The 576716-nt window shown below is 38.7% G+C and overlaps 1 protein-coding gene, 6 long non-coding RNA genes and 1 other non-coding gene across 12 annotated transcripts; 2 read left to right on the forward strand and 6 right to left on the reverse strand.

Moving 5' to 3' along the window:
• Positions 1-6255: 6255 nt before the first annotated feature.
• Positions 6256-17974, reverse strand: LOC133246530 (uncharacterized). The gene is made up of 2 exons (XR_009736065.1): positions 14258-17974; positions 6256-6665 (listed from the first exon to the last, which is right to left on the reverse strand). It is a non-coding gene; the product is annotated as an uncharacterized LOC133246530 (long non-coding RNA).
• A 5301-nt stretch (positions 17975-23275) lies between these two features.
• Positions 23276-116495, reverse strand: LOC133246589 (uncharacterized). Of its 2 annotated transcripts, none has more exons than XR_009736083.1 (5): positions 115998-116495; positions 67663-67716; positions 66523-66723; positions 25670-25816; positions 23276-24269 (listed from the first exon to the last, which is right to left on the reverse strand). It is a non-coding gene; the product is annotated as an uncharacterized LOC133246589 (long non-coding RNA). The 2 variants fall into 2 exon arrangements; XR_009736085.1 differs by lacking the exon at positions 115998-116495 and adding an exon at positions 104175-107297.
• Positions 116496-129070: 12575 nt separating this feature from the next.
• On the reverse strand, positions 129071-174071 carry LOC133246569 (uncharacterized). The gene is made up of 5 exons (XR_009736074.1): positions 173649-174071; positions 157945-158052; positions 138428-138514; positions 136504-136655; positions 129071-134537 (listed from the first exon to the last, which is right to left on the reverse strand). It is a non-coding gene; the product is annotated as an uncharacterized LOC133246569 (long non-coding RNA).
• SOX2 (SRY-box transcription factor 2) lies at positions 158794-162901 on the reverse strand. The gene has a single exon (XM_061414967.1). The coding sequence runs from the start codon at positions 160853-160855 to the stop codon at positions 159893-159895; it is 963 nt and encodes a 320-aa protein (XP_061270951.1). The 5' UTR covers positions 160856-162901; the 3' UTR covers positions 158794-159892.
• Positions 174072-177591: 3520 nt separating the features above from the next.
• Positions 177592-362783, forward strand: LOC133246582 (uncharacterized). Of its 2 annotated transcripts, none has more exons than XR_009736082.1 (3): positions 177592-178061; positions 260220-260292; positions 294383-294700. It is a non-coding gene; the product is annotated as an uncharacterized LOC133246582 (long non-coding RNA). The 2 variants fall into 2 exon arrangements; XR_009736081.1 differs by lacking the exon at positions 294383-294700 and adding an exon at positions 362234-362783 and having other exon boundaries at positions 177598-178061.
• On the reverse strand, positions 213122-269495 carry LOC133246574 (uncharacterized). Of its 2 annotated transcripts, none has more exons than XR_009736079.1 (4): positions 267499-269495; positions 267312-267380; positions 246395-246579; positions 213122-213530 (listed from the first exon to the last, which is right to left on the reverse strand). It is a non-coding gene; the product is annotated as an uncharacterized LOC133246574 (long non-coding RNA). The 2 variants fall into 2 exon arrangements; XR_009736078.1 differs by lacking the exon at positions 213122-213530 and adding an exon at positions 239190-239631.
• On the reverse strand, positions 346079-346149 carry TRNAG-GCC (transfer RNA glycine (anticodon GCC)). The gene has a single exon. It is a non-coding gene; the product is annotated as a tRNA-Gly (tRNA).
• Positions 362784-479046: 116263 nt separating the features above from the next.
• On the forward strand, positions 479047-488418 carry LOC133246538 (uncharacterized). Of its 2 annotated transcripts, XR_009736067.1 has the most exons (6): positions 479047-479573; positions 480015-480126; positions 481400-481485; positions 482573-482657; positions 487494-487687; positions 488219-488418. It is a non-coding gene; the product is annotated as an uncharacterized LOC133246538 (long non-coding RNA). The 2 variants fall into 2 exon arrangements; XR_009736068.1 differs by lacking the exon at positions 481400-481485 and having other exon boundaries at positions 479051-479573; positions 488219-488417.
• Positions 488419-576716: the final 88298 nt, after the last annotated feature.

Raw genomic sequence — 576716 nt, forward strand, 5'->3', positions numbered from 1 at the left:
CCGGAAACTGAAGAGTACATAAGACAGGTAGGTGGGATTTAACGAGTTAAACCTTTAAGCTTTAGAGAAAGCTAGACTTCTAGGGGACAAAAAGTTGCTGACTAGAGGCTTAAACTGCATGCTTTCATCTTTGGGATGACAGCTAATTAAATATGTCTTTACAGTATCTTAGATTTGATACTCTGCATGACAAAGCATGACCTGACATTGTGTAAATAGAATTTTCTATGTTTCCAAATGCTGTTTAATAAAGATATATTTCTTTTATAATAAGAAAAAATTAATGTATTAACTAAATGAAAAGTGATCCCTGAGGAAAACAAGAGAACGGATGAAAGATTTGATTCCAATTGAAAGGGTCTGGGTTCAAGTTCTAGCTCTGTTACCTCCTAGCTCCATGAAATTGAAAAATTTCTTTACTTCTGTGTGAATTGCCGTTTTCTCACCTGTGAATAGTGAGTGATGACATCAACTTCTTCACAGAGCTGTAATGGGGATTGAAACAGTAAAAAGTGCCTCAGACTTACTAGTCACTCAGCATATGACAGCTATGGATGGCCATGACTAAAGAACTCCCTTCAGCCCACAGCTGTTGTGAGGAAAAAGCCAATGCCATTTTGCAAAAAAAGCATTTTTAAAAAACAAGTCAATTCTATATAACCATAAGTTTTTCAAATGCTAATTGAAAAGCACAGAACTGATATGAAAGGGTATTTTTTAACCTTTTTTTTTTGGTTGTACTGCTAGTGGGATTTCAGTTCCCTGACCAGGAACAGAACTCAAACAGGCCTTCTGCAACAAGAGCCTAGAATCCTAACCACTGGACCACCAGGAAATTCCCATAAGAGAGTATTTTTAAAGACTGTACAATTCAGTGGAAATAGCCAGGAGGCCTTGGCAGTCCCAGAAAGAAAGCAATCTTAGGTAAGTTTCCTTGTACCTCAGTCTCCTCATCATACCTAGCCCAGGCAATGCTGTGAGGGTCATAAGAAAAGCATGTGAAAGAGCTTTGAAAGCTAAAAGATCTATAGGCACAGAAGATAGATGTTACTATAATTCCATAATTTGAAAGTATACATGCATATTAGTATCTACTCAGAGTTTGGTCATTCTTTTGAAACATAATCTACCTAACCAGCATCCCTAAAACAAAACCAAAAAAAAAAAGATTTTGCTTGGTATAAAAAAGAAATCTCCTGATGATCTCATCCTGAGGATGAGAAAAAAAATCTTATTTCTATATATACTTTTACAAAAGATTCAGATAATGTAGTATGTATTGATTCTCTGTATGTTCCAGAAAATTTGGAAAAATATCAACAAATCTATAAAACCAAACAGGCAAATGAGCATTACATGCAACAACAACCTACTTTTTTTTCTAGAATCTGAACTATTAGAACTCTTGTTTATTCATCATACACAGTCTCTTTGTTTTATTTACTTATTTCTTATGAATGAATGAGTCAGAAATGGAAGGTCCTGGCAGACAAGGATCCTGGGACATGCCTTCACACATGGCTGGTGAATAATTGATTTAAAATAATCACTTTAAATGACACACATTCATTGCTGGTGTCAGGTTCATTGTTACTAGCCTTTGGAAAGCAATATGGCAAAATCTATTAAGAGCCATAAAAATGCCCATATAGTTTCACCCAGTCATCACATCCCTGGGGGTTTATTCTAAGGAAATAAATCATGCACAAATATGTTTGTGGCAGTTTCATATGTAAAAGTGAAATCACTTAAATGTTCAACCATGGTTTTAACAAACAATACTTATAAAGATAATACAGCAACCCAGAACCATATTAATTAAAAATTATTAAGCTACAAATATTAAGTATAAAATGGTATCCTAACATGATTTCAAATCTATAAAAATTTGATATGTGAGTAATAACCAGAAAAAATATGCAAAAATAAAAAATAAGGTGTTAAGAAGATATGATACATAATTTAAATTTTTTTCTTAACTATGGTATTTTTCACAATTAAAAAAATAAATATCAGTTGAAATGTTTTTCATTTGAATAAAGCTGTAAGGGGATCAGCTGGCATGGTCTTATTTGATTTTCAACACAATCCTGGAGAGATGGCAAAGGCGTATCCATTTTCATTTGACAAATGGAGTATCTGAGACTTCAGTTCAGTTTAGTCGCTCAGTCGGGTCCAACTCTTTGCGACCCCACGAATCACAGCATGCCAGACCTCCCCGTTCATCACCAACTCCCAGAGTTTACCCAAACTCATGTCCATCGAGTCAGTGATGCCATCCAGCCATCTCATCCTCTGTTGTCCCCTTCTCCTCCTGTCCCCAATCCCTCCCAGCATCAGGGTCTTTTCCAATGAGTCAATTCTTCCCATGAGGTGGCCAAAGTATTGGAGTTTCAGCTTCAGCATCAGTCCTTCCAATGAACACCCAGGACTCATCTCCTTTAGGATGGATTGGTTGGATCTCCTTGCAGTCCAAGGGACTCTCAAGAGTCTTCTCCAACACCACAGTTCAAAAGCATCAATTCTCCCGCGCTCAGCCTTCTTCACAGTCCAACTCTCACATCCATACATGACTACTGGAAAAACCATAGCCTTGACTAGATGGACCTTTCTTGACAAAGTAATGTCTCTGCTTTTGAATATGCTATCTAGGTTGGACATAACTTTCCTTCCAAGGAGTAAGCGTCTTTTAATTTCATGGCTGCAGTCACCATCTGCAGTGATTTTGGAGCCCAAAAAAATAAAGTCTGACACTGTTTCCACTGTTTCCCCATCTATTTCCCATGAAGTGATGGGACCAGATGCCATGATCTTTGTTTTCTGAATGTTGAGCTTTAAGCCAACTTTTTACTCTCCTCTTTCACTTTCATCAAGAGGCTTTTGAGTTCCTCTTCACTTTCTGCCATAAGGGTGGTGTCATCTGCATATCTGAGGTTATTGATATTTCTCCCGGCAATCTTGATTCCAGCTTGTGCTTCTAGAGAGATCCAATTTTGTCTAGAGTCCTTCTTGGAAATAACTGAGCCAGGGCTTGAACCAAAAGTGTCTCCTGACCCTTAGTCCAGTGACCTGTCCCCAAAGTGCCTGAATCTGACCAAGCCTCTAGATCCACATACCAATTTATAAGAAACACAGATGGAAAGTAGAGGAATATGTTAGGTACACTGCAGGGATACAGTCTACAAAATCCAGAAATGAACAGTTCTACAGGCAAACAGTCTCATTTCTTCAGCAAGTAAATAACATCACATGAAGAGAGAGAGGGGGGAAAGGAGAGAAACATATAGATTAAAGAGACAAAAAACATCAACAAATCATGTGTGAACTGCATATGACCGCTGATTTCAATAAACTTATAAAAAAGGAAATTTGTGAGACAATTGCAAATTAAAATAGTGACTAGGTATTTGATGATATTAAAGAATTATTGTTAATTTTTTGAGATATGATAATAGTACTCTGTGTTTTTATTTAGAGGCTTTATTTTCTGAGATATGTGCTTCATTACCTATGGATGAAACAGTATGATATCTGGGGTTTGTTTCAAAATAATATGGGACGTGGGAATGGAGGATTTAGGTGAAATAAGAATGTTCCTGAGTTGAAGCTGAGTGTGATGGGTTCATGGGGTTTCATTATACTATTTTTCTATTTATATTTGTTTAAAAATCTTCCTTAATAAAGAGGGGTTTTTGAAAATAAATGGTATCTATATTTGTTAATTTTTATCTTACCCTTCTCCCATCAGTAAAGTAAAAGTTTAATACAATAACCTGGGTTGAAAATGAGAAGCTACAGCTGCATAACTTTTACTTTGTTAAATATTTATCTATTTGGCTGCATCAGGTCCTAGTTGAGGCACACAGTCTGTGTTGTGGTGCACAGGGTCTCTTACGGCTCTCGGGTTTAGCTGCTCCAAGGCATGTGGGAGCTTAACTCCCTGACCAAGGATTGAACCCACATGCCCCACATTGCAAGGTTGGTTCTTAATTACTGGACCACCGAGGAAGTCCCTTACCTTTTTAAATGGAGCAAATGATATCTTTGGTAGGCTACAGAGTAGAGCACAATGAATGAAATTGCCTGATACATTTTCTTCAATTTAAATGTTTTTCTTTGTTTAAAAGATTAAAAAAGAGAGAGAAATAAAACAGAATGGATAAAAGTAAGGAGGAAAGAAAGTGAAAGGGCCAACATAACAGTATAAACTGATAAGGATTTAAATAGGCCACTTGAAAATAATCAAGGCTGGGGGATTGTGAATACAATGAAATCATGGTATTAGTGATTGTACTGGCATCAGGTTTTCAGCCAGACAGATTTGGATTCCAAGCACTGGAAGTTTCAGGACTAATGACTTAAGTTCTCTGAGCCTCAGTTTCCTTGTCTGTAAGGGGAAGGATAATCACGTCCACCTTGCAGAGTTTGTGTAAAGATGAAATAAAGCATGTGGGATGCCTCCACAGAGGACCGTGAGTACATAATAGTCTGCCTCCTAGTCTAGTGAAGCCAAAGGCTTTGTTGACCAAAAATGTCAGATGAGAGCTCACTTAGCCAATGGGGCATGAGGGGACCCTGAATTCACGGTTCCATGGCTCACCTAAAACGCTGCCACTCAGCAATGAGGCCAACTGTCCATTCACCCACTGCATATCTCTAAGACAAAGAGTTGGCAGAGTCTCTACTCAGTATTTCTGAACACTAAAATAGACTACCGTGTTGACTGGGAATAAATGAACTATTTAACCTCAAACATTTGGACAAGAATTTTTTCATCCTCAGAATATTCATCAGCAACAAATACTTGGATAAAATATTTCCTTTCTGTGACAAAGTCAGTGTCACCCTGGCTTATGAAACCTCAAACCCCCACATATAAACCAGGACCCAGCCAATGTCTTTATCTACCATCACATGGACTTGGAACTGGGAATGAGCATGAATGGCAACATAGTAAAGGCTATGGCTTTTTAAGAGAATTTCTGGGTACTTTCTGCCATTTGATCTTCCCATAATTATGCCACAAGATGCCAACTGCCAAACACAAAAGTGAGAAGCTCTGAGTTCAGTTCAGTCACTCAGTCGTGTCCAACTCTTTGCAACCGCATGAATCGCAGCATGCCAGGCCTCCCTGTCTATCACCATCTCCCAGAGTTCACTCAGACTCACGTCCATTGAGTCAGTGATGCCATCCAGCCATCTCATCCTCTGTCGTCCCCTTCTCCTCCCGCTCCCAATCCCTCCCAGCATCAGAGTCTTTTCCAATGAGTCAACTCTTTGCATGAGGTGGCCAAAGTACTGGAGTTTCAGCTTTAGCATCATTTCTTCCAAAGAACACCCAGGGCTGATGCTAAAGCTGAGAAGCTCTAAGAGTACCATATAATGTTTCTTTTCTTAAATTATAGTATTATCATTATTATTACTACCAAAGTAACACATATTCTCTGTATCTTCAAATTCAGATAAACAAAAAGAAAAAATTAAATTCCATGCTGTCCCACAGAGCATAGACAACTAATGCCAGGCTAGCACTTTAACATTTTGGAATTCATCTTCCAATCTTTCTATATGGATTTACCTTTTTCCCTTCTTTATCTTTCCATTTTCCCCCAAACTGGGATAATATTGTATCACAGATTTATAATTTTTTTTGGTTGTATAACAACATATCATGAAACTTTTACATTATCTTCTATTGCTCCACTTTTAATAGCTATGTACTATCCCATTATATGGACATATTATAATTTATTTAATAATTCCCTATACTGGGGATTTCCCTGGCAGTTCAGAGATTAAGACTCCACACTTCCACTGCAGGAAGTACGGGTTCCATCCCTGGTAGGAGAACTAATATCCCACATGCCTCAGGATGAGGCCGGAAAAAAAAAAAAAAAAAACTTGTATTGGGTACTTTCTCTACTAACATAATCTAGTTTATTAGTGAGAGAGTTGGGAAATTCTGCTTTAGTAGATCCAGACTTAATTAAACCTGATATCCAAATGGGCTAAATGCAAGCAAGAAAGCCTGAATCTAAAGTTCAAAACCTCTTTGAACTTTGGCGCTTCCATTCAGGTGCCTCAGAAGACCTGCACCTGTGAGGCCACCGCCCCAGCTCGGCTGGAATTCCCAAAGGGACCATGCCATGCGACGGAGCAGGCAGCTTTGTTTCTCCAGAATCCCATGGGAGCATTCATCTCAGGGTTCAAGCAATGTCATGTTTGCAAAAACTGAGTCAGAACCTCCACCACCCACCAAATGAAAAGCATTTTTACTGTAGCTTTGTTTCAAGTTTTGCCACAGAAATAAAAGGAATGTGGGGGAGGGTAGGAGAAACTACCAAACTTAAAGCATGTTTTCATTTCCAGTTGGGTGGCTGATGCTCCATCTCCTTCCGCTTCTTGGGTTCTCCGCACCAACTCCCATCAGTCACTGGAGCTGCTTTGACTCTCATGCGATCCTAGACATCCAACTTTATACTCTGGGTGGTTTTGCCCAAAAGAAAATGAATGACTCTTGAATAGAAGAAGCAAACCCAGAAGCAACTGTGAAAGGAAGTCAGATGTGGTTGGGGTAGAAAGTCCTTCTCAGAACGTGGCTTTTTCCAGTGTTAATTTTTCTGTACAAACAATATAAAACCAAAAAGCTGGCAACAGGATTCATCCTAAAGAAGAAGAAAAAAATATGTGTGTGTAAATATATACACATTTCTTTACAAATATTTTGGAAACATGAAGTCCAAAAGAATGGTTAGTGTTTTATGGAGGAGAGAGAGACCAAGAGGACAGAGAGGGAGCCAGGACGGGGCACACAAGGACAATTATTAAGGTGCCCCCTCCCAGAAAAAAGAGGTAGAGAATTTTCTGCTAAACCTGGATTATCTCACTGCTTTCGAGTGTTTGCAATGAATACTTTTTTCCTCCAAGCAAATTAGTTACCAGAAAAATATACTGCCTCCCAGCCCCTTGCTCTGCCTGACAGTACCTGTCAAAAAGATAAGATCTTTCAATGAATTAAAGAAGGTGAAAGGCCAATCCCTCCCAGGCATCTGGCTGTGATTTACATCAGTATAATTATATCTTCTATTGCTGTGGGAAATTGACTATACCTACAGGGAAAAGTTACTTGTATATAGGAAGTTTCCTTTTTAATTACTACAGAATGCAAATCTGCAACTTTATTTTTGGACCAATCTCATGTTGTGCTTGGGTGGGGGGAGTATGGTCCACAAACATGGAGACATTTTTTTCTTCATGAGTAAAAAATCTCAAGATAGAATTGGCTTAGTACTAAAGAGAAAAGGAAAGCAAAGGATTGATATTAATTGCAGTAATTCTTTAATTGTGAATATGCATGCACATGCATGTTCTGGGAGGGGTTTGTGTCTTAAGTTCTTCTATATGTTTTATTTCCATACACAAGATAGCTTATTAAACAGATCATACCCTTGTAGTTGTTCCTTGAGTTGCATTTAATCTGAGACTTTGATAAGTATCTTCATACAATTGAGGTTTTACTCCTTTGCATCATGCTCTACTTTCTACCTCATGTACCCTAGAATGTTATCACACACAGTGTGTACATAAAAAAGACATGTCAATGTGTACACCCACAAGTATATGTACACATATAAAATATTTTTATTTAGAGAGAGTCTTATCTACAGTCTTCATTTTTCATTGAAGGAGTGAAGCAACTTTAATTATTAATGGGTTCTTCTCAATTTCAACATTAGTCTCAGGGGATGTATTACTTTAAAAACATTAGTCTATGTTGTTTATTTAAAAGTAAGCAAAATTTGAACTTAAATTGAAGAAAGTAGGGAAAACCACTAGACCATTCAGGTATGACCTAAATCAAATCCCTTACAGTGAAAGTGATAAATATATTCAAGGGATTAGATTGATAGCGTGTCTGAGGAACTATGACATTGTACAGGAGGTGGTGATCAAGACCATCCCCAAGAAAAGAAATGCAAAAAGGCAAAATCCAAACAGATCTGAGGAGGCCTTGAAAATAGCTGAGAAAAGAAGAGAAACTAAATGTAAAGGAGAAAAGGAAAGATAAATCCATCTGAATGCAGAGTTACAAAGAATACCAAGGAGAGATAAGAAAGCCTTCCTCAGTGATCAATGTAAAGAAATAGAGGAAAACAATAGAATGGGAAAGACTAGAGATCTCTTCAAGAAAATTAGAGATACCAAGGGAACATTTCATGCAAAGATGGGCTCAATAAAGGACAGAAATGGTATGGACCTAACAGAAGCAGTAGATATTAAGAAGTGGCAAGAATACACAGAAGAACTGTACAAAAAAGATCTTCATGACCCAGATAATCATGATAGTGTGATCACTCACCTAGAGCCAGACATCCTGGAATGTGAAGTCAAGTGGGCCTTAGGAAGCATCACTATGAACAAAGCTAGTGGAGGTGATGGAATTTCAGCCGAACTATTTTAAATCCTAAAAGATGAGGCTGTGAAAGTGCTGCACCTAATGTAACAGCAAATTGGGAAAACTCAGCAGTGGCCACAGGACTGGAAAAGGTCAGTTTTCATTCCAATCCCAAAGAAAGGCAACGCCAAGGAATGTTCAAACTACCGCGCAATTGCACTCATCTCACACCCTAGCAAAGTGATGCTCAAAATTCTCCAAGTGAGGCTTCAATTTTATGTGAACTGTGAATTTCCAGATGTTCCAGCTGGATTTGGAAAGAGCAGAGAACCAGAGATCAAATTGCCAACATCCATGGGATCATAGAAAAAGCAAGAAAGTTCCAGAAAAACATCCACTTCTGCTTCATTGACTATGCCAAAATCTTTGGGTAGATCACAACAAACTGTGGAAAATTCTTAAAGAAATGGAACTACTAGGCCACCTTACCTGCCTCCTGAGAAATCTGTATGCAGGTCAAGAAGCAACAGTTAGAACTGGACATGAAATAACAGACTGGTTCCAAATTGGGAAAGGAGTACGTCAAGGCTATATATTGTCACCCTGCTTATTTAACTTACATGCAGAATATATCATGCAAAATGCCAGGCTGGATGAAGCACAAGCTGGAATCAAGATTGCAGAGAAAAATATCAATAATCTCAGATATGCAGATGACACCACCCTTATGGCAGAAAGCGAAGAAGAACTAAAGAGCCTCTTGATGAAGGTGAAAGAGGAGACTGAAAAAGCTGGCTTAAAACTCAGCATTCAAAAAAATGAAGATCATGACATTGGTCACATCACTTCATGGCAAATAAATGGGGAAACAATGGAAACAGTGACAGACTTTATTTTCTTGGGCTCCAAAATCACTGCAGACATAGACGGTGACTGCAGCCATGAAATTAAAAGACACTTGCTCCTTGGAACAAAAGCTATGACAAACCTAGACAGCATATTAAAAAACAGAGACATCACATTGCCAACAAAGGTCTGTATAGTCAAAGCTATGGTTTTTCCAGTAGTCATGTATGAATGTGACACTTAGACCATACAAAAGGCTGAGAACCAAAGAACTGATGCTTCTGAACTGTGGTGTTGGAGAAGACTCTTGAGAGTTCCTTGGATTGCAAGGAGATCCAACCAATCAATCCTAAAGGAGATCAGTCCTGAATATTCTTTGGAAAGACTGATGCTGAAACTGAAACTCCAATAGTTTGGCCACCTGATGCGAAGAACTGACTCACTGGAAAAGACCCCGATGCTGGGCACGATTGAAGGAAGGAGATGAAAGGGATGACAGAGGATGAGATGGTTGGATGACATCCCTGACTTGATTGACATCATCACTGACTTGATCGACATGAGTTTGAGCAAGCTTTGGGAGTTGGTGATGAACAGAGAAGCCTGGTGTGCTACAGTCCCTGAGGTCACAAAGAGTCAGATACAACAGAGTGACTAAACTGAACCAGTATTGCTTCCTGCCTGGGATTAACCGAGTACTTAAGAAAGAAGAAACTTTGTAAGTGCCATTAAGGCTAATTCAGTTGCCCGCCCCTCTTCTCTCTTAAATGGTCTGATTTTATCATATAGGAATGATCCTTAAAATCTAGTACATAGTCTCGCTAATTGAGTTAGTTTAAAAACTGATCTGATATTATTTGTAACTAGGGGAATTATTTTAAACTATCAGTTTAGATTCTGGTCTAATTTTTAATCCAGAATATCTCCATGGCAACATTTGATGGATTTTTAATGGACTTTTCAAAAAATTCATTAAATCTGAGCCCTCAACTTGTAAACTTTCTCAAAGGAAATTCCAACTCTATCTCAGTTACAAATATATCATTGTGACGCTGGATGTTCTCAAATCTCTTGCTATCAAGCACCATCTGATCTATGTGTTGTTTAGAAAAGAGATCACAAGCTCTCTCAGGTTGACGCAGAAAGCTAGCAAGCCATCCGAAATATATGGGCTAATTGTGATCCGCTTTATCTATGTTTAGAAGTAGAAGTCATCACCTTCTTAGTTACAGGTGAGAAAACTGAAGCCTGAAGATGTTACATAATGGTCCCAATTTTAAAGGATAACATAATGGTAAAACTAAGACCATAACTCAAGCCTCCTCAATATCAAATCAATTATCACATTATCTTCTACGATGGAATGTTTCATACATCAAGCTCCCTGTGGAAGATTATCACTCTTTTCAGCAATGGGTTTCTCATAAGGATTTCAGTGTCTCTTTAAGGGAAATATATTCTGGGAGATGGACTCCCTCAGTGGCTCAGTGGCAAAGAGTCCACTTGCAATGCAGGAGACGAGGGTTCAGTTCCTGGGTCAAAGAGATCCCCTGGAGAAGGAAATGGCAACCCACTCCGGTATGCTTACCTAGAGAATTCCACTGGACAGAGGAGCCTGAATTGGACATGATTTAGTGACTAAACAGCAACCACAAAATTCTGAGGGATGGTATTTTTCCAAAAATGGCTGCAACGCTATCCGCCATCCTATATGCTCTTACTATAATGTACTGAAGCTTCTCCCACCAAAATGAGGGGTTTATGGAATTTCCCTGGTGGTCCAGTGGCTAAGACTCTGCATTCCCAATGCAGAGGGGCTTGGTTCAATTTTTGGTCAGGGAACTAGATCTCACATGCAGCAACAAAGAAAAAAGATTCCAAGTGCCTCAACCAAGACCTGGCACAACCAAATAAATAAATAAATATAAAAGATGTGGGGTTTATGTTCCATTCCCTCAAATCTGGGCTTTTGTTTGTTGCAGAAGTGATGCTATGTGACTTCTGACACTAATCTTACAAGATGATATAGCTTCTCCCTGGTTCTTCTGGAATATTCACTCCTAGGACCTAACTACCATGCTGTAAAGACATCAAAAACAGCCAGACAAAGAAGCCCTAAGAAGATGCTCTGGCCAATAGACCCAGCTGGGTTCCCAGGCTACAGCCAACATCACCCACCAGATATGTAACTGAATGAGCCCTCAACAGTTTATTTCTCCCCAGTGACCAAGTCACCCCCATCTCTGGATCCATTGACTCCTGGCTGCAAGCACAGCCTTTGTTGTTCACAGTGTATTGGGAAAGGTATGGCAAACAAGCCAGACTCCAAGGCAAGGACAGTCCAGCTTTCTCCCTACTTCTTCCTCACCCTGTTCTCAGCTGCTGAGGAAAGCTCAGCAGGAGTCACTTGGGTCCCCTCTTTTCCTGTCTCCAGTGATTTACTTTTTCTTTCACATCCTATCTCTTCTTTCCTTAAAGACTCAGTTCAAATGACCTCTTTTTCCAAAAAGCCTCCCTTGAACCCTTCACCTGGAATAGCACCCATATGCACCAGTTAAGATTATATCAGCTACAAATGACCAATAAAAATATAAACCTTCTTGGTTCCATCCATATTCAAAAGTTAACATATCTGGTAGTATTCAGTCTTGAGGCTGTGGGAAAGCAAATATTCTTATATGTTACTAGTGAGACCATAAAGCTGCTCATGCACTTTCAAAGGCAAGTCAGCAGAATCTACTGGGGTGGCCAAAAAGTTCATTCTGGTTTTTCTGCAACACCGTACATTTAAAATATTTAAAGTGTTACACTTTTAAACATGCCTACCATAGACTCTATTTCTCCATTATATTTCTAGAGAAATATTGTTGTATGTTAGCAAAGAATTGGAAACAACATATGCGTCATCAATACAGAAATAGTTAAATAAGTTACGATACAGCCATGGCATGCTGTGCAGCAGTGAAGGAAGGATGAAATACACCTATAATTCAAAGATACAAGATTCTCCAAGACATTGTACAGTTTAGAAAAAAATAAGCAAGTTGTCAAATAATGGATACAGCACAAAAAATACTTACATAAACACTTTTTTAACTTAAAAATTATGTATTTCTCTAGGTTTATATATTTGTAAACACATGTAAAGTAAAAGGTCTAAAAGAATACACACCAAACCAACAATGGGGATATATGTCGCTTGTAGGTTTTGGTCCAAGAGTCTTTATCTTTATCTGTATTTTTTTAATATTTTAAAGAGAATCTCTTCATATATTACTGGTGTTATTTTAAATGAATGCAATTTAAGAGGTTTGAAAACATGGCAATGCAAAATAAGTGCCCCCGAAAAGTGCCAAAACAGAGATATGAACAAGGTATTATGCAACCCAATAGAAGGTGAAAATAATCTATTTTGTGAATTTTCCAATCCACTAAACATACCTTTATTCATTTAAAAAAATAAATTATATATCTCAAGTGTTCATACACACCCAGAGACTTAGACTAAGCAAAACTACTTTGGCAGTCTGTGACAGCTTTAGAATGCTCATTAATTTACAAGAGTTAGAACCAAAATTATAAAGCACTCAGGCTTATTTGTTATTTCTGCCAGCGACTCTCTGCAGTGTCAGTATCCCCAACCTTAGCTAACAGGTGGGAAAATAGGAAAGGGAAAAGGAGTGTCCTGCCCAGAATCATCAGTAGTCAGTGGCAAGAGCAGAATTTCGAATCCAAAGGACCTGCTGAAATTGATTGTGTTGAAACTGTCAGATGACAATAGGTGATGGTTTAGAGACATCTCCTCTTCTCGAAAAAGAAGAAAGTGTGTCTGGCCTCACCTATTAGATGTCTTTACAGGGCCATGTGGCTCATGTCCATAGGACAACTGAGACATTTCAGTCCTTCTTCCAGAGAAAAGCCACAGCAAGAGGCAGGTCTCCAGGAACATTCTGAGCCTGCTTCTCCAAGCTCACTCCTCTGCTGCACATCAAATATAAACTCGGCCTCCACACAGTGTGAATCACTGCCTTAGAGAGGTCCTTCTATGTAGTAACAATTTGTCCTTATCTCAAGCTAGAAGAAAACCTAGTGACTTGAATAAATCTCCTAGCATTTTTTCCATGATAAAGTAAAAAGTTCAATTTATCCCTGACTTAGCTTCACAAGTAAAAGTGTTCCTGCATGCCACATGTAATTCACAAATAAAGCCAGCACTCCTGTCAGCCCTCATTTATTCCCAACAGGTGAATCAGAAGCACACGCTGACAAGATGTGATGCTGGGTAACTTGGCTTTTTTTTCTCCCTGATTTAACTGAGACCTGTAATGTTATTTGATGCAGTTTTCTGTATTTAATTAATCTAACATTCCAGATTTTTAATTTGCATTTAATTTAACATTTCAGGTTTTTAATTTACCAGATATTGTTTATCAAATATTCATTTCAGAGACTTTCACTGTATATACAGTGCATACCCCTCTTTAATTAGTGTGTGGCAAATTAATTCTTCTCTCCTTGCTCCTTCATCAGATATTGGATTAAGGAAGTTGCACTGTTTCAACACAGCACGTAAACGCGTTTATTAAACCAAGATGGTAAATTTCCCCGTGTACGGCCTTGCTAGTCTGCTTTCATGTTTAACCTGATAAAAGCTGTTTTGGTTAAAACCAGAAATCTATTATTTAAAGCCCATCGCTTGGTTTGACAATGAGAGTGTTACATTTAGTTCAGTTCAGTTCAGTCACTCAGTCGTGTCTGACTCTTTGCGACCTCGTGAACCACAGCACGCCAGGCCTCCCTGTCCATCACCAACTCCTGGAGTTCATTCAAACCCATGTCCATAGAGTCGGTGATGCCATCCAGCCATCTCATCCTCTGTTGTCCCCTTCTCCTCCTGCCCCCAATCCCTCCCAGCATCAGGGTCTTTTCCAATGAGTCAACTCTTCGCATAAGGTGGCCAAAGTACTGGAGTTTCAGCTTCAACATCATTCCTTCCAATGAACGCCCAGGACTCACCTCCTTTAGGATGGACTGGTTGGATCTCCTTGCAGTCCAAGGGACTCTCAAGAGTCTTCTCCAGCACCACAGTTCAAAAGCATCAATTCTTTGGCGCTCAGCTTTCTTCACAGTCCAACTCTCACATCCATACATGACCACTGGAAAAACCATAGCCTTGACTAGATGGACCTTTGTTAGCAAAGTAATATCTCTGCTTTTCAATATACTATCTAGGTTGGTCATAACTTTCCTTCCAAGGAGTAAGCGTCTTTTAATTTCATGGCTGCAATCACCTTCTGTAGTGATTTGGGAGCCCCCAAAAATAAAGTCTGACACTGTTTCCACTGTTTCCCCATCTATTTCCCATGAAGTGATGGGACCAAATGCCATGATCTTAGTTTTCTGAATGTTGAGCTTTAAGCCAACATTTTGTAGTCGAGCCCATTATTGGGTCCAGTTTTGCTCTTTTCTTTCTCCTCAATCTGTGACTTGGTCACCTCCCTTCCTGGCCTTCTTCCTCTCTCTCCCTTCAACCACATTACCAATGTTCTCCCTCCCTAGTATATTGGCTAAAATAAGATTACACTCATCAACTTTTCTCCAAGACACAGGCTCTCCGAAATTAAAAATTTACCTTCTCATCCTTAAGTTTTACACTTCACTTTTCTCTTACCTCCTCCCTACCTCCCTGCAAATAATAACCAGTTTCCAAAGTGATTACTATGTCTAAATTATATTGGAAGGGACCATTGTGGCCCGAGGGGGTCTTATCTCTCCCATTATGTTGTCAACTTTTTGAGAACACATTTTTCTCAATTCTGCATCCCAAACAGGGTCTACCTAGCATAATATTTTACATAAACTGACAAACAGTCTGGATAAGTGAATTAATAGATGGATGGAGTCATAGATAGCAAGATCTCATCAGTGTGCCTGGTACCATGCTCATTCTTTAAACTATGTTTTCTCACATAAATGTTTCTCATAAGGAGGAAATAGTCCCATTTAACTGATGAAGACACTGAGGCCCAGAAGTTCAGGTAAGGTTTTACTCATGATCTCATGGCTAACAAGTAGCTGAGCCCAAATTTGAACCCCAATTTGTCTGATTGTACTTAGCCAGGACTGGCTGCATAAATGTGGGACTGCTATGATATGAATGTGTCTCCCTCAAATTCACATGTTGAAACCCTAATGCCCTAAGTATCAGGACAGTATCAGGGGTTGGAAACTCTAGTAGGTGGTTAGGTCATGAGAGCAGAGCTACTCTTGTGAGTGAGAAAGACACTGGGAGACCCCCTCACCCCTTCCCCCACATGAGAAAACACCACCAAGTCTGCAGCCCCCAAAGAGGGCCCGCACCTGACCATGCTGGCTTCCTGATCTCTGACTTCCAACCTCCAGGACTGTGAGAAATAAGTTTCTGTTGTTTCTAAGCTACCCAGTCAATTGCATTTTGTTATGGAAGCCTCAACAGACTAAGGTGGGGGCCCTGTGAAAAATTAAAATGTATAAACATTCAAAAATTATTAATAATTTCAAGACAGTGACAGAAGAGCCTTAAACTTCAGCTGGAGCCCTTTTAGGCATGGAATTTGTGGGGCTTCATAGCCAGACACCCATGAAGCCAGCCCAGTTTCTGGGGCCCCTCACTCCCAGGCTGCCATCCAGCCCACCTGTCTAAGGCAGAAGTACACCAGCTGCACCCCAGCTACACACAGGAAACTTGAACCTGGTTCAGACACCTGTGGTTAAAAGTTAGATATACATCCTAAAATAGATTGTGGATGGCCATGGGCAAGGATCACCTCAAAATATGTTTCTATCACATTCTCCATGTCTGTCACCACCAACACCATCAATTGCCCTGATCAGGGACGGCAATGGGAACTAGGAAAATATTACACTTTGCTCTGCAATTTCTCACTGACCAACCAAATAAAGTCCCTAAGAATAGGTGTCCTGCCCTTGATACTCTGCTGAAACAGATTTAATACATCAGCAGGTAAGGAAGAGCCAGATGGGAGATGAGAACCATGAAAAGTAAAGGGTAACAGTCCAGTACTTGAGCTCATGAGAGCTGAAACTGACCGTGATATCCAGAAAGGATCCTTTCTTTGAAATTCCATGAACCAATATCAGGGCCAGTGAGAGCTAAGTCTAAGGAGACCTAGAGTGAAACTCAACTTCATACAGCCACAAGCTAAATGACTGCCCCTCCTACCACTAAGGCCATCTCCCCATGGCTACTATTCTTTTCAAAGGAAAGATAATGACACACTGATGGCTATTTAAAGAAATCCTTCAGTTCAGTTCAGTCACTCAGTCATGTCCAACTCTTTGTGACCCCATAAATCAAGCATGCCAGGCCTCCCTGTCCATCACCAACTCCCGGAGTTCACTCAGACTCACGTCCATCGAGTCAGTGATGCCATCTAGCCATCTCATCCTCTGTCGTCCCCTTTTCCTCCTGCCCCCAGTCCCTCCCAGCATCAGAGTCTTTTCCAGTGAGTCAACTCTTCGCATGAGGTGGCCAAAGTACTGGAGTTTCAGCTTTAGCATCATTCCTTCCAAAGAAATCCCAGGGCTGATCTCCTTCAGAATGGACTGGTTGGATCTCCTTGCAGTCCAAGGGATTCTCAAGAGTCTTCTCCAACACCACAGTTCAAAAGCATCAATTCTTTGGCGCTCAGCCTTCTTCACAGTCCAACTCTACATGACCACTGGAAAAACCATAGCCTTGACTAGATGGACCTTTGTTGGCAAAGTAATGTCTCTGCTTTTGAATATGCTATCTAGGTTGGTCATAACTTTCCTTTCAAGGAGTAAGTGTCTTTTAATTTCATGGCTGCAATCACCATCTGCAGTGATTTTGGAGCCCCCAAAAATAAAGTCTGACACTGTTTCCACTGTTTCCCCATCTATTTGCCATGAAGTGATGGGACCAGATGCCATGATCTTAGTTTTCTGAATGTTGAGCTTTAAGCCAACTTTTTCACTCTCCTCTTTCACTTTCATTAAGAGGCTTTTTAGTTCCTCTTCACTTTCTGCCATAAGGGTGGTGTCATCTGCATATCTGAGGTTATTGATATTTCTCCCAGCAATCTTGATTCCAGCTTGTGCTTCTTCCAGTCCAGCATTTCTCATGATGTACTCTGCATAGAAGTTAAATAAACAGGGTGACAAAATACAGCCTTGACGTACTCCTTTTCCTATTTGGAACCAGTCTGTTGTTCCATGTCCAGTTCTAACTGTTGCTTCCTGACCTGCATACAGATTTCTCAAGAGGCAGGTCAGGTGGTCTGGTATTTCCATCTCTTTCAGAATTTTCCACAGTTTATTGTGATCCACACAGTCAAAGGCTTTGGCATAGTCAATAAAGCAGAAATAGATGTTTTTCTGGAACTCTCTTGCTTTTTCCATGATCCAGCGAATGTTGGCAACTTGATCTCTGGTTCCTCTGCCTTTTAAAACCAGCTTAAACATCTGGAAGTTCACGGTTCACGTATTGCTGAAGCCTGGCTTGGAGAATTTTGAGCATTACTTTAGTAGCGTGTGAGATGAGTGCAATTGTGCGGCAGTTTGAGCATTCTTTGGCATTGCCTTTCTTTGGGATTGGAATGAAAACTGACCTTTTCCAGTCCCGTGGCCACTGCTGAGTTTTCCAAATTTGCTGGCATATGGAGTACCGCACTTTCACAGCATCATCTTTCAGGATTTGAAATAGCTCAAGTGGAATTCTATCACCTCCACTAGCTTTGTTCATAGTGATGCTTTCTAAGGCCCACTTGACTTCACATTCCAGGATGTCTGGCTCTATATGAGTGATCACACCATTGTGATTATCTGGGTCATGAAGATCTTTTTTGTACAGTTCTTCTGTGTATTCTTGCCACCTCTTCTTAATATCTTCTGCTTCTGTTAGGTCCATACCATTTCTGTCCTTTATCGAGCCCATCTTTGCATGAAATGTTCCTGTGGTATCTCTAATTTTCTTGAAGAGATCTCTAGTCTTTCCCATTCTGTTGTTTTCCTCTATTTTTTTGCATTGATCACTGAGGAAGGCTTTCTTATCTCTCCTTGCTATTCTTTGGAACTCTGTATTCAGATGCTTATATCTTTCCCTTTCTCCTTTGCTTTTCGCTTGTCTTCTTTTCACAGCTATTTGTAAGGCCTCCCCAGACAGCCATTTTGCCTTTTTGCATTTCTTTTCCATGGGGATGGTCTTGATCCCTGTCTCCTGTACAGTGTCACAAACCTCCATCCATAGTTCATCAGGCACTCTATCTATCAGATCTAGGCCCTTAAATCTATTTCTCACTTCCACTGTATAGTCATAAGGGATTTGATTTAGGTCATACCTGAATGGCCTAGTGGTTTTCCCTACTTTCTTCAATTTCAGTCTGAATTTGGTGATAAGGAGTTCATGATCTGAGCCACAGTCAGCCCCTGGTCTTGTTTTTGTTGACTGTATAGAGCTTCTCCATCTTTGGCTGCAAAGAATATAATCAATCTGATTTTGGTGTTGACCATCTGGTGATGTCCATGAGTCTTCTCTTGTGTTGTTGGAAGAGGGTGTTTGCTATGACCAGTGCATTTTCTTGGCAAAACTCTATTAGTCTTTGCCCTGCTTCATTCCGTGTTCCAAGGCCAAATTTGCCTGTTACTCCAGGTGTTTCTTGACTTCCTACTTTTTTGCATTCCAGTCCCCTATAATGAAAAGGACATATTTTTTGGGTGTTAGTTCTAAATGGAATGGGTGAATTTAACTCAGATGACCATTATATCTACTACTGCGGGCAGGAATCCCTCAGAAGAAATGGAGTGGCCATTATGGTCAACAAAAGAGTCTGAAATGCAGTAGTTGGATGCAATGTCAAAAACAACAGAATGATCTCTGTTCGTTTCCAAGGCAAACCATTCAATATCACAGTAATCCAAGTCTATGCCCCAACCAGTAATGCTGAAGAAGCTGAAGTTGAACGGTTCTATGAAGACCTACAAGAAATCCTTAAGATACCAATTTCAGAGGTGGTAGCCATTGATAAAATACCACAAAGCAGGGATGAGAAAGTCTGAAAACTTGTGAAACAGCACAAGGTGGTAATGGCAACTCTGCTTGGGACCTAGGAGAGTGCTAAAGACCAACAAATAATAAACAAAACACTGAGGTCATTCAGAGTGAGATGAGCCTCAAATTAGGGGAAAACCTTACTCCTTGACTGTTGAAGGCCACGTTTTTGTGTCCTTGAAGGCAGGGTTCACATCTGCCCTGTTCTTTGAGGAATCCCCCAGGATCTAATGCAGTCACTCAATAAATGTGGGTGGATAGAAGTAAAGGAAAATGTTCCAAGAGGAAAGATGAGACAAGTTTAAAAGGTCCAACTTCCTTTGTCCTTCCTTTGTCACTTTATTTCCAAAATAGTTTATGGCATTTGTGTAAATTCTTTGTTAAGATGTACTTGAGTGTTTTAAAACATATAAAGCGGTTAATTTCATCTCTTAGGTGTCATTGCTGTCACCTGAAGTCCAGAACTGAAGTGTCAGCATTTAATTTTCCCCTGATCATCTGCTTTCCCTTCTCCTGTTCACCTGAGTCCTGGCAGCCCCACTGGAACACAGCCCTACTAGATGGCAGCCAGGAGGCTCTGTTATTTGCTGTAAGGCATTTTTTTAAAAACATGTTTTTCATTTTGGATTAATTTTAGATTTCCAGAAAAGTAACAGACATAGTATAGAGTTCTCATATATTACTTACTTTGTTTCCCATAAGGTTAACTTGCATAACTACGGTAACTTTAATAAAACTAATATATTAACATTAGTACATTACTATTAGCTAAAATCCAGAATGTATTCAGATTTCACAAGCTTTTCCATTAATGTTCTATTTTTAAAAGATTAATAGAATTTATTTTTTTGATTGAATTTTAGAATTACAGAAAATTTGAGCGGGTAGTATAAGTCCTACATACCCATTCTATTCCAACCTCTCCACACCTTGCCCACAGTTTCTCTTGTTATTAACACCTTGTGTTAGTGTAGTACATCTGTTAAAGTAAAGGGCTAATACTGATACACTATTATCAACTAAAGTTCATAGTTTGCGTGAAGGTTCACTCTGTGTGTTGCACAGTTCTATGGGTTTTGACAGATGATGAATGACATTTATCTATCATTATGGTATCATGCAGAATAATTTCACTGCTCTAAAGATACCCTGTGTTTCATTATTCATCCTTCCCCTCTCTCTCCTGAAACTCCTGACAGCCACTGATCTTTTTACTGTCTCTTTAGTTTTGGCTTTTCTGAAATCTCATATAGTTGGAATTGGGCTTCCCAGGTGGCGCTAGTGGTAAAGAACCTGCCTGCCAGTGCAGGTAGATGTAACAGAAACTGGTTACATAGATCCCTGGGTCAGGAAGAGCCCCTGGAGAAGGAAATGGCAACCCACTTCAGTATTCTTGCCTGGAGAATCCCATGGACTGACAGCCTGAAGGGCTAAAGTCCATGGGGGCACAAGAGTCAGACATGACCTAGCAACTAAACCACCATAGTTGGAATCATACAATAGATGCAGCCTTTTTAGATTGGTTTGCTTCTTTGAGCAATGTGCATTTAAAACTATTCCATGTCTTGTCATGCCTAGATTAATGTCCTTTTTCTGTTTCAGGATCCATCCAATACAGAGTACTTAGTATTTAGTATGGAAGCATTTTTTAACACTCCCTTTTCTATGGTCAGAATTCTTTTCAAAGCAAGAGATTCAGTTTAGTGTCCTTTGGTAATTTTTTTATACTTAGTGTTATATTTATTTCTCTAGCAAATACTGGGTTTTGGCCATGTCACGCAGAATGTGGGACCTTAGTTCCCCCACCAGGGAGCAAACCCACACAGCCTGCATCTCTGCATTGGGAACTTAGAGTTTTAACCACTGGACCACTAGGGAAGTCCCTTTAACAAATATTAATTGTGCTCTTATCATGTGCCAGGCATTGTCTTAAGCAAAGACTATTACAGATACGAGCAAGCGTACAAGATTCTTGCTCCTATAGAGTTTAAAAACCATTCCTAAAATTACTATTCACAGCTGCATACTATTCAATTTTATCAATTTATTTTGGAACAAATCATCTACAAATTTTTCTTATTTTAAATAACACTGTGATGAATACAAATCTTTGACTATCATTCATTCTGTGCTAGGAGACAGTAGTTAAGATATGTATGACAGGCACATTTGAGGTGTTTAATACCTGGTGCCGTATTCCTGATCAGAAAGGATGCAGTTACTGACACTCCCTTCAGCCACGAACGTTCCCATCTTATGTTTACCGTGTCTGCTATCTCCCCGCTGATGTTCCCCCTACTCTTGGTAGTTGCCCTCAGTCCGTTAGCTCTCTTCCAATGCAAGCAATCTTAGCAGTCAGCCTCCAGTCCCAAGTTGCTTTCTTGGCCCTAGATCGATTCATATAATCCACCTCCCACCAAAACTCCTTTTTTCTGTGTGTGTACTGATCATGCATATCTCATTTTTCTGTATTCCATGCCATCTGGGACCCATACTTAAATTCGTCATGGCCAAGTTCCTCACTGTAAAATTGGCACACTCTAATGATGAAGGTTAACCATTACATGGAGAAGGCAATGGCACCCCACTCCAGTACTCTTGCCTGGAAAATCCCATGGATGGAGGAGCCTGGTAGGCTGCAGTCCATGGGGCTGCAAAGAGTCAGACATGACTGAGCAACTTCACTTTCACTTTTTACCTTCATGCATTGAAGGAAATGGCAACCCACTCCAGTTTTCTTGCCTAGAGAATCCCAAGGACAGGGGAGCCTGGTGGGCTTCCGTCTATGGGGTCGCACAGAGTTGGACACGACTGAAGTGACTTAGCAGTAGCAGCAGCAGCAACCATTACATAGGGTTTACAACCATTAGTTGCTCGCAGGTGACCATGCTATATTTCCATGACCCCAGAATGGGATGCTGTGTGCGTGTGTTAGTAGCTCAGTTGTGTCCAACTCTTTGTGACCCATGGACTGTAGCCCATCAGGCTCCTCTGTCCATGGAATTCTCTAGGCAAGAATACTGGAGTGGGTTGCCATTTCCTTCTCCAGGGGATATTCCCGAACCAGGGATCGAACCTGTGTCTCCTGCCTTGGAGGCGGATGCTTTACCATCTGAGCTACTAGGGAAGCCCCAATGTCATGCTAGACTATGAAAAGTATGTAAACTGAGGGCAATTTTCTGTCGTTCATCTCAAAACCCACTCTCTTTTTAACTCCTTAATGTGTCACTATGTTCTTATTAAAAGTACATATTTAAGAGACAACCTCTCATTCTGAAAAGCTCACTGTCTTTATCTCACTGAATGCAGTAATATGCACTAAAAATAATATGGTCTTTGGAAGCAGACATACCTAGGTTTAAAAACTCAGTGCAGCTGGGACTTCTCTGGTGGTCCAGTGGTTAAGACTCCATGCTCCCAATGCAGGGGCCTGGGTTTGATTCCTGGTCAGGGAATTAGATTCCACATGCCATAACTAAAGATACTGCATGCCACAGCTAAGACCTTGTGCAGTCAAATTAATTAGTTAATTTAAAAAAATGTTTTTAAATCAGTGCAACCATTTCCTGATTAAATGGCAAACAAGTTACATAACCTTTTCATGTCCAAATTCCTCCCCTCTAAAATCAGGACATTCTGAAGAACTAGGGCTTCTCTGATGGCTCAAATGGTAAAGAATCTGCCCACAATGAGGGAGACCTGGGTTTGATCCCTGGGTGGGGAAGATCCCCTGGAGAAGAAAATGGCAACCCATTCCAGTATTCTTGCCTGGAGAATTCCATGGATAGAGGAGCATGGTGGGCTACAGTCCATGGGGTTGCAAAGAGTCAGACACGACTCAGTGAGTAACACAATGAAGAGTTAACCCTTGGAAAGAGGTTACCATTTGCCAGACACTGTTAAACTGATCCTCATTACAACCTTACAAGACAAGTTTGATTATCATCATTTCCATTTTACAGAGAAACAAACTAAGCCACAGGCAGGGTAAGTGACCTGCCCGAGGTCATTCAGCTAGTGAGTAGCAAAACTGGGATTGAATACTGGGGGAAATGGCTCCCTATTCTAAATTCTTAATCCTTATATACATGGGCTCTCGCTAACACTGCTGACACTCCAGGAAATGATTATGAGTAAGTGAAACAACTTATACCAAGAATCTATTACACAGTGTGCAGGACACATAAATTTATACTCCCTTTTACCCACTCTTGTTGTATGCGTGCTCACTTGTGTCCAACTGTTTGTGACTCCATGGACTAGGGCCCACCAGGCTCCTCTGTCCATGGGATTTCCCAGGCAAGAATACTGGAGTGGGTTTCCATTTCCTACTCCATGGGACCTTCCTGACCCAGGAATTGAACCCACATCTCTTTCGTCTCCTACATTGGCAAGTGGATCCTTTACCACTGGCGCCACATGAGAAGCCCACCTACTCTTGTGAAATTGTCATCTTCCCAGTCCTGGGGACTCAGATCTCAGCCAAACAGACCATTCTGCCTCTGGATCAGACACAGCTTATCACGGCCTTTCTCATTCTTAGAGGGAAGCCTGAGCAGAGAGAGGTGAGACTGTTTTGATGGATGGAAGTGTAGTCATGGAGGGCTTTGAGTGTCCAGAGGGAGGCAGTGCAATGTAGGGTAAAAGACCTGGGCTTTGAAATCAGCTGGGTTTGGATCCCAGCTCTGCCTACCTTATAGGGTAGTTGGGAGGATTAAATGAGATACGGTGAAAATGACACTGACTATACCTTCTCTTAAATTCATTCACACTCACATAGTTGGACCTGTCCAGCTGCCTAAATAGAAATAAGACCAACCTCAGAGTGAAAACTTTTAGAAATATATAGTCTTGGGACTTGCCTGGTGGTCCAGTGGCTAAGACTCCACGTTCCCAATGTAGGGGCCCCGGATTCCAGCTCTGGTCAGGGGACTAGATCCCATATGCCACAAGTATGACCTGGAGCAGCGAAATAAATAAATTAAAGAAAAAATATATATATACAGGGATTTCCCTGGTGGTTCTGTGTTCAAAAAATCTGCCTTTCAATGCAGGGAACTCAGGTTTGATCCCTGGTCAGGGAACTAAGATCCCACTTTCCAGGGTGGCGGGGAGGGGTGGAACTAAGCCTGAATGCTGCAACTGCTGAGCCCATGGGCCCTGGAACCCATGCTCACCAATGAGAGAAGGCTGCACACTGCAACGAAGAGCCAGTGAAGCCAAAATAAAGTAAAAAGTATATAGTCCTGTCTTAGGTTTAGTCAGCAAATAGATTGCACTGGCACTGCTGCTGGGAAGGTCTGCTGGGGCCTGAGATCAAGGCAGGCCTTTGTAGGGGAAGGAGGGGTCAGGGGAGGGGAAGCTGGTGTATGTGGTAGGTGATGGTAAGTCTGTCCTTAAAGCGGTGTGCTTGCCCAGGAGTCACCAAAACCTGAATGAAGTAACCCTTATGATTCTCAATCCTTTACAGCTTGGATTCAATATTCACCAAGCAACCTTCTGATGAATACCTAGATCCCCAAAAGAGTGTCCAGGTAAACTGCACAGAAATATTCTGGCCCTTAAGGGGAAAAAAGTCTCTGTCATAAACATACAGAAATCAACTTCACAGAAATTAAGAGCTTCGCTGTCCAGAAGGTAGAATAACCCTTATTCTTTTAACACCCTTTTGATTCTATCATCAAGAAAATTTTGGAAACCCCACCTTGTATCTTTGACTGCCTGAGCGCTGACTTTGTGCCAGACACAGTGAGGAATTCAACACTGAAATGACATGGTCCCTGCTGAAACAGCTTAAAACCTAGTAGAGATAATAAGGCAAATACACCAAGAACTGAAATAAGGCACAAGTTGGACAAAATGCCATCTCATTATCACCTTGAGAAACCCCCAAGGCCAAGTCCAGGCCTCCCAGTTCTATTCAATTTAAGGAAGTGATAATGAGGAGAAAATGTTCTTGCCCATTAAAAGGGTTCTAAACTGTAGATCAAGACTAGTTGCTAAATGGTGGGATTATACCTTTCAAATGACATAGGTAACACATGTTAGCTTTTAAGATATATACTTTACAAAGACTATTTCTATGAAAAGAGAGAAAAAAAAGAGAAATGCATACATAGGGGAACAAAAGCATAATTTATTTATAGATAAAGAAACGGCAGGAGAAGCTGCCGGCAAAGGCCATTTGTCCGCACAGTGATGAGCGAATCAACAGGCATAATTCAGTGACTCCCAAATCAAGCCAGTGCTGGACAGGCTGAGGCTGATGACAAGAGTCTGCACTAGCCCACACCCCACGCTCACAGATAGACCACCCTCCCTCCACACAGGTGCTCTCTTCTTCCCCTCTAACATCTTACCCTGCCTTCTCAGCCCAGACCAAGCAGTGTGTCTGTGATAAGCTCTTCCTGCCGTCAGCTAATAGAAGGTATCCTTCCTCTTCCAAATTCCCACATATGTTGTCTCAGAGGCTTTATTGGATTCCTCACATTTTGTCCTCCAGGTGGCTATGAGGTAACAAAAAGAATATCAGAAATTGATTCAGAAAGCCTGAGTTGGTACTCAGATTTTACTGCCAACGAACAGTCTAACAGTAGGAAAGTCATAATCTCCCATTTCAACAAATAGAGAAATTGTGTCCACTTCAAAGGGTAACCAGATTTCAATGAGCAAGTTTATGATAGTGATGAGCCAGCTGCAAGAGCCACACAAAACTGAACCCAGCAGGTAAGCAGAGCACATGCACCTCCTCAAAGATGGTTTCAGGACTTTGCAGGCGGTCCAGCGGTTACTACTCCAGTGCAGGGGACACAAGCTCCATCCCTGATCAAGGAACAAAGATCCTACATGCCGTGCGATGTGGCCAAAAGATTAAAAAAAAAAAAAGATGGCTTCAAAGGGAAAAATCTAGTTTTGAGGAAGAGGAGGAAAAACTGATAAAAAGATCCACAGAGGGAATATTTAGCTTATCTGTGATCTTCTAGTGGTGAAAGTAAAATCAAAATAACTGATGTCCCTTATGTTTATGACAGGGGTCAGAAAGAATTACAGACCTGAGAAAAGCAGGGGGATATGTGTTAATCAACTGTGTGTGTGGGCTAAGGTGCTTCAGTCATGTTTGACTCACTGAGACCATACGGACTGTAGCCTGCCAGGCTCCTCTGTGCATGGGTTTCTCCAAGCAAGCATACTGGAGTGTGTTGCCATGCTTTCTTCCAGTGGATCTTCCCGACTCAGAGATCAAACTGCTGTCTCTTACATTTCCTGCACTGGTGACTAGAGTCACCTGGGAAACCCTGTTAATAAACTAAGTCATATTTTAATTTGAATATATAAACAATAGAGACTTGACTTTAGATAAACAAGAATAACCCCAACATGGACTCCACCAGAACCTTTAGTCTGTTCTGTGGACAAGACAGATGGTCTCTCAGAAGCTGTGTTATTAGAAGTGAAGTTGGGTTCCTATGGACCAGTAGTAACGACTTAAAATCAGTCCAAAGGGAATAAAGAATAAAGTAATGGGGAAAACATCAAGTGGAGAATCAGGGGAACCAAGTTCCCATTGTCTCCCTGTTAATGTTTGTGAAGCAGCCTTGGGAGGGTCTCTGGGCCTCTGCTTCTTCAATTGTGTAATGAAACAAAGCCATGATTGCCTTCTCAGGGCCCTTTCAGCCCTGTGCTTCTCCGACAACTCTCAAATCAACAAAGTTCAAGAGGTCAGTAATAAGCCAAGGGGAAAGCCATTCTGCTCACAGTTCCACCTTGAGGTCCTAAATTATAAAGCCTCCATTCTCAAAGCGTTCAGCAAACCCTGTACTGGGCACTACGAGCTACACACAGGTCAGCTGGAAACTGAATCCCCATCGGGACAATCAAAAAAAAAAACAGCCAGAGAATCAGAAATTAAAGATAATCTTAAACCCAAAAGGAATTAGCTCTCTCCTATATAGAGAAGGAAACCAAGCATCACTGACTCAGAAGTCTTTCTTCCCAAGGATGAACAGCTGGAGGAAGATGCAAGAAGTACAGATGGAAAGAGCGCTGGACTGAGAATCCTTGCTGCTCAAGGAGCTAACTGTGCCGCTCGGGGTCAGTGGCCACATCTTCCCAGGCCTCAGTCTCTCCTTCTGGGTAATTGCATCTCAACTACTGCTTCCTCCTTCCTAACCCTCTCGACAGTTGTGACATTGAGATTGGAATCCAGGTCTCCTGATGCTCTGCCCTATCCCACCAAAAAGAAATACGGATGTCACAAAAATGCACCCAATGGCAAAGTTCTGGGAAGATGAGAAGAGGTAGAAACCAGCTTGTCATGAAGCCCGTTAGTACCCCCAGGAGACTCATCTGAGAATTGGTTTATGTGTTTCTCAAAATACTGTTTACCTGGGCATGGAAAGACTTTTACTCATTTACTTATTCAGAAATGTGCAGTTTTTGAAGGGGCGTAAATCTAATAGTGAAGTTAGAAGATGAAAAGGTGTACGTAGACAGAGGCTGTTTTAAAGCTGATAAAAACTTCAGCTCTGAGTTCTTTACTAGCAGGGGCTCCTTCCAAGATGCTGGAAGGGTCCTAGCAGTGGGTTCACATGGCCATATGAGTGTATAAAATTTTCAGAAGTGAGATATTTTTGAATAATTTTTCATAAAGAAGACAATGAGCTTCAGGTCCTGTGAAACCTATATCCACTCCTGTTTTCGGGGCTGAATTCCTTCCCTTCTCTGCTCTTCTCTCCTCCTTCCTTTTTCTAGGACTGGACAATGGAAAAGTGTGTGGTTTTGTTAATGAAAAGAAATATATTAATGTATTAATACAAATTAAGATCAAGTCAGAGTAATTAAAAATAAGAAGGTATAAAAAGCAAACTCTTAGTGAAATCATCACAGTCCCCTTGAACAAAACAGGTAGGGTGAGTTCTACTATCAGTGTAGTGACGTTTGTTGAAAATACATTGAGTCTGAAACCCGGACTGCCTTTCATCTCATAGAAGTATCAGTCATTGAACTGATTTGACACAACGGTGACAGATCAAAAACAAAAGTTTGTTCAACAACCTGTTAGGCCAGTTTTTAAACTTTTTTATTAACTTGTCTATTCTCCTGATCAGTTAAGTCAAATAAAAACAAATCCATTTGCTGACCTGGTTCACAAATTCATTTGTGAGTGAGATTTGGGGACTCATCACTAGAAGAACTCCAGAGGAGGATTCATTTAACTTCTGACCTTTTCTATCACGGAACAGAAAGGCCAGTTCCAAATTTTCAGCTTCGTTGAATAGAAGCCACCAACTGGGGACTGTTACTTTGTAATGGGAGAAGATGTTTTTTTACAGGAAGGGCATCTGGTAGCGTTCCATAGGTATGCCACAGAAACATCCTCTGCGGTAACTAGTCTGTCCTCCTGAGACACTCACATGTCTGACTACAGAATATTGTGAAGGCAATTAAATCAAGTTTCCCTGGTGGCTCAGATGGTAAAGAATCCGACTTCAATGCCAGAGACCTGGGTTCAATCCCTGGGTTGGGAAGATCCCCTGGAGGCAGGCATGGCAACTCGCTCCAGTATTCTTGCCTGGAGAATCACCATGGTCAGAGGAATCCATGGGGTCTCACAGAATTGGACACAAGTGAGTGACTAAGCACACAGCTGTTAACAGATGCCTCTACTGGGTGCAAGCCTGAACTTTTACATGTGGCTCCAAAGATTTCTGAGCTCTGCATTTAAAATAGAAACCTCTGAGAAGAAACTGCAGGTATTTCACGACCTTCTTCCTGTAAGCAAAAATGGGAAAATCAAATATTTTAAGTATGAATCACTAGTAAAGTCTAATGGAGATCCTGAACGTTCTCTCACAGGCCCATGCAAAATGACACCCCGGGAATTGACAGCGCTTGCCCCTTTCTTTCCAGGGAAAGACGTTTATCTTCCAGGTAGAAGAGGTCAGCCTAATGACAGGATGATTCAGTAAAACATCACTTTCCTCTCAAGATTCTACAGTGTTTCCCAAACTTGCCAGATAAGAATTATCTGAGGGAACTGAGCAGATATCCAGGCTTAGGTGGAGTCCAGGAATCTGTTTTTGGCAAGCATCCCAGGTGATTCTTATCACAAAGCCTAGGTTCAGAGTGGCCCTCAGAGTCATCCTATTACTGGAATCAATACAGCAGTCATGGGGAAATGTACTTTAACCTGTGCACAACTGGGAACCCACTGGGACTCATGGCTTAGAATTTCATCTTCCAGCCAAGATGTTAAACATATCAATGAATGTGAGTTCCTTATTATCACCCATAATGGTTTCCTTCTTCATGTCTTAGGGGAATGCCATATGCCCAGCGTTCCTGGCAGCAGAAAACCAAAATATTAACAGAATAAATTACTCCAAATTAGACATGTGCTGCTTAACTAACCTAAGGTATTTGGAATATTAGCAAACTTGGACCCAGCCAAAGATCATTAATAGCATTGTCCTGTGAGCATATTCTTTGAATGAAAACCTTCAAAATTTGCTTTCAACTGCCCCAGTATTAGCATCTTCATCATTCTGCAAAGAAAGCAAGGCATTGGTTTTGACAGCTCTTCAAAGCTTTGTCTGTGATACCTGCAGTCAAAAACAGCTCACCTTGGGGACCGTGCCAGAACCCCTGGCTGCCTCCTCCCCTCATCTGCCAGTTCCAGCATGACCCAGACAGCTGAAAAATGCAAAGAAGGGTCCTGTTGCTGCTGACAGGAAGGAAAAGACCTACTTCCTCCTCTCCAGGGATACCCTCCAACTAAGAAGAGCTGCCAAGATCCCAAGGTCAAGCTCATTACACACATGAATGGTGGGAAGAATCCCAGAATTATGAATTAAATATAAACCTGTGAGAAAATGCCTCCTTACTATCAGACCCTGGGCTCTCTCACATGCTAGTAATATGTCATGGTTCTGTTTCCTCAATGCAAGTGTAAATCTTTATTATTATTATATTAATTTTTAAGATGATACATTCTCATGTTTGGGTTTCCCCAGTGCTTCAACAGTAAAGAAACCACCTGCAATACAGGAGATGTGGTTCGATCCTGGAGTCAGGAAGACCCCCTGGAGGAGGGCATGGCAACCCACCCCAGTACTCTTGCCTGGAAATCCATGGACAGAGGAGCCTGGCCGGCTGCAGCCCATAGGGTTGCCAAGAGTCTGACACAACTAAAGCGACTTAGCATGCACACACGCACATTCGCTTGTTCAAAACAAACAAGATACAAGATGAGAAGTCTCATTTCTACCTTTGTCTTCCATTTGCTTCATTTCCTTCCTCCAGCCCAAACACTACCACTGCACGTAGTTCCTTGTATAGTCCTCTAGAACTGATGCAAAAACAAACACTAATATACATATTTTCCCTTGCCTTTTCTCACCCAACAAACAGACCTTAGAACTCTTTCCATATTTGTGCAAAAAGAGTAGCTGTGTTCTTGTTTATAGCTGCATAGTATTATATCATAAGGTGCAACAATTTGTGATGAAGCTATGTTTTCAGTCTGTTTTCTCCACAGTGAAATACTGCTTCCTTGGTGGCCCAGATGGTAAGGAGTTTGCCTGCAATGCAGGAGACCTGGGTTCAATCCCTGGGTCAGGAACATCCCCTGGAGAAGGGAATGGCAACCACTCCAGTTTCTTGCCTGGAGAGTTCCATGGACAGAGGAGCCTGGCAGGCTACAGTCCATGGGGTTGCAAAGAGTCAGACATAACTGAGCAATTAACACACACACAATAGCTGCATAGTACTCTATCATAAGGTGACCAGTTTGTGATGAAACTATATTTTCAGTCTATTTTCTCCACAGTGAAATAAATCAATTTGTTTCAGATACCTGAAAATGAAATAAGACCCGGAACACCACGAGGATTGGCAATGTTGTACAGGTGAAATTTCTGGAGATGCTCAGATGGCTATGACTTGAGACATATACTCTGTTCCATATAATTACAGGAGGTTATTTACTATATCATATTATACAATAAGAGCAGGCATAAAGCATCTGAGAGAAATTAGAACAGAGCATGAACCCAAATCAGGGTTAATTAAGGTAAAAAAAGGGAAAACAAGAGAGACAGAAGACCAGCTTTGTTTCTGTAAGTCTCTTTCTGCTTTGTTAAACTCCTCAGTTCTTGGAGAGACCAAGGCTTATTTGAAAAGCCTCCTTGAGAACATGGGCTCAAATGGCCTAATTAGGAGGGAAGAGAAGAAACTAGGTAAAGGGAAGGCCAGAAGGAAGACAAGGAGAGCCGTTTCCATGTGTTTTCATTCTAAGAAGCCAAACCATTTCCTAAGTAGTTTTCGTGGTAGTGTTTTCCTCTATGTTGTGATTTTACAGAAGGGAAATTTTTACTTCATAACTCAATGTCTTCAATCACAACAGTGTGTAAAGCTATGTCCCTTTGTTTTTTAACCAACCCTTGAACTGTTGAGTCATATATGTATCTATAATGTCCACTTTCCAGAGTTTTCCTCTCAGAAGAAGTCAAAACAAGAGATTTCATCTTTGGCTTAAAACCTACTAATACATCAATAAGTACATTTCAAAGCCATTTTAAAGCTCAAAATAAAAATGTTTCAAAAATTTCCAAAAAGTTGGGAGAACTTTAACACAATCTCCAACTTTGTACTCTAGCTGGTGTTCATGACCTGGGATGTTAACTAAATTTAGCCAAAATTAAATGAGCATAATCCAATGCTGATCATAAGGAAGATTATAAACTGGTACCACACTTCTGGAGGGCAATTAAGCATTATAGAGACAAACTGCTTAATACCTGCTTTTTTTCAAATTGAGGTATATTTGATCTACAATCTTATATTAATTTCAGATGAACAACATGATTCACAATTTTTATGCTCCATTTATGGTTATTATTAAATGCTATGCCCCCTGTGCCTATAATAGATATATCCTTGTAGCTTATTTATTTTATAACTTTTAATTCCCAATCTTGCTCGTCCCCCTTCCCTCCCTCACCAGTAATACTAGATTATTCTCTATTATCTGTGAGTATGCTTCTTTTTTTTGTTACATTCACTAGTTTGTTTTTTTAGATCGCACATATAAGAGATTACACAGTAGCTGTCTGTATTTATTCTTAGACTATAAAGTCTAAGATCTCTGAGTTTATACCAAGGAAATGTTATATTTTTCACTGCAGGAATGAAAACCTCTAGGAGACTAGATTTAGCAGGTGTTCTCAAATATTTTAGTCTCAAGACCCCATTACACTCTTGAAAGTTATTGAGTACACTGCAAAGCATTTGTTTGAGTTGAATCTATTAATATTTGCTATATTAGAAATTTAAACTGAGAAACTGAATTGGAAACTCAAACAATCGCTCAAGGGCTTTTCCTCCAGATGTTCACCGTGACTTCAGCCTGCAGCAAGAGTGCCTTATGAGTACTTCTGATTTCATCACATAGCATATTAAAAGGATATGAACACGTGGGTTGAAATTTCATAAAGTTAGTAATCTGTTATCTAATTAAACCATTACTTAAATGATTATTTAAATAAATTATAGTTTATTCTTTCATTATCTAATTATTACTCAGTTATTCGGAGAAGGCAATGGCACCCCACTCCAGTACTCTTGCCTGGAAAGTCCCATGGATGGAGGAGCCTGGTGGGCTGCAGTCTGTGGGGTCACGAAGAGTCGGACATGACTGAGTGATTTCCCTTTCACTTTTCACTTTCATGCATTGGAGAAGGAGATGGCAACCCACTCCAGTGTTCTTGCCTGGAGAATCCCAGGGACAGGGGAGCCTGGTGGGCTGCCATCTATGGGGTCGCACAGAGTCAGACACAACTGAAGCGACTTAGCAGCAGCACTCAGTTATTAATTATTTGCTAAGTATTAGTTATTACTGCATCTATGCAAAATCAGGCAATAAAAATTGCAAGACTAAAAAAAAAAACTATAATACTTACAGGAAAATGGGTTTGGGGCACAATATGAAAATCTTTGTCAGTGACACAATAAAAGGTACAGGAACTTAATTTTTTTTAAAAAAGCACAGGTTTACATAAGTTAAATGTGAATTTTATAAATATGGTGGTAATTTACATTGAAAGAGACCAGGAATTTGTTGTGCAAGCAGGTGTCTGCCTGACTGGCAGGGTGCCCACTGGGGTCCCAAAGCCCAGCATCCTGTGTGGGAGAGGCAAAATACCACAGTGGGGAAAAGGGTGAGAGAACAGCGAGAAGAAAGGAGGAAAATAAGCAGAGCGCAGGGAGAAACAGTACAAAATAGGCTGAGAAGAAAGAGAAACTAAAGGCAGGGAGGGTACCCCAGTGCCAGGGGAGGGAAGGGTTACAGGTTGCCTGTTATGCAGAAGTGCCGGCAGGAGGGTTATCAGAACTGGGACAAAAAGTTGTAACATCAGGACTCCCCTGGTGGTCCAGTGATGAACAATCCACCTGCCAACGCAGGGAACAAGGGTTCAGTCCCTTGTCTGAGAAGATTCTACATGCCTCAGGGCAACTAAGCCTGAGTGAGTACCAGGACGCTGAATCTGAGCTCTAGAGCCACGAACCACAACTACTGGAGCCCATGCACCCTAGTGCCTGTGCTCTGCAACAAGAGAAACCACGGCAACGAGAAGCCTGCCAACCACAACTAGAGAGAAGCCTTCACTCTCTGCAATGGGAGAAAGCCCAGGGGGCAGGAACGAGGACCCAGAGCAGTCAAAAGTAAATAATATTTTTCAATTTCCATTTAATTTTTTAAAACAAGTTGTAACAGCAGATGTTGGTGGCTGTGGCTCATTTTCCTTGGGAGGGTGTTAGTGTGTGTATGTGTGTGTGTGTGTGTGTGTGTGTGTGTGTGTATGGGTGCGCGTGCAAGGAGCCAGCAGTTTTCTGCATTCACCTGGCATTTCTCCTGCAAGAAACTAAACATACACAAATCTGCTCAATTGCTTCCTACTAACATTAATCATGTTGGAACAAATTAATGTTTTCAAAACAAACATTACCAGAACCAACTGTATTTAGATGATCTTTATAAATCTGGAAATATGTATACCATGTTGATACTAGTTCTAACTCCATGTAGGATTATAAGTGATTTAAATTTTCTTCTTTCTGCTAATTTGTATTTGCTAAATTTCCTTTGAGCAACATGTATTAATTTCTAATAAGAAATAGAAGAAAATGTTTCTAAGTTTAAAAATCCAGCCAAAGGTTGTGATCTGGTCCTAAAAACCAGTTACAAAATGGATTCTCTCCCTGAACCAATCAAAAATGTTAGTCATTAGCGGGTCTCTGGGGATCACACTAGAACCTCATTTTGCATCTTCCAAGTCAACGAATCAAAAGGTGAAATTCCAGACCGCTGAAGACTTGTCTTGCCCAATCTCTTCCTTTTACATTTAAGGAAATGGAGGCCCTAGAAGGAGAAATGACCTGCCCAAGTTCACACTTCCTTGGTGGCTCCGATGGTAAAGAATCTGCCTGCAATGCGGGAGACCTGGTTTTGATCCCTGGGTTGGGAAGATCCCCTGGAGGTAGGGCATGGCAACCCACTCCTGCATTCTTTCTTGGAGACTCCGCATGGACTGAGGAGCCTGGCAGGCTACAGTGAGTGGGGTTGCAAAGAGTCGGACACAACTGAGCGACTAAGCGCAAGTTCATGTAACTGGTAGGTGACAAAGAGGGAACGAAATCACAAAGTCTCCTAGCTTTCAGTTTAATTATGCTTTTCACTCTCACTTGCTTTACTTCCTTCTTTCTTTCTTTTTTCTGCCTAACAGTCACAGAGGTATTGTGGAATTGAGATTGATTTACACAATACCGAATCAACAAATCATTTCAGTCCAAAGAAATCTAACAAAACAAAACTGTCAAAGAGGTGAAAAACAAAATCATGCCAACTTCTTGTTTCACATTGTATAGACAAAACAACCAGTAATTACGTGGATGTTTCCCTTTTCAACTGGTTGCTTTGGCATTGGGTTCTCATAGCCTCAGTATTAGAATAACCAAACATGGTGGGTGGTGGGAGGGAAAGGAAAGAAAATCTTATTTTCTAAAGGCAAATTAAAGTCCTCAAAACCCTACTACTCATATAAATAACTGAATTTGGTTTTTTTGTTTTTTTAAATAACTGAATTTGTACCTTAGATTTAACTGCACTTGCCAGTAACAACTAACACTCCAGACTACAGAAGAAAACATCCATTGAGAGGTCAATCTGCTTGATAAGAATACTAGGTACTCACAAATTCCATGCATTCAAGTATCCTTGATGATCTAACAAAAATAAAATAGGAAATATGACACACTTTGATGCGTCTTCAAAGAAAAATGGAATTGTATCTCAATGACATCAGGCTGTTTTCATTTATCTGCCTTAAATCAATTATCTGTATTAACTATAGAAATTTTTCAATTTGTTTTTAATATGCAGCTGATTCTGTATATAATTCAGCTGGCCAAAGCCTCAGTGACCACTTCAGGAAAAAAGTACACCTTTTGAATTAGAAAGGGTGGAAAACCTGGCCGGGCCAAACACCCACTGCTCTCAAACTCCTGATGGGAACTAATGAAAGAGGCCTGGTTTCCGGCCTTCAACAATTAAGTAATCAGCTGCCTTTGGTTACCCCTAACAACTCACACAGACAAGGAGATTACCAGTCAAACAGGCTGCGACAATTCAGGATCCAGAGCCAACTGGAGTGCTGAAATGACATATATTCCCAGGGCAGTCACTACCTTCTGGTGTAAAAAAGAAGGAAGTGAGTGGAATTATTTTTTAAAGGTCCAGGTCTTGGCAGCCGTATGCTGAGGTGCATTCATCAACATAAAGCAGGCATAGAAAACCTACTCAAGAGGGCGGTTGCAGTCAGAAGGGTTAGACTGTCTGACAACCAAGGGCCCTTGCCTTTTCCCTTAAGTAATATTTGTTGATGTTTTCACTTCGTCTTGTTATACTTTCTGTAACTTTATTTATGGTAATGCTCAGAAAAGTACATTCTGTTAATGCAAAATAATCACCATCCTCAAGCAAATTATCACTTAAATAAAATAAACCATCTTGCACTAGAAATGAAGGATATTACCAATTTAGCAAAGACACACAATAAAATCTTATATTAAGGAAGCCAATTGCTGGATTCAGGGGGGGAATGAGAGAAGAAATGAATTAAAAGCAAAATTTTATTCAAATGGCTTTAACCCAAAGTAGCTTTGGCAGGGGTGGGGAGTGGTATTTCTTTTGAAAAGAAGATTTTTAGTTGCAAATGTAATGTCTTTAATAGATATAGGACTATTCATATTTTCTATTTCTTCTCATGCCAGTTTTGGTAAGTGACCTCTGAAGGAAGATGTTCATTTCTTTTCAAATTATTGACATGAAGATATCCATACCATTTCTTTCTATTCTATTATCTTTTTAATGTCTATATAGGTGATGTTACCTCTTTTATTCCTAATATTGGTACTTTTTTCCCTTGCTGAATCTAGCTAGCTTTTTGAATCATATAGACATTTTTTGAAGAAGTTTTTAATTTTCAAAAGTTGCCCTCTCATAGCAACCTTATTTTATAAACATGATCCATCACTTCTACTTTATTTTCAAGATGGTTCTGTGTGTCCCAGCCCATCACCCACAGCAGACTCTGGTAAGGTCAGCTGGGTGGGTCAGAAGGAAAGTACTTACTGAATCTGTGTGCAGCAGGCAGTACTCACAGCACCCCTTTTTCCATCGTACATTTCATTGACTTCTGTTCTTATTTTCAATGTCTTCTTCTTTTTTTTTTTTTTTTACTTACTGTGAGTTTAATTCGCTCTTCTTTTTCTTGGTAGAGTGGCTTGGATTATTGACTTTAGACCTTTTTTCTTTTTCTAGGCAGTTATTAGATTTATTTCCCTCTAAGCATTGCTTCAGCATCAGTCTACAAACTTTTATATTTTCTTTGACCCTAGGGTTATTTAGGAGTAATTGTTTAATTTCCAAACATTGGAGGATATTCCAGGAATCTTACTGTTATTTACATTTAATTCTATTTTGGTCAGAGAATATATTCTGCATTATTTCAAATCTTTTATATTTGTTGAAACTTGCTTTATTTGTTCAGTATATAATCTATTTTGATGAATAGGGAACATGGGCTATGCACCTAGAACCTGTCCTCTGCAACAAGAGAAACCACGACAACAGTAAGCCCACACACTGTAAGAAGAATAGATCCCACTTACTACAACTAAAGAAAGCCTTCGTGCAGCAACAAAGACCCACCAGAGCCAAAGAATAAAATTTAAACACACACACACATACACACATACATCTGGATTGAAGACAATGGTTCTCAAATTTGGCTGAATATTAGAATCAGCTGAGAAACTTTTTAAAACTTAATTTCCAGAACATACCTTAGGCCAGTTAAATCAGAATCAAATAAGAGAAGTGGTGCAGGAGCCTAATAGGAATGGTTCTAGGCCAGCCTACTAAATAGTAAAATTTCTCTTGGGAGGCCTTGACTTTCCTTTTTTCTTGCTTTCCTTTCATGAAGGCTTCTTCTCACTCCATATCATCTTATTAGGTCATAAAAGTTAGTGGAACTGGCCACAGAGTAGGAGGACACAGGTGCACACGACTACGAACGATTTGTGAATACAGTGGTTATACCCCAAAAGTGAAAGGGAAAGTGTTAGTCATTTAGACATGTCTGACTCTGTGACCCCATGAACCCTAGCCCACCAGGCTCCTCTGCCCATGGAATTCTCTAGGCAAGAACACTGAGTGGGTAACCATTCCCTTCTCCAGGGGATTTTCCTGACCCAGAGATTAAACCTGGGTCTCCTGCATTGAAGGCAGATTCTTTAAAAGGATGCCTGAAAATTGATAGGGACCTGAAGAGAATAAGATAATTTAACAAATGAGGTATTAAAGACAATCTAATTGTGGTCAAATTTTTCCCCCTTTAAAATATTTTTACTCCTGTCACAATGTTGTAAGAAAGATTGAAATAAAGTCAAACTCTAAAAGCCCACCCTTATTTTGGATTATAAATTCCATCTGTAATATCCACTGAGGTTCTCTGGAGCCCTAAAACCCAAGCCTAATATCCTCTCTTCTGAATATTTGTGTCTTCTCTCCTCCAAAAGCACTTGTTGAAATCCTAACTTCCAAAGATGCTGATATTGGTTAATATGGCTTTTGGGAAGTGCTCAGGTCATGAAGGTGGAGCTTTAATGAAGGGGATTGTTGTTGTTTTAGTCATCCAGTCATGTTGGACTACTTTGCTACCCCATGGACTATAGCCTGCCAGGCTGCCTTGTCCACGGAATTCTACAGGGAGGAATACTGGAGTGGGTAGCCATTCCCTTCTCCAGAGGATCTTCCTGTCCTCCTGCATTGCAGGCCAAAATTTTTATCTGCTGAGCCACCAGGGAAGCCCTGTGAAGGGGATTAGAGCCTTATAAGGCTCCAGAGAGATCCGAAGTCCCTTCCACCGTGTGAGGATATCATCAGAATGCCAAGTCTGTAACCTGGAAGAAGGCCTTTAGGCAGCTATGCTGGCACCATGAACCTGGACTCCCCAGCCTCCAGAGTAGTGAGATGGAAATTTTTGTCCTTTATTGCCATCCAGTCTGCGGTATTTTGTCCTAGCCACCTGAATAGACTAAGACACTCTCCCCCCTTTTCAGAACACTTTACATCTGTTAATTCTCCTTTGTTTCTGCCACGTGAAGGAAAATTTTCTATTCAAAAGCCTCCTGCTTTTATAAGTATAATTTATTAATTTTAAAATATCATGTTATTCTTTATTCTTCATGTAAATTTTCACACCTTCATACTGCATCATGATTTGCCTCTGAGTCCCTGTTGGACACTTAAGTTACTTTCACTTTTCACTCATGAATAAAATGCCAGTGAACATTTGTTGATAAATTTGTGGGTTCATTTCTGATTGTTTCCTCTAGATACTAGGCCACACGTCTGGAAGACCATGTTCTCATTCCCTAGATGACATCAGCATTTTGGGCCGCAGCCTGAACACACTGCTTATTCATATCAAGCTTTCAATCAACCCAAAGAGCCCTCTTTCCTCACTTGCTCCTGTTTAACACATCTCCTCTACCCAGAGTCTGACACGTTTTGTTATCAACCCAACATTTAGAGCCTATCAAGATTATTTTAAGTTTTTATTTCTTAGTTTCAAAAGCAGTACAAGTTGAATGGAGGAAATGAGAAAAAACAGACAGGCTCACAGATACAAATAAAAACAGTATTTGCCATTGGCATAGAAAACAAATTTATGGAGGGACTTTCCTGGTGGTCCAGCCATTAAGACTCCTGGCTTCCAATTCAAGGGGCACGAGTTCCATCCCTGGTTAGGAAACTAAGATCCCATATGCCGTGTGGTGTTATGGCCAAAATATAAATTCATAAATAATAAAACAACAACAAGCCCAACAAATTTATAGTTACCAAAGGCTGGGCAAGGGGTGGGGAGTGTGGGGAGGGGAAATAAATTAGTGGTAAAGAATCTGCCTAATGGTAAAGAATCTTGCTAATGCAAGAGCTGGAGGAGCCACAGGAGACCCGGGGTTCAACCCCTGGGTCTGCAAGATCCCCTGGAGGAGGAAATGGCAACCCACTCCAGTATTCTTGCCTGAAAAATCACATGGACAGAGGAGCCTGGGAGACTAACAGTCCATGGGGTCACACAGAGTCAGAAATGACTGAACACGCATATAAAAATTTAAAAATAAATGGATTAGTAGATACATACAAAAAATTCTTTTTGCTAGTCCACAATCCCCCAAAATTTTTCACAGAATTAAGACCACATAGTTTTTATTCTTGCTTGGGACCCACACCTTATAGGAGACTCTGTGGCGATCTCTCCTCCCCCACATTTCCCACCCAATTCTCTGCCTCACAAAGTAAGACTCACTCCATGACTCACTCCAGATGCCTGGACACGATCAGCCTTGCCTACTCTACAGCTTCCTGGCTTTCTCCCAATTCAGAAGGTTCACAGCCTTTGGGAGATGCCCCACACGCCACTTCCTTAGGTCCATTCCCAGCCTATATTTCATGTCTACCTGCCTCCTTAATGTGGAATCATCAGAGGAATGAGCTCTGCTTCTGGCAGTACTTAATGCAGTGGCCCCTGTTAGGCAACTATTAATGATATTGCAAGTTCTGAGTTCAGCAAATATTTATTATGGGCTTACTATACGCCCAGATTCAAGCTGAGACACCCTCATTCACTTAAGATGCCAAAAAAAAAAAAAAAAGCTTCCTCCAAAGAGCTCAGAGTTCAATGGGTTTGCATCAAATGAGAAGATAGGGAAGAAACGTTCCTCAGAGAGTAATTCACAGATTGTCTAGAAAGCAAATTTTAAGGTTTCAAAGCTAATGATACAAATAGCCTCACGACACCAGCCATCTTCACTGAGCTGATCACCCGGCTCTTTTGTACTGGAGTGGCAATACCCAGCAGAGCACTTAGCTTACCTTCGGACTTACATATTTACAAACCTGTTTGTCCCACCAAACGCCGTGCCCCAATTCCTCGCTGCATGCCCAATACCAGTGCAGTACTGAACAAAGTAGACTGTGAACAAATGCTCACAGAAGGTACAGATATTTTCATCTGTATGTGATTGCCACAGGGAAAACCAGTTTTAAAGTAACAAATACCCCACTTTGAAATCTGTTACTGACTCTTTTGAAATAGTCCTTAAGGATAGGGGAGAGGAGAAAATGAAAAGTATTTTGAAATCTCAAGATTCAAATGTCATTCCCACTATTTTACAACTTTGCAACCTCCTTATGGATTTCCCCTGAGAAGTATTTGTATCTGGGTGGTGAAACCCATGGGATGAAAATGTAGATGCCAAGAAATCTGGGTAATATCTCTGAATCAGATTGCAGGAGAGAAAAAATGAAAGCTCAAAAGTGCTCATCGAACTCCGAGCTGACAAAATAAAGACAAATTAATGTAGGCTTTCTGGAAAGTCTGGGCTGAGTAAGCTCTAGTGCTTGGGGGAAAAAAAAAAATAGGTAAACAAGCCCTTCTTCTGGTCATTATCTTCTGAAGTGCATGAGACATTAAATAAACAGTCATATTATGTTCAAAATACTTCTAAGATGAAAAAGACTGTCAGCCAAGCATTTGAAGAAGACAATGGCAAAGAAAAGACAACGTTGTAGAAGTAAGACATCCGGAAAATAAAAATCATTTAGCAGGTTTTCAGAGCTGACAGGTTTTGAAAGAGACAGGTTTCTTCCTACCTAAAAAAAAAAAAAAAAAAAAATTAAGAAAAAAAGCTTTTAAAAAATAATGTTTTGTTGTTAATTATTTTGTGGCTTAAGGGCTGGAAAGGATTTGGGACATGCTAAAGCTCAACTCTGCCTTTTCCCCACTGACAGGTGAAGAAACTGAGGCCCTAAGGACTTTTCAAAGTCAAGAGCAGAACAAAACCTGGGGTCTCAGTCTGGAACTCCATTGCCTCTGATCCCAGTGAGCAAGCATGTGCATCACCATCCCCTGACCCTGTTACAAAGGACATTCTCAAAGGATTCAGGGGCAACTGCTAGGATTTAAAAAAAAAAAAAAGAAGTACAAGTATCATGTATTAGAGGCAAATTCTATAAAGCACATTATTGAGATAACTTCTGAAATCTGATTATCAATAATAGTATTTAATAAATGTTACATTTCCTAATTTGATAAATCCTGTGGTTATATAAGAAAATGTCATTTTTCTTAGGAGATACTCCCTGAAGTATTTAGCAGTAAAGTGGCACATGGTGGATGGAGCTTATTCTTGAATGGTCAGAAAAAACACATGTTTTAGAGATAAAGAAATGAAACAAATTTGGCAAAATATTAACAATTGGTGAATCTGGGAGGAGGGTATACAGGCATTCTTCCTATGAGTCTTGCGACTCTTCTGTAAGTTGACATTTTTTCAAAAGGCTCAAAAATATTTCAAAAGTAGATATTCTGTATATTTATTCTGGTCCAGGGAGCAAAAGTTCTTTATGACTCCATCTAGACTGGGCCTGCTCTGAAGGGGAAGGTGACAAGCCCCTACTTAGCACCGTTTGCAGGACACAGAGTTTCCATGAGACAGAATGCTGAGTCACTGAGTCAGCCAAGCTCTCCATTCGAGTCAGAATCAATTGGAAACAGCAGAGGCAGAGCAGAAGCAGCTGAGTTACTTTTTAGGCACAAGCCCTGGGACCTGACAAGCTTACAGTCCTCACTTTGCCGCTCACTGAGGACAAGGAGCTCAACTTCTTTGCATTTCAGCGTGTCCAGTAAATGTTGCTAAGAATATCTACTTCACAGAGTGATAGTAAGCATTAGATTACACAGTGCATAAAAACCTCTAAGTAAAGTGAAGTGAAAGTTGCTCAGTGTCCGACTCTTTGTGACCCATGGACTATACAGTCCCTGGAATTCTTCAGGCCAGAATACTGGAGTGGGTGGCCATTCCGTTCTTCAAGGGATCTTCCCAACCCGGGGGTTGAACACAGGTCTCCCACATTGCAGGCAGATTGCTTACCAGCTGAGCCACCAGGAAAATCCTGTCACAAATACATGTCATAAGTACAGGCTGCCAGAAAACATCTTATTCACTCATTCATTCATTTGCCCCTTCACTTAAATCCACAACTTGTATTTCAACAAAAGCTGAGCCAGGCACAGGGTATCCAGCAATGCAGATGACCATTCCCTCCTTCAGAGGATTTACCTTCTAGGGGAAACCAGCAGGTAAATGGACAATTACACTACAAGCGTGACCAGGGATGTGAATGGCTGGCTTGAGAGGAGGCTTAGCACTGGGTGAGAAGACTGGGACAGGCACCTAGGCCAACCTGAGGGCGCCAAGGAAGAGGTGCTATCTCGGCTGAGACCAGGAGGATGGGTAGGAGTCAGGTAGGCTAAGGTGGGTCAAAGAGAAGGCCATTCCTGTCAGTGGAAGCAGAAAGTGAGAGAGAGATTGCAGAGCCTTTCAGGAACCAGCAGCCCAGGTATGTACCAAATGAGGTGCCAGAATGCAGGAGACAACGTGTAGTGAGACATGCTTCCTGGGGATGAGGCGAAACAGCAAGTTTAGAGCCACAGAAAGATCCTCCATGTTGGGGATCTGGGGTTTGTCAGGAAGAAACTTCCAAATGATTATGAGCAGAGGACAGAGGAAAAATCATGCTGACTGTAACCCACTCCTCTAAAACCAAGGCTGCTGACTGGAGATGATGGTGATAGGAGCTCCACTAGATTCTGGAGAATCTGGAGAGAGCATAACAGGATTTGGGACTTGCCTCAGGGTAGTTTAGAAGAGGGAGGAGTCTAGGAAAACCTGGGTTTCTAGGTCACAGGGGATGTTTCCTTGGCTGGATGGTGGCTCCATTAATGGAAACAGGGACTATCTGGAAGGTGGTAGACACACAGATGAGGAATGTTCTTCTGCTACTAGAAATTGCTAAGTTTACTAAGTGGGAGTAGTGGGGAGGGGCAAGGGTGCATCTGGGTGGGATGGGAGAGATAGGGAGAAGGTGGGGCAGGAGAGTAGAATCTAAAAGGGTCAAACGTGACACAGAGATAAAGTTCCCCCTTCTCACAGTTTTGCCAAGGGCCATTGACAAATTAAACATTTTGAGAACTTGTAATCCTCCCACTAAGAACTATGCGAAAAAATAGCTGACAACTGAAAAAATTTTAAGATGCATACACTCTACGAGCCAGCAATTCCACTTTTAGAAACCTGTCCTGCAACTCTACCCGCATTTGTGAGCACAAGATGAACATACAAAGTCTTCCAATGGGGAATTAATAAATCAACTATGATACAACCTTACTATGGAATACAAATAGCTATTAAAAGAATGAGGTAGTAGGGGGTGAATCTACCTGGGAAATGGAAAAATCTCTGAAATGAATTGAAAAAAAAAAGCAGACACAAGCAGAAGGACAGCATCTCTAATATTACCCCATTTCTGTTTACTAAAACACCCACATGGATTTGGGAGCCAGGACTGTATTAGGTTTGTGTGCTTGTGGGTATGTGCAGTATAAAGAAATAAAAAGATATACATTGAACAGTTAATATCTCAGGCAAGAGAGTGAAAGAGGGGAGAGAAGGTTAGGGGGAGGATAAAAGGGAACCTGTAATTGCATTCACATGTTCTGTTTTATTTGATTTTTTTTACAATAAACATGTCTTCACATTACATGTGTATTTTTTTAAACCACCCAAAAATTGGAGGAAGACTTTCGGAGATGCAAAGAGGACTCATTCAATAAACTTTCTTTCAGATTCTACTGTCCATCAACCACTAATTAGATGCTGCTGCTGCTAAGTCGCTTCAGTCGTGTCCAACTCTGTGCAACCCCGTAGACGGCAGCCCACCAGGCTCCCCCGTCCCTGGGATTCTCTAGGCAAGAGCACTGGAGTGGGGTGCCATTGCCTTCTGCGATTAGATGCTAGGGATACTGCAGTGAATAACAATTGCAGGGGTGCTTCCCTCACAAACCTTATAGTCCAGCAGTGAAGGCAGATCATTAAATATGGGATTATATCAATAATGTGCTGTGCTGTGTGTTGTGCTAAGTTGCTTCAGTCATATCTGACTCTTTGTGACCCTATGGACCATAGCCCACCAGGTTCCCCTGCCACTGGGATTCTTCAGGCAAGAAAACTGGAGTCAGTTGCTGTGCCCTTCTCCAGGAGATCTTCCCAACCCAGGGATCGAACTTGTATCTCTTATGTCTCCTGCATTGGCAGGTGGGTTCTTTACTACTAGTGCCACCTGGGAAGCCCATATCAACAATAAGGAATGACAACACCTTGACCAAGAATGATTAGGTCCTACTGGGGCACATGGGAGCCCTAGAAGAAATCAAGGATGGCTTTCTGGAGGGGGTGACATCTAAACTAAGACCTGGAAGATTAGCAGGAGTTAGGAGGGAGAGTTTCCAGCCGAGGATACTGCAAAGGTCACTGAACTGAAGAGACTGATGGTGAGCAGCTGGGCAGAGCTGGAACCTAGTGAGAGAGCAGAGTGAGACCTGAGGCTAGAGGTTTAAGCAGATCTAGGTTATGAAAGAGCTAGTGAACGCCGGGCCATAGAAATTGGATTTTATCTTCACTGTGTGAACCACTGACACATTTTAAGCAAGGCAGTGAAATCTGCAGATTTGCCTTTCCGAAAGATCACTCTGTCAGCAGCTGTTCTCAGTTGTGTATTCAGACATATATAAGTGGGATCAGTTGGAGAGGAAAAAGGTAGAGGATTCAGGATCCCTGGTTTAAAAAAGAGACTGTGGAAGAGCAAATCTGGCACTCTGCTGCTGCTGCTGTTGCTGCTAAGTCGCTTCAGTCGTGTATGACTCTGTGCGACCCCATAGACGGCAGCCCACCAGGCTCCCCTGTCCCTGGGATTCTCCAGGCAAGAACACTGGAGTGGGTTGCCATTTCCCTCTCCAATGCGTGAAAGTGAAAAGTGAAAGTGAAGTCGCTCAGTCGTGTCGGACTCTTAGCGACCCCATGGACTGCAGCCTACCAGGCTCCTCCCTCCATGGGATTTTCCAGGCAAGAGTACTGGAGTGGGGTGCCATTGCCTTCTCCTCTGGCTACTCTAGACCAGTTGAATTAACACAGGCAAGAGATGCAATAACAGAGGTGGGAAACAAGCGGCTGACAGTCTGGTAGAGAAGTTAGGCTGATAACCAGTATGTACAAATAACCATATTAAATATTCAGGGAGAGGTAATTCTAGAAGTCTAAACCCTAACCCTGGAGCATGGAGGAAGAAGTAGCCGATCCTGAATCAGATCAGATCAGATCAGTCGCTCAGTCATGTCAGACTCTTTGCGACCCCATGAATCGCAGCACGCCAGGCCTCCCTGTCCTGATCCTGAATGGAAGGACCAAAAGGCCCCTGGCAGGGGTGGTATTTGAAATAGGTGATGAAGAAAGCCTAGAGCCTTCAAGAGGCAAACATACACAGTAGCATATTTTGTTAGAGGGAACTGTGTGGACACAGACATAAAGACAGAAGAGTCCAGAAAGAAATTCCATGGAGTTGGAGGACATTGGTGCTTGTCATGGGAAAGCAAGATGGAAAAGTGAGTTGGGATCTGATTCTGAATATAGCTCACAGGATTGACATGTGTGCAAAGCTCTGTGTTTCATAACAGTTGGCTTAACACGTATGTGTTTCCTCTCCTATCATCTGAATCTGCACTAGCGTGAAAGTTCCATAAGGGTAGGACCTGTCAGTCACATTTACCACTATTCCCCAGTGACTGGCTTTAAATAAGTGCTCAACGAGTATTTGTTGAATGAGCACGTGAATGAGTGAATTCAAATATAAAATATAAAGCATTTATTACAAGAGATGGCACAAACTCTTGAAAAAGTGAAAATGAAAGTCGTTCGGTCATGTCTGACTCTTTGTAACCCCATGGACTGTATGTAGCCTACCAGGCTCCTCTGTCCATGGGATTCTCAGGTAAGAATACTGGAGTGGGTAGTCATTCTCTTCTCCAGGGGAATCTTCCCGGCCCAGGGATGGACCTTGGTCTCCTGAATTGCAGGTAGGTTCCTTATTGTCTGAGCCACCAGGAAAGTCCAAGTCATAACTATTATTCATAATAACAGTTATTATCCTCACCATATATTGGGGAGAATTGTAAGGAAATTCAATTCTTCCAATTGGGTTGCAGAATTGGCCAATTATCTTATGAAAATATTGTTTAAATTATTTCATTACTTCTCAAAGATCATGGACTATACTGTAAACTTAAAATCTTTAATTCCAAACTAACTTCTAAGAAGTTCAAGGTCCATTCATTACAAGCTGTTCTTCCCAAATCCCTACCCCTAATATAGCCAAAGTTTCCTTCCTCCTAGCTCATGTGGCAAACTCAAAAGCCTTGGGTGGTGGTGGTGGGGAGATAGATATTAACATAAAGGCATTAAATAAATAATAATAACAATATCCAGCATTAACCCATTCCCCAGAACTATGCTAAAACAAAGTACTCATTAACAATTTACAGGTAGCTATTATTCTTATTCCCACTCCCCTGGGTGAGTAATTTCCCCAAGGTCAGAGTTCCTAGGAGAGGAACTTGGACTTGAACAGCCCCAGGTGTCACGAAGAGGAACTAGAGAGCCTCTTGATGAAGGTGAAAGAGGAGAGAGAAAAAACTGGCTTAAAACTCAACAGGCTTTATTTTCCTGGGCTCCAAAATCACTGCAGATGCAGACGGTGACTGCAACATGAAATTAAAAGACACTTGCTCCTTGGAAGAAAAGCTATGACAAACCTAGATAGCATATTAAAAAGCAGAGACATCACTTTGCCGACAAAGGTCTGTATAGCCAAAGCTATGGCTTTTCCAGTAGTCATGTATGGATGTGAGAGTTGGACCATAAAGAAGGCTGAGCACCAAAGAATTGATGCTTTTGAACTGTGGTGTTGGAGAAGACTCTTGAGAGTCCCCTGGACAGCAAGGATATCAAACCAGTCAATTCTAAATGAAATCAACCTTGAATATTTATTGGAAGGACTGAGGCTAAAGCTGAAGCTCCAATACTTTAGCCTCCTGATGTGAAGAGCCGACTCATTGGAAAAGACCCCGATGCTGGGAAAGATTGAAGGCAGGAGAGATGACAGAAGATGAGATGGTTGGATGACATCACTGACTCAGTGGATGTGAGTTTGAGCACACTCTGGGAGATGGTGAAGGACAGGGAGGCCTGCAGTCCATGGGGGTCACAAAGAGCCAGACATGACTGAGCAGCTGAACAACAAGGGGTCATTGATAAACCACTCAACCATTTCTCTGTGCTGGCTTCAGGATGTCAAGGAAAGGCAGTGAATCCAAAATTTGAATTTTATTCTGAATCAAACTGTAGCTTGGAAGAAGGATCCAGGCTGTATTCAGGGATTGGTTCCCAGTCACATTTTTCCAGAGCCCAAGGTACATTTAAGGAGACAAGTTAAAAAAAAGGGGGGGAGGGGGGAAGCTGGTTGATACGTGATTGCCAGGAAATTGTATTTTACTTGGTAAGAAACAGAGAAACAAAGGGAATTTGAGCAAGAAAGTTATGCAGATAGTTAAGTATTTGGCACCTCTGAGAAAGCACTGCTCCAGGTGTTTGGCAACATGAGTTGTTTATGGGATGATCACTTGGAGGAGGGCATGACAACCCTCTCCAGTATTCTTGCCTGGAGAATCCCCATGGACAAAGGAGCCTTCAGTCCATGGGGTCGCAGACACAGCTGAGCGACTAAGCACACACGTGGCTAAATGTGATTAGTCATACCGGCAGGAAGTTTATGGTCTAGCGAGGAAGGTAAAGCACACATATACTTAGGCACAAAGTGAGGAGAGCCTGACAAACCCTAGACAAGCCTCACAGAAAGGTGCCTGGTTAGTAGGCAGAAAGGTAAAGGGCTTAAAGGCCAGGAGCTAAAGTCAGTTCCCAGCCCACAGGCTCCTCTTGCTATCCTTTCCATCCCTTTGCTAAGTACTAATTGAAGATAAGGAAGACCTTTATCACTTCCTCACCAGAAATCTGCATTCTCATTCATATGAACTTTTCCCTGGAACCAGAAATCTCTAGTAAAAAATATTCCCCTCAGACCAATCTAGCCTTTTGCATTAAATTAAAGGGCTTCCCAGGCTCCCCAGGTGGTGCTAGTGGTAAAGTTTCCACCTGTCAATGGGGGAAACATAAGAAATGTGGGATCTTCCTGGGACGGGAAGATTCCCCTGGAGGAGGGCATGGCCACCCACGCCAGTATCCTTGCCTGGAAAATCCCATGGACGGAGGAGCCAGGTGGTTTGCAGTCCATGGGCTGCAGTCTACGGGGTCACAAAGAGTCACAGCAGAGTACACAAGCATGGTGCATGGAAACCTAACTACCTCAAGCTGGCCTCCCCTCGATTCTGGCTGCTCTAATGTAATTCGTCATCTGCAAAATGTTGAAGAGAAAGGACACCTCCATGGACCTGCCTGGGTTAAAACCTGGACAGGATAAATGACTTTTTTTTTTTTTTCCTTTTGGCTGTGCCACTTGGCTTGCAGGTTCTTAGTTCCCCAACTAGGGGGGTTGAACCCAGGCCTCAGCAGTGAAAGTACCAAGTCCTAAGCACTGGACCACCAGGGAATTTCATATATATATATATATATATATAAAAATACATACACATACACATACATATAGAAAACTAAGAAGAACATATGCTTCGCTAGTTTTATTTTTCACCTGATTTGTTGTTGTTCAGTCGCTAAGTCATGTCCAACTCTTTATGACTCCAAGGACTGCAGCACTCCAGGCTTCCCTGTCCTTCACAATCTCCCAGAGTTTGCTCAAATTCTTGTCCATTGAATCAGTGATACTGTCTAACTATCCCATCCTCTGCTGACTCCTTCTCTTTTTGGTTTCAATCTTTTCCTGATTTCACCTGATTACAAAGGCTATGTCAGGCGAGTGTATGCTCCTCGGTTCTGTCTCGTCACAACAAAGATTTGGAGTGACGGCCATTAAAGCCCTCCGAGCATCTCTTGGGTCTTGGACAAACTGTGTTACAGCTCTTAGACAAATCAGTGCTACAGCTCTATTTTATTTAGAAGCTAGCAGGAGGATCCATCCTCGAAGTGTGAGGGCATGCCAACCCAAAGACGCGAAAAGAGAGTGGAGGAGTGTGCCAGCATGCAGGAGAGAAAGAGAGCTCACACACTGGGTTGGGGGTGGGGCAGGGGGAGAGAAAGAGAAAGCACTTTGGCTCCTCCTTTTATATGTTTTTTCCTCCCCCTGGGCCTGCCCTATGCAAATTGGGCTTAGCCAGGAGTGCTGTTTGTTCTACCTGAGGTCTTCACTCCAGTCCTCGGACCTTCCTTTGTTCTATTTTTGTGGGCTTTTCCCTTCCTTGTCTTTTAGCCACCGCCATTTTGGACTCCTTTTCCCCATTCTACCTACCTAACAGGTAATACATGCAATGAACAATTGAAGCAGTTTAACAGAGACTACATCTTTCATAACCCCACCTGCAACTGTGGTATATATCACCTCCAAATTAGACAACTAGATAGGCAATAGATAGGCAGACAGATAACGTTAATCCACATATACATAAATAAATAAGCAGTATATGCTGTTTTGCATGTTTTGTGGAATTTTCTTTCTTTTTTTATTTATTGAAGTATAGTTGACAAACAATATTAAAGTAGTTTCAGGTGTATCAACATAGTGTTTCAACATTTAAATATGTTATGAAATGATCAATTTAGCAACCCTCTGTCACCAATTATAATATTATTGACTTTTATGGGGAAACAGTGGAAACAGTGGCTGACTTTATTTTTGGGGGCTCCAAAATCACTGCAGATGATGATTTCAGCCATGAAATTAAAAGATGCTTACTCTTAGAAGGAAGGTTATGACCAACCTAGACAGCATATTAAAAAGCAGAGACATTACTTTGTCAACAAAGATCCATCTAGTCAAGGCTATGGTTTTTCCAGTAGTCATGTATGGATGTGAGAGTTGGACTCTAAAGAAAAATGAGTGCTGAAGAATTGATGCTTTTGAACTGTGGTGTTGGAGAAGACTCTTGAGAGTCCCTTGGACTGCAAGGAGATCCAACCGGTCCATTCTAAAGGACATCAGTCCTGGGTGTTCATTGGAAGGACTGATGTTGAAGCTGAAACTCCAGTCCTTTGGCCACCTGATGCAAAGAGCTGACCCATTGGAAAAGACCCTGATGCTGGGAAAGATTGAGGGCAGGAGGAGAAGGGGACGACAGAGGATGAGATGCTTGGATGGCATCACTGACTCAATGGACATGAATTTGGGTAAACTCCGGGAGTTGGTAATGGACAGGGAGGCCTGGCATGCTGTGGTTCATGGGGTTGCAAAGAGTGGGACATGACTGAGCGACTGAACTGAACTGAACTGAACTGATGTTGTATATGAACATCCCAGTGGCACATCACTGCTTAATCTTTTTGTCTCTCAGGAAAAATAAAGACAGAAACAACTGTATCATTTACAGTGCATAGTTTCAGAATGTGGAAATATTAGTCAGATCCAGGCATCTGGATTGGTAAAGGACTTTAGTTTTAGGCAGGAGATTGAAGAAGCAAGAGACCTTGATGGATGGAGAAATGCTTTTCTATGGCAAGTGATAATGTTCTAGTTTGGAAAGATTAATTTGGAAATCTCTAGTGTTCAGCTGGAAATTTTACAGTGTTTTAAAAACTTATCTTGGGGGCCACTACATAGAATACATTGTTATCAGACAAAATAAGTACTTTTGTGGTTAGGTAAGGCAGTGCTAGAAACTCTGAAGGGCAGCTTTTCTCTGGGAAATCACACTTTCTTCAAACACAAGAGCTGGTGGCTTTGTGCCACCAACACTCCACAGTCACATGGACACTCCTGCACCTAGAGGCCCCAAAAGAGCAGAGAGGAGAGTGCAACACGTTGGTCAATCAAGTGGAAAAGCCTGTGACTTGGGTGACAGCTCAGATACTGACTGACTGCGCAACCCTGGACAAGCCACTTACCATAGCAAAACGTCTGTCCCCTTCCTTATAAAGTGAAAGCATTTGTAGGATGCTTTCCAAGGTATTTTTTAGCTCTGTAAACTGCCAGATTGTAGGTAAGCTAAAAGTTACTAATTCTCAGAGCTGGTGTGTATCAGATTGGCCTGGAGAGCCAGTAAAGAGCACTGAGGGTAGTACCTGGCCCTGCGATTTTTGTAAAGTTCCTGGGGGATTCTCATACTCACCAAGTTAGAGAACCACTAAGTTAGGGAAAGGGTGAGAGCAGAGTTTTTTGAAAATATGTAGCTATTGTGAGAATTAGTGGAGTGATACAGTAAGATGTTAAGTGATGTTAAAATATTTTTTATCCTAGGGGCCCTATTCATTGAACGACTTTACTTCTGGGAAGGATAAATTTTGAATTGTGGTCAGGTCTTTGTTAACTGGTAAAGGTGTCTCCTGCATCGGGTAAACGCATCCCAGTGGACGGTTTGCCCATCTGGCCCTTAGTCGTCACTCTTAGGTGCTATCATTTCCTTACTTCACTTGTGTTTATAGGTCTCTCCATTGCTGAAAATACTAATATCAGCTCTTCCAACGTGTATCTTACTTTGAAGCTTTCAAAGCACTTGCAGATTCATTTTATTTGATTTCACACTCATCCAGTGAGGTAGCAGGACAAGTATGATTATACCCATTTGGGCATGCTAATTTCCCAGGGCTCCCAAATGCCTTTTAGAGACACTGAAATACATGCCCATAGAGAATAGAGGAGGATATCTTGTTCACTGTTGTATTCTAATCAGCTGGAATAGATACACTCACATATACCTACTCACAAAAGAGTAGATATTCATAAGAATCAAATATAAATACTAACTTTTGCTACTCTTATTTCCTAAAGATGCTATATTTTGATCTCAGCAAAGACTATCTCTTGTTAATCTCAACCAGAACTTAACTCTGAGAAGGCAAAGGCAGAGATTTTTGTCTGGTTTGTTGATTGCTATATTCCAAATGTCTAGAACACTGTCTGGCACATGCTAGACCCTCAGTAATTTTTTTTTTAATAAACAAATACATTTTATCTGTGATGCCTAACTTACTGCTTAGACCAGATATAAGCTTACTAAGTATGTGATGAATAAAATACTATAAGAGGAAAAAACCTTAAATATTAAAGCCAAAAAGATAAAATTTTTTCATCTATAATTATTAAATATTATTAAGAACAATTATTAAGTAAATATCCACTGCTGCTGTTGCTAAGTCGCTTCAGTCGTGTCCAACTCTGTGCGGCCCCATAGACGGCAGCCCACCAGGCTCCCCCGTCCCTGGGATTCTCCAGGCAAGAACACTGGAGTGGGTTCCCATTTCCCTCTCCAATGCATGAAAGTGAAAAATGAAAGGGAAGTCGCTCAGTCATGTCCGACTCTTTGCGACCCCATGGACTGCAGCCTACCAGGCTCCTCTGTCCATGGGATTTGCCAGGCAAGAGTACTGGAGTGGGGTGCCATCACCTTCTCTGCTAGGGACTACTAAAACATCAATAAAATGATTATGTGCTGTTTAATTTTTAAACATATATACTTATTTCTTTCAGTGTTAGTCACTCAGTTGTGTCTGACTCTTTGCGACCCCATGGACTGCAGTCTGCAAGGCTCCTCTGTCCATGGGATTCTCTAGGCAAAAATACTGGAGTGGGTAACCATTCTTTTTCCAGGGGATCTTCCCAACCCAGGGATCAAACCCAGGTCTCCTGCATTGCTGACAGATTCTTTACCATCTGAGCCACCAGGGAAGCACCTGCAAAAAAAAACAAAAAAATACTCAGTGGAGGAACTAATTCTGAAGCTGAAGCTCCAATACTTTGACTACCTGATGCAAAGAGCTGACTCGTTGGAAAAGACGCTGATGCTGGGAAAGATTGAGGGCAGGAGAAGGAGACGATAGAGGATGAGAGGGTTGGATAGCATCACCAACGCAATGGGCATGAGTCTGAGACAGTGAAGGACAGGGAAGCCTAGCGTGCTGCAGTCCATGGGATTGCAAAGAATCAGATATGACCTACCAACTGAACAACAACAATGTATTTCTTTGATTAAAAAAATAAATTTAAAAATTATATGCTTATTTTTTTTGCAAGGTAAGTGAAAAGGCAGCTTTACAATATGATTAGAACTAAGTAGAATACATAAATGTTAAAAAAGACTGGGAAGTTTATGTGAAGATAAATGAGTTAGTGGCTAATTTTTATGTTATTTTCTTATCCATATTTTTTTAATTATCTATACTACACATGCATTGTTTTATTAATAAGGAGAAAAAGGAGAAAATAAAAGAAGAGATGGCAGAAAATGTATTAAAATTCTAACAATGGTTTCATATGGCAGTGAAAAAATGGGTTATACTTTTAAAAATTATTTTCTCTTTCTTTAAACATTTTTGAACTTTTCAACAAAAACAAAATTATTACCAGAAACTTGCAAGAATCTGATTTGCTGTGCAGTCTGAGACATACTCTGCAAAATCAAATATTTGTCAGTAACTTGAAGCACACACTGAGAGTCAAATTTGGAAAAAGGAAACTTTTACAGGTTATCAGTAAAAACCATAGTTGTGACTTCCCAGAAAATCCTAGGAACTTTTAGCTATGGGCACCAAAATATGCCCAGAGTGCTGCTGGTAGGGTGGGGAGTGGAGGTGGGGCCAGGTTGGGGAGGCTCTGTGGAATCCTTAATATTCCCATAGACCTTCTATGGCAGGAATGATTGATGGATGATATATAATTAATTTCACTTGACAAGCATAAAAGAAAAATTTTCCTGAACCACTGTAACCTGAGCTAATGAAACCCTATTTAACCAAGGGTGTGTATTTAGACTGGATCTTACCTTAGTGACTTAGCCATTAGTAGGAATTCACTGTTTACCTTTAGGATTCTTATCAGGACTTAGACTCTGTTTGCATGTGATTTTCACCTGATTGCTCAACTTGCTCAGCGTTATATGATTTGGGAAGAAATGAGAACTTTGCAAGATCACTAAAAGCTAATCTCAACTATCTAATCTACTTAAAACTTTATGATTTTCTCATCTCTTTCAGGATGCACTATGACTTTCTCTGAAAAGATTCTGTGAACAAACAAGACACCTGTTTCAGGTTTTGTAAAATACCAAATCCTTCCCATTCCTTTAAGGCTTTTGGAGACATGGGCCATGTCATCACACATAAACACCCCGCCCCAGTTCCTTTTCCAATCTCACTGGGGCAATTTCTTTCAAGAATCTCCCCTGGGGTCTGCTATCCATGAGATCCCTTTTATAGAAAGTTCCAAAAAAAAAAAGATGAATGAGCTCTAAGAGTTTCTAAGGAACTTTTGGGGAACCCACAACTGGTAAACCCCAGACAAGGAACCCAGCACACCTGGATTCTGGTTGTACTTTACCCTGTCTGTATGACATTGGATGAGTTGCCCAACTTTTAGAACCTCCATTTCCTATTTGTGCAAGGACAGGATTGAAGTAGATAACCTATTAAGTCTGTTTCAGTTCTAAAATTCTGTGACTCAGAAGAAATCACCCTTGATGGTCAGTGGCAGGAAGACCCAAGGTGGACTGATGGGCCCTACCTCACAGTAAGAGAAATGGGACCTTAACATGGGCTCTAAGTCTCGGGGGAACATGAGGTATTCCCATGCAGCTCTACTCTTGGAAAACTGGGAAGAAAGAGTGTTAGATTCAACTCTCCTTAAGGCTCCTTGGAATAAAAAATCTGGATGCATCAGGTGAGCTGGCATTTGTCTTTCTCCTGGATGGCTAGAGCTGTGTTTTTATTTCCATGGCAAAGAAACAAGATCATAGCTGTGCCACGCAGAAGTGTTCATGAATAATTAGGGGGCAGTGACAGCGGAACACCAAAAGGATTGTTCTGTGAGCCCTTGGATTTGGGCAGCCTTGAGAACCCTCCACACGAAGACCTAGTCCAGAGCTGCTGTAAAGTCACCCAGCGCCTGGGGCCAGCTACAAGCCCCAGCATTGCCTTGGCTTAACCCCACCCAAACCTCAGTCCTCTGCCAGGTGTGTTCACAGCGGGTGGCACAGATCTGTGGCAGGGGAGGAGGGAGCCCTGCTGGAGCAGCTTTCTCCCCCAACTCCCTGCCCAGGAACCACTTGACGGCCTGCCTTGGTCTCCAGGCTGAAGATGGCTTTTGGAGGACTGCTTAGCCCTCATCTCTACCCATCCCACCTTTGGTGGGATGAAGGAGGGCCTACCTCCCTCCCTCAGCCTTTCTTGAAAGCCTTGACTCCCTGCCTTCTGCAATCTGCAGGTCCCTCAGAACTGAGGGAAACCCTGGAGTCTGGCCCTGTTTCCCCTCCCCCTCCCCCCAACCTGGTCTCACCTCCACAATACTGAGTCAGTCAGCCCAAAGCATCACATGATATCACTTGCCAGTTCAAAAATCCAGTATCACCTATTTCCTAGCAAATGAATCCAGATGTCTTAATCTAACCTTCAATGTTATATTACGAAATTCTATCATATGCCAGGCATTCCAACTCAAATGGAAAATCCCCCCAAAGCAGCCCAGAGTTCTGCACGTTTTTCCCAGTCTACACACACCCCTTTATAGAGCTCATTCATCCTGCTAAGTTTAGCTTAAATGATTCTTCTTTAGGGAAGCCTACCTACCATCTCTCTGCCTAAAATCTTCTAAACTCCCTTAACTCTGATTCACACCTGTTTGGAGACATTCAGCATTTTTCTAGTTAAAATCACAGTATGCTTTTTAAGGAACAAAGAATTGCTAACAATTACAACCTTTCAATCTTTGTATATCTGTAGCAGAATACATGCTACATTGGGGGTTCTCAGTGAATGCTCAATGAACCAAGAGGCCACCCAGATACTGCAGGTAGTTATTACACACCTCAAGGAGGTGAAAGATTAAGCTGAAAAGCAGATGTTAGTACCAGAAATTGGAATCCATAAGTTGGAAATACAGTAGCCTGCCTCCCCACACACCCTGCAATCCTTATCCACAGGGGATATGTCCCCAAACCTCCAAAGGATGCCTGAAACTGCAGATAGTACTGAATCCTGCATACTCTATGTTTTTCTATAAACACATACCTGTGATAAAGTTTAATTTATAAATTAGGCACAGAAAGAGATTAATAACTAATAATGAATTAGAATAAGTATAACAATATACTGTAATGAAAATTATATGTGTAATCATACATAAAATTCTTTCTCAAAATACCTTATTGAACAAATTTAATGTCTGTTCCATCTTAACTAAGCACTTACCACACACTGTGACTGTAAGTTTTGCAATTTGAGGCACAACAGAAAAACAATCATGAATTCCTTTTTCCTTTTTCATAATTTCACAGGTAGAAGATTTGTTTTTACTGTAGATCTTAGCAATTTCAACATACAATTTCTTTCTTTCCTTATTAAGTCAAGAACTTTCACCTTTTCACCTACAGAAAATATTTTATGACTTCTCTGGCCAATTGCCAGCATCACAACTCTTTCACTTTTGGGCCACCAGTAAGTAAAATAAGGGTAACGTGAACACAAGCACTGGGATAACTCAATCTGATAGCACTGTGATGGTCAATCTGATAACCAAAATGGCTACTAAGAGACTAACGGGCAGCATACACTGAGCAAAGGACAATTCATGTCCTAGGTGAGACAGAGCAGGCTAGTAAGAAATTTCATCAGGCTTCTCAGAACAGTGCACAATTTAAAACCTAGGAATCACGAATTTTTTGGAATTTTCCATCTAATATTTTGGACTGCAGATGCTCACAGGTAATGGAAACAGGAATGGCAAACTGCTGCTAAGGGAGACTACTATACGTGCTCTTTCTCTTAAAGAATACACTTCTTTCCAATGGAAGATAGTCTTCTTCACAAATCAAGATGCTATATCTCAGTCACTTTTTTCTGTCACACATTCTTACAAAATCTAAGGAAACTGATGGACCTTCTCCCCATGAAAAGGTACATGTACACTTCCAGACAAATATCCATGTACAATTCCTTATTTGGTGATCATTTCAAAAAGATAATTTATAAAAAGTTGAGAAAAATAAATGTGTTGTAGAAATATCCATATATTCTTTACCCAACCTCCCCCACTTGTTTTATCATTTGATTCATCCAGCTCATTCATTCCTGCTCTGTGTGTATGTATATACAAGTAAAATTTTTTGTAAACAACTTATGTAATCACAGTAGATTCCACTTTATAAATTTGTATGTTTTTATCTAATTCACCCTCCCTGTTTTGATTGTACACTAATACTATCGTTTTTAGCATTGTTTTCCCCTCTATGACAGGATCCAGTCTAGGGTCATGTACTGCATTTAATTGCCATGTCTAATTAGCCTCTTTTATCTAGATTTCCATAGCTTTTGTCTTTTTTTTTTGATATTAACATCATTGAAGAATAAAGATCCCTCATCTTTTTTTTTTTTTAATTAAATAGAATACTCTTCATTTTGTGTTCATTTAAAGTTTCTTCCTGGGTAGATTAAGGCTCTGCATTCTTGGTTGGCAAACTATCTAGGGGATGCTGTGCCTTTCACCATCCATCCATGCCTCATCATTAAGGTTCATTCTGACCATCCAAAAAAGGTCAATTCCTCCACTGTATACTTGCTGTGCTTTTTTCTCTCTTGCACCTATAACAGACAATCTGTGAGGGCACACCTTAAGACAATGCAAAGATTCTGCTCTCCGGCAAATGTACTTTCAGAGTAGCTTGAAGGCATTCCTCTCTGAGGGCCATCTGTGCATTCTGAGTTAAGAACACAAGTGATGTGTTTACTGTTTTTCTCTAGCAGGGGCAGTGGGTTTGCATAAGGTGAATCACACATATGTTCCTAGCACTAGGTGGACACTGAAATAAGAAAAATTCCACCTCTTGCCAGCTCTAACTTTTCGCCCAGGTTGCTGGTGAGCATTAAGTGAGATCAGAACAGAGAGCTCCTCCCTGAGTCCCTGACATATGGTCTGTATTTAATCAATGCTAGTCCCCTTTCCCTCCTGATGAATAATTTAAGGCTACTGAGATAGAATAATCTGTGCCCAAGGATCCAAAGGAAAACTTCGCCCTGTGAGAGGCACTCAGCCACAGTCTTTGTTGCAATGAGACTTCTTAACCTCTTAACCTCTCTGGACATCAGTCTCTGCATCTGTTAACAGGGTTGACATCATCACCTAACCTGTGGTGTTGTGAGGGTTAAATGAATTAATACATGAGAGTACATGGCACAGAGCAGGCACTGTATAAATGTTAACTCTTACAAATAAAATGTAAACTCCATGAGGATAAAGATTTTGCTCCCTGACATACAACTGCTTAGAAGACAGTCCTGCACATAGGAAACAATGATACCCCCAAGAAACGACTCAGAAATGCTAAGAAATCAGAACGAGCCTTGGACTCTCCAGCTGATGTACCATTTTCCTGTTTGGCTTGCCATTGCCTGTAGCTGGCTGAGACCCTGGGTAGGACAAATCTCTTTAAAGAATACTTTGCTCCTACCGACTCCTGGTAGGCAGTTCCTCAGCTGGAAGCTTTGTGCTCTTATCACAGGACAGGAAAGCAAAGGCCAGAAGCAGGTGCAGCCAACCAGGGCAGGCTCAACGGTGACTGGAGGAGAAGCTCCCCCCAGGCCTCACCTCCAGCAGAAAGAGGGAGATAACCACACAGTAGCCCTGCCTCATGGCACCCCACTCCAGTACTCTTGCCTGGAAAATCCCATGGACGGAGGGGCCTGGTGGGCTGTAGACCATGGGGTCACTAGGAGTCGGACACGACTGAGCGACTTCAGTTTCACTTTTCACTTTCATGCATTGGAGAAGGAAATGGCAACCCCCTCCAGTGTTCTTGCCTGGAGAATCCCAGGGACGGGGGAGCCTGGTGGGCTGCCGTCTATGGGGCCGCACAGAGTCGGACACGACTGAGCGACTTAGCAGCAGCAGCAGCAGCCCTGCCTCATGTGCCGCCTCCTTCCAAAACACTTTGACCTCTGGATTAAGCAACTTAACTGCCAAGTAGGGATTTCCAAGCAGTAGGCTACTTTAGGAGGTTGTAGTTAACAATTGCATATTGAAAACAAGAGTTGCATAAACGGTGAGTCTTTTAAATATGAGCTCCCATCTTCAGAACTTGAAGGCAGAAGTTAGGATTTCTGACAGAACAGTTTCCCATCCCTCATCAAAACTGCTGAAAATGCAGATTCCAGGGCCTCACTTCAGAACAGCTAAATCAGTATTGGTGGGGGAGGGGACGCTGGAAATGGTGATAGGGATGAAATGGAGATGGGGGGAGGTGGAGAGGTGTAGCTGAGCAGGAATCTGCATTTTTAAAATTAATTAATGAACTTTACTTTTTTAGACCAGTTGTAGGTTCACAGCAAAATTGAGCAGAAAGTATAGAGTTCACAGATACTTTGTCCCCCCACACACTCACAACCTCTCCCACTATCAACATCCCCCACCACAGTAGTCCATTTGTTACAATTAATGACCCTACCTTGACACGTCAATATCACCCAGAGTCCATAGTTTACTTTAGGGTTCACTCTTGGTACCTTGCATTCTATGAGTTTGGACAAATATGTAATGATGTCCACCATCATAGTATCATATAGAATAGTTTCACTGCCTTAAAAGTCCTCTGGGCCCCACCTATTCATCCCTCCCTCCCCACTAACCTTTAAGAACCAGTGATACTTCTATATTATAGTCTCCATAGTTCTGCCTTCTCCAGAATGTCATATAGTTGGAATCATACAGTATGTAGTCTTTTCAGATTGACCTCTTCCACTTACTAATATGCATTTAAGATTCCTCCATGTCTTTCTATGGCTTGATAGCTCACTTCTTTTAGTACTGAATAGTGTACCATTGTCTGGATATACCACAGTTTGTTTATCCATTCACTTACTGAAGAGTGTCTTGGTCACTTCCAGGTTTTGGCAATAATAAAGCCACTATAAACACCTCTGAGTAGGTATTTGTGTGAACATAAGTTTTCAACTCATTTAGGTAAATACCAAGGAGCATGATTGCTAGATTGTGTGGTAGAAGTATGTTAAGCTTTGTTAAAAAAAAAAAAAAAAAACTGCCAAGTTGTCTTCCAAAGTAGCTGTACCATTTTGCATCCCTACCAGCGGTGAATGAGAGTTCTGTTGCTCCTTGCCAGCATTTAGTGGTGTTAGTGTTTTGGATTTTGGCCATTCTAATGTGTATATAGAGGCATCTCATTGTTTTAGTTTGCAGTTCTCTAACAGCATGTGATGTGGAGCACCTTTTCATAAGCTTACTTTCCATCTGTTTATTTTCTTTGATGAGGTGTCTGTCCAGGTCTTTTGCCTACTTTTTAACTTAGTTTCCCATTTTCTTATTGTTGACTTTTAAGAGTTTTTTGTATATTTTTGGATAACAGTCCTTTAACAGATGTATCTTTTGTAAGCATTTTCTTTCTCCAGTTTGTGGCTTGTCCTCTTTTTTTATTTGCTATATGCAATAAAGTTCGTGCTTGTGCTTTCTGCTCAAACTAAAGAGTGAAGAAATCTCTCCTTCAGTCACCAAAGTGTAGCAATGCACTTTAATTTGTTTTTAAGCACAATCCTATAAATACTCAAAGTTATAAGTGTATAATGAATATAATTCAAATGTACACTTGTGAACATGCCCAAAAGTATCTTTAATCTTTTTAATCCAGTTTTATGAATATGGACAAAGCATCAGAAAAAGTCAAGATGTCTCAGGCCGTATCAGCCTGAAGGCGCCCGATCTCGTCTGATCTCCAGAAAAAGTCAAGAGATCTGGGTTCTAAAAAAAATCTGCTTGCTAATTAGCTTTGTGACCCTGCACAAGTCACTGTCCATCTCTAGATCTTTTTCCTCAAGTGTAAAATGAACGGGGTGAATTAGATGAGCTTTAAATTTCCCTCTGGCCCTATGGTTCTAGGTTTTTCATCAAAGCCAAAGCAAGGTGCATATTATTACCAATGAAACTTCTGAGTAAACATAGGTGGGTACATATTAATAAGAAATGCTTTTGACTTGGCATCCCCTAGACTGTGGGTAACAGTCTTCAAAGTCAGGACTTAACACAGATTTGACTAATGCATAGATGAAACAAGGTTAGTGTCCCCACAAAAGTGCCCCTGTGGTCGGTAAAACAAACCCAGATTGATAATGGCTAAATTTAAATGAGAAACTGTGTGTGTACATATACACAATTACATATAGGGCAGAACATAGGAAATTTCAGACTCAACAGAGTTTGTGACTGCAAAGAGAAACAAAAATAGAAACCATCAAATAGCCAGATGGCTGAGCTTTCTATTTTTACATATATCATGAGTTCTGTGGGAGTATGTCAATGAGCAGCACTAAGAAAAATGTGGTAACCTTGAAGGCTTCTATTTTTTAAACAAAACAATATCACACAGGGTGTCAGATAGCAAAGAAATTATATAATGAAATGAAAGCAGTGAATGCTTTTAAGTTTGCGAAGCCCAGCCTTTAATATTACATCGTGATTCAAAGCACTAATCAAACATGCTTCATGCTTGAAGCTACAAGTTATTTACAGTGACTGTAAAATTTCCAAGGAACACCTAAATTAGTAGGTGAAGTTACCTTTTTTTTCCTGCTCTCAAATTTCTACACTCGACTTCTTTTCAAATGTCCTAATATAGTCGTGGCGTAGCCACCAAACGTGACAGAATAAACACATCCGCGGGTCATCGATGAGCCTAACTCTGTGAAACATCTAAGAAAATGTGTTTGGAAAAGGTCTGCACAGTTTAGAAGAATTTTAGAGTAACTCACGAATCAGCTAACCCAGTCAAAAGATTACTCACTTAAGAATGATATAATTACTTTCAGTTTGCTTAAAGCCAGGGAAGAGTTGACACAGCGATTAAAGGAAAATGGGTGAAAAAAATAGAGTTACATTATACCGACTAAATTCAGGCTGTTCCAAGGAGTAGGCCCAAGGCTTATTTGAGGAAAGATTATCTTGACAAATTGGATAAACATTTTCTGCATGACAGGACGCTGATGGAGAGTCTGTTCAGCAAGCACACCTGGTGGTGGTTTGCTTAGTGTTTGACCAAGGTGTTCAGCTCGCCGGAGTTCTCCCAGGGGCTTTGTTTACCGTTTGGCAGGTAGAGGCAGAGCCGAGGTAGGCCTTGGTAACGGTTGTTGGGCTCTGCAGATGTCTTACCCCACCCCAGCCCCACCCCCATCTCCCCATTTGGGCTAAAACAACTCTTGGCTAGACCAGTCCACAAAAGCCAATGCCAGACTTTAGCAAACAGTCCATGCTTAAGGAGACCTGCAGTCTAATGTCCCTGAGGCAAATAAAAATGGCAAATGCAAATAAATGCACTGGCACCACCCCCCTCCCTTCTTTGGTTTCCCTCCATAGTCTGGGATGGCGAGATCAGGTCCCACATAGGCCATTGCTATGGATGGGAATTTCCAGCACACAAATCATCCCAGTATCAGGATGGAGAAGGTGTGAATTCCACTCAAGGCCATGCTTACCTGAGCCCAAATGACCATAGAATATGGGAGGTTGGTGGCCTCTTCTAAGGCCTTTGGGAAGACTCTCATGCTCTCAAGTTACCTAAAGATCTGTAGGCAGGCCCCCAAGTGTCTTTGCTATGACTTGGCATCCTTGAGAAGCCTTCACTTTCTGGAGGCAGTAATTTGCAGAATGGCTTCCGACAGTTGTCTTTCAGTACTTTTTAGTGCTGCTTATCATTCAGGGAAGCACTAATCTGGGGAGCAGCATAAGAGATGTCATTAGACAGTGTAATGTCTAATTAGACTAAAGGGAAAAGAACAAACAAACCCACTTCCAGGATGAGTTGGCATTTTCCTAGGTCAATTTGGTTCATCCAGAATTGCTCTGTGTCAACTAATTTATGTCAGTTTGTAGCCCATTCAGCTGTTCCAAGCATAAAGGCCTCATGTTACCATGTAAGATATGTTGGTTAGAAATTTCATTAGAGGTAACAGTGGTTTTAATTTGTTGAGTCTATAAATCCTTGGGAAGTCAATCCCAGTGCCAGGACATGAAGCACCATTGAACTTCACCCTTGAGCAGCATCCACTTTGCTGTCCTAAAGCTAAAACTTTGGTTTTATAGACTATAAACCATAATCCACCTGATAATGTGAAAGTACCTCGTTTCTTTCCCATCTTCATCTCTCTACCCATCTTCTTAACTTTTTTGTTTTTTTAAACAAGTAAACAAACCAAATTAAGTAAAATAAAACCCTGGGGGAAAGCCAGAACAATGAAAGTGTTTGATTCAAAATTATCCAACATTTAATACATGTCTACATTCCCTATCTTGTATAATCCTCACCTTGGAGTAGGTATTATCTACCTGTGCCTTAAAGATGTGAGATCTCAAGTCTAGAAAACATTATATGACAAGTCCAGGTTCATACAGCTAGAATGTCCAGAAACCAGGAGTGAATTTCATCGACTTTCTGCCTGATTCAGTCTTAGGGCTCATTTTACAAGACTCCAACTCCTATGTCTTTCAAAGATGGATCAAATCAAAGCCAATGATTTTTCTCTGCTAGTAATTTAGGACACAAAAATGAAAAAAATATCTTTAATGTTATATGTTAATTGTACCTTATTTTCTAAGCCTAACATTTGAAAAAATTTTAGTGTATTTTTCTAGTAGATTTTTTTTTTTTAATTTTTTCCTAATGAAAGATGTTTTGTTGTGATTTGGATCTGACTTGAAATTCTGGTTATAACTCTGATGAATTCACGAATTCATCACTTAACCTCTGGTGGCCTCATTTACTGAATTTATAAACTGGGAATAAAGATACTTACCTCCAAAGAGTGTTACTATTACATATTACTTCTTCTGCTCTTTCTCCTTAGACATTATCTGTCTCTCTGTAGACTAGGAACTCATCTTAAACATGAACTTTGTCCTCATTATCTATGTATCTTCCATTCATTTCATTAGATTGTGCATATATTATTAGTGGAGTCAATAAATGATTTATGTGAGGGTACTTGTCACATAGTAGGACCTCAGGAATTGTTCAGTTTTCTTTTGGCCTTGTTTCTTATTGAGAACTGAAAATCTGTCTATTGTAGAAGACAGGAAATTGTTCAAATAAATAACTGTAGGCACTGTAGGCAAAAATAGGGGAGATATGCAATTGACTCCTTTGTCATGGAGCAAAGGATTTTCTCCAGATGACCCACAGTAACAGAGGTACAAAAGAAGCCAAAATAACATGATTTCAGGTAAAATTTCTGTACACATTTTACACATGAGTAATATAGGGAACCCCGTTCCTTGTTGATATCACCTGGGTCTGAAAGCAGATCTGATTTCAGAACGTGCTAAAGCCTTTGATGCAACCTTGAATTGTTTGGGTAGAAGATGCTGAGAGGAGACATACAATTTGGGAAAAGAATACTAATCTTTTTGTGGTATCTAGTTCCTCCATCAGGAATCAAACCTTAGCCCTGGTAGTGAAATCACTGATTCTAATCATTGGACCACCAGGGAATTTCCAGAATACTTATCTTGAGGGAACAAAATGTCAATAATCACATGATTATACCAATGGATATGGAAAAATTTGACAAAATTCAACACTCATTTTTTTATTAAAAAAAAAAACAAAAAACTTTCAGAAGAAGATTAGAGGGGAGCATCCTCCACTTGAGGAAGAACATCTACAAAGGTAATGTTATACTTACTGGAGAAAGACTAAATGCTTTTCTTCTGAGATGGGGAACAAGAGAAGGATGCTTACTCTCACCACTCTTATTAAACATAGTGCTAGAAGTTTTAGCCAGAGTAAAAAGTCAAGAAATGTAAATAAAAGGTATAGCTATAAGAAAGGAAAAGGTAAAACCATTTCTATTTGAAGAGAGCCAACCTTCTTCATTGAAAATACAAAAAAAAAAAAAAAAAACCCACCCCCGAAACCCTCCTAGAGCTAATAACTGAGTCCAGCAAGATCACAGGATATAAGATAAACTAAAAAATGGTATTTTTAAATTCTAGCAATGGACAGTAAAAAAAAAATTTATATGTCAATCTAACAAAATATGTATAAGACTTTTATAATGAGGATTACAAAACACTGATAAAACAAACTGAAGATGCTCTAAATAGAGAGACATATGGTGCTGATGAAGTGAAAAGACTCAACACAGTAAAGATATTTATTCTCCTCAAGTTGATTTACAGGCTTAACACAATTCCTATCAAAATCCCAGCAAGATATTTTTATAAATGTTATCAAGATTGCTCTAGAATCGATAAGGAGAGGTAATTTGCTAGACAGTTACTGTGTGCCATACGCTGTGCTAGACAGTCTATTAATGCATGCTGTCAGGGCTGCCCCTTGTTAATATAAATCTCCCCACCCCCAAAAAAAAAGACAAAAATATTTACTCACTCTGACTCCCTGTGACTTCTGTACATACCAAGTGGCAGAAGTCTATCACCCCTGCCCCTGACTGTAAGAGGGGTCAGCATCAGTAAGAGCACCAGAGCTTGCATTAGAAGGGACTTCCCAGGTGGCACCAGTGGCAAAGAACCCACCTGACAATGCAGGAGACATAAGAGATGCAGGAGAGGGAGATGGACACTCCAGTATTCTTGCCTGGAGAATCCCGCAGACAGAGGAGCTGGCAGGCTAGAGTCCATGGAGTTGCAAAGAGCTGGACATGACTGAAGTGACCGTGTTGAATACTCAGCCAACTAGCTGAGGGCAAATCATTCAATCTTTCTGTTTCCTCATCTCTAAAATGAGGAAAGTGACATTAGAAGTATTGTAAAGCTCAAATGAGATAATAAAGGGAAAAGTACTGCTTAAAATTTATATAATTGTTATTTGCTATTAATAAATAAAAAATAACAAAACAGAATAATTAAAGGCTCTGGTGATGTCTAAGTTTGTTAAGGGCACAAGACTCCTTGGAATCTCATTCTGTTGGCATTTCTTCTCTCTCGCTCAGGCACACACACACACCACTCAACACACATTAGGTTCACTGCTATTGCTTCCCTTCTTTACCATCAGTTCTTACAAAAAAAGAAAAAATGATCTTTTAGTATATGAAAATAAGCCTAGGTTTTCTTGGCTCATGTTGTTCTGTCACTAAGTTGTGTCTGACTCTTTGCGACCCCATGGACTGACCCCATGGACTGCAGCATGCCAGGCTTACCTGTCCTTCCCTAGCTCCCAGAATTTGTTCAGATTCATGTCCATGGATTCGGTGATGTTATCCAACCACTTGGTTCATACACAGGAATAAATGTAAAATAAGGAAACAAGGAAAAACTGAGGGATGTGTACTCCCTTCGCTTCAGTGAATACTAATTGTGTGCCTAGTAGGTATTTATACAATGCTCTAAGAGGGCTTCCCAAGTGGTGCAGTGGTAAAGAATCTGCCTGTTAGTGCAGGAGACCTAAGAGATGTGGGTTTGATCCCTGGGTTGGGAAGATCCCCTGGAGTAGGAAACAGCAACTCACTCCAGTATTCTTAACCAAAAAATTCCATAGGCAGAGGAGCTTGGTGGCCTACAGTCGATGGGGTCGCTAAGAGTCAAACACACACAATACTCTAAGAACGCACAGCTGAAGAAAACACAATCCCTGCCCTGAAGGACTTCACAGCATAGGAGAGGAGACAGAACAGTCTAAAAATAATCTATAAAATGTTATAGAGAGGAAATTACCTGGCAGTCCAGTGTTAGTGGGCTTCCCCAGTGGCTCAGCAGTAAAGAATCCACCTGCAATGCAGAAGACACAGGAGACAAGAGTTCAATCTCTGGGTCGGGATGATCCCTTGGAGGAGGACATGGCAACCCACTCCAGTGTTCTTGCCTGGAAAATCCCATAGACAGAAGAACCTGGCAGGCTACACCGTCCATAGGGTCACCAAGAGTAGGACATGACTGAAGCTACTGAGCACACAGCACACTGGGTTCAATCCCTGGTTAGGGAACTAAGATCCTACAAGCTGCTCAGCAAAAAAAAAAAAAAAAAGTGATAGAGAAACACAAAAATCCCTCAGCAATTCCTTGGTATGTCAAAAAGGACACCTGAGCTGAGCACAACGAGAAGGGACCAGCAAAGGGACAGGGTGCACAGGTGATTTCAGGTCCCCTCTGTCACTAAGTAGCAGCAAATATTCTCTTAAAGAGAAGACGCTATGCAGGTGGATAGAAAACAGGTCAAAGAAAGGTGTGTTTACCATGCTGAAAGCATGGATTTTACTCTCTTAACCATGAGAAGCCACTGGAGAGCTTTTAACCCCAAGAGCAACATGGGCAGAGTTGGTGCTCTAGATAGATTTCCTAGTGACAATGAAAATAAAAGACCAGAGGGGGATAAGAATAGAGGTAGTAGGAGAGGGCTGTGGGTTAGGAGGTGGGCAGGAAGTGTAATCATCCAGGCAAGAGATAAGGGAGGAAAGAATTAGGCAGTGGCAGTCAGAAATATAGGAAGGATAAAACTGATAAGACCGTGATTGATTGAACATGGGGATGGAGGCAGAAATGAAGAAAAAGGAAGTAGTCCATCAGTTCAGTTCAGTTCAGTCACTCAGTCGTGTCCAACTTTTTGTGACCCCATGAACTGCAGCACGCCAGGCCTCCCTGTCCATCACCAACTCCCGGAGTTCACTAAACTCACATCCATCGAGTCAGTGATGCCATCCAGCCATCTCATCCTCTGTTGTCCCCTTCTCCTCCTGTCCCCAATCCCTCCAAGCATCAGAGTCTTTTCCAATGAGTCAACTCTTCGCATGAGGTGGCCAAAGTACTGGAGTTTCAGCCTTAGCATCATTCCTTCCAAAGAACACCCAGGACTCATCTCCTTTAGGATGGACTGGTTGGATCTCCTTGCAGTCCAAGGGACTCTCAAGAGTCTTCTCCAACACCACAGTTCAAAGCATCAATTCTTCAGCGCTCAGCTTTCTTCACAGTCCAACTCTCACATCCATACATGACCACTGGAAAAACCATAACCTTGACTAGACGGACCTGTGTTAGCAAAGTAATGTCTCTACTCTTTAATATGCTGCCTAGGTTGGTCATAACTTTCCTTCCAAGGAGTAAGCGTCTTTTAACTTCATGGCTGCAGTCACCATCTGCAGAAGTAGTCCATAGTGTCCCCTGTTTCTGTCTTGGATAATCAGGTAGGTAAGGTGAGGGTAGAAGTGGGGGGTTCATTTGAGAGCACTTGCATTTGGAGGAGTAGAATGGGACAGGGAAATGGCTATGATGCATCCATTCAGGTGACCCTGGGATGGTAAAGGAGACAAGTAAACAAGAGGAGTCCCTTGGAGGTTTCTTCCTATCAGAAGAGCTGGTGGATGACAGCTAGCTTGGGTTTATACAAGAAATGCTCAAATATTAGAATTCACAGAGACAGTGATGATAAATACCAAGAAAGTCAAAATCTCCATGCTTGCCCCCAGAATACTATCATTCCATCATCCAAACACATAAACATTCAAGAGACCAGCAAAAAGAAAACTGTGACGATTCTAACTTAAAATGGCCCAAAGCAGAATAAGGACACCAGTGTGGTTGGTGTGCTTGCATCAAACATCTACTCCTCACAGAGCCCAGAGCAGCTACACACAGGCCACTGCCTTCCTGCTTTACCATCTGAATAAGGAACAAGGAAATGCCACATATATGACGTGACAGGGTGCCAGCAGAGAAGCCTCAGAGTCACTTGTGTAAAATAAACACAAGCCAATACTACAGAGTCCACGTGGTCTCAAAGCCCTTGTGACTTTCTGCCCCCTAACTTCTCCCTCCTCCCACACCCTCCATCTCCCTTAGATCACTGAACCTTATTCCTCTTGTCGCAACTCTGTCACCAACTGGGTTGTTTATTGTGTTTCTGTTTGAGGATTACAGAAGCAAAACTCCCTTAAAAAAAAAAATCTGTTCCTCTTACTGCAGGTGCCCCTTACCTATCAAATAACTCATTTGCCCCCATGCACCAAGCAGCTCTGTGCTTTCCGTCTGCTGTTTGCAGTCTTAGTCACCGCTCCATGGAAGGATTAGGTGCAAATGTCACTCTGCTGTTTCCTTCAGTAGATTGTGCAAGTGTAAGTTGGATTGTGTAAGTGAATATTAGCTCTTTCCCCTCCAATGTTAATACAGTGAGCAGTGTTTGACGGTTTTTTTTTTTTTTTCTTCCTTGCAGAGGAATAGAATGAGCAAGCAAAGAGTCATGCCTTTCTTTCCCTTGGCAGGCAGGAGTAGTGAACTGAGAAGCCTGCCAAACTGCCAGCCCACGTATGGAACGTGTCCAGTGACCCAGGAACTGAAATTCAGAATGGCTACTAACTGTTCCGACGGGTTTACTGGAAATGATTTCTTTAGGAGGAAAATCCTTTTTGGGGAGGGGAGAGGGGCAGTGGCGTGACACTTTCAGTGAAGTTGTGACAGTAAGACCTCCCTTGCACTAGAGGGAGCACTGCAAAGAACACTTTTACTAGAGAACAGTAATTGGCAAACTGGACAAGTGGTATCTTTCTCTGTGGTAGCCCAGCAGATCTCATCTCAACTTTGATTAGTCTCGTCACTCTTGCAAACTCAGATCCCACTGCTCCTTCAGATCTGTGTGGACCAGAGAGCTCAAATTCGGTCTGGGGACAAGTGCTTATATTGCCATCTGGTTGATCTGTGGGTTAGCCATAAGTATAAAAATTGGGAGTAAGTCTTTAGAAACATTTATAGCAGTTCAACAGGGTAGTTTACCTAGATCCAGGTGGTTATTTACCTGCCTGCCAATGCAGGAGACAAAGGAGATGCAGGTTCGACCTCTGGGTCGGGAAGATCCCCTGGAGAAGGAAATGGCAACCCACACCAGTATTCTTGCCTGGTAAATTCCATGGACAGAGGAGGCTGGTGGGCTACAGACCATAGAGTTATGTCTGACAAAAAGTCAGACACAACTGAAGCTACTTATCTAAAGGATAGTTTGATACCTAATAACTTAAATATTAGGTTTGTCCTTTTAAATATCATTTTTCTAAGAATTCACTTTTATTTTATAAAAGTATAAATCAGCCAAGGTTTAGAAAAAAATTTTAAGAAGATCTGGATTCCCACAGATTGATAGAGAAGTACTGATAAATAAAGAGCGCCAGACAGAATTCAGGTGTCCTGGGCTCCACGCTTTGCTCCTTCATCAACTACGTTGTTATTGCTGTTCAGTTGCCAAGTCGTATCCGACTCTTTACAACCCCATGGACTGCGGCACGCCAGACCTCTCTGTCCCTCACCATCTCCCAGAGTTTGTCCAAGTCTATGTCCATTGCATTGACGATGCCATCCAAACATCTCATCCTCTGACACCCTCTTTTCCTCCTGCCTTCATTCTTTCATCAGCTATATGAATAGACAATTCACTTTGTCCCAGGAGGGTAAAAACTCATGTCTATAAAGGCCAGGGTAGATGGAGAAGCTCTACACAGTCAGCAAAAACAAGACCGGGAACTGACTGTGGCTCAGATCATGAGCTCCTTATTGCCAAATTCAGACTGAAATTGAAGAAAGTAGGGAAAACCACTAGACCATTCAGGTATGACCTAAATCAAATCCCTTATGATTATACAGTGGAAGTGAGAAATAGATTTAAGGGACTAGATCTGATAGAGTGCCTGATGAACTATGGACTGAGGTTCATGACATTGTACAGGAGACAGGGATCAAGACCATCCCCATGGAAAAGAAATGCAAAAAGGCAAAATGGCTGTCTGGGGAGGCCTTACAAATAGCTGTGAAAAGAAGAGAATCGAAAAGCAAAGGAGAAAAGGAAAGATATAAACATCTGAACGCAGAGTTCCAAAGAATAGCAAGAAGAGATAAGAAAGCCTTCTTCAGCGATCAATGCAAAGAAATAGAGGAAAACAACAGAATGGGAAAGACTAGGGATCTCTTCAAGAAAATTAGAGATACCGTGGGAATATTTCATGCAAAGATGGGCTCGATAAAGGACAGAAATGCTATGGACCTAACAGAAGCAGAAGATATTAAGAAGAGGTGGCAAGAATACACAGAAGAACTGTACAAAAAAGATCTTCATGACCCAGATAATCACGATGGTGTGATCACTGACCTAGAGCCAGACATCCTGGAATGTGAAGTCAAGTGGGCCTTAGAAAGCATCACTACGAACAAAGCTAGTGGAGGTGATGGAATTCCAGTTGAGCTATTTCAACTCCTGAAAGATGATGCTGTGAAAGTGCTGTACTCAATATGCCAGCAAATTTGGAAAACTCAGCAGTGGCCACGAGAATGGAAAAGGTCAGTTTTCATTCCAATCCCAAAGAAAGGCAATGCCAAAGAATGCTCAAACTGCCGCACAATTGCACTCATCTCACACACTAGTAAAGTAATGCTCAAAATTCTCCAAGCCAGGCTTTAGCAATACGTGAACCGTGAACTTCCAGATATTCAAGCTGGTTTTAGAAAAGGCAGAGGAACCAGAGGCCAAATTGCCAACATTCGCTGGATCATGGAAAAAGCAAGAGAGTTCCAGAAAAACATCTATTTATGCTTTATTGACTGTGCCAAAGCCTTTGACTGTGTGGATCACAATAAACTGTGGAAAATTCTGAAAGAGATGGGAATACCAGACCACCTGACCTGCCTCTTGAGAAATCTGTATGCAGGTCAGGAAGCAACAGTTAGAATTGGACATGGGACAACAGACTGGTTCCAAATAGGAAAAGGAGTATGTCAAGGCTGTATATTGTCACCCTGCTTATTTAACTTCTATGCAGAGTACATCATGAGAAATGCTGGGCTGGAAGAAGCACAAGCTGGAATCAAGATTTCCGGGAGAAATATCAACAATCTCAGATATGCAGACAACACCACCCTTATGGCAGAAAGTGAAGAGGAACTAAAAAGCCTCTTGATGAAAGTGAAAGTGGAGAGTGAAAAAGTTGGCCTAAAGCTCAACATTCGGAAAATGAAGATCATGGCATCTGGTCCCATCACTTCATGGGAAATAGATGGGGAAAGAGTGGAAACAGTGTCAGACTTTATTTTTTGAGGGGCTCCAAAATCACTGCAGATGGTGATTGCAGCCATGAAGTTAAAAGACACTTACTCCTTGGAAGAAAAGTTATGACCAACCTGGATAGCATATTGAAAAACAGAGACATTACTTTGCCAACAAAGGTCCGTCTAGTCAAGGCTATGGTTTTTCCAGTGGTCATGTATGGATGTGAGAGTTGGACTGTGAAGAAAGCTGAGTGCCCAAGAATTGATGCTTTTGAACTGTGGTGTTGGAGAAGACTCTTGAGAGTCCCTTGGACTGCAAGGAAATCCAACCAGTCCATTCTAAAGGAGATCAGCCCTGGAATTTCTTTGGAAGGAATGATGCTAAGGCTGAAACTCCAGTACTTTGGCCACCTCATGTGAAGACTTGACTTACTGGAAAAGACTCTGATGCTGGGAGGGATTGGGGGCAAGAGGAGAAGGGGACAACAGAGGATGAGATGGCTGGATGGCATCACCGACTCTATAGATGTGAGTTTGAGTGAACTCTGGGAGTTGGTGATGGACAGGGAGGCCTGGCGTGCTGGGATTCATGGGGTCGCAAAGAGTCGGACACAACTGAGTGACTGAACTGAACTGAACCTTCTTGCCTAACAACACCACTGTCTACCCTGGCTAAAATGTACAGATAGTTCTTTAATTTTTTTCCCCTTTAAACATATCCAACTGGACAAAGTCCTGTTGATTTTATCCCTGAAATGCACCTCACACCTCCTCACCCTGCCTTTGGCCACGTTAGAAAGTGAAAGTGAAGTAGCTCAATCGTGTCTGACTCTTTGCGACACCATGGACTGTAGCCTACCAGGCTTCTCCATCCATGGGATTCTCCAGGCAAGAATACTGGAGTGGGTTGCCTTTTCCTTCTCCACATTAGGTCTCCTCCAAATTGAGCCTCCTGTCTCCAGGTTTGGTTCACATCATATTGTTGTTAGAGGGACCTTAATGAAATAAGATGTGTTCCTCTGCTTACAGGGCTTCCCAGGTGGCACTAGTGGTAAATAACCTGCTTGCCAATGCAGGTTAGATGTAACAGACACAGATTCGATCCCTGGGTCAGGAAGATCCCCTGGAGGAGGGCGTGGCAACCCACTCCAGTATTCTCACCTGGAGAATCCCATGGACAGAGGAGCCTGGTAGGCTGCATTCTGTAGGTTCGCACAGAGTTGGATATGACTGAAGCAGCTTAACATGCACGTCTGCTTACAGAGGAGTGCCTTGTTGCCATATACAACACATTCCAAACTTTGCTGAATCTCCAAAACTGTCGTTAACTGACTCCGGACTACACTTCTGGCCTCATCTCCAAATACCCTCCTAAACCACCCTAAGCCCCAACCACTCCAAGCTCCTTTCTATTCCTCAGAACCATTGTTACACCTCACCTCCATGCCTTGGTTCACACTGTCCCCTCTTTTTCCTCTTCCATGTCCATCTGGCACTTTCATCCTTCAAAGCTCAGCTCACATCACTATCTCTATGGATTTTCTTTAGCATTGCTCTTCTTCTACCAGATATTATTACTCCTATATGTAAATCTTTCTTCTCACTTTATATTTATATTTATGTAAATATTTCATTTAGCTATTAGTTTACCTGTTTTGTTTCTGCTTTCCTTTTCAAAACCAAGATGCCTTATGAATTTTTTTTCTTTTTTTTTTTTTTTGCCGTGCCACATGGCATGCAGAATCTTAGTTCCTCTGGCCAGGGATCAAACCCATGCCCCCCAAGTAAGTGTGAAATCCTTACCACTGGAGTGCCAGTCCAGTCCCACAATTTCCTTATGAATCTTAATTATGCCAGCAACTAGTATAGTACCCCACCTACAGGAGACAGTTGTTTATGTCCTTATCATAGGTTGAGACACTTTTTTATTCATTCATTTTGGACCATCATGTGCCAAGCTGTCAAGATTTAATGACGACTAAGATAGACAAGGTCACAGCCATCATGGAGCTTACATTACAATGTAGGAGACAGAAAACCAACAAATAGGATGATAAACAAAAACAAATAAACAAGATAATTAGAAAGGATCACTGAGATCATTGCTATGAAGAATCTAAACAGACTGATGAGATAGAGCCTGCCTGGGGAGGCACATCAGGAACAGCCTCTTTGAGAAAATAACCCTTGAACTGAGATCTGAAGACGAGAAGAGCAGAGAGGGAAAGGGCCCGGCCTGTTCAAGGAACAAAGAGAAGGCTGACTTTTTACATAACGAGCATGGTTGAGTCATATGAAATGAAGTTGGAAAAATGGGCCCCAGTATGTAGGACCTCACGAGGGTGTAGTAAGGAGTGTAGATTTTACTCTGGGCTAAGTCTTTGAAGAGTTTTAAGCATGGGGGTTGCCTTGGGCAGAATGAAATCTTAAGAAACTTACTCTAGTTCTATAAAGATTGCATTAAAAAGGAGCAGGGACTTCCCATGTGGTTCTGTTCAGTTCAGTTCAGTTGCTCAGTCATATCCGACTCTTTGTGACCTCATGACTGCAGCACGTCAGGCCTCCTTGTCCATCACTAACTCCCGGAGCTTAGTCAAATTCATGTTCATCAAGTCAGTAATGCTATCCAACCATCTCATCCTCTATCGTCTCCTTCTCCTCCTGCCTTCAATCTTTCCCAGCATTGGGGTCTTTTCAAATGAGTCAGTTCTTTGCATCAAGAGGCCGAAGTATTGGAGCTTCAGCTTCAGCATCCATCCTTCCAATAAATATTCAGGACTGATTTCCTTTAGGATTGACTTGTTTGATCTTCTTGCAGTCCAAGGGACTCTCCAGAGTCTTCTCCAACACCACAGTTCAAAAGCATCCATTCTTCAGTGCTCAGCTTTCTTTATGGTCTAGTTCTCACATCCCAGGTGGTGCTAAGAACCCACCCGACAATGCAGGAGACATAAGAGACATGGGTTCGATCCCTGGGTCAGGAAGATCCCCTGGAGAAGGGAATGGCAACCTATTCCGGTATTCTTGCCTAGAGAATTCCATGGATGGAGGAGCCTTGCTAGCTATGGCCCATTGGGTCACAAAGAGTAGGACACAACCAAGTAACTGAGCATGCAAAGAGGAGAAGGAGATCAGGAAACAGAGGAAGAGGTGATTCCAGGGCAGAGGTGATGCTTGCTTAGACTGGGTAAGACTAAGCAAAGGTTGGGGGTGGGGGGGAATGGGCTCATCAGAGATGTCATTTGGAGTTCAAATTTGAAGAGTTGGTGATAGACTGAATATGTGTGGGGCTAGAGGGAACTAATGGGAATGTGGTAATCAAGGATGACCCTGAGATTTTGGCTTGAGTGTCAAGAAGAAATTGGTGGTGTGGACTGAATTGTATTGGACTGAATTTATTCAACTGAATTGAATTGGTGAGGAAGTTTAGGGACTGGGTTCTGTTCAGTGGGCTGTGGGAGAGACTAGGAATTAAGAGTTCTGCTTTGGTAGGAGGTGTGTATTAGACAACCAAGAGGAGCTGTCAAGGATTAAGAAACAATTGATATAAAAGGAAACTGAGGCTGAAAAATGGGTATACAGGTGCCAAGTGTTAGAACTCCACTAAGCTAAGCAACCTCTTCACTATACATGCTTGCTAAGTCATGTCAGTCGTGTCCAACTCTTTGGACTGTAGCCTGCCAGGCTCCTCTGTCCATGGGATTCTCCAGACAAGAATACTGAAGTGGGTTGCCATGCCCTCCTCCAGGGGATCTTCCCAACCTGGGGATCAAACTTGAGTCTCTTATGTCTCCTGCTTTGGCACGTGGGTTCTTTATCACTAGTGCCACCTGGGAAGCTGTCTCCACTATATGGAAAAATTATCAATTATTTCTTCCAGCCATGATTAGAATATATGTACAAAAGATTTCGGAAGAGAAAGGTTAAACAAATGGCCAAAGAACAGTTTTTGTTAAATTTGGGGAGGGGAGACTGTTTTTTTTTCCCAGCATAATCTTTAGAAAAAGAAAGACGAGTGAAACAAAACTTCTCTTGTAGGGTCTAGTTCAGAACACGCAGTCTGCACCAGCTTGGATTCAGATACAATCTCTACCAGTTATCCCTATGTGACCTTGAAAAAGTTTCCTCAAGACTTTACTCCTCAGTTCTTGACGTATGTGCTTCCTCTCTCAGTTGTGTTGGACTCTTTGCAATCCCATGGACTGTAGCTCCTCTATCCTTGGGGATTCTCCAGGCAAGAGTACTGGAATGTGTTGTCATGCCCTCCTCCAGGGGATCTTCCTGACTCAGGAATCTAACCAAGCTCTCTGGCATTGCAGGTGGATTCTTTACCGTCTGAGCCACCAGGGAAGCACTTGGTATAAAACATTTTAAAATGGGACCTACCTCCAAATGTTATCATGAGGATTTACAAGTGCTTCTGGTACTGCCTGACACACAAGAGGTCGCAGAGCCCTAACTCTAATCTTAGCTTCTGCAAGAAGCCCCAGCAATGCCGAACAATTTCCAGTCATCAGACAAGCCAAGCTTTCTCTCCACTGGGTCTTCCCCCAATTAGACAGGTGTCCTTAAAAACCACCATGCTCTGAAAAAATGTGAAATAAAAGCCACAAGGCTTACAGGAAGATATCTTCCGTGACTCATTTTTAATGTTTGTACCTCAAAGAGCACTATCAAAAGAGTGAAAAAAGAACCCACAGAACGGAAGAAATTATTTGCAAATCCTATACCTGATAAGGGTCCAGTATCCAGAGTAGATAGAGAGCATTTGCAACTCAACAACAGAAAGACAAACAATTCAATTTTAAAACAGGCAGAGGACTTGAGTAGACATTTCTCTAAAGAAGAGATACAAATGGTCAACAGGAATATTAAAAGATGCTCACTCTCATTAGTCATTCAGATCAGATCAGATCAGTCGCTCAGTCCTGTCTGACTCTTTGGGACCCCATGAATCTCAGCACGCCAGGCCTCCCTGTCCATCACCAACTCCCAGAGTTCACTCAGACTCAAGTCCATCGAGTCAGTGATGCCATCTAGCCATCTCATCCTCTGTTGTCCCCTTCTCCTCTTGCCCCCAATCCCTCCCAGCATCAGAGTCTTTTCCAGTGAGTCAATTCTTCGCGTGAGGTGGCCAAAGTACTGGAGTTTCAGCCTTAGCATCATTCCTTCCAAAGAAATTCCAGGGCTGATCTCCTTCAGAATGGACTGGTTGGATCTCCTTGCAGTCTAAGGGACTCTCAAGAGTCTTCTCCAACACCACAGTTCAAAGGCATCAATTCTTCGGCGCTCAGCCTTCTTCACAGTCCAACTCTCACATCCATACATGGCCACAGGAAAAACCATAGCCTTGACTAGATGAACCTTTGTTGGCAAAGTAATGTCTCTGCTTTTGAATATGCTATCTAGGTTGGTCATAACCCTTCTTCCAAGGAGTAAGCGTCTTTTAATTTCATGGCTGCAGTCACCACCTGCAGTCTGAAAATCAAATATGATGAAATATTATTTCACACCCAATTTTAAAAAGAAGAAAAGAGAGAGAGATGACCCAGAAATTCCATTTCAAGTTCAGTTCAGTTCAGTTCAGTCGCTCAGTCGTGTCCGACTCTTTGCAACCCCATGAACTGCAGCACACCAGGCCTCCTTGATAAGAGCCTTTTTAGTTCCTCTTCACTTTCTGCCATAAGGGTGGTGTTGTCTGCATAAATGAGATTATTGATATTTCTCCCAGCAATCTTGATTCCAGCTTGTGCTTCTTCCAGCCCAGCATTTCTCATGATGTACTCTGCATAGAAGTTAAATAAGCAGGGTGACAATATACAGCCTTGACATACTCCTTTTCTTATTTGGAACCAGTCTGTTGTTCCATGTCCAGTTCTAGCTGTTGCTTCCTGACCTGCATACAGGTTTCTCAAGAGGCAGGTCAGGTGGTCTGGTATTTCCAACTCTCTCAGAATTTTCCACAGTTTATTGTGATCCACAGAGTCAAAGGCTTTGGCATAGTCAATAAAGCATAAATAGATGTTTTTCTGGAACTCCCTTGCTTTTTCCATGATCCAGCGAATGTTGGCAATTTGGTCTCTGGTTCCTCTGCCTTTTCTAAAACCAGCTTGAACATCTGGAAGTTCACGGTTCACGTATTGCTAAAGCCTGGCTTGGAGAATTTTGAGCATTACTTTACTAGCGTGTGAGATGAGTGCAATTGTGAGGTAGTTTGAGCATTCTTTGGCATTGCCTTTCTTTGGGATTGGAATGAAAACTGACCTTTTCCATTCTCGTGGCCACTGCTGAGTTTTCCAAATTTGCTGGCATATTGAGTATAGCACTTTCACAGCATCATCTTTCAGGAGTTGAAATAGCTCAACTGGAATTCCATCACCTCCACTAGCTTTGTTCGTAGTGATGCTTTCTAAGGCCCACTTGACTTCACTTTCCAGGATGTCTGGCTCTAGGTCAGTGATTACATCATTGTGATTATCTGGGTCATGAAGATCTTTTTTGTACAGTTCTTCTGTGTATTCTTGCCACCTCTTCTTAACATCTTCTGCTTCTGTTAGGTCCATAGCATTTCTGTCCTTTATCGAGCCCATCTTTGCATGAAATGTTCCCATGGTATCTCTAATTTTCTTGAAGAGATCTCTAGTCTTTCCCATTCTGTTGTTTTCCTCTATTTCTTTGCATTGATCACTTAAGAAGGCTTTCTTATCTCTTCTTGCTATTCTTTGGAACTCTGCGTTCAGATGCTTATATCTTTCCTTTTCTCCTTTGCTTTTCACTTCTCTTCTTTTCACAGTTATTTGGAAGGCCTCCTCAGACAGCCATTTTGCTTTTTTGCATTTCTTTTCCATGGGGATGGTCTTGATCCCTGTCTCCTGTACAATGTCAGGAACCTCCGTCCACAGTTCATCAGGCGCTCTGTTTCTCAGATCTAGTCCCTTAAATCTATTTCTCACTTCCACTGTATAATCATAAGGGATTTGATTTAGGTCATACCTGAATGATCTAGTGGTTTTCCTTACTTTCTTCAATTTAAGTCAAATTCACTTACTTCCTAGTATCCTTGAATAGTTTGCTTAATTTCTCTGAGGTCTTCTCCTTATCAGTAAAACAGAGATAGGAGTAATTATCTCATCAGGTTTTTAAGAGGATTAAATGAGACCTTGCTGAATCGTAAATCCAGTAGAAGCCTGATTTACTGCTTGAAGGCCCCAAGGGCTCTCCTGTGCCTTCCTGGTAAAATCCAATCAGTTTGGGAAGCCTGGTCAGCCCAATTCACCCAGGCTCTCCCATTTGCCAGTTACAGAAGCCTACTTATGGAGAGCCTTCAATCCTTCATTCACTCAGTACATTTTTTCTTTTCTTTCTTTCTTTTCTTTTCTTTTTTTTTTTTTTGAGTCTCTGCTGTGAGTGAGGCCCTGGATTAAATGTTGGTAATACAACTATGGAACCAAACCTGAGGTCTGGTGAGGGCTCAAGGGGCTTCCCAGGTGGCACTAGTGGTAAAGAACCTGCCTGCCAATGTAAGAGACATAAGAGATGTGGGTTCGATCCCTGGGTCGGAAAGATCAGCTGGAGGTGCAAATGACAACCCATTCCAGTAGTATTGCCTGGGAAATCCATGGACAGAGGAGCCTGGTGGGCTACAGTTTATGGGGTTGCAAAGAGTTGGACTGAAGTAACTTAGCACATTTGCACAAAGAAACAAAAACATTACTCACTACTCAGCAATCCACACTGAAATAATTGATTTACTGAAAAATCATAAATGGATGCTAACATTATTAGGTGAAAAATTGGGAAATGGGATGCTCAAAAATCTCTTAAAATGGAAAAATGTAATGATCATCACTTAACCCAAATGATCAAACTCAGAGCTTTCCTCTGACCATTTGACAAGATTCTTCTCCCATATCTTTGATATTTCATTTCAAACTTTATTCTGTCTTCTTTTGCCTATTTCTCAATATATGTGTCTCTAGAGTTTAGTCTTCTGCCCTCTTTCCTTTTTCCTTTTAAATGTTCTTCCAGGGACAGTTCAGCCACTCCCAAGATCCTTGGACCTGTTTCCATCCCACATCTCTTTCCACCTCTCTAAAGTCTTAGTCTAACTGTCTGCTAGCCTTCCTCATTGGGACTTCCTCAAGTGCAACTTTCTTAGTACTTAACTTCCCCTTTTTCTGGCCCTATTCAATAATATTCCTCATCTTGCATTTCTTCGCTTAATTAACGGCCTCATGATCCATCAATTATCCAAACCAAAATTCTGGTGGTCTTTATTTGTATTGTCAGCCAAGATTGATTTATTTTCTACTAATGGCTGGGTGCTGTGTTTATTGTTAGACATGCAATAGGGGCAAACCAATTTCAACACATACTTACCTGGAGAAATAAACATTGATTAAGCAATCATACAAATATATGCATAATTATAAACTGAGACAAGTGTTTTGAGAAAAAGGAATCAAAAGCTAAGAAAGTAAAACAGAGAACCTATGCTAGATGAGGGGTGGAGTGGGAAAGGGGACAAGGAAATCAATTTCAGAACATTTTTCTCCGAGAAAATATTTGCATTCAGATAAGAATTTGGAATTAACTAAGCAGGAGAGGGAAGAGGTGGGTGGATAAAGAGGTGGTGGTCTCCAGGAAGAGAGAACACATGCAAAAACCTTGGGGCAGCAATTTTGAAGATGATATGAATGGAACAAGTAGAGTTCAAGATCGAATTGAAGCAATCACTGGGACCAAAACTTGCTGAGTATTTAAAACTATATACAATGTTTTGAATATCATCTTAAAAATCAATGGGAAGGTGTGGATCCGTTTTAAACAGTGTCTGGTGGAAATGATGGTGTCTTTTATAACAGGCAAAAATGGAAATAATCCAAAATGTTTATCAATTGATGAATGGGTAAATGTAATGTGATATATCCATACAATGCAGTATTTTCATCTAAAGAAAAGCAATCAGAAGTGATATACGCTATAGCATGGATGAACTTTGAAAACACTATGTTCATGGAAAGAAACCAGTCTTAAACATATATATACATTATGATTTTTTAACTATAAAATATCCAGAATAGATAGAACTATAGACAGAAAGTGAGGTTAGTATTTGCCTGGTCTGAGGAAGTGAGTGGGGGATAGCCAATGACTGCTAACAGGTAAATGGTTTCTTTTGGAGATTAGAAAAAGATGTAAAAATTAAATTATTGTGAGAGTGGTACTGCTTGGTGAATATATTACAGATCATTGAAACCCTTGATGTTTACAATTTTGTACGCTTTATTAAACTATTTTATTTTATTTATATTGTTTTTGCCCACACACTGCTGGGCTTGTAGGATCTCATTTCCCTTGACCAGGGATTAAACCCAAGCCATGGCAGGGAAAGCACCACGTCCTAAGCACTAAACCACCAGGGAACTCCCTGAGACATATATTTTAAATGGATGAAATGTATGGTATATGAATTTACCTCAGTAAACCTGTTTTCAAAAAGGAAAAAAAAAAGAAACAGAGATTTAGTCCAGATAACAATAAACTATTTTTAAATAGATGTAATTCCTATTCATTGATTCCAAGGTCCTCTTATTCTAGATATCAAGATAGCTTGGAAACTGGCCATCAGAAGTTTGTGTGATACAGAGAGAATCAAAACAAAAGGAATTTAATGATTTTGAGTGAGGTCTCTCAAGTCAGCTAAAAATAACATAATCAACTAGTGACAGATGTATTTATACATTTAGCTTCCTGAGCATGCTGTAGATACTGTGACAAAACTCTGAGGATTCAAATCATTCATTCATTCATCTGTTTACTGAGAGCCTGTATCTGGTACTTAATAATACATGCTTTAAACAATAGTCACCTTTTTAAAAGTATTAAATCAATTACCCTGAGGGATGGGATGGGGGTTCAGGATGGGGAGCACATGTATACTCCATGGCTGATTCATGTCAATATATGGCAAAAACCACTACAATATTGTAAAGTAATTAGCCTCCAATTAAAATAAATTAATTAATTTAAAAAATCTACTGAAACTTGAAAAAAAAAAGTAGTCACCTTTTTAAAAATATTAAATCGAGACTCACAGTCTGACAATAGCACTGAATATTGAATAGAAATGGAGACTATTCTTTAAATATGACTATAAGCTCTCCTAGTGCACAATTCAATTCTGGATAGCGGGAAGCTGGAAGCAGAAAACTGACATTTACGGATGCCTACAATTTTGTCAAGTACTGTGAATTAATTCAAAACTATGTTCTGATTTAATCCTCACAATAACACTTTGAGGTGAGTATTATCATCAGATGAGTAAACTATTCAAAGAGGTTATGTAACTTACAAAAAGTCACACCACCTGTAAGCTAGAGAGAAGATACCTGAAACGAGGTCTTCAGATTCTAAAAGCATTGTTTTGCTTTATTTTTGGTTTGTTTTGTCTGTTCTGGTTCCCAAGAAAACGTTTATGAATTAATTAATTTATTTACCAGGGGTTTATACACCATTACCATATGCCAGGTACTGTGCAGGACCCTACAAATGTGGAAAACAATCACTAACCTTGTAGTGCTCACAGTCTAATTAGGAAGACGAATCTTTTAACAAAGACAGCTTGAATCTTCAACATACTGTAAGATTCAGCTCCCTTGATTGAATTTCACTGTTTTCGGAGCTGTGCTATATGCTTCAGCATCCAGTAAGATGCCAGCCCCAGCTCTCCTTCCCAACAGCATCTCCTGCCACTTCATCCATGACCCTCTGTGCCAGACACCCTAACCCCTCCCAGCGATGCCCTAGACCACTGCTCTTCCTTTTCACATTCACTCTCCCTCTACTTTTGTATCTGCTTCCCCTTCTGCTGTTTCCTACCTCTTAGAAAAAATGTTAGCAGACTTCAAAATTTCAAGACAGGGAAGGACCTTGCGTTCATTCTGAGTTAGCCTCTTCTTTGTAGCGCAGTGGAAGGTTGCTTGGTCTAACCCAGCTTCAGGGCCCCATCTACAAATTGAGAAAGATAATAACCACCTCACCTGATATCTGTGAAAATAAGAGTGATAAACAAGCAGAGTGTTGGTGCAAAGTCTTTTCAAAAATGATTCTTGAATATAGGAATGAGGATGAGAAATGCTATGCATTAATAAAGGAAGAAATACTTGAGAGTCAGGGATGCTTCGTGAAGAAGGTAAGACTTAAATTACTCCTTGAAACATGAGTAGATTCTGAATAGTCACAATTGTAGGAGAGAGGCTGGATAGAGACTTGCTCTTTTTCTGTGTTTTAAATATTCTCTTACAAGATACACTGTAGAGCAGCATCAGGAACTGGCGGTAATAAGAAGGTTAAGCCTCCTTTCTTGAATAGTTAGTGCACTGTGTTTGTAAGAATGTGGAGATTCTTCCACCCTTTTTACTCTCCTGACCCAAAAACGGCTTAAGAACATCTCTAATTATGCCATCCACCAACTCGGCTTCTGAGCCTGACTGCAGATGCCTCCTCCACACATCTTCTTGCCACAAGCTCACAATTATTCACTGATTCTTTTTAACAATTATTTATTAAGACATATTAAAATCTTAATTTTTGTTTGAACCTTGACTCAGCAGTTACATTATTAGGAATTTATTCCAGGGAAATAGTTATAGTTGAACACGAATACCCAACTATAATATAAGAATGTTTACCATAAAGAAAAAAGCCAGAGATGACCTAGGTGTTCAGCAAGGGGCCTTAGTTACGTAAATCCTTGAAAATTCATAAAAGATAATACCATGCAGCCATTAAGGATGATGTATAAAAGAACACAGTATACATGTGAAAATATCAATGTGATTTCATATCAGTATATTAAGAATAACAACGATTGCATCTGGAGTAGTCTTATAAGCATTTTATTTTTCTCTTCTATAGTGAATACCTATTTCCTGTATTAAGAAAAATATGAGTATTGTTTTGTTTTGCCCACTCCTCACAGCTTGTGGGATCTCAGTTCCCCAGCCAGGGACTGAACCCAGGCCATGGCAATGAAAGCCCCGGATTCTAACCATTAGGCCAGTAGGGAACTCCGTAAGTTTTTTTTTTTTTTTTTTAAGTTTATTGGGTCTGGTCTTTAGAATGCCATATTAAAGAAAAAGGCAGAAAAAAAAAGGCAAGAGGCCAAAAAGATACACATGAAGTACCATAACTATTTTTTTTTCTGTAAGTTTCTTTAAAATAAGAAAATGATGAAAGATTAGTTCTCTTTATAAAGAAAATCACCTCTTTTCATCTTTCTCATTTCTCTTATAAATGCTCAATAAATATTAGTAGTATTTTAGCAGAAAAAGTAAAATGTTACACAAATATGATATAGTGGCAGAACTGTCACCGTTTTCATCTGAATTGAAAAGTTACTAATATTGAAGTAATTTCGAAGTCCTTTTTTACGCCTTTGAAAAGCATGTTTCTTCAAACTAGCAAAGGTAGACTTGAATGAAAAGCAGTTTTCTTCTTCCTCTCTCTTTTTATCTTTTTGTTGAAAGCTCTTGGAACACTTGTTATTTTAACAATTAATAAAAATTTTTAAATAAAATCATATGAAAACAGAATCAAAGTCATAAAGTAAAAGTTAAAAGATTTTTCTGCTTTTCCTTGCTAGGTCATCCATAGTAACTTTATATTTCTTTAAAAAAATTTTTTTTTCAAACACAAATGGGATTACATTAACTATGCTGCTCCATAATTTATTATCTTACCATATTTTGATATTATATATAGAATTTATTCATTTTTTCTCATATATACATAATTTTAATGGACTTTTTCATATTCAAGAAATCAATGTTCCATCCAATTAATTAAACTAAAAACAGTATCAGCAATAACTTTAAAACTGAGAAAAGAGCACTTTCAGCATTTTGGAAAATCATTTTGTTATATCATTTCTGATTTCTTTCTATGCCAATACATACTAGTATTAGAAAAACAACTACCATTTATTAAATACCACATATGTACTAAGTGCTTTACATATGCTATTCAACATAATAAGATAAAAATATCAGCTTTCCATTTTAGCAATGAGGAAAACAAACTTCAAAGAAGTGAGAGACTTGTCCAAAGTTACATAATGATATGTGACACAGTTTGAATTCAAACCCAGATCAGTCCCCAAAGATCATGTTCTCAAACACGTGCATGTATTAATACATATATGAAAAGGGAACCGTATTATACATATTATTTGGTAACCTTTTTTTTCACTTGAAAATACAGACTTATTTTTATCACAATAAATTACAACATTTTCATCATTATTTCTTTTTTTGGTCATATTACACAGCTTGAGGGATCTTAGTTCCCAAGCCAAGGATCGAATTAGGGTCACGGCAGTGAAAGTGCCGACTCCTACCCACTGGACATCCAAGGAATTCCTTTGTTATCATTTCTAATGACTGCTTTGGCCATCATTATATATAGAGGATCATAAAATATTGATGCCAATTTGTCATTGTTAGATACAGGATTGATTCCAATATTTTACTATTATAGTAATAACTGACATAAATATTTTTATTTGCCGCACATTTTAAAGCAGTCTCTCATATAGAAAATGTCTTTATTATTGCCTACTTCATGCAATAATTTCTTGTAGAACTTCAAAGAAGCCTGCATTAAAATGAATGCAAACTTCTCAAGAATTAATACATGTAATAAAGCAAAAGTAGTTCCTTTTTGTTCTAAAGTTTTACTTGGTTGACAACACTTTGTTTTAAGGAGAAACTGGAAACAATCTAAGAGACTAGCAAACGATTTTAATATAAAGTAGAAATCTGTGCTGTCAAATATGGCAACCACCAGCCACACGTGACTATTTGAATTTAAACTAAATAAAATTCAATTTCAGCACCTCAGTTTCACTAGCCATATTTTAAGTGCTCAGATGGCACGTGGAACTAATGATGACCATATTGGATAGGGCAGATACAGAATATCTCCATCAACACAGAAAACTCTATTAAATGGTGCTGATATAGAACACTCATACTATGAAATACTATACAGTATTTCAAAAGAATTCAGAAGACCTATATATATTGACATGAGAAGGTACAATTTTTTTTAATTTGTTTTTAACTTTTTATGTAAGTGATATTGACTCATAGGGCCTTGAGATTTTTATAATTTTATAAGAATGTAGTCATATCTGATGTGAATTTTTATAAAGAACCAATTAAAATTTTTTTCCACTGAAAATTAAATGTATAGAGTAGTGAAGGGACACAGTGAAGAGATGAAGTCACTTCGATTTAATTTATTGGAGAAAGTTCTCATAGAAGAGGCAACCCTGAGCTGTCTCAAATCTTAGCAAGTAAAGGGATATAAGACAGAGAAAAAAAGGAAATTTATCTATGGGGATGGACAGAAGACTAAAGCCACAGATGAGGGTTTAAAATCCAAAGCACTTTGATCAGTTTTAAATTTCAGGAGTGTCATGAGAATTAAGTAACATAATATATATGAAAACACTTTGTAATCTATAAAGTACTATCTAAATGAAAAAGATTGTTGTAGGAATCAAAAACCCTAATCTATATACTTTGAAAATTTGTGTACTTTGAAAACAAACTGCATGTAAGATAACATTCTTTATATGAAAATAAATGAAATTATTGATAAACACAATTACAAAAATAATGAATGCCTAGATAGCATTACATATGCATTAAGATTGAATTAATAGAATATTTACTTGTTTCATACACCTAAAGAGTCACTATTACAAATTATTTTCTCATAATTATGTTAAAAAAGAAACAGAAAAGCAAAAACATCTACCCAGAAATATCATTCTACCTCACGATGACTTCGTTTTTCTTTTGCATAAGCCTGTGTCTTTCAAATAATCCACAAGCAAATAGCTCCATTCTGTAGATGAGAAATTATAAAAGACCATGTAATCAGCTGACAAAGGAACTGAAAACAAGCCCAGAGGAAATGCATGGCTGTTCTTACAAAGTCACAATGTACTGTTCTGTTTGCCTCCCACTCTCAAAGTGTATATTCCTGACATTTCTTGTCTTATAATTGGACTTTATGAATGAGAGCTGTAGGATGCTGTCTGGTGAATGATCTGAAAAGGATATACTGAAACACAGTGGAGGTGCTGCAAATGCTGAATGCTAGGTTTTGTGTGGGAACTTAAATAAGAGGCATGAATTAGAAATTCAGAACCCCAAATTTTATTCTGTATAAAATAAGGGCTATTTTCTCAGTCCTTAATGGAGACTTTGAGTAGGTTTAGGTGACATATAATGTGAAAACCAAATGCATAGGCTTGGATTTCAGGATAGTCTGGAGTCCCATGGCTTCCCAGAGTTTACCCTTTACAAATGCTCTGGTGAAAAAGAGCTCAATAATGTTTCCTCTTCTTTAATTTCATTTCTTCATCCTAACTGCTGAGCAACTATTAAAACACATGCCTATTAACGTTTCTATAGCATGTTCTTTCTAACGTGCATTCAATTTCATCTCACATGGTCCAGCTGATGTATATACCACTGGTTAGTCAAGAATTAGTTCACTGGGACTCTGGAAATAATCAGCTATATTGGTAAATGTGCCCTGTATTCCTACTATGTGCCACGTGAGAACCAACAGCTGGACAGTTTTATTCACATTCAGACAGGGCACAACAAGGATTCTCTTTTGTTGGCAAAACTACTAGGGAAAACGTTTCTGAAGCAGGGGCAGGCAGGAATCAAAAAAGTAGGCTTGAAGAAATTCTCCAAGGAAACAGGCCATTATGTTAATGGTCTGTTTGTCTCTGGGTGGTAACATTGTGGGTTTTTTTCCCTTCATTATGCTTTTTTTATACTTTCTAATTTTTTTCCACAATAGGCATATATAACGTATAAACAGAAAATAATAAAGTAAAATCTTAAAAGAAAAGGAGTTTCCAAAAGACTATACAAAACGAGGAAGAGATTCAAATGTAAATAAGTCCATTGATTGGTATAGTTGACTGCCAATCATATTGATGGACAGCATGACTCCAGCTACTTAATGAACTGTTTTTTCTAAATCAAGCATTGGGCCTCAGCCTTTGGTAAGAAGGAAGTATACCATTCACCTTTTGAAGGTATTAACTCTTCCTGGACTCTAGGACTTTGCTCTACTGAAAGAAGAATTCATGCACCAGCTCTTCCCCAGAAGCCCTAAAATAACTTGAAGTTTTCATCTGTTTTTATCAAGGATAATCATGAGATCCCTGAGGAGAATAATATTGCACTATGGGTTAATATAATACAGGTTAAAAACAACCACCAAATCAACAACAAAAAGTAGGAAATTCAGTCATTGCCTTTTGTTTTTACATTTGTGTGAACCTTTCTGTCACTAGAAATGTCTAGGCCCAGCTAAGTTCTGGCTAGTAAGAAAATCAGAGGGAGCCCCCACCCCAAGTATGAAAGAGTCATTCATCGAGAGCTGGGCATGAAAGTCCTCCGTCCATAGTGCGTTTTATCCTGAACACATACCCTCCAAGTACAGATGGCTCCTCAGGGCAGAAATTAAAGATGAAGAGAGAAATGGCTCTCCAACAGAACACAGTACGTTAATTCACTTAGAAGGCACAAGGGTGTGTCTGCTTTACTGACTTTTCCGAAGGCACAGAATTTGGCCCTATTTCTAGTTATAGTTAATATGTTTACTCCTTAAAATGTGCCTCTAAATTTCCCCCAAATGAAAGCCATGGCTTATCACCAAATTCTAAGAGAGCTGCTCACTGGTTTGAAAACACTTGGGGCCACTTGGGTCTCAGAGTCACTGGAGGCCCAGACATCACCTTTGTCTTCACCCTCCCCTCAAAGCTCCCAAGAGCCGGCGAGGCCTTTCACTCATGAGTTCTGGCAGTTGGCTGAGGTCTCCCTGCGGAAAAAAGAAAGGGGGAAAACTGTGCTGGGTGAGGTTGGCCTCTCCTAACGCTTATTAATAGAGAACATGTGGGCTGAGGCTAAGGCGGGGGCTGGGGTTGCTGAGTAAACAGGATGGGATGAGAAAGAGAATGATGCTTTTATATTCTTGTCTATTATAGATCCAGTGAGGCTCTTTAATGGAGATAAAAGGGAGAGACAGATTTAAAGGAAGTCGCTTCCAAAGCTAAACGTGCCGACCACTGACGTCTACTGTCTCATTTCCCGGGGAAGAGAGCTGTGTGGTCCTCAGCACTGCTAACCAATCTGCTAATCAGATTCCACCAAGGTGTTCTTGATCTCTGGCTCTGTTGTACCTCTATCATTTGAGAATTCTATTTTAAACCGTCATTTATTTATTCATTCGGCTAACGTTAATTGAACACTACTATTGCCAGGCACTGTTTGGGGCACTGTGAACACAGCAGTGAACAAAAGAGCTTTCATGGACAGTCTAGAGAGAAAGGCCAGCAAAGAAGAATTAACAGAGTGCAGACTGCAACACCAACCAGACATAGGTGCCGGGAAAGGAAGTACTGACCCCAGCTTTGTCTGGGGAAGGGTGGTCAGGGAGGGCACCCTGAGAAGGAGTCCATGACACCTGAACTGGGCCTGGAGTTAGCCAGCTGGAGAAGGGAAGGGAGGGCTTAAGGCTTGATAGGACAAGAACATTCCAAATGGGGGAAATGCCGCCACTGCTTAGAAAAGTCCCGTTCCTCTTAGGGGGAGAAGGCAGAGGTATCCCAAGGACTTTAAGGAAATATACTATAGAAACTACACAAAAAGGATGCTGGTGTTTCAGAGAACATCCAGGTGAGATGCCACACTTAGAGGAAGAATGAGAAACAGTGCTGTTTGCATTTGAAACTTTCTTTCCACACGATGACCTATTTTTGATTCAAGCCCATAAATGCCTTTTTATAGAAAGGGAATTAAAGACTATGAGGCAGGCAGATATGGAAGGGAGTTTTTTCTTTCCTTATTGAAAAATGCTGGTATTTCTACAAATATACAAAGTGTTTAAAGTGTCTTAAGTGTGTTTGTCCCTGTAGTCTTAGACACAGTGTTGCTAAGATACATAAACCATCACATTTAAAATTTTTTGTTGACATCTGAATATTAGGAAGGTTTCTTATTGTTAAAATTTAATTTTTAATACTTTATACATATATCAAATATACTGAGTATTCAGGAGATTGCTATATAAATTTGAATCTTCCCCCAAATTTAGAAAAAATACACAGGAAAGTATCTATGATAAAGTTTTAACCATGAAAAAACATAGTTGTATTAGAGAACTTAGCTGCTACAGTTTTTTTTTTTCATTTATCAATTTTATTTCAGACAATATAAAAGAATGAGAACTTTGTCAGTATTAAAAAAAAAACTTTATTCATGCCATTATTTCTTTTCAATCTGCTAGCTAAAAACATGTCCATATCAAGCTTTTGTTTCCTGATCCTTATTATAGTCTCCATAAAAATCATTAGAAATATACTGTCTCAAAAAGAGAAGCTGATTCCTCTCCTGTCCAAATTGTTAGTTTTCTGATTGACTTTGAAAACCAAAACTTTACTCTCTTTGAGGGAAAATAATCTATTTTTCCAGAGAATTTCAGTCTGTCAGTCACTCTGATAGACGCATAGCTCCTACTGTATTATTTTTTGCTTCAGCTAACCTATGTTAAAGCAAAATCATTTTTAAAGCTGAAGACAATTCAACATTTCTGATTAGCTCCAAAAGTTCTGCAGTCAGCTGGTGACTGCCAAGTTTTCCCAATGTAAGCCATTATCCTGACTCATTTTCTTCAAGGATCAGACAAGCATGTGTGCGATCTGCCCTACAAATAAAGTTGCATCTAAACAGTCTGTCTGAGCAAAGAAATTAGAACTGCTAAATTTTTAATGCATATACTTTTCATTTTAAACTCACAGAAAGATACTTTAGCTCCAAGACATGAGATGATTTGTCATTGTTGTTCAGTTGCTCAGTCCTGTCTGACTCTGCAACCCTGTGGACTACCTAAGCACGCCAGGCTTCCCTGTCCTTCACCATCTTCTGAAGCTTGCTCAAACTCATATACGTTGAGTCAGTGATGCCATCCAACCATCTAGTCCTCTGTCATCCCCTTCTTCCTGCCTTCAATCTTTCCCAGCTTCGGGGTCTTTTCAAATGAGTCAGCTGTTCACATGAGGTGGCCAAGTATTGGAGCTTCAACTTCACCATCAGACAAAAAGTTCAGAAAGTCTTCACCATTCATCATTTTTAGTCAATGATCCACTTGTATGTTGGCCAAAAAGTACTGTTACAATAAATTACTATATGCAGTCAGAGGCCACAATCTTCATTGATATTTCCTCTTGGGGACCAGAGAAGTCAGTGCTTTGGTCAAAAGTACAGATTGAGTTTAGGTAGTTGGGGATATTTTTCAACAATTCTTTTTCAGCGAAGTACGGCTATGAAAAACTGTTATTGTGCACACTAGCTGTTATATAAGTCAGTCATCCCAAAGAACCAGAACATCCGAAAACATGGCCAAGGTCACTAAGTTGCTATCCTGAAGGAAGAAACCTGATTAAAATGTTAAGTCAGTGGAATAAAATGAGGAAACTAGCTTACTTGCTAGTTTTTACTTCCTCCCTCCCTCCTTTCCCCCTCCTTTCTCTCTTTTCCTTTTTTTTAAATCCAGATATCTTTAGCCTGAAGCCTGTTTGTTACATGTTTTTACAACTCAGACTCATCAGCATTAAACCACACTTCTGTCAGCCAGAATAGTTATAGCATACCAATTATTTAAATTGTCAGAACCCTCAGGTTAAAATTCTTCAGGTGCCAAAAAGCAGCAAGTCTCTTCAGCCTGTGGAGAAGTTGTTTCTCCCCAGGGTTGAGAGCTGGGCTTTCCTCTGAATCCGAGGGACAAACACACTTAGACGTTGAGCGGGAGCTTCTTCCCTGCCGCCTGGAAATGGATGTTCTGAAAGACAACAATGTCACTGACCCACCTCTCCCTGGAGGTGAGCCAGGGGTTCAGAGAGACTACATGAGAGGAAAAGGCAGACACTCTGATTCTCAAAAGTAGCTGCTCAGCAGAGCTACCTGGAAAGTATTAAAAACTATTCCGATGCCTGGATTCTATTTAATTGGCCTAGGTATTTTTAAAAGCAGCAAAGCATGAGGATAACTGTTTTGAAGTATGCACATTTCACATTTAGGCCTTAGATAAGCTAAGGTTAAAAAAAAAACCAAACTGCCCCTCATCTAAGCTGGAAAATGTATCCAAGGAAAAGAGATAAAACAGTTCTTACTACAGTGTTCCTCACGATTATTCTGTTGTCACGGCCATCTATAAATCCATGAAGATTGTTAATCAGTTTACTTAGCCCCTCTTCAGAAGCTCTATGTCAGAAACTTTACATCTAAGCAACTGCAAACAGCTGTCAGTACAAACATCCTGCTTCTTTGCTTCTCAGGCCTTCTGCGAGAGAGGAATAGAGAACTAGGTTTCTAGGTACAATACTAGTGAGCTGTCCTTTTCATAGGGTGGCCCTTAGCCAGGGCCAGCAATTGTTGTCTGGCCAGAATGTGGGCCCAGGGTCTCCAGATCATCCCATTTTTCAAAAGAACCCAGAAATCTTTACATTTATGTGAAATCTTCCAATTTCTAAATGTTGGCAAATAATTAAATTGTGAATAATCAAAACACATCTGCTAACCAAAATCAAACTGCCAGTTTGCAACCTCCTATCCGGAAGGCTCTTCTTCATCTCACCATCTCAACTTCATGTGGCTAGTTCATATCAGCCTTCAATACTCTCTTCTGGCGACAGTTCTTTCAAAATGCCCCCACCCCTACCTCTCCTTTACCACCAGTCTAGTGCTACAATTCTGGGCATTCAAACACACCTCCAAAGTTTGTCTCCTTACATTGCTTATCTCCCTCCCCTAGTAACTATCCACCCTGAGGGCAGAGATAGTGCCTTAGTCTTTATTTTAGGAGTTAACTTTAATATGTTAATCCCAAATTGGATTCTGATTCAGCAAACTAATGCTTATTAAATGTTTACAATGTGTATATATAAAAATTTAACCAATTCAAATTATGGTCCCCTCGAAATATAAGCAAAGAAAATACACACTAGGAAAAAAATACATGTTTCTCCAAATTCATATCTTTAACTTTTTGATTTGCGTTTCCTCCCAGATCTAATTCCTTTGTGAGCATACTGGAAACATCTCCATATGGCACTTTTATCTTTAGTATTGCTTAGTAGTTGGCCTTGGAAGCCACTATGGGTTCAACTTTGGGCTCTACCACCTGGGTGACTTGGGTAAGTTACTTGACCTTCTTATTCTAAGTTTTCTTACAGTATTTAAACTGGGGATAATAATAGAACCTGCCTTAAAGGCTTGTCATGAGGATTAATTATGCCAAGAACTACCTACTGTGCTGGGCCATTACTATTAGTAATGATTGAAGAGAGTGGCCTCCAAGAACCCTTAAGGGTAAGCATTATTATCCCCATCTGATAGATGAGGGACCAATGAGACTCTGATGTCAACTGCCCAAGGTCTCTCTGCTAGTACATCACAAGAAGTGGGACGTGAACACGAATCTGCCACCAAGCCCATTGCTTTTCCAATTATCCTAGGGAAAATTCAACCCAGTCTTCCCAAATGTTTGCCAGATTACCAATACTTAAAATCTGCTTCACATATTAAGTGAGCCCTATTCACCTTAACAAGTCTCCAACTGCAAGTAAATTTCTTTTATCATTATCCAATATTAATAAAAATAAAAGCTAGCACTACTGAGCTCTATGTTGTGCTAAACACAAGTCTTTCATTGTCTTCTTTAACCTCTGTGGGCTTCCCTGTTGGCTCAGTTGGTAAAGAATCCTGCCTGCAATGCAGGATTCCCAGGTTCAATCCTTGGGCGGGGAAGATCCCCTGGAGAAGGAAACAACAACCCACTCCAGTAATTCTTGCCTGGAGAATCCCATGGACAGAGAAGCCTGGCGGGCTACAGTCCATGGGGTTGAAAAGAGTCAGACACGACCTAGCAACTAAACCACCAATCTCTGTGAAGCAGTGATTATTATTTTCAGATGAGAAACCGAAACCCAGAAAGTTAAGTCACTTGCCCAAGGACACAAAATAGCAGTTAAGCCTAGACGTCAAACCTCTCTGCCAGGCATTGGAATTTCCCAGACAGATACAATTTCATAAAATAATAATAATAAAATTATGAACCAACTTACCAACTCTTTATTTCAATTCCATTAACTCACAAAAGAAAGAACATTCTAATACACCATGGAGAGTTCATAATTACAGAATAAAATCATTAAATACATTTAACCTTATGAAAAGTTCCTGACATTGTTTTAACTTTTCTGTGTGAACTGGTGGAAGCTGTGTACCATTGCCTTCCTGCCACTGTTATCCCTCATCCTTCCCCTTCTGGTCACCTGCAGCCCTTTTACTTCATATCCTCCTACTTCTTCCTTCCTTCAGAGCCAAGATAATTGCCCGCACTTAGGCTTGGAATCTCCCACGGGAGGAGGAAACTCAAATGCCAGGGTAAGAAGGTGGTTGGCCCAACCAAGACATGGGAAAACGGCCTGGCAGCCAGGATGTAAATGGTCCTCCGTGCGCGGAGCGAGTGGTCGCTGAGGGAGGCCATGGTGTGCCGCCATATGCAATGCACAGTCCAGGAAAAGGGAGCAGGACAGGGGGCAGTTCCACCTTCCAAATCCCAAGATGGAGACAGGGCTGAGCCTGTGGCAAGAAAAAGGCCCAGTGACAAAGAATGTTTGAATGCCCTGCCAACCAGCCCACCGTACCTCCTAAGTGCGTTCCTCCCACAGAATCACCCAGATAGGTAGTTGTGCTTCATGGGACTAACACCCAAGAGGACAGTTAACCTGCAGTGTCTGTTTTAGTTCTTCTTACTGACATATTACCAGGAGAAGGTTTTGTTCTTTTGAAGATGTGCAGGGTTGGGGGAAACGGGTAAGGGAAAGAAGAGGGCTTCACCAAATCAGAAGAGAAGTCAAGGGCTTCGCTGGTGGTCCAGTGGTTAGGAGTCATCCTGCCAATGCAGGAGACGTGGGCTCCATCCCAAGTCCAGGAAGATTCCACATGCCCCAGAGAAACTAAGCCCACGCTTTAGAGGCCCTGCCCAGAAACTAGAGAGTAACTTCGCTTTGGGCAACTATAAAAACCTTGTGCAGCAACACGAGACCCAGTGGCAGCCATAAATAAATAATTTTTTTTTTTTAAAGAAGTCAAAGCTTGTCAGCCCCATCCCTTGTATCAGGAAATGTGCACTTCTTTTATACCCAATCTGTTCTGAACCTGTTTGACTTTAGGTCAGTGCATGTGACCTGCCGAAGTTAATTCTACAGAACAATGGAATTGAGTTAGCCAGGCTTCATCCTATTACCTTTTGATAACAAATTTTTTTTTCCCCCTCTCACAGTGAGTTCCTGACACTTTCAACTATTGGTGTTGCCAGTGAAAAGGGCTGAGTTAAAAGATGGAACCAAGTGCATTTCCTAAAACTCTTTGGTGGGTTTAAGGACATCTTACTTCTTTTCATTGAACATTTTCCTTTTCTCACTAACTTAAAAGGATAAAATGTGTACATGGGGATGTGGGCAGGATTTGACCTCTAAATTCAGGGGCTGGCTTACGAATTCAGTCATGTTTGCTATTAGATTCCAAGAGGTATTTGCCAACAGAAAGCTGATAAAGTTCTTTAAAAGCCATTCCTGAAACATCGCCTATGATATATTCATAAGTAGAAAACAATTAGAAATATTCATTTTATCACCAGAATTTTGCTTGAAAAAATAAAACAAGCAAACACACATAAATGCACATACAAGTAAAAAGATTAGGAGGAAATATACAAAAAAGTTAGCGGTGGTTAGTTTTGGATGTTGAGTTTTATTTTCTTCTTTGTTGCCTGAGTCTCCTTTGCAATTTTTCTGCTTGTAATAAATATTTGTCTTTTATTAGGAAAAAGAGTGTTTTAAAAAATTTAAAGCTATTTTGTTTATCCTAGAGACCACCAGATTCATTCCTGCACCCTGCATAGCTGGGTGACAACTCCTCACCAGCCCCTGACAGCTTAGATATGAGCAGGTGGGCAAGACTGACAGACTGCTCAGAAAAGCCTCTAATGTTAAAATAATGTAAAACAAATGGGTGGAAAAGAGAAATATGAATCAAACAATGATTATACAATGAGAAGAAAAATAAAAAAATAAAAATCAATACTATCGGATAAAACATTGCAGTTATGAAACAGGATAAGATTTTTTTCACGAACATTCAGAAAACAAACAAAGAATTACTGGAAATCAAAAATCTGAAAGACACAAAGGTAGGGTTGGAAGCTAAGGCTATTCCAGAAAATAAAGCAAAAAGACCTAAAGATAAAATGAATAGAAAATAGAAAAGATAGAGATACAATATCCAAAGAATAGGAGTTCCAGAAAGAACAGATAAAATATTAATAGAAAGTAGGAACTTACAGTAAAATTATTTTTAACTTTTTTTCTAGTAGAGAGAACATGAGTTTTCAGATTCAAAAGGGCCTACTGACTATCCAGCAAAAAGGATGAAAACAATCCCCCACTAAAGCTATTTTTCCCTGTAATTTTTGGCGTCCCCATGTGGCATGCAGGATCCTAGTTCTCCAACTAGGGATGGAACCCAGGCCCTCTGCGGTGGAAGCACCATGTCTTAACCAATGGACCGCCAGGGAAGTTCCCAACACTAAAGCACGCTAGAGAAAAGTGGAATATCACTGGGGTAAAAAACAAACAAACAAACAAACAAAAAACGTCTTACAAGACTCTAAAAAGAAAAAAAAAAACATGTCACAATAAAAGAGCTTCAGATTTCTTGATAGCAACATTGGAAACTAGAAAGCAATGGAAAAAAGTCTTCAAAATTCTAAAGGAAAATGATTATTACTGTGGAATTTTATATCTAACCAAACCTTTACCATGTATGATAGTAGAAAAAATAATACTTTCAGAATTACAAGTTTTCAAAACAGTTACTTCTCCTCCATACTTTCTCAGGAAGCTAGAGTTTGGTCAGTAAACCAAAGAGAGGAAGCCATGGATACGGGAAGCAGTATTTCACCCATGGGAGTGGTGACAGGAATGAGCAGGGTGCTCATGATGGGAATCTATGAGGACAGCCAGTCCAAGTTGGTGCAAATCATAACGCCCCTGGGGAGAATCTGCAGGGAGATCAGATTGGTAGAACATGTGATATCTGCGCATCTTGAGGGAAGACAAATACCAAAGATGAATTAATTAAAAGAAAACAACAGTTAAGAAGCAAGAGAACTGTACATGGAACAACAGACTGGTTCCAAATCAGGAAAGGAGTACATCAAGGCTGTATATTGTCACCCTGCTTATTTAACTTATATGCAGAGTATATCATGCAAAATGCCAGGCTGGATGAAGCACAAGCTGGAATCAAGATTGCCAGGAGAAATATCAATAACCTCAGACATGCAGATGACACAATCCTTAGGGCCAGAAGCAAAGAACTAAAGAGCCTCTTGATGAAAGCGAAAGAGCAGAGTGAAAAAGTTGGCTTAAAACTCAACATTCAGAAAACTAAGATCATGGCATCTGGCCTCATCACTTCATGGCAAATAGATGGGAAAACAGTGACAAACTTTATTTTTTATGGCTCCAAAATCACTGCAGATGGTGACTGTAGCCATGAAATTAAAAGACGCTTGCTCCTTGGAAGAAAAGCTATGACCAACCTAGACAGCATATTAAAAAAGCAATTTCCAGTAGTCGTGTGTGGATGCAAGAGTTGGACTATAAAGAAAACTGAGGACCAATGCTTTTGAACTTTTGAATGCTTTTGAGAGAAGACTCTTGAGAGTCCCTTGGACTGCAAGAAGATCAAACCAGTCCATCCTAAAGGAAATCAGCCCTGAATATTAATTGGAAGGACTGATGCTGAAGTGAAACTCCAACACTTTGACCACCTGATGTGAAGAACTGGCTCACTGGAAAAGACCCTGATGCTGGGAAAGATTGAAGGTGGAAGGAGAAGGGGACGACAGAGGATGAGATGGTTGGACGGCATCACCGACTCGACAGACGTGAGTTTGAGTAAGCTCTGGGAGTTGGTGATGGACTGGACGGGGAGGCCTGGCATGCTGCAGTCCATGGGGTCACAAGGAGTCAGACATGAGTGACTAACTGAACTGAACTGAAAACAAAGCAAAATACATAGGAAGATAAAGCAAATGGGAAGATAAGATAATTATCAGGGAAAACAAAAGTTACACAAGAAAAAAAAATCATGGTTTATGAGATGACTCAGCTGTGAAAAGTCATTGTAGTATAAACCCTAGTGCTGACCAAACAAAAATTAGAACATAAATAAATCGGGAGAAGAGGGAGATGAGAAGGGTGGTATGTGAGTGAGTGGAGTGGGGGCAAAGAGAGACAAAGCTTAACCTCATCTTCTACCAGAGTGAAAAGTTGTTAGTTGGCACCTACAACTGAAAAAGCAAGAAGCTAGCAATTAAGCATGTTATATGGAAACGTGGAGGTAAATATAAACAGCAACAGCTGATACATGAAAGTGGTTCTCTCCAGGGAGAGGGAAGTAAGTGTCTAGGAGGTAGAAAACTATTGCTTTTCCTTTTAAACCATATGGAACCATTCTATTCTTTAAGCTATGGGCATGTATAAGCTTGATACAAGAATAAAAACAAAAAACTGAAAATTTAAATAGGAAAGGTAGAACTGGCTTTTATAGCTCTACGTTAAATCTTGGGTTGTAGCACTTCTCTACATCTAACCATGCTTAAATTCCTTAACCTCTCTGAGCCAGTTTGTTTCGTCTGTAAAATCAGGACGCTGGTGGTTGTGAAGATTGAGTGAGGTTTTAAGGCCCTTTGCCTACACTGGACAGTTCATGTCAGCTCCCGGTCAAATGGCCAAGGCTTCCACCCTTCATGTGGTCACTGTAGGAGCCTAGCAGCCGGAGTCTTTCTGCCCTTTAAAGTAGAATTCTAATCACACCAGTGCCCAGTTGTTTCAAGAAAAACTTTAGATCCATGTTAGTTTCAATGGTGGTTCAGTGGTTAGGATGCCACACTCTCACTGTGGAAGTCCTCAGCTGAGGAACTAAGATCCTACATTCCCCACAGCGCAAACAAACAAAAAAGTAGAGCTAGCACTGATTTAGATTATTTTTACTTATTTTTTAGACTATTTTTATTATAATGTTATTTAAATATTGTTTGGGTGTTTAACTCTGTCTATACATAGAACTTAAGCAACAATAAAGTAAAAATAAATTTAAATGAAAGCCAAATCACAAAACCAATAGAATCCAAATAAATATTAACATAATGTGACACAGGTGACGTGCTGAAACCAAATCACAGCTCTTTGAGAGAACATGCTATCGAAGGGTCTTATCGGTCTTCATGACCAGGCTACTGGATGCTAGGTGGTGACCCAAATTCTCCCTACTTTTCTGTGAATCCTTCCCTAGCTGGCTGGGGAACTCTTCAGTCTTAGCTTGGTACTAGTGTAGTTCTTATGTGATCTTTTCTTATTAGTCAGGTACAATGAAACTTAACACAATTTGGCACCAATTTAATCATAAACGGAAACCCAGGTTCAAAAAATTGAGGAAAACCCTAAATTTAAAATCATCATGGAATTCCCTGGCAGTCCAGTGGTTAGGACTCCACGCTGTCACTGCTGAGGGCCAGGGATCAATCCCTGATCCAGGAAGTAAGATTCCACGAGCCATGTGGCAAAGCAATGTGAGAAATTCTAAGACTGATATATGATATGCTGTGGGAACACAGGAAGGAGCCCCTCAACTTACTGGGATTGACTTTGAGTTGGTCTTCAGGCTGCATTAGAGTTCTTCAGCTTAACAAGAGTGGATGGGGGAAGGAGTCTAGGCAGAGAATATTGCATGAGACATAATAAAGCACAGAGCATGCAGGGAAGAGTAAGTAGGTCTGAGGTTACATAATGTATAGTAGATGAAAATAACCAGAAAAGACATCCTGGAGTAGATGATTACATTTGGATTTTTCCTATTGGTTTTCATTTGATGTGTGTGCATTTCTATGTGTCATTCATACAGATAGATAGACAAGATATACATATATATATATATATATATGACAATGTTTCTGTAAATAAAGCATTGTTCTAGATTTGGGGGATAGAGAGAGAAATTTTTGCAGTACTTCTTGAAAGAAGGATACACAGAGCAAACAATAACTCATAGGAAGTAATTCTATAGGAACCACAATAGAACTGGCCAAGTAATGCTTATGGTTTTTCAATGAATAAAATCTAGAATAGCTAGAATGGATAGACTGCATGTCCTTCAAACAGTTTCTTCATAGATAACATTTCTATCAAGTGGGATAGAAATGGGCAAAAAGTGGTTGATTTCAAAATCTTTGTAAAATCTTAAGTCTGGAGTTGGTTTTCATGGCAACTGGTAGCCATTGAAGAGTTGTAATCAGTAAGCTGATAGGTTAATATATATAAATTTTAGGGGGTGGGGTGTGGAAAGAAAAGCCAGAAGATGGATGAGGGGTCTGTGTCATTGTCTAAGATGGAAAAAAACAAGACAAAAATGAATTAGGTAGTAAGAATGAAGTAGTAATGATAGACATGCAGGAATGTACAGATATTAAACTGGTAAAATTGATAAGCTTTATGACCAATTAGTGCTAGGGAGTGAGAAGTGAGAGGAGTCAGATTTCTGGCTTGAGTATCTGAGTGAGCTTCAGTTCTCTTTCTAGAATAGTATGAAACATATTGAGAGAGATGGGTTATGATGATGAGTTCTGGTAAAATTTGATATTAAGACATGAAGACAGATTGGATGTAATTCATTTTTTTTTTTGATACAAGAAGACATATTGAGATAGTGAGGGGACTGTACATTGCTACAGCCACATTATGAGGCAATTTGGCAGTATCTCATATAATATTAAAATGCACATACTGCCTGACCCAACAATTGCATTTCTCAGTATCAGCCTCACTAGGAAGACTGTGCCTTGCAGTATTGTAATACAAAAAATTCAAGTTACTTAAATAGCCTTTGATAGGGAAACAGAAAAATAAACCATAATAATGTTTCCAGATTTGCCAAGTAATAAAATCACCTGGGATATTGATTGAAAATCATTTCTCCAACTCCCTTTCCAGTCCTCCTATGGCAATAGACTTTCTTGGGGAGGGTCCTGAATATTTCTGGGGTATATTTTTTTACCACAAGGAAAGTTTACAAGAGAGTTATGAAAGAAAAAAAAAGAGTTATGAAAAGTGTTTTCAAAACTGTATCTAGAAATAAACAAATGCTAGGCAGGATTTAAAAAGAATGAGGGTAGCTCTCTGTGAAATACCTCACAACGAGCTCCAGGATATATTGAGTGACAAATGCAAGGTATAGAATGAACACACAGTATGATACCATTATGCAACCACAGACCCACACACAGAACAATATATTTCTAGAAGTAAATATGGGTTTGAATGTGGTGATTTCAAAGGGAACGTCTGTAATGCTTGGACTTTTTTATGATTAAAAAAAAGTATGTGTGGGGACTTCCCTGGTAGTCCAGTGGCTAAGACTACATTCCCTAACGCAGGGGCCTCAGGCTTGATCCCTGGTCAGGAAACTAGATCCCACATGTTGCAACTAAAGACCTGGCTCAACCGAATTTAAAAAAAGTATTTGTGTGTTAATTCTATAATTAGAAGCACGTATTTATCTACTGCTGGTGTGACTAAGGTGACGAAGTTAGCCTATGCAAAATACGATTTGTCTTAGACCATACACCCTGAAGCATATTCTGAGTATATTATATTATCAAATATTTGAAGTTTTTCTCTACATATATTGAGCTGGTTCAGTGCTTGGAGGGGCCAGGGCAAGGGAGGTGGCAAAGATGGGGAAGAAGTACCCAGAAATTCCCTGCTACTTCCACATCTGCCTATCTTGAGATTCAACTCATATACTGTCTCTAGGTCCCACCAACCTGAATTCATCTCTTCTCTTCTAAACCCCACCCCAGTCCTTTCCTCTACTGATATATACATGTACTCCAAATTTCCCCAAGCCCAGCAGTGGCCTGCATACCTAGCTCTCAGTACTTCGTGATTATTGAAGGAGATGCTCCCAGCTCCGCCTCGGAGGTCTGAGAATGGTCTTCTACTTGCCGCTGTAACTACTGCTCCCTAGAAGTCACTCAGTCCTCTCTCCTCACACATTCTCACCCCAACTCTTCCCTCCTCCTCACTGCTGTCTACAATCCTTGCAATAGGAAACATATGCTTTCATTATATAATTAAAGCTGAGTTTCAAAATTCAGCTCCCCTGGGGAGAGCTGTAAAAGTTAAATGGTTGCATCCCATCCTTCCTGGAGGACCGGATGGGCAGGAGTGGGTGGAGAAAGAGTAGATGGTTCCTACAGACCTGGGAAAAGGTGAGGGGCAGGGGTGGGGAATATAAACTCTGTTGATTCTTTACAAAGGAAAAACAGATCAAAATGGGGAGGGGGGAGCTCTCTTCATAAGTCTGCTACATCAGTTACCCACTCCCACGTTATTTTTTCCTTTTTCTACCACTACACATGGCTTGTGGGATCCCAGTTCCCCAATCAACTGAATCCACACCCTCAGCAGTGAGAACGTGGAGTCCTAACCACTGGACTGCCAGAGAATTCCCAACAACCACTCCCACTTATGATCCCCTTGGCTATCCTAATAAGAAAAATCTTGACATGAGACAGCTTATTTCAAGGCTTTCCTTTTGAAGTCAGTCCATCTATTTGAGATGGGGAACATCTTTGGACAGTGTCACCCTTCAAGCCTGCTGTGAGTGGCTCACTTAGAGGCAAGACTGAGGACACTCTCCAAGAAGTGATGCCATGTCTCCATGTGGTTCCAGACTAGCAACCCCAACAAAACGGACAAACCATTGTTCTTTTTACAGATCGTATGCTCTGGAATCTCATGTCTTTTGGCATTAGTGCCATCAGCTCGCTGCTCTAACCCTCCCCGACAGACACATTGATTGTATTACTTATTCAAGATATGTATCAGTCAAGGGGCTGGCAGGAAACATTTGGTAGCTCAAATTGGGTAATTCAGGGAAAGTTCATGAAAGGACTATATACACAGTAAGAGATGGTTTCCATACCTCAGTGCTTTGATCACGGGAAAGGAAGGGCACATGGATCTCTGTGAGAAAGTCACCCAACAGGTGCTGGATCTTCCATCAAGGCAATAAATACTCCAATAAAGACCCAATCTTAGTCTTCTTCCTTTCATTTCTTCCCCATGTCTCCTTGGCTGAAGCCTACTGGAAGCTGGAGGGCAAGGAAGCCAGTTGATGGGTCCACAGTCTGTCAGCCCCTGCGTCATGAGCAGATGGAAGTGAGTGGAGGGTGACTCTAGAGGGGCTGATGAAGGGTGTCCAGCACAACTTCCATATCAAATCTGCCTCTTGTTCAAGACACTAAGACCCATGGTTTTTGAGTGGTCTTCCACCTGGAGCAGTTCAGCCCTCCCTCTCCCCACTCTCCCATCATTCTTAGCCATGTGGCAGCACTAGGTTCAAGACACGGAATGACATCCCTGCCCAGGTCTCAAACTGTGTACCCTTATGGTTGCCTTGTGCTTCTCTGCCTGGACTGCTCTGCTTCGCTTTCCTCTCCGAGAATTTCTACACGTCTTTCACGGTGAGGATCCCACGTTTCTCTTTGAAGCCCCCCCTCTTCACCTCGGCTTCATTGCTCACATACCTTCCTAACACTGAGGCACTGTGAGTGTTAGTCACTTAGTCGGGTCTGACTCCTTGTGACCCCATGGACTATAACCCACCAGGCTGCTCGGTCCATGGGATTCTCCAGGCAAGAATACTGGAATGGGTTGCCATTCCCTTCTCCAGGGGATCTTCCCAACACAGGGATCTAACCCGTGTCTCTTATGTCTCCTGCATTAGCAGGCAGGTTATTTACCACTAGCGCCAGCTGGGAGGCCCACTTTTATTCAGGACTTTATTCACATACATTTTCCCTGCTGCTGTGCTGAGCATGCCTCAAAGATGAAGCCTGCATCTCATCATTACCAGCAACAACCACTATCATCATTTTCTGAGGACCTATTAAGTGCCTGGCCCAGGCACTTTAATTCATGTTCTCAGCTCATTCTTTTGTCTAAAAAGCATGGGTATCTGAGATACCAGTGTAAACACTGATTTTCAGCAGATTGGTCAGCTTGCAGAACATCACTCAGCCAGTAAGCTAGCTGTTGTCACTTGGACTGCTAAACTGAGATTCAAACCCATCTACCTCCCACTCCCAACCTGGAAATTAAAACTGAAAATAATCACAGTGAACATTGCCCCTCAGCTTTGCATCCCTAGAGATGGCCCGGGTCTGGATGATACACGATTAGTGTCCAAGATATGTTTTTGAATAAACAACCAGAAGCGTGATGTGCTGACAGAAATCTTTTGACTGTGTGTGTATTGTTTTCTCCTGACACGAGCTGGCCCACACTCTTGAATTTCTTTTGTCTTTCTCTAGGCTGATGGTTTACAGTCAAGTCCCCTGTTGCTGGTAAACACTGTCTTGACTATGTTTAAGTGGCTTTTCAGAACAGAATCACCAGCAAACTGAATCCCTTAGAAGACTAAGGTATTGGTTTTTCTCCTGGACTGAGTTAGAAAATTTTCCCAAGAACTGGAACAGCTATGTACGAGGAACTTCTAAGCAACATCTCCTTATATTTTTTACATATGAACTGTGAGAGTAGGGAGCTTCCCAGGTAGTGCTAGTGGTAAAGAACCTGCCTGCCCATGCAAGAAATGGAAGAGACATGGGTTCAATCCCTGGGTTCAGAAGATCCTCCAGAGGAGGACAAAGCAACTCACTCCAGTATTCTTGTCTGGAGAATTTTATGGACAGAGGAGTCTGGCAGTCTACAGTCCATGGCGTGGCAAAGAGTTGGACATGAGTAAAACGACTCAGCTCATACACATGTGAGAGTGGGAGCTGAAGGAGAATGTTTTTTAAAATCGACCCTGTTATGCCACCATGGGTTGGATACTTACTGTGTGACCAATTCAATGCTTGTTGCTTTACAAAAATTATTCCTAATTTTTTAGCAGCCCTGCAATGTAGGTCTTACTATTCCCATTTTACAGAACAGGAAACTGAGGCTCAGTGAGCCTAAGTAACTTGTCCAAGGCGTTCCAAACACACATGGTATCATACTTTCTCATCTCCCCACTGTTGCCTTTTTTCCTTACTATTTTCACTGACTGCACAACTTTTTTTTGCTGCTCCATGCTGCTTGTGGGATTTTATTTCCCCAACCAGGGATCAAACCCAGGCCCTCCTCTGCAGTGAGAACATGGAGTCCTAACAACTGGACCACCAGGGAATTCCCAGTTGCACAGATATTATAACAAGAATATGGAAAACAATTAGAAGAAAGTTGTTCATAATTTCAGTACCCCAACATATCAATTATTTTTAGGTTTCTGTTATTTGTCTGTGCATGTGTGCTCAGTCATATCAGACTCTTTGCGACCCCATAGACTGTAGCCCACCAGGCTCCTCTGTCCATGGAATTTCCAGGCGAGAATACAGAATGGGTTGCCATTTCCTCCTCTAGGGGATCTTCAGGACCCAGGGATCGAATCCACATCTCCTGCATTGGTGGGTAGATTCTTGATCACTGAGCCACCTGTCCTTATCCAAATATTACCAAAAAAGCACACACACACACACACACACACAAATAATTAAGCCCCTCTAGGAGACTTGGTTGGAGAAGGCAATGGCACCCCGCTCCAGTACTCTTGCCTGGAAAATCCCATGGATGGAGGAGCCTGGTGGACTGCAGTCTATGGGGTCGCTAAGAGTTGGACAGAACTGAGCAACTTCACTTTCAGTTTTCACTTTCATTCATTGGTGAAGGAAATGGCAACCCACTCCAGTGTTCTTGCCTGGAGAATCCCAGGGACGGGGGAGCCTGATGGGCTGCCGTCTATGGGGTCGCACAGAGTCCGACATGATTGAAGAGACTTAGCAGCAGCAGCAGCAGGAGACTTGGTGATGATTGAAAGTTGGTGGTCACAAGCTCCTGATTCACAGAATCCAGACAGCCTTGCACACAGTTTCCTCTGAGATAGCATGAATCTTGATATCACAAGCCAGAGAGCTAGAACATTTTGCTCTTGGAGCAAAAGACTTACTCAAAGTTAGTGACCATTCATCTAAAGATTTTTAAAAGAGCCATCACTACCATATCCAAATTCTGATTATGACAATTATTTCTCAGTAGGAAGGACCTTCCTGGTCCTTTGAATGTTATCTTAATAAGAGTGATATTGACCAAAATGTTAACAGCGGTTATTTCTGGGCAGTGAGATTACAGTGATGTTTATTTTCTTTTTGAGTCTCTTTTACATTTTCTGAATTTTCTGCAATGAACACGTACTGTTTTTAGTAAGATTAAAATGAATACCAATGTTGAATAAAATATGAAGTTGATCTAAAGAAAAGAGTCTAGAAAAATTAGAGTCAAGGATATAGATCATATAGTCCCTACAACTGGAGTGCCTACAACCAGTGCCTCCCTCAGATCAGAGAGCCTACTACCCACTAGAACCCAGGAATTATGTAGGATTTCTAGTTCAACTCTCTTTCTAAGATCGGCTGACAAGCCTGTTCTTTTTGTTGTTGTTGGTTTTTGGTTTGGGTTTGTTGTTGTTGTTGTTTTTGTTCCTAAACCATTTGTCAACAGAGAAGATTTGATTCTGAGAATATGTTATGGATTTTCTGTAGCAATGGTCCAATATCATTTAGTAGACAATAACACGCCTAGAAATGTGTGGGAGCCTTGCTGTCAAGTCCCGTAGTGTTTTAATAAAAGAACATGTCATTTTTCTTCAGCTAAATTTCAGCTAGGAAAAATACTAGATGAGGTTTCCTTGCCATTCATTCCATAGCCTTTCTGCAGTTTGGACACCTTAATGATTTCATGCAAAATTCACTGTCTAAAGAGTCTTGGTGGCTTCTGTCTGATCCTGGTTTTTCCTTTTGATGCAGATTACTTACGTGCATCCATCATGGTAAAAACAGCAGAGTTTGGGCAAACACTGCTCTCTCAGACCCCTGCTCCCTTTTAGGCCTGGAGATCCTTCATCTAACCCAGTTCCATTCTTGTGCCTCTTCCCGCTGGCTTCCCCAGTGCCATTTTTATTAAAGCTCCAGCTCATCCTACATTCAGCCGCATGACTTCTTACAGGCTTCAGAATAAATCACCACATTGCTCCGATCTTGGCTTCTCTGCCCTCGGCTTTCAATTAAATTTAGAATTGACTTTAAAGGTACAACCTCAATGTACATGGTTGAAAATGACCTTGTTTCCCCTTTCCCACCACCTGCGACTTCCTGCGCGGGGCTCTTATACTCCAGCTCCTGGTTCAAAAAGTAGAAACAGGAATTTGCTACATGCTCCTGTGGCAAACTATAAGTCTCAAGCTGTTTAAAGTCTTTAAAGTCCCATCCAAAAGGTAAAGTACACTCTGCAGAGAGAAATCTGGGGCCTGAATCTCTGGCTGCCTGTGTTCAGGAAGAGACAGAGAAGGAGGAGAAGAAGAAGAAGAGAGAGTGAGACAGAGGGGGGAAAAAAAAAAAAACCTTTGAGCTAAACACTTAATTTGTTTAATGTCTACAGTTTGCATTCAGGATGATTAGTCTATTTATAATATACATCACTATTAAAGTAATTATGTTAAGTTAATATAAATGATCTATGACAAGATCACAAGGACACAGAAGCTGACTTGAACATCAAAACAGACTTTTATCTTCCGTCTTGACATTTGTCTTTCTACTCTTAGCAAGGAATAGAGAATAGTAAGCAGTAGATTTGGGCTATTTAGAGTTGGGCGTGCTCCTGACAATTTCTTCCTCCTCCCTTTGGAAGTGTTCTCCAATCAGAATGACTGAACTAGAAAACCGTTCTTCCTATGTAAAATACTAATACTCCATTAGTATTTTAAGGCACTTCAGTTATATCTAAAAGCTATAAGGTCCCTCCCAGTTCAAAAGAGAAGGGAAGAATTATTTGATTGCCTGAAAAAAGAATAAAACAAGATCCAGTATGTGAACAGGATGTATAAGTTGAAAGAACTCTACAAGTGTAATGGGTCAATTTATTCACTCCACCATCACTTAGTTATTGAGTATTTACTATGCATCGGGTTCCATGGAGGCTGTACAGTGTTTAAGAGCTTGAGCCTTAGTTTTCTCACTCTAAAATGGAAACAGAAACCCTTCATTTCAGGGTGTGTGATAATCAAGTGAAAGAATTAATATAAATTACCGGAAAACAGTTCTTAGCACATAACAAATGTTGAATGAATAGCCATATATATAAAAATATGAGAGAGGTAGTCCCAAATGCTAAGCAATTTATAGCCAAATGAATTATTATTCAAAACTTCAATTATTATTCAAAAGTTTTTTGCCTTTGACCCTAAAATTTGCGAAACTTTGAAGATTTAGCCATGCAAATCTCAGAACAAAATACTTTCCTACTGGCTGCCCTTTAGAAAGATATATTAAAAATTGTGGGTGCTTTACCAAAAAAGGAAGAAAGGAAAATGAATTAACACTTACCCGCTAAATGTGAGATCTCAATGATTTTTTATCTTTTTTAATTGAAATCTTATTAGATCTTAATTAATAGATAGGGATGAATAGTCTCATGTCCTAGATGGGGATACTAAAGAGAATTAGTAACCTCCCCATGGTCACAGAGCTAGGAGGGAGAAGATTAAATCCAAACTAGGTAATAGAATTTCATAGCAAACACCCTCTTCCAACAACACAAGAGACAACTATACACATGGACATCACCAGATGTCAAGACCAAAATCAGATTGATTATATTCTTTGCAGCCAAAGATGGAGAAGCTCTATACAGTCAGCAAAAACAAGACCGGGAGCTGACTGTAGCTCAGATCAGGAACTCCTTTTTGCAAAATTCAGACTTAAATTGAAGAAAGTAGGGAAAACCACTAGATCATTCAAATATTACCTAAATCAAATCCCTTGCAATTATACAGGGGAAGTGACAAGCAGATTCAAGGGATTAGATATGATAGAGTGCCTGAAAAACTATGGACGGAGGTTCGTGACATTATACAGGAGGCGATGACCAAACCATTCCCAAGAAAAAGAAATACAAAAAGGCAAAATGATTGTCAGAGGAGGCCTTAAAAATAGCTTAGGAAAGAAGAAAAGCTAAAGGCAAAGGAGGAAAGGAAAGATATATCCATCTGAAAGCAGAGTTCCAAAGAATAGCAAGGAGAGATAAGAAAGCTTTCCTAAGTGATCAAAGCAAAGAAATAGAGGAAGACAATAGAATGTGAAAGATTAGAGATCTCTTCAAGAAAAGTGAAGATATCAAGGGAACATTTCATGCAAAGATGAGCACAATAAAGAACAGAAATGGTATGGACCTAACAGAAGTAGAAGTTAATAAGAAGAGTGGACAAAAACACACAGAAGAACTATACAAAAAAGATCTTCATGACCCAGATAACCACAATAGTGTGATCACCCACTGAGAGCCAGACATCCCGGAGTGTGAAGTCAAGAGGGCCTTAGGAAGCATCACTATGAACAAAGCTAGTAGAGGTGATGAGATTCCAGTTAAACTATTTCAAATCCTAAAAGATGATGCTGTTAAAGTGTTGTGCTCAACATGCCAACAAATTTGGATAACTCAACAGTGGCCACAGGACTGGAAAAGATTGGTTTTCATTCCAGTCTCAAAGAAAGACAATGTCAAAGAATGTTCATACTACCACACAAATGTACTCAGTGGAAACAGTGACAGACTTTCTTTTCTTGAGCTCCAAAATTACTGCAGCTGGTGACTGCAGCCATGAAATTAAAAGACGCTTGCTCCTTGGAAGAAAAGCTATGACAAACTAGACAGCATATTAAAAAGCAGAGAAATTACTTTGCTGACAAAGGTCCATATAGTCAAAGCTGTGGTTTTTCCAGTAGTCATGTATGGATGTGAGAGTTCGACCATAAAGAAAGCTGAGTGCCAAAGAATTGATGCTTTTGAGCAGTGGTGTTGGAGAAGATTCTTGAGAGTCCCTTGGAACCGGTCAATCTTAAAGGAAATCAGTCCTGAATATTCATTGAAAGGATTGATGCTGAAGCTGAAGCTCCAATACTTTGGCCACCTGATGCGAAGTGACTCATTAGAGAAGACCCTGATGCTGGGAAAGATTGAAGACAGGATGAAAATGGGGATGATAGAGGATCAAATGGTTGGATGACATCACCAAGTCAATAGACATGAGTTTGAGCAAGCTCCGGGAGTTGGTAATCGACAAAGAAGCCTGGCGTGCAGTCCATAGGGTTGCAAAGAGTCAGATATGACTGAGTGACTGAACTGAACTGATGGAACTTCAGAGCCCACGCTCTTGGTCAAATTACCAGCTGCCCTCATCCACCATAGGTCCCAGGGGAAAGACTTTGAGTCCTTATCTGAAAACACTAGAGATATTTGGAATCTGCTTAAAGTAGAAGGGGAAATATCAAAGAAGAAAAATACTGCAATAATTAATTTCCTGCTCAAGCTTCTGAACAGTAGTATTATAGTGAGTGTCCTTCCCTTCCATTTAAACTCTTCAAGGTAGAAACTTCTTTTTTCAGTTCTAAAAGATTACTGTTGACAGGCACATGTTTGAAGACTTTGATTCTCATTTCCTTTCTTTCAGTAACACTTAACGCTTTTCTGGGGAAGGAAACCATACAAAAGTTTAAAACTATGAATGGAAAAGTTAGGGAAGAAGGTTATACCATACTGACCCTGTTTTGAAAGACTACAGCCACCCCTAGGTTAACTGATCTTTCCACACTAGCTCTGTATCCACTCTTCCTAAATGAACTTTTCAAGCTCTCAGTCAGCCTTCTTCCATGGACTGCAGAAACAACAGTGATTGCCTGTACCAAGTTCAACCCAGGAGGACAAGGGCCTACAGAGGCTAAAGACTCCTCTGCTAGGCGGGCCTCAGTAGACAGCTCCTTGGGATTTTAAGGGTGTTAAGGAGTTGGGTTCTTATACTTTGTGCCTACCCCCAACTATAGCACAGCTAGACCACACTTGGTCACAACCAGCTAATTAAACTCAGTCGCCCCACAGAAGGTCAAATGGCCATACACAAATAGAAATTTCTCTTTCTTACCTGCCCTGCAGTCTTCCTTCCCTTCCTTCTCTGTCTCTTTTTTTAGTTTCCAGAAATAATTGTTCTTTTTCTAGTGCCCAAAAAGAAGGCACCCCACAGTTCATCTTACTTGGCAGTAGCCTAAACAGCTTCTTATCCTCTCAATATAGTCTTTAAAGTACAAGGATGAAAAAGGCTGAAGGGCGAAAATACCATGTAACTAAGAGAGTTTACAATTATTTATCACTCCAACAGTTGTGCATGTTTGTGTGTGTGTTTTAATATTCCAAACCTCAGAAATCAAACCCATAATTTTGTTAATAACCAAATAGATACATACTTACAGTAAATTTCTGGGAACTTAATCATTTCTTTTATGTGTACATCATTTTCCTTTTCAAAGTACTTTCACATGTACCTAAGCTGGAGTTAAATTATAACACCCATTCTTCAGATCAGGAAACTTGACTCAGATGGACTAAGGGACATGCCAGGGTCACAGAGCTAATTAATTGCAGCATCAGTATTGGAATTCTGGCTTTCTTTACTGTATTGTTTTATATATATATATATACACACAAAGTTTATAGCATAGCCTTTGAGATTTCCTCCTGGGAAAAAGAAAGTACTGTTCCACAGTTTGTGCCTTGGAGCTTCTGTCAGGAGCTGACTTTTATGTACATTCTACTGACTTTTATGTAGAATGTACTATTGGCATACCCTATTAGTATGACTTATGGCTCCAAGGCATTGAAAGACAGTTTGTAGAGAAAAGACCTGAAATCACCATTTAATACAATATAACTATGGAAATGTTCTTTTACCTCTTTGAGTCAGTTTCTTTACCTGCAAAATGGCAACACTGCCAATCTCATAGAACTGGTATAAGGCTTAAATAAATGACATTTGTAAAGCACTCCGGCAGTAGATTGTGGTGGTAGAATTCTTTCTCTTGAAAAAGTGCTGTTAGAATAACAGAGTGAGACGAATACAGAGTATGGTTAAGAAAAGCTGACGTTGGACTTCCCTAGTGGTCCAATGGTTAAGATTCTTTACTTTCACTGCAGGGGCATGGGTCCTATCCCATGGTTGGGGAACTAAGATCCCATAAACTGTACGACCAAACAAATTAAAAGAAGAAAAAAAAAGAAAAGTTAATGTCCCTTACCCTCCTCAAGGACACTCCACTTGCAGACCACCTCTCCCTCCCAAACTGGATAACTTAGATAGGAGGAAGGATAGATAGGTAAAGGCCAGATCATGTGATGCCCTGAAGGTCTCAGTATAGAATCAGGAATGAAAGTGAAAGTGTTAGTCACTCAGTCTTGTCCACTTCTTTGTGACCCCATGGACTATATAGCCCACCAGACTCCACTGTCCACGGAATTCTCCAAGCAAGAATACAGGAGTGGGTAGCCATTCCCTTCTCCAGGGCATCTTCCTTACCCAGGGATCGAACCCAGGTCTCCTACATTGCAGGCAGATTCTTTACTGTCTGAGCCACCAGGGAAGAATTCATGGAGTTGGGATGCAAAAACAGGTTGAGGCTCTTCTTTCTGTTCCTCTAAGTCACCAAGCTTGTGCCTGCTTCACAGCCTTTGCACTTTCTGTTTCCTCATTTGAACTTAAGATGCTCATTCCCTCACTGCATTCAATGCCATCCTTCAAGGAGGGTATCTCCATCAGCGTTTATTAAAATACTGTCTTCCTACCCTGGTGGCTCAGATGGTAAAGAATTTGCCTGTAATTCGGGAGACCTGGGTTCAATCCCTGGTTTGAGAGGACCCCCTGGAGGAGGGCATGGCAACCCACTCCAGTATTCTTGCCTAGAGAATCCCCATGGACTGAGGAGCCTAGCAGGCTACAGTCCATGGGGTTGCAAAGAGTCTAACATGACTGAGCGACTAAGCACAGTCTTCCCACCTGCCCTCAACCCCTTATCTTGACTGAATTTTTCCTCAACACTTACCAACACCTGAAATTATATTGCATGTTTATTTAATTGTCTATTTCTTCTGCTGGAAAAGTGTGAAAGTGTTAGTCACGCAGTCATGTCCAACTCTTTGTGAAGCCTGCCAAGTTCCTCTGTCCATGGAATTCTCCAGGCAAGAATACTGGAGTAGCAATTCCCTTCTCCAGAGGATCTTTCCAACTCAGGGACTGAACTCGGTCTTCTGCATTGAGGACAGATTGAACTCAGGTCTTCTGCTTTGTGGGCAGATTCTTTACCATCTGAGCTACCAGGGAAATCCTTCTGCTAGAAAGTAAGCTCCATAAAGACAGGGACCTCATTCACTCTGCTTCCCCAGTACCTAGAGGAGAAAATGATTAGTCTTAGATGTTTAATAAATAACGAGCAGATGAATGAATGAAATATATATATATGAAATAATAATACTAGGACCACAGTTATTAACACTGTGGATTCCTTAGACTGCCATCCTTATATTGATTTTAACCACTAAGAACACTTTCAGCATTACGTTAGGATTCTTATAAAGATTAAAACTAAATGACATATTCAAAGAAACTGTAGAAACGTGAACCATTCTTTAAAATTTCACTTAGAATAACTTTCCAAGACTGCTGAGAAAACTGTAAAATGTAAACCTGATCTTGTCACCAGTCAGCCTTAATCTTCAATGGCTGCCATTGCCCCAGGTGATACTTAAAACAGTTCTCCTCTGAAGGACCCTCAGAATCTCTTCAGAGCTCTTGCTTAAACATCATCTCCTGTTCCCCATATAATGATTCATCATACCTCCTTTCACTCTCCAAAGTGTCCTGGTTTGAGTAATGATATATATGCTCATCCTACCTACATACTCCTTTTCTGCAGGGGCTCCACTCCAATCGGGCTTTCCTAGTGGCTCAGATGGTAAAGAATCTGCCTGTAGTGCCCAAGACCTGAGTTCAACCCCTAAGTCAGGAAAATCCTCTGGAAAAGAAAATGGCTACCCACTCCAATATTCTTGCCTGGAGAATTCCACAGACAGAGGAGCCTGGCAGGCTACAGTCTATGGGGTCACAAAGGATTAAACACAATTGAGCAACTAACACTCACTCCAACCAGACCCATCTACCAGCAGGTATCCAAATGGCAGAGACTCTTTCATATCTTCCTTTGAGCAATTTTCCCTCAGCCTAGGATATCCTTCATTCTTCCAGATACCAGCTGTAATATCAGCTCCTCCATAAAGGCCTTCCCAGAATTTTCCTCCAGCCTAATAAAGATTAGGCAACCCACACAGCCAGAGCTACTTTGGAATTGCCTGAGGAGCTTTTGGAAATACAGATTTCTAGACCACCTAATGCCAGGAGGGGTGGGGCCCAGGAAATCAGTTTGCCCCGCCTAACTGTTCCCACCACATCTTCTGCATATTTCCACAGGTATCCCTGTTATCACCAGTTTACCTATCTGTTTCCTTTACTATAAATTCCTCGAGGGCAGGACCTATGACCCTCACCTCTAGTGTGTCTCCATTGCCTGGACCGGGCACTCGATGAAGGATACATCAACACGTGAATAATAGTGGCAAATGTTTGCAGAGCCCCTGCTATGGACCAGGTGCTATTCTATGTGTTTTTTGTGTGTTAACTCATTATTTCAGAAAAATATTTAACCCTTAGCATTATAATAGCCTGAACGACAAAGGGTATTAAGGGCATTACAGTACTAAGAATTAACTCTGGAAAGTGCAGAGTGTGACATCCAAATTAATTTTTTTCAGTAAACATTTAAAAACAGAATACCTCTGAAAGTCTTCTGTAGGCCTGTGCACACTGAAGAGTGTTGATCATTTCCTACGTGAACATCCAATGTAGCTTGAGGGGGACTTCGTAAGGATGGCAGGGAAATACCTACACCCTCACCCCTACTTCCTGACTGCTTTGTGCTTGATCAGCAGATGCACCGTCAAGGGTTTTATCTTCTATTTCTGACCTCTTCGACAGAAACAGCTTCCACAGTGCTGGGGAAGAGAACAAGGATAGAACTTCTTCATTCTTTCAGTCTACATCTCTCAGCTTCAAAATTTAGCCTTCTCTGTGCATATCCTATAAAAACTAAGGGGAGCTTAAGAAGGGCCTGTAACCCACAAAGAGCTTAATGTGTTTTAAATGTACAACTCTGGTAACAGTATCAGATTATGGATTTCCAAATGGCAGCCACAATCATGATTTAGAACAGATGGCCAAAGGACAGGCAACAGAATCAACAGAATTTTCTGTCATTCCCAAGAGGCTAACAGAATCCAAGAGAAGTATCTGACATCACTTAAATTGGTAAACAGCTCAAAACAATCTTAATTAACAGTTTGCTGGAGCACTTAATGACAGAGAGCATGCCTCAGTAGAAATTGGTATTCTTAGGCAGCAATCGTGTGTTATTAACCACATAGGAAGACAGTCTAAAGCCCTGGGAAAAACAATCAAAATTAGGAATTAAGAAATCTTAGTTTGGGCTCTGACACTGGGTGACCTTGGGTAGTAATTTGAACTTTCTGAACCTATTTCCTTGTCTGTAAAATGACATCTGAGTTGCCTTCTCTTAGCTTTAAATATGAACCCAAACCAATCAGGGAATAGGAAGGACTTAAACCATAAAAGAGCAAAACAGGAATCACAAAAACATTTTAGATTACAATGAAGTAAAATTCATCTCTCAACATACAAAGAGACTACAGTAGGTGAAAGTTTACAATTATTGTTTATTTTGCTTACCATAGTTACTATGGCAGAGGATATTATTTTACTAGAAATATTAATGCTTGCAGCAGAGCAAATCAGACTGTCTCTGGGTAAGGAGCCTTTCTTAAATCAACAAAATCATGTAACATTGTCAGTTAAGAAATGTTGAACTATTTTTTATATAAATCATCTTCGGTTCTCCATGTTGTCAGTCTTCTGGAATTGGCTTTGAAAAGAATGGGTAATCTTTTCAGCATTGCTTGTTATCCAGTGCAAGAAACTCTGATAAGGAAAGACTCCACAATGAGCCTCAGCAAGTAAGCAAAAAAAGTTTCAGCCTGAAATAACCCAGAACTAGTTAGGTCTAAATGCCAATAGGCAAATTTACTCTGATTTTTTTTTTTTTTTTTTGCACCCTACCTGTTTCTTTGACAAAAAAAAAAAAGTTTAAGGACTGTGTTCAACTTCTCATGAAAAGTTATATTAGTCATGTATTTTGTGAAATGATGGAAGAAGAGAGGAGAGAGGTTGAAGAGAAGGGACAGAGTAGTAGGGGAAGGGGACAGAATTAAGCTTCTGGGAAGGGAGCCCACTGCTTCTCAAGTTACCATTTGTAAACCCTTTACCCAGTTCTGTTTGGGCTATTGTCCTGGGTAAATCATCCATTGAAAATCAAGCTCCTCAGCTCATTATATATTCTTCATTTGAGGTGACCAGAACTATTTCCTGAAACCTGGTTTGGGTGCTAATTACCTGCCCAAACACCTTGCAAATATCTCCGTGGATTTGTCATAGGAAAATTACACTTCTTAAAATTTTTCTTAAATAGAGCACACTTATTCCAAGTTCCCCTTTCAACTTGCTAGTCATGACACTACAACTACCTAAACAGAAGAGACTCCTACTCTGGTTACTGTGAAGGGACCCTCCCGCCTCCTCAGTTACCCTAAGGCATAGCTTGCAGCTCTGACTCAACTGTGGAGAAATGTTTACCAAAGTCAGCCACGTATTTCTATACAGAGAAGTAAACTGCTTTTCCTTCCTCAGGCTTCTCTCCCTCCCTCTGCAAGGAGGCAAGAGCCCCCTCCTGCAAATAACCAAAGAACACTGTACAAAATAGACTTGCCCTCACAGACGGTTCTTTCTCTTTAGATTTTAAAATAACTCTTTCTGTCAGCCTCCCTCCTCTCCTAAGCCTCAGAGGGGGGGAAAAAAAGCACCTCAAACTCATAGCATTTGTCTTGCCATTGTGATAGGATAACATTTCTATCAATTTTGAAACTGAATAAAAAAATTTTATTTTACTGGGGAAAATGTTCATTTATGTATCTCTAATTGATTCAATACAAAATGGTGTTGCCTTTTCTTTCCCTTCCACATCTAAATAAATTTATGTCCAAAAGCATGAATGTAGGTGTCATCTTCAAGAACAATAATCAAGTAAAGCCAGAAAAACATGGAACATAACCAAACCAATAAAACCAGTATAAGTCAATATTCTAAATACATGTACTTCAATCCCTGGAAAAGAACTGGAAGATAGGAAACACTGCATCCTGACTACACAAGATTTTTTTTTTTCTTTCCCGTTTTCCTTAAGAAAGCTGAAGGTGAGGGCTGTCTCTATGTGGCACTGTGGTATAAGTGACCGCTGTTGTGGAGGAGAAAAGCCCATGAAGCTTAAAAATTTTGCAAGGAGAAAACAATCCTCCTGCAGACCACAGTAAATAAAATAACAGCAGTGGGGTGATTTGCAACCATGTAACGGGGCTTTTGTCTGGGTCTATTTCTCTAGGCCTTGAGGGTTTCTGTGTTCCTTCTCCGCAGGATCTCAGTGTTGCGCCCCTCCATCACAAAGGCCCAGGGCTTGAGCCCCTCCTCCAGCTGTTCACCCCCAATCTTGCCCATGCTGAGGCTTACTTACAGCAGACTGAAGAGTTTCAGTGGGGTGCAGGGCACTGCAATTTAGGATTTCTGCAGTACAGGGTGAATTTTCAAGAGTGTATCAGAAAGGGGAGCCAGACTTAAAAATAGCCTTTACTCATCCTATTAACCATTTCATTGCTGAACTAATTTCTAAGGCCAGACCAGCAGGGTTGGGTTTGTTTGGTTTTTTTTCTCTCTCTCTCTAGCAAACACCAAAATTGGTACAGCTGCCTCTAGTCATTTGTATAAAGGCAACACTTCACCATGTCTTGGATAACAGCTGAATAGATGTTTTGAGTCGTTATAGAAAAAACTATTAAAAAACCGTTGTATTGTATATGACATGTTTGAAGGTGGGAAAGAAGGGAAGGGATTAGAGAAGTAGAGGGAAGATGAAGAGGGAAAGAAAAGAGAACGAAAAGAGAAATCTTGGTGAATAGAGGCGTGAAGCCTCTTATTCTGGTTTGTATTGATCTTATTTAAGTATGGGGAGAACTGATGAGTCTGTGATTATTTAAATGACCATGAAACCTGTGCATTCAAAGAGATAAATGAAGCTATGTAATGACCTTCTACATAATATCAAAGGACCATAAAAGGACAAGGAGGAGGGGCGTCATTGTAGAATAATATTTACGTCATACAGTTTACCACAGGCAAAGGTAAACTGGGGGTTGAAGAATTTCCAGGGAAACAAGAGCCTAAGTTCAATACTTTACAGGCCTGATCCGTCTAAGTTATTGAGGCAATAACTGTTTCTATTTTGTATGTTAGCAACGAAAAGATTGATTTTTTTTCTTTTTTTTTTTTATGGTGGCGGGGAGCAGTTGTGAGTAGTTTGTACAGCAAGTAAAACTTCAGAAATGCAACAACACAGAATATACCATCAATGGGCAAACTAAGTCATAGGATGCGAACTAGGTAAGGGTCATTAGGACAATATTCTCTAAATTTTATATTGGTTCAAACAAAAGACAAACTGATTATTTTAAATATTATGACATTCTTTTAATGTGACATTATAAAATTATGACTGCTTGTCTAAGGGAAGATGCTAAAATGTGTATGAGACACTGACACTACCCTTGCAATTAGCAAGAAAAAGGCAAATACACACACACAGAGATGAGTAGCAATATGTTTTTGGTGGTGGTATAGTCGCTAAGTCCTGTCCGACCCTTTTGCGACCTCATGGACTTGTAGCCCGACAGCTGCTCTGTCCATGGGATTTTCCAGACAAGAATACTGGAGTGGGTTGCCATTTCCTTCTTCAGGGGATCTTCCCCACTCAGGAATCGAACTCATGACTCCTGAATTGCAGGTGAATTTACCACTGAGCCACCAGGGAAACCTGTGATGTTGTTTAATGAGTTCTAATTAGCTGATTCCATCATTTGTAACTTTAGTGAACATTCACATTTAATAAGCTATTGCAGCTAAGAGGAGAAGTCTCAACTATGGACTCTGACAAACCTGGTTTTCAATCCTAGTTCTCCCACTTATTAGTTGTCTAGCTCAAGAAAAAGTGTCTCTGGGCCTTGGTTTTCTAATCTGTAAAATGGACACAACATCATCTGTCTCCTCAAATTGCTGTGAAGATTAAATAAGATAATAAATGGAAGGCACCTGGTTGTATTTGGGCAGGTGCCCAATCAAAGTAGCTATTATCATTCATCCCATTACTCTAAAAAGGTAACAGAAAGTCTTAAGGAAATTAGGAAGCCCAGAAAAAATAAACCTAATTTAAAAAAAAGAAAAACCTAAACCCTTCAAACCATAAAGTTTCTGATCATGAATTTATCATTAATCAATCTCTGCTACAAATACCATTGACAGATTTTTTTAAAAAGACACCACTTAAATTTTAATATCAGATGAACAACAAATATTTTTAGTATTGTAAGATGTCCCATGCAATATTGTACCTAAAAAATTATTTGTTGCTCATCTAAAATTCAGATTTAATTGATTGTCCTCTTTTTTATTCACCACATCAGGCCACCTAACTGCAAACAGTAGAGACCTGAGTTTATTTAATTCCTACTTCCTTTAGCCCAGGTCCCTACTGTGCTAACAGGAAAGAAATCTTTATTTCAAAAAGTTTAAAATAAATTAATAGATTAATAAATTAACATTATTAAAACTTTTCAAATATCCAGAACTTTAGCTTTTTAATATGAGGAAAAAACAACTGCCTTTTTTTTTTCTTCTTCTTTTTCATTTTATAGTGTAGCCATTGGCTTTTGGTTTTTAATCATCTCTCACACAAACCATGGCAATGTGCAGTTTCCAGGCTCCCTTGGCCAGTTCTGAATTTTGTTTTGTTTTGCCTTTCCTCTTTCTCCAGTGCAGGGCTCCATGGAAACTTGATTATGCAGACAGACCTGTGGAACTGAGAGTAAACTGACAAATAAGACCCAAATTGAGATGCTCTGTCAAAAAGAATGGTCCTTTCCAGTAAAGTGGTATTGTGTAGTAAGGCAGGATGTATGTCCAGGAGAGGTTCAGGTCAACCAAGCAAGTGTAAAGGGGCGCAGTGAACATGTTTATGACATTTTGCATTTGCTTGATTAACTCTTGGTATTCCTTCGTTGGTTTATATTTTCCAAACAGGGTGACAGGGTGATAGCCTCCCACAGTTTAATGAAATCAGAAACTTACATTAACAATAAAGTTAATACTTGAAGCTTGAGCTTTGAGCTCTTAATTTTGTGAGATACTACCTATGTATGGAGCACATTAATACGAATATCTGATTTAACTTTGTCAACAAAAGACACCATACTAAAATTTGCTTTCACACATATGTACTTGGCTTTGTGGTAACATGGCTGATAAGATGCATGCTTACATATAAATTCAGGTATATTGTTCACTAACAAGTAAAAGGAAAAATGGTTTCAAGAGTAATTTTATTTTACTGTTGAAAAATGTTAAAAAGTTCAAAAGTGGCAGTTTTTACCTCCGTTAAGTTCCCTTATCCACCACTGACACAGATATGTTCTCTTAATTTTTATAATAATTTTATGATATCCCAATATTTATTTAAAATGCGCAAATCTCTTTAACAACTTCTAAGTAAATGGTAAGAACTGGTTGGCTTTAAAAACTCTTTGTAGATATTATTATCCCATCAAAATCCATAGTTCATCTTAATTTAGAATTTAAAATAATGAAACAAAAAAAGAAAAAGAATTGCGAAAGCAAACAAAAAGCCAAAAGAGCATTAGAACTCCGCATTTTCCTTTGAAGGGCAGAGAAAAATCACGGGTAATTCGGGCGAACTGATTTCTAGAGGACTCCAGCCATCAGAATGACTTTGTTGGGAGCAGCCGCCCAACGGTCCTGGCCATTACATGTCAATCTGTCAAACCAACAAACAAAAACACCACAGGCTTTAGCACAAATGGCATATGACAAATGCAGATGTGCCTCTGAAAAGAATCCTTTGCTTTTTAAACACCTGCAAGAATTCCAAAACAACTGGCAAGCCTTCCACTCTGCTAGAGCCACTTTCCTGACCCTGAGTTCGGAGTGGTAAAGACAAAAATGCCTAGAATGTACAGTCTTCCATTCCTATTTGGAAGAGCAGTGGGGGGCTGATGAGGAGCTAGTACAGTGTTGATATCACAATGCTGTGCACCTGCTTTGGATGTAAAAAGAAAGGGTTTATTACAGAAACTGCAGCATTTTTCATCTTCTCATTAAGCAGTTGTGAGCAAATTCAAGTGTGTCTCCGTTTTATTAGGTTAACCCATCCTGAATTAAAAGGGCTTCTTGAGAATTTTTTCCCTTTTCTTCCCCAACAAGTGTATTGTCCTCCTTTCACAATTAAATTGCCTCCTACATTTTGGTTTAGGCCGATGGGTCATTTGTAGTACTGTTGCAAAAGAGAATTTCTTAGACACTTAACAACCAAAACATAAAATTTAGTTTTACATTTTTATAGATTTTTCTTTAACTTTAAAGACAAGCACCCTCCAAACATTTCTCTATTCAATGAACACTTTTATGTCTAAAAACTATGTTACCAAAGAAACTCATTTCCAGAGAGTATTCCTTCTGTGTGTTTCAGTTGGTGTCTTGTGAAATGGCATCCTTATGAAACCAGTACTGTGAAACCGTGGCTAATAGAAATGTCTTTAAGGTTATCAGCTGGTAGAGGAAAATGTCCCTTGGCTCAGTAATTTTGTTTGCCAGAGGCAATTTGATAGTATTTTTCATTTCTTCCTTAATAAGAGTCTGTTATAATATGCATACCTAGTTACCAAATAGATCTCTCGGGTTAGTCGTCCAGCTATAAATAAAGAGAGGGCACTACTCTGTTATCAGAAAGAATGTCAGCGAGAGCAGGCTGCCCAGTAGCAAATTACAAAGTTTTGGCTCCCAAGAATGAGATGCGTTGTTTCTCTTGCACACTGCAGCTGCCTCCCCACCCACCCCCCCTTTTTGGTGGTTTATTACACACAAGCTACTCATGAATGGGAGCCGCTGTTTTACAGTACACCACACTTACAGGACTTATCTCTAGGCCTACCACACATTTGACTGATCAACAGCAGGGCACCGCCATCATAATTCTTCCTAGAAACAGGAGTATAAAAAGGGGTTTGTTGGAGGTTGGCTGGATCTGCAGAGAATCCTGCCCGCAGGGCCTGCCGATGCCATCACTAGCTGTTATGGTCTTTGGCCTAATAAGGTACAGAAACAAAGATTGTTCACTTATTCAAGAAGACTAAAGCACTAGAATGATGGAAAGTAGAGGCAGTAGGGCACACATCCAAGTGGGATTAAGGCCACAAGTGCAACTTTATAGGCCTGTCTGGGTGGCAGAATAAGGATCTGCAGCTGAAAATCCAGTTCAAACATAATTTATTATATGTCATTCATAGTTAGAGGTGGCTGTCATTAGTGGTTAAATTGTTGCCTTGTATCCTACTGAGTTTGATAAGTATTTTTGTAAGCTGCTTATACCTTATCATAATTCAGAAACAGAGGCAGAAGATAAACAACAGATGGATAAATAAACATACTTCATGGTAAGAAATCTATCTGGAAAAGGCCACGGTGCTTCATTTTTTACCCATTCTCTACTATAAGTCACACTATGTCCTTCACATTTCTAAATGTTGGCATTGCAGTAAAAGGTCACATTTGGCATCTCCGAGGCTTTCTCAAACTTTCAGATAAACACCAATAAGATGAATTCACCTATTTCCCAACAAAATAAACACAGAAACCATGTTTTATATAGGAGGAAAACTTCAACTTGGAGAAGTCATTGTCCTAGGCCTAAAGACAGTGAATGACCTAGTTGAGAATAAAATTCTGAAGTTAAATACTGCTGGAATTAGAAATGCGGCTTATTAGAAGGGTATTTCCACAATGAGCTCTATACACTTTGAAGTCATTGTACAATAGTTTCTTGTCTGAGGGAGGAATATACTTGGCTAATGCTTCATTGTATTATAAATGGACTATATGTTCTAAGAGAACAATAATTTAAAGTTAGTTTCATATTTGTAATTAATGAAGGTTTGATTATCTTATTATTTAATAAGAGTGTGATAGGTTATAGATTTTGGGTATGGGAGGTATTAAGTATTAATATCAGTCATACTAATGCCAGATCAGAGTTAATTAAATGTGTCCCATCTCAGAAGACGAGAGGTCAATATGGCTGCTTTTTAAATAGTATTTTTCCAAAAAAAAAATAAATAAATAAATAAATAATATTTTTCCAAATAGTCAAATAGCAAGTCATCCTTTATACTCCCTCTCCCACCACTATGTTTTATTTATCCTGATTTCAAACCATTTAAGCTTTTAAGATTGGGGTCATAAATTCAGTATTATCTGTAGTACTTAGGACCTCACCAGGTTTACTATTTCATTCAGTCTTTTAGTACATTCTCTTATATCTCTCTGTTCATGCCCACTTTTGCAGCACATTAACTTATGCCTTGTGCTTATTCCAGAAAGCAGAAATGTCTTATTGTGACATAAGGACCACAATGTCTGTGAAACTGTTTTAATTCCAATGGGAAGATTTGAGATACAACAGTGTGAAACTGTGTTAAACTAGTTCTCTGAACTCTGTTGCTTATTAGCTGTTTGACCTTACGCAGTTGACTAAATTTCTCTGAGCCTCATTTTGATCATGTATAAAATGGGAATGCCTATATGCCTGCCCCTTCTGCATCTCTTGTTTTATACTCAAGGACAAGATATGAGTAGTGGCTTTGAAGCAGAAATATCTGGAAACAACCTAAATGACCATCAATAGGACAATGGTGAAAGAAATTCTGATTCAACCCTCCTGGGGGATATTAGGCAGCAGTTACAAAGAGTGAACTAGATCGACCTGAGTTATAAGAATGTTTTCCCTGACATATTATGAAGTGAGAAAAATATCATAAAGTCTCATTTGTTTTTAAAAAATTAGTATATATGTAGTCATAATAAGAAGAGTAGTTAACTTCACATAAAATGGTTACTGTGTGCCAAGCGCTGCTCTAAGCAGTTCATATATAAACTCACTTAGTCCTTGCAATAACCCAATGCAATTGTACTGTTGTGATCTTCACTTTAATAGATGAGAAAACTCAGGTGAGATCATACATGGGGTGAGTAGTAGAGTTTGAACCAAAACTTTGACTCTCTAGATCCAGAATCTATGTTCTTCATTCTCTGTTTGCCTATCAATCTATCAACTCCCCATCATCTGTCTGCCTATCTTTCCATCCACCATTCACCCATCCAGCTATTGTCTATCTATCTGAGATCTGAAAGGTCATATACTTTTGGAGAAGTGACAAGGGACACTTTCACTTTTTATCCTACACAACACTTTCACTTCTATAAACCTGTGTATTGTTTGCCATTCCACAGTCAAGTTTAGAAGTACAGTACTGGGGAGATCTGATATACAGCTGCAGTGATTATAAACGAAAAGCTTTACAGCAAGTGGTCCTTAAGTGGGCACTGAAAGCAATGTCAATAATTTACTTTGGGTGGGGCCTTAAATATGAATATTGTTTGTATCTTTGAGATGGGGGGGTGGGTACGACACTTTTCCTTTTAATTGCAACACCTTTTTATTTCAATAGCACCTACGTAATGCATTGTCTCCTATGAGCACTCAAAAGTTTTGTTTCCTGACCAAAAGGAGACTATATGTGAAGGATTTCTGTTAGAGCAGGACTATAATTTGCGGGTATGTAGAAGGGCAAAGTTAAATTGAAATTAAATAAATGATTCTGGACAATTAACCAGTGCTTTATCCAACTTGATTAAACAGCCACAGATAAGAATAAAGGTTTCTTTTGCCCTCACTGGCTTCCCTGGTGGCTCAGCTGGTAAAGAATCTGCCTGCAACACGGAAGACCTGGGTTCCATCCCCGGGTTGGGAAAATCTCCTGCAGAAGGGAATGGCTACCCACTCCAGTATTCTGGCCTGGAGAATTCCATGGACTATATAGTCTATGGGATCACCAAGAATCAGACACGACTGAATGACTTTCACTTTGCCCTCACAAACTCTCACACCAATCCTCATTATTTACCTCATATTTTACTCGAGTTTGGTGTTTACATTTTCTTCTTAAAATATTTCTTGGACCTGGATTTCTAAGCTTTGGAGCTCAGATTTAATTTCCACTTGACTTGAGGTTTCGTGTTAGGAAGATTGCCACAACAAACATTCCATTCTTGGACTCTCGTGCATTACATCACCAAAAACATTTGTATTCGCTTATTATTTTGATTATTGCAGGATGAGTATGAGGTTGCTAGAATGTATTCAGTGAGCTTTTATTCCTTGCTTCTGTGCCTTTTAGTATCTTTTTATCAGAGACTTTGAGTTTGTTTATACAACTGGCTGATACTTCCTGAGTGCAAGATATCTCAGTAGCCTTTTAAACATATTTAAATGTATTTCTAAACTTTCATTCACTTACATAAGCATGAATGTAGAACTTCGGAATGAAGAATTTAAAAAATGATTTTTTTCCTCTCAAGCTGAAGATTCACTAACTTAAAAAATAATACATTTGGGGACTTCCCTGGTGGTCCAGTGGCTAAGACTCCAAGCTCCCAATGCAGGGGCCGGGTTTGATGCCTGGTCAGGGAACTAGATCCCACATACTGCAACTAAATATCCCCAAAGCCACAACTAAGACCTGGTGCGGCCGAATAAATAAATAAATATAAAAAAATAATAATAATACATTTTAAGATGCAGTATTTATTTGTAATCCTATATTGGAACTCTGAGTGCAAGTGGCACATAGGGAGTGACCCACAAAATATCTTTGAAAAAGTATAATTGATTTTTCATAAAGATCTTCAATTTAATAAATGATTTCACAAATATAAGAAAGAGATATCCAGATGGAGATACTGAGGATCACAGAGGCACCCAGATCCAGGAATAAAACAATATGAAAAGCACTAGATTTCTCACACTCAATTCTCATCACTGAATTTTAACTTCCTTTAAGATAAATGCTTTTATTATTAATAAAATGTTTAATGACAGTATTTACTAAATGAATAAAGTATAGGATGACCCATTAAAACAGAATATTCAGCCTCACATTGTGTTATTCTAGAAGCATTTTAAATCCATTAAATCATTTTCTATGGTACACTGTACAATCTCACTTCTCTACTTTCCCCTTCCATATAGAATATGGTCCCATCTCTGTCTACCAGAGCCCCACCTACACTTTAAGGCCCATGTTCTCTATCAAACTTAATACTCTATCAAACAGAAATACTCCATATTTTTAGTCATTTGTTCAGACCTTTACCAAAAACTTATTCTGACGAGACTTCTATACATGCTCATTTCTCTTTCCCAGATAGCTGGACCCAAATCCTGAGCTTTTAAAATATTTTTTAATTCTAATCCTTACTTCCACAAAATTCCACGATGGCAGGGATTTATACTCTTCATCTTTGAATAACTTAAAGGAATACGTTATACTTACTTAGAGGTAGTCAGTTATGCTTATTCAACGGATAGTAGGCACCCAACAATACTCAACATAAACAAGTAACGCTAACAAATTAAGTTCCATAATCAGCAGTTACCAAAGTTATAAGATCAGCATAATCACCAAATCCATAGATGCAGCAGAAACTGCATCTATCAGCAGTCAATTATATAAGATATAGTCACAATATTGAGAGACAGAAAAAAATCTGATATTATAGAAACTAATACACAAATAATTGACTGAATTTTCACTATATACTGTGATCTTCTACTATATAGATAAATAATATTCCTTTCAGAACAATATAAAACATTTTTGTGCTTGGTTGACTTGCTTAAAAACCTCATTGGGGAAAATGTTTGTATCACTGAAAAGAAAATCCTATTTTGCAAAATTATATTAAGTTTTTTAGATTGATAACAGCTTCAGGAGAGAAAGAGGAGAGTAGAGAAAGAGAAGGAAAGAAAGAAAACATATCTTTGATACCTCAGTATATTGGGCAGGAGTAACTTAAAAGAAAAATGAGAAACCTTTAATCTTTATTAATGCTTCCCAACGTTAGTGTGGTGCTTCTATGTACTTATATGCAAGTTTTATGTAGCAATTGACAATATTTCTTTTTGGATTCCTTAAATAATTCTTCTCCTCCTCCTTCTTCATTATCTTCTTTTGCAACATGAGAAGTTTACATGAAAACTAACCAATAACTTAGTTGGCTTAGAAATACTATGAAGACAGCAAGAGGGAGGGACATTGCCAGACTCTATAACATTAAAAGTTTACCCCTAGGAGTAGAGTTTGGCTATCAGAAAACTCTTGGTATTGTACTTAGCTTCTCTGACTTGTAGGTTCAGCTGCAGTGAGTGTTGTGTTGTGCTGAATATTTGTCTGGCATAAGGCACTGCCTTAGATAAGCCTCTTAACCCAAGCTGGGTTTAAAACAAAACTACTTAAAAACTGATGAGTTAAAAAAAAAAACAAAAAACTGATGAGTAACATAAGAAGGAGGAAGGGAGGAAAAGAGAGAAGGGAAGGAGGAAAGAGAAGACAAAAAAGAAAGAAGGAAAGGAAAGCAGGAAGGGAAGAAGTGGGGAAGGAAGGGAGGAAGACAGGAGGGAAAAAAGCCTGTTTAGGACAATGGTAGCTGTTAAAGGCAGATAGATTGAGACTGGTAATGTACAAAACAAAAACGGCATCTAAGCAAACATATCAATGTGAATATGAGAGTCTTTATTTTTACATTTCTTAATTTGCAAATTCTAGAGAAGACATAAGAAGTTTGAACTTGGGGGCTTTAACATCTAAACAATTCTCAGTCTAATGTCATATTTTAATTGAAAAACCTTGGCCCAAGAAAGCTTATAATATATGTATGTCATTATTAATACACATTCAACCAGAACACTTGTTTTCCCTTTTCCAGACACCTTTTCATTTTTTCCTAATCCTAAATATTTTGACTGGATTTGTCTAGCTGCTAGCAAAATTCAGGAGCAAAACCTTGATTTAAGTATATATAAAGTGACTAATTTGAGTATATAAATTTTAAGAAATAAAAAAAGGATTTTTTCATATTATCAATAACATTCACACATCTATATTACATAATTAAAACAATATAATCAAAAGCCTAATTAGAATCACATGTTGTAATCCTTTCATATTTTTTGATTTCTGTGTTTAGATAGGTTACATCAACATCAGGTGAACTAAACCTTTTATTTATCATTCATAAAGTAGTTTGCAAACTTTTTTTTATACACATAGAGTAAAACATCCAAGAGAAACAGGAAGTAGCCCTTCACAACTTTGTTTATCCAAACTTGATAAGATGTTAAAAGTACCAGTTTATAAACACTGGAAAGCAGAGCTGGAGAGTGAGGGGATTAGAGGTTAATAAAAGGGTACAAACTTTCAGCTATAAAATGAATAAAGGTCTGAAAATTTAATGTGTAACATGGTGACTATAGTTTATAAGACTGTATTGAATAACTGAAATTTGTTAATAGAGTAGAACTCAATGGAATTTCCCTGGAGGTCCAGTGGTTGGGACTCCAAGCTTCCGCTGTGGGGGGCATGGGTTCGATCCTGGTTCAGGGAACTGGGGTCCTGCATGCCACTTGGCACAGCCAAAAGAGAGACAGTAGAACTTAAATATTTTCCTCAAAAAATATATAAATAAATGCATAGGTGATGGATGTATTAATTGACTGGAGGAATCCCCTCACAGTGTATGCCTGTATCAAATCATCAGGATGTGCATTTTAAATATCTAACAATTTTATTTGTCATTTATATCTCAACAGAGCTAAAAAAACAAAAACAAAAAACACTAGACAAGAAACCTCACCTATAGTATTATCGATGGTTTTCATGTTCATTTAAAAAATTCCAGGTAGTTATTTAATTTATGTAGGGCTGCCCATGTTTGACTTCTAGAGATTAACTCTGAAAGACCATTGATACATAGATAGATACACACAAAAGAAAATAATAATTAGTAAAATTCATTTCTAAATGAAAAAAAGTTTTTAAATTGTGTCATAACTTTTTTGTGAAATATAAAAACTTTGCTCCTTAATACAAAATCTTGGTTTTTGGGGATATCGAACATAAAAACAATTAAAAAGCCTATTGCTATAGGTTAATCACTTGAAGCAGAAGCTATAAAATCTGAGTTGGTATCCAAGGTGTCCCATTTATCAGCTGGATCAGTGTGCCAATGACTCAGCTGCCTCCTTGGTAAAATGGGATTAATGATATTATTTCATGACATTATTCTAAGGATCAAACAAAATTATGAACTAAGAAGTGCTTTGTAAGTTACAGGGCATTAAAACAAATTTAAGATGTTTTTAAGTAATAATTTTATCTAGTTGAGAAATTATTATTTATGCAACATATCTTTCCTAACAGTGAGTTTGATATCTAGGCATGGGTACCACTGTGAAATCATACATTTACCAATAGGAAGTAGAATGTCTTTCTGGCCACCTCTCAGACAGATTAACAAACTGTAAGAGAAGGATCCACAGTTTGAGCCATGCTATATTAGGTGGACAGTGTAATCACTAGGACAACTCTGAATACAAAGAAAGTGGAAACATGAGTCTGAAGAGGGGAACTATCAAAGGTACTCTTTATCAAGAGTGAAACTTTGAAATCCATCTATTTAAGATTAATCACTATTCTTTTAGTTAAGCTGTTGTCATCTCTAACTTTCCCTAAGTAGAAAATAATCTACACTTCCAACTAAGTTATTCATGGTCCAATTTGTTCTCAGAATACTATAATAGGCTTTGTGAAGATAAGTTTTATAATAGGGATTTAACATAGTGAGAAGCCAAGACACAGAGGCCTTCAAACACAAAGAGTATATATGTGTATAAACTGCTCAGTCCCCTCCCCCTCTGCTTCCACTCTTTCTGGTTTATTCTCCGGAAAGGACTTTCACCCCTACTTAAAATCTTATTTTTACAAAGGATTCAGATGAAATGGCATCTCAGTTTAGCTACCGTAGAGTTGCTCTGGAGCCATTTCAACATCACTGGAAAATGGGGGAAACTTTGAGCAAAGTACCACTGGAAGGAGGAATGTTCCTAGGATAAAATCTTCTCTCTTGGCAGTTTTGTCTTGCTTGATGACCACATTTACATAATGAGTTCACAGGCTAGAACTCTCAAAGAGTACTCTACTTTCTTGGAGAAAATAAAATATTCAGGGTGGCATCTGGGAGAAAAAATTAAAAAATGAAGGAGGAGAAGAAAAAGAAGGAAAAAGAATCATTGATGATTTACACATTTTATATTTACTTCCCAAGCTTCTGATATCTTAAACTATTGAAAATACATAAAATTAATTCTAAGACACTATACATTTATAAATTTGTTCTTTTTTCCTCTTTGACTCTAAAGATCTAACTTTCCCCATTTATAATTTTTACCTCATTTGTATCCAAATGAGTATATCATATATCACTTTTACAAAGTACCAAGGCACTTGAAGTGAAAAACAAGCTTATCTTCTTTCAGATGGTGATTGTTTCTTTTTAAGGTTCCATATTTTCACATTTTAAACATTTCAAGACACAAGCTCATTAAGTGTAATATTTAAAATACTTGAGAAAGTAAGATAAAATACCTGAAACTCTTTATCTATTATGTATTTTAATAACTAGCTTTTCTTTTCCCTAGTTTTACATCCCTGCTACTTATTTTGTTGTAAGTGAGGCTATCTTATTTGTATATTTGTAACAAAGTTTATAAAAGGATGAAGATGTGTGGTTCATTATTTATATTCAAATTTTTTTGATTAAAAAATCTTAAAAATCATGTAAGAATTACACAACCAATAAACATTTTAAACTTTTTTAAGCTAAGAAAAAATTTTAATTGTTTTTTTAATGTGTTTTTAATGATTTCTAGCACTCACACCTCCTTACTTGCTTTCCAAACTGTTTATACTGTCCCCAATAACACTCAGTGGAAAGCTGTCATTCCTGGCTAAATCCTTACTTAGGGTGGATGCTATGCCTCCGTGAGACAGGGTCAGGGGGTCAAAATCGATTTTGGAGGCCACCTGGAGAGTCCAGGCCATGAACTGACTCAAAAAATTTATATCAGAGCCGGAATAGTCCACCTCCCAGGGTCAGATCTGGCCTGACACTCCAACCGCAGGCTGGGGCATGCTAGACCGAGCTCAGAGAGAGGCTAGAGTTGTTGACCCTGCTAGCTGACCTCTTCAAACTTCAGGAGAATTTTTTTGGCAGTTACCACGGTGACTGGGTACTCTAAAAGCTTATCCTTCTTACTGAAAGAAGGAAAAAAAAATAGGAAAAAAATATGTTAAAACCTACCTTGCAGAGATGCCTATCACAAGTTTTTTTTTTTTTTTTCCAAAGGGAAAAAACTGAAGGAGTTCTAAATTGTCTATGACTTTAATTTCCACTGTTGTCCTAAAGAAATTGGAACTTGTAAGGTCTTTCAAAACCAAATTTCACATTTGTAACAGATACTGTTTTTTTTTTAAACCAATAACTGAAAACAATTTGAATAATGTATTAAAATACTTTTTAAACAACATAATTTACTTGGAAATTCTATTATCTCTCTGCTTTTCTTTGAGACTAATCAGCTTTTAAATAAGATCCACCATAAATGCTAATTTAGTTGGGGGAAAACACTGTAACTAAATATTCATTTTTGTGTCAAAAACACACTCAATTTTTTTTTCTGACAGAAAAATGTCCATTTTTGCTTGACTTGAAATAGTAAAATTAAGAGAAAAGCAAATGACCATTATTCTATATTAAAAAAATTTTTTAAACTAATGACTTAATAAAATAATGTTTACATTAAAAACAATGTCATGAAAATACTCTAATATAACACAAGAACACTAGGAGGAAAAATTCAAAGTGTACTTTCTTTTAGATCAATTTGAAACTAAAAAAAAAAAACAAAAGCTATAGAATATTCTTCTATGTTAATACCAAATGCTATCTTGTCCTAAATTTCTACAGTGATAGAAAGACTTATAAATTAAAATTTAATTCCCATTGGGTAAACCTACACACATTATAAAACTCTGCTAGTTGATTTTTGGTGACAGATTATAATACAAAATACTGTTAAACGGCTCCTATATACATCTTGAAATTAGATGAGAATCATAATACTTTAGAAGTATATTATTTAATTATAATAATACTTGCTTTTTAAAAATGCCTGTGTGGTATATAAGGACTTTTTGTAAAGTGAAATCATGGACTCTTAGTGTTGCTACTGTTCTGGCCTCCTTCTGGTCCTCCTTTAATTTTCTCATCTGCCTCTTACACGACCCAGGTCCTGGAAGTCTTGAAAGGTTTTTCTCCAGCATGTGTGTGTGTGTGTGTGTGTGTGTGTGTGTGTGTGTGTGAACATAAGCACACACAAACGATTAAGCATTGGTGAGGGGAGGGTGGTTTTGCATTTTAAAAAGCACTGGCTATGTAACAAAACAATGTCTTTGGTCTCGATATCATTTCTCATCTTGACTGTAAGCCAAGAAAGAAAAAAAATGATGAATTACAGAAATGTAGTAACTGACACTCCAAAAATGAATACTGAAATTTCAGAGGAATGCTTTAACCTAATCTGGAATGTTCATTTTGCTGTGACCTATTTTCACTGCTTTGTAATCACCACTAAATTCCTAGAACGGAATGGACATAAAACCAAGTATCTGTTAATTAATCTCAATTAAAAACAAAAAAACATATAATTCAGAATATAATTTCCTTTGGGTTCAAAACATCCAGTGAAAGGAAAGATTGGAGACATATTTTGAGAGGATTTTGCCATGTGATCCAATTGCACTTTGTTAAAACACAGGTCTTTCAATTAGATAGTGTGGTTCTTGCCATTGCAAAGTTGCAATGAGGTTGGTGAGTCACTACAACTGTGGTGCCAGCTCATTCTCTATGATGAACTCAGGCTGTCCTTCCCAGCCGGGAATTCTTGGCAAGCTTCGTTAAAGACCCGGAGGCTGGCAAAGCATGAAGAACTATCAAACAGGAAATGAGGTCCTCCTCAGGTTTTGAAAAGAGATGATAGAAGTCTTAAAGTGAGGCAGGCCAGACCAGAATCTCCTAAACCACAAGCCTTATCTTGAGTGAAACATTATTTCTAAGCTGGATCTGAAAAGGAAAAGAAGTTAAAGTATGAGACAATGGTTCATTTGTATGTAAGAAAACAGTGCCAAGTCTCTTAGTTTGGTTTCCTCAAGTCAAAGTTAGGACCTCTCCCAGGGGAAAAAACAAAAATCACTTATCAGTATTCTGCATAAATTTCTACTAAAAGGACAATGAAATAAATAGATATTTAGAAGATTCATAAACATGGGTCTTCTCTTATGTTGAAAATTGGTTGGTTCTAGAACTACAGAATTCAGGGACTGGGAGGGATTTAAGAGATCATCTGGTCCTATCTCTTTACTCAGATTCCGCTCCGCACTTCTAGCTTAGTGGATTCTCCACTATAATGTGTGATCGCTTCACTGGGTAGAAAGGGTGTTAAAACACCATACCTGTAGACCTATTCAGAGCCTTGGTGACAGTTATTCTAGAACCATGGTATAAAATGATTGTAAAACTCCTTCAAGTTACACTTCCAGGAAACAACTTTAATTCCATAAAATCAGGTAGGAAACAATACAATAATGTGTACTGTAGGAAGCTTAAAAATTTTCAGGAACTTAGATAACAAGGGTAGGCTGTTAATATTATTTCTTCAGCTAATTGTTTTTATTGATTTGTTATGGCTAACAGGCACTGATTGATTTTCTTTTAATCAGTATGGAGTCTTCACTCTGCCAGGTTTATAATTAAATACTGAGAAGAAGGGCTCTTGGTGTTAGTCTAAGTTTCCAGTGGTATGAAGGTCTGTCCAAATAACCATGAGCTATGTAAGATTTGATGGCTGCCAGTGTAGAAAGGGCTTAATGTGGTTTTTCTTTAATATTTCTCTAATTAGCTTTAGCTTTAACTTGTTTCTATTAGGATCAGTGGATCTTAAAAATGAAGTAAAAGGAAGCCCCTAGAAAAATATGGAATTCATTGCTCATACCCCAAACTGCCATTTGTCAACTGCATTCAACTATAACATTTATTTTCTATATCATGTATTTTCAGTGCAATCATCAAAGTTCCCTTCTAACTTGTCATGGTGTTTGGGAGAAGACCATGATTGAATCCTGAGAATCTGGTTCAAGGCTCCAGAGGGGAAAAAAGAGTAAAGGATAAGAATTTGAGGGAAGGAGGAAAAGTACTAGGTATGCTGAGGGATTTTAATATGGAAAGAGGCTGGTGTTTAGGAAGATGCTGCTGCTGCTGCTGCTAAGTCGCTTCAGTCGAGTCCGACTCTGTGCAACCCCATAGATGGCAGCCCACCAGGCTGCACCGTCCCTGGGATTCTCCAGGCAAGAACACTGGAGTGGGTTGCCATTTCCTTCTCCAATGATTGAAAGTGAAAAGTGAAAGTGAAGTCGCTCAGTCGTGTCTGACTCTTAGCGACCTCATGGACAGCCCACCAGGCTCCTCCCTCCATGGGATTTTCCAGGCAAGAGTACTGGAGTGGGGTGCCATTGCCTTCTCCGGTTTAGGAAGATAGGTATGTGTGATTAAGAGGTGAAGGCAGCAAGAGTCAGGTAGTCCCTTAACTGCCATCTAGAATTTCAAAGAAATGCTATATCTTTTCCATAGATTCTAATGGGTGTTGGTTAAGGGAGGAATTTGGGGTACTAATTACTTGTTAAAGTTTTGGAGGTGGTGGTGGTTGGGGGACGGGAATGAAAAACAACTCTGAGGTTGAGGGTCAGAAGAGTGTTTGCTTGGCTAGTCAAGGCTCCTGATGAAGTTCAGCTACCTATCCTACAGTTATGTGTGTGAGTCTATCCATCGTTCTGTTTCTCAAAAACACTTCAGTCGTCTCCCCTTTTCCCAGAAGTAGACTTCACCCAAAGGAGAAAGAGCTGTTAAGGGAAACTCCTTTGCAGAAGGAAACTTTTCTATATACACCCATTTTTTTCTTTTTGGAATCAAGGATGAGAAGCCAGCCAAGAAAGTCAGTGGGGAATTGTGAGATTAAAGAGTGAGAACTTCCCACCTGGTTCTGAGCTCTAGCCCCAGGATCAGCCAGGCTGTGCTCCAGAAACAATGTGGACGATGCAAGAGCTGATTGCCTTCCCCAGTTTCTTGACCTGTCTTGAGACTTTGCCAGGGCTGTTCCCTCAGTCCAGGTGGGCAGAGCACTCCTGTCTAAAACATCATGGAAAGGATATAGCACTTTTTTGAAATTCTAGATGGCATTTAAGGACTACATGACCCATTGCCTTCACCTCTTAATCACACATAACTGTCTTCCCAAACACCAGCCTCCTTTCCTATAACAATCCACTGCACTGCTCCTAGAAGGGCATAGTCTAGGGCTACTGCTACTGCTAAGTCGATTCAGTTGTGTCCGACTCTGTGCGACCCCATAGATGGCAGCCCACCAGGCTCCCCCGTCCCTGGGATTCTCTAGGCAAGAACACTGGAGTGGGTTGCCATTTCCTTCTCCAATGCATGAAAGTGAAAAGGGAAAGTGAAGTCACTCAGTCGTGTCCGATTCTTCGAGACCCCATGGACTGCGGCCTACCGGGCTCCTCTGCCCATGGGATTTTCCAGTCAAGAGTACTGGAGTGGGGTGCCATTGCTTTCTCCGAAGTCTAGGGCAGGGGTCCCCAACCTCTAGAATCTAATTAAATGCCTGATGATTTGAGGTGGAGCTGATGTAATAATAATAGAAATAATGTGCACGATAAATGTGTTTGAATCATCCTGAAACATCCCCACCCCCACCAACCCCAACCGACCGGGTCCATGGAAAAATTGTCTTTCACGGAAGTCGGTCCCTGGTGGCAAAAAGGTTGGGGAGTGCTAGCTAAGGCAACTTGGCCAGTGCCTTCCTTCTGCTGAGACAGGACCACTAGAAAAGGGGCTCACTCTTTTGGCATCCTTCAAAGGCTCCTTAGGAAATTGTTGAAGACAGAAATTTTGAAATTGAATTGCAAAGACTGAGAAAAGAGGGGTGAGGCACCGGCAGCTGCTCCCAAGCAGCTGCCCCAGCTGCTCCCGCCTTGAGAAAGGCCAGCCTCTTGGGCACCACACCCACTAGTCCCAGAAGGAGGCAAGAAGAGGGGCATGAATTGAAGGGGTCAAGTTTAGAGAGAGGGCCCTGGCTCTGAGTGTTGGAGAGACATCCATAGCCACAAACGCCAAGGAAAAGGTGAGCAAAACAAATAAACAGCTATCACTCAGTCCCAGGTTGCTGAAATGACTTGTAGGCCCAAGAACACACATTGTGTGTGCATGTATGTGTGTGTGTGTGTGTGTGTGTGTGAGAGAGAGAGAGAGAGAGAGAGAGAGAGAGAAAGATGAGGCCCTTTTGTGAGGGACCTGGGGGAAAGGGGAGAGCTCTGTAGGAGAAGGAACCAGTTTTCTCTCCTGGATCCCCATGACTTGTATGCTGGAGTGACTGTGGTCACATTAACCCTCATTTCCCTTCTTCTGCCTGCCCGGGGCCACGTAGAAATGAGAGGCAGCACACACGACAATGCCCTCCCACCACCAGCTTTCTCATCCCCAAACTCAAATGCCTGCGAGTGAAACGTCACCAAAAGTTATCGCCAGCGACAAATTGGGGCTGACAAATTGTCGATAATCGCGCCTTCAACGTGCAAGATGACTTGCAGGCAATAAAAAAGCAGACGCACCAAGAGGTGGGCAGCGGGCGCGCGGGTCGCAGCCGGGTCCGCGGTTCCCAGGTGGCGCCCTGCCCCAGCCCGGCGCCACCCCAGCCCTTCAGCCGGGGACCGCGCGCGGTGCAGGACCGCCGGGCTCCCACTCGCCCGCTGGAGCTCTGGTTCTCTTTCAGCAGTCTGAATCAACACAGACCGCAGGAGGAGCCTCTCTCCACCCTCTCCGCCGATTAACCCTTTTGGGCGCGCGTGTCTATGGTCTCAAGCGCCCTTGATTTACAGTCACGTTACCCGAGTTTTCTTTTGTTTGAAATCCTGGGCCCGCAAGACTTTGGCATGTGTTGGACGTCTAGTTACTTCTGCATGCCTGTCTGTATCCTGCGACAGAGAAAATGATTAGGAATTGAGGCTCAAGAGAAATAATATTTTTACCTGTGGATGCATTGGAAGGTGTGCACGTTAAATCGTTTCAGAATTTAAGATAAATCTGAAAAAGCTCTTTCAAAGTGTTTGCAAGTTAGTGCCTCCACCCACACACACACATCTTCACACGTTCTCCCACCCCCACCCCCACCCCCACCCCCACCCCCCCCACACACACGCCAGATTCACTAGAGTGCCCTTTGATTTGTTTTTTACATTTTGGATTCACTTGTGTTTCAAATTTAAGAGTAACTTCAAACATACACATGGATCTAAACATGAATTCTCTATGTAAGATATGATTTCTTATGTGATCTATCTGTAAACTTAAGGCTTCAGTTTCCATTATCAATCACAGCCCACCTAGGTGGCTGATTTAGCTATTAAAGTTTGAGTTCACAGTTGAAGCCACTGTTCCACTTTCTCCAAGTTGAATTCTGATTTCTGCAAGTAAATACCACACAGTATTTGAATTTAGGGTCTTGTTAAACTGAAGGCGTTTCCCATTTCCTTGAGCTGTATAAATGAACTGCATTGTCACATAATCGATAGGAAAAACTCAGCTGTCACAGATCCTAAGCAATTCCTTGCCACAGAAATAACACGATCTGGCATTTGTGAGTTTGAAAAATATGCTGTTTGGATGACATGAGACCAGAACTACCTAGACGGTTTAAATGTCATGGTCTCTATGATTGGCTATGGATGGACCTGCTGAGATATTTCAAATAGGCTTCTCTCCTGGTTAGAGACCAGGTGCTCCTTTTTTTCTTCTGTTATCCAGTAGTATAAAAACATTGGGATCTGGGATTCAAAGCTATTTCTAACCTCATCTAAGTTTGTCTGCTCTCATAGAGTTTATGAGAGAATTTTAAATCAGGCATTTTCCTCCCTGAGCCAATGAGCAATTCAGATGTGGATTTTGGAGTCGAAATCTGAAACTAAATGTTCAACAACTTCAACACCCATCCTTTGAAGTCCTGCATCATTCCATCAATGTGATCAGGATTTCTGCAGTATATAAATCTTTCGGCTCAAAAGTAACTGAATGGCATCTGATCATAAGTAGCAGGAACCCATAATCTCTCTTTTTCTGCCTCAAAGTTGCTGTCTCTAGTTGCATTTTTGGCTTTCTCTCTACAATCTGCCATGTACAAATGCTGCCATATCATATAAGAACATGAAGAAGATGTAATCTTTATCTATATTTTCTCCTCTTTTATCTTAGATAAAGTACTTTCAACTCAATGACTTCTTTCACCACTGGCAGTGTTTTTAAAGTGGTACTGGGTGGACCTACTGTGGAATCTACGCCACTCAATAGATTAAATTATGTGATTAAAAGGTTAATTTATCTCACAAGAACCTTGCTAAAAAGCCTCATGACCTTGACATACTATTTGCATACCATTCTGTACTTGGAATCCTTTACACACCAAAGGTGAAAGGTAATTTCATTCATAGATTTGCTCTGTCAATGAAATGATGTATTAAATAGTACAGCTACACTTAGCCTACCTAGACCCACTTCTACAAAGCAAAGTACTAGATCAGACAGTAGCAAGCTAGGTTAGACAAATTCAGTTTATAAATTCAAAGCATGAAGGCATAAAATTTGTCTTTTCTAAAACTAAAGCTTTTGGAATCTGCATTTCCCACATCTACCACGGCTAAGATCTTTGCAGTAAACTAAGAAACACCACCTCTAATTAGTTCATTTGTCATCAGAGAACCACTGCATCAAGCCAGGTATTTTGCTCCTATTCAACTCTAGAAGAGAATGGGACAACGTGGGCTATTATAAAAAGCTCAGCATTCAGTGCCAAAATTTCAAATTGGCTTCATTTTACAAGTTCTCAGAAACCCCCAACTCATTCAGACTATGTCTTGGCAAACTTGTTCCAGCCCCAAACAGGACTGTTAACACAGTAGAGTTTATCCATTATCATAGTTCACAGGCTTCTCCATAGCTGCAAGTTGACATTTGGAACCTGTGACATGCAGACGGGATGAAAATCCATCCAGCAACCAAGTCCCTTATTTCCGAAGTAACTGCCACGGGTAAGTGGGGGCAAGGCCAGAGAAGGGCGGGGAGCGGGGAAGAAATAGGCACAAAATAACTAGGCTGGGAGTAACTGAGTTCTGATCAAGGACATTCAGGTAACTGATGAAACAAGATCTCTTCTTGGATTCTTGCTCAGTGTGTCAATTTATCTTACTCACGATTATGAGAAATGACTGATCCCATCCCAGACTATTTAGAAATGTGGTGCATTAAATCATCTTGTCCTTGATTCTTGAGACATAAATCACATGAGGTCAATATCACAAATTTGAGAATTTGCCTGAATTCTTTAATCACACAGTGCACAGATATGACACACTGGATACAGATGTACTGGACAACATCAGTGTATCTATGGCTCTAAAATTTTTAAGTTGTTCATTTTTGTCTCTATAATTTCATACACACCCCCTCCACCCCCACCACCACACAGAAAATATTTCTTTCCTTTACTGTCTACAATCTAAATTTAAGAGCACACAAATCATGAGCTGGAGGTAACAGATCTATTTATGAAATACTTCTCTTTTCCTACCCAGGCATCCACCCCAAGGGACTGAGTGATGCATGGTGCTACTCAACTAGGTCTGAGAGAAAAGGCGGGGGTTGAAGAGCATCTTCACCGTTGCAGTACTCTGGCTGCATCTGTTTTCTCAGGCAGTTCCCTGAACTCACTCTAAGCTCAATTTTACAAACACACTATCTGGGTCTCCACTTATCTGTTAAAATGGTTCAGGGTGTGTGCCAGGAGTATTGTGCCACCATAGCTGGCACATTCGTCTCTTCTGTCTAATGTCTGTCATTACACAAAGCATTCTAAAAAGCTCATTTTCAACTCTGAAAAATATACTCTTACTACAGAAGTCATTATATTAGCATAACAAGCACAAAGTTCCAAGTGGTAATTTGGTTATAGATCTCAAATCCTTCCTCTTCCATTAGATTGGTGTTGAGGTATGAGGTTGCCCTGTGGCCACTAGGATCTGAGTCAGTGGATCCCCTGCTGGAGGGAGGTTCTTCTGACCTGAACCGTTTGTCCTGAGGAACTCAAAGTGAAGTAAAAGTTTCAAGTGTCAGCTGCCCTGGTTGGGACATTTCTTACAGATGCCTCCATCTTTTTTTACCTTCCTCTTTCCATACACTTCTTTCCTTGACCACCAAAAAAATGTCTTAAATGATATTCTTCGAAGGTGTCTCACTGGACATGGGCAGATACCGGTCCTGCTCTCACAAGCAATACGAGCACTGTTCGGTCCTTTTGTTGGGGGCGGGGTTTGGGAAACCTGACCTCAGTCTGCCCTGCCAATTGTGGCCTTGTAGATTAGCTGAGACTCTGCTGAGGCCCGGATGGCTGCGGTGGTGGCAAGGGTCAGCAAGGTTGAGATGTATTCAGATGTTAATTTACACCTGAAAAGGCTGAATGCAGTTACCCACATGGGGGGTGACTGGAGTTTCTCATGAATGCTGGCCTTAAGTGCTTCCTTGGGAAACGTGAAAGTTGAAATGGAGGGGAAAGTCATCCAGAAGTTATGGGAGCAGGGAGAAGGGTGGGGAGTAGGGACAGTCTTGATGAATTAAAGGTAATTTATTTAGCCACCAGGCAATGGCACCCCACTCCAGTACTCTTGCCTGGAAAATCCCATGGATGGAGGAGCCTGGTAGGCTGCAGTCCATGGGGTCGCCAAGAGTCGGACACGACTGAGCAACTTCACTTTCACTTTTCACTTTCATGTATTGGAGAAGGAAATGGCAACCCACTCCAGTGTTCTTGCCTGGAGACTCCCGGGACGGCAGAGCCTAGTGGGCTGCCGTCTATGGGGTCGCACAGACTCGGACACAACTGAAGCGACTTAGCAGCAGTATAACTCTATGTTCAACTTTTCCTTTTTAGCATAGTTTTAAGGTACAAGGGGGCAGGTGGTAATTTCCTGTTTACTAAATATTTGGAGATTGTCTATCAAATCCAGAAACACTGATATGGAAGGAAGGATGAGAGAGTAGCCTTGTCTCTCTTCTGTCATCAGGATGGGTGTCCTTGTTTTGCTGTCTTTCTGTTTAACAACTGCTACCTACCTTTCTTAGTGGAATTCCAAAGTACTTCATGAGTACTTTGAAAAAAGAAAAACCAACTACATTCCAATACTGCCTTTAACCTCAAACATAGTAAAGGGTTCATTCAGACCCCAGGACCACACTGAAGCATTAATTAGGCTGATGAAATCCATCGAAATGTATGAATTCAGCATAATCAAGTTTCTACCGCAGACTATCGTTAAGGAATACGTGAGCAGCTGGGAGAATAGAAAGTACTGTTAGAGTTAAGTCATGCATGTAATTGAGTATATTTAACATAACCATTTTAATGATCAGTGATTAAAAGTGCATCTTACTTAAATGGTATATCCTCTGCAATTTGTTCATATCAACTTGATAATATTCTCAAAAGGAAAAAATAGGGATACACATTTCTAAACAAGATCTTTTTTGAGTTTGGGGGGGGGGAAGCAGGAAAGTGAACTGGAAAAAAAAGTGGGTTTTGCATGCAAACAGAGACAAGGGTGTGATATAAATTAATCACTGTTTTGGGTATCTTCTGTGCTCAGTTCAAAGTAATAGGAATATATTCAGGTGAGTTTTTTCATCCCTCCAGAAGAATGTAATTTCTTCTTTCTCTGTCTGACAAGATTTTTTTTAAGAGCCAGAGAGAGGGGTCTGCTCAAATCCTGATGATTTTAAAAGCTTTTCTTAGGAACCTGAGAAGTTCACCTTTCCAATCCCACTTCCCACCTTTGGGGTTGGCTGATCTTAGTGGAACTCACCTCCGTGAAGATGGCATTGGGAAGGAGAGAGATGACCCTGGATGTGGTCATCTAGGGCCACAGACAGGAGAAGCTCTCAGGGAAATGAGCTGTTCAAATCAGCTAGTGGCCTGAGTCTAAACTCCGTGTGCTTGGAGGCAGACTCTGCTCTGCTGTGGTCACTCAGACCTGGCCAGATAAATGAAGTCATTGTGGAGTCACTCGCAAGCCAGCCCAACTCTTTTTGTAGTAGTTTCTCAGCTTTTGCTCTCAAAACACGCAAATCACTGATTACCTGGGAAAAAAGAGCTGGATCTAAATCTACAGCTAGAAGTGGGCACATCCCACAACATCTACACATCTACGAAGGCACTATAAAAGTGAGGGTTTAAGAGAGTGGATGCAGTTGTCCCAGCTCCCAAAAGTTGCCTCACAGGACTTTTTTCCTCCCTTCACCCCTGCCCCCACTCCCATAAAGAGGTCAGTCTATTCTCCCACTCAAAATAGGGTTTGAAGAGTGGCACATCTTGAATGTCTAGGAGTTGTACCTCAACTTTTTACAAACCTGAACCAGGAGAAAGGGAGACACAGGCACATAAAACTATGCTGGGGCAAACGATCTGCTTGCTATAAACAAACCAAAAATATATTAAGGGGAAATTTATTTGAAATCCTTTCACCCAGTAGCATGTCTTCCTTGGCTTGGAGGGACAGCTTTTGAGAAATCAGGGCTCTCAGGGAGCTCTCTCGAACCCAATGTATAGTCTATAAATATCGTGGAAGAGTCATGCCAGGGGTAGTCCGTGCAAGAGAATCTGGAGTCTTGAAAGCATCTTTTTCTTCTGGCTATGGTGGCACTTAAATGATAATGTGGGCAATGGAGCTAGGAGATTTATATCTTTTGGAAAGTAGGGCGAGCCAGATGGTAATAGCGTCATTAACACACAAACTTGGGATGTGCAAGTGAAGCTTGAAATTGGGAAAGAGATCGGGAGAACAAAGGGGGCTGCTGTTGAAAGGCTACCCCTCTTCTGCCGGCCAAAGCTAAGAGCCTCATGGTACTGGGGTCTGCTCCTGCCCAGAGCTGATAATAAACGACAGCTTTCCTCCTCCCCTGTTGAGACTTAGAAAGCACCGAGAAAACTTTTGCAATAGGCAAATGTGGCACTTATTTATGTGTAACCCTTTGTAGTCTGAAATGGCAGGAATGGGCCTTTAATTCAACTGCAACTCCCACCCTCCACCCCCTACCCTAGTTTGATAAGCTCTTGCAACTGTTGACATTTATTTTATGGAATCAAAGTGCCGCTTGTTGCACGTTTCAGACAAAAGTTCATTTTCCTCCCCTTATATAAACACTCAAAGTAAATATTAAAGGCTGAACAGGCACTACCTTTTTCATTTTGGTGATGGGGGATGGTGTGAAGGTGTTGGTGGCAGGTTAAACTACAGTTTTACTTTTGGAAAGCTTTAATGTTTAAGCTAAACTCCCACTTGCTCAAAGAGATATAACTCAGAGAGAATACAGAGAACATACTAAGACAAGATTAACAATGCCATTAATAATAATAATGCATGTCTATAATAAACACCCACACGAACATCTGTAAACAGGCAGGGCAGTTTGTAACAAAATTAATGACTTCGTTAACATATATATGATATATATATATATATAGTATACATATAAAAGCAGCAAAGGTAACGGCCATTAAGTATTGAATAGCTTGAGTGATGCCTGTTAGCGACTCAAAGTTGACAACGTCTAAACCAAAATCGAACGTTTTTCTTTTTTTTTTTTCTTCTTAAAAAAAAATACTGGAGCTCTTTAAAAGCCCGAAGGACTTACCCTCAAGGCATTATTCCGAGAAAAACTGAGACTGGCCGTTCGTCACAGGCAATTGTGAAGGGTTTCAAAGGGCCGATCAAACGATCGCCAGAGTAATCTACATTCAAGTCCGGATGGTGGTGTTACGGCACACACCTGCGGGGTGTTTGCTGTCCGTGCCCCTCGCCGAGCTACAAATCATCATTAAAGCGAGCTGCTTAAGCTTCTTCCCAGTTTCTAGACAAGAGTTACTTGGGACAGTTCACTTTGATATTGCTACAACTCGCAATTGACAAGCACGCTATTTTGGAGCTCAAACCCGAGCCCACACCCTAGTTAGCGCGCGGCAAAGTAAGGAGGGTGATGCGGTGCGGGTAAGGGGGGTGGGGTGTGTGTGAGCACATTGTAAAAGTCTGTTTCTCCAATTTCCTGAGCAGGCTTGCCACAAAAATGTATAGGAAACCAGGTGAGAAGCGCCTGAAACCTGCCTCGAGTTTTCGACTGAGGGTCTTCCAAAACTTCACTATCTTTGCCACAACTTTTAAACGACTCAGAGAAGAGACAAATCTCAAAACCTCAGTTTCTCTCCTTTCCTCTCTGACATACACACGACTCGGGCCAGCACACTCTCTTGAGTGAAAGATAACATTATTTTTCTCGATCAGGACCGGGTATCTACTTTGAAACTTTCACTTTTGATTCATTCGTTTGGGATTATATCCTCCCTTTCTTTGCGACCCTGCCCTCTCTTGCCATCACCTTGAGGTAGAGAGAGAGAGAAAAAAAAAATTCTAGAGTTGGGTAAAAAGAAAGGGACGTGGGGGTCGGACAGTTGGAGCACGGGAAAAAGCAGGAAGGTCGGTTTCTGTCTGCTGCCTGCCTGGCTGTCTGCGAGCTCTGCAATCCGTGTGCGCACCATTTGGGGCGTGGGGAATAACCGGTTGCCGGTGATGCCAAAAAATGAACCAAGACTCGGAGCGAATGTATCAATAGACCAATTTTCTGCTCCCACCGCGAGCTTTTTCATTTCAACCCTGAGAGGAGGCGTCTGCGCTGCGCAAGACGCAACAGCACGGTAGCGTCGCGAAAAAGAGGGCGCTAGACACGGGAGGCGCAAATATGGAAATTAACTCATTAGGAAGGGGTGTGGTTACTGCGAAGCCCCCTCCTCCATCCCTTCCTTTTCTCCCTTGCTGCCACCGTCCCGGCTTGCTAAATATGAGATTACAAACAAACAAATAAAGCAGAAGCTGACTACGCAGTCCCAGATCAAACACGCTCCAGATAATGCGCTTCACTCAGCGCTGCGGCCAGAACTACGGCGCAGCGCGGGCCCCTAACGCCCTCGCGGGGCTTCTGCGCCCGCTCCGCGCCAGCCAGGCGTCCCCGGCTCTGAAAGCCAGGGCCCGCGGCGGCGTTTCGAAGGCACAGCACGTGGCCTTGGCGCCCCGTTTGGTATAACTTTTAAAACATCAGACAAACGCTTGCACCAATATGGTAACCCTTAAAGGGCTTCTGCTGATCTCAGCGGTCCTGCCCTGATGCTGCATAGAGGGGAGTGTGGTGGTGTTCTCTTTGGGATAAAAAAGACCCCAAACTAGAAAGTAGTATCCCAGAGTACATGGTCATGGGGGCTTCCCTTGTGGCCCGGCACCCCGAGAGGGGAGGCTTGAGGTGGAAGGGGGGAGGGGGGAGTCGGCGTTGAGAAAGGCTGGGTCCAGGCTTGGGCGTCGGGTCGATTCGAGCGTTAAAGACCCGGGTTGAGATATTAACCAGAGACCAGGTCCCCAAGAGTGAAGGCCAGGGGGTTGGAAACGCTAGGCTGCACAATTCTGTGTCGAAATAAAATGTTTGGGAGGGGGTGGGGGCAGAATAAGAAAGAAACAAAATGCAAAACCTCTTACATCCCCCTCCCCAGCCGCCCTTCCCCCACGTCCTCAAAGCCGACTTCTGTGGAAGGCTGGGGTGTTTGGGGGGTGGGGGGGGGGGGGGGGGGGGGGGGGGGGGGGGGGAGGAAACTTGTGTTTTTATGGTTTTTCTTTCTGCGCGGCCCGCCTCCCCGGCCCTGTTCCCTGCCCGGCGCTCCCCCAGCTGCGGGCCCCTTGGAGGAAGGCCGCCCAGTCCCCTCGTCTCCCGCTGCCTGCAGGCCACCGAGCCTCAAAGCGGGCATTGTCCAGCGGGGGCGGGGAGGCCAGCGGGCCCCTGGAGAAGAATAACACTGCGCCCAAGTCCTGTTAGGGAAAGTTTCCTAATGCACTCCTTGTGGTAAAATATACTTTTAACAGGGCGGGGTGGGGTGGGGGAATAACTTTTGAAAAATCCATGGCCTTCTCTCACTTTCTCAACTCTTTCCTTTGTCACTTTTTCGGTTCTCAGAAAGGGGGAGAGTGGACCGGAAAAAATTGGAAGAGGGGCCGAAAATGTGAAAATGATTCTAGAACCGTCGATGTGACGGTTTTAAAATGCGGGTGGGAAGAGAAGGGTGGGGTGTCTCCACTCAGGTCTGGGCGGAGGACAGCTGCACAGTCGGTACGCCGGGGGAAAGGGGAGAGGGGCCCCGAGGGCGCGTGTGCGGGCGAAGCATTTCGCACCTCTTGTTTATCTTAGAAGCGAGGCGGGTGGGCAGGAGGGGGGCGAATTGTTCTTCCTCCCGACGGGCAGTAGAAGTTAAATAAAATGGAGAGGCGGGCACACGCGAAAAACCAAAACCTGCTGTAGACTCGGAGTCTCTCTCCTTGACCCGAATTGCAAATGGTGAAGGTTCCCCATTTGCAAAAAACTCCAAAGTCTTAAGACCCCCAGAGACAGCGGTCCTCCTGAGTCTTGCAAGAGCCGCGACAGAGAACCGTTAGAATTGGGGCTTTGGGGGCAAATGTGACTCATCTCTCATTCGGGCCACGAGGGCCCATCCTTCCAAGCGTTGCCATCTGCATTTGAGGGGTCTCTGGCTTTCATCTGCTCTTGCAGGCATTAGCAAAATAATGACTCGTGCCTCTTGTAAAACTCTACTTGAAAAAGTATATTCCAAGACACTGCGTTGGTGAATCCGTTTTAAAAATCAAATCAAAACAAAATAAGACTTTTTAAAAGCCCCGAGTCCGTGCTCTCCGTGTCCAACAACCAAAATAACCGAAGGGGCGCCATTAGTGGTTGTGGCTCTTGGGGAGTTGCGCTAATTTGGTATGTGGACTCAATGCCTTAATGCTAAATCGGCAACATAAAGGGCTGAAGAGCAAGCCCGATAAAAGCTCTAATTGCTACTGGAAGATTTGGGTGGTTGCTAGGATCTGAGGACCACCACCACCACAAAAAACCTCCAATAGAGTGTTTGGGCTGAGTACATTGGGGGTGGGGTGGGGGTAGAGTATCTATGGCGAGTAGTGCCCACATCTGCTGGAACTTCCATATCTAAGCTGTTCATTTACGGGAGCCAACTTATGAAATCTCCACAATTAGATCTTCATTGTTCTTCCTCCACAACACTGTCTAGAAAGAAAAGGTCTTCTCGGTCGGGGCCAATCCAACGAAGCGTTTGACGTTATTAAATAATAAAGCGATTGTGATTTACATTGTTGTTCAGAAAAAAAGGCCAATTATCCACTGTTATGTTGCCATAAAGATCATATTAACTCGAATTAGTAATCAAACAATATGCGAGCGTTTAAAAAAGTACAGCCGAACTGGGTGACAGCTACCGCGACGTCTTCACTTTCACCAGCGAACCCACCCGCGCCTGCAGCCGGAGCGATAGAGGCAGTCGCCGCAGACCCGAAAGGAGGGAGAGAGCAGCAAAGTGGTGATTAACGGTCTCCAGTGTTAATTATTCTCAATTAATCCCAAACAGTGCAGACCTTCCCTGGTTCTCTGGGAGTTCCCTGGTTTGGGATGCTCTGAAAATGTCCTCCTTTCTGGGAGGGGTTTATAAGAAATCCGGAAGAGGCAATCTCAGGGCAAGTGTACCTGTGAGCGATGAAGGTGTGTGTACGGAGGTTGCGCGCCGTGTGTGCGCGGGAGGTTTGCTGTCTTTCCCAGAGCCTAGAGTGCAACCGGAGGCGGGGGCCTGGGGCGGGCAAGGCCCGCAGCATCCTCACACTCCTAGTGGATCTTTGCGTCTTCTCTACTCAAATCACTCTCTCTCGCCCTCTGTTATTAGGTTTATAACTCTTTGCCCACTTAAATTTGTGCAGCCAACCAAGGAAATCTAAATAGGTTTGAGTCGCCCCTTGGGTACAGAATGGAGGCTTTAATAAGAAAGATTAATTGTGGGTGTGTACCTGCCGGAAGACGCGGCAGTTATCAAGTGGTGGCGGGCAGCGGGGCTAGGGGAGGGAGACGCCTCTCCTCCGAGGCCCAGACTTTAGTAGGCGCCGTAGGCATACTTATCGCAGGTCATCGGCAACTCGTTGCAGTCCCAAGCAAAGGGCGCCACGGAGATGGTAAGATACATGTCTTCTGTGTTACTAGAGGTTCTTATAGAACTTGGTCCTTATTTACCCTGCTCACCAAATCCTCGGACTCCCGACTCCTTGCCTCCACGCCGTAGGCGAGTGTTGGGTAAGGCTGTGACTTCGGCCCTGGGAGGTCTGCCTATTCCCGCCCCCACCCCACTGAACAATGTTCAGGCGAATGATAAAGGTTTTGCTCCAAGGGCTAGAAAGTTGATATTTTTGTTGCCGCGATTAAAAATGTATACGGTTACATGGTTTTTAAATAAGCAAACAGGGGAGCAATTTTCCTCGGCGCGATGCTTCAGCAAGTCCGGGCACAGAGGGAAATCAGCCAGTGGCAGGGCCATGGAATCTGGCCCCGCGCGGCGGCGGCGCTGGGGGAACCTTCCTGGTCCGCACAGTCCTTTTCTTGCCCCTCCCTCTTTCCACCAAACGCTCGGATCCCAGATTAAGCAGTGCGGGGCGGGTAGAGGTTGGGGGCGGAGAAGAGTAGGAACCGCGTGGGGGTGGTGGCAAGAAGGGATGGACGAGAAGAATTTCTTTAGTAGCGAACCCTCCTTGAATAATTCCATTTAAAACTTGAGGCACCGAGGCCTGAGTTTAAACAAATGTAAAAATGAAATCTTCAGAAGGTCCGGCCCTTCAGCTGCGGGGCAGCCAAAGGGTGGTCGCATCTTTGTCGAGAGTTTTGGAACAGTTGCTGCCTTTCCTAACCCCCTTCTCTATCTCCCAGTAAAACCAATTCAAAAGGGGACAGACTCCACTCCACCAGATTAATGTCCGTTCATTTGCAGGATTAACCCTCTTACGAAGCATAATAAAATACTAGAGGTTCTTTTAAATTTAAATAAACACCCCAAATTCGTGCCTTCTCTCCCTTCCTGTTTGGTCTCTCTTTCCAGACATCAGAAAACAGCGTCTTGGAACCTAGTGAATCTTAGAAGAACTTTTAACTCAGAGTTTTCAGATCATCTGGGGGCGGAGGGGCGGGGGTGGCTGTTGTGGGCATGGGTATTGGGAGAGAGTGGAGAGACCAGCTTAACTTTAAAAACCTATGGCTATACGTTTTGATTTGGAACTCTCGATTAAAAATCTATTTGTTCCTCCCAGGGCTCAGCAGATTTCAATGTTGGTCATGGAGCCACAAAAATGTTCATTAAAGGAACCTAACCAAGGCTACTGTATGGCCACTTTGTGAACTCAGAACTATGGATGGGGGGAAAAGTATGAAAGTGTGAGTTGATGTCACGCTGGCTGTCAGTGTGTGGTCTATTGTGGAGAATGGTGCTTTTTGACTGAACAGAGGGAGCCCCCCCCTCCCCCTTCCCCAGCTCTACTGCACCTGCACTGGATGAGGGAGTCTCTGCCATTCAGCCCATCGCAGATTGTTCAAACAGAAGACATCTCTGACAGCACTCAATTCATTACATTTCTTCCTGCTTTTCAAACCAACACACACACACAAAATGAGTATTGCCAGCCAGTGACAGCCAAAAAAATCTTAAAATACTTTATATGCAGCTAATTTGGAAGCTCACACAACTAACCATGAAATATTTTGTATCCTTAACGTGTAAGCCTTCTTGAGAAAAGATTACCTGATTTTTCCTATTGAAAACATACCTCCATATTTTACACCGGCATAGTAAGTTTGCAAAAAGACACTGCAGCATAGCTCATGGAGAAGTTTTAATGGGAACGAAAGTAGAAATTTGCAAAAGAGAAAAGCCCCTGATTTATCTTACAGAACGGTGACTGGAAATGCATTCATAATTTATGCTGGTGAACCAACTTGCTAATAGAGGTGAGGTACCCAAGAGCCAAGGGTGGGCAGTGAGCAAAGTGAGAGAGGGTAGTAAGGGAGGCAACCAGGCTGAAGTGTGAGTTAAACATTTAAATCAATTTTCTAACAATAAAGTCTTCCTCCCATATGCTCAGGTTTATTTTGCCATCTTAGACTCCAAGATGTTTTTACACCATTTTACAAAACTGATGAGAGAGTGTTTAGAAAGCTGATGAGAGAGTGTTAGTCTAGTTTAACAGAAGTTGGAGTAAACAAACTCTCACAAGGCAAACTTGAGTTTATGAGATTTTCCTTGGAGGTAGGAGTAAGGGGGGAAACAAAGAAAGGGAAGAGGACTTTGAGCAGAAGGAAACACAACTTTGCCAGTTAGTATTTCAGACTGATTAAACTGTAATATTATGCAATAACCTAGAATTGAGTTACATGTGATAGTCAAATCAACCTGGATGTAAGTTGATACTAAACTGACTGTATGTGAAATATTGGCTCATTCTCAGCAAATCATTAGTCTAGCCAATATAAGGCCCTGCAATCCTTCCTGTTGCAAGGGCATTCAATGAATTACATTGGGTCGTAAATAAAACTTGAGAAATGCAGAGGTGTTTCACCTAACACATAATTTTATCCATTTCATATGGAGTGCACAGACCAAATGTCATTCTTATCTACAGTTTAAATCACTGTTCCAAGGAGTTCTCTCAGCAATACTTTTTTGATTCTAAAAAAAGATTATTACAAGCTACACAAATTATTAGGGATGGAGAAGGAAAGAGAAAATCGAAATGGCATAGCAATGGCAAGCCAGAAGCAACTGTCCTAATCACCTCTCCATATCAGAACCGGAAAACTTTTGGGAGTCCAGTTCTCCAACCACCAGTGAAACTTCTGCAGCACCAAATAAAATAAGGATGTGGTGTACTTTGTAAAGTTGTTTAGTGTAATTTTTTGATCATCTCAAAACACATGTAAATCAAAATCAACTCATTCAGACTTCACAACAAACTCTAGTTAGCAAATCAAAAAACTATATTGTTCTTTACATATATGTAAATGGATAAATATATAAATATATAGAGTGCCAAGGTGATGGAGATGGTTGTCCTGTGGCTAACTGTATGTGTAGTGAAGACTCTTGCTATCGCTGTGTTTGGTTGTGTTGAGGCGGAGACTTCAAAAGCTGGAGCTGGGTGCTGGGGAAGAGGGCCAGCTCCCCTGGCCTCGTCCTGCAAGTGTTCGGATGGTCCTTTCTGGGACGCTCAAACGAATCATCTCATCCCGGAGGCCCTGCAGACCCTGACGTCACGAGGTGGGGGTGGGGGCGCAGTCCTGTTACTGGTCTGGCCGCCAGCGATAAGAACCCTTGGGAAGAATTTGCTGCTCCTTTTAATACAGTAATTATTTTTTCTGCCTTTTATGGGTGGGGGCAGCTCCTGCCAGGAATATCTGTATCCCTCCCTTCAGAAAGATGCCCAGGGGTGGCAAGTTTGGAGGATAACTTCCTAGGCGAACCCTAAAGCCAGGAAGGGCACTGGAAAAGGGAGCAGGGTGGTCCGAACAAGGCTAATTTCATGGCCAAAGACCAGCAAGCAGAGGAGGAACCCAAATGTCGATATTGAACTCGGAGTCCAAATGAGACTCTTTTGACTTCCCTATCACCTTCCCTATTACCATTGGGCAGTAAGAAAAGTAATAGCTATTAATCCTGTTCAGCGTCAGTGACTTTCTACTCATCTTCTGCGGGGTAACTATATATTATCCCTATTTTATAAACGGGAAAGAGAGATCTGCATCCTCCCATCCCCACCTACTCTGATCCTAGAGGGGGAGCAATATTCCCGGGAGCCCACATAGCTCCTGTAGCATCCCACAGCCATGTCTATCTGCAACCTCTGGCACTGGGAAGGACTAAGATCAAGATAACTCATGCTGAGCCTCGGCGCCAAACAAGGACAAACAACCCCTTAAAAATAAGGGTCTGGGTTAAGAGGCAAAAGGAAGGCAGAACTTGAGTCAGTGAGCCTCTGATTTGGGAAGTCTAGAGTCTAGAGCTGTCTTTGGCGTCACGATGTCAACGTGGAGAGGGCTGGGGTACAGGAGCTAGAGCACTCTGGAGGGGCGAGAGCTCTCAGCACCTCGGGAGACTGCAAACTTGCCTGACGCGGGCACGGCCCAGGGCCTAGAGAGGAAATCGGGCAGTTTGGGCAGGGTCCGCGCGGAGAGAACTCGAGCCCCACGCAGCACCTTCTCAGGGAGCCCGATGGAGGCCGTGGCTACGGCCGCGGTGACGTCAGGGCCCCGGCCCAGCGCTTGGCCGCCTCAGCTTCCATCTGCCGGCGCATCCGCTCCCAGCGCTGGGCGCGGCGCGCTCCCTGGGGCAGACGGTGGGAGGCCCGCGCGCTCATAGCCCTGAGTCGCGCCCCGCACAGAAGCACGGGGAGGGAGGCAGAAGATAGTTCAAAGCGCTGAAATCTTTACTAATACTGCACATTTCATCTGTACATAAAGGCAGACGAGGGTAATGAAACGAGTGACTCCTGGGAGCTTTTACATCACCTGGCACTTCTTTGCAAAGTAGAGCAAGCCTCTCAAGTCCAAAATCCCAAAAGTAACAAATATCTTTACATCCTGAAAAGAGAGGACGTCCTATTTGCTTTTAACAGAAACTAAGTGCACCGCTCAAGGAATAAGAAATACTACCGTTACACCAAGATATAAAATAAAATCCCTTGAACCCGCATACAGAAAGAGAGCTGTCCACCATGGGAAATCTTGGCCTTGTCTTAGGAGCCCACGCTCCCAAAGAGAAGTCTCTTAGTTAAAATAAGAAAGTCAAATCTATAATTTCCTAAAGGCCACATAAGCAAAACAAAAAATTGAAAACAAAAATTGTAAAACTGGACAGCATCGTCAGAAGGGAGTGATGTTACAACGTCTCTCTGGGTGATATTAGAGGTCATATTTCCAGTAAAGTTTTTAAATAGAAAATAACTATGAAAGACACTAAACCAGTTCTCTGGTTTGGGCTATTTCCTTATCTCTGGAAAGCTCTTTCCACATTTGCTTACTCTAGAACTCTGGAAGCCGTGTCCCTTTGGACTTTAATCCATATTTTCATAGTAAAGGTCAAGAGTTTCTCCCTCTTCTCCTGTCTTAAAGGGATTCACCTCATCGAGGAGGTCCCTAAGGAAATCCATCCAGCCATCTTCCAAATTCGGTCAAAAAAAAAAAAAAAAGCAACGAAAATAAATCAATCAACCCTACCCCCAATCTCACTTGTAGTTGTCCTGAAAACAGCCTTTGCTCTGAGAGCAAGGAAAGGCAGTATAAAAAACAGTGAGATGCAAATTATTTTAAGGCAATATTGCGGGGGGGGGGGGGGGGGCGGTGTCGGGGGGTGGAAAGGAAGTTCAGGAAAATGTTAATTCAGGCCTCTGCTAAAGCTCATGGCAAAGGAAATTCCTTCCACAAAGCAAAATATAAGAACCCGTTTTGCAAAATCCTCCAAAAGCAAGAAATAAAAGCAGGGGGGAAGGATATTTTAAAATCTTTTAATTACAACAAATAAATTAATTAACAATGCCAGATATCAGGCAATCAAACCACAATCAAACTTCAATCTCAGGGCATTTAGCTATAAACTGTTAGCAGTTGAAAAGTAAACCTTGTGCACACAAAGGCACTGTTTAATTTTCTTCTTGTAAGGGTTCTAAATGAAGACCCCATCACTATGCAGTTAAACGGTATTTCTTGTCCTTCTGAGGTGCTGATCAGTTCTTTATAATGTGAGAAAAGTGGCAGCTCAAAACCCATCAATGGAGCGCCCACAACAAAAGTTCTGAAAAGCTGAATGAATTGGGTTTGTAATTACTGCATCCCGTTCCCTGTTCCCCCACCCCTTGCAGCTTATCTCTTATTCATTCACCTTATATTATTGTCAAAGAATCTTACTCTCAAAATCATTCTCTTCCCATTTTACCTGGGGTCTCAGAGGAACTTATGACAGGGCAGAAATGGAACATTCACCCCCCCACTACACCTGGAAATGTTCATACCCAATAGGTAGAGAGAGGAGGAGGGATTATCTTGTACCCTAATTTACTGTGAGTCTACTAGAACTCAGTACTCAATCTACAGAATCTTCCATTTTAAAACCTGAATTTTACTGGCAAATGGGAATCTGTATCCTTTCTAAATTCAGAGCCTGCTTGAGTTTCTGAAATTCTGTGACATCTCCACTTAGAAAAGGCAAAGGTTATAAATAAATCTCCTCCCCTCTCTCTCCAAATTGCAAGGCCCTGAAAGACTATGCCAGACATGATGCAGAAATAAGACAACTTATTATGTTCTTGTTTTCTTCCTTTGAAACCTAAAACCAGTAAATAAAATAGAAAAAGAGACTATAACCCCCCTCCCCCTTAATACACATACACATACTCCCAATCCAGGAAAAGATTTTATGAAAAAGTCAGCTTTAGAATGCCAGGGCTCTGTGTGTATTTCAATTCAAGGCACTGCTGATGGAGAAGATTCTCCTGAGATTTCCTACTATAAGAATGTGTCGGTTCTAGAAATAAGTACAGCTATTACAACCAAATCTACTAGCAGACTAAATAATTAATTGAAGCGTTGCTCTTTGACCCTTGAAAAGTCCAGTAGGGACACGTTTATAGTAATAATACCTCCGAATGAGCCCTTGTCAAATATTCATTTAGTGGTTAATGTGAGCCATTTTCCCCTGGGACCATCTGTAATACCGGCTTCCCAGCACTGGCAAGAAACCTTGCTAATCTACTACAGCTCAGCAAAATATTTTAACACTCTTTATTTAAAGTATGGGAGGGGATGCAGGGAGAGAAAAAAACTGCAGAGGGAACAAATAATCTCATCCTTCTGCCCATTTCTATCCTGTGTATAAGGTTAGCAAAACATTAAATTCACCTCTTTCACTGCAAGTTGAATAGTTTTAGTGAGCAGGATAATATCCCAAGGAAGGAACTGAACACTCAACAACTTTAGCACTGGGAGATAATCATCTCTAGGGAAGCTTATGGGTTTACCCCCTTCTTGGAAATCATGTTATAATTAAAATATCGTATGTTCAGTATCGACCTAGCCATGAAACTACACATCTTGGGGAACTGTTTAACCCAATCCAATGAGTGATGAAATATGCATCATTTTCCTCAAACGCGGTTTATCAAAAGCATTTATATTTGCAAACAAAATGTTTTTCCATTCATTGGTTAGGACATATGGAGGGTTAGGAGGGAGAACGCAAGTACTCTCCTTTCAGTAGACAGTAACAGTCATTCAAAACTAGTTCAACTTCCCACAATATCACTCTTGCAAAATATTTGAATCTGAGCATTTTGCCAATAAGTTTTTTTCTTTTTCAGTCTGATCCTGTGGGGCTTTTTAAACAGGTTAGTGCAGTGCAATTACTCCAAACCCCAATACATATTTCTAATATATCTTTTTTTTTTTTTAAATATATACACTCTATATAGTTGATTGGCTCAAATTCCGGGAATATTCTACCCACCCCCCAGCAAGATCATTTGGATCTTTATTCAAAGTTTCTTTTATTCGTATGTGTGAGCAAGAACTGGCGAATGTGCTCATTACCACGTGAATAATCTGTATATGCATTACAATGGCTGGCCAGGCCAGGGGAAATTCTTTTAGAGTCTCTGCATTAATTAGGGGGGGAAATGCCTCACTTAGAATTGGGAACTGGCATAATAATTGTCTTTCTCAGTACAATATTACCCTAAAAATGAGGATGAAAAAAGGGAATAAAATAAAAAACCAACACATAAAGCAATCCATATGAAATAAAAAGAGAAAATATGAGGATATCTTCAGCTGAGCCCAGAACTAATATAACAACACCACGAGAGAGAAATACTTTCTTGGAAAACGAGAAGATGCAAACCAACGGGATGAACTAATTTAGTGGCTGCAGCCGATACTTTACTCAAGGGTGAAAGGCGCAGCTGGATTCCAACTTCTCCAAAGTTGTGGCAAGTTCACACAACAAGCCCTTGAAATTGTAGGAAGGAAACCCACGCTCCTAAGGCAGGACTCTAGGTTCCTGGTCCCCTTCGGTAGGGGAAGATGAACGACTTAAGTAGTGAATAAAATAAAAGTCCCCGAGTCGGTCTTACAGATTCTCTGCGCCAAAGCGCGCGGGTTCGCTGCGAAGCTGAAACATCGCTAATTCAAAGACCGTGGCGATTCCCTAACTTTTCCGCTCCCACTGAGGATAACTACAGTCTTTCTTTACCTTTCCTAGGGCAAAAGAAAACAACAAATCCAATCTTGTTTCTCCACCCCCTTTCCCCTCCCCCTACTTCTCTACTACTCTAGTAAAACATGGTTAACAGATCAAAAGCACAATCATCTCTAAATGTGATTAGACCGGACAAAGTAAAATATCTACCTCAGAGTTGATTGTTTTCTTCTTTAATATGGCTGTTGCCTGGCTTCTCTTTTGCTTGTTATCAGCTGCAGAGATTATCCGATTTGGGGCTACAGGCTTGGACCCACGCTGTCAATTTAAGAAATGGAATTCGTGGAGGGAGAGAGAGGAAAAAAGAAAATAAATAATAATAATAAATAGCTGTGATAAGTCGGGGAGTTTTTGCAAGCCGCTCTCTGCTTTCCCTTGTCCCTAAACAGGAAAATGTAGAGAAGAAAGTTTATGAAGTGATGGAACAAAGAAGCAAACCACTTGTTTCTTCTCAGACAATAGCAGGGCCAGAGTAATCTAAACACCCACCCAGCAGATGAGCACTTTGCTTGTCTAGTTTGCAATTATTCCTATACAAGAAGCATCATTTCCCCCTATAACCACGTTTCCAAAGGGCCATTGTGCTGTGAAGAAAACGAAAACAAAACCAGCCAACCTGGTTCTGATTTGGCTCAATACCCCATCTGCTAAGCTACATGAAATTTTTCAGAATTGACTCCTTTCTGGCAACAAGTGGCATAAATCAGTTTAAGTCCCCATCATGCTTATTCATGCTGCTTAGAAAAGGAGGGGGTGGGTTTACAATATATGTCCCTAGTTTCTGTTTTGGAAATGACATAAGCATTCCCATTTTTTCGAGAATACTTATTCAATTAATCATCCAGCCATTTATTTGTTGCTGTTAACATTAGCACATGCTACTGGACTAGAATACCAAGGTTTTAGGTACTCTGCGTTCTTGGCTGAGCACAGTATATTCCCCGAGGAGCTGGGTTATAATCACAATGTTATCCAAATAAATGAAAGACTCAAGCATAATTTCAGTGTCCATATTTCAAAAATTTATTTATCTCAAACTGTGCATAATGGAGTAAAAACTTAAGTTGAAAATGTACCTGTTATAAGGATGGTATTAGTTCAAATATATACATGGATTCTCGGCAGACTGATTCAATAATACAGAGCCGAATCTTTAAAATACAACTACGGAAACTAAAAGTGGGAAAACCTTAAAATATCACAATAAATTTACAGAAATATTACAAACCATAAGAAAATATTTCAAACACAGTAATTTCATGTTGGTTTTTCATCTGAACAAAATGGAAAGTTGGGAAACAAAAAAGCTATTATAAATTACCAACGATGTCAACCTGCATGGCCATTTTTGCTTTTAACAGTTAAGTTAAAAAAATTTAGTACAATCTAAAACTTTTGCCCCTTTAGAGACCACGGAGATGGTTTTGCCAGTACTTATTCTAATTTTTTCCTTTTGTACAATTTTTAAACAATTAAAATGCCCAATCTGATTACTTTTCTTCTTTGCACGTTTGCAACTGTCCTAAATTTCAGCTGCAGAATCAAAATTCAGCAAGAAGCCTCTCCTTGAAAAATATTGGCAAATTCTCAGCTTATAAACAATGGACATTTTGATTGCCATGTTTATCTCGATAAATACTGTACAAAAGTTGCTTGCAAATATTAAAACATTTTTTTCGTCGCTTGGAGACTAGCTCTAAATATTATTGGTAAAGACTTTTGCAAACTTTCTGCAAAGCTCCTACCGTATCACTAGAACTTTTAAAAAGTTTTGCGTAGTTTTCTTTCCTCCAGATCTATACAAGGTCCATTCCCTCGCCCTCCCCACCTGCCCACCCCAGGTTTTCTCTGTACAAAAATAGTCCCCCCGAAAGAAGTCCAGGATCTCTCATAAAAGTTTTCTTGCCGGCATCGCGGTTTTTGCGTGAGTGTGGATGGGATTGGCGTTTTCTTTTGCAGCTGTCATTTGCTGTGGATGATTTTTTTTTTTTTTTTTGAGCGTACCGGGTTTTTCTCCATGCTGTTTCTTGCTGTCCTCCATTTCCCTCTTTTTCTTTGAAAATGTCTCCCCCGCCCCCTCCAGTTCACCGTCCGGCCCTCACATGTGCGAGAGGGGCAGTGTGCCGTTAATGGCCGTGCCGGGCACCGGGCCGCTCTGGTAGTGCTGGGACATGTGAAGTCTGCTGGGGGCGGCGGGCTCCGGCACCTCGGCGCCGGGGAGGTACATGCTGATCATGTCCCGGAGGTCCCCGGCTTGGCAGGGCGCCCTGGAGTGGGAAGAAGAGGTAACCACGGGGGGGCTGGAGCTGGCCTCGGACTTCACCACCGAGCCCATGGAGCCAAGCGCCATGCCAGGGGTGCCCTGCTGAGAATAGGACATGCTGTAGGTGGGCGAGCCGTTCATGTAGGTCTGCGAGCTGGTCATAGAGTTGTACTGCAGGGCGCTCACGTCGTAGCGGTGCATGGGCTGCATCTGAGCGGCGCCGTGCGCGTTGAGGCCCGGGTGTTGCGGGTAGCCCAGCTGGTCCTGCATCATGCTGTAGCTGCCGTTGCTCCAGCCGTTCATGTGCGCGTAGCTGTCCATGCGCTGGTTCACGCCCGCGCCGAGGCCGGCGCCCACCCCGACCCCGCTCGCCATGCTGTTGCCGCCCGGGGCGAGCAGCCCTCCCGGCAGTGTGTACTTATCCTTCTTCATGAGCGTCTTGGTTTTCCGCCGGGGCCGGTATTTATAATCCGGGTGTTCCTTCATGTGCAGCGCTCGCAGCCGCTTGGCCTCGTCGATGAACGGCCGCTTCTCCGTCTCGGACAAAAGTTTCCACTCGGCGCCCAAGCGCTTGCTGATCTCCGAGTTGTGCATCTTAGGGTTCTCTTGGGCCATCTTGCGCCGCTGCCCGCGGGACCACACCATGAAGGCGTTCATGGGCCGCTTGACTCGGTCCGGGCTGTTCTTCTGGTTGCCGCCCGCCGCCGCCGCGGTGGAGTTGCCGCCGCCGCCGCCGCCGCCCCCCGAAGTTTGCTGCGGGCCCGGCGGCTTCAGCTCCGTCTCCATCATGTTGTACATGCGGGCGCTGTGCGCGGGCCCGGCCCGCCGGCGGCCGCCGACCCTCGGCCCGGCCGGGACTTTGGGGGGCCCGCGGGCGGGGGGGAGAGGAGGAGGGGAGGCGGGCGGGGGTGTCGGGAGCGCAGGGCTCCGCGAGGAAAATCAGGCGAAGAATAATTTGGGGGAAGAAAAGAAAGAGAGAGGCAAACTGGAATCAGGATCAAAAAAGCGCTTCCCTCCTCTTCTGGCCGATCCAGCCGCCGCCGATGATTGTTATTATTATTTTTTGGAAAGGCTTAAGCCTGGGGCTCAAACTTCTCTCCCTTTCTTTCTCTCTCTTCTTCTTTCTCTCAGTCCTAGTCTTAAAGAGGCAGCAAACTACTTTCCCCCTTTTGCAAACACTCTCTTCTCTGCCTTGACAACTCCTGATACTTTTTTGAACAAGTTAATAGACAACCATCCATGTGACGGGGGCTGTCAGGGAATAAATGGGTTTCCAGCGACCAATCAGCGCGCGGCGGCTCCTCCACTCGAGCCCAGCCTTGCCGGCGGGTTTTGCATGAAAGGGGGCGGGGCCTGCCGCGCCGCCAGCCGCGCGGGGGAGGGGGGGGGAAGGCGCGGGGGGGAGGGAGGGGGAGGCGGCTCCCACAGCCTGCCTGCCAGCCACTGAGAAACCTTTGTATCCCCTCTCGCAGCAACAGGTCACACCACACGCCTTTTCGGAGGAAGTGGGTAAACAGCCCTAAGACTACGATATTTTCTTCTTTAAACTTAATCTTGAATTTACTCTTTTGGTGCGGACTGCTGAAATGAGGAGGGGGGCGCGAGAAGCTGAGGTGGGGGGGTGGGGTAGGGCAGAGAAGGTGGCTCAGTGAGACTGTCCCACTAATATTTCGGGAAACCAGCCGTGCTGGAGTTGGTGTGTCATTGTTCTCCCGCTCCTCCGCACACTTCCCCCAACTCCAGCCGCTCCAGCGCTTCTCCCTAAGCTGGCTTCTCCGCTCGCCCGGCTCGCTCCAAGGGCACCGACACTCGCTCGCCCCCTTCTCACACTGTCCCGACAAGAAGTTCTGTCCTCAAAACCTTCTTGCTTCCACGTAATGTACTCTGTCCCCCCCCCCCCCTCCGCCCCCCAATAAATCCTGCTCCGACTGTGCGGTTGCCTCCAGAGCTGAGGTCAGACCAGGCCTGTGTGAGCAGCCGAATCCACCCTCTTCCCGGCCCAGCTCAGCCCGCGGGGCAGGAAACCACAGCTTGGTCCTCACCCTAGCCACAGCTCCCACCCATCTTTCTCCACTCAGTCCGTGCAAAATGGGACGTTCGTCCTCTCTCCCCATTCTCCTGAGCTCCCCGCCCCCACCCCACCCCCGCCCCAAGGAGGGATCTCAGTGGAGCGGGGTTCCAAAGGGGGGCTGGGGGAAGAAAAAGATCAACCGAAGGGCCCTGAGAAGTGCAGGCTGTGGGGGAGGGTAGTCTCAACTTCCTGGCATCCCCGGGCACTGCTTGGAGGTGGCTTTTGAGCCACACTCACAAACTCCCTCCCACGCAGAGTTCCCAGGACTCCAGCAGAACCAGCCCTGGCATTTCCCCCACTGACTTCTACCGCGGTGGCCGCATCGCCCGGGCAGCCTGGGTCTGGGCTGCCCTCGAAGGGGGTTCCGGGCCTGGGAGGCGGGGGTGGTGCTCTCCAGGCACAGGTGCAGGCCAGGCAAGGCAAGAGGAAGGCGACCTGGGCTGGAGAAGGGAGCGAACCCGGCCAGGCCCAGGCTGGAGGAGGATGGGATGGGGGCGGGAGTAGGGGCTCAGGAATCCTGCCCTCCCAGGACCCAAGAGGGTAATTTTAGCCGCTCTCCTATTGTTCCGACGTAAAGATTTCAATAGGTAGGCGCTCAATGCGCAGAGCAATGGCAGCACGTCCGTTACAAATAGGTAGTTTTGTTTCTCTTGTTGTCGCTACACGGAGTCAAACAAAGCCCCGTCTAAGTTTCCTTCCACTCTCTTGTTGGGATCTTTGTGGCTAAAATGCACTTGACTACAAAGCGGGGGGGGGGGGGGGGGGGACGGGAGGAGATGGAAAAAAAAAAACCTGATGCCATTTCTTTTTTATAAAGGGCTTAAACCATCAGGGTTACTTATTTTCTTTCTTCTATAACACTCTCTCCGCCTCCCTCCTCCCCTGATCTACCCTTACTCACCCAAAGAAAATGTACTGAATAGTATCTGTAGGCCACGTTCCATTTATTATCTTTACAAAACTGTGCATTGTTTTGTTCCTTACTAACCTTCTTCCCATAACCTACCCCCTACCCCATCCCCCGCTCCAGCTTCCCGATCCCTGCCTTCCCAGGCTTTTCTGTTCTAGTCAAACTCAAGTCTGCTCCCTGGAAACCCAGAAAAGTTGTGGAAAAGTTGCAGACTTTTCTTAGTAAAATATTATTTCCAATCAGCCTCTCCTACCCCTGCAGTTTCTCTTATTAGCACTTAAGTTATGATTAGTTGTAGTTATCAGGAATCCGGGAAGGATGATGCTAGTTCGAAAACTTACACACTTACTCTTCAAAATAAAGCAGAACCTTCTATTTTAAAGTCTTTAATGTTTTCAGTTTATTCGAGGTGTAATATTAAGCTAAACAGAGACCTGGAGTTAGGAAAGAGAAAAGGTTGAGAGGATCTGGGTAACAGAAGGCGGCCACCGGCTTTTCAGCGCGTCTGATTTCAGGGATGTGGCTGGTGCGCCCCCTACTGGTGGATTCACTTTTCCAAGACTATTGCTTTTACCTTTAAAATAAGGTGTTTGGAAATAATTAAAGAAAAAAAAAATGAGGGGGATGGGAGTGAGACCAAACTAATTGCACGTAATCTAAACAAAAGAAAAGTTAACATGTATAAGCTATGAAACCAAATCACAAGAATCGGATTTAATTTGCTTAGCTTAGAAATGTACATATAACCTCGAGATAAGTGGGAGGTTAAACCATGGGAAAAAATAGGTACAAATTATGAGATTCAACATATGAATGAATTGTGATTGTCCAGACGCCATGAAGGGCAGACCAAGCATTCACTTTATGATTGTGTATGCATTGGTCTGCGCTTAATAGCATTATCGGAAAACTAAAAAAAAAAAGGTTATGGATAATTAAGTTTGAAGAAAAAAAATACAAGGGGTTGATGTGGATAATGGTGTATATGTATTAAAATAAATACTAATAATGGATGGTTATAGAAGCAAACGTTATTAATCTCTCTCAAGGGTAGTAGTAAGAGGCACAAATTTTTCCTTGGTATGATATATAAAAGCTTTTATACATTCTCAGATGCATGTGTTTGTGCCTGAACTCTATAATAATGCATTTAAGAGGTTAAAGGGGCTGGCTAGGTCTTTTGTTAATTGCTTTTATCATATAAATAAGCTATGGAAATACATTACAATTGTGTTATCATTGGTTGCATTTATTTACAGCTTTATTTTAATTAAGCCTGCTGTACTTATCAAGGCAATAAACTAACTGTGGCTGGCGTTTATGCATAATAATGTGCTATGAAAATAAGATTAAAGAAGATGGTGATAGCAGAAACAATTTTCTCATTAGATTTTTTAGAACATATGCATTAAAAAAATCAGATCACCGGCCACTCTATTTCAATCCAGCACCATCACTGGGCCCTAAATATAATAATAACTATAACAATCATAATAGATGACAGAAGCAGCCCGACTTTAGGCTTCTAACAGACGGCTACAGTACTAATAACAATACACCATTGACTACTGAGGAATCAAAATAAGACTTGGAAGAGGGTGCTTCATCCTCTGAGAATTTAAAATGTTGCCACTGGCACAGTTTATGAAAATGTGAAAGTGCTTAATCTAAAGATAGTGTAACATTTCCCTTCCTTGGGCAGCAAAAAGCTGCACACTTTCAGAGTAAGCTTAGAAATTAAGAATCCTTAATGCCCAGGATATTTTGATTCGATTTTGTTTTATTATAGGCCCCAACTCCAAATCCTTAACTGATTAAGTGTAACTCAGTTTTTTAAAAAAACCTTTTGCATTCATATTTCCCTCCTGAACTCCTGCATCCCTCCTCAAGTGTTGTATCTGAAGCCAACTAACAATTTTGTGGAGATGGGAGACTGTAGACTTATTTTTTCTCCTTAGTGGCAAATAGAGGTTTAACTTGCAGTAATTAGGTGAGAACTAGCCAGGCATCTTACTATTATGATGCTTGTTAAAAAACGCTTCTTTTCTGCATCTGCATTTGAGTGTGTTCCCCTCCTCTCTTAATCTTCTTATGGAAATGAAGGCAAACGGCAGGGAACCTGCAGAGTCTTGGAGAATGTCCTTGTTAACTGGAATTTCTCAGCATTGCTAATTAGCAGAGTTTGACGACCACCAGTATTGGGGGGAAAGCTCTGTTTAACCACTCACAAACCATTCCGAGGAAGAGCAGACTAATTTTATTTTGTAATTAAAATCTGAAAAGGGTCCTATTTGACAGTTAGGGCTATGAGAGTTTTATCTCCCCGTGAAATAATTACTGCCTTGATAACTCAATTTTCTGAAAAATGTCAACTGTGGGTTCCAAAAGTTTTAATTTCATTATGTAAGGAAAAAAAGAGAGAAAAATAGAAGAAAATGTACAGAAAGAATTTCTAATTCTGGAACTGGTTAAATATATTAGGAGTTGGATTTGGCCAAATGAAGGGTTTTTTTTTCTCTTCTTCTTCTTCCTCTTTTAAATCATATTTCCTTCGAATCCTAACCTTCCAACCAGCTCCAGGGAAAGTGACCATAGCAGTGATCATACTGGAGTGAAAGAGATCATACCAGCAGTATGGGAAGTAAGAGGCGAATACAACTAAAAAGAGAAGTACGGCAACCCAAGGAAAGTTCCTGACTTTAAAAGACAAAAATAAAGGAGGATTTTCAGTGTTTGGGACAACGTTGGTGCAATCTGGTAAGATGAGATTTTATTGACATTTAGCTCCCAACGCAAGAAAAAAGAAAACTGAGAATTATAAAGAAAGGAAACTGGTATAAGTCAATTTTTAAAATGCTTCCTTCCCCCTTCTAAACTGGAAAAAACCTCAGTCACTCCAAACTGGATCATGCCACAAGACTTTCAAAATGATCAACACTTGAGTCTCCAAGATTTATCAAACAAACATAGGTAAATGAAGGTAAAGAAAGAAACGTATTAGAGGATTTTTTTCCTTAAAAAAAGCACCATATATTTCCCCAGAACATCAATACAAAATAGTCTGGAAAAAGTTAGAATACTGAAAGGAAGAGCAAAAATTAGAATAGAATTGTCTTGTTACCAAACTTCATTTGGTTTAGGAAATCCAAGAGGGGGATACTTCAATTTTTATAAAGCAATTTTCAAAATGATAGAAACTTTCACTTGTATTTCTCCCATTTTCTTCCTATTGGCAAAGTTGTCAGGTTTTGGAAGTGTGGAGGATTACTGACAACAACAGAAACAATAAATGTTTCTAGCTGATACAAAGGACTAGCATATACCTCTATCCCTTTTTATTTACTAAGGCATAGACATGCATGTGGATGCATGATAGAGTGACAATTTTAAATTGCTTAATCATATTTTTTTCTTCTTGTCTGTCCCTTCAGCACCTTGCATTTAATTTTCAGAAGTGGTATTACACATAACAAATGAATAAGGGGATAACAAATGCTATTTCAGTCCAGACCCAATTTCACCAAATAATTTCACTCAAGAGCTGTAAGGACCCTTGAAACCTAAGGAATGCAGGGCTACTCTGCTTTCAGTTCCTTTTTATACTCATTTCTTTCATCTAATTCCCACTGATGAAATAAATACATTTTAAAAAGAACTCAATAGTTATAAAACTAAATATATTTCTCCTTTCAAATTACAGCAACAGAGTTATATATAATCACTTGTGTATGTCTTTAGGGTTGTATACAATAATAATCATATTGCTTATAGTATGTATTTGTGTGTGTATATATATATATATATATATATATATATATATATATACACACACATCCCTGTATATTCCAGCTTAAATATTTTCTGGAAAATATTTAACACAATTTCACAATTTCATTTCTATTCCTGAATTATCAAGCAGTTTTAACATAGGATTCAGTCTCTGTACTGCAGCTATTGTGCAGGGAAAATTCAGTGTGGCCATTAAATAATCTAATTATTAAAATAGAAATTCTCTTTTTAAAAAGACAAACTGAAAACTTAAAGGCTGCCATTCTGGGGGAGAATGGATACAGGTATGTGTGTGGCTGAATCCCTTTGCTGTCCACCTGACACTATTACAACATTGTAAATCAGCTATATTCCAATACTACATAAAAAATTTAATTAAAAATAAGTAAATAGCTGCCACCAGTGGTTTTCATTTGCACTGAAAAAAAAAAGATCCTCTGATTTTGATATTAAATTTAGGAGAAGCAAATGAAAAATAAAAATCAGCATATAGATCGCCAAGAACTGCAAATGGCCCAAAAAACACATGGGCCTTTTCCCACCTCTAAATCATTGCTTGTGAGTCTAAATACGTATCTCCCTGATTGACCATACTATCTCATGCAACTAATCATACCAAAGGAACAGGGTTTCCTTAGAATCCTAATTTTCCAGCGACTAGGATTGTTGCCCCCATTTTGGGAAAAAGACGATTGTCTCAAATTTTCCAAATGTGATTATTTCAGTTGACTATGACCACAGCTTTTATGTGAAAAACAAATCTAAGTCCTCCTTAAAGTTTCTCTAGACCATATTAAATAACAGATAAGTAACACCAAAGTGTGGGCTGGGCTCCTCACAGCCTGCACCGGCAGCCCACCAAGCAGAGAGAACATCTTTCCCTTAGCCTGGTCCCTTCCAAGCCACAGTAGTGGGGTTTAATTTCCTTCCTTTTGGAGATCTCATGGTGCACACTGCTCCTGTGTTACCTGCAAAATCCCCTTTCCAGAAGTACAGTCAGGCATAATACAAATTCCCCAAGAGTGACAACTCAACAACCTCACAAGGCAGAGGTGTCTGACACCCCAAAAAGCAAGTTGGGGGAAGAAAGATCTGCTTAATTAAGGTATGTGTGAGGGACAGGAACACTATCAAAGGAAAAGGAATTAAGATTTTCACCTGTTTCCATGAAAATACACTGAAAGAAAACCATTAGAACCAACAAATAAACACCATACAATCACCATCAGCTCTAAACAAAACTGTTATCCACTTTTGCTCCAAGATTTGCAGCAACATCTAGCCCTGGAAAGCACTGTAAATGAAAGTGCACACCCATACTGGATGGACTGGCATCTTTAAGGCCTCCCCTCTACATCTGGAGTACTCTCCCCAAAGCTCTTCTGCTCTCAAAAGAAATGTCTGAAGAGTCTGCCTTCCCAGGGGCCCACTTCTGCTCAAGCCCTAGCACCCCTGCTTCCAGACCTGGCTCAGGCTCACATGAAGTTGGGCTTCCAAATCCATCCCAATGGAATTCTCAGATCGCTAGCCTGATAATCTTTAAAGGCTCCTTGGGAGCTGGGGCTCTGACTTTTATCTCCCCTCCCACACTTCTTTCCTTTTTGCAGGCTCTCCTTACTCCTTTTACCTCCCGCCCCACCCCTCTCCTTAATTTGAAGATCATTGACACGATAGGCTGTAATGAGTCCTTCAGAAACTGTTATGATCTACGGTGACAATCTCTGCACCTAATTCACAGATTATTGACAAGCACTGTGGGCTCAGTGGTGTCAAGTTGTACTTGTAGTTTCAACACCCTTCAGCAACCCACATAGCAGCTGGGCCCTGGATTAGGACCCACAGTCTGGCAGCACTTATCTGCCCACTGAGTGGTGGAGAGGTGAGTATCTGTCTATACCCCAGCTCCTGCCCAAGCTGGGCTGTACTTTCTCCCTGGTTCCCTGTCTGTCTCAGGGTTGGATCAAATGAACTTAAAGATCTTCAAAGTTTAAAGACAAAGTAAAAGAGCAAACAATAATAAATGAAGGTTCATCCTTATAATCTTGGTTTTAATAATCATTTTCTACACTCCCAAATAGCTACAAAACTCCAAGCCTCATATACTGGCTTTCAGAAGGAGGGTTTGTATTCACCAGGAAAGGTGTGAGAGACGGAGGGGAGAGGGGTCTGAGGACTTGGCACCCAGTGGGCCCAAAGCTAGGCTAGCCCATCCTCCTGGATCGCCCTCAGAAACGGACAAGATTGACTACTTACAAAGCAGGGGGCTCAGCCAACAGACGCGGGCACTGGCGTGGACACTGGGACAAGAGACCAAAAATGCCCGCCCCGCCCCTAAAGGGCACTTTGCTCCTGCAGAGAAAACGCAGCGGGTTGCCAGCGTTGCGGCTTTGCCTGCTACCACGGAGTCAGTTGCTGCCTCCTCCCTAGGCCCCAAAGATGCGAGGCTGCTTTCCTGCTTGCCAGCGTGGGGCGTGAGATTCCTGCAGGGGCTGAGGCCGCCTGAAACCACAGCAATGACACTGTGCTGGGAGAGCTGGGTGGTATTTCCAGGCCTAGGCCACCCACTTGTTCAGTTCTTTTTCCTAAACTTGGGGCTGTGCTTTCTCCCTGGGTCCTGGGAATCTGGGGGCTCATTGCTTGCCCTCTGGCAGCCAGGTGCAGCTCCTTCCCTAGACTTCTCCCAGTAGGTTGGGACCCCCGCGGGGCAGAGGTTGCGAGGGGGTAGGGGGGAGCAGGGCGCGCGCGCGTGTGTGTGTGTGTGTGTGTGAAATCTCGGCCTCTGCTTTTGCAAATTCTACATCACTTCGGAACAGCAAGCATATATCTAGCCCCTTTAGCTGGTCACCTCCAAGATTCTGGTCACCTCCAAGATTCTGCTGGTTTTGGCCTCCCTACGCCTTAGGCAGCCTTGGACCGCGGCTGTCAGAGCTCAGTTTGTCACCTTAAGGAGGTTGGCATGAAAGTTTGCCCAGACTTAATATTTCTGTAATGGGGACTAACTAGCCTTTCAGTGAAGCAAAGGGTGGGGGGGGGGGGAGGGGGGAGGGGAAAGTCTGCTTGCCTGTCTTTTCCATAGAATTCCAGGTAAAAACGGAATAAAAGCCTTGAATCTCTTTCTGCCACTGTTTCTGAACTCAAGTATTGAGAAACAGAAACCAAGATTTGATTCTGGAATCAGGGAGAGAAAACATCTCTCCTCTCACCCAACAGCAATTTCCCTGAAAACACAATCTCAGATCTGCTGACTGGGAGGTGAGAACAAAGGTAAGACCAACGTTAAAAACAACTTGTGTAGCCACAGTATTAAATCTTTTAAAAAGTAATTCTATTATGAAAATTAAGCTAGTTTCCTTCAAAAGGCAAACTTCAAGCAAGCAAGCAAGCCTTAAACTTCTTAAGGTTTTTATCTAAAAGTTAGAATTGTAAGTACAGCCCTCAAGAACCATATCACCAAACACCTTGCTGAGATCATGTGTGTTCATTTAGCACACACGTCGTTTCAGTTTGATCTTAAACACCTAAACAAATCCATGTTTCCCCACTGTTTTAAATTCAGAGAATGTGTCATTTTTATAGTTAATCTTTCTGAACGATTTCAAAGTGTACCTTTACCCTCACTCCCAAACCAAAGAAAAAGTCAAAGCTCTTTCTTACGTAGACAGGTAGTTTTTGAAAGTGTAAAAAAAAAATACTCCTTTTCCCCTAGGATGATTTGGATTCCTAGTCAACGAAAATGCTGAATTTCAAAAGAAAATACTCTTTACCGCCGGCACAGCTTTCCTGGAATCCTACAGCTCCGGGTGGGGGTGGAGGGTGGTGAAGAGAGAGGGAGAGGTATCAGGAACTTGTTTCTTAGAGAATACCTGGAATTTAAGCGCTAGCCGGAAAAGGAAAAGTTTGATCAAGATTGGTCTGGGGGAATGGAAACATTCAAAGAGACTGGCCTTTTAATTACACTCTGAAAATAAATTTTTAAAGGAGCAAGTTATTTCCTTTAGTCAGAGACTCTGTTACTACATGTGAAGGACCTCTTAGGGCAACAAGATGCTGTGGACAACATCAATACAGCACGCAACAGCATCTTCGGTTTGTTTTTTTTTAATGTGTACAGAACGGGAGAGGTAACTTTTGGTTGGTTCTCCACTGCTACAGAGGAAAATCCTCTTTCTCTCTCTCTCTTTTTAAAATCATGCTTCTGTACCTGTTTTACTCTCGCTGAATCTTTAAAGAGATTACCAAACCCAAACGGGGGACAGGATGTGGCTGCGGGATGTGAGGAGGGAGAATAGATTCGTCTTTTTTATTGAATTAAAATTGTGTTATCTCCTTTTAGTTTTTGTTGAATTAAACTTATATTATCTTTCAAAGATACAAGAACTTGTTTCCTGGTCCCATCTCCTTTTTGGACGGTAATAAAGCGTGTTATCTTTAACCCCAGAGCAAGGTTCTAGCGATTTCCAGGACTGGCGCTGCGCAGCTCCGACTGTGTCCAACAGGGGGCGCTGGGCTCGAACCTGCGCGGCGGCTCAGCGCCGCTTCACATCTGAGCCGGGTTCTAGCCCCTGAAGGCGAGAGCCGCTCACGGGGTCGAGTACAGAGCTTTAGTCTTCGTGGATAAAAAGAGATTAAAGGCTAAATTCTTTTTTGGGGTGTGTGTGTGCGCGCGTGCGTGTGTGTGTGTGTGTGTGTGTGTATGTGTGTGTGTGTGTGGCGGGGGTTTATCAATTTTAACCAACTACGAAAATGTAGAGCTTTTTATCCTTTGATGTTCTATATAAAGAGACTCCTATCGGTGGGGGAATTACATGGTTTCTGAGCCAACACTGCAGCTACAGTGTGAGGGAAATTATTTAATTAAAAATATATTTTTCCATCTGTTCACATGATCTTTTTAGAAGTACTTAAAAAGCTGACACTGATCTCTTTGGCCTGTTCACCCTGCCCCAAGTTTCAAATACTTTAGCTATTTCGAAGGCCCTTCTATTAATTTGAAGGGGGAAAAAAGAGACCCAAATATTTAAATCCCCCAAAACAGTTACTCCTCTGCATCCTTTTTTACCCATTTTCTTTCTTTAAATAGGGACTTTTATGTGATTGACACATTTCACGTTGCCTATTCTGCAAAGCCATGTATAAATGACAAGAAGTGACTCTAAAAAATTTTTTTTTGATGTTGGACTACATAACACCCAAGTGTAAGATGAAATCTAAATAAAATTGTAATCCACCCACCCCCACCCTAACTTAAAAAAAAAAAAACAAAACCTTCACCTGTATTTAAATAGCGTGTCTTTAATTACAGCAGTTGGGGATGCATGAGGCTGAAATGAAATTAGCAGTCATTACCAGTCCTTTAACTCTGTGGTGCTTTTGATCAGCACTAAATTAGCTTTCCAGTCCTAACAAAGACTCTACAGCAAGCAGTGGGCTGTAAATAAGACAGCGCGACCTGCCCTCAACACCTTTTCTCTTGTCAATCATAGTTCTATCATTCAGCCCAAGATTAACCTTTATCTACCAAATTTAGAAAAAAAAAAAGGAAAAAAGCAACGAAAGAAAGAAGAAAAAGAAAAAGGAGGCGGGAAGGAAAGCCCTCTTACCACCGCATGTCGAAATAACAGAGGTTCCTAAGAGACCCCTTAAAATTGTATTATAATGAACCTGTGTCAGAATCTGCAATTTCCAAATCTTCCCTCCTCACCCCAGCCCGCTGAATTTCTCCAGTGTAGTAAGAGAGTCAGAATGTTGTTCAGGTGGGAAAGAAATCTTTTCCCCCGAATTACTAATTGGGCATGGGCCACCCTCCATAAGTCAGTTTGCCATTAGCTTCTCCTTTTCTATTACTCTTAACAAAATTTTGGAAGAGGACGAATGAGGAAAATATACTGATAATTTTAAGGCACGTACATAAGTTTCCAGGATGAAAACAATTAATTTACACAAGTAGTCTACAGTTTCTAAGTCTGCGGGGAGTGGTGGGGGGGGGGCGGGGGGGGAGCCCACCAACGGTAACGACAAAACCCAGCTGCTTTTCTGTGTAGACTTGAGAAAGTAAAACGTTGGTTTAAATTGCCATTAGAGGGCACCAGAGAGCAAGCCCTATCACCCCTTCGCACAACTTCCCACAGAAGCCCTCCTAGCTTCCAGCTTCGCCATGCTCTGTAATTCCTTCTCTCAGGTAATATTTCCGGCTTATCCTGCCCTCTTGCTTTTCTAGCCTCCTCAGTGTCAATCTCTCATAAAGAACAAGGTGTCGCCATGTCCTTTTCCTTCTCTTTTCACACCCTTCCCCTCAGCCACCACCAAAATAGTAAGATGCCAGATAAAACAGCAGCAGCCCCTTAATGATATATACCTTTTGACGCAAATCACTCGTTCTACTCTGTGTAATCTAGGTATGGAGAAGGTTCTTTGTAGAGATGAAATGTTAGAATTTAATATTTTTGAAATGGAAGCCTGAATTGTTCATTTCTGCATTTCTCTCTGGGGGCTCACAGATTTCTTCATTTTCATAGAAAAGGAAACACACACCAGGGAAGGCAACTGATTATGTTCAGTGCTAAAACTGCTCAGAAGAGAATAAAATAATGTCATTTCATTTCTGCATTTGTTAAAGAAATCAAAATTAGTGTTTAATTCCAAAAGTTAACGCTTTCAGACTTAAATCTGTGTAAAATGACTGCCACACAGAGTGTATTTCCAGATCTCTTAAAGGTCAAAAAAAAAAAAAAAATAGAATGAGAGGAAGAGTGAGTTGGGGGGGGTGGGCGGAGAGGAGGGAGCTAGCAGTGAATGTCAAAGTTGGGTTGCAAGCTACTTACATGTCCATGCCAGATCAGGGTGTTGTCTTGTAGCAGTTTGATTGGCAGGTAAAAAAGCAAAAGAACGTGAGGGCTCCCTGAGCCTCTTGTCAGCCCAAGCTTGATCACTTCTCACCGGACAGAACGAGTTGAAGGAGCTTGCAATTCTCCTCTCGTCCTCCATCCAAGGCACCATGAATCCATTTCGGCTTTTCTTCCCCCCAGTCTCTCCATCAGCCTCCTGCCTTCACCCGCTTCGCCTTACACCAGCCTCCAAGACCTAGCCTAGCTTTGCCACTGCAATCCCCTGCAACAAGAAAAATCGTTTATGGCTTAAAACCCCAAATGGCTGATTTTTTAAAAGAGAGAGAGAGAGAGGGAGAGGGAGAGAGAGAGGAGAGAGAGGGTGAGGGGGAGAGAGAGGGGGAGCGAGAAGAATGCACCCAGAGAACAACAAAAAAGTCAGTTATCCTAACACTGCTCTATCCCCCCACCGTACAGAAGAAGAATAAAAAAAAAAGCTTTATGTTTTTTCAGTGGGTATTCAAAGATAATTTGATGCCATTGTTTCTGCTACAGATGGTTCTTTTAAATACAATAACACGGCTCTTTGTGCAGGCTACCCACAATAAAAATCGAAAGCGTTCCCCTGAATAACCATTTTGTTCTCTCTTGTATGGGGCCAACAAAAGATGCCGTGAGGTAATGGGTTCTGTTTATTGAAGCCATAGAATAGGGGTTTGATAAAGATTTTTTTAAAGCAGAAGACCTTGCAAGGTCGGGCTGATCTCTTCATATTTTTTATTAAAATATTTGTCCAATAGATTATTCCTTGGTGCAGCTGCAGGTTTCCTCCTCGATTCTTAATCAGCCCAAACATCTGTCTCTTTGAGGAAGCTTTAAAAAAAAATCTGCAATTGTATCAATGGTGCAGTAACCTTATCAAATCTTGAGTTTTTAGGCTCAGTGCAGGCAAAGGCAATGGAGTTTCAATTCTGTTTCGTTCTGATGGGGTGAGGTGGAGGGTTGGGGGAAGAGGAAACACACCAGCCCCAGACAGAGTAACTGTGGGGGGTGGGGGGGAAACAGGCTTTCCTCCCTGCCAACCCCCACCCCCTGTTGGCCATGCATAACTGCACAAGCCAGACACACAGATCACTGAGGACTTGAGATGTGTCTGCTGATCTCTGCAAGCTCCACCCGTGCGTGCATGTTGGACAGGGGTTAGGCATGTTTTCCTACTATGCTTCCCTTCTTCTCTAGGTAGATCTCCAATCACAGAAAACCTAGGATGGGATCCCAGGGGGAGGACTAGAACAAACTAGAGGTTAGTCTTTAGTACCCAAAGGGTCCTACTCTTGGCTCTCTTTCATTTACTATTAGTTAGCTTAGACTCATGGATTGCTATCCTGCAAGGGGACTGTTGGCCACAGCCCTCCTGCTACAGTGCCCCATGCCCTCAGGGTTCTTATAACCACCCTGCTTCCCCCTTGGTTCCACAGAGAACATCTGCTTCCCCTCACAGGGGGAGCCCTGACACCTAGACTCAGCTGAGGTCTGTATCAACTTTGAGCCCTGAACCCTAAGGCAATGAGGGTGCCGCAGGAGAAGTGCAGAAGATGGCTAAATTCCTCTACCTTTCTACAGGAATTAATGCCAGGGCTCTGTGGGCCTCCAATAGTCCAAAGTGACAGTAACCCACTTTCATGACTTCTGTTCTGTGTATTGTCACTTGTGGAAAGACAACAGTCTGGGGAAATGGCTTTAGTCTTAAAAACAAGTTTTCATTGGGTTCTCTTGCCCCCTTCATCATTCAGTCCTCCCTTTCTTCCCACAAACCATTCAAAATAAAAGATGAATACTCAAATGAATGTCTTGACAGAACTGATCTTAGCTTCTACTTTCCCTTTTGGAAACTGTAATGTTATTTGTTTACAACTGGTCTGAAATAATCTAATAAGGAATTCTTGGGGCTATTACTTAGACACTAATTAAAGCCTTTCCTGCAAAACTTGAAAAACACAAACAATAAAACAGAAAATTAAACAGTATTCCCCATGGCTGTTTCTCAAAAATTCATTTTGTGTCTCAGGATGAACACCTTAATATCAGTTTGAAAGGAATGAAAGTTAAGGCAATACTAAAAAGTTATGTACCTCTCTGCATGCTCTGGATCAAGAAAAATGTGCCTGTATAAGTGTATTTTGGTGAAGCAAGCAAGTGGAGAGTGTAAATCAAGAGCAACCTTTAATAGAATAGGCTGAGGAGTGTTACTTTCCTCACCAGGGGAAAGGTGTGTGTGTGGGGGGGGGCATTATGCAAAACTGAAAGTCAATAGTAGAAACACCTCCTCCAACTAAGGTGGAGTGGGAGAGGGCAAATGTAAAATGTTTATTCCAGGGTTTCATAACTTTGCACTACAAAAGTAATCCACTGAAATAAAGGAATGATCTCTTCCTGCTTCCCCTGTCCTATTTTTTTGAATGTCAAAATTTATAAAGGAGGTCCCAACCTGCTGAAAGCTATTTTCCTTTTCATAATGAACTGAAAGAAGATTCTGAACTGCTTGTCCTTTTTCCAACAAGGGAGGGGTTTGGGACTGAATGTGTCTGTAGGCTAGGAAGGCATCAGTGAGTACCCTGAGGTGTCTAAAGAGTGAGTAAACCTTACATATTTTATCAACTAATCTATTCAATCCCAGTCAAAAGGAAGTTTAAAATCTCTCAGGTGGCCTCACTCTCTCTCTGGTTAAGGATAGGAGGACAGTTTTGTAGGTAAGCCTCCAAAATTTGTCTAAAAAGCTGTAATGCAATTCATTCTATCTGACATGTGAGGAGACTTCAGCCTATGACTAAAATGTGGAGTGGGTGATGATGAAGGGAAAGTGACTAACTGCTTTAGTAGGTGAGGGAATCAAGAACCAGCTGCCTTCAATTGGAAAACTGCTTAAAAAAAAAAAAAAAAAAAAAGCAAAATAACCTTTCTGTATCCACAAACTAATTTGACTGGTCAGCTCCCCTCTCGTTGGAGCAAGCACACACCACAAAAACGACTCTTAAATTACAGGGCCGGCTTTCTGACGGGGGGAGGGGGTGGGGAATACGTGTGCACTATATAGGGGCGTTTATAGGTGCCTCTGAATCGGAAACTTCACTATTCAAAAGTGCTTTGGGGCCAAATGAGCTCTCCAACTCTACAAGCAGAAAGCCCTACTGGGGATATGTGGAGGGGGGATATTCCACCCCCACCACCAGACTAGGCTGCATTCAAAAAAGACTCAGATTGAGGGAGGGAGGGAGGAAAGGAAAGAAGAAAAAAAAAAAAAAGGAAGGAAGGGAAGGAAGAAAGGAGGAAAGAGGAGAGATTTTTTAGAAAGAGAGGATTTAATTGGACTTAGTGGCAGAGGGGATTAGCAAGAGGGGCACTTGGGACCTGGTTTTAAATTGGCGAGTGCTTTTTAGAAGAAAACACTGTACGCACGATCAGGGTCTGGGTGTTCCAGCGAACTGATGACCATACAAATCACGAGTTTCACAGGGATGACATAGTGTCATGCTTTAGCCATGAGCTATCGTGGAAACTAGCCTCCCTCTCGTAGGCAATCCATCATTCACTAACTGGCCGCTCCACCATTCCACACGGAAAGAAGTCGGACTCGGAGCCTCTGGCGCGGGCTGGGTCTGGGAACCCTCTGCGGGCGCGGGTGCGCGGGCGGGCGACCGAGTGCCGGCCAAGCGGGGCTCGGATGGGAGCGGCCCGCGCCAGATCCGAGGGTGATTGCCTCTCCAGCCTGCGGAGGGTACGGCCGCGAGTGCCTCCAAATCACTAGGGGACTCTGAACGTGTTGCTCCCGTCAACTCGCTCAACATGATTCATTTATTCACTTAGATAAACCACCACCGCCACACCAACCTGCCACTTGATGCGCACTTAAAAGGACAGGGGAGCGCGGGCCAGGCAGACCCTCCGCCGGACACGACTCGGGGAGAAACGTGTTTTAAAATCCAAGCTCTTGAGCTTCTAACCAGGGAGCGCGCGCGAGTGTGTGAAGAGGCTGGGAACCTCGGTTTTCAGAGACTCGAGAATAAACTTCTCGCCCCCCTCTCCTCCCGAGGACAGTCGGGACTGTGGGTGATCGAGTCTCATTGGGTCGGGTCGGCCTTCTAAGTTGGCGGGGCCCTGCGGGACCGGTCTGCTTGACCCGACCGCGCTCGCATTGGAGAGCCGAGGCTCGATCGGTCTGCCGGGCTGCATAACCCCCGCCCCGCAGCAGCGGCGTCCCTCGCGCGCCGCCGCGTTTCCCGCGCTCTCGGCCCGTACTTCCCGGCGCGGCCTACAAGGCCCCGCGCGGCCCCGCCTCCGGGTCCCGCTCGGTCTCCGGCTGCGAGAGGGAAGGCGGAGGTTATCCGCCGAGGGACAAGCGGCGCGGACCGAGTAAGTGGAAGCTTGAGTCCCGGGTCGCCTGCAGGCCTGCTTTCCAGGCCACCCTTTCCCACTCTGGTCGCCCCGAGGCGCGAACGGGCGCGCCTGCCTCCCGGACTCTAGACTCAAGTGTGTTGAGACTCGCTCGTATACTCGAGTGCACTGTATGGTGGGTTTGGTTCTATTCCCACTACGCCGCGTGTGGAGGCCGAGCCCGGCACAGCCCAGGAAGAGTGGAGAGCGTGGTGTCCTCCCCGGGGCTGGGTTGTGGGCATCTCGACGGCTCGAGGGATTCAGGGACGTTTAGTCGGGAGAGGAGGGCAGACCCTCCCAGGGGAGGCGGCTCGCGGGTCCGCGGCCACTACTTGGGAGGCCCAGGTGAGAAGCCGAGGCTGCAGGCTCCAAGGCGGCCTCTTTCCTCGCTGGTCACATGCGAGGCGTGGTCTTCCTCCCCACTAGTGTTCAAACTTCTGGAACTCTCTGAGGATCCCCCAGTCTTTGTTTTACGTTAAGAAGGGACTAAGAAGGATGTGTTTTTGTAATTAAGAGGCAAGTTGGGAGGTAGGAGTAAGGCCTGTGAGTAGCATTCATCAATGGCCTCCTTAAACTTTCTTGAGATACATGAAATTATTCATGCAATCGTATGTTCTATGTTTATGTGTTAGCACTTAAAAGTGTTGAACATTGAAGATATGCCACACATCTGTGACTTTTGAAAAAACTTTCTTTATCAGTTTTAGAGTTTCAGTAAATGGAAATGTCTCTGGTCTTTCAACCTCTGAGGGTAGTGGAATATTTGTTTTGTGTCCCTTTGGCATAGTCATACTAGTACTACGCTCCCAAGATAAAGTAATTTGCGTTTTAGTTCAAATAGTATCACCATCTACTGGACTTCAAGAATGACAATAAACTGAGGATATTCTCCACACATATACCTTATTCAGTAATGTAACTACCAGTACGCAGTTGGATTTGATAGGCTTGTAACTGAACTGAAATGGTGGAGTGCGGCTCCATAACACCCTTGAAGACCCAGTGCAAAAGTTTTATGTACATAAATGTTTAAAAAGGTACCTCAGAATGTGGTGATTATTCCTTGCTTCTCTATTTCAGAGGCCCAAGGATGGGCAGTTGGTATGGGTAGATTACTGATACATTCTTCTTTATATATATATATATATATTTTTTTTAATGGGTTCATTTACAGTGGTGTGTTTCTGATATACAGTAAATTAATTCCATTATATATATTAATAAACTTTTTCATATTCCTTTTCATTATAGTTAATTGAATATAGTTCTGTGTGCTCTACAGTAGGTCCTTGTTTATTTTATATATAGTAGTGCATATCTGCTAAACCCAAACTCCTAATTTAAACCCCCTTCCCTTTCCCTTTGGTAACCGTAAGTTTGTTTTCTGTCTGTGAGTCTATTTCTGTTTTGTAAATAAGTTCATTTGCTGACACATTCTTAGAGTAAAAATTGTGAATTTGGGGAGAAAAGGACCATCCCATTTGAAGTTTTGCCTGTGGAAAGTAGTTAATGATCCAAGGAAACTGATTCTAGGGAGAATTCCTACTTATATCTTCCCTTCCAATCCATTTTTCCAACATTCTTTCTTCACTGTTGAAAAAAGAGCAATATTCTATTTGTTTGAAGGTAATAAGAGGAAAGGTCCTAACCTTTAATGGACATCTATTATGTACCAGAAACTTTCTCATATTTAATTTTCATAATCTTATAAAATGGAATTATTATCCTCTTTAAAAAAGTAAGGGAAAGATCCAGCTGGTTTAAATATCTGTGCTCACACAGGTGGCAATAGTTAATCTAGGTTTGAAATCTAGCTCTATAATTCTAAAATCCAGCTCAGTGTTTAGAATCTGGTTAACTGAGTCTAAATAGACTCAAGCAAGCACCATTGGTTACTAATTATTGCAGGTTCAGGTGGAAACTGTGAACAGTGTGTCATTTTATCTTTTTTTTTGTTTTTCTCTCCTTTTTCTAGAAGGCGAGGTCTTAATTCTGGCTCTCCTTAGGATCTTTTGGCTATGAAGAGACAGATTTGAAGCAGGGATATAAAATTCTGTGTCTTTTTCCTGTGCCATACCAAAATTGAACCTACAGTTTAAACGCAGGTTTTCTGCATTTAGGTCTCAATTGGCATCAGATGTAAGGCTACCCATAGGCTGGCTTGGTCAAGGTATGATTTCGTGAGGATAGACTCAGGTCAAACTAAGTATCACTCTTAAAACTCCAGCCTCAGAAATGAAAAGGGTGGGAGGGAAATATAGTAATAACAGAACACATGATTGCTAATTAACCTTATTAACAACTGCAAGCCAGTGAACATTTATATTTTTATTTTCTCAAAGGCAATTAATTTTTTTTGCCTTCTATTAACTACCTTTCCCCCCCGATAATCACCTATATCAAAACCACCCTTTAAAAGGTCAGTAGAAATTATTTTAAGACATTCAAATATAAAAAAGTATTGTTATTTTAATAGGCACTGTGGATAGTTTAATTTGTATCTTGTATTAAATTAAACATATGGTGAACAGGGTATAATAGATTTTCTATAATTTAGCTGCCAATGTGGCAACAGCAGCCAGTTACTCTCACCAGCAGACTTGTCAGTGGTTTGTTTACTAGCTTATTTGAATTAAAATAAAGCTTCGCTTCTGCTGACTGCACATCATTATCTATGAGACCATAATCCTGCTAGCAAATCCTATATCTTCCAGAACTGGCTCTTTTGTTTGGGATTACTGAGAGCTTAGCCTATAACAAAGAGGAATAAGGCATCCCTCTCATCCTCATAATTAAGTGTGGGGACTAATTTAGAAACAAACCCAGAAAGATGTACTATTTGGAGTTATATTTCGATACAGAATGGGAGAGAAACAGGATAGGCCAAACACCTGATTGTTAACAGAATGTTTAAACTATTAAGCAAGTGTACTACAGGAATCCAGCTTGTTAAAATTAAGAGCAACAGCAAATAAGGCATTGATGGCCTTTGCACGGGGCAGTAATTCTATATGAAGGATCTAAAGGTATGTTTGGGAAGAGGAAGTATTAGGTTGTCAGGCAGCGGAAGATGTGCTATTTGCTTTGTGAATGCCATTTATTTTATTCTTTCATTATCCTAACAGCCTGTGCAATTAATAGTTATTGTTATGAGCAGAGTTATTAAAATACTGAAATAAAAAATAAAACACTTTTATTCACTAGAAAAAATAAAACTGTCTTTGGAAATAGTTAACATTTTACTTTCATGGTGCATGAAATTTAGCAAAAAGAAAAGAATAGGTGATTTCCTGGCTCTTTCCATCCACTCAGCTCTAAACAGAGCTTCATGAATTCTGGTAGCCCAATAAAATCTATGTTAAGGAAAGAACTTAACAACTAGGATGTATATAAAAACAGCTTTTACAATCCACAGTCCATATATAAACGGATGCCTGTTTATTAAAAAAGAGGGAAGACACACGGGTTGATTTGTCAATGTCTTTAAAACTAATTGTCACAGATGGGAATTCTGAGGACCTGTGTGAAACCAAACCAGACCCTGGTGAATTATAAAGCAGGTCTTTAGACTTTAAAAACATTTAGGCAAAGTGACAGTTCAGAACATCTGTTAGCCTTCTGTCTGAGTATAAACTAGATGTCATGGAGTGCACAGCTGTAGGCATTTTAGGCTTTTTTGCCAACATCTGTCACAGCAGTACAATAATATAGGTAATTATCAACACCTTATACAAACTGTTTGCCATTTTAATTTTTAGAAAGAGTAAAATTAGTGTTACAGTCCTTGGCAAAAATAATTGAGATGAATATAGTCATTTTTATCAGATGAATAAGTGATCTGATCATTCTTCGAAAAACACACATTTAAAATATTTTCTGCAGCCAATATTGGTATTATGCCATTTTGAAAAGAAAAATTCTAAGTGCTTTTTTATAAAAAGATTAAGTTAGAAAAAGAAAAGTACAAGTTAAATAAGAGGGAGGGCAGAAAGAGGCCAGTAATTTGCTATTCAGAGCAACCAAAGGTGTTATATGTCTTATGATAAAAAGATAGGTTTTAATACCACATAATTGTGATATTGATTCCATAGTCATAAAGATTAATAATTTGTTTTATAATGTCAGTATAGCGAAATCTGTATTGATGAATTATAAAAATTGCCTTCCTCCACTCTCCTTGCCATAGAACTTCTCTGTCCTAGAATTTTGCAGAGAAATGGCATATAAAACTAAAATTCACATCTTGCCATCTTGGTAACTAAAGTTAATTTGAAAGGGTTGGCACATCATATAAATTCAAGGACTATTCATTCTTTTAAAGCCACCTGGGTATGGATCATCTACAGTGTTCATCCTAAGATACTGGGAATTATTGTCTCATATCTGATTCCCTTGACCTGTGCAGTTGTTGTGTTTCAGTCTAAAGAACTCGAAGCAGCAAGACTGTATTCCGAATCACCTGTTCTGGGGAAGATGCCAGTCAATAATGTCTTATTGAAAGACCAGGCCCAGCTAGAGAAAATGAAGGAATTGAGCTGCAGTTGGATTTCATCATCTAAACATGCAATGTAATCTTAACCAATTCATTACACACTCCTTTTGTTTCCACTACAAAAGGGATGTTGCCTCTGTCAGAGGTTGTAATTCCAGTATGTTCAAGCAAAGACAAGGGAGAAATTGAAAAAGTGCTATCAATTCTACCCACAGCCAGGAAGAACTGTAGGGTCAGAAGGTCATTATCACTGTCCTATGTACAGTTCACACTAGACCATGGATAGCTAAAGTTTCCACATGGCAATAGAAAGGTATAATAAAGGAGACACAGAGAAAATATTGAAAAGGAACAGGAGTAGGAAATCATATTCTTAAATACGTTTGATTTAGCACATGAAGAATCAAATGAAGGGAATCTCTATTTGGACAGTAGTTGTGGATGCTTAAAATTATGCTTGCTTAGAACAGTCTTGTGGAGGAGGGAAATTTTATTCATGAAAGGCCGCCTTGGCAAAAAATGAGTCACAAATGTCAGCGTTTATAATCTAAAGGTCTGAAAAGGGTCAAATGAGAAAAGAAGGGAAAATAAATATAGATATAAAAGGCAGACAACTTGGCCCAAAAGGAAGGATTAAAAATAAAAGACCATGAAAAGAAAAATGTGATACTGATGAAGAATAAGGCTTATGGGGTTTCTGGGAAGAGTAAAAGAGGATATTGATTACCAAATAGAGTATTAGGGACCAAATGAAAATTTAGGGCCTTGTGAGTGTCAGCACTTCCTAAAGAGAGTTATCAGCTGTAAGAACTTAGTCTTGGAGAGAGCAACATTTAGAAACAATTGCTTAGTAGTATTGTTTTGAGGTCTCTTAAGGTGAATTTACTTGACACTTCTTGATGCCATATTTCTTTATCATTGAGTAAAAGTCAATATAGTTGATGCCTGGAATGAGAGAGGGAGAGAAAGTAACCCATTTCCCAAAAAAAAAAAAAACTTGGAAAATACTTTATTTTTAATGATGAATTCCACTCCTTAAGGATATTACTTTTTTTCCCGTCCTGTTTTGAACATTTGGGACAGAATAGTAGAACAAGAATATCTGTAACATCAGATATCAGAATGAGCTTCAAAATGGTTGGATTAAAAGAGTCTTCACTACAGTGGTGGTTTAAATGAAATACACATGATTTCAGAGTTTATATTGTGAATATAAACGTACATTTGTGTTTAAATATCCCTCCTTAATTACTTGGTGCTCCTTAAATGATAGGAATAATACATTTTCAGGGTCCATTTTATATGTTGAAAATTATTTGCTCAAAGTCACAGCTAACTCTGATCAATCCTCTGAAATAGAGAGTACACTGTCAGCATGCTCTCATCTTCCCTCTTTTGTTGCTATCACTTCCTCTGTTTGTACCCACTGCCCTCATCTTCCTTCATTAAGTATCTTAATCCTGGCTGATCTTTCCTAGGTAATGTCCCAGCTTTACCCTACCATTCCGCTTTTCAAAATCTGAAACAAATGGCCGATAGATTCAACCTAATATACTAATGACTGGTAATAACATTGTGTTCTTTCTTCAAAGTTGCTGTTACTGAAGGAGAAGGTGGGCAGAGATCATAGAGTCGTTTTTGTATCTTTGTATCACTCATTAACGTCTTCCCCATAATAAATATACTATACATTAAATCCTAAAGGAGTATTTGTTGCTTTATGTTTTTGTCCGCACATCTAGTTGTATATAATTGAGACTAATCTTATGTTTTTTATTTTTAAATTTTATGTATTTATTTTTTAGGCTCCAACGGTTAGGTATAGCAATCAAGCAGAACTGGTCTTTAAAAGTGATGTTAAATTTTCCTTACTGATATTTATTAAAAACACATTAAAGGGAAAGTTTAAAAGGAAACTGTCCTCTATAATACAACCAACCTAACAATGTAAATAACTTAAATTTTCTGTATTCCTTTCTGATCTTTGGCCCATAGATAATTAAAAATTATATTTGTAGTACACATAGTTTTTTATTTTTATGTTTGCTTAATTTTTTGTTTTTGAAATTGAATCTGTCATTTAGGGAAGGGACAATGACTTCCCTAAATATTAAAATCTCTAATGATAAAATTTTATACCTTCACAAAAAAGGAATATTTTTGAATTGGGGAGACTTTCAGATCTCAGTAAGGGCAGTGTATCTGAAAGCAGCTAATCTTTTATGGTATAAATCATAGGATCTTCTGTTTTAGAAGAAGAAATTAGAAACATATGATTTTAGGGACATAAAGTAGGTTTTGGGGAAAGAGAAGATCCAAAATGAGATTTAAGAGTAGGTATCAACTTCTGAATGTTGATAACTGAAGGTATTTACCTGTCCTTCCCAGAGTCTATCTAGAAAAAAGCCTGAGCTTGCTGAGTTTTTCTATCATTGTTTGGTCAAACGGATTTGGATTGGTAGGCCATATTCACCAATGTAAAGAGTAATTAATTCTTTAATTATCAATCTGATCAGTCACAATCACTTTTGTAGATACCCCAGAAGGAAACAGTGGAATGTTTTGTTAAGCAAGGCATCAGATTGAACACTTTAATGTGTTATGTAATTAGTGTGTGTATATATATATATGTGTGTGTGTGTGTGTGTATTTTACCACTATTAGTCAAAAAGATTTAGAAGAACTGCTGCAGTGTGGAGGTTAGCCTTGAATGTCCATTACCAGCAAATGAATGATTAGAAGAATATTAGAAAGTAGTACATTAGAAAGATACACTTTAATGCAGTCCATTTCATTCCTTTTTACCTACATTGTTATGACCTTATTATTTGTTGTGATATTTACATATTCATTGCAAGTAGTGATCCCCTTTCTTACACGTGTTGTGTGTGTGTGTGTGGGCTGCCCCTTGACTCCCAATTGCAGGGAATGATTCACTGTGCTATGCAGTTTAATCCACCATTTCTTATTTAAGTAGGATGGCAGCTAGAGTATTTTCCTTCCTAATATAAAACTAAAATCTTACAACGTGTAATATTATCAGTCTAAACATAGGAGATTGCTTCCTTTCTAAAGTAAGTTAGAGTTCATAAGATCATAGAACAAAGCCCTCTGGAATTCTCCCCTTTATAACTCAGCTTGTCCTGAAGGGGCCAGAAAATCAGGCCACAGCCCAGACAGAGAAAATTGTGCTACATGGAAAATGCAGAGCTGAGTCTCATCTCACACCTGCAGAATCTGCTGTCAGCTGTTCAATTCTAAGTTCTGTGGCTTTTCTCCATTCCTGCCTGTTTGGCTGGCTAATTTGTTAACTCCTTGTTATCTGCTGCAAAAACTGCATAGGGAAATATTTACGGATCAAGAAAACCACAAGAATGAAAGGGTGATTGAACCGGCTGACTGAATTTTGTGTTTACTTCACTAAGCCATTGCTGACAGTGGTCTTGACAGCTGCACACAGTCCATAGTGGCATCTCAAAATTAGGCCTTGACTCCCTAGCCTAGCTTCCATTCATTCCACCTTCAGCAGCCATCTAGCTATTCTGTACACCATCCTCATTTTATGTTGCAGGCAAAAAGCCAACAAAAATATAGTCACATTTAAAAGCCTTTTAAGCAGTGAGCACCTCCCTCCTTTCCCAATTGTTCCCTGCATTTTCACATTCCTAGTTAATAGGTTTTTAAAGCAGTTTCCCCAACTCTTTTCCTGCCACATACTGTCTTGCCTGGCATCTATGCAGCAAAAGGCTGTTCTTCAAGAGGCTTTTAAATCCATTCTACCTCTTTGTGCCTTTCAACTGCTAACTCTTCAGGTATGGGCTGTGTTTCTTGCTTAGTATATTTTGCATTTTCCAAGCCATTCATGGCAGCTACAGCAAAAGTGAGGATAAAAATATAAATAATAAATACAATCATTTTAAGTGAAGTTTAGGGCCATGTATACCATTTTCTATTTGCTCAAGGTGTCTCAGTTACCTAGCAAGAGGAACATCTTCAGGAAGCGTACAGTTTTGAGTTGAAATATAAATAGATTTCTTTTCTCCCTCCCTCCAATCCTTACTTTCTCCTTTTTAAATTTTTTTTTTTTTTTTTTTTTTTGAGAATTAAAGTCCCTGGGTCAGGATAGTCCCCTGGAGGAGGAAATGGCAACCTACTCCAATATTCTTGCTTGGAAAATCCCATGGATAGGGGAGCCTGGAGGGCTGTAGTCCATGGGGTTGCAAAGAGTTGGACACAGCTTAGATAATGAACGCACACACAGTAATTCTTGGGGCTTTAGTTTGTTGGATCACCAGTAAACCACAAATTAGACTGTTTAGAAATATCCCCCTTGTTTTTATCAGTAGAAGAATAACAAAAGTATGCAAACGATGAGCATTAAAAACTTGAATATTGCGAGCTGGAAAGGATATAAAGGTCTGTATTTACATTTTTCATTTAATAAGTATTTATTGCCTGTTAAGTGCCAGAAATTGTGCTTGGGCCCTAGATATAAAGATGAATAGGAAATAGTCTTTGTCCTAGAAGAAGCTCACGGTTTAGAGAGGAAAAAGCCCAGTAAATAAGCAGTTAATTAAATACATATTTTGAGAAATAACGCTTTGTGACTTTGCTTGAAATTAAAATGATTTACTTAGCTCAGAGATAAGAAATCTCAGGCAGGTAAGCATTCTGTTAAAATATGAAGTAAACAGGCCTTTTTCCTCTTGACTACAGAAAATAATTATGACTAGCCCCCTCCCCCCCCTTTTTTAATGGTAAAAGTACAATTATTAAACAAATTTTTCTTGGCATCTAGTTGATTTACAGGGATTCCCAGATGGCTCAGTGATAAAGAATCCGCCTGCTAGTGCAGGAGACATGGGAGAGACGGGTTTGATTCCTGGGTTTGGAAGATTCCCTGGAGGAGGATTGTTTGTATTCTTGCTGGGGAAAATCCCATAAACAGAGAAGCCTGGCGGGCTACTTGTCCATGGGGTCGCAAAAGAGTTGGACATGACTGAGCATGTGTGCAAGATTGATTTTTTTTTTTTTTAGCGTTTTGTTAGTTTTAGGTGTACAATAAAGTGAATCAGTTATACATATATCCCCTCTTTTTAAGGTTCTTTTCTCATATAGACCATTACAGAGTAGAATTACCTGTGCTGTAAGAAGGTTCTTATTAGTTTAGCCATCACTTTTAAATACTTGCAATTGTATGTTGTTTTTAGGCCCTACAATGCTATATGCTGCTGCTGCTAAGTCGCTTCAGTCATGTCCGACTCTGTGCAGCCCCATAGACGGCAGCCCACCAGCTCCCCTGTCCCTGGGATTCTCCAGGCAAGAACACTAGAGTGGGTTGCCATTTCTTTCTCCAATGCGTGAAAGTGAAGTTGCTCAGTCCTGTCCGACTCTTAGCGACCTCATGGACTGCAGCCCACCAGGCTCCTCTGTCCATGGGATTTTCCAGGCAAGAGTGTTGGAATTGGTTGCCATTGCCTTCTCCTACAATGCTGTATGCTTTTCTTCGATTTTAAGATCAGTGATCTCATCATTTGCCTAAATGAACTGAAGTTTTCTGAGTAATATAGCCATTATTCAAATACTTAAGTCTTGTAAAATATTCTTTTTTCTTGGTTTTGTCTGGTGAATGATCTTGTATAGTAATTTATAGAAAAACTAGCAAAGGCTCTAAAGGATAAAACTGTTAACAGTTTTTTTTTCTTTTTCTGTGTTGCTGCTATACCTGGCACAAACTTTACATTTAGATTATTTTCTCATCATTTGTTTCTAATTGTGTCTCTCTTTTAAAGAAGGGCTCATGTCTTTATCCTACTGGATACCCTTAGTGCCTACCATAATGATCAGCATGTAGGATGAATTTAGGAAGGAAGGAATGAAGGCAGGAAAATGTTCAATCTTTTCTTCACCCGGAAGTAATAAACAGATTTTTCAGCCACCTGTGCCACTCCATCTTTGAAGCTACAAGTTATTCTTTTATGTATATACTATATAACACTTCATAATGTAGCTTTTAAGATGAGCGGGTCACTCAACACATTCAATTTCTGACAGCCACAAGTACCATATTTATTTTTTGTTTGCACTGGTTATCTACAAAAATACAATTAGAATAATTCCATTCAAGTAGGTTTGGATGGTAGTGTCACTAAAGAGGAAGTAACCACATAGTCTTTCAGTTAAAGGCCCAGAGTTCTTATTCTACTCTTTCTTTAAAGGAAGATTGACTTGTGCCAAAGTCACACTTATTTTTGGTTAGAGACCATGCAACAGTTTCGGGCTTCCCTGGTGGCTCAGATGGTAAAGAATCCACCTGCAATGCAGGAGACCTGGGTTCAGTTTCTGGGTTGGGAAGATCCCCTGGAGGAGGGCCTGGCAAACCACTCCAGTATTCTAGCCTGGAGAATCCCCATGGACAGAGGAGCCTCGAGGGCTACAGTCCATGGGGTCGCAAAGACTGAGTGACTAAGCACACAAACATATGGATCATGTTGTGATCAGTCATACCTTAAGTTGGATTTCATCTCTTGTATGTAGTTTATAGAAAATACAATCTTTTAAGAATTCAGAATAGACAACTTACGGAGTATAGGTATGTATGCATTTGAAGAGAAAAACTATTGGACTTCCCTGGTGGCTCAGTGGTAAAGAAACTGTCTGCCAATGCGAGAGACATGGGTTCAATTCCTGATCTGAGATGATCTCACATGCTGTGGAGCAACTAAGCTGGTGCTGCACAACTGTTGAACCTGTGCTCCAGAGCCCGGGAAACTCAGTTACTGAGCTCTTGCATTCTAGAGCCCATGCTCCACAATAAGAGAAGCGACTGCAGTGAGCAGCCAGAGTACCACAATTAGAGAGTAGCCTCTGTGCACCGTGATGAGATAAAAGCCCATGCAGCAATGAAGACACAGCCAAAATAAATAAAATTTAAAAAGAAAAACGATTAAAAACAGCAACCAAAAAACCAAAAAGCAGGTGGTTTCTAAATCTTTATTAAAGGAAAGAAAACTTTGTTTCTGATGATTTGGTCTCATTGATTTAACATAAGAATTGCTATTTATTGACTGCCAATACTGTAAAGGGGTTATACAGGTGCTATGAGGGAAACAAAAATGATTAAGAAATAGCCCCTGTTCTCAGGGAACTTTTAATCTGGTAAAGAAGAAGACAGTACACATGCAGTGTAAAGCAAAATATGATTAATATGATTGATGTTCTAAGGGAGGCACATTAGGGAAGTAATGTTTGAGCTGAACTTTGAAGGATTTAAAACAGCAGAGGATGTGACGAAGAGAAAAGAGCATATTAAAGCTCCATGATAGGAGTATAGGGAAAGTGTTGAAATGAAGGCTTGTATCAGTTTAAGGTCATATAATAGAGACACTTGAATATAAACTATGAAATACAAACTTAAATTTGGGGAATACTGGGCAGTTATTTTTTAATTTAGAAAATAGAAATAGTTCTGTTTTTTTAAGGAGGATTAGGTTGTCAGTCTTTTGGAAGGCTAGGTATGAGGGAAGGAAAAACTATCACTGGGTAGCTAAGTTGGAAGTCTGTGATAAGATTCCAGGATAAGAGGCTCATACTGGAATTTGGCTGTCGTGACTGTAAACAAGGAGATTAATATTGGATGAATAGTGTGGCTGTAGGAGCTGCTAAAATTTGTCAAAGTAGAAGTGATGGAAAGCAATAAAAAAGAACCAAGTATGTCACCAAATTTTGGGCTGGGATGACAAGGAGAATGATGGTATTAGGAGTAGAAAGAGGAAAATCAGGTGGAGAAACTGAATTAGTGGAAAAGATGTGATTTTAGTTTTGATCCTGTTGTATCAGCATTGTTAGTTTCCTCAGGTTGAATGAAGATAGCTATCAGAGAGTGATGAAAATGGAGGGACTTGGGAGGGAAATCAGGACTAGAGACAGAGATCTAGGAATCATTTGCCTTGTAATTATAGTTGAAGCTTTATGGGGAATACAGTCTCAGAGAGATAAGATGGTGAGAGAAGAGTTGTTCAGTCACTCAGTTGTGTTCGATTCTGCGATCCAATGGCCTGCAGCATACTAGGCTTCCCTGACCTTCGCCATCTCCCAGAGCTTGCACAAACTCATGTCCATTGAGCCAGTGATGCTGTTCAACCATCTCATCCTCTGTCACCCCCTTCTCCTCCCATCTTCAATCTTTCCCACCATCAGGGTCTTTTCTAATGAGTCAGCTCTTCACATCAGGTGGCCCAAGTATTGCAGCTTCAGCATCAGTCCTTCCAATTAATATTTAAGGTTGATTTCCTTTAGGATTAACTGGTTTTATCTCCTTGCAGTCCAAGGGACTCTCAAGAGTCTTCTTCAGCACCACAATTCAAAAGCATCAGTTCTTTTGTGCTCAGCCTTCTTTATGGTCCTACACTCACATCCATACATGACTACCAGAAAAACCATAGCTTTGACTACATGGACCTTTGTTGGCAAAGTAATGTCTCTGCTTTTTATTTTTATTTTTATTTTTTTTGACTGTATAATTCCTTTTATATGAAGTGTCTAGAATAGGCAAATTCATAGGAACACAGTGTGGTTGCCAGAGGTTTGGGGAAGTGGTAATGCGAAGTGACTGCAAATGGGTAAGGGCTGTCTTCTGGGGGTGATGGAAACAGCTGGAGTCAGTGGCGACACCCGTACAATCTTAGGAATACGCTGCTGCTGTGTTCCTCAGTTGTGTCCAATTCTTTGCAACCCCATGGACTATAGCCCACCAGGCTCCTCTGTCCATGGGATTTCCCAGGCAAGAATACCAGAGTGGGTTGCCATTTCCTTCTCCTGTCTCTGCTTTTTAATGCACTGTCCAGGTTTGTTGTAGCTTTTCTTCCATGGAGCAAGCGTCTTTTAATTTCATGGCTGCAGTCACCATCTGCAGTGATTTTGGAGCCCAAGAAAACACAGTCTGTCACTGTTTCCATTGTTTCCTCATCTATTTGCCGTGAAGTGATGGGACTGGATATCATAATCTTTGTTTTTTGAATGTTGTGTTTTAAGCCAGCTTTTTCACTCTGCTCTTTCACTTTCATCAAGAGGCTCTTTAGTTCCTCTTTGCTTTCTGCCATGAGGGTGGTGTCATCTGCATATCTGAGGTTATTGATATTTCTCCGGGCAATCTTGATTCCGCCTTGTGCTTCATCTAGCCAGGCATTTCACTTGATGTACTCTGCATGTAAGTTAAATAAGCAGGGTGACAATATACTCCTTTCCCAATTTGAAACCGGTCTGTTGTTCCATGTCCAGTTCTAACTGTTGCTTCTTGACCTGCATAGGGGTTTCACAGAGGGCATGTCAGGTGGTCTGGTATTTCCATCTCTTGAAGAATATTCCACAGTTTGTTGTGATCCACACAGTCAAAGGCTTTGGCATAGTCAATGAAGCAGAGGTAGATGTTTTTCTGGAATTCTCTTGCTTTTTCTGTGATCCAGTGGATGTTGGCAATTTGATCTCTGATTCTTCTGCTTTTTCTAAATCCAGCTTGAAGATCTGGAAGTTCTTGGTTCATGTACTGTTGAAACCTTGCTTGGAGAATTTTGAGCATTATTTTGCTAACATGTGAGTGAGTGAAGTTGCTCAGTCGTGTCCAACTCTTTGAGACCCGGTGGACTGTAGCCTACCAGGCTCCTCTGTCCATGGGATTCTCCAGGCAAGAATACTGGAGTGGGCTGCCATTTCCTTTTCCAGGGGGTCTTCCCGACCCAGGGATCGAACCCAGGTCTCCCGCTTTGGAGGCAGACATTTTAACCTCTGAGCCATCAGGGAAGCCCTGGTGGGCTAGTGTGTGAGATGAGTGCAATTGTGCAGTAGTTTGAACATTCTTTTGCATTGTCTTTCTTTGGGATTGGAATGAAAACTGACCTTTTCCAGTCCTGTGGCCTGGAGTTGAGTTTTCCAAATTTGCTGGCATATAGAGTGCAGCACTTCCACAGCATCATCTTTTAGGATTTGAAATAGCTCAACTGGAATTCCATAACTCCACTAGCTTTGTTTGTAGTGATGCTTCTAAGGCCCAATTGACTTTGCATTCCAAGATGTCTGGCTCTAGGTGAGTGATCATACCATTGTGGTTATCTAGGTCATTAAGATCTTTTTTGTATGGTTCTTCTGTGTATTCTTGCCACCTCTTCTTAATATCTTTTGCTTCTGTTAGTCCATACCATTTTTGTCCTTTATTGTTCCCATCTTTGCATGAAATGTTCCCTTGGTATCTCTGATATTCTTGAGATCTGTTGTCTTGCCCATTCTGTTGTTTTCTTCTATTTCTTGCATTGTTCAGTTAGGAAGACTTTCTTATTTCTCCTTGAAATTCTTTGGAACTCTGCATTCGGACAAAATCCAAACACTTAAATGGAAGATTTTGTTGTTTAGCCACTCAGTCATATCTGACTCTTTTTCAACTCCAGGCTCCTCTGTCCATGGGATTTCCCAGGCAAGAATACTGGAGTGGGTTGTCATTTCCTTTTCCAGGGGATGTTTTTGACCCTGGGATCAAACCCATGTCTCCTGCATTGCAGTTGGGTTCTTTACTACTTATCCACTAGGGAAGATAAGCCCATAGGGGAAACAGGTAGAGTTGTCAAACAGATTAAACAAATATTAGAATTGTGAAGCATTATAGGGACCAAGAAAGGAAAGAGTTTAAAAAAATGAGACGAGATCAATAGCAACCAGAAATGTTCACGTTTCCAAACAAGTTCTCACTGTCTGTGTTTTATCTGCATGCTTTTGGTGTAATATATGTCACAAGTGTGTTCTGTGTTTGGAAGGATATACACCAAACTGTTAATAATTGTTAATCTGTTGGAGTCGGAGTTGGATTTTCTCTTTTCATCTCCATATCAGGGTCTTGGGAGAAAACAGATGGTACTTTCAAATTAGGATAATCAAAACAGTTACTAAAGAGACTGTTTACAAACATGTGGATGAGGTGTTGGGAAACCACAAAAATTAGTGTAGTATCCCAGGCCTAGCAGCATCAGGGACTGTTAACACTTTGAGGCCCAAAAGAATGAAGAGAAGGAGCAATTTCTGGAATTCAGAGACAAAGAGTGGAGGAGGGACAGCTACCTTGGGAAGGGCTATGACTTTGGTCATGGAGGCAACAAGCCCAACAGGGGCGTGAATGCTCTGCTCCCTCTCTTGGATTTCTCATTGCAGATTGCCTAATAGTCAGGGAGCTAGAATCTAGGCAGCATGTCTATACGGGGCAGCCTCCTGAGGCAGAGCAGGGTGGGAAAGGGTCTGGATGGGCAAATGGAAGATACTCGGCACAGACTGCATTGTATGAATTTAAAAATATGATGGTGTCTTCTCTGTTTTTTTAAAAGGTGTGTGTATAATTTTCTGTATAACTTACACATTCACATAATACAAGGTTTATAAAGTATGTGAGTGTATATATAATGATTAAAAGAAAAAGAAATTATAACCTCTCTACCAAAATAGGCTCCCTCACTTAGATGGTTTTCCAATGGAATTTTACGAAACTTTCAAGGGACAAATAGTATTTATTTTATATATGTTGCTCCAGAAAATGAAAAAAAAAAAGAGCAAGAGAAGAGCTGCCTAGTTGCCCAGCTCATTTTATACAAAGCTTTATAATCTTGATTATCAAGTCAAGGAAAATGAAGATATAAGACAGATAAGATACAAGATACGAAAAGCATATATCTGTTTCATTATGGATGTTGGTGCACTAATTCTAAATACAATATTAGGTAGCCAAATCCAATAGTATGTTTTAAAAAGTACTTTTTTTTTTGGCTGGTTCCCTGAACAGGGATTGAACCTGGGCCCTGCAAGTGAAACCACTGACTCCTGGCCACTGGACTGTCAGGGAATTCCCTAAAAAGTACATATTGATTAAGTAGTGTTTATGCCAGGAAGGAAAGGATAGTTCAGTGTCAGAAAAATTGTATCTATGTATTTCATTTTAGTATTAGATCAAAGAAGAAATATATAATGATTTCATGAGACACATAAAAAGCATCTTATCTATGATAAAAGTTGCAGAATAAAGTATTAATACTTATTTATGAAATATTAACACTGAAACCATACTCACAGAAAACTAGTCAATCTAATCACACTAGGACCACAGCCTTGTCTAACTCAGTGAAACTAAGCCGTGCCCGTGGGGCAACCCAAGACGGGCGGGTCATGGTGGAGAGATCTGACAGAATGTGGTCCACTGGAAAAGGGAATGGCAAACCACTTCAGTATTCTTGCCTTGAGAACCCCATGAACAGTATGAAAAGGCAAAATGATAGGATACTGACAGATAAACTCCCCAGGTCAGTAGGTGCCCAGTATGCTACTGGAGATCAGTGGAGAAATAACTCCAGAAAGAATGAAGGGATGGAGCCAAAGCAAAAACAATACCCAGCTGTGGATGTGACTGGTGATAGAAGCAAGCTCCAGTGCTGTAAAGAGCAATATTGCATAGGAACCTGGAATGTCAGGTCCATGAATCAAGGCAAATTGGAAGTGGTCAAACAAGAGATGGCAAGAGTGAATGTCGACATTCTGGGAATGAGCGAACTGAAATGGACTGGAATGGGTGAATTTAACTCAGATGACCATTATATCTACTACCGCAGGCAGGAATCCCTCAGAAGAAATGGAGTGGCCATCATGGTCAACAAGAGAGTCTGAAATGCAGTACTTGGATGCAATCTCAAAAACGACAGAATGATTTCTGTTCATTTCCAAGGCAAACCATTCAATATCACAGTAATCCAAGTCTATGCCCCAACCAGTAACACTGAAGAAGCTGAAGTTGAACGGTTCTAGGAAGACCTACAAGACCTTTTAGAACTAACACCGAAAAAAGATGTCCTTTTCATTATAGGGGACTGGAATGCAAAAGTAGCAAGTCAAGAAACACCTGGAGTAACAGGCAAATTTGGCCTTGGAATACAGAATGAAGCAGGGCAAAGACTAATAGAGTTTTGCCAAGAAAATGCACTGGTCATAACAAACACCCTCTTCCAACAATACAAGAGAAGACTCTGTACATGGACATCACCAGATGGTCAACACTGAAATCAGATTGATTATATTCTTTGCAGCCAAAGATGGAGAAGCTGTATACAGTCAGCAAAAACAAGACCAGAAGCTAACTGTGGCTCAGACCATGAACTCCTTATTTCCAAATTCAGACTGAAATTGAAGAAAGTAGGGAAAACCACTAAACCATTCAGGTATGACCTAAATCAAATCCCTTATGATTATACAGTGCAAGTGAGAAGTAGATATTAAAGGCCTAGATCTGATAGATAGAGTGCCTGATGAACTGTGGACTGAGGTTCGTGACATTGTATAGGAGACAGGGATCAAGACCATCCCCATGGAAAAGAAATGCAAAAAAGCAAAATGGCTGTCTGGGGAGGCCTTACAAATAGCTGTGAAAAGAAGAGAAGCGAAAAGCAAAGGAGAAAAGGAAAGATATAAACATCTGAACGCAGAGTTCCAAAGAATAGCAAGAAGAGATAAGAAAGCCTTCTTCAACGATCAATGCAAAGAAATAGAGGAAAACAACAGAATGGGAAAGACTAGCGATCTCTTCAAGAAAATCAGAGATACCAAAGGAACATTTCATGCAAAGATGGGCTTGATAAAGGACAGAAATGGTATGGACCTAACAGAAGCAGAAGATATTGAGAAGAGATGGCAAGAATACGCAGAAGAACTGTACAAAAAAGATCTTCACGACCCAGATAATCACGATGGTGTGATCACTGACCTAGAGCCAGACATCCTGGAATGTGAAGTCAAGTGGGCCTTAGAAAGCATCACTACGAACAAAGCTAGTGGAGGTGATGGAATTCCAGTTGAGCTATTCCAAATCGTGAAAGATGATGCTGTGAAAGTGCTGCACTCAATATGCCAGCAAATTTGGAAAACTCAGCAGTGGCCACAGGACTGGAAAAGGTCAGTTTTCATTCCAATCCCAAAGAAAGGCAATGCCAAAGAATGCTCAAACTACCGCACAATTGCACTCATCTCACACGCTAGTAAAGTAATGCTCAAAATTCTCCAAGCCAGGCTTCAGCAATATGTGAACCGTGAACTTCCTGATGTTCAAGCTGGTTTTAGAAAAGGCAGAGGAACCAGAGATCAAATTGCCAACATGCTCTGGATCGTGGAAAAAGCAAGAGAGTTCCAGAAAAGCATCTATTTCTGCTTTATTGACTACGCCAAAGCCTTTGACTGTGTGGATCACAATCAACTGTGGAAAATTCTTCAAGAGATGGGAATACCAGACCACTTGATCTGCCTCTTGAGAAATTTGTATGCAGGTCAGGAAGCAACAGTTAGAACTGGACATGGAACAACAGACTGGTTCCAAATAGGAAAAGGAGTTTGTCAAGGCTGTATATTGTCACCCTGTTTATTTAACTTATATGCAGAGTACATCATGAGAAACGCTGGACTGGAAGAAACACAAGCTGGAATCAAGATTGCCGGGAGAAATATCAATAACCTCAGATATGCAGATGACACCACCCTTATGGCAGAAGGTGAAGAGGAACTAAAAAGCCTCTTGATGAAAGTGAAAGTGGACAGTGAAAAAGTTGGCTTAAAGCTCAACATTCAGAAAACAAAGATCATGGCATCCGGTCCCATCACTTCAGGGGAAACAGTGTCAGACTTTATTTTTCTGGGCTCCAAAATCACTACAGATGGTGACTGCAGCCATGAAATTAAAAGACGCTTACTCCTTGGAAGTAAAGTTATGACCAACCTGGATAGCATATTGAAAAGCAGAGACATTACTTTGCCAACAAAGGTTCGTCTAGTCAACGCTATGGTTTTTCCTGTGGTCACGTATGGATGTGAGAGTTGGACTGTGAAGAAGGCTGAGCGCCGAAGAATTGATGCTTTTGAATCATGGTGTTGGAGAAAACTCTTGAGAGTCCCTTGGACTGCAAGGAGATACAAATAGTCCATTCTGAAGGAGATCAGCCCTGGGATTTCTTTGGAAGGAATGATGCTAAAGCTGAAACTCCAGTACTTTGGCCACCTCATGCGAAGAGTTGACTCATTGGAAAAGACTCTGATGCTGGGAGGGATTGGGGGCAGGAGGAGAAGGGGACGACAGAGGATGAGATGGCTGGATGGCATCACTAACTCGATGGACGTGAGTCTCGGTGAACTCTGGGAGTTGGTGATGGGCAGGGAGGCCTGGCGTGCTGCGATTCATGGGGTCGCAAAGAGTCGGACACGACTAAGCGACTGATCTGATCTGATCTGAACAGAATATTAGGAATATCAAAGGACTTCTCAGACAATTTACAGAAAACTTACTGGAATAAATTAGAAGCATTTCCATTGAAACAAAGAGCAAGAGAAAGATGTTTAGAATTTTCACTATCACTTAAACATAATATTACAGGTCCCACCTGTCTTTTAAGGCAGGATGACTGAGTGACTTCACTTTCACTTTTCACTTTCATACATTGGAGAAGGAAATGGCAACCCACTCCGGCGTTCTTGCCTGGAGAATCCCAGGGATGGGGGAGCCTGGTGGGCTGCCGTCTATGGGGTTGCACAGAGTTGGACGTGACTGAAGTGACTTAGCATCAAAGGTATGTTAGAATTGGAAAGGCACATTTGATTATCTATGTAGAAAGTTCAATTGAATGAACATACTGTGAGTAGTAACAAAAGTTTAATAAGATGAATAGAATTTGTATATTTCTGTATTTTTTTATCAACTCAAAAAAGTACTCCTTTAAATAAGGTATTATTTTAAGAAACATAATTTTTTTGTTTCCTTTAGTAGAAAAATAGAAAAGTACATAAGATTTTAATAAATGGGAACAGATACTGTGTGCACTGTTTGTATTATTTAACCTAATAAAGTTATTAATTCTTTCCAGGTATACATGCAAAGTAAGTGAAATTCTAGTCAAAATTCTTGAGGATTTTTTAGGAACCCAACCAATTCTAAAATTTATATGGATGGCTGATTTTTCCAACATTTCTAAAACTGTGCATAGAAAAAGATAAGCCAAATTGATAGTCACCCTTAGTCATCGGATAATATATGTTGTAAATGGTGATGGTGATGATGCTGCTGTTGTTCCAGCAATGTATAAATAAAACAGAAGTGAGAGCTCAAAAATAGATCTAGGTGTATATAAAGACTTATATGATAAATGTTTGTATCACAAAACAGTTGAAAAAAGATAAGTCATTTAGTAGATGATGTGAGGATAACTATCTCATTATATAGAGAAAAATATAAACCTCTAACATATAAAGATTGGCCCCTAATAAAGTGAGAGATAAAGGTATAATGCTAGTAGAAGATAATAGAAGAAAATGTGAAATAAAATCTTTGTGGCCAAAGGATAGGAAAAATATTTTAATTTTATTGCAGTATAGTTGATTTACAATGTTTATTAGTATTAGGTGTACAGCACAGTGATTCAGTCATGTGTATATATACTTTTTCAGATTCTTTTTCCTTATAAGTTATTACATATACATATACACATATGTGTGTGTATACATATTCTTTTTCAGGTTCTTTTTCCTTGTAAGTTATTATAAAATATTAATATCCCTGTGCTATGCAGTAGTTACTTCTTGGTTATCTATTTTATATATGGTAGCATGTATATATTCATCCCAGCCTCCTAATTTTTCCCTTCCTGACCCTAGAAAAGACTTTTTCTTAGAAGCTCCAATTGAAAGTCAAAAAAGAGTGGTCGGATTTGGTTACACCACAGTTGAGGATTTTGTTCAGTGCAGTATTCCATAGATAAAGTTGATGAATAGATGTTAGATTGGGAAAGGATATTTGCTGTATTTAAAACCAGCAAGGGATAATATCCCCAAAGTGGAGGAACCTCTTAAATCAACATGAAAAATATGGAGAACCCAAGCAAAAAACTCTAACAGAATGAACAGGTAATTCAGAGATGTCTGAGTAAATAGCAAATGTATGAAGAGCTGCTACAGTTTATGTCTAAGGAGGTGAAGTGTAAATTAAAGCAATGATAAAATACCACTTTACAAGTATTGGCATTTGAATGGCAGCAGTTAGAAAGGTGAAAGAAAAGTGAAAGTGAAGTCACTCAGTCATGTCTGACTCTTTGTGACCCTGTGGACTGATAGCCTACCACGCTTCTTCATCCATGGGATTTTCCAGGCGAGAGTACTAGAGTGGGCTGCCATTTCCTTCTTCAGGGGATCTTCCCAACCCAGGGATCAAACCCAGGTCTCCTGCACTGCAGACAGACGCTTTACCATCTGAGCCACCAGGGAAGCCTTAGAAAGGTAGATAATACCAAGTATTGGAGAGGATATGGATAGGGGAAATTTTTGCACTGCTGATGCGGTTTCCCTGGTGGCTCAGATGGTAAAGAATCTGCCTGCAGTGCAGGGGACCTGGGTTTGATCCCTCGATTGGAAGATCCCCTGGAGAAGGGATTGGCTACCCACTCCAGTATTCTTGCCTGGAGAGTTCCATGGACTGAGAAGCCTGGAAGGCTACAGCCTATGGGGTTGCAGAGAGTCAGACACAACTGAACACAGCAGTGAGTGATGGGGATATAAATTGCACAATCATATGCATAGCAGTACTACTCATGGGTCTGTTTTCCAGAGAACTAGCAAAAGTTTTAGTGAGGACATGTTCATGGATATTATATTCCTGCAAATGGAGGTAGAGAGTTGGATGCATCTGAGATTATATGCATGGATGTTATAATATCACTAGTGTTGGTAGAGAGATGCATCCAATAAATAATTTTAATAAGTAAAATAGAGTGGATGCATACTGTGAAGTGCTATGCAGCAGTAAGAAGCAATGAACTCATTGATCATGGAAGAATTTTAAAAACATAATGAAAGAAAAAATAGAAAACATAATGAGTTATAGCACAAATGCTATTTATTTAAACAGAACACACATAATTCTTTACAAAACAACTATATCTGTTTTATAATGCTACACATATTTATTTAAAGATATATCTATTATAATGCTACACATTATTAAAGATATATCTTTTATAATGCTACATGTATTTATAAAGATATATCCATTTTATAATATTTTATAGTAGTATTTTATAATACTACACATAATTAAAGATACATGCTAATCTCTTTAAAATGGGTTAATACTCGAGGGAATTGAGGTGCAGATTGAATAAAGAGTGAAAAGTAAAGATCAAAGTGAAGAAAGAATAAAGCAAAGGAAAGGGATCTGGCATGGACTAGTGACGACAACATGTTGAGAAATTAAGGCCACAATTAGATGCTGTCTGTGTGTCTGAAGTTCAAAATCTAACAACAGATCAAACAGGTCGTTTTTAGTCTTTTGCAACAGTGGCTATCTTTATCATACATTACTTTGTAATTTAAAAATGAAATTTTTTCTTGCACTATGCATTTCTTAGATGTCTTCTGTAGTCCTGTTCTTTTCTTAAGTACTTTAGGCAGAAGTAAAATCATAGTTATGTGCCTGGCAAGCATCAAGGGTATTCACATGAACTGCTTGACTGATCCTGAGAGAAAAACACTATTTAAGCAACTTTCAAAGATTTTGGTCTTGGGATCTCTATATTCTTATTATTGAGGATCCTAAGAGCCCTTGTTATTTACCACATTAGAAATAAAAATGTTAAATATTTAATTTTAAAATAATAATCATAAAACATAAAATGTTAACATAGTATTTTTAAATTAAAAATAATATTTTGCAGTGCAAACATTTAGTGAGAAGAGTGGCATCATTTTACATGTGTACAAAGCTCTAATGTTTGACTTAATAGAAGACAGCTGGATTCTCATATTTGTTCTGTATTCATCTCTTGTAAAATGTTGTTTTGATTTAAATATATCTAGAAAATCCAGCATCACGGATATGTAGTTAGAAAAATGAGGGGTATCTTAACAGCCTTTTCAGTTAATTGTGGATATTTTTCTTTGATATTGCACCAAAGCTCGACAAGTGGTAGTTTCTTGAAGGTGATTTTCAATCACCTTCTGAGATCTGAAACTATTATCAATGAACATTTTGTAGTTCATTACCGGTGTATCTTATATTTTGATGAATCTTTAACCATGCATGATTTTATAATTTCGTGCATTGGTCAGTTGGAAAATTCTGCTTTGTTGAGTTTGTGTATCACTATTTTGTTGTTTAGTTACTCAGTCGTGTCCAACTCTTGCGACTCAATGGACTGTAGCCCACCAAACTCCTCTGTCTGTAGGATTTCCCAGGAAGCAATATATAGAGTGGGTTGCCATTTCCTTCTCCAGGGGATCTTTCTGACCCATGGATTGAACCCAAGTTTCCATATTGGCAGGTGGATTCTTTACCAATGAGACATGAGGGACCATATACAATTAAAAAAAATGACATTTGTTAGTTATAACACTGATCTCATCAGGAAAGTGCTTAAGTATTGGGAAACTTTGAAGTTCCCAGCAGTTGCATACAGGTTTTCCAAAATTTTAGTTTTCATTGCAAGTTATCATTGGCAACTGTCAATTTTTCCCCTTCAGGTTATAGACTCACTCTACTTCTGAGAAAATACCAAGTACCCAAGTCTGAATAAACCGTAGTTTGTTTGCAGTCTTTTCTTTCAGATAAAAATGGTGTTCCATGAAAAAAGATACTAGTAGTTCAGCTTGCAACTCAGGTACAGCACACAGTATCGTGAGATACACACAGGCCTTTCTTTGGGGTGCCGCAGAAGTGTTTTGTGTATACTTCCCATTTTATAACAGAGTAGTAAAAAGGCTTGTATGGAAGGGTTGCGATTTAATAAAACTAATGATCTCTGCTGACTCATGGAGGACATTCTTAAATGGATCTGTCTTTCCTCCTAGCATGGTGCTGAATGACAATGAGAGAATGGTTTGGTGCCCCAACCTTTTTTTTTTTTTTAAATATATCATTGTGATGTGGATTACATTATTTTACTTATTAAACTATACTTGATTTCCAATTTGTGTTAGTTTCAGGTGTACAGCTTCAGATTCTTTTCTATTATAGATTATTATGAGATAATTGAATATAGTTCTGTGTATATACAGTAAATCCTTATTTATTTTATATATAGTGCTATAGATTTATTAATCTCCTACTCTTAATTTATATCTCCCCCTCCTCTTTCCCCTTTGATAATAAGTTTATTTTCTATGTCTGTGGATTTGTTTTTGTTTTATTACTAAGTTGATTTGTGTTATTTTTTTAGATTCCATGTATGAGTGGTATAATATGGTATTTGTCTTTCTCTTTCTGACTTACTTCACTTAGTTTGATAATCTCTATCAGAATCAGTGTTTCTGCAGGTGGCAATATTTCATTCTTTTTTATGACTGAGTAATAGTCCACTGTATATATGTCCCACATCTTCTTTATCCGTTTGTCTGTTGATTGACATTCCAGGTGCTTCCATGTCTTGGCTATTGTGAACAGTGCTGCTGTGAACACTGGTGTGCAGCTATCTTTTCAAATTATTTTTTGAGTTTTATTCATTTCTGATATTTGCCCAGAAATGGGATTGCTGGATCATATGGTAACTCTAAAGTTTTTAAAGGAACCTCCAGGTGGTTTTCTGTGGTGGCTGCAACCAATTTACGTTTCTCACCAACAGTGTAGGAAGGTTACCTTTTCTCCACACCCTCTCCAGCGTTTATCATTTGCAGAATATTTGATGATGGCCATTCTGACAGGTTTTGAGGTTAGTTTTGATTTGCATTTCTTTAATAATTGGCGATGTGGAGCATCTTTTCACATGCCTGTTGATCAGCTGTTTGTCTTCTTTGTGGAAATGTCTGTTTAGGTCTTCTGCCCACATTTTGATTGGGTTGTTTGTTTTCCTGTTATTGAGTTGCATGAGCTGTTTATTTTGGAAATTAATCCCTTCTTGGTCGCATCATTTGCAAATATTTTCTCCTAGTCATACATTGTCTGTATATCTATCACCATATATTTTGTTTTGAAAAAAACTGAACATGTTACCCATTACATTTAACAGATTTTTTAAAATGGTTTATACTACCTGGCAGGTACTAAATTTCTCTCTGTGGTTGCAAAGATGGAAAATGGGAAGAAAAAGAATCCATATATTTTCTGATACGTGAAATTGAAATTATGTACCTAGTATTTTCGGTAGTCACTTAATACATATTGAATTAATGAGTGAAAAAAATGGACAGTGACATTGCAGTGCTATTAGTTATGATAATGTTACACATGAGATAAAACTCACTTTTAGTTCCATGGTCTTTCTTCCTTGGGACAGTATCTTATTTCCTACACCTCCTTTCTCTCTCTCTCTTTTTGTTTTTATAAACATGAGCTTCCAGTCATGCTCCACTTCCCAGACCTGAATAAAAATATGTTTGAGCAAAGACTACTCCATGTGAATGGACAAATGTCTATATAAGAGCTGGGGGTTCTGAATTATGCCCTTTTTTTTTTTTTTTAAACAAACAGTAAAGCAGGGTCCATATTATACCAAATAAACTGATTTAAATTGAAAAATTTATTTACCTTTTTATGTACAGGTAGACAGAAACCAGATTGTTGAGTTCTGGGACTAGTCACAGAGCTTGAAATTTTATAATCCATTGATTCCTGAATTTTCATACTTTTCTTACATCAGTCAATCACTTGGTCAAATAGAACATATCCCATAAGAACTGAAAATCCAGTAAATCAAAGGTATAAATTTACATTTATAACTTTATAAATGTAAATAATATATACTTAATGTAAGTGAATAATAATAACCTCTTACTGTTTCCTCAAACTCATGAATCATACATAATACAAATTATTATTGTAAGCTCCTTGTGCATATACTGTAATTGCAATAAGTTTTCTCTTACTATTTTTTTTTCTTTACTCTGGGCAACAGAATACGCTTACATGGTGTCAGATTTCTGACATATAATTGGAAAACAGAGGAAAGATGCAATTCAGTTTGTTTGAAGCATTTTACAGTTTTACATGTCTTTATGGACCTACACATATGTTGATACAAAATAATCCACTTACCACTTTTTAAAAAGCTTTCATTAATGAAAAATGCATATTTATAACTGACATAATTGTAGCATTCATTTTTGATATAGCACCTTCATCATTAAATTATTCATTATTTTTCCAAGTAATAATTATTTTCTAACAGACTCAACTTTAATAACTAACAAAATTAAGGTCAAAATTTTCTTAAATTTGTTCTACATGAGATCAAACTACATCATTTTTATTTCAAATGAAGTTTTATTTTTGGAAAAATAGATAAATATTTATGTTTAGAAGAAAAATCAGAAATTACTCAAATGAGGGCTGAATCAATTTTTTAATCTTTTTCTGTGTTGCACAGAAATTTCTGGGGATGGCATCATTTCCGGCTTGGAGGCATCACTGTTCTATTTTCACATGTGGTTGGAATGAGAATTTCCTTGCAGAAACTGCCTCCCCTTCCCACATGGGAAGAGCAAGAATACAGCTATGGAATAGTCTGTCAAAGATTTTTCTCATTATTAGTAGACACGTTATATTGTCTGCCTGCCTGAGAATGTTTATGGGAACTTGTGATTTCTGCATCTGGAATTCATTTCTGAGAGTGCATGCAAATCAAACTATTGAATAGGTAACAGATATTTTGCTTCCCTACAGACACAACTTGCGGGCTTGTGTATAACTACAACACATCTTCAAAGTTCTCCAGCATGGTTTGAAAACTCCAAGATGGTTTATCCTGAGAACTCTTGGAAACTCTTAGAAATTGCTTTTTTTAAATAGGGTGCATTCTCTCATTTCTAAAATGGCTTTATTAAAATCTCACCTGGAAGTAGAGATAGGAATTTTCTTTTTTTTTTGTCTTAAAAACTTAGTTGTTTTGGTCAGCGAAGACTAATGATAATTTATCTAAAATTTAAAATTAGGGCAGCCAGATTTTTACAAATACTTTTCAAATACAATTCTTAAAATAATTGATAGGTCTAGACTTGGCATACCCTATATTATTGGTTCCTAAGTAGTGATTCATGATTAAATTTACACCTGTCTGTGGTAAAATAGAAATATTAGAAGAACATAGTAAGTTTTTCATCATTAAATTTAAGTTTATATTAGGACTGTCCTTTACACTGAGATTATGTTATTTCCTACTTTAAACATTTTTTAATTTATTTTTGGCTATTCTGGACTCTCATTGCTGCCCAGGCTTTCCCTAGTTGTGGTGCAGGTTTCTCATTGTGGAGGCTTCTCTTGTTGATGAGCATGGGCTCTAGGGTGTGCAGAGGGCTTCAGTAGTTGTGGTGCTTGGGCTCAGTAGTTTCGACTCCAGGGGATCTAGAGCACAGGCTCAGTAGTTGAAGTGCAGAGCCTTAGTTGCTCTGTGGCATGTGGAAACTCAAGCCTGTGTCTCCTGCATTGGCTGGCGGATTTTTTACCTTTGAACCACTAGGAAAGTGTGAAAGTGAAAGTGTTAATTTGCTCAGTCGTGTCTGACTCTTCGTGACTCCAGGGACTGTAGTAAAAAGGCTCCTCTGTCTATGGAATTCTCCAGGCAAGAATACTGGAGTGGGCTGCCATTCCTTTCTCCAGGGGATGGAGATTTGGCTTAAAGAAATGGGATTTTAAACGTGGTTAGGTAAATCTAGATTAAAGAGGAGAATTATCACTTTTGTAACTTTGGATTAAGAATGATATAAGCAGTTGGTGATTAATGAAGGCTCAAAGGTAATTAAACCTGGAGTACAAAATCTTTGCCTGTCTTGTTTGCTGCTCTGGTACTGGTTCCTAGTGGGCTTGCCAGGTGGCACAGTGGTAAAGAATCCACCTGCCAATGCAAGAGACGCAGGTTCAATCCATGGGTCAGAAAGATCCTCCGGAGGAGGAAATGGCAGCTCACTCCAGTATTCTTGCCTGGAAAATTCCATGGACAGAGGAGCCTGGTGGGCTGAGTCCATGGGGTTACAAAGAGTTTGACATGGCTGAGCGACTGAGCAGGCACACACTGGTACCTAGTAGATGTTCCATAAATATATGGCGAATGAAGAACATGAAAGAAGAAAGAGAAGGTGGCTGCTGGGGAAGTAGCAGTGGAGAACTGTGAAGAACACCAGGAAGATGAATTTTAAAAGTAGCTAAGACATTTCAGAGTTTTTTGAAGGTCTCTTTTAACCCAGGCAACATAATCTTATTGTCAGTTGCTCTGCTCTACTAACTGAAAGTGTGGATGGCAAAAAGATTTTGTATTGATTATCAGCTACTGTTTTTGTTCAGTCGCTCAGTCGTGTCCGACTCTTTGTGACCCCGTGGACTGCAGCATGCCAGGTTTCCCTGTCCTTCACCATCGCCAGGAGTTTGTTCAAACTCATGTTCATTGGGTTGGTGATGCCATCCAACTATCTCATCCTCTGTCATCCCTTCTCCTCCTGCCCTCAATCTTTATCAGCATCAGTCTTTTCCAGTGAGTTGACTCTCTGCATCATGTGGCCAAAGTATTGGAGCTTTAGCATCAGTTCTTCCAATGAGTATTTAGGACTGATTTTCTTTAGGATTACTGGTTTGATCTCTTTGCTCTCCAGGGGACTCTGAAGAATCTTCTCCAGCACCACAGTTCGAAAGCATCAGTTCTTTGGTGCTCAGCTTTCTTTATGGTCCAACTCTCACATCCATACATGAGTACTGGAAAAACCATTGTTTTGACTGTATGGACCTTTGTTGATGAAGTGATGCCTTTGCTTGTCTTTTTTTTACTTTAAAAAAAGTATTTATTTTTAACTGATTGATGATTGGCTTATATTATTGGTTTGATTTCTGTCATACATCAACATGAAATAACTATAGGTGTGTCTGTGGTTGAATCTCCCTCCCACCTCATGCCTATTCCCACCCCTCTAGGTTATTATAGACTCCTGTTTGAGTTCCCTGAGTCATGCAGCAAATTCCCATTGGCTGTCTATTTACATATATTAGTGTATGTCTTTGCTTTTTAATACACTAAGTTTGCCATAGCTTTTCTTCCAAGGAGCAAGTGTCTTTTAATTTCATGGCTGCAGTCACCATCTGCAGTGATTTTGGAGCCCAAGAAAACACAGTCCATTGTTTTCCATTGTTTCCTCATCTATTTGCCATGAAGTGATGGGACTGGGTGTCATGATCTTTGTTTTTTGAGTGTTGCATATTAAGACAGCTTTTTCACTGTCCTCTTTCACTTTCATCAAGAGGCTCTTTAGTTCCTCATCGCTTTCGCCATTAGGGTGGTGTCATCTGCATCTGAGGTTATTGGTATTTCTCCCAGCAGTCTTGATTCCAGCTTGTGCTTCATCCAGCCTGGCATTTCACTTGATGTACTCTGCGTATAAGTTAAATAAGCAACCTTTATGTGCCCCTTTCCCAATTTTGAACCAGTCTGTTGTTCCATGTCTGGTTCTAACTGTTGCTTTTTGACCTGCATACAGGTTTCACAGGAGGCAGGTAAGGTGGTCTGGTATTCCCATCTGTTTAAGATCAGCTACTACTACTGGAATTTACATGATAGCTAGAAGATAACAGAATCTATGGTTTCAGTTCAGTTCAGTTCACTCAGTCGTGTCCGACTCTTTGCGACCTCATGAATCGCAGCATACCAGGCCTTCCTGTTCATCACCAACTCCCAGAGTTCACTCAAACTCATGTCCATCGAGTCGGTGATGCCATCCAGCCATCTCATCCTCTGTCGTCCCCTTCTCCTCCTGCCCCCAGTCCCTCCCAGCATCAGAGTCTTTTCCAGTGAGTCAACTCTTCGCATGAGGTGGCCAAAGTACTGGAGTTTCAGCTTTAGCATCATTCCTTCTAAAGAACACCCAGGGCTGATCTCCTTCAGAATGGACTATTTGGATCTCCTTGCAGTCCAAGGGATTCTCAAGAGTCTTCTCCAACACCAAAGTTCAAAAGCATCAATTCTTGGGTGCTCAGCCTTCTTCACAGTCCAACTCTCACGTCCATACATGACCACTGGAAAAACCATAGCTAAGATGGTCCTAAATCCATTTGTAATCCTAAAACTTTAGTGAACTTTAAGCAAAGAACTTCACTTCTAGTTACATATTTATGGGCCTAAAATCATTATCAACTCTTAAAATTACCAAGTAATAGCATTGGAAAATGATTCCAGAGATTATTTCTATCATCTTTCCTGAAAAACTAATTTTCAGAGATCTTATTGATATTCTGTACCATATTGAATCAGGCCTACTTTAAATTTATTTTTGAAAAAAAAATATAATTCAACATCTGTATACATGGCAAAGTGATCACCACAAGTCTAGTTACCATCCATTACCATACAGTTAACTCTGTTCACCCACCCCCAATCCCTTTTCCCCTCTGTTATCCACTAATCTGGTCTTTTTCTCAGTGTTTTTGTTTTGTTTGTTCATTTGTTTTTTGCTGTACCACATGGTATGTGGAATCTTGGTTTCCTGACCAGGAATTGAACCCATGCTCTCTGCAGTGGAAGTGCAGAGCTCTAACCATTGGGCCATGAGGGAATTCCCTATTCATTTGGTTTGTTTTTTTAGATTCCATAGACTTCCCTGGTGGTTCAGACGGTAAAGCGTCTGCCTATGATGTGGGAGACCTGGGTTCGATCCCTGGGTCGGGAAGACCCCCTGGAGAAGGAAATGGCAACCCACTCCAGTACTCTTGCCTGGAAAATCCCATGGAGAGAGGAGCCTGGTAGGCTACAGTCCATGGGGTCACAAAGTTGGACACGACTGAGCGACTAAACTTTAAACTTATGAATGAAATCATACGGTATTTGTCCTTATGTGACTTATTTTACTTATTGCTAGCATAATACCTTCAAAATCCTTCATGCTGTCATAGGATGATAATAGGATTTCATTCTTTTTTATGACTGAGTACTAGTTTGTTATGTATTTGTATACCGTATCTTTATCCATTCAATGATCCATGGAGACCTAGGTAGTTTCTGTATCTTGGTTATTGTAAATAATGCTGCAGTAAACAGGGATGCCTGTATTTTTTGAATTAATGTTTTTGTGTTCTTTGGATAAATACTCAGAAGTGAAATAGCTGAGTCATTCCCTTGTGACTCAGCTGGTAAAGAATACGCGTGCATTGCGGGAGACCTGGGTTCGATCCCTGGGTTGGGAAGATCCCCTGGAGAAGGGAAAGACTACCCACTGCAGTATTCTGGACTAGAGAATTCGTGGACTGTATAGTCCATGGGGTCGCAAAGAATTGGGCACTACTGAGCAGGGGAAAAAAAGGTAGTTCTATTCCTAATTTTTTGAAGAATCTCAATACTGCTCTCCATAATGACTGCACCGACTTTCAGTCCCACCAACACTGTATGAAAGTTCTCTTTTCTTCACATTCTTTTTGGTATTTATTACTATTATTATTTGATAATAGCCATTCTAACAGGTGCAGGGTGGTATCTCATTATGGTTTTGACTTTTGCTTCTCTAATAATTAGTGATGTTCAGCATCTTTTCTTGTGCCTATTGGCCATCTGTATGTTTTCTTTGTAAAAAATGTCTTTTGAGAGCCTCTGCCCATTAAAAATTTGTTGTTGTTGCTGAATTGTATGAGTTCTTTATATGCTTTGGATATTAGCCTTTTATGTGATATATCATTGCAAAGTCTTCTTCCCTTAGTAGTTTGACTTTTCATTTGGATGATGGTTTCCTTTGCTGTGCAGAAACACTTTAGTTTGATGTAGTCCCATTTGTTAATTTTTGCTTTTGTTGCTCTTGTTTTTGGACTCAGGTCCACATAAACATCACTAAGCCCATGTCATTAAAGTTACTGCCAGTGTTTCTCCTAGGAATTTTATGGTTTCAGGTCTTATATTCAAATCTTTAATTCGTTTTTAGTTAATTTTTGTATCTGGTATAAGATAGTAGTCTAGTTTCATTCTTTTGCCTGTGGCTGTCCAGTTTTCCAACAAACTGCTTATAGTTTTTTCTTATAAGTTATTTGGCCAAACAGTCAAAATTTGGTAAGGAAGAAGTATGAATGAGATTCATGAAAATTCATCTTTTTTTCCAAATAACTTTTTGAAGTATGATTAAATATAAGATCTATTTTTCATTTCTCTTCATTTTACAGTACTTCATTTCTGCGTAAACCGAAAGGGATACCACTGTAGGCTATTGTTATAAGAAAATCACATCTTGGTAAATTAATTTTCAAATATATAAAAGTCCATATAGCTGTAATAAATAAAATTTCGGTGTCCTATATATGTAATAGGTAGACAACAGAGGACTATTTCTGTGAGATATTACAATTTTCAACAGTAGAATTGCTCTCACTGGTTCATCTCATGTTAGCATATTTATGTTCCTTTTCCTAACTCCTCCCCCAACCCTGTCTCAACACATGAGGTATAGCACTCACTGATTATTGTGTGTGTTAGACATTTGAAAGTGTGTGGTCTTGCAAAACTGTGAGGCATATTGAAGTTCTTTATAGCATAAAGTTAGTGACATGTAGTTGCTTTAAATCATATCCACTCTTCTGGTAGCCAAAAGAAATGCAATCATGTATTAAAAGTTTCCTTGTTTATGAATAATTAAAGGTTCTCCCAAAACATTTCTAATTATTATTAGAAAATAATTTCTCTCATTTAGCAGAACTTGGGTTTGCAAAGTGCATATTGTTTTCCTGAAGGCTATTGCTTGTGAAACGTGTCATTTACCTGCATAAGAGCATATGTGTGTTAACTGTTAAAAACAGTCATGGAAGCAAAGACAGAAATTCACTTCATCAGATTAGCAGTGTTGAGATCAGTTTATTGAACATCTTTCCAATCTTCTATTGTGACTGTAGAATTTGTCCATCTTTGCAGCCCAGGTATTCCCCAGGAAGTAGGCCTCAACAGTGTCTCCTCCCTGTGATCTACTCAGGCTTGAATGGAATATGCCTTAACAGCCATTCATGTTTTCTGTCTATTTTCTCATCTGGGGACTGCTCTTTGCCCCAGACTCTGGTTGTCTCAGGAGGGAGAGCATCTTATTTCTGAAGTACGATTAATGTCTGTCACGTGTGAAGGAAGCACTCGATGAAATTACTCTCACCTCATTGCCCTTATTCTCCTCTTACTGCTGTTGCTTTTTGAAAACCATCCCCTTCATCACCTTTCACCAAAGTATGCTTTGCTAGTTTGGGGAGGTTTATGATTGTATATCTCAACTCAAATGGAGAGAGTATGCAAGTGAATTCTAATAGGGACCATCCAATAATTTTTCCACAGGTTTTAAGCAATGTGTTTTCCAGACTTTCTAAAAAGAGAGTAAATATAACACAACAGTTTATACCTAGGAAACTATCATTTAGTCCAACCATAACTTATGGAACCTTATATTAAAAGCACTCCTGTATTTTCTTCTTTGTGGGCCAACAAAAGTGTGCATGTACAGGAGAAGATAGAGATATGAGGAAGAGGGGAGTCTTTTCCAACTCTCCTTGCACACTGAGCCTTCTGAACTCATATGAGTGTGGAGAGAATAAGTAATATATGTCTGAGGATTTTTTAATTTAAGGTTAAATTGTATCCATCTGCTCCAGCTGTTTTTCACATTTGAATATTTACAGTTTTACTGAAAGTGGAAAGCAGCTATTGAGTGTTGCATGTATCATTGTAAAAAAAAGAACCTTTTCTGTCCTTAATAGGTAGAGTATCAGAATTGTACAAGAGGTTAGAGACCAAGGCTATCTTATTCAACACTGAGTTTCCAGAGGCCAACCTGGTACTTGATATCTTGTAGGTGCTCAATATATATTTAAGAGAATGAGGAATGATGATTGTTGTCCTGGTTGATAAAATACATAATGATGCCTACATTAAAAGTTTATAACTTTGTGAAAGTCAAAAGATTAAATTGCCTTTGATTATGTTTGCATAGGTACATGTATTATAAACTGTATAATTAAAGGCTTTTTATAAAAATAAAATTAATTTTGGTTTTGGCTGTGCTGAATCTTTGGAGCTTCATGTGGGCCTTCTCTAGTTATAGCTTGCTGGCTGTAGAGCACAGGTTGTGGCACATGGGCTTAGTTGCCCCTCAGCATGTGGAATCTTCCTGAACCCGGGATTGAACCCATTTCCCTGCATTGGCAAGTGGATTCCTAACCCCTGTACCACCAGGCAAGTCCCCATTTAACTGTTGATTTGCTTATTATTATTTGCTTTCCCTGGTGGCTCAGTGGTTGAGAATCTGCTAATTCTGGAGATGTGGGTTTGATCCCTCAATCAGGAAGATCCCCTGGAGGAGGAAATGGCAGCACACTTCGGTATTCTTGCCTGGTAAATCCCACGGACAGAGGAGCCAGGCAGGCTACGGTCCATGAGGGTGCAAAGTAGGATATGACTTTGCAAATAAACAATAGCAACAAGCATTAGTATTTGTTTTTTTAAACTAAATTTTAAAATCTGGTAATCTGAGAAAATTTATAAGAGGAATATTTACAGCAGTATTTTCCTGTTTCAGGGCAGTTTGAAACATACATGAGTTATCATGTTTTATTTTTTATTTTTTTTAAGGTTTTTAAAATAACATTTATTTCTTAAAAGTTAACATGTGCATAATAGGGAACCAAAAAGCACAAGAAGCAAAAAACGAAGTCATTCAGAATCACAAGCAGTTTACCGTGACATGTCCTTCTAGGTCTCGTTTGTGTATCTTCACAACTAAGCATCCATTTTTATGTAATGAAGACCTACCGTATCAGTTGTTTTGACCTAACTTAACCACTATTTCCTCTATAGTTGACTCTTGACGCCTGTGGGGTTAGGGATACTAACCTCCTCATGCAGTCAAAAATCCAGGTGTAACGTACAGTGGGCCCTTCTGTACCTGGTTCCTTCATCTCTGTGGTTCCTTGGTATTCATGGTTCCAAATTTGAGCATTACTATTGAAAAAAATCAGCCTGTTAAGTAGACCCATGCAGTCTACAGACCCATGTAGTAGAACAACCAGTGTTGTTCAAGGGTCAACTCTAGTCTAAAATTCAAAACAGAAAGTTTTCTCCCCCATCCTTGACCCCTAGCCACCTAATCCCCCTCCTCCCAGTTGATGTTGTTAGTTTCTTGCATAATTTTCCAGAAATAATTAGTTTTGAAAATTCAGCTAATTTAAATCTATTATAGAACTTTCTGTATCATTTCATATAGAGTGTATTCATTCTTTTTTGTGGCTTCATTTTCTGCTGCATGAGTCTACTACAATTTATGTAAACAATTCCTTGATAATGAACATTTAAGTTATTGCCAATATTTTACTGATACAATGATGACATGAATAACTTTGTAAAAGTCATTCTTTACACAGGTTTTCATTAGAATAAATTCCTAGATGTAAAATTGTATTAAAGTATATGTATTTATAATTTTGATAAATATTTTCCAAATTGCTTAGAGGATAGGTTTCAGTGATTTTTTTTCTTAACAATTTGCTTGACTCAAACTATTCTACCAGCTGATTTTCTGATATTCTGTAATCACACCACATAAAATTGAATCCCATAGTCCTTAGGTGAAATAAGCAACCGTGTTGATGATATGATTTAAGGAGCATTGAGTGTCCTACAGTCCAAGTATCTGTAAGTCAGCAGTGTGTCATAATGTCATTTGAGGCCATCCGTAGATCTGTATGATAATCATACCCAATAATTTTTTTGGTTATTATTTATATTCATATCTTGATAAACTATAAAGTATCTCCAAAACTTTTTTTTTTTGTGTGTGTGTGTATATTTACAGCTTATTTACTGAAAGTAAATGACAGACCATGGCCTTTTTACTATAATAACCTCTGAAATATCCAAGTTACACAGAATATTGATATTACTGTGAGGGGTGGCAGGGAGCACAGGGGGAAAGAAAGAGAAATTTAATTCTTCAAGTTTTTTTTTCCCCTTGGTTAAAATGCCTTGGAAAGTTCTAGATTTTGATGGAGATTGCATTGTACATCTGCACAGTCATTGTTTATGAACTTGTTTCTGCTGATGGAGTTAATTTTGTCTGGGCAGATGAATGTCATTCTGGAAAAAGAGTGCTGTAATCTGTGGACACTTACTGATCCCCCACCTCAAAACACTGAACATTAACAGGAGAGGGGAACTGTGGCCCCGGTAAGAGTTGAAGGTTGGTAGCTTCGGGAGCTTCCCTGTGGTCCAGGGGTTAGAACTTTGCCTTCTAGTGCAGGGGATGTGGGTTCTATCCTTGGTCAGGGAGCTAAGATCCACATGCCTCATGGCTAAAAAACCAAAACATAAAAAAGAAACAATATTGTAACAAATTCAATAAAGACTTTAAAAATGATCTACATCAAAAAAATCTTAAAAAAAAATTGAGGGTTAACTTAAAATTGGTAATTTCTGTTTAGACTAAATAGTATGGTTGTAAATTGTAGTCATCTAGGAAGGAATTTTTTTCCCCTAAGATTTACAGTATTTGCTCGTTCTTTTTCTTTCTCTTTGGAGGTTAGTAATACCCCAGGAAAACCACCTCAGGAGGGTATCAGTGGGATGGAATGAAGGGTACAAGAAAAGTAAGCCAAGAGCAGGTGAAGCAGAAGGGGATCTCTATATAACAATGTTAGGTACAGTTTTTAAGTCATTCTTGTGTTATAAATGAGAAATTTAGCATCATGGAAAACTGGAGAACATGAGCAAATAAAAAAGGCTTTGGATCGAATGAGATTATTAACAGAAGACTACTTTTCACTGCTAATTTCTATCACTAAAATCTAGTAAATCAGTGAAAAACATTTTCTTCTTGATGGTCTGTGTATGTTGTCAAACGTGAAAAAGAAAATAACTGTGATAGAAAAGAGAGAAGCTTTGGAGATCTGTGGTTTTGGTTTATGTAAAGCTGCTCTACAAGCAGTTTCTTGTTGAGTCAACAAGCCTTGTGTGTTTTGGCATAGAACTGACAATGCTAATGCCTAATCCTTTTAGAATAACCCTTTCAGGGATGTTGAGATATCCAGGCAACAAATTGATGGCAATAGAGGAGGATGAAATGTTAGGAGAACTATATCATCCATTAGGAAAAGTTGCAAAAACTGAATTTGCTGGTTTGTAGACTTGCAGTTTTCTATCTAGATGATTATTGGAATTTCTGTTACAACTTTCAGAGAATAACTTTCTCTTGGGATAACAACGAATACTTATATCAACAAGGCAGCATAGTATCAAGGAAAGAATGGAATTTGGGAACCAGGTAGATCTGAGATTGAGTCCCATCTCTGCCACTTTTTAGCTGTGTTAATTTAGACAAATTACTTTACATTGCCAAGCCTCAGTTTCCTCACTGGTAATATGGAGGACAATAGTTGTAACTTGAAGTCTTCATAAGGACTACATAGGATATTTTATGTTAACCAGCTTCCACAGTGCCTGAACTATGATAGGACTCTTTAAGTAATGGGACTCTAAGTGATAGTCTTCCCTCAGCTATCTTCTTCCTGACTCCAGAGATGCAGACAGTTGAAGTTTTAATAAATATATATGTATGATATGTCTTTAGAAAGTATTTAAGGTGGTTATAATTTGGTGATTGGACCTAATGATTTCCTAATAAAATTTGAGAATGAAGAAGTTATTTTTCCTTTTTCTTGAGAGACATTTTAAGGTTAATAACCTTTACCTTTTTTTCCTTCCATTCTGTGCATTATATTTGACGATTTTTAGGATAAGTAGTCTGGCAGCATATTGGCAAATCGCACAACAGTGTACTGGATGTCAGTAGTGGTAAATTTTATGTGTGTTGTATCACATTAAAAAAAGAGGAAATAGAACAATAGAAATAGTTCTAACTTAAAAAATATTGGCAAAGCCAGTGGTTCCAGATAAATAGCATCTGTTCATCCACTGCTTTATAGCTGAAGCATACAGCTGAAACAAGTTTTTAAAAAATGGCTGAAGATTTTGGATTGTGAAGAATATCTTTAAAAACTCATTCATTGCAAAGATGTTTATCACATAATTGTTTATAATAATGAAAAGATTGAAAGCAATCTAAATGACTTATGTTTGATAAAATGAATAGCAACAGTAATAATTAAAATTTATTCAACACTTACTGTGTACCAGACACTTCTAAGTTCGTACCAGATACTTTTAAGTATTAAGGCTTCCCTGGTGGCTCACTCAGTAAAGAGTGCCTGCAGTGCAGGATACCCAGGTTCTATCCCTGGTTTGGGAAGATCTTCTGGAGAAGGAAATGGCAACCCACTCTGGTATTCTTGCCTGGAGACTTCCATGGACAGAGGAGCCTTGTGGGCTCCAGTCCATGGGGTCACAAAGAGTCAGACATGACTGAGTGACTAACACTTTCCTTTTTCCTGTACCAGACACTTTAAGTATTTTATATGTATTAACTCATTTAATCCTAATAATAAAACTATGAAGTAGGTAGTACTGTTATTCACATTTTTACAGAGGAGGCCCAGAGGTGTTAGTAAATGGCCCAAATTCACACTGCTGGTAAATGGCAGAGCAGGATTCCTACCTAGGCATGTGAATTTGTGCCCAAATTTGAGGTATTCAGATAATGTAATATTTTGCAACGTTAAAATACTGCCTAAAACTTTTTTTTTATGACACAAAAATGATTATGGTATAACAAAGCAAAAATAAAAGTAGGATAAAAATTGAATGTGTGGCGACTGCTGGGCTCCAAACTGGGCACCAGGCCAGGTACCCATCCTCCTTCTGTGCTCTTGGACCCAGAGGCATCTGCAAATCCCTAATTGTTGCCACAGGTTCTTTCAGGTCTACATGTCTGTTGTTCCCAGAGCTCTGTAGGGCTAGAGAAAGAGGAGGAACCTATCCAGAATCTCCACAGAACAGGAAAAGGAGGGGACACTCAACAAGGAAAAACTCTTCAGTGAAAATGAAGGAAAGCCTGAGAACCAAGGCAAGATGGAAAACAGAGGCGAGCCACTGGATGTGGCAAAGCCAGGAGTAGCGTGTACTGTGGAAGACAAGGAAAAGTTAGAAGACAGGGGAAGGACAGATCACAAGGGAAAGATGGAAGATGAGGAAATTCTAAAGGATAAGGAAAGGTCAGAGAGTGAGACAAAACTAAAAGAAGGAAACCCAAAGAGCCAGGGAATGCCAGTGAATTAGGAAAAGCAAAAGAAAGAAAAGCAGAAAGCAAGGGAAAACTAAAAGAAGACAAGCCAGCCAGCGAACCAGGTGCCACCAGAAAGTACTCAGCTGGGGAGAATGTACCCAGGAAGGCCCAAAGAAAAACCAACAAAAAGGCTGGCTCTAAGTGTCTTAAGGAAATGAGGAGGCTGTACACGATATGCAATTGAGCAGTGAAGAGAAGAGAAGAGAATTGGATGAGATGGCCAGGGTGGAGGATGAGGTGAAGAAAACCAGACAGAAATTGAGGGGGTTTATGTGGATGCAAACAAGTTTATAGGACCCCTTCTACCTGAGGGGCCCAGGGGAACTCAGGGGTGGCTGCAGGGCCCCACAAAGGGACTTGGAAGACATTCCTTTTGTGTAGTGCCTCTGGCAGGCGTTTACCAGGCCTTGTGCTTTATTTAACCTTATGCTAATCCTGTGCTTTAGGTGTCACTCTTGTTAGCCAACTGCAGCCCTCTGTGTTTCAGTGGCAGATTTCCATTCATTGGATGGAAAAATGTTTATGATGCATTGTAAATTAAAAACGAAAGCAGTTTTCAGAACCATAAAATTTGTATGAGCAATAAATTTTCAACTTTGAAAAAAATTCTGCAGAAGAAAGATTGAAAGAAAATGTTTATGATGGTCATCTGTGGAAGGGTAGAATTAAGATTATTTTCTCTTGTGTTGGGGTTGGCCAAAAAGTTGTTACATAAGATGTTACAGAAAAACCCAAATGAATTTTTTGGCCAGCCTAACATATGTGTTTTGGTACTATATTAATCTTTTCAGTTGATATACATTCTCTTTATATTCAGAAAAAATAAACTATTTACAATAGCATCTCACTTAGCATTTTTATGAATCTCTAATAAAGAAAGCTGAGTGCTGAAGAATTGATGCTTTTGAACTGTGGTGTTGGAGAAGACTCTTGAGAGTCCCTTGGACTGCAAGGAGATCAAACTAGTCAATCCTAAAGGAAATCAGTCCTGAATATTTATTTCCTGAATATTCATTGGAAGGACTGATGCTAAAGCTGAAACTTCAATTCTTTGGCCACCTGATGTGAAGAACTGACTCATTTGAAAAGACCCTGATGCTGGGAAGGATTGAAGGCAGGAGAAGAGGACGACAGAGGATTAGATGGTTGGATGGCATCACTGACTTGATGGACATTAGTTTGAGCAAGCTCCAGGAATTGGTGATGGACAGGCAGGCCTGGTGTGCTGCAGTCTGTGGGGTCGCAAAGTCGGACATGACTGAGTGACTGAACTGAGAGTATTCTACATAAATGAAATATTGTTTTAGTTTTGTAAAGGACCATCTTGAGGTGATTTGTCTTCCAGCCAGTGCTTAAATCCATTCAACAAAACCCATACCAAGAAACTTTTAAAGTTAAATTTGAATACTCATTTGTTGATGGAAAATTCACTACTTTTCAAGGCAGTACAATTCATTTATAAAGATCTTTTTACTCTGAGAACTTCCAAAGCCTATGCAATCTTCCTACTCTGGAGATGATGCTAATGCTGATAATGTTTAGAGAGATTAAATAATTAACCCAAGATCACGAAGCTAGGGAATGGGAGAGTTCGGACTGATTCCTAGGTCTTTCCATTGTTAGTGTTCTTTCGGTGTCACTATACTGCTTCTGTTCTTAAATGACAACTCTTTTCTTGACTCAGGATCATAATGATGAACATCAGTTATTGTACTGTGCTGTTGCAGCAATGGCAACTGTAGAGGCTATAGGTTTATAGGTCATAGAAACTTTGCTTTGGGAGTTTTCTATCCTCTAACAATGAAGCTGTCAGGTCCCGTGCTGCTTATGAGTGTGCCAGGCCCATTATATTTTCTGATACACAACTTTTTATAGACCATGTCTGGCATTAGTTAAATGAATATCTTAATGGATTGCATTTCATGGAAGATTCAGTAAACTTTGAGGGAAGGTTTGAGGGGCTTCTCTTTTGTTTCTTCGTAGGCACATGAATGTTAATGGGTGTGCTTTGCCACTCAAACTCGGTTCTGGGCTAGTCCATATGGCTGAGCTTGCTGACTAAGTCAGATGAGGTATGTTTTTAACTACTTTACCAAAGTCCTATCAATCTGTAGCCCCATGGACAGATTTTATAAATATACGTATCAAATGCAGAAAAATAATATTTGTCCATATCTCCTTACCTACCGCTGCTTAGTTGCTCAGTCGTGTCCAAGTCTTTGCAACCCCATGGACTGTAGCCTGCCAGGCTTCTCTGTTCATGGGGTTTTCTAGGCAAGAATATTGGAGTGGACTGCCATTCCCTTCTCCAGGGGATCTTCTCAGCCCAGGGATCGAACCCATAGCTCCTGCATTGTAGGCAGATTCTTCACCGTTTGAGCCATCAGGGAAGCCCTACCTACCATTACCTCTGCTCCAAATCTTGTCCTTTTCTTTCTTGCCTTTAGGTAGGGTGCCTATACATCTGTTTCCCAGAACTATCCTGGGTTAATAATCTTTATAATTATATAAATATTATTAATAGCACCTCTTTAATTATTAAAAGAGTTATAAGTGATAAGGTGTATGATCACTGTATCTTCATGGCTGTGCTGACTGTGTGGCACTCCTTCTGTGTGGGTCTTTTCTTTGGAAATCCAGACACTGAGCTTTAACATCTTGATATTCAAGAGTAATTGTCAAGACTTTTTTCTTGCCCTTTTGTTTCTTAGAATCTGTTGGGCTACTCCAGCGGTGTCACATTCAAGCAGCTCTTGCCATGTTTCTGAGATCAAAGGAGACAGAGTACCTCTCACAAAGAATCTCAGCAACAGGAGTAGCAGCAATAACATCACTATTGAGTGCCTTCTGTGTGACAGGTGCTGTTCTAGGAGCTGTACGCTCACTCTCACTAAGCCTCTTAACAATCCTGAAATATAGTATTATGTTCTTTCGAGGATGAGGAAGTTAGCTTCAAAGAGTTAGGTAATATTCCCAAGATCACCTGGCTGGGGTTGAACTCAGGCCTCTATTTCCAAAGATGCTCTTTCTACTGTAGTTGGCCATGCATTGCTAAGACAATAAACTTCATATTTTCATACTTCAGTCAAGTTTTCAAATTTAATGACTTATTTATCCTCTTCTACCCTAGGAGACAGTACTCTCTGCCCTCTCTGAATGCCAGTATTCTTAGACCACTCAGAAGACTCTAAACCATATCCTGCTTGGCACTGTAGCTATTGGCACACACTGTCTATCTCCCTTGTTAGCTATACTATGTTCCTAAAAGAGTCATTTTCATCTTTGTATTTCCATACCACCCATCCTTACACATGGGTTTCCCAGGTGGCGCTAGTGGTAAAGAATCCACCTGCCAATGCAGGAGATGTGAGACCTGGGTTCAGTCCCTGGGTAGGGAAGATCTGCTGAAGAAGGGAATGGCTCCCCACTGCAGTATTCTTGCCTGGAGAATCCCATGGACAGAGGAGCCCGCAAAGAGTCAGACATTACTGAAGCAACTGAGCAAGCACAATCAAGCACGCATCCTTGCACACAGTAGCTACTCAAGAAACACTTGCTGAATAAGGAGTGAATGAGTGTCACATAGTGTTAATACTGAGATACACATACTTCAAAACCTGTCTGAGCACGATTAAGAGTAGCAACTGGCTCCCTAGCAGTTTTCTCCTCAGATGTTAACTGTATATGCATCACTTTGGAATTGTGTTAAAATACAGATTCTGGCTCATTAGGTCTGGAGTAGGGCCCCAGATTCTACAGTTCTAACAAGCTGACAGGTGATGCCCATGCTGCTAACCTGCTGTTCACACTTTGGGTAGTAAGGCCCTAGAATGAGGAAAGTGAAGAAAACACTGTGATACTTAGTTTTTTTTTTTTTCCTGTTGACACCAAAGGGAACTCTCAGCAAATAAAGGGAGTGTTTACTTCAGAGGCAGATTGCAGTGGTATGTGTTCAAAGATAAATCCATGCACATATGGACACCTTATCTTTGACAAAGGAGGCAAGAATATACAATGGATTAAAGACAATCTCTTTAACAAGTGGTGCTGGGAAATCTGGTCAACCACTTGTAAAAGAATGAAACTAGAACACTTTCTAACACCATACACAAAAATAAACTCAAAATGGATTAAAGATCTAAACGTAAGACCAGAAACTATAAAACTCCTAGAGGAGAACATAGGCAAAACACTCTCTGACATACATCACAGCAGGATCCTCTATGACCCACCTCCCAGAATATTGGAAATAAAAGCAAAAATAAACAAATGGAACCTAATTAACCTTAAAAGCTTCTGCACAGCAAAGGAAACTATTAGCAAGGTGAAAAGACAGCCTCAGAATGGGAGAAAATAATAGCAAATGAAGCAACTGACAAACAACTAATCTCAAAAATATACAAGCAACTCCTACAGCTCAACTCCAGAAAAATAAATGACCCAATCAAAAAATGGGCCAAAGAACTAAATAGACATTTCTTCAAAGAAGACATACAGATGACTAACAAACACATGAAAAGATGCTCAACATCACTCATTATCAGAGAAATGCAAATCAAAACCACTATGAGGTACCATTTCACACCAGTCAGAATGGCTGCGATCCAAAAGTCTACAAATAATAAATGCTGGAGAGGGTGTGGAGAAAAGGGAACCCTCTTACACTGTTGGTGGGAATGCAAACTAGTACAGCCACTATGGAGGAGAGTGTGGAGATTCCTTAAAAAACTGGAAATAGAACTGCCTTATGATCCAGCAATCCCACTGCTGGGCATACACACTGAGGAAACCAGAAGGGAAAGAGACACGTGTACCCCAATGTTCATCGCAGCACTGTTTATAATAGCCAGGACATGGAAGCAACCTAGATGCCCATCAGCAGATGAATGGATAAGAAAGCGGTGGTACATATACATAATGGAGTATTACTCAGCCATTCAAAAGAATACATTTGAATCAGTTCTAATGAGGTGGATGAAACTGGAGCCTATTATACAGAGTGAAGTAAGCCAGAAGGAAAAACACCAATACAGTATACTAACGCATATATATGGAATTTAGAAAGATGGTAACAATAACCCTGTGTACAAGACAGCAAAAGAGACAGTGATGTATAGAACAGTCTTATGTACTCCGTGGGAGAGGGAGAGGGTGGGAAGATTTGGGAGAATGGCATTGAAATATGTAAAATATCATGTATGAAACGAGATGCCAGTCCAGGTTCGATGCACGATACTGGACGCTTGGGGCTAGTGCACTGGGACGACCCAGAGGGATGGTATGGGGAGGGAGGAGGGTTCAGGATGGGGAACACATGTATACCTGTGGTGGATTCATTTTGATATTTGGCAGAAGTAATACAATTATGTAAAGTTTAAAAATTAAATAAAAATTAAAAAAAAAAATGGTGCATGCAAGTGTGAGCAGTGGAAGGTGATGAGTTTGTAAACAGTAACTAGATAATAAAACGCCAGGCATTGTTCTAAGAAAAAAGTATGGGAAAAGGGTTAGAAATTTGGGAGAATTTAGAAGTCAGCTCTTTCAGTCAACAAGCATTTAGTAAGTTCCTACTCTGTGTAAGTCACACGAGGCACCATCAAACATGTTTTTCCCAGGTTGCAGTGGACTGGGGACTACTGCTAACTAGCTGTGTGTTCCCCATGAGCATGGGTTCACAAATACATATGTGCACTAGAGTCACCTGGAAAGCTTGTTAAAATGCTCTTTCCTGGACGCGTTTCTCAGAGGTTTATATGGAGCAGGTGGGAGTGGGGCGCATGATTTTGCATTTCTAACCATCTCACAGGTGAAGCCAAAACTGCTGTTGTGAGGTCTACACTTTGAGAATCACTGCTCCAGGGCAGTGAACTCACTCTCTGAGGTTCCTTTCAGTGCAAAACCTGAAATTGATGTTTACCCTGAACATATTAATAAATACAAAACTTTAGGTTAGCTGGCCAGAGACCTGGGTCAGTTAACACAGTCACCTGTGCTTTGTAGGCAGTAGGAGCACCTGAAGGCGTCTACTGATACAAACAGCAAGCTCAGCTTTAATGAGACAGTTGGTTAAAAGATACACAGTTAGAAGGAGCTACAAAGAATGTCAGCTTTGGTCACTTACAGATGATTGTTTCATATTTTTATGTACATTATACATTTTAAATAATGGATAGAAAAGTTTTCTAAGTAGAAAACAAACTTTTGTTTTTAAGCCAAGGTGCAGGGTCCCTGCTATGACCTTCACATATACTTTTTCTATAAAAACATCCTTCAACTAAATGATACATGAATCACATTATTATCAACTATATTTTGATATAAAAAGTTTAAAAACCCACAAAAGAGGTAAAATTATTATATAAATGGAATAATAGGTAAAGTAGTTAAAAAAAGTAACACATGAACCAAAGTTACCTTTTTTCAAGCATATCTATTCACACCAAAGAAGGGCTATCATTTTGATTGTGTTTTAGCAATAATGTCTTTGGAAGGCAGCTCTAACTGAAATAGAGACACATTTTAATTAAGTATTCTACAGCAAATCTTTCATCTAGGGGCAACTTATGTATACTTCTAAAGTACACTTCAGTCAGTATGTATTACATATGCATGTGAATAGATACGTGTGCATGTGTGTGTTTGTGCATGTGTGTATGTTTAAGTCAGAAGGAGGTACTGTGAAGTGATCAAGTTTACCTTCAGAGTTCTCACTGGCTTCTATCCGTCTGTCTCCTCAAGAACTCAGAGTTGAAACCTGGCCATGCAAGTCCTTTGACTCCCAGTCCCTAGCCCAGTACACACACACACACACCTGCTCTGAATCATTGTTTCAGCAAAGCTTCTATTCCAATCAGACGAGTATCTTTTCTTTTATTGAAGTATAGTTGATTTACAATGTTGTGTTAGTTTCTGCTGTACAGCAGAGTGACTCAGTTATAGATATATATTCTTTTTCATGTTTTTCCGTCATGGTTTATTACAGAATATTGAATATGTTCCCTGTGCTGTATGGTAAGACCTTGTTTATTTCTGTCACCCCCAGCGAACACTAAACTGAAGGCCTTTGAGGACAGGTCATTTCTATCTATTGTTCATCCACTGAAGGCACCCGCACAGGGCTTGGTTAATGTTTTTGAATGAATGTTACTAGGTTCTGTCACCCTCAAACAGACACTTGCTGTCACTCTTCCCAGCAAGTATTTTCCCCTCTCCTTTATAAGGTCTTTTGAGGCTGCTTCAGTCTTCTCCGGAGCAGGCCTTTCCCTGAACCACTAATGCATTGAAATCTTCACCCTGTAGGTTAACATATGTACTCTAATATTTTTGCACGCAAAGATTTCGACCTTCCATAGGATTACAAGTTCTGGCAAGATTTTGCTTGCCAGATTTTTTTTTGTTTCACAGGATTACAAATTCTGGCAAGACTGTTTTCCCACAGTTTTAGAGCAAGAATGTAATTCTGAGATTAATTCTTCTCCCCTTTTTGTTTCCTGGAGCAAATTTTTCATAAGTGTTAACGACTGTTAATCACCTGATGCATTCTTTTCTCCACTATGATACATAAGCATCAATATATGTTCTATATCACCTTTTCCCCACCCTTCCTTGCTAACTTAACCCTCTTCAGTGGCTCTCCTCCTCCTCAGGATGAAGTGGGCCCTTCGCGCTCAGCTTGTGTTCACTTTCTGTCTTTGTCTCTTACACTTCCTTCCAGCTCTGGGGTCCCCATGCCTACGCCTGCCACCTGATAAGTTTCACCTCACTTTGTTGCAGCTTGCCTTCAGGTCTCCTGAGTGCTTGACACACATCCTAACCCTGTGCTAACACATCGTTTTCTACTTAAATTATCTTATTTCTGCTCTCGTTCCCATCTAGATTTTAAATGCCTTTAGGATAGAGCCCAGTTATTATTCATTTGTCACTTTTTAAGGAGGGAAGCATAAAGAACATGTGTTGGGCACATAGATTCTTAGTAGATATTTCTTCAGTGTTGAATATGTAAATAATTCTTTGTCCCAAAGGAATGACTCTTTAATGTGGATGTGTCAAGCACTTCAGCAAGTCCCTAGAGGACCTATTTTAGAGGTGGGAGGACTGGTTTTCTCAGATCATACTAGAAGGTGGTTATCTATGCCTTGCTCCAATCTTAGATATCTTTCAACCAAATTGCAGACTAGAGGAAGAGAGAAAACAGCTGTTGCTCTTTTCTCTCCCAGTCCTTGGCTTCTCACAAATGGACGTGAACATTCCTTCAGTTCAGTTCAGGTCAGTCACTCAGTCGTGTCTGACTCTTTGCGACCCCATGAATATTCCTTAGGGTGTGGTATTTTGGAATCTAGAGCTTTGGAACTGTTGGCTCATCATTCTCAGGAAATAATGGTAAAAGGAAAAGTGGCTCTGATTGCTGGTGTTCAAACGTACATGTCTACAGTCAGCCCACATCCCAGAATCTTACCCCTCTTCACCTCTGCCTGACTGCGTCCCTAAGGCAAAAACTGTGTTTCATTATACCAGCCCACTCAGACTGTATATTACACAGAGTTGTCCAGTCAAAGAATTGTGTGCCACGAAGGAGACCTGGGTTGTGATTCTAGCTTTAGGAAGAAGGGGCTAATTTATACTTTGGGTCTCACTTGGTACATCTTCCAGTTGAGAAAGTAGAACTGCATTGTCTTGCTACATTATCTTCAGTTTTCTCTCTGATACTCATTTTAACCTGATGTCATTAAAAAAGGAATGAGATAATAAGAGAAAAGAAAAGTGGTAGGGGTGTTTGACAAGATCATGGTTTGGTTGAGGGTTCACATTTGGTGGCAATTTTGTCTCCAGAACTACATCCCTGGATGTGACAAGTGTAGATTCCATCTTATTGATCGGGCAGGCTCATCCCAATGGATTAGGGATCCTCTAGATCAGTACACTGCCTGGAAAAAGCACAGCTAATCTTAGAGAATGCTTTTTGAAAAGTGGAGATACTAGATTTAAAGTAACTTGCTTTCATCCTTTCTGTCAAAAACCCCAATTCATATTATTGCTTGCTTGCTCAAAAGCTGTTATTCCAGTGTGCTTTAAAAAGAGTTCCTGAGCATCTAGGTAATTAGAAAAAGATCAGTTTTATCTCTCCAATGATCAGTTTTTGATTATTGGAAAAGCCAGCTGAATTTTCATACTCTAACTTACACAGCATTTACTTACACATGGAAATGTGTTTTCTAGGCAAAACCATCGAACTTCTTAAAAATCTTCATTTAAATAATTACATTTGCTAGAATAATAATCTTCACTGCTCTGAAACACTATTGGTTTTTTAATCTTAGAATTGCTTAGTTTATTTTAAAAAGTGCAGTATGTGTTCCTTGCTGGAAAAAAGTCAGAAAATATAATCAAGTAAAAAGAAAGTAGAAAAGATCATCCATATAGAGACCACTTTAACATGTTTCTCTCTCCCTGTCAGACTTTTACATTTATGTATATACATGTGACTGCACTATACGTACTACTCTTCAGTTTCCTTTTTTTCATATTAGTATTTTGCCAGTATCCTCCTATGTCTGTGTACACGTGGATCTTCAAAAAGCTCCAGATTCAGAGTGAGACAGTGGTATGTTTTTGGGCTGCTTAACCTAAGTCTCAGCCCTGTCATCTTTAAAATGACAATTCTAACTACAGCTGCTTCAAAACATTGTTGAAAGGATTGAAGGAGATATTGCATTTAACTCAGAGTTTGGCCCTAATTATAGCTACCTCAAAGCATTGTTGAAAGGATTGAATGAGATACTGCATTTAATTCAGAGTTTGGTCAGTGGAACTTGACAAAGTTAATATTAATACTATTCATCTTAATGACTTTATAGTATTCCATTATATGGAAGCACCATGATCTATTGAACCATTTACTTACTAATGGACATTTAGTGTCCCCCCTTTTATGTGCAGTTATAAACACAAAATGCCATGCTGAACATCCTTTTACACACATAATGGACAATATATACAATTATTTCCTTGGCATAAACTCTTGTAAATGGGAAGGGATTGCTGGGATACAGGGTATCTGCATTTTAAATGTGCATATTAATGGATTTCTCCCTAAGAGATGCTGTACCGTCTGAACTCCTCTGACAGTTTTTCTTTCAGTTTTTCTTAGTGCTGTTTGTTATACAGAAGTTTGTTGCTGTTGTTTTCTTTTATACCTTCTGGCTTTTATTTAACCATAATAAGGTTAAATAAATAGTTTCGTATCATTCCTTTTAGAAACTAACTTTATAGCTTAAAGTCACAGCTAAGGTAATACATAAGTATATTTTTGTATATGATTTGAGGTAGATAAGGATTAATGAAAATCTATGTCTTTTTTTTTCCACGGTGAATGGTGCACTATGCATGTATATATACCTCAAGCATAAAACACTTTATGTAGTAATATTCTGAAGCTTGTTTTTTCTCACTCAGTGATATGTTTTAGGAATCTCTTTTGTGCCAGTATAGAGGGATTGATCTCACCCTTTCCTACTTATGTATTATATTCATAGTATTTGGCCAATCCCCTGTGGTCGTTTGTAGTTTCCGATTTTTCACTGCTCAGCTAGTGCTGTGACCTTGTACTTGTGCACATGTGCCAGTGTTTGTCATGGGAAAGTGGAATTGCTGGGTCTTGGGCTATGCATGTCTTTCATCTTAACAGATACTGCAAAAATTGGCTTCTAAATTGGCTTACCAATTTTACATTCATACCAGTAGTGTCTGAGAGCAGCCCTCTCTATTTAAAATGTCGTTTTTACTGCTACCAAATTCCCAGATTCTGTTTATTATATTGCTTTGTCTGTTTCACTAACATCTTGCTTTTTTGGCAGAATTTGGGAGATCCATGAACCAGAGCCAGGCCTAAAAGCCATAGATAGTTTCTACTTTTTCAAATCATATATGACAACTTTTCCCTATAATCAGCACCAAGAATGCTTGAGTGGGCTTAGGTGTAAGGTTGTCTTCCCTTCTTTCCTACAAAGGTGTTAGAGTTTTAAAGTAACTATTTGGGGGAACATTCCCCTGGAGAAGGGAATGGCAACCCACTCCAGTATTCTTGCCTGGAGAATTCCATGGACAGAGGCTATAGTCCATGGGGTCAAGAAAGAGTCAGACACGACTGAGCGAGTAGCACTTTCAGTTTCACTCTAAAACTATTTAAAGGCATAGCTGTTAATACTGTATAACTTTGACTAATGCAAGGAGACAGGAATTAGGGAGAGTGTAAAATATTTCTCTGTGTGCCCTTTTAAAATTCTACCTCTCTGTGAGATGGGAAAATAGACAGAGTAACAAAGTTTTCCAGTTCTTACATGCTTCTGTGATAGCTGTCACCTCCCCCTTCGTCTTCTCCTAGGGGTCAAACCCTAGGAATATTGATAGGAAGAAGAGGTCTCTCACCATTGCTGCTACTGTTTTGCCTGTTTTCTCCCCTTTGGGTTTGGAGAGTGATTTAGACTATATGACATTATAATTTAATAATGAACATCATCATAACTGGGGGCCCAGGAGATACAAATTATCTACTCAGGAGATACAAACAGAACACACACTGTTTAATTACTGAAGCTTTACAGAATGCTTTGCCACCTGGTAGAACAAATCGTTTCTCCTATTTCTTTCTTAACATTTTTTAGACTGTCATCACACATTTATTCTTCCAAATAGAGTTTAGAATTAGTCTCTAAGGTTAAAAATAGCATTAGGGCTTTTATTTTGTTTATATTACATCTGTACACTTAGTTGGAAAGAATTAATCTGTTTATCATTGAGTCTTCTCAGTCAGAAAAATGGTATATCTTTCCATTTTTCAAAATCTTCTTTTGTATTCTTTAGTAGAGTTTGAGTTGTTTTTATAGATATATTTTTTCCTGATTTTACTTTGTCCCCATTTAAAAAAGGTTTGATTGCAATATTAACTATAATAGACATTCCCAGAGTCAAATGGTTTTACACACACACACGCACACGCAAACACAGTTGTTATACTAAGTAGGGCTAGCAGGAGTCATTAGAACTTTATCTCATAGTCATTAGAGAAAAGCCGTTTCTAAATTCTTTGATCATTGGAGTAGAGTTCAAAATTCTGTGTCCCATGGGAAAATAGATACTGTTTAATATCTTGGCTATCTTTAATATTCATTTATGTGAAAATATTGGTCACTTGGAAGTAACAGATCTTCTATTAATGATGTTTCTTTTATCAGAGGAGTTTTGGAATAGGGTTATTAGTGTGTAATTAGCCACATTAAAACATTCCCATTAGACCAATTGATTAATCTCAATATTTCATTGTATTACATATATATTATAGCAAAGCTACAGATGCTATTTGTGGGTTATGGCATTTTGTATGTGATTTCATTTTCTTTTTTATAAAATTAACTATTTTATTAAATATTTCAAAAAGATTTCAAAATACCACCTGAACATAAAATCCCCTTTATTCCACATTTCATCCTTCTTCCCAAGGCATTTCTGGATGGAATGAGGCCCTACTACCAACAGATCTCAAGATGGTTCCCTGTTTTGTTGACATTGCTATTGCTTCTCATCATGATGAGTAAAATTATAAAGTCTGTATTCTTTCTGGAGGCCCACTGTGGAACTGAGGTCACCCTAGATGCAATAAATTCTTATTCAAGAGTATGTGCAGACTAGGTTATATTTCTGTCCAAAGTCCAGGACCTGGATATTCAGAGTTGACTGGAATAACCTCATAGTATTTTTCTTACCAGGGACTGAACTGGGTTCTCTTTCAACTAGAGTTGTTTGGAGCCTCATAGATAGTATCTAGCTAGGAGAGGCTGCCCTTGGAAAACTATGGACTCCTTGATCCTGGTGGCTTCAGATACTTTATTTAAATGGGATTAGAATTCACAGTAGTGTATAATTCACTGTTAGTGTTAGTTGTTCAGTTGTGTCCAACCCTTTGTGACTCCATGAACTATACTCCATCAGTATCCTCTGTCTATGAAGAATTCTCCAGGCAAGAATACTGGAGTGGGTACCCATTCCCTGCTCCAGGGGATCTTTCCAACCCAGGAATCGATTCCATGTCTCCTTCATTGCAGACACCAGGGAAGCCCTGCAAATTGAAATCACTGCAAACTGAGGCCAAACTAAAGCAAGTTGAAAACCCAAAAGAATAGTCAACAGAAAGGTCATTGTTTGGAACTTCTAGCAACTCTCAAAGGTTCCAGTTGGCTCCCATTTGCTGATTCATGGACCCTCCTGGGAAGTCTTCAAGAATTAACATGGTTTTAAAGAAGTGAAAAAGTAAGATTAAAATGTTAGTAAGAGAAGCAAAACAAAGTGAGGAGAATTAGGAATCAAACTTGATTTTTTGTCTATCATCATGAATTTAAAATTGGGAGTTACTATTTAGTTAATTTCAAGAATATTTCAAGTATTAGGGATTTGAAGAAGATACAGTTTCTTTTGCTTTGCTATTGGGTTCAATTTAAGTTCTGTTAAATCTCTAAAAATCAATATTAAGTATATGTATTATGTGACAGTTCCATCTAAAGTATCTCGTATAGAATATAGGGCAGATACAATGGAGCGGCCAAGCACATGTAATTTACCCCACAAATCTAAAGCACTTCTACATTGATTTTTTTTTTTTTTTTTGCAGTTTTCTAGCCCCCAGTCACTGAACAGAGAAAAGATGGCTTACTTTCATAGCATGGTGATACTTAACAGCTACAAAATGTTCATCTGTCATGCCCTCTAATTCAGGACTGTCTTTTTGTTACCTTTCTTGATAGGCTTTTTTAGGTCATTTAAAAAATTCTTGTCTTCTCTAAAATGTTATGACAAGAAAATCAAATGGTTTTTAAAATGTTCTGATTTGTTGATTAATTTTGCCTCTAAAATTATATTATACTAGTGTTGTTTTTAATGCTTTAACTATTTCCAAATGTAATTATCTTGAAATAACTATGAATAGAAAATTGTGTATAACTGAAAAGACAGGCTTTCATAATGTATTAAAGTACCTAATTTAGTAACTAAGAATAAAAAGGACACACAGAAACCATTTTTGAGACTGTAATTATAAGTTAAGTCACTATTAAAATGACATGTATATATATTTCCAGTTTAAAATAATTAAAGCTTTTTTCCCCCAAATGCTTTCACTCACAAGAGGAGACAGTTGTGAACTTATGAGTTCATATATACACAAAAATATTGCATGGCTTCATGTACCATACATAACAAAAAAAGGATCTATCTCTATTGTTCAGAGCAGTGTAAACAAGTGATATTTGATTCCCTCCACCTCACCACCTTCACTAAATGCACATTTGCTTACATTTTAACCAGTGTAGCCAACTGTGAAATATGGTCAGATTAATATTTGAAAACCTGAATAATAGTAGAGTGACAATACTTAAACATAACCAAGCCTTAGGGATGTTGTATGTCTCTAGCTGTAGCTGCCCTCTCCCATTTTATTTACTCATAAGTATCATTAATACCAAAGATATATAACCTTTGGTGCCAATGCGTCACTTTCTCTCTTCAAGTCTTTAGTAGTTGCATGCTTATCTATTTCAGTCAAATGTATTTCTTATCAAAAAAAGAGTGAGAGAGCTGACAATACAGTGTTATCGAATTTTTTCAGCTGAGACCCACATGTCATTCAGCATTCAGACATGCTTGCGCTTGATTGATGGATGGGTTTGTGACAAATAAAACTAGGATCAACAGCTTTGCACCTTTTCCCCCATCAGAGACCAGAGTAAAGCATAACTCTGTAACAATAGTGGGATTAGGGATGCATTAGCTCTCCATCGACCAAAACCATCCATTCCCATCAATACTTCGCACGTAATAACCTGAAGCTATGATAAGGAAACAAAAGAAGGAGAAAAGGGACAGGAGAAAACAAATCAATAATAGAAGGGAATGTCTGGAAGATGCACTGTCCAAATGAAGATTTTTTTTCCCACACTGCTGGACTAATGTCCCTGAATCCACGTGGAGACAATACCTCACCCAGAATTTTGGTGGGGGAGCAGATTGGTACTTGGTTTAAACACAGGTTTGATATCTGAGGATTGATATTTAGACTAGGTTTTTTTTTTTTTTTCCTTCAGGGCAAAAGAAGCATTACAGAATTTACTATTAACCTGTGTCCCTAAAACTGCTCTTAAAGAAAAGGGGTGTTTTCACCTGAATGATTCAGACTGTGTGGCCGCTTCAGGGATAATTGGAACTCTCCTGTGTGGATATGGTTTTAATGTCCAGATGCTTAGCCTCGTCACAAATATTCCCTTAAATATGGGTTAGTATGAAGAATCTTAATTAACCAATTTACTGAGATTTACATAAAGCATATATTTTCCCTTACCAGACACAGACTGATGCTCCCTTTATGAAAACTAATACCTGTCCTAGAAGAGTCTTACTTTTTTAGATAGATTTTTTTTTGTAAAATCTTTCCACATAAAAATGTATCTTCATTCTCAATTCATAGAATATTTTGATGATAATTTCATCATTTCCCCCACAAACAATGGACCGTTAAGCTTATTTATTCAGGTTTTTTGTTCCTTTTCTTTTGAGAGCTTTTGATTTTTGTATTACCTATCATATTTATCCTAATTTACAATTTATTCTAATTGGCCATTGAGTGGGCCAGTATGGTTTTCTCCTGGTGAGGATGAACATTAGTGATATTTGTTCAGAAGAAGAGGTGTGAAGGGAGGAAAAGCCCAAGTTCTAATTGTGGAGCCACTGATCTTGGGAAAGGCACTTCATCATTTTACTTATAAGAAGAGAATGATATTGTCTAATTCATCATTATCATCAATGTCACCATCATTATTAATATTATCATTATTCTGCATTGACATGCTGTAGGGCTTCATTTTCTTAAAGTTTGCAAAGTGTTGAGAAGAAAAAAGCCATTTAGTTCCATTCTCTTTTTCTAGTTCTGTGGGGAGATGGATGTCCAGTCTCTTTATTTTAGAGAAAGTAGAAGGAAAAGAGAGAAACCGTTCCGTATCCAAACAACTGTGTACAAAATCCTTAGGATAGTTGACAGTTTTTTCTAAACTATAGGCTGGGGAATCCAAGAGATTAAAAAAATTTCTAGAATAAAAAAATGTTAAGGATTTTCTAATATCTTATTCATAGAATAAATTCTACTTGCATTCCTTGAGCTCAAATCTTATTTCAGGCAGTAAAAGTCAATTATATGTGGTTATGAGATCATCTGTATGTGTAAAGGCAGATTTTGGCTTATGTTAATGAAGGTCATGGGTATAGTAGTCAGGAAATGTAGTGGTGTTTATAATTATAAAGAGACTAACTGCATTTTAATTATGATTTTAGAAGTTTTCTTTGGACCTGAAATAGTTAAAATTGTTAAAGCCACATATACCTGACATTTCAGGTCATATAGCAATTATATAAATATATATATCATCATAGCTGACACTTTCTCTGAAAATTTCTGTCTGAACTGAAAACCTTTTAGGTAACAAGCTTGATTAAAGGCATATGGTCCACTTTTTTTGGACCCCAAATTTGACCTATTTTATAATTGGTACGATCCAGTGGGTATTTTCTTTAAGATCCTAATACAAGACCAATCTTGGGGGCACTCCAAGTAAGTGATTTTGTGGGGCACTTCTGCTGAAGATGAATGAGCCCCAACATCCAATTCTGATACCTGTGACCAGGTTTGTTTCATCTTCAATGAGACCACTCATTGCTTCCACATACGTTCCCGTAACATTTAAAGCTGATGCTGGCCTCTGACTCTAGCCACCTTTATAACCATATGGAGGAAGAGTTCCAGGGTTTTTCAGAGGCCCAGGATTTTAATATAAAAGATCATTAATAAGCCCAGTCTGTGTTTTAATGTAAATGGGAGCATGACCTATGCTACTATTACAAAATATATAGTATGTGGCTGACCGGTAGCTTTTCTTTCCTACATAGTCAAATTTCAAGCTTTCTGTAAAAGCTTTTTAAAACACTTCCATCTATGACCTTATACAGAACTCTGTAATTTGGTTCCATTTAAGGGTCTGTAAGTGAAGAAACAGGGTTCACATATATATGTATGTGTAGGAACTCAGACAGGACAAAGCAGTACCCCTGCATGCCAGGAATACATGTAACCTTTGGTTGATGTTTTAATATATGTTACTTTACTGTATTATCTATTTGCTTTGTGTATATCTTCCAGTTCAGTTCAGTCCCTCAGGCTCTTTGTGACCCCACGGCTGCAGCACGCCAGGCTTCCCTGTCCATCACCAACTGCTTGTAGCCTACTCAAACTCATGTCCATCGACTTGGTGATGCCATCCAACCATTTCATCCTCTGTTGTCCTCTTCTCCTCCCACCTTCAATCTTTCCCAGCATCAGGGTCTTTTCAAATGAGTCCGTTCTTTGCATTAGGTGGCTAAAGTATTGAAGTTTCAGCTTTAACATCAGTCCTTCCAATTAGTCTTTGATTAGAAATCAGTCCTTTAGGATGGACTGGTTGGATCTCCTTGCAGTCCAAGGGACTCTGGAGTCTTCTCCAACACCGCAGTTCAAAAGCATCAATTCTTCAGCATTCAGCTTTCTTTACAGTCCAACTCTCACATCCATACATGACTACTGGAAAAACCATAGCTTTGATTAGATGGACCTTTATTGGTAAAGTAATGTCTGCTTTTTTAATATGCTGTCTAGGTTGGTCATAGCTTTTCTTCCAAGGAGCAAGCATCTTTTAATTTCATGACTGCAGTCACCATCTGCAGTGGTTTGGAGCCCAAGAAAACAAAGTCAGTCACTATTTCAATTGTTTCCCCATAGATTTGCCATGAAGTGATGGGACCAGATGCCATGATCCTAATTTCCTGGATGTTGAGTTTTAAGCCAACTTTTTCACTCTCCTCTTTCACTTTCATCAAGAGGCTCTTTAGTTCTTCCCTTTCTGCCATACGTGTGGTGTCATTTGCATATCTGAGGTTATTGATATTTCTCCCTGCTATCTTGATTCCAGCTTGTGCTTCATCGAGCCTGGAATTTCACATGATGTACTGTTTATATAACTTAAATAAGTAGGGTGACAATATATAGGGTCCTTGATGTACTCCTTTTCCGATTTGGAAGCAGTCTGTTATTCCACATCCAGTTCTAACTGTTGCTTCTTGACCTGCATGCAAATTTCTCAGGAGGCAGGTCAGGTGGTTTGGTATTCCCATCTCTTGAAGAATTTTCCACAGATTATTGTGATCCACACAGTCAAAGGTTTTGTCATAGTCAAGAAAGCAGAAGTAGATGTTTTTCTGGAACTCTCTTGCTTTTTCAATGACCCAACGGATGTTGGCAATTTGATTTTTGATTCTTCTGCTTTTTCTAAATCCTAAATCCAGCTTCAACATCTGGAAGTTCAGGATGCACATACTGCTGAAGCCTTGCTTGCAGAATTTTAAGTATTACTTTGCTAGCGTGTGAGATGAGTGCAGTTGTGTGGTAGTTTGAACATTCTTTGGCATTGCCTTTCCTTGGGGTTGGAATGAAAACTAACCTTTTCCAGTCCTGTGGCCACTGCTGAGTTTTCCAAATTTGCTGGCATATTGAGTGCAGCACTTCCACAGCATCATCTTTTCGGATTTGAAATAGCTCAACAGGAATTCCATCACCTCCACTAGCTTTGTTCGTAGTGACGCTTCCTAAGGCCCACTTGACTTCACATTCCAGGATGTCTGGCTCTAAGTGAGTGATCACATCATTGTGGTTATCTGGGTCATGAAGATCTTTTTTGTATAGTTCTGTGTATTCTTGCCACCTCTTCTTATATCTTCTGCTTCTGTTAGGTCCATACCATTTCTGTCCTTTATTGTGCCCATCTTTGCTTGAAATGTTGCCTTGGTATCTCTAATTTTCTTGAAGAGATCTCTAGTCTTTCCCATTCTGTTGTTTTCCTCTATTTCTTTGCATTGATCACTGAGGAAGGCTTTCTTATCTCTCCTTGCTATTCTTTGGAACTCTGCATTCAAATGGCTGTAGCTTTCCTTTTCTCTTTTGCTTTTTCCTTCTCTTCTTTTCACAGCTATTTGTAAGGCCTCCCCAGACAGCCGTTTTGCTTTTTTGCATTTCTTTTCCATGGGGATGGTCTTGATCCCTGTCTCCTGTACAGTGTCACGAACCTCCGTCCATAGCTCTTCAGGCACTCTATCAGATCTAATCCCTTGGATCTGTTTGTCACTCCCACTGTATAATCATAAGGGATTTGATTTAGGTCATACCCAAATGATCTAGTGGTTTTCCCTACTTTCTTCAATTTAAGTCTGAATTTGGCAATAAAGAGTTCATGATCTGAGCCACAGTTAGCTCCCGGTCTTGTTTTTGCTGACTGTATAGAGAGAGCTTCTCCATCTTTGGCTGCAAAGAATATTATCAGTCTGATTTCGGTATTGACCATCTGGTCTTGCTTCATTTTGTACTCCAAGGCCAAATTCCAGGACAGAGTAAATCCCTGGAAGCAATGTTTGTGTCTTGTCCAGGACTCTGTACACAATGAAATATAGTGCATGTGGGCATTCTAGAAATGTTAATCATATTGAGAGGATTATACAAATATATTCATGAGGATAAATATATACACATTTCCTATGGGATTGGCAATCATAAATAATTATAATGTTTTTGGACAAATTATACTGAAAACAAAGCATGCAGCGTAATATTAAATGGAAAGGTCTATTTTTTGTCATTTTGGTACTGAACTGAACTGAGAGTCGTCTTCATAAAATTTGTATCAGTTTGCTTAATTGAAACTATGTATACTAACTCAGGTTCTATCAGAATACAAACATAAAATATTAAGTCTAATGTAAAACACTGTGACTAGAATATAAAATATAAAGTAGATTTTCTCCAAGCTTGAGAAGTTTTTTCTTCTCTTTTCCTGCCAAGTGCCAAATCTCTTCCTGGTTTCTCTCATATTCAGAAAGGATCAGAAATGCTCTAAGACTAGGTTCATCTAACTATTGCCTGCCTGCCTGCTGCCTGTTTTCCTAAGTGAAACTTCCTTATAACACAGCCATACCCATTTTTAAACTGAATTTTCTGTGACTGATTTTGTATTACAAGAGCTGAGTTGAGTAGTTGGGACAGATACTCTATGTTATAGGTTGAAATGTGTGCTTCCCTCCCCACCAGCTCCATTTGTTGAAGTCCTGACCCCAGTATTTCTGAATATGATCTTATTTGGGGAAATAGGGTTATTGCATATTTAATCAGTTAGGTTAGGATGAAGTCATATTGGAGGAGAATGTGACCCTGATCCAATATGACTGGTATCCTTATAAAAACGAGAAATTTGGACACAAGCATGTACACAGGAAAAGCACCATGTGAAGCTGACAACAGAGATGAGGGTGATGCAGCCAAGGAATGCTAAGGATTGCCCGCAAACCACCAGGGTTAGGTAAGACGTGAGACGGATGGCTTGCAGCCATCAGAAGGAACCGGCCCTGCTGACACCTTCGTCTTAACTTCTAACCTCCACAATTGTGAGGCACTACTTCCTGTTGTTTAAGCCACCCAGTGTGGAGTCCTTTGCTAGAGTTGCTCTCGCAAACCAATATATTGTATAACTCACAAAGCCTATAGTATTAAGTAATGGCTTTTTACAGAAAAAGTTTGCCACTTCTGCTGTAGGGCTCTGGCTTAATCTTGGTGGAATTAGAAGTAAGAACTAGTCATAAGTGACTTAATGGTTGGGTTGCCCTGGTGGCTCAGCAGTAAAGAAAACTCCTGCCAATGCAGGAGATGTAGGTTTGATCCCTGAGTCGGGAAGATACCCTGGAGAAGGAAACAGCAACCCACTCCAGTATCCTTTCCTGGGAAATCCCATGGACAGAGTAGCCTCGCAGGCTACAATCCATGGGGTCACAAAGAGTCAGTCACAGCTAAGCTCGAGCATGATTTGATGGTGGGTTATGGATCATTTTTCCTGAGGTCTTTTTTCTGGCTTCAGAAAAGTTTAGACACGATGCTTGTTGATTTTGCTTGCAGGCATGTTTTAAAATACATATACACTCACAAGTTCAAGTCTCTGCATACTGTAGCTTTCTATGAAGAAGTGTGAATAGATAATAGTGAAAAAAAATGGCTAAATGATTAAAAATTAATTTAATCTGAATCTGTGAGGTCAAAAACGGCAAGGTCAAAACAGTCATTTGACTGGATTTAGGCTTTTCAGATCTGAATGCTGTTCAATTTAGCTCTTTGCCAAGGCCCAACTTTGGTCTTAGCAAAACAGTGTCTAGTAGTTTGAAGCTCCTAAACAATCAGAACTCTTTTTATGAGAAATGTCAATGCTTTATGTATTAGTGGAACACAAACATGTGGCTTACATTTCCCTTGAAATGCACGTGAGGTTAGAATTAAAGAACTGGTTACTTGGCGAAGGTCACCATTTGGCAAGAGAATGCTTAGTTTTGCTAATCCCATCCCTATTTGGAAAACAGATGGAGACATTTTTGCCTACCTCAAAAAAGGTCTCAGTCTTTTAGTTTATAATTGATGAGCAGAAGAGAGAAACCAGTTTTGGATCCCAAGGGTAAAAAATCATCACATGCTTAAGGATTAAAAATATTTTATGTAATTCAAGATATAGTATCTGTGCCATTTTCCTCTGAATCAATACTTATTTTCCAACATTTTATTGATCCATGACCAAAGTGACAAAAGAGACTGAGTTAAAGGAAGATCCCTGGAGAATTTTCTTGCTCTGGAGAAAGAGCCTCTGTGGCGGTTAGAATAGGTGTTCTCTTGACACTGGTTTCCTGCAAGTGAGCTCTGCAGACCAGCAGCATCAGTGCCACCTGGAAGCCAGTTAGAAATGCAGAATCTTAACAGGTCCTCGTTTTAACAAGATCTCCAGGTGATTCATAAGCACATTAAAATTTCAGAAGCACTGGCCTTTGTTTCTGAACTGTTGAGACATGGACCAATGAGACAAATTTTAGCCACTTTATGCTGGCTTGTCTCCATTCTTTTGCATGACATAAAAGTATTTAGATCTTGAATCTTCTCTTTGCCAGTTTCTTTCCGTCATCCTTGAGGTCCTTGTTAGAGAATTTGGATTTTACTTTGTGTCAGTAACTTTTCTAATTGTTTTACATATATTATTTAATCCTTGAAACAAACTTACGAAGTAGCACTATTAATCTCTAGATTTGACAGATGAGGAAACTGAGGCACACAGGAAAATCTTGCCCAAACTTGGACAGCTTGTACATGATGAAACCTGTACAAACCTGTACAAACAGAACCACTAACCACTACACTGAATTGCATCTCAGTACGATGTATATTATGGAAACCCTGTTCTGAGTGTTACAGTATCCACGAAAAGTAATAGTAAGGAAGATACCATTTCATAGAAATGACAGAGGAGTCCCAAAATATACTGCAAGTAAGAGAGGCATCTTGGGTCATGAACTATTTCTTTTTTTGAACTTAAAATATAGTTATTTTTAGTATTTTTGTCCTGCTCTATGGATTGTTTCCTTTTTATTATTATTTTTTTTAATTAAAATTGATTTACAGTGTTATGGTACCCCACTCCAGTACTCTTGCCTGGAAAATCCCATGGACAGAGGAGCCTGGTAGGCTGCAGTCCATGGGGTCGCTAAGAGTCAGACACGACTGAGCGACTTCACTTTCACTTTTCACTTTCATGCGTTGGAGAAGGAAATGGCAACCCACTCCAGTGTTCTTGCCTGGAGAATCCCAGGGACGGGGGAGCCTGGTGGGCTGCCGTCTCTGGGGTCGCACAGAGTCGGACATGACTGAAGCGACTTAGCAGCAGCAGCATGCCAATTTTTGCTGTACAGCAGTGAGTCAGTTATACATATATGTGTATACATTCTTCTTTTAATATTTTTTTCCATTATGGTTTATCATAGGATATTGAATATAGTTCTCTGTGCTATATGATAGGACCTTGTTTATCTATTCTGTATATAATGGCTTATATTTGCTAACCTCAACCTCCCACTCCATCCTTCCCTGAACCCCTCCCCCTTGGCAACCACAAGTCTGTTCCCTATGTCTGTGACCGTGTTTCTGTTTAATAGATGTTTCTTTGTGCCATATTTTAGATTTCACATTTAAGTGATATCAGATGGTATCTGACTTACTTCACTTAGTATAATAAGCTCTAGCTGCATCCATGTTGCTGCAAAGGACATTCCTTTTTTCTTTTTTTATGGCTGAGTAGCATTCCATTGAATATCTGTACCACTGCTTCTTTATCCATTCGTCTGTTGATGAACGTTAGGTTGTTTCCATGCCTTGACTATCGTGAATAGTGCTGCTATGAACATAGGGGTACATGTACTTTTTTGAATTATAGTTTTGTCTGGATATATGCCAGGGAGTAGCATTGCTGGATCACATGGTAATTCTTATTTCAGTTTTCTGAGGAACCTCCATAACTGTTTTCCACAGTGGCTACACCAACTTACATTCCCACCAACAGAGTAGGAGGGGATCCTTTTTCTCCACACACTCTCCAGCATTTATTTGTAGACTTTTAATGATGGCCATTCTGATGGCATGAGTTCGTAAGTCACTGTAGTTTTGATTTGCATTTCTCTAATCTTAGCGAAGTTGAGCATCTTATGTACTCTTTCTTATACTTGCCCAAATGAGTAGGTAGAATCCTAGCATGTGTTAAAAATAGATGCAGAGGCTAGAACTTTTAGAGTTTATGCTGCTCACAATTCCAAGTAAATTTGATATATTGGAAAAACCTGGTCTTATATTCATTTCAGTTCTGCTGCGAATGTATTCTGCCTTTATATTGTTCCTGTAAGATGCCAAGCCCCAAATCCCTTGGTTTTTCTGAATATGTTTGGATACACTGAGGGCACTTCATGGCATGGTACTCAGGGTTCATTCTGTGAGACTGTTCTATGGGATTAATTCCCACCATATTCTAGACTTACATGGCTACAGAGGACTCAGAAGTTCTTCTGAGCCATTTTCTGGTGAAAATGGAGCTGTGGCCTTGGTTTAATCCATATTCTCCATCCAAATCCTTGCTCTGTTCATAAAATGATTCCACCTTCCACGTGCCCCCACAAAAGAAATGATATCACATACATGTTAATGGAAACCCATCCACACGCTAATTACCTCTCTCAGTGAAATAAATTTCAGATACTAGCAAGCAGATAGGGATATATTTGTATGTCTTTGGCAGGGTCTACTGTTGTACTCTAAGCTATTTTGGTCATGTGAGAAGTAGGGGTAGAGGGGATTACTTGAGGAGGTTAATGGATATACTTCCTGCTCCACTGAGCAGGACAAACTTCCTGTCTACTTTCTGGGATCGACTGGTCCTCAGCACAATTTAGTATCACTGGGAGATGTAAAGTGGTGGTGTAGTACAAAGAGCACTACATTAGGATTTTGAAGACCCAATGCTAACTTACTAGCTATGTAAACTTGGGTGAGTTACTTTGACAATACTGGAAACAGGGGTTTGTGATTCTTACCTAAGGATCTTCGTGAGAATTAAATGAGGTCACTTGTGTAAAGGTCCCAGCATGATGCCTGCTACGTTGTAAGTATTCAGTACGTGTTCATTTTTTTCCCCCTTTCTTGTAGCTGCCGTCTTGGGACTTGGGGTCCACTTTGTGTTTTTTGTTGTTATAATTTTATTGAAGTATAATTGATTTACAATGTTGTATTTAATTTCTGCTATACAGCAAAGGGACACAGTTTTATATATATATATATATATATATATATATATATTCTTTCTCATATCCTTTTCTATTATGGTTTATCAAAGGATATTGAATATAGTTCACTGTGTATACAGTAAGATCTTGTTGTTTGCATCTATTAATCCCAAACTCCTAGTCCTTCCCTCCCCTATCTGTCTTGACAGAAACTAATTTTTTCTTATGTAACTGAAACTTTTTGTTTTAAATTGGAGTAAGATGCACAGTGGTAAAGAATCCTCCTGCCAATGCAGGAGACACATGAGACTCTGGTTGGATCCCTGGGATGAGAAGATCCCCTGGGGGAGGAAAGGGCAACCCCCTCCAGTATTCTTGCCTGGAAAATGCCATGGACAGAAGAGCCTGGCGGGCTACAGTCCATAGAGCTGCAAAGAATCAGACATGACTGAGGACACACACACACACACACACACACACACACAGTTGCTTTACAATGTTGTGTTAGTGTCTGCTGTACAGCAAAGTGAATCAGCTATACATATTGGGGTCAACTTTGAGCATAAGTTCACACAACTGGTGAGTTCTGCTGTCGGTCCTCTACCCCTTTAATTCGTTCCCGTAAAGTCTTCCCCTCCAAGTCTTCTCCTGGAGAACATACAGCCATTTTCAGTATCCTGCCCTGGCTTTGGTTTCTCCTCAGTCTTGCTCCTGTAGTATGACCCTTATAACTGATATCAGCCCCATGGCCAAGAGTCTCAGCTATCTTGAGTCCTGCACTCCCGGCAGGCTGGGTGGGAGCTAGAGGCTCAGTAGAGAGCTAAACTGGTGAGGACCAAAGCACTTGGGTTTCTAGTGGCTTTGGTTCTATGCATGTATGTGTTTTAGGGAGAAACTATTATTAGTACTAAAACATAACAGTTTTATAGATTACTTATCATATGCCATGTGCTTTATGTTCCTTTCCTCACTTATCCTCATAGCAGCTTTGCAAGATAGATATTATTACTGCCACTTTGCCAGTGAGAAAATACGCTCTGAGAATTTAAGTAACTTGCTTAAAGTAATACAGTTTGTAAGTGGCTGTGGTAGAGAAAAGGCTATTTCTGCATGCTCAGTCATGTCTGACTCTTTGTGACCCCATGGACTGTAGCCCGCCAGGGTCCTCTGTCCATGGGATTTTCCCAGCAAGAATACTGAAGTAGGTTGCCATTTCATCCTCCAGGGGATCTTCCCAACCCAGGGATCGAAACCACGTGTCCTGCATTGGCACTGAGGTTCTTTACCGCTGAGCCACCAGGGAACCACACTATTTTTTCTAACTGGGCAAGTAGTATTTACCAGGCTGTCTTGTAATTCAGTTCGGGTTGTGTGATTGTTTTTTAGCTGATGCATCTGGATGGAAGTGACGTAAGTCATTTCCAGGACCGATTGTCTCTAGGTTCTGCTTTCCCTACCAGGATAGCAGAGGTACAGGATAAAGGAATTATCATCTCTTATCAGACTTATGACATGAACAAGAATAAATCTTATTGAAGATTTTGGGGCTTAGTTGAGTGACAAACTGGGTTTTAGAGCAAGTTGTTGGGACCCCAACATTCTAACACACTGTGCTGTAGTGTCTTGATATTGACACTAATGACAGACATTAGAGAGTGAACAAAATTTGAATGAAGAGAAAGATAAAAGCTAAAAATGTGCTTTGCTTTTGAAAAAATAATATTGATTACAATTATTTGAGTGAATTAACACATAATTACCACTCAAAAAATGACTATTGGTAAGCATTATTTCATTTCAGAGTTGATTCTCTATATTTAAAGGTGTGAACAGTAAGTTACAAGCCATGCCCAGTCTCAGTGCTTAGAGATACACATTTGATGGCCATGATTGTTCTAGGCATAATAGTCATGTTCACAACTGTAAAAAGTTAGAATAATATGGGTTACAAGTGAACAAATGTTGGAAGAAGGCCATCCATTTTAAAATTCTTAAACATAGTGGTTACAGGCTGACCTGAATCATAGTGAATTTTAAGCCACAATGAGATATTATACAGATACTCCAGAGGCTGTTGGAAGAACCTCAAACTTTTTTTATTTTTTTTTTAGTCATGTATTTACTCATAAGTAGATTAGTTTTATCAGTTGGGCCACATAATTAAAAATACCTCAAAGGCACTGTTTGTGTATTATAGGTTTTATGTAACATATAAACATATATACAAACCTCTAATAGAATTATAACAGTTACTTTCTTGAACAGTAAATTGATTAGAATATTCCCTTTTAGTATCAGAAAACTCAGACCTGAGAGTTCCCTGGTGGTCCAGTGGGTAAGAATCTGCCTGCCAGTGCAGGAGACAGGGGTTTGATTCCTGGTCCCAGAAGATCCCGTGCACCACGGGTCAACTAAGCCCCTACGCCACAACTGCTGTGCCCAACTACTGAAGCCCTGGTGCTAGAGCCTGTGCTCCACAGCAAGAGAATCCTGTGTACTGCAACAAAGAGCAGCCCACGCTCACTCTAACTAGAGAAAGCCTGCACAGAACACGGAAGATCCAGCACAGCCCCCTGGCTCCAAAAAAAAATAGATTTTTTTTTTTTTAAAAAGAAAGAAAACTCAGACCTTTTTAAAAGGAACTTAAACACAGAAGGGTGTATTTTCAATAATAGCAAACTTACAAAGCATCCTCTCTAGACATAGACAGCTCTCATTTAATTTTCACAATAACCCCAGGAAGAAATGGAGGCCAGAGAGAGGTTGAGTAACTTCTCCAATGTTGCACAGCTTGTAAAGGGAAGAGCCAAAATTTGAACTCAGCCAGTCCAGTTCAGAATCTGTGGTCCTTCACCACGCTATGCACACTGCTGCCTCTCAACAACACTGTGGTAATGCTACCTACGGGCCGGGCACTGGTGAGGCATGCTCACTGTTTACTCCTCTTTTTGTCTGCAGAGAGCTTAATCTGACAAATCAGTGTGGACTTGCCCAAACCTTTATTTTGATCATGTTTCAGACTTATGCCCTTAGGGTCAATATCTTGCTGCCAGAGAAATTAGAGGAAATTTAATGAACAATTCAGTAGGTAGACTATTCCAGCACAAGGATTTTGAAAAGAACTTCCAGTTTTGGCAGACAAAAATTATGATTAAAAGGACAGGGTAATGCCAGAGTTTATGAAAAACCATACTGAACAACATTAATAGATATTACTTAGAGTTTTCTATGGGTCAGGGTCAGGTTTTATATCATTATTTTACTTCTATCTCAGAACAACTCCATAAAGTATATATTATTTAACCAAATCTCACATGTCATAGATTATAAATTCCACAATTTATTTACTAGTAAGAAAAAAGCTTTACTATTTAAACCAAGACATATCATCAGTTTTAAGATGCATTCTTATATCAGAGATGTTAAAATGTGAAAGAATATGCGCCTTAACTCTGAGGACTATGATATACTCCCCACACTACAGAAGAGGAGATAGACTTAATGAGGTTAAGTTGTCAGAGATCACATGGTTAGCCAGCAGTAGACCCAGGGCTCACATTCAGGTGGGTCTAAATTGAAGCCCATGCTCTTAACTGTTTGATGGAGTATGTCTCAGTTTGTCATCCTTTTAGCTTATAATGAAAAAAGAACATTTTTTCATATAAGATTTTACTTTATGAAGCCATTGCTTGGCCTGCTGTTCAGTTCACAAACAAAGTACAGTTTTCTCTACTTTTAATAACTCAAGATGTTTCATAACTATGTCGTGGTTTGAGATTTGAGAACAAGCAAACAAGACCACACGAAGCTTAAAGAAGCACAGAACAACTTCATAAAAATATTTTTAGCAATAAAGACCCACAGGACAGAAAAACAGAAAATGCATACGTACTTGACTCAGAGTCCCAGTTTTCTTTTTTTTTTTTTTCCAGGAGGCGACAGCAGCTTTAAACATTGCCTTCCTCCTGCGTAGGACTATGCACGCACAGTACACAACTGCAGTTCTTGTCCTAAAAGCACTGTGGGCCATTGTTTTGTGAGTGTCTCTTGAGGCCGAGGGAAAATGTTATTGGTGGTCTGAAAGAATAGGTTTTAATATAGACATTTAATTCTCTTTCCATATACTCCATGATTAAAACAAGGTTTGCCCCATGTTCTATTTTTTTTTTTTTAAGCCATCTTTACTCACATTAACAAAACAGCATACTGACTGTGGCTGTGACTTTGGCGTTGACTGTCTTAAATTTATTTATTTTTAAAATTTATTTTATCAAGGTATAGTTGATTTTTAGTATTGTTTAATTTCTGCTGTACAGCAAGTGACTCAGTTACACATATATGCATTCTTTTTTTCCATTATGGTTTATCACAAGATATTGAATAGTTGCCTGTACTGTATAGTGAGACCTTGCTGTTTATCCATTCTCCATGTAATAGTTTGCATCTACTAGTCCCAAACTCCCAATTCATCCCTCTCTGGCCTTTAAGAACTACAGATCTGTCCTCTATATGTCTGTGAGTCTATTTGTTTGACTGCCTTCAAGTTTAGATCGAACTTGATTTCTGTCTCTCATATTATATCCAGGTATTGAATGAAATCTGGTTGCACTGACAAAATGTAATATTATTTGTCCTCCCCCAAATCCTAAACTGAATGGCAATATAGTTTATTGATAGATTTAATTGTTTTTAAAATTAGTTTATAAGATTATGAAAAGAATGTACTACTCCTTAGCAATTACTGAAATAAGTAAAACATTTAAATTCACAAAGGCCCTGAACAGTGAAGCAAAAAAAAAAAAAAAATATATATATACACACACACACACACACACACACACACACACACATGTAAAAATATAAGTATAAATGTAATTTACAAAAGTGAGATTTGGAACATTCAAAGTTATTGCTGTCACTCATGGTAATAATAATGTATCTAGGCTATAGAAATAATATGCATTTTATTTTAAAAATCTGAAAATATAGACAAATACAAAGAAGAAAGTGAAAACATCCTAGATCCAACTTCTGAGATTGTTATAGTTCTGAGAGATTAGAAAGTTGGAAGAGTAGCAGTTTAGATTCAAACTCAGGTTTAACTAGAAACCATATACTTTTTTTTAACTATACTGTGTTGCCTTCTAATATCACTTTAAACTATACTCACTGGGTGCTAGATCAACAAATGTAGTTTCATTCGAAGAAGGCTGAATATGGAACATTCTGATAAGACTTAACACTTACATAAACATAGCCAGAAAAGAAAATGTTAAAATGTTCACACAGATTGGAAGCCTGGGCTTGGGTCCAGTTGTTCATACGCTAGGATAAATGTCTGAGTTCTGTTGGGATTACATGGTCAGTTCTAATCTATTCAGTTTCACTGACATGAGCTCTTATTATGTGCTGGATACTGTGTGAGGTATTTTATACATACAGCATTTCTCCCCGGTAACTCTGCAAGTTTGGTAATCATTGGCACATACTTTAAAGATGAGAAAACAAAAATAAAGATGAGAAAAATGGAGCTAAGACAGGTTAGGAGACTTATTCTGGTAAATGGTGGAGCCTCATGAGATATGCACCCAGCTCTGTGCACCCCAAAGTTATGTTCCTTGATGTCTGGACAATACTGGATCCCATCCTCAAGGAACTTAGAGTCTAATAGGATATGATATAATTGTAGAAATAACTAAGACATAAGAAAGGATACAAAACCAACCAACCAAGATATAAACAGAGTGTTAGAAGAATTCAGATCCAGACATGCCTATCTAGCTCTGTGTGGGAGTTAGGAATGAAAGGAGATGGAGAGCAGGAAAGCACTCCCATTAAGAGCCTGGATGGGAAAAGGGACTAAAAGGAAGAATGAAAGAGATGTGATGAAGGCTGAGTGGAACAAAATTGAATCAAGAAGAAAAAATAGAAATCTAATGTGTTGGTGACATACAAGGTGTGAGTAAGAAGTAAGGAGGGATAAAATTAGAAAGGCAACTTTGGCTATAATATTTTTGAAGGTTTGAGCCTCAAGGGGAGAAGTTTGTATGTAATTCACCAGGCGGTGAGGCTCCCTGGGAAGTGTCTGAGTAGAGGGAGACCTTAGGAAGATTGATCAGGTGGTAGTATGGAGAGGAAGCAGGCCAGTTCATTGAAAGTCAGTTCCCTTGGCTTTCAGCAAGATACATATTACTATCCTCATTTAAGGATGAAGAAATTGAGGGTCAGAGGGACTAAGTAGCTTGCCCCAGATTACAGTAAATAGAAAAGCCAGGACTTGAATCAAGTCCCTCCAACTCCAGAGCCTCACTCTGTCACTAGACTAACTACTTCAAGTGAGGTCCGTGGACTGAAGTCTCGGCCCCCAGACCACCTGACAACTCATTAGAAATGCAGACCTACTGAGTCAGAATATGCGTTTTCACATGATATACGCCCCCTAAACTACTAGGTGACATTTTTTCCCTTTAGAGTGATCTGTATAATTACTGGAAAAATCATTTAGTTGGCTGCAAATCCAATTGTTTGATAGTTTCCTCACATAAAGAACTATCTAAGGAAAGGGGCCTTCAGGATTTTGTACTCACTGGCAGACAAATCAGGAATTTAAAACCCGAAGTTCTAACTAGCTGTGTGGCCTTGAGCAAGTCCCTTCACCTCTTTGAATTTTAGTTTCCTTATCTGCATAATAGCCTGTAGGAATTAAATAAGGTGATACCTGTGAAAAGAGCTCATACACTGGAAAATCATCATAAACATAAAAAATGCTGTTACTAGGAGATAGAGCAATGAGATACCTTATTAAAAAAAATAGGAAAGAAAAGGAGGGAGGTCAGGGAAAGAGACGAAGGAAGGAAGAAAGGGTAAAAAGAAAAGAGAGGCAAGGACAATATTTAAAAAAAGCAACAGAAGGAAAACCAGTCACTGCCGCAGGGGTTTGGAGAACTTATGGGTAGAAGAAGGTAAAGGAATCTGGGAAATCTAATTTCTGTTCCACATAGGTGTTGATGAAGATACCGAGACCACACCGCACATGGAATTGGGAAGAGTGTTAACAAGGGCCTGTGTGGTCTTGGCCCAAAGTAACAAACTCGAGGCCGGTAAAGTCATAAAAAATTAGTCAGATAGTACTTAAAGGAATGAGAAACAGTTCATCTGAGGAAAAATTACTATAGATTTTTAATCTTGAGCAGAGACGCTTACATACTGAATTAATAATGGAACATTTGTTATCCATTTACTGTAGTTACCACATAAAACCAAGATACACTAATTGATTTCAAGCAGGAGACTCTTTAGCTCAGACAGTGAGGGAGGTTAGACAACGAACACATTAAAAGGAGATTATGGACTCCTCATTCCTAATTCTGTTGGTATGTATTTATTGAAGGCCTACTATTTGCCAGGCATTGTGCTAAGAGTTAGGACTACAAAATGCATAAAACACAGTTTCTTCCTCAATTAAGTAACAATTCAGCAGAAAAAAAGATACAAGTTATTATAATGCACCATAAAAAGTGAAAAACTTCATAAAATGGTTATAAATAAGAGGATAGGAAAATTTAGAGGCAAGAAAGTATTAACTTCAGATGTAGAAAGTATCAAGAAAGGCATACTACCTTTTATAAAATTTTATTCTTTGGTCTTCTAAGAATAGAAGACCTGAACTAACCATCTGCTGAGATTCTTTCTTATTTTGTAATACTGTGACTGTTCTTACCATGTTATCAAATAATCGATTAAGTTTGAATACATTTGGAACTGTGGGAAAACTAAGGGAGCAGTAACCCTGGCATCACTTGACTATGGAAAACCATGTCTATACAATATTTCAAAAGTAAGAAAAAACTGAGGAAAAAAAAAGCCTCAAGTTTTAATTCCACCAAACAACCAGTCAGTGTATTGAGACATTAATGTCAATTCATTCTGTTGATTTGTTGGTCCCATGGTGACACAAACCTATAAAGAGAATATAAATGTATAAAAAAACTAATCAATCACTGATCACCCCCCTTCCCTCCTAAATCCATTTAAATTAAAATATTTCTGAGGTAAGGAAGGGGAAGTAATGGTTATAGTATGTACTGTGAAGGTAGTTTGTATGGATGAACAAGTTAAATTTTTTTATACTGGTCACCAGGAAAAATCTGGGAAAAACTGCCTTTCTGCATGTTGTAAAGTTCTGACATAATAAAAATCAAGTGGAATATATTTAAAGAGTTCTAGTATACTGAATCTGCTAATCAGTTATTTGAGCTTTTATCAGTTAAAAGCTTATAAAGAAGAAAATGCTGCAAACCAGAAAATATTTTTTTTCTATTTTTGTAATTGCTGTAAGGCTAAGTAATACACTGAGATAATTTTAGAAGAATTTAGACAGATTAAAGATATCTGGATGGGGGCAAAAACATGTTAGAATTTATCAACAGAATGGAATAGAATGTTAGTCAAAAATTTTTTAATGTAGTTTCACATATATAATAGATTAACTGAATATTTTTTGGATGACTATTGATAAATGCATAAGCTCTGGGTTTGCTGAACTTCTGAAGGACATGTGCCTGTAATTGGCCTTTCTCATTTCTGTCTTGTTAACAAGTATATAAATAAGAGAAGGCTTCAGTAATTGGCTCAGAGTTACTAATGAATTAATTAACTTCAGTCTATTTTACCTAACCTTTAATAATAAGAGTCTTTTTATTTTTTTGGTTCAGCAATAGGTCTGACAGACTGAAAAAACAGACATGCAGCAAAGCTCTTGAAAATTAATGAGAAACGAGGAAAGAATCAATGTACATTCTGCTTGCAGAGAACTGACACAAAAAAGACACAATAAACCATGAACAAACACAGTCAGTTTAAAAAATAGGTTAGAAAAAGTGGGCAAATTCAATTATAGAAGTAATTAGAAGATATAGGGCAAGGCTGCCTTTTGGGACTGTGCCAGAAAACATGAATTAATATGAGTGAATAGAAAGAACCCATGTAGTAATTAAGAAGCAATCACCTATGGCAATGAGTACCTGAAAACAGGCTGCAAACTATTAATTCAGTGATCAAAAATATTTTTAGATGATTAATATGGCAAATTTATTTTAAAAGACTAATTTCTGGAAAGATATCAAGACAATAGCACACTATTTGTTCCTCTGGCATTTATATAGCTAATTAAATTTTATAATTTGCAACAACAGTCATTATTATCTGAAAACAGTAAAAGCAATATTTCGCCTCCTTTTTAAAAAACAGTGGTTCTAAAATCATTGTTAAATCCAGCTCCTGCTGTCCTCCTATAAGTGCCTAAGCTTTGACTGTTACATCCTTTCAATGTGCATTTTCCTTATAAGTCTGTGTTTGAGTAACATTAAAAATTTGAATTAATGTACATATTCTCAAAGGTTTTGTAAGTTCCCATACTTGGGCAGGGATTCCACAAACTGTTTAATTTCAACAATAACAAATAAAAGCAGTTTAATGTACTATTTGTGTATCAAAGACTTTCTTACTTGGTCAACAGAGGTCTGTTACTTCAGTACACACCGTTCCTCCCCCTAGAACACAAAGGCATAGACACGTTACAGTGAAGAGTGCTTAACAACACACAGAAGGCTAATGGCTTCTGAAATAGGTGATTATCAGAGACCCGTAGAGCAAGATGAGGGTCTGGCTGGTAATAAATAACCTTGCAATATGAATTATTCTATTTCTACAGCTTTTTAAAAAATGTACATTTCATTTGTTGATCAGAAAAGTCTGGAAAATACTGTTTCTTTGGAAATAACAGGAAGCTACTAAAACGAATCAGTGTCTCTGTGGGGAGTTATTGAACACCTACTAAGGGCCTAAGGCATGAAAGTCAATCCTGAAATGCTAACCTTGTAACAGATATTTATATGTGTATGCATGTATGATTTCCTTTTGGAAGTCAATGAGCAGAAACCTTTGTATGCCATGCTTTAGAGATGCTAGATTTTTAGTTACTAAATTTGTTCATGGAGTATTACTGTTTTTGAGGTTAAGATATTAAATTCATTACCTACAAAACAAGCTAGAAACTCACTGAGTGTCCCTGTTGCAGACGACATGGAGGTACAGAGTATAGGTATTTGAGAAGAATAAACATGAGAGGTTTTAACAAGATACCAAATTAAGCTGATATTAGACCTATCCAGTTCTTTAATTATTTGTATTTCTCTTATTTTCTTAAACTAGGTGCTTTTGAAAAAAACATATGAGAGAAAATAGCCTCTAACAGAGGTCTCTCAGTCTCCGAGTTTGCTTCATGTTGTTCAGTATCATAACTTAGGTGTGACAACAGCAGACAGACAACTCTGCCAGCTAGATGATGCTGATGACAGAGAGCTTCCCAAGAGGCAGGCAATTGGGAACTAGTGAAGTGAGTACAGCTTAGAGGTGTGGGGCTGAGGGGCTGCCAGCTGAACAGGACCCACTCACCATGAAATGTTAATGTGTCAATGAAGGCGGAAAGCATGAATGAACTACAAAGAAACTGAAAATGACTCAGCTGGTTGGAAATGGAATTTGGGCTCTTTGCCAAAGTAAGGTGTTTAAGGGCACATGCCCTAACACCTCGGGAATAAAAGGCTGCCCCTGAATTTGAAAAGACAAAATATTTTGAAGAAAGACAAATGGCTTTTTTCATCAGAAATAGACTTCCTTTTTTTCTTTTTTCTTCCTTTCCATACAACATTTTCTGAGTTCCTACTTTTTGCCAGATTCTGGGTTAGGGATGAAGAACAGAGGGAGGGAGAACAGAATATAAAGGTAAATGAGACCCAGCACCTCTTTCAAAGCTGCTGTCCTAGAGGAAGGACAGATGGAAGCAACTGCAATAAAAGATTTTAATAAAATAATTGCAAAAGAGGGGAAGAGGTAACTTGTGATAGTGCAGAGGAAGGAGGCAATTAGTTAGGGGGCTATATAGTAGATCAAAAAAGGTTTTCATAGAAGAGGTGGCAATTATGCCAGTCTTTGAAGAATAATGGTGCTTCCCTAGTGGCTCAGTTGGTAAAGAATCTGCCTGCAATGCAGGAGGCCCCAGTTTGATTCCTGGGTCAGGAAGATCCACTGGAGAAGGAATAGGCTACCCACTCCAGTATTCTTCGGCTTCCCTGGTGGTAAAGGCTTCAGCTAGTAAAGAATCTGCCTGCAATGTGGGACACCTGGGTTCAATCCCTGGGTTGGGAAGATCCTCCTGGAGAAGGGAATGGCTACCCACTCCAGTATTCTGGCTTGGAGAATTCCATGGACTATAGTCTATGGAGTCACAAAGAGTTGGACATGACTGAGCAACTTTTACTTTCACATTTTCTTGAAGAATAATAGGCAGAACTGGAAGAGGAGAATTTTAGCTGGAGGAAACTTTCTTTTATCCTGCTATCATCTCTGACTTCCTCTTTTGCAGATCAAAGTTATTTTAGGAAGAGAAGATAGACAAGACAACCATGATGTGTGTACCTGAGGATGGTGATTGTGCGTGTTGGGGTGGATGGGGAGGAGGATGGGTGTGAGAAGAAAGATTGGGTGGTATGGGGATTTCTTTAGAGTTTATAATATATTGTCCTCATTTACCAAATTTTGCCTCCTCCAGGTTAGTATTTTTTTTTTTCAGACATACTCTTTTTCAATATTTGAATGATGTTTTGATTCTATTTTGATTCCATGTGACTCTCCAATAGCTTTTATTTTTTTATGTTTGATGGCTTAGTCATTTTGGACAATGATAAGTTTCTTATTCTAATTTATAACTTGATTCCTGTGGATTGTGCTGTATTTATACTTGTACCTAGTTATTCCTTTATTAATATCTTTTCTTTTTCTCATTAAATATTTAAGTATTTACTACTTGATAAGTATCTTGCTAGGCATATTCTTCCCTTGCTTCTAGCTTGGAATATGAAACATGGAAGTTATTTAAAATGCACTATCTAAAAGATCAGACTTATGCATATGGTTCGGAGAAGGCAGTGGCACCCCACTCCAGTACTTTGCCTGGAAAATCCCATGGATGGAGGAGCCTGGTGGCTGCTGTCTATGGGGTCACACAGAGTCGGACACGACTGAAGTGACGCAGCAGCAGCAGCAGCAGCAGCATGCATATGGTTGAATCTTATTCAGTGTTGAACATCAAAACTAATCATGTTTTTGACTGATCTATTAGTCAGTGGGGCCATGTATACTGGTCTACTTAGTTCTTAAGATGTTTTCAAAGGAAGACTATAGAGCAACAGCCTTGTTAAGATAATCACAGCAGACTTATCTTTAAATGGAAAATTTCAGGCTGGTATGAGTCAAAAAATTTCCTATGTACAAAACAAGACTTATTTACTAGATAGTTCAGTTCATTTCACAGTCACTCAGTCGTGTCCGACTCTTTGAGACCCCATGGACTGCAGCACGCCAGGCTTCCGTGTCCATTTACTAGATATATAAAATCTAAACCTCCGTGTCTGTCTAGAGGCTAAGAAAAGTATCACACGTGAGCATTAATTCATTCAGTGGATTTTTAAAGTAGTACTCTGCTAGAAACTAGGGATATAAAAATGATTAAAAATGAGCTTTGCCCTTAAGGAACTTACTCCCACAAGAAATAAATGAGTCAGATAAGTAAATCAGTTATTATAACTGATGAGGTATTAAAGTACAGCTTTCTGTGAAAGCACAAAAAAAGGGGAGATCTCGATTGGGACAGTAAGGTAAGAAGATAAAATACCAGAGGTTAAAGTTTAGGAACAAGAATTTAATTAGCTGAAGAAGGGCACCAAGGGCCAAGGAAAGGTGATGTATAAAATAGCATGATGAGCTTGGAAATGTCTTTTTGCAAACTTACAAAGAATTGGCTCCGTATTAAAAGAAGGGTGAGTGGAATGGTTAAAATACCCCTTACACAGATCAGACTCTCTCTGAGGTCTTCAGGGCCTTGTCTCATTTCCTTTTTCCTAATTCCTTTTCTTTTGCCCAAGGTTTTTGGATAGAACCGTATCAAAAGTCTAGTCTATGGTAATTTTAGAATTTGAGCTGCTGGCCTGCTGATGGGGTAAGTCAAATGGGCGTTCATGCTAATAACCTAGGTGAGAGCACAGAAGAGCAGTCATGGATGGGATCCCAGTATACTTGTGTGTGCCTCAGCAAGTTGTTGACTGTATGGAAATGATTTCTTTTTCTATGCCAGTGTTTCCTTTTGTCTGAATTCAGAGCCTTGAATAGGCTAACTTGTTGCAAAGGTCTCAAAAGTTTTACTTCATGAACAACATCAAGAAAAGGAGTTGAGACAGTTCTCAGGATTAGCTCTAGTGTATCTAGTATATCACATGGTAAAGGTGCTTATTAGAAATGTCTACTCTACCCACCTAATTCCTTTCCTAATTCCTTATCTTTCAGGAATCAGCTTAAATGACTTTTTTTTTTTTTCTGAGAAGCTTTGTCTCATCTTCTGTATTAGATCATGTCCCTCTGTTATATGCTTTCTTAGCACCCTGCAATTTTCCTTTGTAGTGCTGAATATGACTCCAGTTAAATACTAAATTATGTAATTAATGCTTTCACACCAGACTCTTTAAGTAGAATATTAGCTTTATGAGGGCAGGAGCTAGATTTTATGCTGCTGTATCTGCAATGCCTAGCAGCATTCCTGGCTCATAGCAGATGCTCAGTATTGATTTTTTGAAAATAATTCAGTTACTTGTTATCCCAGTTCCATTCAACAAATTGAAAAGTAGCAGAGCTTCTAAGTAAAACCAGATCTGTAGATCCTAGAGCTAACGGGAACTCCCAGGAATCTCGCAAAACTAACACAGGCTTCTAGGAGAGTTCAAATGATGGCTCTGGGTTATCTCCTCTTATTATTCTACCTGACCTCTCCTGATGGTATTTTGGCTCAAAACTAACCCAGCACCTTCTCATTCATTCGTGTCAGCAACTTGTTATTGTAACTTGCTTGCCTCAGGCCAGAGCTTCCTTCATTATTGAGTGCCAGATATGTTTGTCACTGTGCCAAATACTTGGGATAAAAACTTGGAAAGGCATGGACTTGACCTCAGGAGAGCCATAGGCTGCCATGAAGTGACAAGATCAGAGCAAGCTTCATCAATCTCCAGGGAACCATTGCTTGGAATTAGAAGACCATTGCCCTTTTAGAATAAAGAATTTGATCACTGTGAAAATGCACATCACCTTGGAAATCATAATTATTGTTAGCTGTTATCAAGTACTTCTGCCTTCATATAAATGAAAAATTGAGGAGCAGGTTTTGGCTCCGAGGTGTAGAAGGACAGAGAAAAGGCCTTTGGGAGTGTGAGAAGAAGAGGGACAGGAGAGCTAGTAAGTTGGGAAAGAGGTAAAAATGAAATAGCTAGAGCAACAGTGCCTAGCACATAGTAGACACAATTTACTCAAGGCAGTGCTTGAATAAAGGGCAAGTTTTACCTTAGGCTGTTTCTTTAGGTAGCTAGTGATTTCTGGTTGAGTAAAAGTTTACAAAATAGGAAACAGATGGCTCCAGCTGTTTGGGGTTGACGCCAAATCCCAGTTATGCTCACAAAGTAGGACTTCACAGGGAGACCGTACAAGATGTATTTTTTTTTTTTTTCTCTTCTAGCACCGTGAATTCAAGATTTCCATTTACTCTGGGGTGGTGGGGTGATAAATTGGGAGATTGGAATTAACATGTATGTTCAATTCAGTCACTCAGTCGTGTCCGACTCTTTGCGACCCCATGAATCTAGGGCCTCCCTGTCCATCACCAACTCCTGGAGTTCACTCAGACTCACGTACATCGAGTCAGTGCCACTGATCTCCAGTAGCATATTGGGTGCCTACTGTACTACTATATATAAAATAGTTAACTAATAAGGACCTTCGGTATAGCACGGGGAACTCTACTCTGTAATGGCCTATATGGGAAAAGAATCTTAAAAAACAGTGGATATTTGTATATGTATATCTGATTCACGTTGGTGTACACCTGAAACTAATACAACATTGTAAGTTAGCTATACCCCAATAAAAATTTAAAAGTTCAGTATCAAAAAAAGTTAGCATGATGGTAAAGAATCCACCTGCCAGTGAAGGAGAGACAAGAGACTAGGGTTCAATCCCTGGGTCGGGAAGATCCCCTTGGAAGAGGAAATGGCAACTGACTCCAGTATTCTTACTTGGAAAATCCTATGGACAGAGGAGCCTGTCAGGCTACAGTCCGTGGTGTTGCAGAGTCAAACATGACTGAGCGACTAAGCACAAATCAGAAAAAAAAAAAAAAAAAGGTTATATAAAGGAGTCATACACTGTTTTCAAAGGTTCCATGTAAGCTTGAGCTTAGATGCATATGCTGGGTTCTCTTAGCTATTTCAAACATTTTTTTAATCAAAGAAACTCCAATAGACTTAAATTGGTTATGAGAACTAGTGATGATGTTTCAAAAGAGGACAAATATACCATAATGGTGTCTGAATACTAAGATTTTTTTCTATGTCTGTGAGTATAATGCTTGCTTACACATACTAGCAAAGAACACAATTAGCATACTAATTTGATTCTCTACCTAAAGAATGAAGAATTGCTTTGACACAGACAGCTGTCCTTGAATGGCTGGGGTGACCTTTGGTCAGTTTTCCATCTGTCTTAGAGTAGTAAAAAGTCCAGATTTAGACACGTTTTAGCTGTATGACCTTGAGCAGCCTTCTTATGTTGCTTTTTCTCAGTATCTTCACCTGTAAAATGGAGGCACATCTAATATCTGACTCATGAGGTGGTAGTACAGGTTAAGTTAGCACCTTGCTTGCAATAGATATACCATATATATATATTTTTTTCACTCTAGTCTGAATCTGTGTATTCTGAGGAAGTCTGTAGTAGGTATAGGACTATCTACTTCTACCTGCCTCTAAAGAGAAAGAAGTAGAGAAAGATTTTAATGAATCTATTTTAAGAGAATTCTGCAGCTATGCAGAAGTCAGCACTTCTTTTTGCCCTGGCTCCCAGGGATATGAGGCTCCAAGGATAGAGGCACAGGGAGACAGCAAATGATTGCCGTTGGGGAACATCTTAGGCCCATCTCTCCAATGTCATTGGCAGCTTTAAGAATATCAGGTTGACAAATCTAAATAACACCAATTATAATTGCATGACCACAGTTTCTCAATATTGCCCTGTACTAACTTCCCTCTCCTGCCCTTTTCCCCCTCCTTAGACCAGTGGGTCTTAATCTTGGTTACACCTTGGAATCATCTGTGGAGCTTTAAAAACTACCGATGACTTGGTCCCATTCTCAGAGAGTCTGATTTTAATTGTCTTTTTAAAAGCTCTCCAGAAAGTCATTGCACTTTTGAGCACTGAAAATTTCAAAATTAATTTTGTTTTTCAATGTAAAGTCCAAGTTAACCCATGCCAAAAATGCAGTTAATAAAAAGAAATTGAGTCACAGGGCATAGAACTAATTTCATACTATTAAGAATATTTTGGTATCTTAAGGTTATTTGCTGTAAAAGTAAATGGCAACCCACTCCAGTATTCTTGCCTGGAGAATTCTATGGACAGAGGAGCCTAGTGAGCTACTGTCCATGGGATCGAAAAGAGTCAGACACGACTGAGCAACTAAGCAACACACACACACACACACACACACACACACACAGTTATTTAAAATCTAGTTTAATGTAAACACCCTCTGTCCTGCCCCGCCTCATAAAATTAAGGCTGTTGAGCCAACTTGGTATGAAAGGTACCAGGCTGGAAGGAGCAGAGCAGTAGGATTTGATCCTATCATTTACAGAAAGTTTCTTAAGAGGCAGTGGTAGTTCAGAGTGCTCTCTTGCATCTCTGGTTAGCTCTAGGGATCAAAGGATCTCCTCATTTATTAGCTCTTCTTGTTTGGCTGTTAGTTGTGCTAAATGGGTATTTTCAGCCCCACTGTCCACAAGACTTTGGTGTGTGTGTCATGATCTGCTGTGATTGAGATATGTTACAAGAAACGTGAAATGATAAGTTTTCGGGTTTAAGAATTAATTCCAGAAAACTCAAGGTTATCCTTGTAACAGCGTTGTTTTCACTCACTTGCACACCAGAACAGTATCCTGAATGGGAGAACATGGTGGAGTTACAATTACTATGGGGGACTGTCATTTGACATGTGTCCTTGTGGAACAAAGATTGGGGTTTTGCAAAAAATCCAATCTCCTAAGTCAAAAGCGTTCCTCACTGGGCCTCATTTGCAGCAGTGCATATTAATGGGGGTGGTGGAGGGAGCTGGACAAAGGGGCCTCTCTGTGTTCCAGTGCCCAGTCTTGTTTTTGGGGACAGAGAGGATCTTGTTTTCTTACATTGGGGAAGGAAGCTGGTGTACAAGGTCACACCTTAAGGCATCTTTGAACTGAAAATGGAAAAAACATCTTAAGTAACTCTACCAGGCTTTATCATCACAAAAATCAGTATATAAACAGGTCAAATGTAAACAAAATATTTTTAGGAAAAATAAGGACAAAAGTATTACATACTTAGGGGGTTCCTCTGATAATTTGAGTAATTGTGATCTGACCAGTAATTTTAATATTTTCTGCTGAACATGAAGGAATGGGGTACTCCGTTCAGCTTTTTCATTTGTTAGCTGAACTTGCTAGTTGAATAAAGAGAGAAATTGTCAGTTAGGTAATTTAGATCAACACTTTGTTGTTGTTGTTTTTTGCTTTTTTTTTGCTTTTCAGGGTTCCTGAGCAGAAGGGAAAATGAGCTTAAACATGAGGCTTGGAGGAGAAAGAAGGGCTGGGGAGAAATATGGTAAGCACTCAATAAGTGGCTGTAGGTGGTTGTCATGGTGGTGGTGATAATATTAATAAATCTCTCCTGAGAAAGTTTTCAAATCACAGGGAACTTTGATTTTTATGAGTACTTTGATTTTTATGAGTACTGAGCTATTTAAAGTATTATTTATTACTTTTGTGCTTAATTTTTTTTCTAGTAAGGAATTTGAATGCAAGATAAAGAGGGATTTTTGAAAAGCTTAGCATTCTCAAATTGAAATCACTTGAATCATGTTTTTAATTTTCCTTGTTTGTAACAAATGACTTAATTATACTTTGGCATCTTAATTTTCAGCTTCTCAACTTATTAGTGAGTAATATTATGTGGAGTCCTTTGAGTTAAATGGACACAATGTCAAATAAATTTGATTTTATTTTATAATGCAATCGATTAAATTGGGCAAGTAACATAAAATATATGTTGAAGATTTGATTCCTTGTGGCAGTATGGCAAATGAAGTGAAGGACTTTCAAAAAGTGTGATAGATTGCTGTTACCATCTTATTACTACTAATACTATTAGCAACAAAAAGTTTCAGAAAATTCATGGATACAGCTCAAGAAAAACTTGCTTATGGAGAGAAAATCAGGAATGTTTGGGGGGTACTTCCCTAATCTTTCAAAGCAGACACTATCCTGACTTCCCACAATACATTTGACTGGGTTGCTTCCTGAGACAGAAATCTGCAAGGCCTGGTCTGACACACGGCATTTGTTGCACTGCTAACATTGAAACATGGTATTTTCCTTTCCTTCCAGCTCTTAGTCTTTATTTTACTCTGCTCTTTATTTCACATTGCTTTTTATTTTACACTGACCCTAGGCTATTGGTGGCACTGTATGAAATCTCAGTTTTCTAGTCTAAAGATCTGTCACTGTTTACTGAGCTTTTATTGTCACTAGAGACAGCTTTGCATTTTAATACAGTTTCCAGTCCTCTAGGACCCTCTCCCCTGAAACAACTCCAGCTCCCCAGGGCTGCTGCAGAGTGGAGCAGAGAGAGGAGACGCTTTTGTGGACAGTGATGCTGATGGTAGATAACTCCAGCTGTCATTACAAGATCATCCAGATAAGGGGGGGACAATCAAGTAGGGCTTACAGTCCACTTGAGTTTTTCTGATTGTAAAACCAGCCATTTTTCAATTTAAATAATTTAAGGATTCCTGCTTCTCTATACTCTAAGGCTCATTTAGCCTCTTATTAGCTAACTGTTTCTCCAGTTCAAGAGGTAGAAGGGAGGAGTGCAGATTTTTTGTTATTGTTAATTCACAGCAGTGGGTAGTGGTGTGTAAATAAAAAATAAGCCAAACAAATTTGATGAGAAGAGAGAATAGAAATCCATGCAAGTAATCATAATTGATTTTTAAAAGTTAATTAAAAGGAATAAAACAGGACAAATAGTGCAGTGGCCTAGCATATTATCAACAGGCAAATGACAGAGAGGAGAATGAATTAGAAAATTGATTCCCAGCTAACTAGAACAAGACACCAGACTAACACAGCTCTTAATTTTAAACTTGAAAATCCCAAATTCTTTACTAAGTCCTTTCCTCATAGTATTCTGACAATGATATTATCTCACATTATTTCCATTGAAGGAATTGCTGGGAGGAGTTGGAGGGAAAGAACAAAATGAAGTTGTGATTTCCTAGAGAATGCAGCTCAGAACCAATTTACAGAATCACCTGTGGCACATCAGTGATGGCAAATGTAGCCAATAAACCATAGGTCTTCCTTTTTTCTCTCTTAGTTGTAAGCTTTTTTATTTTTCTCTTATAAATTTTGCAGCCTTTCCTTCTTCCTAAATTTCTATGATCAAAGACCAGTAATCTACAATATTTACTTTCAAGTAGCATATACAGGAGCTACCCCTCAGGTCATTGACTTCTACTCAAGAAAACAGACCTGAGGAAACCATCCAGTAAGAAGGCAAGGCTCTTCCTAAACCTTTCAAGAACATCTTTTGGTAGGACTATGTCTAACATTTTTGTGTAGGCATTCTTGGGCTGGGATAGTTCTAGAGAATCATGTACTAGCTGAACCCACGGGCCTGTCTTTTCCTTTGCTTAGGAGACATCTGCTCAGATGAAGACACAGATTCCCCAGTATAGAGGTCAGAGCCTGAGCTAGTAGAGTTAATTAAAGAAAATATTTCCTAACAGAAGTAGGGCTTGAATCTGATGGAGGGATATTCCTGAATTATTAGAAAGACAGTGATGACATGCAGCCTGTTGTTGAACAAGCAAGGTCTTTAGCTTACACTTGAAAAAGAATTATCTTATATAGAAGGTAACATTAATAACTAAGCAGTTACAATAGGAGGAAAGAGCAGAAAACACTGTGTTGCATTTTCTTTCTCCCCCCATCCTCTTCCCTCCCTTCCTTTCGGCAGTTCTTCCCTCCTTCCTCCTTTGCTTTCTTTTCTTTCTTTCCATTCCTACCCATCTCCCTTGTTATAAACAATGGAAGCCCATCTTTGGATTATTAGAGAATTATCATAGATCTAATTGATGCATAAGTAGACCTCAGGAGAATATGGCATATCTCTATTCAAAGAACAGATTGTAAACAGATTGATATTCTGCTTTTCTTTTTTCCTTTCCCTCTTCTCTCATTTTAGAATTAGGGAAAACAAAAATAACCAGATGTGAGTGCCAGAGAGAGCTAAAATTGCTTGTGCTTCTTCTATTTCCTTTTCTTTTTTAGACACTAGAGCACTTGGGGTGATTTTTTTTCCTGAAGCTCTGTAAGATCATGGGCCCCAATTGATTTCCTCACTACTATAGTCCTGGCATTTAGTATTGTGCCTACATATTTGTTGAGTGATTGAATTAATGGGATGTCTATTAATATCCTGTCCAAAAAATTGAGGATAAAGGATGGGTAAATACAGAACCAGTTAACATAAATAACATAAACATTATGTTTTCTTTAATTTTATTTTCTTTAATCTGCAAAAGTTCTATAGAGAATTTCCCAAAACGTATTTAACAAAACGTTAGCTCTGAAGAATAGATAGATTTTTAAAATGCAAAATAGGTGAGGAAAGTCTATGAAAAAAATTGTTTAGGATACTCCATATTATACAAAGTTCAAAGAGATATTTACAATATGATTTCTCAGAGTTTTTCAGGTCCAAATTGTCACTGTAAATGTCTTAGAGCAGGATATAACATGCTACATTTTAAAGATTATTTGACTATGTTCCTCTTTTACTTGGCACATCTTATAGAAAGACTATTCCATAAAACACAGTTTGGGAAAAGTAGCATCTTCATTCAGCTTTACTTTCTTTAATTATCTTTTGAATTTAAGTTCTAATTTCTTTCACTGTACACGATACCCTTAAGCACAAAATGTGAATACAATTAACAGTACTGAATTTTACACATAAAAATAGTTAAGATGGTTAATTTTATGTTCTGTTTTTTTAAATCACAATTAAAAGTTTAAAAATACTCCCCAAATATTACTTTACTAAAAATAGATGAATCAGTATTTTACCTAAGGGCTATAATAATGAACCAAAAATTTAATGTTATTGCCAAATAAAGGGCATGATTTGGGGCTACAACCTTTACTCAGTTGTATTACATATCTGGATGCTGTATTCTCAGTAAGTATCTTGGTTTTGAACATTGACTTATGGATCTCTTAGTGTGTGTTTTTAGTAATATTGTTTAGGATGACTATGCAAAAAGATCTGTAGATGTGTAGGGAAAGTTTATTGTGGTTTAGTAGAGTGAGTTTAAGACTAAGGCACAAGAAATTGCGCCAAAAAATTGATATTGTTACTGACTCGGAGTGGTACATTAAGTAAACCCTGGTTATCTTATGGATAACGTTTCTTTATCCATAAGATATTTACTTCTTCCTTCCAGCATGGTTATCCCATCTTACATGGAACTCTAACAGTCACAGCAGATAAAGGCAAGAGGTAAGAGGCTACTTGGCCTCCCTTCCTCCATGGCCCTAAGTATCCCCAGAGAGCCCGAGAGCTCAAGGGAACATAGTTTGAAAATCATGATGTTAGATAATCTTTAGTTTTACCCAAGCCTTTTTCCTACCACTTGAAGTAAGACTGAAGCAGAAAAGAATATTTGTGTCCATATTAAAGCCTGTGAACCCCTGTAATGTTATACAGACTCACACAGCATTTAGCTATTACAGAATGTAGAATACTGCCATACCACATGTGGCAAGCACCTTTTGAATTTCAACATATATTTTAGATTAAAAAATAAGAAAAATATTACCAGAATGTATCCTTCCCTCAGTCATTTTATGGATACATTTCAAGATACCAACATGATGGTGGATTAAATTTGAATGCAAATATTGTCACTGAGAAGTTGCCCATTTGTATGGTTTCTAAGACTCTCTTATTTTTAATGAGCAAGGTTTTACTAAAAACAAAAAGTGTTAATTACATAAATATGCGTATTCTTTTCAAAGCATACACTATATTATGGTTAAAAAAATAGAAAAATGAATGCAAAACTATTTCAACAGAAGTACTGCTTCTTGAACAGCCTTTAAAATTATGACATGTTTACTGGGAAAATACGTTACTTGTGACAGGGGTTACAAAAGCAATATTAACCTTCTTGAAATTTAATAGCAAAGCCAGACATGTAAAAATCAGTACCAGACATGGTCACATAACTACTTTTGTTAAGATTGTATGTAGGATAAAACAGATATTTAAAACTACATTAAGATGTGGGTAAGTAAATGGGCCTTTAGAAGATTCACAGCACACATGCATCATGAATAAAATCTTGATGCAGATTGTGCTAAGGATAGCATTCTTGGAAATGAAAAACCTTGTTTTTTTCTTTTGCTTCTGTTATATTAGGGACTGTTGCTTTTGCAACAAGGTGTCAGACATTAAATTTGCCCTTACATATACATATATCTATCTTTTGAAGGCAGGCATTTGTTTACACTGACAAGCTGCCAAACACTTTTGCTGCATTTAATATGTGACTAATGAGTTTTTCTCATTTATAATCAAAGAGGATGTTTGCTTCTGCAAAAAAATATATGATTTACCTAAACATAGCATTGATATTAAGCCAAGAACTCCATGGTAGTAGTTTAAAGATGTGATGAAATATAGATTATAAAATTTTACTTACCATCAAATACAAGTTTGTTTTACAAAATAATTTTTTTCTGAAATTTATTGTGTCACTATAATTTTATCATATAATGTTATTTATCATGTAACATTGATATTTAAAAGAGATTCATGTTTTAAATTATTTCATTGTTTTTATAACCCTAAAATATTTCATTAAAATCTCTGAAAGTGTTTTTACTTATTTTAGAGAGTGCTCTAGCTTGACACATATTAAAAAAATAAAGGTCAAAAGTCATAAAGGATAATAGCTGATGGTTTTGATAATGCTAATTATATATTACTGAGAATAAAAGTAGAAAAGGAAATATGAATACTAAAGAAAGATAAACATCCCAATGCTGGATTTAAAAAAAATAATGAAAAAACTCTTAAAATGTCTTTGTACTTCACTGTCATAATTCAAAGACATAATGAAGCCTGAATTAAAAATGTCAGTTTCTGTGAGTGTTGATAACTTGGTTCTTTGTTGGGCAAGTCAAAATGTGTCTGTTTGATAGGCAAAAATGACAGACTAAAAATGGGAGAAGTTGGATCTAAAAAAAGAAACACACACACATACACAGACACTCGACTTTAAAAAAGGTCCATAATGTACTTAAAGGAGAAGACCTGTAGGGTAGGAGGCAGTATCTTTAGGAAGTCACCGAGCAGCACTAAAAGGCAATGTCCACGGCCAATCAAAACGATTTCTGTGACTGCTGGGGCTCTTGCATCCCCATCTTTACACTAGACTGGAAACCCTTTGTACTAATTACCAGACTGTACCAGATTTTCTGGTTCAGTTCAATCCTATAATTGACTGACAGTGATGGGCAAGGAAGGGGAAAAATTCAGGCTCAACACTGCAAGCAGAGGGTCAGAAATGGTTTCACAGAGAGCTGGTCACAGCCTGGCACTAAAAGCAGGGTTAAGCAAGCATCATCAGCACTTTCTTCTAATTCTCAGGTTAAAAAGGAAATGAGGAAGAAAAAACAACAGTCCAGGCTGTTCTCCTCTTACAGACCAGTTCTTAGCGTGCAACCATTTTGCAAAAAATAGAGAATAGCTTCATGTGTAAATGGTAATTTTAGATGTCATTAATTTTTATTTTGCTTTTTGGAAATAGAGGTTTTTCTCCAAGAACTCAAATAGGGTCATTTTGCTAAAGTTCAACAGTCTTTTGTTTATTTACAGAAACTCGCTCCTCTCCTACTTGGATAACTGTGGTAATTCTAGGAAAAACAATGCTGCTATTTAATTCCTAGGGCTAAAAAAATCATTAAAGTGCAAGTCTTATTTAGAGAGCCTGTGATAGGTTACGTAATCAAACTTAAGGATTTGAAAGCATCATAATTCTCACCTCTTTTGCTTGTTTGTAATTCTCTGATTTGGATTTACTGTATGTCTTTAGTAATAAAATGGTTTAGTAATAAAGTAAAATACATGAACCCATACTTTTTAAAACAAAAGTTTGAATAATAATTTACATGACTTGCAGTTAATTCATTAAAGAAATAGAACACATTGAGCACTGGATTAAAGACTTAATCGGCTGACCATCATTTGTTATTTGCTTAGAACTGTTCTCCTCCCACTTTATTTGTAACCAAAAGAGCAACCTCTAGCTTTAGCTACACCAAACATTAAAAAAGCAGGTGCCAGAATCAGGGTCAAAATGAGACTCAGGCCATTCAGTAGGCAAGTGAGAATTATGTACTATCTTGTTGAGGTCAATTGACTTGAAATTTAATCACAGGTTAAGCCCCCTTTCTTTCCAGGCTAAAGAGTAAGCAACACCTGTGCCAGCAGCAGCTCACATTGCAGTTGACATAGCAGCCAGTTCAATTTTTAGTTACAAGTCAATTACTTACAGGAATAGAAAGGGAACATTTCATTCATTCCATGGATGGTCACTTTCCCGGAGAAACCTGTCAGGCTTTCTTTCTCCAAAAGAAGAAAAGAGAAGAAAAAAGTGAAAGTTAAAAATAAGTGATATGCTGCAAAAGTTCTAGAGCTAGGCCAGCACACTACAGCAGAGAAGTTGCGCAAATGGCTTACCTTCCAAATACTGAACAGAGCTGTCTTGGCAATGAGGCCTATCCCTGCTGATAAGTCCTGGGACTTGCCTCATCAGAGAATCAAAACAGGTGAAATGATAATAGGTGATCTACACCTGAGAAGAGGGCCAGCTAACTGTATGAAAGGAGAGAGCAAATGAGTAAACTGTCTTTCCCCAGCTACAGTCAGCCCTTGTGCAAGGGGAGTTTCAAATGCACTGGCTATAGACTTTTGTCCAAAGCTGTGGTTCTTTTTTTTTCCTCTTTTTTTCTTCTTTCTTTCTTTTCTTTCTTTCTTTTTTTTTTTTTCCTTAGTGAAGCTAGATTAGTTCATACAAAACTCAACAATACAGCACTGAAACCCATTGTTGATATTCAACATTTTTCACATAGCGGAACAGAATAGACAATACGGTATCTAGGAAACCATGGGCTGGATTACAAACTGATGATATCTCATCCTTCTGGGGGCCTGTAATCCTTTTTATTACCTACCACAGTAAAAAAAAAAAATCACTGTGTGTGGGGGAAGCTCTTTCAGAATAAATCAGTAACATTGCTATTCTTAGGTAAATAGGATAAATTAAAATGAAGTCTTGCTTGTAACACTAAATCCCAAGTGCCATTTGCCTTTTATGCAAGTTAATGATTTTTAAATCTATCTTAACCTTTATATGAGCTTCCATAGGTTTAAAACATTAAAATATTTGTAGAAATTTGCTTAATAACAGTGTTTAAAATTAACTTGGACTTTCAATTTCTTATGATAAATACCTGGAAAGTTCATTTCAAAGAACCCATATTGATGCTAAGGGCTGAGTACAAAATAATTTTCATTAATTTGTATTAAAATACTTGTGTTGGATTATTAATATACTATATTTATTTCCTCCATTAAGAACACACTGAACTCCAAAATTTGGGGGCTTACTTTCCTGATATCTAGTTTAATACATTTTTTTAAACTTTTTTGACCCCATGTCATTTAAATTGTTCATTGTTTTTAAATGCATTTCCTGATCATGTTTAACTGCAAAGCCATTCTATGCGAGGAAGTTATGCCTATTAACCTTTTAGAAATCTGGTCCAATCCCTTTTTAAGATGCAATCCAGTTCCCATACTTTTCTTAAGCCTGCAAATGGTCTAGGTAGCCACAGAAGTGATTGTTCCTACCAGTTTCTTTTCATCACTTCTGCAATTGACCAATTGACAACTGATTGATGGTTATCTTTTCACTTCAACAATGAAAGAAATTACCATCACTATAGCTATGTACAGTAAATGCCTCCAGAGTAAATTACATGATTCTAAAATTCTCCTTAGCTCACTTAGTAAAACATCAACACAAAAAAGTTTCTTTTTGCGCCTCCTTTCCTGTACCACAGATTTGGCCTTTTCTGTCAGCTGCAAAAAAAGAACTTGACAGCTTCTTTAAAAAGAGGAGTATAAAGGAACTTGAATAAAGGATGGCACTGGGCCTGTCTCAAGCAAGTGGCCATTCTTTGCACTTGGAAAAAAACTAGGCATGTGAGCACAGATAAGCCCTATAAGAATACTCTAACGATCATTCCCAGTGACCTTGAGATTCTCTTTCCTTCTGTAACCATTCCTGAACATCAGACTGACAACATAGATTCTGAACATGAATCTCCAACTTATTTTGAGTAGGTGTTGTTTCTCATTGAAAAGATAACATCCTTAAAAATTTAAACTCCTTTACTGCACTGCAAAGACTCCCCCTGCTCTTTCTAAAAGTGCTCAAACAAGTGCTATTATGCAAGTGTCACATTCGTTATGATATGTTGATGGCCATGAGGTTTAAATTCCACCACCAAATCTAAACTTAAATGTCTATTTTTTTTCCTCACATCAAAGTCCTGAATCTTGTCAAAGATGGATATTCAAACATTTTTTCTATTCCCGTACAATTAAAGTTATTATTATTATTTTTGGTGATGTAAATATGCTATGAAAGATTGAACTGATTTACTCTCTTATTCCACTCCCATCCCTCTATAAGATCTTGTTTAAAAGTGAAAAAACACACCCAAACAGACAAGAAACATGACTTCTCACTATTTCGCCTTGATGTCCTAAGTCCATAGAATTTGTTTTATTGAATGTCACAGCGTAAACTGAACTACAGTTTTATTGTGTAGAATGACTTGACAGTGTTCGCAGCTTTTTCTCTCTCAATGTTAGGCTCCTCTGTCCATAGTATTTTCCAGGCAAGAATACTGGAGAGGGTTGCCATTTCCTTTTCCAGGGGATCTTCCTGACCCAGAGATTGAACTCTTGTTTCTTGCGTCTCCTGCATTGGCAGGTGAATTCTTTACCATTGCATCACCTAGGAGCCCCACATATTCTATAAATATATGTATGTGAGAGCATTAGATACTGTCACTCGATACTGGCATACTGACAGCACTAAATAAGTTTTGTTTACTTAAACAAATTAATGTCTTCCCTGTTACCTTTGCTGTACTTGCTATAGCAGTGATATTATTATTCAAAATATCCCAGATAAAATTCATGAAACATCACTTTTATATCTTTACACTTGCTCTCCAAAGACCTATGTACTAGTCTAGTCTATAGCAGGTCATACAAGCATTAATAGAACTGCTTTGAAGATGATCTGATCTTCCATCTTAACCCACAACATCACTGTTGGAATAACCTCTCTCTGACTCTGCTTTTGCCATGTTACATACACCTTGGTTTTAAAATCTATGATACTTCTCTCTCTGTTTTTTTGTGTGTGTATATGTGTGTGTGTGTGAATCAAGAAAAGTAGAATTATATGATACAACGTAGGTTTGGTGGTTAAAGAATCTGCCTGCAATACAGGAGACCTGGGTTTGATCCCTGGGTCAGGAAGATCCCCTGGAGAAGGGAATGGCTACCCATTCCAGTATTCCTGCCTGGAGAATTCCATGGACATAGGAGCCTGGTGGCCTACAGTCCATAGGGTCAAAAAGAGTTGGACAGGACTGAGCGGCTAACTCTTTCCTTTCTTCTGTTTGGTTCTTGGGCATCATTTGTGGTGTAAGGGAAACAGGGACCTGGTTAACAGAGGTGATCCTCTGCTTGCTGACAGGTACTGAGTGGTGCCGTAACACCAGCAAGGAGCAGCCTTCCTGTATCCTGCTTACACTGGGTGAACCTCTGGAGGGTCATACTTATTTTTGGGTCCTCAGTTTTGAGAAGGATACTTCAAATCAGAGGTTGACAAGTATTATTAACTCAGGTGGGTTGGACTCTGGAAAACACGTGAGTGATGGTTGAAAGAATTGGGCTGCTGCTGCTAAGTCGCTTCAGTCGTGTCCGACTCTCTGCTAAGTCGCTTCAGTCGAAAGAATTGGGCATTCAGAGTTTTTAAAAAGCTATCCTAGTGATTCTAAAGTGAAGCCAAGTTTTGAGAATCATTGTTCTAAGCTAGTGATTCTCAAAGTATTGCCCTCGATCAGCTGCATCCTCTGTCTTCAGCCTACTGTCTTCACTTTTAATTCACAGATGGCTCGAGAGAGATGGGAGTACCAACGTAATCTTTCTGTCAAGACAGGAGATACGGGCTTGAGAGCCACTGGAATAGAAATGGCAGTGGAAACTAGCAGAATAGATGAATGGTCTGAAGGAACATTGCATGTACAGTGAGGAAATAACAACAAGGTTTGCAACTCAGGGAATACCCACAATTTGAGTTAGGAGGAGGAAGAAACACTGCTAGAGGAGAGACCTGGCACAGAGGCAGGTCGAGACCATGGACACCCCAGTGGCTTTGAAGACAGGCTGACCAATCAGCAATGTCAGATGAGGCAGGCAATTGATTAGGCTGATCTAAGAAAAGGACAAAAGAGTTGGCTGGAAGAAAGTCATTGCTAACCTTTGACCAAGGAATTTAATACTGGGGTGGAGGAAAAAGTCAGACTATGGAGATTCAGAAGAGAATGGGAGGAGAAGAATGAGGTGCAGTAGGTATAAAAAATATTTTTTCAACACTGGTTGGGAAAGGAGGAAAGAGGGCAGTTATTGGGAGCAGCAGCCTCCAAGAAGCCAGTGTTAGGGAAGAAGTTTTCATATTTTAAGAACTAAAGGAAGAAGCCTTCAGTTCAGTTCAGTCGCTCAGTTGTCGTGTCTGACTCATTGCGACCCCATGAACCACAGCATGCCAGGCCTCCCTGTCCATCACCAACTCCCGGAGTCCACCCAAACCCATGTCCATCAAGTTGGTGGTGCCATCCAGCCATCTCATCCTCTGTTGTCCCCTTCTCCTCCTGCCCTCAATCTTTTGCAGCATCAGAGTCTATTCAAATGAGCCAGCTCTCCACATTAGGTGGCCAAAGTATTGGCATTTCAGCTTCCAGTCCTTCCATTGAACACCCAGGACTGATCTCCTTTAGGATGGACTGATTGGACCTCCTTGCAGTCCAAGGGGACTCTCAAGAGTCTTCTCCAACACCACAGTTCAAAAGCATCAATTCTTCGGCGTTCAGCTTTCTTTATAGTCCAACTCTCACATCCATACATGACCACTGGAAAAACCATAGCCTTGACTAGACAGACATTTGTTGGCAAAGTAATGTCTCTGCTTTTTAATATGCTGTCTAGGTTGGTCATAACTTTCCTTCCAAGGAGTAAGCGTCTTTTAATTTCATGGCTGCAGTCACCATCTGCAGTGATTTTGGAGCCCAGAAAAATAAAGAAGCCTTGAGGAGACTGTATTTGTTGAAGTGGGAAGAAGATCTATCATGAGAACACAGAATAAAGTGAGGAGTAGAAAAGAAGTAAGAGGACTCAGAGTTGCCTTAGGAGTGGAAAAAGAAAAGAAACATAGAAGGATTTATATGGAAAAATGGTTTGTGAAGGTAAAGAGTGTGTAATAAATAGGTCATACCGGATGGCACCAAGCTTCTTTTTGAAGCAGGAGTAAAATCATTCACTAAGGCTTTAATTTCTTTTTTTTCTTTTTTGAGTAAGAGATAGCAGAGGGTAAAGGTGCACAGAGATTTAGAAGAGGAAAAAAAGGATTGAGAAAAAAATGCATTTCTCAGAGGCTTAGCACTGGCTTTCTCCTTACTTCCACATTTCTAGTTTGCATACTTCTATAATGTTAACTCTTGCCTGCTTGACTTAGAGTAACTTAACTTTTCAGTAGCTCTTTCCCTACACTCTCCATAATGGTCCACGGTCTTCAGAATTGGCCCTTAACCATCTTCTCAACTCAGTCTGCACTTTCTCCTTGCCTATCACTCCCATGGCTTTATCAAATTGGTTATCAAATTCAAAGGCAGCCCTAGTCTTTCTCTTGAATTCTAGATCTGTATTTAGCTGTCCACTGAAGATTTAGTACCTCAGCTGCGTAGTATTTTAAATCAATCTGATTCTTGATTTGCTTCACTGTGAAACAACAAAAACATGTTCCCCTGTCTTCAACATCCTGTTCTGTCTTTACCACACTTAATTATGGTGAACTCCAAAGCAGGAAGCTATCAATGATCTCTTATTTCTCAATTCTGATAACTGATAATTGTCTAATTTTTAAAATTTTACTTTTCAAATATCACATCTTTTCTAATTCTTAATTTGAAGTTCAGCCCTCCATTGTGACTTAGAGTAAGCTTCTAATAGATCTCTCAGGTTCTAATAATCTATTCCCTCTTTAAGCATCTCCATTTTATGACCAGAGATGTTATTATAAAATGCAGATCTGTTAGTGTCTCTCACCTTTAATGACTATCCATTTCCTATTACTATGGTTTTCATAGTGTTTTCTGGAACCAAGGGTTCCATGGAGAGTTTTTTAAGAACTCCAAAATCAAATTATAAATATGATCTTGTATCACTGATGAAAATCTATTACTGTAGCATACATGGTACAGATGCACATGTTTGTGGTGAAAAGTGTTCTAAATGTACTATTAGATCTCTGGAGAATCCAGAGAAAAATCCAAGAATATGCACCCATTATGTTTGAAGAATAATAAGTATGAAAACTGATATGGCGAGGAAACTTTCCAAACCAAACGGGCAAAGTGCAAATATTGCCATTTTCTTTATTTTGCATGTCTTTGCATGCAATAAGAAAGGTTTATTACAAATAAACTACATAACACATGCATAACAGGAGGAAGTGCATACTTCTGAAACATCAAATAAAATGAGAAGAATGTGGAAAGATGTATTTGTACTTCTTGAATAAAAGTGATAGTGGCAAAAATACAGGAGTAGTGATTTTTTATAAAAGTGACTACTGAAAATATGTTTGAGGAATCATCCAACTTGCACAGATAAGTATTAACTCTTAAGAAAATGTTTTCTTTTCAAAGCAGTTTTAGTTTATTATATTCAGATCACCAATTTTTATTTTATTTGGATGCAGAGAAATTGAATCTGTCATATTATTTTTATTGAGGTCTACTTGATTTGTAATGTTTCAGGTGTACAGTAAAGTGATTCAGATATATATATACACATATTAATTTTTTCATATTCTTGTCCATTATAGGTTATTCAGTCAGTCAGTTCAGTCACTCAGTCGTGTCCAACTCTTTGTGACCCCATGGACTGCAGCACACCAGGCTTTCCTGTCCATCACCAACTCTTGGAGCTTGCTCAAACTCATGTCCATCGAGTTGCTGATGCTATCACTTTATTGGTTATTACAAGATATTGAATACAGTTCCCTGTGCCATGCAGTAAATCCTTATTTTTTAATCTATTTTATATATAGTTGTGTGTATCTGCTAATCCCAAATTCCTAATTTATCCCTCCCCCTTTCTCCCCTTTGGTAAACCATAAACTTGTTTTCTGTATCTGTGAGTCTATTTCTGTTTTGTATGCAAGTTCATTTGTATCATCTTTAGATTCCACATGTAAGTGATATAATGTTTGTCTTTGACTTCATGAAGTATGATAATCTGTATGTCCATCTATGTTGCTGTAAATGATGTTATTTCATTCTTTTTTATGGCTGGATAATAATCCACATATATATCGCATCTTCTTTATCCATTCATCTATTGATGGACATCTAGGTTGCTTCCAGCTATTGGCTATTGGAAATCATGGTGCTGTGAACACAGGGTGCATGTATCTTTTTGAATGAGAGTTTTCATCTTTTCTGGATTTACACTGAGGAATGAGATTGATGAATACTATGGTAACTCTATTTTTAGTTTGTAAAGGAACCTCTATACTGTTCTCCATAGTGGCTACACTGGTTTACATTCCCACCAACGTGTAAGAATGTTTTTTTTTCTCTGTACCCTCTCTAGCACTTATTATTTGTACACTTCACGATGATGGCCATTCTGACCAGTGTGAGGTGATACCTCATTTTAATTTGCATTTCTCTAATAATTGGTGATGTGAAGTATCATTTCATGTGCCTGATAACCATCTGTATGTCTTCTTTGGGTAAATGTTTATTTAGGTCTTCTGGTCATTTTTCTGTTGGGTTGTTTTTGTTTTAGGGTTTTTTTTAAAATATCAAGCTGTATAAGCTGTTTGTGTTTTTGGAAATTAATCCCTCATCTGTCACATAATTTGCAAATATTTTCTCCCATTCCATAGATTTTTGTTTTGTTTATGGTTTCCTTTGCTGTGCAAAAGCTAAGTTTAATTAGGTCCCATTCATTTATTTTTGCTTTTGTTTTTATTACTGTAGGCAATGGATGCAAAAAAAATACTACAGCACTTTATGTCAGAGTGTTCTGCCTATGATTTCCTCTAGGGGTTTTATAATATCTGGTCTTACATTTGGGTCTTTAATATACCTTGAGTTTATTTTTGTATATAGTGTTAGAGAATGTTCTAATTGAATTCTTTTACACGTAGCTGTCTAGTTCTCCCAACGCGACTTATTGAAGACAGAATCTTTTCTGCATTGTGTGTTCTTGCCTTCTTTGTCATAGGTTAATTGACTGTAAATGTATGGGTTTATTTCTGAGCTTTCTTTTTTTTAATTAATTTTAATTGGAATATAGTTGCTTTACGATGTTGTGTTAGTTTCTGAAAAGTGAAAGTGTTAGTTGCCCAGTCGTGTCCGACTCTTTGCAACCCCATGGTCTGTAGCTTGCCAGGCTCCTCTGTCCATGGAATTCTCCAGGCAAGAATACTGGAGTGGGTTGCCATTTCCTACTCCAGGGGATCTTCCTGACCCAGAGGTCCAGCCCTGGTCTCCTGCATTGCAGGCAGATTCTTTACCATCTAAGCCACCAGGGAAGCCCATGTTCATTTCTATTGTATAGCAAAATGAATCAGCCATACTTATATGTATGTACCCTCCCTTTTGGACTTCCTTTCTATTCAGGTCACAAAGCTGCATTAAGTAGAGTTCCCTGTACTATACAGTATTTCTCATTAGTTATCTATTATATACACAGTATCAATAGTGTGTATGTGTCAATCCCAGTATCCAGTTCCTCCTGCTCCCTTTCCCCCTTGGTATCCATACATTTGTTCTTTACGTCTGTGTCTCTGTTTCAACTTTGTACATCGTATCATCTGACCTTTTTTTTTTTATTCCACCTATCTGTATTAATATACAATATTTGTTTTTCTCTTTCTGACTTATTTCACTCTATATGACACTCTCTAGATCCATCCACATCTCTACAGATGATACAATTTTGTTCCTTTTTATGGTTGAGTAATATTCCTTTGGGCTTCCCTGGTGGCTCAGATGGTGAAGAATCTGCCTGAATGCAGGATACCTGGGTTTGATCCCTGGGTCAGGAAGATCCCCTGGAGAAGAGAATGGCTACTCACTCCAGTGTTCTTGTCTGGAAAATTCCATGGTCAGAGGAGCATGGCAGGCTGTATAGTCCATGGGGTCACAAAGAGTTGGACACTACTGAGTGACTAACATGCATATACACAATGTTGCCGTGTATATACGTACCACACCTTCATTATCTGTTCCTCTGTTGATGGACATTTAGGTAGGTTCCATGTCCTGGCTATTGTAAATAGTGCTGCTGTGAACATTGCAGTGCAAGTATCTTTTTAAATTATGGTTTTAGGCTGGGTATAGGCTCAGTAGTGGGATTGCTGGGTCATATAGTAGTTCTATTTTTAGTTTTAAGAAACTAAAATCATACTGTTTTCCATAGTGGCTGTATTAGTTTATAGTCCCACCTATTTCTGAGCTTTCTATTCTGTTCCATTGATCTAGTGTCTGTTTTTGTTTCAGGATCTTACTGTTTTGATTACCGTAGATTTGTAGTATTGTTTGAAGTCAGGGAGCTTGATTCTCCCAGCTCTAATCTTTCTCAGAATTGTTTTGGCTACTGGGGGTCTTTTGTGTTTCTATGCAAATTAAAAAATTTTTGTTCCAGTTCTGTGAAAAATGTCATTGGTAACTTGATAGGGATTGCTTTGAATCTGTAGATTGCTATGGGTAGTATGATCATTTTAAAATACTGATTCTTCCAGTCCCAGGATGAGTGGTATATCTTTCCATCTGTTTGTGTCATCTTTAATTTCTTTCATTAGCATCTAGTAGTTTTTGGAATACAGTTCTTTTGCTTTCTTGGGTAGGTTTATTCCTAGGTATTTTCTTCTTTTTGATGTAACGGTATGTGGATTGTTTCCTTAATTTCTCTTTCTTATAGTGCATTATTAATATATAGACATTAAACAGGTTTTTGTAAATTGACTTTGTATCCTGCCTCTTTATTGAATTCACTGATGAGCTCTAATAGTTTTCTGATAGCAATGTTAGATTTTCTATGTATAGTATCATGTCATCTGCACACAATGACAGTTTTACTTCTTCCTTTCCAATTTGGATTCCTTTTATTTTCTTATTTCCTTTTCTTCTCTGATTGCTGTGGCTAGGACTTCCAAAACCATGTAGAATAAAAGTAGCCAGAGTGGACATCTTTGTTTTGTTCCTGATCTTAGAAGGAAGGCTTTCAGCTTTTCACTGTTGAGTATGATGTTAGCTGTGGATTTGTCATGTATGAACTGCCTCCCTCCTTGTAGTGGTCATAGCAGGAATAGAATTAGGATTAGAGCTTGAAGGGGAGACATGATCCACCAAGGGAGAAGGAGCAAATGGTGAAGAGAACATGTCCTGCCATGTGCATTCTGTATGGCTTTTCACAGATTACTTAATCCCTTTTAATCTGATTTCATTAGCTGTAAAATGAGGTTAATAAAAACACAATTTGGCCTGTTCTTTTTCAGGGAAAAAAAAAAAAAAGCCTCTGGGAAGGCTTCTAACCCAGTTCCTGGCACTTACTGGAGCAACAGTTGACTCTCCTGACAGCCAGACCATTTGCATCTCTTTCTTTTCCCTTCCTTTCTCTGCCTGGACACTAGTTGATGCCACTTCCTTAGGCTGCTCACATTTCATCTCCATGCAAAGCTGTCAGGGACTCACTGCAACTGAATTGCTTCCCTCTCATCAGGGTGGGCACCTCTACTGAAAGCAAATTCTGTATCTTGGTAGAGTGAAAAAGAAACTGGCCACATCATCATCGTTATTACTTTTTGAAGCACGAATTTAGAAGGTCTTTCTTGTAGACTCCCTGAAAAAGGCATCATCTTTTTACTCACTGTTTTCATTATTTTATTCCTCAAGCAAACATATTAGACAATTAAAACAAGTTGGTTTCAAGCTTTGCAGTGTTTCAATTAAGATTTTTATGTTCAGTATTCAGTGGTATGTAATTTTGGAAGTATGATGCCAATTTTAATTAATTTTCATAGGTTTGCTAATTAAAACAATTAAGATGTAGGCCTTATGCTTTGGAAAAATAATTGGAGGAACTCTTGAACATTATCCTTGAGGTTTCACACAAGCATGAAATGGTGTAAATTTGTTTTAAAAATAGCTGGAAACCCAAAAGAAGTAATTATAACATCAAAGTTGTGTCTGCATCTATCTTTTAAAAAAATTGTAGTAGATAAAATTTTCCTTGAGTTTCTGGAAGCTGATTCTGCCTGCATCTGTGTTCATGGTGGTAATTAGGAGTAATACTAAACAAATTTTCAATAACAGCATGACATGGAAACTTTAAACTTTGGAGATAAATGTCAACAAGACAAAGTACTGAGAGATGAAAAAATGAGAGAACAAATACAGAAAACCCAAAGGAATGGAAGGAGAAATATGTAATGTAAATTAATAATCCTATTGCCAACAGGATACAGTCCTTGAGATAAATGGGTTTCCAACTTTTTTGAAGTCACAGATCTTTAGAGTCAAAGCACACTTCCTAGAAGGTTCACACAGAACATAATTCTTAATAGTAGTAGTAATATGATAGTGTATATGAAAAGAAAAATGAACAAGAAGCATGAATACTCCAACTGTTTAGCAAAGTGGTTAAATGCAAGAACTCTGGTGTCACAGTATCTAGGTTTTAATCTTCGCTGTGCCTCTAAAATAGGGGTAGTAAAACCTATCCCAAAGGGTCGTTGTAGGGACTAAATGAGTTATTATATGTAAATCACTTAGAACAATATTCTATCCAAAATAAAGATTAGTTATATTTATAAATATCCTCACAAATATTTAAAATATGAAAAATTAGTGATTTCTACAAGCAATCTCCCCATTGTTTAGTTTATCCATATGTTGTTATTCAATCTTGGCAGAGGCCTAGAGTTTTGGCAAACAAGGATTTAAAATCTCAGTATATTTATCAGGGGTCATAAAAATGTTGATACCCTTTGATTCGATAATTTTGCCTTAAGGAGCCTAGTCAAAGGAAATAATAAAAATGAAAAAAGTATTAACAAAATTATTCACCACAGCATTATCTAGGAATAAAAATTAAAACTAAATGTCAGAAAACAGGGGAATAAATAAGGATTCTTTACATAGATGATGACATATTTAAAAGGTACAATATATACTAGCTTAAAAAATGTTGGCCTCTGGCTCTCTTTCATAATGAATGTTAATTACATGCACAAATGCTGATGGTATAGTGGTAAGAGAGCTCAGCAAAATATATAGTTGTATTTATAGTCTGATCCTCACTTTAGAAATATGTCTAGAACATACCTTTGAAAATGTAGTTAATATATTAACATTGTTTCAGAGGGTTAGAACAAAGGTCATCAAACCTTTTCTGTAAAGTGCTGGCTGATGTAAACATTTTAGGTTTTGTAGACCATAGAGTTTCTGTCATAACTACTAGACTGTGCTGTGGTGGTATGGAAAGCAGCCGTAATTAACAGTCAACAGATGGGGGGGTGGGGTGGGGTGCTGTGTTCCAATAAACCTTAATTTACAAAAAATAGGCTTGCTGGCCATAATTTGTCCACCTCTGGGTTAGATTTGCAGATGCATTTATTCTTTTTAAATATTTTTCTTAATTTTCTACAGTGAGAAAAGGATAAATTACTTTCACACTAAAAAATTAAAACGATGTGTTATAAAAAGCAAAATATTCTCTGCTATAAAGAATAAGAGATACCATCAGTTCAGTTGAGTCACTCAGTCCTGTCTGACTCTGCAACTCCATGGACTGCAGCATGCCAGGCCTCAGTCCATCACCAACTTCTGGAGCCTACTCAAACTCCCGTACATTGAGTCAGTAATGCCATCCAACCATCTTATCCTCTGTTGTCCCCTTCGCCTCCCACCTTCAGTCTTTCCCAGCATCAGGATCTTTTCAAATGAGTTAGTTCTTCACATCAGGTGGCCAAAGTATTGGAGTTGCAGCTTCAGCATCAGTCCTTTCAGTGAATATTCAGGACTGATTTCATTTAGATTGAACTGATGTGATCTCCTTGCAGTCCAAGAGACTCTCAAGAGTCCTCTCCAGCACCACAGTTCAAAAGCATCAATTCTTCAGAACTCAGCTTTCTCTATAGTTCAACTCTCACATCCACACATGACTACTGGAAAAACCATACCTTTGACTAGATGGGCTTTTGTTGGCAAAGTAATGTCTCTGCTTTTTAATATACTGTCTAGGTTTGTCATAGCTTTTCTTCCAAGGAGCAAGCATCTTTTAACTTCATGGCTGCAGTCACCATCTGCAGTGATTTGGGAGGGGAGCCCCCCCCCAAAATAAAGTCAGCCACTATTTCCATTGTTTCCCCATCTATTTGCCATGAAGTGATGGGACCAGATGCCATGATCTTAATTTTCTGAATATTGAGTTTAAGCCAACTTTTTCACTCTCCTCTTTTACTTTCATCAAGAGGCTTTTTAGTTCCTCTTCACTTTCTGCCATAAGGGTGGTGTCATCTGCATATCTGAGGTTACCGATATGTCCCCCTGGCAATCTTGATTCCAGCTTGTGCTTCATCCAGTCCAGCAATTCTCATGATGTACTCTGCATAGAAGTTAAATAAGCAGGGTGACAATATACAGCCTTGATGTACTCTTCCTATATGGAACCAGTCTGTTGTTCCATGTCCAGTTCTAACTGTTGCTTCTTGACCTGAATGCAGATTTCTCAGGAGGCAGGTCAGGTGGTCTGGTATTCCCATCTCTCTCAGAATTTTCAACAGTTTGTGGTGATCCACACATTCAAAGGCTTTGGCATAGTCAATAAAGCAGAGGTAGATGCTTTTCTGGACCTTTTTTGCTTTTTTGATGATCCAGCAGATGTTGGCAATTTGATCTCTGGTTCCTCTGCTCTTTCTAAATATAGCTTGAACATCTGGAAGTTCTTGGTTCACGTACTGTTGAAGCCTTGCTTGCAGAATTTTGAGCATTGCTTTGCTAGTGTGTGAGATGAGTGCAATTGTGCGGTAGTTTGAACGTTCCTTGGCATTGACTTTCTTTGGGATTGGAATGGAAACTCACCTTTTCCAGTCCTGTGGCCACTGCTGAGTTTTCCAGATTTGCTGGCACATTGAGTGTGCCAGCACTCAATTGGTACTTTCACAACATCATCTTTTAGGAATTGAAATAGCTCAGCTGGAATTCCATCCCTCCACTAGCTTTGTTCATAGTGATGCTTCCTAAGGCCCACTTGACTTTGCCTTCAGGATGTCTGGCTCTAGGTGAGTGATCACACCATCGTGATTATCTGGGTCGTGAAGATCTTTTGTATAGTTCTTCTGTGTATTCTTGCCACCTCTTAATATCTTCTGCTTCTTTTAGGTCCATATCATTTCTGTCCTTTATTGTGCCCATCTTTGCATGAAATGTTCCCTTGGTATCTCTAATTTTCTTGAAGAGATCTCTAGTCTTTCCTATTCTATCATTTTCCTCTATTTCTTTGCATTGGTTACTGAGTAAGGCTTTCTTATCTCTCCTTGCTGTTCTTTGGAACTCTGCATTCAAATGGATATATCTTTCCTTTTCTCTTTTGCCTTTCACTTCTCTTCTTTTTACAGTTATTTGTAAGGCCTCCTCAGATAGCCATTTTGCCTTTTTGCATTTCTTTTTCTTAGGGATGGTCTTGATCACTGCCTCCTGTACAGTGTCATGAACCTCTATCCATAGTTCTTCAGGCACTCTATCAGATCTAATCCCTTGAATCTCTTTGTCACTTCCATTGTATAATCGTAAGGGATTTGATTTAGGTCATATCTGAATGGTCTAGTGGTTTTCCTTACTGTCTTCAATTTAAGTCTGAATTTGGCAATAAGGAGTTCATGCTCTGAGCCACAGTCAGCTCCTGATCTTGTTTTTGCTGACTGTGTAGAGCTTCTCCATCTTTGGCTGCAAAGAATATAATCCATCTGATTTTGGTATTGACCATCTGGCGATGTCCATGTGTAGAGTCTTCTCTTGTGTTGTTGGAAGAGGGTGTTTGCTATGACCAGTGTGTTCTCTTGGCAAAACTCTTATTAGCCTCTGCCCTGCTTCATTCTGTACTCCAAGGCCAAATTTGCCTGTTACTTTAGGTATTTCTTGACTTCCTACTTTTGCATTCCAGTCCCCTATAACGAAGAGGACATCTTTTTTGGGTGTTAGTTCTGGAAGGTCTTGTAGATCTTCATAGAACCATTCAACTTCAGCTTCTTCAGCATTACTGGTCGGGGCATAGACTTGGATTACTGTGTTATTTAATGGTTTGCCTTACAAACAAATAGAGATCATTCTGTTGGTTTTGAGATTGAATCCAAGTACTGCATTTTGGACTCTTGTTGATTATGATGGCTACTCCACTTCCTCTAAGGTATTCTTGCCTACAGTAGTAGACATAATGGTCGTCTGAGTTAAATCCACCCATTTCAGTCCATTTTAGTTTGCTGATTCCTAAAATGTCATTGTTCACTCTTGCCATTTCCTATTTGACCACTTCCAATTTGCCTTGATTCATGGACCTAACATTCCAGGTTCCTATGCAATATTGCTCTTTACAGCATCGGACTTTACTTCCATCACCAGCCGCATCCACAGCTGGGTGGTGGTGTTGCTTTGGCTCCCTCTCTTCATTCTTTCTGGAGTTATTTCTCCACTGATCTCCGGTAGCATATTGGGCACCAACCAACCTGGGGAGTTCATCTTTAAGTGTCCTGTCTTTTTGCCATTTCATAATGTTCATGGGGTTCTCAAGGCAAGAATACTGAAATGGTTTGCCATTCCCTTCTGCAGTGGACCACATTTTGTCAGAACTGTCCACCATGACCCTTCTGTCTTGGGTGGCCCTACATGGCATGGCTCATATATATCGTTAGAAAATGGCCATTATAGACTTCTGTGATTTAAAAATTCATATCAGATCAACATCAGAAATGACATGCTTAAAAATAAAAGCCTTCAGTCACTGCATGGTAAACTTAAAGTCCAAATATTTTATGTAGGCTCTAAGGCCCAAAAAGACCTGACCTCTGGCTCTATCTCCCAGTTCATGTCTTACCACTCTCTCCCTTGGTCACTTGCTCCAGTAATGCTTGCGTTGATATGGGGCCCTGGGATTTAGCATTTAATGCAGACTTAAATAAACAGACTGTTAGCATTGTAAGAAGACTCTGCGTACAAATCCAAGAGTCCTGGAAATGACTGAAAAAAATTACTCAGGCTTCTAAATTCTTTTTAAAAACCTGGTATTTTTATTGCATACACAAAATAGTCTAATATTTTATTAGTTTTCTTTATTTTTCATCCAGTCCACACAAATTTAAAGGAACCGACTAAAATACCAGCTAGCCTCAGATTTTATTTTTGAACTTACAAAAACTAAAATTTTATAAAGCACAATAGATAATTTTTAAAAATTAATTAATTCAGGCTGCACTAGGTCCTCCGTGCTGCATGTGCGCCTTCTCTAGTTGCAGTGGTTGGGGCTTCTCTTGGTGTGGAACACTGGGCTCTGGAGCGTGTGGGCTCAGTGGTTGCTGTTTGCTGTCTCTACAGCGTGGGCTTGCTAATTCTGGTGCAGAGGCTTAGATTCATATACATATATACATATGCCATATATCTATATGAATATATACACATATCTATCAAACTTTTAAAATTCTTACGAAGCAGGTAAAAGGAATGTCTGGTTTTATGTTGTATTTCTTGTATTATGAGAAATTTAAGTACATTCTAGTATGTTTAAAAGCCATTTATGTTTACTAGTTTCATGACCTTAGATTTTCTGTTATCCTTTAGTTGTCTTTCTTTGTGTGTGTGTGTGTGTGTATTGTAAGACTTATACTATGTTATGGAAATTAGCTTTTGTCTGTCATATGCTGCAAATAAGTTTTCTATTTTGTTTTTTGATTTTATTTATTATTTACTTACTTTGCAATGGAGAAATTTTTTAAAAATTAATGGTCAAATTCTTAGATCTTTGAAGTCTTCTGAAATTTAAATCATGCTTTGAAAGATCTGTTCTGCTCCAAGATTATTATTGTTGTTCAGTCACTAAGTTGTGTCTGACTCTTTGTGACCCCATGAACTGCAATATGCCAGGCTTCCCTGTCCTTGACTATCTCCCAGAGTTGACTCAAACTCATGTCCATTGAGTTGGTGATATCCAACTATCTCATCCTATGTTGCTCCCTTCTGTCATTTTTCCCCCTTAGATCTTTGCTTTATTTGGGATTTATTTTATAGTAAGGAGTGATAGAAAATTACATACCACATTCTTCTGCTAATTTAGTCAGGCAAGAGTCTCTGATTACCGAATGATACAACCTGGTTTCTTTAAACTATCAGGTATTTACCACTCAAAATACTCTGTAAAACCATATGACAAAATAACTTAATATTAACATGTAAGAAGATGCTTTCAATGAGTTATTTAGAGCAGTTATTTTCTGAACTTCTTTTAAATACTACCTCTGTAACTTTTAAAAAATTTTTATTTATTTTTGGCTGTGCTGGGTGTTCACTGCTGTGCAGGCTTTTCTCTGGTTGAAGCAAGCAGGGACTATGCTCTAGTCGTGATACGTGGGCCTCTCATTTTGGTGCTTCACTTGTTGCAGAGCATAGGCTCTCAGATGCGCAGGCTTTGCAGTTGTGACACATGGGCTCGCTAGTTGTGGCTCCTGGGGCTCTAGAACCACAGGCTCAGTAGTTGTGGTACATGGGTTCAGTGCTCCACCGGATGTGGGATCCTCCTGGACCAGGGATCAAAACCATGTCTCCTGCACGGACAGATGGATTCTTTACTACTGAGCCACCAGGAAAGCCCTACCTCTGTAATATTTGATATTTCCATATTAAATCCTATAATATTATTTCCTTAATACTTTAAATTACCTCTTTTTATGTTAGTAATTTTATTGAAAAAGGAAATTTTATATCATAATTTAGTATTTTAGTTAAATTTCTGAAAGCATACTAAAATAAATAAATACTGAAATACATTTTTAGCTACATACACTGATGTCTCCACACTGGAAAATGGTGATCTAGTTAAATATAGAAGTAAGGAGCTCCCTAAATTGAAATATTGGGATGAATGACAGAAATTTTGAGTTTTTAAAAATAATTTTATTTATTTATTTAATTTTGGCTGTACTAGGTCTTCACTGCTGTGCAGGCTTTTCTCTAGTTGTAAGCAGGGGGCTACTCTCTAATTTTATTGTGTCTTCTCTTGTGTAGCATGGTCTCCAGGGCACACGGGCTTCAGTAGTCATAGCTCCCCAGCTCTAGAGCACAGGCTCAATAGTTGTGGCACGTGGGCATAATTGCTCCATGGCATTTGGGATTTTCCCAGACCAGGGATCAAAATTATGTCTCCTGCATTGGCAGGTAGCTTCTTTACCACTGAGCCACCAGGAAAGCTCCTTAATTTTTATACTTGAAGTGTAACTGGTCAGGCAAATACTGTACACATACACTCACATATATACACAGTAAGTTTAGTAAGTTTTTCTAAAACTTACTAAAACAAAAGTAAGTAGAAAAGCTCAGTCTGCGTCTCTGGATGAAACAGTATCTATAATTGTAAAGAAGCACATCCCACTGTTTAAGTTTAGCTTTCTGCAGATTAAAACATGTACCACTGTATCAAAAATAATGCAGTAGCATGACCATAGAATATTTCATTTTGCCTAGTTTTTGAAAATGGATAGCTTCCACATTAATTCCAGGTAGTACAGGCTTTTTAAGAATGGGCTTCCCTTGTGGCTCATCTGGTTAAGAATCTGCCTGCAACGCGGGAGACCTGGGTTTGATCTCTGGCTTGGGAAGATCCCCTGGAGAAGAATACCTACTCCAGTATTCTGGCCTGGAGAATTCTATGGACTGTATAGTCCATGGGGTTGCAAAGAGTGGGACATGACTGAGCAACTTTCACTCACAGGCTTGAGAATGATAATAACCCTACTTGATTCCAGCTGAGTCCCTAGACATATAGAATAAATATATTATATATGTATATAAATTTATCTGGTGAAGATAAACCCTTTTGACAATATATTTATGTTTTATATTACTCTATATCAACAAGTAGATGATTTGACAACTTATATTCAGACAATAGGATTTAAGTAATTAGTGAGATAATCTGAGGACTATAGTACTATATAGATTCCTGGAGAAGAAGGTTACTGAAGAAGAGGATGTTAGTTTTCAGTCAGACTGTATGTACAGCCACTAAGTGAACAAGGAGTTCTGCTGGGTTGTTCAGTGATAACTACAGTTTAGAAAAAAAAAATAAAAGGGCTTTAAGTGGCAATTAATCCTGTAAAATCTCCCAATATCTAATAGTGTGTATTCAGGGCATGATACTATTTTGTGTTACTGCCTCCTGAAAAATGAAAACAAAGGTTGCTAGTATTTAGTAAATGATATGCTTACTATGTACCAGGTGTCTTAAAAATTGCATCTCATTTAATGCTCATGATATTTCCCCTATATGAGAGATGAGAAACTGGAGTCTCTGGGTAGTAATCTTGCCCAAGCCAAACAATTAGAAAGTAGAAAAACTTTGAGTAAAACTCAGGCTTCCCTGGTTGCTCAGCTGGCAAAGAATTCTGCAATGCAGGAGACCCCGGTTTGATTGCTGACAGGGGAAGATTCCCTGGAGAAGGGATAGGCTACTCACTCCAGTATTCTTGGGCTTCCCAAGTGACTCAGATGGTAAAGAATCTACCTGCAATGCAGGAGACCTGGGTTCAATCCCTGGGTTGGGAAGATTCCCTGGAGAGGGGAACAGCTACCCACTCCAGTATTCTGGCCTGGAGAATTCCATGGATCTGGCCTCTTCAGATTCATTAAAGTGGCTCAGATGGTAAAGAATCTGCCTGCAATGCAGGAGACCCGGATTTGATCCCTGGATCAGGAAGATCCCCTGGAGAAGGGAATGGCAGCCCACTCCAGTATTCTTGCCTGAAGCATTCCATGGACAGAGGAGCGTGGTAGGCTACAGTCCATGGGGTCGAAAAGAGTTGAACACAACTGAGCAACTACACATTCACTTTCAGGCCCTTAAAAGATCAAGTGTTAACCATGACAGCATGGTGCTTTCCCCATCAGTCTAGCTCCTTCCAAATCCTGAGACTAACCCTTCTTCTGTCTCAGAAGGTAAACCTGGTCAGAATAAAGCACCTGGATCTTACATGCAGTCCCTCTCCTGGCAGGAGGGAGGAGAGCAGTTCAAGGAGCCGAGTCTGGCTTTTACTTAGAAAGGATGGTGATGATAATTGGGGTAAATTGTTTTTTTTTTTTTTTTTTAAACAAATCTGCAGGAGTTACATAAAACCAGTATCTCAAAATAAAAAGTTTTAGACTTTTGTAATAAGTAGTCTGTCATTCAGGCCATAAGTATTTATTTATCATCCATGGGGGTACAGAGCTCTGTATTAGCTTCCTGTACCCCTTCACTCATCCCCCCCACCCCCATTTAGTTCAAATAATTCATGCAGTCTGGGCTGAAAAGAAACAAACAACATATGCAGGATTTCATTTCATAAATCCCCCTGTGGGACATTGACTGGCAGCTCACTTCCCTGGGGTGTATAGAACACTTACACTAATGTAAAATATGAGAATATCAAATGAAATGTTTATGGAGAAGTTTCTAAGCTGCTACAGAAATTCTTTGTAGAAATTTGTTGCCAGGATTCCCCAAAATTAAAGAGAAATATCCTAATTAGAGTCAGCAAAAGAAAAAAAAAATTGTTAGCATTTCCCAGAAGGTCACAATGTGCTATTCTAAAGGTGATTCTCAGATAATTTTGAGAAATAAGTTATCTGGTTCTATAAAACAGTAGTCAGTCAAAGGTAGTTACTCAGTGAGGATGTGGAAAAAAGGGGACCCTTGTGTACTGTTGGTGGACATGTACCGCCACTTTCCATACAGTGGGAAACTGTATGGAGGTTTTTCAAAAAATTAAAAATATGATCCAACAATTCCACTTTTGACTATTTATTCAAATAAAACAAAAACACTAACTGGAAAAGGTATATGCACTCCTGTGTTCATTGCAACATTATTTACAACCCAAATGTGGAAACAACCGAAGTGTCCATCAGTGGATGAATGGATAAAGAAGATGTGGCATATATATGTATATATATACACACACAATGCAATATTATCAGCTATAAAAAAGAACTCCGACTCTCTGTGATCCCACGGACTGTACCCTGCCAGACTCCTCTGTCCGTGGAGTTTTCCAGGCAAGAATATTGGAGTGAGTTGCCATTTCTTTCTCCAGGGGATCTTCCTGAGCCGGGGATCAAAGCTGGGTCTCCTGCATTGCAGGCAAATTCTTTACTGTTTGAGTAGGGAAGCCCATAAAAAAGAACTGAATCTTGCCATTTGCAACAACATAGATGGAACTTGAGGGCATTATGCTTAAGTGAATAAGTCAGAGAAAGACAATTACCATATGATTTCACTTACATATGAAATCTAAAAAACAAGAGAACCAGCAAAACAAAGCAGAAACAGACTCATAGATACAGAAACAAACTGGTAGTTGCCAGAGGAGAGGGAGTTGGGGGTGCAAAAAAGGGGACTAAAAGATACAGAATTGCATTTATAAAATAAGTCATGGGGATGTAATGTACAGAATAGGAAAAAATAGGATTGTAACAGTCTTGTACTGTGACAGGTTGTTACTGGACTTACTGTGATGATCATTTCAAAATGTATATAAACATTACAATGGAATATTTCTTGGCCATAAAAATGGGCTCATTTGTAGTCATGTGGGTGGACCTAGGGTCTGTCATACAGAGTGAAGTAAGTCAGAAAAACAAATGTCTTATATTAACGCATATATATGGAGTCTAGAAAAATGGTAAAGATGAATCAATGTGCAGGGCAGAAATAGAGACATAGATGTAGAGAAGAGATGTGGACATTGCAGAGGGAGAGAAGGGTGGGATGAACTGGGAGAGCAGGATTGACACGTATACACTATCGCGTGTAAATGGATAGCTAGTGGGAAGCTGCTGTGAAACACAGGGCGTTCACCTGAGTACTCTGTGATGACCTGCATGGGTGAGGTGAGTGGGAGGAGGGCCCGGAGGGAGGGGACATATGATATGTATACATATAGCTGGTTCCCTTTGTTGTACAGCAGAAACTAACACAGCATTGTAAAGCAATTACATTTCAATTAAAAAAGAAAAAATATATAAATATTGAATTACTATGAGGTGCACCTAAAATTAGTATGGTATTGTACATCAATTATACTTCAATTTAAAAAGCAGTTTCTCAAACATTTTACAGTATATGGAGAATAGGCTTGAGAGATCTAGGTTCTAAACTCTGATCCATCCCTTATTAGTTGACTAATCATATCAAAAAAAAAAAAAAAAGAAGTCTCTGAGAAACAATGTCCACATTTGTTAAAGTAGGGATAATATCTATCTCAGGGGAACAGTTATGGGGATTAAATGAAGTAATGACCAATGTAAAACACATAGCAGACTCTCTGGCACTTAGAAAGTGCTAAAAAAATATTAATTCCTTTCCCCTTTTGCATCCCTCATAGTTAAAACATACTGATCACTTACCTATTTACTTGATTTCTAATTCACAAGCAAAAGTTACAGGGGAAAGCCAAATCTTAAAGAGATCAAGGTTGTCATATATTTCTTATAGTGAAACTTGCATTATAGACACCTTTGATACAGGGTTGAAGTTTCTTTGCAGAACACATTAGGATGTCATGTAATCTAGTCTGTAGAAAAATAAAGGACATTTCAAGAGTGGCTCCATTGTATAATTTTTATGAGTATTATCATCAAAGTGATCTTTGATCATATACCAATTTTCATTTCATTATGTTCATAATTTATTTTTTATATTCATAGAGGTACCACAAATGTTAATTTACTTTTTAAAAGCTATCATAAGTTATAGTGTATAACAATCATGGAATAATAATAATAGAACAATAATTATAAATAATATATTATCTAAAATACAGCACTTATCACATGCAGGTATCTGATATGTGCATTTAACTGCTTTACCTCATTTAATACAACAACCCAGAGAGAAGGTAGTAGTAGTATCCTGTTTGACAGATGAGAAGCAGACACAGAGTGACTAAGTACCTGAGAACTAAAGTAGATATGTGTAGTAGGAAACATAAAGGAGGGGAGAAGAAAATCTGTTGCTTATTATAAAATTCAGCCTTTCTAAATTCACAACTAAAATTAGAGGCTATTTGGTGTTTTTGTTAGTTCCTTGAACTATTTGGACTGTTGCCCTATCAAGGACCTTCTTCCTGTGATAGCTTGGATTTGTTTTCTTTGTCACAGACTGTTTATAATAAATATCCGGATGAAATCTAAAGAAAACTGAATAAAAATACTGTTTTTTGTATGCAGTACAAATACTTACATTTTTAAAGAAGTACTCCAATGATTGAACAAATTTTTTTTAAAGTTATTTCCCAGATCCTTGGGTTTGTACGCAGTCTTTATATGAGAAGAAGTTAGTGGTACCACTGTTAGGTCATATGTGGATCTGGGGTTGTGGACTGTAAAGGTTAATAAGACATAATCCTGCCTGCAATGAATGGGCTACTTAGGTTAGCAATATCAGTTATTTGATTTCCTGAAACATTCTGCTAGGTAACATGGTTATATCTGTACTATTTGGAAAATGACCTGTTCATAGGTTCCAAATATTCCTTAATAGCAACTGCCAGTGAGTGTCAGATCTGGCTTAAACACACTATAATTTCAATTAAGTGGCACACCATTTAAATATGCACATAAATAAGTTGCATAGAAAAATTATAGAAGGAGAGCAGAATGCGCTAACATAATGCATGTCAAACCTACGGTAAACACCTATCATGAAAAATTTCCATGACATTCTTCTCTCTAGTGAAAATATATACAGTAATATTTCTATTAACGATGCTTTAATGGTAAACTTTGATGTCAGAAGCCTGGTTGTGAGAAGGAGGAGGAGAAATAAAGAGAGCTTTGGGGGGATTCTTGTCTTGCTCCAGTTTAACGTGACACTGAACTCAAATGTTAAGTCTGTATTTCTGTGGATTTTGGTCTTCTGGGCGACCTGGGAGATTCTGTCCACTCTTAGGACAGATCTTAGGAGGCCAAAGGGCAGGGGGCATTTTTGCCAGTTTTAAGCCCCTTAAATCCAGAAATAAGGTTATTTACAGTGAGGGTTCTTCCTGGTTTGCCTTGGGAAAGTTCGTGTATGAGATGGTGTCCTTCTCTTCCACCACAGTGGTGGCCATGAACCTAGACCTGAGGACGTGAGATCTAGTCCAGTCTCCCTCCCAGTTAAGTCTCTCTGAGTCCGAGTCAAGTGTGTGACTGTGGACATATGACAGTCCCTTCATGCCTCAATTTCCTTATCTGTAAATTTAGGATGGGCTTCCCAGGTAGCTCAGATGGTAAAGAATCTGCCTGCCAAAGCAGTGAATGGAAGAGATGCAGATTTGACCCCGGAAGAAGAGAATGGCAACCCACTCCAGTATTCTTGCCTGGAGAATCCCATGGACAGAGGACCCTGGTGGGCTGCAGGGTCGCAAAGAGTTGGATATGACTGAAGAGACTTTGCAGAGCACAATAGAATGTATCTTACAGGGTGGTTTTAAGGATTAATATTACCTGTGATTGTATGGGGGAACAGATCTGGGTTCAAATACTTTTCTTGCTGTATACTACTCCTGTGACCTTGGGCAAAATACTGACTCTCTCTGAGCCACACTTTCTGTATACTGCAGTGAGAAACAGTCACCTATCTTTCAGGGTGGCTGTGAGGAAAATAATGTATGAAAATTACCTAGCCCATGCTAAGTATATTTATGTTAGTAATTTTAAATAAAGCCCTGATTTGTGTGTCTGTTGTGTACAAGGCCCTGTGATATTTAAGGAACATGTGGATTTACAGTGTAGCTGGTAAATATTTCAGATTATTAAGAAGGCTATTTCTGCTTTATTGACCATGCCAAAGCCTTTGACTGTGTGGATCACAACAAACTGTGGGAAATTCTGAAAGAGATGGGAATACCAGACCACCTGATCTACCTCTTGAGAAATCTGTATACAGGTCAGGAAGCAACAGTTAGAACTTGACATGGAACAACAGACTGGTTCCAAATAGGAAAAGGAGTACATCGAGAATGTATATTGTCTATCTTGCCTATTTAACTTATACACAGAGTACATCATGAGAAACACTGGGCTGGAAGAAGCACAAGCTGGAATCAAGATTGCTGGGAGAAATGTCAATAACCTCAGATATGCAGATGACACCACCCTTATGGCAGAAAGTGAAGAGGAACTAAAGAGCCTCTTGATGAAAGTGGAAGAGGAAAGTGAAAAAGTTGGCTTAAAACTCAACATTCTGAAAACAAAGATCACGGCATCCAGTCCCATCACTTCATGGCAAATAGATGGAGAAACAGTGGAAACAGTGTCAGACTTTATTTTGGGGGGCTCCCAAATCACTGCAGATGGTGATTGCAGCCATGACATAAAAAGACACTTATTCCTTGGAAGAAAAGTTATGACCAACCTCGACAGCATATTAAAAAGCAGAGACATTACTTTGTCAACAAAGGTCCATCTACTCAAGGCTATGGTTTTTCCAGTAGTCATGTATGGATGTGAGAGTTGGACTATAAAGAAGGCTGAGTGCCAAAGAATTGATATTTTTGAACTGTGGTGTTGGAAGACTCTTGAGGGTCCCTTGGACTGCAAGGAGATCCAACCAGTCCATCCTAAAGGAAATCATTCCTGAATGTTCATTGGAAGAACTGATGTTGAAGCTGAAACTCTTAATACTTTGGCCACCTGATGCGAAGAGCTGGCTCATTTGAAAAGACCCTGATGCTGGGAAAGATTGAAGGCAGGAGGAGAAGGGGATGACAGAGGATGAGATGGTTGGATGGCATCACAGACTCAATGGACATGAGTTTGAGTAAACTCCTGGAGTTGGTGATGGACAGGGAGGCCTGGCGTGCTGCAGTCCATGGTGTCGCAAAGAGTTGGACATGACTGAGCGACTAAACTGAACTGAAGAAGGCTATTGTATTAGCCATTATTTTCTCATATTCTTACCTTGTGGTACTAAGAGTTGTCACAAATAAATAATACCCCTGAAGTGATTTGAGGATAAAAAGCTTAATTGCATGTAAGCATTTGTTAGTTTTTGTCAGTTATCAAATGGCTCATTCTGACACTGTACCCATCTGTTATATATGGACCCAAAAATGATTTTCTCTCAGATAACTTTCCATCTTATTGATATGTAAATTTTATTTTGGGCTTTTCCACAGATAGGTATAATACCTGTAAATCACATATAGGTTCAGTTCAGTTGCTCAGTTGTGTCAGCCACTGTTTCCCTATCTATTTCCCATGAAGTGATGGGATGGGATGCTGTGATCTTAGTTTTCTGAATGTTGAGTTTTTAAGCCAACTTTTTCACTTTCCTCTTCCACTTTCATCAAGAGGCTCTTTAGTTCCTCTTCACTTTCTGCCATAAGGGTGGTGTCATCTGCATATCTGAGGTTATTGACATTTCTCCCAGCAATCTTGATTCTAGCTTGTGCTTCCTCCATCCCAGTGTTTCTTATGATGTACTCTGCATATAAGTTAAATAAGCAGGGTGACAATATACAGCCTTGACGTACTCCTTTTCCTGTTTGGAACCAGTCTGTTGTTGCATGTCCAGTTCTAACTGTTGCTTCCTGACCTGCATACAGGTTTCTCAAGAGGCAGGTCAGGTGGTCTGGTATTCCCATTAGCTACTTGTAATTATGCTTTTTAAAACATGAAGCTCTTTATTTTATACATACAGACAGGAAATTCATATTGTTTTGTATGCATAAATGATATATATAATAATAATTTAAAAAACCCATGTACCCTCTACTTAAAAAGTGAAAGTGTCCTTCCATAATTCCTGTCTTTCCTTAGAAACGAGTAACCATTCTTCTGAGTTTTGTGTTTCTCATTCTTTTCTTTTTATCGTAGTGTTGTCACATTTGTATGTATGTCTATATATACCTCACCAACTTGCAAATTATTTGATGACAATGTTCTGTCTCTGTTGTCTTGTACAGCTTCTGCTGCTGCTGCTAAGTCTCTTCAGTTGTGTCCGACTCTGTGCAACCCCATAGACGGCAGCCCACCAGGCTCCCCTGTCCCTGAGATTCTCCAGACAAGAACACTGGAGTGGGTTGCCATTTCCTTCTCCAATGCAGGAAAGTGAAAAGTGAACGTGAAGTCGCTCAGTCGTGTCCGACTCCTAGAATATACCAAATATAACCAAAAGAACACATCCTTCACACATCTTGGTATTTATCAGCTTAAGAAAGTCAGCTTGTCTGAAAGTCAGTTTCTCAACTTGAAACGGGAATAAAACTATTGTGTGAGGAATATTTTAAGCAGTTACTGAATTCATATGATCAAAGTCTTCTTCAAAGTGCTTGTTTATTGTAGCTGTTCCTCAAATGTCAGGCCCATATTTTCTCACTACCAGAACACTCCAAAGATCCCTATCACACAAGTCTGTTAAATTGGGGTGTCCAATTTCTGCTGTTGTATTCATTCAGTTCAGTTGCTCAGTCATGTCTGACTCTTTGAGACCCCATGGGATGCAGCACACCAGGCTTCCCTGTCCATCACCAACTCCCGCAGCTTGTTCACACTCATGTCCATTGAGTCAGTGATGCCATCCAACCATCTCATCCTCTGTCATCCCCTTCTCCTCCTGCCTTAAGTCTTTCCCAGCATCAGGGTCTTTTCCAATGAGTCAGTTCTTTGCATCACTTGGCCAAAGTACTGGAGCTTCAGTTTCAGCATCAGTCCTTCCAATGAGTATTCAGGACTGATTTCCTTTAGGATTGACTGGTTGGATCTCCTTGCAGTCCAAGGGACTCTCAAGAGTCTTCTCCAACACCACAGTTCAGAAGCATCATTCTTCAGTGCTCAGCTTTCTTTATAGTCCAACTCTCACATCCATACATGACTACTGGAAAAACCATACCTTTGACTGTATGGACCTTTGTTGGTACAGTAATGTCTCTGCTTTTTAATATGCTGTCTAGGTTGGCCATAGCTTTTCTTCCAAGGAGCAAGCGTCTTTTAATTTCATGACTGCAGTCACCATCTGCAGTGATTTTGGAACCCAAGAAAATAGTCTGTCACTGTTTCCATTGTTTCCCCATCTATTTCCCATGAAGTGATGGAACCGGATGCCATGATCTTTGTTTTTTGAACGTTGAGTTTTAAGCCAAACTTTTCACTCTCCTCTTTCATTTTCATCAAGAGGCTCTTTAGTTCCTCTTCACTTTCTGCCATAAGGGTGGTGTCATCTGCATATCTGAGGTTATTGATATTTCTCTCAGCAGTCTTGATACCAGCTTGTGCTTCATCCAGTCCAGCATTTTGCATGATATGCTCTGCATATAAGTTAAATAAGCAAGGTGACAATATACAGCCTAACATATTCCACTGCTCATTTTGAACCAGTTTTCCATGTGCAGTTCTAAGTGTTGCTTCTTGACCTGCATAGTGTTGTATTCATAATACCTATTTTTTTCCAGATGGGTAGGATGAATATCAACATGTTTTTCTGACTTGCTGCTTCCATAGTATTCTCAGGAAAGGTCTTTACTTAATATCATTGGTATAAACTATCTTAAATTGAGATAGATTTTGGTCTTTCAATCTCTCTTTAATGGCCAAACTATTCTCATTGTTCAGCCTTATATGATACTTTCTGTTGGAATTATTGTTGGATGAATATGTTTTGCATGTATCTTACAGTTCCTCTATAACAACACACACCAAAGAGACTTCTAATTGGCGATATTACTCATGTGGATGGTCACAACTTAGAAATTAATTTTAGACATAAATACTAGATTATTGTGAAAATGGCCATGTCTTTATTCTATCCTTGTCTTTCGGTATCTAATGTCATCCTAAATATTCTTTTTTTTTCCTAAATATTCTTTATGCAGGATGAGTTGATATCCCATCTCTGAGAAAGGCAAACCACAACCCACCTAATGCCAATGTGCATATTAGCTGGCATATCCTGATTGTCACTTTGAAAAACTTTCATGTCAGAGGCTAAGATTATGCCTATTTTTCAGAGAGAAAGTAGAGGTAAAATGATTTGTTCTAATCTAGTAGGGGGGTGTTTGTCAGAATATGTATGCATGTAAGTCTTTCATAGTGCTACCTCTTGATTTTAGATTTTCTTTTAAAAAGAATGCTTGAATGCTTACAAAATTTTTACACAGAAAAAGAAATCCATTTTTACAGATCATTCATTTGCTCAGTTTTTGGATTGCACATGATAAATTCCTTTAAAAATTAACCATCAATATTTATTTTAAAATACCCATTTATTCCTTAAATAATTTTCAAAATATGACATAGGAAAATATTATTTAACTCATTTCAGAAAGAAGACCAGGAATTATATTATCTTATTTGGTCAGTCTACCTCTGCTCTGAGGGAGAAGAAATGTAAGATTCAGCAATCATGCAAATAACTGTAGCCTGGAAAGATCTTCATGGATGATAACCTGCATTGGCTGAAACTCTTGCACTTTTTCAGAAGATCCCTATATGCCATTCATAAAAGAACAGTGTTGGATAGGCTGCTGAAGAAACATTACTGCAGCAAGATAGATGATGTCTGTGATCCAAAGGCCTTGGAAAGAAAATAGTTTAAACCTTTGACCTCATCAGGAAGAGATCAAAGTATATATTAACGTGCATATATATATATTTTATATATATATATTTTCACCTCCTGACCATCCATCCATCTATCCATCTATCCACCTATGTATCATATCTGTCAGTCTGTCACTTTATCCCCAAATCACCAGCTTTATTTTAATTTTTTAATTTTATTTTATATTGGAGTAGATTAACAATGTTGTGTTAGTTTCAGGTGTACAGCAAAGCGATTCAGTTATACAAATACATGTATCTATTCTTTTTCAAATTCTTTTCCCATTTAGGTTATTACAGAGTATTGAGCAGAGTTCCCTGTGCTATACAGTAGGTCCTTGTTGATCATTTGTTTTAAATATAGGAATCAGTCCCAAACTCCCAGTCTACTTCTCCCCACCATCCTTTCCGCCCTCACTCCAATAACTGGAAGTTTGTTGCCTAAGGCTGTGAGTCTGTTCCTGCCCAAATCACCAGCTTTAATAGAGTACTGTAGGCACTGCAGTGCTCAGCAAAATAGACTGTATGAGAACAAGTGGCCCCTGCAAGATACGGTAGTACATATGATCAGGTCTTTTTCCATAAGTGTCTTTGGATATTCAAAGTAATACATGAGCATCCATTAAGAATTATATTCAACTTCACTAAGCAGTCATAGGTTCATGAACCTAGAAGGGAACTTGTGCAACCATATAGAAGGAGGAAGAAAAGAAAGCAACTTTCATTCAAGTAGGGAAAAAACCCCACAGTTATTTAGATTTAAGGTTTCTAAAAGAACAGGAAACTGACGTGAAGAAATAAACACAGCCTATAAAGGACTGAGGACTGCACTTTAAGCACAACTGACTAACATGTCCAGACAAGATAGAGATGCCTTTGTCATAAATAATAAAATTTAACTCAGACATTGCTTGCTATTTGGTAATGTTGCCTCTGAACTTTCAGGTCAATAATACATATTAAGATTTCTTTTAGGTACAAAATTCTATCAAAATACCATGAAATTATATCATGCAAAAAAACAACAAGGAGCACACTGGGGGAAAGAGCAATATTTAAATAAAATACCTTCAATTTTCCCTGAACTCTAGTAATAGCTTCTATTTTATCATATTTTTACAGTTTCCCTGATAGAAAAGTCACACCAGTAGCAAGGCTTTTATTTTAGAATGTGTGGTCACTGGACAGTATTTTTCTCTTGAGATAAGGTTATCTCCTGACTTTTGAAAGATTATTTTGACCATCATCTTGCTGTTCTTATATAAATCTTTTATCCTGAAATGAGACCCAATTCCAGCATGGAGACCTCCACTACAAATTATCCATGACCAAAATCATTATACTGGGAAAATGAAGTCCAGACTAGTATGTTTGGATTATGGTGTGAAGACAGTCATTGAAGGGCCCCACTTTTCAGGTTTCTGGTATCTTAAAGTCAGGTACACCCAACTGCTCTATTCCTAGAAAACATGTTATGATCCAAAATCTATAGGTACAAGGTTGTTTTTAGTTTAGCTATTGTTTTCATTTTATTTTGCTTGGAAAGTACAGTCCAAGTATAATAGATACAACTATGTGTGTATACGGAGAAGGCAATGGCACCCCACTCCAGTACTCTTGCCTGGAAAATCCCATGGATGGAGGAGCCTGGAAGGCTGCAGTCCATGGGGTCGCTGAGGGTCGGACAGGACTGAGCGACTTCACTTTCACTTTTCACTTTCATGCATTGGAGAAGGAAATGGCAACCCACTCCAGTGTTCTTGCCTGGAGAATCCCAGGGATGGGGGAGCCTGGTGGGCTGCCGTCTATGGGGTCGCACAGAGTCGGACACGACTGAAGTGACTTAGCATAGCATAGCATAGCATATGTGTGTATAAAGATAAAAAGATGTATCAAAATATACTCTCTTTAGAGGAAAAAAAAATACCTTTAAAAGGTGAATGTAGTCAAATATTTTTAAATAACAGAGTTGAATGAGTAGATGAATGAATAAATCTATCAACCACCTATCAAAAATACGTTGTACAGTTAGAGTGTGAAAAGCTCAGTGCTAGTTGTGAGGACAATAATGCATACATTGCAAAAACCATTGGTAATTAAAATCAAATGAATACCCTTTGGATAAATGACTAGTATCTAGAATCTTCCCACTGCCACATTACAAAATTCCCGTAGTAACTTTTTCCTTTCATTTTGTCTCAAAACATGCACATTTTATTTATGTGTGGAGTATGTAATATGAAGTGGCCACCTTAATTGGCAATAATTGGCAATTTTCCAAGTCCTGCGTTCATTTCCCACTCCTGTTTACTGCATAATCCTTTCCTTTTTCATTAGTTATAATAAACATTGTTTTTCATATATTACATTGTTATATATAGTAGAAAGTAAATGGAGTGGAAATTAAGATATGTAATACATATGTGGGTATTATACATAAATGCAAATATTTTATAGTATATCTACAAAATGGAAATTATACACTACAAAAATGGAAACTGTCTTCCAATATTTATAATTCACATTTTTATTAAAAATTTAATCACAAAGTTAAGAAAGTTGTAATACTCTAGCAGATTTATTGAGGCTTATGTTTCAACGGAAACAGATGTTTTGAATTGTTGTTATAGGTGAGCTGAGTTCTGATTTTATTTTCTTCTCTGAACCTGTCAACTTGCTTTATTCTTCTCCCTAAATACATGTCTAACTTGTTTTCTCAAAAGATCATTATTTTCCTCTTTATTGTATGTATTTTTCAGTCTATAGCCAGTATATAACCAACATTTTACTCTTGCAGAAAACCCATTTATTCATTCTCAAAATTTATTCATTCTTAGAGGTAAAACATTTGTAAAACAGGGAAATTGTTTTTCTGAATTTTTTTTGTTGTCTCTAACTTGAATTTTGTATTTTTTCAAAGTCATAATATGTGGCAAAACATTTAAATTAAATAATTTTTCAGTGAAATAACTGTCTTTTTTTTTTTTTCTGATAGTTTATATTTGCGGAGAAGGCAATGGCAACCCACTCCAGTACTCTTGCCTGGAAAATCCCATGGATGGAGGAGCCTTGTAGGCTGCAGTCCATGGGGTCTCTAAGAGTTGGACACGACTGAGCGACTTCACTTTCACTCTTCACTTTCATGCATTGGAGAAGGAAATGGCAACCCACTCCAGTGTTCTTGCCTGGAGAATCCCAGGGACAGGGGAGCCTGGTGGCCTGCCATCTGTGTGGTTGCACAGAGTTGGACACGACTGAAGTGACTTAGCAGCAGCAGCAGTTTATATTTGAGCATGATAGTTTTTCTTGGGTGCTGATTAATAACTAACAGTATGGTAATAAGCTGGAAAAAATGCTGAAGGAATAGAAGAAATGCCCCTAGATTAAAAATATACGACAGGGACAAGCATGGAACCAGGAATCACCAGGCTTTATTGAAGAGGACCTTGAAGAATGAGTAGCATTTAAGAAGGAAGATAGGACATATGTGAGGTGTTGACATAGCGGGAAAGGGATATCTAAAAGCCCAGAAGTGGGCCACTGGTTAGCACTGCCTTACTAGAGAAATGGCAGGTGCTCCACTCTATGCTCATTTGTACTACTCCTATGATAAATATTTCAGTTTTATTTTTACTCTAAATAAAGTTATTTAAAATGTTACATGAAGAATGAAAATTTGGTAAAAAGTCCTCTATTGTGTCTTACTATTAGATTACAACCAGAAAAAGTAAGAAAAAAAAATAAACTAGTTACATATTCAGAGTCTAAAATGACTCTAAGATAAAGGGTTCATAGATCACAAGGTGTCTCATGGTTCAGCATCAATCCTTCTTGTTTAAGAACTTGTATGAACTGATTTGGACAATAGAGTTAAATAAATATGAAATTTGTTAGACACCATGGATTTATAAACTCATAGGATTAAGTCTTCAACCCTTATTCATAAAGGATTAATTGGAATAAATTTTTAAATTTATTTTAAGGAGGTATTTTCAGAATTAAGTAGTTTACAATGGTCCAGAGTAAAAGAATTCCTCTGAGGTTTAGTTTAGCATCTTTTACCCATGATAACTGACTTTAAAAACATGTATTATTTCATCCTTGAACTCATTACAGAAAAGATCTAATATGTACAATCTATGTACTATCTTCAACCCACTCCAGTACTCTTGCCTGGAAAATCCCATGGATGGAGGGGCCTGGTAGGCTGCAGTCCATGGGGTCACTAGGAGTCGGATACGACTGAGCGACTTCACTTTCACTTTTCACTTTCATGCATTGGAGAAGGAAATGGCAACCCACTCCAGTGTTCTTGCCTGGAGAATCCCAGGGACCGGGGAGCCTGGTGGGCTGCTGTCTGTGGGGTCGCACAGAGTCAGATACGACTGAAGCAACTTAGCAGCAGCAGCATGTATCTTCAATTATATCATAATATATTCATAATCTGTTCAAATTAGGAAACAGAGTTCTCACTTTGGGAGGTACAGATAAATTAGTAAATTAATGTAGAGGTTGATTAGTGAGAGAGATACCCTATTGACTGAATAACTTTACCTGTGGAGCAGTTTACACATAGTAAATAATTTATATGCTGGGAAAATATTATTACTTGTTTATTCTATCTTTCTCCTAATATGTTCAAAAAAACCTTTCCAGACAGTGTAATAACTTGTAGACATTGACTGACACCATAATAATATAGACAAGCAGTTATCAAGAAATGAATTCAGTGTTTTACAGTATGTGAAGAAGCCAAATTTTAGTTGTTGTAATACAACAGGAAGACCCAAGAATCAAAGGAATAAAAAATTTTCTGTATGCATCCTTTCCATCCCATTTTAATTCCTCTGCCAGAACTGCCTAGGGAAGATTGAAGATTTGGTTGGCAAAGGAGAGTATAACCTTAAATCAATGGTTTTGAAAGTGTAGTCTTCAAACCCTTGTTTGAAAGTCTTTCAAGGAGTCCATGAAATCGAAACTATTTTTAGGATACTACTGTGTGTGTGTATGTGTGTGTGCACGCACATACTCACACATGTGCATGCTCAGCCATCTTCAACTTCTTGTATCTCCATTGACCGTAGCCCAACAGACTCCTCTGTCCATGGAATTTTCCAGGCAAGAATAGTGGAGTGGGTTGCCATTTCCTATTCCAGGGATCTTCCTGTCCCAGGGATTGAACCCACGTTTTCTGCATCTCCTGAATTGCAGGTGTATTCTTTATCATTGAGCCACCTGGGAAGCCCATGATACTACTAAGATGTTACTTATTTTCTTGCTGTGTTGGTATTTTGCACTGATTGTACACAAACTATGATGGATAAACTGCTGATGATATAAGGCAGTGGTACTAAACTCGAATAGTCAATATATTCTTCACCTCCACACTTACAATAAAAAGCCAGTTGCACTTAAGAATTTCTTTGATTCAGCAATAAAAGTTTTTAATTTTATTAAATGCTGTCCCTTGAGTACACGTCTTTTTTAATAGTCTGTGTAACTAAATGGGAAATACATATAAAGCATTTCTGCTGTGTACTGAAGTAACATAGTTGTCTCAAGGATAGCACTATCATGATTGAGATGCAAGGTGACTCTCTGATAAAATTAATGGTAATTTTAATTAATATGGCTTGATTTTAAATATTACATAATGAAGTATATCGACATGTAGAATATTTGAAGTAGACGGATATTTTCCAAAGGACTAATATAATATTTCAAAACTACTGTGTATGTGGATGCTCAGTCATGTCCGACTCTTTGTGACCCCATGGACTGCAGCCCTCCAGGCTCCTCTGTCTATGGAATTTTCCAGGCAAGAATACTGGAGTGGGTTGCTGTTTCCTACTCCAGGGGATCTTCTTGACCCAGGGATGGAACCCGTGTCTCCTGGGTCTCCCACACTGGCAGATAGATTCTTTACCACTGAACCACCTGGAAGCCTGATTTCAAAGCCAGGCACTAGAAATAAGCCAATGGATTTGAATATAACAGAGTACAGAAAGTTCACTGATGTTTCAGATTCCATATTGAAACTAGCCATTAAAGAAACCATGTTCATCAAGTTTTGGTGTTGCATAAAAGGATGATACTCATAACTATAAAGGCTATTTAGACACTCCTCCCCTTTCTAACTGCACATTTGTAAGAGATCAGAATTTCTCGATATACTTCAAAATCACAGAAGATTGAGTGAAGAAACAGATCTGAGCATTTAGCTGTCTTCTTTTTTAAAAGTTTTTCAATCGATTTTGAAAATTGAATCAGTTTTGAAAATTGATTTACAATGTTGTTAATTTCTTTTTTTTTTCCTGGTTTGGCCACATCATGTGGCTTGTAGGATCTCAGTTCCTGACCAGAGATTGAACCTGGACCATGGCAGAGAAAGCCTGGAATCCTAACCACTAGGCCACCAGAGAACTCCCCACACTGTTGTGTTAATTTCTGATGTGCAGCAAAGCGATTCAGTTATACACATATATATTCCTTTTTTAAAATATTTTCTGTTATGGTTTATCATAGGATATTGAATATAGTTCTCTGTGCTATACAGTAGGACCTTCTTGTTTATCCATTCTCTATATAAAAACTTAGGTCTGCTAATCCCAGTGTCCCACTCCATACATCCCTATTGGCAACCACCAGTCTGTTTTTTATGTCCAGGATTCTGTTTCATAGATAGGTTCATTTGTGTCATAGTTTAGATTCCACATATAAGTGATGTCATATGGTATTTGTCTTTCTCTTTCTGGCTTAGTTCACTTAGTGTAATAATTTCTAATTGTATCCATGTTGCTGCAGATGGTATTATTTCATTCTTTTTTTTTATAGTTGACTGATACACCATTGTGTGTATGCACCACATCTTCTGTATTCATTCATCTGTCAGTGGACCTTTAGGTTGTTTCTGTATCTTGGCTATTGTGAATAGTGTTGCTGTGAACATGAGGGTGCATGTATCTTTTTGAATTATAGTTTTATCTGGATATATGCCCAGGAGTGAGATTGCTGGATCATATGGTAGTTCTATTTTTAGTTTTCTGAGGAACTTCCATATTGTTTTCCACAGTGGCTACACCAACTTACATACCCACCAACAGTGAAGAAAGGTTCCCTTTTCTCTACACCCTCTCGGGCATTTGTTATTTATAGACTTTTTAATGATGGCTGTTCTGACTGTTGTGAGCTAGTACCTCATTGTAGTTTTGATTTGCATTTCTCGTCTCCCGAGTTGCAGGCAGACGCTTTACCATCTTGAGCCACCAAGGCTGCCCAATAATTAGTGATGTTGAGCATCTTTTCATGTGCCTGTTGGCTATCTATGTTTCTTATTTGGAGAAATGTCTATTTAGGTCTTCTGTCCATTTTTCAATTGAGTTGTTTTTTGTTGTTGTGTGACCTCTCATATATTTTGTAAAGCCCTTGTTGGTCACATCATATGCAAATATTTTCTCTCATTCTGCAGGTTATGTTTATGGCTTCCTTTGCTGTGCAAAAGCTTTCAAGTTTAATTAGGTCCCATTTCTTTATTTTTTTAATTTCTGTTGCCTTGGGAGACTGATCTAAGAAAACATTGGTACAATTTATGCCAGAGAATGTTTTGCCAATGTCTCTTCTAGGACTTTTATGGTGTCATGTCTTCTTCTTAAGTCTTTAAGCCATTTTAAGTTCATTTTTGTGTATGGTGTGAGGGTGTGTTCTAACTTCATTGACTTACATGCGGCTGTCCAACTTTCCCAGTACCACTTGCTGAAGAAACTGTCTTTTTCCCATTGTAAAGCTGCCTCCTTTGTTGAGGTTAATTGACCACAGGTGTGTGGGATTATTTCTGGGCTCTCTATTTCATTGACTTACATGTCTGTTTTTGTGCCAGTACCATGCTGTTTGGATTATTATAGCTTTGTAGCTACCCTGTCTGAAGTCTTGCAGTGTTATGCCTCCTGCTCTGTTCCTTTTCTTTGGGATTACTTTGGCAATTTTTGGGCTTCCCTTGTGACTCAGCTGGTAAAGAATCCACCTGCAATGCAGGAGACCTGGGTTCGATCCCTGGGTTGGGAAGATCCCCTGGAGAAGGGAAAGGCTACCCTTTTCAGTATTCTGGCCTGGAGAATTCCATGGGCTGTATAGTCGCAGTCAGACATAACTGACTTTCACTTGGCAATTCTGGGTCCTTTATGGTTCCATATGAATTTTAGGATTAATTTGTTCTAATTCTGTGAAAAAATGTTCTGGATAATTTGATAGTGATTGCATTACATCTGTAGATTGCTTTGGGTTTGCTTTGGCCATTTTAACAATATTAATTCTTCCAATGCAAGACCATGGAATATGTTTCAGTTTCTTTGAATCATCTTCAGTTTTCCTATTAATGTTGTATAGTTCTCAGCATATAAGTCTTTCACCTCCTTGGTCAGGTTTACTCCTAAGTATTTTATTTTGGGGGGTGCAATTTTAAAATATATCATTTTTTTACATTCCTTTTCTGACATTTCATTGTTGGTTTGAAGAAATACAGCTGATATCTATACATTAATCTTGTATCCTGCTACTTTCCTGAATTAGTTTATCAGTTGTAGTAGTTTTTGTGTGGAGTCTTTAGGGTTTTCTATATATAGTATCATATCACCTGCATATAATGACCTCTGTATATAATTTTAGCTCTTTGCTTCCAATTTGGATACCTTTTATTTTTGTTTCTTATCTGATTGCTGTGGCTAGGACGTCCAATACTATTTTGAAAAGAAGAGGTGATAGTGGGAGTCTGTGTCTTGTTCCAGATTTTAGTGGGAAGGATTTCAGCTTTTCACCATTGAGCATTATATTGGCTGTGGGTTTGTCATAAATAGCTTTTATTATATTGAGATATGTTCCCCTCTATACCCACCTTTGTAAGACTTTATCATGAATGGATGTTGAATTTTGTCAAATGCCTTTTCTGCGTCTGTGAAGATGATCATATGATTTTTGTCTTGTCTTTGTGTGGTATATCACAGTGATTTGTGTATGTTGAATCATCCTTGTGAACTTGGATGAATCCTACTTGGTTGTAATGTATGATCTTTTTTATATATTGTTGGATTCAGTTTGCTAATGTTTTGTTGAGAATTTCTGCATCTATATTCAATGAAGACATTGACCTGTAATTTTCTTTTTTTGGTGGTGTGTTTCATTTTGGTATCAGTGATGGTGGATTCATACAGTGTCTTTGAGAGCGTTCCTTCCTCTTCGGTTTTTTTGGAAGAGTTTGGAAAGGATTAGTTTAAGTTCTTCTTTATATGTTGGGTGTAATTCACCTTTGAAACCATCTGGTCTTGGATTTTTGTTGGAAGCTTTTTATTTCAAATTCTTCAGCTGTCTTCTATGCAGCCTGATAGTATAGGATTTGAAAAAAATGTCAAGTAATGCCACTTTTTTGATGAAATAACTCTAGTTATATTTCATATGTTAGTTATGCTCACATGTAACGAATTCTTTGTTATTTTTCAATAAATTGTTAAGTGTTTTTAAAGTTGCTCAGTTTTAAATTTCTAATATAATATTCTTAGATCTAGATTACATAAACAAAAGCTTTTTGGGGTCTTCAATAATTTTTAAGACTGTAAAGGATATCTGCTGCTGCTAAGTCACTTTAGTCGTGTCTGACTCTTTGTGACCCCATAGACAGCAGCCCACCAGGCTCCCCGTCCCTGGGATTCTCCAGGCAAAAACACTGGAGTGGGTTGCCTATCTGAGGCCAACAAAATTTATAAACCACAGTAAATGAATGCTATGAATGCTTACATATTTAAAATTAGATTTGTTATTGGCTGAGAGACAAAAGATAATGAAATAGTTATATAATTTTCTTTTTTTAAAGAATAAAAAGACTGCTATACTTTTAAAGCTTATGTCCAAATGAATATAAAGAGTTTTCTGTAGATCATTTGGAATTTCAGTCCTACCACTTAAAAACTATATAGCCTTCACCAGATTGCTTATTATCTCCATGACCATGCCTCTCATCTATGAATGATAATGGTAATACCTACTTGAGTAGTGGTGTGAGGATTAAATGAGATAATCCATGTTAAGTATTTGACCACAATGCTTGTCACTGGTATTTCTTCTATTATTGTTTTGAGGATAGGATAGCTCTTTGATTCCATAGTAACAAATGTGAATAATACCTTGTATATCTTTTTTAGTTTTCAAATATCTGTATAAACATCCTTGTGACTATAATCTGATTATTCTTCTATTATTGCCTCATGGAATTGTAGGGAAAATATTTAAGGGGAAATTGGTGTTGGTCTTTTCTTTTTTGAAAATTTTTATTGGGGTATAATTGCTTTACAGTGTTGTGTTAGTTTCAGGTGTACAGCAAGGTGAGTGTGTTTTATGCAAATACATATATCCACACTTTTTTAGATTCTTTTCCCGTGTAGGCTATAAGAGTACTGAGTAATTTTCTGTGCTGTACAGTAGGTCCTTATTAGTTGCCTTAGTCACCTATTTTACATATAATAATGTGTATGTGTCAATCCCAGTCTCTAAATTTGCCCCAGTCCCCCAATGGCTTTTAGTAAGGTAGGCAAAGAATCTTTTTTTTGTCTTTGGGAAAGATTGTGTTGTCTGAACGTTGTCAATGTCAGCCTTAACGATTTAGGATTTTTTGTGTGTGCTGAATCCCTTTTAATGAATCAGCCCAGCAAGAAAGATTAGTATCTGCTGATGCATTGGTTTGTGCTTCAGTGTAGTTGAAAAGAGGTTAATTTAAGACATTGAATAACCTGTCTTTGTACACAAGTCGATCAATAAGGATTTCAATACTAATCAAAGAGAAGGGAATTAGCTTTTATGGGGAGCAGACTGTTACAGGAGGTCCTATGCAGTTACTTGTAGTAATCTCTAATCTTCATAACAAATCTGAGAGGTGGGCATAATTATTTCCACTTTACAGGTGAGGAAACTGAGTCTCAGAGAGCTGTAACTTTCCTAAGATGGTGAGGGAAATGAAATAACAAAGGATTAAGCCTTTTTTGACTGAGAGAAGAGAGAGCAAATTTCCAACATAATAGATAAGGAACATTGCAGGGGTGGAAAGTATGATGTTCATTTGCTCTCTGTTAACTATAAAGTTAGAAAGAAAATGATGGGTTTAAAATGCCGTATAGAATGAATAAGAGGAAGGTTGCTGCTCGATTGTTAAAACACTACAGCTGCACCTATGAAATTCCAACACAACTGCCAGTTAAGCATCTCAATGGAAAAAACCTAAGTGTTAATTTGATATAATGTAGATAAAAAATCACTTCAGTTCAGTCGCTCAGTCGTGTCCGACTCTTTGCGACCCCATGAATAACAGCACGCCAGGCCTCCCTGTCCATCACCAACTCCCGGAGTTCACTCAGACTCACATCCATCAAGTCAGTGATGCCATCCAGCCATCTCATCCTCTGTCGTCCCCTTCTCCTCCTGCCCCCAATCCCTCCCAGCATCAGAGGCTTTTCCAATGAGTCAGCTCTTCGCATGAGGTGGCCAAAGTACTGGAAATTTGACTTTTCACTTTGGTGGGTACTAATGTAGGTAAATAATGTAGGTACTAATAACACTTGGATACTAAGAATTGGCTTAACCTAGCTTCATGTATTTTCTTCTTATATCCTCTAGAAGAATTTATTAAAATACTTTTGGTAGATGTGAAAGTTGAGCCATGTAAGGTGCCATTTTTATAATCCTAGCTTTATACAGTATATGTGAGGTTTAGAAAATTTGTCATAAATTTCTGAATAATCACAAATCAGAATTCTGAGAAATAGTTGGACAGAAAGTTGAGAATCGATTCCTTTTCCACATTCAAAACATGGTCTTATAAATGTAAATATGCAGCTTTTATAGTAAATGTTTAAATAGTATAGGGCTTCCCTTGTGGCTCAGCTGGCAAAGAATCCGTCTGCAATGCAGGAGACATGGATTTGATTCCTGGGTTGGGAAGATCCCCTGGAGAAGGGAAAGGCTACCCACTCCAGTATTCTGGCCTGGAGAATTCCATGGACTGTCTAGTCCATGGGGTCGCAAAGAGTTGGACACAACTGAGCAACTTTCACTTTTCAAATAGTATAAGTGAGATATGCTATCACATTCCCCTCTTTTCCAGCATTTTTTATATTTTTATTGAGAAAAAAGAAACAAAAATTAAGCTTTTTTATCTGTAAAGACGTTATATAAGCCATAACAATAGCTTTAGGTAAGATTCTTCAGTGATTGCTTTCTGGCATTAAGAAAATTAAACAGCTTTTTTCACTGATTCTTTTCTGTGGCAAGTCTCCAGTTTACTGGAAAGGTACAGATGAAGTTTGATGAGCTCAAATTTTAAAACCTTAAACCTGTGTTCTAAATGTGCAAGCTATCCTGCTTTTTCAGTTCAGTTCAGTTTAGTTGCTTAGTCTGACTCTCTGACCCCATGGACTGCAGCACGCCAGGCTTCCCTCTCCATCACCACCTGCTTTATAATCATTAGTAATAAATACGTAAAAGCCTCTATAAGAGAAGGCATCTAAAGGAAAGCTTTCTGTGTTTTGAATATCAAAATCTACCAAATCTGAAAAAGATGCAGTCAGAAAAGTAAAGGAAAATGAATTCAGAATATCCCACATTTAAAGCATACTGTACATACCTTGAAAGAAAAAAGAACTAACAGAAATAACTTCAGTGCTCAAATTTGGGTCATAAGACTCAAGGCTCTCTTTGTATCTCATACCAAAGCAGAGTCCAAACAGTGGTGCATACATTTTTGAGTCAAAAGATCACCAATTTTATACACTTTTTCAAGTAAGGATGGTGTTTTTAAAAGTCCATGGTTCATACAACCTACATTAACCAATACTTTAAGACTTCTATGTTGCTTAACAGTCCCCCCAAAAGCTAATTTTATATGTTGAAATTTATAATGGGACAGTACATATCTTCAAAATGTTGCTTAATAGTCCCACCAAAAGCTAATTTTATATGTTGAAATTTATAATGGGACAGTACATATCTTATTTTTTAAGTGGTTTTAATCATTTTTTATTTTTGTGGAATTTTTAGTTTGAAAATTTCTTTCTGTGAAAAGTTAATCTGACTGAAAGTTCAACACTAAAACTTATTCTAAGTTTCCAGACCACAAATTTTGGCATTACTATGAAATATGTCATTAGACTTTAGTTTTGGCTTTATATTTAACTTTAGTTGGTTTGACTACATTAATTGTTAAAAATGAAACTTAATTCATTTCAGGTGAGCTAGGGACTACACCTGAGACCTGTTAGGACCTGATGTTGCATGGGTTTATTTCAGCAAGGAAAGGAAAAGCTTTCTGGGCTTCCTTGGTGGCTCAGATGGTAAAAGAATCTGCCTGCACTGTGGGAGACCTGGGTTCAATCCCTGGGTTGGGAATATCCCCTGGAGGAGGGCATGGCAACCCACTCCAGTATTCTTGCCTGGGGAATTCCATGGACAGAGGAGCCTGGTGGGCTACAGTCCGTGGGGTCTAAAAGATTCGGACATGACAGTGACTAAGCACATGATTCAGAAATGACTCTGACTTCAATTGTTCAGTAGCACTTGGACCTTCTCCAAAAATCAGTTATTATAAATCCTTCTGCATCTTGCCCTCCCAATTTGAAACAAGCAAAATGTGTTTTTATCAGTCTCTAAGTATTTCATTTTACATATAACACTCAAAAGCATTTTGTTTTGCATTTGCAAACTTCAGCTTCATTTTTTTTGTCAAATGAATTCTTATGAAGAATACTTGGAGAACATTTTGTTAATAGTCATTTAAATTATTTATTGGCTTTTTTCAGGTCTCTGGAAAACACTAAGGGTACTCTCACAATTTGTTTGGCTTGTCTGGCTTTGGCACAACTGGATTTGGAAAATCATGTTGGAATGTGAATCCAAAGCATCAAATTTTATGAAAGCAAAGTGTTATCCCAAAAGTGTCAAGCAGCCAAGTGGTACCAGTTTCAACAATAGTGCCAGAATGTTTTTCAGAAAGACAGTTTTTGTTTAAATCTCAGCTTTTTGTCTGGCATCTATAGTTAGTCTGTTTGTCCCGGAGAAAGACAAAGAGCCAGCAGCACCTGAAGCTTTTATCTTTTACTTCCTTTGGAAAGTTATTTGACATTCCTGCTGTGATTTCATTATTTTATTTATTATTCTTTTACTAAATCACTTGGTGATAAGACATAGTTAGAAGGAAGATTCACATTTTGTAAAATATTACATGCACTTTAGATGAATAATATAATTCCTTTTATATTTATGTATAAACACAAATCTAAAAGATCAGAGACTATATTTAGGTTGAATATTATTTATTATTCATTCATTCATGTGTATTTTTATTAAGTATATAAAAGGCAGTTGCTAAGTTTTGTAAAGGAATATAAAGATGAATTAGACACAAATCTCATTTCCCTCTATTAAAATTATATAAATATATATAGATAACTAAATAAAAGAGAGAAGAAGGAGGAAGAGAGGGTTATGTGTGTGTGAGAGAGAAAAAGAGTGAGCATTGAAGTGATAAAAACAAATACAGCAAAATGTTAATGACTGGCGAATTTTGGATAATGAGTATAATGGAGTTCTTTGTACTATTCTTATAACTTTTCTTAGGTATTATTTTAAAATAAATTATCATGTGTATGCTCTGAAAAAAAAGGTAGCTGAAATATCTAAGAGACTGAGGGTTTTTGATGTCTAGAGTCCTTGATTGTAGAAATTGCATCTTAAGTCTCTCTTACCTTTCTATTACTTCTGGAATCATTCTTTAAACTTGCGTGTGAGGCACTCAGTAAATGTATAAACACTGACTGCTTATTTTTTCTTTGGAATCCTAATTTTCAGGCAGAATTCCTCAGATCAGACCATAAAACTAGTGTAAACTGTATATACAATTCACAAGAGAAAATATTCAAGAGACAACTTTGCAAATGACTGTATATCAGCTTCATGAACTAAAAGGCAATAAATTTGGACTGATCTCTTGATCTCATTTGCCAACTACTATTAATTAAAACTCTATCCATTCTCACATTCAAACTGTAGGCAAGTTGTAAGCTGAAGTGTTTTCTTTCTCTTCTTTATACACCTAGCAGAGACCCTTGATGTAGTAAGTACTCAGTTCTTATTGGCTGTATAAATTAATGAATACAGATTCAAACATTTTTGTGCAAAAGATCCTCAAATTGATGTGCTTATTTTGTTTCTCACACCAAGATTACACTGATCATGAAGCCGAGTTAGCCCAGAGTGTGACATTTGATCCATATGATTCTTTATGATAGCGTTTTTAATTAGAGCTGTAATGTGCAAATTAAATTTAAGAAAAAGTATATGAGGAGTTTGTAAAAAAAGAAAAGGTGATTTCAAAGCTGGAGAATATTAGTGGTCATCCAATATATTTAGCATGTGGTTAACTACTTAATATGTTTTATTGTGTCTTTTTAAAGTCAAAATTCCTATATTATGTATATATTTTTCAAATGACATTTGAATAAAATAGTATAAGGCATCAAAAGTGAGGAAGGGCACTTCTGGACTTGGAGAAACCTCTCAGGTTTGATAATAACATTTTGAGTCATCTAAATTCATACCTATTATCACTTAAGTGAACATTGATGCTGCTTCTGGATCTTATACAAATATTCAGATTTTTGTTTTCCTCATCATTCTGAAGGTTATCTCCCTGGTCGCTCTGAAAATCAGGTGACAGCCATTTCCCATGATGCTTTAAGTGCTGTCAAACTGTCCATCAAGCTGTCACCTGACCAATCGTTCCCATGGTTCTTTTAGACTTCCAGTATGATAAATTGAAAAGCACCATTATCTGTCTGTTGTGAAGAGGAACTGTTTGGGCTTTGATAAGATATCACTACTCCCAGGTGAGAGGCGGCTGACAGCACATCAAAGCAAAAACAACACGTAGAAACACTGAACAGGGGAGCACAGGTTTACAAACATCTGTTGTCGTTTTTATTACTTTTCTATGGGTTTAAGTTTCCTACTCATCCTTAGATAATTCATGAACAGATACTTTGCTTTCTAGATTGCAAATAACAATTGCTGCTCTTTTCATCTTGGGAGAAGAATCTTAAAATTGAAACACATCTGTCTACCTTTTTGATTCATGGCACACAAGCTTTTCACTTTGTAACCAACAAGTTCTGCATTCCTGCTAGTGTCATCATTTAATTTTTTTTTTTAAAGAAAAACTATCAGTAGAAATATATTTCACTGTACCAAATAATTGGACTTGGGGCTTGATGATAAAATTATTTACTTGCCTTATATGTCATTATTAGTGTACCAGTACTCAAAAAATATGAACTGATTTGTGTTAGCATATATTCAGTTCAGTTCAGTTGCTCAGTCATGTCCGACTCTTTGTGGACACATATTAGCTAGCATATAGCTCTCTATATATTAGTTAACTTATATTTTAGTGTTGATAATGTTAATGAGTCCGGTATTTCGTGAGAAATAAGATTGTGACTTACTATTTATCAGCTTCACTTTTTAATTGCTCTGAATTATGCTAATATAAATCTACGAACTTCAGTTTCTTCACAAGAAACATGAATAGAGAGTATGACATTGCCTTCCATTAATCACCATTGTAGTTAGGTTTGGGATAAGGAAAGTAAGGAAGTAAAAGTGTCAGTCGTTCAGTTGTGTCTGACTCTTTGTGACCCCATGAACTACAGCCTAACAGGCTCCTCTGTTCATGGAATTCTCCAGGCAAGAATACTGGAGTGGGTTGCCATTTCCTTCTCCAGGGTGTCTTTCCCATCCAGGGATTGAACCTGGGTCTCCTGCATTGCAGGCAGATTCTTTACCATTTGAGTCACCAGGATAAGGAAACTTGTTTACAAAGGCCAGGGAGAGTGGTAAGGCAGAGGCTTTCTAAAGAAACCTTTCTGGGAAGTGGGAATATTTTGCTAGAGCTAGTTTTAGAAACAACTTTACATTTTGGATTTAATCTTTGGACTTCAATATCCAAATACGTGTTGTAGAGACGTAAGTGTTAAAAGCTGAATACTTGAATCATTACTACGTTCAATATAATCTTATTCCTTAGAAGTTACTCTGTGTGTGTGTGTGTGATTTGTCCTTTTTCTCTTTCTTCCCTGCTACTTCTGTAAGATGTGATGACAAATTTCTTACATGCTCTGTGCCCTTGCATACTGTCACTGTATGAATACCTAAACATACCCTTTGGAGATCACTCAGGGAAAATAATTTGTTGTTATTTATTGTGGTTTTTAGCAGAATAAAAGTACTGTAGTTGGTTGCTAACATCACCACCTTGTGTACAAATATTTTTTTGCATGCAGTTCCTTAATGTCATTAAGCAGTATTGTAATTTCATTACGTAGTAATGTAGCACTTCGATTATACACAACATTTAAATAATTTTGTAATTCAAAATCTGAAAAAGTAAACTATGGTTTATTTTTAGTCCTTTGCAATTATTTAACTAAGTAACACTTCTCTACACTTAAATAAGAAGCAAAAATGCCCTAGAGCCTTCAAGAACTGAGAATCCGTCAAAAAACTCTCTAAAATGGCCAAGGAATTCCAAGCAAAAAGGAAAAGAAAGAATTAAATTTCCTGAACATTCATAATAATACCAACAGTACACGCTCCCAGTGCCTACAGTATCTGATTGGCGAATCTCTTAATAGTTTTTTTTTCACTAAGTGTTTTTAGCTCACCCAATAGGCTAGCTAGTATTGGAAATTATTGCCTACTTTGAAGTATCACTTTGGTCTCCATTCCAAGATGAGGAGAACCTCTGAGTTACCAAATTTCTTTTTCTAGTGGTTTCTGGCATGTCAGAATACCATAGCAAGTTTTGTAATTTTCAATAGTCCTTGGAGGTCAGTGAAGTTAGGTTGATTAGACTCTGCATTACTTTTCTGAAAGGACATACCTTGTGACTAGAGGGGAAAAGACCAAAATATTCGATAAATTCAGTGTTGGTCCCAGAGGAAACAAACATGTTCCCTGTTACTCCCTCTCTCACAATAAAAAATTCCAACCCACTCCTAGAAAGAAACAATTTCACATTTGGATTTTTGTGTTGCTGCTTAACATCTTTTCTGTCTCTCTCCCTCTCCCTCCCTCCCTCTCTGTAAAATGACCTTCTATTAAAACTTATTACCTCATATGGTAGCTGTTATTAAATAAGAACTATTACAAGTTGTTGAAAGTAGCATTACAATGTTTCTTTCATTTATAGAGTTTTCCTACATAAAGTTTGATTATATGGTAAAAACTTAAGAACGTTCCTAAGGATACAAGGCAAAGAATAGCCGTCTAAATCTGTTGTGTGTGTGTGTGTGTGCTCGTAGCTGTCTGTGATAATTTGACTATTTTCAAATGGAAATTTTGCTTGACAAGTCTAAGAGATCTTTCTATATTGGCCAGTTATTAGTTTTCTTTAGTCATGACCTTAATATGTTCTTCTAAAAGAGATTAAGAAAATTTTGAAAATGAACTTGGAGGGTATTTTTTCTTTTTTAGCATTTAATGAATTTTAATAAATAATCTGGATTCAAGTTTACCTCTGTGGCATTGTTTGTGCTCACTCTTATTCTGTATTATTTCATCTGTGTGTAAGGTAAACATCTCTCTGGGCTGTGTGCCCTATCAGTTGTGTCTAACTCTTTGCGACCCCATGAGCTATAGTCCGCCAGGCTCCTCTGTCCTGGGATTTTCCAGGCAAGAATACTGGAGTGGGTTGCTATTTCCTCCTCCAGGGGATCTTCCCAAACCAGGGATTGAACCCACATCTCCTGCATTGCAGATGGATTCTTTTACCACTGAGCTCCTGGGAGAACCCCCAAGGGGATATTTTTTTCAATGAGAATTTCTCTGGTAAATTTAGCAGCAAAAGCACAAAGTAAAGCTAGATTTCAGTTCTTCTTACTACAAAAACTTCTTGTCAAGTCTTTTAGCTCTGGCTTCTGACTAACACACATGGGAAGATTATTAAAAGGAGATGGATTTTCTCAATATTATTTCTTATGATTTTTCTGTGCTGTAATAATGTTAACAGTATATTCATAGATTATCTCTTGGTCTCTAAAGTACAAAAATGATTTATTTTGTGTTAACAGCAATACCATCAAGTTAGTAGCAAAGGCTCCCAGTTTCATTGATGAGCAAATTGAGGATCAGAGGCATGACAGAAATGCTCATGATCATATAGATGTTGATAGAAAAGTGAATAAAGAACTCAGGTTTTTTTTTTTTTTTTTTTTTGGTGTGTGTGTGTCTGTGTGTAGTTCAGTGTTATGCCTTCCACTCTCATGCTGCTTGTGTCTTTGGGACAAGCATAGCACTTTTTAAATGTAGATATTAGGAGTTAAGGCTGTTTTGGTATGTTTTCCCTATTCTTAGTGAAAGTCTATGCATGCAGAAGTCTGCTAGGAGGTCACCCTGGTTTTATGCAGTCAGACTCAGAAGTCAGGTTTACCATTTACTTACTCTTTACGTTCTTAACTTAGAATCAAACAGAACATTATGGGAGGCTATATTTATTATTTGACTCTGACAGCAAACAAATGTGTGCACATTAATGTACATAATAAATGTGAGATATTTAATTTTTCAAAAAAACATAAAACTTTTTTGAATCCAGTACCTAAATGAAATAAAAATCCATAGATACTTTTTTATGGGGGCATCAGACTTCCTTCCCCTCTAGTATTATTTATTTTATACATGTTTCAAGTGTTTGATATTTTAAAGTGGCCAACCACTAATGATATTTAAAGGGAGAAAATGAACTTGGAAAGGCTTCAGAATGTTTGGATCTTTTCTCTTTATGTTGTATTTACTTATGGTAAGCAGTGTTTATGAAGTGAATAAAGTCTAAAACTGAGATTCATTAAAATGTTCACCTTTTTAAAAATTGTTCAATTGTATTTGTAAAAGAGACAGTGGAAGTGAAAAACAATGTTGCCATAAAAAATACAGGTGATTTTTTGAGGCTACAAAAATAGAATAAAGTATGTATTTTTAAAATCCCATTTTAATTTTTAATTTACACAGGAGAGTAAATACTACTTGGTGGAAATTGCTTAACAATTTCTTACTTTTCCCCAAAGATTCAGAGAATGAAACAGATATCTGTAGGACAGAATGCAGCTAAATGTTCTCCTTGGCTAATATTTGAACTTCTATGCCTGAGACGTTAAGAAAATGTCACTTGAATAAAGATGAAACTGAACAAACCTATCACTACCTAGAAAAAAAAAAAAAAACAGTCTAAGCCAACTTTATTTCCTAAACTTAAAACCATAACAATAAAGTTCTTTATATGAGCAACTTTGTGAACTGAAAGCAGGGACAGTCTAATTTCTTTCTATGTATCAAGTCAGAGAAGTGAAGGGAGAAAACCGTTCTTCCCTGTTGGCCTCCTGTGTAAAATTTCTTTCCTTATCATCCCATCTAGTCATATCTTTCTGCAGTTTGAATTACCCTCTTTTCCTCAGACTGGTAAGTCAGTGAAAGGATGTTTGTTCTGCTAATTAACTTTATTACCCTGATAACTCCCTGCAGCCTTTGACGAAAACAATTACCGTTACTCCTTTTTCCCCCCCAACTGGCAAAAAAAAAAAAAAGGAAAAGGGAAAAAAAAAAAAAGACTATTAATTAGAAACGAGGCCCAGGTCCCTGCCATGTTATCCTGCCACGTTCCCAGGCCCTCGAGCAGGATAGCATTACATTGTCAGTAGTAATTTAGCTCTCATCTGTCTCTGCTAATTATTGTCACATTCATCAAATTCATCAACAAAAGTGCTCTCAGAAGGATTGCATATTTGCAGTTAATACAGCATAAACTGGTATTACCCATCACCACATTTGTGATGATGAGAGGGACACAACTTATTCATCCCTAATTAGAGCAAGCTGGGTAATTAATTATGCATTCCGCCTTATTACTTCTGAGTTCCCAGATATTGTTTGTCTAAAAAGGGGGAGAAAGCAGGAGAGAGAAGCCTGAAAATGCAAAAAAAAAAAAAAAAAAGGGTGATGTGTTTTGTCACATGCGCTATGCCATAATTCCCACCTGACAAACTAGCTGAATCAGTGGAAAATTGCGAGTTGTCAGCAGCAGAATAAACTGCTGTAATAGCTGATTAATGATCAGCACCTGTGACAGGTGCTGTACGGGACTGTAAACTTGGTTTGATTAACAGTCACTGGACGAATAAATATTAGTGACAGTCAGCGGAGAGCAACTTTGCTTGTTTTCTTCCCTGTTAACAAATCGTACGCATTAAAGTTATTGATATTTCTGTCTGAGACACTATTTTTTTGTAGTTATCTGGCAACACTGGCAGTGAGTTGTAATAGATTGTGTTTGTTTCTGTTCTGTAATTTTATTTCAGAGCTGAAATTGTATTTTGACAAGATGACCTGTAGGGGTTTAAATCTATCAGGTGTGGAAGAAAAAACTAAAAAAAATAAAAGGATGCACACTTGGTTTAATTTATGCTCACCTGCTAGTAATGTGTGTATGTGTACATATACACATATGCATACATACACATACTCATTATATCCATTTACATGTATGTACGGTAACTATTAAAGAACATTCATGCTAAAGAACACAGACACAAACTTAGGGTGTGTGATGGTCATTTAAAAACATTTTTGGTTGATTTTTTTTTTTCCAGAGTTGGATATTTTCTCTGAAAACAATGGCAGTCTGAGTTCTTTCAATCCTGTTTCAAACCCAAACTGAAGGAACCATCTTCTTGAAGCAGCTATTCAAAACTGCTGCCAGCCTGATTGCTTCTATTGAATTGAACAGTTAGAAACAGATTGGTCAGGAGGTGATTAACCTGTTTGAGCTGATTAATTATTAACCAAGAGTCAAGTTCTGTGCAGAGGAAAGCAAAGTGAGAGAAGGGACCCAGTCTGTCTTTTTTTTTTTTTTAAGGTCATTTACTATGATAAGTAGTAGTTTTGAATTGTGTGTTTGAATATTGTATAGTTTTGAATTGTATACTATACAATTGTATAGTATACTATTGTATACTATACAATACTATACTATACAAAGTAGTTAGGATTGTGGGTTTTGGAATCCTAAAGACCTAGTTTCAAATTTTGATCCTGCTAACTAGTTGTATGAGTTTGGGTAAATTATGTAATCTTGCAGATTTTTTCAGCTTCTCAGCTGTAAAATGGGAGCATTTTCAACCTATGTTATAGTGTTACTGTGAGGATTAAGTGATATAATATGTGCATCTTAGCACAGTACCTAGAATAGAAAGCACTTAAAAAGTAACATTTAATTATTTTTAGCACAATTGTTTGTAATCAGAATAATCAAATTACTTCCATTTCCATTTCATATGATGAAAATTTTAAGAACAACTAATTCTTTTTTCCCTCCATATGCCCAAAATAATAAGAAAAAAATTTTTAAAAACAAGTGTATGCTCACTTATCCCTGAAGGAAAATTGAGGAAAGATTACTAATATCCCTGGGTAGTAGATATCCCAAGGTGCTACTTTGATTTATTGAGATGTTTCTCAGAGGCACAAAAGTTGGAATTGATGAGATGGCACATAGGCTATAATGTCTTCAGAAACTTCTAGGGTGATGGTAGAGACAAATCTGAGTAATGTTTATTTATCACAATCCCATATCCTGGTGGAATTGAGATAGTAAGAAAACCAAACATGAACAATAAAAATAACATCTAGGTAAGTTCATTTTTATAATTTACTATATATCTACTTTAATATTAACCATCTAACAGAGAATGAAAATTATGGAAGTACCCAGAGAAGCAACTATACTGCAATTATAGTTTTGAAACTATGTTGAGCAGTAATAAAACTACCATATTTCTAGGACATTAGGGAATATGTACCTACTGGGTTATAGTTAATCAGCATTTGAAACCAGTTTATCTAGATAAAAAAGACAAAAATAAAGGAGGTGTATAGCTTCACTTGTATCGATACTGATCCTGAGAACATTCTGGAAGTCATTTTCATGAAGAATTCTAATTTTTTAAAATAGTGTTTCTGAGTTTTTATAATTGTAACAAAAGGTGACTTACAAAACTTTCAGAAAAAAATGGTGATATTTAATGATTTTGGGAATCACAAAAGCAGTGGTTCCAATTACCATATATTAGAATAACCTGGGAGTTTTTTTTTTTTTTTTTTAATGAATATCTCAGGACCCACCACTAGGAGCCCCATGGGCACTGGCATGTTTAAAAATGTCCCTAGATGATTCATATGCATGTGTGTGTGTGTGTCTTCAAGCTTTAGAATGGGGAATAAATATATAAAATTAGAAACTTATATAATAAGATTTAATATAAAAAGTAAAAATTCACATTACAGAATATTATGGTGAAATGGATGTCAGGAAACTTAAGCACATCATCATGGGAGCTATAGAGTTATTTGAAGTTTCCACTTCAAGTATTATGGTGGAAATACCTTTTTTTTCCCTTAGTTAATCCAATTAGAGAAATAGCTAATAATTCAACAGTAAAATTGATATTCCGAATTCAGCAACTCATTGCATGTCACTAATTGGAAATTGTAGGGTGAATTGCCTTATCGCATTGGGGAAAAATAAAACCACTGTAGATGGCCAGACCATTTCTGTGGTTGACAGATGAACTAGATGGTGTCAGGGCTGATGGGTGCTTATGGCACACCTCCAAATAGATAGCTTGCTGCACAAATGCTGGAAAAAAATCAAGACACCAGAATGTTGTCGTTTGGCCTTTGTTATGAACAGGGATTGAAAATCAGGTAATCGGTACTCCATGTCTGCTTCTGTCTGCACTTACATTAAGTAAGCTTTGATGATTCTTGTTGCGTGTGAGTGCGTGGTTGTAGTAAGGCTAATGGTCTATCACTTCCTCATTGCTTCTCAGTCAGTTCAGGAAACCATATGAAATAAGTTGGAAACGGTATGTTTTGCTAAAGTACTGATATTTCAGGTTACAGTGCTCTTCCACTAGGAAGGGAGCTCTTTCTCTGTTAGCTTCTGCATCTGTGTTCTAGAATCCTTGAGTTCCTATAAGATCTTAATTTGAAATGTTAATTATCAAAACAAAAAATGTAATCCAGCTCTGAAAGTGTAAAGAGGAAGAGTCTCACTTGGCACATGGAATTTTAGGGTGGATGAATAGGTAATGCCTCACTTGAAAGAATAACTATCCTATTGACTTTTCCATGGTCTAGATTCAGGGTGAGCAAACTATCTTGGCCTGCCACTTATTATTGTAAGTCTTTGAAAGCTAAGACTGGTTTTCACATTTTTAAATGGTTAACAATCTTTATAATATTTTGTGACATGTGAAAGTCATATGAAATTCAAATTTCAGTATCCATACATAAAGTCCTTTGGAACATAACTATGCTTTTTTGTTTCCATTGTCTAAGGCTTCTTTTGGTCTAAAATGGCAGAGATTAGAAGTGCAACAAATATCATATATCTTACAAAACCTAAAATTTTGACTATTTAGTCCTTTCTGGAAGAAGTTTGCTTCTCTTTGCTCTAGAATAGTATTTCGCAAAGTCTTAATTTGCATACAAATCTGGAATCTTTAAAATACAGATCTGATTCAGTAGGTCTAGAGTGGGGCCTGAGATTTGAGTCTGCATTTCTAACAGGCCCGTAGTAATGCTGCTGCTACTAGTTTGAGGACCACATTTTGAGAAACAAGCCTCTAGATTTTGGTCCTCAACACTTAGGCTTCCAAGACTGAGAAGTCCAATTAGGAGATCTTGTAGGAATAGAGTCATAGTAAACTAAGATCATGCCATCTGGTCCCATCACTTCATGGGAAATAGATGGGGAAACAGTGTCAGACTTTATTTTTGGGGGCTGCAAAATCACTGCAGATGGTGACCGCAGCCATGAAATTAAAAGATGCTTACTCCTTGGAAGGAAACTTATGACCAACCTAGACAGCATATTCAAAAGCAGAGACCAGAGACATTACTTTGCCAACAAAGGTCCATCTAGTCAAGGCTATGTTTTTTCTAATGGTCATATATGGCTGTGAGCGTTGGACTGTGAAGAAGGCTGAGTGCCAAAGAATTGATGCTTTTTAACTGTGGTGTTGGAGAAGACTTTTGAGAGTCCTTTGGACTGCAGGGGGATCCAACCAGTCCATTCTAAAGGAGATCAGTCCTGGGTGTTCATTGGAAGGACTGATGCTGAAGCTGAAACTCTAGTACTTTGGCCACCTCATGCGAAGAGTTGACTCACTGGAAAAGACCCTGATGCTGGGAGGGATTTGGAGCAGGAGGAGAAGGGGACAACAGAGGATGAGATGGCTGGATGGCATCAATGACTCGATGCACATGAGTTTGGGTGAACTCCGGGAGTTGGTGATGGACAGGGAGGCCTGGTGTGCTGCAATTCATGGGGTCGCAGAGTTGGACACAACTGAGCGACTGAACTGAACTGAACCAGGCTTACAAGACTGGAATCTAATTTGTTATTGCTCATATTATAAATATCTACTTAATATGTTAAATTAGGAAAATGGTAGGGACTGATCCAGAATCTTCTGTTCCTAAGACATGCCACCTGAGATGCCAGATTAGAGCAGAGGATTGGAATGGACTGGAAACAGTGAAAGGTATTTGTCTGTTTAGATTGTTCAAAGTCTTCAGGCTAAGAGAGATTTGTGAGCTCACTGTCACTGCATCAGAATGGTGGTTTTAAAATGTACAGGGGATTTGTTTTAATCAGGTATGGTTAGTGATAAGCAGTCATACAGACATGGAAATGACTTATATGAGGGAAGAAGTTTTATATGCACAAATCCCTAGAAATAAGAGACACACTATATACCTTTACAGGGAGGCACCAGGGTAGCTCAGGAGGAAGGAGCAAGGTGAAAACATGGGGAAGAGCCTTTATTCTGAGAGAAGAAGTCGGTGAGGCAGGATGAGCAGGTTTAGGATGGGCTAGTTTGAATAGTTTTAGCAGGCTCCAGGGTTAGGGACTGTCTTTCTTTTTCTAGTACCTGACCCTGGGGTGATTAGGGCTGGTGGATAATGGGCCCAGAGTGTAAAAACTAGGTAAAGAAGGGAGTTGAGGGTATGGGCTTTGAGTATTGGGTGGTTTGCTTGTGAAAGTGTAGTCATTTTAAGTTGTTTGCTCTCTCTTGGAATTAGCACTAGGAAGGGAGGTCTCTCCAGTTTCCTCAAGGCCCTAATGTCAAAATGCTAGAAAATACAGAAAATAAAAAGGCATGATTAATATAGGTGGGTCCTTGCCCAGGGCACTCTTGCCTAGGATGGTTATGGGATGGACACTGCCCATACACACATTTTTGGTTTTTTTTCTGTGTTTCTTTGTAGTTGATTAACTTCCCTTCTAAGTGCTGTATTCTTCCTTCAGATTTGCTAATTCTTTTAGGTTATGAAGAGGTCCTTCTGGTCTGGGCATCCTTCAGCCTCTTTAAGTTGGTTTTGTATATTGATTATCAGTTCAGCAGGGCTCCAGTCCATCAAGTACTGATTACCTAGTTTAATTCAGAAAACAATCTTATTTTGCTCAGACCAAGTTGGATAAGAGCTTTTCTCAGTAGTGTTCAATACAGACACAGTGTATTTACTGTGTACAGTAACTTCAGCTTAATACAGTAAGACTGTTTAAACCCATGTAACACCCTGTTTCAAACTATGGAGCCCTCAGTCTTTTTCAGAGGGCTGCTGATGAGTGACACTTAAGTAGTATATCCAAGGGGGAGCCATTTTTTATGACACTGTGGTCACTAAGAGGCTTCCCTGGTGGCTCAGTGGTAAAGAATCCACCTGCCAATGCATGAGACATGGGTTGGATCCCTGGGTTGGGAAGATCCCCTGGAGAAGGAAATGGCAACCCGCTCCAGTATTCTTACCTGGAGAATCCCATGGACAGAGGAGCCTGGCAGGCTACAGTCTGTGGAGTCACAAAAGAGTTGGACATGTTTTAGCAACGAAAAAATAACAACATGGTCCCTAAGAGGATGGAGGTAACATCATAGTTGTCTATAAGCTTTTGGACACACCTCCTTTCTCCACAGAGATGTCGACAAGCCATAGGGAGAGAAAAGTTGTGGCAGATGCCTTTTTCATTATCAATTGCAACATCTATAGGCTGGCACTGAGTGATATTTCTGGGGTCCTGTCCCAACACTCTAGCCAAAGAGGATTGCTTGTAATTGTAGTAACTCCATCCCACCTCTCATTTACGTCGCACAGTAATTACCTATTCTTGGTTCATTGTTTATTATCATCTTGGAAATTTAGGCATGATATTTTAAAGGATTTCTATGCAAACTTCCTTTAAGTATGCCCTAACCCTCAAATCATGAGGAGTAGCATTGAGAGAGAACTGGATTTGAGTCCTCATACTTATTACTCTGTGACTGTGACCAAATCACTTCTTATTTATTTGGCTGTGTCGAGTTGTGGTATGTGGGATCTTTCATTTGGGTGCTCAGGCTTATCCCTAGTTGAGGTGCTTGGGCTTAGTTGCCCTGCTAGCATGTGGGGTCTTAGTTCACCAACCAGGGATTGAACCCACATCCCGTGGATTGAAAGGCAAATTCTTAATCATTGGTATGTGTGTGCTCAGTCGTGTCTAACTCTTTGCAACCTTGTGGACTGTTGCCCTCCAGGCTTCTCTGTCCTTGAAATTTTTCAGGCAAGAATATTGAAGTGGGTTGCCATTTCCTACTCCAGGGGATCTTCCTGACCCAGGGATTGAACCCGCATCTCCTGCATTGGTAGGCAGATCCTTTACCATTGAGCCACCTGGGAAGCCCTTAGCCACCGGACCACCACGTAAGCCTCCAGACCATCCAGCCTCTTTGACCATCAGTTTCGTCATCAAAAGTATAGAACAGTTTTGGATTACATGATTTCCACAGACCCTTCTAGCTTTAAAGCACTAAGCTCAACTGAAATGTTTCACATAAAAATGGGATTCATTTCTTTATTGTCCTATTCCTGGAATATGCTATATGGTACTTTGGACCTCCACTGAGCTTTTACTGTTTTTGTCCTGGTGCTCTTGTTACTTGTTTAAAAGTCTGTTCCAACTTTCTTCATCAAAAAGAAGATATAAACGTTTAGGGGTAGATATCTCTATATCCCCTATCATTTTGTATAAAGGGGCTATTTGATAGATGTTGATTGAATTAGTGTGAGAGTGAGTGACCTTGAAACAAGTAATTTAGGTTGAGAAGTTGAAACCCTGCAAAACAGGACTTTGACAAGCTCGTTGATTGGATGTGTGGCAGTTCCTGTGGTTATGTTGCAGGAACTACATTTATAAAATTATAAAATGATTTTGTTTCTCTAGAACATTGAAAGAGTAACTTGACTTTAAATTTCTTTATGGTCCATTATACTTTTGATGATGAAAGTAACTTCTGATAGTTTTATAGTTAGGTTCTATCTAAATCTTGTGAATATCAAGGATATTTTTGCTTTTTGTTTGGGAATTTCCACATTATTAAAGGTTTGAGAAAGGAAGATAGACCATCTAGAATAATGTCAGTGCCATACCTATACATGTTTTATCGAATTTAAGGAAAAAATCTCAAATTTATTCTTAATGCATTTCCATTTATGTGCAGTGTTTTTCATCTAAAACTAAAATGTAACTATGGGTGAGGAAGGGGGGAGCTGAATATAGAATTGGTGCCAACAGATGTAAAAATGCCATGGAAATCTTTGGCCCAGAAATAAAAGCTTACCAAAATACATACACACAGTTGTTGGACTCCTGAACAGATACACAGCCGTCTGTATAGACAACAGTGCTTTGGCCAAGAGTCCCGGAGGCAAGCCAACCTCCCATCCAGATGCCGCTGCCAGTGAGGAGCCATTTGGCTTCTAGTTCTCTGGCTGCCAACCTTCTTTCCCACTCTTTGGCATGGGTTTATACCGGGTTTGCTCAAGTAAATTAAGACTCTGAAGAGTTCTGTATTAACATGCTGCAACAATGGTGTACTATTTGAATGCCTTTTTTTTTTTAACTGTAGTATAGTTAACTTACAATATTATGTTAGTTTCAGGTTTATAGTATAGTGATTCATTATTTTCTTAGATTATGTACCATATAAAGTTATTTCAATATTATTGACTGTATTCCAGTATTATTGACAATATATAGTGCTATGCATTACATTCATGTGACTTATTTATTTTATAACTTGTAATTTGTACCTTTTAATTCCCTTCACCTAATTTGCCTATCTTCCCACTTCCCTCCCCTCTGGCAACCACTAGTAGTTTTCTACTTATGAGTGTTTCTGTTCTGTTATATATGTTCTTCGTTTTTTAGATTTCCACACATAAGTGAAAGGGCTTCCCTTGTGGCTTAGCTGGTAAAGAATCTGCCTGCCATGCGGGAGACCTGGGTTTGATCCCTGGGTTGGGAAGATCCCCTGGAGAAGGAAAAGGCTACCCACTCCAGTATTCTGGCCTGGAAAATTCCATGGACTGTATAGTCCATGGGGCCTCAAACAGTTGGACACGACTAAGCGACTTTCACTTTCAAATGAAGTTGCTTTGAAAATTAAGAAGATACATTTTTATTTCTGTATGGATCCAACTTTACTCAAGCTAGAAATACCCTGAGAGCTTTAAAGTTCTGGCAGCTCCAAATATACAAGCAAAAAAAGAAAAAATATACTGAACTTTTTGGGAGAGGGAAATTGTTCGTGTACAAAGTTTATGCTTCAAAAATCTCCCTGCTGATCAAAAAAATTCAATAAGCACATTTTTTCCTATGAAAATTGAATAGTTGTCAGTATTCTTCCTTGATAGTTTGCATGTAAGGCTAGTTTACCAGAAGGAAAAAAAATCAACATGAGCACTCTCTCTTCACCTTGTAATCTCATTGCATTACAATTTCTTAAAATTTTTAAAAAATTTATATTGGAGTATAATTGATTTATAATGTATTACTTTCAGATGTACAGCAAAGTGACTCTGTAATATATACAGATATATCTCTTCTTTTCAAATTGTTTCCCATTTAGGTTATTATAGAATATAGAGTTCCCTGTGTTATCCAGTAGGTCCTTGTTAGTTATCTATTTTAAATATAATAGTGAATATATGTTAATCCAGACTCTGAATTTATCATTCCCCCCAACTTTTCCCCTTTGGAAACTGTAAGTTTGTTTTCTAAGTCTGGGAATCTGTTTCTGCTTTGTAAATAAGTTCATTTCTATCATTTTTTTAAGATTCCACATATAGGTGATAGTATATGATATTTGTCTCTGACTTACTTCAGTTAGTATGATAATCTACAAGTCCATCCATGTTGCTGCAGATGGCATTATTTCAGTCTTTTTTATGGTTGAATAATATTCCATTGTATGTATGTATCACATCTTCATTTATCCATTCCTCGTTTGATAGACATTTAGGTTGCCTCCATATTTTGGCTATTGTAAATGGTGCTGCTATCAACATTGGGGTGCATGTATCTTTTCAAATTACGGGTTTCTCCAGATATATGGTTGGATCATATGGTAGCTCTATTTTTAGTTTTTTAAGGAACTCCTCCATACTGTTCTCCATAATGGTGGTACCAATTTACCTTCCCACCAACAGTGTAGAAGGGTTCCCTTTTCTCCATGCTCTCTCCAACAGTTATTGTTAGTAGACTTTTTGATAATGGCCATAAACATCTGAATGCAGGGTTCCAAAGAATAGCAAGAAGAGATAAGAAAGCCTTCTTCAGCAATCAATGCAAAGAAATAGAGGAAAACAACAGAATGGGAAAGACTAGGGATCTCTTCAAGAAAATCAGAGATACCAAAGGAACATTTCATGCAAAGATGAGCTCGATAAAGGACAGAAATGGTATGGACCTAACAGAAGCAGAAGATATTAAGAAGAGATGGCAAGAATACACAGAAGAACTGTACAAAAAAGATCTTCACAACCCAGATAATCACAATGGTGTGATCACTGACCTAGAGCCATACATCCTGGAATGTGAATTCCAGTGGGCCTTATAAAGCATCACTATGAACAAAGCTAGTGGAGGTGATGGAATTCCAGTTGAGCTATTCCAAATCCTGAAAGATGATGCTGTGAAAGTGCTGCACTCAATATGCCAGCAAATTTGGAAAACTCAGCAGTGGCCACAGGACTGGAAAAGGTCAGTTTTCATTCCAATCCCAAAGAAAGGCAATGCCAAAGAATGCTCAAACTACCGCACAATTGCACTCATCTCACATGCTAGTAAAGTAATGCTCAAAATTCTCCAAGCCAGGCTTCAGCAATATGTGAACCGTGAACTTCCTGATGTTCAAGCTGGTTTTAGAAAAGGCAGAGGAACCAGAGATCAAATTGCCAACATGCGCTGGATCATGGAAAAAGCGAGAGAGTTCCAGAAAAACATCTATTTCTGCTTTATTGACTATGCCAAAACCTTTGACTGTGTAGATCAAAATAAACTGTGGAAAATTCTGAAAGAGATGGGAATACCAGACCATCTGATCTGCCTCTTGAGAAATTTGTATGCAGGTCAGGAAGCAACAGTTAGAACTGGACATGGAACAACAGACTGGTTCCAAATAGGAATAGGAATTCGTCAAGGCTGTATATTGTCACCCTGTTTATTTAACTTATATGCAGAGTACATCATGAGAAACGCTGGACTGGAAGAAACACAAGCTGGAATCAAGATTGCCGGGAGAAATATCAATAACCTCAGATATGCAGATGACACCACCCTTATGGCAGAAAGTGAAGAGGAACTCAAAAGCCTCTTGATGAAAGTGAAAGTGGAGAGTAAAAAAGTTGGCTTAAAGCTCAACATTCAGAAAACAAAGACATGGCATCCGGTCCCACCACTTCATGGGAAATAGATGGGGAAACAGTGGAAACAGTGTCAGACTTTATTTTTCTGGGCTCCAAAATCTCTACAGATGGTGACTGTAGCCATGAAATTAAAATACGCTTACTCCTTGGAAGGAAAGTTATGACCAACCTGGATAGCATATTCAAAACCAGAGACATGACTTTGCCAACAAAAGTTCGTCTAGTCAAGGCTATGGTTTTTCCTGTGGTCATGTATGGATGTGAGAGTTGGACTGTGAAGAAGGCTGACGCCGAAGAATTGATGCTTTTGAACTGTGGTGTTGGAGAAGACTCTTGAGAATCCCTTGGACTGCAAGGAGATCCAACCAGTCCATTCTGAAGGAGATCAGCCCTGGGATTTCTTTGGAAGGAATGATGCTAAAGCTGAGACTCCAGTACTTTGGCCACCTCATGCGAAGAGTTGACTCATTGGAAAAGACTCTGATGCTGGGAGGGATTGGGGGCAGGAGGAGAAGGGGACGACAGAGGATGAGATGGCTGGATGGCATCACTGACTCGATGGACGTGAGTCTGAGTGAACTCCGGGAGTTGGTGATGGACAGGGAGGCCTGGCGTGCTGGGATTCATGGGGTCGCAAAGAGTCGTACACAACTGAGTGACTGATCTGATCTGATTCTGATTGGTGTTAGGTGATGCCTCATTGTAGTTTTGATTTGCATTTCTCTGTTAGTGATGTTGAACATCTTTTCAGGTGCCTCTTGGCCATCTGTGTGTCTTCCTCGGAGAAATGTCTGTTTAGGTCCTCTGCCCATTTTGATTGGGTTGTTTGTTTTTCTGGATATTGAGCTGCACGAGCTGTTTGTATATTTTGGAGATTAATCCCTTGTCAGTCACATCATTTGCAAATATTTTTTCTCATTCTGTGAGTTGTCTTTTTGCTTTTTTTTAATAATGGTATTCTTTGTGCAAAAGTGTTTAAGTTTAATTAGGTCTCATTTGTTTTTTGTTTTCATTTATTTTTATTGCTTTTATTATGTCTCTAGGAGACAGATTTTAAAAGACATTGCTGCAATTTATGTCAAAGAGCGTTCTTCCTATGTTTTTCTCTGAGTTTTATAGTATCCAGTCTGACATTTAGATCCTTAATCCATTTTGAGTTTATTTTTGTATATGGTGTTTAAGAATGTTGTAATTTTATTCTTTTACACATAGTTGTCCAGTTTTCCCAGCACTGCTTATTGAAGAGACTGTCTTTTCTCCATTGTATACTCTTGTCTCCTTTGTTATAGATTAATTGATCATAGGTGCGTGGGTGTATTTCTGGACTTTTTGTGCTGTTCCATTGATCTATATTCCTGTTTTTGTGCCACTATGGTACTATTTTGATTACTGTAGCTTTGTAGTATTGTCTGAAGTCAGGGAGCCTAACTCCTCTAGCTCCATTTTTCTTTATCAAGATTGTTTTGGCAATTCAGGGTTTTTTGTGTTTCCATTACAAATTTAAAATTTTTGTTGTTCTGCTTCTGTGGAATATGTCATTGGTAATTTGATAGGGATCGCATCGAATCTGTAGCTTGCCTTGGGTAGTATAATATTTTGACAATATTGATTCTTCCAATTCAAAAATACTGCCTATCTCTTTGTCATTTTCAGTTTCTTTTATTTTTTCCAGTTTTTTGAGATATAATTAACAAATACGTACATATTTAAGATGTACAATGTGATGATTTAATATATGGACAAACTGGAAATGATTTCCACAATTAAGCTAATGAACTACTCTTAGCACACTCAAAGTGTAAAACACCATATTGTTAACTATAGTCACCATGCTGTACATTAGATTCCCAGAACTTGTTCATCATATAACTGAAAGTTTATACCCCTTGACCAATATTTTCCCATTTTCCCCATTCCTGGCCTCTGACAGCCATCCCTCCATTCTTTGTTTCTATGAGTTTGGCTTTTTTAGATTCCACATATAAGTTAGCACGTGCAGTATATGTCTTTTTATTTCTCATTTAGTTTGCTTAGCATAATATCCTCCAGGTTTCTTCATGTTGTTGCAGATGACAGATTTCAGATGTTGCACATTTCATATTTACTGGCAGTGTTACATACACCATCTCTTTTTTATCTGTTTATCCACTGGCAGACACTTAGGTTGTTTCTATATATTAACTATTGCACATATGTTGAAACAAATATGGGAATGCATATATCTCTTTCAGGTGCTGATTTCATTTCCTTTGTAGATATATACCCGGAAGTGAAATTGCTGGATCATATGGTTGTTCTATTTTTGATATTTTGAGGAATCTTTATACTGTTTTCCATAATGGCTAACCCATTTACTATTCTCATCAACTGTGTATAAGGATTCTCCTTTTTTCCACATCTTTGCTAATACTTATTTTTTGTCTTTTTAAATTTTAGTTTTATTGGAGTATCAAGGAATTACAGTGTTGTTAGTTTCTAGTGTATAGCAATGTGATTCAGTTATACAGATACATATCTTCATTCTTTTTTAGATTCTTTTCTCATATAGGTTATCACAGAATACTGAGTAGAGTTTCCTGTAATAAACAGTAAGTCCTTGTTGGTTATCTCTTTTATGTAGTAGTGTGTATATGTTTATCCCAAGTTCCTGAGTTATCCCTCCTCCTCAACGTTTCCACTTTGGTAAACATAAGTTTGTTTTCCACATCTGTAAGTCCTTCTGTTTTGTAAATAAGTTCATTTATACCTTTTTAAAAATTAGGTTCCACATATGAGTGATAGCATATAATATTTTTCTATCTGTGTCTAATTTTCTATCTGTGTCTAATTAGTGTGATAATCTTTTGGTCTATCCATGTTGCTGCAAATGACATTATTTCATTCTTTTTTATGGCTCATATTCCTTTGTATATACGTATTGCATTTCTTGCGTGGAGAATCCCAGGGATGGGGGAGCCTGGTGGCTGCCGTCTATGGGGTCACACAGAGTCGGACACGACTGAAGTCACTTAGCAGCAGCATTGCACCTTTATCCATTCCTCTGTCGACTGACATTTTAGGTTGCTTCCGTGTGTTGGCTGTTGTAAATGGTGCTATAATGAACACTGAGGTGTGTCTTTACAGATTATGGTTTTCTCCAGATATATGTCCAGGAGTGGGATTTCAGGATCATGTGCAAGCTCTATTTTTAGTTTTTTAATTAATATCCATACCATTCTCCATAGTGGTTGTACCAATTTACATTCCCAGCAACAGTGTAGGAGGGTTCCCTTTTCTCCAAATCCTCTCCAGCATTTATTGTTTGTATACTTTTAAAAAGAAGTATTTATTAGGGTATATTTGATTTACAGTGTGTTTCAGATGTACAGAAAGGGAATCAGTTATACATATGCCTATATCCACTCTGTTTTACATTTTTTTCCCACATCAGTTTTGCATAGTATTGAGACACTTCCTGTGTTATACAGTAGGTCCTTATTAGTTATATATAGTTTTGTATATATTGTCAGTCCCAATCTGCATTTATCCCTCTCTACCCTGCCCTTGGCTTTCCCCCTTGGTAACCACAACTTGTTTTTTACATCTGTGACTCTATTTCTATTTTGTAAATAAGTTCTTTGTACCATTTTTTTAGATTCCACATGTAAGTGATATATTTGTCTTTCTCTGTCTGCCCAGGAATGGGATTGAAGGATCATGTAGTAGCTCTAGTTTTAGTTTTTAAAGGAACTTGCATACTGTTCTCCGTAATTGGCTGTACCAATTTGCATTCTCACCAACAGTGTGAGAGGGTTCCCTTTTCTCCATGTCCTCCTCTTTAATATTTATTGTTTGTAGGTTTTTCTGATGACAGCCATTCTAAGCAGTGTGAGGTGATATATCATTGTAGTTTTGACTTGCATTTCTCTAATAATCAGTGATGGTGAGCATCTTTGCATGTGCTCTTTTGGCCATCTGTATGTCCTCTTTGGAAAAATATCCATTTAGATCTTCTATCCTTTGTTTTTTGATTGGAAAGTTTGTTTTTTTCATATTGAGTTGCATGAGCTGTTTGTATATTTTGGAGATTAATCACTGTTGATTACTTCATTTGAAAAAAATTTTTTAATGATTTCCTTTGCTGGGCAGAAGCTTTTTCATTTAATTATGTTTATTTTATTTTTGTTTTTATTTTCATTATTGTAAGAGGTGATCAAAATAGATATTGCCGCAATTTATACCGAAGGATGTTCTGCCTTTTTTCCCTATGTTTTATAGTGTTTGGCCTTATATTTAGGTCTTTGATACGTTTCGAGTTTATCTTTGCATATGGTATTAGAGAATGTTGTGTTCTAATTTCATTCTTTCACATGTACTTGTCTGTTTTTCCCAGCACCACTTATTGCAAAGATTGTATTTTCTCCATTGTGTATTCTTCCCTCCTCTTTCATAGATTAGTTGATCATGTTGCTGTTTAGTTGCTAAGTTGTGTCTGACTCTTTGAGACCCCATGAACTGTAGCCCACTAGGCTCATCTGTCTATGGATTTCCCAGGCAACAGTACTGGAGTGGTTTGCCATTTCCTTCTCCGGAGGATCTTCCAAACTCAGAGATCGAACCCAAGTCTCTTGCATCTCCTGCACTGCAAGTGGATTCTTTAACACTGAGCCACCTGTGATATTGTCTTGAGAAACAAGTCTACTGGCCTAGTGTTCAACCAACATAATGCTACTGAAAAACCTGAAAGTCTTATTTAGCATTTCCATCTCAGACTAGATCAAAGAAATGGTTCTCTTTAAGCTACAATTTCATGATTGTATAGAAAAATCACTGATCCTTCAGACAATAAATTCATACTATATTATTTTAAAGTGATTTTTACCTCTTTGTAAAGAAGGGGTCAAAATAATAATCAGGATTTTTAAAAATGAAAAATGAGATCACTCAAAGTTAATAAAATGAATCATGACCCAAACTCTATTTACTTTCAAAATACTTAATTCTACCCAGGCTGCTAGGATAAACAAATGAATGAAAAAATTAAAGCTTATATACAGGAAGTTATTTTTGCAACTACAGACATCAAAAAAACAAAATGAGCTTTAGATATGTAGTATTTCCCTAGAACATTTCTTGAAACTGTTTACCACAGTTACTACATATGCAAAGTAAGAATTGCAGGAAAAAACAACCTAAAAATTGGTATTAAATTTGTTTAATATCACATCTTTAAAAAAAATGTCAGCCGTACGGTTGAAGCTATAATACAAATGTTTAATTATTGGCACTATCCTAAAAAGCACAGTGGAGAACATCTGATTTAAATAAAATGAGGATAGTATTTCACTGGGGAATATATCCAACAGATTTTTATCTCCCCACACCTATGTGTTTTATAGGCAAAATTTAAACAAACACAAATTTTTAAAAATAATGAAAGCCATATTTTGCTCAGGAATACTATTACACATATACCATATAGGTTATTTTATAGCAGATACTAGTCTGACAAATTTCAGATGGCAGAATGCTAAGCAGTAACTTTGGTATTGCCCAGCTAGTTGTTTCTCGTCACCCTGGAGAATCTGTCAGTGTATAATGTTGAGAACATCTTGTCACCGCTACTTCTCTTCTCAGAGGTAACTCCACTGTGATAGAACATTTATATTCTTAAGATGCAAGGCCTAGCAAAAAGCCTCCCACTGGATATCACAATGTTCTGTTTGAAAAATTCTGTTTCATTGTCTTACAGTGCACAAATTTATTCCCAGGCTTTCTATCCTGTCCACTGATTGATATGTATTTCCATTTTTGTGTCAATATTATACCTTTTTGATTATTGGAGTTTTGTAGTACAGTCTGAAGACAGGGAGTTTGATTCTTCCATCACTGTTTTTAAGATTGCTTTGATTATTTGGGGTATTTTGTATTTCCACATAACTTTAAAAATGTATTGTTCCAGTTTGTTCTAGTGAAAAATGTCATTGGTAATTTGATAGGGGTTGCATTGAATCTGTAAATTTCCTTGGGTAGCATGGTCATTTTGACAATATTGATTCTTCCAATCCACTCCAAGAATATGGTGTATCTTTTCATCTGTTTGTATTATCTTCCATTTCTTTCATCAGTGTCATAGTTTTCAAGGTACAAGTCTTTTGCCTCCTTGGTGGGTTTATTCCTAGGTATTTTATTTTTTCTGATGCAATGGTAAATGGGATTGATTCCTTAATTTCTCTGATATTTCATTGTTAGGGTATAAAAGTTCAGTATTTCTGTATATTAATTTTGTATCCTGCAACTTTACCAAATTCATTGATGAGCTCTAGTAGTATTCTGGTAGCATCTTTAGGATTTTCTTTGTGTAGTAGCATATCATCTGCAAACAGAGACAGTTTTACTTCTTCCTTTCCAATTTGGATTCCTTTTATTTCCTTTTCTTCTCTGATTGTTGTGGCCAGGACTTCCAAAACTATGTTGAATAAAAGTGGCAGCAGTGGACATCTTTGGCTTGTTCCTGATCTTAGAGGGAGTGTGCATGCACGGTTAGTCATGTCTGACTTTTTACAACCTGGGGACCTACCAGGCGCCTCTGTCCATGAAATTTTCCTGGTAAGAATACTGGAGTGGGCTGCCATTTCCTACTCCAGGGAAATCTTCCTGACCCAGGGATTGAAACCACATCTCTCTGTCTCCTGTACTGGCAGGCAGATTCTTTACCATAGAGCCACCGTGGAGATCCTGAGAGGGAATGCTTTGAGCTTTTCACTGTTGAGTATAATTTTAGCTGTAGGTTTACCATACATGTGTGGCCTTTATTATTTTGAGGTATGGTCCCTTTACACCCACTTTCTGGAGGGTTTTTATCATAAATGGATGTTGAATTTTGTCAAAAGTTCTGCACCTGTTGGAATGATCATATGGTTTTTATTCTTCAATTTGTTGATTCGTGTGTCATGCTGATTGATTTGTTGTGGATATTGACAAATCCTTGTATCCCTGAGATAAACCCCATTTGAACATGACGTTTGATCTTTTTAATGTCCTGTTGGATTCCATTTGCTAGTATTTTGTTGAAGATTTTTGTGTCTATGTTCACCTGTAATTTTCTTTCTTTGTGATATCTTTGGTTTTGATATCAGGTGATAGTAGCCTCATAAAATGAGTTTGGGAGCATTCCTTTCTCTGAAGCTTTTTGGAATAGTTTCAGAAGGATAGCTTTTAACTCTACTCTAAACGTTTGATAGAATTTGCCTGTTTAGCTATCTGGTCCTGGACTTTTGTTTGTGAGAGTTTAAAATTACAGTTTCACTTTCAGTAATGGTAAGTGAAAGTGAAAGTTGCTCAGTCATGTCCAACTCTTTTCTACCCTATGGACTGTAGCCTGCCAGGCTCCTCTGTCCATGGGATTCTCCAGGCAATCTTCCCAACCCAGGGGTTAAACCCCCATCTCCTGCAGTGCAAGCAGATTCTTTACCATCTAAGCCACCAGGGAAGCCCCAAACCGAGTTTCTTCATCTTGTCCATTTCTTTCTGGTTCAGTCTTGGGAAATTGTACCTTTCTAAGAATTTGTCCATTTCTTCCATGTTTCCATTTTATTGGCATATCGTTGCTTGTATACTCTTTTACGATCCTCTGTGGTGTCTGCCTTCTCTTTTTTTTAAATTTCTAATTTTATTGATTTGAGCTGTCTCCCTTTTTTCCCTTGATGAGTCTGGCTAATTTTGTTTATCTTTTCAAAGAACCAGCTTTTATAATAGTTTAATTGATCTTTGCTATTATTTTCTTTATTTCATTTATTTCTGCTTTGATCTTTGTAATTTCTTCTAACTTTGGGTTTTGTTTTTCTTCCTTTTCTAGTTGTTTTTGGTGTAAGGTTAGGTTGTTTATTTGAAATTTTTCTTGTTTCCTGAGGTAAGATTATAAACTTCCCTCTTAGAACCTCTTTACTTCCTCCCATCTAGAACCTCTTTACTTCCTCCCATAGGTTTTGGATTGTTGTGTTTTCATTTGTCCCTATGTATTTTTTTTATTCCCTCTTTTATTTCTTCAGTGATCAATTGGTTTTTTAGTGGCATACTGTTTAGCCTCCATGTGTTTATGTTTAAAAAGTTTTTTCTTGTAGTTGTTTTCTAATTCCATTTCATTGTGGTCAGAAAACTTGCTTGATACAATTTCAGTTGTATTAAATTGACTGAGTTTCACTTCGTGGCCAATCCCTATGTGATCAGTCCTGGAGAGTGTTCCATTTGCACTTGAAAAGAATGAGTATTTTGCTGCTTTTGGATGGAATGCTCTATAAAAAGCAATCCATCTAGTCTAATGCATCATTTAAAGCCTGTGTTTCCTTATTGATTTTCTGTCTGGATTATCTATCCGTCTGGATTATTTGTCTGATGAAAGTGGGGTGTGACAGTCCCCATCTGTTTGTTTGTTAGTTCTTCTAGCTACATGCAGTTAAACATTTCTTGTATCTTCTTGGTCTGTGTCTCCATTGTTTTCCAAGATCTTGGATCATCTTTACTGTCATTACTCTGAATTCTTTTAGGGGTAGATTGCCTATCTCCATTTCACTTAGTTGTTCTGGGGTTTTATCTTGTTCCTTTGTCTGGAACATAGTCCTTTGCCATCTCATTTTGTCTGTTTGTGATTGTGGTTTCCATTCCACAGGCTGAAGGCTTGTATTCTTCTTGCTTCTGTTGTCTGACCCCTGGTGGATGAGGCTAGCCTAAGGGGATTGTGCAGGCTTCTTGATGGGAGGAACTGGTTCCTGCCCACTGGCATGTGGATCTGGGTCTTGTGTCTCTGGTGAGCAGGGCCATGTCAAGGTGTGTGATTTTGGTGTTTTCATGAACAGAGATGAGCTCATGTCATTTTTTCTCCACTCTCTTGTCTCAACCCTCAGATTCCGACTTCTGATTAAGTGAGGTTGTACCTGGCACCAGCACCATTTTATACTTCCCAACCCCTCCCACTAGGAGAGGCTTCTTTACCTACCAACTGCATTTCACCTCCCTTACATCACCAGGGTTGGGCAGCAAGACAAATCCTGCTGAAAGAGTTGACTTCTGCAGCTACCTTGCAAGAGTAGAGTTTTGAGATTTATCTGATCAGAGAGATTATCAGAAGATAGCAGCTTGAATGGATCTTGGATTTTGATGGAGTCAGAAACATGCTATAGTTCAATTCAGATATTTTAATTTGTACAACAAATAATTCTTTTACTTTAAAATTTCCATAATATCAAAATAAAACATTAAACTATTGCATGCTGCAAAAGGAAAAGCAAAGAGGTCAGGTTTACATTGATTATCTTGGCTCTGTTTGTATAAACGTAACATTTGAACTAGAGAAATATTTTTTTGTGCGTACCCCCTATTCTTTCTCCAACTTGCCCACAAAAATACAATGAACTCTTGAGGTTGATTTTTTAGAGTTTCAGTCAGAAAGTCCATGATCTTAAATTAACCATTCAAGAAGTATTGTTTTCCCTGGCTACCTTCAGTGGAGCTGCCATATTAACTTTTCTTGAAGCAACATTAATTGCTCTCAGAACTCTTAAGTATCATTGACATTGATAAATCATCCTTAAAGAGACATGAACAAATAAATCAACTGCTCATCATCATATTCAGGAAGGATAAACATTTTTACAAGGAATAATGCATTAGGCAAACTACTTATGTAATGCTGGGTTGAATAAATATTTCTTGATAAGCCATAAATGGTATCCTATAAATTGAGTGACTAATGCATTGAAGAGGCAGCTTAATCATAGAAAAGCATGGGACAAGGTACCCTGTAGAAAACATATTTATTTATTTTTATTGCAAAACAGAAACAGCTATTCAGCTGTTAGAGTTTAGTCTATTTGTTTCACAACTATACATTAATATTAATAAAACTTCCATTTTCTCTTGTGTTAATGTGATGAAATTACTACAACACCAAAGTGATATTTAGATAATAAAATTTCTTCGATATTATGTAATATACTTTGTTGTTGTTCATTTGCTAAGTCATGTCTGTCTCTTTGCAACCCCATGGACTACAGCACATCAGGCTTTCCTGTCCTTCACTATCATCTGGAGTTTGCTCAAACCCATGTCCATTGAGTCTGTGATGGCATCCAACCATCTGATCCTCTGCTGCTTCCTTTTCCTCCTGCCCTCAGTCTTCCCCAGCATCATGGTCTTCTCCAGTGAGTCATCTCCTTGCATCAGGTGGCCAAAGTACTGGAGCTTCAGCTTTAGCATCAGTCCTTCCAATGATATCCTTCCAATGATTTAAGGTTGATAACCTTTAGGATTAACTGGTTTGATCTTGCAGTCCAAGGGATTTTCAAGGGTCTTCTCCAGCACTACAATTCAAAAGCATCAATTCTTCAACACTCAGCCTTCTTTATGGTTCAACTCGCAGAGTTGTACATGACTACTGGAAAAACTATAGCTTTGACTAGACAGACGTTTGTCAGCAAAGTGATGTCTCAACTTTTTAATACACTGTCTAGGTTTGTCACAGCTTTCCTTCCAAGGAGTAAGCATCTTTTAATTTCATGTCTTCAGTCACTCTCTGCAGTAATTTTGGAGCCCAAGAAAATAAAATCTGTCAGTGTTTCTACTTTTTCCTCATCTATTTGCCATGAAGTGTTGGGACTGGATGCCATGATCTTAGTTTTCTGAATGTTGAGTTTTAAGCCAGCTTTTTCACTCTCCTCTTTCACCCTCATCAAGAGGCCCTCTTCACTTTCTGCCATTAGAGTAGTATCTCACATAACTGAGGTTGTTGTTATTTATCCCAGCAGTCTTGATTCCAGTTTGTGATTCATCCAGCTCAACGTTTCACATGATGTACTCTGCACATAAGTTAAATAATCAGGGAGACAAATACAGCCTTCACATACTCCTTTCCTAATTTTGAACCAGTCTGTTATTCCTTGTTCAGTTCTAACTATTGTTTCTTGACCTATGTACAAGTTTCTCAGGAGACAGAAAAGGTGGTCTGGTATTCCCATCTCTTTAAGAATTTTCCAGTTTGTTGTGATACACACAGAATTGATGCTTTTGAACTGTGGTGGTGGAGAAGACTCTTGAGAGTCCCTTGGACTGCAAGGAGATCCAGCCAGTCCATTCTGAAGGAGATCAGCCCTGGGATTTCTTTGGAAGGAATGATGCTAACGCTGAAACTCCAGTACTTTGGCCACCTCATGCAAAGAGTTGACTCATTGGAAAAGACTCTGATGCTGGGAGGGATTGGGGGCAGGAGGAAAAGGGGACGACAGAGGATGAGATGGCTGGATGGCATCACCAACTTGATGGACGTGAGTTTGAGTGAACTCCGGGAGATGATGATGGACAGGGAGGCCTGGTATGCTGCAATTCATGGGGTCGCAAAGAGTCAGACACAACTAAGCAACTGAACTGACTGAACTGAACACAACCAAAGGCTTTAGTGTAGTCAGTGAAGCAGTAGATGTTTTTCTGAAATCCTCTTGCTTTTTTCTGACCCAGTGGATGTTGGCAATTTGATCTCTGGTTCCTCTGCCTTTTCTAAATACAGCTTGTACATCTGAAAGTTCTCAGTTCACATACTGCTGAAGCCTAGCTGAAGGATTTTGAGGATTACCTTATTAAGCAAGTGAAATGAGTGCAGTTGTGTGGTAGTTTGAACATTCCTTGACATTGCCTTTCTTTGGAATTGGAATGAAAACTGACCTTTTCTAGTCCTTTGGCCACTGCTGCATTTTCAAAGTTTGCTGACATATTGAGTGCAACACTTTAACAGCATCATCTTTAGGATTTTCAATAGCTTGGCTATACTTTGCTGTATAGAAAAATAGCTCTACAAATATATAGACAATGGCAATATTAGTTGTTTATTGTCTCCCTATGAATTTTCTAATACATCAATCTAAATAAAGTCTGCTGTATTTACTCTGTATTATCTTCTTTTATGGGGCTTCCCAAATGGCTCAGTGGGTAATGAATCTGTCTGCAATGCAGGAGACACACACGGGTTCAGTCCTTGAGTTAAGAAGATCCCCTGGAGAAGGAAATGGCAACCCACTCCATTATTCTTGCCTGGAAAATCCCATGGACAGAAGCAGCCTGGCAGGCTTTAGTCCAAGGAGTCACAAAGAGTCAGACATGATTTAATGACTAAGCACACACACATCTTCTTTTACAGAGTATGATTTCAACAAACCTTCCATTTTAAAAGAAAAACAGCTGGTAGTATTTTCTCTTAATTCTACCACTTTCTGTTTCAAAGTAAAAGAACATGATTCATCTTTTTTTTGGGAAAAGTAGCCACTATGAAGAGTATCTTTTTGTTTGTATTTGAGAAACGGGGTTATATTAATGGGAAGACAGATATTACTGATTGGAATAAGAGAAGTGGCATGAGTTAGCACTCCCTTCTCATTTGCCCTTTCTTTATCTGCCTCTGAGCACCAGCTTTACCTTTATCCTTTCATGGACAATCTCTATGTTTGCAAACATCTATAGAGACATCTGAAAGAGATGGGAATACCAGACCACCTGATCTGCCTCTTGAGAAATCTGTATGCAGGTCAGGAAGCAACAGTTAGAACTGGACATGGAACAACAGACTGGTTACAAATAGAAAAAAGAGTACGTCGAGGCTGTATATTGTCACCTTGCTTATTTAACTTATATGCAGAGTACATCATGAGAAATGCTGGACTGGAAAAAGCACAAGCTGGAATCAAGATTGCCGGAAGAAATATCAATAACTTCACATATACAGATGACACCACCCTTATGGCAGAAAGTGAAGAGGAACTAAAAAGCCTCTTGATGAAAGTGAAAGAGGAGAGTAAAAAAGTTGGCTTAAAGCTCAACATTCAGAAAACAAAGACCATGGCATCCGGTCCCACCACTTCATGGGAAATAGATGGGGAAACAGTGGAAACAGTGTCAGACTTTATTTTTGGGGGCTCCAAAATCACTGCAGATGGTGACTGCAGCCATGAAATTAAAATACGTTTACTCCTTGGAAGGAAAGTTATGACCAACCTAGATAGCATATTCAAAAGCAGAGACATTACTTTGCCAACAAAGGTTCATCTAGTCAAGGCTATGGTTTTTCCTGTGGTCATGTATGGATGTTAGAGTTGGACTGTGAAGAAGGCTGAGCGCCGAAGAATTGATGCTTTTGAACTGTGGTGTTGGAGAAGCCTCTTGAGAGTCCCTTGGACTGCAAGGAGATCCAACCAGTCCATTCTGAAGGAGATCAGCCCTGGGATTTCTTTGGAAGGAATGATGCTAAAGCTGAGACTCCAGTACTTTGGCCACCTCATGCGAAGAGTTGACTCACTGGAAAAGACTCTGATGCTGGGAGGGATTGGGGGAGGAGGAGAAGAGGACGACAGAGGATGAGATGGCTGGATGGCATCACTGACTCGATGGACGTGAGTCTGAGTGAACTCCGGGAGTTGGTGATGGACAGGGAGGCCTGGCGTGCTGCAATTCATGGGGTAGCAAAGAGTCAGACATGACTGAGCGACTGAACTGAACTGATAGAGACATCAGCAAATCTCAGCAATGGTATGACACTACATGGTCCTTCATCCCTGAATGAAAATGCCACACTTTGCCAGGATTGCAAACCTTCTCACAAATATGTGCTACTTGAAAACCTTCCAATAAGTTTTACATTCCCACTGGTATATAATAGACCTGCAGCAATTATTTGTGTATGCATTCTATGCTGTTATTGAATAATTTTGATTCCATTTTCAAATTATGTTCTATAAACTCTCATTTTGAGAACTGTTAACAACAGTTTTAGCTAAATTTGTTTAGTACTTAGTATATGATTTCTATGCATTTTATCATCCAGTGCTTACAAGTCTTTGCATAATATTAGTTATTATTTCCATCTTATGGATAAGGGATGTGAGGATTAGATAAATGTCATCGGTAGGCAGTTGAGCTGGAATTTGAACTGGGCCCTTTGACTCCAGAGCTCAATAGTATAGCATAGCTGTTAGATGAAAAAGGATTCTGGGGTCAGTGGATTTGGAAATGCAGAATTAAACCACATTTTGAAAACTTATATCTTACAGAATTTCTCTGAGTATTTAATATGCTAGTGCAGATTGAATCTTTAAGAATAAAAATTATATGGACTCTAGTATGTGATATTCCTAAACTTACTAAACCCTACATATTGCTCAAGTGCTTAAGCCTGAAAACTCAGTTTTTGAGAAGTCAATATTATTCAGAGCTATTTAGAAATTTAGTATAATTCCTATAAAAATTCCAAGTTCATTTTTTTTTTCCAGAAATGGAAAAGCCAATCCTCAAATTCATATGGAATTGTAAAGGACCCATAATAGCTAGAGTAATCTCGAAGAACAAAAACAAAGTTGGAGAACTTCCATTTATTTTGAAAACTTAGTACAAAACTGCAAAAATAAAACAGTGTGATACATTCAGTTCAGTCGCTCAGTCATGTCCGACTCTTTGCGACCCCATGAATTGCAGCACGCCAGGCCTCCCGGTCCATCACCAACTCCCGGAGTTCACTTAGACTCAGGTCCATCGAGTCGGGGATGCCATCCAGCCATCTCATCCTCTGTCGTCCCCTTCTCCTCCTGCCCCCAATCCCTCCCAGCATCAGTCTTTTCCAATCTTCTCGTGAGGTGGCCAAAGTACTGGAGTTTAAGCTTTAGCATCATTCCTTCCAAAGAATACCCAGGGCTGATCTCCTTCAGAATGGACTGGTTGGATCTCCTTGCAGTCCAAGGGACTCTCAAGAGGCTTCTCCAACACCACAGTTCAAAAGCATCAATTCTTCAGCGCTCAGCCTTCTTCACAGTCCAACTTTCACATCCATACATGACTACTGGAAAAACCATAACCTTGACTAGACGAACCTTTGTTGGCAAAGTAATGTCTCTGCTTTTGAATATGCTATCTAGGTTGGTCATAACTTTCCCTCCAAGGAGTAAGCATCTTTTAATTTCATTGCTGCAATCACCATCTGCAGTGATTTTGGAGCCCAAAAAATAAAGTCTGACACTGTTTCCACTGTTTCCCCATCTATTTCCCATGAAGTGATGAGACCAGATGCCATGATCTTTGTTTTCTGAATGTTGAGCTTTAAGCCAACTTTTTCACTCTCCTCTTTCACTTTCATCAAGAGGCTTTTTAGTTCCTCTTCACTTTCTGCCATAAGGGTGATGTTATCTGCATATCTGAGGTTATTGATATTTCTCCCAGCAATCTTGATTCCAGCTTGTGCTTCTTCCAGCCCAGCATTCCTCATGATGTACTTTGCATATAAGTTAAATGGAACCAGTCTGTTGTTCCATGTCCACTTTTAACTGTTGCTTCCTGACCTGGATATAGGTTTCTCAAGAGGCAGGTCAGGTGGTCTGGTATTCCCATCTCTTGAAGAATTTTCCACAGTTTATTGTGATCCACACAGTCAAAGGCTTTGGCATAGTCAATAAAGCAGAAATAGATGTTTTTCTGGAACTCTCTTCCTTATTCCATGATCCATTAGGATAGATATATAAGCATATAGAATAGGATTGACAGTCCAGAAGTAAACATCTGTGGTCAGTTGATTTTTGACAAGTGTGCTAGGTCCATTCAGAGGAGAAAGAATAGTTTCCTCAAGATAATGAACCAACTAGATTTCCCTATGCAAAACAATGAAGTTGGATTCCTACCTCATACTATATATAAAAATTAACTCAAAGTGGATCAGCGACACAGAACACACAAGCAACAAAAGAAAAAAATAGATAAATTTGACTTCATTAAAATGAAAAAGTTTTTTGAATCAAAAGATATTATTTTAAAAAAGCAGCCTACAGAATGGGAAATGTTATTTACAGTCATTTATCTGGTAAGGTTTAATATCCAGAATATATGAAGAACTCCTAAAATGCAATAATAAAAAGACAACCCAATTAAAAAATAGGCAAAGAAATTAAATAGGCATTTCTCTGAAGAAGATATACAAATTATCAACAAGCTCATAAAGGAAGCTTAACATTATCAGCCAATAGGCAAGTGCAAATAAAAACCACAAGAAGATACCATTTCACACCTACTAGGATGGATATAATAAATTAACAAAAACAAAATAATAATTACTGCTGAGAATGTGGAGAAATTTGAACTCTTATACATTGCTAGTGGGAACATATAGTGGCTGTGTAAGCTAGTTTGGAGGCTCCTTTAAAAGCTAAAAATAGAATAACTACGTGACCCAGCAGTTAAACTCCTGGATATCTAGGTATATACCCCCAAATAATTGAAAACAGGAATTCAAACAGATACTTGTACAGACTATAGAATTATTCACATTAGCCAAAAGGTTGAAACAACCCAAGCACCATCAAATAAATAAATTGTGGTATATAAAAACAATATTATTTAGCCATAACAAGATTGAAATTCTGATACATGCTACAACAATGATGAACCTTGAGAACAAGTGAAATATACCAGACATAAAAGGACAAATACCGTAGGATTCCACCTACATGAAATATCTAGAACAGACAAATTGACAGAGACAAAAAGTAGAACAGAAGTTATCAGTGGCTGGGTGGAAGAAGAATGGGGAGTTACTGCTTAAAATGAGTACAGGGTTTCTATTTGGGTGATGAAAAAGTTTTATAAATTCATAGTGGTGCTGGCCACACAACTTTGTGAATGTAATTAAAACCAATGCATTGTACATTAAAAAATTTAATGTTACATAGATTTTACCACAATAAAAATGTAACCCCAAATTGGGGCAGCATTATTTAGGGAAGCTAAAGGAGCAGGTAAATATCAGAAAAATTAAGCTGTATTTTGGAATTCTTTAATGGAAAAATCTGAATAAATCAGTCCAAAAAAAATCCATGAGTACATACCATTCAGATGTGAAACACTAGTTTTGGGTTCCTGCTTTTCTCTTTTTCCTCAGTCTGAGCATATCTACATTCTTCATGCTGTGCTTAGTCGCTCAGTCATGTCTGGCTTTTTGGGACTCCATGTACTATAGCCTGACAGGCTCCTCAGTTCATGGGGATTCTTCAGGCAAGATTACTGGAGTGGGTTGCCATGCCTTCCTCCAGGGGATCTTCCCAACCCAGGGATTGAACCCAGGTCTCCCACTTTGCAGGCAATTCTTTACCATCGGAGCGAGCATGGAAACCCAGTAGCAGTGCTCTTGCATTGGCTGGGAATTGAACCCAGGCCTCCCGTGTGGCAGGTGAGAATTCTACCACTGAACCACCAATGCTTACACCTACATTCTTTAGGTTGTTAAGTAATCTGGACATCAGCTTCAAAGATATAGGAGGCACTCTGGCCAGTTGTGCTTGACAATCCATTACTTCATTAGTAGGATTTATTGGACAGGTTCCATTGGTTTTTTGATTGCAAAATTAAAAAGAAAACTGAGAAACTTTTGGATGGATTTCCCACAAGAATTCTCTGTTCCTCAGAACAGACTGTGATATAGGAGACCTGGTTATCTGGAATCTGGGAGTTGGAATAAAGGGCCTTTGGGGCCAAGACAGGCTCCAGGTGATGGTAGTATGTGAGCTCTGTAGGAGAGAGCTGGAACAATGGAATCAGAGCCAGTTACTGGGTATCTGAGCAGCTGGACACTTGCTGGGGAGGCAGGTGATAAGAATAGAGCTAATGTTGATCCTGAGTCAATCTTTTGCTATTTGTCTGAAATCTTTCTTAAGTGAAATGGATTTACGAGTAATAAATAATTCATACTTCCTGCTTGGAGGTGAATATACATATGGCTGAAACTACAGGTAGGGGCAAGGAGACAGCCTGGGTTAAAGAAAAATGGTTCAGGAAGAACTATAAGTGCTCTAATGTATATGAAAACATACTGTCAGTGATGAAGTGCTAATCAAGCGTTAGTTATCTGGTTACTCACAGATGCAGAATTTAAGAGCTATTCCTTAGTAGAAGGATCTGGTCATCTTTGGAGTCCTGACAGTAAAACAAAAATGAAAATATCCTCATCTAATAATATATCACTGCAACCTACTGAAAATTAGGGTCTTAAGTGAAAGAAATGAAGGTTTAAATGGTCATGTTTTTAGGGGGAAAATAAAAAATTTTTCCTGAGTATAATAACAAGTTTTAAATTTCAAAATATGATTTTTAGAAGTAGTCTTAGGAAAAAAACCTCCCTACAAAATAAAGATGTTCTGTATAGCATAACCTGGGTTTCCCTGGTGGCTTAGATGGTAAAGAATCTGCCTGCCATGCTGAAGACCCAGGTTTGATCCCTGGGTTGGGAAGATCTCCTGGAGAAGGGAATGGCAACCCCCTTCAGTGTTCTTGCCAGGAGAATCCCCATGGACAGAGGAACCTGGTGGGCTACAGTCCCTGGTGTTGCAAAGAGTCAGACACAACGGAACGACTAATGCACACACACATACATAGCATAACCCAAACTAGATTTGGAGTTGTCCTAGTAAAGATATTTATTTGAAGCAACTGTTCCTTGCCTTAGTAGCCAAGAGCTAATATTGGGAGTATGCTATGTACTATGTATGTATCTAGTATGTACTAGCATACTATGTATGCTAGAAACTGTTCCAGCTACTTTAAATGTGTCCAGTTATTTAACACTTGTAACTTTCTCTCAGCTAGTTACTACTCTCATGCCCATCCTAGAAATAAAGAAAAAGGAGAGCTCAAGTAACTTGCCCAAGAGCCTACAGCAAGTCAGAGTTTGAACGCTGGCAGTCTGACTCCAGAGTCCATACTCCTAACCATTATCCCCCCTTTCCCAACTGCTTTTTACAACTCCTAACTGCATTATCCCCTTTTTGACAACTGAAAACAAAGGCCTCTGTTGATGGAGAGGAGTGGTGCCAAATCAGTACTTCCAAAGAATGATCCAAAAGACATTCGTCCCTCAGTATGTACTAAGTCACTTCAGTCATGTCCAACCCTTTGGTGACCCCATGGACTGTAGCCCACCAGGCTTCTCTAGCCATGGGATTCTCCAGGCAAGAATACTGGAATGGGGTTGCCATTCCTTATGAGGGGATCTTCCCAACCCAGGGATTGAACCCATCTCTCTTACATTCCTGCATTGGCAGGTGGGTTCTTTACCACTAGCACCACCATATGCTTCATGGCAAAATAAAAGGGTCCACTGGTGAAACACTCAATATTGTATATCCCTCTTCCCATCTCAGATCCATAGTAAGTACTAGTAGTAAAGGTTTTGCTAAATTTTACTGTAAATCTTTTCATGATTTGTTTCACCCAGCACAAAATCTTCATTTATAGAATATCTATTCCTGTATCTCAGAAGAGGTACTGTGTACACTACACCTGAGAAATTTGCATTAAAATGCTTTAATAACTGGCCATATTACAAAATAGCTGTCGCTAACTGTTTTTGACAACTCTTATGTCTTTAGTTGTGGAGAAGGCAATGGCATTAGCAGGGCAAACCGACTATTTGGATTTAGTGAAATGGGCCTTTAAGTAAAAGATCAGGGAAATATTTTCCATATTAAAATATTCTTTTTTCCAGGTTATAGAGATCTTTTTTTCCTATGTTTTTTGCTTTTATTTTGCTTTTGCTATATTCTTCTAGTCCTGTGCTGGTCTAAATTGGCTTTAGTCACTATCTTATTTCAGAATTTCTTTTACTATCTATAGATTTTTAGACTCTAATGGAATCTCTCAAAATTTACTTAAAGACTCAAGTCTTGTTATCAATTGATTTTCATGAAAGTTTGTTCTTAATACAGGAAATATGAGCAATGACTTGTCTTTAAATACGTTTTATGTCTGTATTGCTGACATGGTATCTTAATGAGAGGTGAGAGGTGGTTAGAGTCTCCCTTTTCGGCTAAAAGAGGCATGTCTGAATTGGCCGATCAATTGAAAATGGATTTCTGCAAATGGCGAGAAATATAAGCACTATGAAACATTTCATCCTTCTGGCCTGACCCTTCCCCCACCTGCACCCACTATCCCCTAATATTACTCTGACCAATTTGTCAGGATCTGGTCTTTTAAAACCACTTTATTCTCCATCTACAGTCTTTACATTGCTTTCTATATGATTGAAATTACTATTAGGTAGCACATGATCGTTTCCATTTTATTATGTGATAGTACTCTCTCTCCACTAACGTTCTGATAGCTTAGAATAGTTCTCTATTTTTGAGCCTGACCATTTCTCATAATTTAGTTACTAGCTCTTGTTTCTTTCTATATCCTTTGCTGCTGCTGCTGCTAAGTCGCTTCAGTCGTGTCCAACCCTGTGCGACCCCATAGATGGCAGCCCACCAGGCTCCCCCATCCCTGAGATTCTCCAGGCAAGAATACTGGAGTGGGTTGCCATTTCCTTCTCCAACGCATGAAAGTGAAAAGTGAAAGTGAAGTCGCTCAGTCGTGTCTGACTCTTAGCGACCCCATGGACTGCAGCCTACCAGGCTCCTCTGTCCATGGGATTTTCCAGGCAAGAGTACTGGAGTGGGGTGCCATTGCCTTCTATATCCTTTGGCCATTCATATATATTTTTGCATGTTCATTTATAAAATATTATTTTTTAAATCCATTGAAGACAGACTGTGTTTGTATCTTGGTCCCACAATTCACGATGTGTCTTTAGCAATTTATTTAAACTTATATAAGCATCTTATATAAAGCAACTTATATAAAGCATCTCTGGCTTCCCTTCTGTGAAGTGAGATTAATATCATATACTTTCCAGGGTTCTTATAAACATTAAAGTTAATATATGTAACATGTAATATATTAATCACATACAACAAATGTAAAGTGTCCAGCTGTGGCAGATTATAACATATGGGTTCACCATCCATTTCATTTTCCTTGGCATGGAGCTAAACTTTATTTCTCAGCTCCTCAAGACCTAGGTAAAGTAGTGTGATTAAATCTCACCAATGGGATGTAAAGGGAAGTGTTATGTCATTTACAGGTTGAGGAAGGAAGGAATCCTTTCTATTCCACCATCACTACTAGAGAGACTCGGAGATTGCAGAGTTGCAGAATGGAAGGAAAGTGTTTTCTTAGAGGAAAACTGCAAAGAAGAGGAAAACTGTAAAGAAGAGCCACCTGACCCATATCAGATTCTCCTGATATCTAGCAGATATTTTTAAGAACTTGGATTTGGGGGTTTACTGATTGTAACAGCTACAGTTATTTACCTTTCCTTATGTATGCAGATGGGAAAAAAGGAATAGAAGCTATGACCATTATTATTGTTGTTCACCATCAAAAGGAATGGCCAGCGGTAGCCTTAGACTTCGGTGGTACTTAATATTCATTGGCCAGATAGACTGAAACAATTTCCTTCTGACTCTGAAAACTTCTCTCTAACCTTACTTAAAAAAATGTATATTCTCAGGAGGCTGTTTTCACAAGAAGTTTGAAGACATATAGTATTTTATATTTATTTATTTAAGGTCTCCACTTAACCTGAACTTCTTAATGCCACTATTTCTTATTTATCTGAATGAATGATTGATTTCACAAAAAGGAAATTAGTACAATATGTTGATGGAAGGTATTGATTAGTAAAGTTTGGTCTGTAGTTGTAAATCTTTTGGACATAGTTTTGTGTATTTGTAGGCTAAGAAAAAGCAAAAGAGTTCCAGAAAAACATCTACTTCTGCTTAATTGACTATGCCAAAGCCTTTGACTATGTGGATCACAACAAACTGTGGAAAATTCTTTAAGAGATGGGAATACCAGACTACCTGACCTGCCTCTTAAGAATCTGTATTCAGGTCAAGAAGCAACAGTTAGAACTGGACATGGAACAACAAACTTGTTCCATATTAGGAAAGGAGTACATCAAGGGTGTATATTGTTACCCCACTTATTTAACTTACATGCTTAGTACATCATGAGAAACGCTGGGCTGGATAAAGCACAAGCTGGAATCAAGATTGCAGGGAGACATACCAATAACCTCAGCTATGTCAATGACACCACCCTTATGACAGAAAGCGAAGAACTAAAGAGCCTGTTGATAAAAGTGAAAGAGGAGGGTGAAAAAGTTGGCTTAAAACTCAACATTTGGAAAACTAAGATCATGGCATCTGGTCCCATCACTTTATGGCAAATAGATGGGGAAACAGTGACAGACTATTTTTTTGGGCTCCCAAATCACTGCAGATGGTGACTGCAGCCATGAAATTAAGATGCTTGCTCCTTGGAAGAAAAGTTACGACCAACCTAGACAGCTTATTAAAAAGCAGAGACATTACGTTGCTAACAAAGGTCCGTCTAGTCAAAGCTATGGTCTTTCCAGTAGTCATGTATGGATGTGAGAGTTGGACTATAAAGAAAGCTAAGTGCAAAAGAATTGATGCTTTTGAACTGTGGTCTTGGAGAAGACTCTTGAGAGCCCCTTGGACTGCAAGGAGATCCAACCAGTCTATCCTAAAGGAAATCAGTCCTGAATATTCAATGGAAGGACTGATGTTGAAGCTCCAATCCTTTGGCCACCTGATGCGAAGAACTGACTCATTTGAAAAGATCCTGATGCTGGGAAAGGGTGAAGGTAGGTGAGAAGGGGACGACAGAGGATGAGATGGTTGGATGGCATCATTGACTCAATGGACATGAGTTTGAGTAAACTCCAGGAGTTGGTGATGGACAGGGAGGCCTGGCATGCTGCAGTCCATGGGGTTGCAAAGAGTCAGACACGACTGAGCGACTGAACTGACTGATAGGGACATTTTCACAATGATTAGCAATAAAATGTCTAAAATAACACTAAGTAGAACAACTTAACCTCATTAACACCCTCTATCCCTCATATAGTCCATGTATATATTTCTGGGAATGAGAAACAATTCGTGTTCTGATATTACTGTTTTTTTAAACATTTTACTCTAGAATCCTTTCAGTGTCCAGCATTTTGGGAATCTGACACTACCCAGCTGAGGTGAATGGCAGAGGGCAGAGGAAAGTGCTAGAAAGTCTCATCTTGGTTGAATTAATTGATTTTTTCACAGTGAGCTCTGGGGGATTCTCCTACTTTCCTTTCAACCTCACATCCCTTCCTTTCTCATCTGTTCTTCCTGTTCCTTTTCCCCAGATTTTTCACAAAGGAAAAACAGTTAAAGGGCCCTGCTGTATAATTAGATGTCAAAAGACTGAAATCTTTATTGTTCCTTTCCCTGGATTTCTTCAAGGGCGGTCATGACTAATTAACTATGAACTTGGGAGTGAGGAGGACATCTATCAGAAATGAGGTATATATGGCTTTCATGCAAACACAAAAAGGCACATGAACTGTAATTTTAAACACTAAACACAGCTAACAAGCACAGCTAGTAAACAGATAATTGTATTTTCATATTAATATCTCATTCAGCCCTCATTGTAGCATTCTCCATGAAATGCCTAAAAAATAATCTTTCTTTTATTAAAGAAAATACAAGGTCAGAGCTGTTGTAAAATTGTAAGAGCCAATAGAGCCAGTGTGTGCTGCTAAAACCTATCCCCTGACCCTACCTGCTAATATTCACGTGGACCCAAAATAATGGAGAATCTACTGTGGCCAAGTGCCACTTTAACTGCCGTGTGCCCTTTGCCAAGGCACTGAATCCTCCTGTATGTTACTTCCCTCATCTTTAAAGTGGGGATAATAATACTAACTTTATGGGGTTGCAAGAGATTAAATGAGTTATCCTAAATAGATGCCTGAGAATGGTGTCTGGCATGTAGCATATGTTCAGTAATCATAAGCTACTATAATATAATGTGGCAATTAGTAGTAGTATTCCTAATTAGTAAGTGGAAGAATTTAGTTTCTACAACTGTCTCAGATTTCTTCACTATTCCCCAAAAGTCACCTAGATGTCATATGGCATCACAGGAGCACACAACTGAATAAAATCAGTATTATATAAATATAATTTAGCACTAAAATGCTAAGCAGCTACTTTAAAATTATGAGCATACACTAAAATACATGGTATTTTCCCTCACTTTTAAAAAAACTAATACACTGTAATAAAATTCACCCTCAAGTGTATAGTTCTGAGCTCTATCAAATACATAGAGTTGTATAACTACTGTATAGGACAGCTCTTAGAGTTTATTTACATGAATATTTAGAAAGAATTTTTCTTAAATTAGAAGCCAATGTAAGTACATCTCCTTGATTCAGGGACTTCAAATACACTTGAAAGTTGGCTAATAATTCTCTTTCATTTATTAATTGACTCAAGAAGTATGTACTGAGTTTTTTCTACATGTATAGCATTGTTATCATTTATAAAGAGAGGAAGAAGTATCCCCAAGTTTACTGCCTTCAAAAGAACAAATGTAATACTTTTGTTTTATACTTCTACCTAATAGATCAGGAGAGGGAAATAATAGGCCCTTTTGTAAATTTAAAGAGTGCATGAAAAGAAGGATGACAAAGTGTCATTTCTTCTCTTAATTAGCGTGTATTAAAACAATTATATCCTCTCTCCCTATAACGCCTACAACTCAGTTTAATTTTTCAAATATTTGAGCACGTCACTGGGTCGATATAGTCCTTGTCCTCAAGCAGTTTGTAGCATTGTAGAACAGATAAGTGTAATAAATGGCAGAAAATGATCAAAGATACAAAATGAAATATATTCAGGAAGAGTTAGGGAATGTTGAGATGGGGGAGTCAATAAAGACTTTATCAAAGGCATAGCTTTCAAACAGTCTTGAAAAGGTGAAAAAGCTATTGGTGGAGGGAGGACAAATTTAGTACACTATAAAGCTGCTGCACTGTCCAATACAGTAGTCACTAGCTATATGTGGCTGTTTAAATTCCAATGAAAATAAAATAAAATAATTTAAAATTTTAATTCTTCCTCAGTCCAACTAATCACATTTTGAATGTTTAATGGCCACATGTGGCTAGTGGCTACCATACTGAACAAGATAGAGTACAACATATCCATCATAATGGAAAGTTCTATTGGATAGTGTTTCTATAGAAGGAACAGCAATGAAAGATTAGGAAGTGGGAATAATGAATTACCCAAATCTCTGTTCAAGTCCTTGGACAAAATACCAGAAATAATGGTACATCCATGTATTTCCTCCCCAAATATAAATTGGAAATATGTGCCTATGTAAAGCTCAATGATTTAGTTGTTTTATTGGCTGCTCTGGTTCAATTGTCATGCTGAGTTCATACTATAAATCAATAATGAAGACATAAAACCTAACAGGCCTATCTAATTGCTCTATCTATCTGAGTATGCAGATCATAGTGGCTGAAAGCCAGGCTCGGGTCTAGCCAAGTGTGTTGCCGCTGTTTCTTCTGGCAGGGACCTGTTAGCTGAGTGGGTCCAAGCTGAATGGCTTGGGCCTGGCACTTTTGCAGTTCCCTAAGAACATGCTCACTATTGCATTTGCTTCTTTAGAAATAGTGCTAGTATCCATGGCAAAACCTAAAAGCAGGTAGAAGTTTGAGGAAACTATAATCAGAGAAACAAGTCCTGCTGTATGCGATGGATGAATTGAGCCATGTGTGGCCTTAGTCACTGATAAATTTCTGAAGGTAAAGACTTCAGCTTTTTGGTAAGAATTGCTGTCCACACTGTCAGAAGGGTGGTTCAGCCAAACAACCAGGTGGTGTTTTTACAGAGCCAGCCAGGGCATCATTTGAGATCCAAATGGACAGAGGTATGTAGGACAACAGACTGGTTCCAAATAGGAAAAGGAGTATGTCAAGGCTGTATATTGTCACCCTGTTTATTTAACTTATATGCAGAGTACATCATGAGAAATGCTGGACTGGAAGAAACACAAGCTGGAATCAAGATTGCTGGGAGAAATACCAATAACCTCAGATATGCAGATGACACCACCCTTATGGCAGAAAGTGAAGAGGAACTAAAAAGCCTCTTGATGAAAGTAAAAGAGGAGAATGAAAAAGTTGGCTTAAAGCTCAACATTCAGAAAACGAAGATCATGGCATCCGGTCCCATCACTTCATGGGAAATAGATGGGGAAACAGTATCAGACTATTTTTCTGGGCTCCAAAATCACTGCAGATAGTGACTGCAGCCATGAAATTAAAAGACACTTACTCCTTGGAAGGAAAGTTATGACCAACCTAGATAGCATATTCAAAAGCAGAGACATGACTTTGCCAACAAAGGTTCATCTAGTCAAGGCTATGGTTTTTCCTGTGGTCATGTATGGATGTTAGAGTTGGACTGTGAAGAAGGCTGAGCACCGAAGAATTGATGCTTTTGAACTGTGGTGTTGGAGAAGCCTCTTGAGAGTCCCTTGGACTGCAAGGAGATCCAACCAGTCCATTCTGAAGGAGATCAGCCCTGGGATTTCTTTGGAAGGAATGATGCTAAAGCTGAAACTCCAGTACTTTGGCCACCTCATGCAAAGAGTTGACTCATTGGAAAAGACTCTGATGCTGGGAGGGATTGAGGGCAAGAGGAGAAGGGGACAACAGAGGATGAGATGGCTGGATGGCATCACTGACTCGATGGACATGAGTCTGAGTGAACTCCGGGAGTTGGTGATGGACAGGAAGGCCTGGCGTGCTGCGATTCATGGGGTCGCAAAGAGTTGGACACGACTGAGTGACTGATCTGATGTGATCTTATCTGATGTAGGACAGAAATACCATGTATCAAAGTTTTCTAAATCTGAGTCTAAATGTGTCTTCATTAGTTTAAAAAAAAAAAAAAACGTAGAAAATCAACCACCTGGAGAAATTAAAGGCAGCCCCGAATATACTGAATCCATACTTTTTTGGTTATTTGGTGCCTCTTGTTTTTAGATCCAATAAGTGCTTACAACGTGACTTTGATTCCTTTAAATATTGTTCAACAATAATTGACTTTAATTTGCATATTTTGGGGAGGGTTGGAATCTTTTAGACACCATCATTAGGCATTTTATTTATACAAGCTCATTGGGCAACAGATTATTGTCTGCTCTTAAAAGGGCTTAAGAGTACCAGAAAAAGGCAGGGGGGAAACATACTGATTTTAAATAACTATGCATGCTTAGTCACATCTGACTCTTCTCCACCCCATGGACTGCAGCCCTCCAGGCTCCTCTGTCCATGGGTTTTCCCAGGTAAGAATACTAGAGTAGGCTACCACTTCCTACTCCAGGTGATCTTTCTGATTCAGGGATCAAACCCGTGTCTCTTGCATCTCCTGCGTTGGCAGGTGGATTCCTTAGCACTGCATCACCTGGGAAGCCCAATTACTTTTCAAAAGTAAGATATACTGTATGCATACTACACATCCTATATGCACTTACTTTTTTTTTTAGAAGTAGTGTATAGAACCATTTTCTTCCCACCCAAATACTTACATTTGGAGGAGTCTCTAAATGTCTTTATAGTTCTTATGCGTGAAGAAAGCAGTTGCTATGCCATGAAAAGTATTTTTATAACCCTATTTACATATAAACATCTATTTTCAATGTACTGTTAACTAACAGTGTCAAGGGCAAATAGAAAAGTTAAATCTGCATACCAAGAAAACCTAAATAAATATTTTTCAGTTTATTAGATTCTCTTGAAAATGCTTATGATGATACATGGATTTCAATTATTTGATGCTTGTTGACTTCATATTTATTTGAGACTGTTCCCACAATGAACTCGGCATTTTCAAAGAATTGAAGGAGAGACCTTCCCCCCCCCCATTTCTGAACAGTCAAATGAAGGAAAAAGTGATTAACTTACAGTCAAATGAAGGAAAAAGTGATTAACTTCAATTTTCTTTGCTTTTAGAAGGCCTCTAAAAGTTTCATAGGTAGGGAAATGATACTGATGACTCAACTATCCATAGTGTTATTTTGCTTGTTTATGCTACCTGTGTGGAAAATACTAAGTCTAATTTATCCCCCTGCAAAATAAAAATCTGCATTTATTGGGGAACCAGTACCAGCTATAAGAACTCATTTAGTTCAGGATAGTCCAGCTGCTGAAATACTGTTGATGACATTTAACCTTCAACTGGATTGCAGGAACAGCGCACATGTCATTTGGTTCCCAGTTTCATAGTTTTGGCATCCGTACATTATTTAGACAAGCTTAGGCTGCTTTGCTTGGCTATGATAGACATTTTAGAATATCTCTGACTCATGAATATAAATAGTTGTACAAAAATAAATTTTATAAAACCAGAGCTGGTAACAAAAAAATCACCTAGATATCAACAACTCTGAAAGAATCTAGTGTCACATTCCTTAGAACGTCAGATTAAACTAACATGTGCCAGTCAATATTGCTACACTGCGACCCTTGATGCCTCCTAAGCAAAACTATTAAGTCCAACATTCTCTCCTGTAAGCACTTATCTGTAAGGATGGCTAACATGTCCTCTGAAGCAGATATTGAAACTGATTGGACAATAGGTAGATACCAGACAGAGGCCTGGGGGCCGACCTCTAGAAATAGGGGGAGAAAATCTTAATCTGCAACACAATGCCGTTCTCTTGAAACCCTATCATTTTCACTTCCCATGTGTCTGCTGCCTGACTGTGAATGGATTTGAAAAGGAATGGTTAGTGCTGAAAATTGGATCAGAGCTAACATTCTCTCATTTTTATCAGCAGCTGCCAAAGGTCATCTGACATAATAGCTGATGAATTCAAGCCCAGTGGATTTCATTTGCAATTTTCAATTTACTGAGGCCTCCAAACCCCACGGTGATAAAAGCTTCCCCTATCGTGGCCTGTCACAAACATCAAGAAACTGCACAAACCCACAAGAAAGAAAAAAGAGAAAGCTGTGCATCCTTGCAGGTACAGATAAGGAGAACAGGAAGGAATGGTATCATGCAGGAAGGTACGGAGCAGCTTGTGTGGCTAGTTCTCTAAATGCCAATTGAAAGGAAAAGACTATGAAGAACAATCAAATAACTTCCACAGAATAACAACATGTTTCTTTGGGGCTTGTGTGTGAAAATTGCCTTCTAATCTCTTACTTGACATATCCTCAAACAAAAATGTGAGTGTAAATATGTGGATAAATAAATGAATAAATAATCCTTGCTTATTTAGTCCCTGAAAAGAAAGTATGCTCTGTATGTTGTATTTACCATAGTTTTGATTTACAAAATGCAGGCTTGTAAAGTCTCTTTTATCGTGGAAATGTCGGTCAGCACTAAGAAATCATTTGTTTTGTTACAGAGAAATGGTTAGATCCTTTGACTGATTTGCAAAGGCAGTCAAAGAACTGGCTAGCAAATACTTGTAAGTGGATCTAGACAGTGTATATTGATGTATTAGCAAGAAGAAAGCCATTTGCCCCCCTTGTCAAGCTATTTACAGTGAACTTAGGCAAGATCAGGGACTGAATCCTGCTCCCAGTGGTTCAAATTGCCGAGACCATATTCATGTTCCTTGGAGAATGGCAAGTTTAAAAGCCAAGCAGTCCATCTTCATCCTACGCTAGTCAACTCATACCACAGCCAATGAAAAGAGAGCAGAGAGATGGACCGCTCTTTGAGAGGCAACTGCTGGGAGAATTTAATTTCAGACGTGGATGTCTGGATCCCATTTCTACCAAATAGATTCAGAAAGCCTTATGAAATTGGTCTAATGAGGCAAGAGGACTTGGCAGTGGGCATCTACCAAACCTGCCTAATGACAGGATTTCTCATGACAGTTGACAAGAAAACCTGAGCATGACATCAACAGGACTGGGATATTTACTTCATTTGTGTGTTGATAACTGTGAGACAATCAGAGTTTGGACAGGAAAGAAGATAATTCCTGGTTGAACTGATATGACTGAGAAAGATTGCCTCTTACAGAATCATTATTTAAATTGTCACAGTAAAAAATAAGAACATGGGTTATTCATCATAATTGAATCCTTAGTTCTTTGAAATTTAGCTATTAGGATTTTCTATTAGCAAAAGTTTATTTTTATTTATTTTTTATTTATTTTTTTTCTCTAATTTTATTTTATTTTTAAACTTTACATAATTGTATTAGTTTTGCCAAATATCAAAATGAATCCGCCACAGGTATACATGTGTTCCCCATCCCGAACCCTCCTCCCTCCTCCCTCCCCATACCATCCCTCTGGGCCGTCCCAGTGCACCAGCCCCAAGCATCCAGCATCATGCATCGAACCTGGACTGGCAACTCGTTTCCTACATGATATTTTACATGTTTCATTGCCATTCTCCCAAATCTTCCCACCCTCTCCCTCTCCCACAGAGTCCATAAGACTGTTCTATACATCAGTGTCTCTTTTGCTGTCTCGTACACCGGGTTATTGTTACCATCTTTCTAAATTCCATATATATGCGTTAGTATACTGTATTTATGTTTTTCCTTCTGGCTTACTTCACTCTGTATAATAGGCTCCAGTTTCATCCACCTCATTAGAACTGATTCAAATGTATTCTTTTTAATGGCTGAGTAATACTCCATTGTGTATATGTACCACAGCTTTCTTATCCATTCATCTGCTGATGGACATCTAGGTTGCTTCCATGTCTTGGCTATTATAAACAGTGCTGCGATGAACATTGGGGTACACGTGTCTCTTTCCCTTCTGGTTTCCTCAGTGTGCAAAAGTTTAATGACCTTTTAATTCTTCAAACTCTCAAAATAGAAAATATGGTTTCCTCAGCAGTTAAAGATGGCAGGAATTAACATTTCAAAATAAGGGATGTAAAATTTTATTCTTAAGCTGCAGAAAATATGGAAAGTAACCATATTTTAATATTTTTTTGGTCAGAATGCTACTTTTCAAAGGTTACTTACCCCTTGCCCCTCCCCCCCCCTTTTTTTTAGTTTTTATAGGTTCAAAGAGAACTGTCTATAATTTGCAGTTTCTATGATTTCTCTTTGATTGTTAGCATAATACAGAGATCCTGGTGATGACGAAAGATTACCTAATAGGGTCTTATTGATAATTTAATCGGTTCTTTAAAAAAATGCATATAACAAACTTGGTGAGGGTTTTTCATTATCTCTGTTCTTCTGTGGCAGTGATAGAAGGCAAGCTGTACCACTTGGTCTGTAGTTACACAGCAGAAAGGTTAATCTCTTTTATGTTTCTTCTATTAGAAAAACAGCTCTTGAATCTTCAGGGCAGAGTCATAAATTGTTCTTGAAGACTGGTTCAGAGAGACTGTTCCTTCTCGTGCCCGGTGGCTAATTACATTCAGTCAGGTCAGAGCATTCACTATAGTTTGAGTGGTACAAGAGGGCATTTCCCATTTCATTAAATGATTCTTTCATTCCTTCACCTAGCATTTATTTAGCATCTATTAATTGCTGTATACTATGTTGAAAATTATGAATAAGAATTTCCCTACTTTCAAACAGTTTACAGAAGAGTGGAAGGAAAAATTGTAAATCTGTTTTCTCTACCCCTACCTCCCTCATCCCCGCTCCATTGAGTTTATGTCATATAGCTGTAAAACTTTAAAATAATGAAAAGTTTATCCTGAGAATTTGGGCAATGTAATGATACTGTTGACATCTGGACAACACTTTATTTAAGGTGAAAGCTGTGTTCCACTCTTTTTTTTGGTTTTGTTTTGTTTTTTTGGTAATATACGTATCACCATAACATCTTCCCAAGTCAATATACAGTCTATACTTATTTACTAAATACTTTTCTTTGACTGAACTCAGCTTTTTAAAATTAAATTCAATTAGGAAGAAGTCATTGCCTAAACTGTCACAAACAGCCTATATCATGAATAAAATATAATAACATATAAATGTAAAACTACTAATGTATTAGTCTGTGTACCACCTACATAATTTCAGATTTCACATGTGTTATGAATGCTACACTTTGGAAAGTACTGGTTTGGTGTGTTGTGCTGATAAAGACCAGCATTGTAGATTTGACCTCCATGAGAACAGGTATTTTGATTTGTTTCTTGCTGACCAGCAGTTCCTAGAACAATGACTAGTACATATTAAATAATAAAAATATTTGCTAAATAAATGAACAAGGGTCAATAAATGAACTTCTCAAAGAGCAGCCTGTATTTCCCATGTAGTCATAATAATCATACTTTATCATGATTACTTGCCTAATATCTCTCTTAATCACTAGACTGGTAGAAAACTTTGTCTTTTTTGTTCATCTCTGTTATAATCCCAGTGCCTTGAAAAATGTATGGCACATAGTAGGTACTCAAAAATTCATTGAATAAAAGGATAATGCCATTCCAAGGTCGTAAAGCTTTTTCTGTTATCTCACTGATCATTTTTATAGAGGAGTTGATTTGGCCAAAATTAGCTTAAAGCTGTTTAATGCCTGGCATGTTAAAAAAGCAAACCTTTGTTGAGTAAATGAATGAGGGAATAAACAGTTTTGTGATACCAGAGAGAGTCAACTGCTTATATGAAAGAACTTTAAAGGAGAATAATCCTTTCTCAATGCTTAAATGTAGTGCCAATTTTCAACTGTTGAATAAGTCATCCCTGGCAAGCCTTTCTTACTGTTTTACAAATTAAGATTATACTGAAGTTTATGTGTTTATAGAAAAACTGACAAATAGTGAGGTCTGCAAATTACATAAAATGGTTCCAGCAAGTGACCTGATGGTATATTTTCATTTAGATTGCTTTTATGCATTCCTTGATTCACTTAAGAATCAAACACTTTGACTAGACAAGTAGTATTTACAAAATCTGAGTTTGTGCTTTTCAATAATGAGAACATCCATAAGAAGAAATAGTGAAGAATTAGCTGCATTTCTCTGGTCCCACCCCTAAAGAGTACTGTCAATCACTGCCCCAAACATAAGCTTTTGTAGGTTTCGAATGCTTTGAACTGGAAAACGACTATTTTAGTGGATAATTAAAGGGTGTTACAACTGATTGAGCTTGTGTAGAATCAGGAAAATTGGTGGGATTGGAATGGACATATAGGTCACACCACTTTTCCTTTGTAATATTTTCTACTATAAATGATGCTTCAGTTGAAAATCAAGCCTTGAACTAAGGTATCACAAATGGGTTGATAAGGTATGGCTGTAAAATCAAATACTGGGAGAACTGTCTTTATCACTTGAGAAATCATACTCAACTTAAACAAAGGGATGATTTCTTTAATAGCATAATTTTGTCTCTTAAATTTACAGCTTGAATTATGTGTGTTACAACCACAGTTTATTTAGCAGATCAGCACTTGTCTGTGCTGCATAGAAGAGGGTTCAGTAAGATATCAATGAGTATCACACAGAAGAAAAATCTGGGGCCAAGAAAGTTTGGGTTAAATGGATTTTTTAAAAAAATGTTCCCCTGTCCTTCAGAATATGCCAATATATATTATAACCAGTCAAGAGTCATCTATTTAAGCAGGAAGTTTTTTTTTTTTTTTCTCGCAGAATGTCTATTAGAATCATCCAGAGCATGGATTGGACTGATGCTGAAGCTCCAGTACTTTGGCCACCTGATGAGAAGAGCTGACTCCCTGGAAGAGACCCTGATGCTTTGAAAGATTGAGGGCAAGAGGAAAAGGGGGTGACAGAGGATGAGATAGTTGGATGGCATCACAGACTCAATGGACATGAGTTTAAGCAAATTCCAGGAGATAGTCAAGGACAGGGGAGCCTGATGTGCTGCAGCCCATGGGGTCACAAAGAGTTGGACATGACTGAGTGACTGAACAACAACAACGCACACAGATTGGGAAAGTCCCAAATTTCAATCATCTCTATGGAATGGCCTTGAAACAGCAATGCTCATGACTACTTATGAAATATCTTCTGTGACAGACAGATAATAGACACTCCACCCATCCTGTCTTATAAAAAGTATCTTATTATAAAATGACAAACATATAGAAAACAAGAATATTATAAAACCATGGGTACACATTAGTCATTTTCCATTTGATAAGATCTTTTAAAATGTAATAAAATATTATTGAAATAATTGAATTCTCCTGTGTGTCTCTTTCCAATCCTGTTCTCTCCTTACTTTTCCCAGAGGTAGCCAACATCCTGAACTTGATACATTCCTATGTATATATCACATTTGTATGGCTTTGTATATTTTAAAAGTTACTTTATAATACCGTAATTTTCACTAAAAATTATATTTTGATATATGTCTACATTGCTGCATGTAGGACCAAGTTACTTTATGTAAAACTTCTTTATAAGTATATTTTATTGATCTGTTCCACTAATGTTGGACGTTTCTTTTCAGTTCTTTAATAATATAATGTGGGAATGAGCAGTTTTAAACCTCTCTCCTGCTTGGTTTGAGTGTGCTCTTACTCCTTCTTGCTGTGGTGCTGCTCAGTGAGTACTCGTGTGTACCCACTGGGGCTCACACCCAGTGAATTTCAGACATCCTTCCCCCTGACATGAAGGTGACTTCTAGCAAATAGAGCAGCTGCCCCAGTAAGCAGTTTCCTGCTGAGTTCCCAGGCAGTCTGGCCAGCTTCTCAGAAAGTTCAGTAGCATTCCTTATAGGAAGATAACTTGGAATGTTTATGAGCACCCCACCACCTGCCCGAGCTCATGGGTAGCCTGGGCTTGCTGTACCTTACCAGAATTAAAGCCCAGATTTGAATAAATTCATTTTCTAATTGGATTAAGATAATCTGAAGATTGGCAGTGGTCCGAGCCTGTCTTTTTACCAGAAGTCAATGTGTACCACTAGTGCTACCTGGGAAGCCCCAGGTTAAGAATGTGCCTGCCAATGCAGGAGACACAAAGATGTCGGTTCATTCCCTGGGTCAGCAAGATCTCCCGGAGGAGGGGATGGTAACCCCCTCCATCATTCTTGCCTGGAGAATTCCTTGTACAGAGGAGCCTGGTGGGCTACAATCCATAGGGTTGGGTTGCAAAGAGGCAGACACGATTGAAGCAACTTAGCATGCACACAATGTAAATCCTCTTTAGAGAAAAATACTATTATCTGAAGCCTCAACATATCTGTAAAATAATGGAAGAAAAAGGGAAAGCAGATACTAGAAAATAATACACAGGAGATAATGGAATTATCAGACATAGGCTTAAAAATAACTGTTTCATATGTCCAAGGAATTAAAAGGCAAGGCAAGGAAGAGCACCGCAACAGGAAATTGAAAGTTATAAAAAGAATGAAATAAAAATTCTAGAAATGAAAAATAGAATAACTGGATTCAACAGCCAGTTAGACACAGTTTAAGAAAGAGTTTATGAAGCAGAACACAGTTCAGGAAGAAGCATCAGACGAGCATATAAAACAATGAAAATACAGAAAAAAAGTAGCAGAGGCATATCAGATATATTTGTAGACAGAAAGAAGCACTAGTTGAAGAGATAATAGGACAGAACTTCCCAAACAACTAAAAGATACCAAACCACATTTTAAAGAAGCATGGAAGACCCTACACAAAACAACTACAGACAACCATTGCTAAGCACATAATACTGAAACAACTGAAAACCAAAATCAAGGAGAAAAATCTTAAAAGCAGAGAGAAAAAAAGAAACATTACTTTCAAAGAAGCAAGAATAATGTATTTTCTCAAAAGAAACTGTAAATCAAAGTACAAAGGAATTATGTTTTCAAGGCATTGAAAGAGCATAATTGTCAACCTAGCATTCTATCCTCAGTGAGTACATCTTTCAAAAATGAAGGCATTCTCAGGCAAAATTAAAAGATAGCACATTGGTACATTTATACATTTCATAATGATAAAAGTTTCAACTCAGCAAGAAGATTAAATTTTCTGACTGTAGGCACCAAATGACAGAGATTTAAAATATACAAAGGAAAAATGGACAGAATTAAAAGAAGATGGAGACAAGTCCACAATCATGTTGGAAGTTTTAATACACCTCTCCCAATAACTGGTGAAACAAGCAGACCAAAAAATGATATGAATATGGAAGATTTAAACAGCACAAGATTTAAACTTCACCCTAGACTGCTTTCTTTTTAGTGAATGTGGAATATTTATCCAAATTTATATGAGCCAAACTATAAAACAAATCACAAAAAATTTCAAAAGATTAAAATAATTCAGAGCATTTTCTGTGGCCATAGTGGAAATATGTGCATGTGTGCGAAGTCGCTTCAGTTGTGTCCAACTCTGTGACCCCATGAACTGTAGCCTGCCAGGCTCCTCTGTCCAAGAGATTCTCTAGGCAAGAATACGAGAGTGGGTTGCCATGCCCTCCTCCAGGGGATCTTCCTGACCCAGCGACTGAACCTGTGCCTCTTATGTCTCCTGCATTGGTAGGTGGGTCCTTGCCCACTAGCGCCACCTGGGAAACCCAGTGGAAATGTATTAGATACCAATAACAACAATGCTGAAAACCCCACAGATTTAGGAATTAAATAATAAACTTTTAAATATGCAAGGGGGTGTCAAAGAAAAAAACGATTCTGCACATTAGAAAATATTTGAATTCAATTATAATTAAAATGCTACATATCAAAATTTGTGGAATACAATTAAAGCTATGCTTCGAGGGTCATGTAAAGCCAAACTAGACATAACAGACATAGACATTTACCTCTAGAAACTAGAAAAGACAAATTTATAGAGGAAGTATGACTGATGAAGGGGAAAAGAGAAAAGGTATAAATGTCAGAACAAGACTAAAGATCTCACAGATTTGTGAAAAGTATTGTAATTATTAAACTAAGTTACGTGAGGGACAGAACATAAAGTTTCTCTTTCCCTGTTATGGTCTTCACTCATCTTTTACATCCATGATCTCCTTCAGGACTCCCAGCATCCCCAAATGTAGGATTATCATTCCCATTCTACTAGTAAGGAAACTGAGGATGAGAGTGCATTTAAGAGGTCATAGAAATTTTAAATGCTAGAACTCTAGGGGATAGAACACAGATTTTTCTAGATTCTTGTCCAAAGCCCCTTCCAGAAAAAATGTTAAAAACATTTGCAGCTTCCCTGGTGGTCCAGTGGTTAAGAATCCTCTTGCCACCACAGGGGACATGGGTTCAATCCCTGGCCCAGGAAGATTCCATGTGCATGAAGCAACTAAGTCTGTGTGCCAGAACTACTGAGCCTGCACTCCAGAGCCTATTGCTGCAACTGCTGAGCCCACACGCCATTAACTGCTGAAACCTGTGCACCTAGAGCTCATGCTTGCAACAAGAGAAGCCAGCACAATGAGAAGCCCACACTCTGCAACAAAGAGTAGCTCCCACTTGCCTCAACTAGAGAAAGCTCATATGCAGCAATGAACATCCAGCACAGCCATAAGTAACCAAAAACTAATATATATGTGCATCACTCAGGGCATGTAGGTACATAATAAGTACTATTTGAAATGTAAAGTAGATGCAGATATGAAAAGATAAATACAAATGATTTTACAAAATACAAACGTTTGAATGCACTCTTCCCTCAACGTAGAATGCCTTTCCGTCCTTTATTCTCTGGCAAACTTTTAGTTGTCCTTCAAAACTCCAGCAGAGCATTTTCTTCTCAGAGTAATTATCCTTTCCACATAAGCAAAGTTCAGCACTGAGTTCATTTGCAGAAGTGATATTGTGTAGACATTAGAAACAAATGCTCTAAAGCTAGACTCAGGTTTGGCATCCTAGTTCTGACACTTAAGGAGTTGTATAATTTTGGACAAGTTACTTAGCCCCTTGGAGTCTCTATTTCTTGCCTATAAAATAAAGATGATAGTAGTATCTAATCTATCTTATAACATTGTTGCAAAGATTAATTTCTATAAAGTGTTAGAACAGTACCTGGGACACAGTAGGTATAATATAAATGTTAACTGGAGTTAATATTATTCAAAAATAATTATTGTGTACCTACAAGATGCCAGGGACCATGCTAAGCTTTGTTGAGAGGCAGAAGTGAAATAAATAGTTTCTTGCCTTGTAGTGAGAGAGACAGACCATAAATAAGTAAATAAAGATAATTTTGAATTTCAAATTTTTTGTAAAAGACACAAACAGAGAGATAATAGAGAGTAGTAATATTAGTCGTCATTGTCATCTATTTAAAGTAGGATGATCAAGGAAATGACCTTTAAGTGATGGGTGAGTATAAGTCTTCATTACTAGTAATGAATAATGTGAAGGGTTATGAGAGGATTTGAAGGAAGTGTGCTCCAGGCAGGAGGAACAGACAATGTAAAGATGCCAAAATTAGAACAAATTTGCATCTGAGGACAGAAATGGGGACAGAATGAATGGGAAAAAAGTGGAGAGGATGAGAAAGGTAGTAAGGGGAACAGAGGTTGGATCATGTAGACTTCATAAGCCATGGAAAGAAGTTTTGATTTTATGTGTAGCTAGGAACCACTACAGTAAGTTATAAACAGTAAAGGGCTATGATTCAATCAATGTTGTAAAAAGCTCACCCTAATTTCTCTTCCAGTCTTGCAGGAAGGCAAGACTGGAAGTAGAGAGACTCACAAGGAGACTGATGGGGTGGGGGGGAAATGATGCTAGTAGTAGAAAAGGAGCAAAGTGAATGTATTTGGGATATGCATTGAAATGGGGGTTTACAGGCTTGCTGACAGACTGGATGTGGAGGCTGTGTGGATAAAAGGACTCTGAGATGACCACCACAGTTTTTGGCTTAAGCAATTGGGTAAATGCTAGGGCCATTTACTGAGATGGGGACTTATTTCTCCTTTGGGACCCTGGTGGTATATTTAGTACATGATTTTCTTTTTTAATTTTTCACACTGATACACAATTATTATATAGTCTCATTATTTCATTTATACTGTTAGTTTCTTGAGGACATGAAATTTGTGTGCATGTGTAGAGGTATTTCTGGTATTTGGTAGAGTATCTCATACATGTGTAATCAATAGTTTCTGGTTAAATTGAATAGAAAGAGCCTGAGAGAAATGCTGGATTGGATGAAACACAAGCTGGAATCAAGATTGCTGGGAGAAATATCAATAACCTCAGATATGCAGATAACACCACACTTATGGCAAAAAGCAAAGAACTAGAGAGCCTCTTGATAAAAGTGAAAGAGGAAAGTGAAAACGTTGGCTTAAAACTCAACATTCAGAAAACTAAGATCATGGCATCTGGTCCCATCACTTCTTGGCAAATAGATAAGGAAACAGTGGAAACAGTGACAGACTTAATTTTGGGGGGCTCTCAGATCACTGCAGATGGTGACTGCAGGCATGAAATTAAAAGACACTTCCTCCTTGGAAGAAAAGTTATGACCAACCCAGACAGCATATTAAAAAGCAGAGACATTACTTTGCCAACAAAGTCTGTCTAGTCAAGGCTTAGTAGTTATGTATGGATGTGAGAGTTGGACTATAAAGAAAGCTGAGTGCCGAAGAATTGATGCTTTTGAACTGTGGTGTTGGAGAAGATTCTTGAGAGTCCCTTGGACTGCAAGAAGATCCAACCAGTCCATCCTAAAGGAAATCAGTCCTGAATATTCATTGGAAGGACTGATGCTGAAGCTGAAGCTCCAATCCTTTGGCCACCTGATGCGAAGAACTGACTCATTTGAAAAGACCCTGATGCTGGGAAAGATTGAAGGTGGGAGGAGAAGGGAACGACAGAGGATGAAATAGTTGGATGGCATCACCGACTCAATGGGCATGAGTTTGAGCAAATTCTGGGAGTTGGTGATGGACAGGGAGGCCTGGCATGCTACAGTCCATGGGGTCGCAAAGAGTTGGACACAACTGTGACTGAACTGAACTGAACTAAGAGGAAATTTGGCATTGGAAGAAGTTATTTGTGACAGTGGAAAGGATCAGATGGCACTTGAGATGAGACCCTGAAGCATAGTTGAGATTAGCTATCTAACAATGAGGAAGAAGTAGAGAAAACAATGTACGCGAAAGTGGGAAACAGGGAAAGGCAGAGTGGTCAGTGCATAATCCTATTTGGCTGGAACATGTATGTGTGTGCTTAGTAGCTCAGTTGTGTCTGACTGTCTGCAATCCTTTGGACTGTAGCCCACCAGGCTTCTCTGTCCATGGTATTTTTCAGGCAAAAATACTGGAGGGGATTGCCATTTCCTTCTCCAAGGGATCTTCCTGACCCAGGGATTGAACCTATGTCTCCTGCATCTCCTGGATTGGAGGAAGATTCTTTACCCACTGAGCCATCAGGGAAGCCTCCTGGCTGGAGCAGAGAGAGTGTGAAAGAGAACAGTGGGAGGTAAAGTTGTGGAGGAGGCTGAATCTAGTCCAGGGAATACTTCCAAAGCCAGGCCAAGAAATCTGAGCTTCCTCTCATAGCACCAGGGGGGTGGGTAGACATGGAAGGTTTCTGAGGACGGAGTCTTGAAAACTATCAGAATTGTGCATTTGGACGTTAAATCAGGCATACCATGCAAGAGGGCTCCCACTTTCTCTGGTTGCAGTATCTTTCTTTAAAAGTAGCTCCTATGGTCATGATGATAGCCATGACTTTCTTAACCTTTCATCTGTATTATTTCATCTTTCATTGGGTTGACTGATGGAGAAACTACATCTCTTTTCACTAAGGGCTTTAGTTTGATTATCACACCATATCAAATCATGTTTCTGTGCTTTTTTCTTATGCCATTGTTTTTGTACACATATCTCAAGATTTGCCTTTCTCTTTCTTCCCCTATCTCCCCCATCATTTTCTCAAGAGAGGTCTCAGGTTTCTTATCTGAGTCACCCGGCCAAGGGGTGGGTGACCAGTTCAAGTTCTGCTGAGCACAGTGCCACACACTGGCCATCCTGCATCTGATCATCACATAGCCCAGGACACTGAAAGTCACATCAGTCATTTCATAATCTCAGTTCTGCTCTTTGGAAAGCCATTTTTTTCATCTCTAGCATGAAAACGTGCTGCTATAAAGCTTTCCTTCTAACCGCAGAGATCCTTCTCTCTCTCTTCCAAGTAGCTTCCTGATTCTTTCTTTCAAAGGTATTTCCCTTCTTGTCACAGTTGTACTAGCATTCAAAGCAGACCCATCCAAGCAGAAAGTCCCTTTTCATCACTTTTATACCCTTGACTTCTTCCAAACTCACTCCATGTGGTTCACACATATACGACCAACAGATGTAGAGCTTGGGACTGTCAGATTGAACCAAAAGACCAAAAGAATCATTCTGACTATACAGTTATAGGGGGAAAAAAATCACTTCTCAACTACAATTAAACTATTCATCTTTTTTCTTTTGGGGGTCCCAGACGATATCATTCTCACTGTTATGAGTTTCACATAAGTGAAGAATTAAAGTTGTTTTGAAAAATGCCTTAACCACCAATTGAATGTTACAAATGCATTGATGTTTTTAAGCTTCAAAATAAAAGTATACTGACATGCTATTAAAATAATAACTTTCAATTTCTTTCCCTTTATTTAAGAAATATTGTTTTCTATGTATTTATTCAATAAGATACAGAAAGGCCAAAGAATAATGTAAAAATAAATATCATTTTTTTCTATGCATGTGCATTAATTTTATAAAAATAAGATTATATAGTACAGACTATTTTGCGATATGCTTTTTCACTTAACACTATATTGTGAGCATAATGGATACTATGTTTTTATTAGGCTGTAAAATATTTTGCTGTCATATAGCTGTGTCATAATTTAATTAATTCCATTGTATGGGACATTTAGATTGCCCTCCTTTTGTTATTGAAGGCAAAAATATCCATGCAATAAAATCTTTGAATATATGTATGAAAAATTTCAATGATAAATTCTTAGAAAGCTGAGTCAAAGGGTATTGGAAGTATTATGATCTTTGATATTTTTGATATGTTTTTAGTTTAAGACAATAAACTGAGAGGAAATTGAATCCCTAATTCACAGGTTGAGCTTAGTAGCAGCCCAGAATTGTCGTGCACACACATGTAAAAGCTTGCTCTATTGTCATCTTCAGAATACTCCAGTTTGTAAATAGCAGAAATTACATTGTAGATTTGTTCATGAAAACTTCAAAGAGCGAAAAGCCTATTTGCTGGTTACTCCTTACAAGTATTACTGGTGGAAATTAATAATAATTAAGTATCGTATGCAGGAGTTTCCTTCCATAGTGCAGGAACTATATTTCTGCTTAAGAGGCTTTTGAGATCGGATAGAACTAAAATTGGGAAATAAACAAGTGGACTTTTAATAAGATAGTGTGTTCATTTTTTTCTTTGGTTTGTTTATGTTTTTATTGTTTTAAACTCAGGACAGTGGTTGACTGCAGGAACCATATCTACCTATTGTCTCAATATAAGTTCAGGAACCTGTCTGGGATGTTTTGATGCCTTCTGGTCTAAAGAAGTTATTAACAGCCCCACATGGAATACATAACAGTGAATATACTTCATGAAACTTATGCCCCAATTATCCTATCTTGGTGTATTTACTTAGCATGGTTTTCCACTTCTTAACATCTGACCACACTTGCCTTTCCAGGCTCATCTGTCACTCCTTCCTCCCTTCCCCACAACCTCCTGTATTTAAGTCACTCCAAACAGCTTGCCATCCCTGCAAGACTGGCGCTCTTCCATATCTCCTCACCTTGATTAATGCTATCCCCAAGGTCTTGAATGTTTGTCCTCCTTTCATCATGGAAACAAAGATAGGACCTACAAATTTCACTTCTGCAAAACCTGCCCAGCTCCCTGCACTAGAATTATGGTTCTTTTATATTCATTGCTTCCTACTCTGTTTTCCGACAGCATTTGGTTAAAATTGTTTTGTTTGGATTTATGCTGAGTTCTATATATTTCTCTGTCTCAGACTATACTGTATAAAATCCTCAGGACAGGCATCATTTCCTATAGTTATTTCTATATTTCCTGTATTCAGCTTTTATTCTTTCAATGCTGACACGTGGTGCTTAATAAATGTTTGCAATGTGAATGGGATAAATTCCCATAAATTATATATTTCTGTTCTCAGTATTCCATTTTAAGTGTCCTGAGTTATTTCAGATGCATATGGTACATCACAGACTGTAAGTTGACCTTTGCTTGCCTCAACAACCACACTCTTTGATTTCTGCTGCCTCTTGAGTAACTCTCATTCCCAAATGCTTACCATTAATACTCTATGGCATTCCATAAAATCAGTGAGATATTCCATAAAAAGTTTATTATTATTAAGAAAAATGGTAATTCCCTTGGCTAAGGCTTACAGTAAAATTCAAGACAAGAGAATCATTAAAATCAGTGTATGACATAATGAGGGCAAACCTTTGTCAACCTTTGGTTGTGTATAAGAGCCTATGTCATTAAACTCTTATATTTACCTTACTTGTTATTCTTGCATTGTTTAGAGATGCCCTTCTCAAGCTGTTCTGATAATAATGCTTGTCTGTGTTGATGGCTTAACTTGCATCACATCATGTATTCCTTACAGCAATCCTAAAAATCTGTTTTCAAGATAAAAAAAAACTCTGAGGCTTAGAGAGGGAAAGTAACTTGTCCCAAGTTACATACTAACAGATGGTGGAGCTGATATTCCTGATAAATGATCATGTAGATTTTGAGTTGTCACTTCCAGTGACAGGTAAATTATTATGTCATTGAAAACAACTTTTTGAGGGGTAGGGCTTTAAAAAATATTGAACTGAATTATGTAGCTTTCAGCTCTCGGTCACAGTTCTGTATAGACAGGTTCTAAATAGTTCTAAATAGACACAGTTCTAAATAGACATGTGAGAAGGTCTAATTCTTCCTTCTTATGATAGCCCTATTAATAAAGGCAGTTGCTGTTTTCTCAAGTATGTTTTTAGACCCAATATCATCAGCTCTTTCAAGTGTTCCTCATGTGACTTGGCCTTCCCAGATCTCACATCCTCCTAGTTGCTCTCCTTTGGACAAGCTCCAGTTGTGTCAATCTTTGCCTGTCTTAAGACTCAGTGATGCCTAGAACTGAACACAATGGCCCGGATGTTTTCTAACTAGCACAAACCGCAGTGAAACTATCACCTCCTTAGTTCAGATACTTTACTTATATTAATGCAGTCTGAAATTGTGTTACATTTCTTGGCAACTAAACATTTATTGGTTCACTTGCTGTCAACTAAAACCCTAAGTGGTTTTTTTATGTGACTTATGAAATTTATGACCTTTAGAAATTTATAAACAGGAAAGCAGCTTATAGACTATAAACTACTATGCTAATATTATTTATTAATAATAGCATAAGTGGAAGATTTGACCTATATTTACAGTGAAAAAGTTCACAGATAAATTATAATTTGTGGATATTCTTACTGCCTTCTAAAAATCTCCATATCATTAAAAAAAACAAACAAAAACAGGTTACACTAATCTGGCTGCAAATAGTAGAGGGAAGACTCTCACCCATGGACTCTAATATTTCTAAAACAATCCAGTACTCAACGTCAACCTAAAAACAAGACAACACAATTTTTATTATACAGGGTGATCTGGACAACTACTATGAAGTCAGAATGTTTATACTTAAGAGCAGAGTCTCTTTATTAAATACACATATGTAAATTATAGCACTTGATAGCTGCTTGAGGGAAAATAGCCATCCTATTTTCAGAAAACAGAAAGTGCTCTGCCTCAAAACTCAAGTCCACTATTCATTTCAGTTCAAAAACTTTTACTAAGCAGATAGTATGTACATGGCATCATAGAGGTGCTTTGAAAGATGCAAATGCAGTGGGATTCCTGCCTTCAGTCTGGGAGAGGAGCCTGATACTTAGATACATACATAGATAGAAATACTTTAATCATGCAAAATCATTATTAATAAACCCACTTTCATATTTATGCAACATTCTATGGAATAATAATGATCATTTAGGAACAAGATTGGTTATCTTTAAGTTATCTGGAATCTTGTTAGTTTAGGTAGGCTTCAAGGTTTCCATATAGCCAGTAGTAGCATAGATGTACCTCTACTGATAGCTCAATGAGTAGATACGTGATCAGTAGATATCTAACCAGGAGGTACCTCTACTGGTAGCCCAATGCTTCCCTGGTAGCTCAGAGGTTGAAGCATCTGCCTGCAATGCAGGAGACCTGGGTTCAATCCCTGAGTCAGGAAGATTCCCCTGGAGAAGGAAATGGCAACCCACTCCAGTATTCTTGCCTGGAGAATCCCATGGACGGAGGATCCTGGTGGGCTACAGTCCACAAGGTCGCAAAGAGTCTGACACGACTGAGCGACTTCACTTTCACTTTCACCTCTACTGATACAGGTGTTCATTAATTCATCAAGCAAACACATCAAATTCAGGAAACTGTAGTAACTGATGTATTTATGGGAAATGAGAACTAATAAGGCTATGCTGGAAGGCAGGGGCCAAATGCAATGAGCCTTGTATGTTCAAGTGGAGCATATGTTGTTTTTGTTTAACTGCTGTTCTTCTCCACACCCTCCTGGTAACTGAGCTCTCTCTTCCAGGGAGAGGACCCTCTGCACGTGGCTTGGAGAGGCAGAATGACCCAAGCTCCTTCATTGTTCACCCAGATACAAGGGTGGGCACATGACCTAGCCCTAGGTAGTAAGAGGACACTTTCCCTCAGGCCATAGTGATTGGTACAGGGCAGGCTGGTGACCCAAGCCAGGCTAATCAGGGTGCTGTCCTGGGCTTTTCTGTTAGAGCTATTGAAGAACAATTCTTTCTGGAGTGGTAACTAGAATGTCCACAACAGAAGGGAGTTTAGGGAGAGGGAAGCTTCTCAGTACATCTTGATGCCAAGTGGAGACAGTCTGCGAAAAAATCCAAGATAGAGATTCCATGATGGCACCACTTGCCACTGAATGAAGCCAGGTCTATGTCAGCTAATAAATAAGATTTATTTTTTAGTTAGTTTGAATTGGGTTTTGTTGTTTCTAACTAAAAAGCACGTTATCATAAGGAATTTGATATCATTCAAAAAAACAACCCAATCAAAAAATGGGTGCAGGACCTAAATAGACATTTCTCCAAGGAAAGTATACAGATGGCCAACAAATACATGAAAAGATGCTCAATGTCTCTAATTATTAGAGAAATGCAAGCCAAAACTAACAATACAATGAGATTTCACCTCACACCAGTCAGAATGGTCATCATCACAAAATATACAAACAATAAGTGCTGGAGAGGGTGTAGAGAAAAGGGAACCCTCCTGCACTGTTAGTGGGAATGTAAGTTGATACAGTCAGTATGGAGATTCCTTAAAAAATAGAACCACCATGTGATCCAGCAATTCTGCTACTGGGTGTATATCCAGGGAAAAGCATAATTCAAAAAGACACAAGCACCCCAGTGTTCACTGTAGCACTGTTTACAATAGCCAGGACATGGCAGCAACCCAAAGGTCCATCAGCAGAGGAATGCACAAAGAAGATGTGGTACATAGGTGCAATCGAATATTCAGTTCCGTTCAGTTGCTCAGTCATGTCCGACTCTTTGCAACTCACTCATGAAAAGGAACAAAATTGGATCATTTGTAGAAATGTATCTGGACCTAGAGACTGTTGTATAGACTGAAGTCAAAAACAAAAACAAATACTGTATATTAATGCATATATGTGGAATCTGAAGAAATTGCTATAGACAGTAGCAATGTATTATAAATAATTGCAAAGCAGAAATAGAAACATAGAAGTAGAAAACAAATATGGATATCAAGAAGGAAGGAAGGGGGGCGGGATGAATTGGGAGATTTTTACTGACATGTATACACTATTGATACCATGTATAAAATACATAACTAGTGAGAACCTACTGTATAGCAGAGGGAACTCTACTCAATGCTCTGTGGTAACCTAAATGGGAAGGATACAAAAAGAGGGGACATACATATATAACTGTTTCACTTTACAGTAGAAATTAACACAACGTTGTAAAGCAGCTATCAGATCAGATCAGATCAGTCGCTCAGTCATGTCCGACTCTTTGCGACCCCATGAATCGCAGCACGCCAGGCCTCCCTGTCCATCACCAACTCCCGGAGTTCACCCAGACTCACATCCATCGAGTCAGTGATGCCATCCACCATCTCATCCTCTGTCGTCCCCTTCTCCTCTTGCCCCCAATCCCTCCCAGCATCAGAGTCTTTTCCAATGAGTCAACTCTTCACATGAGGTGGCCAAAGTACTGGAGTTTCAGCTTTAGCATCATTCCTTCCAAAGAAATCCCAGGGCTGATCTCCTTCAGAATGGACTGGTTGGATCTCCTTGCAGTCCAAGGGACTCTCAAGAGTCTTCTCCAACACCACAGTTCAAAAGCATCAATCCTTCAGCGCTCAGCTTTCTTCACAGTCCAACTCTCACATCCATACATGACCACAGGAAAAACCATAGCCTTGACTAGACGAACCTTTATTGGCAAAGTAATGTCTCTGCTTTTGAATATGCTGTCTAGGTTGGTCATAACTTTCCTTCCAAGGAGTAGCATCTTTTAATTTCATGACTGCAGTCACCATCTGCAGTGATTTTGGAGCCCCCAAAAATAAAGTCTAACACTGTTTCCACTGTTTCCCCATCTATTTCCCATGAAGTGATGGGACCGGAAGCCATGATCTTCATTTTCTGAATGTTGAGCTTTAAGCCAACTTTGTCACTTTCCACTTTCACTTTCATCAGGAGGCTTTTTAGTTCCTCTTCACTTTCTGCTCCAATAAAAATTCTAAAAAATTTTGATATTATGAGCTTCATATCAAAGTCTGTTATAAGCATTATATATATTTGATATTTGTGTATATGTATGTATATATACATACATGCCTATGCATACATACCCTCCCTCCTCCTACCCACCACATGTTATACAGGCTGCAATATTGTACTCAGTTTGCAATTTAAACTTTATGCAATTTCAACCTCATCTTTAGCAAAGTTTGTCTCTAAATGGCAACCCACTCCAATATTCTTGCCTGGAGAATCCCATGGGCAGAGGAGTCTGGCAGGCTACAGTTCATGGGGTCACAAAGAGTTGGACATGACTTAGAAACTAAACTACTACTACTACATTCTGTATGTAAAATAGATTTTTATCAGTATTCTTACTGATGAAGATGCTTTGAGAATAAATGAGCTAAAATTAACTGAGACAGATTTTTACAGATGCTGAGTGATTATTTAACATATACTGGTGACCTGAGAAAGTAGGCTTATGAGGCCTCCACACATCCATGCCTTAATTGTGGCAAACTCCAGTGCTTCTTTAGCTTCTAATTTTGGATGAATAGCCAAATTCTGAAATTTACTATCCAGCTCTCTATTCACTAAAATAGAGAACACTGCAATCTTAAACCTCCCTTCAAAATTATTCTTCACAAAATTTTATGATGTATCAAAATAAGTTATGTCTGAAGTAAATTTTCTAATTTTAGGACCACTTTAGAAACCACTCTAATGTAGAATAATTTCCAGTACACTTACTGGTAAAGACATATTCCAAAAGAAGGAAGTAATTTGCAAGTTGTTTTTTTTTTTTTTTCCTGACTGAACGAGCCTCTAAAAACAAATACTCATCTATAATGCATGGAGTTTATTTTAAAGCAAAAATTGTGTCACATTTTGCCAGGACTAAATAATTATATTTTCTACTTTCTTCTTCCTTCTCTCCAGATCTAGTAATATTTGAATTGATCCACATAAAAATTACATTGAATTTTTTCAACAACTTAATAAAATACAGTAATGGCATTAATATTGTAGATGGTCTACACATACAAACTAATCTACCTTAGTAGATTTGATGAGTTAAATTAGTCCAATTTCTTATTTTAAAAAAGTTAACTAATATCATTTTTTGACTGACTGATCAAACTGAGCTTTGCATATAGTACCAAGAACAGGCCTGAAGCATCAGAAAAGATACAAGCTTTGCCATGACCTGTGCTAAAACTTAATTACTCAAAGTAGCTAGAGGCCTGGTTGGGCCTAATACATGCGAAGTTGAATGTTAGTCCTGTGAAGATATTTGATCCCTACAGCAAACAGGCACTAATATTCAAAGGTTTGCTTTGTTTCAGTACTTTAACAAACCAGGCTATACAAACTCCATGTAGAATTGGGTCAAAACAAACTCAGTTTAGGAGGTTTGTTAATTCTTTGTCTATATAATACAGTAACAAGCAGGAGATATTAAGAAGAGGTAGCAAGAATACACAGGAGAACTGTACAAAAAAGATCTTTATGACCTGGATAACCATGGTGGTGTGATCACTCACCTAGAGCCAGAGATCCTGGAGTGAAGTTAAGTGGGCCTTTGGAAGCATTACTATGAACATGGCTAGTGGAGGTGATGGAATTACAGCTAAACTATTTCAAATCCTAAAAGATGATGCTGTTAAAGTGCTGCACTCAATATGCCAGCAAATATGGAAAACTTAGCAGTGGTCACAGAACTGGAAAAAGTCAGTTTTCATTCCAATCCCAAAGAAGGGCAACGACACAGAATTTTCAAACTACTGTGCAATTGTGCTCATTTCACATGCTAGCAAGGTAATGCTCAAAATCCTTTGTGCTAGTCTTCAACAGTACATGAACGAGGAATTTTCAGATGTACAAGCTGGATTTAGAAAAGGTAGAGGAACCAGAGATCAAATTGCCAACATCTGTTGGATCATAGAAAAAGCAAGAGAATTCCAGAAAAACATCTACTTCTGCTTCATTGACTACACTACAGCCTTTTATTGTGTGGATTAAAACAAACTGGAAAATTCTTAAAGAGATGAAAATTTATCAGACCACCTTACTTGCTCCTGAGAAACGTGTGTGCAAGTCAAGAAACAACAGTTAAACAAGACGTGGAACAACAGACTGGTTCAAAACTGAGAAAGGAGTACATCAAGGCTGTTTATTGTCACCCTGTTTATTTAACTTATATGCATAATACATCATGAGAAATGCCAGGCTGGATGAAGCTCAAGCTGGAATCAAGATTGCCAGGAGAAACTCAATAACCTTAGATATTGCAGATGACATGTGGAGGTTCACAGTTCACATGTTGCTGAAGCCTGGCTTGCAGAATTTTAAGCATTACTTTACTAGCGTGTGATATGAGTACAATTGTGCGGTAGTTTGAGCATTCTTTGGCATTGCCTGTCTTTGGGATTGGAATGAAAACTGACCTTAAATTCTCCAAGCCAGGCTTCAGCAATATGTGAACCATGAACTTCCAGATGTTCAAGCTGGTTTTAGAAAAGGCAGAGGAACCAGAGATCAAATTGCCAACATTCACTGGATCTTCGAAAAAGCAACAGAGTTCAAGAAAAACATCTATTTCTGCTTTACTGACTATGCCAAAGCCTTTGACTGTGTGGATCACAATAAACTGTGGAAAATTCTGAAAGAGATGGGAATACCAGACCACCTGACCTGCCTCTTGAGAAACCTGTATGCAGGTCAGGAAGCAATAGTTAGAACTGGACATGGAACAACAGACTGGTTCCAAATAGGAAAAGGAGTACGTCAAGACTATATATCGTCACCCTGCTTATTTAACTTCTATGCAGAGTACATCATGAAAAATACTGGGCTGGAAAAAGAACAAGCTGGAATCAAGACTGCCGGGAGAAATATCAATAACCTCAGATATGCAGATGACACCACCCTTATGGCAGAAAGTGAAGAAGAACTAAAAAGCCTCTTGATGAAAGTGAAAGAGGAGAGTGGAAAAAGTTGGCTTAAAGCTCAACATTCAGAAAACTAAGATCATGGCATCCGGTCCCATCACTTCATGGGAAATAGATGGGGGAACAGTGGAAACAGTGTCAGACTTTATTTTTCGGGGCTCCAAAATCACTGCAGATTGTGACTGTAGCCATGAAATTAAAAGACGCTTACTCCTTGGAAGGAAAGTTATGACCAACCTAGATAGCATATTGAAAAGCAGAGACGTTACTTTGTCAACAAAGGTCCATCTCTAGGGAAGGCTATGGTTTTTCCAGTGGTCATGTATGGATGTGAGAGTTGGACTATAAAGAAAGCTGAGCACCAAAGAATTGATGCTTTTGAACTGTGGTGTTGGAGAAGACTCTTGAGAGTCCCTTGGACTGCAAGGAGATCCAACCAGTCCATCCTAAAGGAGATCAGTCCTGGCTGTTCATTGGAAGGACTGATGTTGAAGCTGAAACTCCAATACTTTGGCCACCTGATGAGAAGAGCTGACTCATTTGAAAAGACCCTGATGCTGGGAAAGATTGAGGGCAGGAGGAGAAGGGGACCACAGAGGATGAGATGGTTGGATGGCATCACCGACTCAATGGGCATGGGTTTGGGTGAACTCCGGGAGTTGGTGTTGGATAGGGAGGCCTGGTGTGCTGGGATTCATGGGGTCACAAAGAGTCGGACTTTGTGACTGAGTGGCTGAACTGAACCAAATGCAGATGACACCACCCTAATGGCAGAAAATGAAGAGAAACTAAAGAGCCTCTTGATGAAGGTGAAAGAGGAGAGTGAAAAACATGGCTTAAAAGTCAACATTCAAAAAACTAAGATCATGGCATCCAGTCTCATCACTTCATGGCAAATATATGGGGAAATAATGGGAACAGTGAGAGACTTTATTTTCTTGGGCTCCAATATCACTGCAGACAGTGGTTTCAGCCACGAAATTAAAAAACCCTTGCTCCTTGGAAGGAAAGCTATGACAAATCTAAATAGCTTATTAAAAAGGAGAGATATCACTTTGGTGACAAAGGTCTGTATAGTCTAACCTACGGTTTTTCCAGTAGTCATGTAAAGATGTGAGAGTTGGACCATAAAGAAGGCTGAGCACTGAAGAATTGATGCTTTTGAACTGTGGTGCTAGAGAAGACTCGAGAGTCCCTTGGACAGCAAGGAGATCAAACCAGTCAATCCTAAAGGAAATCCACCCAGAATATTCATTTGAAGGACTGATGCTGAAGCTGAAGCTCCAATACTTTGGCCACCTGATGAAAAGAGCCAACTCATTGGAAAAGACTCTGATGCTGGGAAAGACTTAGGGCAGGAGGAGAAGGGGACAACAGTAGGAGGTGGTTGGATGGCATCATTGACTCAATGGACATGAGTTTGAGCAAACTCCGGGAGATAGTGAAGGACGGGGAAGCTTGGTGTGCTGCAGTCCATGGAGTCACAAAAAGTCAGACATAACTGAATGACTGAACAACAACAATTTAATACACTTTCAAATGTTAAGCATTCAACAAGTGCAGGGTTTTTGTAATGCCAAATGTCTGTGTATGTGTTTTCATACAAACAACTAATAAAAATCAGAATTAAGAGAGCAAACTAGAAATGATCTTTAATACCTAAACTACATCCCTGGCTATGTATTAAAATTAGCTGAGAAACAAACAAACAAAAAAACCTATGCCACCTCAAGAGATTCTGATTTATAGCCTGGGACAGGGTCCATATATCTATATATATATAAATTTTTTTTTAAGTTTCTCAGGTCATTCTAATATGTAGCTGATTTTGAGAATGACTGGTCTGAACTTTCTAATCTTTAAGGTACTGTTTACAGAGAAAGTGCTATTTAGCATATCGGGTTGAACACTCAAAAGCCACCAAAGTATCACATAGGTAAAGCAATATGGCTGGAAGGTGAGAGGAGCTGGTGGGAACTATGGCAAACCAGGAGAGACTCAACTAAAGGTGACATTTACTGCTTAGCTCCTGCCACTTGTCATATAGGAATACAGGCAGTACTTTCAGATCTTTTGTTTTTCTTTAAAAAGAAAGAAATTCTAGATATTTTTATGGTAATATTTCCCTTCTTTTAAAGCAGCCAACCATATCTGGGTGTTACCAATTTTCTGTTCTGCTTTAATTCTCTTTTGCCATGTAAATATATTACTGTTAAATGGTTGTGGATGGTTTCAAAATTTGTTCTTGTTTTAGCTGCATTTTAATTAAGTAATCAATTATTTATTTATCTTTCTACCAAGTATTTATTCCTAACTAGATCAAGGATTTCTTGTTTAATTTTTTTATTGAGGCATAATTGCCATGCAATATTAGTTTCAGATGTGCAATATAAAGTTCTGGTATTTGTATATACTGTGAAATGATCACAAGTCTAGTTAATATCTATCAACATATAGCTATAGAAATGGACCAAGGCTTTCTAGCTATGACTTTGCATAACAGAAGCATATGATGAATCTACTACTTTTTATATCTTATATAGTTAAAATAATAGATTTGCCTATGATTCACTTTTTCCCATGTTATTAATGGCATAATTTTATCTCTTTATATTCATATCTCTCCTCCTGTACCAATAGAAAAGCTGATGTGTGATACTGGAATTCTTTATTCAGTTTCAACTGCAATAATTTGTTATAGACATCACTTAATATTTTTCATTTGTAGTTTTCTCTTTTGGAGACAAATGTTATCTCTGGCCATTTGAATTGTATCAATAAAGTTTAGTTTTTTTTCCTAAAGAACACCTATTTTCTTATTCTACCATATCCAGTAACACCACTTGGCTTTACTGTTGCTAATACATACACCCATACACGAATGAAAGCAGCTTCTTTATCTTTCCTTTCAGTTCAGTCGTTCAGTCGTGTCCGACTCTTTGCGACCCCATCAATCGCAGTGCGCCAGACCTCCCTGTCCATCACCAACTCCCGGAGTTTACCCAAACTCACGTCCATCGAGTCGGTGATGCCATCCAGCCATCTCATCCTCTGTCGTCCCCTTTTCCTCCTGCCCCAAATCCCTCCCAGCATCAGGGTCTTTTCCAATTAGTCAGCTCTTCGCATGAGGTGGCCAAAGTATTGGAGTTTCAGCTTCAACATCAGTCCTTCCAATGAACACCCAGGACTGATCTCCTTTAGGATAGACTGGTTGGATCTCCTTGCAGTCCAAGGGACTCTCAAGAGTCTTCTCCAACACCACAGTTCAAAAGCATCAGTTCTTGGGTGCTCAGCCTTCTTCACAGTCCAACTCTCACATCCATACGTGACCACTGGAAACACCATAGCCTTGACTAGACAGACCTTTGTTGGCAAAGTAATGTCTCTGCTTTTTAATATGTTATCTAGGTTGGTTGTAACTTTCCTTTTAAGGAGTAAGTGTGTTTTAATTTCATGGCTGCAGTCACCATCTGCAGTGATTTTGGAGCCCCCAAAAATAAAGTCTAACACTGTTTCCACTGTTTCCCCATCTATTTGCCATGAAGTGATGGGACCAGATGCCATGATCTTAGTTTTCTGAATGTTGAGCTTTAAGCTAACTTTTTCACTCTCCTCTTTCACTTTCATCAAGAGGCTTTTTAGTTCTTCTTCACTTTCTGCCATAAGGGTGGTATCATCTGCCTATCTGAGGTTATTGATATTTCTCCTGGCAATCTTGATTCCAGCTTGTGCTTCTTCCAGCCCAGTGTTTCTCATGATGTACTCTGCATATGTTAAATAAGCAGGATGACAATAAATATGTTACACAAATACTAATAAACTTATGTTTACTTAAGGTGAATGGAGTACTTTGAATCATCCCTGTAAGAGAACTGAGGTTCTCATTTTCTACCATAGCAGACAAACATGGAGCAGACAGGTTTGTGAGTGAATTTGCTGAGAAATTTCATATAAGCCATGAAGATAGGAACTGACAAAAAAATTTCCTTCATGAATTATGCTTAAAAAGCCTATTCATAGTTTTAAAAGTTTTAGCATTTATTTGAGGCCTACAATTACTGTAAAGAAGTTTGGGAATTTGTACTGACAGAAGGACACAAGATGAACTGATAGGTGAAGATGTGATTTATTTGCGAAAGATTCTGTCTTTTGAGTATGTCCTCAACTGAGTCGTGTATGTGATTAAAGTTTTTCTGTTTGAGATCAGTTAAGGTTTTGATATGAATTAGAGTCTCTTGAAAAGAACAGAGTGATCTTTGAAGACCTCCTTGTGTGAATGCAGACTTAAACAAACCAATTAGAAAATGCCCAGATGCCAGAGTAGATGATAATTGAATAATATTTAATCTAATAGTTGTAAAAACTATGAATAGTTATAAATAGATATACATTCAACCAATTCATGATTGATTCATAAAGCTGACTCCTGTTGATAAAACAGGAGAACTAAATAAACTTTTCTGTGACACTCCACCATTTGTGAAACCCACCATTTCACTTAGAGGAAGGAGGCCATAAGCTCCTTGAAATATGAACTTGTTAAAGGGCAACATTTTCCTCCTCCTGCTACAGCAGAAAAAAAATTACAGAACTTGAGGTTTTCGATACGTTCATTTGTGTACATATAACGTACATACATGTAGGCACGCATACACAACTGTTGTTATATGAGTGAATATATAATGTACATATACCCATATATGGCTTTCTTTCTTTCCTTTTCTGTTTCCTTCTTCCATTCATTCCTTTATTCTTGGTAAAAAAAGAAATAAATGAACATTAAGTGCTGTAATGAAGTCAACTTTTGTGAGAATAAAACATTTAATCAGTAATTAGTATTTACTGATGTTTTACCTAAAGGTATTATTTAAAAACATAACAGAGAATTTTATTTTTCTTTTTGCAGGAAAGTAGGATACAGGAAGTATAGGATGTTTAAATATTTTATCATCCTCTCTAGCTGTTTTTCATAGATTCATAGAAAGCCAGACCTGGAAGAAACCTAATATAGCATATAGATTAAATTCCTCATTTTGTAGATGAGAAGACTGAAGCTCTTACCAGCTAAGGATCTTCCTCAAGCAACTAGGATTTAACCTCAGACTTTCTGACTCTAAGTCAGTAGCTCAGCTCTATGAAACAACCAATTTAAACAAGATAAAATGAGTCTACAATTCTCAGCATAAGGTTAATTAAAAAGAAAAAAGATCCTCTTCGTTTGGTGAAAAGGTCAGCCAGAATAGTAACATACAGTTAAAGAGATTATATTTTTGTTCATTTGTTTAAATTTTCAATCAGTAGTTCTAATGAGATATATATCATTTAACCCATAATTTCTACTATAATAAAGCAAAAGAGTTGTGTCCAACCCTTTGAGACCCTATGGACTATAGCCTGCCAGGCTCCTCTGTCCATGGAATTCTCCAAGACAGAATACTAGAGTGGTAACCATTCACTTCTCCAGGGGATCTTCCCAACCCTGGGATCGAACCCAGGTCTCCTGCATTGCAGGGTGGATTCTTTAACAACTGAGCCACCAGGGAAGCCCAAGAATACTAGAGTGGGTAGCCTATCCCTTCTCCAGGGGATCTTCCCAACCCAGGAATTGAACAGGGGTCTCCTGCATTGCAGGTGGATTACTTACCAGCTGAGCTACCAGTGAAGCCCAAAGAATTGGTCAGAACACATATTAGGCATTAGCAAATTCCAAGTTCTGATTATACCTGGCACTTACTAACTGAGTGACCTTGGAAGATATAAAACTCTCTGAGCTTTAGTTTCCTTACTAGCAAATTGGGTATATTAGCATTTATCAGAGTGTTCGTCTGAGTATTAAGAAAAATGATGCACCCAAAGTGCCTAGCTCTGATGCTCAACAAGGTTCAACACTTCGCCCCTAAAATTTTAATAGCAATTGATAAGAAGGTGGTTGACGAACTTTCTGGTGTTATACTGAGATGATTGGTTGATATCTGAAATTACTTATAAGGTTGGACAACCATGAAAGAATACTGATTTATTTTTGTTTCACGTAAGACATGTGGTTTTAGGTCTACTGATCATTTGATATCTCTCTTGTACTCATTCTTGTCTTGTAGTTTCCAAGGTAAACTTCATGTTCCTTTCATTTCCCTGCTGCAGCTGCTGCTGCATCACTTCAGTCGTGTCCAATTCTTTGTGACCCCATAGATGGTAGCCCACCAGGCTCCTCTGTCCCTGGGATTCTCCAGGCAAGAACACTGGAATGGGTTGCCATTTCCTTCTCCAATGAATGAAAGTGAAAAGTGAAAGTGAAGTTGCCACATAAGGTGGTTATTAAGTGCTTGTTGAATGAATGCCATTGAACTTTTCATTAGGCATATGCTCAGTGCATATATTCACACAGAGGAGCATGTGTGAGTATAAACTCAGGGACAGGCACTTGGCACATTTTGTTCACAGCTGTACCCTCAGTGCTTAATAGCAGTGCTTACCACATAGTGAGCGCTCAAAAAATATTTGTTGAATAAATTAATGAAAGTGTATGTGTATACCATCCCATTTTATACACCATAGGAAGCAAGCTATTAATGGTTCCTGTTTTTAAAAAGCACTTGCTTATACCAATACATCCAATGAAAGCTTAAAGAACAACAGAATAATTGAAACAATTGTCTCTATTTCTACTGTTCAAGTATTCATATTTGTACACTGTTTTAGCTACTACCATTAGGAGAGAGAAAGTGAGATCATTTCTAAAACTAAAATAAAATTTAAAATTCTGTTCTTAACATCTTTCCACAAAGAAATGACACCACATGTCCTTACTATTATATCAAAAAGATGGTTCTGCATGTTTGTGACCTTTCCTAATAAACAGTAAGTAAGAAATGTTAGTCAAGCTTTGCTTGGTTTACATGTTTGTCTCCTCCTGTTCAACTGCAAGCTGAGATTAGGGACAGTGACTAGTTTGCATCTGCACCTTCATCACTTGACACTGTTTGATATATACTTGGTGCTGCTGCTAAGTCGCTTCAGTCGTGTCACACTCTGCGACCCCATAGACGGCAGCCCACCAGGCTCCCCCATCCCTGGGATTCTCCAGGCAAGAACACTGGAGTGGGTTGCCATTTCCTTCTCCAATGCATGAAAGTGAAAAGTGAAAGTGAAGTCGCTCAGTCGTGTCCAACTCCTAGCGACCCCATGGACTGCAGCCCACCAGGCTCCTCCGTCCATGGGATTTTCCAGGCAAGAGTACTGGAGTGGGGTGCCAGTGCCTTCTCCATTGATATATACTTAGGTGCTCAATAACTGCTTAAAGGAGGAAGAAAAATGTTTGCTTGAATGAAATTTACCTAAAGTACTAAAACCTCTATTAAAATACAATTTTAATGTCTTTTTCAAAAATTTTCCCATGCTCTCTAAAGTCAAGATCATTTTTCTTTTAATACATAATTACTTTTGGAATGCATTTGGTCATTTAATGACATCTGAAATAGATGAGGGCAGAGAGACAGCATCTATAATAAGGACAGGATTCTTTTGAGTGACCAGAGCATCACATTGCCATCGAGTGTACAGTGGAGAGGACTAGCAGGCTCTCTTTCCAGTTCTTCTCTTATTCTGTGCCAACTGGGCCCTCGGTCTTATTGGTATCCAATAATCAGCCCGATTACAGCTAGCCCTGGGAGACATGACAGAAAGAGAGTCCTCATCTTGCATTAATTGCTCCTATTGAAACTATGCCACATCTCTCCAAGCTAGATGTTGCTTAGTATCCCTTTGATATGATAATGACATGCTTCTTAGCAGATGAATATGCAAATTAAAAGCAGTAATTTGGTGGCATGCACCTGCTGACACTGCACGGCTATGCTTCTGTGCTCTGCTGTAACACTGCAGTCACACAAAAGCATCACAGAGGTAAAATTAAATTCTAATGTCGTATATATTAAACAGATGCTTCCACTTTTCTTTGTATATCTACTTTTACAGATTTTGCCATTGGAATCTCAGTTCTCTTCATGCAATTAATGGACATTGATGTGTCATACACACAAGCATACTCATTGCCATTTAAGGGGGCTGATTTTAAAGAGGTGGCTTACATATATGCACATTAGAAGATGAACATTTCTTCTTCATAGCATAAAAGCTGATGACTTTACTCTTGTTTCACAAAGACCCTATTCATACATGGAATGCATCCTTGGGCTGCAAAGCTGAAAATCATGTTTCTATAGCAAAGATGTGCACTGAAATATACAGTTACTTCATATTGCCAATAAAGGATTCCAAAATGACTTGAAGAGGCTAGCAAAATACCCAGAATAAATACACTAAATTTCTCTGCTTCAGGTTAGCTGCAATGAATCAGAAAGTCTAAATGGTGATTGCTTAGGTGTGACTTGTAATTACCCTCGGAACCTAAAAGTCTTTATCACTGTGTCATGTGCATGTGGCTTAACCAGTCAGAATTAAACGTTCTTAAGAATTGTATAAGCGGTGCTACTTCTCTAGTTTTGTTTTCCCTACCCGTAAGCCTAAGTAGCATTCACACAGTTGTGTATGTGTGTGTGTATACACACACACACACACACACACACACACACACATATGACAGTAGCTGAGTTGATTTGGATTGAATTCTTTAATGATACACATACAGATTAAACATTTTTTTTACAAGGAGCATTTTATACTGCGTTTAATGAATATATATTAAGTAGATCAACTCCAATTTAATTAAATATCTCCCTGTTGTTGGACATCTAAGTTTTTAGATTCTCCAGTTATATACATAATACCACAGTGAACATCTTCCAAACATAGAGCATTTTCCTTCCTTTTGACTATTTCCATAGAGTAATCTTCTAAAAGTGAGTTTTTCTAGATCAAAAATTAAGGCCATTTTTAAGATAAAAAAATTTTTTTAAAAAACTCTGGCAAACTATTTGTTTTATTCTACAATGTTATGGTTTTTAGAAACTTAGCAAGAGGGACATTTTTATGATTACATGATTGGAGACACAATTTTCAGTTTCTTTATACAGACATGTTACATGTTGCCATCTGTGTTGATTTAGACCTACTTTGTATATTTTTACAGAAATCGTCTAGTAATCTCTCTATAATTAACTGGAGACTTCTATGAATTAGCTTCATTTTATAGTCCCTGGCTATTCTAAAAATATTTCCCCAGTTCTAGCTAGTTATTTACAGAACTATGAAGTTTTACATGTGGATGAAGTGATTCATTGCTACTTAATATTGCCACTTAAATATCTAAGAGTAAATATTACAGAGAAATATAATTCTTCTCTTAACCTTTCAGTCTTATGCTATATATAGATTATTAATCTGAGGGATAAGAGATTCAAGGTTATTTCTAATTGCATAAATGTCATATTACTGGTGAGTTTTGTGGAAATAAGTATCTGTTATATTTATACACAATTTAACTTTTTACTATAAGGAATTATATTCTCAAATTTTCAATTGTAGTCCTTGAAAAATACATAAAATGTGTGCAACAAGAAGGAGGTAAAATTGTGGTAATTTTTAAAATTTCACTTTCATTTGTATTGTTCAATAAATGACTAATTTTGTTAGATTATGGATTTTTTTAAGACTTCTATTTTAATTATTTAGCAGCCACATCATCAACAAAAGTTTTAACTTTTCAGCAAAATAAAAACTGTGTATGCAATGACTTCGGATAATCTTGAAAAGAAGTGGGAATTCATTCTACTCTTTTCTATCTCATTTCTGCCTTTGAAATTGTTACAACTTTAATACCATTTTGAAGGGTGGGATATAAATTCTGAAACCCAGATTTTCCTATTACTGGAATAGTCCCTGTAATGGGAACCAAGAGACTCAGGTTTTAGATCAAACTCTGACATAATAAGGTGGGAAAGCATTTTATTTATCTTTTCTGGGCCTCAATTTTTTACTGAAAGTAGTCATTCATTTAAAAATATTTACTGGATACCTACTGTGTGCTGGGAACTGTTAAAGGTGATGGAGATATAGCAGCGAATAAAATAAGGGCCCTCTCTTACAGAGCTTACATTGTAGTATGTGATAGAGATATAATAACAAATAAGTACATTTAACATGAGGTTCCTGGAGCCCCACATCCCTCCATCTTCTCTGTCCTCCACCAGCAAGTCCTCAGAATGACTTCTCTAAGGCCAACCTCTGATTAAAGGTATATTTAAAGTAAACAGGATAGAAAATATGAATAGACTAATTACAAGTTCTGAAATTGAATCAATGATTTTAAAACTCCCAACAAACAAAATCCAGGACCAGATGACTTCACAGGTGAATTCTACAAAACATTTAGAGCTATCCTTCTGAAACTATTCTGAAAATTTGTAGAGGAAGGAATACTTCTGAACTTATTCTTTGAGGTCACCATCACCCTGATACCGAAACCAGATAAAGATATTACAAAAATAAAATTATAGGCCAATAACACTAATGAACATTATGTAAAAATCCTCAACAAAATACTAACAAACTGAATCCAACAATGCATTAAAAAGATCATACACAATGATCAAATGAAATTTATCCCAGGAAGGCAAGGATTTTTCAATATCCACAAATCAATCAGGGTGATACATGACATTAACAAATTAAGGAATAAAAACTATATGATCATCTCAACAGATACAGAAGAAACTTTTGATAAAATTCAGTATCCATTTATGATAAAAATTCTCCAGAAAGTGGGCATGGAGGGAACATACCTCAACCTAATAAAGGCCATATATGACAGACCTTCAGCTAACATCATATTCAACAGTGAAAAGCTGAAAGCATTCCCTCTAAGATCAGGAACAAGATGAGGATGACTCCTCTTGCCATTTTTAAAAATTTTATTTATTTTTAACTGAAGGATAATTACTTTACAATATTATGCTTGTTTCTGCCATATATCAACATGAAACAGTCATAGGTATACATATTTCCCCTCCCTCTTGAACCTCCCTCCCATCCCCCACCCCATCCCACACCTCTAGATTGTCACAGAGCCCCGGGTTGAGTTCCCTGAGTCATACAGCAAAATCGCACTGGCTATCTATTTCACATATGGTAGTGTATATGCTTCCATGCTACTCTCCATCTGTCCCACCCTCTCCTTCCCCCTGCCCTCTATGGCTACACGTCTGCTCTCTATGTCAGTGTCTCCACTGCTGCCCTGCAGATAGGTTCATCCGTGCCATCTTTCTAGATTCCATATAAGTGCGTTAATATACAATATTTGTTTTTTTCTTCCTGACTTACTTCACTCTCTGTAACAGGCTCTAGATTCATCCACATCATTAGAAGTGACTCAAATGTGTTCCTTTTAATGGCTGAGTAATATTCCATTGTGTATATGTGCCACACCTTTATCCATTTATCTGTCAATGGACATCTAGGTTGCCTCCATGTCATAGCTATGTAAATAGTGCTGCAGCAAACATTGGGGTACATGTGTATTTTTCAGTTATGGTTTCCTCAGGGTATATGTCCAGTAGAGGGATTGTTGGGCCAAATGGTAGTTTTATTCCTAGGTTTTTAAGGAAGCTCCATACTGTCTTCCATAGTAGCTATATCAATTTGCATTCCTACTGACAGTGCAAGAGGGTTCCCTTCTCTCCACACCCTCTCCAGCATTTGTTGTTTGTAGATTTTTTGATGATGGCCATTCCGACTTATATAAGATGATATATCATTATAGTTTTGATTTGTATTTCTTTAATAATGAGCAATGTTGAACATCTTTTTGTGTTTATAAGGAATACGTCAAGGCTGTATATTGTCACCCTGCTTATTTAACTTATATGCAGAGTACCTCATGAGAAACACTGGACTGGAAGAAGCACAAGCTGGAATCAAGATTTCAGGGAGAAATATCAATAACCTCAGATATGCAGATGACACCACCCTTATGGCAGAAAGTGAAGAGGAACTAAAAGCCTCTTGAAGAAAGTAAAAGAGGAGAGTGAAAAAGTTGGCTTGAAGCTCAACATTCAGAAAACGAAGATCATGTCATCCGGTCCCATCACTTCATGGAAAATAGATGGGGAAACAGTGGAAACAGTGTCAGACTTTATTTTTTTGGGCTCCAAAATCACCGCAGATGGTGACTGCAGCCATGAAATTAAAAGATGCTTACTCCTTGGAAGGAAAGTTATGACCAACCTAGATAGCACATTCAAAAGCAGAGACATTACTTTGCCAATAAAGGTCCGTCTAGTCAAGGCTATGGTTTTTCCAGTGGTCATGTATGGAAGTGAGAGTTGGACTGTGAAGAAGGCTGAGCGCCAAAGAATTGATGCTTTTGAACTGTGGTGTTGGAGAAGACTCTTGAGAGTCCCTTGGACTGCAAGGAGATCCAACCAGTCCATTCTGAAGGAGATCAGCCCTGGGATTTCTTTGGAAGGAATGGTGCTAAAGCTGAAACTCCAGTAGTTTGGCCACCTCATGCAAAGAGTTGACTCATTGGAAAAGACCCTGATGCTGGGAGGGATTGGGGGTAGGAGGAGAAGGGGACGACAGAGGATGAGATGGCTGGATGGCATCACTGACTCAATGGACGTGAGTCTGAGTGAACTCCAGGAGTTGGTGATGGACAGGGAGGCCTGGCGTGCTGCGATTCATGGGGTTGCAAAGAGTCGGACACAACTGAGCGACTGAACTGAACCGAACCATCTGTATGTATTCACTGGAGAATTGTCTGTTTAGGTCTTCTGCCCGCTTTTTGATTGGGTCACTTGTTTTTCTGGTATAGAGTTGCATAAGCTGGTTGTATAGCTTGTATATTTTGGAAATTAATCCTTTGTCAGTTGTTGCATTTACTATTGTTTTCTCTCATTCTAAGGGTTGCATTTTTACCTTTTTTAATAGTTTTCTTTGCTGTGCAAAAGTTTTTAAGTTTACTTAGGTCCCACTTGTTTATTTTTGTTTTAATTTCTATTACTCTAAGAGGTGGGTCATAGAAAATCTGGCTGTGATTTACATCATAGAGACTCTGCCTATGTTTTCCTCTAACAGTTTTATAGTTTCCAGTCTTACATTTAGATCTTTAATCCATTTTGAGTTTATCTTTGTGTATGGTGTTGGAAAGTGTTCTAATCTAATTCTTTTACACATAGCTGTCTAGTTTTCCCAGCACCACTTATTGAAGAGACTCTCTTTTCTCCACTGTATATTTTTGCCTCTTTTGTCAAAGATTAGGTGCCTATTGGTGTGTGGATTTATCTCTGGCCTTTCTATCTTGTTCTATTGGTCTAGATTTCTGTTTTTGTGCCAGTACCAAACTGTCTCAATGACTGTAACTTTGTATATAGTCTGAAGTTAGGAAGGTTGATTCCTCTGGCTCCATTCTTCTTTCTCAAGATTGGCTATTTGGGGTCTTTTGTGTTTCCATAAAAATTGTGAAATTTTTAGTTTTAGTTCTGTGAAAAATGCCATTGGTTATTTGATAGGGATTGTACTAAATCTGTAGATTATATTTGGTAGTATAGTCTTTTTCACAGTATCGATTCTTCCAACCCAGGAACATAGAATATCTCCATTTGTTTATGTTGTCTTTGATTTCTTTCATCAGTGTCTTAGTTTTCTGTATACAGCTCTTTTTTCTCCTTAGGTAGGTTTAGTCCTAGATATTTTATTCTTTTTGTTGCAATGGTATATGGGATTGATTCCTTAATTCCTATTTATTTTTTTGTTGTTAGTATATTGGAATTCAAGTGATTTTTGTGTACTGATTTTGTATCCTGCAGCTTAACTAAACTCATTGATTAGTTCTAATAGTTTTCTAATGGTATCTCTGGGTTTTTATGTATAGTATCAGGTCATCTGCAAACAGTGAGAGTTTTACTTCTTCTTTTCCAATCTGGATTCCTTTTATTTTTTTCTTCTCTGATTGCCATAGCTAGGACTTCCAAAACTATGTTGAATAACTGGCAAGAGTGGGCTCCTTTGTCTTGTTCCTGATCTTAGAGGAAATGCTTTCAGTTTTTCACCATTGAGACTTATGTTTGTTGTGGGTTTATCACATATGGTCTTTATTATGCTGAGATAGGTTCCTTCTATGCCCAGTTTCTAAAGAGTTTTTATAATAAATGGGTGCTGAATGTTGTCAAAAGCTTTTTCTGCATCTATTGAGATTATCATATGGTTTTTATATTTCAATTTGTTAATATGGTATATCACATTGATTGATTTGCATATACACTCTTTGTCATTTTTGTTCAAGTCTTTGCCACAGCAATCAGAGAAGGAAAGGAAATAAAAGTAATCTGAATAGGAAAAGAAGATGTAAAGCTGTCACTGTTTATAGATGACATGATCCCAAGCATAGAAAATCCTTAAAATGCTACCAGAAAACTATTAGAGTGCATCAATGAATTTGATAAGGTTGCAGGATGCAAAATACATGGAAAATATGGAAATCTGTTGCCTGTCTATACACTAACAATGAAATATCAGAAAGAGAAATTAAGGAATCAATCACATTTACCATTGTATCAAAAAGAGGAAAGTATCTAGGAATAACTTTACCTAAGGAGGCAAAAGACCTGTACTCAAAAAACTATAAGATGCTGATGAAAGAAATGAAAGATAACAGATGGAAAGATTGGATCAGAAGAATCAATATTGTTAAAATGAGTATTCCATACAAGGCAATTTACAGATTCAGTGCAATCCCATATCAAATTACCAATGGCATTTTTTACAGAACTGGAACAAAAAATTTTAAATTTGTATGGAAACACAGAAGACCCTGAATAGCAAAACACTTGAGAAAGAATAGAGCTGGAGGAATCATGCTCCTTGACTTCAGACTATTCAAATCAGTATAGTAATCAAATCAGTATGGTACTGGCACAAAAACAGAAATATAGATCAATGGAAACAGATAGAAACCCCATAAATAAGCGTACACACTTATAGTCAGTTAATCTATGACAGAAGGAACAATAATATGCAATGGAGAAAAGACAGTCTCTTCAATAAGTGATGCTGGGAAAACTGGAAAGCTACATGTAAGAGAATGAAATTAAAACATTTTCTAATGCCATACACAAAATAAACTCAAAATGGATTAAAGACCTAAATGTAAGACCAGATATTTTAAAACTTTTAGAGGAAAACAGGCAGAATACTCTTTGACATAAATTGCAGTAGTATTTTTTTGGATCTGCATTCTAGAGTAGTGGAAACAAAAGCAAAAATGAATAAATGGGACCTAATTAAACTTAAATGCTTTTGCACAGCAAAGGAAACTATAAACAAAATGAAAACCTATGGAATGGGAGGGAATATTTGCAAATTATGTAACTCACAAGGGCTTAATTTCAAAGATATACAAAGTGTGTATTCAGCTTAATATCCAAAACATATACAACACAATAAAAAAAATGGGCAAAAAACCTAAATTGACATTTCTCCAAAGAAGACATATGGATAACCAACAGACACATGAAAAGATGCTTAACGCTGCTAATTATTAGAGAAAGGCAAATCAAAACTATGATAAGGTACCATCTCACACTGGTCAGAACGGCCATCATCAAAAAGTCTATAAATAATAAGTGCTGGGAAGGGTGTGAAGAAATGGGAGCCTTCCCACACTCATTGGTGGGAATGTGAAATGGTGTAGCCACTATGGAGAACAGTATGGAGGTTTCTTAAAAAACTAAAAATAGAGTTCCTGTGTGACCCAAGAGTCCCACTCTTGGCATATTTACAGAAAAGATGAAAACTCTAATTTTAAAAAGTACATGCATCCTAAAGTTCTTTGCAGCACTATCTACAATAGCCAAGACATGGAAGCAACCTAGATGTTCATCAACAGATAAATGGATAAAGAAGATGTGGTATTTACCTAAAATGGAGTATTATTCAGCCATAAAAAGAATGAAATGATGCCATTTGCAGCAACATGGATGGATCTACAGATCATCATACTAATTGAAATAACACAAAGACAAATACGATGGTATCATATGATATCACTTATAGTGGAATCTAAAAAAAATGATAGAAATGAAATTATATATAAAACAAAAATAGACCCACTGAAAACAAACTTAAGGTTTCAAAGGGGAAAGGTTTGGGGGGAGAGGGATAAATTAGGAGTTTGGGATTAACAGATACACACTACTATATATAAAATAGAAAAACAGCAAGGACCTACTATAGCACAGGGATTATATTTAATCTTATAATAACCTATAATGGAAAAGAATCTGAAAAATAGTATGTGTATATATATGTATATGAGGCAGCATGGCAACCCACTCCAGTGTTCTTGCCTGAAGAACTCTGTCTCATGGACAGAGGAGCCAGGAGGGCTACAGTCCATGGAGTTGCAAAGAGTTGGACCTAACTGAGTGACTAAGCACAGCACATATATGTATATATGGATAGGGAAGTCAAGTCATTATGCTGTAGACCTTAGAGTGCTGTGTGTCAATTATACCTCAATAAAACTTGAAGAGAAAAATAAAAAATATCCAACAATAAAGTAATCCTAGCTGCCATTTATTGAGCACTTACCATATCCAGGCACTATTCTAAGTGTGTTAAACATATTTAGACACTTAAGCCTCACAATAACATATGACATCAGAGCCATTATAATAACTTTTTTACATGAGGAGTGGAGACAGAGAGGTATCGTGACTTTTTCATGGTCCCACAGCAAGTAAATGTGAGTGCTGGATTTGAACCTGGCATATGGCTTCAGAGCCTTTATCTTAGACTTTACCTTATACTGACTCACTAGTATTTGTCTCAGTTGATTGCTGCCTCCTCCTTAAATCACTTTCTTTGTTTGACTTTTAGGACACTATGCTTTCCTGAACTTTTCCCCTATCTTCTTGACCTATTCTTCTTGCCTGTTCCTCTTTCTGGCTTTCCTAAATATCAGGAAATTTCCTAAGTACCCTTTCCTAGGGTACTACTGGAGTACCCTAGAGCCACGTCCTTCAGTGTCCTCTCTTTATTCACTTCCTTCGTGATCTGTAAACATTTCTTTTTTTTTTTCTTCATTCTTTTTTTTTTCTGCTTTATTTTTTTAATTTAAATTTATTTATTTTATTTATTTTTTAAATTTTATTTTATTTTTATTTTTTTTTTTTTTTTCTCTAATTTTATTTTTAAACTTTACATAATTGTATTAGTTTTGCCAAATATCAAAATGAATCCGCCACAGGTATACACGTGTTCCCCATCCTGAACCCTCCTCCCTCCTCCCTCCCCATACCATCCCTCTGGGTCGTCCCAGTGCACCAGCCCCAAGCATCCAGCATCGTGTATCGAACCTGGACTGGCAACTCGTTTCCTACATGATATTTTACATGTTTCAATGTCATTCTCCCAAGTCCTCCCACCCTCTCCCTCTCCCACAGAGTCCACAAGACTGCTCTACACATCAGTGTCTCCCTTGCTGCCTCGTACACCGGGCTATTGTTACCATCTTTCTAAATTCCATATATATGCGTTAGTATACTGTATTGGTGTTTTTCCTTCTGGCTTACTTCACTCTGTATAATAGGCTCCAGTTTCATCCACCTCATTAGAACTGATTCAAATGTATTCTTTTTAATGGCTGAGTAATACTCCATTGTGTATATGTACCACCACTTTCTTATCCATTCATCTGCTGATGGACATCTAGGTTGCTTCCATGTCCTGGCTATTATAAACAGTGCTGCGATGAACATTGGGGTACACGTGTCTCTTTCCCTTCTGGTTTCCTCAGTGTGTATGCCCAGCAGTGGGATTGCTGGATCATAAGGCATGTAAACATTTCTCATGATCAAATGACTTGTGAATTCTGATAACTCCCAAAGTTTTACCTCCAAACCAATATTTTCACTGAAAGCCAGACTTGAGTATCCAAATGTCTACTTGACATCTCCACGTTGAAATACACTATCTCAAACAGATAAACTGAACCAAACCCCTGATGTCTCCCCTCCACCACTGTAAAACAGTTTCTCTTCTCAGGGGTTCTTGTTCTTCCTTAAACATGCCAGGCATACTTGGACTTCTGTGCCATTTTTTCATGTTTTGTGAGAGAAAGTAAGTTTTGCTTCTTGATATTCTCCTTAAGAGTAAGGAAGAACTTTTTCTAAACACTTGCAAAATTCTCTCTCTCTTGTGCCTCTCAAAAATTTTGACCAATCACTGATTGAGAGGGTAGGGCTTAAGATTACCTTTTGGTTCAATCAGACTCCTCCCTGGGGTGGGAGGGGAAAGCAATACTGCAGAAATCAGTGCTCTGGAAGGATGAAAAGCTAGATGGGCAGCTAACAGTGTTCACCACAGACATCTCGGAGTAGAAGTGCTGGCTCTAAGGATACTACATTACACTGGAACTCTGCCATTAAAAATAAATTACTAATCTGATGACTGAGAAATTATATCTAACTTCTGGTTTAATTTCCATTTCTGTGAGTACTACTGAAGTGGAATACATTTTTACTTATTAATTAATCATGCATGCTTCCTCTTTTTAAGATTGCTTGATCATATTCTGCTGACTTTTTTTTCCTGTGGTGTGGTAATCTTTTTCTTGTTAATTATTAGGAATTCTTCATATGTCTTATATATAATCCTTTATTACATATCCTATATGGAATCCTTTGTTTTATATATATATATATAGCAAATATTTTCTCCAAATATACTGCATTTGACAAATTTATTTGTGGATATTTTTTGGATCATACATAGGTTTTAAATTTTATCAAATTATCAATAATTTGATTCTTAGCTTTTAGTTTTTCTCTTAACAGTGCATGTCCTACTCCAGTATTATAAAAGTATTTTCCTGTGTTTAGTGGTTTAAAATGCAATTTTTTATGATATCTTAAATTTGCTTTTATGCACTTTCCATTCCATTTATTTATCTATTTTTCTGCCCCCAGTATCAATCTCTTTTAATTTCTTAACATGTCCTGATATTTTAGAAGGTTTAAAAATATACTCTACCTCCATTTTTCTTTACGCTATTGACTATTCTCACCTACAGATATATATTAAAATGAATTAGCTTTTAAGTTTTGTTTGGTATTACGTTGAATTGCAGATTAATTTGAAAAGAATTGTGAGCTTACTATACTGAGTAATTCTATCCATTGTTGAGGCCATATTTTACTACTTTCTCCATGTAAATCTTGTATATTTCTTATCATATTAATATCCTATTTATTTTGTGGTTTTTTCCCTTTTTGCAGTTAAAGACAATATTCAAAATTTTTCTAATTGTTTTTAATTGGTCTATATGAAAGCTGTGCATTTTAAAATTGTTACTTTATTAAATTTTCTCAGTTCTAGTAATTTTAATTATTTCTTTTGGATTTTCAGGATATAAGATTATATTATTTATAAATCATGAATTTTCTCTTCCTTTCTAACATTTATAACTCTTATTTAATATTAGTCCTATAATTAATATAATTTATTATTCTTTATTATTGCATTGCTTAGGACAGAGAGTACAATCTTGAATATGGAAACTTATTCCTGACTTTAATGAAGATCTTTATAATGTTTCATTATTGATTTTGGTATACTGTAAGATGCATAAATATTTCTTGTTAAAGTGTGGAGGCTTATCTCTCTTCCTAGTTTACTAAGAGTTTTAACAAAAAATATTATTGAATTTTTTTTTAATTTGAAATATATTGAGATGACCATATTTTTATCATTCTTTATTATTGTTACTAGAGTGAATGACATAAATACATTTCTAAATGTTAAATTATCTTTTCTTAAAATATTATTCTTTTTATATTTTGCTATATATTTACCTAGAATTATATCACATGTTTTTATATGTATTTGTATGTGTATGTGTGCTAAGCCATGTCCAACTTTCTGTGACCCCATGGACTGTAGCCCACCAGCTCCTCTGTTCATAGGATTTTCCAGGCAAGAATACTGGAGTGGATTGCCATTTCCTTCTCCAGGGGATTTTCCCAACCCAGGGATTGAGCCTGCATTTTCTGCATTATCAGGTGGATTCTTTACCACTATGCCACCTGGGAAGCTCCATGGTTTTTTATAGTGTGTTTTTATTATCGTTCGCTTTTGTAAATATCCTTCTTAGCTCAGGAATTATTTTAATAGTTTTAAAAACTGTACCTAAGTAGTTAGATTGTGTGTAGTCATCAGTTTGTTATTGATTTCTGATTTTATTGAACTGAAGTCAGTACATGTGTGTGTAGTTTCAGTTTTCCTTTGAAATTTTTCAGATTATTTACTGAAGCATAATATGTGATATATTTTTAAAAATAAATAATGGATTTGCATTTGAAATAAATGTGTATTCGTTTTTTACTGGACATGTATGTGTATACATATGCAATTTGTTAAGGTTCGTCTAGTCAAGGCTATGGTTTTTCCTGTGGTCATGTATGGATGTGAGAGTTGGACTGTGAAGAAGGCTGAGCGCCAAAGAATTGATGCTTTTGAACTGTGGTGTTGGAGAAGACTCTTGAGAGTCCCTTGGACTGCAAGGAGATCCAACCAGTCCATTCTGAAGGAGATCAGCCCTGGGATTTCTTTGGAAGGAATGATGCCAAAGCTGAAACTCCAGTACTTTGGCCACCTCATGTGAAGAGTTGACTCATTGGAAAAGACTCTGATGCTGGGAGGGATTGGGGGCAAGAGGAGAAGGGGACGACAGAGGATGAGATGGCTGGACGGCATCACTGACTCAATGGACGTGAGTCTGAGTGAACTCCGGGAGTTGGTGATGGACAGGGAGGCCTGGCGTGCTGCGATTCATGGGGTCGCAGAGTCGGACATGACTAAGCGACTGATCTGATCTGATATGTATTATTAAAACCCTATGTACCTTTATTATTATAATTTTATTACTTTAATCATCAAATTCTAAGAGAGCTGCACTAAATACTCCTGCTAAGATTATGGGTTTACCTATATCTACTTGCATTTTTAATAGTTTTTGTTTTATATATGTGAAAGCTGGATGGTTAGGTACATCAAATTTTTGTTCTTTATTGATTTTTGTATCTTAACAGATTATTCTGTTTATAGTGTGAAATCTACCTCTTTGTCCAAATGAGTTTGACCTCTTAAATCATGTTAATATTATTTTAACTAATCTTTTTCTTGGTTATTTAGCATCTTTCTGATATACCTGTGTCCATCTCCTTAATTACGTTGTGTCATTTTGTTTTGGAAGTGTCGCAGGGAATTAGTCAGAGAAGGCAATGGCACCCACTCCAGTACTCTTGCCTGGAAAATCCCATGGATGGAGGAGCCTGGTGGGCTGCAGTCCATGGGGTCCCTAAGAGTCAGACACAACTTCACTTTCACTTTCCCTTTTCACTTTCATGCATTGGAGAAGGCAATGGCAACCCACTCCAGTGTTCTTGCCTGGAGAATCCCAGGGATGGGGGAGCCTGGTGGGTTGCACAGAGTCCGACATGACTGAAGTGACTTAGGATCAGCAGCAGCAGCGAATTAGTATGTAGTTAGATAAAAATAAAATCCGATAATCTTTGCCTTTTAAAATAATTAACATTTTACATTCATTGTAATTATTAAAATATTTGGCCATATTACCACTGCTGCTGCTGCTAAGCTGCTTCAGTCATGTCCGACTCTGTGCAACCCCATAGACGGCAGCCCACCAGGCTCCCCAATCCCGAGGATTCTCCAGGCAAGAACACTGGAGTGGGTTGCCATTGCCTTCTCCAATGCATGAAAGTGAAAAGGGAAAGTGAAGTCGTTCAGTCGGTCCGACTCTTAGCGACCCCATGGACTGCAGCCTACCAGGCTCCTCCATCCATGAGATTTTCCAGACAAGAGTACTGGAGTGGGGTGCCATTGCCTTCTCCGATATTACCACTAGTAAATATTTAATATTTACCTTAAAAAAATATTTTTTTGCTTTACTCTCTCTGTCTTTTGGGGGAGGGGTTTAATTTCATTTTCTCCACTTTTTCCTTCTCTAGAGATTTAAGAATTATATATCTGTGTCTATTCCTGTATTTGTTAGCCATGAATTTTTAAACTCATATGTTTAAATGTATATAAGTGAAAGTTGCTCAGTTGTGTCCGACTCTTTGCGACCCCATGGACTGTATAGTCCATAGAATTCTCCAGGCCAGAACACTGGAGAGAGTAGCCTTTCCCTTCTCCAGGGGATCTTCCCAACCCAGGGATCGAATCCAGGTCTCCCACATTGCAGGCAGATTCTTTACCAGCTGAACCACAAGGGGAGCCCAAATGTATATAACATTTTCCTAATAAAAGAAAGTGAACCACAGCATGCTATCATTTCTCCCTTCAATGACATTGGCTTCACCTTCAGCTTTCATATTGAACTTATTTGGAGTTCTGTTCCAAATTATTAGTATTTTTAAAAGTTCACATGATTGTTAGCATCTACACTTAGTCAAATGTCTCACTGGTTTCTCTTTCTCTCATATTTTTTGTATTTAATGTGCTTCTTTCTCCAGAAATCTTTTTTGTTTTCTTTGACTACTTCCTTGAACATTTCCTTCTGAATGGATTTCTTAAAAAATACCTTCATCTTATCTTAATATTTGGTGTTCATTTAGCTAGATTTAGAATTCTGCATTGTTCAACTGAGAAAGTGACATTTGAGTAAAGACTTGAGAATAGTGAAGGAGGGAGCTATGCAGTTATCTGGGGGAAGAGAAGTGTGAGCAAAGGCAATAGTGAGTGCAAATGGCCCAAAGCAGGAGCAGGCGTGGTATGTTCCTGGGATACAATAAGTGTGGTATTTCATTTAATGATACTCTTTCCAATCAGCCTGTCTGTTTTATTTTGAGTTGTAGCCCCAGAACCTTTTAAAGTATTTAGCATATATGCTCAGTAGCTCAGTCATGTCCAACTCTTTGTGACCCCATGGAACTGTAGCCCATTACGCTCCTCTAACCATGGAATTTCCCAGACAGAAATACTGGAGTGGGTCACTATATCCTTCTCCAGGGGATCTTCCCATCGCAGGGACTGAACTCACATCTCTTATGTCTCCTGCATTTGCAGGCAGATTCTTTACCATTGTGTCCCCTGGAAAACCCGTTTAGCATATAGCATTTGTTCAATGTTGGCTGAGTGAATGACCAACCTGATATTTAAAACAAAATCTCCAGATCATGCCATCTGAGCAAACTCTCATGTTTTAAAATCAATAGTAACAACAAGGAGAACATAACCATCTCCTTTAACTTTTAAAATTGAATGCTGAAAAGAATAAATTGTGTTTCTGCCACTCTACTACCAACACACATACACACACAACCAAAAATCATTCTTTGAAAATGCACCTACTTCCAATAATCTACATTTTTCACTTTTCCAACTCCCTTTTGATTAGAGATCTTATTGAAGATTATATTTGCTGTCTATAAAGTACACTTTGCTTCTGTTTAACCCAGTAATAAAATTCTATATAAATAAGAAAAGACCTAAAATCATCCACAAGGAGAATGAGAACTAACATTGTAGAAATTAATTTCCATGGTCATCTTAGAGATCTGAGATCCTGTAATTAAACAGTACTCCTTAGGTTTAGCTTTATATATTATAAAGTCTGAATAAATAGCTTTATGTGATGAATAAAAAACATAGAGAGATTTTAGACTGGCCTCATCTGATAGGCACTTGACTGTCAATAACAAACAAGTTTTAAAGGAAAGATGGAGAGTTAACAAATCATCAATTTTCTTTCTGAAACCCATTTCTAAGCATTTATAATTCATCTCTTGAGACTTTAGTATAGATTACATGAGGTAGAGTTTGCTAGTACTTCACAGAGTGACAATTCCAAGCACTATAAAATTCTCCTTAGAGAGCAATTACACTAAATGGATGGACCGGTGAAAAGAGTAGTTACTGCATCATTGCTTTCATAACCAATCACTAAAATCACCAGGCAAATGTCTTCATTTCTACCATGTACCATTTTCCCTGTATGTGTTTATGGTGGTTTCTCTTAAGAAAAAGAAAGAGAAACATTCCCAGGTTTTATAACTAGTCAGTTTCAATAAAAGCAGTAGAGCCTGATTGTAGAAAAACCCCTAACAGGCAATACCAATTTATGAGTAAATTTATGAACAAAGGGCTTCCCTGGTGGCTCAGTGGTAAAAAATCTCCCTGCCAATGCAGGAGACTTGGGTTCAATCCCTGGGTGGGGAAGATCCCCTGGAGAAGAAAGTGGCAACCCCCTCCAGTATTCTTGCCTGGGAAATCCCATGGACAGAGGAGCCAGGCGGGCTACAGTTTATAGATTTACAAAAGAGTTGGACATGACTTAGCAACTAAACAACAATAAAAAAAAAACAAACTACATTTTTAACTGAAATAATATCAGAGAGTGCACTGTCCCCCTCTCCCAGGTCTCCTACCCTTCCATCCTCCAATCCCTTAACAGCCTTTGAAACCAGGGATGGCCCATATGTTGTGTGTCTTTAGGAAGGCTCCATTGGGGTGGGGGAGGGGAATTAGAGATACCAAGGGAACATTCATGCAAAGATGGGCTCAATAAAGGACAGAAATAGTATGGACCTACCAGAAGCAGAAGATATTAAGAAGAGGTGGCAAGAATACACAGAAGAACTATACAAAAAAGATCGTCATGACCCAGATAATCACAATGGTATAATCATTCACCTAGAGTCAGACATTCTGGAATGCAAAGTCAAGTGGACCTTAGGAAGCATCACTACGAACAAAGCTAGTGGAGGTGATGGAATTCCACTTGAGCTATTTCAAATCCTAAAAGATGATGTTGTGAAAGTGCTGCACTCAAAATACCAGGAAATTTGGAAAACAGCAGTGGCCACAAGGACTGGAAAAAGTCAGATTTCATTCCAATCCCAAAGAAAGGCAATGCCAAAGAATGCACAAACCACCGCACAATTGCACTCATCTCACACGCTAGTAAAGTAATGCTCAAAATTCTGCAAGCCAGGCTTCAACAGTACGTGAACCGGGAACTTTCAGATGTTTTAGCTGGTTTTAGAAAAGGCAGAGGAACCAGAGATCAAATTACCAACATCTGTTGGATTATCAAAAAAGCAGGAAACTTCCAGAAAAACATCAATTTCTGCTTTATTGACTATGTCAAAGCCTTTGACTGTGTGGATCGCAATAAACTGTGGAAAATTCTGAAAGAGATGGGAATACCAGACCACCTGACCTGCCTCTTGAAAAATCTGTATGCAGGTCAGGAAGCAACAGTTAGAACTGGACATGGAACAACAGACTGGTTCCAAATAAGGAAAGGAGTACAGCAAGGCTGTGTACGGTCACCCTGCTTATTTAACTTATATGCAGAGTGCATCATTAGAAACGCTGGGCTGGATGAAGCACAAGCTGGAATTAAGATTGCTGGGAGAAATATCAATAACCTCAGATATGCAGATGACACCACCCTTATGGCAGAGAGTGAAGAACTAAAGAGCCTCTTGATGACAGTGAAAGAGGAGAGTGAAAAATTTGGCTTAAAGCTCAACATTCAGAAAACTAAGATCATGGCATCCAGTCCTATCACTTCATGGCTAATAGATGGGGAAACATTGGATACAGTGACAGACTTTAATTTTTTGGGCTCCCAAATCACTGCAGATGTTGACTGCAGCTACGAAATTAAAAGACACTTACTCCTTGGAAGAAAAGCTATGACCAACTTAGATAGCATATTAAAAAGCAGAATCATTACTTTGCCAACAAAGGTCCGTCTAGTCAAAGCTATGGTTTTTCCAGTAGTCATGTATGGATGTGAGAGTTGAACTATAAAGAAAGCTGAGCACCGAAGAATTGATGCTCTTGAACTGTGGTGCTGGAGAAGACTCTTAAGAGTCCCTTGGACTGCAAGAACATCTAACCAGTCCATCCTAAAGGAAACCAGTCCTGAATATTCACTGGAAGGACTGATGTTGAAGCTGAAACTCCAATCCTTTGGCCACATGATGTGAAGAAGTGACTCACTGGAAAAGACCCTGATGCTGGGAAAGATTGAAGGTGGGAGGAGAAGGGGATGACAGAGGATGAGATGGCTGGATGGCATCACAGACTCAATGGACATGAGTTTGAGTAAACTCCAGGAATTGGTGATGGACAGGGAGGCCTGGCGTGCTGCAGTCCATGGGGTCACAAAGAGTCGGAGACGACTCATCGACTGAACTGAACTGAACTGAGGGAGGGAGGATGACACATGTATACCTCTGGCAAATTCATGTTGATGGATGGCAAAAACCATCACAATATTGTAAAGTAATTATCCTCCAATTAAAATAAATAAATTCATTTTTTAAAATAGAGACTCCGCTTGCGATATTGCAGCAGTTCTGATGTGGGGTACAGGTTTTGTGATCCTGGCTGGGCCAGGAAGCAGCTTATACTCCTGGAGTCTCCAGCCCCAGAATTTGAGGTGGACAGAGGAGGCGCTTCATGTAAGGAAGGAAATGGACTGGGACAAGAGAGATAATATCACTGTGGGTAAAGGGCCTGGTGTTAGAAAAACATGTCTCTCTGACTTGTTTCTATTTCCACATTTTTGTCAGAGACAAAGATAGAAGAAACATTTCACTTTCCTCTTGACTCTGAGTTTGGAAAAGTAACAGCAAAAACAAAGAGAAGTAGCAATTTGCGTTCAGCCCTGGGGAGAGAATAGGGGTGTCAGGGCCTGGTGACTGGAGGACCCCTGCACCATAGCATCGTGGGGGCCAGGGCCAACAGACCACTCTCATGAGGGATTGTGGGTGGTGATGCCTGATTTTCTGATTTTGAAAAAGAAACCAGAAATCAAATTTTTAAAAAATGTGAACTCTCCTGTCAACTTACTTGGAAAAGAAGAAGTAAAACTCTCACTATTTGCAGATGACATAATCCTCTACATAGAAAACCCTGAAGACTCCACCAGAAAATTACTAGAACTAATCAATGACTATAGCAAAGTTGCAGGATATAAAATCAACACACAGAAATCCCTTGCATTCCTATACACTAATAATGAGAAAACAGAGAAATTAAGGAAACAATTCCATTCACCATTGCAACGGAAAGAATAAAATACTTAGGAATATATCTACCTAAAGAAACTAAAGATCTATATATAGAACACTATAAAACACTGGTGAAAGAAATAAAAGAGGACACTAATAGATGGAGGAATATACCATGTTCATGGATTGGAAGAATCAATATAGTGAAAATGAGTATACTACCCAAAGCAATTTATAGATTCAATGCAATCCCTATCAAGCTACCAACAGTATTCTTCACAGAGCTAGAACAAATAATTTCACAATTTGTATGGAAACACAAAAAAACCTCGAATAGCCAAAGCGATCCTGAGAAAGAAGAATGGAACTGGAGGAATCAACCTACCTGACTTCAGGCTCTACTACAAAGCCACAGTTATCAAGACAGTATGGTACTGGCACAAAGACAGAAATATAGATCAATGGAACAAAATAGAAAGCCCAGAGATAAATCCACGCACATATGGACACCTTATCTTTGACAAAGGAGGCAAGAATATACAATGGACTAAAGACAATCTCTTTAACAAGTGGTGCTGGGAAAACTGGTCAACCACTTGTAAAAGAATGAAACTAGAACACTTTCTAACACCATACACAAAAATAAACTCAAAATGGATTAAAGATCTAAACGTAAGACCAGAAACTATAAAACTCCTAGAGGAGAACATAGGCAAAACACTCTCTGACATACATCACAGCAGGATCCTCTATGACCCACCTCCCAGAATATTGGAAATAAAAGCAAAAATAAACAAATGGAACCTAATTAAGCTTAAAAGCTTCTGCACATCAAAGGAAACTATTAGCAAGGTGAAAAGGCAGTCTTCAGAATGGGAGAAAATAATAGCAAATGAAGCAACTGACAAACAACTAATCTCAAAAATATACAAGCAACTCCTACAGCTCAACTCCAGAAAAATAAATGACCCAATCAAAAAATGGGCCAAAGAACTAAATAGACATTTCTCCAAAGAAGACATACAGATGGCTAACAAACACATGAAAAGATGCTCAACATCACTCATTATCAGAGAAATGCAAATCAAAACCACTATGAGGTACCATCTCACACCAGTCAGAATGGCTGCGATCCAAAAGTCTACAAGCAATAAATGCTGGAGAGGGTGTGGAGAAAAGGGAACCCTCTTACCCTGTTGGTGGGAATGCAAACTAGTACAGCCACTATGGAGAACAGTGTGGAGATTCCTTAAAAAACTGGAAATAGAACTGCCTTATGATCCAGCAATCCCACTGCTGGGCATACACACTGAGGAAACCAGAAGGGAAAGAGACACGTGTACCCCAATGTTCATCGCAGCACTGTTTATAATAGCCAGGACATGGAAGCAACCTAGATGTCCATCAGCAGATGAATGGATAAGAAAGTGGTGGTACATATACACAATGGAGTATTACTCAGCCATTAAAAAGAATACATTTGAATCAGTTCTAATGAGGTGGATGAAACTGGAACCTATTATACAGAGTGAAGTAAGCCAGAAGGAAAAACACCAATACAGTATACTAACGCATATATATGGAATTTAGAAAGATGGTAACAATAACCCTGTGAACGAGACAGCAAAAGAGACAGTGATGTATAGAACAGTCTTATGGACTCTGAGGGAGAGAGAGAGGGTGGAAAGATTTGGGAGAATGACATTGAAACATGTAAAATATCATGTATGAAATGAGATGCCAGTCCAGGTTCGATGCACGATTCTGGATGCTTGGGGCTAGTGCACTGGAATGACCCAGAGGGATGGTATGGGGAGGGAGGAGGGAGGAGGGTTCAGGATGGGGAACACATGTATACCTGTGGTGGATTCATTTTGATATTTGGCAAACTAATACAATTATGTAAAGTTTAAAAATAAAATAAAATTAAAAAAAAAATTCTGAACACTCTGCAAATTGACAGTGAGTGAGTCAAATGAACATATATTTGGACTAGATCCTGCACTTAGACTACAGGTTTGCAGCCTCTGTAAGGGCAGCAATTCTGTCTCCATCTGCAGTGAGGTAAGGGTCCAACAACAGAATCATGACAGTAACACTATCTCCTTCCTTCTCCACTAACCAGTACCCCTAGGCATAATATTTTGAACAAGAACACTCAAGACAACAGGCCTGGACTTAGAACAGAAGGAAAAAAGCTCAGACTTTTTACATGGAAATATATCAAGGCCTAACAGAAGTAATCTCTAGTTCTTGATTTATAAACCTGTATCTCATTGCCTATATGTCAAATGTGGCCCACACTACTTTTAAAGTGCTGAAATTTGTCAGAGAGAAATTGTCAATGTGGTGGGATAATTTCCCTCCTTTCCTCTGTTAGGTCAAGTGTTAATCTCATAATGAAATGCCCATGTTTATATGTTAAATTCCTGTTGCAGAAAAACAAAAGTATAAAACACAGATTAATTTAATCTCAGTGTAGAATTACAAAACAAATTGATCTGGCACTAGTGTTTAGTTATTTCCAGTTACAATAAAAGATTGTAAAACAGATAACCCCAAAAAACTACTCTAAAGCTATCAGACACCAAGTCAATTTTCAATCACAGAGCATTAAGTGGTTTGTGTGTATGCGTGCTAAGTCGCTTTAGTCATGTCTGACTCTTTGTGACCCCATGGACTGTAACCCACCAAGTTCCTCTGTCCATGGGATTCTCCAGGCAAGAATACTGGAGTGTGTTATTCGTTGGTTAGCTTTTAGATATTCACTAGTGAGGTGTAATAAACCCAATAATCTCTTAGGCTATTTCTTTCTGAAAAACTGAACCATTCAACTTACAGAATCATGTGTATCCAACACTATGCTAAAAACTCTTTTCATCTCTATTTTCTTAACACTTTCCTCTTGCCTATTTTCCAGGGCTTCTGCGGACATGTCAGAGCTTTGTGATTCACTGTCAGCTTTCCTGGTTTGGATTTATTTTCCTCTTATTTCTTCTAAGGGGGCCTGGTGACATGGGGGAGATGGTGGACAAGGAGGCAGGCATGCTTCTTGATTTAGTTCACCCAACTTCACAGGGCTAACAAATTTTCAGTGTGGCTTCCTACACACCAGCTCCACCTGACTGCATCTTACCTGGTGCATGACCTTCAGTTAAAAATTCCAGCAGCGTGCAACTTGTCTTTGGCAAATGAATTGTAAGTATGCCAGCTGCCAGATGTCTTCATTTTTAAAACACCTTCAAAACTGCTTCTGGCACAGTTCCATAAACAAAACAGGCTAAGCTGTAACTCTAGTTTCCATGCTGTGAGCAAAAGAAGAGGGGGTGAGGGAAGCAGATGGAGGCAAGAAAAAATGTATTGCCTTCACATCTTGAAAAAGAGATAAATGAAAGTGAAAACAGAACCCAGCTACCCTTACCAGTAAACGTTTGGATGAAGAGTTATCTGTGACCTGCGATATGTTCAATACGCACATGAATAGTCACTTAAACAATATAGTCATTTGAAATACTGTGATTTTTATAAGTCTAACAAAATAAGGATGCAACACTTTCCTAAAAAAAGAGGATTTCTGGATCCTAAGATAATAGATAGATGTAAGCCTAGGGAAACCTATCAAAAATCAAATAACCTTCCACAATGCAACATTTTCTTGCTGTCCAAAGTAGGATTTTGAAGTGAGAGAGTCAAAAAGAAGATTCCAGACGTGGAAGATGGCCTTCAATTCCTGTCCTGTCAAAAGTCTTGTTCAGAACCTTTTAATGGATTAAATAATTAAGCTACGCTCTATAAGGGGACAAATTTAAAGAATAAGGCAGTTTGCATACATTTAGAATGACTGACATTCCTAAAGGGACTTCCCTGGTGGCTGAGATGGTAAAGAATCTGCCTGCAACGCAGGAGACCTGGGTTCGATCTCTGGATCAGGAATAGCCCCTGGAGAAAAGAAATGGCATTCCTAAAATTCTGTAATATCCACGTTACTCTGAAAGTAATTGAAACCCAGAGAATGGATAAAATTTAGATGTGTTTTAGTCAGAATTATTGGGAAAGTATGCCACTGGATTTGAACTTAAGAATATAACAAAAACAGATATTCACACTTGAGCCAAGAGGAAAGTCAGAATATGGCAATTTAGGATCAAGTCAAATCAGTTCAGTACTACTTATTAATAATTATTTAGTTATTATTAAATTATTTTAATCAGTATCTTTCAATTGCTCTCAAGATATAAATGGAGACATCCTATATGAACTACACAATGGAATAAAATTAAAAGTAAACTGAACAAGGAAAAGACATGTCAATGACTTATATTCTGCTTTCATTAAACCCTGAGTATAATTGTGTTATCCATCTCATATTTAAAATATTTAATCTTATCTTTAAGTGACTAGACATCTACACTTTGCAAGAATATGGACATGCTTGAAAAGTGATAGGGGGTTATATATAGGAGACACATTGCCATGAAGCCCAACAAGGAAAATAAAACCTCTTCTTTATACCTATCAATAAATACAAAAATCTCAATTTTTATTCTTAGGAGTCTTACAGAAAGGAAATGGGCTAAAAAAAATAAGTGAGACACTTTGGTCTTGGAGGATATACACCACTGGCAAAACGATGCAAAAGGAGGTTTACTTTTCTAACTTTCAGTTCTACAGTCCGTGATTTTTCAGTTAATCACACATTCCTTGTGCATGCCTTCCACTTTCCCACCTCTGTAGATGATAATAGCCTAATCTATTTTCTGTAACTATCCTTACCATTCATTCCTATTTATTTAATTTTTATCCATTCTGTAAGTTTTGGTTCACATGCAGTAATCTCTGTGAACTTTTCCCAGTTTCCTCTACCTCCACTGAAAGGAATCTCTTTCCTACACTATTCCTATGGCATTACTCTTTCTATTCACTTTCTATCTTCTCATCTGTCTCGCTGTCTACACTGTGAGCATCTTGAAGACAGAAATCGTGTACATGTTTTAAACCCCCAATTAGTATACTATGCACAGTCTTACTCCTCAGTTAATGCCAGAATAATACTGGATGCCTTCTAGCCTTTGGGTCAGTCACCAGTGCCCTCATCCTGCCCTCTCTCTATGGTTTATTATACAGTAGGCCTGAAGCCTAACTTCTACAATAGATCCTATTTTTATTCCATTTGTTCTGTCTGGTACACTATTAATTTGTGGGTAAACAGGCATTATTATGGATAATATGAAATGTGGCTTCCAAGTAACATAAATTGGATTTTAAAAGAAGTGAGGACCTTAATTTAAACAGCCCTGGAGTAGAATAGAGGGATACATTTTCCGAGACTTTTAGTGATCTTCATTCTTAGCAGAATAAATGCACATAGAGCTATGTATGAATATATATGGTGGTGATTTAGACGCTAAGTTGTGTCCAACTCTTGTGACCCCATGGACTATAGCCCACCAGGCTCCTCTGTGGGATTTTCCGGGCAAGAATATTGGAGTGGGTTGCCCTTTCCTCCTCCAGGAGATCTTCCCAACCCCGGGATCAAACTCAAGTCTTCTGCATTGCAAGTGGATTCTTTACCTCTGAGCCACCAGGGGAGCAATGAACACCCATAGGGAAAAGTAATAGTAATAGGTAAGGAAGGAATAATAAAAATATTAACAAATGACAAAGAAAATGAACTGAAGATTAAATGTATTCTACCCAAACAAGTTGAAAACCATGAAGTATTAACATTTCAACTCCTAAAAGTTTTTCCCCAAACTGAGAAAATAAACTGGCTTCTTGAAACTGGTATGCTTTTTTTTTTTTTTTAAACAATCAATCCTGATTTTAGTTTGACTCCCGTTTCCTAGAACGGCTTGAGTACATCACCCTGAAACCTCACAAAAATTGCTCCAGGATGTCTGACCTGAGTTTCATGTATATTGCTCTAACTGATGTGGCAGAAGGAGAACCTTGGCAGCAGCTGGGAGAAAAAAAAAAGACACCCAGAAATTAAATTGAAGGTAATTATAGTACTTACAGATTTTTTTCCCCAGACCTGATTCTTGGTATTCAACAAAGAAGAGAAGCTCTCAATACAACTGCAACATGACACTGCCAGCACTGCATCTAAGCATGTCCTTAGGGGACTGGGGAGTGGGGAGACTTGTTGTTTACGTCATTATGGCAAACTAATGTTTGGGGGTCTGGAGATAGTGACTGTCTCTTCATCTATGCCTTGTGATGGAAAATGGATCAAGAATGATCTCATGTGAAAATATATGGTTTCCAAATACCCAGCTACCTCACTTGAGTTTTATTCTCCCATATTTTAGGGGTACTCTGGGTTTCGGATACTGGTTCATATGATTAGTAGATAATCAATGCTGACCTTAGGAACCCTCATCAGACTTTTTTCTTTCAGGTTTATATAATTAAGAGTCTGATGATCCAAGTTAGGGAGGCAGCACTTAACTGAATACCAGCTGTTGGATCTGCCCTCTCTGAGCCTCTTTCTTCATCTAGAGAAGATAATCATAAATGCTTCATATGACTGCTATGTGACTCCATAAAAATGTTATCACTACCTTACAGAGTATAGAATAGGTGCAGTGACTTTTATTTCACTAAGCAGAGTCTTTGATAAATTATTGGTTTGACGTGTCTCCAATTATATCACTTGAAAAAGTCTAGGAAATAGTATCATTCTGAAATTTACTCTTTCCCCAAAGGCAGAATTGACTGATAGAGTGTCATGGAGCCACATAAGTTAAGCAATGTTGGAATTAGATAGGATTCTCTAGACTCTTGCAACACAAAGTATGGTGTGAGGATTAGCAACAGGGCATAATCTGGGGAGTCTGTGAGAAATGCAGAATCTCAGGCCCCACCTAAACCTACAGAATCATAAATTGCATTTTAACAAGATCTCCTAATGATGTGTGTGTACATTCACAGCTGAGAAGCACTGTTTAGAATTCTGAAAAATGGATTTTTTAAAGTTAAGATATAAGATCTAGATTATTCTGTGGACACAAATCTTAACAGAATTTTAAAAATCCTTAAAACCATAAAAAGAAAAGTGTCTCTTAGTGGAGGAAGAAAAGTGAGATTTTAAAATTAAAAGAGGAAACATTGTAGATGTCTGGGGTTTCTGATGAGCTCAGATTTTTAAAACAAATGCATAGAATATGGAAGGAGGATGTGTCAGGCAAAAGATAGCCGTAAATTCTTTTCTATTCCTCTTATTAAGAAGTGAAAACTAATACTCTCTCCTTGAATTTGGGCTGGAGTTAGTCATTAAGTCTGATTGATCTGTTTTCTAAATATGTATTAGAGTTGTTCTTCCACTTTTTTGGTGCTGATTCTGTTCAGTTTTCATCATTTCTCATCAACACTAATGAGAAAGACTCTAAACTGGTCTCCTCGCTTTCAGTCTTGTTACTGTCATTCTAAACAGAGAATCAGCTTAATACCTTTATCATGAGTGAATGGAAATTTATAAATTGAATATGCTGCTTTACCAGCTAGTGACTTCCTAACACTGCAAATGTTGAAATACTGAATCAGTATACATCTTCTTGAATTAAAAAAAAACAAAACAAAACACTTTTAAAGTCTTGCTTGATTTTATTCTATTACATTGTTAGAGTCTTCTTATTCCAAAATGAATTAAGAGAGCACACTGGAATTGTGCTTAAACTTTGAAAGAATCTACATGAACTGACCAAAATATATCCCTTCTTGACATCCTAGGTGGGAACAACCAAGAATACATATAGATTGAGCAGGAGAAAATTTTATAAGTGAAAATATTTATTGACCTTTTTAGATTTGTTATTTTTATTGTTTCATTTTGTTATTGTTGTTAATCAAAAAATTACAAAAGGAGGGAAACCAGCATATTCTTGTTCTAATATAGTCTATTTTGTATGTTGTATGTGTGGGTATTCCTCCAAAATTTATCCAAGCACAGACATACACTCAGTGTGCCAATCACCGTGTACAATTTGATGTCTTTCTTTTATGGCTCTATCGCAGTATCTGCTCAGAGAGTTAAATGGCTTTGGTAATCATCATCTATTTAATGTTTCATCCATTTGGTGTGCTACAATTTCACCCACCATTCCTCACTGATAGGACTGAAGGCTGTTTACAGTGTTTCTGGTTAAAAAATAAAGTTGATGGGAATATCCTATAGCTTATAGCAAGCAACTTCATTTCCAAATGATGTTCTCAGGCTAAATTCCTAGTAGTAGGATGACTGGCCCCAGATGTTTCAATGTTTAGGTTTGTACCATCAGCTGTATTTTCCCAAGGCCCCCGTTCTACTCCAACAAGCACCCATTGCAAGGAAACCTTAATATAATTAAGTATTTTTTGAAAAACACATTTTTGTTAACTTGTTGAATAGGAAATAGTACCTTTTGATTGTTTTTATTTTGTTTCTAATTAAAATGAACATTTTCCTCCATTTCTGGTGAGTAATTCCCTTTTTTGTTTGTTTCAATTGCCTGGTGATGTCCTACTACATATATGTATGTATACCTGTTTGCCATACATACAATGTATTGAGATGTTGAGTATTAAAAATCTACAGGTAAAATCATCATTGGATGAAACACCTGCTAACTGACCAGTCAATTGATGACAGCTGCAGAAATCTATGGGACTTCCCAGGTGGTAAAGAATTTGCCTGCCAAACAGGAGACATGGGTTCGATCCTTGGGTGGGGAAGATCCCCTGGAGAAGGAAATGGCAACCTACTCCAGTACTCTTGCCTTCTCTCATGGACAGAGAAGCCTGGTAGGCTCCAGTCCATGGGGTTGCAAATAGTTAGACGTGACTTAGCGACTAAGCAGCAACAATCTATGTCTCACACTGTGGGTTCTACAAACCTATAACTAGTAGATGCTTTTCCTCTTTGAAATGACTGAGGTCACGGTAGATCAGGACTGGTTCTGGGAACTAAGGACACCACCCTGACCCCTGACTCTTTTTAATTTCTATCTATTAATGGAACAAATTTCAGGCCCCTTCTCTCACTCTCCTAACCTAACCCTGGTTTCGCTCCTATTCTCTCCTGCCCTCAACCATGCGAAGTGGACCTATTTTCTAGAACAGTGCTCCTTAGCTATACCTTTGATAAAGATCTGACATAACAACATTAGAATAGACATGGAAAGGGAAAGAGAGAGCAATACAGTGACTATAATCAATGAGATGGAGGTCTGAGAGGAAAAGGATGTGTCTAATTATCCATCTCTTTTAGCATAGCTAGCTGGTAGTCCTGAACTTGTGTAATAGTTTTTACAGGGCATCTGTTTGCTATGTAACTTTCCCTCTTAGATCTCAGAAATTGGAGTAGATAAGTTCCAAATTTCTTTCCTCTTATATTACATATTATTCTTACAGATGTAATATAAGAGGTTGTGTCCATAAGAAATGATACTATGTAACATTTCCTAAGCCATACACAAAAATAAACAAAATGGATTAAAGATCTCAATGTACAACTCCAAACCATAAAACTCCTAGAAGAAAGCAGAACACTCTTCGACATAAATTGTAGCATTTTTTTTTTTTTTGGATTTGTGTCCTAAGGCAAAAGAAATGATATCAAAAATAAATAAATGGCACCTAATTAAACTTAAAAGCTTTTGCACAGGAAAAGAAACCACTGACAAAATAGAAAGACACGCTACTGAGCAGGAGTAAATATTTGCCAATGATATGACAGATAAGGGGTTAACACCTCATAAAACTCATTATCAAAAAGCCAAACAATACAATCAAAAAATGGGTAGAAGACCTGAATAGACATTTTCCCAAAGAACACATACAGATGGCTAGCAGGCACATTAAAAGATGCTCAGCATTGCTAATTATTAGAGAAATGCAAATCAAAACCACAATGAGACATCACCTCACACCTGTCAGAGTGGCTAACATCAAAAAGTCTACAAATAGCAAATGTTGGCAAGGATGTGGAGAAAAGGGAACTCAAGTACACGGTTGGTGGGAATGCAAATTCATGCAGCCAGTATGGAAAACAGCATGGAGGTTCCTCAAAACACTGAAATCAGAACTACCATATGATCCAGCACTTCCACTCCTGGGTGTTTATCCAGAAAAGAGAGCCAACACCTTTCAGAAAGATACATGCACCCCAATGTTCATAGCAGCACTATTTACAATAGCCAAGATATGGAAGTAACCCATGTCCTTCAACATAAAAATGGATAAAGAATATGGACTATTAATCAGCCATAAAAAATGAAATTCTGCCATTTGCAACAATGTGGGTGGACCTAGAGTGCATTAAGATTAGTGAAATAAGTCAGAGAAAGACAAATACCCTGTTATCACTTATATGTGAAACCTAAAAAGTAACACAAATGAATGCATGAAATAGAAACAGACTGACAGATATAGAGAACAAACTAGCAGTTACCAGTGGGAAGAGCAAAGGAGGGAGGGGCAAGATAGGGGTATGAGATTAAGAGACACAAACTACCAAGTATAAAATAAGTAAACAAAATAGGGAAATATAACCATTATGTTATAATAACTTTAAATGGAGCATAATTTTTTAAAGTACTGAATCACCATGCTGTACATCTGAAACTAATATAATATGGTAAATCAATTATACTTCAATAACAAAAACTTTCTATGCAAAAAAGCTATGATATGAATTGATAATATTCTTGCCCGGAAAATCCTATGGATGGAGGAGTCTGGGGGGCTACAGTCCATAGGGTTGTAAATAGTCAGACATGACTGAAGCAACTTAGCACACATTGATAGAGTCAGTTTCTCTTTTTGTTTTCATTGATATATAATTGACATATAGCATTATGTTAGTTTCTGACAGCAAAATTTCTAGATAAAACTAAGTGAGTTTCAGATTTTGTTGGGTCATCATCAAATTGCCCTCCCAGGAGTATGCATCAATTTGTACTACCGCTACAGTATTAGAAAGCTTTTGATTTGACATGCTTTTGAATGTTGCATATTATCATGCATCTTAACCTCTGTGAGTAACATCGCTGCTAAAAATTATCCGTTGATATTCTTGAAAACTGTGCCAAGGTAGGTAAGCATAAGGATGTTCACTGTAGCAACGTTTATACTAGCAAGAAGAAAGAAACAATCTAAGTGATCCCAAACAAAGGCTAAGTTAAATGATAGGGAAGTGATAAGGAGGAATGCAGTGTTGTTAAAAAAACAATGAAATAAATCTGTTCATGTCAATATGATGAGTCCTTTCTTCATGCCGAAGAACTGATGCTTTTGAACTGTGGTACTGGAGAAGAGTCTTGAGAGTCCCTTGGACTGCAAGGAGATCCAACCAGTCCATTCTGAAGGAGATCAGCCCTGGGATTTCTTTGGAAGGAATGATGCTAAAGCTGAAACTCCAGTACTTTGGCCACCTCATGTGAAGAGTTGACTCATTGGAAAAGACTGATGCTGGGAGGGATTGAGGGCAGGAGGAAAAGGGGACGACAGAGGATGAGATGGCTGGATGGCATCACTGACTTGATGGACGTGTGTCTGAGTGAACTGCGGGAGTTGGTGATGGACAGGGAGGCCTGGCGTGCTGCGATTCATGGGGTCGCAAAGAGTCGGACACAACTGAGTGACTGAACTGAACTGAACATATATTATTAAACGAAAAAGATAAAGTTCAGAAGTGCATATGGTATGATTCTATCTGAGAATTAAAAAAAATTGTATGATCCTATCTGAAAATAATAAAAAATATATATAGGTCTGGAGTATAACAGACTTTTCTTCAGAAAGGATAAACACAACATACTATTAACCATAGTTCTCTTGGGGATTGGTACTGCTTGTTGGGGATAAGATTTAAAAAGGGAGATTTCACTTTGCGTATCTTTTTTAAACCACCTGAGCATTTTTATCAAGTACATGGTTTGCTTTATTTTACAAAACACTGTAAACACAAGTTTTAAATATAATGATGGCTAATCTCTTCAAATACATATTTTGTTTTAAATAAATCATCAATAGTTCAATATAAATATATTTAAACTATCTTCCATTTGCTATCCCACCTAAAGGGGAAAGACTGAAGACAGAAATGACACTGTGGAAAGAACATTCATCTTTATTCAAAGAGTTATCTTTATCTAATCACACTAGGACCACAGCCTTGTCTAACTCAATGAAACTAAGCCATGCCCGTGGGCCCACCCAAGACAGGCGGGTCATGGTGGAGAGGTCTGACAGAATGTGGTCCACTGGAGAAGGGAATGGCAAACCACTTCAGTATTCTTGCCTTGAGAACCCCATGAACAGTATGAAGAGGCAAAATGATAGGACACTGAAAGAGGAACTCCCCAGGTCAGTAGGGGCCCAATATGCTACTAGAGATCAATGGAGAGATAACTCCAGAAAGAATGAAGGGATGGAGCCAAAGCAAAAACAATACCCAATTGTGGATGTGACTGGTGATAGAAGCAAGGTCTGATGCTGTAAAGAACAATATTGCATAGGAACCTGGAATGTCAGGTCCATGAATCAAGGCAAATTGGAAGTGGTCCAACAGGAGATGGCAAGAGTGAACGTTGACATTCTAGGAATCAGCGAACTAAAATGGACTGGAATGGGTGAATTTAACTCAGATGACCATTATATCTACTACTGCAGGCAGGAATCCCTCAGAAGAAATGGAGTAGCCATCATGGTCAACAAAAGAGTCCAAAATGCAGTACTTGGATGCAATCTCAAAAACGGCAGAATGATCTCTGTTCGTTTCCAAGGCAAACCATTCAATATCACAGTAATCCAAGTCTATGCTCCAACCAGTAACACTGAAGAAGCTGAAGTTGAATGGTTCTATGAAGACCTATAAGACCTTTTAGAACTAACACCCAAAAAAGATGTCCTTTTCATTATAGGGGACTGGAATACAAAAGTAGGAAGTGAAGAAACACCTGGAGTAACAGGTAAATTTGACCTTGGAATACGGAATGAAGCAGGGCAAAGACTAATAGAGTTTTGCCAAGAAAATGCACTGGTCACAGCAAACACCCTCTTGCAACAACACAAGAGAAGACTCTACACATGGACATCACCAGATGGTCAACACTGAAATCAGATTGATTATATTCTTTGTAGCCAAAGATGGAGAAGCTCTATACAGTCAACAAAAACAAGACCAGGAGCTGACTGTGGCTCAGATCATGAACTCCTTATTGCCAAATTCGGACTAAAATGGAAGAAAGTAGGGAAAACCACTAGACCATTCAGGTATGACCTAAATCAAACCCCTTATGATTATACAGTGGAAGTGAGAAATAGATTTAAGGCTCTAGATCTGATAGAGTGCCTGAGGAACTATGGACGGAGGTTCGTGACATTGTACAGGAGACTGGGATCAAGACCATCTCCATGGAATAGAAATGCAAAAAAGCAAAAAGGCTGTCTGAGGAGGCCTTACAAATAGCTGTGAAAAGAAGAGAAGCAAAAAGCAAAAGAGCAAAGGAAAGATATAAGCATCTGAATGCAGAGTTCCAAAGAATAGCAAGAAGAGATAAGAAAGCCTTCCTCAGCAATCAATGCAAAGAAATAGAGGACAGCAACAGAATGGGAAAGACTAGAGATCTCTTTGGAGAAGGCAATGGCAGCCTACTCCAGCACTCTTGCCTGGAAAATCCCATGGATGAAGGAGCCTGGTGGGTTGCAGTCCATGGGTTGCTAGGAGTCAGGCACGACTGAGCATCTTCACTTTCACTTTTCACTTTCATGCATTGGAGAAGGAAATGGCAACCCACTCCAGTGTTCTTGCCTGGAGAACTCCAGGGACGGTGGAGCCTGGTGGGCTGCCGTCTGTGGGGTCGCACAGAGTTGGACACGACTGAAGTGACTTAGCAGCAGAGATCTCTTCAAGAAAATTAGAGATACCAAGGGAACACTTCATGCAAAGGTGGGCTCAATAAAGGACAGAAATGGTATGGACCTAACAGAAGCAGAAGATATTAAGGAGAGGTGGCAGAAATACATAGAAGAACTGTACAAAAAAGATCTTCATGACCAAGATAATCACGATGGTGTGATCACTCACCTAGAGCCAGACATCCTGGAACGTGAAGTCAAGTGGGCCTAGAAAGCATGACTACGAACAAAGCTAGTGGAGGTGATGGAATTCCAGTTGAGCTATTTCAAATCCTGAAAGATGATGCTGTGAAAGTGCTGCACTCAATATGCCAGCAAATTTGGAAAACTCAGCAGTGGCCATAGGACTATTTTCATTCCAATCCCAAAGAAAAGCAGTGCCAAAGAATGCTCAAACTACCGCACAATTGCATTCATCTCACAAGCTAATAAAGTATTGTTCAAAATTCTCCAAGCCAGGCTTTAGCAATACATGAACCGTGAAGTTCCAGATGTTCAAGCTGGTTTTAGAAAAGGCAGAGGAACCAGAGATCAAATTGCCAACATCCGCTGGATCATCGAGAAAGCAAGAAAGTTCCAGAAAAATATCCATTTCTGCTTTCCTGACTATGCCAAAGCCTTTGACTGTGTGGATCACAATAAACTGTGGGAAATTCTGAAAGAGATGGGAATACCAGACCACCTGACCTGCCTCTTGAGAAACCCATATGCAGGTCAGGAAGCAACAGTTAGAACTGGACGTGGAACAACAGACTGGTTCCAAATAGGAAAAGGAGTACGTCAAGGCTGTGTATTCACCCTGCTTATTTATCTTATATGCAGAGTACATCATGAGAAATACTGGGCTGGAAGAAGCACAAGCTGGAATTAAGATTGCCAGGAGAAATATCAATAACCTCAGATATGCAGATGACACCACCCTTATGGCAGAAAGTGAAGAGGAACTAAAAAGCCTCTTGATGAAAGTGAAAGAGGAGAGTGAAAAAGTTGGCTTAAAGCTCAACATTCAGAAAATGAGGATCATGGCATCTGGTCCCATCATTTCATGGGAAATAGATGGGAAACAGTGGAAACAGTGTCAGACTTTATTTTTTGGGGCTCCCAAATCACTGCAGATGGTGACTTCAGCCAGAAATTAAAAGACGCTTACTCCTTGGAAGAAAAGTTATGACCAACCTAGATAGCATATTGAAAAGCAGAGATATTACTTTGCCAATAAAGGTCCGTCTAGTCAAGGCTATGCTTTTTCCAGTGGTCACGTATGTATGTGAGAGTTGGACTGTGAAGAAGGCTGAGAGCCGAAGAATTGATGCTTTTGAACTGTGGTGTTGGAGAAGACTCTTGAGAGTCCCTTGGACTGCAAGGAGATCCAACCAGTCCATTCTGAAGGAGATCAGTCCTGGGTGTTCTTTGGAAGGAATGATGCTAAAGCTGAAACTCCAGTACTTTGGTCACCTCATGAGAAGAGTTGACTCATTGGAAAAGACCCTGATGCTGGGAGGGATTGGGGGCAGGAGGAGAAGAGGATGACAGAGGATGAGATGGCTGGATGGCATCACTGACTCAATGGACGTGAGTCTGAGTGAACTCTGGGAGTTGGTGATGGACAGGGAGGCCTGGTGTGCTGCGATTCATGGGGTCGCAGAGATTCGGACACGACTGAGTAACTGAACTGAACTGAACTGAACTATCTTTATCTTTCTTATGGTTCATGATTTGGAAACGACATAGATCTTGTAATAGTAAGTTTTTGTTATCTTGTTGTTTTGGAAGGCTGTAAAGTCTTTCTAATAACCACATGTTTGATTTATAAAAGCCCAGATTTCTCAGATTCATGAATTAGGGAGGAATTATTTTTCAGTGGAATTCCTAGGTGTAAAATAGAATTTGTGCCAGCTTTGCTTTAAATAGTAAATGTCTTCTAGCATATTTAAAGAGTATTTGTTTTGCAAAAATGTGTTTGTATAGAATGTGGTTGTGAAACTCATATGGCACACTTACAACTGATGCATGAGAATACATCCTCATGTAATAATGTGCTGAGGCATCATCAACTAACCACATGATACTTGGATATTTCAGAAAGCAATACACTTACATAAATTCCTTTAAACTCTAGATCCAGGTGTTATTGCTTACATAAAGCTCATGGTGGTATACTCAAAAAGTTGTGAAAGGTACACAGGAACCTAAGAGCCCTATTTTGCAGAAACTTCAGAAACCTGAGACAACATATTTAATACAGAATAGTGGATTTTAGAATAATATATGATATTATCTTTGCAAAAATATATACTTACTATATGTATTACATGATGCACACATGCATGCTCAGTCATGTCCAACTCTTGCAATCCCATGGTCTGTAGTCTGCCAGGCTCCTCTGTCCATAGCATTTTCTAGGTGGGCTCCCATTTCTATTGAGTGTTGCATATTCAGTTCAGTAGCTCAGTTATGTCTGACTCTTTGCAACCCCATGGACTGCGGTATGCCAGATTTCCCTGTCCATCACAATTACCAGAGCTTGCTCACAATCATGTCCATCGAGCCTGTGATGCCATCCAACCATCTCATCTTCTGTCATTCCCTTCTCCTCCTGCCTTCAATCATTCCCAGCATCAGGGCCTTTTCAAATGTGTCAGTTCTTTGCATCAGGTGGCCAAAGTACTGGAGTTTCAGCTTCAGCATCAGTCCTTCCAATGAATATTCAGGACTGATTTCCATTAGGATGGACTTGTTTGATCTCCTTGTAGTCCAAGGGACTCTCAAGAGTCTTCTTCAACACCACAGTTCAAAAGCATTTTTCTGCGCTCAGCTTTCTTTATACTACAACTCTCACATCCATACATGACTACTGGAAAAACCATAGCTTTGTCTAGGTGGACCTTTGTCAGCAAAGTAATGTCTCTGCTTTTTAATATACTGCCTAGGTTTGTCATAGCTTTTCTTCCAAGGAGTAAGTGTCTTTTAATTTCATGGCTGCAGTCTCCATCTGCAGTGATTTTGGAGCCCAAGAAAATAAATTCTGTCACTGTTTCCACTGTTTCCCCATCTATCTTCCATGAAGTGATAGGACTGGATGCCATGATCTTAGTTTTTTGAATGCTGAATATTAAGGCAACTTTTTCACTCTCCTCTTTCACTTTCATCAAGAGGTTCTTCAGTTCCTCTTCACTTTCTGCCGTAAGGGTGGTGTCATCTGAACATCAGAGGTTACTGGTATTTCTCCTGGAAATCTTGATTCCAGCTTGTGCTTCATCCAGCCCAGCATTTCACATGATGTACTCTACATATAAATTAAATAAGCAGGGTGACAATATATAGCCTTGACCTACTGCTTTCTTAATTTGGAACCAGTCTGCTGTTCCATGTCCAGTTCTAACTGTTGCTTCCTGACCTGCATACAGATTTCTCAGGAGCTAGGTAAGGTGGTCTGGTTTTCCCATATCTTTAAGAATTTTCCACAGCTTATTGTGATCTACACAAAGACCTGGACATAATCAATAAAGTAGAAGTAGATGTTTTTCTAGAATTCTCTTGCTTTTTTTATGACCCACAAACTGCAGATCGATTATACCAAAGAAATTCTTGCACTGTTAAGAAAGTTCTAGGAACCACAACAGATTTCCCAATCTGGGGATCTGGCAAAGAGACTGAGAACACCCAGAAAATCTGACTTTGGAGGCCAGTGGGATTTGATTACAGAACTTACACAGGACTGAGGAACAGACCCTTGGAGGGCACAAACAAAATGTTGTGCGCACCAGGACCCAGGAGAAGGGAGCAGTAACCCCACAAGCAACTGACCCAGACTTGCCTGTGAGTGTCCAAGAGTCTCTGGCGGAGGCGTGGGTCAGCAGTGGCCTGCTGCAGGGTCGGGGACACTGAGTGCAACAGTGTGTGCATGGGACCTTTTGAAGGAGGTGGCCACTATCTTCATTACCTCCACCATAGTTTGGTCTCAGGTCAAACAATAGGGAGGGAACTCAGCCCCACCCATCAACAGAAAATTGGATTAAAGGTTTACTGAGCATGGCCCTGCCCATAAGAATAAGATACAGTTTCCCCCACAGTCAGTCTCTCCCATCAGGAAGCTTCCACAAGCCTCTTATCCTTATCCATCAGAGGGAAGACAGAAGGAAAACCACATTCACAGAAAACTAACCAATCTGATCACATGGACCACAGCCTTGTCTAACTTAATGAAACTATGAGCTATGCTGTGTGGGGCCACCCACAGAGGATCATGGTGGACAGTTCTGATAAAACGTGGTCCACTGGAGAAGGGAATGGCAAACCACTTCAGTATTCTTGCCTTGAGAACTCCTTGAACAGTATGAAAAGGCAAAAAGATAGGACACTGAGAGATGAACTCCCTAGGTCGGTAGGTGCCCAATATGCTACTGGAGAAGAGTATAGAAATAACTCCAGAAAGAATGGAGAGATGGAGCCAACTCAAAAACAATGCCCAGTTGTAGATGTGACTGGTGATAGAAGTAAAGTCCAATGCTGTAAAGAGCAATATTGCATAGGAACCTGGAATGTCAGGTCCATGAATCAAGGTAAATTAGAGTGGTCAAACAGGAGATGGCAAGAGTGAACATTGACATTTTAGGAATCAGTGAACTAAAATGGACTAGAATGGATGAATTTAATTCAAATGACCATTATATCTACTTCTGTGGGTAAGAATCCCTTAAAAAAATGGAGTAGCCCTCATGGTCAACAAGAGAGCCCAAAATGCAATACTTGGGTACAATCTCAAAAATGACAGAATGATCTCTCTTCATTTCTAAGGCAAACTATTCAATATCACAGTAATAAAAGTCTATGCCCTAACCACTAATGCTGAAGAAGCTGAAGTTGAATGGTTCTATGAAGACCTACAAGACCTTCTAGCTGCTGCTGCTAAGGCACTTCAGTCGTGTCTGACTCTGTGCAACCCCATAGACGACAGCCCACCAGGCTCTGCTGTCCCTGGGATTCTCCAGGCAAGAACACTGTAGTGGGTTCCCATTTCCTTCTCCAATGCATGAAAGTGAAAAGTGAAAGTAAAGTCACTCAGTCGTGTCCGACTCTTTGCGACCCCATGGACTGCAGCCCACCAGGCTCCTCCATCCATGGGATTTTCCAGGCAAGAGTACTGGAGTGGGGTGCCATTGCCTTCTCCAGACCTTCTAGAACTAACACCAAAAAAAGATGTCCTTTTCATCATAGGAGACTGGAATGCAAATGTAGGAAGTCAAGAAACACCTGGAATAACTCCAGATTTGGCCTTGGAGTACAAAATTAAGCAGGGCAAAGGCTAACAGAGTTTTGCCAAGAGAACACACTGGTCACAGAAAACACCCTCTTCCAACAATACAAGAGAAGATTCTACACATGGACATCACCAGATGGTCAATACTGAAATCAGCTTGATTATATTCTTTGCAGCCAAAGATGGAGAAGCTCTACACAGTCAGCAAAAGTAAGATCAGGAGCTGACTGTGGCTCAGATCATGAACTCCTTATTGCCAAATTCAGACTGAAATTGAATAAAGTAGGGAAAACCACTAGACCATTCACGTATGACCTAAATCAAATCCCTTACAATTATACAGTGGAAGTGACAAATAGATTCTGAGCAAATAGGGATTAGATCTGATAGAGAGTGCCTGAAGAACTATGGACGGAGGTTCGTGACATTGTATAGGAGGCAGTGATTAAGACCATCCCCAAGAAAAAGAAATGCAAAAAGGCAAAATGGCTGTCTGAGGAGGCCTTACAAATAGCTGTGAAAAGAAGAGAAGTGAAAAGCAAAGGAGAAAAGGAAAGATATACCCATTTGAATGCAGAGTTCCAAAGAATAACAAGGAGAGATAAGAAAGATCAATGAGGACGAGGAGCTAAGTTGGTGGAGGACTTTCTCCCCCACAAATTCATCAAAAGAACATTTAAACGCCGAGTAAATTCCACAAAACAACATCTGAATGCCGGCAGAGGACATCAGGCACCCAGAAAAGCAACCCAAGTCTTTGGAAGGAGAGAGAAGAAATACAGCTCCACCCACCAGAACACCGACAGAAGCTTCACTAACCAAGAAATTTTGACAAGCCACCTGTACAAACCCACACAGAGTGAAGAAATGCCACAATAAAGAGAACTCCACAAACTGCCAGAATACAGAAAGGACACCCCAAACTCAGCAATTTAAACAAGATGAAGAGACAGAGGAATACCCAGCAGATAAAGGAACAGGATAAATGCCCACCAAACCAAACAAAAGAGGAAGAGATAGGGAATCTACCTGATAAAGAATTCTGAATAATGATAGTGAAATTGATCCAAAATCTTGAAATCAAAATGGAATCACAGGTAAATAGCCAGGAGACAAGGATTGAGAAGATGCAAGAAAGGTTTAACAAGGACCTAGAAGAAATAAAAGAGAGTCAATATATAATGAATAATGCAATAAATGAAATTAAAAACACTCTGGAAGCAACAAATAGTAGAATAACAGAGGCAGAAGACAGGATTAGTGAATTAGAAGATAGAATGGTAGAAATAAATGAATCAGAGAGGATAAAAGAAAAACGAATTAAAAGAAATGAGGACAATCTCAGAGACCTCCAGGACAATATTAAACGCTACAACATTCGAATCATAGGGGTCCCAGAAGAAGAAGACAAAAAGAAAGACCATGAGAAAATACTTGAAGTGATAATAGTTGAAAACTTCCCTAAAATGGGGAAGGAAATAATCACCCAAGTCCAAGAAACCCAGAGAGTCCCAAACAGGATAAACCCAAGGCGAAACACCCCAAGACACATATTAATCAAATTAACAAAGATCAAACACAAAGAACAAATATTAAAAGCAGCAAGGGAAAAACAACAAATAACACACAAGGGAATTCCCATAAGGATAACAGCTTCTCTTTCAATAGAAACTCTTCAAGCCAGGAGGGAATGGCAAGACATACTTAAAATGATGAAAGAAAATAACCTACAGCCCAGATTATTGTACCCAGCAAGGATCTCATTCAAATATGAAGGAGAAATCAAAAGCTTCTCAGACAAGCAAAAGCTGAGAGAATTCAGCACCACCAAACCAGCTCTCCAACAAATACTAAAGGATATTCTCTAGACAGGAAACACAAAAACGGTGTATAAACTCGAACCCAAAACAATAAAGTAAATGGCAACGGGATCATACTTATCAGTAATTACCTTAAACGTAAATGGGTTGAATGCCCCAACCAAAAGACAAAGACTGGCTGAATGGATACAAAAACAAGACCCCTACATATGTTGTCACAAGAGACCCACCTCAAAACAGGGGACACATACAGACTGAAAGTGAAGGGCTGGAAAAAGATTTTCCATGCAAATAGGGACCAAAAGAAAGCAGGAGTAGCAATACTTATATCAGATAAAATAAACTTTAAAACAGAGGCTGTGAAAAGAGACAAAGATGGTCACTACATAATGATCAAAGGATCAATCCAAGAAGAAGATATAACAATTATAAATATATATGCACCCAACATGGGAGTGCTGCAATACGTAAGACAAATGCTAACAAGTATGAAAGGAGAAATTAACAATAACACAATAATAGTGGGAGACTTTAATACCCCACTCACACCTATGGATAGATCAACTAAACAGAAAATTAACAAGGAAACACAAACTTTAAACGATACAATAGACCAGTTAGACCTAATTGATATCTATAGGACATTTCATCCCAAAACAATGAATTTCACCTTTTTCTCAAGCACACATGGAACCTTCTCCAGGATAGATCACATCCTGGGCCATAAATCTAGCCTTGGTAAATTCAAAAAAAATAGAAATCATTCCAAGCATCTTTTCTGGCCACAATGCAGTAAGATTAGATCTCAATTACAGGAGAAAAACTATTAAAAATTCCAACATATGGAGGCTGAACAACACGCTGCTGAATAACCAACAAATCACAGAAGAAATCAAAAAAGAAATCAAAATTTGCATAGAAACGAATGAAAATGAAAACACAACAACCCAAAACCTATGGGACACTTTAAAAGTAATCCTAAGGGGAAAGTTCATAGCAATACAGGCATACCTCAAGAAACAAGAAAAAAGTCAAATAAATAACCTAACCCTACACCTAAAGCAACTAGAAAAGGAAGAAATGAAGAACCCCAGGGTTAGTAGAAGGAAACAAATCTTAAAAATTAGGGCAGAAATAAATGCAAAAGAAACAAAAGAGACCATAGCAAAAATCAACAAAGCCAAAAGCTGGTTCTTTGAAAGGATAAATAAAATTGACAAACCATTAGCCAGACTCATCAAGAAACAAAGGGAGAAAAATCAAATCAATAAAATTAGAAATGAAAATGGAGAGATCACAACAGACAACACAGAAATACAAAGGATCATAAGAGACTACTATCAACAATTAAATGCCAAAAAAATGCACAACGTGGAAGAAATGGATAAATTCTTAGAAAAGTACAACTTTCCAAAACTGGACCAGGAAGAAATAGAAAATCTTAACAGACCCATCACAAGCATGGAAATTGAAACTGTAATCAAAAATCTTCCAGCAAACAAAAGCCCAGGTCCAGACGGCTTCACAGCTGAATTCTACCAAAAATTTAGAGAAGAGCTAACACCTATCCTGCTCAAACTCTTCCAGAAAATTGCAGAGGAAGGTAAACTTCCAAACTCATTCTATGAGGCCACCATCACCCTAATACCAAAACCTGACAAAGACCCCACAAAAAAAGAAAACTACAGGCCAATATCACTGATGAACATAGATGCAAAAATCCTTAACAAAATTCTAGCAATCAGAATCCAACAACACATTAAAAAGATCATACACCATGACCAAGTGGGCTTTATCCCAGGGATGCAAGGATTCTTCAATATCCGCAAATCAATCAATGTAATACACCACATTAACAAATTGAAAAATAAAAGCCATATGATTATCTCAATAGATGCAGAGAAAGCCTTTGACAAAATTCAACATCCATTTATGATAAAAACTCTCCAGAAAGCAGGAATAGAAGGAACATACCTCAACATAATAAAAGCTATATATGACAAACCCACAGCAAACATTATCCTCAATGGTGAAAAATTGAAAGCATTTCCTCTAAAGTCAGGAACAAGACAAGGGTGCCCACTTTCACCATTACTATTCAACATAGTTTTGGAAGTTTTGGCCACAGCAATCAGAGCAGAAAAAGAAATAAAAGGAATCCAAATTGGAAAAGAAGAAGTAAAACTCTCACTATTTGCAGATGACATGATCCTCTACATAGAAAACCCTAAAGACTCCACCAGAAAATTACTAGAAATAATCAATGACTATAGTAAAGTTGCAGGATATAAAATCAACACACAGAAATCCCTTGCATTCCTATACACTAATAATGAGAAAACAGAAAGAGAAATTAAGGAAACAATTCCATTCACCATTACAACGGAAAGAATAAAATACTTAGGAATATATCTACCTAAAGAAACTAAAGACCTATATATAGAAAACTATAGAACACTGGTGAAAGAAATCAAAGAGGACACTAATAGATGGAGAAATATACCATGTTCATGGATTGGAAGAATCAATATAGTGAAAATGAGTATACTACCCAAAGCAATTTATAGATTCAATGCAATCCCTATCAAGCTACCAACGGTATTCTTCACAGAGCTAGAACAAATAATTTCACGATTTGTATGGAAATACAAAAAACCTCGAATAGCCAAAGCGATCCTGAGAAAGAAGAATGGAACTGGAGGAATCAACCTACCTGACTTCAGGCTCTATTACAAAGCCACAGTTACCAAGACAGTATGGTACTGGCACAAAGACAGAAATATAGATCAATGGAACAAAATAGAAAGCCCAGAGATAAATCCACGCACATATGGACACCTTATCTTTGACAAAGGAGGCAAGAATATACAATGGACTAAAGACAATCTCTTTAACAAGTGGTGCTGGGAAAACTGGTCAACCACTTGTAAAAGAATGAAACTAGAACACTTTCTAACACCATACACAAAAATAAACTCAAAATGGATTAAAGATCTCAACGTAAGACCAGAAACTATAAAACTCCTAGAGGAGAACATAGGCAAAACACTCTCTGATATACATCATAGCAGGATCCTCTATGACCCACCTCCCAGAATATTGGAAATAAAAGCAAAAATAAACAAATGGAACCTAATTAAGCTTAAAAGCTTCTGCACATCAAAGGAAACTATAAGCAAGGTGAAAAGGCAGCCTTCAGAATGGGAGAAAATAATAGCAAATGAAGCAACTGACAAACAACTAATCTCAAAAATATACAAGCAACTCCTACAGCTCAACTCCAGAAAAATAAATGACCCAATCAAAAAATGGGCCAAAGAACTAAATAGACATTTCTCCAAAGAAGACATACAGATGGGTAACAAACACATGAAAAGATACTCAACATCACTCATTATCAGAGAAATGCAAATCAAAACCACTATGAGGTACCATTTCACGCCAGTCAGAATGGATGCAATCCAAAAGTCTACAAGCAATAAATGCTGGAGAGGGTGTGGAGAAAAGGGAACTCTCTTACGCTGTTGGTGGGAATGCAAACTAGTACAGCCACTAGGGAGAACATCGTGGAGATTCCTTAAAAAACTGGAAATAGAACTGCCTATGATCCAGCAATCCCACTGCTGGGCATACACACTGAGGAAACCAGAAGGGAAAGAGACACGTGTACCCCAATGTTCATCGCAGCACTGTTTATAATAGCCAGGACATGGAAGCAACCTAGATGTCCATCAGCAGATGAATGGATAAGAAAGTGGTGGTACATATACACAATGGAGTATTACTCAGCCATTAAAAAGAATACATTTGAATCAGTTCTAATGAGATGGATGAAACTGGAACCTATTATACAGAGTGAAGTAAGCCAGAAAGATAAACACCAATATAGTATACTAACGCATATATATGGAATTTAGAAAGATGGTAACAAAAACCCTGTGTACGAGACAGCAGAAGAGACACTGATGTATATCAGTCTTATGGACTCTGTGGGAGAGAGAGAGGGTGGGGAGATTTGGGAGAATGGCATTGAAACATGTATAATATCATGTATGAAACGAGTTGCCAGTCCAGGTTCAATGCACGATACTGGATGCTTGGGGCTAGTGCACTGGGAGGACCCAGAGGGAGGGTATGGGGAGGGAGGAGGGTTCAGGATGGGGAACACAGGTATACCTGTGGTGGATTCATTTCGATATTTGGCAAAACTAATACAATATTGTAAAGTTTAAAAATAAAATAAAATTTAAAAAAAGAAAGATCAATGATCAGTGCAAAGAAATAGAGGAAAACAACAGAATAGGAAAGAATAGAGATCTCTTCTAGAAAATTAGAGATACCAAGGGAACATTTCATGAAAAGATGGGCACAATAAAGGACAGAAATGGTATAGACCTAACAGAAGCAGAAGATATTAAGAAGAGGTGGCAAGAATACACAGAAGAGCTATACAAAAAAGATCTTCATGACCCAGATAACCAGGATAGTGTGATCACTCACCTAGAGCCAGACATCCTGGAATGTGAAGCCAAGTGGGCCTTTAGAAGCATCACTACGAACAAAGCTAGTGGAGGTGATGGAATTCCAGTTGAGCTATTTCAAATCCTAAAAGATGTTGCTGTGAAAGTGCTGCACTCAGTATGCCAGCAAATTTGGAAAACTCAGCAGTGGCCACAAGGACTGGAAAAGGTCAGTTTTCATTCCAAGCCCAAAGAATGGCAATGCCAAAAAATGTTCAAACTACTGCACAATTGCACTCATCTCACACATTAGCAAAATAATGCTCAAAATTCTCCAAGCCAGGCTTCAATAGTATGGGAAATGAACTTCCAGATGTTCAAGCTGGATTTAGAAAAGGCAGAGGAACCAGAGATCAAATTGCCAACATCCGTTGGATCATAGAAAAAGCAAGAGAATTCCAGGGTAGCATATTATACATACTGATTTCCTCATACATTGCATGTGTATGTGTGTAAACACAATATAGGAAAAAACTGAAAGAGATGCAGAAGCATGCCTAGGGAATGAGACTGACATAATAGGAATGGGAAATCATTTTTGGTTCTTACTGTGTACTTTATATGCTTCTGTTTTATTTGTGTGTTTTTAAAATATACATGTTGCTTTAATCATCTAAAAACAAGTAAAGACAAACTGTAAATTAACAGTTAGAGACCAAGATTATAATACTGAATCATTTATCCAAATTTATAACAAAATAGGTGAATTGGTTGAGTTTGCACTTTTCTAAAAAGGAATAGAAATATATATTAGGATTCTTACCTAAAGTCTGGTATAATCAAAAACGCTAAGATTGCCTCTATTTCCTTTAGTACAGGTCAAGTCTTCCAAGAGAAACTTCAGAGCATGGGTAATCTACCAGAAGTTTTTTATCCTGGCAATAGTTATTTTAAAAAGGCAATAAATGCACTTCCAGGAAATCCTGCCAATTATTGATTATATGTTAATATGCTTTAAAATATCATTGTCAAATCCCCTTTTTCTAAAGTTGCTCTCCAGGATAACAAATATTCTTTGAAAAAGGATACATATGTGGGTAAATATGATTGGAAAATGGTGGACTTAACAATATCAAACAGGTTTCTTTAGAGCTGGAATTATCTAATATGCAAGAGCAGGGACAGTGAAATCTCCTAAACTGTGACAGTAGTCATGCATCCAGGTTAGCCGAGTGGCCACACATTGTGGGAGCATCAGCTAGTGTTTGATGAATAAAGAAAAAGGAAGGAAGAAGTTAACATGAAGAAATGAAGATAGAAGAAAATAGTATATGAAGTATATTATTAGCTTTGTCCTTCTCGGAAGCTTTGCACTGTCTCTAAATCACTATAATGAGCATTGATTTTAGAATCTAAATTTTGGGCAAGTAAAATTAATTTCTACAACAAATCACCTGATTAGTTTATAAAACGAACAACATCTTCTCCAAGCCCTGACCTTAGAGACTGTGAATCAGGATGATCTAAAATGGAATCCAGGAAGTATATTTTTAACAAGCAGGTAATTTTAATTCTTGTGATTTAAGGATCGGGTTAAGAAACACTGATTCATAAAAATAAAACTAGATATTTTATATATAGTCTAAAATAAAACGAAGCAAATTAATTTACCTCTAAATGATCAGGATTTTCAAAGTGGAACACACACAAATAGAGGAATCAATATCATCTTGAGGATAGTTTAAACATGCATATGATACAATTCCAGATGAAAAATCAAGCTTCCTGGAGACCTCTTCTTTGTAGTAAAGTTCTCATTCTTATCTCATCATGCCCTGAAAACCAACCTGGGTACAAAGCTTTGGCCTGTGTTTATTCTTATCTCTTGATCTGGGATTACAGACTTAACAACTGTGAATTCAGAGCATTTGAAAGTTAGTTAAAGCCTTCATTCTCTGGAACTGAAGTGGTCAGGAGAGCTGAGACTCACATTTAGGTGTGCCTGCTGCTTCTACCACTTACTAGTTCTATGATTTTGATAGAGTTACTAAACTTCTCTAGTTCTGTTTTCTCATCTGTAAAATGGGGTATTTGCATTTATATGTTACTGTGCTATTAAGTGAGCTAATTTATTTAAAGTGTATTAATTAAATTTAAAGTGTATTAAGTAGTAGCTATTATTTATTACATATGCATTGATATAGTACCTTCAGTGTAGGATTTTTGTGTGCTTTTAGTGTTTGTCAAAAATGCTAATGGAACACATTCCTTTCTCAAATGTAATTGAACAAATTGATATATTCGGAGAAGGCAATGGCACCCCACTCCAGTACTCTTGCCTGGAAAATCCTATGGACGGAGGAGCCTGGTGGGCTGCAGTCCGTGCTATTTATTATATTAGTATTTATTTATTCTTAATGAATAGTTCCCATTATTTAAATTACTAATAAGAATCTAATAAATTACCTACAACCAAACCTACTTTTGAAAATAATCAGTTTGATTTTAAATGTTTTATTCATTGCCCCCATGATATATGAAAATGTCCTGAGTAATCTCCCATCATTTAGTACGGATGCAACATTTTCCACACTTCCTCTTCTATGTGGAAATAGGGCAAATGTTGCTCCTTAGACTTTATGTCCTAATTCAAAAAAATGTAGCCACTGTATTCCTTGTCCTTGTAGCATCAAAGCATAAACACCAACAGACCATTTTATGTTAACGGCATCTTGTAACAGTCTCCTAAACCCTTCTCGATGGAGCCCAATACAGAGCTGACCTTTTCCAATCCTAGGAAACAGAATTGACCAGTAAAGCCCACAGACAATTCAAATAGTCAAGGGAGGAAAATATCTGAACTCCTTTGTCTCTCTTTTTTAGTAGTAATTATCTAGAGATACAATATAATGTATATTTTCACACTGGAAGAGAGTCAAGATTATGTGATGACTTAAAGGTCTTGACGATTCAGTGACAATAAGTTAATCAATTATTCAAATGTCAACCAACATAAGCCCTTCTAAAACACCAAGCCTTCTAGCTATGTGGAAGGGTAAACTTTAAGTGAAGAAATACAGTGTAAGTATGAAAAGGAAGGAATTATTTCATATTTGAATCCATATAACTCACTGTTGGAGAAGGCAATGGCACCCCACTCTAGTACTCTTGCCTGGAAAATCCCATGGACGGAGGAGCCTGTAGACTGCAGTCCATGGGGTCGCTAGGAGTCGGACACGACTGTATAACTTTCAAGTAGACAACCTGAGCGACTTCACTTTCACTTTTCGCTTTCATGCACTGGAGAAGGAAATGGCAAGCCACTACAGTGTTCTTGCCTGGAGAATGCCAGGGACGGGGGACCCTGGTGGGCTGTCATCTCTGGGGTCGCACAGAGTCGGACACGACTGAAGCGACTTAGCAGCAGCAGCAGCAACTCACTGTTAAGTCAATTTCAATTTCAGAATGTTGGGTTACATTCTGTATCATTGATTTACAGCTTATAACAGCATGGAAGAGACTGCTTTGAATTCATACTATTAAGGGAAAAATTATTTTTAAAAAGTGCTTAACTTATATATTCAGCACAAGATTTATCTGTAGGTGTATATAGTTTAAATCATTATTGCTTGAACTCGGTAATTACAGAATAGATTGTCTTCATCCCACTCTCTTGACTATAGCATCCTAAGGCTAATCTAACAAATTCTGAACAATTAAAATATGCATTCTCAAATCAAAACTACAATGAGCTACCACCTCATACCAGTCAGAATGACCGTCTTCAAAAAGTCTGTAAGTAATAAGTGCTGGAGACGGTGTGGAGAAAAAAGAACTCTCCTACACTGTTGGTAGGAATGTAAATTAGTACAGCCACTATGGAGAACAGAATGGAGGCTCCTTAAAAAACTAAAAATAGAGCTACCATATGATCTAGTAGTTTCACTCCTGGGTATATATCCAGAGAAAACCATAACTGATGTGTGTGTATATATGTGTATGCTGCTGCTGCTGCTGCTGCTGAGTCGCTTCAGTCCTGTCTGACTCTGTGCGACCCCATAGACGGCAGTCCACCAAGCTCCCCCATCCCTGGGATCCTCCAGGCAAGAATACTGGAGTGGGTTACCATTTCCTTCTCCAATGCATGAAAGTGAAAAGTGAAAGTGAAGTCGCTCAGTCGTGTCCAACTCCTAGTGACCCCATGGATCGCAGCCCACCAGGCTCCTCCGTCCGTGGGATTTTCCAGGCAAGAGTACTGGAGTGGGTTGCCACTGCCTTCTCCATATATGTGTATATATCAATGTCTAACTGAATCACTTTGCTGTACACCTGAAACACTGTAAATCAACTATACTTCAATAAAAATGAACAAAAACATGCATTCTTCTAGACATTTTCATGTACCTCTTAACAAAATTTGAAATTAGTTTGGTAAAGTTGAGGCACTCTCATATATCCAGGTCATGCCCTAAGACAGCCTTCAAAAAGAAAAGGAAACATTCTTAATGATTAGCTCTCAACCTTGGCTGTACTTTGGAGTCATCTGGGGAGCATAAAATACCCTATGCCTTGTGAGCCACGCCCACAGACCTGATGTAATCGATCTGGGGTACATTGCAGGCATTAGGGTTAAAAAAAAAAAAATCCCCAGCCAAGGTGGGAAACTGCTGATCTCAGCACCATTTCATGCCTGAAGAAAAGGAATACAAGCCCTATTCTTTCCTGAGGGTCAGGGGATGTGTTAGGCTGAAAAATGGTCCTTGAAGATGTTCACACCTTAGTCTCTGGAACCTGTGAATGTTACCTGGAATGGCAAAGGAACTCTGCAGAGGTGATCAGGGTAAAGATCTTGAGATGGGGAGTTTATCCTGGATTGTCCAGGTGGGCCTGAGATGTCACCACAGGGGTTTTATGAGAGGGAGGCAGGAGTCAGAATCAGACAGAAGGTATGTGACCCCAGAAGAAAAGGGATAGAAAGAAGGGAATGTGAACATACTATGCTTTTTTGCTGCCTTTGAAGATGGAGACAGGGGCCACAAGCCAAAGGATGTATGAGGCCTCTGGAAGCTGGAACAGTCAAGGAAATAGATTCTCTCCTGAGTCTCCAAAAAGAATGCAGTGTTGTGGACTCATTTTAGACATCTGACTTCCATAACTGTAAGATAATAAATTGGGGTTGTTTTAAGCCACTAAGTTTGTGGTTAATTTATTACCACAACAATAGGAGAATAACATAGGGGAGGATGAATTCTGTCCAGGAGCAATTTGCAATGGTTTTATGGGGAACTCTGAGGCTTTTTAATATCCAAACACCAGAAAACTCAGCAAGAAAACCCAAGACCAAATTGCTATGATCTATGTTTTTATTAAATGTTAAATACATTTCTTAGACATTGTCTGGTCCTTATTTTTTTATATGCAACAATACTTTTGCTGTGTTGAATCTCCTTAAATAGAAACTAACTAAATGCCATGCTATTGCTGTGAAGCAAAGCCTCTGCTGTGCTGTGCTTAGTCACTCAGTCATGTCTGACTCTTTGCGACCTCAGGGACTGTAGCCTGCCAGGCTCCTCTGACCATGAGATTCTTTAGGCAAGAATGTTGGAGTGGCTTGCCATGCCCTTCTCCAGGGGATTGTCCCAACCCAGGGATCGAATCCAGGTCTCCCACATTGCGGGCGGATTCTTTACCATCTGAGCCACCAGGGAAGCCCCAAGCAAAGCCTCAGATTAAATCAAATCAATGAAGAGGTGGTGAAACATTTCTAAGAAGCTGTCTACCATGGGGAGATTGACGAGATTGACTGGTTTTTCAGGTTTGCAGGTCCTAGCTTGGTCATGGTAATTTCAAAGTTCTTATTTAGCAGCTTCTTATTTGCTATCGTAAAGATCCCCATTTGAGGGCTGAATATTCTCTACATAGAGTCTATGTTGCCCTTCCATCCACCACCAGCCACTTCTCATGAAGAAAGACAGCCACTAGATCTCAAGCCTCAGTCATATTTTGATCTCTCAGGCTTTGATTGGACTGTCCTCTACCATGGTGTCAACCCAGGTTCCAACACAGTTTAAATATCAAAAGCCTAGAAAACACAGTTCTACAATAATTCTCCCTCAGTTAGCTTAGACTATTAACTCTAAAATTAATTTTGATAACTTATGTAAAGTGCCTAGGGAGGTGGTACGTTTATAAGAGCTGTTCAGTAAACCTTAATTCTCTTACTATAGAATATAAATAAGAATATTAAGAGATGAGAAGGCCCTGGATAGAAACCAAATTAAACCATTACAATTGGGTGCTTAATGACAACTTCATTACCTTCCTTGAGGTTTATTCAACTCACAAATATGTGCAAGACAATACAAAAAATACATCCCCACAGTTTTGTCGCAGCCTGCATATTTTCTAATATTTTAAGAATTAGTGGCATTACTATCAGGGATCAATGTAGGGCTGTCACCAGTTCCAAAGAGGCACAATCTCCATTAATGATTCAACACTATAAGTACATTCCTACCAGAACAATCACCTGTCAACCACAGAAAAAGGTTTTCTAGTATATTCCTCTAGGAAAATGTTCATATTCTCAGCCAAATAATGTCCCCATTGATAGTATTTTATTTTGTAATATTCACACTCTGTGGACTTAAGATGAAAGAAATATCATTAGAACCTCCTCCTATTGCTCCTAATTATACCTTCTGATAAGGTTTTGGGTCTATCAACAAATGTACATCAAAGTCTTGGTGCATAGAGTCAGGGAAAGTAGGAGGTCATGGGACTCGGGGAATTTCAGGCTGAGCCTAGGAACAAACTTGCTGTGGGAACTTCTGGCTCAGCAGTGACCCCAAGAGTGTTACAGATTTCAATTTAAAAAATGACAAAACACCCCAGCAAAGCACATTTATTTATTGTTCCTACATTTTTACATGGGTTCCAAAATGCAGTAGGGTAACATGAAAATCTAACAGAATGCTATAGCTCTCATCTCTGATTGGGGCAGATAATTTGGATGAAAAGAAGCACACATATATATTTCTAAGGGAAATGCGCCCCTACCCACTCATTTTGAAAAGTTCAGCTTCTCAAGATTGTTCCAATCTACACAGTAACAGATGTATGTTTTATGATCACTAGTTTTCTGAAGCACTATGGGAACTTGGACTGTTCAGCCACTATTCCCACACTTCTACAACTAGAACCCCTTTATCTCTCCAGAGGAAATTTCAGCCTGATAAACCTTTCTTTTTTAAATTGTTAAATGGTATATTTTCTTCCCAGGTGAGTTTTACCAACTCCTCCCCCACCCAAACACCAAGATCCAGTTACTTTAGATTTTTTAGGTGCTCATATGTCATTTGTATACTAAGCAAAGTCCAAGAGATTATTTTCACCATTAATCTTTGCAGCTAATAAAGATGAATATAAACCAGCAGCCTTAAAACCAGAGGTGGGCATTTCACCAATAATGCTTTTTCATAGCTCCTTGATGAAGATGATCAACTAAAGCAAAACTGCTGCATGATCTATTAATAGAGAATGAGGATTAATGAAGGATTATGTCATAATGAGTCTGCCTGCAGAGTAGCTTCAGTTCTGGTCCTTTGCTGCCAAAATACAGTTCTCATTTCCAACAAACAAAGTCTATCTGAGAGAAAGCACAGAGCCCCTTTAGAACTGGAAAGTCCTGTGCATAATAATGACTGTCTAACTCTTCTTTTGCCAAAGAGCTTCAGCACTTTCAATGTCATAGGTCAATGCAGTGATTCAGAGGGGGCCTGATCCTTATCTAAGCTTTTGCAACAAAATTAGAATGTGCTGTAGTCTTATTAAAGAAATGTTTGTTCCTCCATCAATGAGCTGAAAAGAAAGCAGCTCAATGTACTTTTGCAAATTACAGCAATAAACTGCTTGAATTAACTGCTTTATTACAAATATTTAATTATTCTGAGGGTTAAATATCCAACATTTTGGAAAGGCAAAATTAGCAGTCCACTTGATAATCTACTTCATTTAAAATCTGTTACAACGGTGTATTTTTGTTTTAATTTTTAAACAATCCCAATTTTCAGTTGCCTTTATTGTAAATTCAGCTAGTTTCCATTTGAAATGAAAAATAATAATACGTACGCCCTTAATTTTGAAGTTGTCAAGAAAATCAAATTTGTAACCTAGGAAAAATTACAAAACGTAGAACTCATTGTCATTTTCCAGGAACATGAACAGTTACAAAAAATGAAATAAGACTAAAGCACCATGTTAAGGTCAGTCATATTTTAAGCAAGACCTATTTCAAGATTTAGATAAAATATCGTCATCATCATTATTACTAAAAGAGTTGTTTAAATGTTAAACAAGAACACTCCTCTTTAAAATAAAAAATGACCATGAATTAAAACTTTATATGAAAAGAAAACTCAACAAATACATGTTGAACAAAAAGCAAACATTCTCAAAGGGAAGTTTTTTACTCCAACAAAATAAAATTCATTCATCCAAATGCCTTTCATTTATTATTTCAGTGGTCCCAAAGCAGATGAAAATAATTTTTAAAAACTGATCATTTTATCTGGGTTATATTTTTTAAAAATTAGAGAGCATTTTGCCACAGGACAAGGAAAAATATTACAACAGAAAATAGATCAGCCAGGATATGCTTCAACAGAGGGACATATCAAAGCATTATTATCGTTTCTCTCCACTTACTGTGTGGATTCACTAATCTACATCACTAAATTGACCATTCAGTGCCAGAAAATCTGCCATGTAGGTCTCGACTTTTCATAGCAGCTCTTAAATGTGTATTCGGAAACTACAAAGTACTGAATATATTTTCAGCCTTTTTATACTACGATTTACAGCTAATGACCTTAAGCAATGTCATGCATGTAAAGCAAAATTATGAGACCACCCTGGTTTAGAGCCAAATAAAGGTATAGAATCAAACTTCATTATCATTTAAATTTAATAGGGGGGAGGACAGGAATAAAAAAAATTCATCATAATACAGATAAATCTATTTTGTAGTTTTACTTTATAAGAGTAACCTCCACTTGTATTTTGCTATTACCGGCTCAGGGTAAGTAGACAATTATCTAAGCTTAATGCCAAAAGTAATAATGCACTGCACACATTCAAAACCCTTGTGCCACATCAGCCAGTGCCTGCAGGGATAAAACATTTATCAGTTGCTCCTTAGAGCAATAGTGGGTTTGAAAATTTGGCTGCCCAGGCTGACATTAAGTGAAACCATAGTTTTTGCTTGATTCAGAACCCAGCACAGGAAACCCTGACACTGGGATGACTCCACTGGCAGCATGCCTCCTGATACCCGCTGAACTGCGGGCTACTTTCTGTCCCACTACTTCCCATGAAAGAAGGCCTTTTACTTCCCTGCTATAGTTGGCACACTGCCCTTTTCACAGACCCAACGAACCGTCATCTTGGATGTAACAAATTAGTACATTCTCAGAATAATAATAAGTGCAGGCATGAAAACACCATTGTTTTTATTTGGAAATGAAGTAACTCATTTTAGCTGGGTGACTTTTTCAGTGTAACACCACAGGCCAAAAAAAAAAAAAAATCTTTTCTGAAAAGAATGGCCAATTTCAGGAGAGATATGACACATCGTTTGCTGTAAAAACCAGGGAAAGGCAAAAAAATAGAAAAAAATGGCATTTGTTGTAGAGCAGTTATAGAGAAAATAGGGGGTTTGAGAAAAACACAAATGTAAAACAAGTAATGAGGCCATTTCAAAGCACAATTAAAGAAATAAGATTGGGAATGATTACAATACAGAATTGATTTCTGATACCAGGTTAAGGTCTATTAACTGATTTTTCTGTTTGAAATGGCAAAATATATATAACTAAGAGTTTTTTAAATGACCTTCAGGTATGTGAGGAAAAATAATTAAATGTAGAGAAAGTTAAAATATAAGAGAATAACATAAATGTGTTTTCATATGTTAATGAACATGTCAAAGTTTACTTTCAGTTTTCCAAAGATCCCTTTCACCACTTGTGTGTGTATGTTTTCATTTTCAGCATTTTTTTTTTTAGTATGTTTATAAAGAAAAGGAAAAACTCAATATTTATAATTTGCATTTACGTAAAATCTACTACAAATCAGAGCCATGAAATTATAGAAAAACACTTTTCTTCAATATTTTGGAAGGGCCATCACCACCTTTCAATGTCAGGAACCCTGAAAAATACTACTATAAAAACTATTGTTATGATAGTCTTTATGACAGCTTCAATTGAGATTTAACTGAGATCCGAATGGCAAGTATACCTTTCAGCAAGCAATAAGATGAAATGAGAACTGCCAAGAAGTTTGAAATAAAGTAAATACATACACGTTTTCAATATTCTAGATTTTGTCCAATTTAAATGCCAGCTCAAAAATTATAATCTAGAAATCAAAACAACCATTAATCTACTCTCCCTTTGCTCTCCCCTGATCATTTTAAACAAATCATGATATTTCAAGTAAAAATGTGCCACAAATTTACTAAACTTTCTGGTTCAAATGAGTTCAAGAATATCTCATTATAAATGGAGACAGTCCTGAAAAGGCAGCCAAGCATGACTAAAAAGATCACTCTTTTACACAAAAAAATAGCCTTCTTATTTTACCCTTTGTTGAAAAGACATTTGGCCAGCCACAGGGGAAATACATAATCTACTTTTATATTCAAATAATTTATTTGAAAACTCTATGGCTACAATGACCCTAAAACAACTCTGGATTGAATATACATATTACATGGGTTTATGTGATCTTAATCATTGACTTGTTTTCATGTGTGAGCAGTGATTTTGGCAATTCTTTTAAAGAGGTGAAAACACATTCATAGGCCTTAATAAAAATTTACCATTAAGTAAAATTATATCTGACATGAAATAAATGCTATTAATGTGGTATAATTCTGTAAATAATTTTATACGTGAAGTCGTTTGAATATTGCAGCTCTTTCATGCGGCAGTCTATCAGTTTGATCTAATACACATTCCAACACACTATCTGGTAACAACACATCAGAAATTATGCCATCATAATTTGCCTTTTACAAAGACAAGCAGCGATACTTGAACATTTCAAGATTTTAAAAACCTTCCACATAAATTTGCTGTTTGCAATTCTGTGAATTTTTGTTTTAGTTTTTGATAATAAGATTGATATTATGAACTCTAAGTCATGGTAACTTTAACTACAAAATATACCCTCTCACCCCTATCCCAGGAGCCAAAGAAGATGCCAGCAGCAAATAATGTTTGTCTATTTACTTTAAGTAAGACACTGCTTCTTTCATTCAGTTGCTCAGTATCCAAGATTATATAACAGCAGAGAATAGCATACACTGAGGAGAAAAAGCTTAAAGCAATTAGTTTCCTTCTAAGTACCTTCGGCCTCCTTATTTAGGTTTTTAAAAAATAGGCAATCATACAATGAATTTCAAGCAGCCATACAAAGCGCTTAAAAAACTGTTTCTACAGTCTTAATTTCCTTTCATCCTTGTACACATAAAAGAGAGGAAGTAGCCATCACGTTCATGTCCTAAAATTGATCACTCAGTCCAGAAAGTTTTCTATGCTTTCCACCTAGGTTTTTCTCTGACTTTTCAAGGTACACATGAGATATTTCCAGTTCTGATACAGAAAACCAAAAGATAAAATGTCGACTTGTCTTGCACATTCCGGGTGCCTCCCTAGACTCCCGCCACTCTCCCAGCAGAGCAGAATGAATATCTGTGCTAACCACACATTTCAGGACAAAGGAACTAATTCATGGGGGAGGGGAGACCACACACCATTTATAAGGTTTGTTCAGTTTACAAGAAAACTATTGTCAATGCTTTGTTGATTCATTATGAATGACCCTGCGTGACAAATAACAAGCGGCTACCTCCTTGCTTGAGCCTCACCACAATGCTGCCTGCGTTTGAGAACAGCCTAGGATCTGCTGGGCTAATTGTTATTTAAGGAAAATGGAGCTGTAGGTACAGGAGACGGTTCTGATCACAGACAGAGCCATTGGGTTGAAGATTTGATGAAACTGTGGCCCTGGTACCCAAAAGATCACACACAATAGCACAGTGCTTGCTATTTGCTGTATGAAACTCTGATGTGGAGAACCAAATTCCACTAGAGGGAGTGAAAAGAGCCCAGAAAGGATCATAGAGATGCTGACTCTAGGCAGGGTCCCACCACTAGGACGTTTCAGTCACTACGAAATCTTGTCTCCCCACCTACAAAATGGGACTAAAATATTTTTTTTTGAAGGAAAATCACCTTAAAATCTTTTGTTGGAAAATGCTATACAGCGCACAAGTATTATCTTCATCATCCATTGAACCTTTGTACTTTTTCCCTCTGTCCCGAGGGAAATAATAAATTGACATATTTTCTGTCATCAGAGATCCTTTTAAGACCACAATGTGATTGCACTCCAGTACATCTCACACTTATCCCCATTAAAAACACACAAAAGGGTGAAAACAGGGAAAGAAATAGGTAGGCATAAAGGGCGGCTCAGATATCCTGTTGTACAACATGGGCGCTCTCTCCTAACCTGCCCCAGCCCCCAAGACGGGGAGCATAGCCACGGCACAAAGAAGCTGGCAAATGGGCTCTGCCTAGGTGCCGGTTGAAACTGGCTGCTCGGTGGGGAGAGCACACAGATTGCTCTCCTGAGTGGCCATTTGATTGCTGATCAGCCATGTGTTCCCCTACTGCTCCAACAACCCTGAACGGTGCCCCTTATCTTTTTAAGTGGTTGGCTTAGATGGAAACACAGGAGAGAAATCCGTCCCCTCAAAGGGCCCCTACATAGTAGCGCTGTAGCAGTTTCTTTCTTTAAGGAATAAAGGAACCTTAAAAAATCAGCCCAGACCTCCATGGAGAAAAGTTCCTTGGTGGCCCGAGGGAGAAAGAAAGCTTGCCCTTTCCCTTCCCATCTCCTTCAGTTCTCTCTGCTATGGGATTTCCCAGAGCCACGAAGTGGGTTTCAGAGGAGAAAGAGGAGAGCTTTTTAAGGTGGTGGGGAAACTGGCCCTCTGACAGGTTGCTGAGGAAATGTTACTTGGTAAACCTGTATGGCGGGCGGTCTGGCAAGTCTACCCAAGCCAACTCCCAGGTTTCTATTCTACATCTCTGTTCCCACATGTGTGAAATGTCACATGTACAAGGTTGTTTACTGTAGTACTATTTGCAGTAATAAAGACTGGTGACACCTTAAAGGCCCGTCAACATGGGTTGGTTACATTATGATACAAGGATACAAGGAAATAACAGACAATGTATTAATAAGAAAGAGTGAGGATGATCTTCAGGATATAATGTTAAGAGGGAAAAACAAGCCACAGAAGAATATGAACTATAAAAGACCTCTGTTAAAGAAGGGAAAAGATTGATTGATATTGCTTTCAGGCTGTATGAGAGTAGGTCGGGCTCTTGCTTTCTTCAGTCACCCCCGTGTCCTTAAGGATGGGAAATACTTTCAAGTGAGAAAAGGTCTGAAATAAAGTTGCAGTAAATGAGGGAGAGCAAGAGAGTCAATAATAGATTTGGGGAAAAAACAAACAAACAAATCTGGATACTAAGTCAGTCAGACAAAGACAAATATTTTATGGTATCATTTACCTGTGGAATCTAAAACATAATACAAATGAATTTGTTTACAGAGCAGAAACTGACTCACAGACATAGCAAACAAATTTATGGTTATCAAAGGGGAAAGAGGAAAGGGATAAATCAGGAGTATGGGATTAACAGATATACGCTACTATATATAAAATAAACAACAAGGATTTACTCTATAGCATAGGGAACAATATTCAGTATCTTATAACAACTTAAAATGGAAAAGGATATATATATATGTGAAAAGAATCTGGACTCAAAGTTGTGTTTAGAATTGATAGAAAATTTAATGAAAAAATACTAGTAAATACTAACAGTGGGATCAAGAGTGATTTTCCCCTTCTTTATCCTTTCATCTGCTTGTCAATTTTTCTATGAGGAAGAACTTATTTAACAATTTTACAACAAAACAAAATAGAACATTGGATGTTGTTAGGAAGACTTGAATTGAGGAGGCGAATGAGAAGAAGGCAGGTAGTGCATCTCACTGGTCAGTGTTCCTCCAGGTTTATGCTGTGAGCTGGCCTTAGGGTGCCCTAAGAAATCTTTCTGGGCTTCAGCAACCACTCTATACCAATTCCACCATGAAGAACATGCAGTCATACTTCCACTATGGAATCACCTGGGAGCTGCCCTTAGGACACAGTCAACCATGTGTTCCAAAGAAACTGACAAATCATTCAAAGCAGTGTTGACTTTCACTGGTATTGTTTCCATTGACTTGCAAATATGTGCACTTGTGTGGGACAAAAATTCCTACACACACTGCCTTTGGTTACACAGAAACAGCTGAGGGCAAACAAGGTGGTGCTTAGCAAAGTCGGGACCCTATGCTTGGCATCCTCAGGATGCCCCTCCTAGTTGATTCCCCAGGGTTACAGAGATATTTTCCTTTCTCTTTCCTGTCTTTCTCTGAAACCTGGAGCCCATCCACATGCATCTTTCCAGCAGGTCCCCACTCTCCACATCTTCTCCCTTCCCCCTTCTCCTAGGTGGTGGTGGTGGTTGGGGGAGTCTCTTTTGCCTTCCGCTCTGTCCTTCCCCAAGCCTGGCTTTCTTTCTGTATTGAGAGATTCAATCCTATGTTAGTTAATATCAAATAATACTGGAATCATAACTCACTTTTCCTAAAGCCCTAGGTGTTCTAGCCTATGGGATGATGCTATGTGAATTTGAAAATGTTAGAATATATATTTTCAAAGTCTCTGATGTGGAAGCATATTGTTTGGCAATAAAACAATTCCCTACTTCTCTGAATAATTTAAGTTACAACCAGTTTGTCTGTTTGAGAGTTTCCCAAAGATTCCTTAGAAATTAACAGGACTCCAGAAAAATAATGATCAAATGGGTTAGGAAAACTTACCTCCTATATTGCCCTCAAACAGCTTCACCAATAATGGTGGTTATTAAAGGCTAGGTAGAGTTCTATGATAAAATCTTTTATATCAAAATTTCCTATATTTGTTATGCTTTTTACCTTCCTCTTCCTTTTTATAGAGTTCCATTATTATATCATGAACTAATGATTCACAGTTTGATACTGGTATAATCAATTCCCTTAAAAATCAACATTCCCCCCAATATTATTATTATTATTATTTACCGAGTACATTTTGTTAAGTTCCTGATAAGAATAACCTTGTTTAATCCTCACCATAACTATATGACATAAGTACCATCCATTTGACAGATGAGGAAAAGGAGACCTTGAGAAAATGAAAAAAAAAAAAATTCCTCAAAATCAAACCACCATTAAATGGCACAGTCTGGATTCAGTTGTTTCTGTCTGATTCTGTAGACCTGTGTTCCTCTTCTCAGGGACTTAAGAGAGTCTTTCTTGATGGTGTCTGAATCCATATTTGGATCCGATTTCTAAGGAGTGGAAGCCTGGAGGGTGACAGCAGAAGGGGGAAGGGGAAATACAAGGCAGGAAAAACAGGGGCCCTGGCATGGCAGCTCCTCCCCACCTGGCAGTTCTTCCTTTAGTTATTTTATGGTGTCTCAAATGAGCTTTGGTTTCCTCATCTGAAAAATGGACATACTGATATTTCTCAGGATTGTTAAAAGGCTTTAAGTTAAAAATCTATAAGTGCTTATCAGTTCAGTTCAGTTCAGACACTCAGTCGTGTCCGACTCTTTGTGACCCCATGGACTGCAGCATGCCAGGCCTCCCTGTCCATCACCAACTCCTGGAGTTTACCCAAACTCATGTCCATTGGGTCGATGATGCCATCCAACCATCTCATCCTCTGTCATCCCCTTCTCCTCCCACCTTCAATCTTTCCCAGCATCAGGATCTTTTCAAATGAGTCAGTTCTTCACATCAGGTGGCCAGAGGATTGGAGTTTCAGCTTCAACATCAGTCCTTCCAATGAATATTCAGGACTGAATTCCTTTAGGATGGACTGGTTGGATCTCCTTGCTGTCCAAGGGACTGTCAAGAGTCTTCTCCAACACCACAGTTCAAAAGCATCAATTCTTCGGTGCTCAGCTTTCTTCACAGTCCAACTCTCACAGCCACATATGACCACTGGAAAAACCATAGCTTTGACTTGATGGACGTTTGTTGGCAAAGTACTGTCTCTGCTTTTCAATATGCTGCCTAGGTTAGTCATAGCTTTTCTTTCAAGGAGTAAGCGTCTTTTAATTTCATGGCTGCAGTCACCATCTGCAGTGATTTTGGAGCCCCCAAAATTAAAGTCTGTCACTGTTTCCCCATTTGTTTGCCAAGAAGTGATGGGACTAGATGCCATGATCTTAGTTTTCTTAATGTTGAGCTTTAAGCCAACTTTTTCACCCTCCTCTTTCACTTTCATCAAGAGGCTCTCTAGTTCTTCACACTCTCTGACATAGGGGTGGTGTTATCTGCATATCTGAGGTTATTGATATTTCTCCCAGCAATCTTGATTCCAGCTTGTGCTTCAGCCAGCCCAGCATTTCTCATGATGTACTTTGCATACAAGTTAAATAAGAAGAGTGACAATAAACATCCTTGATATATTCCTTTCCCTATTTGGAACCAGTCTGTTGTTCCATGTCTTGTTCTAACTGTTGCTTCCTGACCTGCATATAAATTTCTCAAGAGGCAGGTCTGGTGGTCTGGTATTCCCATCTCTTTCAGAATTCCCATCTCTTTCAGAATTTTCCACAGTTTGTTGTGATCCACACGGTCAAAGGCTTTGGCATAGTCAATAAAGCAGAAGTAGATGTTTTTCTGGAACTCTCTTGCTTTTTCAGTGATCCAGCAGATGTTGGAAATTTGATTCCTCTGTCTTTTCTAAATCCAGCTTGAACATCTGGAAGTTCCCAGTTTACATACTGTTGACATGGCTTGGAGAGTTTTGAGCATTACTTTGCTAGCATGTGAGATGAGTGCAGTTGTGCAGTAGTTTGAGCATTCTTTGGCATTGACTTACTTTGGGATTCGGAGAAGGCAATGGCACCCTACTCCAGTACTCTTGCCTGGAAAATCCCACGGATGGAGGAGCCTGGAAGGCTATAGTCCATGGGGTCGCTGAGGGTCAGACATGAATGAGTGACTTCACTTCCACTTTTCACTTTCATGCCTTGGAGAAGGAAATGGCAACCCACTCCAGTGTTCTTGCCTGGAGAATCCCAGGGACAGGGGAGCCTGGTGGGCTGCCATCTATGGGGTCACACAGAGTCGGACACGACTGAAGTGACTTAGTAGTAGTAGTAGTAGTACTTTGGGATTGGAATGAAAACTGACCTTTTCCAGTCCTGTGGCCACTGCTGAGTTTTCCAAATTTGCTGGCATATTGAGTGCAGCACTTTAACAGTATCATCTTTTAGGATTCAAAATAATTCAACTGGAATTTCATCACCTCCACTAGCTTTGTTCATAGGGATGCTTCCCAAGGCCCACTTGACTTTGCATTCTAGGATGTCTGGCTCTAGGTGAGTGATCACACCATTGTGATTATCTGGGTCATGAAGATCTTTTTTGTATGGTTCTTCTGTGTATTTTTGCCGCCTCTTCTTAATATCTTCTGCTTCTGTTAGGTCCATACCATTTCTGTCCTTTATTGTACCCATCTTTCCATGAAATGTTCCCTGGGTATCTCTAATTTTCTTGAAGAGATGTCTAGCCTTTCCCATTCTATTGTTTTCCTCTATTTCTTTGCATTGATCACTAAGGAAGGCTTTTCTTATCTCTCTTTGCTATTCCTTGGAACTCTGCATTCAAATGGGTATATCTTTCCTTTTCTCCATTGCTTTTCACTTCTCAGCTGTTTGTAAGGCCTCCTCAGACAGCCATTTTGCTTTTTGCATTTCTTTTTCTTGGGGAAGGTCTTGTTTCCTGTCTCCTGTACCGTGTCACAAACCTCCATCCATAGTTCTTCAGGCACTCATCTATCAGATCTAATCCCTTGAATCTATTTGTCACTTCCACTGTATAATCATAAGGGGTTTGATTTAGGTCATATTGAATGGTATAGTGGTTTTCTCTACTTTCTTCAATTTCAGTCCGAATTTGGCAATAAGGAGTTCATGATCTGAGCCACACACAGTCAGCTCCCGGTCTTTTTTTGCTGACTGTATAAAGCTTCTCCATCTTTGCTGCAAAGAATATAATCAATCTGATTTCAGTATTGACCATCTGGTGATGTCCATGTGTAGAGTCTTCTCTTGTGTTGTTGGAAGAGGGTGTTTGCTATGACCAGTGGGTTCTCTTGCCAAAATCTATTAGCCTTTGCCCTGCTTCATTCTGTACTCCAAGGTCAAATTTGCCTGTTACTGTAGGTATTTCTTGACTTCCTACTTTTGTATTCTGCTGCTGCTGCTAAGTCGCTTCAGTCATGTCCGACTCTGTGCCACCCCATAGACGGCAGCCCACTAGGCTCCTCTGTCCCTGGGATTCTCCAAGCAAGAATACTGGAGTGGGTTGCCATTTCCTTCTCCAATGCATGAAAGTGAACAGTGAAAGTGAAGTCACTCAGTCGTGCCTGACTCTTAGCGACCCCATGGACTGGAGCCTACCAGGCTCCTCCATCCATGGGATTTTCCAGGCAAGAGTACTGGAGTGGGGTGCCATTGCCTTTTCCGTTTGCATTCTAGTCCCCTATAATGAAAAGGATATCATTTGGGGGTGTTAGTTCTAGAAGGTCTTGTAGGTCTTCATAGAACCATTCAGCTTCAGCTTCTTCAGCATTAGTGGTTGGGGCATAAACTTGGATTTCTGTGGTATTGAATGGTTTGCCTTGGAAACAAACAGAGATCATCCTGTTGTTTTTGAGATTGCATCCAAGTACTGCATTTTGGACTCTTCTGTTGACTACAATGGCTACTCCATTTCTTTGAAGGGATTTTTGTCACAGTAGTAGATATAATGGTCATCTGAGTTAAATTCACCCATTCCAGTCCATTTTAGTTCACTGATTCCTAAAATATCGATGTTCAATCTTGCCAGCTCTTGTTTGACCACTCTAATTTACCTTGATTCATGGACCTAACATTCCAGGTTCCTATGCAATATTGCTCTTTACAGAATTGGACTTTACTTCTATCACCAGTCACATCCACAACTGGGTGGTGTTGTTGCTTTGGCTCTGTCTCTTCTTTCTTTCTGGAGTTATTTCTCCACTGATCTCCAATAACATATTGGGCACTACTGACCTGGAGAGTTCATCTTTCAGTGTCCTATATTTTTGCCTTTTCATTACTGTTCATGTGGTTCTCAAGGCAAGAATACTGAAGTGGTTTGCCATTCCCTTCTCTGGTGGACCACATAAAGTGCTTATAGTGTAGTGCTTTGTCATCCTGAGCCACTGGTGAATGACATGTATAAATCCCCAAGATATGGTGATAATACCAACTTGGACAATTTTTTAAATCTCTTTGTGTCTTAGTTTCTTCACTTGTAAAAAGGGGACAACAATGTCACCTATATCATAGGGTGATTGTGAATATTATATGTCAAGTTAACACATAGAGCACAAAGGGAGCACTATATTTATTATTATTTCCCTATAGCTGGCTAACACCATGGTGGCAGCTCTAGAGAGTAAACCTAGAATGCTGTCCATGGAATAAAAAAACATCAGACTCTCCACCTCCAAAGACTCTATTGTCTGTAAGTAAGACCATTACTCTTTTGTCCAAACAACTGCCATATGCCTCAAAAATTTCATGTGCTAGCTAGACTTCATGCGCTAGCCACTCTTCAGCAAAGCCTTTTAGACTTTAAGGGGAGAATTGTAAACAATTTTTAATCTCTTTTTTCAGTGAGTATTGATTGTGGTTAGCCTCAGGAAGCTTTGGGAAGTTTTGGAAATAGCCAGCTACCACTGCCACAGTCACTTTCTACATTGCTTGGCCAGAAGAGAAAGAAGAAATAATCTAGTTCCCCCCGCCATCTCACCCTCCACACAGAGGATCCCTGAGCCACGGTATGGACACTGTTATGTTATGGCATTATGCCTCACTGTGAATTTGCAGAGCAGTGAGGAAACACTGCTAAGCTGCAAAGCTTCTGAATTTCCATGCAGGTGAGTTCACAGAAAAAATAGATATGAAAGCAACTAACAAAACTTTGGGATGATGCTGAAGATTTGTGTTTGGAAAATGGAAATAAATTTAACTGGAATTCATAGAATTAGGGTTTCCTGATTAAATGCTTTGGTTACTAGAAATTTTTTTTTGCTTCAGTTCATATTGATAATATTTCTAAATGATATGTTTTATTACAGTTATTTTACAAAATAAAACTTTGATTCATAGAGAAAAATCTATAAAACATGGACAAATATTAAAAATATGAAAACCATGCATAATCACTGTTTGATGTGAGAACCTGTCAATGTTTCAGTATTTTTAATACATATATATTAAGCATACATCGTACTAGTATTAAGTACACATCATAATAGTATAACTCTACATCTTTACATAATTTTCATAAAATTGAAATTATACTGTTCTATGTACTTGTTTCATAAATTTGCTTTTAAAAGTAATATTATATTCTGAACATTTTTTTGACCTTAAATATTTGCCGAAATTATTTGAATGGCTAAATGAAGTTCCATCATATGCATATACAAAGATTGATTGCAGGAATCTCCTATTGTCAAACATTTACATTGTTGCCAAAATTTTAGTTAAAATTTGAAAGTTACTTATAAACTGTGATAAAAATAGTCTTGTACATAACTTCTAACATGCATTTCTGTTTATGCATTTAAAAGTCTAGGAGTGAAATTATTTGGATTATAAAGGATATGGACATTATAAATACAGCTGACCTTTCTTTTGCCAGTTTAACTCTATAACAGAAAGTAAAAAGGTAAAAGAGCCCAAATTCCATACCACCTAAGTCCCTCCATAAACGAGATCCTGAGCTATTTTTTCGGTTTTAGGTAGGTCTAATTTCTCTTTTCTCCCCTCCCTCCTCCCTTCTCACACTCTTCCCAAAGCCACTTGAGCCCCAGACATAGTAGCACTTGCTATCGTTGAATAATTCCTAAACTTAATAGATCTGGGCTTTTGCTCCTTCCGCTCTCCCCACCTACAATGTTCTTTTCAACACAGGCAGGTGCCTGCCCATCCCCCAAGTCCTGTCCAATCTTGAGTAAACAACTTAACCTCTCTGGGCCTCAGATCCCACACCTTTGGAACAGACAATAGTAATATTACTTTCCTCCTAATACTGTTTGAGGATCAATGAGCTAATACAAAGTCCTTAAAATAACATTTGCCTAAATTTAAGAAATACTCAACAAATGTTTGTTAGTTGTTTAATTATTGTTACCTGACACAGTTCATCATCTGTATTATGCAACCAGTTTATACATAATTGCACTCGATTTTTAGAAGACCTGCCAGCTCTAGGATTTCACAAATTGATGGCAGTTGTTAGAATCTTAAAGGGACCACAGAGATATCTAAGTGCGTGTTCAAAGTTTGAAGAGTCACTTGGGGAGTGTGTTAAAAATGCAGATGCCTGAGGCCCACCCCAGTCCTATTAAACCAGAATCTCTGGTGGAAGGCCTAGAAAAATGCATTTTTATCAAGCTCCAGGTGATTATGAAGCACGATAAAGTTTGGGAAATACTCATCATAGTTTGAAATCATAGGTCTGCCAGTGAGAGGACAAGGCCATAAAAGCTTAAATAATTCTCCTTCAATGAAAGTAGAAAAAAGCCATCTAGTTTGTGGAATGAAGGAACTGCCGTATCTCACATCACCAGTGAAACACAAATGATTTCAAGGATGCTTCAATGATGCTGTGGTTCCAAGCTTTTGTACTGGAATAAAGGAAGAACATGAGCTCTGGTCAGGCTTAAAATTTGATTTCAGATCTGTTGGCAGAAAGATTGATCAAAGTTCGACCTAATTGTGGTCTTTCATTTATGGTGAAAACATGAATCCCAATGAAGAATTGATCTCAATCACTGAACAGTGAGTGACACAACTGTAGACACACATCTACACCATGCAAGACAAAGCAGCTTGCTCCCGATGAAGACAGTTCTGTTTTGTCTTGTCTATTTAATTTGACATTTGTCTTTTGGCAGAAGATGCATCACTGAGACAAGGAACAGAGATGATGTCTCCTTCCTTTTGGAACCACATGAAGAAGTTTCATTTTATTTTAGGGGTGAGCGGATGTGTGAGTTGAGGGACGATTTCCTGTGTAATTACTTCTGAGATACATATTTCCATTTGAGGAAAAGCCATACAAGAAAATGAAGTCCATTCTTAATAAATCAGACTATTCATTTTATTCAAGGACCACTTCTATTTTTGAAAGCAAACATAGCTGATTCTGAAGTCAAATACAACAGTGGTATGAGACTACCACTCCCACTGATTAAATCATGTGATTAGAATAGAGCTCCAATTTTAAATAAACAAAATTAAGGCCTTTTTAAAAAAGATAATGGTACTGAGTTTTCTGGTAAAGAACATATTTCCTAAATGAAAAGAGAGACTTATCCACAATTGCTACTTGCAGAAATAAGAAACTGTAGCATCCACAGGAAACCTCTGAGGCTATTTGTTATGCTTGCCATAGTATTATTATTAAAAAGAAAAATTAACTACCAGAGTGTACATGGCAAATGGGCCCACTGTCTTGTGCCATGGGTGCCTTGTCCCCACACACCAGTGGGACAGGTTCTGGGGAAGGAGTGCCATACGTACATGCTCATCACAGGCTTGGCCAGGTGTCTGCATTGTGGAGAAGGTTTCCAAAAACAGGACTTTACCAATTTTCCTTTTTGTCACAGGTTTGAGACAGAATCCTGCTGCTTTTTGGCATCCTCTCCACAATACTAGTGAAGGACAGAGATGGTGAAGGACAGGGAAGTCTGGCGTGCTGCCTTTCATGGGGTTGCAAAGAATCGGACACAACTGAGCGACTAAACGATAACCATGATACTAGAAGAATATGAGTGACACGGGCCATAAAAGAGTGGTCACAATTGCAGTGTTCATAAGCAACCAAAGAATTTCACCTTGGGACACACAGCCTTTTGGGAATCACTAAGATTATTGTTTCATGTTCTGTATCTTCCTCACTTCCATCTCCACCATTCCCATCCCACCAAATTCCCTCTTGACTCTGCATCACCTCATTCCTTCTTCCTCACAGACTGTAGCAAGTGGTTTCTGTTTGACTTTGGTTTTAAATATTGTTAGGGGCCAAAAGATCGAAATGACCCAACACCTTGGCTCTGCTTTCTCATTTAACATAATTTTAAAACTCCATTTTAATCTTAAAGATCTCAAAGATACAGTGGCTGCTATAGTTTTCCCTAGCTGCAGAATCAGAATTCATTATACCTACTTCCATGGGGCCAGGGTGTTAGGTTATGCATCCTTGCACAAATCACAGTATACATTTCCCTGTGTGCTGTACTTCTCAGGCAGCGGATCCAGCTATAGCTGTAATGTATGAGAATGATTTCATCTGCATTGTTTATATTCCTAGCTAATAATCACAAGTGGTATTCTGTGCCATATTTTCACCTGATTTAAAAATTTTATCACAAGTAGAATTAAACTGTTCATAATGGAGCCAGGACAAATACCTTGCAGATACTGAAGGGTTTAATAATATGTGTGATGCATATATTATACCTATGAACTTTGATTTTTTAAAAAAATGGAAATTAACTTTGGTATCCCCAGTTCTTTATAAACCAGTGTTTAAGATGGTTAGACCTGTATTCTGCATTCTCATCTATATATTTCAGTATTAGTTTTGCTTAAAGAAAGGTCTAACAGAAAGTCTCATATTTAGTTATTTTCCACAGTGACTAAGTACTATCTCTGCCATAGGGAAAAGACCATTCTTGTCTATCTTTTGTATGGGAATGAAATTGCCTTGAATCTGTCAAACTTCATCTTGTTATTGTGACCCATCCTCCTAATTTATTTAAACAGTGTTCAATTCTAGTTTTTCAAGCTCAACAAACATGTTATTCTAGGAGCAAGGCCATTTATACAATGTTAAATCATTAGGACAAATCTTGGAAATATATTTAATGTGCAAGACTGGAAATATACTAATGTTAATTTGCTTTTTCAGGCAACATCCCAATCAGCGGTACCTTCTTAAGATTTTACTAGTTTCTATATCACCAAATTATATACGAAAGAAAAGTTGTCAAAATATATTGAGTCTTTTGCTTTTTGACTTTAGTGTCAAGATTGTTATAGAGGTCAATTAGGTTAACCTGATAAGATGATATTTGCTATTGATATTCCAGTAATGTTTGTAGCAATATTCTAAATGCTAATATATTGATGTCTTGGTGGAAACTACCTGCTTTGGAGATTATTTGCAAAATAATTTAAGGAAATTAATTTAATTTTCTGTCATACTACTGTCACATGACATATGGCCACATTTAAATAATATTTAATTATTCATTTAATGATTGCATACCTAATTTGAAAACCTTAGATAAACTATGCAATAAAAATGAAAAGAGTGGCTTCCTGGGCATTTAATAACATAAAATACTCATGATAAGTAAAAAATTAAAAATGACAATTCCAACCCTTTGAAATGTTATCTAATGTATTATGTGTTAGAGAGGCTCTAGTCTATTTTAAAAATCAATACTTGAATTATAAATAAAAAATTTAGAAATAATTTCATTTACCTTGAAATATCAAATAATCTGAAGGAAAAAATCTATAGCAATTTATTTTTTATGAAAGAGGTATTTGTAGTTACTTTATCATCCACTTTTTTCAGTAAAAAGGGAATTAAACTATTACAGGACACCTTGTTAAGTAATTATATAGCAACATCAGTGTGCAATTAAATAGCCATCAGTCCCTGCAGCTGAGAAATTTCAGGTAATTATTCAAAGATAATTTAATAGGAGAATTACTGTATTCAAGCAAGCATTAGCTAGTAATCTACCTCAATTAAAGCATCCAATTAATTTTAGAACCTTGATAACAGTTGCCTTTGGCAAAACTATCCTTTCCCCTCATTTGATCTTACATATACAGTATTCCTTAAACATTGTATAAAGTTAATTTACTTCTTCTAAAAGAATAGTCTATTAATATACTCTCCTAAGAAATTAAACAAATGCAAGTATTAAAAATATTCATTTTTCTTCTCTCTCTCATTTGTACCTTCTAACCTATTACGCAGAAATTGAGCAAGGCAGATTTAGATTCTGGGGCATCAGCTTCCTCCGTTTTCATCACAAAGAGCAGAAAACTTCCTCACAATGGAAACTCCCAGAAGGGGCTTTTGTTTTCAGATTGACTAGCTCATTAGACAAACTATCCTCAGGAAATGTGCCCCTGTGAATTTGGTGGTGATGATGGTGGTAGAAGAAAGTGCATATGAGAAATGCTTCTTGGTTGTTTGAGAGGCTGCTAAATTTGTTGACACTTCAAGCTTTCAAACTTTCCTTAGTAGCCTTCCTGGGTTGGGCTCATTCAAGTTCTACCAGTTTCTTGGATAATTTATTCAGCCTTTTTGAGCCTCAGGTATGCAGCTGCCTGGTCCACCGTAGGACTGCTAAGAGGCCGCGTTCAACCCAATTCAGAGTGTGCTCATATTATCGGTCTTCCAGAAAGGAGAGCAGATGTCCAGTATCTTGAGCTCCCTTCTCTCAAGACTGAAATAAAAAAGTAGTATAAGGTTGATATAATGGGGAAAGTACATAAATTCAGTAGGGTGTATTGTCAGATGATTAGAAATACCAAAACAGATAAATGATTTGTCTCTGGCCATCACTTTCAAAGCTCTGGGAGCTCTCCTAAAAGCTATGGAAACTGGATACCAAAAGACCATGCAGATGTCCACAGATGACTCAGGAACTATTACAGGTTCCAGCTTCCCTCGTGGCTCAGGCGGTAAAGAATCCATCTGCAATGCAAGAGACCCAGGTTTGATCCCTGGGTGAGGAAGATCCCCTGGAAAAGGGAATGGCTACCCACTCCAGTATTCTTGACTGGAGAATTCCATGGACAAAGGAGACCTGTGCACTACAGTCCTTGAGGTTGCAAAGAGTCAGACATGACTAAGTGACCAACACTGATTTATACTTCATCTCCCCACATCCTCATTCAGCAGCAACATTTATCTTTGTCTCTAACTTTGTCCTTTGGCTGCCTTTCTACCTTGAGCTCCATTTGGAACCGCTCTACCCCCACCCCCCTGCCCTCCACCAGTGTGGGCTGTTTATTCTGCCTCTTACCTACCTTTCTTTTAGGACCCTGCTATTAATATTTCCCTGGTGGCAATTGCATCTGAAGGTAATAAGTCCCCATCTAGCTCAGGTTCCTGAGACCTCACCCAACCCAACCCCCTTCTGTCAAAGGAGAGGGACAGAATGGTTGTGAGAGGCCATTGGGCTGGTAACATGGTGCTTAGGCCTGAATTAGGGTGAGGTGAGTGAGGCTGAGTCATGCAAATGCTGGGTCAGAAATGATCTGTTCCTTTGGTATTGCTATTGCACCAGCATCATGTTTTTGATCACTGGAATAGGTAACCAAGTACAGCCCCCCAGTCCTTATCTTCATTTCTCCAAATTTCTGATAAATCCACAATTTAACTTCCTCCACTAAATGTATCATCACATCTTTCCACTTTGGTCATTTTTCTAGGAAGTAAAGAGCAAATCACCTTTCTACTGCAAAACGCTCAAATATGTACTATAAATAGCAAAACTTTCGAAAATACTGATTTATTTTAAGGTAGTTTCATCCTCTACAAGGTTTAACATTGTTTTTATGATAGGGTTTAAGGTTTTGGAAATTCATGAGAGAAAAAGATGTTTTGGTCATCCACTTATTAATAATTAACTTCAAACCCAACAAAGGCATTCCTTAATTTGTGGCTTCCCAGTAAAGACTCAGAGTTGAATTTAGCAATTTTTGGTGTTGGCCACATAACAAGAGGACATACCCAGGGCATCTGGTATCATATCTGGCACATATTAAGTTCAGAGCATATCTCCTACATGAATGAGTCCCTCTGATTTTCTCCCTAGTACCAGGCTTTACCTCTGTGTCTTGGATAGTCTGATCAGTATACAGTTATACTGTCAATTTAATATAGTTGTGTTAACCACTGGACCAATGCACTATTTTTGTTACCAACAGGAAAGACTAGTCTTTTTAAGGGAAACAAGCAAGCACAAAAATATCAGTTTGAATGTTCTGTATATCAGTCTATTTGGACCAGATACATTTTTTTAAGTTGAAAAAAATGAAAGAGAAAATAAAACTTCCCAAGAGAAATGTCATGTTCCTTCTCACAAAGAAGTTTATTAGCCATAAACTAATAAATAGAGCAAATATACTGATGAGATCCAAGTTACAATTTGTAAGATTTTTTTCCACTTGTTATGCAGGCATCATAAGCAACTGGCAATATTTACTGTTTACAATATTTACTATCTAGAGTTGTGATCCTATTGACATCCAGAGTCAAATTACACATCTATCAGACCCCTAATGATGAGTGCATTCCCAGTACACATAATCCAAATGATTAAAGTAGGTAATGATTTCTCCAAAATAACCACAAGATGTCCATAGGATTTTATTTGCTGTTATCTCAGCACCTCTTGCTATTCTAATTATTACTGCTTTTGGAGTTCAGTTACCTGTAATTTTCTTTTAGAATTGCAAATGGTATACTTTGCTTTCTTATCATGTCATAGAACTCTGTTATGTATCACATGTTGGAAAAAACCTGCAGAAGATTTAATAAGAAACTTAAGCCCAGTGGATTTTCCACCACTGCAAACTCCCTGCATCTCTTAAATAAAGCAGCCCATAATTGATTAATAAAGAGCTAAGTAATTTTGGTATTAATATGACCCCCTGGGAGGCCCCCATAATCACAACTAGCAGACCAGTCACAGTATTGCTCAATTACATATCCAGGTAAATAATCTGCAAATTGACAAACCCTGTAAGGGGATTTTCAGCATTTCCAATTTGTTAATCCATGATAAATGCCTCTCAGAGGTTGGACAAAGCCCAGGCCCTTTCATATTTTGAAACTCCTGGTTTATTAAAATATTTTAAAGCAGAGTTAGCAAAAGTGTTTTATATTTAAAGTTTAAAATGCTATATTTATAGCACTAATGCCTAATATGTTAGTGCTATAAATATATGTAAAATACAATGCTATATGATTGTCAATATAAAAATTATATTTACAAAAATCGGTTTTCAGTGTACCCCAGTTGGTATGACCGGTACCAGGGCAAGAGAGTTTCCTTCTGCCTGATCTGTCAGGATATCTCTGTGTTGAAACTGGTTAGCCCACAGGAGGCCTTCCGTGAGCATGGGGCTTGGGGACCCACTGTCCTCACTCATCCCCATTGGGCTTAACCATGCCTGGTACCTACTAAGTTGCTTCAGTCATGTCTGAGTCTTTGCAACCCTATGGACCATAGCCCGCCAGGTTCCTCTGTCCATGGGATTCTCCAGGCAAGAATACTGGAGTGGCTAGCCATTTCCTTCTCCAGGGGATTTTCCCGACCCAGGGATCAAACCCATGCCTCTTAAGTCTCCTGCATTGGCTGCTGCTGCTGCTAAGTCACTTCAGTCGTGTCCTACTCTGTGTGACCCCAGAGACGGCAGCCCACCAGGCTCCCCCGTCTCTGGGATTCTCCAGGCAAGAACACTGGAGTGGGTTGCCATTTCCTTCTCCAATGCATGAAAGTGAAAAGTGAAAGTGAAGTCGCTCAGTCGTGTCCGACCCTCAGCGACCCCATGGACTGCAGCCCACCAGGCTCCTCTGTCCATGGGATTTGTCAGGCAAGAGTACTGGAGTGGGGTGCCATTGCCTGCATTGGCAGGCAGGCTCTTTATCACTAGCGCCACCTGGGAAGCCCCTCAGTACTTAAATCATTCATCCGCTTCAAAAGTGTTCTCTAAACCACATCTTTCTTCTCTCCTCAACCTGACCTCCCTGAAGATTAGTGATTATGCCTCGTTGAATTTTAAAAGTGAAGTTTCATTACCACCAACTCCACCTTTTTTTTTTTTTTTAGTAAGTAATTTTTCTAAATTTCTTCTATGAGTCTTGGGCTATTTTTACCCTCTGAAACACTGAAATTATCATATTCAGTTCTTGAACTGAAGGACAGTAAATAGAAATACTGTGATTTACATATTATTTTAACCTAAAGAATACATGTGATTGATTTAATCACAGACATAGCACAAAGTTCTCCTGTAAAGAAATATTCCCATTTGCCTACCTCTTTATTAGCCTTTATTTACCTCTTTATTGTAAAAGATACAAAATAGAAAAACTAGGCATACATATAATATCCCTTTTTTTTAAAAAAAATTGAAGTATAATTGACATATAACACTATATTAGTTTCAAGTACAGAACATAATATTTTCATATTTGAATACACTGTGAAATGATCACAGTAAGTTATCCTCTGTCACCAAAGTTACAAAATATTCAATATAATATTATTGACTATAATCACCATGCTGTACATTACATCTCCATGACCTTTTTTTATGTTCAATTCAACTTCCCATGGCATTTTTATTTTATGAATGAAAGACTGTTCTTCTTGACCTCTGTCACCAATTTTCCCCACCCCCACCTCCAGCTGCCTCCCTTCTGGCTATCACTATTTTGTTCTCTGTATCAAGGAGTTTTATTTTGTTTTCTTCATTTGTTTTATTTTTAAACCAGCCAAGGTGATTAATCTTCCCAGTGCTGGATTCCATGACTGAGATACCAATACAGGGCTCGAGCCCCTCAACCCTCAGGGAAGACCTCAGAGTCTGTGATGTCCCCCTGCTTTTCTGGGTCCCACACCAGGGTGTGGTCCTGACTTGAAAATCACTTCTCCCCTCCTACCAGACTCCTTGTGGTTCTTTCTTTATAATCTTGGTTGTAGAAGAGCTGTTCTGCCAGTCTTCATGTCATTCTCAGAGAGAGTTGCTCTATATACAGTTTGACACGTTCATGGAGGGAGGTGGGCTCAGAGTATTCCTATTCCACCATCTTGATCCCACCTCCATCCCAACAAAACCTCCACAATTTTCTGTTTGTTTCACCTCAATTTTACCTTACTTGCAGCTGTACCTCTTCTTCAGTTTTTTTTTTCATCGAGTGTCTTAGATTTCAGTGTACAAGTCTTTCACATCATTGGTTAAATTTGTTCCTAGGTATTTTATTCTTTCTGATGCAATTGTAAATGGGATCATGTTAATTTTTATTTTGGCTAGTTCATTATTAGTGTATAAAAATGAAACACATTTGTATTGATTTTGCATCCTGCAACATTACTGAATTTGTTTATTAATTTTAACAGTTTTGGGGTGGAATCTTTGGGGTTTTCTGTATAAAGAGTCTTGTTATTTGCAAACAGTGAGTTTTACTTCCTTTTTTACGATCTGAATAGCTTTCTTTCCAATTTGAATACTTTTGTCCCCCTAATGGCTGTGACTGGTTGTCCAGTTTGTTAGCATAAGATTGTTCACAGTAGTATCATGATCTTTCACATTTCTGTGGTGTCAGCTGTAATTTCTTATCTTTCCTTTTTATTTTGTTTATTTGAGCCCTCTTTTTATTTTGGCTTGTTTAGCTAAAGGTTGGTCAATTTGGTTTATCTTTTCAAAGAACCAGCCCTTAGTTTCCCATTGATTGCTTTCTCTTGCTATTTAAGTCTCTATTTCATTTTTTTTCCTACTCCAATCTTTAGTATTTCCTTCCTTCCACTATTTTTGGGCTTCATTTGTTCTTCTTTTTCTAGTTCCTCTAGGTGTGAAGTTAGACTGTTTGAGATTTTTCTTGTTTCTTGAGTTAGACCTGTATTGCTATTCACTTATTTTTTAGAGCCACTTTTGCTGTACCCATCAATTTTGGTATATTGTATTTCTGTTCTCATTTGTCTATCTGTATTTTTAATTTTTTTTTATTCTTCAATGATATATTGGTTATTCAGTAGCATATTGTTTAATCTCTACACATTTGTAATTTTTCCAGTTTTCCTCTTCTAATTGACTTCTAGTTTCATACCACTGTGGTATAAAGAATTTCAATCCTTTAAAATTCATTGAGACTTGTTTTATGGCCTAACATATGCTCTATGTTTTTTTGTTGATCTAGCCATTTATGTAAATGGGGTGTACAAGTCCCCAACAATATTATATTGCTGTCAATTTCTCCCTTTAGGTCTTTTAATATTTGTTTTATATGTTTTGGTGTTCCTATGTTAGGTGCATACATATTTATAAATGTCATTTCTTCTTGCTGGATTGACTCCTTTATCATTAGGTAACACCCTTGTTTTTCAGTACAGTTTTTGTTTAAAAGTCTATTTTGAAATCCCACTGCTGGGCATACACACTGAGGAAACCAGAAGGGAAAGAGACACATGTACCCCAATGTTCATAGCAGCACTGTTTATAACAGCCAGGACATGGAAGCAACCATGGAAGCTAGATGTCCATCAGCAGATGAATGGATAAGAAAGCGGTGGTACATATACACAATGGAGTATTACTCAGCCATTAAAAAGAATACATTTGAATCAGTTCTAATGAGCTGGATGAAACTGGAGCCTATTATACAGAGTGAAGTAAGCCAGAAAGAAAAACACCAATACAGTATACTAACAGAAATATATGGAATCTAGAAAGATGGTAACAATAACCCTGTATACGAGACAGCAAAAGAGACACTGATGTATAGAACAGTCTTATGGACTCTGTGGGAGAGGGAGAGGGTGGGAAGATTTGGGAGAATGACACTGAAACATGTATAATATCATATATGAAACGAGTCGCCAGTCCAGGTTGGGGCTGGTGCACTGGGACGACCCAGAGGGATGGTATGGGGAGGGAGGAGGGAGGAGGGTTCAGAATGGGAAACACATGTATACCTGTGGTGGATTCATTTCAATATTTGGCAAAACCAATACAATATTGTAAAGTTTATAAATAAAATAAAATTTTAAAAAAAGTCTATTTTGTCTAATATGAGTGTAATTAGCCCAGCTTTTTATTTCCATTTGCACAAAATATCTTTTTCCATCCCTTCATTTTTCATTTTCCCTCTGTGTCCTTATTTCTGAAGTGAGTCTTTTGTAGGCAGCATGTAGCTGGATCCTGTCTATTAATCCACTCAGCCACTCTCTTTTGATTGCATTGTGTCCTTTAACTCCTTTTCCCTTAGGAATAAAAGTAATATCTTATTTTTCTTTATTTTACTATAAGCAAGGATGATCATATTATATTTTTATATATTTATTATCATAAGATTTCTTCTGTAAATTGCCTACTTATTTCCTTTGTCCATTTTTTGATGAGTATTGAGCTTTTCCTTATGGATTTCAAGTTGCTTTGTGCATTAGGAATTTCAACCTTTAATTTATCACATAAAGTAAAATATTTCACTTTTTGTGGTAAATACACACACCCATAACATTAAATTTGCCATATTCACCATTTTAGGTGTTTCACTCATTGGCATTAATCATATTCAGAATGTTGTGTAATTATCACTACTACTTAGTTCCAAAACTTTTTCATCATCCCAAACATAAGCTTTGTAGCCATTAAATGTCCTCCTTTTTTTCCTCCCCTAGTCTCTGATAACCTCTAATCTACTTTCTGTCTCTATGAATTTACCTATTTAAGATATTTATAGATACACATGGAATCACATAATATTTGCTTTCTTGTGTCTGCCTTATTTTCACTAAGCATGTTTCTAAGATACATTCATGTTGTAGCATGTACCAGAACATCATTCCTTTTTATGGCTAAATAATATTCCATTGTTTATATATGCCATATTTTGTTTACCCATTCATCTGTTGATGGATGCTGATGAATAACGCTGCTATGAACTTTTGCTAGTATTTGTTTGAATCTCTATTTTCAATTCTTTTGGGTATATATCTAGAAGTGGAATTGTCTAGCCATACAGCAAGTCTATGTTTGACATTTTGAGAAACCACTAAACTACTGTTACTCTGTATGCCTTAGAAACGCCACTATCATATAGAAGCAGAAACTATATGCTTCCTTAGCAATACTGGCAGGTTCATACCATTCTTCTTCCTTTTTAACAGAGGAACATTTTAAGAGGAAATTAGAACAGTTTCCTCAGTCTCTTTATTGAAATATTTGTTGAGTAGATTAAAATTCAGCCATTACAGAGTTGTCTTGCTGAACTATAGGCCTATGTACAGGTTCTATCATGAATGAACCTTGAAACTTAAGTAAATCTTAGAGGTTACTGTCCATTTATTTATTTGACTAAATGATTTTGTCTTATGAAAAGATATGCTGCATTTTATTTCTGGCATTGTAAGAAAGGTTTCACTGTGGTAAAGAATAAATATTTGAATACTAGCCTTGGTACTCAGTAGCCATGGAATATGTCTCAATGTGCCAACACAGACTGATCTGAAGTTGGTTCTTAAAGACAGTTCTTTATTTGCACATGAGGATATCTTAAACAATTTTTCTCTTCTTGATTGCTTAGAGATTTTGACATAAAAAAGTGAATCTATTTTTTAATCAACCAACCTTTGAGTGTGAATTGTTAATGTGGACTTGAAGCATTAACAAATTTTAAGTTGAAGAGAAATCTATATCTACAACCTTACTGAAGTAAAAAAATGTTTCTTCATCTTACTAAAATCTAAGATGATTTCTAAGAAAAGTTGTATGGCTCTTAACACTAACCTGATGCACTCTTGTCAACATATTGAATGTTGGACTATTGGCACTAAAGACCAAATAAGAAATTAATGTCCTACTAAAAGACTAAACATTAAGTGCCCCTTGGGACATTGAGAATAATTTTGGTTCAATTCAAGTAATGTAAAGCCTGGGAAACCCAACTAAAAGAAGAAAAAACCGAATTCAGAAATGATACTATATCTTTTTTCTCTTGTGTAATAAAAGAACACCCAATATGGTTTCAGAAGGCCTGTCTGAGTTTGAATTCCATCTCCATCACATACTACTTGTGAGCCTTTAGGCAAGTAACTTTACTTTTCTGAACGTCAGTTTCTTCTTGTAAAATAAGGGTTTAAAAAAATCTCTAACAGAATTATTGACAAGATCAACGTGCTTTCCATATTGGAAAGCTCTGTACCAACAGTTCTCAAGTGAAGGGAATTCTGCCCTGATAAGACAACTGGCAATATCTAGAGACATTTTTAGCTGTCACAACTGGGAGAGGGTAAACTACTGAACTATTGGGTAGAGAGCAGGGATGCTGCAAAACATCCCATTATGCACAGATCAGTCCATCACAACAAAGAATTATCCAATCTAAAACATCAATATTCCTGAGGCTGAGAAACGTTGCTCTATATTATTACTCACTTTTATGCAATGAGCTACCAGTGCCTTTGACTTCATTCAGTCAATGGTTCAGGGTCTTACTAAGAAGTTTCTTCTTCAACCAAGCCCCAAGTAATATAATCACGGTAACTGCCTCTTTAAATACATGGTTTTACTTGAAAAGATGCTCAACATCACTAATTTTATTAGAGAAATGCAAATCAAAACTATAAGGAGATATCACCTCACACCAGTCAAAATGGTCATGATCAAAAAATCTACAAATAAATTTTAGAGAGGATGTGAAGAAAAGGGAAACCTTTTACAGTGTTGGTAGGAATGTAAATTGATATGGCCACTATGGAGAACAACATGGAGATTCCTTTAAAAACTAGGAATAAAACTACCACTGTTGTTGTTGTTCAGTCACTCAGGTGTGTCCTCCTCTTTGTGACACCATTGACTGTAGACTGCCAGGCTCCTCGGTCCATGGGATTTCCCAGGCAAGAATACTGGAGTGTGTTGTCATTTCCCTCTCCAAAATTACCATATGACCCAACAATCCTGCTACTGGGCATATACCCTGAGGAAACCATAATTGAAAAAGACACATGTACCCCAATGTTCACTGCAGCACTATTTACAATAGCTAGGGCATGAAAGCAACCCAGATATCCACTGACAGATGAATGGATAAAGAAGATGTGCTACATATATACAATGCAATATTGCTGCTGCTGCTGCTGCTAAGTCACTTCAGTCATGTCTGACTCTGTGTGACCCCATAGACGACAGCCCACCAGGCTCCCCCGTCCCTGGGATTCTCCAGGCAAGAACACTGGAGTGGGCCGCCATTTCCTTCTCCAATGCATGAAAGTGAAAAGTGAAAGGGAGTCGCTCAGTTGTGTCCAACTCTTCGTGACCCCATGGACTGCAGCCCACCAGGCTCCTCTGTCCATGGGATTTTCCAGGCAAGAGTACTGGACTGGGGTGCCATTGCCTTCACAATGCAATATTACTCAGCCATAAAAAAGAAAAAAAAAATTGAGTTGGTTCTAGTGAGGCAGATGAACCTATAGTCTGTTATACAGAATGAAGTAAGTCAGAAAGAGAAAAATACTGTATATTAATATATATTCCATATATATGGAATCTAGAAAAACGGTACTGATGAATCTATTTGCAAGGAAGAAGGGAGATGCAAATATAGAGAAGAGACTTGTGGACACAGTGAGAGAAGGAAAGAATGGGATGAATGGAGAAAGTAGCATAGACATAAATACACTATCATGTGCAAAATAGATAGCTGGTGAGAAGTTGCTATATAACACAGAGAACCCAGTCTGGCACTCTCTGATACCTAGAGGGGTGGGAGGGGGGAGAGGAGGAGGGAAATATATATATTAGTTATGGTTGATTTGTGTTGTTGTATAGCAGAAACCAACACAACATTATAAAGCAATTTTCCTCCAATTAAAAAATAAATTCAAAAAATAAGAGACTACTATCAGTAATTATATGCCAATAAAATGGACAACGTGGAAGAAATGGACAAATTCTTAGAAAAGTACAACTTTCCAAAAATGAACCAGGAGGAAATAGAAAATCTTAACAGACCCATCACAAGCACAGAAGTTGAAACTGTAATCAGAAATCTTCCAGCAAATAAAAGCCCAGGTCCAGACGGCTTCACAGCTGAATTCTACCAAAAATTTAGAGAAGAGCTGACACCTATCCTACTCAAACTCTTTCAGAAAATTGCCAGAGGAAGGTAAACTTCCAAACTCATTCTATGAGGCCATCATCACCCTAATACCAAAACCTTACAAAATGCCACAAAAAAAGAAAACTACAGAAATATCACTGATGAACATAGATGCAAAAATCCTTAATAAAATTCTAACAATCAGAATCCAACAACACATGAAAAATAACATACATCATGACCAAGTTGGCTTTATCCCAAGGATGCAAGGATTCTTCAATATCCGCAAATCAATCAAAACACCACATTAACAAATTGAAAAATAAAAGCCATATGATTATCTCAATAGATGCAGAGAAAGCCTTTGACAAAATTCAACATCCATTTATGATAAAAACTCTCCAGAAAGCAGGAATAGAAGGAACATACCTCAACATAATAAAAGCTATATATGACAAACCCACAGCAAACAATATCCTCAATGGTGAAAAATTGAAAGCATTTCCCCTAAAATCAGGAACAAGACAAGGATTCCCACTCTCACCACTACTATTCAACATAGTTTTGGAAGTTTTGGCCACAGCAATCAGAGCAGAAAAAGAAATAAAAGGAATCCAAATTGGAAAAGAAGAAGTAAAACTCACTGTTTGCAGATGACATGATCCTGACATGATAGAAAACCCTAGAGAATCCACCAGAAAATTACTAGAGTTAATCAATTGGAAAAGAAGAAGTAAAACTCTCACTGTTTGCAGATGACATGATCCTGACATGATAGAAAACCCTAAAGACTCCACCAGAAAATTACTAGAGCTAATCAATGACTATAGCAAAGTTGCAGGATATAAAATCAACACACAGAAATCCCTTGCATTCCTATACACTAATAATGAGAATATAGAAAGAGAAATTAAGGAAACAATTCCATTCACCATTGCAATGAAAAGAATAAAATACTTAGGAATATATCTACCTAAAGAAACTAAAGACCTATATATAGAAAACTATAAAACACTGATGAAAGAAATCAAAGAGGACACTAATAGATGGAGAAATATACCATGTTCATGGATCAGAAGAATCAATATAGTGAAAATGAGTATACTACCCAAAGCAATCTATCAGATCAGATCATATCAGTCGCTCAGTCGTGTCCGACTCTTTGTGACCCCATGAATCCCAGCACGCCAGGCCTTCCTGTCCATCACCAACTCCTGGAGTTCACTCAGACTCACATCCATCGAGTCAGTGATGCCATCCAGCCATCTCATCCTCTGTCGTCCTCTTCTCCTCCTCCCCCAATCCCTCCCAGCATCAGAGTCTTTTCCAGTGAGTCAACTCTTCACATGAGGTGGCCAAAGTACTGGAGTTTCAGCTTTAGCATCATTCCTTCCAAAGAAATCCCAGGGCTGATCTCCTTCAAAATGGACTGGTTGGATCTCCTTGCAGTTCAAGGGACTCTCAAGAGTCTTCTCCAACACCACAGTTCAAAAGCATCAATTCTTCCGCACTCAGCCTTCTTCACAGTCCAACTCTCACATCCATACATGACCACAAGAAAAACCATAGCCTTGACTAGATGAACCTTTGTTGGCAAAGTAATGTCTCTGCTTTTGAATATGCTATCTAGGTTGGTCATAACTTTCCTTCCAAGGAATAAGTGTCTTTTAATTTCATGGCTGCAGTCACCATCTGCAGTGATTTTGGAGCCCAGAAAAATAAAGTCTGACACTGTTTCCACTGTTTCAAGATCTATTTCCCATGAAGTGATGGGACCAGATGCCATGATCTTCGTTTTCTGATTCAATGCAATCCCCATCAAGCTACCAACGGTATTTTTCACAGAGCTAGAACAAATAATTTCAGAATTTGTATGGAAATACAAAAAACCTCGAATAGCCAAAGCAATCTTGGCTATAGAATAATGGAACTGGAAGAATCAACCTGCCTGACTTCAGGCTCTGCTACAAAGCCACAGTCATCAAGACAGTATGGTACTGGCACAAAGACAGAAATATAGATCAAGGGAACAAAATAGAGAGCCCAGAGATAAATCTACGCACCTATGGACACCTTGTCTTTGACAAAGGGGGCAAAGATATACAATGGAGAAAAGACAATCTCTTTAACAAGTGATGCTGGGAAAACTGGTCAACCACTTGTAAAAGAATGAAACTAGAACACTTTCTAACACCATACACAAAAATAAACTCAAAATGGATTAAAGATCTAAACGTAAGACCAGAAACTATAAAACTCCTAGAGGAGAACATAGGCAAAACACTCTCTGACATACATCACAGCAGGATCCTCTGTGACCCACCTCCCAGAATATTGGAAATAAAAGCAAAAATAAACAAATGGGATCTAATTAAAATTAAAAGCCTCCCAGAATATTGGAAATAAAAGCAAAAATAAACAAATGGGATCTAATTTAAATTAAAAGCCTCTGCACAACAAAAGAAACTATAAGCAAGGTGAAAAGACAGCCTTCAGAAGGGGAGAAAATAATAGCAAATGAAGCAACTGACAAACAACTAATCTCAAAAATATACAAGCAACTCCTGCAGCTCAATTCCAGAAAAATAAATGACCCAGTCAAAACATGGGCCAAAGAACTAGACATTTCTCCAAAGAAGACATACAGATGGCTAACAAACACACGAAAAGATGCTCAACATCACTCATTATCAGAGAAATGCAAATCAAAACCACTATGAGGTACCATTTCACACCAGTCAAAATGGCTGCGATCCAAAAGTCTACAAGCAATAAATGCTGGAGAGGATGTGGAGAAAAGGGAACTCTCTTACACTGTTGGTGGCAATGCAAACCAGTACAGCCACTATGGAGAACAGTGTGGAGATTCCTTAAAAAACTGGAAATAGAAGTGCCATACGACCCAGCAATCCCACTGCTGAGCATACACATGGAGGAAACCAGAATTGAAAGAGACACATGTACCCCAATGTTCATAGCAGCACTGTTTATAACAGCCAGGACATGGAAGCAACCTAGATGTCCATCAGCAGATGAATGGATAAGAAAGCGGTGGTACATATACACAATGGAGTATTACTCAGCCATTAAAAAGAATACATTTGAATCAGTTCTAATGAGCTGGATGAAACTGGAGCCTATTATACAGAGTGAAGTAAGCCAGAAAGAAAAACACCAATACAGTATACTAACGCAAATATATGGAATCTAGAAAGATGGTAACAATAATCCTGTATACGAGACAGCAAAGAGACACTGATGGACACTTTTGGACTCTGTGGGAGAAGGCGGGGGATGATTTGGGAGAATGGCATTGAAACATGAATAATACCATATAAGAAATGAATCGCCAGTCCAGGTTCAATGCAGGATATAGGAAGCTTGGGGCTGGTGCACTGGGACGACCCAGAGTGATGGTATGGGGAGGGAGGTGGGACGGGGGTTCAGGATGGGAAACACATGTACACCCATGGTGGATGCATGTTGATGTATGGCAAAACCAATACAATATTGTAAAGTAAAAAAAAAAAAATAAATTAATTAAAACAAAAACAAAAAATACATAAAAATATGAATACATGGTTTTAAATAGTTTATCATTCTTCTCTAACCAACATGCACCAATCACATGTCTATAGAGAAAGAGTAGTAACCTATGGCTTGAACATGCTAAACTCTAGACACATGACTTCTTTAACTGTATCATCTAAGAGCTCTACTTAGATCATGAGCTCTACATGAAATGATGAAGAGTTGTAGGTACCAACAGGAGGACAGTAGCCTGGCATTCAAGCAATAACTGACAAAATAACTTTGTTGAACTACACTGAATGCCTGTGCAGCTGTGAGCAATCATTAACATGGTCAGAGAATACCTTAGAAACTCACAGAAGCAAAACACCTATTTGATTAATCTGTTTGACTTAGTATGGCTGTCTCAGATTCTCCCTCTCAAAAATGAGACTTAGGACGGAGAGTCATAATCATGAATGAGGATGGAAGCTCTTTGATAGCAGCTGTCATCAATCGTGTTGCTATTGAGGGGAAGGACAGCATGTCATCCTTTCCTACCCAGGTGAAGAACCATGAAAAAAATGAAAACAGATGCTTTCTTCATATGCCTTGGATGTATGGTTTACACTGCACAGATTCATAAACAAAACAAAAAATATACCACTTCCAAATTACCACTGAAAAGTCCAGTTAGTTTAGTCACTTAATTCAATGGTTTGGGGAAAAAAAAAAACCTATTCACGCTAGCTGTCTGACTCAAACTGTCTGTACATATACATTGATCTGACTGGTTTAAGTCAGTCAGTGGTTCCTGAAGCTGGTGAATAGAGATCATTTGAAGAGATGATGCTCTTTCAGTGTCTCAGAGATATAACTTTAACCTGACTCTAAGTGAATCACAAAATTATGTATTTCTCTAAAATTATACAGGCAATTATGAATACCCCAATTAATAAAAAGAGAAATGCCTTTATTTGCTCAGTGGACAGGGATATGAAAAAAAGGAAAAGTGCACATGCTATTCAATAGACATATGATTAAATCTAGATGATTCAGTCAGAAATTCTATTCAAAGAGAAAGCTATTTATCCCAACAAATCACCCTTTGTGTTTGGTTGATGCAGAAGGTGCCTTAATTTCTCTGACACGTAGGGGAGGGAGAGCTTGATGTCCAAATATGCTATGCAGAATGCAAGCATCTTTTTACACACTGTTGTCAGATAAGGACTTGAAGCAGATTTTTAAAGACTCTTGGGAGGCCACTGAACTTGGATCATTCTTAGCTAAGTTATCTAAAACACTTCAAATACTTTAAAATAAAACTAATCCCTGCACTGGTGGGTTGAAAACTTTTCCTATCCCCAGGGCACTAAAATAATACCCTTTTGAACAGTAGGTGAAGTATTTTTAGGCGACAGCTCTCCAGTTATAACAAGGCAAGTCAATTTTTAGGAATTAGGGATGCTAATCACAGTGTCTCAAGATGTGCATTGCTGGGGAGTGAAATATAAGACCACAAACTGACATGACTGCAATATGCTATGCTCCCTCGAAGGAGATGTAAATGGGAGGGAGACTTGGCTTCCTAGTCCTGCCACGGCTTGATCCATCATAAAGGTCAAGATAATTGGCCACATACAGCAAAATCAACACCACTCGCTCTCCCCTAGCCTTGCAGATAAGCATAGAAAGTCAGCTTCCTGCAGGGCTAAGTGGTGGCTAGCCCAGGTGGAGGAGGAGAAGGTCTGAAAATATGCATGTAAGAACACAAGGCACTGTAATGATGCCATCAAATTTAGCATTAAATATATTTAACAATCAATTCAGATACCGTAGGTTGCCCCCAAACATGCGTGAAATGCTTCCAGGGTTTTACCAGACTGCATACTCTTTCGTGTTTATGCCTTTCTAGTGTTTTTTGGACTTTAAAAACTCTCAGCACCATAAATGTACTTGTGTTAACAAATGAAACTGCAATAAATGCAATTTCTGGGTTAATGCCATTATTGAAGTATGGCTATCTGAGAATTCCATTTCCCTGAAACGTTCCAATTAGTTTTACAATCCAAAGCTAAGGTAGGCATTGACTAAAGGGTGTCAGAAAATTCACATGAAAGTAAAATAACTGAGTTACTAAAAGTTGCCAAATGGATTGAGTTTCTCATCTAGTAAGAACCTATTTACAGAGATTATCGAAGGTATGTACCTATTTTAAAATGTGAAGTTCATGATTAGGATGTAAAGTGAACAAGACTATCAATTTGTGTCACCACACTGGTTGTATGCAGGACCTCATGTGTGACCAGTTACATAGGATACTGGTGCAGGAAGTCTGTGCATCTGGTTCAATGTTATGCTATTCTTGTCCTAAAATTCTTAAAAGTATTTTATATCCCTGCATTTTCATCTTGTCTGTCATTCAGTCATGTCCAACTCTTTGTGACCCCATGGACTGCAGCACTCCAGGCTTCCCTGTCCACTATCTCCCAGAGTTTGCTCAAACTCATGTCTATTGAGTCAGTGATGCCATCCAACCATCTCATCTTCTGTTGTCCCCTTCTCCTCCAGCCCTCAATCTTTCCCAGCCTCAGGGCCTTTTCCAACGAGTCCGCTCTTCACATCAGGTGGCCAAAATATTGGAGCTTCAGTATCAGTCCTTCCAATGAATATTCAAAATTGATTTTCTTTAGGATTGACTGCTTTGATCTCCTTGTTGTCCAAGGGACTCTCAAGAGTCTTCTCCAATACTACAGTTTGAAGGCATCAGTTCTTCAGCACTCAACTCTTTTTTATTGTCCAGTTCTCACATCCATACATGACTACTGGAAAAACCATGGCTTTGACTATACGGATCTTTGTTGGCAAAGTGAGGTCTCTGGTTTTTAATACGCTATTTACGTTTGTCACTGCTTTTCTTCCAAGGAGCAAGTGTCCTTTAATTTCATGGCTGCAGTCACCATCTGCAGTAATGTTACTGCCAAGTCGCTTCAGTCGTGTCTGACTCTGTGTGACCCCAGAGATGACAGCCCACCAGGCTCCACCGTCCCTGGCATTCTCCAGGCAAGAACACTGGAGTGGGTTGCCATTTCCTTCTCCAATGCTTGAAAGTGAAAAGTGAAAGTGAAGTCGCTCAGTCATGCCCGACTCTTAGCAACCCCATGGACTGCAGCCTACCAGGCTCCTCTGTCCATGGGATTTTCCAGGCAAGAGTACTGTTGGAGCCCCAAAATCAAGTCTCTCACTGTTTCCATTTTTCCCCATCTATTTGCCATGAAGTGATGGGACCAGATGCTATGATCTTTGTTTTTTGAATGCTGAGTTTCAAGCCAGCTTTCTCACTTTCCTCTTCACCTTTATCAAGAGGCTTTTTAATTCTGCTTTACTTTCTGCCATAAGACTGGTGTCATCTGTGTATCCGAGGTTACTAATATTTCTCCCTGCAATCTTGATTCCAACTTGTGATTCATCCAACCTAGCATTTTGCATGATGTACTCTGCATATAAGTTAAATAAGCAGGGTGATAATATACAGCCTTGATGTACTCCTTTCCCAATTTGGAACCAGTCTGTTGTTCCATATCCACTTCTAACTGTTGCTTCTTGAATCAACTGTTGCAACTTGAAACCTGCATACAGGTTTCTCAGGAAGCCGGTAAGGTGGTCTGGTATTCCCATCTTTTTAAAAAATTTCCACAGTTTGTTGTGATCCACACAGTCAAAAGCTTTAGTGTAGTCAATGAAGCAGAAGTAGATGTTTTTCTGGAATGCTCTAGCTTTTTCTATGATCTAATGGATGTTGGCAATTTGATCTCTGGGTCCTCTGCCTTTTTCTAAATTCAGCTTGTACATCTGGAAGTTCTCAGTTCATGTACTATTGAAGCCTAGCTTGCAGGATTTAGAGCATGACCTTGCTAGCATGCGAAATGAGTGCAACTGTGCAGTAGTTTGACTATTCTTTGGCATTGGCCTTCTTTGGTATTGGAATGAAAACTGACCTTTTCCCAGTCTGTGGCCACTGCTGAGTTTTCCATATTTGTCAGCATACTGAGTGCAACACTTTAACAGCTTCATTTTGTCTGGGGACCCACATATTTTGTAGCCAGTGCTGACTGTGTGACCAGTTTTAAGCCCTGGAGATATGGTCCTATCTTAGACTTTCTGGTATGACTCTTCATGAGAAATATCGCCCTCAAAGAATAATCCAAATGAAACAAGAGATAGAGTTAAGGAGAAGGGAAAGCATTTTGGGGAAGTACAAAATGTAAAGACAAGAATAATCATGGAGTTTCATAAATGACTGAATCTTTCCACTCCCAGGAAGTTGAGCTAAAATCATAATGTAGAAAAGCAGCTCTTTGATTGCTAACCAGAAATCACTATGCAGAAAAAGAAACCCAATGTTTGAACCATTGGACATTGAGAAGCAAATTAATTTGAGTTCTTTTCTGAAGTTCATTTAAGAGGACTAACTGGAACTGTTTCAAAAAGAACAGTTAAAGGGCTGCTGACATATGCTCAAGTTGGTCCTAATTAGCACTCGGAGTATGTTTGTCACAGAGGAAGTAGAAGCATAAAACTATGCTTAAGTATCAGCAGTGATTAAAAGTATGCCAGTGGGTGGGAGTGGGTAAGATTATTTACTTTATAAAATGGAAGAGCTAAGCATGGAGAAAGAGCTTGCAAGAGAAAAAAGTGGGCACTTTGGAGGGGGAGTGTATGGGGGAAATAACTGAAAACAGTTTGAAAAGAGTATTATAGCACACAAAACGCTCAGAAGAGTCAGCGAGGTCTTACTGCATGGGCACTAACGAGCACTAATAAGCTCTCCAGGATTTGAGGCCTAAGGCTATTAGTGTATTAAAAGTTCTCGCACTTGTTCACAATAGGTTATATCTAGGCAATCCTCCCTCCAGGAAGATAAATTGTACTCGGATGCCGAATAATAACTAGTGTATGTGGAGTGCATCATAATTTACATACGTGATCTTTTACATAAAAGATTTGTTACGCTTGTAACATCCCCATAATGTGCACAGTATAATACCACTTGACAGATGAGATAATGAGACCCAGAAAAGGAAAGTGAATTCCCTAAGAACACAAATCAGAAGGTAACAGTCATCTTATCCCAAAACCTGTGCTTTCCCCACCATAAAAGGAGTGAATGGCGTGTTATATGTTCTAATGATAAAACAAGGTTAACAATAATAACTATAACCACAGGGCCTGTTATGAAGACCTTCTTGCTTTCCTTCTTCTCACTAGCCATCCATCCACCTCCACCTAACACAGACTTCTGGGTGAAGATTCGCCATTACTGGTGGTTTAGTCGCTAAGTCGTGCAACCCCATGGACTGTAGCACACCATGTTCCTCTGTCCATGGGATTTCCCAGGCAAGCATTATGGAGTGGGTTTCCATTTCTTTCTCCAGGGGATCTTCCAGACCCAGGTTTCCTGCATTGCAGGCAGCCTCCTGCATTGCAGGCAGATTCTTTACCAAATGAAACAAGGATTGACCTTTGTAATGTGTCTATTTGTCAGATTAGCACTTACAAAACTTATACTGTCCAGATGACGGCAGTCAGGGGTAACTGAGTATGCGACAGAAATGGCTCTCACGTGACTTCCCATGAATATGATGGGTATCACAATGAGTCTGGAAAGCAGCTGACACTTAAGTAAACCTTGTGAGGTAAACAAAAGTCAGGTTTTGTAGCTCTTTGCTTCTGCACTGGCTCTTTCCTCCTCAGTATTTCATCTCCCAATCACTCTGACAAAACTTCACTTTTAATTGAGATGCTAAGAACTTTCAAAGACCCTGCATTTTAAAATGGAATTTTAAAAGGAAAAATAAAAGGAGAGCACAAAAGGGGGAAGGAGGGAATTTAAGAAGAGGGGGTGAGTACTTGGAATTTCCCTGCTGAGCATTTCTATTCTCCATTCCTAGTCTGGGTTTCCAAGAACCTATATTATCAGTCTTCTCATCTCTCTGCTTCCAGTTTGTTTACAGGAGAACAACTAAAGAAAGGCTTGGCACCCTGACCTCTAGAGTGATTACTAATACTGCTCTATTCTGGAGTACTTGACTGACGTCAAAAATGTGATACTACCAGTGGCTCTGGCCATATGCGCGCGCACGCGCGCGTGTGTGTGTGTGTGTGTGTGTGTGTGTGCTTAGTCACTCAGTCATGTCTTTGCAACCCCATCGACTGCAGCTTGCCAGGCTCCTCTGTTCACAGGGATTCTCCAGGCAAGAACACTGGAGTGGGTTGCCCTGCCCTCCTCCAGGGGATCTTCCCAACCTAGGGATCAAATCCATGTCTCCCACATTGCAAGTGGATTCTTCACCCTGTGAGTCACCAGGGAAGCCCAACAATACTGGAGTGAATAGCCCATCCCTTCTCCATGGGATCTTCCTGACCCAGGAATTCAACCAGAGTCTCCTGCATTGCAGGCAGATTCTTTACCAGCTGAGCTACCAAGGAAAACTGTGCATTAAACACAATATTCTCTTTTCCTACACTACATTTTAGTCAAAAATTAAGATGAGAAATTTACGCAAGAAGTCAAAGAATGCAACTTCCCTTATATCCTATTTTCTCATCAGCCAACTGCATGCTGGTTTCTGTCTCCACCACACCTCTGAAACTGACCTCATCAAGGTCACCAATAGTCTTGTTACTTCTGCCACCATTATCCACTCTTTTGTTCGTGCAATCCTTTTGTCCTTTTACTTTCCTGACACTCTGTGCTCTTGATATGCACCTACCTGTTCGGCTATTCGTCTCCTTTGTACACTTCGCTTCCTCTGTTATTTCCATTAAGTTTGGCATTCCATAAGGATTTATCTTGGGCTTGCCTGGTAAATTAAACAGTAAAGAATCCACCTGCCAATGCAGGAGACCCCAGTTCGATCCCTGGGTTGTGAAGATGCTCTGGAGAATGGAATGGCTACCCACTCCAGTATTCTTGCCTGTAGATTCCGCATGGACAGAAGAGCCTGGCAGGCTACAATCCATGAGATTGCAAAAGTCAGACATGACTGCCTGACTAACACACACACACAGATTTATCCTGGCCTTTGATCTCTTCCTCTCCCATATAATTTCCTCAGGTGTCCTCACAATGTTACCAGATTTAGTTACTCCTTACATGCTAATTCCAAGAATCCCATCTCAGTCTGATTTTTTTTTTAACCTGAGCTTTAAACCTGCAGCCATACCTGTCAATTGAAAATTTCTACTAGTTTATCCCCCAAATATCTCAATTTAACATGCCTAAATCTGAACTGATATTCCTGAACCACTCAATATCTTCCCCCCAGTCCAAATAATGGAAACACTACCAAAGTCAGAAACTTGGGCATAGGTCTTGATTCTGTTGTGTCTCCCCTTCATCTATTACTGAACCCCATGACCTCTACCTCCCAAATCTCTCTCCAGTCCATCCTTTCTCTGTATCCCCACTGCTAAATTATTGGTTCAACCCAGCCTCATCTCTTGCCTGCATTACTGTGAGATGGTCTCTTATGAAGCCCCTTTGCCTCCTGTCCTGTTTGCCTTTGTCTTTGACATCACAGCCAGAGTGATGGTTCTTGAATGTGAACTTTATTATGTCATCCTCCAACTCTCCACTGTGCTCACAGAGCTCTGGATAATCTGACCACTGCTAACCTCCCCAGCCTAATCTCTCTGACTCAGTCCTCATCCTGATATTTCAGTCACACTGAATTTTCCCTGCACATTTCTCTCATCCTTTTCCCCAGGTCTTGTCACATCTATTCCTTTTTTCCCTGACGTGTCTTCCCTAAATAATTCTTTATTCTTCTGTCTCCATTTGGACATAATTTCCTTCCCAAAATCTTTTCTGACCTCTGCCCCCTCTCCCCAGCAATGCCTTGCTTCAAGCTTAGCTCCCTCTCTTCTTTGCTCCTGGAGCCTCTCTATTGCCTTTATTGTTAAGATATGTCACCTTGAGATGCAGCTATCCATTTACTAACCTGTAAACTCACCAGATGCTGTTATATGAGAACAGAGGCTTGTCTATGACAGTTCACCATTGTGTTCTCAGTACTTAACAGAGAGCATGCAACAAAGTAGGTACTTACTAAATAGTTCTTGAAGTCCACTTATTTAGTGGACTTGGTGGTAAATTTATTTTTTTTAATTTTATATTATAAAGTCAGATAAGATGTTTTTAATGAAACATATAGAGTAAAAATAAGCCAACAAGTAAACCTTCTGATTCAGAGAACCTAAGGTTCTGAGGAACACTTAGCCCTCAAAGCTGAGTATTTATATTATTGACCACTAATAAAGAACTGTGCTCATATGTTTGTGATACCTGCCTGAGAGTTCTAGTCACAGGTCAATAGGCCCATTTATAACCAGAAAGGGTGGGTAGTGCAGACAAAGACGCAGAGGGGACCAAGCAGTCTGCAGAGTCATGAGTAGCCAAAGTTTCTGTTTCTATGGATATCCTTTGGGTCACTTACCCCCTAACCACCAACCTCACCATTGTTTCTTCTCCTTTACAGCAGGTTCAGGATGTCATATGAAGTCAGCCTCTTCTTTTGCCCCATCCTGCTCCCAACATTACAGCTGGAGGTGCAGCTCAGCTTCATGCTGGGAAGGGTGGCAGGATCTCAGGTATGTTCATCTTGAGATTGCTAATGAACACGAGCCTTATGAAGCCATTGAGAACTTGAAATGTGGTTAGTGAGACAGAGGAACTGAGTTTTAAATTTAAAAACTAAATTTAATGTAAAACTTTTAAATATGTCTGGAACAACAGATATGTGAGTTTGCTTTTTTCAGTTGTCAATTTATGTAATGTAAATCAAATCTTTTTAATCAAAATTTAGCTCCCATATTGAGATGTGGTATAAGTATAGAATATATACTGGATTTTGAAGCTTCAGTAGGAAAAAAGAATATAAGATATCTCATTAATTTTTCACATTGATTACATATTAGAATGATAATATTTTAGATATGTGTGGTTAAAAGAATATTAAAATTAATTACACCTGTTTCTTTTTAGTTTTTTTTGATCCTACTACTGAAAATTTGAAATTATATATGCAGCTCTCACTATATTTCTTCAGTATTAGCATAGGGACCAGGCTGGGACCAACAACAGATGTGCAAGGGAAACTGGCAGCCTTTAATCCTTTTTGCTTTATCCCTTATAAATATAACAAGACTAAAGCTAAAGTCAACCTTATAATACTGGCTAACATTGTTGACACTTATTAACTGCCAAACTGTTCTAAATTCTCTATAGGTGAACAATTTTCATTACAACTCTATGATGAAACTACTTTTATTCTCATTTTAAAAATGGAGAAACTGAGGCACACAGTTGAAGTAGTTTATCTCATAGTCTATAATTGGTAAAGCCAGAATTTGAACACAGATATATCTAACTTCAAAGCCTTCACATCAGTGAAATGGCAAGATAACATTTCAAATGTGTCAGTACATTTTCTGAGCTCTATATAAGGAGACAATGTAACAGTCACTAATATATTATATACTATGAATTGTCACTAAGTCAAATGAGTAATTCGTTTGGGTGCTCTGCTTAATACCGAAAAAGAACAAAGCTTCCTCGTTTGCATTTCAAATACACAAGTAAATCCATAGCTGTTTGTCAGGCACTGTTTAAATCTGAGAAAGGTAAGTGTACTCATGAAGCCACTTTTAAAAAAATAATGAAGATAATCAGTTTGTTGCCAATAAAAATGCCAAGGTATCCTAACTTTCCTGTACTATAAGTAGAATTCATTTTCTCTGTAGTCAACTAGTACCAAAATATTTTACACTAAAATGCATTTAGTATGCTTCTATCTGTATTTTTGAAAGTACTTTCCTTCCTTCATTCATTCTTCAGTTATTAACTGAGTGTTACTATTCCAAGCTGGCTGTGAAATGGACACAAGAATGTACAATCTAAGAAGATAATTTGTGCCTGGAGAAAATAGCCCCAGAGATAGTGTTAAGTGGGTATGTACAGAAATATATACCCGATGTCCCTGTGAACTCTATTGCTTTTAAAGTTTATGTTTGTATGATCCCCAAATATGTTTTTAGGTATTGGTTGAGGACATTTAAAAACTGGCTTAACAGAAGATTCAAAGCTTGATCTCAGCTGTTATAAAAACAATGCAGCTGCTGAGTGAAAACAGATGCCAGGAGGAAACATGCTGGGCGTAAAGGAAGGACATTGTGGGAAGCACAACTTTATAATAACTTGAGGCATCCCATCTAATGACATTATAATTTGGCTCTCACTTATCGGGCAATACAACAGACAGCTTCAACTATCATTTGTCTAGCATCCATTAAGTATTGTCTTCTTTATAATAGTTAGCTTTGTGTGTTGGACAATGAGTGAGGTGGGGGGAACCATCTAAGACATTTGAGAAATAAACCTTAATGACAACAAACAATTTGTCAGACATTCTTTTTCTTCAGCTTTAACATTTGGGTGCCATATAGTGAATTAAATGATCTAACTCATCTCATTCATCATCCAAACTACAGAACAAACTGCTATAGTCAAGCTTCTCCAGAAGATTACCTGACAGGTGATATATGAATCCATGAAGGGATCGTATGATGAAGGAACATTAAAGATGACAAGTGATACGTCAGTCTTCTTGGCCAGTTACTTTCATTGAATAACAGGCACACACACATTTCTGGTCAAATAGTGGGGATTAACTTATCTAAATGTGATTTTACATAGTCTATGGGCTTAAGGGAAGCTGTAGGGGACCACATCATAAACACGTGAGAACTAAGGATTGATGTCAATTTCTGTCACATTTATTCACTCAACAAATATTTACTAAGCACTTACTTTGGGTCAGCACTATGGAAGCACAATTTTTTTTTTTGGCGGGGGAGCTCGTCTTATTGTGCTTATTCATTCAGTCATGTTTGACTCTTTGCAACCCCATGGACTATAGCCTGCTAAGCTCCTCTGTCTATGAGATTCTCCAGGCAAGAATACTGTAGTGGGTTGCCATGCCCTACTCCAGAGGATCTTCCCCACCCAGGAATCAAACCTACATCTTCTGCATTGCAGGTGGATTCTTTACTGCTGAGCCATTGGGGAAGCACTTACTTCGGGTCAGCACTATCGAAGCACCATTTTTCTTTTGGGAACTCAGGTGGGTACAATTCAGGATTTGCTAAGCTAATAAGCATGAGACCAAGGGCTCAAGCAGAATTCTTTTAACTATAAACTCAGCAGTCTGAACAGTATCATATGCTGCTGGTCAGCACATAGTGATAAATTGTTTGGCTCCTGCTCCATTTAACTTCCATAGTTCTTCCAGTCACCTCCTCCCACAGGAAACTCTGTGTCACCACTCCAGGACCTCACTTAGGACCTCCAGGACCTTAATGAGTTTTGATACAGAATTTGATATGCAGTAATCTATATATGAGCTGTAAACTTGACCTCTAATTCTCTTTTAATTTGATAAAATAACAGAGAAAGAAGACTAAATGAATACATTGTTTTAAGCATTTTACAGAAGTGAAGATTCCAAACTTTAATTTTCAAGTCTTTGATGCTGCAGGTTAATTTGGTGTTACTATTAGACTCATTGAATTGTTATTCTATTTAAATATTTGCTTCCAGCTTTGGGAACATACAAAGTGCCTATGTGGTAACTAGGGAATAGGTATCTTCTTAGAAAAAGCTAAACTCAAGACCTGAAACAGACAAAATAGACAAAGAAAGGGTGGAGAGAAAAGTGTTTCCTGAACACCTACTATGTTTTAAATTCTGTGCTAGTCCTTTTTACATGTATTATTTTATCTATAATAAAAATCTTAAGAGTATTATCTTCATTTTACCAAAGAAGAAGCTGAGATTTAGTAAGTTTATTTCATATGTCCCAAGTTACCAGCTAGTTAGTGGTAGAGCTGAAGGTAAAGATGAAATCTGTTTAATACCAAAGCTCTTTCCACATGGCAAGCTGCCTTGTGCCTACAATTTGTCTCTACGTTTTCTGCTTTATCAATTACTTTGCAGGTAGATGGAAACAGAGCTCCTTATCTCTTATATAAGTTCTTCTCTGGCTCAGTCTCTTTATCAAAAGGAGATTGTGCTCACTGGTCTATTAAGTTAACACATTTGGAATAATGCTTAACTCTTTACATCCTTTAGTGGCTAAGACTTTGCAGTCCCTTCCTCTATGTTACCTTTCATATGGAGAAACTTCCTTTTCCCTAGACTGGCTTTAGGGTAAACTGATCTGATAATTTCATTTTTTTTTTTCCAGATTATTCAGAAGCTGCCTTATAAATTGTTGTTTGTTGCTAAGTCATGTCTGACTCATTCCAGCCCTGGCTATATTTGCCTGTTGAGTTTAATAACTTCTTACAAACTTCTTCCTACCAAAGGGATCACGGAACTGTTAAGAGAATTGCTTGTTTGAGTTACTAGGTCAGGTTTTCTTTCTTTCTTTATTTGTGTTAATCTCTACAGCTCCTCTTTTCCTTTAAGTTGTTGTTGTTCAGTCACTCAGTCGTGTCTGACTCTTTGCAACCCCGTGGACTGCAGCACAATAGGCTTACCTATCTTTCACTGTCTCCCTGAGTTTGCTCAGACTCATGTCCATTGAGTCGGTGATGCCATCCAAGCATCTCAGCCTCTCTCATCCCCTTCTCCTCCTACTCTCAGTCTTTCCCAGCATCAGGATCTTTTCCAGTGAATCAGCTCTTTATATCACGTGGCCAAAGTATTAGAGCTTCAGCTTCAGCATCAGTCCTTCTAATGAATATTCAGGGTTGATTTCCTTTAGGATTGACCAGTTTGATCTCCTTGCTGTCCAAGGGACTCTCAAGAGTCTTCTCTAGCACCACAATTCAAAAGCACCAATTCTTCGGTGCTCAGCTTTTTTATGGTTCAACTCTCACATCTGTACATGACTACTAGAAAAATCATAGCTTTGACTATGTGGACCTTTGTCGACAAAGTGATGTCTCTGCTTTTTTAATATGCTGTCTAGGTTTGCCTTATAAATAGAAATTACCAATTTTCAAGTCACCAGTATACACTAAAGTGAACTCTATTTTATAATTATACTGAACACCATGTAATATTTCATATCTGTATGCTGAAACACCAGCTACCACTTAAGCTACTTCACCTGCCATTTTTGGAAAGGTTTTCACTGATCTCACTTTAGAACTTGAGATCCTCCCCCGTCTCTTATGGCACACACCACTTTTATTCATATTTGCAGAGCACATGCCAGCCACACCATGGTGAATATACCAACATCATCCTTGCCCTCACAGAGCTTAAAATATAAGAAGGTAACCCCATATACTTATAACAAGTAAAGGTATAATTCCATTTATAATAAATGCTGTAAAAGAAAACTCTGATATTATGCATTATGTGGAGAAAAATAAAAATTCAATAACTGATGATGCATATGATACATACTTTTTTCCTGTTTACAAAATTCTATATAATGAGCTTCCTTGTTTAACCTAACACATGTCTCATACTTACTAGGATGTGCCAGAACCCAACTTGCACAAAGAAAGTTTATCTTTCTCAAAAGTTTACCATGAACAAAAATATGTGTAAACCTATATGAGAAAAACTAGAAAACTCTGATGAATGAAACCAAAGGGGAACTAAATAAATGTAAATATAGTCTATATTCAAGGACAAAAAGACACCATATTGTCAGTTCTTCCCAACTTACTCTATAGATACAATGAAATCTCAAAGAAAATTCCAGCAATTTACTTGTATCCAGATACTGACAAACTGATTCTAAAGTTTATATGGAGAGGCAAAAAACCTAGAATAGACAACACAGTACTGAAGGAGAAAAACAAAGTTGGAGGACTGATGTTACCCAACTTTAGGACTCACTGTGAAGCTACAGTAGTTAAAACAGTGTGGTATTGGTGAAAGAACAGACAACTAGATCAATAGAACAGAGTCCAGAAATAGACCCCCATAAAGACAGTCAACTGCTCTTTGACAAAGGAGCAAAGACAATGTAATGGAGCAAGTTAGTCTCTTCAGCAAATGGTGCTGTAACAACTGGATCAGTTCAGTTCAGTTGCTCAGTCGTGTCCGACTCTTTGCGACCCCATGAATCACAGCAGGCCAGGCCTCGCTGTCCATCACCAACTCCCAGAGTCTACCCAAACCCATGTCCATCAAGTCGGTGATGCCATCCAGCCACCTCATCCTCTGTCATCCACTTCTCCTCCTGCCCCCAATCCCTCCCAGCATGAGGATCTTTATGTAAAAAAGCAAAATCATAAAATTCCTAGAAGATAACAGGGGAAAACTTAGATGACTCTGGTTATTGTGATATCTTTTTAGATACAACACCAAAGGCATGATGCATGGAAGAAATAATTGCTAAGCCAGACTTCATTAAAATTAAAAACTTCTGCTCTGTGAAAACAACCTCAAGAGAATAAGAAGACAAGCCATAGAATGGGAGGAAAATATTTGCAAAAGACATATCTGATAAAGGACTGTTACCCAAATTACATAAAGAACTCTTAAAACTCAACACTAAGAAAACAATCCAATTAAAAAATAGGCAAGATCTTAACAGACACCTCACCAAAGAAGATATATAGATGTCAAATAAGCATATGAAAAGATACTGCATATCATATGCCATCTGGAAAATGAATTTAAAACAATAAATTGTCAATACATAATTTTTAGCATGGCCAAAGTCCAAAACACTGACACCACCAAATGCTGGTGGGATGCAAAGCAACTGGAACACTTGCTGGTGAGACTAAAAATGGTACAGCCACCTTGGAAGACAATTTGAAGGCTTCTTCAAAGCCCAACATACTCATGCATACAATTTAGCAATTGTACTCCTTGGTATTTATGCAAAAGAGTTGAAAACTTATGTCCACATGGAAACCTGTACACAGATGTTCATAGCAAATTTATTCATAATTGCCAAAACTTGAAAGCAACTAAGAAGTCCTTCAGTAGGTGAATGGATAAATTGTGGTATATGCAGACAATTAAATACTATTCAGTGCTAAAAAGAAATGAGCTATAAGCCATGAAAACATATGGAGGAAAGTTAAATGCATATTGCTAAGTGAAAGAAGCCAATCTGAAAAGGCTACACACTGTATTACTCCAACGATATGATGTTTTGAAAAAGGTAAAGCTATGGAGACAGTAAAATCATCAGCAGTTGACAAAAGGTAGGGTGAGGAGATAAATAGGTAGAACACAGGGGTTTTCAGTTTAATGAAAATATTCTGCATGGTACGATAGTGATGCATATATGTTATTAAGCATTTGTTCAAAATCAGAATGTATAAGAGGGGCCCTTAGGTAAAATGTGGACTTTGGGTAATTGTGATATGTCAGCAAATGTTTGGTGAGTGATGGAGGCTCCGCATGTATGGGAAATCTCTGTATCCCCCTCTCAGTTTTGTTGTGAATCTAAAACTGCTCTAAAAAATAAAGTCATAAAAGCAACCCATGTTTCTATATTGGTGAAGCAAAGATGTTTGGGGACAAAACCTGGAGAAGTACAGATTTCATTGAGTTTATAAAAGGGCTGCCTCTCTAATCCTCAAGCCAAAAAGAACCACTTAAGGATCTATGGGTTTGATGAATTCTAATTAGAAGAACTGAATGTCAGATTGAGAAATATCCTTGAATTAACTAAGTCAAAAGGTCCAGCCTTTTAGCCTTTACAATTTTTAAGGGGAAAGATGGACAGTTGCCAGCCTTTTATTTTGCCAAGTGAGGAAGTTACATACAATCTACCATCTATTTAGCTGTGATCCCATAAATGAATAGGCATTTGGAAACAAAGAGGAAAAACAGCATCATCTCAGTATCAAGGACAGCCTCTCCTAAGCAAGGACAGGTATAAGTGTATAGCAATAGAAAGATAGATGCAAATATAAATATAGATTAAATGTTATAGCTACATAAATTTGTCTTTATTTTTCTCTTTTCATCTTAGGCTGGTCATAACTGGAGTTTAGAATACTCTGAACTGCTCCAAATGCTTCACAGGGGCAATGACTGACCAGTGCTACAAATCCGTGGTCACTGGGGCTGGAACCAGTACCCAGGTTGCTGGAGCCCACTTTAATGTTTCTTCTACTCACCATCTGCTTGGACTCTGGGAACATGGCAAAGTGCCCAAGATGGAAGGTAAGAGAAATCCTGGCCTACATATAGGATTTGGGACAACCCTGGGATCAGGGACGTTCGTAGAAAAAAAAGAATAAAAATGGGAGGAACATTCTGAGGAAAGGAAATGGGTGCATTTTTAAGTTTGTAAGACCATTCTCCTCTTTCCACAGTCTTCCCCTCTCCACTGGGGAAAAAAGATTATGAAAACAATAAATCCTTGGTTAGGATACTTTGTCAAGACCTAATATGTTCACAGAACTGGGTAGGGTGTTTTAATCTTCACATTCCTTTGAGGTAGCTCTTCTCTGATGAGACTAAAGCTCAGTGAGGAGAAGTAATCTACCTACAATCAGCAGCTGGAATTCACATCTAACTCAAGTTCATATACCCATTAACAATATGCCATATTGTCGCATATATTGCTACCCAGGAGAAAGGAAGTATTGTACTTGTTGAGTATCTACTTTGTGCCAAGTTCTGGATTTAGCATTTCTCAAAATTTGTTTCATGTATTCCTGACCTCAGTGCTATTTGTCATTTATTTCACAGATAAGGAAACCAAGGTTGAAGATTACTCAGAAAGAAAAACAAAACAAAACAATGATTTCAATTGGGCCCTGAAGTGGAGATTCATTAAGAAGCTAAAAATAAATATGCTTTTGTACTGAATTCAAATATGTATAACAGCAAATCAATAAAATCAGTATGTTATACTCTTAGTTACATTAGGACATTTTCATTAATTAATAGGTTGAATCATTTGAAATTGCCATTTTGTGGGTCAAACGTGGCTGAATATTGTGACTGCATATGGTTTGATCTAATATACATATCATTATTAAGTTTTACTACTCCAGAGTTCTCTGCCTCTGCCTAACCTTTTCAATAAATTAAGGACTAGCAAGTTAATAGGAAAAGTAATAATGATAATAAAAATAAAAATCTTAATAACACATTATAAACTATTTCATTGTTTTTAATTTTAATTATTATTTTTTATTGTGCTAAAAATATGTAAATAACATTTACTATCTTAACCATTTTAAGTGCACAGTTCAGTTGTGCTAAGTATGTTTGCAATGTTGTGAAACAGATCTCCAGTACTTTTTCATCTTGCAAAACTGAAACTCTACACCCATTAAACAACTAGAAACCTTATGAGGGACCATGTGGGTGGTGGTATCAGATCAAAGGACTTTTCCAAAGGAGGTTATTCTGGAATTTTGTGTAAAATATTCTAAGTTTTAACGTTAGCTTAAAAAATAGCTTTGTTGAGATATAATTCAAATGCCATAAATTCATCCAATTAAAGTGTACAATATAATGTTTTTTAGTACACTCAGTGTACAGCCATCATCTCCATTTAGTTCCTGAATATTGTTACTACCCCAAAGGAGATCCTGTACCTATTAGACAGTCACTTTCCATTCTCCCCTCTTCCCAACTCCTAGTAACCATAATTCTACTTTCTGTTTCTATGAATTTGATTGCTTTGGATACCTCAGATTTATACCATTTTGGAGTGTGTAAAATCAGCCAGATGCCTCATGCATTTTATTTAACTCTGAAAAAATTCTATGAAGTACTATTATCCTCATTTATAACCTCGGAAATTAAAAAGATAGATATAAAGAAATTAAAAAGGTAGATATAAAGTCACATCTGAAACTAATCCACTACTACCTGTGTTCAAATTTATTATACCCAAATTGATAAGAATAATTTCTACCATAGAGAAGAGTTCCCATGTTTTTTATTATTGGGAGGTGGCAGTGGTGCTGTAGATTGCCAAACAGTCAAATAATGCAGCTCAAAAAATACCTGATTAATGACTGAGTGAATTATGTGACAGAATCCCTCCTTAATTAAAACTACTAATATGAAAGAATGAGAACTTGCAAAAGCTCATGGTAACATTATCCATGCAGAGAAGGTTTGGGGCTGATTTCTCTAAAATAGCAAAAAATTATAGAGATCACATACTGTGAGCTAAATTATACTAAAAAAATTGACAGATTCTTACATAAATATAAGATATCTTAAACTGGGGAAGAAAGGACTTAGGTGTAAGAGCAAAACAGCATTCAGATTTGGAATATCACTGATAAATTTATTTGAACTCTGGAGGAAATAGGATGTTTTAAAATGGGTTAGGGCTTCCCTGGTGGTTCAGTGGTAAAAAAAAAAAAAAAAATCCACCTCCCAATGCAGGAGACATGGGTTCAATCCCTGATCCTGGAAGATACCACATGCTGCAGAGCAACTTAGCCTGAGCACCACAACTACTGAGCCTGTGCTCTAGAGCCAGGGAGCAAGTACTGAGCCCATGTGCTCCAACTACGGAAGCCCATACACCCTAGAACCCTTCAGTCATTCAGTCATGTCCAACTCTTTGCAACCCCATGGACTGCAGCATGCCAGGCTTCTCTGTCCATCACCAACTCCTAGAGTTTACTCAAACTCACGTCCATCAAGTCAATGATGCCATCCAACCATCTCATCCTCTGTCATCCCCTTCTCCTCCCTCCTTCAATCTTTCCCAGCATCAGGGTCTTTTCCAATGAGTCAGTTCTTCGAATCAGGTGGCCAAAGTATTGGAGTTTCAGCTTCAACCTCAGCCCTTCAACATCAGTCCTTCCGATGAACACTCAGGACTGATCTCCTTTAGGATTAACTGGTTGGATCTCTTGCAGTCCAAGGGACTCTCAAGAGTCTACTAACGCATATATATGGAACTTAGAAAGAAGGTAATGATAACCCTGTATGCGAGACAGCAAAAGAGACACAGATGTATTGAACAGTCTTTTGGACTCTGTGGGAGAGGGTGAGGGTGGGGTGATATGGGAGAATGGCATTGAAATATGTAAAATATCATATGTGAAATGAATCGCCAGTCCAGGTTTGATGCATGATACAGGGTACTCAGGGCTGGTGCACTGGGATGACCCAGAGGGGTGGGATGGGGAGGGAGGAGGGAGGGGCTTTCTGGATGGGGAACACATGTACACTCATGGCGGATTCAAGTCAATGTATGGCAAAACCAATACAATATTGTAAAGTAAAATAAATAAATTAATCAATTAAAAAAAAAAAAAGAGTCTTCTCCAACACCAGAGTTTAAAAGCATCAATTCTTGGGTGCTCAGCTTTCTTTATAGTCCAACTCTCACATCCATACACAACTACTGGAAAAACCATAGCCTTGACTAGACAGATCTTTGTTGGCAAAGTAATGTCTCAAAGTAATGTCAGCTTTTTAATATGCTGTCTAGGTTTGTTATAGCTTTTCTTCCAAGGAGCAAGCGTCTTTTAATTTCACGGCTGCAGTCACCATCTGCAGTGATTTTGGAGCTCAAAAAAATAAAGTCTGTCATTGTTTTCCATTGTTTCCCTATTTATTTGCCATGAGGTGATGGGACCAGATGCCATGATCTTAGTTTTCTGAATGTTGAGTTTTAAGTCAACTTTTTCACTCTCCTCTTTCACTCTCATCAAAACTTTCATCAAGTTTTAAGTCAACTTTTTCACTCTCCTCTTTCACTTTCATCTTTAGTTCTTCTTCACTCTCTGCCATAAGGGTGGTTTCATCTGCTGTGACACCATGTGCTATATACCCATGGAATTCTCCAGGCCAGAATACTGGAGTGGGTAGCTGTTCCCTTTTCCAGGGGATCTTCCCAACCCAGGAGTCAAACCCAGGTCTCCTGCATTGCAGGCAGATTCTCTACCAGCTGAAGTACCAGGGAAGCCCCCACAGCAAGAGAAGCCACTGCAATGAGAAGTCCTCGCACCACAACTACTGCAACTAAAGAAAATCCTGCAAAGCAACAAAGACAAAAATAAATAAATAAAATTATAAAGTGGGTTAAATGTTAGATGAAATATTATTTAGTGTGTTACTTAGTACATAAACAAGTAAGAGAAGCTGAGCGTGGAAGAACAAATGATGCCCTTATGTTTGCAGCACTTAAAAGGAATAACAATACTTGGTTAGAAGAAAACAGAAGCTTTGTGCTCACATTTCACTGTTTTTTTTTTCTAAACAGAAAGACAAAATTGGAGAAAACAGTTACATTAGAGATCTTGTCATTCATTAAATAAATGAAACATAACTGGAAGAGAGAGTGGCAAAATATTTGCATGAAAAAGCATCCGTATCATTATTTTATTGAAATAGGTTTGACTTTCAAACTGAGATCACATTTTTAAGAAATGTTTTTAATTTTAAAGAAAAATTACATGATAAATAAGTAATTCTTCCTGATTAAAGTAGGTATATATATTTATATTCCTAAGCTAATAAAAATGACCTTATATATTACAGAGATACTAAAAATTACTTGTATTTTCACCTGTATTTCTTCCATCCTATGAATAAACAGCTTTGCTGATAGTTTTTTTGCATCAAAACTTTTCCAACAAAAACTTTTCTTTTACGGTGTGAAACTTTTCAAGAACTTAATATCTCTATACCCCAATATACTTAAAATTTTCTTCAGATATTTCACTTGAGTTTGAAGACAACCAAATTTTTTGCTCTGTGAATTTTGTGAAATCACTAATGACTAAATCCTTCTGAGATTTGTCAACTACAAATCTACTATTAAGTGTTTCTTTTTCCTTTTTGAGGAAAGAAATTTACTCAGTTTTGTTCAATGCAAATCATTTTGTCATCTTTCAAGGACAAAAGACTGATTGAATTATAGGTCTTACATAAGGAGTATAAGGACTGCAGGCTCCATGCCACAGACTCAGCCATGATTTACACACAGACTGGGCTTCAGTAGGTATGTCCCACTTGCACCAACAATAAAGGACCTTGAGACATAGATTAAGGGACCATCTAGCACAAACCCAAGAAAACTCAGAAAGAAATAAAAGGCAAGCCCACTACAAATAAAAGGAAGAAACGTACTCTGGTGTATTTGATGCCAGGAAGAAATAATGTCATTTTGAAATTACAGGTAGATGTGTTCCCCTTTCCCCCTCCCCCTCACACTCTTTTTGAGCACATTTTGGGGAGCTATGGAAAATGAATAGAAGAGACAAAAAAGTACTTTGCCCGGCAGGAATACAAAATTGTAAAAGCACAGACAGCACTACAGAGGCGCGCTGCCATTCACTCACAAAGAATTTTGTGCATGTAGATGGCTGATTAATTGCCGGCCTGCCTAGACGAAGCTGCAACAAGCCAGATACTGTCAGCATGCCATCGGTTACCATGGAAATGCACAAGGTTCCTGTTTCTGACAAACCCTTGAATACTGGATAGATTGTGCCATATGTAAATAAGGCAAATTAGTTTTCCTATATCTTCCAGACAAGGTTAGACGAAAAGAAAATATATCTGTTTAAACATACTCTCTAACCTCTTAGATGTTACGAAAGAGAAAGAGGGGCTTCTTTCTTAGGAAAACTGAACTCAGATTGTTAAAACTGAAAGGCACTTGGGGAATACGACCAAAAAATACAAAATGCGTTGTCCATTTATAAGGAAGAACTTCAAAGTCAGCCATGCAAAGGTTTATTTATTAGACTTTTGTAACCAGAAGTTGTATTTTTTGCCCTGTTCTTTACAAAATTATAAAATGTCAAGCAGTTACTTTTATGGTTTTGGATTAGAAATTTTATATTCTTGTCATAAGATTTTTACTTATTGCATAATCCCTAGACTTCATTAGGCTGAATACCGAGTCACAAACCACCATAATTTAAAATATTTACCTCCACTACTAGGGACACTTACTTTTGCATTACATTAGTTAGGATTACTTTTTTTAAACAGCTTTTGCCAGCACTATGAGACTTTATAACTTCTTGCCATGTAGCAATAATAATTTATAATTAACCAAATCTGAGGTGATTTCAAAAAATCTTATATAATTATCATTAAGATCTTTTAAAGTACATAGTGACGAATTCCTTCATGACACAGGACTACTCTGATAGCTATGTACAATTATATATTTTTGAAATTTAATCTGTTTAAACAGCAAGAATGCCAAAAAGTGCTGGAGTACTTTTCATAACATCTCTAAATAATTTTAAAATGTGGATTTCTCAAAATGTTATATCATCTCTATTATTGCCTCAATTTTAAATACATATTTTTTCTTTATTTTAATCAGATTTTCTAAGGATACTTGTATATGAAATTTTCACATTTAAACTCAAATATTCATATGGTATTCAAGTAACCTACAATATATGAACACCAACGATATCTATAATTATCCAAATTATCCTTAAATTATCCTTAAACCTAAATCAATGTCCTCTCACCTTTCTGGGTAAAGGTAAGAAACTTATTTTCTATCAAATGATCCATGTATTATATATGCCCAGAATTTCAACTTGATTATAATATGTTATATAATATATAACATATATGTTAGCCCATGTTTTAGAATTCAGAGGTGAAATCTACCTGAAGACCCCCAAACTTTAACATGAATTCCTATAACTGAATATTATCCAAGAAAAATTTTAAAAAGGTATTATCTTATGCTTTTATTTTTATGTAAATAATATGCTACATGAAACTACCAAAAATATTGACTTCTAGTATTGTCCTATTTGACACATTTTCCCCAGCAAAAAAAAAAAAAAATACACTCCTTATACTCTTCAATAATAATTCATGTCCAGATGATGGGTTTCATGAAAATTTCTAAACAAGTTTATGCCACAGTAAAGAAGTAATTAAAGAAAACTATCTGAATAATTCTGGCTAGAACAAGTGCCCATGCCTGAAAATAACATGATTTTTCTTTCTGTTTTTTATTTTGTTTTACATATGAAGGGCCAAACAGGGTTGTCACACATTTCGGGTCAGTCCATCCCTTATGCAATGAAATAGAGGACCTAGAGATGACTTTCCTTTTTATCCTTTTTTCCTCCTTTAAACCAGAAAAATTATAATTAAAAGCATAAGGATTTCTTGCATGGTCATATGACAATGCCCACTTTTCTTATTAGAAATCTTTCCAAGTTCTTTAATTGTAAGCATGTATGTTTGAGGACTTAAACAGTAATCTGTATCCTAGAAATCAAAAAGTTTCACAATGGTTAAGTGGCCAAATTTATCTTTTTCAAGTGCTATTATTGGAGAAGGAAATGGCAACCCACTTCAGTACTCTTGCCTGGAAAATCCCATGGAAGGAGGAGCCTGGTAGGCTACAGTCCATGGGTTCACAAAGAGTTGGACACAACTGAGTGACTTCACTTTCTTTCTTTCTTTATATAGGGGAAAAAACCCATCTTCCCAGTTATAAGACACATATGGTATATGTGCTAGGAACATGTTAGAAACAATGAGATTGACTCTGTCTATGCTTTTAACTCTGTACCTTAGAATTAATAATTTGCAAACTGTATGCTTTAAGTTGAAAGATAAACATTGAGATTGCTTAAATATGGTAAAGTAGGAATATTATACTCTGACAGATCACCAGAATGGTATTAAGCACAGAATAGTCAATAAAAGAACAGATATCCACTGTGAGGAGGATAAATGCTTTCTAGGAGAAACATACACATTTGCTACTTTTAAGAGGCAGCATTAAAGTGTGGAAAGAACATTCAATTGTTCATTCACTGAGTTTTAATATACCCCACTTATCAGGCACGGTAAGGCCCCTGCCTTCATGGAGCTAATACTCTAGTAGGGGTAGAGATAAACCAGGGAAAAAAAATCAGAGTTCTAAACTTTGCTTTTTTTCCTCAAATCCTAAATTCCTTTTATTGTATCAGCCTTATGATGCAAATCATATTCTCTTTATATATAGTTTAGTTACTTCTGTATATCTTTCTTCTCTATTACCGCAAAAATTTCCTATGAGCATCATATATGGTCTGGATCTTTTTCCTCTTTGAATCTTCCACCATGTTTAATATATAATAGGCTCTCCAATGATATTTTTTTTTGAATAAGTGGATACATAACTCTCCTGGTCACTTGTAGTACAATTTTAGGCAAGGCACCTGACTCTAGGAGTTTTTGGCTTTTTCACTTGTAAATAGAAGTGTTAAAATGAGACATCTTTAAGGTTACATTTTTTAATTCTGTAGTATTACTTGCGGCTATATGTCAGGAAAAAGGTTTATTATTCTACTGGCTTAGGAAATGTTCATCCTCAAACTTATATTAATATTAGTCTAAAAATTTGTTCTTTCTCTTTTGGCTATCATTTTTTAAGAATAATTTTTAAAATATAATCATTTTATTTTTCATAGAAAATTATACCTAGATCTGATAATAAATCCTAATTCAATATGTTGCTTGTCTGATGTACAAAACAGGCAGGAAAATCATGGACAGGCAAAAAGTCAGTTTTTGAAGTGTTAAATCAAGTGAATGAAGTAAGGCAGAAGTAATACTTTCTGCAACAAAAGAAAAGAACTCCGTTCCCCTAAATTCCACACACAGACGGCTGCTTGTCCCAAGCTCACAGATAATTTACAAACAGTGGGTGATGTACTATAAAGGAAATGACTCAATGGCCCATCCGTAATTTAAATATGTGACAAAATGTTTAAACATTTCAAACAATGGTAAAACACTAGAGACTTAACAGTTTGTTAAGCAAGTGTGGAACATTTTTTTCTAGTTTATTAGCTTCATTTTGCACCAGCCCAAACACCATCCAGCATTTGATTCTTCTGAGATGTAGTATGTAATCTTCCACTGGACATCTCATTGGAAAATAAGGAGAATAGCCATCTTTGAGAATAGCCTGGCCAATGTCTATGTACCAAATGCTAATGTATATAATTGAAAAAATCAGAAATTCAAGGTCTAACTCAAGATTTTCATCTATCCATGGGAAATACTTCATTCATTTCCTTATCAGCACAATGGCAGCCCCAATCTCCATACATCAGCATTTTAAAATAAAACTTCAGATTATTTTTGTGTTGACATTTCTGTAACCTATACCTTTGTAGACACAAAATGAAGTGTTTTTAGTGCACAATGGTTATAAATAAGGCCCAACCTCCAGTTAAACACCTATAATTTGACTGATTCTCACAAAACATAGCAAAAAGAAAAACAAATGAAAAACTTGCTTTTCTATTTGCTCAAAACAAAAACTGAGGCATGAAAAAGATGCATTTAGTCAACTGTTGAGGTTATATAACCTCAACTAGGCAGACCCTTAATAGGGTAGATTTTGGAGGGAGGCAGAGACTGACAGAATTCTAAATAAATTATTTAATTAAGGTGAAAAAGAAAGCAATAATAACTAAAATTAGGACCTAAGGTATAACAACAAAAAAATAAAATTCTAAGTAAAAATTGGTGCTATTTTTCTATTATAAAGGGAAACTCATTTGCAAATGCACATGCTTACCTCAAATAAATGAAATGTTTGGTGGTTATCTTTAGCTGGATTTTGCACACTGCTTCAGACTGAAATATATGTTGGAACCTAAAACTGATTTGTTCCATGTAAATCGCATTTAAAACTTTTTCAACTAAAGATATTGTGAATAAAGCTATTAACTGGGGGATAAGCTCTTTCTTTAGACCTCTGAACCTGTTAAATCTTTGATAATATTAGATTTTTTTTCTTTCTCTCTATGCAAAACAGAAAAAGCAAGGAATCATTTTTTTTCCATTTGAAAGGGGATGCAAACCCAATTCAAAATTTATTATTATTATCAATCTAAACTTAAATGAACCTTCCTCCCTTCCTCCGTTTGCCCTTGAACCATGTCTCAGGACCAGCTGACTGAGTAGGCAGATTTTCTCCAAGGGTTCCTTCATTGGATATTTTCTCTATATTCTAAATATACTTGTCTATATTTAATGGCAAAGAACCCTAGTAACATGTCAATATTTTGAAACACTTGGCCCTGAAAATATTCTTAGAGTGTTAATTTCATATAAGAGCCAAATGCTTTGTCTCCTTTCTTACTATATAGAATATATATATTATAACATTGTATCCTAACGTTAATCCATAACGTTAGCTTGGTTTAAATTATTACATAAATATTGTTACTTACTCATTGACATGACATGTGGACTCTCAGAATCTCCTGTATAACTGAGAAACCTAAAAACCCCTTCATTTTATTGGCAGGCCAATTACCCTATATATTTTCATCACTTTGGGCCCACTCACTCCAGCTGGGCTATCTGTTCAGCATATGATAGTTATCTGGAAATCTGAAAAACAGACTAGAGAAGAATTCCTTTTTTTTGCTCAGAGTGTAATATAAATGCATAATTAGTGGGACTTATATTTTGATGTATACTGAAAACATTTCAGCATTTCCAGAACTTTCATACTCTAGTGTTCTCCCCTCCAAATTATACATCAGTGATGTCTGCAAGACCAAAAATAATATTTGGACTTGATCAATTCTGTCAACAAATGAAGTATGCAATACTTAAATATTCTGACTTCATTAGAGTTTGCTTTACAAGCAATTATAGTTATAAACATACTGGGTGAGGAGGGGAAACCCATTCAACCAGATTCTCACTGTAATGCAGATAACTGAGTAGGCATTTCAATATTTTCCTTATCCATATCTTAAGATCTTTGATAAATCTTCAATTTATGTACTCCATCTGATGACACAGATATGCTGCTAGAAACTTAGTTTGGGTCACTCCCTCATGACAAGAGTCAAATTTGTAGAAGGTGCTTCATAATCATTGATTTATTTACCTCTCAAGACATGTCTAAGAGTTAACTACAAATTACCCTGGCCCATTAAGACACATTACATCTGTGAATATTATAAAATTCACTATATTTTGAATAGTGAATTATGAAATAATTGTACTCACCATACTAAAAGGTCCATGCAGGCATTTCTAGGTATAGTATAGTACAGAGAATATTTTTTTTCATGAGTTAGATATAAGAGATTTTTAAGCAAAAATCACAATAAACCTTCTAGTCTCACTTTTAAACTCCAATATATGGACAGGGAGGCCTGGCATGCTGTGATTCATGGGGTCACAAAGAGTTGGACATGACTGACCGATTGAACTGAACTGATATATATTATTTCAAAAGCTTTAATATAAACCTTCTAATACTATCAAGTGCTATCATCATCTATTCTAATTTAGTTTCAACCTATGGCATGTTCCCAAAGGCCATACTTGTGATGATGCTCTCCTGCAAATAACTTAGTCCCCATGAGTTGATGCTGGCTTGGCTGACAATTTTCATTTTCTGTGCTGCAGTTATCTTTTTTGAACAAGACTGTCATGTAATTGGGAAGGTATACAAGCAAGTCACAAAACAAAAACATCTTACAAGTCAACATTCACCAAACATCACCAAACATCATCTTACAGTCAAACATCACCAAATAAGCACTGTATGAACTGGACCCATCTATATATATTTTATTTTCTCTCTTCTTTCTTCTCTCCCTCTCCCCCATATCTCTTTGTTACTAAGCAAATCACTGTACCTTCAGCATGAGCATCTTCAACTATGAAGAGTCATAAGAACCCTCCACTTGCCCATACCCACACTCTGTACTCCTTGGAGTCATAGAAGACATTCAATTCCAGACTCCACCAATTTCTTGTTATATGACTTTAAGGTAAATCACTGTCTTGAACCTTCTGAGTCTCAATATTCTCATCCACAGAACAAAACTAACAGTGATATTTGTCTCATCTACCTCATAGAACTGTTAAAGGAGGATTGAAAAATATATATATGAAAACTTATTTTGAAAAGTATAACTGTACAGTTATTGTAATAGAGACATGATGAAGGAAAAGTTACTCTAAAGTTAAAATATTCAGAGTAACATTTAGGGCCATATTATATTTAAGAGAAATTATTTTATATTTCATAAAACATTTTATTTTATTAATAAACTATATATGATTTTACTTTATCTTATATATATTTAAGTATTTATATTGATTTATATAAATGATGTTTGTTTATTGGTTAAATAGTACTTAATTTGTTAATTTAAAACATGTATAGTTTTCAATGAGATAAATTAGAAAATTCTGAAAGAAATGTTTCCAGAATCTGCTGAGTCATTGATATGGAATTATTTGTTACACTCAATGTAAAATGATACCAATTGTATACAATTTCCCTTTCAGAAATTCATTAACTGTACTCTCAGTTTTCCTATATTCTCTCAGGATATTATTAATTTGAGTACTGATGATCTAGTATTTTATTTATTAATGATCTAGTATTTAACCATATATTGAATACACAGACATGCCCACTAAAATGATACAGATTTTTTTTATTCATCCTGGCTCTATGTTTGAGATTTTATTTGTTTTTTGTTTTAATTTTATTTTATTTTTAAACTTTACATAATTGTATTAGTTTTGCCAAATATCAAAATGAATCCGCCACAGGTATACATGTGTTCCCCATCCTGAACCCTCTTCCCTCCTCCCTCCCCATACCATCCCTCTGGGTCGTCCCAGTGCACTAGCCCCCAAGCATCCAGTATCGTGCATCGAACCATTTTAAAATAGATTCTTTACTTCCACTTTCATATTACTGGGCACTTCAACCCATCTTACTTATCAAGAGCAACATAATATTAATTTAAATGACCAAAATGCTTGATCCACAATTTCACTTCTCTTCTTAACATTTTGATTTCTGCTGGCCCTATACTCAGACAATAGTTGTACATGTATTTATTATTAACAATTTTCCCTTCATAAGGGACCACTTAATTACCAGTCTGACACTCAAAACACTTCTATACAGCAGCAATGTACTTTGGAACAACTAGAGGCAAAGGCATCAGTTGCTGCTTTCAACAGACACAAGAAATTTTAGATAATTTCAGGTACTTGATCCTCTTTATCCTGGAAAGGTATGTGTCTGTGCATTACATATTAGCTACGAAAGTGTGCACTGCAAAATATAGATTCTAAGACTTTGTGTGGGAGAAACACTACCATGGTCCCTTCAAAGGAAAGTGAAAAATTTGACACATGGGTCAATTACTAGGTAAAGAACCCTCTGCATTAACTAATAGGTAACATACAATGGAAACGGTTTTTAAAAAATCTGTAGATTCCTTTTTGTTGACAACCATGCTGTACTTGTTGAAAGAAGCCTTGGTTTATTTATTAAAATGAAAGTTTATGTCATCAGAACATATCCCATCATTTAGCCTCCATTCCTGTGAGCTCAAAATTAAAAACTAACCAAACAAAAACAAAAGCCAACAGCAAGCTTTAACTAAAAGATAAATCTATGACCATTTTTCCAGCTTTTGCTTATATGCCACTATGCTCAATATTTTTCTTTTAAGAATCAATGATCCAGTTGAGTCTTGATTTCAACTTAAGGCCATCCATTAGAGAAAGTTAAAGAGCCTGAAAAGGGTCAGCCTTTTCTGCGTCTATTAAGTCTAGGTAGCTTTTGTCTCTAATGGAATCCTTCTGATAATTATTTCATACTTCTGGCAAATCTTGATGGACTCCATTCACCTCAATGCTACCTCTGCAGATCATTCAAGAGCTTCTATTAGGACATCTTAGAGAAACCTCCTTTTTTTGCTTTATACTCAAATAAAGGAAGTAAAAAACTAAACTTCAAGAGGGGCTATGCTTTTCAGTGTAATCATAATACTTTCCAGTCTGAACAAGAGGCATCAGCTGTTCTTTCTCTTTTGAAAGCATTTTGACCAGGTGGAAGAATTTTAAACATATACATAGCATACATATACACTGATCTCACTCAAAACCATAGAAAATATTTTCATATTTTTATGTATATGGATTTTTTCACTCTTAAAATTTAGAGAAGTTGAGTTCTCTCTCTCTTTCAATGACAACACTTTTCAATGGGAAAAATGATATGTCTGATCAATAATTGAGAAAATAAATTACCGTTAACTGCTGAGATTAAACAAAAAGCCAGATTACAATCTCGGACAATGTATCATAAACTTCTTTTAAAATACAGATTTCCTTTCTGATTGTATTTTGCTTAGTTACTTACAAACACCAACTTTAATTCCCTAGATGTAGAAAACAGCTAGATGACAGATAAAAGCTAGATGACAGATGAAAGCTGGCTGAAGATTAAGAATTTGCTGTAAACTTTACACAGAGCAGCTAATAGTCACTTGAGGAATCAAGTGCTGAATGTATTAGATGATTCTGACTGCCACTTCTTCACTCAGTCAATCAGTCAGTTCAGTCGCTCAGTCATGTCCGACTCTTTGCTACCCCATGAATTGCAGCACGCCAGGCCTCCCTGTCCATCACCAACTCCCAGAGTTCACTGAGACTCACGTCCATTGAGTCAGTGATGCCATCCAGCCATCTCATCCTCTGTCGTCCCCTTCTCTTCCTGCCCCCAATCCCTCCCAGCATCAGAGTCTTTTCCAAAGAGTCAATGTTGGGGGCCAGAGTGAGGTACTCCGCCCATGGCAAAGGTCATGAGGAAGGAGGCTTGACATACGACATGCGCAAAGGCAGGATCGAGCCTCAGGAGTCCCCCTGGAAATCCTCAAGCATCTACCCCCATAACCAGAGCCTGCCTACTTTACTACTTTGTGCTCTCACCTACACCTCTGACTTTACGGGGGGCTGTCCCCCACCACCTCTTTCGGAAAAGGAGTTAACTTAGAGCTCCAGTTAATAATAATTCCTGGGCGTGGTAAGAGTGTTTTAACCTACAAACTTCTCTGAAGGTTCTCTAGCCTGCCTGACAGGCTTGTCCGGCCACATGTGATTGCTCACAGCCTCCCAACCGTGAGAGGCAGGAGATGCTTTAAACCTTATAAAAACAGGTTCCTTAGAAAAGTTAGAAAACTATTAGTATAAGTATAATGGGCTGATTAGAAATTGTATTGGTGAAGGGTTTTTCATTTGTTGAGCCAATGTTTGTTGCTAAGTCTCCATATCCCCTGCCCTTACACACATTAATGAATATATAGAAGAAATAAGTATTAACCTTTGATATTAATCACATTAGACCTTAGGCTAAGTAAATTCTTTCCTTAACTAAAACCCACTATACCCTCACCCTATAGGAATGTAACTTTATTTGGGTGGCGTCTGTTTTAAGAATAATCACCCCTGCAGAAATAAGTGTCCTGGTTGACTGATCGCTGTCACAAGGAGAGGGTCATAAATTGTCTGCAGGCCCCCCTGGCCAGAAGATGATGTAACACCCCTAAGACCTCTGTATACATTTGTATGAAGCACCTGACTTTGATAAAAGTCAGGACTGCTGACCACGTGTGACTTTTGCATAACATCTCAGTGTATAAAAGTAGACCATGGAAAATAAAGAATTGGGATCAGTTTCTCGAAATACTCTCTCTCTCACTCTGGTTGAGTCTCCATCTGGAGCGTAGAACCCACCATGCTTACTAATTATGCCTGGGCTTCTAAGATCCGACCGGGGAGGCCTCAGTGTCTCCTCTCCTTCGGGAGAACGGAAGGACGCCTGCGGCCTACATAAGTGGTGCAAGCTTCTTGTCTTGAAGTTTTATTGGTCTCCTGCATAAACCAAGCTACTCAGCCTCTTTTCTCCACTGAATTTTCCTACTGAGCTATCCTTATTCTATTACTCTTTATATCTTTAGTTAATATCTAATTGAAGCTATTGTATCCTGACCCTTGCCAACGCCGTCCCCGCTTCGAGACGGAGAATCCCATGGACAGAGGAGCCTGGCGGGATATGGTCCATAGGGTGGCAAAGAGTCAGACTCGACTGAAGCAGCTTAGCAAGCACAAACCAGGCATGGTTAAGTACAAGATTCACAATAACTTTAAGGGGAAAGGCAGGACATCCTTTTAATAAAGTGCCTGCTGCTGCTGCGTTGCTTCAGTCGTGTCCGACTCTGTGAGACCCCATAGACGGCAGCCCACCAGGCTCCCCTGTCCCTGGGGTTCTCCAGGCAAGAACACTGGAGTTGGTTGCTGTTTCCTTCTCCAATGCATGAAAGTGAAAAGTGAAAGTGAAGTTGCTCAGTCATGTCCCACTCTTGGCGACCCCATGGACTGCAGCCTACCAGGCTCCTCCGTCCATGGGATTTTCCAGGCAAGAAAGAGTACTGGAGTGGGGTGCCATTGTTATCTTTTTCTTATTACCATCATTTTCATATGTTAGTTACATATTAAATACACATATATTATATATACATATATGATGAAATACATATACAATATACTAAAAATACAAAAACAAAAAGTTATTTTTCTAATGCCAACATATCAATGAAATCAGTATCTACATCCCACAATATAAACATGAGATTTGGCTTTTGAGGACACACAAAAGGGACTATTCTGGGGCTATTTTTTAAAATATTAACATTCTATCTATTAAAGTCACACAATCATAAACTTCATTTTTCCTTAAGATTTTAAACTTATCTTAATTTTCTGTTGATATATCCTTATAACTTTTAAAAGTATTTAATAACTTGAATAAAATTCCCTTAAGCTTTATAGTATTCATAAACTTATGATATTTTATATGTTGAAGATTAAATTAACATTTTAAATACTTCAACTGTTTAAAAAAAAATCTCCTCTAATACTTAAGTTTTTAAAATCTATTATATCAAACCTTTAAATATGACAAATATTAAATTTTCTTAAACTTCCAATAATATTATAATCTTAATAAAATTCTTTTACTTTCAAATCGAGACTAAAATTTTAAATAATTTGATATATTTTAAATGGGAACATAAGGTAATCTACTGGATACATTAGAGTGGTCAATGAACTTCTAATATTCCAACTTAACTAAATATTATATGAAAGTAAAAAGTAAACTATCAATATTTACAGGTGATTTTCAAATTTATAGAAAAACACTAATACTGTGTGTTACATTTATGTTACATTAAAAATTTTCTCTATATTTAATAAAATTTAAATCTAAATCCTAATTAAATTAATTATAGTCAAGTCTAAGTTTAAATGAAAAGAAATTTTGCTGCTGGCACACAATTATATCTGAGATGATTTTAGTATTTCCTCATTAACTTTTATATTGATCAGCAATTATTATTAAGACTTGAAATTTTAAGTTGTAGATATGTTTTAAATTACATATGCATGTGATTGTATTATACATATTGTTTTGTAGACTTTTAAAATTTTGCAATAGTTATAAACTACAGGAAGTTGCAAAAGTAGTACAAAATTTCCCAGCTTCCCCCAATGGCTGAGAACTTCCCTGGTGGCTCAGATGGTAAAGAATCTGCCTGCAATGTAGAAGACCTGGATTCAACCCTGGCTCGGGAAGATTCCCTGGAGTAGGCAATGGCTACCCACTTCAGTATTCTTGTGTGGAGAATCCCATGGACAGAGGAGCCAATGGTTACATCCTACATAAATGGTTACATCTTTCATAAATGTAATACAGTAGCTAAAGCATGAAACTGACATTTGTGTGTATGTGTGTGCTCAGTCTGTCCAATCCGTTGAGATCCTATAGACTGTAGCCCACCATGCTCCTCTGTCCATGGAATTCTCCATGCAAGAATACCGGAGTGGGTTGCCATTTCAATTCCAGGGGATCTTCCCAACCCAGAGATTGAACCCATATCTCTTATGTCTCCAACATTGGTAGGTAGATTCTTTACCATTGCACTGCCTGGGAAGCCCATGACATTCGTACAATACCGCTAACTATATTTTGCTTTGTTGAGAATTTACAAAGTTCTACCCATGTATGTGCACATACACACAAACACACCTGTATAAACTTTCATGCATTTTAATCCCATGTATATATTTGTGTGACTACCACCATAACCTTATACAAATCTGTTTCATTACATAAAACTCTCCTGTGGCAATCTTTTACAGTCTACCCCTTCATTACCACCTTCCTCATCCTTATCCTTAGGCAACTACTAATTTGTTCTATCTATCTGCTATTGTGAGAATTATATACAGTTGATTCATGTTATTCATGGTATTGTTCTATAAAGTCACTGCAAATACTAACGTGCAAATATTAAATAATATCTCTTGGGGGAAGTTAGTGTGAAATTCTTGTGGGCCTCTGGTAACATTTTCATTAACCAACCAATACACAGTCTCCTATGAATGAAGTCATATAGTATGTAACTGAGATTTTTTTTCCCACTCAGTATAATGTCCTTGAGATCTGTCCAAGTTATCACATATAGCAAATCAGGTTTTTTTCAACTTTCTATTTTAAAATAATTATAGATTTACAAGATGTTAGATAAGTATTACACAGAGGTATTGTATACCTTTCCCCCAATGGTAACATCTTAGATAACTACAGTGCTATATTAAAACCAGGAAACTGATATTGGTGCAATCCACAGATCTGATAATCAGATTTCACCAATCTTACATATACTCATTTGCACTCCTGTGTTTGTATCTGTGTGTAGCCTGTGTAATTATAACACATATGTAGATTCATGTAATCTATACCACGGTCAAGATTCAGAACTATCCATCATCATGAAGATCCCTGTGTTAACCCTTTACAGTCACATCCTTCCCTATTCCACCTCATCTCTAACCTCTGGTAACCATTAATTTGATCTTCATCTCTATAATCTTTCATTTTGAAAATGTTAAATGGAATCATGCATGTGCAACCTTTTGAGAGTGACTTTTATCATTCAGCATAATTCCCTTGAGATTCATCCAAATTGTTACATACATCAATAATATATTCCTTTATATAGCTGAGTAGTATTCCAGAATGGATATACCACAATTTATTTTTATCTTTCATCCACTGAAGATTGTTTGGGTTGTTTCTATGAACCATCATTCATAGGTTTTTGTGTGGCCTTAAGTTTTCCTTTCTCTGGGATAAATGCTCCAAAATGTGATTGCTGGGTTATACAGTAAGAACATGATTAGTTGTTGTTGTTGTTTTTGGAAGAAACTGCTGAACTAGACTTGGGAATGACTGTACCATCTCACATTCCAGTTAGCAATATACAAGTTATTCAGTTTTTTCATGTCCTCACTAACATCTGATATTATCAGTTTTCATTTGTCCATTCTGATGCATGTGAAGTAACATGCATTGTGGTTTTCATTTGTATTTTCTTAATGGTTAATAATGTTGAACAATTTTTCATGTGTTCATTTATCATCTATATCTCTTCTTTGATGGAAGTTTTATTTATGTCTTTTACCCAAGTTCTAGCCAGATTTTTGGTCTTTTTACCCTTTATTTTGTGCTGAGTTTTAAGAATTCTTCATATATTTTAGATTCAAGTCCTTTGTTACATATGTGGTTTGCAGTTCTTTCTCCTGGCCTTTAGGTTATCCTTTCAGCCCTTAAGTGAGGCCTTCTACAGAGCAACAATTTTTAATTTTGATGAAGTCCAAACTGTCATTTTTTTCTTTTATGGATCATCTTTAGAGTTTCATACATTAGAACTTTTGCCCATTCCTAAGTTCCAAAGACTTTCTCCTATGTTTTCTTCTCTATGTTTCCTAGTTTTACACTTTACATTTAAATCTATGATCCATTACAAAATAATTTTTTATAAAATGCAATATGTCAAGATTCTACCTATTTTATTTCACATTTTGCCTGATGTTCAATTGCTTTAGCATCATTTGTTCAAAAGACTATTCTTCCTGCATTGAATTACTTTTGCATCTTTGTCACAAATCAGTTGGACATATTTGTGTGGGACTATTTCCAGGTTCTCTATTTTTTCATACACATTTTGTTCAGTCAAAAATATATTATGAACCTGTTCCCACAAAATATTTTCAATATCACTTTCCCTAAAGTAAATAGTAAATATCACTATTCCCTAAAGTTCTACCCTAAAGCATGGGTAGAACATACTATAATTTTTTAAATCACTACCATTTTGGACATTTAAATTTGGAATTTTTGGTAACATAAACCACCCTGTAATGGTTTATATCACCATCTTTGCATGTATCATAGATCATATTGTATCATAATCTTTGCATTTATCCATGATACATGAGTTTGAGCAAGATCTGGGAAATGGTGAAGGACAAGGAAGCCTGGCATGCTGCCGTCTATGGGGTCAAAAAGAGTTGGACACAACTGAGCAGTTGAACAACCATGATAATTTCTTAGGATTACTACAGGCAAGCTGTCACATCAAAGGTATGCACATTTTTTAGACAATGAACTCCTTTGGAAAATGATAGAACTCAAGTCAAAGCTATGGTTTTTCCAGTAGTCATGTATGGATGTGAGAGTTGGACTATAACGAAAGCTTAGTGCCAAAGAATTGATGCTTTTGAACTGTGGTGCTGGAGAAGACTCTTGAGAGTCCCTTGGACTGCAAGGAGATCAAACCAGTCAATTCTAGTGGAAATCAACCCTGAATATTCATTGAAACTACTCAATGACATGAATTTGAGCAATCTTCAGGAGATAGTAGTCCATGGGGTCACAAAGAATCGGACACAACTGAGCAACTGAACAACAACAAATGCTTAAAAACATATGTATGTGTGTAAGACAAAAAGGTAAAAAGGGAGAAAAGGTGAATGGAGTAGGACACCTTGAAGCTATTCACTGCAATTCATGCAAGATTCATGGCTTTTCAAGTTTGTTGAAAATCAAAGACTGAATCAGGTTTCTCAGAGTGATCTGCTGCAGGGTGAAGGGGAACTTCTATCTCCTCCCCTGATATTCGTATAATTGCTTAAATGCCACTATCTCCTCCCCTTTTATACTATCATATAATTGATTAAATGCCACATACTCCACAGAGAAACCTGGATATATGCGTCTCAGGAAGTCAAGTTTGAAAGTAGATTGAGTAGAATTCATTACTTACAGTCAATATTTTAACTCAAAGAACATTTAACTAGCCTTGTAAAGGGCACCTGCCCAATATTAATACAAGATGTCTCCAAGAGGCAGTCACAAAGTTGAACAGGAAAAAAGGGGAGATAAAGATGACTCTTGGCTCTACACAAGTGAAAAAGCCTCTTGAGAATATAATACCTACATGGGACTAAAGTTGTCTCAGACAGGTGGAATGTGGGAAATGGCATTTTAGAGACAGGCAAAGGTGTGACCCCCAAAATGAGCACGCACCTGGGTCACTCCATGAGTGCGCATGTGTTGGGGGGATGGAAATAATTTTGGAAAGATGGGATCAAAGCATAAACTGGAATCTTGAGTAGAGCAGGTGGGTCATGTTGAAATTGGGAAGCTTTTGAAGTTTTGACATGGGAACAGGTGATCAGAGCTGTCCTTTAGAAAGATAACTGTGACTATAATATTTGAACAGCCTAGCATGGGAGAAAGACCACAGGCAAGTCAGCTGAGGAAGCTACTACCTAAGTCTAGGAAGAAGAAATTCAGCTCTGAACTTGGACAGAAGCAGTGGGGAAATACTAAAACTGGTGAACCTACACTCCTAGATTCACTTGTAGATGATCTCACGGAAGTTTAGGGGAATAATATTTGCCTCCAGGGAAGAGGCAAGTGCGTCATTGCTTGGATCAATGGAATCAATGTGGTTGACAGCAAGGACTCTAGAGCCAAAATGCCTGGGTTGTCATCCCAGAACTTGCAGTTATATATAACCCCTAGTAAGGAACTTCTTTGTGCCTTGGTTTTCTCAACTGTAAAATGGGAATGGTAACAGTATCCATTTCCAGTTCTTTTGTGGGTATTAAATTAATATATGTTAAGTGCACACACATGTTGTTTACCATTACTCCTTTTGTTATTATCATTATTTTTGAGCTGCTTGAAGAAAAGAAATTTGTGACTGCATTTGCCTGACAAGATCCTCTCGTCTGTAAAAAAGGAAGGAACTATAGGAGATAGTGAACGAGAGGGAAGCCTGGGGTCCATGGGCTGCAAAGAGCTGGACATGACTGAGCAACTGAACAACAAATGTGAGCAGAGGAAGTATCTGACAACAGTGCTTCTCCCATTCTAATGTGCAAGCCTATTACCTGGGGATCCTGTTAAAATGCAGATTCTGAGTCAGTGGATATGGGGTGGGGCCTGAGATTCCCCATTTCTAACAATATCTCAACTGCTGTGAAAGGATCTGACAGCTCCTTCACTGCTTTATCGACTTCTCTTTCCTTCTTACCAGCTGGCTTATCTTGAACTTTGGATATTAGGGGTATTTCTAGCACTTAATGTCATAACACTGTTTCCAGAGAGATTTTCCTTCATACAATAATAATTACAAAATGATTCTTATGATATATGCCAAGTGCTTATATTCTTTATCTCAGATTCTCAGAGCAAATCTTGTAAGGATAAGGTGCTATGAAGCTCATTTTACTGATGAAAAAACATAAAGAGTCTAAGTAACATGTTTGAGGTCATACAGCTCAAAAGGGCAGACCTAGGACTCAAATTCAGGCTGTGTGACACCCAGTCTTGGGCTCTTCTCTGACATTTTGCTATTTTCCAGGGGATATGCCTTCCATGGACACTCCAGAGGGCAGAAGCAGTAGAAATCAGAAAGGAAAGAGCCAAAGGATGTGTAGTTATTCAGGTCTCCAGCCCATCTGTTTTATGGAGTTCTCGTCATCTTGTAAATATTGAGTTTTAGGATTTATAGGTAGCCCTTGCCCCATACACAGAGCCCTATTTTGCCAGACTTTGGTTATTCTTAAACAGAATCTCTTTTGGAAAGGTGTATCCCAAGACCTTTAGCTCACTTGCCAGGACACATTATAAAAAATGAATGCATTCTGATTACTGATTAAAAGATACCAAGATTGTAAATCTGGTGGTAACTAAAGTTACTGTGATGATCGTTTTGTAATGTATAGAAAAATCAAATCACTAAGTTGTGCAAATGGAATTAACATGGTGCTGGAGGTCAAGTATACTTCAAAAACAAAAGATTATGAATCTGGAAGTAGTAACATGACAAGTCTGACATACATATACATTTCTATTTTATCTGCTAGATCCTTGAAAAATAATACCTCTCCTTAGATATTAGCTATAGGAACAATGATTAGTTCACACCATGCACTACTGTGTGGAGGGATAAGGCTGCAGAGCAAATCCTTTCCTCAGGGCCACCTTGCATGGTTTCAAAGGAAAAGAGATACACACCCAAACATGATCAGATATGGGGGATCACGCAAGCAGTAAACAAGCTGATTTGGCTCTGATGCTCCATCCCAAGCTGATGATACCTCGATAGGCTCCTCCAGAGGTATTAATATCTTTATATAACATTATCACAGTCTTTATCAAACTGCTTTTCCTAAAACAACTTTCTAAATTTTTGTTTTTCACATATTCCCTTAATGGTTCTTCTCATGCCTATAATTGCTTAGTACTTCATGGATTTTTGCTTTTGTTTTTTTCCCCTACATCTATGTATTGCCTGTGTTATAATTTTTAAAAGCTTTCCATTAATGCTTTTTAAATACATTTATTTTTAAAACACCTTTATATCACTCCATGACTGAAAAACTGTAATTAGACAGTAAATGTAAATATGTAATAATTGAAATTTAAAAAATAATCAATTCATCATCTAAAATCATTACATATACCCCGCCTTGGGATCTTTATTACTTTGGGAAGAGCTTCCCTGGAAGACATGACCCAAGGGTAAATGCCCATGTTTATTTTTCTGTTCTCACCATTTTTCTAAGTTCCTAGTCTACATTTAATGATGAATAAGTGAAGGCATAAATATGCACCAAAGGCATTAATATGGGTAGGCAGTGCTTTGGCTGGGACAGTTAGGGATGATTTTTAAGGGGAATATAATATTTAAGCCAGACCTTTGATTTTGAGAAGCAAATGGAGAAGGGGCAAAGAGATGTAAGACCATTCCAAATATCTGCCTAGGTATGGAGATGGACTAATTGATGAAAAGACCAGAGGCGTCTTCAATGTATCAATTTTACAGTGGCAGATTTGTGGATCTTAATCAGCCACTTCTCTCAGGGACAAAGTTCCACTCTCAGAGCAGTGACTAATGATGGGAATTCTCATCCTGGTGGAAAATTTGAGGGTAGCATATTCTTGGGTGGGGATTTGAGAGGGGATTTCAGCACCCCAGAAATCACATTTCTAGAGAACTGCTTCTGAAAGGAGCTTCTCGTAGCAGCTGTCAAATGAAAAGGGCACAAACCAGTGAACTGGACACTTAAGAAGACATTAATATGCAGTCTGATATCCTAACATACAATGTAATCCAGGATGTTCTTAGGAATGCAATTTCTGATTGAATCCAAATGTCTACATTAGCCATAAGAACACACTCTTCCCACTAGGGGAAAAACAATTTAAAATCTATAAAATTGTCTCCAACTAGACTTAACTGATCATTTGTCCCCATGTGGCCAAACTGCTGCTTAGGCTATGACTCCCTAGAAGGTTTATGGTAATGAAATGTGCAATAAATAGGTTTAATAAATGTTTCTGTGCCTTGGTTGTAGGCACTTGTTTTTGCAAGACATTCACTTAAAAACAAAGCAGCAATCCTTCTGATACCGTGGTTATCCCTTGAATGAGGCAACTTTCTATTCCACTGCAGCCTCACCAGATGAACTCAGGGTTTCTCCATACATAGCCCTTTATATAAACAATTAGATAAGGCCTTGCGTGGCTTCAGCACAATGTGGAACAGCCAATAAAATCTGCTATTATAATGCTGCTTAATAACGGTGGAGGGGAGGGATAGAGATTTGGTTTAGATAAGAATTCCCATCCCACCCCCAAAATTCACAGGGCAGAATTACACAGAAAAAACATGAAAGGTTGCTAGAAAAAAACTGAAACAGGGAGAAATGTATTTGATTAAGACATAGGAGCTATTACTGGAAAGAGTGCAAAAAAGCCTTTCCGTTCTGCAAGGGGGCCTGAGCATATGACACAGAGAGTGTGGGTTGCTTCTAATTCCTCTAATTCAGCGATAACGTCCCCTTCTGCATAGACAACTGCAGAAGGAGCCTGGGTACCCAAGGAGTCAAGTGTTTGCAGATGCATCAGAATTAGCCACCATTTAAGAAACCCACCATCTTTCAGAATGAATTCCCTACATGTCACAATAAGTTCAATTGGAAAGAAAAGAAAGAGATTTTCTGTTACTTTGCTATACACATCCTCCCACCTGTATGTTGGATGTTTCAAACTACCAAATGCTGCGAGAATTTACCCAGGTGTATTATTAATGCCAGCCCACCACTGCACGAACACAAATAGGCAAGATTTGGAGCACTTCAAGACTGACTGCCTAATTTAAAATTGCTTGAGTGTAGTTAATCAATATTTGCTTTTTCTGAGAGATGAAGAAAGTATATTATGGTGCTGATTTCATCATTTATATGTTAAGAAAGAGTACAAAAGCTGTGTAGCGGTTCCAATGATAGGCTTTGGAGGCAGAAATATCCAAATTATAAACATTCATGAACTGTAGCCTTGGACAAGTTACCTAACATATAAAACCATAGTCTTGGCTAGAAAATGGTGATAAGACTAGTTCTTCATGCACAGAGTACATAGTGAGGGTATGTAAAATAGCGTAGTGCACACTCATGGCAAAAGCTCAGTAACTATTATTACTATTAACTTAAAATTTCTCTCCCTTTCATCTTTTTTCCTCTTTAGTGTGGGCAGGGGCTGTGATACTGACTAAAGCCAAAGGTGTAAGCCCTTAACACCTAATGAGGCTAAGCAAGTCATGTAAGCAAGCAATGTGAGTGGGGATTTTTAATACTTTGAACGTGACCAATAGATGGCAATTGACTATTGTCTAGGTCAGTGACTACTGCTGTGGCACACAGGACAGTATCTGCTTTATCAAAAGGGAATGGGAATATGAGCTCACCATTGCTGAGTTTTTCCAGAAAAATCTGGATTCTTTTAAAATGTGACATCTCCCAATTTTTAAACATTGGCAAAGGATTCAATATATTATGATTCAATATAATGTGAATTCAATAGAATTCAGTGGGTACACATTACATTGAATTATATTGGGTACTATTATCTCCACTGACAGGCAGATGAGGCTTAGAGAAGTCAAGTCCCAGGTGTCTGGCCCCAGTTGTTTGCTCTATGTCAGTCACTAGCCACACCTTTTTCTTCTCAAGAGGACTCAGACTCAAAGCTACAGTGACTGTTGTTCCATGTAGAAGGAAAAAGACATTGAAGAGCAGAACAGTGCTAAATTCCAGTAGTCATTGTTTCTAATTCTTCTAATGTATTTAAGAAAGCTTTCCATGAATTTCCTTAACTAGGTTACTAAGGTTTGGGTTAAAATAAAACTAATGACATTTAAATGTATTCCCTTTTTCATCAATGAGATCTTAATCCAGGGAGTTAGCCAAGAATGATGGGAAGAAAAACCTGAAAAATTAGATACAGATCTGAGTTCAACTGCTTAATTTCTTTATGACCCTGGGTATGACTTTAGGTGATAGTGAGATGGGGCATTGAAGCAAATAACCTCTGAAATCTCTTGAAACCCTAAACATACATTAACAACCATATTCCACAACCCTTTGGACTCACAAAATTTTCCTCAAATATTTAATAGGTTGTACAGTAGTACACTGAATGTACTTCCCCACACTGAGTGCAAGGTCCAGAGGGGGATAAGAGATGAATGAAAACCCTGCCAACCTACTCCCATTGCCACCTTACATTTATATTGTCTGTTAGTCTGCAAAGCATTTTCTTATCCATTGTGTCATTTGGTCATTTTATTGGAAAGGAAAACAAGGTTCAGCAGGGTAAAGAGAGCTTGTTCAAGGCTTCACAGCCATTACATGGCAGAGCCTGGCATAAAACCCATCTCCCCAGGCTCTACTTTCTCAGCTAATAGAATAAATAAAACCTACAACTGTCACCTCAGCAGTAGCTGCCACCTCCACCTCCACAATTAACATATGCAGAGCGTTTATCATGTGCTGGAAACCATGCTAAAAGTGTTACATGACATTCATGATATCATTTAATCTTCCCTTTGCTCTGTGGGAATGGGTATAGGTATCTCTGTCTACAGGCAGATGAGACATAGAGAAGTAACTTCTCCAAGGTCACAGAGACAGTGCTGAAATGAGGAACAATTAAAAATTACTCTGTCCAATTCTGACCTATCTCAGTACATGCAGTTAACAACTGTAATTAGAGTGATATCAGAGGAGAGGAAAAGGGTTGAGGAAACCAAGAAAGATTTCCAGGAGAAGGGATATTAAAGAGTGGGCAAGACTTGCTAGGTGAGATGGTCTAAAGATGCAGATGCCAAAAGGCCTTTTCGAGAATGGGTTTTGGCTGGGTGGTATAGGAGAGAAAAGGGTTACAGAGCCACGATTCACACGCTTCCAAGAAGCAGCAGTCCCACTGTGGTGTAAGGTTACATCGTATGGTGTAACCTACGTACTCCGCAGTGTAAAGGGTGCCCTCAGAGTTGTGTAATGTGGCAGCCTTGAGAGAATGAAGCTAGGACAGTAGACTGGCTCTAAATGACAGAGCTTTGAATGCTGCACCTGATTTAGCCCAGCTAGTAATGAGAAATGTACTGCAATTTTTTTAGTGTCCTGGGGAGTTGCATAGGACCACTCAAGACATATTCATATAATAGTGGGATTAAATAGAGAAGAGTAGAGGAAGACAGATTAATTAGGAGACTTTTGGTAGAGTGATGAAACCTAAACAACCATGAAGACAAGGAAAAGCAAAGAGAAGGATTTTGATCTGAGAAGCATTATTAAAACTGACTGGCCTTACTGGTTTCATATGTATGTATGAAGGAGAGAGAAAAATTTTAATTTTCTAATTGGAGAGTTTAAGTGACTTACGTGAGAAAGATGGAAGTCAGGAAAAGAATCAGTTGGGGCCACTTCAGTTGTACTGAGTTTCAGTGAAAGCAGATCATGCCAGTAGAAATATATATAGAAGTCTGTGATTGGACCTTTTGGAAGTCCTAACAGCTGAGATAGAAATTTTGGAGATCTTCCAACCTGCAAGAAGAGTTGAAGTCACTGGGCCCTTATCATGAGTCATGCTCCATTGATTTTCTTTGGGGATGTGTCTGGGGCTAGGGGATCTCTCTCTAAAATGCAGCTCTTTAAATGGGATATGCAAATCCATCCTGGCAAAGAATGTTCCCACTGTCTTGAGGAAACCTTCCCAATATAAATTGACCCATGCAAAAGGCAATAAGTATTAATAATTTTCACAAATGCAGGAGTGTCAGTAATATTCACAAAATGATTCCATTTAAAAATTCTATAAGGTACAGTGACTCACAAAACTCCTGTGAAGTATATTCATAAATATTGATTAAAGAGATGGCATAAACCAGATGGTGGAACACCATGATTCCTGGATTCTGTAAAGTAATAGCAATTACTATGAGGGATCATTCTCAGATAGAGAATTAAATTAAAAGCTCAGCATCAAAATTACTTCTATAATACTATATTTTACAGAATTAGAGATATAATTTATTTTTTATTTTAAAATTTCTACTTAAATTATAAAAATAATGTTACAAGATTATAGAAAATCTGGTGTGGAGGAGGAGGTGATCCATAATTTCCTACAACTATTTTCACATTTATATTTTTATACTGTTGTCATCTTTGGGTGCATACAATTATTATGTATCTTATTTTTTCTCTTAATATTTGCTCTTCTGTATTTTTCATGACAGACTTCATAGCTATTAAATGGCCACATGACATTTCACTGAATGGATGCACAAAAAGTGACTGAGCCAAGCTCTGGTGATCAGAATCTAATTTATTATACTTTTCAAAACAAACAGTGCATGCTCAGGGTTCTTGTGCATATTTTTCTGTATTTTGTATTATTCCTATGAGTTATGTTTCCATAAATGGAATTAGTGTATCAAAGAAACCCTATATACATTTTATGGCTCTTAATAGATGCACCAGAATTCACCTCTCAAATATTACCCTGATTTTCCCAAGTACAAGCAATGTCTGATGGCATATAATTTTAAAGTTGCTATCTAAGTAGTGAAAGAATTTGTCTCCTTTTTATTAAAACTAAATTTCTTTTTTTAAAAATAAAATCTTTTTTGAAGCTAAGACATTTTCTGTAGTAGCAGATATATGAGTGTATGGTTGCATATAAACCAGTATTTCCTTTCACAAAAGCAGCAACATGGATGCATTTCTATGTAAGATCCCATCAGAACAATGGTGTCTAGTGTAGACCTTTGGAGGTTTTGTGGCATATTTTGACATTTTAAGTGTGTTCATTGAAACTTTATCAAACACTTAGTATATACCAGCCTTCACTGGGATACAAAGGGTAATAGACAAGGGTATAGGGCATTACAAGCACAAAAAATAGCATTTGTAAAGGAGTGGGTGTGTGACAAAAAATAACATTTTCATTGAACAGTAGTTACTCATTGTTTTGGAGATAAAGGCATTGTGTATCAGTTATCTATTGCTGTGTAATAAACTACTCTGAAACATGGCTTTAAACAAAGTTTAAAATTCTTCATAATTGTGTGGGTTGGCTGGATAGATGTTCTGAAGCTTTGGCTGCATGCACAAATGCGGCTTATTTCTCTGGAGGCTTGGCTTGGGCTGGACTCAGCTGGAACATCTGGGATAACTAAGCTCCTCTTGCCGAGAAGTCATTCACTCTCAAAAGACTGGGCTGTACTTCTTCAAATGGTGCCAGCAGAGTTTCAAGAGGGGAAGCCCCAGTGCATAAACACTTATCAAGTTTCTACTTGAGTCACATGTGCTGATATTCTAGTAGCCAAAGCAAGTCACACAGCCAAGCCCATTCTCAAGATGTGAGGGCACTATTACATGGACCCTTGGAGGTGTGATTCTTTGGGATGCTGTAGAGAAACAGACTCTCACGGTTTCAACGAGGGGAACAATGGGCAATGAGACTGGATACAGATGCTAGATTGCTTCAGCCTTCCTGTGCTATACTAGGTTAAGATTTTTTTCCTTATAAATCCCTAAGAATGACTGGAAAGTTGGAAAATTTTTTAAAGTTTTAGAGGCATGGAAGGGTCTTCTGTGAAGGTGTCATGCTCTGATCTCTAGTTTTAGGAAGATGACTTAGAAGAGACTGCATGATATTAGACATGGGATCATTAGGATACAATCAAGATCATCACAGTGGAAAGATCATGGAGGAGAAAAATCATGGCGAAATATTTACTAGTAATAACAATAGTAAGATATTTACTGATCACTAACTATGTGCCTACAACCATATCTCACCCATCCATATTAACAATCACTTTATATAGATGTACTTAACTCTATTTCACACGATGAGGAAATAGGCTAAATGGTTAACATTCTAAAGTATTTGAGGCACATTTTTAAACTAGGATTACATCTTCCATCTGCTTGAAGCCAAAGTCATTTTTTCTCTACCTTGCTGAAGAATGAAAGGTTAGAAACTGCCAGTGTGGTGGATAAATCAGGAGAGAAAAACCGCTTGCTCATCTCTCGTATTTAGTACTCATCAGGTCAAGTATCAAGGGAATAGTGGTGTCCTGGCTGGTAAATGCTGGGGTCGAGTGAGGAAGAAGAAATGGGAAGGAGAGAGAAGGACTGAATGTAGTGGCTTGGTATTTTTGGCACAAACACTGAAGGTTTCTGATCTCTGCTCCAGTAGCAGCAATCTCTGAGCAATCGGGGACTCATCCCGGGGAGAGAGAGCAAGTCTAGAGAGTTATTGGTATGATGCAGAGAAGATGGATAATGAAATGCAATTTAAATTCTACATTCATTTGGTAATTTTTTTAACACCAGTTTCCTCCTCCCCTCTTCATTTCTCCCTTTCAACTGGCTCTTTGTGGGTGGGTAACTCTTCTGAAATGCCTACTTCCCTCTTCTTTTGTCTTTCTGTCTTGGTCCCTGGGGAGAATGGAAATTAGCTAAGTGTGATGGGTGTTCAGGAGGCAGGCTTTGGTCCTTGGCCAAGACAGAACTAATTCCCCCTAGTAGCCAAAAGTATCAGCTGAAAGGGTTTCTTTGTTTCTTCAATATTCCAAATCAGGGCAGTTGCTATCTGTTTTAAGAAATCCATGATCCACCCAAACACATCTCTCAAATCAATTAAAATATCAATTAACATGAACCAAGTGGTAGACGGGGGAGTCAGTTTGGAGATACATAAAACAGAATAAAAAGTCCTTTACTTACAATGAATGTACAGCCTTTATGTGGGGGGTAGTGAATCTTGCAGCAGAAAGTTATCATGTAAACAATTATCATAACATAATGCAGACTGAAATAAATGCTAAGTAGGTGGCTCAGATAGTAAAGAATCTGCTTGCAATGTAGGAGACCTGGGTTCAATCCCTGGGTCAGGAAGATCCCCTGGAGAAGGGAATGACTACCCACTCCTGTATTCCTGCCTGTAGAAGTCCATGGGGTCACAAAGAGTCAGACACGACTGAGCCACTAACACTTTCAATTCAGAGATAGGTACCCGATGCTGATAGCTCAGTTGGTACAGAATCTGCCTGCAATGCAGGAGACCCCGGTTTGATTCCTGGGTTGGGAAGATCTGCTGGAGAAGAGATAGGTTACCCTCTCCAGTATTCTTGGGCTTCATTTATGACTCAGCTGGTAAAGAATCTCACCTGCAATGCGAGAGACCTGGGTTCAATCCCTGGGTTGGGAAGATCCCCTAGAGAAGGGAAAGGCTACCCACCCCAGTATTCCATCCTAGAGAATTCAAATAATCAAACACGGCTGAGCAGCTTTCAGTTTCACTTTCACCTGATGCTGTGGAGAGGCAGAGAAAGGAAAATTTCATGTAAAGGAAGACACATGAGCTGATATTTGAAAGATGAGAAGAGGCTAAGAAGAGTGCTCAAGGTAGAGAGCACAGCCTGAACAAGCCTAGGAAATGCCTGATGTGGTTATAAATGACTGGACTGTCAGGGTTAACAATTACAGATTTTTGGACAATGTAAGAAATCTCAGGATGTGCCAAAATCATTTTTCTCCAATAAACTGTCCTCTGAAAAATGCCATTCATTCAAAAGGATGTCAAAACACCACTAATCTTATTTTTCTCTTGATTAGTTATCTGAAAGTAGTGAAAACTTCAAGCTTTATTACTCATCTACTCCTTGGGGATTTAGCAAAGAGGTGACAAAGGGCAACACATCAAACCACACTCTCCAATTATTTGTTATCCTCATGTGCACCTTGTCTGGCACACAGTGTGTACTTAATAAATCTTTGTTGCCTGGACAAAAGAAAGCATATGATCCATAACGATGCCCCACTCTACACCATTTTCCATTATTCAGAGACCTAATGGAGCTCTTAAGTTACTTAGCTCTTATGTATCTGTCTGGATAGGCTGGGTTATGGTGTGGTAGCAAACAGCTCCAAAGATCTCAGTGGCTAAACATAGAACAGATTTATTTCTTGTTTGCGCTACTTGTCCAGTGCAAGTCAGCAGAGAGGTTTTACATTAATGACTCAGGGACTGAAAGAGGCTCCATCTTGACTCAAGCTTTCTGAGTCATCAAGACAGAGAAACAAGGATGTGGCAAATCCTCTACTAGCTCTTAAAGCTCCCATCCACATGTTATTCAGGTTACTTTGTCTCACGTTTAATTGTCCAGAGAAAATCATGTAGCCAGATCTGACCTCAGGGAAGAGGAAGAGAATCACAGTACTTGTGAATAGCTCTAATGATCCCCATGCTGGAACACTCACATGGTTGGTCCATTTAACTCAGTTTTCATTGAAAGAAACAATCAACGCAGTTTTGTGAATAAACACTGTGAAGATACTATTGCTTTTGTGTGCATAAGCAAGAAGGTAACCCCTTTACCAGATTTTGTGCATAAATAAAATTATTCACAAATTTTCTTAACAGAATTCTCTGCTAGTCGAGCAAATCACAGTATTTCGCCTTGAATCATTTTAAGTCTCAGCCTAGTTTCCATGTCAATGGCAGTCCACTTGGTACTTCTTGCCTCTTATGAGATGATAGCATTTGCTCTAAAAACCTTGTTCAGTCATTGAACATCTTGCAGAAATTTAGCTAGTATAGATATATGCCTAGTGCTTGTACTAACATTTTCTGTCTTCTATTCTGACACTTATTAGATGATTGCTTTAAAGCTATTTTTGAAGAGAGGGCTTGAAAGAGGAGAATGGATCAATCACTGTTTAGCCTGCTAGACCCTCTTTGATGTACAGTAACCAAAAGTCATTCTCATCACATCACAGAAGGTTTAGGTGAGGCAAGCTTGTGATCTCAGCTGAATTCTTAATACACGATAGGCTGTCTAGTGTCCCCACACAGGGGATGTAATTCAGTGTATAATAAAAGCTCAGTGCCCTTATTGCTGTTACTATACGCAGCAGACTTACTATATACCATCCATTGTATTTTTTTGGATGAAAGAAAAAATATTAAATTATTTCCTCACTGCCTTTCAAAGTCTACTTAACCAATTCACTGCTGCTAATTAGCATCCGGGTGCCCTCATAGAGCGACAGCCTGGGCAATTCCTAGTCTTCCTCGTGAATCAGACCTCCATAAGACTACTGTCCCCTTGTGGTGATGAGCAAATCGTGCCTATGCCGTGGTAAACTTGAGGCTGTTTTCAAAGGACTTGGAACATGCTGGCCATCTCGTTGTATTATCTGTCAATTGAAATCATAGAATAAGGTATAATAAGGTCCAAAGATAGCTTTGTATATTGACCTTTGCTCAAGAAAATGCTCAATGGCTGAGACAGTTCATAGATAACCTAGTTTCTTAGCCTCTTGGCCTCTTGCAACAATAATGTAGTTGCCACCTCAGCAGACATATTATATAATCAATACTTAGATGGCCATTATTGCTGTCGGGCATTAAAAAGTGCATTCAAGAGGCATGAGACTCTCCTGGAAACACTCATTTTGTCAACCAGGGCAGTCCTTAGGGAGGGTTTCCCTCCAAAAGCAGCCAGCCAGAGGAAATGTCGACCATGTCAAATGTCAGGCAGAGTTTCTAGGGCAGCAATGTACCATGGGTCTCTTCCCTCCCCCAGTAGGTTACTGGACATAGGAGTGACTCTTACTGATCAATCTAAGGAACCATCCATTTCGGGTGTCCAAATATTTCCTTTACCTTTTTGATTCAGATATTTCCTCCAACCCAAACATTATGAAAAGCAGAGATTGAGCCTTTCTATCTATCATTGTAGCCACACTAATGAATACTAACTGGACAAAAGGAAGTTGAAAACACAAAATACAAAAAAAAAACAAAAAAAAAACCCAAAATAAATCCCACAACCGTGTGGCCCTGAATGTGAAGGAATATTTTTTCATTGTAAATATGAGTAAAAGAATGATATTGCTCAGCTAATCTCTCAAGGGCTATAATGCCCAATGGGATTGAGTGAGGAAAACATTTCATTAAAAAATTTATGGTTTGAGTCTCAGGAAGACATTCCCTGAATTTGATATTTTTTATTTGAGAAAGTAGAGATATAGTTGATTTTTTCCAGAGTTTATTTTCTAGAGATTACAAATAGTTTTATACAAAGCCAGAATTAGGTCATGCTTTCCATGATCATTAAAGACCTGTATTAAAAACTTTAGTAATACATATATTGCTAGGATATATCTCATTTATTTTGTGAAAACCACAGTCGTAAGGGGATATGGAATGAGAAGAGGCATGTTAAAACGCTAACAAAGAAATCTCCTCTCAATTCCCCCCACCCTCCAAAAAATATTCAAGCAAGCATGTAGGATTTGCAATCATGCTTCAGCGGGGTGGGGGGGGTCAGAGATCAAAAATAAATGGTGGGCCACAACATGCAGAGCTTTTAAAAAATAATGTCACATTCTTTCATTCTCAGCACAAGAAATGGGCAACTTGTTCAGGGCAAATAATTGTTTGAACTGAGGATTTTATTATTAATCTCTGAAGACTGCTGAATTTAGGGTCACAGTAAGGGTTGATTAGGTACAAGGTGCATAAAGCTCTCCTCTGTCGATGCTATTGAAAGAAGCAAGTAATTTAGATTCAGAATTGGTCTTGGATTGAAGCTCACTCCATTACCGACCATTTTCAATTTCAGCTATACAATAAACATCAAGCTCGGCAAGGAAATTAGTACATTTGGTAATGTATTGGAAGAGATGGGTGGGTCTTTGACAAGATGACACTTATCACCAAAGCTTCAGTTAATGAAACCCTTGAGTGGTATCTGCGTTTGACATATTTTGACATTTTTTGAAATCACATCCAGCGTTTTTTCCCCCACAATGTTCTTCTTTATGAGAGAAAAAAATCCATCTATCTTTAAAATGAGTACTGAAGTACTGCAATATTATTGGGAAAAAAAAATTAAAGACATGCCGTCTGCCACTGACAGGAAGAACAGGGCACTTTCTCAAAATCCGTAAGAAGCAACAGATTCATAGGATAAATTTTATTCAAATGAAGCCCACGATGTATTTCCAGGAGAGGCTTCAGACTTAAATGGAGCATGTTTTATCATACCTTCCCTAAAAGTACCTTTCACTGAAAATGTGATCTCATTAATGTGACTATGATTTACATTGCTGCAGAAAAAACTTGCCAATTTTGGGTAATTATTTCTGAACAAAATAGTTTTCTTTTCTTTTTATTTTTTTCCTTGCCAGGAGACTGCTTGTACCTTGGTAAAGGTGGGACTTTAAAAAGAGAAAATAATGAAAGGGAACAGAAAATGAAGACCATATAGCAAAAAAAAAAAAAAAAAAAAAAAGCCGAGAAAGAAAACTGCAGGGGAAAATAAAAGTACAAAATAAATCGGGGAAAAGCAGATAAGAATGAAGCCATCAAGAATGAACAATTTCTGGCCCTAAACTAGTTCTGACTAGATCACAATCCATATTCTCTCACCAGAGTTCTCACATTTATGTATAATTAAATGCTGTTTTATTGCCAACTGGCCTAGATAATGAAAAACCAGAAAAGGAAGAAAAATGCTTCCAAAGTGACTGAAAATTTAGGCTCACACATTCTGAGGAGTGGTTTTTGTTATTTACTTTTTAGTTTTTTCTGAAAGCTGGGTAAAATTATTATGTATTCAGATATTTTAAATCTCACACAGCTCTATTGTTCATGCTATGTTTTTTATCCAGTGCTAGGGGAACAATACAACAAAAAATACAAAGCGTGCTAAATGGGGGGGCCTTCCTGAACCCTACCAGACCGGGGTGGCACTTGCAGTGTGCGGTAGGCCCAGCCGGGTGGTCTCCTTCATACATCAGTTACCCACCACGAGGAGGAGGTCACCTTGAAGTTTGGAAGGGGGGATAGGAGAGAAAAAGAATATGAGGGAGGCAGAAAGAGCAGAGTCAGTAGAGAAAAAAGGCTGCTTTGTACAAGATAGATGCTCTCGAAGAATTAAAAACACATCAAGAAGACTGTTTTTTTAACCTCCACTCTGTAGGTGATTTCTTATACCCTTTAGATTCCTACCCTTTCAGACTTCCATAATCCAAATTTAAGATCCCAGATCCTATAGTTAAGGGAAGGGGAAAACTAACCTCTGTACTAACTATAGGTCTTAATATTGTCATCTCAAAAACCTGCTTTCCACATTTCCCTGACTGCCAACTTTCTTACTCCCCAAGATATTAACTTTAGCATGTAAAAATTAAATGAGTACTGTAGAGTTGTTTGGTCATTTAATAATCCAGGGTTTTATGATTATTTTTTACTGTTCCTCATTTGTCCTGAAAGTGTGGAAAATCAGTTAACTGTGTTTAAGTAGAATACTATGTCACATGACCTCAAGAATGGCACTCCAGTTTAACTGTTGTTAATATCAAGGTTGGAGAAGGCAATGGCAACCCACTCCAGTACTCTTGCCTGGCAAATCCCATGGACGGAGAAGCCTGGAAGGCTGCAGTCCATGGGGTTGCTGAGGGTTGGACACGACTGAGCGACTTCACTTTCACTTTTCACTTTCATGCACTGGAGAAGGAAATGGCAACCCACTCCAGTGTTCTTGCCTAGAGAATCCCAGGGACAGGGGAGCCTGGTGGGCTGCCGTTTATGGGGTTGCACAGAGTCAGACAGGACTGAAGTGACTTAGCAGCAGAGCAATATCATAGTATGACCTTTAGACAAGTCTAAAGGGTCTTCCTTCTATTTTTCCAATTTTAGTAATAAATATGGAGTAACCATACTTTGAGTGAGAGTCTATTACTTCCTATATTCAGTGACAGTATTTAGTTGGGAGGCACTGGAAATGTTTACCAATCTAGTCTAGTTGATATCCATGCCATAACAGTTAAAAATTTTATCTACAAAATATTTACAAGTATGGCTGTTGGTCACCAGTGAAGCACTTATTACCATTGTAATTGGTTAATAATTTGTGTAATCATTTATTTAATGCTTTATCATCCCCTCTAACACTCACCTCTTGAAAGAACTCAGGACAATTTCTTTATCTCTTGTTTAAGGCAGTCTTGCCCTATAGAAGTTATTCAAATATTTTTTTGAACAACTAAATTGAGGATTCCCCACATATACAACATTTTAGGAGTCGTAATGGCCCTAGGAGAATGATCACTTTAATCTCTTTGTAGAACTAACTGCTTATTCTTTCAGAGTAATTCTGGTATTGAATACTGCAAAAACTGGAGGAACATTTTTTACTGTGGATTCTTATTTGATCTGTTTTTTAGAAAGCTATTTTTGTGATCAGCTTTGCCTGACATCCTGGAGTTCAACATCTTTGAATTAAACCTCTCATCTTCTGCAGGATAGAGAATGAGCAGTAACTCAGCTTCTTATGATGAAGGAGCAGATCTGAGGGTCCAACTGCAAATTATAGCATTTTAAGGTAACTCTTCTGTTTTCATCCTTAACTGAACACCCTTCTTCAGAGGTCCATTGTGCCTACAGTTCCTGAACTTCCCTGGAGTAATTTGATTTGAAGCATCTTGAGTCTAGGCTTGTCAAGCTGCTAGTCTAGGTTTCAGCTTTCTCTGGGCTGTTAAGTCAAAAATCTGGTTGCTGTTTTTCCTCTCCTGTTCTCCTTGTTTTCATGCTGTCGTTTTAGTATGGTTTTGTGAAGAATAGGTCAAAGCATGTATTCAGTTTATTATTTCATGGTTTTAATATACTTTCCTATTTTATGATTATGAAATGTTGGCACAAGCAATAGAATATAAAACTATATTTGTATAAAGACTGTACATATGTATATATGCGTGTGTATGTATTTATACATGTGTATATGTACTATATAATATGCTCTGTCAATCAATTGACTGTATTTGTCAGGTAAAACCATGATAAAGTGAACTCCCATATATATATCACCTAAATACCCAAGTGCTCCTCCCTGTATTCTCTTGCTTCCCCACTAAAGGTAATTATTATCTCAAATTCTGTGCTTACAATTCTCTTGTTTTTCCTTTCAATTTTTCTTACTTGTATATATTTTCCTATATTAATCTGCTTTGCTAAGTTATGCTTCAGTGGTAACTTATACAACGAAATATTGAATATTTTGCTCAAGTACACATTTGGTACCGGAGAAGGCAATGGCACCCCACTCCAGTACTCTTGCCTGGGAAATCCCATGGACGGAGGAGCCTGGTAGGCTACAGTCCATGGGGTTTCGAAGAGTTGGACACAACTGAGCGACTTCACTTTCACTTTTCACTTTCATGCATTGGAGAAGGAAATGGCAACCCACTCCAGTGTTCTTGCCTGGAGAATCCCAAGGACGGGGGAGCCTAGTGGGCTGCCGTCTATGGGGTCGCACAGAGTCGGACACAACTGATAAGACTTAGCAGCAGCAGTAGCAGCAGCACACATTTGGTACAGGCTGGCTGTGTGTCTGTGAGTCAGCTTTGACTTTGTTCTGGGTCTTTGCCATTCCAGGACTCAGACTACAGGAGTAGCTCCATCTCAGTTTCATTGCAAAGGAAAAAGAGCAGTGGCAACACCATGGATGACTCTTAAAACTTCTGCTGGAAATGGCTCAGTTCCATCACGTTTCACTGGCCAAGCCTGTTATAAGTAAGGAAGGTATATCGCAGGGAGGAGCACTACAAGATACATGGCCAAGGACAGGAATGCATAATCATCTTTCAGGAAATGACAGTGAATAGGGGGGAACAATAAAACTGACCCAAGTTTGTTCTCTTGGTTACAATTATTCATTTCTTGTTCTTCCAGGTAATGATATACTTTTCCCAACCTCAAGGGAAACAGCTTAAATGATGTATCCATTAAAGCATCAGATTCTAGGTCCAGGGTTCTATGATCACCTTAACATCAGGTCCAGAACATCGGGTCCAGATATAGTCCCTCTTCATTTGAAGACCCATGAACTAAAACAGTCTGCCAAGTATAGCAGTTCTGAAATTCCACTGGGCAAATGCTGTGAGGGCCCTCCAACATTGGGGGTGGAAATGCCTCTGGATTAAGTTCATTCCGCTCTGTCTCCAATTCCCCAGCCCATCGCTATAGACAACTCTTGACGCAAACCTCTGGGCAGTTCTGCCTTTTCTATTACTCTATTGGGCCACCTCTGAAAAGGGCACTGGAGAAAATGCACTCTTGTGAGCTAAGAATTTCCTGCTTCCTGCTCTTATACTTAGAACAGACACAATCTCCTTTATCCTAGGCTCATGGCTATTTTGGCAGCGTAATTCTCCCAACAAGTTCATCAGCTTTTTTGTACCAACAGCCACATAGGCAATTCCTTTCAAGACATGCCTCTCTTTCTCCAGTCTTCCATGGAGGCTCTGTTGAACTTTATCAGACTTCTCTGAGGGCACTATACGCTTAGGTTCTTTTAAGCCATTTGTGTCCCTGAAAAGATTGACCAGCTATCACAATAATCAATTCAACCTAAGGCACCCGTAACATCTTTAATTCAGCCTATGACTCCAAAGTTAAGTTTTAATCAGATTTTGTCACTTAGAAGCATTCTCAGTTTTACTCTGGGATATGAGAATAAGTTGCATCCTCCAGTCCTCTAAATCCCCAGCTTTATGATCATCTATCATTTCTTTTCCACCTATAGTTATATCATTTCAATTCTTTTGTTTATTATCTCCCCATTTTGCTTTTTCTTAATCTTCCTAGAGATATGTCTATTTTATTAATCTTTTCAAATAATAACTTCTGACTTAGATGGTGATCTGTCTTTGTTTCTTGTTATTTCCTATGATACAACTTCTGTATATATTTTTTAAATATTAAAATCATTCATAGGCCATTGGGATGGGCAAGGCTGTGATGCAACCACTTTCAAGATTGAAGGCAGGAGGAGAAGGGGATGATAAAGGATGAGAGATTAAATGGCATCACCGACTCAATGAACATGAGTTTGAGCAAACTTTGGGAGACAGTGAATGACAGGCAAGCCTGGTGTGCTGCGGTCCATGGGGTTACAAAGAGTCAGACATGACTTAGCAACTAAACAATAAGAAATCCTTAAAATGCTACCAAAAAGCAACTAGAGCTCATAAATGAATTTGGTAAAGTTATAGGATACAAAGTTAATATACAGAAATCTGTTGCATTTCTATACACTAACAATAAAATATCAGAAAGAGAAATTAAAGAATCAATCCCATTTACCATTGCATCAAAAAAGAAAAACACCTAGGAGTAAACCTGCCTAAGGAGGCAAATGACCTGTACTCCAAAAAACTATAAGATGCTGATAATATTGAAGACAACACAACAGATGGAAAGATAAACCATGTTCTTGGATTGAAAAAATCAATATTGTTAAAATGACCATACTATCCAGGCCACATTGTCCCATGGGAGTGTCTGGGCCCCAGTGGGGCAGCAGTGTGGCCCATGGGGGGGCAAGGCCACTTTTTAGGCTGTCGTGGTCATCACAGGCCAGGCTGTACTCAGGTCAGCACACCTTTCCTTCAGGGTGGCTGGAACAAAACTCCAAATACTAAGTAGACATTTCTATGGAAAGATATAGATGGACAACAGGCACAGGAAAAGACGCTCAATGTCACTAATTATTCTTTATTCACTAAAGAAATGCAAGTCAAAACTACAGTGAGGTATCACCTCACGCTGGTCAGAATGGCCATCATCAAAAAGTCTACAAATGATACATGCTGGAGAGGGTGTAGAGAAAAGGGAACTCTCCCATGCTATTGTCATGAGAATGTAAATTGGTTCAGCCAGTATGGAGAAGAGTATGAGGGTTCCTTAAGAAACTAAAAATTGTTACCCTATGATCCAGGAATCCTACTCCTGGACATATAATCATAAAGGATGAAAACTCTAACCCCAAAATATACATGCATACCAATTTTCAAGGCAGCATTACTCACAACAGCCAAGACATGGAAGCAATCTATTTGTCCATCAGAAGATAAATGGACAAAGCAGATGTGGTATGTACATATAATGGAATATTATTCAGCCATATAAAAGAATGAAATAATTCCATTTGCAGCAACATGGATGAACCTAGAGATTATCATACAAAGTAAAGTAACCCACAGTGAAAGACAAATATCACATGATATCACTCACAGGTGGAAGCTAATGTTTTAAAAAAGATATGAATAAACTAATTTACAAAACAGACTTATTGAAAATAAACTGACAGTTATCAAAGTAGGGGAGGGATAAGTTAGGAGTTTGAGATTAGCAAATACACACCATTATACATAAAATTAAAAGATGCTTACTCCTTGGAAGGAAAGTTATGACCAACCTACATAGCATATTCAAAAGCAGAGACATTACTTTGCCAACAAATGTTCGTCTACTCAAGGCTATGGTTTTTCCTGTGGTCATGTATGGATGTGAGAGTTGGACTGTGAAGAAGGCTGAGCGCCAAAGAATTGATGCTTTTGAACTGTGGTGTTGGAGAAGACTCTTGAGAGTCCCTTGGACTGCAAGAAGACCCAACCAGTCCATCCTAAAGGAGACCAGTCCTGGGTGTTCATTGGAAGGACTGATGCTGAAGCTGAAACTCCAATACTTTGGCCACCTCATGCGAAGAGTTGACTCATTGGAAAAGACCCTGATGCTGGGAGGGATTGAGGGCAGGAGGAGAAGGGGATGACAGAGTATGAGATGGTTGGATGGCACCACTGACTCAATGGACATGAGTTTGAGTAAACCCTGGGAGTTGGTGACGGACAGGGAGGCCTGGTGTGCTGCAATTTATGGGGTCACAAAGAGTCGGACACGACTGAGCGACTGAACTGAACTGGATTGAACTGATACATAAAATAAACAGTAAGAACCTACTGTATAGCACAGGGAAGCATATTAAATACCATAAAACCTATGATAAGCAAGAATATATATATATGTACATATAACTGAATACTGTGCTGTTCATCTGAAACTATCACAATATTATATAAATCAACTACACTTTGATGAAAAAATAGAATTCTAGTGAATGTGGCAAAACAAACAAAACTTATGGTTTGAAATTATATATTTTCATGGCTTTAAGAAAAATGTTTAGTCAAAAATAAAATGAAAATATTTTCAGTTCAGTTCAGTCATTCAGTCATGTTTGACTTTAGTACTATATGTAAAATAAAGCATTAGAAAGCACTGGAGGAAAATAACTAAAACAGTTAAAGTTTGGTGACAGATTTGCAACTTTCTTATACCCATAATAAAATAGGACTCCTCTGGGGCCTCAGTGGAATTTTGTGGCCCATCACAACGTCAATAATCTCATATAAAGAGCCAATGATAAAAAAAAAAAATGTCTAACTTTTTATTATACAGTATTAGCATTGATTCAAATAAATAGGTACTTAATTTTCAGCACAAGATACACAAAATTGTGAACTCAATGTTACAGAAAGTGTTTTTCCAGTAAGGAATTATTTAGGGCAATAGTGGATTCCCTGGAAGAAAACATTTGTAGAAGCTGAATTACTCTAAGAAGGTGTGTAAGGTCTGTTTTTCATTCCAATCCCAAAGAAAGGCAATGCCAAGGATGCTCAAACTACCACTCAATTGTACTCATCTCACACGCTAGCAAAGTAATGCTCAAAATTCTCCATCAGACTTAAACAGTTCTGTGAACTGTTGAACTTCCAGATGTTCAAGCTGGATTTAGAAAAAGCAGAGGAACCAGAAATCAAATTGCCAACATCTGCTGGATCACTGAAAAAGCAAAAGAGTTCCAGAAAAACATCTACTTCTGCTTTATTGACTACACCAAGGCCTTTGACTGTGTGGATCACAACCAACTGTGGAAAATTCTTCAAGAGAAAGGCATAACAGACGACCTGACCTGCCTCCTGAGAAATCTGTATGCAGGTCAAGAAGCAGCAGTTAGAACTGGACATGGAACAACAGACTGGTTCCAAATTAGGAAAGGAGTATATCAAGGCTGTATATAGTCACCCTGCTTATTTAACTTATATGCAGAGTACATCATGAGAAATGCTGGGCTGGATGAAACACAAGCTGGAATCAGGATTTCCAGGAGAAATATCAATAACCTCAGATATGCAGATGACACCACCCTTATGGCAGAGAGTGAAGAAGAACTAAAGAGTCTCTTGATGAAAGTGAAAGAGGAGAGTGAAAAAGTTGGCTTAAAGCTCAACATTCAGAAAACGAAGATCATGGCATCTGGTTCCATCTTCATGGGAAATAGATGGGGAAACAGTGTCAGACTTTAGTTTTGGGGGCTTCCCTCACAAATCACTGCAGATGGTGACTGCAGCCATGAAATTAAAAGATGCTTGCTCTTTGGAAGAAAATTTATGACCAACCTAGACAGCATATTTAAAAGCAGAGAAATTACTTTGCCAACAAAAGTTCATCTTGGCAAAGCTGTGGTTTTTCCAGTAGTCATGTATGGATGTGAGAGTTGCACTATAAAGAAAGCTGAGTGCCAAAGAATTGATGTTTTTGAACTGTGGTGTTGGAGAAGACTCTTAAGAGTCCTTGGACAGCATGGAGATCCAACCAGTCCATCCTAAAGGAAATCAGTCCTGAATATTCATTGGAAGGACTGATGCTGAAGCTGAAGCTCCAATACTTTGGCCACCTGAAGCAAAGAACTGGCTCATTGGAAAAGATCCTGATGCTGGGAAAGATTGAAGACGGAAGGAGAAGGGGATGACAGAGGATGAGATGGTTGGATGGCATCACCGACTCAATAGACACGAGTTTGAGTAAACCCCGGGAGTTGGTGATAGACAGGGAGGCCCGGCGTGCTGCAGTTCATGGGGTCACAAAGCATCAGACACGATGGGGCAACTGAACTGAACTGTAGTTTCACATAATTAATTTCATTCAAATTTCATAATTTTTGCCATCATTACCTATTATTTCCTGAATATATTCTTCCAATTGGCTGGTTAAGTTTTTAATTCAATCTAAGAAATTATATCTATGAAATAATAGTTTGGATATACTAACAATCTTACTGGTATAAATTTATATAAACAATTAACTACTGAAATTGTAAAAATATTCACTCTACCAGTTTCCACTCCCAGTAATGTCAAACTATGTAACTTTTCCATTTGTTCTGACAAAAGACAAAAATCAGGCAAAATAGTTTTTAAAATTTTATTTTGAAGGTACTGTAAAACCAACAAGATAATGAAGAATTCCTGGTCCACAGTGCAGGAGAGGGAGATGGTCAGAGGTGAAACTGAAGACTAGAGCTCCATTTCCCTTGGTATAGTTTTCTAATTTTGGAATAAGCAACTGAGAGGCTAAGTGAAACTTTGACATTTTCATGAGGCTCTAAGAAGATCTTAGTCCAGAGCCCTGTAAGGTGATGAACAGACACACTGAATACTCCTGTTTTGGGATGAGACCATAATATATCCTAAGGAATAGGGTAAGTCAGAATAGACAAATTCTTGTAGCTCAGCCTTGAATTATCTTAATCCTTGAAATAGAATTAAAGTAATAACAATTTATTAGTCTTCGGTATCCAAGATTGCCTGTGCACTCAGATCTTGCTGAAGTTCTCAAATGCCTTTCTACATAGTGTAATATATCTCAGGCACTCTATTATTCCTATAAACAATTTAAAGCTATCATTTCTAGCACATAATTTTAAAACGGCTCCATGATGAGCAAGAGAATATGAGAAAAATCCAGCAGAAACTACAACAGTAGAAATTAATCTGTAGGAGCTTCAGAAATAGGTATAACCAAATAAAAGCTTTAAAATAAATCTGCTTCTCATGTTCAAGAAAATAAAAAACAGATTAAGAAGTTTGGCAGAGAAAGAAAAACTCAATGAAATCTTTAAACCTGAAAATAAGAATTGAAATTAGCAATCAATAGATGGGTTTAATAGTAGAATATACACAATCTAAGAGAGATTAATAACTTGGAATATCCTTAGTAAGCCCAGTAAAAATGAAATGATAATAACAGAAAAGATGATAACAGATGTAGAAGATGCAGTGAGAAGGTATAACATTTCAATAGAGTCCTAAAAATGGAGAAGATAAATAATAGACCTGAAGTACAAAGAACAGAGAGATATAATTAGACTGAAGTGAATTTTGAAGTGATAGTAGGTGAGAATTTTCTAAAACCAAGACATCAAGCTATCTACTCAAGGATCACCATAAATCCCAGGAAGAATATCCAAAAAAGAAATCCACACTGAGGCACTAAATAATAAAACTGCTAAAACCCCCAAATGGAAAAAAAATTAAAAGTTATAGACACTATTACCATTAAAAGAGTGATAATCAGACACATAGCTGACTGCTCAGCAGAAACAATGAATATCACCTAAGAATGGAATAGTATCTTTATAAAGTATTATAAAAACTTTTTTAAAAATTTATTTTAATTGGAGGCTAATTACTTTACAATATTGTAGTGGTTTTTGTCATACATTGACATGAATCAGCCATGGGTGTACATGTGTTCCCCATCCTCAAGCCCCCTCCCACCTCTCTCCCCATCCCATCCTTCCGGGTCATCCAGTGCACCAGCCCTGAGCACCCTGTCTCATGCATTGAACCTGGACTGGCAATCTGTTTCACATATAATAATATACATGTTTCAGTGCTATCACTCAGATCATCCCACTCTCGCCTACTCCCACAGAATCCAAAAGACTGTTCTATATATCTGTGTCTCTTTTGCTGTCTTGCATATAGGGTTATCATTACCATCTTTCTAAATTCCATATATATGTGTTGCTGCTGCTGCTGCTTCTGCTAAGTCTCTTCAGTTGTGTCCGACTCTGTGCGACCCCAGAGACGGCAGCCCACCAGGCTCCCCCATCCCTGGGATTCTCCAGGCAAGAACACTGGAGTGGGTTGCCATTTCCTTCTCCAATGCATGAAAGTGAAAAGTGAAAGTGATGTCGCTCAGTCGTGTCTGACTCCTAGCAACCCCATGGACTGCAGCCTACCAGGTTCCTCCGTCCATGGGATTTTCCAGGCAAGAGTACTGGAGTGGGGTGCCATTGCCTTCTCCATATATGCGTTAGTATACTGTACTGGTGTTTTTCTTTCTGGCTTACTTCACTCTGTATAATAGGCTCCAGTATCATCCACCTCATTAGAACGGATTCAAATGTATTCTTTTTAATGGTGTGTATATGTACCACAGCTTTCTTATCCATTCGTCTGCTGATGGACATCTAGGTTGCTTCCATGTCCTGGTTATTATGAACAATGCTGTGATGAATATTGGGGTACACGTGTCCCTTTCAATTCTGGTTTCCTCGGTGTGTATGCCCAGCAGTGGGATTTCTGGGTCACATTTCAGTTCTATTTCCAGTATTTTAAGGAATCTCCACACTGTTCTCCATAGTGGTTGAACTAGTTTGCATTCCCACCAACAGTGTAAGAGGGTTCCCTTTTCTCCACGCCCTCTCCAGCATTTATTGTTTGTAGATTTTTGGATAGCAGCCATTCTGACTGGCATGAGATGGTACCTCATTGTGGTTTTGATTTGCATTTCTCTGATAATGAGTGATGTTGAGCATCTTTTCATGTGTTTGTTAGCCATCTGTATGTCTTCTTTGGAGAAATGTCTGTTTAGTTCCTTGGCCCATTTTTTGATTGGGGCATTTTTTTTTTTTTTTCTCGAATTGAGCTGCAGGAGTTGCTTGTATATTTTTGAGATTAATTCTGTCAGTTGCTTCGTTTGCTATTATTTTCCCCCATTCTGAAGGCTGTCTTTTCACCTTGCTTATAGTTTCCTTTGTTGTGCAAAAGCTTTTAAGTTCAATTAGGTCCCATTTGTTTATTTTTGCTTTTATTTCCAATATTCTGGGAGGTGGGTCATAGAGGATCCTGCTGTGATTTATGTTGGAGAGTGTTTTACCTATGTTTTCCTCTAGGAGTTTTATAGTTTCTGGTCTTACGTTTAGATCTTTAGTCCATTTTGAGTTTATTTTTGTGTATGGTGTTAGAAAGTGTTCTAGTTTCATTCTTTTACAAGTGGTTGACCAGTTTTCCCAGCACTTGTTAAAGAGATTGTCTTTTCGCCATTGTATATTCTTGCCTCCTTTGTCAAAGATAAGGTGTCCATAGGTGTGTGGATTTATCTCTGGGCTTTCTATTTTGTTCCATTGATCTATATTTCTGTCTTTGTGCCAGTACCATACTGTCTTGATGACTGTAGCATTGTAGTATAGCCTGAAGTCAGGCAGGTTGATTCCTCCAGTTCCATTCTTCTTTCTCAAGATTGCTTTGGCTATTCGAGGTTTTTTGTATTTCCATACAAATTGCGAAATTATTTGTTCTAGTTCTGTGAAAATACCATTGGTAGCTTGATAGGGATTGCATTGAATCTATAGATTGCTTTGGGTAGTGTACTCATTTTCACTATATTGATTCTTCCAATCCATGAACATGGTATATTTCTCCATCTATTAGTGTCCTCTTTGATTTCTTTCACCAGTGTTTTATAGTTTTCTATATATAGGTCTTTAGTTTCTTTAGGTAGATATATTCCTAAGTATTTTATTCTTTTTGTTGCAATGGTGAATGGAATTGTTTCCTTAATTTCTCTATTTGTTTTATCATTGTTAGTGTATAGGAATCCAAGGGATTTCTCTGTGTTAATTTTATATCCTGCAACTTTACTATATTGATTAGCTCTTGTAATTTTCTGGTAGAGTCTTTAGGGTTTTCTATGTAGAGGATCATGTCATCTGCAAACAGTGAGAATTTTACTTCTTCTTTTCCAATCTGGATTCCTTTTATTTCTTTTTCTGATCTGATTGCTGTGGCCAAAACTTCCAAAACTATGTTGAGTAGCAGTGGTGAGAGTGGGCACCCTTGCCTTGTTCCTGACTTTAGGGGAAATGCTATCAATTTTTCACCATTGAGGATAATGTTTGCTGTGGGTTTGTCATATATAGCTTTTATTATGTTGAGGTATGTTCCTTCTATTCCTGCTTTCTGGAGAGTTTTTATCATAAATGGATGTTGAATTTTGTCAAAGGCTTTCTCTGTATCTATTGATATAATCATATGGTTTTTATTTTTCAATTTGTTAATGTGGTGTATTACATTGATTGATTTGTGGATATTAAAGAATCCTTGCATTCCTGGGATAAAGCCCACTTGGTCATGATGTATGATCTTTCTAATATGTTGTTGTATTCTGTTTGCTAGAATTTTTGCATCTAAGGATTTTTGCATCTATGTTCATCAGTGATATTGGCATGTACTTTTTTTTGTGTGGCATCTTTGTCTGATTTTGGTTATTAGGGTAATGGTGGCCTCATAGAATGAGTTTGGAAGTTTACATTCCTCTGCAATTTTCTGGATGAGTTTGACTAAGATAGGTGCTCAGTTCAGTTCTGTCACTCAGTCATGTGTGACTCTTTGTGACCCCATGAATCACAGCACACCAGGCCTCCCTGTCCATCACCAACTCCCAGAGTTCACTCAGACTCACGTCCATCAAGTCAGTGATGCCATCCAGCCATCTCTTCCTCTGTTGTCCCCTTTCTCCTCCTGCCCCCAATCCCTCCCAGCATCAGAGTCTTTTCCAATGAGTCAACTCTTCACATGAGGTGGCCAAAGTACTGGAGTTTCAGCTTTAGCATCATTCCTTCCCAAGAAATCCCAGGGCTGATCTCCTTCAGAATGGACTGGTTTGATCTCCTTGCAGTCCAAGGGACTCTCAAGAGTCTTCTCCAATACCACAGTTCAAAAGCATCAATCCTTGAGCGCTCAGCCTTCTTCACAGTCCAACTCTCACATCCATACGTGACCACAGGAAAAACCATAGCCTTGACTAGACGAACCTTTGTTGGCAAAGTAATGTCTCTGCTTTTGAATATGCTATAAATAGGTGTTAGCTTTTCTCTAAATTTTTGGTAGAATTCAGTGTGAAGCCGTCTGGTCCTGGGCTTTTATTTGCTGGAAGGTTTCTGATTACAGTTTTGATTTCTGTGCTTGTGATGGGTCTGTTAAGATTTTCTATTTCTTCCTGGTTCAGTTTTGGAAAGTTATACTTTTCTAAGAATTTTTCAATTTCTTCCAAGTTGTTCATTTTATTGGCATATAGTTGCTGATAGTAGTCTCTTATAATCCTTTGCATTTCTGTGTTGTCTGTTGTGATGTCTCCGTTTTCATTTCTAATTTTGTTGATTTGACTCTTCTCCCTTTGTTTCTTGATGAGTCTGGCTAATGGTTTGTCAATTTCATTTATCTTCCCAAAGAACCAGCTTTTAGCTTTGTTGATTTTTGCTATGGTCTCTTTTGTTTCTTTTACATTTATTTCTGCCCTAATTTTTAAGATTTCTTTCCTTCTACTAACCCTGGGGTTCTTCATTTCTTCCTTTTCTAGTTGCTTTAGGTTTAGAGTTAGGTTATTTATTTGACTGTTTTCTTGTTTCTTGAGGTAAGCCTATATTGCTATGAACCTTCCCCTTAGCACTGCTTTTTCAGTGTCACATAGGTTTGGGGTTGTTGTGTTTTCATTTTCATTTGTTTCTATGCATTTTTAAATTTCTTTTTTGATTTCTTCTATGATTTATTGGTTATTCAGAAGCATGTTATTTAGCCTCCATATGTTGGAATTAATAGGTTGTTTTTTTTTTCTTCCTGTAATTGATATCTAATCTTACTGCATTGTGGTTAGAAAAGATGCTTGGAATGATTTCAATTTTTTTTGAATTTACCAAGGCTAGATTTATGGCCCAGGGTGTGATCTATCCTGGAGAAGGTTCCGTGTGCACTTGAGAAAAAGGTGAAATTCATTGTTTGGGGGTGAAATATCCTGTAGATATCAGTTAGGTCTAACTGGTCCATGGTGTCATTTAAACTTTGTGTTTCCTTGTTAATTTTGTTTAGTTGATCTATCCATAGGTGTGAGTGGGGTATTAAAGCCTCCCACTATTATTGTGTTATTGTTAATTTCCCCTTTCATACTTGTGAGCATTTGCCTTACATATTGCAGTGCTCCTATGTTGGTTTATAATTGTTATATCTTCTTCTTGGATTGATCCTTTGATCATTATGTAGTGTCCTTTTTTGTCTCTTTTCACAGCCTTTACTTCAAAGGCCATTTTATCTGATATGAGTACTGCTACTCCTGCTTTTTTTTGGTCTCCATTTGTGTGAAATATCTTTTTCCAGCCCTTCACTTTCAGTCTGTATGTGTCCCTTGTTTTGAGGTATGTCTCTTGTAGACAGCATATATAGGGGTCTTGTTTTTGTACCCATTCAGCCCGTCTTTGTCTTTTGGTTGGGGCATTCAACCCATTTACATTTAAGGTAATTATTGATAAGTATGATCCACTTGCCATTTACTTTGTTGTTTTGAGTTTGAGTTTATACACCCTTTCTATGTTTTCTGTCTAGAGAAGATCCTTTAGCATTTGTTGAAGAGCTGGTTTGGTGGTGGTGAATTCTCTCAGCTTTTTCTTGTCTGTAAAGCTTTTGATTTGTCCTTCATATTTGAATGAGATCCTTTCTGGGTACAATAATCTGGGTTGTAGGTTTTTCTCTTTCATCACTTTAAGTATATTCTGCCATTCCCTTCTGGCCTGAAGAGTTTCTATTGAGAGATCAGCTGTTATCCTTATGGGAATCCCCTTGTGTGTTATTTGTTGTTTTTCCCTTGCTGCTTTTAATATTTGTTCTTTGTGTTTGATTTTTGTTAATTTGATTAATATGTATCTTGGGGTATTTCACCTTGGGCTTATCCTGTTTGGGACTCTCTGGGTTTCTTGGACTTGGATGGCTATTTCCTTCCCCATTTAGGGAAGTTTTCAACTATTATCTCCTTGAGTATTTTCTATTGGCCTTTCTTTTTGTCTTTTTCTTCTGGGACTCCTATGCTTTGAATGCTGGGGCATTTCACATTGTCCCAGAAGTCCCTGAGGTTGTCCTCATTTCTTTTAATTCTTTTTTCTTTTTTTCCTCTCTGCTTCATTTATTTCTACCATTCTATCTTCTACTTCACTTATCCTATCTTCTGCCTCAGTTATTCTGCTGTTGGTTCCCTCCAGAGTGTTTTTGATCTCATTTATTGCATTATTCATTATTGATTGACTCCTTTTTATTTCTTCTAGGTCCTTGTTAAACATTTCTTGCATCTTCTCAATCCTTGTCTCCAGGCTATTTATCTGTAACTCCATTTTGTTTTCAAGATTTTGGATCCTTTTTACTATCATTATTTTGAATTCTTTTTCAGGTAGACTCCCTATCTCTTCCTTTTTTGTTTGGTTTTGTAGGCATTTATCATGTTCCTTTACCTGCTGAGTATTTCTCTGCCGTTTCATCATGTTTAAATTGCCGTATTTGGGATGGCCTTTCTGTATTCTGGCAGTTTATGGTTCCTCTTTATTGTGGCGGTTCCTCCCTGTGGGTGGGGTTGGATGAGTGGCTTGTCAAGGCTTCCTGGTTAGGGAAGCTTGTGTTGGTGTTCTGGTGGGAGGAGCTGGATTTCCTCTCTCTGGAGTGCAATGAAGTGTCCAGTAGTGAGTTTTCAGATGTCTATGGGTTTGGTGTGATTTTGGGCAGTCTGTATATTGAAACTCAGGGCTATGTTCCTGTGTTGCTGGAGAATTTGCATGGTATGTCTTGCTCTGGAACTTGTTGGATCTTGGGTGATGCTTGGTTTTGGTGTAGGTATGGAGGCTTTTGGATGATCTCTTATCAGTTAAGGTTCCCTGGAGTCAGGAACTCTCGTGTTCTCAGGTTTTGGGCTTAAGCCTCTTGCTTCTGGTTTTCAGTCTTATTCTTATAGTAGCCTCAAGACTTCTCCATCCATACAGCACCGATAATAAAACATCTAGGTTAATGGTGAAAAGATTCTCTACAGTGAAGGACACCCAGAGGTTCACAAAGTTACATGGAGAAGAGAAGAGAGATAGGGAGATAGAGGTGACCAGGAGGAGAAGGGGGGAATCAAAAGGGGAGACAGCAATCTAGCCAGTAAAAAATTCCCTATGTGCTCTCCATAGTCTGGAACCCTCAGAGAGGTTCACGGAATTACATAGAGAAGAGAAGAGGGAGGAAGGAGATAGAGGTGAGCAGGAGAAAAGGGGAAATCAAAAGGAGAGAGATAGATCTAGGCATTACTCTGTCCCCTAAGTGTTCTCCACAGCCCAGAACACACAAAGAGATTCACAGAGTTGGATAGAGAAGAGAAGGCGGCGGGGGAGATAGAGGTGACTTGGGGGACTAAAAGGAGAGTCAAAAGGGGGAGACAGTAATCAAGCCAGTAATCACACTCCTAAGTAAAAATGGGTACTGAAGATTGGATTCTTAAATGTACAAAATTGATAACAAATACCGGCTGCCATCTATGGGGTCGCACAGAGTCGGACACAACTGAAGTGACTTAGCAGCAGCAGCACCATAAAGCAAAGATTAAAAATTAGACTCTCAAAAATACAATATTAATAAAAACCAAACAAAATCACAAAAAGTATAAGAAATATATATGAAGTTTGCTTTAAAAATAGTTTTTTTTTTTTTTGTAGGTAATAGTAGGTTGTAAAAATGAAACTTAAAGGAGTAATAGAGGACATAAAAAAAAAGAAAAAAATTTTTTAAAATATTTCTAGGAATTTCTCTGGAGCTGTTGTGGGCAGTGTGGGGTCAGTTCGGGGTCAGTTCAGTTTCAGATAGTTCCTTGTTCCAGCTTATACTTCTCAAGACCTATAGTATCCAATGTATCCGGTATTAACTACAGGGATTTTAATCTGTTGCACCTGTCACTTCCAAATTGGTTCCCTCAGTTTATTTGGCTTCTTCTGTTTGTAGGTCTCTTCAGTGTCTAATTTCCACCCTGACACAAGGGGGCGAAGGTGGTCTCTTATTTAGGCTCACTTGTTCAATTGTGCTGTGGGGAGGAAGGAACACTGCAAACAAATATCATTGGTATGTGTGGGGAGTGCTCACAGTGTCTGGGCCACACTGGGTTTGCCCCCACTCACGGCAAGTGTGCTTTCCCAGTCTACACTGCTCTGGCTCCAGGTTGCTCCGCAGGGAGCAGGCTCTGGGTTGCGTGCACTTCCCAGGTCTAAGCCACTCAGGTACTCCACAAAGGCACAGACTCAGTTGGGCCTGCGTTTTGTCCCCTTCCCAGGTCCGAGCAGTTCAGGCAACCAAGTGCTTGGCAAGCGCACTCTCCGCAGGTGGCGACTGTGTCTTACCACTTCCCCATTCCAGCCACTCGGATTCCTGGGTTGCCGTGGATGCGCCCGTCTCCAGTGTGCCATGTGTCTCTTCTGTGGAGCTGATCTCTGGCTGCAACCCTCCTGGCGGATGTCAACCGTCTCCTTTCGAAGACAATGGGCTGCTTTTCTGGGTGCCTGATGTCCTCTGCCAGCATTCAGAAGTTGTTCTGTGGAATTTGCTCAGCATTCAAATGTTCTTTTGATGAATCTGTGGGGGAGAAAGTGGTCTCTCCATCCTATTCCTCTGCCATCTTAGGACCGCCCCTATAACAACTTACAACCTCATATCTTCTGAAATTGATAGTGAAAGAAATCTTTTCAGATTGACAAAATAATTTCCCAGAAAGAGACACACTAAAATAAATATTAAAGGATGTTCTTCAGGTACAATGAAAAGTTTCCATCTCAGATGGAAACTTAGAAATGTAGGAAGTCATTAAAAGCAATGGAAAGCCTAAGTATTAGGGAGCCTGGCTCCATGTTTTGATGTTTGAACACTAAAAGTTTTTAAACTACCCCTTCTTCCTCTTGACTTTCTGTTCTGCTCCATATCTGAACAGGCTAAGAAAAATGTCTGGGTATTCCCTCTGGTACCAGTGTGAGATTTGAATGATTTAGGCCCCTACTTACACACAAACCCTCATGTTAGCCCACCCTCTAACCACCATAAAACCTCCAAGCTAGTCCACTTTACCTGCCTCCTGCAAAACCTGTATGCAGGTCAAGAAGCAACAGTTAGAACTGGATATGGAACAACAGAACGATTCAAAACTGAGAAAGGAGTATGTCATGGCTGTATATTGTCACCCTGATTATTTAACTTACATGCAGAGTACCTCCTGCTAAATGCCAGTCTGGATGAAGCACAAGCTGGAATCAAGATTGCCAGGAGAAATATCAATAACCTCGAATATGCAGATGACACCACACTTATGGCAGAAAGCAAAGAGGAACTAAATAGCCTCTAGATGAAAGTGAAAGAGGAAGCGTGAAAGGCTGGATTAAAATTCAACATTGAAAAAACTAAGATCATGGCATCCAGTCCCATCACTTCATGGCAAACAATGGAAACAGTGAGAGACTTCATTTTCTTGGGCTCCCAAATCACTGGAGATGGTGACTGCAGCCATGAAATTAAAAGATGCTTGTTCCTTGAAAGATAATATATGACCAACCTAGACAGCATATTAAAAAGCAGAGGTATTACTTTGCCAACAAAGGTCCATATAGTCAGAGCTATGGTTTTTCCAGTTGAGTAGGCGATGGCACCCCACTCCAGTACTCATGCCTGGAAAATCCCATGGATGGAGGAGCCTGGTAGGCTGCAGTCCATGGGGTCGTGAAGAGTCGGAGACGACTGAGCAACTTCACTTTCACTTTTCACTTTCATGCACTGGAGAAGGAAATGGCAACTGACTCCAGTGTTCTTGCCTGGAGAATCCCAGGGACGGGGGAGCCTGGTGGGCTGCCGTCTATGGGGTCATACAGAGTCGGACACGACTGAAGCGACTTAGCAGTAGCAGCATGGTTTTTCCAGTAGTCATGTATGGATATGAGAGTTGGACTATAAAGAAAGCTGAGCGCCAAAGAATTGATGCTTTTGAACTGTGGTGTTGGAGAAGACTCTTGAGGGCCCCTTGGACTGCAAGGAGATCCAACCAGTCCATCCTAAAGGAAACCAGTCCTGAATATTTATTGGAAGGACTGATGATGAAGCTGAAGCTCCAATAATTTGTCCACCTGATGTGAAGAACCAGCTTATTAACAAAGACCCTGATGCTGGGAAAGATTGAACACAGGAGGAGAATGGGATGACAGAGGATGAGATGGTTGGATGGCATCACCAACTCAATGGACATGAGTTTGAGCAAGTTCTAGGACATGGTGAAGGACACGAAAGCCTGGCGTGCTGCAGTCCTTGGAGTTGCAAAGAGTCGGACATGACTGAGCTACTGAACAACAAGTGTCATCTTATTCTCCCAAATTTTTGAGACCATCTTAGGAGATCTTCCCTGCTCTCCTCAGTCAGCTTCATTACGTAAGTAATAAACATTTTCATACCCTGTTTAAATGTGTATGGCATCATCAGTATTGAAAACTAAACAAATTTTTGGCTGAGTGGTTATTCTATTTTTGAAAACTGACTGTAATAGCTAAATAAATGAGTAAAAAAGATTATTGGCTATGTAAGAGAGTCATTTTGTTTTGGGTTTTGTTTGGCTTGTAATATATACATAAATAAGATACATACCAAATAATAGCATTTATACTTAAAAGGAAGATACATAAAATTAAATCAATCTAAATAAAATGAGGGTGAATAAAATTATTTAATGTCTTTGATCTACTTTCATTTTCTGGGTAGAACCAATTGATAACTAGATTTTCATAAGCCAAGAATACATGCTACAGTAAGTAAGCCAACCACTTAATAGTAAGGGTGTATAACTTTGTGGGAAATAGAAGGAAAATAGAATAATAACAATTTATCAATATAAATGAAGTTAAGAATGAAGAGGAAAGAACAAAGCAGACAGAATGGAAAGCTCATAATAGAATGGTAGATTTAAACTGAAATATCAGTAAGTATACTAAATATAAAGAGCATAATATTCCAATTAAAAAATAAACATTATCAGATTGCATTAAAAATTCTATTCTTTTTGAGAGAATATCTAAAATCTACTGACATAAAAAGATTGCAAGTAAAAAAAATCCCATTAAATAAAAGTTTGTATAACCATAATATCAGAAAACAGAGCTTAAGGAAAAAGTAAGAATATTTTATGGAAAATTCTGTATGTTTTTGTGTCTAATGACATAGCTTTGCGGGAGGAGAAGGGGACAACAACAGAGGAAGAGATGGTTGGATAGTATCTCCCACTCGATGGACATGAGTTCGAGTAAGCTCCGGGAGTTGGTGATAGACAGGGAAGCCTGGTGTGCTGCAGTCCATGGGGTTGCAAAGAGTCGGACACGACTGAGCGACTGAATTGAACCGAACTGAACATAGCCTTCAAAGGCTATGTGAAACTGACAGCAAAAAGGGATAGGTAAACACACAATAATAGTGAAAGGTTATAATATACTTCTCTTTATAATAAAAGCAAACAGAAAATCAGTTCGGATAAAGTGGAAAGACATGAAGAGTAAACGACCTAATTAACATGTATAGAATAATACAGACAAAAACCGAATAATACACATTCTTTTTACATACACATGGAATATTTCAAAAATTTATCATATTATGAACCAAGTAAGGTTCTACAAATTTCAAGCAACTAAAGTCATGCAAAGTATATTCTAGGGTCACAATGCAATTATACTAGAAATTAGTATCAGATATTTCCCTGGAATATTTCTGTTAATTTAGAAATTAAGAAATATATGCTTAAGTAAATTAGGGCTCAATGAAGAGAATATATTGAGGATTATAAAATATTTTAACTGAAGATGATAAAGTTACTAAGTATCATAATACGTAGGATATGGTGCCATGCTTAAAGAAAATTTAAAGGTTTAAAAAGTATGTATTTGTGTATACCTGTGGCAGATTCATGTTGATATATGGCAAAACCAATACAATATTGTAAAGTTAAAAAATAAAATAAAATATTAAAAAAAGAAAAAAAAATGTATGTATTCAAAAGGAAAAAAAGCTAAAAGTGAGTTATGCATCTATCTTAAAAAGTTAAAAAACAATAAAATAAAATCCAAAGAAAATACAGGGAAGGAAGAAATAAAGTTAACAGCATAAATGATATAAAAAATAAATAACAGAAAAGATCAACAAAATTCAGATATTGTTTTTTTAGGATATTAGTAAAATTTTTAAAACCTTATGTTGATATTAATGAAAGAAAAAGAGAAAGGCATGAAAAAATCAGTATCAGCAACAAAACGGGGACATCATTATGATCAGTATGGATTATATAGACCTGGAAAAGTTTACAGTAAGGTAATATGGACAACTTTTTGCCAATTTTGAAAATGTTTAAGTAATGGAAATTTCTAACAATTTTCCAAAATTAACACAAAAAGAAGTAAAAAACTTGAACAGCCCTATTTTCTTTAATATAATTTCTTATTTTTAATAGTGATTTCAACCAAACAATAAACAAATCCAATGCAATCCTAGAAATAAATCCAAATTATTCCAGAGAATAGAAAAAAAGGAATACTCCCTATCTTCTTTCATAAACAGAATACTTTGGTAATAAAACTTGACAAGAATATTAAGATAAAAGGAAAATTACAGGTAATTATATTCATATCCATAGATGTAAAAATGTTAAACTTAGCAAACTGAAACCAGTAATATATATTTACTAGTTTATATAGAATTTAAGATTGATATAACATTAAAACAGTGATTAGTGTTATTCATTACATTTGCATAAAAAAGAAAAAATAATATGGTCTATATAAATGGAGACAAAGCATTTGATAAAATTCAGCAACCATTCATATATAATTAAAAACCTTTATCAAAGTAAGACAAGAAGGGAACCTCCATAATTCAATACAGGGAATGTATAAAAACAAATGAAGAAAAACAAATCGAAAAACAACAACAAAAAAACCCTATACCAGAAAGTCATATTTAACAGTAAAATGCTAGAAGCTTTTACTCTGAAACCTGGAATAGAAAAAGAATGAAAGCAGTCACTAATTTATCTAACATTGTACTGGAAATACAGTGCAGCAAGGCAAGAAGAAGAAATATAAGGAACAAGGAATAAAAAAGAAATAAAATGATCATTCACACAAAAATATGCATACATAGAAAATGAAAAAAATGTACAGATAAATTTTAAAATGTGTATGTGAGTTAGGGAATTGCTGAGTACAATGACAACATAACCTTTTTAAAAAAATACATTTCTTTATATCAGCAACAAACATTAAAAAACAAAACAAACTTCTAATAGCATATAAATTACACGTGTGTTAGTTGCTCAGTCCTATCCAGCTCTTTGAGACCACATGGACTGTAGCCCACAAGGCTCCTCTGTCCATGGGATTTCCCAGGCAAGAATACTGCAGTGGATTGCCATTCCCTTCTCTAGGGGATCTTCCTGACCCAGGAATGGAATCCAGGTCTCCTTCATTGTAGGTAGACTCTTTACCATCTGAACCAGAGAAGCCCTTATAAATTATATATTTATATGTAAATATATTTACATTTAATAAAATATATCAAATTCCTAGTAATAAAGTTAACTAAAAAATATGAGCAAGATCTTTACAAAAAAGTATATAAAAAAGAAAGACATTATAATGTATTATGGAGAGAAATTAAAGACCTAAATAAATGGAGAATATATTCATGGGCTGGACATCTCTATATTATACATTATATTATTTTTCTCAGCCTGATGTATAGGTTCAATGCAACCCAAGCCAAAATAGTTATTTTAGTGTTTGTGGTGGCTTGAAATCAACCATTTTGGAAATACTTAACCTATGGAAGTTGACAGCTGCTAACAAATCAGAGATTTTTCCCCCCTAGAGAACCCATTAGCCTGCACACTACTAAGCTTCTTCTAAAATTGATACAGAAATGAACAACAACAAAGAACCGACCAATTAAGACAGATTTGAAGAAAAAGAAAAAAGTGGGAAGACAAGCTTTATCAGGTATCATGACTTATTAAAAAGCAACAAGAATTAAGGCAATATAGTAATAGTACTGGCAAAGAACAGACAAATAGAACAATGGAATAGAATAGAGATCTCAGGCACAGACCTCTGCATATTAGGGCATAATTTATGAAAAGATGGTACTACAGAGCTGTGAAGAAAGAATACTGTTTTCCATAAATGGTGATGTAAACAGAAAATTGCACCCTATCTAACAGCTTATTCAAAAATTAAGTTCCAGGTGGATTATAGATTTAAATATGTCAGACTAAACAGCAAAGTTGCTGGAAAATAATATAGGAATATATTTTCATGACCTTAAGATAGGAAATACCTTTTCTTTCTACTTCATATAATTTTGTATTTTTAGAACCACATTCATATTTTCATATTTAATCATTTGCAATAAAATGTCTTACATGATGCCACTTTCGAGTTTATACCTCTAGCCCAGATTTTCACCCAACTCCAGACCTATTCTTTTTTTTTTTCCTGTATTTGATTCCTTGATTTATTGTTATTGGTTACTAAATACCTTTTAAAATTTTATTTATTAATTGAAGGATAATTGCTTTACAGAATTTTGTTGTTTTCTGTCAAACCTCAACATGAATCAGCCATAGGTATACATATATCCCCTCCCTTTTGAACCTCCCTCCCATCTCCTTCCCCATCCCACCCCTCCAGGTTGATACAGAGCCCCTGTTTGAGTTTCGTGAGCCATACAGGAAATTCGCATTGGCTATCTATTTTACATACTGTAATGTAAGTTTCCATGTTACTCTTTCCATACATCTCACCCTCTCCTCCTAGACTTATGGATATGGAGGGAGGAAATATTTCTTAAAACAACAAAAAGCACTTATTTTAAGCAATAAAAAATGATTATTTAAAAACTTCTCATTAAGTGATAACCAACTCATATCTTAGCAACAAAAGTAGTATCTAGAATATATAGAGAAAATAAATATGAAAAAGAAAAATGACCAAATAGAAAAGGGCAAGAAATTTGAACAGATACTTTATAGAAGAGGATATCCAAATGTCCAAAAACATATGGAAAGGTGTTAATTTTCATTAAGAGTCAGGACCATGCAAATTAAAACTAAACATGATATCACTACGCATATCACCAGAATGACTGAAATTTAAAATGACTGACAAGTATAAATTAGGATTTGAAGCAATCATATAGCAGAAATTGGTAAAACTATGAAAGTAGTTTTCATCATCACCAGTTTCAACATCTTGTAAAGCTGAATTAATCAACAATTCTATTCTTTCACTACATATCTTACAGAAATGTGTGCATATACATCCCAAGAGACATGTACAAGAATGTTCAAATCAGTACTAATGTTAATAGTTGAAAACCGGAAGATGTATAAATATCTATCAACAGCAGAATAAATAATGGCATATGCAGCACTATAATACTATGCAGCAATGAAAATGAAGAAACTAGAGCTACATCCAATGTCATGGATGAATCTTGTAAGCAAAAGCTAAAACAGCCAGGCATAAATAATGCATAATACACAGTTCCATTCACAAATAATTTACATCATCATCAAAACTAACTTGATGGTATTGAGGAGTGCATCCTAATATAGACAAACTAAGGAAGAGCACAGAACCTAGTACAGCAACAGTTAAGATAGTGGTTCTTTGTGGGGCAGCAGAGGGTAGAGATTGGTAGGCAAATGCAGAGTTTATGGTAATGCCAATTTTTTTTTCTTGATTTGGTGGTAGTTACATGGGTGTTTGTTTTCTGACAAATCAGTAAACTCTATATCTTGTTTTATGTACATTTTTGTATATATGTTTTATTTCCCAGTTTTAAAAAGATTAAGAAGTATTCATCTCTGTATCATCTAAAACCATCTAATGTGTCATATGAATCCTATTTGTTGAAAGCAGCCAACATCTTTTAGTTGACTCGCTCCTTTTTATGTATTTATTTTCCACAACTGTAATTACTTATCATAATATAGAAGGTACATAATACTGAAATAAACATACATCTTTTAAAATAAAAAAATAGTCTTTTACAAATCACTTAAAATTATCTCACATACCACCAGTGGTAATTTAGGAAGCCCTACAGCAGGGTTAGATTGCCTCTGCTTTAATTTATCTGTTCCCCCAACCTTGTTATCATCAAGGATCAGACTCATGAAGTGCTGCCACAAAGAATGAACCTGTGCCTGTTGGTCCAGGGCTCTGACCCCCCTGACTTAAGACTCACAGGGATAGACCATCCCCACTACCTCTAAAGCCTGGCTCTAACTCTGATCCAAAGATCTCAGCCAAATCTTTGATCTATTCTTAAAACTAGATAGGAAACACTTGGGGGGTTACTAGGGGAGATCACAAAGATAAACCCATCAGGCAGGAGGAAATGATATAAGTCATTGTCTTTGAAAGTTGATTAGCATTATTTTCAGTTTGTTTTCCATAACAAAAACCAAAACAAAACAGATTTCTAGTTTTGGGGTAGTTCCAGATAGCACTGCATAAGAATCCTTTGGAAATTCCAAGTTATTTGGAGAAACCTTGAAAAATTTACTGATGTCAAGTTATTGTAATAGCACAAATGCTTATATTTATCCTCTGTCTCAATGATCTTTGCTTGCTTTGTGTCTTAAAATCGCCATCTAAAACAATATGCTCAAATTTCAAGGTTGAGCCTCGATGTATTGATAGTTGCTTTACACGAGTTCTTGAAATGGATTAACATTTAAGTAGATTTATTCTGCATGCTACCATTTGTCTCCTATCTCAGTAGGATCTTTTCCTAGTCACCAAAGACACAGCTTTTGGGGAGATGCAAATAGTCATTTGGGAGCTGATTTTCCCTTTCCCTCTGTGTCTGTCCCTGTGCCTCTGCCTCTGTCTCATCCACACACATACACACACAGATTATCATTTACAATTACAAAACTAATAAGATGCTATTTTCTTTAGCATACAGATCAGGAACCTAGAAAACATATGTACAAGCAACTTGAGAAGTGACCACCCTGATTGTGTCACTTACCTAGACAACAATTCCATATTTTTATGCCAACCTATAATTTACTAATTGACAAATACATTTGTATTTGTACATATATATGAATTTGTCACACGTATGTATGAATGCATACATACATTGTCATGCTTAATTAAAACATTAGCAATATTTTCCCCATTCCGCAGAAAGAGGCTTTATTATTTTCCTTATTCTATAGGCAAGGGTTAGGGAATGTAAGTAATGTTCCAAGTAGTAGATGGTGTACAGCAAAGCCAAGACTGAAACCTGGTCTTCTGAGTGCCAACATCATGCTTTTTTCCAAAGTGCATTAAGACTTGGCACAATGTTGAATACATAATAGGTACACAGTAATTGGTTGAAAAGTTAAAACTACTTAAACATTCACTTTGAAATAAGAACAAACAGAATCTATATAGGGCAGGCTGATTTGTGTAACTGACTAGCTCTAGAAAGTATGTATTACTGTCATAGTTTGGGTTCCCACTAAGCAGAGACAGAGACAAGGCCTTGGGTGAAGGAGATGAGTTCAGGAAGGAAGAGGGAGGAAACAGGGCGAGTGAGAGATGGGAAGGAAGAAAGACCAATATCAAATGCATGGCTGTGGAAACTAGGGACCTGACTTGCCAGACCACATGAAAACTGTTCAGAATGCCTCAAAGATGGGAGGTTTAAGCATTCACAGACTTTTCGTCCTCTGGCTAGGAAGTGGCAACTCATTCCAGTATTCTTGCCTGGAAAATCCCATGGACAAAGGAGCCTGGCAGGCGACAGTCCATGGGGTCTCAAAGAGTTGAACACAACTGAAGTGACTTAGTACCCAGAACAAAACTGTGTGTATGCTTTCAGTCACGTCCAACTCTTTGTGATCCCATGGACTGTCGCCTGCCAGGCTCCTCTGTCCATGGAATTCTCCAGACAAGAATACTGGAGTGGATTGCCACTTCTGTCTCCAAAATCTCTGTATATTGAACAAACTCCAAACTCCATCCTCACTCTAAAATTTTAAGACTTCTGTGATCTTATCCCAAATGAACTTCCAACCCATTACTGTTTTATTCCACATCAAGAATCCTAGAATCCAATGAAACAGAACTCATCACTGTTCTCTTTAAAATTCCAATTCTGTTTCCTTACCTTCTTCACCCATGTTCCTTCTATTTCCTCTACTGAGCATGTTCACCTCACTTCCACACTCATCTGGTGCTTTTATGGGAAGGTTTTAGGAGACAATTCACCAACTTAAAATTACGCAAAATGTAAATGTTTGCGTGTCTTGATAAAGAAAGTAACAAAATAACTTAAAAGAACTCCCTTGCAGTGGTCAGAAATACATTTTACTCTGTTTTAAGTTCAGAATGTTGGCAAAATGTCAAGTCTGTTCATAACAAACTTTTCTCCTCCTTAAGACTCATTTCTCTTGCCTTTCCAGAGAAGTGATTTTCAGAAGAAATTCTGAAATTCCCTTAGACACTCACCTCCTGTTCAGCCTTCCTATACTATTCCCCAGAAAACAATCAAGCTTCTTCTCTCTCTTTCCGAGGGGCTAGTAGGAGGTTGTTGCTTCTGTCTCCTTTCTTGTGTGAGTATTTCTATTCTTGATTTCCTCTCTGCCTCCCTCCTCTCCAGTCTCAGCCATCATTTGATTCTGTAAGAAAACACTGTCAGACATCAGTAGCCATCTGTAGGAAACATTTTCAATTGTATTTCCCTACCCTGTTTTTTCTAGCCTATGTTTAAACAAATACATGGACATAATAACCTGATTAGATGTCAAAGACATCCTCTAATGTAACGTACATGTGTACACAAACACACTTTCTGTTTAGAACTTTTAAGTTACTAGCTACTTTTGGACTCACATTTTTACTTTTGATCTGCTCTCTTCAGATTAGCTAATTCATGACCCATGAAACCACTCTGAGCAGGGTTGCCAGAGGGATCTCGATATCATCACTGTGCTTCCAGACAAAAATCAGCTGGTTTGTGAATGGGCCAAAGGTCCAGGATGTGGAAAAGGATTCACTGCAGCAGTGTCTCCAAGGAGGGAACAGGGGGAGAATGCCACCTCAATTTTTTATTCTTTTGTTGATCTCCTTTTGGATCTGTCAAATGAGGTTCTGAGTTGAGCCTTCTCCTTCCTAGAGCTCAACAATCAAAATGAAGATGCCAGAAACAGCCCCAGGACAAAGGAGACAAAGCCCAATGGAGATAATGTAAGGAGGAAGGCATGCAGTGCTTATGGAATCCATTACTGGATATGGCCCAGCGGGGGCAATGAACACAGTTTTATCACTACAAAATAGCAGCCTCCTTTTTCTAACCTCTGGGTGATGAAAGACTTCACAAACCTAGATGTGTGTAAAATGAGTAAACAAGGCTGATTGCACTCATGTTGACTTGTTTTACACCTGTGTTTATGACTTAGAATAGGTGTGCTATAAACCATGAATCATGGGCTCTAATTATAATAAAACGTTGTCATCCATGTCTCTACAAAGTGAGAAGGGGTTGATAATACATTAGGGTGTGGCAGAAAACAGGAACTGGGGAGTCAGGCAATTCTAGATTTTAACCTTACACTTGCCACCTTAGAGCTTAATAACCTTAGACAAGTCTTTGAGCTTCAGTTTTCTCATTTAGAAAAAACAGAGGTAAGAATGTTTATTTCACATGTCAGACATGAGGTTGAAATGAAGTGACATAAATGCAAGTGCCTGGTGCAATACAAGAACATGGTGTTGCTCACAAGCTGTTTCTCTTCCTCTCTACACTTGCCCTCCATCGTCCTCCATATTATACCATTTCTATGATATGTAGGGGTACAGGGTGGGTACCATCCTCTTCACAGGGATCTGGGAAGGACTAACAAGATAACAGAAGTATCCAGCACAGAGCTTGGCCCTGATCACTCAGTAAATATTTGTTCCTATTCTCCTTCAACTCGTGAGCTAATTTTGGCCAAGAACCTCTAGGCAAATATGTAATCAGGGCCTTTAGAACTTGTTTATACATCCAATTTCTTCTGTTGGAAAGCAGTATGTCATCCTGGAGGCTAGTGATTCATCCTCCTCATCTCATACCTGCACCAAAGAACTGATGCTTTTGAACTGTGGTGCTGGAAAAGACTCATGAGAGTCCCTTGGACTGCAAGGAGATCAATCAGTTCTAAAGGAAATCAGACCTGAATATTCATTGGAAGGACTGATGCTGAAGCTGAAGCTCCAATACTTTGGCCACCTGATGCAAAGAGCTGACTCATTAGAAAAGACCCTGATGCGGGGAAAGATTGAAGGCAGGAGGAGAAGGGGGTGGCAGAAGATGAGATGGTTAGATAGCATCAATGACTCAATGGACATGAATTTGAGCAAACTCCAGGAGATAGTGAAGGACAGGGAAGCCTGGCATGCTGCAGTCCATGGGGTCACAAAGAGTGAGGCACAACTGAGCAACTGAACAACAAATTGAACATCTCATACCTAATAACTATTCCCGATTTAGAAAACTAAAAGTTGGTGATGATCCTTTAGTCATTTGATATGCAAAGTATGTTTGGTGGAACCACAGCATCAGCATCATTTGGGAAATTATTAGAAATGTAGACTCTTGGCCCCACCCCAAACCTGCTGAAACAGAATCTACATTTTCACAACATCCTTGAGTAGATGCACATTAAAGTCTGAGTTGTATCACTCTGGCCAAAACTCTATAACACCTAAAACTGTAAAATAACCTAAATGCTACTTATTCAACTGTAAAATGAGAAAAAATCATATGTTAGAACTGAGTAGATAAAACCTACTTTCTTGCTTTAATGTATTTTTTGTATCAAGGGTAAATACTGCTGACACTAATGCATTATAGAACTCTTGGTAATTTAGGGGATAGGTGATGTGGATTAGTAGTGGTTGCAATCACAGGCTTGGGCTGTCATACAGATATGAGTTTAAATCCCCTAGTTTTATTATTGACTAGCTGCATGAATTGGGGTAGTTCCTCATTTACAATATGGAATTGACAATAATACCCACAGGTCTTTGCAAAAATTAAATAAAGTTATGATGTTCAAGCTGGTTTTAGAAAAGGCAGAGGAACCAGAGATCAAATTGCCAACATCCGCTGGATCATGGAAAAAGCAAGAGAGTTCCAGAAAAACATCTATTTCTGCCTTATTGACTATGCCAAAGCCTTTGAATGTGTGGATCACAATCAACTGTGGAAAATTCTGAAAGAGATGGGAATACCAGACCACCTGATCTGCCTCTTGAGAAATTTGTATGCAGGTCAGGAAGCAACAGTTAGAATTGGACATGGAACAACAGACTGGTTCCAAATAGGAAAAGGAGTTCGTCAAGGCTATATATTGTCACCCTGTTTATTTAACTTATATGCAGAGTACGTCATGAGAAACGCTGGCCTGGAAGAAACACAAGCTGGAATCAAGATTGCCAGGAGAAATATCAATAACCTCAGATATGCAGATGACACCACCCTTATGGCAGAAAGTGAAGAGGAACTCAGGAGCCTCTTGATGAAAGTGAAAGTGGAGAGTGACAAAGTTGGCTTAAAGCTCAACATTCAGAAAACGAAGATCATGGCATCTGGTCCCACCACTTCATGGGAAATAGATGGGGAAACAGTGGAAACAGTGTCAGACTTTATTTTTCTGGGCTCCAAAATCACTACAGATGGTGACTGCAGCCATGAAATTAAAAGACGCTTACTCCTTGGAAGGAAAATTATGACCAACCTAGATAGCATATTCAAAAGCAGAGACATTATTTTGCCAACAAAGATTCGTCTAGTCAAGGCTATGGTTTTTCCTGTGGTCACATATGGATGTGAGAGTTGGACTGTGAAGAAGGCTGAGCGCTAAAGAATTGATGCTTTTGACCTGTGGTGTTGGAGAAGACTCTTGAGAGTCCCTTGGACTGCAAGGAGATCCAACCAGTCCATTCTGAAGGAGATCAGCCCTGGGATTTCTTTGGAAGAAATGATGCTAAAGCTGAAACTCCAGTACTTTGGCCACCTCATGCGAAGAGTTGACTCATTGGAAAAACTCTGATGCTGGGAGAGATTGGGGGCAGGAGGAGAAGGGGACGACAGAGGATGAGGTGGCTGGATGGCATCACTGACTCGATGGACGTGAGTCTGAGTGAACTCCAGGAGTTGGTGATGGACAGGGAGGCCTGGAGTGCTGTGATTCATGGGGTCGCAAAGAGTCGAACACGACTGAGCAACTGAACTGATGATTATCAAGTAGGCAGCATATACTAAGCACTCAGAGAGGATGGAGGCAGTATCTGTGAAATGATGTGAAGGGAAGGGCTTCTGAATATTCAGATTTCAAAACATGGATCTAATTGAACTACTGTGTTGCTCCACTGCTGATGTACAGAGGACCTCCATCCAGGGAGAATATGATCAGGACCTTCAGCCTTCATAGGAGAATGAAATATACTCCAATATTTTCTATTTTATTCTTCATTAATATCTGTTCTTTTTCATGCTTCTTTGGTTGCTTTTAAAATTCTTCATTCATATGCTTAGTTTATTAATCCTTCTTTAATTAAAGCACTTAAATTTATGAATTTTATTCTGTATGAGTTTGTTGCTGCATCTCACAAATTTTGAAATGTATTAATTTCATTAACAGTGGAAGTTTTCAGTTCTTTTTGAGAAATATTTTTTTTAAATAGAATGTTTAGTTCTCTTGCAGTTTGATATTGCTTCAGTTCAGTTCAGTCGCTCAGTCATGTCCAACTCTGCGACCCCATGAATCATAGCACACCAGGCCTCCCTGTCCATCACCAATTGCTGAGTTTGAGTTCACTCAAACTCATGCCCATCGAGTCAGTGATGCCATCCAACCATCTCATCCTCTGTTGTCCCCTTCTCCTCCTGCCCCCAATCCCTCCCAGCATCAGAGTCTTTTCCAGTGAGTCAACTCTTCACATGAGGTGGCCAAATATTGGAGTTTCAGCTTCAGCATCACTCCTTCCAATGAACACCCAGGACTGATCTCCTTTAGGATGGACTGGTTGGATCTTGCAGTCCAAGGGACTCTCAAGAGTCTTCTCCAACACCACACTTCAAAAGCATCAATTCTTCGGTGCTCAGCCTTCTTCACAGTCCAACTCTCACATCCATACGTGACCACAGGATAAACCATAGCCTTGACTAGATGGACCTTTGTTGGCAAAGTAATGTCTCTGCTTTTGAATATGCTGTCTAGGTTGGTCATAAGTTTCCTTCCAAGGAGTAAGCGTCTTTTAATTTCATGGCTGCAATCACCATCTGCAGTGATTTTGGAGCCCCCAAAAATAAAGTCTGACACTGTTTCCACATCTATTTCCCATGAAGTGATGGGACCAGATGCCATGATCTTCGTTTTCTGAATGTTGAGCTTTAAGCCAACTTTTTCACTCTCCTCTTTCACTTTCATCAAGAGACTCTTTAGTTCTTCTTCACTCTCTGCCATAAGGGTGGTATCATCTGCATATCTGAGGTTATTGATATTTCTCCTGGCAATCTTGATTCCAGCTTGTGCTTCTTCCAGCCCAGCGTTTCTCATGACGTACTCTGCATATAAGTTAAATAAACAGGGTGACAATATACAGCCTTGACATGCTCCTTTTCCTATTTGGAACCAGTCATTGTTCCATGTCCAGTTCTAACTGTTGCTTCCTGACCTGCATATAGGTTTCTCAAGAGGCAGGTCAAGTGGTCTGGTTTTCCCATCTCTGTTATAGAGTATAAAAATCCATATGTATTTAAACAAAAAGTTATCAGTGACAGTGTTATTTCCTCTATATTTGTTTCATCAAAGTCTCAAAAAAAGGTATACTAAGACTTCTACTATGATTGGGATTTTTTAATGTGGAATTTTTAAGTTTACTAATTTATGTATTTTAAATTTATGTTATTGACTGCACAATGGTATCACTATATCACTGTTACAGTTTCTCTGTAATTTTACATTTTATCAATGTAAAATACACGTCTCTTTTTTTGCTGTTTTGTCTGTTATTACAACCCATTTTTCCATATTCCAGATTTTTCTTTGCCTTTCCTCTCATTTATAGCTCTTCTTCATCTTTCTACTTTAGGCATGTCTCATAAATATCAAGCAGTTTTATTAAATTTTAAGACCCAATCTGAAATATTTGTTGTTTAATGGTGGAGCTTAACCCAAACTTGCTGTAGTAACTGGTAGCATTTGGTCCAGCTTCTATCATCTTATTTTGTATTTCTTATGATAACTCTTTTATATAGATTTACCTTACTGGTTAGATTTTGGTTAAATGATCTTTATATTTAGATTATAATAATTATTATTTTTGATATTTGTATTATATTTCAAAACCATACTAAAAATCATTCATTCACTAGAATATTCATTGAGTACCTACTATATATCACATAGTTAGGACAAATTCTGCACTAAACAAAACAGATATGGTCCTTGTTTCTGGGGGATTTTTCTTAGAAGGTGAAAAGAACAATAGGCAACAAATATACAGGAAAAGGTTCAGCCAGTGATAATTACTACATAGAGAAAGAAGGGTTATACACTTCAAATTGGGAGGTTAGGCAAGGTCTCTCTAAAGGGCAAACATCAATTTGATGAGAAACAGCCAATAGGGTGAAGATGAGTAATGATTCTCCTGAGACTGGGGAAAGGAAAGCCCTAGTGTAAAGACCCTGAGATGGAAAAGTTGGTGGGTTTTTAAAAATTTATTTCTTAATTGGAGTATAATCACTTTACAATGTTGTGTTATTTCTGCTGTACAATGTGAAATCAGCCATAAGTATATATATATATCCCCTCCCCCTCCCACCCCGCCCCATCCCACTCACGTAGTGATCACAAAACACCGAGCTGAGCTCCCTGTGTTATACAGCAGCTTCCCACTAGTTATCTGTTTCACACATGGTGGTATGTCAATGCTAGTCTCTCAATTTGTCCCACCCTCTGAGTTGGTGAGTTTTGAAAAACTGAAAGGAGCCGGTGCATATTGAGAGAGTGAGAAAGTGATAAAAGGTGGCAGTTACCAGACAAAGTAGGACTTCATAAATCACAAGGAGTATGGCTTTTAAGTGTGATGCAAAGCTCTTATGGGTTTTAAATTGTGGGGTTTGTTCCTGTGTCTGTTCTTGCTGTGGGGAAGGAGTAACATAATACAATTTTCTTGTAAAAGCTCCCACTTCTGCTGTGTGGGAAACTATTCTAGGAGAAACAAGAGCATCAACAGGACCACAGGTGATGGAGACAGAGAGAAGACATCAGTTTCAGGGCATGTTTTGGACACTGAGATCACAGGACCTGCTGATGGTTTGAACTTGTGGTGGGTGAGTGGTTAAGAGCAAGAGGAGTATCCAATATTATATTTAGATTTTTATGTTTAGCAATTGGGTAGATAATGGTGTGTGTTTACTGAAATGGAAATGCCTGTGGGGGGACAGGTTTGACAGACGGTGGAAGAATTATGAGTTCTGTTTTGACTACTTTAAATTTGACATTCCCATTGAGTACTGATGGATGATGTCCAAGAGTCAGTTGGGTATACAAATTTAGAGTTCTGGAGAAAATTCAAAGCAGCAATAGAGATAGGTTTCATTGTATATAATTGAAGAAAGAAGGTACCTAGGCCAAAGTCCTGGGGCACTCCAACAGCAGGAGGTTATGCAATTCTATTTGCAGGATATAACATAAATTCTGGGTTTCTGCTCTATTGGTCAATCTTTTCCACCTTTCTAGGTCTGAAACAGTTTTTTTCCTCCTCATTTACACTTCATTGTTAATTTCAATAGAAATTTGGAAAGGGGGAACATTAAATACTTAGGTCCAAATAATCATCTTGAACTGGAAGTCAGTTGTAGAACAGTTAATTCTTTAGACTCAGAAAGTAAACTGAATGACTGTTATCCATCCAGTAAGTGTACTAAATTGAAAGTTTCTTGAAGAAAAGCAGTTTTTTCCCATTATCTACACAATTCAACTCTGTTGAAATCTTTCAAGAGTACCCAAGGACAAGGAAGTCTTTCGAACACAGTTGTCTGGTTCAATCAACTATTAGTTGAATGACTATGAACTACTTCTCTTCAATAACTTTTTCTCTTCTTTAATGATAACAATAAGACAGTAATAATGGTCTAATATTACTACTAATATTAGTAATCTTTAACATACTACTCGGAGAAGGCAATGGCACCCCATTCCAGTACTCTTGCCTGGAAAATCCCATGGACAGAGGAGCCTGGTGGGCTGCAGTCCATGGGGTCCCTAAGAGTCAGACATGACTGAGCGACTTCCCTTTCACTTTTCACTTTCATGCATTGGAGAAGGAAATGGCAACCCACTCCAGTGTTCTTGCCTGGAGAATCCCAGGGACGGGGAGCCTGGTGGGCTGCCGTCTATGGGGTCGCACAGAGTCGGACACGACTGAAGCGACTTAGCAGCAGCAGCAGCAGCAGCAACATACTACTAGTAAAAAATAATAGAATCAGTTAAAGGTATCTTTCTTCTTTGGATTGAATACAACAATGTCTGTAAAACGTTTAGCTTAGTGCTTGGCATAGGGTAAGAGTTAACAGATAGTGATTCTCTGAGCTCCATGCTGGGCCCCAGCTGTTCTGGCAGAGGCCCTCTGTGTGACAGCAGACTGTTGATGTGGTCAAAGAGGGAGCAGGGCCCAGATTCCAAAGTATCTTGTAAACCAGAGTCAGGAATGTGTATTTTATCCTTGTGAGAGAGGAAGCTACTAGAGATTTTTGAGAAGTGAAAAAATTTGGTTTATAGCCAGAAACAGTTTTGTTCACATTTACAGCCAGAACTTACAGATTAATGCACTACACAGAATATTTAATGAACATATATAAATATATGTAGGATGCAATGCTAACTGATGTCAGTTTCACCCCTGCTTATGTTCTTGACCGTTTTTTATGGAAGTTCCCATGCTGCATGATTAAATGTGGAGTTAATGAGGTATTCTCCCACCCCAAACCACTCCTTGAGAGTGTCTCTACTCTTACTACTGAACAAAATAATGGAGCTTAAAATTTATACCAAAGGTAGTATTTCCAAAGAGAAATGTCCATCTTTTAGATAATTAACAGTATTTTGGTATCACCTAATTTGTTACTTAGCAAAACTTCTCATTAAATTTTCCCTAATAGAAGATCTGATCATTTCTTAGTGAACATCATCCTTTGGGATAAAAAGGGAAAAGAGAATGCCTACAAATCTCTTTGGGTGTCAATAAAGTTCACACGGGAAGTAATTATCCTATTATTCACCATACTCCTAAAGCTCTGTCTGGAAAACTGCATGCAATTTCGGGCTCTTTCTATGTTAAAAAAATAAGATTGCTAATTTGGAAAGAATCCAAAGGGTAGTAATAATGACAAAAGGCTTGGAAAACATGCCATTAAACAGAGTCTAAGAGAATGGAGCAAGAACTGCCATTCGATCAGACAACTGATGAAGGCAGAAAAGATTTTAAAATACCATGTGGAAAGAAACCTCCTAAAAAAAAAAGATTATTTTTCTCAGTCCAGACACTTATATTAGCAGTTTAAAAAGGAGAATTAAATTATGAGCCATCCAATGCTACATGTTCAGTCAGAAAATGTAGTGGAAATGGGGAAAATGGTAAAATAAGATCAGAGGACTCAGAATGTTGCCATGATCCTTCCAAATATCTCAGGCAATGGCTTCTTCCAAAGAACTCTTTTAAATCTAAATGCTGAGCAGGTACTGCTGCACATGAATTGACACAAATGGATAGGATGACAGTTCACTTAATATTAAAACTTTATGGTTATTTGTCTATGCTCAAATAGGAGAAAGGAGATGAACAAACATAAGATGACACTATTTGTGTCCACTGAAAAGCTATGGTTTTGGAGAGGAAATAGTATGTGTACAAATACCAAATAAAGAAGCTGGAGGAGGGGGGGACTTCCTGCATATGGAAGCAGCCAGGCTCTAAAGTTCTGAATTTGAATCCCAGTTACATATTGCTTCAAGATTCACCCCAGAGGTCTGATGGGACAAGAAGGCCAGTCAGAATCACTTTAAAATTCTGCTACAGATACATACAGAGAAGGCAATGGCACCCCACTCCAGTACTCTTGCCTGGAGAATCCCAGGGACGGGGGAGCCTGGTGGGCTGCCATCTATGGGGTCGCACAGAGTCGGACACGACTGAAGCGACTTAGCAGCAGCAGCAGCACAGATACATATACATGAATCACTTTGCTGTATACTTGAAACTAACACAACGTTGTAAATCAACTATTGTTCAGTTGCTAAGTCATGTCTGACACTTTTGCACTCCGTGGACTATAGCCTGCCAGGCTCCTCTGTCCATGAGATTTTGCAGCCAAGAATACTGGAGTGGGTTGTCATTTCCTTTACCACTGAGTCAACAGGAAAACCCAAATCAACTATATTTCAATAAAAATTTTAAAAATAAAATAAAATTCAGCCTCAGAAGATATAGTTAATAGAATCCATGTGTCCTATGGGTCCGACTTCAACATTGTAAAACATTTGAATGAAGAGTAAACATAATTAATAGAATCCACTTTTCCTATGGGTGTGACTTCAACATTGTAAAACATTTGAATGAAGAGTTAACAGGTAGTCAAACATCTTGCTGTCAACCATTCAGGTGACAATGTAGCCTTTCTTTCTTAGCTTTTCTGTCATGATGGCTAAGTGTCAAGAAGTTAATGTGCACAAAGCTAATACCCAGATTTATCAGCTAAGACTTCAGGGCCCTTTACAACCAGGCCTTCAGCTTCTTTTCTAACTCTCTTTTCTCCTTCCACCCCTTCCTCTTATGACTCTCCTCAAATTCTAACTGGGAAAATCCATTGTTCTCTAAACATACCCTTGTCCTCTCCTCCTTCTATGACAGCACCAATGGCAATGTCTACCCACACATGCTCCCATCCTCCCCAATCTCTTTATTCATGTCCTAGTCATCTAGAAAGTCCCTGCTAAGACTCTATGACTTCCATGAGTCACCTCATGGAAGGTGACTCTCACTTAGCCCTATTCTTCCCCAGTTTTGTCTTTATACCTCAAACCTGGATGTAATGTTTATTTTCATTTCCTGCCCACTAGCCTATAAATCCCAGAGGTCAATATTATAGTAAATTAAGTACTACATTAATAATACTATATTTTACTCACTGTTATATTTTTCATACCACCTAGCAAAGTAAATTTGGGCTTCCCTCATAGCTCAGGGCTTCCCTCATAGCTCAGTCAGTGAAGAAACTGCCTGCAATGCAGGAGACCCAGGTTTGATTCCTGGATTGGGAAGATCCTCTGGAGAAGGAGATGGCAACCCACTCTAATATTCTTGCCTGGAGAATCCCATGGGCAGAGAAGCCTGGTGTGCTACAGTCCATGGGGTTGCAAGAGGCAGACATGACTGCAGGACTAAACCAACAGCCAACAAAGCAAAGTAAGTGCAACAAAGTATCCAATAAATGTCACTGGGTTAAAGTAAAAGTGAGAGGAGATGGTCATTAATTGGTAAATAGCAAGAGTGAATAAATTTGCCCAGTTAGAAGATCCTCTTAAGACTAACTATACTTTTCAGAAATATGTGCTGTCTTGGGAAAATTATAAAGTAATGCATATGTATTTTATAAACTGGAAAAGGAAAAATTGAAAAAAGGAAAACATCACCATTACTCCATCGTTCAGAGGTAGCCACTGATAACATTTTAATTTGTATATTCCCTCCTAGCTTTTTAAGAGAATTTTTACATAGTTGTTATTATACTCTATATATGTATCTATTTTCCCCCAAAGGTTATTAAAAGCTTTTGATAAGTACTTCTAATTACAGTATCAAATGCTATTGTTAAACCATATTTTACTTAACCATTCCCTAATGTTGGACATTTAAGATGGTTTCCATTTTTTTTTCTAATTAAAATAATTGAATGCTGAATACCCCTGAGCAAAAAGAATTGTTTACCCATCTTTTCAGAAAATAGTGTTTAAGGGTCATTTAAGCTATTTTTTTGCTGTAAATAATCTAGCTTGGTCTTTTAATGAGTCCCTGTATTTTTTGTTTTCCTCAGCCCTGCTGAGATAATTTCCTGTCCGTTGAATCTTTGCTGCCCTGTTGACATCAGTTATGTTCTTGGCTTTTCATACTGTCCAGGTCATTTACTCAATCCCTTTCTCTGGCTGCCTGGATACGTTCTGACAGATCCTTTCTAATGAAGCTGGACATATTCCATGTTCTCTAGTCACTAGTTCTTAATTGATAGGGCTTTAGGGAAGATTTTTAAATGATTAAGTCTTACACTGACAGTCTCTTAGTTACTGTAAAATTTAAAAATAGTTTTACTTATTTTTTAAATGACCTTATGTTGTAATATTTTAAATATTTAAAAGCACTTTTACATACAGGAATCAAGATTGCCGGGAGAAATATCAATAACCCCAGATATGCAGATGATACCACCCTTATGGCAGAAAGTGAAGAGGAACTCAAAAGCCTCTTGATGAAAGTGAAAGAGGAGAGTGAAAAAGTTGGCTTAAAGCTCAATATTCAGAAAATGAAGATCATGGCATCTGGCCCCATCACTTCATGGGGAATAGATGGGGAAACAGTGGAAACAGTGTCAGACTTTATTTTTTTGGGCTCCAAAATCACTGCAGATGGTGATTGCAGCCATGAAATTAAAAGATGCTTACTCCTTGGAAGGAAACTTATGACCAACCTAGACAGCATATTAAAAAGCAGAGATATTACTTTGCCAACAAAGGTCCGTCTAGTCAAGGCTATGGTTTTTCCAGTAGTCATGTATGGATGTGAGAGTTGGACTGTGAAGAAGGCTGAGTACTGAAGAATTGATGCTTTTGAACTGTGGTGTTGGAGAAGACTCTTGTGAGTACCTTGGACTGCAAGGAGATCCAACCAGTCCATCCTAAAGGAGATCAGTCCTGGGTGTTCATTGGAAGGAGTGATGCTGAAGCTGAAACTCCAATACTTTGGCCACCTTATGCAAAGAGTTGACTCACTGGAAAAGACCCTGATGCTGGGAGGGATCGGGGGCAGGAGGAGAAGGGGACGACAGAGGATGAGATGGCTGGATGGCATCACCGACTCGATGGACAGGAGTTTGAGTGAACTCCAGGAATTGGTGATGGACAGGGAGGCCTGGCATGCTGTGATTCATGGGGTCGCAAAGAGTCGGACATGACTGAGCAACTGAACTGAACTTACATACATTAGTTTTTATAAAAATAATAAGCAAATGTTATTAGTTCTTTACAGACAAGGAATATGGGGCTCTGAGAAATGAAAAAAATCCCCCCTCAAACCAACCATATTAGTTTTCTATTGCTGATATAACAAATTACCACAAACCTAGCAGCTTTAAACATAACAAATTTATTATATTATAATTCTAGAAGTCTCAGTGGGCTAAAATCAAGGTGTAGCAAGGCTATATTCCTTTTTGGAGGTTCAGGGAAGAATTAGCATGCTTCCCATTTCCAGTTGCTAGATGCTGCCCGTATACCTTGGCCAATGGCCTCTTCTTTATCTTTAAAACCAACAGGCTGATTCATTTCTTATATTACATCATATCTGACACCAACTCTCCCACCTCCCTCTTTAGAAGGACCCTTGGGGTTACTTTGGTTTACTAAAATACTCCAGGATAAGCTCCTTACCTTAAAATTCTTGTCTAAATCACACCTACTAGGTTATTTGTTTTCGTTTGTCATGTAAGCTTACATATTCATAGGTTTTGAGGATTAGAATACAGATATTTCTGAGGGGCAATTAATCCACCTAATACAACTACTCACATCAGAAGTAAAAGCTATAGACTTAATGTGATATTGCTACATTATATTAAGCAAAGTGAATAGAGAGCCCCACAATTTAACGACCACAAAAGCTACAATCCATACACCTACACAGAAAATCATTCTTAAGCAAGGGCATATTTGTAATACAAGTGTAGGTTTCATGTGCCATACATTAATGTATTTGCCCAACTTAAAATGTATATTTATTCAATTTGGATAACTCCTTTTCCTATTGTATGGTAAATCTGAAACTGCTGTGTCTCTAAATGTACACAATAAAGGATTAAAAAAAATTACATCCTAATAGTAGTCATGCTTACTGCTCACACGTTGGTGTGGGTTAATTAGTATAATTAGTCTTATGTATATAAGACTGCCCAAAATGTCCCTGACAGCTAAAAAGCAACCAGCCACATAAATGCCTAGTGGACAACTTTGCAGGTAACAGCCAGGCAACTGGTGATTTACTTTTTTGCATGGCTGTCAGAAAAACACAAAATCTGGCACTTCAGATTTCACTTTCTGAAATAAAGACCAATTATAATACAATTCTACATTAACTTGGCTTTCATCTGAGAATTTTGCTTTATTGGGTGTTTGGATAATAAATATAAGGTTACTTCTTATTGAGTGAACACCACTATGACTAATGTTAAACGGAAATCATTACATAGCTTGTTGAATATAAGGTCTCTTGCTCTGGGTGGGTGGGTGTGTGTGTGTGTGTGTGGGTGTGTGTGTGTGTGTATATCTGTGTGGGCTTCTCTTTTTGCAATATGAATTCTTGGCAATGGGGATCTTTTCTCTCACATTGTCAGGCCACAAATAGGGGATTACAGTTGCTACATAATTTAACTTTGAAGGCACCAACCACCCATAGTTTATGGGAAAGCCAAAAGGAAACATGATGGATAAAGTCTTAAATATAAAGTGACATGAATGATAATTAAAAAGTAATTCTTTATATGAAGTCTGTTGCTTTAATTGTTTTCATATACCAAACTTTGGAAAAAATATTTTCAAGAGCTCTTATATCTTTACCACTTAAAAACTAATATCTACTGAAACTAACTTAAAATTCACATAATCTTTATTATATTTATAAAGTCAAATCCTTAACAAAAGGTACAGTCATAAATAACAGAACATTTGCAAAGTCTCTTCCCTTAAAAAGTTTTGGAGTAATTTCCCTTGAAAAGTTTTGGAGATAAATTTCTAAAGGGAATTTCTCTTTCCCAAGCAACTTAGAGAACTCTGGTTGTTTTTTAAAAATTGCTTACAATTGAATATCTAAAAATGAAAATATTTATTTTTTTTACTTAATGTAATATCAGAGAAGAATTATCATCAACTATATACATACCTAGCATAAAGAATATATAGTGATAAAGGGATGTACATGCAACTAAATATGATATTTTCATATTTGGAACAGGTGGACCTTTCAAAAAAAAGGTTCCTAATTATTCCTATACTGTTGAAATTATTTTAATTTTGCATTTCAGCAGATATATTTGTATGCTGGAAACAGGTGTTCATCAAAAGACAGTGATAAAGAGACACTGCATTCGGGGCTTGGAGCCTAGCCTGCATGGTGTGATGACAGATAAATTAGAAAAATCCTGCTAAACATCTCTACACTTCAGAAGGAGATTACACCTTTTTAAAAAGGCAAAACATGTGGTTCAATTACTTATTGTCTTGGCATGTGGTTATGATGAAAGATGGAGTCTTAAACATCAATAGAGCTAAACTAACATCCCAGATGGGCTTCAGAAGAGGGGACTCCTGCAGCAATCCACCTGCACAAAAAGCAACTGGGAAAAAAAATTAAAGAAATGCGTTTCTTCCCCTCCCCTGTTTAATTTGTTTCTTTATATTAAATAGCCATTTAATGACTAACATGAGCTTTGGGGAAAAAATAAGAGCAAAGAACCTTAATATAAATGTATTTTCTGGGAGATCCAGCAGAAGATGAGGTAGACTTAATTGCAGCTCTCTGAAGAATGACATGCAAGTCTCACATGGGTCCTAGAGTTGTAACAGCTAATCACAAAGCTCAGGAGAGGAAAGGCAATGTAGATTTGCACAATGCATAGGACTACAGAGACAACATGTGGTGTGACCTTAGGTAAACAACAGAACCTGTCTGGGTCTCACATTTTTACATACACAAATTATTGAATTTGTGGTTCCATTTGGTCTCATGCTGCTACAATCTGAATATAATCCTCCCTTCAGTTTGAAAACATACAAAGTAAATGCCACTGGGGGGCAAACAACATAGAGAGAAACTTAGTGGAGACCAGCATTTCTCCACAAGGCATTTCTACATTCAGACATTACTAGAATACCCCAACAGTCCTTCAGGTGTTCAGTACTCTGATATAAATTGGTCCAAAATTAGTAATCAGGTGTAGGGATTAAAGGAAGAGAAATAAGAGGATAAAGAGGAAAATTATAATCTATGAATTACATGCATTATACAAATTTCACATTGAACTCAAACCAAAGCTCTTCAAAGTAAATATTACTAATCCATTGTACCTAAAGCTAAAATAATGATCACCAGCACCTATTGAGCCAAAATCAAGCTAAGCATCTTTCATTTAACATTTATTGGAATTCTATTAGGTAAATTCAGAAATAACACCATTTATTTGCCACTACTGTCCTCTCAAATACCAAAATAAATGTAATCTTATGAGCAAGACTTGAAAATATGCTCTGAACTATGTTAAGGGATTTGCCAAGCTTTATTTAATCTTTGTGACAATGCCATGAGTTGATGGGTTGTTATGTCTCTATTTAACAAATGAGGAAACTGAGGCTTAAAGAGGCAGAAAAAATTTCCCAAGATCAAACAGTAAATGACAGAGCCAAGAAGATGGAGGAAAATCTTATAATCTCTGTGGTGGTAGTGGTTTAGTCACTAAGTCGGGTCCGACTCCTGTGACCCCATGGACTGTAGCCTGCCAGGCACCTCTCTCCAGGCAAGAATACTGGAGTGAGTTGCCATTGCCTTCTCCAGGGGATCTTCCTGATCCAGGAATCAAACCTGGGTCTTCTACCTTGCAGGCAGATTCTTTACTGACTGAGCTATGAGGGAAGATAGTAAACTGCTATTAAAGGCTCTAAGAGATTTACTAATATAAGATCACAAAGTTAAATAGTAATCAACAGAGGTGGGAATCCCAGTTTATCATACTCCCAAGTGGTCCTTTTTTAATTTTTCTGACCAGTGTCAAAACTGAATAGCATCTAGCCATTTTCAATAAATACATGTTCAGTGTTTATGATATTCAATGTACAGTGCCAGGCTTGATAAGATTTAAAGAAGCAAGCATCATTCTCCCTAACCCAATGAGGTTTACTAGCACCTTGGGGAAATCAAACAACCACTTATGAAACATTTCAGAAAAACAGTAAGCGTGCACAGGTAAGAGTCAAAAGAATCTGTAGATGCAATATGTGCTGAAGGACAACAGAGAGAGAGAACTCACGTGGGGTGAGACACTGAGACAAATCATGAGGGAGTGTGAGGACTGGCAGGACTTTTGAAGACTGAGATAGAGGGAGAGCAAGATAACCATTTGACTGGAATAGTCTTGGATGTTCCCTGGAAGCAAAGACTAAAAACAGAGAATGAACATGATAAGGGATTGTCTTAACATGAAAGAGCTGGCGATTCAGTTAGGAAGCTATGTTGGGACCAGATTTTAGAATCTGAGTGCAAAATTTGGCTTGCAAACATTCAGAACTCCTAAGCAGCAGGGTGATATGATTTACCTCAGATGATAAAGACTACACCATCGTTGCTGTCTCTTGGGGAAAAAAATCTTGAGGGAAGAAAAGAATGGGTTCTTCTTAGTATAAAGACTGGTGATAGAGGAATTTCTGGCCCAATTTAAAGGTTCTTTTGCTGTTGTTGTTTTAAATATAATAAATATATATAGTTAAAAAATTAGAAAATGTAGTATAAAGAGAGAAAAAAACACCCATGATCCTACCACTCAGAAATCATCATTATTAATGCTTGGGTGCATGTCAATTTAATAATTCAATAAATATTTATTGAGCACCTACTGTCTGCTAGATACCACTCTAGGTGCAAAGACTACAGCAGTGAAGAAATAAAAGCCCAAATTACCACCTTATTAAGCTTCCATATAGATATAAAATAGATGTGAAATAAGGTACACTTTTTAAAATCTGGTTTTTCCTTATTTTTAAGTTGAGCTTAAGAAAATTCCAGAAAAACATCTATTCCTGCTTCACTGACTACACTAAAGCTTTTGGCTGTGTGGATCACAACAAACTGTGGAAAATTCTGAAATAGATGGGAATACCAGACCACCTGATCTGCCTCCTGAGAAACCTATATGCAGGTCAAGAAGCAACAGTTAGAACCAGACATGGAACTAACTTAACTGGTTCCAAATCGGGAAAGGAGTATGCCAAGGCTGTATATTGTCATCCTGCTTATTTAACGTATGTGCAGAGTACATCCTATGAAATGCCGGGCTGGATGAAGCACAAGCTGGAATCAAGATTGCCAGGAGAAATATCAATAACCTCAGATATGCAGATGACACCACCCTTATGGCAGAAAGTGAAGAGGAACTCAAAAGCCTCTTGATGAAACTGAAAGAGGAGAGTGAAAAAGTTGGCTTAAAACTCAACATTCAAAAAACAAAGATCATGGCATCTGGTCCCATCACTTCATGGCAAATAGATGGCAAAACAATGGAAACAGTGACAGACTTAATTTTCTTGGGCTCCAAAATCACCGCAGATGGTGATTGCAGCCATGAAATTAAAAGACACTTTCTCCTTGGAAAAAAACTATGACCAAACTAGACAGCATATTAAAAAGCTAAGATATGACTTTGACGACAAAGGTCCATCTAGCCAAATTCAGTTCAGTTCAGTTACTCAGTAGTGTCCGACTCTTTGCGACCCCATGAATCGCAGCACGCCAGGCCTCCCTGTCCATCACCATCTCCCAGAGTTCACTCAACACACATCCATCGAGTCGGTGATGCCATCCAGCCATCTCATCCTCTGTTGTCCCCTGGTCCTCCTGCCCCCAATCCCTCCCAGCATCAGGGTCTTTTCCAATGAGTCAACTCTTCACATGAGGTGGCCAAAGTATTGGAGTTTCAGCTTTAGCATCATTCCTTCCAAAGAATACCCATGACTGATCTCCTTTAGGATGGATTGGTTGGATCTCCTTGCAGTCCAAGGGACTCTCAAGAGTCTTCTCCAACACCACAGTTCAAAAGCATCAATTCTTTGGCACTCAGCTTTCTTCACAGTCCAATTCTCACATCCATACATGACCACTGGAAAAACCATAGCCTTGACTAGACGGACCTTTGTTGGCAAAGTAATGTCTCTGCTTAAGCTATGGTTTTAAGCTAATGTAACCACCTGATACATTTAAATTGGATTTACAAGTTATAACAGACCCAAGTTAATCAATTTTGAATTGACTCAAATACAGCAAGTTAATTTCAATACTTCCAAATATATAAGATACTAAATATGTACATGTAACTTGTAAACACAAAAATATTTATATATTATAGTTTTGACTCTTTTTGCCCCTTCATATTTAATTATAATTTTCCTGGGGTTGAAACAGGTATAATAAGGGATAACAATTTCCATGGAAATTAACTGGGGTTACTGAATCTTTCTAGAGTGAAAATTATGAACCCTCTTATTCTGGTAACTGAGATTATTTTTATAACCAGAGTTCTTGGCTTAATATGAGAGCCAGGCCATGCCTGTTGACATCCAGAATGAGTCCTCTTGCTTACTCTGGTTACCAGACTGTGTCCCCCTCTACAGCCATTATTTACAATTTAAAAATTAAATTATAAAATTTAACTGCTCTTGTTGTTCACACATCACTGAACTCAAGTTTGATATGCTATCTGTTTTGTTATTTTCTCTATTATTATTATTATATTACTTTCTTCATTCTTTATTCTTTTTCATTTATTTATTTATTTTTTGGGGGGGGCATCTTGCACCATGCTTATTTTGTCCTATAGTTGTTTCTCTGGTAATATGGAAAATATTCTGTTTGAGTTTTTCTAGTGATTAAGTTTAACACAGACACATACATGCACATTTTTTTCCCATAGTGAAACGGCATCTAATGACTCCTGAATTAGATAAGAAACAGCAGGCTTCACTTCTTCCTTGTCCTTCACTCAACCATTTCCCAGCTTTTTTGTTAACTAGCATTCTGGGTTCAGATAGTAGTAGTAGTAATAGCAGTAGTTATAGCAGTAGCATAGTCTATGTACTTAACTATCTCTACATGTTATTGGTGATAGAATGGAAACCTGCAGGGCAGGGAGGCAAGATGCATATGCTCCATTAAACATTTTGCCAAGAAGGCCATTTTTAGTTTCTGAATATGTTTGCCAAATTACTTTCCAGGAGAGTTGCACTAATACACAACCTCACCAACCATTCAGTGAGGGTACCCATCTCATTACATTCTAAAGAACTTACCATTACTTTAGGAACTTTTATCTATTTGATAGATAGAAATGGTGTTTGGTCATTATTTTCATTTTTTTTATCTAGGGGAAAATTGTAGTTAGGAACTACAATTCTAGTGATCTTCTTCTGAAGTGCAATTACTCATGAAGGAACCCTCATAAATTGAATAGGTTTGATTCAGGATCTTGCCTGAAATGTTACTAATTAATTTCCTAAGTGACTATTTTATAATCCTTTCTACCACGTATTTTCTGGGCATGTAGACCCAGAATAAAAGTGTCCAATGAGTGACAGTTGTTTTTAATACCACGAATCCCTGTACTCACTCTTAGCCATTGAACTCTGGCATTGTGCTATATGAATTCTCATAAAGTAAATAAATTAATCAGTAAATTCATGTTAATAGAAAACCATAGTCACAATAACTAATTTGTAAAACTTTTGGTATTGGCAAATATTATGATAAGATATATTAACACAATAGGGTTCTGCAAACAAGTTCTGATTTGCAGAACTAACCAACACAATACCAATAATGTCACATGAAATATTCACATTAGAAATGTTGACTGAAGTGATTGAAAGTCATTCACTTAAAATAAGTAAGCACACATATTCCTCATAATACTGGATGCTGCTGCTGCTGCTAAGTCGCTTCAGTCGTGTCCGACTCTGTGTGACCCCAGAGACGGCAGCCCACCAGGCTCCCCCGTCCCTGGGATTCTCCAGGCAAGAACACTGGAGTGGGTTGCCATTTCCTTCTCTAATGCATGAAAGTGAAAGTGAAGTCGCTCAGTCGTGTCCGACTCCTAGCGACCCCATGGACTGCAGCCCACCAGGCTCCTCCGTCCATGGGATTTTCCAGGTAAGAGTACTGGAGTGGGGTGCCATCTCCTTCTCCATAATACTGGATAGTCATATCCAATTTATCAGCGTTCCTTGACATTCTTCATCAACAGAATAAAAATTAGCTACCAATTTCACTGACAAACAGAGTAATGTATATATTTCTATGTGAGTGGTAAAACCAGGAACAGCATTTCAAACAAGAGGAACAGCATGAGCAAACACATGAAGGCCATGGGGACTGAGGTGGACTCAAGCTAGTCTTAGTCACTGTAAGACTTGAGGTGTATATGAGACCTCTTGCAAGGGCAAATTTCATTCTGATAACTTCTACTACAGTATCATGTTTTTAACCTTTAAACTTGGTTTGGACAAGAACTCCAAAGAGAGGAAAGATATCATGAAGTAACTTACCAAGAAACTATTCAGATGTGGTTAAGTGAAGGCTGCAACATATTTACCACATGTAAGAAAGTTTCACAGACATTCATTCACTTACTTTAGATCAGGTTGACTACACAATAATTTAGATAATATTTTATAAATATTCTCTGGTAATTAGTAAAGCTAATAAGAACTGAAATTAATGGCATTTTTGACAGGCACATATATTATCTCATTTTATTTTCAAAACAACTTATGAAGTCATTTTTCTGATTATATCTCTTTTATAGATGCGAACTTAACCAAGGTCATGCAGCTAAAAAGTCAAAGACTCAAGAATTGAACCCAAGTTATTGAATTCCAAAGCCCATGCTTTTAATCATTACTCTGAAGATAACAGTGATAACTTCAGGACATCACAAAGATATTTTGACATTGAGCCCTAAATGTCTAAAACCTGTCTCTGTGTTTACTTTGTTATCAATTGGAGCTGAACATAAAAAGTTACTTGTGCTTAAAAAAAAAGCTTTCAGTCTTGCTGTTCTCACTCTTCCTTCATCACTCCATCCAAGATCAAGGTCACTGTGGTGAATTTGTGGTCCTACAATCATTTTCAATTCATGACCACAAATTATAATTCAAATATAGTTCAAAATGCAGAAATATGACTGCATGGCCAAAGCTTCTAGAAAGGGAATTCTTATTCTAACACAAATACCTGTAATAATGGCAGAAGCAAGCAGAAAATTATGGGTAAAATAAATTGCTTTTTTTGTATAAATATTATTTTTTCAAGGTCTTGTCAGTATAAAGGCTCCTTTTTCAAATCACTAAAGTAGTCACTTCACCCTTTTTTTAATTTTGCCCTTTCAGTCCTTCTCCTCCTACTTAATCAAAAGTCAAAGTTAGAAAACCACCTAAATTAACCCCTTTCCCATGACATTATCATTTCCAGTTTCCAGGAGTTATTAAGCAACCCTAAATCCAGACTGCCAATGATAAAAGAAGAGGAAGAGAAGGCATAGTAAATTAGAGACAACAGATATGAGGGGAAATGCCACTGAAGTGACAAACGCTGCACGTTGGCAGACAGATACTGAATTCCTTATTCCATAAAGAGCTCTTCAACCCCACAAGAATAACACTGATGGCCCAATAGAGAGACTAGCAAAGGACATGAACAGGCCGTTCACATCAAAAGAAAATGACGTGATCTTTATCTTTAATCATTTGAAAAGATATTCAACCTCAGTCATAAGTAAAGAAATGCAAATGAATATAATAAGATACAGTACAAACTTTCAGATTGGGAAGGGGGAAGCAAAGCTGGTTATGGGCAAGAAGTCACATTCATACATCATATTTGGAGCACCACTTAATATTTGTCCAAAAACTTCTAGAAATATATACTATAGGTGCATATGGCCCAGAGATACATACTCAGGGATATTACAGTAGCAATTCTAAAAGTCAATTCCTGGAAGCAACCCAAATGTCCTTTAGTTTATACCAAATGCGGTTAAAATATCTCTGGAGGTCCACACAGAGAACTGGTCAATGAGGGGAGCTAAAGAGACAGACCAGGATGAGGAGTGGAACAGTGAGCTATTTTCACTATATAGATCGCTGTACTTATTTTTTAAAAAAGAATGTATATTAAAAATAAACCCACTAAGACAAACATTTAAAAGATGCTTTTGGAATTTTGGAAGAGAAAACCAAAGAAAAGCAGCCATAAAATTTTCAATTTCTTCCACAAAACAGAAAGTTCCAAGGATTATGAGGACACAATCAGATAGGACTCTCTGGAAATAAGCCCTAGGATTATATACTAAATTCATGTATTTGTTCTGTTTTCATATTTCTGTGTGATATCTTCCTAAAAGAAGACAAGTTTAGTTGTCGTCACTTCACCATTGCAACGTCAGAATTTAATACATAATGGTAAAAGAAATAGTTCAAGTCATTTAGCTAACCAAATCATGAGCATTCTTTAAGCTGTTTTCCATATGACCAATAATTATTTTTCTATTTTCAAAAAACTAAACTTTCAAAACCTTGGTGAAACCTGGCCACTATAAGGCCATGACATCTAAAACATCATGTTTGTATCTCTATTACTATGCAACATCAGACTAACGGACTTATAAATTCCTAGTGTTTGCCAAACACATTACATGGAAGATCACAGTGTTAATTTGGAAAGGGAAACAGTTTCATGGCATCTAAAGGACTGAAAAAATTACCTCTAATCCTTTTGGGAATCAAAGAGGCAATAAAGTGAAATTGAGTGCAGAAAGACTCACATTGTAAATCCATTTACTACCAAGCCTTGTTTACTCAAGGATTTATTCATGCCAGTAACTAGTCACCAAAGCTTAATAGCATGACTTTACCAGAATTTTCTTTAAAGAAGTGTCTGATATTTTTTCACAAATAGTGTTCAGCTGATTAAAGCCTAATTACACACATTGAATTAAAGGTGTGAGTACATAATAAAATGTTCTAGCTAAAAGGAATCTGTGCTGGTGTTTGATTTCCAGCTAGTAATTTGGCTGGAATAAAATGGAAACAAGAAAGCAGAATTGTTTAAAAGATACAGCTTTATGACAACACACATTTCTAAAACTGGAAAAAGAAATAGACAAATATATGGCATACTTTCCAAATGGAACGTGCTGAAATCTAAAACAGCCTTTTCTATTCCCAACATTTATTATTATTATTATAATAATAATAATATAAGTCACACTCACAGAGGCCAACAGCCAGAAAAAACCATATTTCCATTTTAACGCCTTTAGATGATCAAAGCATCAGCTTAATATAATCAGCTGAAATCCATTTACCCGCGAGCTTGCCACTGTGCCCAGGGACTGCCTTCCCTTCCAGCCCTATCTATTTTGGAACAGGTGCTATACTAGTAAATTAATTAGTCTGTGGAGAAGCACCTTGTTCTCCATCTCTGCAGGCCTCTTGTGGGTCAGGGCCTTGAAGATTTCACCATCTGGGCAGAGTTTCCCCCAGAGAAACAATCAAAGCCTACAGATTGCAGCCTACAGAGGAAGGTTCAGATGACAATTAACCTTATTAGGTCTCATTTTTTACAGTTTATAGTGTGTCAACATGTTGGCTCCATAAATAATCTGCTACATCAAATAGGTGGAGAGAAATGGTTTCTCCTCTTATTAAAAGTTATAAAGCCTTCCAGAAAAGAAGTATAGTATTTAAGGGAAATGGTATCATTTACAAACATCTAAATGTTAGGATTACTGAGTAGGAAGCTAGATTTCAAAGTTTGTGAAAGAAAAAAAACCTATCATCCATTTCTTTTAGATGCAAATTCTGAGAGAGAGGAACTTCATATTTTTCCTTTTCTATGTATTCCAAATTTTTCTCTCAGGAAAAATATATATGGTTCCTATATATATGGTTTTTTAACATTTGGCTAACTTAAATACATGTTTCTTCTCAAAAATTGTATTTTTTTCTCCTGTTCCCCCAACCACAGTTATGCATATATGATCCTGTTGTCTGGAGAATACAAAATAAAACCAGTCAAGACAATTAACATCTATAATTTGTCACAAAATCAACAAATCTTTAAGCCTACATTTTTAATCAGAGTAAGTTTAATTAAACACTTCACAAATGGCTTTGCTGCCTGGTATACAAAAAAAAAGTCCCACTTTTTTTCAAGTCTTCAGGGCTTCACTGGTGGTTCAGATGGTAAAGAATCTGCCTGCAAAGCAGGAGTCCTGGGTTCGATCCTTGGGTTGGGAAGATCCCATGGAGAAGGAAATAGCTACCATTCTAGTTCTTGCCTGGAGAATTCCATGGACAGAGGAGCCTTGTGGGTGTGGCAAAGAGTCGAACAGGATTGCGCAACTAAAACTTAAGCCTTTAAGCATAATTTAGATAGAGTTTACTAAGAGATCATCACAAATTCTTGGGAGAAGACTCTAAGAGTTCTTATTTACAGGTCTATCCCTTTGTATTTGATAGGGTACTGGGCCCCACTAGCTCCTTAAGTTCTATGACATGATTCCCAGTAAGATTTTAAACTTGGGATAGATACCTTCCCTATTGGCTTCTCCTTCTTTTGCAGCTTCCTTAGACAGCTCCAGTGGGGCCTCACGAGTTACCACTGGGTTAATGATGTGTTTGGAAGCTCGCTGACAG

This window comes from Bos javanicus, chromosome 1 (genome assembly GCF_032452875.1).
Source record: "Bos javanicus breed banteng chromosome 1, ARS-OSU_banteng_1.0, whole genome shotgun sequence".
Lineage (NCBI taxonomy): Eukaryota > Metazoa > Chordata > Mammalia > Artiodactyla > Bovidae > Bos > Bos javanicus.

What these genes read in the sequence shown, in the direction of transcription:
- SOX2 (XM_061414967.1), bottom strand. Translation starts at nt 160,855, where the DNA reads ATGTACAACATGATGGAGACGGAGCTGAAGCCGCCGGGCCCGCAGCAA.